Below are 576,716 nucleotides of genomic sequence, written 5' to 3' on the forward strand. Positions count from 1 at the left end.
AATATTAGTGAATTGTGAGACAAACTTTTATAATTAAGTTATAAAAACTAAGAGAAAAATATCTGCATGTTAGCTTAAAAATACAGATACAATCACATACTTTATGTGATTAAAGCTATGTAATTTTTTTTTTTTTTTTTTGCTTTTTGGGTCACACCCAGCAATGCACAGGGGTTACTCCTGGCTCATGCACTCAGGAATCACCCCTGGCGGTGCGCAGGGGACCATATGGGATGCTGGGATTTGAACCCGGGTCGGCCACGTGCAAGGCAAATGCCCTACCCGCTGTGCTATCACTCCAGCCCCAAAGCTATGTAATTAAAAAAAAAAAACTAACTAAAAATAAATAAAGCTATGTGTTTAAAAATAAAAAACTGAAAGAGGTATCAAGAATTCTTTTTTTTTTCTTTTTGGGTCACACCTAGCAATGCAGAGGGGTTACTCCTGGCTCATACACTCAGGAATTATTCCTGGCGGTTCTCGGGGATCATATGGGATGCTGGGAATCAAACTCGGGTCCACCATGTGCAAGGCAAATGCCCTACCCGCTGTGCTATCACTTCAGCCCCAAGAGGTATCAAGAATTTAACTTAGTTCTAGAGCATATGCTTCACATTGATAAGGCCCTGGAATTAATCCCCAATTGTAAAAAAAGGGGGGAGAAGAGAAGATGGAAAAAATATACCAAAATGCTAATATTTATTGAGCTAGATGACAGAATTATGAATTCTACCCATATGTAGTCTTATAAATTAAATAATTATTTTAAAATTTATATCCATAATAAATTTTATATTTATAATATAAATAATAATTTAAACTGTGGTATATGGACTGCTTGCTAATATTCAGACTTAATGTAGTACTGACCTAAATAAACCCTTCAGAAAAAAAAAATAAAATTTTCTAATTCTTCTGAGATTTACAGTAAGACTAAAAATAAAATTTTCTAATTCTTCTGAGATTTATATTAAGACTCCAATCTCTGCATTTAGCAACTTTTTTTAAAAACTTCCACAGCAGTTAGTGTACAAAGAGAAATTAGAAGATGAACTGAAGTGCTGAGAATACTTTAAGAACCTATGATATCAAATCTTTAGACTTTTGTATCACTAAATCAAAAAACAGTCACTGAATGGGATGGCTGGAGCAATAGCACAGTGGCAGTGTTTGCCTTGCATGTGGCCGACCCAGGTTTGATTCCTCTGTCCCTCTTGGAGAGCCCAGCAAGCCACCAAGAGTATCTCGCTCACACAGCAGAGCCTGGCAAGCTACCCATGGCGTATTCTATATGCCAAAAACAGTAACAAGTCTCACAATGGTGAAGTTACTGGTGCCCACTTGAGCAAATCGATGAGCAATGGGATGACAGTGATAGTGACAATGAATGTGATGGCAAGAAATAATTTGCATAGAGAGAAGCATCACCCCAAAGCACTGAGGAAACAAGGTCTCCTCCTTGAACTTCTCTTTAGAATCCTTAGCCTTCTCCAATCAAGCCTTGGGAAAATACTCAAATGGGTATTCTTTTATCCGATGAAAAAGAAGCCTTTCTACAGAAATCCAAGTTGCAGTAAAATGGGCTATGGATGCTTCTCACATGCCTTAGTTCCATTCAGAATTCAAATTTCTTTAGTTCAAATCCGAACTCAAAAATCTATAGAATGGAGCTAATATAATTTATTTGGTTAGGAGCATGATCCGAATTAAATATTATGGCCAAAATTCCTGAAGTCATAGACAAGCAATTTTATTTTATTATTTTTATCTTTCCTTTTCCCTTAGTGTTTCTTAAAACAGAAAACTCCAGGGCTGGAGCAATAGCACAGCGGGTAGGGCGTTTGCCTTGCACGCGGCCGACCCAGGTTCAATTCCCAGCATCCCATATGGTCCCCTGAGCACCATCAGGGGTAATTCCTGAGTAATTCCTGGCAGAGCCAGGAGTGACCCCTGTGCATCGCCGAGTGTGACCCAAAAAGAAAAAAAAAAAAAAAACAGAAAACTCCAAGTCACTGGATATTTGTAATGAAGGTTGGTTCCACAATTACTGGAGAAATGGCCCCTAATTCTGCTTCTTCAATCAAATAGTTTAGGTAATCTTGAAAACGCTGAAGTTTAAAAAACATTGAAACCAAGCTATCTTAAGATATATTAACTTTGACTTGCTCCATTTCAGACACAGAAAAGAACCTAAAATCTGTGTTATTTTAATAAACTTGAAATTAATCTTCAAGACTAGGAAAGAAATATTTTAAATCCTTTGTTGTAGGTTTTTTTTTCTTTTCTTTTTGTCATTTTGTTTGCTTTTTTAGGCCACCACCAGTGGTGCTCAGAAGCTACGCCCACCTTGGTGCTCAGGGGTCACTCTCAGTGGTGCTCTCAGGACACCATGTGGTACTGGGAATGGAACCCAGAGTTTCACATATGCAAGGCAAGTGCTCTGCTACTGAACCTCTGAATAGTTTATATTTTAGAAGGGGGTTCTGGTTCAAACCTGGTTCTGCTCAGGGCTTACTCTGGTTCTATGCTCAAGTGCCACTCCTACCAGTGCTCAGGGGATCACACGTGGTGACAGGGATTGAACACAGGTTAGTCACATACAGGTGTTGTCTAACCTCCTGTACTACGAATTTTAAGTTAAAACCCTCTATTTGGAGCCAGAGCAAGAGTAGTGCGGGTATAGCACTTGCCCTGCACGCATCCAACCCAGATTCAATCCCTGGTACTCCACACAGTCACCCGAGCACCACCACAAGTGATCCCTCAGCAGGGAGCCAGGGGTAAGCCTTGAGCACTGCTGGGAGGGGCCCCAACCCCAAAAATAATCAAGTAAACTAAACCCTCTATCTTAAGTTTACAATTTATTTTACAACTCATTTCTCATGTTATGAGCACAGTCTTCATCTCCAAAGCTTCACAAATTTCAACATGTAACATTCATCATCATCATCATCATCATCATCATCATCATCATCATCATCATCATCATCATTCCGTTGATCGTCGAATTTCTCGAGCAGTCTCAATAACATCTCCATTCGTCCTAGCCCTGAGATTTTAGAAGCCTCTCTCTACTCGTCTTTCCCAATGATGCTGCATTGGAGGCTCTTTCAGGGTCAGGGGAATGAGACCCAGATTGTAACATTAGGGATAATGCCACCCAACATGTAACATTAGGGATAAAAAACTAGAATGTAGCTCGGTAAGAAAAGAGTACTTACCAAATGGTCCCCAATTAACTTAAACTCAGTTGAAACTGATGAATCAAGCAAAAAAGACAATCTGATTATTTTACGATACTTAAGTCAAAAGAGCAGGCTTTTACTTACCAAACATATATGTATCTTAGACCCAAATCAGTAAATGCCTATCATAGATTACAATGTTTAAGTTTAGTTTCTAATCAAATTCTAATTTCTAATTTCAGTATGCAACTCAAAATAACTAGAGAAAAAAAAAACACTTGAAATTAGTGGGAAATTTTCCACAATTTTTAATGATCAATAGCATTCTTCACATATAAATCAATCCTAAAAACGCTCAAAATTCAGAACACAAAAATTAACTTCCGATTTTATATTTCCCAAAAGTGGTTCATTTTCAACAGGGCCATCTCCAGGAGTCGGTGCTGGGAGAGGGGGTCCAGGGGCTACTCCCAGCCGCGCCCAGCCAGGCAGTGCAGGTCTAACTGTTCAGTGCTTGAGATTGCAGCGCCAAGAGATGCTGAATCGACCACAGGACCTCTCACGTGCCAGCCATATGCTCTGCCATTGAGCTATCTTCCAACTCCCCCAAAATAGTTGTTTTAGAGTAAGAATTCATTTTGTATTTTAAATTTCCCAATGCAAGTATGAATTCAAGGCATTGCTTTTATACACACTGCTTTCATACTTCCCTCTGGTTTGTTTCCTAGATGAAAGCCGGATATTTTAATATTCTTCCTAGAAGATGTTTACTAAGGAGATTGATTTTTGTTTCAAGTAATTCAGAAAAAAAGTGAGTCATCAAGACAGATTCCTGAGACAGTCTTCAGTGTTTCAGGAGCCAGGGACTGTAAGTCTGGTTAGCACATCATAGTGAAGGTGAACTAATTATCCTATTCATGCAGATGCCTCAACTTCCTTTAGCAGATCGCCTACAAACATTCCATTGCTAACAAAACTTGCCTCTTTGTTGAGGTCCTATCATTTCCCACACAATCATAGCCCAATATCTCCCTCCTTAGGAGTAGTTCAAACATATTCCTTAGCATCTTTGGTTTTAAGGGCAAGTGTGTAGATGCTATTAATAATAGTAATAATTATTCTCCCACGACTAAGATTGGGGGAAAATTTTTATTAGTAGACATAAATATAACCTGCATTTTCTAAGTGCCTCAGCATGTTATTACAGAAAATTCAGCACTTTTTAATACTTTTGTGTACCCATCTATCTCTGCATGAAACCTCATCTACTTGGTGCCATGTAGATAAGATGGGGGGTCACAAGATGTGACTCCTCCAGTCCCATCCGGAGCAGCCTAGTTATTCAAGGGACACACAAAGGACAGGAACATATCCAGCTGGTTCTTCACAATAATTTCATCTGGATGTAGCTTGTGTGGTAGGTAATGGGCTAGGGTCATCTCCCAGGCATCGACAAGATACACTCCAACCCCTGAGAACATCTTCCGAAGGATCGTGTCCAGCTGCAAGTTGTACCAGTCGCTGTTGAAAAGGCTCACCTCAGGCCCCAGCTCTTGGGCGTTGGCTGTCCGTATGACAACCACAGTCTTAGGACTTCGATCTAAAAGTTGGACCACTGCCCGTCGGATGTTCCTGAGACGGCGGATGTACACTTCCCAGGGGAAGGTGCTGAAATGAGACCATACAGCTATGGCAACCACTGTGTTCTTCCCTCCCACGATGCCATTCAGTTCATTTGCCACATAGTGCAGCTCACTGCTAAAAACGGTTGTGAAGCGGATGGGCGGTCCATGGCAGCGGTATTTGAGCAGGATATTATGCTTCTGGTCCACCGCAAGGAAGGGACCCACGTTCTTGGGGCTACCCAAATTAAACTCCACTAAATCTGAAACAGGGAAAACTCAAATTCATAAATGTGTTTAAACCAAGCACAGGTATTTTGGTTATTAGTTACTTCATGATTTCAAAGAATGACTTGTTCAGCCTTTTTTTAGTTTTGGTTTCTCAGTTTTGGTGCTGAGGAGCTATTTCTATTTCTGGGCTCAGGGGACCATGCAGTGCCTAAGATCAAATCAAGAGCTTCCACAAGCAAAGCATGCACTTCTAGTCCTTGGAGCCAGCCCCAAAGAATGGTTTTGAAAATAAAGCCTAGGGGCTAGGAATGTGGCTCTGTGAATGAGCCTTTCAGACACGAGTTTCTGGGCTTGACTCCTGGCACCACTAAAAAAAAAAAACCAAGTACAACAACAAGGTACGATACAAAATAAAAGGCTTATCTGTCCCAGTACCAGCTGGAGTGATAGCACAGCTGATAGCACAGTGGGTAGGGCATTTGCCTTGCACACAGCCGACCCAGGTTTGATTCCTCTGCCCCTCTTGGAGAGCCTGGCAAGCTACCGAGAGTATCCTGCCTGCAGGGCAGAGCCTGGCAAGCTCCCCATGGCATATTCAATATGCCAAAACAGTAACAACAAGTAACAACAAGTCTCACATTACTGGTGCCCACTCGAGCAAATCCATGAGCAATGGGATGACAGTGACAGTGACAGATCTATCCCAGTATACTTTGGTCCCTTATGAACCAATGTATCTTTATTTTAACATTATTTAAGTCACTGAGTAGGTATGGCTTTATAAGTAATAACATAAGTGATACTCTATACCTATGGCTAGACCTTAAAAGCAAAGTAGCCTGTTAACTAGTAAGCCGAAAAATCTATTTACACTGATCATTGATACCTACTTCTAATCATACTGATTAGTTAAATCTTAAAATCCACTTGGCATTTAAACTTTATTGTTGTTACAGATTAATTATTTCTTCCAAGCTGGGAATCAACCTCTGTTTTTATGTTTTTTGGGGAAAAGTTTCTCAAACAGAGAGTGAAGGCCTTTGAGATGGTTCCCAGGGATCCTTGATGGAGTGTGACTCTTCCCAGCAGTGCCGCTGACCCCTGGACACCCTGCAGTGCTCAAAAGACCAGGCGATAGCTGAAATCTAGCTCAGAAATCTCTGAAAGCCAGCCAAGTGCTCCGGTCCCTGAAGCCATCTCCCTGGCCTGCTACTGTGCACAAATTTTGTTTTATTCACATATATTAAAAAATCAAAGCATTTCTTTGCAATAAGCAAAATAGGGGATTCACCTTATTCCTGGGGGGGGGCTTTTTGGGGTCACATTCAGCAATGCTCAGAGGTTACACGTGACTCCGAGTAAGGAATAATTCCTGGAGGTGCTCGGGGACCATATGGGATGCCTGGGATTGAACCCAGGTGACTACGTGCAAGGTAAATGCTCTCCCCACTGTCCTCTGGCTCCAGCCCCTCCTTTTGACTATCAATTTCACCTTATAAATAGGTAGCTTAAGGAAACTCTATCTCGATCATAAGCATAACAAATAAAGCAGTACAAGTTGGATTTTCCTCCAGCCCTTTCATCTGAGCTCCTTTAAGACTTCTGAAAGTCCCAAGGACCTATGGTTTTCTTCCTTTTTACTCCCCCAAAGTCTGTGTCCATATGGTTCATCACACAAAAACATAGGAAATAAGGTCTGTCTTTCTCTCCTTGATACCCCTATAATGCTTTACAGAGGATAGACAAGTTTTGGTAACACAATCAATTCTGAGATGAACACATCAGAGCCCTGTTCTCAGGGAATTTACAGTCAATATGAAAAAATGACATCAAATTAAACTTGTCCTGTTTTCTTTTTAGTCCTTATAGTAAAAGTTACACTTTTTCTTACTCTGTGCAGTCCAAATAAATCATGAATAAATGGATTTCTTAAATTTTTTATGTTACATGATTCCATATAGAGTCATGACTCAAAGCTTAGAAAGCTAGGTTCTAAGGGGACTGGGCACTAGTGGAGAGATGTAAACAAAATGCAAACATGAAAGCTCATAAGTTTGTTACTGTAACTCATGGTGATTCACTAATAAAAAAATTAATAAATTTTTTTTAAAAAGCTAGGTTCTACACTTCTGTATGTAATTCATTACAGTTAAATATTTGACCCTACTTAAATTGACTGTAAGCTTAAGCTACCACTCTCTTTTAGATCAAGCATCATAAGGTCCAAGGCGATAATACAGTGGGTGGGGCTTTTGCAGACCACCACTGGGAGTAATCTTGAGTGCAGAGCCAGAACTAACCCCTGAGAATTGCTGGGTATGGCCAAACACCCAGATAAATAAAAATAAAGGCAAAATTCACAGTCACTGTCACTGTCATCCCGTCGCTCATCAATTTGCTCGAGCAGGCACCAGTAACGTCTCTCATTGAAAGACTTATTATTACTGTTTTGGGCATATCCAATATGCACAGGTAGCTTGTCAGGCTCTGCCGTGCGGGCTCCATACTCTCGGTAGCTTGCCGGGCTCTCCGAGAGGGACTGAGGAATCGAACACGGGTCCGCCGCGTGAAAGGCGAACGCCCAACCACTGTGCTATTGCTCCAGCCCAAAGGCAAAATTAAATAAGGAAAAAAAAAATCAAGCATCATCAAGGGCCAGAGAGATGGCACAGGAATTAAGGCACTGCCTTGCAGGCAGCCAAACTAGCTTCTGTCCCTGAATTCAGTTGCCTGAGCACCTCCAGGAGTGACCTCTGAGCACAGAGCCAGCTGCAGCCCCTGAACAGCCAGGTGTGGCCCCAAAACCTAAGAAATTTAAAATCTAAAATAAACAAGAGTTGGGGCCGGAGCGATAATACAGTGTGTAGGGCATTTGCCTTGCACACGGTCAACTCAGGTTCAATCCCCAGCATCCCATATGGTCCCCCAAGCACCGCCGGGAGTAGTCCCTGAGTGCAGAGCCAGGAGTAACCCCTGAGCATTGCTGGGTGTGGCTCCAAAAAAAGCATAAAATGAACAAAAGTTTATCTGGTGAGAGAGCTGTCTGCAATGGGTAGGGTGAAAAATAATCAAAACACTAGATGAGATCACTGCTATCAAAGAAAATATCAACCTAAGTCATTAGCACCTTAGAATCTAGCAACTGGGGTTGGAGTGCTAGTACAGCCAGTAGAACATCTGTCTTGCATGCGGTTGACCTGGGTTTGATTCATGACAACACATATAGTTCCCCAAGCCCCACCAGAAGTGATTCCTGAGCACAGAGCCAGGAGTAAGCCCTCAGCACTGCCAGGTGTGACCCCAAAATAGTAACAACAAAGAATCAAGCAACTGCTAGGACTTTAACTCAGCAGAAGGTCTTGGTTTCAACCTTAGTAGCTCAAATAAAGAAAAACCAAGCAACTATTAACTCCTGGAGGAGGGTCCAGAGAGACAGTGCAAAGGTGAAGGGACGTGTCAGTCCCTAGCACTGAACCGCCAGTCTGGTTGGACAAAAATCTTCAAGAGTTGACCCAGGGGCCCACTGAGCACCGCTTGGAAGTCGCAAAAACAAATACAGAAACAAATAAACTCCTGAAGGCCCTGCTTGGTAATAGCAAACAATGCCTGGCATGATGCCAAACAATTTATTTCCTTTATGTAGTTTTATGAACCAGAACTCAGCTAAGCCTAAGTTTATTTTCAATTCAATTTAAAAAAGCAGAAAACATAAAGTGGAGTTAATTTTTCCCTTGGGGGTGGGTCTTACCAATATTTCCTTTCCTTCTAAAAATTAAAATTTGAAACAAAGTTAAGGTAATAAAATAGAAAAAAAAAACATCGCAAACAATTTACATTAAACATAATCATCGAAAATAATCCCCGTGGTTCCCTAACTTGCAAACAGGGCCTTTACTTCTGCTCTACATTTAAATTAGGGGTGGTCCTCCAAAAGGTAGGACTTTATTCAGAGCCTGGACAGCATTCTCAAATTCAAGAAGCCAGGAAGGTATATGTCCTGTAACTCACCCAGACACCCTCAATGGAAGACAGCTCCATCTCAGTCACACCAGTGAAAGTTACAATGCATGCCACAGGGATGGCTTTGCAGCATGGGTGCACTAAAATGGACCATTCACCAGGTCCGATGCTTCCCTCTAGTTAACTTTATTATCAACTCTGGGCTGGTGCAAACAACAAAACGTGCACGTGCATTTTACAGCCAGAATATCAGAAATGAAAGACACTTCTGAGGCAATATGATGTAGCTTCCTCCTCTCACACATGGAGGAGTGACGTTCTAAGATTGTTAGTCACCAGTCAAGCAGTGTTATGAACTTCTCAAAGAAACCCAGTGTACCCATCACAGCCCACCACTGGCCAGAACTATCACATGTCCAGGTTCAAGAGACCTCTTCTACTACAGAGAAATAGCTGCTTCCTCACCAGATGTTTTTCTTCAGGCACCAAGTGAGTCTGCTAATTTCAAAGTCGATTTCACATATGTGAGCAACAGTCATTAGAAAAGCAAAGTACCAACCTGGAACAAATGCGGTAAGGTATTCAAACCACTGCCTGATTGTTGAGTCACCAAATAAATACACCACTTTTCTTTGTAAGCATTCTGTAATGTTGTCAGGATCGTTGAATTGGCGAATCTTAAATCTCCTGGGCCTCCACTGATCTTTGTAATAATACCCAGAAGGAAAAATTCCTGAGCCTTGAGATAGTTCTAGGTTGTTAGTTTCTGTAAAGAAAAGGGAAAAACAAGATACTCTGAAATTCTCCTGCAATAAACCATTCCTGAAAAATGTTACAAGAAATATAATTAGGTCCCTATTATTTTTTAGCCTGTCAGCACATGGGTTACACTTCCTGCCACTGAATCGCAAAGAAATCCCAGACTTTCCCCTTCTACAAAGGTTCTTCTTTGCACAAAAAAGAGAAGATCTGAAACCCGAGAGAGAACAAGAGGGGAAAAGAGGACTTTGGGAGTTTCCCCTAATTATGTGTATTTTTAATCAAAGCCAAAAACAAATGCAGGCAAAAGACATGTGTAAACATAAGCACTGTTCCAGAACAGGAGAACAGATTCTCTTCCAAATACTGCGAGGCAAGGAACAATCTAAATTCATATTTTACATATAAAGAATGATATTAGTCCATTATTATTTTTTTTTTGCATTTTGGGTCACACCTGATGATGCACAGGGGTTACAGGGTTACTCCTGGCCCTGCAGTCAGGAATTACTCCTGGCGTCGCTCGGGGGACCATATGGGATGCTGGGAATCAAACCCGGGTCTGCCACATGCAAGGCAAACGCCCTACCCGCTGTTATTGCTCCAGCCCCCAGTCCACTATTTCTCAGGGAAGTTTTAGCTTGTGGGTCCTACCATCAGATATTATTTAAAAAAAAAAAAAATACCACTTAATTCAGGTAACAAACCAATGACCAATGACATGCAGTCTTAAAAATTATTTCCCACAATACAGAAGGATCAGAAGGTCTTAAGTCTAACAAACAATATTAAAATGCATCAGCAATGTGATCTCACGGCCGTAGCCTAGTTACACATGATAACACAAGCACCTGGATACCTTTCGGAGGCAGAGTCAACAGTCTTTTGCCCTAACAACTCCCCTGGAAAAATGTGGAAACAATATGCTTTCCATGCTGCATAACAGACAGAGATGGCTACTCTGCCTTGGAAGTCTACCAGACATTTACCCGAGCAACTAGATGTATGCTCCCGTATGATGTTCCTGATAGCACAACAAGATAGGTCCTGCTCGGATCGCTGTCGGAGGGATCCTTCACAAAGATTTGATCAAGGTCCCAGAGTCAGTAAGTTGCAAAACTGGGACCTCATCCAGGTAGGTGAGGACGCTTACTCTTCACAGGCTCTTCACCTCGCTTCTACCTTGCTTTTGTCTCTCAAAGGCAGATATTTATCATGTCAGCCATTATCTTGTTTTTCCTCTTTTTTTCCTGCAGACACATTCTTATTCAGTTCTAACATTCATTCCAATCTGTAACCCTTTTGAAAAAAGGGGGTAGGCAAGAATAGGAGTATATAATACCAGGAAGTTGGCTCCATGGCTTGGAAGCTGGCCTCACATGCTGTGGGAAAGGCAGCCCAGATAGAGAAGGGTAAAGTAAAATGTGATTGGAGAGCCCTCGAGGGAAGGGAGATACGTGCTGAAAGTAGACTAGAGACTGAATGCGATGGCTACTCAATACCTCTATTGCAAACCACAACACCCAAAAGGAGAGAGAGAACAAAATGGAATACCCTGCCACAGAGGCGGGGTGGGGTGGGGGGATGGGATTGGGGAGTGGAAAAGATACTGGGTTCATTGGTGGTGGAGAATGGGCACTGGTGGGGGGATGGGCTCTCGAACACTGTATGAAGGAAACACAAGCACAAAAATGTGTAAATCTGTAACTGTACCCTCACGGTGACTCACTAATTAAAAAATAAAAATTAAAAAATTAAAAAGTCAAAAATAATAACAATAAATTAAAAGGGGTGGAGCACAAATTCTTTTTATATCAATTTCCAAAATTTTATGACCTTGATCATAATCCATAATTCTACAGCTTGACCTAATAAACCACTTCTGAAATTCAAGTGCTGTGAGGCCACAAACTTAAGTGGGCCCCCCCCATCCTGTAACTATTTTCAATTTACCTTCCTTGCAGTACTCACATTATTCAATATTATTTTGCTCAACTGCCCTTTTTTGTGGAGGGTGAGGATGGTTTGGTCCCCTCAGTGGTGTTTAGAGCTATCTCCTCACTTTGTGCTCTGGGTTCCTTCCTGGGAGGATGGTGAGAGTCCACCAAGGTCAGTCACATGTAAGTCAAATGCTTTAAGTCCTATTTCCCTTTATGTTAAAAATGCCCCACATTTAGGTAATAATGTATAACTGATGTTTTTTTCTTAAGTATCTGCTAATTCTTTTTAGGATCAGAGTCCAGATTGAAAAGCAAAAAAAAAAAAAAACCCATTTTTTAAAACCTTTATTAGGCAATGTGATTATCAAAACAGAATACTATTTTGATTTGGATACCAGGGCAGGATACTATTTATTTGGCTTATTAGAGAACAAATCCCCAACATGTTACAACACCTTGCCCAGAGGTCCCCCACTTTATCAGTTCATCAAGCTTGCACAGGCCAGAAAGTACTAAAGCAGGTACATAGGTCCTGAAAAGCACCTATGTAAAAGCACCGGAAATGGCTCATTGTCAGAACATAGTTCTCCCTGTGTGTTCAATTCCTGGAACCACCAAAAGTCAGAGAGCATTTACTGGAATGGGAATCCAAAATCGATTTTGAAGTTACATTTCTTTTTCCTATGGCTAATTCAGTAGATGCAGTTATTCTGTGTCAAATACATGTCATAAAGAAAACTGTATGTCACAGAGAAAACAATTACCATTTTCATTCAGATGTTAATTATATTTACTACCAGAGTGAAGTCAAGCAAAGCAAATCAATTATGAAACCTGACATTATATTTTTTTTAACACGCAACACTAGATAACAAAATTTATTTTTACATGTGAAATGTGTGTGCTTACATTGCCCTCTTATGGTAAGCTGGGACAAAAACCTTTGCTGACTATGTTAATATTCTAATATGGTTCTAAGTCATCCTAAATTCCTTTAAAAAGTCAGCATTTCAAGGCTGGGGGACAGCTTAGGGCACCGAGCACCTATTTTGCTTGCCAGCGCCTGGGTTCCCTCCTAAAGGCTGCATAAGTCACACCACATCAGGAGCCACTCCATCTCAACACACCAACAAAGAAAATTAAGTCAACATTGCTGAGAACTTACTGCATTTTCATGCAAGGTAACTGAGATATGAAGTTAGCTTATCAGTTAGCTTACACTGATACTATCACCCCTAATGTACTATATACTTAGAATAAATATAATGAAGGAACAAAACGAATTATCACTCAACTTTATTGATAAATAAGGTTAGGACTTTTCAAAAATCTTGGCTTCTCTGAAAGGCCCAAAGGGCAGCATGCTATGTCACTCATTAACCACAGGGAAGGTTATTTGGGGGCAAAACAGGACAAAATGAGAGGAAAAGAGCAAAGAAACTAATTCCCTTCAACAACCTAGGAAGAACTGGGCAAGAGGGATGTAGAGTGAGTTAGGGAGGGGATTATATATACTTGTGAATTTAAGTCCCCTACTTTAATGATAAAACCAAACACATGTGTGCTGTTTTAGGTATAGCAGTGGGCTAGACTATGAGTGTTTGGTTTTAACATACTTGCTTGTATTCTCTTATATACATTCTCCGTCCCTCTCGGAGAGCCAGCAAGCTACTGAGAGTATCACGCCCACACGGCAGAGCCTGGCAAGCTCCCCATAACATATTCAATATGCCAAATACAGTAACAGTAATGGGTCCCATTCCCCTGATCCTGAAAGAATATGGCACCGTTTGGGAGGACGAGTAAGAAGAGGCTGCTAAACTCTCAGGGCTGGGACGAATAGAGACGTTACTGGTGCCCGCTCGAGAAAACCGATGAACAACGGGATGACAGTGATAGTGATACTTTTATGATAAAGAATTTCAAGTAAAATTTAAAAAAATAAATAAAAGACAGGGCTGGAGCAATAGAATAATGGGTAGGGGAGCTGCTTGCATGCCACCGACCTGGGTTCGATCCTTGGCATCCCATTTGGCCCCCAAGCATCGTCAGGAGTAATTCCTGAGTTCAGAGCCAAGAGTAACCCCTGAGCACCACTGGGTGTGGCCCAAAAACAAACCAAGGGAAATAAAAATAAAAGAAAAAAAGAGATAAGTACCTGGTTCATAAGAAGAAAACAAAAGTGAAGTTCATGCCCAATTCAATCAGCTTAGTCAATGGCTGAATAAATGGAAGAAGAGGAGGAGGAAGAGGAGGAGGAGGAGGAAGGGGCCGGAGTGATAGGGGCCGGAATGATAGGAGGAGGAGGAGGAGGAGGAGGAGGAGGAGGAGGAGGAGGAGGAAGAGGAGGAGGAGGAGGAGGAGGAGGAGGAGGAGGAAGGGACCGGAGTGATAGCACAGCGGGTAGGGCGTTTGCCTTGCACATGGCCGACCTGAGTTCAACCCCCGGCATCCCATATGGTACCCCAAGCACCGCCAGGAGTAATTCTTGAATGCAGAGCCAGAAGTAACCCCTGAGCAACGCTGGGTGTGACCAAAACAGAAAAAAAAAAAAAAGATGAGGGAAAAGGAAACGGAAAAGGAAAAGGAGAAGGAGAAAAAGAAAAGACAAAACAAAAAAGGAATGGGAGTCAATTCCCTATTACTTAGATTAGCAAAAGAATGCTGGGACGCCATCTAGTGGGGGGGGACAAGGAATGATACATGATCCATGTCAACTGAGGCCAACTTGTCAAATGCTGGGAATATAACACAGTAACCAAAGGGACTTGAGTTTGAGTGTTACCTTGAATTTGTCCCTCACCCCCACGAAGAGAAACATTGTTTTCTTCACAATTTCATCCCTTACACATAAATCATTTAATAGATTTTGCTAAAATGCTGCATAGAAATACCTGTAGATACAGTGAATGTTGAAAACTAAATGGTGAGAGCTGAACAAAGCAAGTCGGTAACTTGCCAAAATGCATCAGGAGGAGGGGTGCAGAGAGCATTGTTTTACGAAGAGCACGCCCCATTACTGAGATAGATTTGAGAGTGGACTTCCTTGCCCCAAATTATATCAGTTAGTTTGATTTTGTAATGTAAGCTATGAGTCCTTTGATTTTTCCAAGTCAACTAAATAAAATATATTCAGTATCAAAGTATATTTCTCACAAGTAGAAAATAGTTGTCTTGAAATAGCTTTAAATAGGGGGCCAGAAAGATAGTACAGTGGGTCAGGGTGCTTGCCTTGCACACACGAGACCTGGGTTCAAGTTCCTTCACCCCGTAGGGACCCCCAAACTTCGACAGTGGTGATACCTGAGTGCAGAACCAGGAGTAGGCCCTGAAGGCAGCTTGGGTGTGCCCCCACCAAAAAAAAATAAGCAAAAAGGAAAGAAAAAAGTAAATAGCCATCATTAAGACCACATCTCTCCTTTTCAATTCTTTCCTTTTCTAGAAGGAAATGTCGGGTCTCATCTACAAAGGACCCATTTAATCTTCATTGTACAGCATGAAACAGTAATGGTCATCTGAATGCTGGACGCTTGAGAACGGATTAAACCCCACTACTGCAGACCAAGCAAACACACAGAGGCAAGAATATAAAGCAGGGAGAAGAGTAACAGAAAAAGGGTCAAGAACTTGATTAATATCTGACTCCTAACTATGGGACCTCAGCTATGATTTAGATTCTCATCTGAACTTTTTTGGGGGAGGTCATAGGGGGGTCTCCCAAGCAGTGTCCATGGACGGGGTCAGGGGGCATCCTGGCCATACTGAGCCACCCAATGCCCAATCCAGCAATGTCCTGCATCACCAGAACCACCGTGGCAGCACTCAGTGGAACACAGGTGCTGGGGCCCAAAGTCAGGGTCGTGCACAGGCAGTGTGGGCACCTGCTGACCTGCTATATTAAATGCCTTTATCTTCAGCAGGTGCTGAATTCAATGCCTCTATCTAGGAGCAGGTGTTAGAGGAGGTTATCAAAATGATGGGCACGGGCTGAGGAGAGAGTTCAAAGGCTTGGGACACACGCACTGCATGAGGGAGGCCAGGGTTCAGTCCCCAGCACTAAATGCTCTTACTGAGGCTGGCTGGTCTCCTGAGGACCACTAAGCATAACACCAAAGTAAAGGGAAAAAAGACAAAAAAAAACTGACAACTGAATAAATGAGTCTCTGAACCTTGATCATCAAAAGAGGTAAATCAGGAGCTGGAGTGATAGCACAGCGGGTAGGGCATTTGCCTTGCACGCGGCCGACCCGGGTTCGATTCCCAGCATCTCATGTGGTCCTCTGAGCACCGCCAGGGGTGATTCCTGAGTGCAGATCCAGGAGTAACCCCTGTGCATTGCCAGGTGTGACCCAAAAAGCAAAAAAAAAAAAAGAGGCAAATTACTAGTCTTTCCAGAAAGTTGTTGTAGGGCCGGAGTGACAGCACAGCGGGGAAGGCGCTTGCTTTGCATGCAGCCAACCCAAGTTCGATCACCGGCATCCCATGTGGTCCCCCAGGCACAAGCACCAGGAGTTATTCCTATGTGTAGAGCCAAGGAGTGACCCCTGAGCATCGTTAGGTGTGACCCAAAATGCAAAAACAAAACAAAACCAAAAAAAAAGGAATTGTTGTAAAGATTCACATACAGTATGAAACCACTTTTTAATAGTAAAGGGCTATTCTGAAAATATCCTATAGCTATAAAATAGTCTGTCTCTATAAAATACTCAGTCTGTCTCTCTCTGCCTCTCTCTGTGTCTGTCTGTCTGTCTGTCTGTCTCCCTTTTGGGGCACTACCATTTATGATACAGATACCGAGAGGCCAACCTTCAGCACACATCTCCCATTCACTGCGATCCCTTCAGCCATCACTGTCACAATGGTCCCTTCTCTCTCCCAACTGTCCAGCTCTGAGAATTCTCTTTCAGTGTGGAAGCCACACCGTGCCTGTTTGCCAACTCCAGGTTTGACTGGTCTCTAAACAGCAAATTTTATGAGTTTTCTATGTCTCTGTCATGAATAACCGCAAACTGGGTGGCCTAAAAACGAGAGACATCTGTGATTCCATAGGTATAGAGCTACACGACCTGAATCCAGCGCAGGGCGCAGCCGAGTGCTCCGCCCTGGGTCTCATTAGCTGAAACTGGGCTTATGAACGAGTCTGTCTGAGTGCTCTGGAGATGAACATGTCTCCACTCAGTCAAGACATAGGCCAGATTCCGTTCCCTCTGGTTGTAAGAAGCCTTTCCTTTCCTTGCCGACTGTCAACCAGAAAATATCCTTCAGTTCTTAGAGGCTGCCAACATGCTTGCACGTGAGTGACCTGCTCTTATCTTCAAAGTCACCAGAAAAGGACCTCCCTCACATGGAACCCTTCTCACACTTTCCATTTCTTCAGAAAGCGACTGGTCCCTATTAAGGACTTGTCTGATCAGGTCCAATCTACCCAGGAAAATCACCTTTTAGTTTTATTTTTTTTTTGAGTCAACTTTGTCATATCATTGAATCGTGGAAGTTTTATCCCATCAAATTTATCGGTCCCCTCTGCGCCTAAAGACTTTGATTCCAAAGATGTAGCACATTCGGGCATCCAGCGCAGCATCCGATAGCGATGCACTGGGACACCGAACTGGGCTACAACTCTGTGCTGCCGGGGGTGGATTTTTTTTCCTCCCCACCCTGTCTTCCTGCACGGAAAGCGGCGGGCTGGCGGCACCCATGTGGCAGGCGCCATCTTCTGTGACTCCAAACCCACAGGTATTCGGTTTTTACTTTTGGGGCTCCCAGGAACTCATGGGAAGGGGGCGTAACCGGCACGCCCTCGGCCCAGATAAATCCGGAGCCGCTGAGCGCGAATCGGACCCTCTGCGCCTAAAGACTTTGAATTCAGAGACTTCTTACAGCAATGCACTGGGACTGTGAGCTGGGCTATGTAATTTCTGGCAGAATTTTCCCTGGACTTTACACAGAAATCCAAACTTAACACAGACTTAACATTTATAATTGTCAGCAATGTGAAACGGTTCCATTTGAACAGGTCTGACTTGGGGGGGAAACTCCAAATAATAACAGTAAGTTTTTGTTGAAATATTGAAGGTTTTTAATGTAGCAGCCACCTCTGGACTGTGAACTAAGCAAAAGCCCCACGCTGGCCGACGCGGCGTGGGTGTACACCATACTATGAGGCGCAGGAAGGGGGATGAGGGGGAAAAAGAAAAAAAAAAAGGGAAAAGGAAAAAGGAAAAAGAAAAAAAGAGAGAGAGAGAGTTATGTACTTGTAGCAGTGGGGCTACATATCTCTTCATTTCCAGCAATGAAAAACTAATTATCAAATGTAGTAGGTCTGTCTCTCTTGGTTGGAAACTCCAACAACTATAGTGACTTTTGTGTTGAATTATGGAATGTAATCAAGGTAAAGAAAAAATGAAGTGAAATTCATTAGTTATACAGTAGGGGGTAGGGGGTGGGGGCGGGGGGTATACTGGGGTTTCTGGTGGTGGAATATGGGCACTGGTGAAGGGATAGGTGTTTGAATATTGTATAACTGACATATAAACCTGCGAACTTTGTAACTTTCCACATGGTGATTTAATAAAAATAAAAAAATAAAAGAAAAGAAATAGATGAGATATCAAAAAAAAAAATTATCGGTCCCTCCAGTAAATATGTGTAAGAACAGAGATAAGTGAGAGTCCAGCCTACCACAGTCATAAACACAAACACATGTATGAATGTGAAACTCCAAATATATATATATATATATACATACATATATATATATATATAAAACTGATGTACTGATGTGCTTTATTGGACATAAAATATATCTCAATAAAAATATAAAGGTTGGGTCAGAGAGGTAGTACAGCAGGTAAGGTGCTTGATTCATAGCTGCTTCTCTCCTCTAAACATCCACCAAATCCCTCACTACTTTCTGAGTATCTCTATGTATACAGAACAGTGTGCCATAAACCACACCACTTTGGGTTTTTTTGTTTTGTTGTTTTTTTTTTTTGTGGGTCACACCCGGCAATGCACAGGGGCTACTCCTGGCTCATGCACTCAGGAATTAGTCCTGGCGGTTCTCCGGGAACCATAAGGTATGCTGGGAATCAAACCCCCAGTTTGGCCGCGTGCAAAGCAAACACCCTTCCCACTGCGCTATTGCTCCAGCCCCTAAACCACACCACATCTGTGCTCAATTCAGGCCCTGTCGGTTGCAGGTATACCATGCAAAGCCCCTCCTAGTGGCCATCCCTAGGAACACCCAGGAACATCCCGGATGGGCAGGACTATAGAAGAGAAGGTCAGAGGTGGTAGTGGGGTGGGGCCTTCCTGAGAAATCTCACAGGAAAAAGTGTGAGGCGGGGCTGGAGAGCTAGTAGAGCAGATGAGGCCGGCCCAGGTTCAACTGCAGCATCCCATCTGGTCTCCCAAACACCGCTAGGAGTGAGTCATGAGTGCAGAGCCAGGAGTGACCCCTGAGCATTGCAGGGTATGGCTCACAAACAGAAGGGGGGGAAAAAGTGTGAAGAATATGACTGGAGCGATAGTACAGTGGGTAGGGCATTTGCCTTGCACCCCAGCTGACCCAGGTTCAATCCCCAGCAACCCCTGGGGTCCCCCCAAGCACCATCAGGAGCGATTCCTAAGCACAGAGTCAGGAGTAACCCCTGAGCATTGCAGGTTGTGGCCCAAACACCCCCCAAAAAAAGAAAAAGTGTGAAGAATGCAAGTAGGAGATAAAGCATCTACTAACACTTCAGTTGTGGAGTGGAAGCCTAAACTGAGCAAAGTCAAGTGGTAAGTATTCCCATGGGGGCTTTGCATACCAGATCTTTGAAATGAGTAAACTCATGGCTGGACAGATAGTACAAGAGGCTAAGTACTTGCCTCAGTTCAATCTCTGGTACCACATGGCCCACAAAGAGGTCCACCCAGTCCAAACCTGAAGGTGCCCGCTGAGGTGGCCCGTGTAACCTCCAGTCCGCCTCCCCCGGCCCCCCCCCCCCCCCGTCAGAGCAGCCCTGCAGTGAAGTGCTGGCCCAGCAAGTGTTGGCCAAACATCACCGGGAGTGGCCCCTGGGCCACCAGAGCACCATTTAGGAGGTGTCCCAAAAACAAATAAAGTAGAATAAAAGTAGTAATGCGTTGAGTTGAAGTAGGCCAATCTCTTCCTCATTTCCTCACTGAGAAAAGACTAGGAGGAACGTGGCTCAGTGGTAGAAGACTTGCCTCACATGTAGAAAGCCCTGGACTGCATCCCCAGCACCTCCAAAAAAAAAGGGGGGGGATTTTTCATGGCATATAACAATAGATGCCAGAGATACAAAGACAGACTGACTGCATCTGGACTATAAAGTCTACTTAGCCCACACAATATTTTTGTTTTGTTTTGTTTTTTTACTTTTTGGGTCACACCCGGCAATGCTCAGGGATTAGTCCTAGCTCTGCACTCAGGAATCACTCCTGGAGATGTTCAGGGGACCATGTGGGATGCTGAGAATTGAACCCAGGTCGGCCGCGTGCAAGGCAAATGCCCTACCCGCTGTGCTATCGATCCAGCCCCTATTTCTAAGTTTTTTACTTAAGACCAACCAAAGGTTTGAAATCTGGAAATGTCACATTTAAAAATTAAAATGTTTTTTTTTTTCCATGGGGAGGAAAAAACAACAAACTATTCTGTCTCCATTTCTTTTCTTCTTTTCTTCTATTTTTCTGGTTTTGGGGCCACACGCAGCAGTACTCGGGGCTTACTCCCAGCTCTGCACTCAGGGATCTCTCTTGGAGGGCTTGGGACCATATGAGTGCCATGGATCAAACCTGGGTAGGCGGCACGCAAGGCAAGTTCCTCACCCGATGTACTATCTCTCCGCTCCTCCATTATTTCTTTGTAAAAGTTTATTTATAGGACCTGTGCATTGATTCTTCCCTAAATCCTCCAGACAGCCTCTGGCCCTACTCACACTTGGGTCTTGGCCCAGTGATACTGGTTTTGAACTTCTGGCATCCAGAACTATAAGAAATAAAGCTGTGGTGTCTTAAACCACTAAATTTGTAGAATTATATATAACTAATTGCAAAGACAAAACATATACACTTTTATATTAATTTCATTCTTTTTCTTTTAATAATACCTAACATCAGCAGATCAAAATCACCAGGACCGCCCAGAGATGAACCAAGAGCCGCGGCACGAGAAGCAGAGCCTCCGCGCCTACTGACTGTGATCCTGAGGTCTCCTAACCCATTTTGGCACCAGAGCAGATTCTTGCAGCCATCCATTTTGACTGTGAACTGAGCTAAAATATTAGAAACCCAAAACCGCGCGGCCGCTATTGCGGCCGCGCGGACTCCAAGTCTTCACTTTTACCAAGGAAGAGAAATTATTAGATGATGCTTATTCAGCATCCCTGATTGTTGGGGAAAATTTCCAATCAACAATAGTGAGTTCTGTATGGAAATATGAAATGTACTCAATATATAGAGAGAATAATGGGAATATCATTAGGTACTTAGTTGGGGGGTGGGGTGGGAGGGGGGTGTATTGGGGTTCTTGGTGGTGGAACGGGTGCACTGGTGAAGGGATGGTGGTTTAATCAGTATTTGACTGTGACTTAAACCTGAAAGCTTTGTATTTTTTTTCTTGTTTTCATGGTGGTTCAATAAAATATTTCTTTAAAAAAAAAAAATTAAAAAAAAAAAATCACCAGGAATATGTGTTAAAATAGAGGGCTAGGGCCAGAGTGAGAGAACAAGTGGGGAAGGCACCTGCCTTGCACGTGCCCAGCCTGGGCCCTGTCCCGAGCAGCTCTATGGTTCCCTGAGCCCACCAAGAGTGAGCCCTGAGTACAGAGCCAGTGGTAAACATTAGGCACTGCTGGGTGTGGTCCCAGAACAAGAGCAAACAGAGGTTTGGGCCTTGCTGCCCAGAATTTCTGATCAAATAAAGGAAGGAAATTTCAATTCTAGCAAGATCCCTGAAAATGCTACAGCCACTAGTTCAGAGACAACACCGAAAATAACTGCTATCCACGAACCCAGCGTTTTTGACTTAAAACATGGGCTGGAGCAATAGTACAAGGGCAAGGGCACACAGCCTTGCACACGGCCAACCGGAGTTAAATCCGAGGCACCCCACATGGTCCCCGCCAGGAGTGACCCTCAAGCACACCCAAAAATTAAATATAATAATAATAACAGTAATTATAATAAAACATTTCTATGGCCAACTTTTATACACATTCCTTGAATATCTCTAGAGCACAGATATCGAACAGAACTTTCAATAATGGTGGATATATTCTACACAAAATGCTATTCCACATGGTAGGCATTAGCCACATAAATATTGAGCATGTCTGAGAGAATGATTTACTTTGTAATTGTATTAAATTTTAGCCATATATAGCTAAGAGCTATCAAATGGGACAGCATAGCTCTAAAGACACCTTTAGCATCCAAGCAGATGGGACAGTGTGGGTAGAAGACAACTCTTACATGAGCATAAGCAGAAAAACCCAGAACTAAACACATAAGGTCTAACTGACTTTTTTCATACAAACATCTCCTTTCAAATTTTCAATTGTATCCAGAAATAACCATGCTTATGAAAGGAGGAAAAAAAAAGTTTTTGCAACACCAACCAAACTCAGGCCTAAACCCATTCAAGAAAAGAAGGAAGGGAGGGAGAAAAGGAGGGAGGAAGAAAGAAAGAAAGAAAGAAAGAAAGAAAGAAAGAAAGAAAGAAAGAAAGAAAGAAAGAAAGAAAGAAAGAAAGAAAGAAAGAAAGAAAGAAAGAAAGAAAGAAAGAAAGAAAGAAAGAAAGAAAGGTATAAATAATCAAGCTCATTCCTTTTATTACCTTTTATTCTCTTGGGAATTACAGTCACCCAATCTGGTCCACTGGAGTTGATTGGCATTTTGATATTGATACCACTTTATGAGGAATAAAAAGAGCACAATCTTAGATTTAGGAACATTTATTTTCCATTATGCATCTTTATTTGAAAATTAGAAATGGGTATCATTTCACAAGACCTCACTAAGAAAAAGTCTTATAAATGCTAGTCAGCACAAACTAAATTAAGTCTTCATAAAAAAGGAGATTACCCATAAAAAGGAGTTTCTATGGATATATAAACAGAACAAGAATTAAATAGGTTCCTAATTTTTTTTCACTGCTAAATTATAAACTTTTGTTCATATTACTTACCCACTTTGGACTCAAAGAATGGCCCATAGCGATGAGAATGTCTATTTTATAACCTAGTTGTCAGACCCCAAGTCTCTAACCTTGCCCTGAGGTAGGGTAGGTCTTACAGAGAACACCAGTTCATCATTACTGTGTCTCTGTAGTAGCTGTTCTCCTTACTAAAACATGGACTCCTTGAAGTCACAGATTGCCTTATTCATCAAATGTCTTGGTACAGTAATCAATGACAAATGTCCCAAATGTGATCATTGCATGATAGTTATATGTTGCAGAAAGTCCATGTTCCAAGGAGACTCTTTCTCTTGGGATGTTGTACTCCGAAGTTACAAAGAGACACACAGACAGACCCATATACAGAGAGAAAGCAAATATACCTAGAGCAAAATCACTAACAATAGTGAATCTCCACTAAAGATATGCTCATTGTTATTCTTCAAACGTTTCTAAAGATTTAAAGTTTATGCTGTTTTGCTTTGTTATGTTCTTTGGTGCCAAGGACTAAACCCAGAATCTCACACATGTGAGGCAAATACCCCCACAGAGCCACATCTCCAGACCAAGTGTGAAGATTTTTTTTAAATACAAAGCTAGAAGAAAAAGTATATAAATAATTCTAAAATAAGAGGTAAGTTATTGGGGCTGGATTGATAGCACAGCAGGCAGGCCGACCCGGGTTCGATTCCCAGAATCCCACATGGTCCCCTGAGCACTGTCAGGAGTTATTTCTGAGTGCAGAGCCAGGAGTAATCTCTGTGCATTACTGGGTATGACCCAAAAAGTGAAAAAAAAAAAAAAGAGGTAAGTTATTCATGGGATAAGTTCATTCTTTCAAGAGGTCTTCCCTTATAGTCACAGGGGCTTGTAAGCAAAGTTCTGTTGTTCTTTCTGAGGGCTAGAAAGACAGTACAGTGGACAGGGCACTCGTCTTGCACACCGCAGACCTGGGTTCAATCCAGCACCCCTGAAGGTCCCCTGAAACTGCCAGGAGTGATCCCTAAACTCAGAACCAGGAATAAAGCCCAGAGCGCCACTGAGTCTGGCCCCGAAATAAACAAACCAAAAAAAAAAAACCACCACTGGGGCTAGAGTGATAGCACAGCGGGTAGGGCGTTTGCCTTGCACACAGCTGACCCAGGTTCGAATCCCAGCATTCCATATGGTCTCCCGCACACTGCCAGGGGTAATTCCTGAGTGCAGAGCCAGGAGTAACCCCTTGTGAATCACCGGGTGTGACCCAAAAAGCAAAAAAAAAAAAAAAATGTAAAAAACCCACCACATTTATTGTAAAGAATAAAGCCAGAGATAACCCAAGAGAAACAGTACAGGGAGCTTGGCTTACCCAGAACCACCCAGGCTTAACCCTCAGATAGCAAGGAGTAAACCCTGAACCCAGCTGAGCATGGCCCCAAAAGCAAAGACTCTTTTAATATTAAAATAAAGAGGGGGAAGAGAGATTGCTCAGTGAGTTAAGGTGCTTGCCTTGCACACTCCTGATCCAGGTTCACTTCTGGGCTCCCCTTAGGCACACCTAAGCCCTGCCAGAAGTGATCTCTGAGCACAGAGCCAGGAGTAAGCCTTGAGCACTGCCAGGTGTTCCCTCTTCTGAAGAATAAGAAATAAGGAACAAACTGGAGCAACAGTTCAAGTGGCAGAGCATGACCCTAGTATGTGCAAGGCTCCTACATGGCATTGCTGGTTATGGCCCTGGTAGCCCTCAAGCACCTTCCTGGCCCAGCAGTCCTAGAGACCCAAAGCCGATGAGCCAAGCATCACCGGGGCTAGCCCCTATTTAAAAATAGAAGAAAAGGGGCTGGAGCAATAGCACATCAGGTAGGGCATTTGCCTTGCACTTGGCCAACCCAGGTTCGATTCCCAGCATCCTATATGGTCCCCTGAGCACCACCAGGAGTGATTCCTGAGTGCAGAGCCAGGAGTAGCCCCTGTGCATTGCCAGGTGTAACCCAAAAAAATGAAAAAGAAGAAAAAAAGGGGAAAGAATAAAGATCAGCTTGCTTTGTCATTTAGGGAACTCAAGACCAAGACTAAATTAATTTAGTTTGGGGGTCAAGAAAATTAGAAAAAAAATGTAGCATTGTAGGGGCTGGAGTGATAGTACAGCGGGTAGGTTGTTTGCCTTGCATGCAGCTGACCCAGGTTCAATTCCCAGCATCCCATATGGTCCCCCAAGCATGCCAGGAGTAATTCCTGTGTGCAGAGTCAGGAGTAACCCCTGTGCATTGCTGGGTGTGATCCAAAAAGGAAAAAAAATGTAGCATTGTAGCATTGTCATCCTGTTGTTCATCAATTTGCTCAAGCAGGCACAAGTAATGTCTCCATTGGGAGACTTGTTACTGTTTTTGGCATATCGAATACACCACGGATAGCTTACCAGGCTCTGCCGTGCGGGTGGGATACTCTCAGTAGCTTGCCGGGCTCTCCAAGAGAGACGGAGGAATCGAACCTAGGTCAGCCGTATGCAAGGCAAACACCTTACCTGCTGTGCTATTGCTCCAGTTCAGAAAAAAAATCACTGTCACTGTCATCCTGTTGCTCATCGATTTGCTTGAGCGGGCACCAGTAATGTCTCCATCATGAGACTTGTTGTTACTGTTTTGACTTATCGAATATGCCACAGGTAGCTTGCCAGGCTCTGCCCTGTGGGCAAGATACTCTTGGTAGCTTGCTGGGCTCTCCGAGAGGGGTGGAGGAATTGAACCCGGTTGGCCACGTGCAAGGCAAACGCCCTGCCACTGTGCTATCACTCCAGCCCAGAAAAAAAGTAAAAATATATAATTTTTCTTATAAATTAACTCAAGACCAATTTGTAAATCAAGCAACTCTATGAACCACCAAGGAAGAAAGGGGAGAAAAGGGTTCTAAATTTAATTTTCTAACATATTTAGGCCTTGAATTCCAAATAATATGCCTACAAAGAGCTGGAACTCACGTGTCCCTGCTCCTGGCTCCCCATGGAATACCAGAGGAAGTCACCTCTAAGGTTCCAATCCCCACCAGCATCAGCGCTGGGTGTGGCCCAAAGATCAGACATACAGCACTGAAGGCACTCACGTTGCAGGCAGATCCCTGAGCAGAGCCCAGAGTAAGCCCTGGGCACATGGGTATGGCCCAAAACAAAATAATAATTAGAAAACAAATAAATATACAGAGAATATATTTTTTGTCTTTTTCTTTTCAAAGAAAAGAACAAAGGCTGGTGAAAACCTTCAGCATTTTAACAGAGTAAAGGATGCAAAAACATAAAACCAGAACCGAGATCCTGGTCAAATGTCAAATGCTTGATTGAACTCTTTAAAAACTGTGCCCTCTAACCCTGTTTCCCAGCAAACCTCCAAATGAGTAGTAGTTTTTTATGTCTCTCTTACAAAGCACCATCATCAGGATATTCAAGTAGAAAAAAGGACAGCTATCATTTTATTCTCTGAATTCATAGTTTGGATTTGTTTGTAAATTTTAATGGTGGAATTGGTCTTAGAAAATATTTTAAATTTTTCTAAATTTTTTAACATTTTTTCTAATTTTCTAACCTTTTTTTTCTAGTTTTCTAACATTTTTTTCTAATTTTCTAATTTTCTAGCTAATTTAATTCTCTAACCTTTCTCCCATCCCCCCTTAAAGTCTGAGTAAATTACAAAGCTATGCTTCCTCCTAGGCTACTAAGTTAACTAACAACCCACCTCTCAGTGGGAGTAACTGAGCAGTCTCCAGGCTTAAAAAGCACACAGCACTGAAATAATCTGCTCTCAGTCGGTCATTTATAAATAAAGCTTGCTTGAGATCTGAGAGCAGGATTGGAACTAAATGACCAGGGATTTAACTCAAAATGTTGCAATGCATGCTTTGCACATAGGTGGCCTGGGTTCCCCCCACACCATCTGGTCTCTCAAGTGCCACAGGAGAGGCCACCAAGAACAGAACCCAAGAACTGCCAGGAAGCACGCCACCCACACCCACACCCACCATCACACACACACGCAAAAAAAAACCAAAAAATCCCTCAAGAAAACAGTCTACTGAACCATACGAAAAAGTAGGCAGAGAATACAGTGAGTCATTGGCTCCCCCTGCTGGTTCTCTAAAAGTATGACATGAGTTCGTCAAAACGTTATTTCTGAAAGTTGATTCCAAAGGTGGAAAATCAAATCATAAGATTTTATTTGAGGCGCTCCCATAAAGTAGATAACTTATGGCAGGAAATTTTTCCCCACTTAGTAATGACTGTACATTTATTAAAAAAAAAGTTTAAGGTAGTCCAGAGAGATAATACAATCTCTCTGGACTACCTTAAAATTTTTTTAAGTTGCCTTTCATAGCCGGCCATGGCTCTATCTCTGGCATTCCATATGTCCCCCTGAAAACCTTCCTTAATGCAGAGTCAGGAGTAAACCCTGAGCATCTCTGAGTGTGACCCAAAAACAAAACACAAAAAACAAAAAAGTGTTTAAGGTGCTAGATGTCATCATCATCATCATCATCCCGTTGATCGTCGAATGTACTTGACAAAAATATACCTCTACCAAGAATGTTCAAAATGTATATACATCACTTAAAAATAAAAATAATTTTTCTTGACTGTTAAGGAGCAGGGTGGGAGTGGGAGTGTAAAAGGGAATCCAAGGACATTGGTGGAGAGAAGCTGACACTGGTGGTGTGGGATTGGTACTGGAACATCACATACCTGAAAATTTGTTATGAACAGCTTTGTTAATGATGATGACTTACTAAAAAAATAATAATAATATGTGAAAGTACTGCACTGTTGCACTATCGTCCCATTCATCGATTTGCTCTTGGGGGCACCAGTAACGTCTCCATTGTGAGACTTGTTACTGTTTTTGGCATATCGAATACACGGGTAGCTGCTGTGCGGGCGGGATACTCTTGGTAGCTTGCCAGGCTCTCCAAGAGAAACAGAGGGATGGCTTCTCAGCCTTTTGGCTAAGATCAAGTGTAAGAGGGACAGAGGAATCGAACCCAGATTGGCCACATGCAAGGCAAACGCCCTTCCCACTGTGCTATCGCTCCAGTTCTTTTCCTATTAGGACTCCAATTTTCGAGTCTAATTTTTCCCCAGAATCTCAACTTCTCGTCACTAATTTGAGAACTGGAAGGAAAGGTCTGACATCACAGTCTCCTGGTTTCGTCCTCAAGCTCCTCATACACTGCCGTCTGGTTCAAAAGTATTATTTTGAAAGTATTAAAAATTAAAAATAGTGGGGCTGGAGCAATAGCACAGCGGGTAGGGCGTTTGCCTTGCACGCAGCCGACCCGGGTTCGATTCCCAGCATCCCGTATGGTCCCCTGAGCACCGCCAGGGGTAATTCCTGAGTGCAGAGCCAGGAGTAGCCCCTGTGCATCGCCAGGTGTGACCCAAAAAGCAAAAAAAAAAATTTAAAATAGGGCTAAAGAGAGAGCACAGCAGGTAATGCACTTGGCTTGCACACAGCCAACCCAGGTTCGATCCCTGGCACCACACATTTTTCTTGTTTTGTTTTGTGGCTACACCTGGCGATGCTCCTGGTGGTGCTCGGGAGGCCAGACAGGATGCTGGGGATTGAACCCAGGTCTGCCACATGCAAGGCAAGTGTCCTACCCACTGTACTATCACTTCAATTCACGCATTGTTCAATTCTTTCAAATAATCGCATTTGGAAGTGAGCAGAGTTGGACCACACCCAGCAACGCTCTGGAGATTCTCAAAGCTCTGTCAGGAGTTACTCGAAATTATGCTCAGGGGACTCTGCGGTGCCAGGATTGGCCACATGCCAGGTAAGCACCTTCACCACCATGCTATCTCTCCAGCCAAGTTGTACTTTTCTTAACATAGTAGCCGTTATAACTATTTATTTATTTTGGTTTTGTTTGTTTTGTTTTGGTGCCACGCCTGATGGGGCACACAGCTTACTCCTAACTCTGTGCTCAGGGATCATTCCTGGTGGCGCTCAGAGGACCATAGGCAGTTCAAGGGACTGAATACAGATCGGCCACACGGGAGGCCGCCTACTGTACTATCTCTCTGGCCCATGGATGTCATTTTACTTCCCAGGATGTCATTTTACTTTACATTTCTATGTTTTGTTTGTTTCTGGGTCACATCCACCTGCGCTCCAGGCTTGCTCCTGGCTCAGGGATCACTCTGGGGCTTTGGGGACCCTATGAGGTGCTAGGGGTTGAAGCCAGGTTAGACACATGCAAGGCAAAGTGCTTCACCCACTACGCCATCTCTCTGGCCCCACCTTTCTATAGACTGCTCAAGAAAATGGATATTTTTAACATTCCATTCTGCACATCATTCCACATATAGAGCACTCCATAATTTTTTTTATCTATACTCAAAGAAAAAGGAATTTGTGCACAATAATCTGATAAATTTAGCTTGCACTTCAAGCCCATGCTCTTCCCTGAACTTGCATCTCGTTTGTTGGTCTCTGTATCTTTGCTTATTTCCACTCTGGAGAAACCTGTGTTCCCTCTCTCCAACATGTACTTCTCTCTTTCTCTCCCCTCCCATCTTTCTAGATGAATTTCAAGGAAAACTACTGTGCTTCACCCCCCCAAAAAAAGAATGTGAGAAATTCAAGAACTGCTTTGTTTTGTTTGGGGCCATAGCAGTGGCACTCGGGGGTTACTCTCAGATGCTGCTGGGGGTGGGGATGGACAGGGGGTCCCCAGCACTGCTCAAAGGACCATGCAGTGTCTGGGATCAACCCATGCAAAGCATGTGCCAAGTCCATTGAGCTATCTCTTCAGCCCTCAGCAGGTTTTAACTTGAAATAATAATAGTAATAATTTGCTATTGTATTTCTTATTTCCTATGCTTATCCTCAAATCAACCAGTCATATGCCATATTCAGGAATGATTCTATCATAATAGGAATGATTTCAATTCACATTTTAAAATGTTTTAAATTTAAAAAAATTTTAAATGCATAATATTCATTTTCTTTTAATTTTCTAATGCATAACACAAAGTTAAAACACAAGTCTAATGACAAGACCTCTAGCAACCCTGTTCTTGATTGATTTTTATTTGAATCTGTTATGGGAAAAACTTATCTTGTTAATCCAACTATAAAGATGCTTTGTAGTTCTGAAGTAAAACATAAATGTGAGGATATAATAAGAAAAAAAAGTAAAAGTTCTCGGGGCTGGAGAGATAGCACAGCGGGTAGGGCGTTTGCCTTGCACGAGGCCGACCCGGGTTCAAATCCAAGCATCCCATATGTTCCCGTGAGCACGGCCAGGGGTAATTCCTGAGTGCAGAGCCAGGAGTAACCCCTGTGCATTGCCAGGTGTGACCCAAAAAGCAAAAAAAAAAGTAAAAGTTCTTTGATTAATACAAGGTAAGTTTCTAATTTTGTGGGGCTTTTTTATTAATCTCAAAATCAAAATCTGTAATTATCTTCTTATTCACCACCTCTTCTGAACTGGGTCACATTCAGAGAGATATAAGAGGCAGATAATTAAAACAAGAGTCTTATCATCAAAACAAGAGTCTCTTTGTTTTGTTGTTCTCGGGCCAACCTGGTGGTGTTCAGGGCTTACTCCTGTCTTTATTTGTTTTGTTTTCACTTGTGTCAAGCTTCCAACCGTGGACCAGTCCTCCTGTTTTTCCTGGCCTTATTACTCCTGTTTTTTTTTAGAGGTTCTCATGGGACCATATGGGCTCAAACTGGGTCAGCCACATGCAGAGTGATCTCTCTAGCCTCTGTACCACCTCTCCAGCCCCCACACAATCTTCTAAATGGGGGGGAGGGGGAGGAGTCTCCTAAATGGGGATGCAGCTAGTGGCAAAGAACTCCAAGTCGATGCAGCACCTACCTCTGGAAGAACGCATTCTCTGCGGTTGTCAGGAGCCCCTTCAGGTACCCGCCTTTGAAATGGTTGATTCTGCTGCTGCAAGGAAGCTTCTCCGGTTTAAAGCAGAACCAAGGTTCCCCGGAATAGAGATCCGTAAAGTTACACAGGGGCTTCCCCCCGGGGAGACACACATTGCACCGAGTCGTCTCGGAAATTCTTCCTGAACGGAAGAGACTCTTGAAATAGACCCTGTCTGGTTTCTCTTCTTGGAGATGCTGAAGAACTCGGATCCCTTCGCTGGGGTGGACCAGAGATATGGACACTTTAACCTTGCCCGGCCAGAGCAAAGTGAAAATGACCTTGTAAAACCCGTTCTGATAGTCCACCACTTGGCCCACGGCCCCTGCCTGCAGCTTTGGGGAGTGGATTCTGGCCTGCAGGTAGTCGCCACCATACTTCTTGGGCCGCCTTTGAAAATCCTGCACGTGGACCAGCACCTCCAGCTGGCTGCCCACCTTGAAGAAGGTGGCCGAGTTCAAGATGACAAAATAGCTGGAAGAAGGGTCAGTGCTCTGCAAAAAGGGAACCGGGCCCACCTTGGGCAGCTGCCACTGCAGGGTGGCCAGCAAGGAGTCCTCCTCCAAACGCTCCTGGCTGGACAGTGTCTGCTGCTCATAGCCACAGTAGGGATTCCGGCTGAGTCCGGTCACCTGGGAGAAAACAAACTGGCCGCTCGGGTCGATGAACGTGGTGGAAACCGTTTCTCGGTCCAAGTACTAAAAAGAAAGACACAAACAACAGAACACAAGGCCGTTTCTTAGCACGATCTATCCAGTCATATACATCTCTGCTTCGGTTTAAATTTTAACTGAACTACTTAGGATGACGTTGTTCAGAAGCCAGAGAAGGTAGTTGGGATAGAGAAGGGGCCGCTGTGACTAGGATAGATGGAGATGGTCACTCTGGATAAGAAGTGCTGGAAGTAGGTAAAGGGATAAACATGATAACCTCTCAGTACCTGTATTGCAAGCCATAATGCCCAAAGTGAGAGGGAGAGAGAGAGAGAGAGAGAGAGAGAGAGAGAGAGAGAGAGAGAGAGAGACAGGAGTACTTGCCATAGAGCCATGTTGTTGGAAGGGGGTGGTGGGAGGAAACTGGGGACATTGGTGGTGAGAAACATAAACTGATGGAGGGATGGGTGCTGGAACATTGTGTGACTGAAACCCAATCATCAACAGCTTTGTATCTCTGTAAAAAAATAATGATGATTAAAGAAAGAGAGAGAGCTCACTGCTATAAATGGATGGACATGGAGAGTATCATGCTGAGTGAAATGAGTCAGGAGAGGGACGGATATAGAATCCCACAATTCATTTGTGGGATCACTGTCATTGTCACCGTCATCCCGTTTCTCATCAATTTGCTCGAGCTCGGGCTCCAGTAACGTCTCTATTGTGAAACTTGTTTGTTACTGTTTTTAGCATGTTGATTACACCACGGGTAGCTTGCCAGGCTCTGCCGTGCAGGCGGGATACTCTCGGTAGCTTGCCGGGCTCTCCGAGAGGGGCAGAGGAATCAAACACGGGTTGGCTGCATGCAAGGCAAACGCCCTACCGCTGTGCTATTGCTCCAGCCCATTTGTAGGATATAAAATATGTGTATATATATATATATATAAATATATATATATATATATAAAAAGACTAATATCCACAGCCAGAGGAAACAGAGGCTAGGAGGACTAGCCAATGGTTAGAATCAACCACAAGTGTGTGTGGGGTGGAGGGTAGGTAAGAGAGAGAAGGGACCAGTATGACAGTAATAGCTGGAAATGACTACATTGAACAAGAACAGAGTGTGAAAAGTCGGTAAAGGGATACTCCTAATAATCTTTCAGCATTGCGAACCACAGTGCCCAGAGAGAGGGGGAGAGAAGAAAAGAAAAGTGCCTGCCAAAGAGGCTGGCTGGGTGGTGGGGGGAGGAAGGTGATAGGAGGGAAACTGGGGGCACTGGGCTGGGAGATGTACACGGAGTGGAGGGACGGATATTAGAAAATTGTTATGACTGAAACCTAATCATGAACAGCTTTGTAAGGATCTATAACAGAGTGATTCAATAAGAATATTTTTAATTTAATTTTTTTTTAATTTTTTAAAAAAGAGCTCCCTAGCTTTCCAAGGCTATCTTATTATAATCCAATGAAATCACGATAAGGAATAAAGACATGGATTCCCATGCTTTTTATAAGATTTATCTACAGAAGCTTAACCAGGTTTTTATAGTGAATATCAAAGAAAATTACCCCCAAGGCTTCCAGAAAGAGAAGAAAGAAAAAGGAACCATTTTTCCTCTTGTGAAATACACTAGACCATCCTACTCTTATTAACAAGATCTGTACCCCCAAGAATCAGTTTTACCACAGCATAACCTATTGCAGTTTCAGCAGCGTTTAACAAGCCTTGAGCAAGGGTTCCATCCTGATCAACATAAGGAGCTGGGGAAGAATAAAGAAACACTTTACATTCACAGACCAGAAGCATAGTTCTCTAAAGACACAGATTTAACTGTGATCCAAAATGCCTTAACTTTACGTTTTACTAAAAGCCACATGACACCACATCCTGTCCTACTTTCAACAAGACATTACGAGACACACTACAGGACCAGAAAGTCAGCCCAAGAGGCTGAGCGCAGGCTCTGCAGGCAGAAGACCTGGTCGATTCCTGGCACTTCTGGAATCCCTGGACACTATCAGGAGCGACCCCCAAGCATGGAGCCAGGAGTAAACTCTGAGCATCTTTTAGTATGGCCCAAAATGAACAAAACAGAAAAACAAAACAAACTCACAAAAAAGACACACTAAAAAGCAAAATCAAAACAAAAAGACTGCATTCGAAAGCATATAACAAGTATCAGAAACCAAGTCAGAAGTGAACAGAAGCATCAGAAATAAAGCCAGAAATAAACAGAATCTCCCTCAAAAAGAAATACAAATGGCCAAAAGGCACATGAAAAAAAATGCTCTACATTGCTAATCATCAGGGAGATGTAAATCAAAAAAACAATGAGATATCATCTTATACCACAGGGACTGGCAAACATCCAAAAGAACAAGAACAAACAGTGCTGGTACAGATGGGGGGAGAAAGGGACTCTCATTCATTGTTGGCGGGAATGCTAACTGGTGCAGCCATTTTGGAAAACAAAAAATTGAGTTTTTTGAGTCACTTCCATATGACCCCACAATACCACTACTGGGAATATATCCCGGGGCGAAAAAGCACAGTAGAAATGGCACCTGCATTTGTATGTTCATTGCAGCACTGTTCACAAGAGCCAAGATTTGGTAACAACCCAAGTGCCTGAGAACAGACAACTGATTAAAGAAACTTTGGTACAGCCACACAATGGAATACCATGTAGCTGTTAGAAAAGATGAAGCCATGAAACATGCTTATAAGTGGATGGAGTAGGAGAGTATCATGCTAAAGGAAGTAAGTCAGAAAGAGAGGGGCAGACATAGAATGGCTGTACTCATTTGTGGAATATAAAATAACATAGTATGAGACTAACACCCAAGGACAGTGGAGACAAGGGCCAGGAATATTGCTCCATGGCTGGAAGCCTGCCTCATGCGCTGGGAGAGAAGGCAGGTGGAATAGAGATGGGATCACTAAGTCAATGATAGTTGGAGGGAGAGCTCGGGCTCAGAGATGTGTGCCAAAAATACACAAAGGACCAAACATGATGGCCTCTCACTATCTGTAATCTGTATTGCAAACCATAATACCCATAAGTAGAGAGAGAGTAAGAAGGAAAGTGCCTGCCATAGAAGCAGGGGGTAGGGTGGAGTGGGGGTGGCAGAAGGGATACTGAGAACATTGGTGGTGAAAAATGTACACTAGTGGAGGGATGGGTGTTCGATCATTGTATGACTGAAACTCAATCATGAAAGCTTTGTAATTATATCTCATGGTGATTTAATAATTTTTTTTAAAAAATAAGAAAGTCAGATATGCAAGGGTATTGTAAGAATCAGATCGATTTTAAAATAGCTGTGATTTAGGGGCTGGATAGTACAGTAAGCAGAGTGCTTGCCTTGCACACAGCTGACCGGTGTTTGATCCCAAGCATCCCATATGGCCCCCTAACCTGTTAGGAGTGATCCCTGAGCACAGATCCAAGAGTAAGTCCTGAGCATCACAGGTTGTGGCAAAAAGAGAAAAAAAAACACTGACTTCCCTATGATTCAGTGATTTCATTTCTTGGCCACAAACTGTTAATTTGAAGAGATATCCGATATCTGCTCTATATGTTCACTATAGCACTATCAGAAATAGCTAAAATTTGGAAAAAAACCAAATGTCCAAGAACCGATAAGTGGATAAACAAGCATCTAGATAGACAGACACAACACCACACAAACATACAAACACAAACACACACACACACACACACACACACACATAATGGAACACTACTCTGCTATAAGAAAAACTGAACTCCTCCAGTTTGCTGCTATGTGGACAGAGCTGAGTTAATTGACTTAAAGGGAGAGAGACAAACACAGAATGATCTCTCTCATAAGTGGAGTATAAACAAACATAGTACAAGACTAAAAAAAAAATCACCAATAACAACACACGTTAGAGTGGGCCAACATAACTGAGTTTTAAGGAGGAAACCAAGGGACAGCAATGGAGGGACAGTGACACTTTGACGGGGGGTGTGGTAGAGTAACATTGTATGCCTGGACTATTAACAGCATTGAACAGCATTGTAAATCACAAACCCTAAACATTTTTTAAAACTTATAATGAAAATTTTTTCAAAACTCTTGAGAAAAACAAAAGGCAAAAATTACTCTACTTTTTAAAAGCAAAAGTATGAATCACATTTACCTCCTCAGAAACCAGAGCAGAGAAGCATGTGATATATGTAAAACTTCAAAAGAAAAAAAATCTGCTAATCTAGAATTCTATACCCTATGAAATGACCCTTCAAAAGCAAATATTTTAACAGCAAACAAAACTAAGGGGACTTATTGATGGTAACACTGTAGCACTGTCGTCCCGTTGCTCATCAATTTGCTCGAGTGGGCTCCAGTAATGTCTCCATTGTGAGACTTGTTGTTACTGTTTTTGGCATATCAAATACACCCCAGGTTGCTTGCCAGGCTCGGCCGTGCAGGAGGGATACTCTTGGTAGATTGCCGGGCTCTACGAGAGGGATGGAGGAATCGAACCCAGGTCTGTCTCCTGCAAGGCAAACACCCTACCTGCTGTGCTATCGCTCCAACCCATTGATAGTAGACATGTGGCAAAATGTTACCACAATTTCTGCTCTCCAATAGCAATAAAACTAATCTAGAAATCAATACAGAAAGAGAACTGGGAAATCCCAAAAATATCTGGAGTTAAGCAATAACTTCCAAATAACCAAAGAATAAATATCAATATAAACATTTCAAAATGTAAGCTCAATGTGGCTAGGAGACAGTACAGAGTTAGGGCACCTGGTGCATTGTAAGCATGGATGCAATCTGAGGCACCACATGGTCTCTGAGCATCCTGAACACATCATACTGACCCTCAGTACCATCAAGTGGTCTAGGTCACCAGCACAGTAGAGTAGAGCATCCCAGCACTCTTCATAAAACCTGTGCTCAGCTGCAGAGTGACCAGTGGGGACCCTGGTCTCCTGAATACCACTTATGACGCTCCCTTCCCCCCCAAAAAAAGAAAGAAATTATATTAAGTGAAAGCAAAACTTGTCAAAATCTGTAGGATGCAATGAAAGCAGAGCATGGAAGTAAACTTGGCACTGAATGCATATTATCACAAAAGAAAAAGATCTATTAGCAAGCATTCAAACTTCCATCTTCAGAAATTAGAAAAAAGAAAAGCACTCATTCAAAGTAAGGAGAAAAAAATTAGAAGTTAGAGCAGAAATCAATGAAATTGAAAACAGGACTTCAATAGAGAAAAGTCAACAAAACTAAAAGCTGGTTCATCAAAGATAAGATCACTAAGGCGGTAGCCAGGCTAAGGAAAGGGATGCAAATTATCAGTATCAGAAACTCAAAAGGTGATAGTACTACAAAACACATAGATATTAAAAGAATAATCAAGGGGCTGGAGCTATAGCACATCGGATAGGGCATTTGCCTTGCACGTAGCCAACACATTGAGCTTACATTTTGAAATGTTTATATTGATATTTATTCCTCTCGTAGAACCTGGGTCAGCCGCATGCAAGGCAAATGCCCTACCTGCTGTGCTATCGATCCAGTAGTAGGGATCCCAAAGGACTGCATTTGGTATATGTGGCAATGCTGGGGATTGAACTCAAGCTTTATCCTGTATTTGTATGATAGGTGCTCTACCCAAGCCCTCTTAATTGAATATCCTTAATATTCAATTACATTAACATTAAATATTCAATTACAATAATAATAAACATTGTGTTATTCAGATGAGCTATTTCTTCTTGCATCAGCTTTTGGCAGATTTTGTTTTCAAGGAAATTATTCCATTTCATGTCAGTTATCAATTTGTGTGTGGAGAGTTATAGTATCCCTTGGTTATCCTTTCATTTTTAATTATTTATTTATTTATTTATTTATATTTTTGGCTTTTGGGTCACACCCGGCGATGCACAGTGGTTACTCCTGGCTCATGCACTCAGGAATTACTCCTGGTGGTGCTCGGGGGACCATATGGGATGCTGGGAATCAAACCCAGGTTTGACTCCCGGGAAAAAAATTAATGAAAATTAAGCTTCGAGGGGCCGGAGCAATAGTACAGCGGATAGGGAATTTGCCTTGTATGCGGTTGACCTTTGTTTAATCGCTGGCATCCCATCTGGTCCCCTGAGCACTGCCAGGAGTAATTCCTGAGTTCAGAACCAGGAGTAACCCCTCAGCATTGCTGGGTGTGACCCAAAAAGCAAAAATAAATAAATAAATAAATAAATAAAAGTAAGCTTCCAAAACAAAACCCACCAGGTTAAGGTCAGTTTCACAGATGAATTGTGCCAAATATTTAAAGAAATTGTGCTGACTGCCTGCAATATGTTAGAATACAGAAGAGGTGGTATAAGGGTTAGGGCACTTGCATACCACTGATCCCAGTTCAGATCCTGCGGAGCACACACGTTCTCACTCACTGAAGCATTGCCAGGAGTCACGCCTGAGCACAGAGCTAAGAATAGCCCCTGCGCACAGTCAGGTGTGACCCGAAGGTTCCGTCCTGCCCCAGAAACAGACTACAGACTCTGAGGATTACTTCCTAATCTCCTTCCTAGTCTATGAAGCCATCCCAACCCTAATACCAAAGCCAGACAAAGGTCTTACAAGAAAACCATAGACAAATTTATCTTATAAACACATGTAAAAATATTCAATAAAATACAAGCAAATGGGCATCAAAATATATAAAAAATATATAAAAATAATTGTACATTATCAAGGGATATTTATCTCAAGTGTTCCAAAAATAGAATTAATAAGGGCTGGAGTGATGATAATTCAGTAAGAAGGGCGCTTGCCTTGCACATGGCTGATCAGGGATCGATCCACAGCATCCCATAAGGAGTAATCAGGAGTAAGCCCTGAGCAATGCCTGGTGTGGTCCAAAACCAAAACAAAACCCCCCAAAAAAAGGCCAAAATACATAAAGCAATAGTTTCCCAGACTCTAGACATCACATAACAAAAGCCAGTGATTCCTGAGAGCCAGGAAATGAATGAGGCAATGTTAAAATTGCCTTTTGCTTACAGCTTGGAGAATGCTCCAGGCCTCAGCATCCAGTGTGGGGATTAGGTGGAGTCTGGTGAACTACTTCAGTTCAGGCTATATAGCTGAGTTTGAAACACTAAAATTAATAGACACTACACGACAGAAGAGACATAGCACAGAAGGAACTCAAGAGAACTACCAAGGGTCACACTGAAGGATTCAACAAAGCACGAAAGAGCACATATGTGTAAGAAAACCATGGGGGAGTGTGGAAGGAACTGGCCGGGAGAGGCCAGGGAGGTAGCGAGGCAGCAGGGCCCTAAACGCAATCCCCAGCATGGGGAGGTGGAGGCGGGAAAAACTACTCGACAGCATGAAATGTTGGCATGAAACAGTAACATGAGCTCATTAAATAATTTTAAAATAACAGACCCACCAAAAATTAATTTTAAAATTGTCTCAAATGTTTCATTTCAATAAAACTGTTCTTTGGGGGCTGGAGCGATAGCATAGCGGTTGGGCGTTGGCCTTGCATGCAGCTGACCCGGGTTCGATTCCCTGCATCCCATATGGTCCCCTGAGCACCGCCACGAGTAATTCCTGAGTGCAGAGCCAGGAGTAACCCCTGTGCATGGCCGGGTGTGACCCAAAAAAGCAAGTATATATATATATATATATATATATATATATATATATATATATATATATATATATATATATATATATAAAACACTTCATGAATTTGCATGCCATCCTGGGTGGTGGTCCATTTTTTTATCATTCCAATTTGCATATACATGCTGTCAAAGCAGCACTTTTTTTCAGTAATAAAACTATTCTTGAGAGTTCACTTCCTTTATAGTACATTTCACAATTTCAAAGCATCATATATGATTCCTTTCCCCCCATATACTTAGAATAGGAGCTCTGTTGGTAAAGAAATCATGTCTGTCGTATTCCTCAGTGAGAGGGAGGATATAAGCATGGTTCACACACAAACACTTAGTGCAGAAATGAAACAAGGCCTGTGATGACAAAAGTGTCCTGGCTTCCCAAGTTAGCGTCAAGTCCCAGGAACTGCTTAAGAAGGCTTCTACTGAGTACTCACCTCTACCTGAGTAACAGTGATAACCAGCACCACGACCATCAACACTGCAAGCAGACAGCAAAAAAGCTGTAATTTGAAGAAATTGATCCACATGGTCTGGCTGTGTCTTGATCACCCATGGCCGACACTGTGCTGCCCTCATGCCTCAAAACTCCATGTTTGTCTTTTTTTTTTTTTTTTCTGAGCTGCAGGTGGTCTTCGAGTTTAATTTGCTTCTTTTCTGCTAATATCCTTCAGGGCTCTTTGTCGGGAATTGCTGGGGTTGATTTAAGAGGCGCATTTCTCTGCACAGGAATTCTTCAAGGGGGGAGATGCAAACACATCACAGTGACTAGAGTGGAGTAAAAGGAAAGACACCACATTTTTCTAATCTTACCAAAGGCTCAAAGTAATAGGTTCTATCCTCTGCTTCTTGCACCAAATATATATATATATATGTATATATATATAATATATATATATATATATAAAATCCCAGTATCACCTAGTATCAATCTCCTCAAACCCAATTCCAGGTTTCAAGAGATGGAAGGGTAGGGCATTTGCCTTGCATGTGGCTGACCCAGGTTCAATCCCCAGCATTCCATATGGTCCCCCAAGCACCGCCAGGAGTAATTCCTGAGTGCAGAGCTAGGAGTAACCCCTAAGCAGTGCTGGGTGTGACCCAAAAACAAAACAATAACAAGAAAACAATTCCAGGTTTCTGTGTAAATACAGTAGTATTTGACCTACTACCTAAACCTCAACTTTTTTTTTTTTTTGGAAGGGGGGTGTGGTTTGGGCCACACTAGGAAGCTCTTAGGGCTTACTCCTGGCTTCCAACTCAGGAATCACGAGTGGCAGTGCTTGGTGCTCAGGGGCTATATGGGCTGCAAGACACCAAGCAATAATACCCACTGTATTATTGCCCTACCCCCTAAGTTTTAGCTTTTGAGACAGCAAAGAAGAATGTCAGCAAACTGAGAAACTGCAAAATTTAAGAAACTGCTAAATTTCTATGGAGGTCTATGAAAATTAAAATCCGTTCTCTTCTCTTATAGTTTCACACTGTGGCACTGTGGTCCCGTTGTTCATCGATTTGCTAGAGCAGGCACCAGTAACGTCTCCATTGAGAGACATTACTGGTTTTGGCCTATCGAATACACCACATGGAGCTTGCCAGGCTCTGCCATGCAGGTGGGATACTCTCGGTAGCTTCCCAGGCTCTCCAAGAGGGGCGGAGGAATGGAACCCGGGTTGGCTGCGCGCAAAGCAAATGCCCTACCTACTGTGCTATTGCTCCAGCCCTTTTATAGTTAAATTTACATTAAAAAATAGAAGTAATTACAATTAAAGAGCATTAAGAGGTAATCTTTTGACTGGGTACACATCAACAAGAATAAGAACAACCAGTGCTGGAACGGATGTGGGGAGAAAGGGACTCTCATTGTTGGTGGGAATGCCAACTGGTCCAGCCTTTTTGGAAAACAATATGAGCATTCCTAAAAAAACTAGAAATTGAGCTTGCATATGACCATGCAATACCACTTCTGGGAATATACCCCAAGGGTGCAAAAAAGCACAGCAGAAATGACATCTGCATCTGTATGTTCATTGCAGCACTGTTTACAATAGCCAGAATATGGAAACACCCGACTGCCAGAGAACAGACAACTGGTTAAAGAAACTTTGGCACATCTACACAGTGGAATATTATGCAGTTATTAGGAAAGATGAAGTCAGGAAATTTGCTTATAAGTGAATGGTCATGGAGAGTATCATGCTAAATGAAATGAGAGAGAAAGAAAGGGACAGATATAGAATGATTGCACTCATTTGTGGAATATAAAATAACATAATATGAGACTGATACCCAAGGACAGTAGAGACAAGGGTCAGGAATATTGCTCCGTGGTTGGAAGCCTGCCTTGTGAGCTGGGAGAGAAGGCAGCTGGAATAGAGAAGGGATCATTAAGTCAATGATGGTTTGGAGGGATCGCTGAGGATGGGAGATGTGTGCTGAAAGTAGATAAAGGACCAAACGTGATAGCCTCTCATTATCTGTATTGCAAACCATAATGCCCAAAAGTAGAGAGGGAGTATGGGGGAAATTGTCTGCCATAGAGGCAGGGGGAAGGAAGGGATGGGGGGGGGGGGGTTACTGGGGACATTGATGGTGGAAAATATACACTGGCCGAGGGATGGGTGTTCGATCATTGTATGACTGAAATTCAAACATGAACGTTTTGTAAGTATTGCTCACGGTGATTCAATTTTTTTTTTAAAAAAAAAGGTAATCTTTTGCTTTTGTACAGAGTTCTGGGTTAGTTGTGGGTTAACCATCCTGACATTCTTTGAGAAACAAACAGTCCCATCCCTCAGTATGGTGGGAAACGAGAATCCAGCTCCTCCATCACCAATATGGTGTTCCCTCAATGGAATAGGAAGGCAAAGAAGGAAAGAAGCCACCCCTGAAGATATATATATAAGAAAGGAACACTAGGGATATGGCTCAGGGGCAAAGGAACAAAGCACACTCCTTGCCTGCCAGAGATCTCTAGCATTATAATAGCAACAACAAAAAGACTAGGAAAGTTAAACTCAAAGAGTCAGAAGACAAACAGATCCTTCAGCAAATGACAAGACATGGGAATTCAGAAATATCTGCTCCCAGCTGGTCTCCCAAAGAACCAAACATCTCTCTCAGTTAGCATTTTCCAACCCGAGTGGGTCCTCGCAATATCCTCTACTTGGTGTTCCCTTCTCTATCTGAGCTGCCTTTTCCCCCAGCATGTGAGGCCAGTTTCCAAGCTCTGGGGCAGACCTCCTGAGGACCCAATGGGGTTGGAAGATGCGAACTGAAAGTAGACTATAGACCGAACAATAAGGCCACTCAATACCTCTACTGCAAACTACAACACCCAAAAGGAGAGAGAACAAAGGGGAATGTCCTGCCACAGAGGCAGGGTGGGGTGGTGGGGGATGGGGTGGGGGTGGTAAGAGGGATACTGGGATCATTGGTGGAGGAGAATGGGCACTGGTGGAGGGATGGGTAAACGATCACTATATGAGTGAAATGCAAACACAAAAGTTCATAAGTTTGTAACTGTACATCACAGTGATTCTCTAATAAATTTTTTTTTAAAAAAAAAACCTCTCTCAGAGCCAGAGAGACAGTACAAAGGCTAATGGGCCCAAGGGCTTAGATGTAAATTCTCTGGTCTTTGAGCACAGCCAGACAAACAAAGCACCCAAGAGGCACCACAGAACTTAAACCCCTACTTGAGTTCTCCCTGCCCCACTGAGATGAAAAAGAGCAGATGGTTCCTAAAGCTGAAGAGAAGCTTGCACAGAACGTGGGGGGGCGGGAACACGGGGGACATGGGTGGTGGAAAATGTACACTGGTGGAGGGCAGCTGCTGGAACATTGTATGACTGAAACTTTGCAACTGTGTATCTCATCGTGATCCAATTTTCTTTTTTAATTTTAATTAAGGGGCCTGAGTAATAATACAGCTGGTAGCTTGCTTCTCTTGCACATGGTCCACCGGGATTTGATCCTTGGCATCTGATAATGGTCCCCTGAGCACCGCCAGAAGTAATTCCTGAATGTAGAGCCAGGAGGAATGCCTGAGCATCGCTGTGTGTGACCCAAAAAAAAACCAAAAATTAAAATAAAATAAAATTTAAAATCTACCACCTAAGAAACTAAAGAACCAAAAACCTATAGCCTGGGAATAAACTCGTCATAAAATAAAAAGAAAGAAGGGCTGGAGTGATAGCACAGTGAGTAGGGCGTTAGCCTTGCACGCAGCCAACCCGGGTTCGAATCCCAGCATCCCATATAGTCCCCTGAGCACCGCCAGGAGTAATTCCTGAGTGCAGAGCCAGGAATAACTCCTGTGCATCGCTGGGTGTGACCCAAAAAAAAGCAAAAATAATAATAATAATAATAATAATAATAAAATAAATAAAAAGAAAGAAAGGTTAAGGCGCTTGGAGGGAAAGGCAGGGAATCTGGAGACATTGGGGGAGGGTAGCGGATGTGATGAAGGGACTGGTGCCAGAACACTGTATGCCTGAAACCCCAATACAAATAATGTGGTAGTTCATGGTGACTCAATTTTTAAAAATTAAATGTAGGGACCAGAGTGATAGTGCAGTGGGCAGGGTGTTTGCTTTGCATGCAGATGACCAGATTTGGATCCTGGCATCCCATAGGGTCTGCTGAGCCCCACTGGGAGAGATCCCTGATGCAGAGCCAGGAGTCAGTCCTCAGCACAGCCGGGTGCGACCAAAACAAACCAAAAAACACACAAAAATCTTAAATTAAAAAAAAATAAGAATTAAAACAATTTTTTTTTTTTTAAAGAAAGGTTAAGGCGTGGTGCTGGAGTGATAGCACAGTGGGTAGGATGTTTCCCTTGCTGACCCGGGTTCAATCCCATATGGTCCCCCGAGCACCACCAGGTGTAATTCCTGAGCACAAAGCCAGGAGTAACACCTAGGCATCGCCGGGTGTGACCCAAAAAGCAAAATAAAATATAAATTAAATGGTTAAGGCGCTTGTCTAGCATGCAGCCATAGTCATGACCCTGGCACCATATATGGTCCCCCAATAGATTTAGGTGTGGCCCCTGAGCACCACTGGATATGACTCTCCCCCTACACAAATAACCAAGATATTCTGATCCATTGTTATTTTCATCCATATAGTCATATCCATATAGTCATACCGGGATGGAGCAATAGCACAGCGGTAGGGCGTTCGCCTTGCATGTGGCCGACCCTGATTCGATTCCTCCGCCCCTCTCGGAGAGCCCGGCAAGCTACTGAGAGTATCTCGCCCGAACGGCAGAGCCTGGCAAGCTACCCGTGGTGTACTCAACATGCCAAAAACAGTAACAAACAAGTCTCATGATGGAGATGTTACTGGTGCCCGCTCGAGCAAATGGGATGACAGTGATAGTGATACAGTGATAGTGATTTATAGTCATATAGTCAGAAAGGCACATCTTTTGTTCTTGAATCAGCAAGAATTCCCAAGAAGGTCAAGCTCAAGAAGGAAAGGTGGTGAGGACGCTGGTGGGAAGCGCTCAGGTCTCCTCAGCCGCACCAGTACGCCTCAGTTTCCTCTCAGACCTGCCCAGGCCCCTAGCTCCTCCCTCTTCTACCCCATCTGATTCCACCTCACACCACAGCAACCAAGACAACCATTTCTCACCCCAGCTTCAGAAATAACATACACCAAAAAAAGAAAGGAAGAAAGGAAATAACATACATAAACTCAACAATTCATGCAATAAATTGTTTGGTTTGGGATTTTTTCCCTGGGAGGGGGGGTGCTGTTGTTGAGGGCGATTAGTCCTGCAGTGCTCAGAGCTTATTCCTGTGCTGTGCTCAGGGAACCATACACAGCACCAGAGATAGAACTAGAGTTTGGCACACGCAAGACAAGGGTCTTACCATTTATTATTGTTACTATTTTGGTTTGAGGCCCCACCCAGCAATACTCAGGGCTTACTCCTGACTCCACACTCAGTAATTACTCCTGGCAGCACTCAAGGAACCATGTGGGATGCTGAAGATTGAACCTACCCACTGGAAGTGGTAAGTACCCTACCCAACTGTACTATCTCTCTGGCCCCCTAGCCTTACATTTTACACCTTCTGCAGGCAGAAGACAGTTTATGTTTACTGGGAAAGGTGCTGGAATCAAACAAATCCAAAGGCACGAAGTCTCTGTTATACAGACTCCGTCTGAGAAGCCCAAAAAGCCTTTAAAATACAGGATTCCAGACCTGGAATATCAGCTGGAAAACCTTAAGGAGACATTCCACAGATGATATGAAGGCTGTGCTAGAAAATCAAAGAAAACCATCAACAGTTTCAAGTTATCCCCCTGGACAATACCCAAGCAACAGACTTTGGCAGACAGTTTGGGAAAACTTAAAAAAGAAAACAAAACTTGGGGCTGGAGTGATAGCACAGCTGGTGGGGTGTTTGCCTTGCATGCGGCCAACCCGGGTTCAATTCCCAGCATCCCATATGGTCCCCTGAGTATCGACAGGAGTAATTTCTGAGTGCAGAACCAGGAGTAACCTCTGTGTATCGCTGGGTGTGACCCAAAGAGCAAAAAAAAAACAAAAAAACTCTAACTTTACAAAGACAAAGGGGTGCATATTTCCCCAATTTGGGCTCACCTGAATCTTTTCCTGAGATGTATACTCTCTTCCTTAAACTTTATGACAAGCATTCTGCATCAGGGGGGTTGCACATAGCTCTAGCTAGGATGTGTACTTGGCTCTCTCCATTCAGGAGAAGCCCTCCATGTCTTAACTCTGAGCATTTAACACTGATTCTCTCACATCATATTTCCAAAATAAACTTACTTCATTATTCTTTTCTTTCCTGAAGTTTTGTTCTGTTCTGGGAGTTGGGAGGCACAGAAAGAATCTCATATGTGCCGTGACAGGCTGCACTTCGGCAAAACAAGCAGTAGGCCTAAGTTTTTGTTTCCTTCCCCCCCAACTTGGCTAAAGTGGAAATCCCCTAGACACCCCTAACCAGTCATATGATAACTGGGATATCTCTGGGCACAGCAGGTGGGATGACCAATTAGCTCACAGACTTGTGACTGCTTCATTGCAATTCTTGGGAAAACTGCCAACTGTAACCAACAACTGTGCCAACTTTGCCTATGTCACCATATGCTATATAATGTTCCCTGGAACTAGAGCCGTGGTCCTTGTCAAGACTCCACTGCGGGGGGCTGGAGCAGTAGCACAGGTGGTAGGGTGTTTGCCTTGCACATGGCCAACGCCAGTTTGATTCCCAGCATCCCAGATGGTCCCCCGAGCACCACCAGGAGTAGTTCCTGAATGAAGAGCCAGAAATAACTCCTGTGCATCGCCGGGTGTGACCCAGAAAGTGGAAGAAAAAAAAAAAAAAGACTCCACTGCATTGGATGAGGCTTGGACCCTAGCTTGAGCTAGCAATAAAGGTTCTTTGCTTTTGCATTCTCACTTATAGAACTGGTCTCTCTGCGAAAGGGAAACCCAGAACCTGGGTATATCAGGAGTCACACCAGGTGTTGCTCAGGGCTTACTCAGGGCTCACTCCTGGATCACTCATGTATGGCAGGGCTCAAGGGGCTATGTGCAATGCTAGGGATCAAACCCAGGTCAGGTGCCTGCAAAGCGAACACCCTACCACTGTACTAGCTCACCAGCATCCTGCCTGAAACTTTTTTTCGCAAGACCAGTCAACAAAGCAGAGAAGATAAGAAGATGAGGAGGTTAGGGTTTATTTCTCTTTCCATAAAACACAATTCCTCACTCCAGCTGCAGCTTCCAGAGAAATCACCAGATCATAGGAATTAATATTCCTGCCTCACAAAGATCAAATGGAATTCAGGAGCAGTTTGAAGATTGCCGAGCTGGTGAGACACAATGTCTACACCACAAAGGTGCTTATGGTGGACTTATCAGTTCAGTCCTAACCCTCCTGGGTACTTCCCCAATGACTGAGGCCGCTAAAGAGGAAAACAGTGAACTCCCCTCTCAAGGCTACCACCTCCCTTCCACTTCATATGTTACCTGCAGCAATACCATCTTTCTGGCTCCTATGAAATAATTATGGATGTGAAATTTATTAAGCAAGGCCCAAGGTCACCAAGACTCCAGTCATTCCTCCATAGAAACTCTCCTTCAGGGTCAGAGAGATAAAATGGGTTAAGGCACTTGCCTTGCAAGCGGCTGATCTGGTTCAATCTGCAGCATCAAATATCGTCTCCAGAGCACCGCTGGGAATGATCCCCAAGCACAGAGCCAGGAGTAAATTCTGAAGACTATCAGGTGTGGCCCAAAAGCAGTTAGGATAGAGAAGGGACCACTATGACAATGATAGTTGGAAATAATCACTCTGGACAAGAATTGAGGGCTGACAAGAATAGTAGTATATAATACCAGGAGGTTGGCTCCATAGCTTGGAAGCTGGCCTCACACGCTGGGGGAAAGTCATCCCAGATAGAGAGGGGAACACCAAGTAATATGTGATGGGAGATCCCGAGCGGGAAGGGAGATGCATGCTGAAAGTAAACTAGAGACTGAACACAATACCCCTACTGCAAATCACAAGACCCAAAAGGAAAGAGAGATATAAAATTGGAATGCCCCGCCACAGAGGCAGGGTGGGGTGGGGGTTGGGATAGGGGGGTGGGAGGGATACTGGGCTCATTGGTGGTGGAGAATGGACACTGGTGGAGGGATGGGCTCTCAAACATTGCATGAGGGAAAAACAAGCACGAAAATGTGTGAATCTACAACTGTACCCTCACTGTGACTCACTAATTAAAAAATAAATAAATTTAAATTTAAAAAAAAGAAACCTGGGGGCTGGAGAGATAGCACAGCGGTAGGGCGTTTGCCTTGCATGCGGCCGACCCGGGTTCTAATCCCAGCATCCCATATGGTCCCCTGAGCACCGCCAGGGATAATTCCTGAGTGAAGAGCCAGGAGTAACCCCTGTGCATCGCCGGGTGTGACCCAAAAACAAAAAAAAAAAAAAAAAAAAGAAACCCTATCAGCAACAGTATTGCAAATCACATTGCAAAAACATTTTTTTTTGGAAAAAAAGCACCTCTTGTAAAAGCAGACTGGCGGGTGGGAAGAAAATGTGGGTGGGGGGCTGGTTTTGGTGGAGGGAAGTGGACACTGGTGAAGGGACTGGACACTAGTGAAGGGATTGGTGTTCCTGAAATTCAATCATGAATAAGTTTGTAATTTCATGGTGACTAAATAACAAAATAAAATTAAATTAAAAAAAAAAGAATTGAGGGCTGAAAGTAGGTAAAAGGATATACGTGCTAACTTTTCAGTACCTGTATTGCAAACCAGAAAGCCCAAAAGGAGAGAGAGACTGACTTGGGGGGGAGGAGGGTGGAAGGAGGGACACTGGGGACATTGGTGGTGGGAAAGGTACACTGGTGAAGGGCGGGTGTTAGAACATTGTATGACTACAACCCAATCAAGTAACTGTATCTCACGATGATTCAGTAAAAATATTTAAATACATACATAATGTGATATGAGATCATGTATAAAGGAAAGCAAAATCATGCAGACAGAAAGAATATAGCTGGGGCCAGAGAGACAGTGTAGGGATTAAGACAGTGTAGGGATTAAGGATTACTTGGCTTGTACACCACATTAAAAAAAAAAAAAGTGGCCTAAAAGCAGAACAAATAAAAGAAAACTCTTAAGAAGCTGGCCAGGGCTTGGAGAGATAGCCCAGGGGTCAAGACACTTGCCTTAGCCCTTCACATAGTCCAAACCAGCTTTCTGCCTCCCCCACCTCCACTTCCAGGTTCCGTCTTGTCCAGTCTGCATGCATGATTGAATTCCCACCCCCGTGGCTCCACTGGAGGTATTTCCAGTTTCCCTGCAAACATACTGACCATCCCTGGACGCCGATACCTTCCGTACGCAGGGTTCAAGGGGACTGTCACGGCCAGCCTTTGGCCCTTCTGTTGGAGCAGCCTTGTCCCATGCTGAGACCGCTCCCCTCCACAATTCCCCGCTGACTTCACTCTCTCCTCTCGGTCCCTCGCTGGAATCTTGGCCACCAGGGTATCCCAACAGCCAGGGCTGGCCGCACACCCCGGGTCTGGTGGAGTGTACACCACTGCTGAGTTCCCATGACAGGAAAGGGAAAAGGGGTGTTGCTCTGCAGGTGAGGGTGAGGGGTGTCTAACTCACCAGCCTACACCCTTTCTGCAAAACCGCCTTATTAAGACTTGTTAGGGGCGGGATACTGGGAGAATGGAGAAGAATGGGCACTGGTAGAGGGGTGTAAATGACCACTGTATGACTGAAATGCAAACATGAAAGTTCAGAAGTTTGTAACTGTACCTCACGGTGATTCACTAATAAAAAAAAATTAAAAATAAATAAATAAAAGGAAAAAAAAAGACACTTGCCTTGTATAAAGCTGACCCCAGTTCAATCCCCACATACAGTCTCCTGAGCACTGTTTTTTGAGTGATCACTGAGCACAGAGCCTAGAGTAGACCCCAAGCACTACCAGGTGAGGTCCAAAACAAACAAAAATAAGAGGCTGGCCATAAAAAACCATAGGCTTAGGACAAGAGAGGTGGCTCAAAGGGCTGACGTATCTGCTCTGCAAGTAGAAAATCTGGGTTTTAAACCTGGTGTTACTTGGTCCCTTGAGCACCATGCAGAAAGTAGGCACCAAAAAGCAGGTGGTAGGACCAAAACACACACACACACACACACACACACACATACATACACACTATAGGTTTCCTTGATAGCCAGAGAAGAGCAAAGATGAGACCACAGCAAATCAACCCACCAGACACTAGCGGTCCGTGCAGCTGAGACCCCCACAGCAGCACAGTAGCAGGCAGCAGTGCAGAGGATGACAAGGGCAGCGCACTCTGGGCTAAAGGAACCACAGTGCTTTCAAGGCAACAACAAACACGCAAGCCACACACAGCCAGGCACTTCCCTGAGAAAATCATGCTGGGGCCAGAGACGGTACAGCAGATAGAGCAATTGCTTTGCATGCAGCCGATCTGGATTCAATCCCTGGCACCACATATGGTTCCCTGAACACCACCAGGAATGACCCCTAAATGCAGGACCAGGGCTAAGCACAGTCAGTGCAGTGCAAAACCAAAAAATAAAAAATAAATAGGGGCTGGAGCGATAGCCCAGCGGGTAGGGCGTTTGCCTTGCATGCAGCTGATCCGGGTTCAATTCCCAGCATCCCATATGGTCCTCTGAGCACTGCCAGGGGTGATTCCTGAGTACAGAGTCAGGAGTAACCCCTGAGCATCGCCAGGTGTGACCCAAAAAGCAAAATAAATAAATAAATAAATAAAATTACAGAGCATCATGCCAGACTGAATTTCTGGGATTAATAAAGCCCTAATATTCACCTGAACTCCTTCCAGTAGTAAAGTACTAAGATCCTGTTGTACACCGAAGAAGATAAAAGCTGAGGTGCACCAGATAAACTCCTTTGAAAAACAAATAGCAAAATGCTGCCATCTGTCACCTTTGGACAGTTTTTTTGCTTTTCTTTTTAATCTTTGGGTTCTAATTCTGTACTGAGAAATAAAAATCCCAAATGCAAAGAATAATGCTGGTTCTGAAATTAAAAAATTAGATCCACAAGGTAGCTCAAAGAGCTGGAGCATAGGCTTTGTATCCAGGAGTGCCAGATTCAATTCCCAGCACCATTCAGGTGCCTTGGTATCGCCATAAAATAATCCCCAATCACTAACTCATGAGTACCACTCAAGCACTGCCAAGTGTGGCCAAAAAGCAGAAAGAAAAAAATTAATAATAATAAGAGAATGCAATTTACCGTTTTCTAGAAGTTGCCAAGAAGAGAGGCTTATTAGAACTAAGAAATGAGTTTGCATCTAACTTTCCTTTAGTGTGACTTCCTGAACTCAAGTCCTCAGCAGAGAAGCGTGTTTCTTGCGACATTCAAAGCAAATGCCAATGCTTTTACATTTCATACCATTCTTCCTGCTGTAACAGAAATGAGACAATGCGGCATTCATTATATAAAGGGTAAAGATTACTAAAAATTAAGAAAACCATTTGAAATTAAGAGGACAATTTTAAAACAAAACCATATAAATCTATATCATAGATTCAGGTACAACATAGTAGGCTACCGATGAACAGTCCTAAATCTCAGTCGAAGTTTAAAACCTTATAAATATGGACCAAGGATGTGGCTCAGCAGGAAAGCAGTTCTTTCGCATTGTGTGAGGCCCTGGATTCAACTGCCAGCACTGCCAAACAAAAGGAGGGGAAAAAAAGAAACTTTATAAATAGCACCACAATTAAAAATATATAAATCAAAAATAAATGCTCCATGTGTTATTTTTCTTAAAGACAAGAACAATCAAGTAGTTCAAAGCCATCCTACCACTATAGGAAACAAGAGGTTTCTACACAGATCTAAAACTTGTAAATCAGGAGGAATCTAAGTAAGACTTGAACAGCCTTATTTTCAAACCTTTCTGCTTCCATTTCACCACTGACTCATGCTTCATTTTTATGTCCAAACAACAGGCAAAATGTAAAATGCATGGTCCGCTGAGACTGTTTTTCCAAATTTTATTAAGACTGTTGCACTGTCGTCCCGTTGTTCATAGATTTGCCCCGGCGGGCACCAGTAATGTCTCCATTGTGAGGCTTGTTACTGTTTTTGGCATATCAAATACGCCACGGGTAGCTTGTCAGGCTGAGCCATGCGGGTGGGATACTCTCAGTAGTTTGCCCGGCTCTCTGAGAGGAACGGAGAAATTGAACCCAGGTTGACTGAGTGCAAGGCAAATGCCCTACCCACTGTGCTATCATCAACTCCTCAACTAATTGCTTTAGTATTATTAGAGGCTATTTGTCCTCCACCACCTCCCATGTCTGTTTCTGGGTTCCATGGGAAAATAGTGAGAAACATCTTTATCATCAATGAATATAGTTTATTCATAATTTTTAATTATTAAATTTGTTAATTAAAATTGAATTTTTTTTTAAAGACTACTTTTGAACTGATTGAATTTCTCTTGGGAGAGGGGCCTCCCGAGTGGTGAGCAGGGTCCAGGGTCCTACCTGCTGATCAGGGCCATGCTGATGGGCCCTCTGTGGAAGGCAGCACTGCGGGGCCCTGAGATACCAAGGATGACCCAGGACCATACAGGACAGTGCTCAGGAACCTTCTGGATTACACCCCGTAATACCTGGAGAACCACGCAATGCCAGTGATCAAACTGAAGTCAGCTGTGAAATGGTCTAGCAAAAGCCCCCTAAATAGTTGCCTAGCTAACGTCTCCCTTCCAAAGGCCTGGCAGGCTGAGACTCTCCTTGTTAAAAGCAGCAGCCATGGCAGGAGGCTCGAGGGTCCCCACCATTGCTTCATTCTGCACGACAGTCCCTAGACTGTCTAGGGACAGTCCCTAAACTGACCTCGGCACCCCTGCTTTATCAATCTGGCCCAGCAAGACGTCCATTCTATGCCTTAGTCATGGAAATTTCTAGACTCGACCACACTGCTCACTTCCTGAGATAGGCTAAAATTATTTTATTACCTTTATATGATTGGCTAGAGCAATCAACTTCAGAGTTGATTCAAATTACAATACGTATTTTTCTTTTTACGTGATTGGCTTAGAATAACTTATATACAACTAGAAAGTAAATTTGTACTTCTTCCCAAAAACTGGGTCATATCTCCTGCATGTCTCCCCCTGCCCCACCTCTCCCCCCACCCCAGGACTAACTAATCTGTAGAAAGCACAAGTTTCCCACCTGAAAGAGCCCAGCTCACATGTGCCCCCTAAGAAGGCTAGATGGGTCTCTGGAGAGGCCTCCACTAGGTCAGTCTGACCAGCGGACTCTCAATAAACTGACTTTGCATGTCTCACTCCTGGGGGCTGGAGTGATAGCACAGCGGGTAGGGCGTTTGCCTTGCACTCGGCCGACCCAGGTTGGATTCCCAGCATCCCATATGGTTCCCTGAGCACCGCCAGTGGGTAATTCCTGAGTGCAGAGACAGGAGTAACCCTTATGCATTGCCGGGTGTGACCCAAAAAGAAAAAACAAACAAAATTTAAATAATAATAAAATAAAACAAAACCAAAGTGTCTAACTCCTGGCAAAATAATTTCACCAGCCCATGGCTTGGACCCAGCAGGATCTGGGGTTGGAAGTACTTTCTCCAAGGCCTTCAGGAAGAACTGATGTCTTTTACCTGTCCTGCTCAGATTTCCCCAGGGCACACGTATAGACAAGCAACACTTGCAATGCATGTGTTAGGCCCTGAGTCGATTCCCAGAGCTGCCAATAAAGAGATTCCTTTCAGGGGCTGGAGAGATAGTACAGTCGGTAAGGTGCTTACCTTGCATAGGTTCAATCCCTAGCACCCCTTACGGTCCCCTGAGCACCGCCAAGAGTAATCCCTGAGTGTAGAACTAGGAGTAACCCCTGAGCATCACCAGCTGTGCTGGGGTGGGTGGGGGGAAACACGGACTCTTTTCGGGTAAGTGCTTTCACAAAGATAATATATTAAAGTACAACGGAACCACACACCTCTACTTAGATGGTCCCCTGCATAGTCCGATATGCTATCCACATCAGTGTAACTGTACTTGTCAGAGGCACTGTAGCTCTGTGGTCCCGTTGTTCATCGATTTGCTCGAGCGGGCACCAGTAACATCTCCATCATGAGACTTGTTACTGATTTTAGCATATCGAATACACCACAGGTAGCTTGCCAGGCTCTGCCGTGCGGGAGGGATAATCTCGGTTGCTTGCTGGGCTCTCTGAGAGGGACAGAGGATTCGAACCCGGGTCAGCCGCGTGCAAGGCAAACGCCCTATGAGCTGTGCTATCGCTCCAGTCCAGTCAAAGGTAGTGTCTAGAATTTCAATTGAGAAGACGTGTTCCCCAAAACACAAACAAAAATATTTACATGGAACAGACCCAAATGTAAATGTGTATGTCCCCAAATTTCCAAAGAGCTGACATTTTGTAGAGGGCTGAGTAAGACTGAAACTTCAGAGGGTAGTGTGTGGAGAAAGAACTGGAGACATCCTTTAACATGACAGAGATCTTTCAGGAAAATGGAACAAACCAAATTGGGCAATGATGAAACGGAACAGATGTCTGCAGGACTTTCTTCTCCAGATTCCTTTCCCATTTTATGTCCCCCCCCCCAACCTCCCATGCTCAGAGTGCTGACTCAGCCCAGCCGCCTCTGCCATGTCCATCAATAGCCAGTCCCCGGTTTGGGGTGAGGGAGTAAACAAAACAGTAAATGCTTTAAGTGAAAAAGGGCATGTCGATAAGCCAAGCACATTAACATGCAGGAAACTTTTTAAAATTACCTATGCCTGGACTACACAGACCACCGGATGACTAGGGTACAAGAAAAAAATTTAAGTCCCAGGTCGTGATATACAGCAAGGTAGGAAAAAAAAGTCACTACTGCAGACCAGCCACAGGGTATTATTTGTCTCAATTAATCCAGAAACGTCCTTCTGAGATGATGTTTTAATTGTTACTTACCCAGTGCCCTCAGGACAAACCAAACATGGGGGGGCAGGGGGGCGGGGGCTACATTCCAGCCCTACGTTTCTTTTTGCTCCATAACAAGCCCTGGAAGGCTGGGCAAAGGGGTCTGAGTACTGACACGGGGAGAGAATAAAACAGCCAAAAAAAGCCGAAGGCAGACACGAAGGAGGAAGAGAATCCTGCAGCCTCCACCGCGTGCAGTGAAGACAATTCATCACTCGGGCCTGGGAGTCCCGCCAGCTTCCAGCACAGCCCGATGTGGCACAGGATAATCACAATAAGGGGAGGGGTGGGGGACACCCGAGCAGTGCTTGACTCTTTATCTTTCGGAAATGTGGCGCCGATCTTCTCTTAGGGTAAAAATGGGGGAAAAAAAAAAAAAAGCAGGGGAAATGTGGCAGGGTCAATTACAAGGGAACTGAGTCTAAAGCTCAACCCAGCAGCCCGGGCTGGAAGGGGCGGTGGGAGACCGCTCGGGACCCGCAGTACCTCGCCGGGGAACGCCCGCACTCCCCCAACGACCCAATCCCGTCTCCCCCCAACGACCGGACCCCAAAATGGACAGTTCTCCCCCCGCCCCCCCCCCCCCAAAAAAAAGGTCAGGTCGTTCCACCGCGGGACTCCGCCTGCCGAGACGCGGCAGGAGACTTAGAGATGATACTTGGCCAGGGGGGTCCTGCACCCGGTTGGGGGTCGGGATGCGGGGAGGTTAGCGAGGAAAGTCCCGGACGCTGCAGTAAGTCCCGCAAACTGTGGGTGTCGATGCACACCCCCAGCCCCGCTTCCCCCCGCACCGCCCTGCAGGGACCTGCAGAGGCTGGCGCGAGCCAGGGGCGAGGCTGCGGCAATCGCGGGCTCCCACTCTCAGCCTCAGCCTGGGGCTCCGTCCTCGCGCTGCCCAGGACCCTCGGGTGCCCGCAGCCTTGCAGTCGGGGGGCTGCACCCTCTCGGCACCCGGCCCGGAGACTCTGAGCTCCCGAGGCCGGCGTGTGCCGGGAGCAGACAGACCAACAAGCAGGTTGCAGACCCCCGCACACGGTCTGCAAGTCCCCACACTCACCTCCAGGTCAGGCCGCCGCTCGGTGGGCTCGGGGCGAGGCGGTCCGCAGCGCCCCCGCCGCTGCCGAAGAGCCAGGCCGCCTGGCCCGGGGCTTCCTGGCCCGGCTCTGTCGCCTCACCCCCGAGCCCCGCTTCCTATTGGTCGAACTCCGAGAGGGGACGGGCGAGGGCGCTGATTGACAGCCGCGGACGCCGAGCGCGGAGCCTTGGCGCAAGGACGCTGGTTATTGCACCCTTGGAACTTGGTGACCACCCCCCACTCCTTCTCTGGATCGCAAGGGGCGGGAAAGGAGGGGTTACAGCTGTCGCCCTATAGTGAGTTCTTGCTTCTCTTGGGTCCTTGCTCCTTGCTGCTTGCAGACGTCAGGGTTTCTTACCAGCGAAAGGGACCAGATTATTGGAGGGCGGGGGGAGGGGGCGGTCCCCTATTGGGCCCACTTGAGTCTCAGTGCTGCGTCGGGGTTCTTGTCCAGGTTTAACAAGCACTAGCACGGTGTCCACTGCTGCTTGAATTCTTCCTTGCTTGAAATTAGCCTATTTATTCTGCAATTCGCCCCTTGACCCCGCACCGTTATATTGACCCTTCCTGCAAAACCAAAACTTTTTTTTCCCTTGACAGGGTTCTCGGATTTTGAACAGGGTTCTAGCTGGTAAAGCGTCCCGGATAGCCACGTGGAACACTAGAGCTGCGTGCCCGAGTTCTCAGAACACCGAGCCGTGAGAAGGGGCTGCCGATTTCCTTAGGGCTGAGTATAGTGGGTTTTACCGGATTGTCCAAGCAAAGCGCAGGCCCTTCCCCTGACCCTGTCTCCCATCACTACTTCCACTGAAGGAGAAAGAGGATCACCCGAAGCTTAATTAAGCCTCCACTGGCCGCGCTAGTTTAGATGCTTGCCTGGCAGGACGCCAGATGCGCGGGAGCAGCGCCCACAGAAGGAAAGGAAGGAGGCGTGACACCGGGCAGCAGTTTCTGGAAGAGCCCCTAAACTCCCCCATATCCGTGATCAGCTGGACCTCCGTGTCTCTGCCTCACGGGAAAGCGCCTACCTCTAGCCCTGGGCTGGTTAAGCCTGTCTCCCATCTCCCATGTTTATGCTTCTGAAGCTCAGAACCAGCACCACCGCAAGCAGCAGACCCAAACCACAGTAACTAAACTTCCAACAAGGAGGCAGGCTAGGACAGAGGTGGAGGTGGGAGAGGCTGGGGGCGGGGGTGGCGACAGGACCTGGGGATATTGGTAAAGGAAAGTTGACACTCGTGTCGGGACTGGGGTTGGAACATTGTATGCCTGAAATTCAACTATAAATAACTTTGTAAGTAACGGTGCTTTAATTAAGAAAAAAAAAAGGGCAGCTCAAGGACCAGTGATAATACAGGGCTTAAGGCATTCACCTTGCCTTGCTCTCAGCTGACCTTGGTTGGTCCTGGCACTGCTTATGATCCCCCAAGCACCCCAAGAGTGATCCCTGAGCAGAGACAGGACTGAGCCCTGGGCACCAGTACCTGTTGCCCCCAAACTGTCACTGTCACTGTCACTATCATCCCGTTGCTCATAGATTTGTTCAAGCGGGCACCAGTAATGTCTCTCATTGAGAGACTTATTGTTACTGTTTTTGGCATATCCAATACATACGGGTAGCTTGCCAGGCTCTGCCGTGCGGGCGGGATACTCTTGGTAGCTTGTCGGGCTCTCCGAGAGGGACAGAGGAATTGAGCCTGGGTCAGCCGCATGCAAGGCAAACGCCCTACTGCTGTGCTATATCGCTCCAGCCCTGCCCCAAAACAAACAAAAATATTTTTTAATTTTTTTGGGGGGGGTCACACCTGGCGATGCACAGGGGTTCCTCCTGGCGGTGCTCAGGGGACCATATGGGATGCTACGCTGGGAATCAAACCCGGGTCAGCCTCGTGCAAGGCCCCCTACCCGCTGTGCTATCGCTCCAGCCCCCGAAATTTTTTAATTTTAAAAATTATCATCATCATCATCATCATCATCCCGTTGATCGTCGAATTTCTTGAGTGTTCTCAGTAACATCTCCATTCGTCCAAGCCCTGAGACTTTAGAAGCCTCTCTCTACTCATCCTTCCAACGATGCCATACTGGAGGCTCTTTCAGGGTCAGGGGAATGAGACCCAACTTGTTACTGGTTTTGACATATTAATACAACATGGGGAGCTTGCCAGGCTCTCCCATGTGGGCAGGAAACTCCCAGTAGTTTGCCAGGTTCTCCAGAAGGGAGACCTAGGCTATAATATAGGCTTCCGGGAGCTTGCTTTTAAATATCTGGATGCTGGCCGTTGACAGGATTACATGGCGCCGGGGGCAGTTCCTGGATGTGACTGCCTAGCTATAGTTTTAAAAATTAAAAATTTTAAATTTTTTTAAAAAGAAGAAAAGAAAGGAGGAAGGGAGAAGGAGGAGAAGGAAGAGGTAGAGGAGCAGGAAGGAAGAAGGAAGAAAAGGAAAAGGAGGAGGAAGAGGGGAGGAGGCGGAGGAGGAAGAAGAGAAGAGAAATTTGATGGAACAAAGGCCCTGGTAAGGAGCTATAGCACAGCAAGTAGGGCGTTTGCCTTGCACATGGCCAACCGGGATTCGATTCCCAGCATCCCATATGGTCCCTGGAGCACCGCCATGAGTAATTCCTGAGTGTATGAGCCAGGAGTAACCCCTGTGCATTGAGGGATGTGACCCCTCCCTCAAAAAAAAAAAAAAAAGGCCCTGGTAAGATTCTGAGTAAAAGACCGTCGGAGTTCAAAGTCCTGGACTCTTGGGTCTGGAGAGATAGTACAGCCGGGATGGTGTTTGCTTTGCACGTGGCTGACCCAGTTTGATCCCCGCATACCATATTGTTGGGGAACAGTTTTCCCCAAACGTGCCGGACACGTTGTGCACTGGGTCCGGGCAGACGTGGGGTTTCAGCTTAAGAGGATGGTCCAATCACAGAAAGTTTAGCATCATTGGCCTATCACCTCTCCCACTCTGCTTTGCCTTGGTCCAATCCCAATCAAGGCTAGATGTTACAGTCAGGATAACCTGCTAAGCATACATGACAGTTTCTGTGTCTTGGGTTTGTGTGAGTAGGAGGTCGAGTGAGGCTCAAGGCCAAACACCTGGTACTGACTGACAGCCTGTTCTTGCCAACTTTGCCCAGATACTCCCTAAACTGCGGCTTCACTTCTGGGCCACTTTGCAAGACCGGGTCTTATCTGCTTCAGTGCCCATGCCCATGCTCCACGTATTCCCCCTTTTTATTTAATTCAAAGGCTAACTAAATAATAGAAATATCATAAAGGGTTAATCTCATTTAAGGGTATATTGCGTTTTCATTTCCTTTGCTAATAATACATTTAAACTATCATATTAAACTGACTTCTAGTCATTTTGTATGAAACCTGTAAGAGGTTTATTAAACTTAAAGACGGCTCCTCTTGGAAACAACTTCCTGTCAGATTACAGTCCTCAGGCAAGCTTAGTCCTTCCCAACCCTAGCAGGGCCCTTATCCAATCATTTCTCTCAGGGTCATGACAGAATTCGTCCACGACCATGCTCTTAACTTGTGATAAGTATTATGGCACTTGGCCTATCCCGTTTCAATGCCAGGACAGCTTGCAGCTTGTCCTTGGTCCATCAAGTCCCTTCCTTAAAACCCTGCTTTGGGGTGCTAGGAACTAAGGACAACTGAGACTGAAGTCAAGTGAATATAACAGATGCCCAGGAATAAATAATATTCAGAGTCAATTAACTCCCATGATATAAAAACATGGCATTGACTGTCTTCCTGTATCCATACAGAAAAGGACATTGCTCTAAGAATAAACTATGGAAAGGACATAAAGGAAAGAGAAGAGCAATATAAAATGAAATAAAAAGGCAATATATGCACACCCATATATTACCGTTGGGAGTCGTCACATGTAGAAGAATTGGTTGTTAGGGGCTCATATTGCTGGACTGTAAATTGATGGAGGCAAACATCCAGGGCAGGACTGAGGCAACGGGCCAGGAGAAGAGGGGGTGGTTATTGAAGCGTTCCCTAAGATTATCGCAAATTTTAACCATATTCTAGATATAATCCTCAATTATCCTAGATTCATTAATAAAATTACAACGTTGTTCATCAAAAAAAAAAACAGTATCCCTGCCTTTTTTGTTGTTGAAATTAAGTTTATTAAGTCCACAACTTCAGCCAGAGAATTAATCTGACATTGCCACCTCACCAGGGGTGACGCATAGAGTCAATCACTCCCTGCAGCTGGATGGTGAAGTCTCAGGCTGTCAGGAGTGTTTCGGCCAGGGCGCCAGAGAACAGTCTCACTGGGGCAGGTAGACCTGAGGTAACCAAGAGGGGCAGGAGAAGTGCGCACTCTTGTCAGGTTCTGGGCAGGAGCCAGGCGAGTTCATCCTAAATGTAAAGAGTAAACTGGGGGGACAGCAGCAGTTAAGAAACAGGTTTTTACCAAGGAGGGTGGAGATGAAGTGTGTATTGTAGATACTAGGGCCAGGAGGGGGCTAGACAGAGACCTATCAGCTCCCACCTGCCAGCGTTGGTGCCAGGGGCCCGGTATCTGTTATTAGTTTCTATATTTGTTTGTTTGTATAAGGGATAGACTCTATTACAGAGACGCAAGATTTTCTATCTGGATTTATGCAAAGCATGATAGTGCCATGAAGCACCAAAACATGGTGAGAAGAACAGCAAATGTTTCATGTTACTCACGAAGGGATGCAATATACCCATTTGTTATGCGTCCCAGTCAAAAGAAGCATTCAGTTCTGTAGAAATAGACTATACAGTTTAACAACATCACGTCTAATTCATTAAGTTCCATGTTGAAAACCTTGATTTCTAATTATCTAAGAGCACTGTAACAGGAGTCTGGATACTAGACTGATTCTGCAGGTATACTTTAAAGAGTTTTTATAACAATATAATTTGATCACAGTTTCTTTTCCTTAAAAACACAACCTCAGGGGCCGGAGCGATAGCACAGCGGGTTGGGCGTTTGCCTTGCACGCGGCCGACCCGGGTTCGATCCCCGGCATCCCATATGGTCCCCCAAGCACTGCCAGGAGTAATTCTTGAGTGCAAAGCCAGGAGTAACCCCTGAGCATCGCTGGGTGTGACCCAAAAAGCAAAAAAAAAAAAAAAAAAAACACAACCTCAAACTTCCGTTACATCCATTCTGTCTGGTAACTTTTCCACTGCAAAACCAACTTCATTTTAACAGGATTGTTTACCTACTTCCCACTGATGATATCTCCATCAATCATACCTTTTACTTAAAATGCACATTTATATTCTTTTCTTGTAGTCATATCTCATAGATTATAATCTCTTTATTTTACTGAACTTGATCTACCAATAAATTTGGAAAGAAGTTTGCTAATCATTATTGCATTTACCATGACAGAGCTGTACTCTGCAGTACACTTTCAAAAGTATTACATCAGTCCTACAGATATTCAAAAGGTTTACAATGTTCACAATTAAAGATCTATATAGCATAGAATCTTGGGAAAATATGAATAAAAGAGGGTTAAAATGCTCAGAAGATTCATATTTCATTTACCTACATATTCCTTCAATCTTTGCCCACTTCATCACCTCCAGCAGACTGCATTTTGTATTTCCGTGTCACACCCGGCAATGAACAGGGGTTACTCCTGGCTCTGCACTCAGGAATTAACTCCTGGCGGTGCTCAGGGGACCATAAGGGATGCTGGGAATCGAACCCGGGTCGGCCGAGTGCAAGGCAAATGCCCTACCCGCTGTGCTATCGCTCCAGCCCCTGTAATTATATTTTTAAAAATTACTTAAACCTCAATTTTAATTTCTCTCCAGCAAACAACTCAAATAGTAACATTTGCAGTTTAAGCGTGTATTCTAAGGCAATCCTTGAAAATAACTTAATATAGAGAAAGGAACAAAGTTTTAGATTGTCTAAAGATATATTTATCTTGGTGTGAAGGTCAAATATTCCTTCCGGTTACCTGTTTTATCTCCTTTTTTTTTTTTCTTTTTCACAATTCTTGAGACAAAACTCTTCTGCTGGAATACTTTAAACTTTAAATTCCTTTTTACCACAAATACATATTTCCTTTTCTGGATATACTCTATTCAAAAGGCATTCAAAACTTTTGACATTTAGATATTAACTTCCTAACTGTAAGACTGTAATCCTGTAATCAGCAGAACACTGATCATCTCCATTCTCAGCTCTCATTTGCCTCAGCTGAGAAGGGAGAGTGGGTTGGGGGGGGCGGGGGGCAGCTTCGTCTGTTCAGCTGCAAGGTCACCAAAGCCAAAAGGGGAAGTTTTCCGCCTCTTGGATCTGAAGCTGGTCTGAAACTTCAGCAAGAAAACCTGACATCTCGGGGCCGGAGCGATAGCACAGCGGGTAGGGCGTTTGCCTTGCACACGGCCGACCCGGGTTCGATCCCCGGCATCCCATATGGTCCCCCACGCACCGCCAGGAGTAATTCCTGAGTGCAAAGCCAGGAGTAACCCCTGAGCATCGCTGGGTGTGACACAAAAAGCAAAAAAAAAAAAAAAAAAAAAAAAAAAAAAAAACCTGACATCTTTGAAACTTTTACAAAGGCACAATGCTGTGGCTTTAGACTATCAGGCTAACATCTGAGATTAACCCATTATAACTCTTTGCTAATTAGCCCTATAGCACTGTCCTTCCGTTGTTCATCGGTTTGCTTGAGTGGACACCAGTAATGTCTCCATTGTGAAACTTGTTACTGGTTTTGGCATATCAAATACGCCACAGGTAGCTTGCCAGGCTCTGCCGTGTGGACGGGATACTCTTGGTACCTTGCCTGGCTCTCTGAGAAGGGCGGAGTAATCAACCCGGGTCGGTCGCATGCAAGGCAAACGCCCTACCCTCTGTGCTATTGCTCCAACCAACTCTTTGCTAAGTAGCTCTAGAAATTTTAGTCACCAAAAGTTCCAGGGTCAAATAAAACACTGGTAGGATAAATTTTGCAACCAATCGTATAACTCTAGAAACTGATGTTTTAAACCAAACCATTACTTTTGAACCTGTTTTTAAGTACCACAATTATTTCAACTCTCATTTTAACAATCCAATGCAGATGCAAACAAATATATATTGACATAGCAGCATAAGAAAACACTTGAACTGAAAAAAAATGAGAAAGCTCTGTTTTAATGGCTTCTATACCTCTGTTGTTTGTAAAAAACAGCTTAATATTTCATTAAGATTCCCAGAGGCTTGTAAGATAAAGCCTTGCATTTTCTGAACTCTGATTTCACTTTAGTTTCAGACTCTAGTTTCGAAGCTTTTTCTAAATAGTGCAGCTTCTGAAGCTCAATAGCATTTCAACTGTTAACAGCCAGTAATGTTTTTCAAATAAGAGATTTTAGATTGAGAAATTCAATTTCTCTGTTAGGGCGTGGATCAAAATCTCCCTATAACGACAAAGAGACTCCAGAGACTGCAAGCAGCAAGCAGGGTTTATTGTAAGACTGGCTAGCCAGGGTCCAGCCGCCTACGCGGACACACAGGTGCAGCAGGTTGGGCAAAAGACCCCGAGCTTCCCCAAAGGAGATCCTATATAGGCCTTCCCCGGCTGTTACAGCAGAGCCCGTGCATTTCATAGCCAATAGATTTGTAATATTACAAACTTTCTTAACCAATCCATTTAAAAGGACATCACTCCTTAGCCTATGGCTTTAGAGATCAGTATTCGCGCCAATATTCAGGAATGTCCCGGTTCTGGGGCAGTCCTGGGTCTTGTGATATGGGTCGTGTGATATGGGTCTGGTTATCTGGTCTGACCACCACCCTTCTTGTGACCCAGGGTGCCTGTATCCAAATTCCTTGCTCCGGGACAGATAGACAAGTTATTCTAGAATCCGGGCTCCTGTAAAGAGTCTTAAGAAAGCTAAATAGATTCCTGTGGTGTTTCCTGGGCCAGATCCTTACACTCTGTACCCTCAACATGCTGATGAGAAATTGTTGTTTAAACCTGTTCTAACAATTTCCAAAAACACCTGTAGCACTGTCACTATCATCTCGTTGCTCATCAATTTGCTCGAGCGGGCACCAGTAACGTCTCCATTGGGAGACTTGTTACTGTTTTTGGCATATCGAATACACCACGGGGAGCTTGGCAGGCTCTGCTGCATGGGCAGGATATTCTTAGTTGCTTGCTGGGCTCTCCGAGAGGGATGGAAGAATCGAACCCAGGATGGGAAGTTAGAGATACGCCAGAGGGTCCTTCAGCGCCAGGCGTTCGCCTTTCCCAGGACTGATTTGCACATAAACGAACTTGGGCAAAAAACCCAGTTGGCTGTTGCAATGGGGAGTATGGGTCTCTAGCTACTCCCTTCCTCAGCAGGTGAGCCAAGGTCCACGTTGGTGGGGTGCGGGAGCATGCATTACGGCATTAAGCCTCCCAGCACTCATCTCTATAAAAGGCCTCCCACTGAAGGAAAAGAGCCCAGCAAGACAGCCCGAGCAACGTGCCGCCAATCATCGGGAGTAATAAGCAATAGAGAAATGGTGTACAGTATCAACTTGGCCCAAGGAGCCTTAGTGCCATCCTTCTTAATGGCGGTGCGCAGATCCTTGAGTTTCTGAGAGGAGCATAGGGGCCCATGTACAGGGTGCCCCTGGCACTACATGTACTGGATAAAGGGAGGTTGCATCTGGCAGGACACCAGATGGCTCAGGAACTGGATATGGGGGCGGGGTGGGGGCGGTGGGAACTGATGGCAGGGGCTGCATAGGCCAATTAACAGATTTGGCAGGACAAAGGAACGGCAGAGAGCTGCTCTCTGCAGGGCCCTTAGAAGCAGTACCTGACTCTTCCCTGCCAAGGGCTGCCCCGAGAGCTGCTCTCTGCAGGGCCCTTAGAAGCAGTACCTGACTCTTCCCTGCCAAGGGCTGCCCCGGGTGGACTTCTGTCCGCCTGGGGATGCATCCGAGGCCTCCTGTGCAGTTCAAGCATCTTCAAAAGACCCAGGGCACTGACGAAGGGCCTTAAGAGTGGCAAGCATTTCAGGGGAAATACTTTATCTCTCGCCTAAGCCCTAGAGGCCAGGAACTGGATTTGGGACCAGGTGAGTTTGGTGATCCAGGGAGCGATCTCACATACATGTCCCCCAAAAGCATCACCCTGAGACCAGCTAAGTTTCATGCTGCGAGGGAGCATAAGAGTTTCATGCTCCAGCTAAGTTTCATCCCTGCGAGAGCATAAGATCTCTTGCAATTTGTTTAGAATAAGAGAGTCCTTGGAGCTGATAACTCCTATGGTTGCGGATAGAGGGAGGAAGAGAGGATAAAGGTTGGGGGGGAGGGTGGGACAACACCTGGCCGGACCCCTCTCAAGATCTTAGGCTTCCCTTGGCATTGGAGCACAGGTATAACCCCTGCCAGGCTGCTCCTTTGCAGGGCAAGTCTCCTTCAGTCCCGACAGGATCCATGGAACCGCGCATTGGAGCCCACTCAGACTCCATAGCCAAAGCCATGGGGCCTTATTCACTCACGCTCCAGACACTCACTTGACGCCCCTCACTCACACGTTCAGAATCCAAAGGTGCAAGGAAAAGAGGTTGCTCCGGCACTGTGCTGGCACCAGCTGTGAATGAACAGAGAGAGATAGCTCAGGGTAAGATTGTTTCGCAAACAGCCCTGTAAATGGCCGTCTTACACGCAGGTGCGTGGGAGAGATCAGGAGGAAAATGAGACAAGAGAAGATAGTTGAGGGGCTGAAGAAGCCTGGTTTTCCCCCAGATTGGGTCAGGGGAACTCACCCGTCCGAAAACCTCACCAGTTACCTTTGTAGATGCCCCACGTTCAGGGTGCCAGATGTTGGGAACAGTTTTCCCTCAAAATGCCCGGACACGTTGTGCACTGGGTCCGGGCAGACGTGGGGTGAAGGATGACGGGTGTGCAGAGAAACACCCTCCGGGAGCAGCTGATGGCTGTTCACTTCATTGCCAAATACACACTTATTTTATAGGGGGTCTAGGCTTAAGAGGATGGTCCAGTCACCGAAAGTTTTGCATCATTGGCCTATCACCTCTCCCACTCTGCTTTGCCTTGGTCCAATCCCAGTCAAGGCTAGATGCTGCAGTTAGGATGACCTGCTAAGCATACATGACAGTTTCTGTGTCTAGGGCTCATGTGACTAGGAGGCCGAGTGAGGCTCAAGGCCGAACACCTGGTGCTGGCTGACACCCTGTTCTTGCCAACTTTGCCCAGATACTCCCTCTTGTGAGACTTCGCTTCTGGGCTGCTTTGCAAGGTCGGGTCTTATCTGCTCCAGTGCCCGTCACCAAGCTCCACACCATATGGTCCCCTGAGCAGAGCGAGGAGTGATCCCTGAGCACTCCAGCAGTTAGCCCTGAGTATCACAGGGTGTAGCCCGAAGGAAAACCCAAACACCAAAATGCTGGATATTCTATTCGCACAGAACCCCAGACTATGGCAACTTGGAAAGGCCAATAAGGTCAATTTTCCTAAGTAACTCTTGGTACTCCATTTTGGAGTCACCCACAGTCCTGGATGTTTTATAGTGGAGTCACCCACACCCGAGCTTGGGTGCATATCTATTTTGACTTGATGGAGCTCTATTCTGGAGCCATCTGCAGCCCTGTGCACTCCATTCTGAGGCAAGCAGCATTCTGACTTGGGTTGCACAATTTATATTTTTTCACTCCACAGCACCCCATCTTGGAGTCCATACCACGCGCCCCCTCAAACTGGGGCACTCCATTCAGGGCACTCTGAGTTCCCTGCATCCCAGCTGAGAATTCATAATTCCTTCATTTCACAGCACTCTATTCTGAAGTTGCCTGTAGCCCCTGGATGTGTAAATTTGCATTCACTTTACTGGACTATCTCTTATCATCTCTCTACTTTCATGTTACCAAGATACAGCCATTCCACTTCACTGTTCAGTCTTTTGAAATTCCTTTCTGTGAAAACTGACAAGGAACAGAGGAAATTCAGATGAAGCTTGAGACTTTCTTTTCCTGCAAAGTGCATAAAGTTTCATCAACCTGAAAACCACAGGTCCCTAAAAATGTAAGTGGTAAAGACCTGTTACCACACAGTGCAGAGCAAGTGGCTCTCGGGTGCCGCTTAATGACTGCCTTAGTGAGGGTGCAAGACTTAAAGTCAGCCCTGCTCTTCCCAGCACCCACTTCACCAGCAACCTCATGGACTAAGGCAGAGTGAGTTAACAGTGGGGCTGGAGAGATAGTACAGCGGATAGAGCGCTTGCCTTAGAGTCGGCTAACCAGATTCAATTCCAGGCATCCCATATGGCTCCTCAGGCACTGACAGGAATAACTCCTGAGTGCAGAGCCAGAAGTAACCCTGACCATCTCCAGATGTGGCCCCAACTGGCCCTCTCCCCCAAAATAGTGAGGTAGCACCATCTCCTCCCACTGAGAGACTGCCCTTGTCACCAGCAACATCTCCAGATATAAGACACTGCATTAGGGTTTCAGCATATGTGAAGTAAGGGGCAAGTGGGGAAGATGGAATTCAGTACAAAATTCAGTCCTTAGTGTGTCAAATGAGAAGACGTCTCTGTACTTACTCATCACCTAAGTTTCAGCATCTAATAGTATCACCTGCTATCATGGAATATATCTGCTATCCCAATATATTTTATAACAGTCATATTGTGTGTGTGTGTGTGTGTGTGTGTGTGTGTGTGTTTTGGTTTGGAGGCCACACCAACTGGTGCTTAAAGCTTACTCCTAGCTCTGTTCTTAGGGACCACTCCTGGCAGTGTTGAGGGGACCATACATGGTGTCGGATATAGAACCTGGGTCAGCCATGTACAAGGCAAGTACTTTACCCTATCAATTATTTCTCTAGCCTGAGGAAGTATATATTTTTAATTCTGAACATAAAATTATATGCCAAATAATGCCAAATTAATACTTCTTTCCTCTAATATACATTTTTATAAAACAAAAACTGTTTCATTGGAAATTCATTTATATAACAATATCTGGAACCTTCTTAGAATTCTAACTATAATTTGTTTTTAATCATTTTTACCCATTGATTATAGCCACAATTAATAACAATTACTATTATGGTGATTACTAATAACTATAACAGAGGAATCACTCCAACAAATATACAAAGGTTTTATTTAAAATTAGAGATGCAAATACAAATTAAATAAGCACAATATAAAATACTGAAAACTTCATGGAACAGATCAAAAATATTTAATTCATTCACTATATATACAATTAAATTAAAGAGAATTTAAACTAATACAAAATCAAACTGTTTTAAATTAAATTATTTTTAAACTCATTAACATTTAAAATGATTACAAAACCAAAAAATTCAATTAGAGCAACTACAGAATGACTTCTGTTGTCAGCTAAATAATTATGGAAATAAACATAAATATTATTTCTGTTCACAAACTAAAAGCACCTCATTTTAAAATAAACATTTCTCCCCCGTCCAGGCTGGGGGAGCAGGTTCAATCCCCACACCTCAGAGTACCCCGAGCCTTGCCAGGAACCATCCCTAATCGCAGTGCCAGAAATGAGACCTAAACACCACAAGGTTTGGCCCAAAACACAAAGAAACTCAGACACACAAACATGCACACAAATGTACAAGAGCACCAGAGCATACACACAGAGCTCTGTATCTCTCCAATGCTCCAATGTTGTGAGATCTTTTGATGTGTGTGCTTTCAAGAGTGTGTGTGTGTGTGTGTGTGTGTGTGTGTGTGTGTGTGTTGCCACACCCAGCAGATCGAGGTGTTTGGGGTCCTCTCTCACAGTGCTGGTGGGGGACCATGTGGTGCTATGGCCGAAAGCCAGGCCTCCCAAGTACAAAGACAGCATTCAACCCATTGAGCTTTCTGTCCCCTTAATTACCTGCTTATTTATTTATTTATTTATTTATTGCTTTGGGACCACACCCAACTATGCTCAGGGATCTGCACTCAGGAATTACTCCTGGCCATGCTCAAGGGACCAGATGGGATGCTGGGGATCAAAGTCAGTAGTTCTGTGCAAGGCAAATGTCCTACCCTCTATACTATTGCTCCAGCCCTTGATTACCAATTTGGGGGTTTGTGGGTTTTTTGTTTCTTTTTTTTTTTTTTTTTTTGCATCACACCCAGTGATGGTCAGGAGTTCCTCCTGGCTCTGCACTCAGGAATTATTCCTGGCGGTTCTCGGGGGACCAGATGGGGGACTATATGGGATACCGGGGATTGAACCCAGGTAATTACTGATTTTTAAGTGGCACAATAGGCTTGATCAAATGAAAGCAACATTTAAAATGTCAGGATATTCCTTACAGACTCTTTCTGCTTTGTTTATGAATTAGTGGGTCATATATGTTAAAAGTCAAAATATTGCAGTAAATATCCCTCAAAAAGTATATGCTAAAAAACATATACATTAAACCTTTAAGTCTTCATTTAAGAATGGGAAACTGATCGGACAATTTTTATATTTTTACTTTTTTTTTATAAAAAAGTTTCATATTTGTATAGTTATAAATCCAGTTTTAAGGATTTGCATGAAAAATAATCAAGGGAGAGAGTAAGGATATCTTAAGCATATTTCAAGTCAACAGTATTTCTGGAAATACAAAAAGTGACACTAGACCTGTCTTACGTAGATAACAGGAAAGTACTCTATCCTGATGTTTATATGCTTAACATAATCCAACAAAAACAAAAAGAAAAATTTACACTCTATACTTAAGAACAGCACTCACTTATTCAAGAATAGCTAATCTACATATATACAAACAACTATGTGACTAAATGAAGTTTCCTACAACATGCATATTATGAGGCCATTTATAACTAAACTTATAAAACCAGGCTATATTGTATATATTTCAGCTGTTGTGATTAGTTTTTTGTATATCAGGGAGTCAAAACTTTAGCATCTATTCTGTAAAACTAAACACAAAACACAATCAAACTCAACATTTTACTAAATTTTACTAAAAAATTTTATATAGTTCAACAACCGGTCATACTTCGATCATTAAATAAATGTACTCCAAGATGCAGTTAGTCTTTTTAAATTTTTATTTCTATTCTTAAAAACTACTAAAATCAAATTAGTTGTTTTGAAATTTTTTAATGTTCTGAACAAATTATTTTCCACAAATAACTTGCCTTACACAGTAGAGTTCTAGCTAAAAAACTTATCTTTCAAAAAGAGTAAAAAATATGTAGATTTCCTCACTGACTTATAAGTGTACAGGAGAGAGAGAGGGAGAGAGAAAGACAGAGAGGAGAGAGAAGAGAGAGAGAGAGGGAGGGAGGGAGGGAGGAAACGCACCTGCCATAGAGGCAGGCAGGGGGGTAGGGGGTGGGGGTGACAGGCGGGAACCTGGGGACACTGGTGCTGGGAAATGTACAGTGGTGGAGGGGATGGGTGTTAGAATACTGTATGAATGAAACCTAATCATGAACAGCTTTGTAATGGTGTATCTCACAGTGATTCAATAAAAAGTTTTTTAAAAGTATAGATTAATGCTATAAAATAAAAATTTGGGATACAAAAGTTTTAAGTTTTCACAGTTTATTTACACTAACTAGCAATAGCATCAGACCAGCAATTTAACTTCTCTGTGCATCAGCTTCATTTCTAAAACAAAGAAATAAAAACCTTCTCTAAGATTCTTTCCAGATCTCACATGGTATAATTCTGTGCGTCACAGGAATACTTCATTAATATACTGATTTTCCACAAAATAAGAGAACTGACATGAACTAAAATGGCACAACTAAACTAAAGTCTTCCTATCAGGAAAAAACAAAACAAAACACAAAGATCTTCATGTTGAAGATCAATTTATCAAAATTACTGGACTCTGATTTTCTGTTAACCTGACCAATAACTGAAACCAAGTACTTTAATTCCATAAATTATTTAAAAATTACATTACAAATCTATTAAAATATATTAAATCCATACCACAACTTTTTAATTTTCCTAATTCTAATTTTCATTATTGTCATTCGTCAACATTCAAAAGAATCTATATATTAAGTTAGGAACTACTTCCTATTTTTGCACTTCATAAAACTAGAAGTTAAATAAAGAGTAGAATATTAGTATCAAATTCTGTCAAATTTTAATGATGCTAGCAATATATATGTGCTAGAAAAAAATTAACTAAAGCGAAAGTAAAAAAAATGGAAATAATTTTGCTGTCAAAGCAAATAAAATGAAGTAAAAACACACCTTCATAAGGGTTTGTCAAAAGAGCAGAACATCGGCGCATATGCTGCCTGAGCCCATGTGCTGCTTGCACCCACATGGCCAAGCACATGTGTTGCCCAAGCACATGTGTCGCCCGCATCTCCCCTCTTGAGATGTGTACTTTCATGCTTTCGTACTTTTGTGTCTAAAGCTCGGTTATGTGTAGGGGCTTCCTCCACCCTTGGAGAAGCCCGAGTTCTCTCATGAGCGCATTATTTTCACTATTCATTATTTTCACTATTCTCTCCCACTTATCCCTTCCTCCTTCCCTCAGAAACCTCTAAATAAAATCTATTTACTTCAAAAAAAAAAAAAAGAGCAGAACATCATACGTGTGGGGTAATACTCTGCTTCTCCTTCCCAGGCCAGTCTGCCTGTATCGGATGGCCTGAGAATGTTATAAAGATCCAGACCATCCGTGGCAGAGAAAAAGATTTCCACAGTAGCCTTAGATTAACAATGAAATACTTACTGGGTACAAAAGGGGAGTGGAAGGGAGGAACAGGCAATTAGGTTCAACTAGCAATTAGTAATGAATTCAATCAGCAATGAATGATGCTAGAATATTGGTGGTAGGTGTGGTATGATATACATATTTATTGAGACATGAAGCTGTAATGAAACTTCGTAGTACTGAAAACCAATACTTTATGTCTACATATTTTTTACATAAGAAAAAAAATTAAATAATAATTGTTTTTTCTGCCACTCCTTACAAAGGGGTGTCGGGGAGGGAGAAGACGAAGCAGAAACCTGCTTGGGGAATACTGAACCATAACAATTTGGAAATTTTTATGAGAAATTAAATACACCATGAAGCAGTACTTTGGTACTAGTTCAGTGCAAGCGGTTTTTCTTTGTCTAACTACAGGCAGCAAATGAGGCACTTAATTGTGAAATAGAAAAATAGGGTATATTTAAGAAAAACTTTAAAACCACCCATCCAAGGTAATTAGCATTATTCAAACAGTAAAAAAAAAGTCTGTTTTTATTGAATTTGCATTCAGAGTTACACATGCGTCACTAGAGGAAGTCCTTCCAAACATAAAATGGCTGATTTGTTTATAGGAGACAGAAAATACTTGTTTTCAAAAGATTCTGGATTTCTGAAAATGAAACCCATATCTTCTCAACCTGAGTGCTACATATTTATACATCAAGGAAAACCTTACTCATACTAAACATTTTTCACTATTATCAAAGTAGAATATGTGATCCCTAACTTTATTCTTGAAAGATCAGAAGCTCTTATTTTATATAAATTAAGAGTACCTAAAAAAAAATAAAAATTAAAAAAAGTGTATCTATGTCTGAAACAAAATCATGAATAAATATTTAGCACCTAAATTTAGAGATCACTTAAGTATTGCCATAGTTTTAAGCAGTTGTATGCCCACAGATTGGGGGAAATCAGAAATTATTGTTCAATGATATTAGAGCATTCTCAAAGACTAAAATAACAAACTTATGCTGGGCTGAAGACCTATCTCAGTGACAGAGCACTTGCCTTGCAAGTCTGGGGTCCTGGGCTTGATCCCCATCACCAAGAAAAAAATAAATAAAATATCAAGCTTTCAAAAATTATCCGTTATTTGTAAATATACCTGATATTCAAACACAACACTATCACTTCTCCCAGAAGTCACAGATAAAAAATTCTTTTTTTTTTTTTTTTTTTTGCTTTTGGGGTCACACCTGGCGATGCACAGGGGTTACTCCTGGCTCTGCACTCAGGAATTACTCCTGGCGGTGCTCAGGGGACCATATGGGATGCTGGGATTCGAACCCGGGTCGGCCGCGTGCAAGGCAAACGCCCTACCCACTGTGCTATCACTCCAGCCCCAGATAAAAAAAATTTTTAATGAGTTTACTGTGAGGTTTATTTTTTTCTTAACCACCATTGTTTTTGAAATGTGGCACTTTTTCAGAAATTTAGATAGAAAGCAATCCCTTTTTAAAATATCATCTTATTGGGGCCTGAGAGATAACACAACAGGTAAGGTGCTTGCCTTGTATGCAGCCCCCCACCCTGTATTCTACCCCCAGCATCCCCCCCTGATCTCCTAAAAAACTGCCAGGAGTGATTCCTGAGGGCAGAGCAAGGAGTAACCCCAGAACATCACCAAGTGTGGCCCAAAAACCAAAAATTTAAGTAAATAAAAATCATTTTATTTGACTATCATGAATGTTTTTCATTATGAGACCGAGATCAAAAGTTAAGCAGGAGGTCAGCGATGGAGCATTTGCCTTGCGTGAATGAGACGCTGGGCTCAATCCCAGCACCACACACACTAAACCAAGTTAAGTATTTCCCTCGGTCAATGGTAAAGCACATGTCTGCTCTGGGCCTGATCCCCGTCTCCACAAAACAGAAGAGAAAGTAAATGACTGTGGACCTTCTGATAAAATATACAAAGAAAATATAAAGTAGAAACATAAAATTACATTAATTTTTGGTAACATGTTGGCACAAAAAATGTTTATCTGTAGGATTAAAAAGTACGAAGGAAAAGAAAAACTGTTTCGAGTGACATTATTCCCAGTGAACTGAGCCTTGTACCTGCCCTCTTCACATCGAAGGAAAATGCTCCCGTGCTGCCTCTTGAAACGAGCCTGATCTGAATTCTGGACGGTATACTGTTTTGTGTATTAAAACTGATAATGTAACTTTTATATTTTAGTGCCAGGGTTCAAATCCAAGGCTTTCCCCGTGGAAATAGCCCATACTCTCACTCACCTACATCCTGAGCCTGATACAATATTAGTTACAGGCTTCCACAAGACAATGTGGACAATTCTCACTGGGGAAAAAAAAATCCTATAATCTCATTCCCCCCCCCACCCTATTTCCTTATTTAAAAGTTTTTCTTGACTCAGAAAATCATAATAAAGAGTTTCAGGACAGGGGGGCAGCCCTGGGGCCCACACCGAGCAGTTCTCAGGAACTGCTCTGACTCTGCTCACAAGTGCTCCCAGCAGTGCTCAGAGGGACCAGGTGTAGCACCTGAGACTAAAGACTGGTTCAGTATCCTCTCAGCCCACTGAGCTGTCTCGCCAGCCCAAAATACAAACCCCTTTTGTTATTTATTTTGATTTTGCAATAATAAGGACTACAGGGAAGAAAAAAAATTTTAATGTTCTTACTCCAAGTATCCTGGCAAATAGCAGTACACAATCCTCATTGTCATTTACGTGTAATTTAACCACTTACAGCCTCTGCTACATAATTCCCTCACAGACAGAATTTAAATTGTACAATTTATTTTTTAAGGTAAAATTTCTCTCTAGTTATTTTTCAAAAAAGAAATAAGAAATTTGAAAAAAAGAATACACGTGACCAGTTGTTAGGAAATAAAGTGCATAAAGCTTTCACTATAAATAGTTTGCAAAGTAAAAAGCTGACAAAATCAAAATATTCTTCAAGTCAGTGCCTAGAATACAGAAATTACAAAACAAGAAAACAAATACTACATAAATAGTAACAAAATTGGGGGAACATTCTCCTTCAAAACAAAACAAAAAAAAGGTTGACAAAAAAATTCTTAAGTGGATTTCTGCTTCCCATATAACAGACAAGCTACACAGTAATACCCACAGGTAATACCTGAAATGAAGAATCACATTCTGACTGCTGCTCTTGAACTTCTGTATTTAATTTACAATTCTCTGGTGTCTGACTGACTTCATCCTCCACACAAGGCGACATGCCAGGAGAACCATCAGCAGAAGCATCGTCAGACATAGCTTCTAATTTTTCAGGGGAGTGAGCTATGGGGAGCTTGCTGTCATCTCCTGCCCCCTCATCAAAATTTGTCCTTTCATCAGCATCTTCGAGCTCTTGAACTGAAGTTAAATACTGTTCGAGCAGACTATTATCCTGCTCATTGTTTGAGCTTTCCTTACTCCATTCACCGTGTTCTTCACTGACATCCCCTAAATCGGATTCTTTGCCATATTTGACAGTGTCAAGAGAATTCGCCATTATGGAATTCTCGCTGCCTTCTGTGGAACTTTTTTCAAAATCCAAAGAATCCTGTAAACAGTGAGTGTGGTCTGTTATGGAGGAATGAAAACCAGAGTCTGGAAATTCTGGTAAGGACTTCTCTTGGGGTGCTTCATTAGGTGCAAGGAACCAATCAGAATTTGTTTCTGAAGCTAACTCCTGACTTTGGGTGCTTACTGGGAGTTCTGCTGGCATCAGAGTGCTTGATATTGGAGGATTATCAGTATGCCACGAATTTAGACGCTGGTCCACAGTCTGCTGCCAAGCCTGAAGAGATCTTACCTATAAACCAAAGTGTATCATTTTTACTAAAAGGTTAAAATCGGGGTCAGAGAGAAAGTATAGTGGGTAAGGCACTTGCACTACACACAGCAGACCCCAGGTCAGTCCCTAGCATCCCATAGGGTCTCCTGAGCATTGCCAGGAGTAATTCCTGAGCCAGAAGTAGCCCCTAAGGACTGCCGGGTATGGCCCACAAATAAATAAAAAGCTGGAACCATGTCTGTTTTACAATCATCTGATAAATTTTGCGAGGAACCTAAAGAGGATGGAGAAGGCGAATCTGGCACTTGCTATTTGGTCCGAAAGTGTTTGAGGGTCACCAGAACTACACCTGATACTCTGCGGGCTAAGTGATACCAGGGATTAAATCCAACATTTCCCGAGCTCTACCACTTAAACCTCCTCTGAAATCTTGTCCTATTGAAAAAGGAAGCCTCAGTTTCCTCTTGCCAGTAAGACAGAAAGCCACAATTTCTTCTTTCCAGATGTTCCATCTCTCCCCCATCAATCTGACACACATTCAACGCCCAAGGTTTTGTCTAGGCATTCCCGGGGATTCCAGGAATATAATGCTCTGCGCTGGAGTCCAGGCTGATAGGGAAACTAAGAGCCATTAGGCCTGGAACATGTGTTTTCCCTTGCCTGTGAAGAAGGAAGTCACAGTTTCCCCTTGCCACTTTTTCCGCACTGATCTGACACATTTCACTCCCAAAATCCTACTCCAGTAGTTATAGAGAATTCCAGGACCATAAAACTCTGATTCTAGGCCGACGGGGCAACTAAGATAAGGGCAAAATGCCCCAAACAGGGCCAGAGCAACAGTACAATGGGCAGAGCGTTAGCCTTGCACACAGTCAACCCGGTTCAGTCCCCAACATCCCCTATGCTCCCCTGAGCACCACCAGGAGTGATTCCTGAGTACAGAGCCAGGAGTAACCACTGAGCATCTCTGGGTGTGACCCAAAAAAAGCCCAAAACAAAAAATGGCCAAAATGCCCAAAACGATTTGGACCAGCAAGACATCATTGTAATTCTCCGGCACCTTTTGTAAACACTTGCCAAATCCTGAGCTCTTTGGAGAAATTGTAAAACAACTCCTGGTACTCAAGAGCTAGCTCGCTGCTAGTTGAGAAAACTCAAGGAGAAACACACAGCTGAATGTATTCTTAGACAAGAGCTTACCTTGTGATCAGACATAACAATTTTCACATAAAAGTTGTTTTTCTTTTTACATTTATTGATTTTAATATTGGAGCTTTGTTTTCTAATCAATTCTTTTTTGAAAAAAATTTTTAATAATGTAGGAGTACTGCTATTTATTCAGCCATTGATTAAACTGATTGAATTGGGCATGAACTCCATATATCTAATCAATTTCAATTCTTGAATTATATCAACAGTTGTGGCTTTTGCCTTCATTAAAATGAATAAACCCTTTGAAAATTAAAAAAAAAAAAAAGCTCTTCTGAAAGCCATTAGGGGCTTGTTCTTCAAGGCTGTGTTCTCTCCTGAACACGTATCTTGTTTGCTTGTCTCTATATGTCTTTGCTAGCTTTTCCACTCTGGAGAACATATACTTCCTCTTTTTCTCTTCTCATGTCGTCTAAGTTTCATTGAACAAATATTATCTTGCTTCATTAAAAAGAAAAATTGTGGGGACCAGAGAGAGGGTACAGTGGGTAGGACATTTGCCACATGCGAGACACGCACCCTACCTGCGATCTATCACTTGCCCATACCCCCCACCCCCACCAACTAATAAAAAAACCCTTTTCTGATGGGGTGGTGACATTTTTTGCTAGACAGATACCATGGCAAGAAGCTAACCATAACTTTCAGGCTTGGGGCTGGAGCGATAGTAGAGCAGGAAGGGTTTTTGCCTTGCATATGGCTGCTAGAGTTCAGTCCCCAGGACCCCAGATCCCTACCCTGACCCCCATCTCCAGCCCTCCAGGAGTAAGCCCTGAGTGCTGAGTAAGCCCAGGTGTGGACCAAAAACAATAAATTTTAAAATATTTTGTTTTATTTATTTATTTATTTGCTTTTGGGTCACACCTGGCGATGCACAGGGGTCACTCCTGGCTCTGCACTCAGGAATCACCCCTGGTGGTGCTCAGGGGACCATATGGAATGCTGGGAATTGAACCCGGGTCGGCCACGTGCAAGGCAAACGCCCCACCCGCTGTGCTATCGCTCCAGCCCCTAAAAATATCTTAATGCAGGACTGGCCTGCCATTCTCACAAATCAATGATGCTGCACCTGAAATTCGGGCTCCCAATTTAATGTTCCTTCTTGGTCTGAAGAAATCAGGGCACTCGCATGCGCCCCTATGTCCTGCAGCAAGTTTCTTCTCAAACCAAGAATCAAGCCCTCACCCTCTAACACTGTCACTGGGAGATTTCCCCAGTAACAAATATATACTGAGTTCTCTTTAATAGAACAGATTAGAATCTAAGGTGTGCTAACCCCCTTCCCACCTCCCAAAAAATAACCCTATCTCTAACCTTGAGGAGGAATGATAAGGCTGATTATTCTAAGATTATCCAACTATTCTAAAATTTTTCTGTGTTCTTACATTAGGCAAGTTGGCAGGAGGGGGTTTACCTGGTTCCAAAGGAATCTGACAGCTTCTTCTTGCACAAATTTCTTAATACGTTCTTCATCTCTTTCTTTTCTTAACCTACAATAATTCAAAATCCATTACTGATAAAAGGAAAGGTGCTTTGACTTGTACTTCTTGCACAAAAAATAAACAAGTGCATTATAAAGAATTAATAATTTATAACAGTCCTTTCCACTTTTAGAATCCCTAAGCAGAAATGTAGCTTTAAACTAAGACTCAACATTGATACCAAATGAGATGTGATTGAAATACAGATATTTGTTCTATAAATTACTGTCAATGATTAAAAAAACAAACAAATTTAAATGTCAAGTGGTTCTTTAATCAACCTGGTTTCTAGTTAATAATACCAAAAAAGGCAGGAGATGCAGAAAGGAATGGTTTCTCAAAGCTTTCTAAGAGTTCATTAGGGGACCAGAGAGCTAGTACAGTGGGTGGGGCACTTGCCTTGCACATGGCCCACCCAGGTTGGATCCCTGGAACCCCATATGTCCCCTGAGCCTGCCAAGAGTGATCCCTGAATGAAGAACCAGGAGTAAGGTAAACCCTAAGCACAGCCGGGAGTGTTCCAAAAACTGAAAAAAGCTGATTACAATCACAGCTTGAAATCTCTACTCATAGGCCATCAAACCTCATAGGCCATCCAATCCGATCCCTACCAAACTCCTTACGATCATCAACAGAGTTCTCAATCTCATTTCCCATCATCCATTAAAGATTTATTCGCTGCCATCCTCTTCATGCTTATATCCATGACAAACGTAAGGTTCTATTAAGCTGTCCAACACAAGGCTGTCACCACCATCATTTTATTCTGACTTTCTGACCCAACGCTCGATAATTCCAATTTCTCTGACTCCCCCAGCCTTTCTGTGCCACCTGGGAGTCCAGAAATGCACAACTGTTCTTGTGCAATGACTTAAGCACATAAACCACTATCTCCCTATTCTCAATTACTCTTACACCACACTGCAATGACACAGATGCCCAATTTCCATCTCTGACTTAATGATCATTCTTCCCATCTTTCCTTCTAACTTACTGAAACCCCAACATCTGTTATTATAAAATATCACTCCCAAATATCTTCACCTCCCTCCTCTTCCTTCTTTCATATTCCTCTTGGTGGGGGGGGGGGGCACTCATTCCTAGCTGAACCAAATTATGATGATCCAAATCAGAAAAGAGAGCTGAGAGATGATGAAGAAATCACACAACCTATTCTGTTCTTTGGCACTGTTTGCCCTCATACCATCCAGCAAGCCTCTGTACTCTCATAAATCCAATTTTAAGATGAATATTCACACATTACACATTTTATTTGGTGTTGGGGTTTTGTTGTCTGTGTGATTGTTCTGAGTTTGGGGTTTTTTCCTGCTTTGTTATTTGGTAACCCAGGGTCTCCCACATATAGGGCAAGCACTCTACCCCTGAATTGCGTCGCTGAACTTCACCTACAATTTTTTCTTTCTTTTCTTTTTTTGTTTTGGGGCACATCCAGCAGTGCTCAATGGGACTACTCCTGGTGGCACGCAGAAGACCATTCAGTGGTGAGGATAAAACTCAGGCTCAAAGCATGCGAAGCACACACTCCAGCCCCTGGTGCTCTCTCCCCAGCCCTCACTTCTCTTCTTAAATCTCCCACACTCTCACCCTCTTCTTTATTTTTTTATAAAAAAATAATTAAAAAAAGAGTGATATCTGAGTCCAAAGCCAGGAGCCCTGAGAAACACCAGACTCAAACAAAAATAAAAAAAAAAATCAAGAATTGAATCGGAGGTTGGTTGGGATTTAGAAGGAACCTTCATGTGTTCTCCCTACACTGCAGGGTGTTTAGGAGAAATTATTTCCTTACTGCCAAACACACAAGGCCAAGATAGAGGTGAGGATGGCAGTAGGCCTGTCAGAGGAGGGGACGGAAGCAAGGCTCAATTGATGTGCCTTCCATGCGATTGACCTGAATTTGATCCCTGGTACCCCATAGGGCCCTCTTGCCTGCCACCCCCCACACCCAGCCAGAAGTGATCCCTGAGCTCAGAGCTAGGAGTAAGCCTTGAGCATAAGACCACATCTAATGCATCTTTTTTCCTTTGTTGGGGAAGGGGGAGAGTGACATTGGAACATCTGCAGTGGTCAGAGATGGTGCTAAGGGACCACGCAAGTGCTGAGGATCTAACTGGATCAAACACATGCAAGGCAAGTGCCTTCACCCCTGTACTTTCCCCACAGCACCAGGGTGAGAATTCCCAGTGGTCACTTCTCAACTTGAGGAAGTGCCTTAAGCCCTGAACCATCTTTTCTGGCCCTTCTGGTCTCCTCTGTCCTCTGTCAACCACTCCTTTCTCGTCTTTACCACAACAGTGACCCCCAGAACTAAACTACACATTCAACTATTATTCAACGTGTTCCAAAGTCCTTCAATGTGCTTCTGGTTTTTTGTTGTTGTTGTTGTTGTTTGCTATTTGGGTCACACCCAGTGATGCTCAGGGGTTACTCCTGGCTCATGCACTCAGAATTACTCCTGGCGGTGCTCGGGGGATCATATGGGATGCTGGGAATCGATCCCGCGTCAGCCGCATGTGCCTTATCCAATGTGCAATTATTGCTCCAGCCCCTGCTTCTGTTCTTAAGATGCTCCCTAAAAAGTAAAGAGTTTGGAGCAGGAGTAAAGTGATATTACAGAGGGTAGGGCACTTGCCATTCATGCTGCATGCTTGACACCCCTCCAGGCTCCCCTCGATACCCAGAACCCACTGGGAGTGACCCCTGAGTATAAAGCCAGGAGTAAGCTTTGAGCACCATAGGGTGTGACCCCCCCCATCGAACCCCCCAAAACAAATTTCAAACACTGCCCTTGACTGACTCCTGAAAATAAATTCCAGCCCTTGGACTCTCCTGCCTGAGAAGAGTATTTTGTATACCTGAGAACTAAGGTTAACACCAGAAAGTTTACGCCTTTATAAATACCTGTTTGTCCCCAGGTTCCCTGGCTGCCCCCATCAGTCTGACCTTGAAGAGAGGTCAGTTAAGACCAGTTCCAAAGTCACTCAAGGCCGACGCGTCTGAACCCAGTAACACCCCCTGAATCTCAAGGCTTATAGTGAACTTCCCTGACTGGAAACCCTTCTAGGCTGTTCCACAAGGTCACCTGGAGAATGCAGCTGCACAACTGCACTGGGAGAAGACAACTAGAAGCTCATGCCTGGCCTCTTCTGGACTCTCTCCTACACACCCCTTTTCTTTGCCGGCTGTAGCCCGTATTCTTTTTTTTTTCTTTTTGGGTCACACCCAGTGATGCTCAGGGGTTACTCCTGGCTTTGTACTCAGGAATTACTCCTGGCGGGGCTTGGGGGACCATATGGGATGCCGGGGATCGAACCCGGGTCGGCCACGTGCAAGGCCAACAAACGCCTTACCCGCTGTGCTATCAATCCGGCCCCCTAGCCCGTATTCTTTCACTGTGATAAACCATAATCAGGAATAATTTTCGTGGAGTCCCCAAAATCATCAACCCGAAGAATTGTCCTAGGAGCCCCTGATACCAATAAGCCTCCAGTTTTTAAATCTAATACTTAGTCCTCTTTTTCCTACAGTGGTTTTCTTCTCTCCTGAAACTTGTTCATGTTCAGAACACACTTTCCTAGTTTTCCTAACACTCCAGATGTATCTTCTCAGATTCTTTTATAGCCTCCTCCTTATCTCCTGGTAATATTCATAAATTGGCAGGTTAAAATATGAATACTCTAAATTTACCCTTATTTGAGGGGGTGGAGAATATTGATAGTTGAAATATGTGAACTTTAGGAGGAAGGAATAATCCCTAATTAAAAAAAAAAGTTCCGGGGCTGGAGCAATAGCACAGTGGGTAGGGCGTTTGCCTTGCACGTGGCCGACCCGGGTTCGATTCCCAGCATCCCATATGGTCCCCCGAGCACCGCCAGGAGTAATTCCTGAGTGCATGAGCCAGGAGTAACCCCTGTGCATTGCCGGGTGTAACCCAAAAAGCAAAAAAAAAAAAAAAAAAGTTCCCAGAATTTTATGGACTTTTAAGTCCCTGCTAATGTTTTCCATCCTTATGTCACCTACTAATCTCAAGACAGTCTCACCTCCTCAGTTTTATGCCTATTCGAACTTTCTATATTTATATTTAGGTTTACAGGTGCCAATGAGCGTGTTAACTGTTCACTGCTTGAATGCATCATGCACCAATCAGCATTCTAGAGGTGGAGGCATCTGACAGTTTTTGCCCACAAAGAGCTTCCAGTGTGTTGGAGAAGAAAAGTAAACCAAGAATTGCAAGAGTGTGAAAAGTGCTGTGACCATTGCAACTAGTGACTCTGTGTTCTGAATCCATTAAAAAATGAATCTGGAACCAGCGCACCAGCAACAGGGAGACTAAACGGGACCCTGGACCCACCTCCTAATCTCATCAGTCAGGCAGACGATGTGCTCCTGCATTCTGCGCAGCCGGATTTCATAGCGCACGTCTTTGACCTGCGGGTTGAAGTTCCGGGCATGAAAGCCCCGCCAACAGGCCTGAAGCTTGGTGGCCGCCTCATTCAATGTCTGAAGGGTGGCTTTATCTTCTCCCGACACCACACATCTCTGGGCTGAGCCCCGGCAGGGAAGCTTCTCTGAAGGTGTCTGAGACAGGGTTTCTTCCCAGTCTGGTAGTGTTCGGAGGACACTGCGTCCAAATGACTCAGGAAAAGAGGTAAGACTGTGCATGTGCACGCCGTCCTTCAAGCAAGCGCTGGTAACTGCTGACTCAGGATAAGGGAACAGCTCCCCTCTCCCATTTACATCTGTACTGATCACCCTTTCCACCACTGGAACAGAATTTCCATTTGCAGCCCAAAAGGCCATTTCCTCTTCCTTGTCCAACTCATGGTTTTCCAGTCTTTTCACAGCCTCAGGTGAAACGCCCGCCTCTTCTGGGCCCAAGTTAATGCCCTGTAACCTCAGCTCAACTGTGGGTGAAACTGGAGAAAGTCCTGACGCAACTGGCATGAAAGTAGACTCTGAGGAGAGAAGGCTACAGTTCAGCTTGTCCTCGTCTGTCTGTATGTCTTCCAGGTGCAAGTCGTTTCGAGAGTATCTTGCAGTGTGCACAGAAGCAGCGGGGAAGTTACTCTTCGCAGCATACTGATCATCGTTACTGCTTACACCCACCCAAGAGTTGACTTGGATGACAGGTTCTGGAAGATCAAAAGAGGACCATTTATAGGTTTCATTAGGGGGCTTCACATGACAGTTCTCAGAGGCTACTCGGGCACAGTGCTCAGGAGAGTGCGGTGCTGGGGAGCAAGCCCGAGTCTGTTACACACAAAGCATGCAGAACCGACCTTTGAATTATCCCCCGATCCTAATGAAGATTACTGAAACTGCTAAATAGGTTTTTGGTTTTTCTCTTTAGTCTGAGTTTCACTGAAGTATAAAATAAAAACTGTAGATATTTAAAGTGTACATTGGAACTGGGCTGGAGTGGGTATGGCACCTTGCACAGAGCCAACCTGGGTTCGACCCCTGGCATCCCAGATGGTCTCCTGAGTACCACCAGGAGTGATTCCTGAGTGCAGAGCCAGGAGTAACCTGTGAGCATTGTTGAGTGTGATCCAAAAACAAAACAAAACAACAACAACAAAAAAAGTATCCCTTGTAAGAGGAGTTTCCCCATCTATTTATACATCTATCACTTCACAGTTTTCCCCAATTGTTTTGGACGGGGGTGAGAAAAGAGGCTTTTGGTTTGCTTTGGGGTTGGTTTTTCTGTTGGTTTGTTTTTTGGCTCACACCTGGCTATGCTCAGGGATTATTCCTGGCAGTGCTCAGGGGACCAAATGTAGTGCCAGAGATCAAACTGGAGCAGTGATAAGCAAAGCAAGAACCTTATACCCTTAACTCTCTCTCCTGCCCTAGAGAGGCATTTTTAATAATATACATTTTTTTTGGTGGTGGTGGAGGGGCATATACCCCTGACTCTGCACTCAGGGGTCATTCCTCAGGGCCTCAGGGGACTACATGTGATACCCAGGAATAAAACCTGGGTACTATCTAGGGTCAGCAATACTCTCTCTGGCCCCACCTCAATCTTTTTTAATGGCATTTAATCCTTTAAATAAAATAAAATACCTTCAGTGATCTCCTCCAATATGCCCCCCAAACAGTAAATACTTCAAAGAAAATAAGTTCTTAAAATAATTCTAAGAATAATTAAAATATTAAATTAATACAAATTATAAGTTCTCTAATTGCTTTTAAAAATTACAGGCAGTGGGGGCTGGAGAGATAGCACAGCGGGTAGGGTGTTTGCCTTGCACGTGGCCGACCCAGGTTCGATTCCCAGCATCCCATATGGTCCCCCAGCACTGCCAGGAGTAATTCCTGAGTGCAGAGTCAGGAGTAACCCCTGTGCACTGCCGGGTGTGACCCAAAAAAAAAGCAAAACCAAAAAAAATAATAATAATAATAAAAATAAAAATTACAGGCAGAGGGGCTGGAGTGATAGCACAGCAGGTAGAACGTCTGCCTTGCACGCGGCCGACCCAGGTTCGATTCCCAGCATCCCATATGGTCCCCCAGCACTGCCGGGAGTAATTCCTGAGTGCATGAGCCAGGAGTAACCCCTGTGTATCGCCAGGTGTGACCCAAAAAGAAAGAAAAAAAAAATCACAGGCAGAGGTGCTAGATATATTACAGTAGGTAAGGCATGCAACTGACTCAGGTTCGATTTCTAACACCCCATATCGTTGGTCCCCTGAACCCCACTAGAAGTGATTCCTCACACAGAACCAGTAGTAAGCTCTGAGCACCATCATGTGTGAACCCTCCCAAAAAATAAATTATGTGTAAGCAATAATACATATGTGTTTATGTAAATACATAGGATTTAAATGATCCTCTAAGTTTCAAACTAATACAAATTAGAGCAATATGTATTTTTCCTGTTTTCTAACACCCAAAAGAACAAGTTACTTGGAGGAAAGAAACAGAAATCAATTAACGTTTTACCATTTTCCTGGACTATCTGGCAATCCTGAACAGGGCTTGAATTCTCGGGTACAAGGGGTGCCCTTGTTTCAGTAGGAGCAAGAGAAGACTCTTCATTTTGGCTTTGGTTCAATAATTGCCTCTGGTGAAACCTAAATAAAATATCAAATAACACAAGATATAACAAATCACAGAGAAAGTTTTTCTGTTTTCCTAGGTTTAACAAGGTCAAAAAGTAAGACGTTTACAACTTAAACAAAGTAGATACCCTTATATACAACCCCTGTCCAAGTTTCTGCAAGCCGATACCTTTAATCATCATCAAATTACAAAGTCTCATTTGAAATCACTGGATAGAAAAAGAAACTTACTCCTATTTTTGGTCTAGGGATATAGCACAGTTGATAGAGCAATTGCCTTGAGTATGAGCTTAATCACCAGTACACGAAAACATTTTTTATCTTTTTGTTGTTGTTGTTTTTTGGACCACACCCTAGGGTGATCAGGGCTTATTCCCGGCTCTGAAAATCAGGGCCCACTCCTGGTGGGACTTAGGGCATCATAGGTGGTGCCAGGGATAGAACCCAATCAGCAGTGTGCAAGGCAAGTGTCCCGTCCCCTGTACTATGTCTCTGGCTACAAAACCTTACTTTGCTTAGTTGTTGTGTGGCCCACAGTAGGCAATAAAACCTGAAAATACTCAGGGAGCAATGCCATACCGGGTCTAGAACCCAGAGTCTCACATATCCAGGACTAAGACGGTAGACTAGTGGTTTGCAACCACTGGACCACAGACTGTTGAGTGGCAGGTCAACAGGCATAGAAAGGTTGAAAACCACCACTCTACCGCCTGACTTATCATTCCTGCTCTGTGGACCAGTGTCACCAGTGGCAGGACTGGTGCCAGGTAGAAGGGTTCTAATGTGATGGTCCGTGCAGGTATAAAAAAGTTGAAACATGCTGTGCTCAATAACTTGAACCGCATCCCAGCCCAAGAAAGTTTCTCGTCCCGCCTGCTTTGGGGTGAAAGGCATTCCTGGCTGTGTTCATAGGCACAAAAGCCATTCCCATATTTGGCCCAGTAATGTCAGGCCCGACAGGTGCTCGGATTTGGCCATGGGGTGCTCTTGGGTTGGCTGTGCTGAGGTAAATTATTTTGACTCGTTTTGTTCTGCACTGTTTTAGGCCATACTCAGTGGTGTTTGGAGACTGGCTTGGTGCTCAAGGAACTATACGATGCTGGGTATCAAACATAGGGCTTCCACAAGCAAAGATGTGCTCCCGCCCTCTCAGAGAAAAACACCTTCATAAACATATATATGCACACTCAAAGCCTGGTCTCAGGGATAAATGGAGCAAAGAAGTGTTTCTGCAGAACGTGTTTGTGTTTTTAAAGAGGGCACTCCCCAGGCTGGTGATGTGTGGTCTGAGCAATGCCAGCCTGCTGAATTTGGGGGAAAAAAGTGCCAGGGATTGAACTGAGGACCTTCCATATGCTAGGCATGTGCTCTACCAGTCTGCGCTATATCTCTATATTTACATACATGGCTTCTAGTTGGGAGGACAGCTGAAGGGCAGAGGATTTAGGGCATACTGGGCGGTGCTCAGGAGTGACCCCTGGCTTTGTGCTCTGGCTTCATTCCTGGCCATCCTTGGGAACCCATATGCAATGCCAAGGGAACAACCCAGGGCCATTAGCAGCATGCAAGATAAGTACCTTAACCCCTGTAATATCTTTCAGATCCCTATATTGAGAGTTCAAGTGCTCCCACCCGCTTACATTTTTCTAAATGAAAAGTATACACAGGTAAAATGGTGAATCTTTCACACTGAATTAGTAACCCAAAGACAAAATAAGTGAGGCTGAATTGGTGATCACATTTCTGCTCTGTAAATGACAATCTGTTACCTATGTAAATGAAATAGATATTTGATGCTAACAATGCAGTGTTATGATTCTTCCCAAGTGTTCATCATCAAGTTTCAAATTCAAGGGGCCAGAGCCATAGTACTTGCCTTGCATGCAGTTAACCTAGGTTTAATCCCAAGCATCCCAGATGGCCTCCCAAGCTCCACCTGGAGTGATTCCTCAGTGCAGAGCCAGACGTAAGCCCTGATCATCATTAGGTGTGGCCCAAAAACCAAAACCAAAAAAAAAATTCAAATTCAAGTGTGAGCTTCAAAAGAAAGGCATGGGCACACGCAAGACCCAAAGGTTGGTGTCTCAGAACTGTTCAACTGGCCAGCCCATGGGGACAGACGGACGAACAAAGGACCGGGGAATGGAGAAACAGGGCCCCTGGCTGACTGCAGACAGTTTCTCTCTCCTCCCTAGTGTAGTCCAATCTCTCCCTTACAGCACAACTGTAGTCGTAGTCTTGGTCGTAGTCCCAGTCATCATAGTTCCATCATCCTAGTCTCCTTGTAGACCTTAAGGTCCTCTACCCCTCTTACCAATAAGCTACCCTGGCATTGAAAGGGGACATTGTTTTTGTTTTTGTTGTTTTGTTTTTTTGTCTGTGTGTGTATTTATTCTGGCTTAGGGGTCACCACTGGTAAAGCTCAGGGTTCATTCCTGGCTCTGCACTTGGGAATCACTCCTGGAGGTGCTCAGGGGACCATTTGGGATGCTGGGAATCGAACCCGGTTCAGCCGCATGCAAGGCAAATGCCCTACCCTCTGTGCTATCACTCCAGCCCCGTCGAAAGGGGACATTGAAAGACAGTTTACATCCAGTCCCTTCATCGAGACCCTGCTTTTGGGTGGCAGGAACTAAGGGCAACTAAGGCTTAAGTCAAGTAAATATGGATGCCCAGGAGTAAATATTATTTTGGAGTCAATTAACTCCTTTGTTACAAAGCATAGCATCAACTATCTTCCTGTGTCTATAGAAAAAGGACATTGATAAACCATACAAGTGACATAAAAGAAAGAGAAAAGCAATATAGGATTAGGAGTACCTGATGGAACTGGGTGTGCCTCAGGAGCACTGTTGTGGGAGTGGCTCAACAAACCTAAGCTCTCTACAGGAAGAGCAAGAATAACCCAGTGTTATCCGACATTCAAGAAATAAGGACCCAGGCCTGAGGGATAGAAAAATGCTTGCGGTACAAAAACAAGAAAGAAAGAAAAGAAAGAAAGAAAAGAAAGAAAAGGAAGGAAGGAAGGAAGGAAGGAAGGAAGGAAGGAAGGAAGGAAGGAAGGAAGGAAGGAAGGAAGGAAGGAAGGAAGGAAGGAAGGAAGGAAGGAAGGAAGGAAGGAAGGAAGGAAGAAAGAAAGAAAGGAAAAGAAATGCAGAGCCTGAAGGAATAGTTTTGTGGCATAAAACACCTTCCTTTTAAGCAAGCAGAAGATCCCAACGCCACCATCTGTGCCCAGCATGATCTTACAGTTCTGCTACCTGTGATTCCCCAGAGCCATAACCAATTTCTGTCACACCACGGTCAGGGGTGAATGGGCAAAATAAAGGTGTTTAACCCCACACCAAAATAAAGGTGTTTAACCCTATGGCAGAGCCTGACAAGCTACCCATGGCGTATTTAATAAGCCAAAACAGTAACAATAACGGGCCTCATTCCCTTGACCCTGAACATGACAGGGACATTACTGGCACCCGCTCAAGCAAAAATCGATGAGCAACCTGATGACACTGATAAAGTAAACCCCCAGTGAGTAGCACAGCTAGAAGCACAGCCCTTAGGAAGCACGTCTGCGAGCAGTTCAGCAACTCCCCTGGAGCACTGCACCCACACTGCACTGAGTCTGGTCATTTCCCGAGGATGTGCCAGAGCATTTTCCAATTTTTTTTTTTTTGCACCGAATTACATTTCCATATTCGCCTTCCTGTAGGTATTTTAAATACACGCATTAAAAGGACAGCTACTTTTTTAAAATCCCCTACTCTGTACTGCTTGGCTCCCTCAGCGAGAAGCAATTCGCAGGTGCAGTCGCTATGAGGCGAGTCCTACTCCAATGCATGACTCAGCTCCCCTGCAGGCTGCTGCAGTGCCAAGGAGCAAGAGCACCCGGGGCCGTGGCCACAATGTTTGCCTCACCTCTGCTAACACTCCTGCAAAGACACGGCTATTTCCACTCGGGGACTCATCAGCTGCTACTCATACGTGAGATTACCTCTGCTTGCTCAGAATCTTCTCTAACTTGGCGTCCTCTGCAGTTTGCAGACCCAGCGCAGAAGAGAGCGGACAGACTGTAGCCAAATACTGGACAAGCTGAATGTGCTGGCCAGGCCGATACGCTCTTCCTTTGCCCTGGCTGTAGAGCCACTCGGCTTTCAAACTGAAAATGGGGTACACAAGAGGAGAGAGCACAAAAGCAGACAAGCACATTTTTAGTAATAATCATTTTTTTTTTGCTTACTATACCTTCATAACACTATTTTTCATAAATAATATTTAGTCGTTTCCAAAACTGTACCTATATCAACTGACTCCGCTCCTTTTTTTTTTTTTTTTTTTTGCTTTTTGGGTCACACCTGGCCATGCTCGTGGGTTACTCCTGGCTCTGCACTCAGGAATTACTCCTTGCGATGCTGGGGGACCATATGGGATGCCAGGAATCAAACCCAGGTCAGCTGCATGCAAGGTAATTGCTCTACCTGCTATACTATCGCTCCGGGTCCCAGATTTACTCCACTTAAAAATTATTTTAAACCATTTTTGGTGGGGGACACCTTCCATAGAGTTACAATAGTTGCAAATATTTTTCAATTATTTTCAAAGAAGCAATGAGTATTCCTTTCATTCACTCAATTAAAATTAAATGCCTAAATATATCCACTTTATTTTAATCCATTTATTCCTGGGAATATATATATATACACATATATATACATATATATATATATATTTTTGTCAAAGGCTAATTGGTCACAGTTGGAGATTCTAATAAGAACCACCAACTATTTTTAAAAATTGATTTAAAGGCGCTGGAGCGATAGCACAGCAGGTAGGGTGTTTGCCTTGTACATGGTTGACTTGGGTTCAATTCCCAGCATCCCATATGGTCCCCTGAGCACCGCCAGGGTGGTTCCTGAGTACACAGCCAGGAGTAACCCCTGTGCATCACCAGGTGTGACCCAAAAAGCAAAAATAAATAAATAAATAAATAAATGGTTTAAAAAGTGATCTAAAAAGTATTAATTCTAGTTTTCCTATAAAACAATTCCAATGGAAACTCCAACAGTACGCTTCATGGAAGTATCCTAATTGAAAAAAAGAATGACAGAACTAAAACTTCTCCACTTTATGTCTCAATGAAATGGCATTAGTAGCTACTAATAACAACAGACATTGTCCTTAAGTAAGGAATATATACGTAATATATACGTTGTCCTTACCCTTGAAACTAGGTAGCACTCACATTTCACAGCTAAGAAAACAGGGCTGTCAGAAGGCTGAGGGTCCTACCATATGGGCAACAGGGGAAACCCTTCTCTTATCTTTTCCAATCAGGACTTATCTCTCCTCCCAGGTCTCTCGATACAGCAAACTTCCTCTTTGCTTATCAACACAACACACTTTCTCCCGCAGGAAATGTATTACCCCATAGGAAATGCATTACCTCAGGAAACGCATTACCACAGCATTACTCCATAGGAAATGCATTAGCCCATCGGAAATGCATTACCACAGCATTACCCCATAGGAAAACTAACCAAGTACTTGTTTCTCTCTTTTTTTTCTTTTTCTTTTCTTTTTTTTTTTTTTTTGCTTTTTGGGTCACACTTGGCAATGCACAGGGGCTACTCCTGGCTCTGCACTCAGGAATTACTCCTGGCAGTGCTCAGGGGACCATATGGGATGCTGGGAATCAAACCCGGATCGGCCGCATGCAAGGCAAACACCCTGCCCGCTGTGCTATCACTCCAGCCCCAGTACTTGTTTCTCTTGAACGTACAGAGAAGAAAATGCAAGCAAACCTATATTCCAACTTTAGAACTAGCTAATCATAATTTGAAACAAAGACTTCTCAAAGCAACCCCTGCTACAGAAGCAAGGGAAAACCACATTTTGTTGACATATGTCCCTCCGACTACACCAATAGCATCACAAAAGTCTAGTTCCTGCATGCTATTCCTCACTGTCCCAGCACCCTATTCAGATGGGCTAAGGGAAATTGCAGAGAAGGAAAAGGAAAACGCTGCCTTTAATTTCCGACTTATCCTCAGCTGCCTTTAATTTCCGACTTATCCTCATACCAGGTAATCCCTCGGCAACTACTGCCAGGCTCCTAGCACAGAAGACACAAACACTGAGGACGAAAGAACGTAAGTGCTGAGTCTAAGGGTGCATGTGGATGAACTGAAAGAAAATGGAAGGAGACTTCAAGACCAATTTTCGCAACTTCTCTAACTCCAACCTTCCTGTGCGCATCCTGGTTCCTTATCTCCCCTAAAGTTCTTTTCCCACAGATCAGTGCCAGCATCCAGAAGACCCTGTTATAAAGGGGACTCAGCTCCAAGCTGTAGAAACAACCAATGATCTGGAGAGGAGTTTCCATTTCTGCAGCTTCAGACTGGAGAAAGGGAGGAATAATCAGTATGTCTGCTCCCAGTTCCAAAATGGAATTCCACAGGTATTTTCCCACCAAGTCATTCTTATAAGGAGTAGCAGATTCTGATTTTCATTCTGCATTTATATCTCTATCTATGATGGATTATAAGCTTTTATGGAACTAAGTGGAGGCCCTACATAGCATCCATAACCTGCTTCAAGCCTCAAACCAAGTACAAAAAAATGTTTTTAGAAATCAGTGTTTTAAATTAGGCAGTACGTTAAGATCTCTAATATCTGGGATTAATTTTATTTAAAGGATAGAAAATTCTACATGAATAGAGGAGAAAAATCTCTAGATACAGGAGAGATTGGGGGGAAAGTCTGGAATGAAATAAAAAACACACCAGAGAACTATGGGATAAGTTCACAAGAAACAATGTAAGAATCATCAGAATCCCTGAAGAACAGAAGAAGAGATCTGATAAAGAAATAATAAAGGGGCTGGAGCAGTTTGTCTTCCAGCTATCCCAGGTTCAATCCCTGGCTTCCCATACAGTCTCCCAAGTACTGCCAGGAGTAATTCCTGAGCGCAGAGCCAGGAGTAAGACTCAGCACCACCAGCTGGTATGATCCAAAGACCAAAAGAAAAAAAAATAAGAAATAATATTTAAAGAAATCACAGATAAGAATTTCCCGAACGAGGGCCAAAGAAATAGTATAGCAAGCAGGGCACTATCTGCAGCAGGGTTTGGTCCCGGCATCCCATATGGTCCCCAGAGCACTGCCAGGAGGAATTCCTAAGAGCAGAGCCAGGAGTAACCCCTGAGTATCGATGGTATGACCCAAGGAACAACAATAACAACAACAAAAAGAAGTGATCCCTAAGCACAGAGTCAGGAGTAATCACTGAGCAACACAAGGTGTGGGACCCCCAAAAATAAACAAAACAAAACAAAATAAATCAGAGATTGGAAGGATTTAGTACAAAAACACAATGAACACCTCATCCTCTATCCAGTTTATCCAGATTACCATTCAGATTTAAAGGAAGAATACTTAGCTTCAAGACAAGCAACAACTCAGAGAATTCGTAGCCTTGCAACCAGTTTTGCAAGAAGCTTTAAAGGAGCTTCTTTCAGAAACAGAACAAACTTCTCAGCTCTTGGCACTGAGTATGGCATCAGCTCATGGGTTTATGACTGCCCTCTACTAAATTAAGAAAGATTTGTTTATTCCTAGCTTGCTAAAGAATTTTATACATTTTCAATAACCAATTAGTTTTATTTACAGTGAATGTTCTATTTCTTATCTGTATTTTATTACAATTTTTTACAATCATGTTAATGCAGATATTATAGCATCATCTATAACATCTTCTAGCATAAAGCCAATATTCTCTTAGGATAAAACACATTTTTAGATTTTTATAGGCCTATTCAGATTTTCCCCTTAATTTTTTCTTAATTCTCTTCACTCCTATTAAAATTTACATTTGTAGGACTTACGTATTTCATGTAAATTTTAAAATGCACAAAATTATCCATTATATTAATTTTTCAACGATACACTTCTAAAAAAAGAAAGTTTTTGAAAATAATGATTTACTTATCATTATTTATCATTGATTTACAATTTTGTGGAACTTCTGGAGATTATTCATGTAGATGTATAGGCATTACCACCTCCACAATGAAATAAAACTTTCCCATATGTGGGATTAAAATGAAACACTGTTGGGTTGGAGAGATAGCACAATCAGCCAGGCTCTTGTCTTGCACCCACGTTGGATCCCTGACATCCCATAGAGTCCCCTGAACACTTTCAGAGTGCAGAGCCAGCAGTTACCCCTGAGCATTGTAAGTGTACCCTTCCCCCACCGAACAAAGACAAAAACAAAAAGAAATATAGTAAGGAAACAACAAAATGGTCAGTCATCAGAGCTTGGTTTAGATTTTGTCTCTAAAACTGAGCTTCCATGAGGGATGGGAGGAGGTTTGGGAAGACTGGTGGAAGGAAGGGAGTTCTCTGGTGAGGGGTGTGGTATGGGGATGATATACATGGAAAGTATGTTGTTGATTTGGGTTTTTTTGTGTGTGCTTTTTAGGTCACAGTATGCAATGTTCAGGGGTTACTCCTGGCTCTGCATTCAGGAATTACTCCTGGCAGTGATCAGGGGACCTTATGGGATGCCTGGGATCAAACCTGGATCAGCTACATGCAGGGCAAATGCCTGACCTGTTGTACTAAATCCAAGTACCTCAATAAAAATGGTTAAAAAAAAAAAAGGTAAAATTTAAAGAAAAAAATTCCTAAATGCTTAGCACATAGTCTGCTATTTGGTTAACAATGAGAATTTTAGTTTCTAGATGCACTGTAGCACTGTAGCACTATAGTCCCGCTGTTCATCAATTTGCTCAAGCGGGCACCAATAACGTTTCCATTGTGAGACTTGTTACTGTTTCTGGCATATCAAATACGCCACGGGTAGTTTGCCAGGCTTTGCTGTGCAGGCGGGATACTCTCAGTAGCTGCCGGGCTCTCTGAGAGGCATGGAGGAATCGAACCCAGTTCAGCCCTGTGCAAGGCAAATGCCCTACACACTGTGCTATCTCTCCAGTCCGTTATTAAATGCATATTTTAAAAAAAAATCCATTTATGAATCTGCAGAAAGCTAAAAATGATAAATATGATGTTTAACAAGAGGTCACAGTCACCTTTCCTTCTGAGATATCACGTATCCATCCAGGACTCTGAGGTTTAGGCACCAGCTGACTATATACGGTCGGTAGTCAAACCCTGGAATGGAAGGTGTCGCCATCACACAAGGATTGTTCATGATCGACAACTGTTCCAATTCTGTTAAGGATGCCAAAAAAGAGATCTGGAACAAAGGATATTTTTGATGAATGAAATTGGACTATTCAGTGTCAAGCATAAGGCTTCCAAACATCTTTGGCAGTTTGAAAATATAACGATTTCCTCTTGTTCTGAAACTCAAAAAAGTAACATTCATCCACTGATTTCCACAGTTCCAGTCATCCAATATGGTCATCAGTCCATGCGGTACAAAAATCCCTTGTCTCTTAGCAGAGAGAACCCACTAAAAAAATGTAACAGCAGCAGGGCTGGAGCAATAGCCCAGCGGATAGAGTGTTTGCCTTACACACAGCCAACCCAGGTTCGATTCCAGCATCCCATATGGTTCCCTGAGCACCGCCAGGAGAGATTCCTGAATGCAGAGCTAGGAGTAACCCCTGTGCATCCCCGGGTGTGACCCAAAAAGCAAAAATAAATAAATAATAGCAGATAGGAAAGTTACACAGATAATTATTTACTATTATTATTTTCATCCACTTTAACACAGCTGCCCCTCTCCTACCATTCTCTTCCCAATGCAGTAACAGCAGAGTCACAAATGAAAAAGCCTTAATGATCCACTGGGATTAAAAAAAATTATAAAGAAAAATTATGATCTTCTAGAGTCAAGGGTTTCTCATCTTGATGACAATTTCTTCCAAGATGCTAACACCATAAAAGCAAACTCACAATTTTAACCTTTATCTCTCATGAACTTGCCAGTAAACTGGATCTCATAAGATAATGTCAAAATTTACCTCATTTAAGTCCCGGATTTCATTTTCTGCCAAAGAAAGTATAGCAAGACCTCTGGGTAGATAAGCAGGTGCCAATCTAAGAGAAGTGATGATGTTTCCATGTAAAAGCAGGGTCTTAAAAAGTAAAAATAACTTGAGTTATAATCAAGAAGATTACAGGTAAACTGGTCTATTTTGATAAAACTAAAGTGCTATATATAAAAATAGATTTATTCTTTTACAGTTTTCCTTGCATACAAATCAGAGGTTTTGTAGTACCTGGAAAGGTACTACATAAATCTTCTGGACCAACTCTCCCTTTTAACATCTACATTGTAAGAGCAAGAAAATTTAAGACTTATCCGAGAATACATGCTTGAGATAGCAACTATCATGTTATGAGATTTAAAGTTATCAAAAATAAAACAATTTCTAATGTGTTAATTTCCTTTTAAAGTATCACCGAGAAGATTAAAAGAGAAAAAAATTCATTAATAACCATATTTAAGCAAATTTTTCAAAGATAAGGAGAGAAATAACCCATAATTTGCAGTTGCATTATCTTTATAACTAAAAGCTTTAAAAGACAGAATGTGCTACTTGCTGATGAAGCTGATTCAAACCGTCAGCAACAATGACAAATGAACCAAAGATTCTGAACACCAGGATTCTAATAAGATAATCATGTCTTCATTTCAGAGGGGAAAAAAAAGTTAATCACTTCTAATTCATCTCAATTTTCTTAGAATCTGGCCACATCAATTTCCTAGAATAATTGACACTAAAAAATGATTTCTGCTAAATGTAGGGCAAGTTGAGTTAATAGAACAACTCAACTTCTCAGGTTTAATGAGTTATCTCATGCTAATAGTACCCAATGAGGCAAAATAAAGAAAAGGCCTAGTGACGTCTTTTTCTGTATTTGAGGTGCTGCCATCAAACTGAGGGTCTCATACACACAAGGTGACTGGGATCCACAAGTGATTTCTGCATTCTTAGCCCTACACGGATTTTTGAATTTGTAATTCTGTTATTGGATGTGCTGCCCCCACTTTCAAGAATGGATTAAGGAGCACCAAGATCTCACTACCCATACTGGGAAATGCAATGAAACTTCACCTAAGAAATGAAGCTCCAAAACTGTGGGCTACAAAGGGGGGGAGGGGGAGGGGGGAGGAGAGAGGGAGAGAGAGGGTGGGAAGGAGGGAGGAAGGGGTAGGGAGAGAGAGGGAGGGGGGAAAGGGAGAAAGGGAGAGAGGAAGAGAGGGGGAGGGGGGGAAGAGAGAGAGAGAGAGAGGGAGAGAGAGGGAGAGAGAGAGAGAGAGAGGGAGGGAGAGAGAGAGAATTGAAACCTAACCATGAACAACTTTGTAACTATGTATCTCAGCGATTCAATTTAAAAAACAAAACAAAACTGAGGGCTAAAAATTTTTTTAAAAAAAGCTCCATGGTGGCTGGAGACACAGGACAGAGGTCAAGTGACACTGGCTTGCCATTTCCACACTACTGGGCCCAGTTTGATCCTGTGCACCAAATCTGGGTGCCCAAGACCTGCCAGAAGCAATCCCTGAATATAGAGTCAGGAGTAAGCCCTGAGTACTGCTGCAAAGAACCCTCCCTCCACCTCCAAAAAATAGAATAAAAAGTACTACCAGCTACACATGCTTATAGTTGCATTTTTAAGTAACCTGGGCATGGAACCCAGGTCCATTTGAAGAACCTGGGCATGGAACCCAGGTTCTCCCACATGCAATGCACATGCGATGTTTCCAGCCCGACAGATTTTTTTAATTAGTTATTTGATGCATTTCCCTTCACAATCAATGCTACATGCTACATTCTTTTTATTTTCTGTTCTCTTGCAGAGCCAGGGATCAAACCCAATGTCTCACACACGCGAAAGGCTTGAGTTCTACTGGTGAGCCACATTTCTGGCACGATGCTCATTTTTTGACCCCATTATTGCACTGCTGTACAATCTCGCCATCCCACAGATTGTTTTTGTTATTACAGTAAAAATTCTCTGAGAGTACCAGAGAATTGTTGATCCCACTGGTGACTCACACTTCAATGTGGTTTGATTAACACAAATTAAAGCATCGTCTTAAAGTGAATTTACAGTTTAAGGATATTACTGCTTTCATAAAATCTTAATACTTATTATTCAAATAAAAAAATACCAGAAATACTAAATAAAAAAAAAAGAAGAAAAGAAAAGAAAAAGAAAAAGCTTCGTGGTAGAGAACTTGCCTTCCATGTGTAAGGTTCAAGGTTCAATCCCTAGCACCACCACCCCCCCCCCAAAAAAAAAAAAGCAACAACAGAAAACAAATGAATTTAGAAATAATTTTCCCCAACTTCACAAACATGTTATGTACCATTTAACTAAAGTTGTGAGTGTTGACTAGATGGGCATAAAGGAAATTTCATCATTTTCAGAGAATGGTGAATAAAGATTAAGCTTAACTACAATAACAATGACCAGTTTTGGGCTGGAGCAATAGCACAGCGGGTAGGGCATTTGCCTTGCATGTGGCCGACCCGGGTTCAATTCCCAGCATCCCATATGGTCCCCCAGCACCGCCAAGAGTAATTCCTGAGTGCAGAGCCAGGAGTAACCCCTGTGCACAGCCGGGTGTGACCCAAAAAGCCAAAAAAAAAACCAAAAAACCAATGACCAGTTTATGTGTGTGTGTGTGTGTGTGTGTGTGTGTATTTAAAAACTAGTTCTATAAATTGACAAAAAGTTTCATATTTTGGGGCTGGAGCAATAGCACAGAGGGTATTGTGTGCTATTAAGGCAATAGCACATTGGCCTTGCATGCAGCCAACCCGGGTTCGACTCCCAGCATCCCATATGGTCCCCTGAGCACCACTAGGAATAATTCCTGAGTGTAGAGCCAGGAGTAACCCCTGTGCATTGCTAGGTGTCACCAAAAAAAGAAAAAAAAAAGTCCCATATTTTAATTTCTGGTACCCTCAGAGAATGTTTACGATAATAACAAAGACAATCTGTACCATGGAGAGATAGTACAGCAGTCCAATCCCCAGCACCACATATGGTCCCAGAACACCACCAGGAGGGAGCACTGAGCACAGTCAGGAGGAAGTCTACAGCACCCCAAGTGTGGCCCCCAAACAAACAAAAATTAGCACAATCTGTTTTTCCTTCAAAGACTGATTTTATGCTAACCCTATCTCTTTCTCTTGAAATTTGATTTTCTTTGTTTATTGACTATGTGGCTAGCATCAATCCCCCAGACTTATGAATATGCAGATTGTGCTCGACCTCTGAGCCACAGCCCCAGCTATCTTAGTAATTTATGTGTGTTTGTTTGGGGGCTACACCCAGCAGTGCTCAGGAATCGCTCCTGGCAGGCCCATATGGAACGCTGGGGAGAGAATTCGGTTGGTCACGTGCAAGGCAAGCACACGACCCGCTGTACTATCACTCAGGCCCCTTTCTTGGTATTTTAGTATAAAATTTCAGAACAACAAAGTAAGTACACTTACCTTAAGTGATATTAATTTAGATAGATCACCTATCTGGGGTATATTATTGTCTGACAAATCAAGATGCTGCAAAGCTGTGCAGCAATTAATTTGTTCCATTGCCTATTAAAAAGAAAAAGACCATCACATTATTTCATGCACACAAAATCAGAGACATTATTACCAAGGTCCTTGCAGTTAAATCTCCAGCCTCTTCTGCTAGGAGCAGAGCTTCTTAGTAAGAGACAGAGGAGGCAGTACTAAAAGAATCGGGGCAGGGACTGGAGCGATAGTACAGTGGGGAGGGCCCTTGCCTTCCTATGTTAGATCTGTGTTCGATCCCCGAGAACCCATATGGCCCCAAGCATCACCAGGAGTAATTTCTGTGTGCAGAGTCACCTGAGCATTGCTGGGTGTGGCTCTAAAACAAACAACAAGAATCAGGCTGCTGAGTGACTGACATGCACGTGGCCAACCTGGGCTCAATCCCAGCACCCCATAAGGTCTCTGAGACCACCAAGAGTGATCCCCGAGCGCAGAGCCAAGCATAAGCCCTGAGCACTGCAGGTTTGACCCAAACACCAGAAAATATAAAACATATGAAAGGACATGGGAGGTCACAGAGATCACACAGGGTTAAGGCACTTGACTTGGGGCTGGAGCAATAGCACAGTGGGTAGGGTGTTTGTCTTGCACGCTGCCGACCCAGATTCAAATCCCAGCATCCCATATGGTCCCCCAAGCACAGCCAGGAGTAATTCCTGAGTACATGAGCCAGGAGTAACCCCTGTGCATCGCTGGTGTGACCCAAAAACCAAAACAAAACAAAACAAAAAAAAAGGCACTTGACTTGTCTGTGACCAAGCCAGGTTTGATCACCAGCACCACCCATGGTCCATCCCAAGCACCACAAGGAGTGATCCCTGAGCAGAGAGCCAGAAGTAAGCTCTGAGCACCTGTGGGTATAGTCTAAACCATCCCAAACACCTCCCATACACAAAATAATAACCTGATAGAGGTTACAATGTAGCAAGTTCCATTTTTATTATCCCTCTAACAGAAGGAAGTTGCCAAGGGGCTTATATCCAGATCGGAACAGTTTGAAGAAACCTAGTAATGACATGTGAGACAGTATATACACATTATAGTTAAGAGTGAGCCCAAACCTGGGGCTGGAGCGATAATATAGCAGGGAGGACATTTGCCTTGCGCAAAGCTGATTCAGGTTCCACCAGGAGTAACTCCTGAGTATAGAGCCAGGAGTAACCCCTGACCATTGCCAGATAAAAAAATTATTAACTTAATCCAGATTACAGAGCTACTAAGTGGTGAAAGCAGGACTAGAATCTGGATTTCCTGATTTTTAAAACCATATATAAGGGCCAGAGAGATATAGTACAGAAGGTAGGGCATTTGCCTTGCATGTGGTCAATAAGGGTTCAATCCCTAGTATCCTATATGGTCCCTCGAGCACCACCAGGAATAATTCCTCAACACAGAGTCAGGAGTACCCTCTGGGCATCACTGGTGTGGTCCAAAATAAAAACAGAAACAAAAAATAATTTAAATAAAAATAAAACCATATATAATCTTCACTATACCACTAAAGACATACATTAGGGGCTAGAGCAATAGCACAACAGGTAGGGTGTTTGCCTTGCATGCGGCCAACCCGGGTTCGATTCCCAGCATCCCATAATGGTCCCCCAAGCACTGCCAGGAGTAATTCCTGAGTGCATAAGTCAGGAGAACCCCTGTGCATCGTCGGGTGTGACCACCCCCCAAAAAAAAATACATTAAACCTTCTTTATTTGATGTAGTCTTCCTGGGACCAGAGAGAGAGTACAGTAGGTAAAGGTGCTTGCCTTGTAAGTGGCTGACTCAGGTTCAATTCCCAGCATCCAATATGATCCCGCAGCACCACCAGGAGTAATTCCTGAGTACAGAGCCAGGAATAACCACTGCTCAGTGGTTGCCAGGTGTGACCCAAAAGCAAAAAAAAAAAAAAAAAAAAAAGAACGAAAAAATACCCCAAAAAACCCTGGAGATGCCCTAGCAATGGCAGAATGGTTTGGGTAATCCCTGGTTCTGCGGGCCCTGAGCACCCCACACCCTCACCCGCTGGCATGGAAGTGCTGGGAGTTGGCTGAGAAACAAAACTTAACACCACTTGGAGGCCAAAGTAATTACAGAAAAAAAAAAAAACTTGTTATAAACATGGAAACATTAAAATACATATGTATGTATATATATATGTATGTATGTGTATATATATATGTATGTATATATATATATATATATATATATATATATATATGGGAGGCTGAAATGATAGTACAGCAGGCAGAGTGCTTGCCCTGCATGTGATTGACCAGGGTTTGAACGCTGGCACTACATATGGCTCCCTGAGCCCCACCGGAAGTGATCCATGAGGACAGAGCCAGGAATAAGTCCTGAGAACTCCTGGGTATAGCCTAAAAAAAAACAAACAAAAAATCTTTAAAAAATATAATATATATATATATATATATATATACATACATATGATTTTGCATATGTTTCATGTGAGTTGGGTTTGATTTCTTGGTTTTTTTTTTGGTTTTTAATGGCTTTTTTGGGTCACACCCAGAGATGCTCAGGGGTTATTCGTGGCTCTGCACTCAGGAATTACTTACGTGGTGCTCGGGAGACCATTGAGGATGCCCAGAATCGAACCCAGGTTGGCCTTATGCAAGGCAAACTCCCTTCCTGCTGTACTATCACTCTGGCCCCAGGTTTTTGGTTCTTTTGTTTTATTTTTTCTTTAGACTTTTGGACCACACCACAGTGTGATGCGGGAGGTCAGGGTGGAGAGGAGCTACCCCTGCTTTAGGTTAAAGTTGGCTACCAGCTGTGCCAAGGTCACCACATGGTGCCTGGCATCAACTGCTCCAGAGCTTTTAGACCATCTTCCCCCACCCCCCACCACATCTATAGGTACCCTTGCTGTTTCTCAGGGAGAAACATGTGGCATCTGTGATTAAACCAGGGTACACGCAGGACAAGTGTCTTAGCCTCTGGACTGACCAGTCCCTCAGTCCCTAGTCCCTCAGAGTGAGTTTTTTAAATTTTATATTACTAGTATCCCTGAGCAATTTCAGTTTTTTAATCTACTTATTTCTATATTTCTGCATCGGGAAAAGGAAGGGTACACACCCAGCAATGCTTGAGGTTCTGCACTCAAGAATCACTCCCGGTGATGCTCAGGGAAGCACATGGGATACCACACATGAAACCAGGGTCGGCCACATGCAAGGCAAACACCCTACCCTCTGCACTATTGCTCCAGCCTCTTCCGACTTCTTTAATTTTTTGTTTAAATGAATACTTTTGCAAATTAAAAAAAAAAAGCCTTAATTTGTAAAAACCAGAAGCAATTCACCTTGAGATTATTTCCTGCCAAGTTCAGCCATTCCAAATGTACTAGTTCTTTCAGTCCTTCCACATAGCCAATACTATTATGAGGCAAATTTAACACCCGGAGTTGGGTCAGTTTAGCCACACCCATCATCCGCACCAGCCGATTATTAGCCACTGACAACTGTGGAAAGCAAACATATCATTATTCCAAGAAAAAGTAGTGTGTATATAAAAACCTTCATATAGGGTGGTTAAAAACATTTGTTTCATGGACAAACATTACCAAATATACAAATCTAGTTTGAACTTTTCATATATATTATCTAAACATTACATGGTGTTATTAGTCTACTACTACTGTTGTTCCAATCGTGGAAAAATACAGAGAAAGCTGAGCAATCTGGCCTCCTTCTAGTACTAAAGAGAACACATTTTTAACACAGGAACTACTTCAGAAACGTAAGCTCCATAAAAAGAGTGTTCTGGACTGGACGATCTCACTTTTCTATAGTATACAGAGTAATGGGACCAGGGAATGCAAGATATCATAGCAGGATGACTCAAATTACTCTGGACTCTAAATTACAGAAATGTGGACAGGGAAGGAAAGACATACTGGTGGGTGAGAGGGAAACTGGGGACACTGGTGGAGGAACTGGAACACTGTATGTCTGAAACACTGCTATGAACAACTTTGCAAATCACAATATTGGTTTTAATAAAGAAACGTTGTTGAAAATAGGATCTTTGTACTAAATCAGTCAAAACCTAGAACAGTGCCAGGCACACAACAGGGGCCCAATAAACATGTGCTGAATGAATCAATGAGCCTATTATGAGATAAAATGTTTTCTGGAACAGTATTTTGTAAAAATAACACAATGACAGTATTTTGTCAACATCAAATATTTTCTCTGGGGTGGAGAGACAGTACAGCAGGTAGGGTGCTTGCCTGGCACTCAGGGTTCCATCCCCAGCATCCCATATGGTCCCCCAAGTACCACCAGGAGTGATTCCTGAGTGCAGAGTCACAAGTAACCGGAGCATTGCCAGGTGTGGCCCAAGAACAAAATGAAACAAAACCAAAACTTGTTCTTTTTTAACAATGCTTTTTTCCTAGCAAATATCAAGAAAGAGAGCTATCATTACCAAGATAAGAAATATCATTTAAAACGTAAGGGAACACGTACTGCTTTCCAGACCTAGAAAGCTACTTTGTGCTAGATTATTTTATTGTTTTGTTGTTTAATAATAAAATGGTCCTATATAACTATTTCCCCAAATAGCAATACCAACCTGTATTAGTCTTCTGTATTTCTCAAGATTTTCCAGTTTAATAATTTGATTTTTATCCAGAATCAAAGTATGAATATCAACTTCACAGGGTAAGTTTGGGCTTAATTTCTGTAGTCCCTGGCCTGACCAATTTACCACTGGTCCTTTAAAAGAGAAGGAAAATTATTAATATATACTGGAGCATAAGGATGGAATTATACTCATAAAAATCCCTGTACAATGATAGTTAGAAAACACTGAAGCATATTATATGTCAAGATTTAAAAGCTAAGGCAATCAAACTCAAAATGACCACAGACTGAAATTATTCACTTTCTCGCAGTTATATTAAATTCAAACTAGATCTGTGATATTCTCCTCAAGCTTCTATCATTCGCTGGAATTCCTCACAATAAATATAAACTATTACTTCCAGATTCTGAGCCAAGATAATGGCACAAAATATTTTATACAGAACTAACCTTTCAACCTGCTTACACCTAAGTACCAGTGAAGTGCTCAATTTTGAAAATTGTTTGTTGACTGTTCAGTTGACTGATATACAAAATGAGAATAACACACTTATTTGATTAAATTGATATAGGTATGAAAAAAGAAACTACATGAACCCAGCATTTATCCATTCCAGGCATCAGACACTCAACAAGCCACTTTAGTGTAACACACATTCAAATCTGAGCTCCACTGTTATTCACTGTGCTGAGGGCCAGTTACAGATACTGGGAGGCTGAGTAAAGCAGGGTTTCATTTGTCCGTTTTTTGTTTGGGACACCCCCACTGGTGTTCAGGACTTACTCCAGGCTCAATGCTCAGGGATCAGTCCAGGAAGTGTTCAGCAGGGGCCATCTGGGGTGCTGGAGATCTAAACCCAGGTTAGCCATGTGCAAGACAAGCACCCTACCTGCTGTAGAAAGTGGGGTTTTTGCATTCAGTAAAATGTGATTGGAAATAACACCTGCCTTGCAAGGTTTGGAACATGAAACAGCGTATGAAAAGCACTCCCAACAGCGACTATTTCACAAAAGGCGTTCCATACCTGTCACCTGCTATCTTTGTCTTCAGAGAACCAGGTGGGTTGGGGAGGTGGAGCCTAACAGCAGCAGCTGGAGGGGGCCGGGCACAGAGAAACTGCCAATTTCTATTTTGCTGCCAGATTAAGAATGCCGCGAGAAATAATCAAAGGGCCTTGCACACCTGAAGGGTTTTTTTTGTGTGTTTGTCTGTCTGTTTCCTATTGCCTAACGGCTGCCAGCAGTTGAGGGGTGAGGGAGGGATGCTCTGAGAAGTTGATGAAAGCTCTGTTCTGTACCAACCAAAGCGCACAAGCTTTGTTCACAACTCCAAAGGGGTCGACGGACCTAGTGAGAAGCATCCCCGGACTCCCAAGGGGCTCGCGGCCCGCAGGTAGAGAGTCTGACCTTCCCCGTGGACAAAGGCCTCCACCCTCGGCCCGACCCGACCCAGACCACTGGCGCCGAGCCTGGAGCCGTAACCAAAACAAAGGAGCTCGGCTCGCCCCCGGCGGCTCCTAGGCAAGGCGGCACAACTCCGGTGCTCAGCGCAGGCAGCTTGTGAGCCCAGGACCCCGTCTGCAGAAAGGTGGAGAATTGCGCTGCCTCTGCATCACCGGACACTTGCAAGAAGGGGGCTCCACGCCAGTTTGGGGAGCTCTGTTTGACAGACGGTTTCCTGGACGTACTTGGACCCCTGGAAGGCGGAAGCGGTCGCGAGAAGCCAAAGGGGCAGACGCTGCTGTTCTCACCTGGGTACCAGGGACCCAAAACTAAAGCTAGTAAAGGTCAACTCCTTCTGAAACCCACCGCCCGGCCAGCCTCCGGAGCGCGGGAGCCGGGACGCCCGGCCTCGCAAAGGCTCCTGGGTACTGTAGTCCCCGCCAATCCGGACTAGCCCCGGAGCTGCAGCGCCGGGCCGCTCTAAGGACTACAACTCCCAGAGGGCAGCGCGCCTCTGCGACGCCCACGACCCCCTCGAAAGAACTGGTCCAGAACTGCACCCCGAAAACCAGGCTTCATCTCGCCACCAAGCTGCTACTTAATTCCGCTTCAGAAAGGGAACCTTGGGACTCAGGGGTGGAAATAGTCTCACCTTCTCCAGGAGGCAAAGCCGCGTCGACGCGCGCCGCCGCCATACTTCCCGCTTGCTAATAATGCCAGGCAACCGTCCTCCAGCCGCTCTTTACTTCTCGTAGTCGGGAAGAGGAAACCGGAAACTACAACTCCCAGCATGCACGGCACCCAGAGACCCAATTAGGCGTTGGCAGCCAATTGGCTTGCAAAACTGGGGTTAGAATTCCCCGGGGCGCTCAGGAGCCCTGCTCAAGTCTCAGGCGCGACGCGGTCAGTGAATTGTACTGTTAGCTGATCATTTCACTCTCTTTTCTAGGTCTTTGCGAAATTTGACGCTTGCACCATCTGGATGATTATAGGTTGTTATTTAATACAAACCGAATTTGAGAGCTCACTGCCAGAGGTCTATGGATGCTGTCTGATAATTCTGATTAAGTTGCAAGACTTCATGTGTGCTATGGGAGACACATAGCCAATCTTGTAGGATTAATTAAAGAAAGCTGAATCACCTTTTATATGTTACTTTTAAGTGCGTGTTCTTGAATATTTAGCAGGACTCTTTTTAAAAATTTTTTCAATTTAATCACTGTAAGATAGACCCTTACAAAGCTATTCATGATTAGGTTTTAGTCATACAGTCTCCCAACACCCATCCCACCAATGTACATTTCCCAGCACCAATGTCCCCACTTTCCCTCCCATCACCCCCCACCCCCTACCAGCCACCCTCTACGGCGGGTGCCTTTCTTTCTTCTCTCTCTCTCTCTCTCTCTCTCTCTCTCTCTCTCTCTCTCTCTCTCTCTCTCTCTCTCTCTCTCTCTCTCTCTCTCTCTCTCTCTCTCCCTCTCTCCCTCTCTCTCTCTCTCTCTCTCTCTCTCGCTCTCTCTCTCTCGCTCTCTCTCTCTCGCTCGCTCTCATATTGTTTACAATACAGATACTGAAAGGTTATCAGAAATATCCCTTTGCCTACTTTTAACACTCAGTTCTTTTTTTTAATATTTTATAACTTTTCTTTTTTTTATTTTAAATTTTTTATTGAGTCACTATGTGGAAAGTTACAAAGTTTTCAGGTTTAAATCTCAGTTATAAAATGCTCGAATACCCATCCCTTCACCAGTGCTCATATTCCACCACCAAGAATCCCAGTATAGCTCCACCCCGCCCCCCCACACCCCTAACCCCCCACGCCCCTAGCCCCCCCACCCTTAGCCCCCCCTGCCTGTGTAACTAATAAATTTCACTTTACTTTCACTTTGATTGCATACAATATTTCAACAAAACTCACTATTATTAACACTCAGTTCTTATCCAGCGTGATCATTTCCAACTATTATTTTGGCAGAACTTTTTTTTTTTTTTTGGTTTTTGGGTCACACCTGGCGATGCACAGGGGTTACTCCTGGCTCTGCACTCAGGAATTACTCCTGGCAGTGCTCAGGGGACCATATGGGATGCTGGGATTTGAACCCGGGTTGGCCGCAGTGCAAGGCAAACGCCCTACCCGCTATGCTATCACTCCAGCCCCATTTTGGCAGAACTTTTGACCTAGATACCAACCTACAATCTTTACAAGTTTATAAAATGTGCTTATTCTCCAAAGTCAAAAGAATTACAATACATAACTTGAAGGCTATAAGATTTCACTATAAATAGGTAATACATTTTGATTGAAATCCTAGTGTAATTATAACTACGAATTCAGTAAGATTTCAAGGACAGTGGAAAGAAAGGGTAACTGCAGTATTCAGGAGAGACTTAAAGAATCCCACAGCCTAAAAGACAGGTAGACTCTAAACAGCTTAGTAGAAAATGAAAATACATTAGCCTGCGGGGGTATGGTGCCACCAACAGGTCAACCTATATCTGTGGGGCGAGTACCTCAGCAGCCTGATAGTGCCTTCAGGCTTCCTGATACCCCAAAATTGCCACTGTGCCTTTGGCCAGACCCAACAACTTGAGACCAAGTTTACTAAGAAATTAAATGGCCAAAAGTTAGGTACGTGAGAGCTACCCCCACAAACCACCTCTGGCTCAGCTACACAAGCTCATTTATTGGCCTTTTTTCGGAGACCCATAGATAAATCTCAAAAGAGATTAAAAGCCACAATTAATCTCAGACTCGAGCATGGCTGAACAGACTGGAGTAAATCGGAGGGGGGCAGGTTGGCCTGGTGGCCCACCCAAGCAGATCCCCCACAGCCACTTGCTTCCACAAACCAAAATCACCACCATACCCCCGGCCTGACTCCACCATCTCAGGACAGACCTCACCAAGATATAATCTGCCGAAAATTCCAGCATGCGGGTTTTGTGACTGAAATCTCCAGGCTTTCTCAGAGTTGGGGTGAGCTACCTCCCCCACTTCCTAATACACATGGAAGCACTAGCAGTCACCCCCACGAACCAACTCCAGCGCCACCCTGTAAGCTCTACTACCAGCCTTGCTTCAGAGACTCCTAAATAAACCTTGCTTCCACAATCCAAAATTGCCGCCATACCCCCAAGCCTGACTCCACCATCTCAGGATGGACCTCGCCAAGATATAATTGAAAATTATGTGCTGAAAATTTTGTAATGTGAATCATAGCGCACCAACAGCTGTGGTCCAGAGACACAGAGGCAAGTCCAAGAAGACACCACAGTGCCGGAGATCTCTCTGGGTCCCATACAGAGCCAGTTTCACTGGGGCACCCCAGATAAAGCAGGTGCAGTCTCCCCGCCTACTCCAGATGGAATCCCAGTGAGCAAGAGCTTCTGCAAGCAAGGCAGGTATGCGGGTTCAGGACTAAATCTCCAGGCCACATGATGCTAAGATGCCATCTTAGTGCACCAACAGCCCTGGCCCAGAGACTCCCACTTGAATCCCCAAATGGGTTAGTGCCATACAGAGATGTCTCTGGAACCCAACCACTTAAAATCTAGAAATTTACATTTACAATCATGGCCGCGCAAGCTCTCATGGTATTCAAAATGAACTATGGAAAACATATTATCTAGCGTCTGCCCCTGGCAGGTAGACTTGAATGGTGGTGGGAAAATTCGAGCAAAACATAATGCCCAAAATTAAAGAGAGAGTATTGGGAAAATTGTCTGCCATAGAGGTAGGGTGAGGACTGGGATGTGGGGAGGTGGGGAGGATACTTGGGACATCAGTGGTGGAAGATATCCACTGGTGGAGGGATGGGTGTTGTATGGCTAAATCTCAAACATGAAAGCTTTGTAACTCTATCTCACGGTGATACAGTAAAATTAAAAAGTAATGTGGAGTTCATACCCAATTCAATCATCAACTTAATCAATGGCTGAACAAATAGCAGTACTCCTACATTATTTTTTTTTTTTGCTTTTTGGGTCACACCCAGCATTGCTCAGGGGTTACTCCTGGCTTTGCACTCAGGAATTACTCCTAGCGGTGCTTGGGAGACCATATGGGATGCCGGGGATCGAACCCGGGTCGGCCGCATGCAAGGCAAACGCCCTACCTACTGTGCTATCGCTCCAGCCCCGAGTACTCCTACATAATTAAAAAAAAAATTAGCATGGTCTGGAAGGGGGGGTGGGTTATAAGGAAGCTGTGCTCACAGGAAGTGAGAAACTAAGTTAAAAACATTACAGCAGAACAGAGGGAAATCTAATTTCTATTACCCAGTCCTCATGCAACCTTTACTCTAAGCACCTCTTTTTCTTTTTTAACTAAAGTGATTTGAAGTAGTTTTCATATTGTTGTTACATACTTGCAATGCTCTTTCACTATCTACACCACCAAAGTGTCAAAAACCCTTCACTGCTGTCCCAAGGTCCCTTCTCCCCTCCTCCATCCTCTTACACACACAAAGACACACACACACACACATGCACATACATACTTTGCAACCTCAGTTGGCTGTTCTGTTGGCAATGGGTTTTGTGAACAAACCTCTTTTGTGAACAGCAGTTCTTTCTAAAACAGCAATATTCAATGCTCAAGGTTACCCCTGATTCTGTGCCTAGGAATCAGTCCAGCAGTGCATGGGGGACCAAATTGGATGCCAGGAGCTGAATCTGGGTCAGCAGCATCCAAGGCAAGCACCTTACCCACTGTGCTAAGGCTCCAGCCCCTACCTTTCCATTTTTTCGAGCTTTTATTTCTAATGGTTGGAGTCTGAAGATAAATTGCCTAGTTCTGAAGACAGAACTAACAGGATTTAATTTTTTTTTCCTCGTAACCAGGAGACATCTCCCTTACATAGAAAACTCAGTCTTTACATGGAGGTGTAAGAACAAAGCAAGCCTGAATGGCTGCTTCCTGCTGACGTCAGAGCGATGAGTGTCTCTCTAGTCAAGGTGGGAGAAAGAGTTTACCATTCTCTCTGATTTAGCAAGGTCATCACCCTACTTGGGATGGGGCATCCTGGAAGTCCAGACAGTGCATGAGGAGTGCAGTTTCTGAAAGTTTATAGCAACAGAATAATCAGATTGTTGGTTTCATCTGACTTGAGACCTTGAGAAGAGCCAAATGATAGGTTTTACTGGGAGGCAAAGCTCTTCAACGGAGCAGCCAAATGTTCCTGAGAATCATTCCTCATGCCCGAAGGAGTCATTCTCCTTTTAAAACCACACCACAAGAAAAAAAAAAACAACCCACACCACAAGAGCTGGAGCCATAGTATAGCAGGTAGGACACTTGCCTTGCACACCGCTGACCTGGATTTAATACCTGGCAGCAAATATGGTTCCCCAAGTCTAGCAGAACTGATCCCTGAGCGCAGAGCTAGGAGAAAGCCCTGAGCACCACCGGTTGTAATCTTAAAACAGAAAATAAAATTACACCACAAAAAAAATTCCTTTGTAGAGTTAGAAGATGACTCAAAGGGCTGAAGCATGTGCTTCGCATGTCAGAACCTTTTTTTAAAATTTTAAGATATTCTTTTGTGTAGGCTGAAGTGACAGCATATCAGGTAGGACGTTTGCCTTGAACACGACTGACCCGGGTTCAATTCCTCCACCCCTTTAGGAGAGCCTGGCAAGCTACTGAGAGTATCCTGCCCACATGGCAGAGCCTGGCAAGCTACCCATGGCATATTTGATATGCCAAAAACAGTAACAACAAGTCTCACAATGGAGACATTACTGGTGCCCACTGGAGCAAATCGATGACAGTGATACAGTGATTCTTTTATGCTTTACATACAGCTTTTGCACTATAAACAAATTGTTACACGTTAAATCGCTTCATCTTAAGGATCATTATGACAATGATGGTTGGAAGGGATATCTCTGGACAGGAGATGTGTGCTAAAAGTGGGTAAAGGACCAAACATGATGTATCTGTATTGCAAACCATAATACCAAAAAGAAGAGAGAGACAGAGAGAAGGAGAGAGAGAGACAGAGAGAGAGAGAGAGAGAGAGAGAGAGAGAGAGAGAGAGATATGGAAAGGGACTGCCATATAGGCAGACTACGAGGGTAAAAGTGGGGGTGGCAGGAGGGACACTGGGGACATTGGTGGTGGAAAATGTACACTGGTGGAGGAATGGGGTGTTGAAACATTGTATAACTGAAACCCAATCTTGAAAGCTTTGTAACTGTATCTCACGATGATCCAATTGAAAAATAACTAGATGAATTTTAGTTAATTAATTTTTTTAAAAAATACATAGATATTTCCTGTAGTCAAGTAGTGGGAGTGTCTAGGAATTAATAAAGACATTTCCAATATCTTTATTTAAAAAATTGTGTTGCAAAAAATAGATAAATAGTTTCATCTCTATATATACGAAACCCTGCACATTTTCATCAGTTTAGAGGATTCCAGTTACCAACACTATGAACTGACATGATGACACTTTTGGACAGGCCTAGTCCCATGAGAGAGACTTTATTTCCTTCCTATCAGCACAGCTTACCTCATTCCTGTAAAAGCAGACCACCCTGACTCAGGGCTCCTGTGTAATTTAACTGCCCACTGCTACTGGCATGATCTCAGTACAAATAGCACAGTTTCTTATTCCCCGATCCAATTCCCCTCTGGAAATTTAACACTTGAGGGCCACTATAATTTGACCTCATACCCCTTCCCACCATTCATTTCTCTAATTTTCGTTTCGTGTTTTTGAGAGAATGATAAAAACAAACGGCTTCAAAAAGGTTAAACTGCTCATAGAACAAGGATGAATTGAAAAGTAATACAGTGGCAGGAAGGATACTTGTAATAGTGGATGGTAACCTTTAACAGAACAATTTCGAGAGTATTATTTACAAGTCTAGATAACATAAAGTTAAGGGACTAAGTAGCCAGGAAACAAGAACATCATTGAATAGTCCAATTTATCTTGACAAAACAAGGAGAGTTTTTTAAATAAGGTAAGAACTTACCCCTTAGGGAAGTAAATATAATAATTCCTAAGCTTTAAAACTAAGAAGTTGGGGCTGGAGCAGTAGCACAGCGGGGAGGGTGTTTGCCTTGCATGTGGTCAACCGGGGTTAGATCTCCAGCATCCCATATAGTCCCCTGTGCACCGCCAGTAGTAATTCCTGAGTGCAGAGCCAGGAGTGACCCCTGTGCATTGCATGGCTGGGTGTGACCCAAAAAGCAAAAACAAAACAAAACCAAAAAAAAACTAACAAGTTGTTAATAAAAACAATTTTGACGCTCATATAAAGAAACATAGTAGGGGAAGAACTAACTCTCAAAGGCAATAGAAACAAAGAGCAGAAGAACTGGCCCTTAATAGGAAACTGACCACTTAAGGGGAGGGGATAGGTCAGGGAAGGGCCCACTGCAACTGTGATAGAGGGACATCGTGGCCACTCTGGACCGTTCAGAGTGGTTTGAAAGGAGGGAAAGTGAGATGCATGATACACTATCAGTAACAGTATAGTAAACCACTGTGCCTGAAAAGGGGGGCAGGGGAGGAAAAAATAAAAGTGCCTGTCATAGAAGCAGGCTCGGGACAGGAGGGAAACCAGGGACATTGGTGGAGGGAAGTAGACACTGGTGAAGGGATTGATGTTGGGACAACACTGTGTGTCTGACACTGAACCGTGAATAACTTCGTGACCTTGTAATTCATAATGATTTAATACTTTTTTATTTTTTAATTTAGAAAAAATTGTGGAAGTCTAAAGATTTTGAAAATATGCCTTTTGGGAAATTGGGGGAGAGAAAGAGGCACATGTGGCAGCGCTTTTGGGGACCTTGTGGTTATAGAAATCCACACCAAAAATACTGCGAAAAACCAAGTAGCATGCCTTGAGAAGTGGAAAAACACTGGATGTTACACCAGCCGACCCAGTCGAGCACGTGCTGCAGAACTGGGCTCCGAACAAAGGCAAGAGTTACTTTGATAGAATATCTGATAGGGGGGTGGGCATTTGCAGACGGGAGAGTACAGAAGCGGAAACTCCCACGCATGTGCTTTTGCAAAGCAGAGTCTAGACCACCTCAGGAACAAGCTCATTTGGCACATCTACAGAGATTACAAAACAGGACTAGCGCCATCTCAGGGACATCCGGAATGTACTGCATGGTTATGTTTTGTCTCCCAGACTCAGCTACCCTCTAGCCTGCTTGAAGTAGCCTATTTGAAATATGGGGAGGGGTCTTTTTTTTTCCATCAGGGTCAGAGGTTGAACACAGAGCTCTTGCTTACAATGCATGTGCTCTGATGAGTCATCTTCCTGTCCCATAAAAAATGTACCATATAGGGCTGGAGCGATAGCACAGCGGGTAGGACGTTTGCCTTGCACGCGACCGACCTGGGTTCAATTCCCAGCATCCCATATGGTCCCCTGAGTACTGCTAGGGTAATTCCTCAGTGCATTGCTGGGTGTGCTCCAAAAAGAAAAAAAAAGTACCATATGTTGGTATTGGGACCAGACAGATAGATAGAATAGGGGTTAAGAAGTCTGCCTTGCTCACAACAAATCCTGGTTTTCTCCTTGGCACTACTAGGAGTTACCCTGAGCACAGAGCCAGGAATAAACCCTGAACTTCACTGAATGTGACACTGTCCCCCATCAAAAAAAGGGCATTTTTTTTATTTTTAAATTTTTATTATTATTATTATTTTTAAATTATTGATTAAATCACCGTGAGAGCAGTTACAAAGCTTTCGGGTTTAAGACTAGGTCAAACAGTAACGAAACACCCGTCCCTTCACCAGTGCACATTTCCCACCACCACCAACCCCAGTATGACCCCATCCCACACCCTCCCCCTACCTGTGTGGCAGATGATGTCCACATTACTCCTCTACTCTGATCACATTCAATATTTCAACACCATCCCCACCATTGTTATTTGAGATTTTCCCCCAACACTTAGATCTGCCGAAAAGTCAACATTAGACACTATGTTTTCTATTGCTGACTATGAATAGCATAGGATGTCATGTGGTCACTACTGCGATACATTTTGGAATTCTGGAATTTTAGTAATTAAATCTGGAGAGATTTTTGCCAAAAGTCACTGGTTCCGGTATTTGTTTCTGAGTCTCTGGGATCATGGCTGTTCAGCAACTCGATCATGAGTCAGAGTGAGCATTTGTTTTTACAATTAAAAAAATCTTGACCCTGAGGCCAGGAGATACTCTACCAGGTAAGGCACTTGCCTTTTAGAGGGTCCACCCAGGGTCGATCTCCAGCACTGCATACGGTTCCCTAAGCACCAGCGGGAGTGATCCCTAAGCACGGAGCCAGGAGTAAGCCCTGTGCAAGCACGCCTGGTGTGGCCCCAAACAAACAGACAAAAACACTTATAGCCTAGAGACATGGCAAAGTGACTTTAAGTCCCTGCCTTAAGAGCATATGACTTTGGAGGGAGAAACTCCAAACAATAATAGTAAGTTTTTTGTTGAAATATTGAATGTAATCAAAGTAAAGTGAAAGTAAAGTGAAATTTATCAGTTACACAGGCGGGGTGGGGGGCTTGGGGAGGTGGGGGGGGTGGGGGGAGGTATACTGGGGTTCCTGGTGGTGGAATATATGCACTGGTAAAGGGATGGGTGTTCAAGCATTGTATAACTGAAACTTAAACCTGAAAGCTTTGTAACTTTCCACATGGTGATTCAATAAATAAATAAATAAATAAATTTAAAAAAATTTTTTTAATTTAAAAAAAAAAGAAATACTAGTGGTGCTCAGGGGACCATTTGGGAGATGGGATCATGTGCAAGCCTGGGTTGGTCACATGCAAGGCAAGAACCCTACCTGATGTACTATATTCTGGTCCTCTTCTGTTGATTTTTATTTTTTTTATTTTTTTTGCTTTTTGGGTCACACCCAGCGATGCTCAGGGGTTACTCCTGGCTTTGCACTCAGGAATTACTCCTGGCGGTGCTTGGGGGACCATATGGGATGCCGGGGATCGAACCCGGGTCGGCCGCGTGCAAGGCAAACGCCCTACCCGTTGTGCTATCGCTCCGGCCCCGCTTCTGTTGATTTTTAACTGCATATTTTAAGTTATTTTTTAATAGATTGTTCTAGAAGCTACAATAAGCATAAGCTGCTTTAGGGTCTCTACTATGACTAATACCAATAAACTATAGTAACTTTCTTCAACTATAAAAAAAAGAGAGCATATGATCACTGAGGGCTGGAGTGATAGTGATGTAGGCAGGTAGATAGGGAAAGGCCCTTGGCAATGAAACAGATTAATAAAGTCTCCAGGAAGGAGAATCCTGAGACTGACCCACCCTGTGGATACAGAAAACAGACCTGATAAGACCTTCAGCGGACCCTGAGGAGGTTGGACCCCTCCCCATGAAGTTCCTCAAATTCCCTCGACCTCTCCCTTAATCTGATTAAAATGTGATCCAGCCTAAAGAAGACCATCACCACTCCCAACCTCCCTGGTAACCTCCTTAGCAACGGACTTTTACCTGGGAAGAAGCCCCACGTGAGGGCAGGTTGAAGAGACCCTATAAAAGACACCTTGAACAAAGGAAGCGCGCGCATATGCTGCCTGAGCCCATGTGCTGCTTGTGCCATGTGGCTGAGCACATGTGTCGCCCGCATCTCCCCCCTTGAGATGTGTACTCTCATACTTTCGTGTCCAGTGCTAGGATGTATGTAGAGGTCTCTCCATTTTCGGAGGAGTCCGCGTCCTTTCTTGAGCACGTTACTCCTACTGTTTTTTCTTTTCCACTTATCCCTTCCTCCTTCCCTCAGAAACCTCTAAATAAAATCTATTTACTTCACTGCCTGTCTACTCCTGAAATTCTTTTCCGAGAGCGAGACAAGAACCCAGTAACTAATCTGATTAAAATGTGATCCAGCCTAAAGAAGACCATCACCACTCCCAACCTCCCTGGTAACTCCTTAGCAACGGACTTTTACCTGGGAAGAAGTCCCCACATGGGGGCAGGTTGGAGAAACCCTATAAAGGCCACCTTGAACAAAGGAAGCGCGCGCATATGCTGCCTGAGCCCATGTGCTGCTTGTGCCATGTGGCCGAGCACATGTGTCGCCCGCATCTCCCCCCTTGAGATGTGTACTTTCATGCTTTCGTGTCCAGTGCTAGGAAGTGTGTAGAGCTTCCTCCACCCTTGGAGAAGCCCGCGTTCTCTCTTGAGCGCGTTATTCTTACTATTCTCTCTCCCACTTATCCCTTCCTCCCTCCCTCAGAAACTGCTGAATAAAATCTATTTACTTCACTGCTTGTCTACTCCTGAAATTCTTTTCCGAGAGCGAGACAAGAACCCAGTAACTCTGGGTCCCGGGTGGTAGAAGCGGTTGGGGAGAAAGTGACCGTCTTTCTCCTCCGCGCTTCACGTAAGTCACCCGTGGGGCCCACCGACATCAATAGCACAGCAGGAAGAGTGTTTGCCTTGCACATGGCAGACCCAGGTTCGATTCCCAGCATCCCATATCATCTCCCGAGCACTGCCAGGAGTAATTCCTGAGTGTTTGAGCCAGGAGTAACCTCAGTGCATCGTTGGGTGTGACCCAAACCCAAAAGCAAAAGAGAGAGAGAGAGCAGAGAGAGCATATGATCACAAGTTCAAATTCCTGGTTTGCCATCTGTGCCAAATATGACTCTGGCAGACCTGTAGTTTGAGCCCTGCAGTCCAGCTGTCTGTGAACCCTAGTGCTTCACCAGATTTCAGCAGCACCATAGCCAGGTGTATCAGCACCATGAAAAAAAAAAAGGTGTGACCCTGGTTGAGCACCACAACTAAAAAATAAAAGGATGCATAAGTATCATGTCCAGGAAGTGTAACTCCTGGTGAGCACAGGTGTGAGCACTGTTATAACACAATTGTCATGCTATAACACTGACCTCTGATCCTGATGAGCACGGTGAGCACAATTATAACTCGTATATCATGTAGCACTGTCATCCCATTGCTCATTGATTTGCTCAAGTGGGTACCAGTAACGTCCCCATTGTGAGACTTGCTGTTGCTGTTTTTGGCATATTGAATATAGGCCACAGGTAGCTTGCCAGGCTCTGCTGGGCAGGCGAGATACTCTCAGTAGCTTGGCGGGCTGTCCAAGAGGGGCAGAGGAATCAAACCTGGGTCAGACACATGCAAGGCAAACGCCCTACCTGCTGTGCTACCAGCCCCCAACTTGTATTTTTTTTTAAATTATAGCTTGTGTGTTTCAATTAAGGGTAAGATGTGTAAAAACACAAAAAAGAAAAGAAAAACATGGGTGAGGGAAGGGACGGAGCCAATATGGTTGGTCTCACCGCAATTTATTCCAAACTTCTTTCTCCATTCTCCTCTGATTCTCCTCCTCTTCTTCCTCCCCCATCCTACTTCATTCTCTCTCTCAGCCTCTCTGGAACTCGCCCCCAGCCCGCTCATACAGCTACCTTAAATCTCCCGCATAGGCTCTGGATGCCGAAGGCCGAGGCTTATGCGTAGGTGTGGTTACAATCCACAGGGGGTAAAGTTCTATCCCTTAGGGGAATGCTTCCACTAGGACAGAATCTCTCTCAGCGGGACATCCGCCCAAGAGTGGAATTCCATGGGTATGTTTCTCCTCTCTTTGTCCGACTAACGTATAAGTATTCATATTATAAATCATTTTGTAAGGACATAGCAAGAGATGTTTAAGCTTATAGAATTGCTTTCCGGGGTCACCTCGATCTCAGACTACAGCGCTCAGGCCAGATTAGTCTTTCCTAGCCCTAGCAGGGCCTAGTCTCGTCGTTGCTTTTGGATCATGACATGACAGCCCATGAGCAAGCTCTTAACATATAGTTAAGCATTAGGCACTTTGGCCAGGCCCATCTCGATGCCAGGGTAGCACACAACTCACCGCTTGCCCTGGGTCCGTCTCGTCCCCCGTTGGGACCCTGATTTTGAGGGTGCTAGGAAGCAAGGCCAGCTGAGGCTTAAATCAAGAAAACAGATGCCCAGGAATGAATAATTTTTGAAGCCAATTAAATCCCATGTTACCAAAGCATATTAATAAATGTCTTTCTTTGTCCATACAAAAAGGATATTGTTTTAAGGTAAACTATTCTAAAGACATAAGAGAGGAGAAAGACAATATTAACTTAAAGACAATATTAACTTACACTGTCCTAGCAAGGTCTGACCTTACAAATTAACAGAGTCTGATTAGGGGAACTGATAAACTGGTAGAAATGGTTACAGATAAACAAAGGAATGGGAGTGACTTGGGAGCACTTTGATGGGTGTGACTGATAAACCTAAGCTCCTAGTTGCAAGGAGAGCAGGACAAACCAATGATATCCAACAGTAAGACTTTTGACAAGCATGCATGTAAGCCCTACTGGTAAGAGTAGCATATAGCACTGCACCCCTAAATTAAAATTTTTTTAAGTATCTAACAGTAGGCCTGAGAGAGCACAATGGGTAAAGTGCTAGCCTTGCACACAGCCAACCTGGGTTAGATCCCCAGCATCCCATATGGCTCCCTGAGTACCACCAAGAGTTGCCCCTGAGTGCAGAGATGAGTAAGCCCTGAGTTCCACCAGGTGTGGTCACAAAACAACAACAAAAAGTGAAAGGAAACTAAATTGTAAAATAAAATAAAAATTATATAATGGGCTGGAGCAATAACACAGCAGGTAGGGCACTTGCCTTGCACTCAGAAACTTATGTTTGATTTTGGACATCCCGTAGGGTCCCCCCAACCCCCTTCAGGCATAACCCCTGAGCATTGCTGGGTGTGGTCCCAAAACAACCACCAAAGAATCTGACAGCAGAACTACTCATTGAAAAGTATATATAATTTATGGATTCTACCCAAGGTTAGTTTATAAACATTCCCTCTAATACCATATTCTCTAATAAAATATATAAGTGCTATTGCAAAGTGAAAATATTTATGTAAAGGTTTAGATGTATATCATCAAGTTCTTGTCATAGCCTTATCATTTACAATCTATTCATTCATTTTTGCCCAATTTTTAGGATGGGTCACTCAGAGGTCCTGCTTCTTGCAAGGCAAGTGCCCTACCTAGTATATTATTCCTTCCGTTTCTGGCTCACAATTTTTTTTTCTTTTTGGGTCACACCCGGCAATGCACAGGAGTCACTCCTGGCTCATGAACTCAGGAATTACTCCTGGCGGTGCTGGGGGACCATATGGGATGCTGGGATTTGAACTTGGGTCGGCCGCGTGCAAGGCAAACGCCCTACCTGCTGTGCTATTGCTTCAGACCCGCTCAGGAGTTTTTAATTGTGAAAAAAAAGGGCACATTTTTGGGGTAGGGAGGAGTGTCACACTCGGAGAGGTGGGGAGTGACTCCCGGTGGTGCTGGCGATTACACGTGAAGCCTAGGAGTGCTTAATTTTCCTGCTACAATTGCACTCAGGCTCTCACACAAATAAGGTGAGTGATTTTCCAGAGGTTCGTCCCCAGATTCCTCATTATGAATTTTTTATTTACATTGTTATTATTATCTTACTATATGCTGATTTTTGTGATAACTAACATATTAACTCTTCTTTTCACAAAATTCATACAAATGGATCCCAGCCAGAGGAAAGATGATTTGTACCTCCCATTCTGAGGCATTAATTCTGTGTTTTTTATTGAAGTAAGTTGTAAAAAAGAAACTATACTATAATCTCAGTTTTGTTTTGTTTTTTGGGGGGTTGTTTTTTTTTTTTTTTTTTTTTTTTTTTGCTTTTTGGGTCACACCTGGTGATGCACAGCGGTTACTCCTGGTTCTACACTCAGGAATTACTCCTGGCGGTGCTCAGGGGACCATATGGGATGCTGGAATTCGAACCCAGGTCGACCACGTGCAAGGCAAACACCCTACCCGCTGTGCTATCGCTCCAGCCCCTATAATCTCAGATTTTTTTAAAAAATTACATATTGGCTTTTGGACCCGGCTGTGGAAGGAGCATGATGGAGGGGCCCGAGGGAGCGCCCTCGGACCCCAAGCAGCCCACTGAACTAATTCCGGCATGGGACCAGAGACCCCACGGCGTGCTGAAGCTGTGGGACCCGGGCATCCCCCAATTCTTTTAACCTGTCTCTCTCTCAACTCCTCCCTCCTGAGCACAGCGCAGGGGCCGCGGTTTTCCTGAGCGCAAAACGGAGACGCCGATTCAGCCAAAACAGGACGTGAGCGCGCTTGTGGGAGTCCCCAGGGGGCGGGGGCGGCGACCCCCGCCCACCGCAGTTAGATACTTAAACCCACCTCCCCCACGTGTGCTTCCTTTTGGACCCGGCTGTGGAAGGAGCATGATGGAGGGGCCCGAGGGAGCGCCCTCGGACCCCAAGCAGCCCACTGAACTAATTCCGGCATGGGACCAGAGACCCCACGGCGTGCTGAAGCTGTGGGACCCGGGCATCCCCCAATTCTTTTAACCTGTCTCTCTCTCAACTCCTCCCTCCTGAGCACAGCGCAGGGGCCGCGGTTTTCCTGAGCGCAAAACGGAGACGCCGAGCCTCTCTCTAGGTTTCTCTATCTTATGAGCACCATAAAAGGGTAAAAGTTTATAGTGATGTTATTTCTGGTTGTACTTTCCCTGGACTTCATACAGAAACCCAAAACCGCGCGGCCGCGGCAGCGGCCGCGCGACTTAATGTCATCTTAGTATGAGCAATATGTAATGGTTCCTTTCTAATGGGGCGGACTTTTGTGGGAGATCCTAATAGTAAGTCTGTTGCTGAAATATTGAAGGCAATCAAAGTGGTAGCCATCTCACTAGACTGAACTAAGCTATATCCCCACGCCGGCTGAGAAGAAATTTTCTTCTTTCTCGGGAAGAAACGCGGTGTGTCATCAACTACAGTGTGATGTCCATTAAGCAAACAGACCTGGTGGCGTGGGAATGGGATATAAGGGGAAAAATTATGTACAAGGAACAGCGGGACACTGGTGGAATCTCGAGCCGGAGCCGACACCAGCGCAAGACCGTCGGTTCCAGAGACTGCTTGCAGATACTCTACAAGTCTATCAACTAAGCCAGAGCCCCACGCCTGCTGATGACGGGAAATAACCATCCTTTTCGGTTTTTTTTTCCCTTGTCAGGCAGCGTGGCGATTACTAAAACAGGCGTGAACTCGGTGGCGCGGGGCAAGGGGGAAAAAGAAAAACTATGTAACAAACAGCGGGACTTAATATCTCTATATTCTTAGCAATGGAGAACTATCAAATGCCTCCTTGGCAATAGGACTGCTTTTCTTTTTTGGGGGAAACCCCAACAACGGTAGTGAGTTGTGTGTTGAAACATGGAATGTAATCGAAATAAGGCGTAAACGAAGTGAAACATATCATGTGCAAGGGTTGGGACTGGGGAGGTGGGAGGGGGCGGCAGGTATACTGGGGGGGTTGGTGATGGAAGATGGGCACTGGTGAAGTGAAGGGTGTTTGAGAACTGTATAACCGACATAATCCTGAGAACTATGTAACCCTCCACTTGGTGATTCAATAAAATTTAAAAAAAAAAAATAAAATAAATAAAATAAAATAAAAGCAAAATGACACAATTTTATGACAGAGCTTTAACAGTAGCATGACTCACTTGTTTGATGAAGGAGCTAATGACTAAATAATGTTTTCAACATTTGTGCTAATTAAAAATAGCTACAAACAAAAAAAAAATTACATATTGGTCAGGGATTTGGCTTGGAGGTGGAGTGAATATTTGAGCATGTATAAGCCCTAGTTTGGATCCCTGCTGCCTCCCATCCAAATTGTTTTAAATGAATTATAGGGGGCAGAGTGATAGCGATTAAAGCTCTTGCCTTACATGTGCTGATATGGTTTGATCTCCGGCATCCAATGTAGTCCCCTGAGCCCTGCCAGGACTTATCCCTGAGTCTAGAGCCAGGAGTAGGCTCCGAGCACCAGCAAGTGTGATCTAAAACTTCTCCCCACAAAAGTCAATTACATGTAAGAAAATAATGGGAAATTTCAATCAACTCTGAATCACGAAGGCCTCAGAAGTGAAGCTATTTAGCATATGGAATGAATCCCAAAGTCAGACCACAGATAAATCCTAGTATTGAACACATTTACATTTAACTTATTGTGTTATCTTGGGTTTATAATTTCGGATTAGCCTTCCTGAAAGTATTCATATAGATTTTTCCTATGATATTCAGATAAGGTTTTTTCTAATACTTGTCACTTTGACAAGTGCAACTAAGGTCAATAGAGGTCTGGGTCTCTAGAGAGATGATTACTATAAATTTAAAAGGCGGGGGAAGGGCTGGAGCGATAGCACAGTGGGTAGGGTATTTGCCTTGCACACGGCCGACCCAGGTTCGATTCTTAGCACCCCATATGGTCCCCCAAGCATCTCCAGGAGTAATTACTGAGTGCAGAGTCAGGATTAAGCCCTGAGCATTGTCAGGTGTGGCCCCAAAATGAAAAAAAAAAAAGCAAAACAAAAGGCTGGGGAGTAATAAAAAAATAATTTAAGGGGCCGGAGCGATAGCACAGCGGGTAGGGCGTTTGCCTTGCACGCGGCCGACCCGGGTTCAATCCCCGGCACCCCATATGGTCCCCCAAGCACCGCCAGGGGTAATTCCTGAGTGTAAAGCCAGGAGTAACCCCTGAGCATCGCTGAGTTGTGACCCAAAAAGCAAAAATAATAATAATGATAATAATAATTTATAAAAATCTTTAAAAAAAAAAAGGCTGGGGAGATGGCTCAAAAGCTGGAGCCCAAAAGCTCTTTGTAACTGCTCCCACGGTGATTCAATAAATAAATTTATTTTTAAAAAAGACAGGCTGGAGCCCCAGCATGGCCTATTCCCTAAGGTGGAGTGGCCACAAGGACTTCCAGATGAGGTCAAAATCAAAGAATGATTATTACTCAAGGTCATCTCTGTTTTAGTTTTTATTTAATTTTGTTTTGCTTTATGGTCACACCCAGCGGTGCCTACAGGTCACTCCCTCTCTGCACTCAGGAATTACTCGTGATAGTGCTCAGAGGTGACAATATGAGATGCTGGGAATTGAGCTCAGGTCTGCTGCATGCAAGGCAAGAGCACTACCCATTGCACTATCACTCCAGCCCGGGTCTTCTCATTTCTAATCAGAGCTACCCATCCTTTTTGGGGGTGTGGGCACACCTGGCAGTGCTCTGGAGTTTCTTATGACTTGGTGGTCAGGGGTCGCTCTTGGTGGTGTTCAGGGAACCATGTAGTACAGGATTCAAGGCTGGGCCTTCTGCAAAGCATACATTCCAGTCTGTTGTACTCTCCTGCCCAGGAGCTGCCTCCCAGAAGGCAGGACAAACGTAGGGGCTGGGTTTTATCATATTAAATCATCTCTTCCTCGTGTAAGACCCTGCTCATCTCTCTTTGATGCACCTCACTTTCCCATTCCTTATGCAGGATTCAGTCAGTCCATTTACTTTTTGTACTTGTTTTGAGGGGCTACACCTTGCTGTTCGCAGGGCTTACTCCTGGATCTGTGGTTGAGGGCTCGAAGAGGCGTTTGGGAGGGGAATCATGCAGTAATGAGTGTAGACCCAGGTCTCCTGCATGTCCTTTGAGAGTCCAATAAGGAGTAATTATGGACCTTAATTAACAGATGTTATTCTCACCTCTCTCCTCTTCGTTTCTATTCTTTTAAGTAGGCAAGTTATTAATAGCTTGCACCTTTAAATTCACTAATGAAAATTTTTAATTTTCCTTCTTAGATAAATACCTATATTAGATCCTCAATTTTGCCTCAGGATATAGAGCTAAATATTTAACTATCTGGCCCTTTACAGAAAAAAGTTTGCAGAAATCTTTTCTAAAAATATAATCTGAGTATGAAGCTGGCCAGTAAAAGGGAGAAAATATTTCCATGTTAAAAGAGCAGCTTGGGCATGTGAATGAGAACAAATGGTGGTGAAAAAAAAGAAAAAAGAGAACAAATGGTGTATGTAAAAAATAATATTACCTATCTGATCAGATAAATACCATTCTTTCCTCTTGCCCTTTTGAGACAGTCTGTAATACCAGTTTCTTCCAGGAGGTGTCTCACATTAGCTTCCAAAAATTCTATGAAAAATGTCTAATATGAAGAAACTCTGAAAGACAGAATATTCACAATTCCACCATATTCTTTATCAAAATTTAATTTTTATAACATGTCACTCCATTTATCTCTCTAGTGGATCAATATCTCTTCCCCCATATGCTTAAGTAATTAATATTCGATATCTCTCTTTTTGTGGAGGATGGGGGGTGCCTACCCAACTGTGCTTGAGTACTTTCGGAGACCAAAGTGTACCCCAGCCCTTTGTGCTATATCTCTACAGGTCCAATTTCTACTTCTTTCTCACTTTTGAAGGATGGGTTCTAGGGGATTGTTGGTCCTATGCTCCTATGACACCAGTCCCTTTCTCTCTTTGTAACTCTAAAGCTGGTGTCACCACATTGCATTCCTTTTTTCTTTTTTCCTTTTTAGGGTCACACCCGGCGATGCACAGGGGTTACTCCTGGCTCTGCACTCAGGAATTACTCCTGGCGGTGCTCGGGGTACCATATGGGATGCTGGGAATCGAACCCAGGTCAACCGCGTGCAAGGCAAATGTGCTACCTGCTGTACTATTGCTCTAGTTCCCACATTGCATTTCTGAAGGAGGCTTGATGTTCTTCCCCATCTGAAATTCAGGTCTACAAAAAATCCCAGAGAATTGATCAATGCTATAGGTTGGGCCAGGAGGAAGAAATAAAGAGAAGGCTGATGCAAGTTCTTCACTTCCCGTGAGGGCATAGGGTGTTGGTCCAGCAACTCTAAGGAAGGGACCTTGAGAAGTGGTGGGTAGGCATGGCATCTTCTAATGATGTGCCAAGTCAAGAACCGGCTTCTGGGTACCTGTGTGGGCTGGAGGTATTCTGCAAATGAACTCACCTGAAAAGCTTGACATCAAATAGCCAATTCCAGGCAGGACTGGAGAGATACTACAGCAGTTAGTGCGCCTGCCTGTACATGGCTTTCTGGATTCCATCCCCAGAACCCATATAGTCCCCCAAGCACCACAGCAGTGACCCTGAGTGCAAAGCCAGGAGTACGCCCTGAGCACAACCAGGTCTGCCCCCCCCAAAAAAAAACCCCTAAAACCAAAAATTAAAAATTACCATAAAAAGTTAAGAGAGATTTTTTACAATAGCCAGAATCTGGAAAAAACCCGAATGCCCTAGAACGGATGACTGGTTGAGGAAACTTTGGTACATCTATACAATGGAATACTATGCAGCTGTTAGAAAAAAGGAGGTCACAAATTTTTTATTTAAGTGGATCGGCATGAAAAGTTTCATGCTAAGTGAAATGAGTCAGAAAGAGAGAGACAGACATAGAAAGATTGCACTCATCTGTGACATATAGAATAACAGAGTGGGAGACTAACACCCAAGAATTGTAGAAACAACTACCAGGAGGTTGACTCCATGGCTAGGAGGCTGGCCTCACATTCTGGGGAAAGGGCAACTCAGAGAAGGGATCACCAACTATAATGTAGTCGAAGGCCATGTGGGGGAAGGGAGTTGCGGGCTGAATGAGGGCTAGAGACTGAGCACAGTGGCCACTCAACACCTTTATTGCAAACCACAATAGCAAATTAGAGGGAGAGAACAGAAGGGAATGCCCTGCCACAGTGACAGGGTGGGGTGGGGGGAGATGGGATTGGGGAGGATGGGAGGGATGCTGGGTTTACTGGTGGTGGAGTATGGGCACTGGTGAAGGGATGGGTTCCCGAACTTTGTATGGGGGAAGCATAAGCACAGATGTGTATAAATCCGTAACTGTACCCTCATGGTGATTCATTAATTAAAAATAAATAAATTTATAAAAAAAAAAAACCTTGACTCAGAGATCTGAAGCTGGTAGGGACATGTTGATCTACACAGCTTACCTGAGAATATTGAAGACCAAGATTATACACATGAGAGAGAGAGAAGGAGAGGGAGAGAGAGAGAGAGAGAGAAGGAAAGTACCTGTCCTAGAACCATAGAAGCTGGCTGGGAAAGCAGGGCTGATGGGAGAGAAATCATTGGTGGTGGGAAATGGACTGGTGGAGGGATGGGTGTTGGATCATTGTATGACTGAACCATGAGCAGCTTTGCTCATATCTTTCCATGACATGAACAGCTTTGTAATTGTATATGTTACAGTGACTCAAAATAAAAAAAATCATACACACTGAAAAAAAAAAGTTAAGAGAGATTTTAAGATTGTAGAAGAAAATAGCTTAATCTTTTCATAACTTCCAATAGGATCTTTTTGTGTGCTCTTTCAAAAAGGAGCCCTGTGGGGGCTGGAGCAATAGCATAGGGGGTTTGCCTTGCACATGGCCAGCCCGGGTTCAATCCCCAGCATTCCATATGGTTCCGTGAGCACCACCAGGAGTAATTCCTGAGTGAGAAGCCAGGACTAACCCCTGTGCAACGCCAGGTGTGACCGAAAAAGAAAAAAAAAACACAAAAAGAGGCCCTTATTTTGAGGGACAGTTTGAGGGCTGCTTCCAGGGTGCTTGGAAGACCATGTAATGCAGGATGTTGAACCTGAGTCTCCAGCAAATAGCTCCAGTCCTTTGAGTTATTTCCACTGTGCCCTCACAATTTCATTTTACATTATCCTTGAAAATTATGTAGCAGGAACTGTCAATGGATTCAAAATTTTTCTTATTTGCTTGCTTGCTTGCTTTCCTTCCAATTCACTGGTTATTTTGTTTGTTTGTTTGTTTTGGGGCCACAACCAGCAATGCTCTGGGCTCTGCACTCAGAAATTAATCTTGGCGGTACTCAGGGGACCATATGGGATGCTGAGAATCAAACCCAGGTTTTCTAAGTGCAAGGCAAGTGCCCTACTCGTTATACTATTGCTCTGGCTCCCAATTTACATGCTTTTTTTTTTTTTTGCTTTTTAGGTTGCACCTAGTGTTGCTCAGGGGTTACTCCTGTCTCTGTGCTCAGGAATTACTCCTGGCAGTGCTCAGGAATTACTACTGGGGAGATCATATGGAATGCTGGAAATTGAACGCAGGTCAGCTGCGTGCAAGGCAAACGCCCTACCCGCTGTGCTATCGCTTCGGACCCGCAATTTACATGCTTTTGAAGAAATTAAGTTATACGGCAGATGCCAATTACATCCCTATGGAGTCATTTCATGTTCCTTTGTACCCTCTATTTCATGTAACTGTTAATAAAGCTTGATTGGATTTAGATTTTAAAAAACGAGAACTGGAGAGATAGTGCAATGGGTAGGGTGCTTGCCTTGTATGCAGCTGACTCAGGTTCGATCCTTAGCACCTCACATAGTCCCCTGAGCACTGTCATGAGAGATCCCTGAGCACAGATTCAGGAGTAAACCTTGAGCACCATCGGGTATGACTCCTCAAGAAAAAAATGCCTTATGACTTTTTTATGTAAATAATTTTTAATATTTTTAGATGTGGACTGTCACAGTAACAAAGGAAAACTATCACTACTTTGAAATTGTCTTTCTTCTGGTGACAGGTTAGAATTAGAACCTAAATTGAATCACATTTTTTAAGTGTCACTGCAATCATAAAATTATGAGTTGTGCATTTTTGTTACATTTACTTGAAAAGGATTATTCACTTTCCACAAAACAGAAACCTGGTATAAATGCAAACACATAAGCTGCTTCATGAGTCCCTCTGAAGACTTACGCAGTTCTGATGTAAAATTAAACTTTATAACTATACAGTAAGTAGTACTTAATTACTAGTTTAGAAATTCCAGAGCACACACATAGCCAGTTTATAGCAGACTCTCCATATGATTATCATTCTTCATAATTCAGATGGTAAATTATTAAAATGATCAAATTAGTAAAGCTCCAAATTTGTAGGAGGGTAAAGGAAGGAGGCATCTAGTACCATTCCGTAGGACTTATGTATTCTAGCAGAAGAAAATGACTTCTTATCCCTCACCGGGCCTCTCCATTTTTGTTCTTTATTTAAAAGATTCATCATTATTTTGAAATTTATTTGTAAGACGGAATAAAATCTGTATGAAAAATAACCTTAGGAATAGACTTTGTGAATAATAGGATCTTTGGTTATAGTCTAATAACTATAAGAATTAAGGATTTTTTTTCTTTTTGGGTCACACCCAGCGATACTTAGGGGTTACTCCTGGCTCTGCACTCAGGAGTTACTCCTGGCTGTGCTGGGGAGATCATATGGGGTGCCAGGGATCGAACCCAGGTTGGCCACATGCAAGGCAAGCGCATTACCCACTGTACTAACACTCCGGCCCCCAGAATTTGTATTTTTTAAAACCAAAACTTGGTAGCGACCCAAATATACTGAAAACTAGGCAATCAGTAAGTTCGGGTATTCAATTATCTATTACCATTACCATTGTTCAAATACCTATAACAATTACCATTGCTCAGAAAGACTAATAGTTCAGAAAGATATTAATAGTAGACTTCAAAATCTGACTTGTTTTTTTCTTTTTGGGTCACACCCGGCAATGCACAGCGATGCAGAGGGGTCACTCCTGGCTCATGCACTCAGGAATCACTCCTGGCCGTGCTCAGACGACCATATAGGATGCTGGGAATCGAACCCGGGACAGCTGTGTTCAAGGCAAATGCCCTACCCGCTCTACTATCGCTCCAGCCCCCTAAAATCTGACATTTTTAATGTCCTTTAACTGTTAATACATTTTAATTACTAGAAGGGTTTTTTGTTGTTTTTTTGTTTTGCTTTTTGGGTTACACCAGGCAATGCACAGGGATTACTCCTGGCTCATACACTCAGGAATTACACCTGGCAGTGCTCAGGAGACCATATGGGATGCTGGAAATCAAACTGGGTCGGCCGCGTGCAAGGCAAGTGCCCTACCCGCTGTGCTATCACTCCAGGCCCCTAAAGTCTGTTTTTGAACTGCCAGATAGCACAGCGGCTAGGGTGTTTGCCTTGCACACGGCCAACCCGGATTAGATTCCTTCATCCCTCTCGGAGAGCCCAGCAAGCTACCGAGAGTATCCCGCCCACAGGGCAGGGCCTGGCAAGCTACCCGTGCAGAATTCGATATGCGGAAAACAGTAACAAGTCTCACAATGGAGACGCTACTGGTGCCCGCTCGAGCAAATCGATGAACACCGGAACGATAGTGCTACAAAGTTTGTACTTACAGTTTTTAAGTTATTTAAATTTTCCTCTTCTAGCAATCGCCTCTAAATTTGCAGGTCCACCCCAAACCGCGCCTACAAGATCTCTTTCAGTCTGTAATGCCTCCTCAAAACCAAGCTGCTTGACTGACAACACAGATTTTTTCATAGCTCTAATTATTTCTGGTGGCCCTTTGATAAATTGCTTTAGCCACTCTTGTGCCTCTTGTAGAGATTCATTTTCATCTGAAGACTACAAGACCTCTTCAGCTATTTCTATGCTCAAAGCTTTCATTGGATCTAGTTTAAGGACCCATTTAAGATGCTGAGAGCTAGTCTACTGCCATGATATTAACCACCCAAGTAGCACCACCCCAGCTTGGCATTATCCCCATCTCCCTGTGGACAAATCTGATCTCACTCTCTTTAGTCATTAATCTGAAATCAACATACTGTAGTAAATTCTGCTTCTCCACCCAATGCCCGTCCTTGAATCAGCTCAACACTTATTAAAGGAAATCTCATAAATCTTGTTAAGGTATTTTGCATGAACATACACAAGGGCATGCCATCCTCTGGAGTTCTTAGTGCCTTCACGGCGTTCAGATCAATCCCAAGGAGAACGTAATTTTTTTTTTTTGCTTCACAGACAATGATTCCTTTCCCTTCTTTGCAATTTTCCAGCTCAATCACTTTTTCCAGGAGTTGTAACATCGTTACACCTGAGAAAGCGTTCATTTTACTTGGATTATTCAGAGTAAGAATGCCAATGCCATCGTTTTCTTTCTGAAGGTCAATAGATCCACCAGGAAATTGCATTAGCTTTTTTTTTTTTAACTTCTTTCTCATGGAAGCCATGAGATATATTATAAAGTGCTGACTGGTGTGGCAATTTGTCCTGACACTTAAGGATGATGTCTTCAAAAGACTTGCCATTGCTCCAGGTCCGTCCGGCGCCGGCCAGGGCGTCCCCGCGGCCAGCAGAGGGCAGTGAGCAGCCGCTCTCTCTGGTTCCGCGCCAGCAGCGCGAGCCCTCTCCACCGAGCTCCGCTCGGGACGCTTGCCTTAAGACTTTTGAGGGGAAGGTGTAGGATTTCCCAAAGTGGCTCAGAGACAAGTCCAGCCATTCTTGACCAGATTGTGTAGACCTGATGATTCAATGTTTGGGCCCAATGGTGCTGGGGATCATGAAATACTGAGGATGAAATTCTGGACTTCACTCCTGCAAGGCCTGTGTGTGCTCCAGATCTCTGAGCTATCTCCTTGGCCCCGATCTTCCATTTTAAGAATATTTCAGGGTCAAAGATGCGTTTCAGCAATCAAACACTTGTTTTGCATGTGTGGGACCCTGGTTTGATTTTTAGCACTGCAAAACACACACACACACACACACACACACACACACACACATAACTCCACAATTTCCAAAAAGCTTCAACATATTTTTTTTAATTTATTTTTTCTTTAATTTTTTATTGAGTCACCATGGAGAGTTACAAAGTTTTCAGGTTTAAATCTCAGTTATACAATGCTCGAATACCCATCCCTTCACCAGTGCGCATATTCCACCACCAAGAATCCCAGTATAGCTCCACCCTGTACCCCCACACCCCTAACCCCCCCACACCCCTAACCCCCCCATGCCCCTAGCCCCCCCACCCCTAGCCCCCCCCCCGGCCTGTGTAACTAATAAATTTTACTTTACTTTCACTTTGATTGCATACAATATTTCAACAAAACTCACTATTATTGTTTGGAGAGTCTCTCCCCTAAAGTCAGACCTGCTGAAAAGGAAGCATTAGATAATTTGTTTTCCATTGCTGAGGGTGAAGAGGTATGAGGTCGAGTGACCACACTTAGCGGCCTCTCGGTTTTGGGTCTCTGTATTTTAGTATTTTAGTAACCAAGTCCAGAGAGATATCTGCCAGAAGTTGCATCGTTGCCAACTTGTACTTCTCAGTTACATTATATTCCACATATGAGTGCAATCTTTCTATGTCTGTTTCTTTCTGACTCATTTCACTCAACATGATACTTTCCATGTTGATCCATTTATATGAAAATTTCATGACTTTTTTCCATAAAGCTTCAACATATTTTTTTTAATGCTGCTTAATTTTTTAAGGGCGGCACACCTGGCAGATTGAACCTGGGTTAGCTGCATGAAAGGCAAGCACCTTATCCACTGTACTATTGCTCCAGTCCAATGCTGCATAATTATTTTTTATTTATTTATTTATTTTCTTTCTTTGCTGTTTGGGTCACACCCAGCGATGCTCAGGCATTATTCCTGGCACTGCACTCAGGAATTACTCCTGGCGGTGCTTGGGGAACCATACAGAATGCCTGGGATTGAACTCCAGTCAGCCGGGTGCAAGGCAAACGTCCTACCCGCTGTACTATAGTTCTGGCCCCTGCTGCATAATTTTTAAGTCTGGTTATTTTCTAGTCTTGTTAATGAGTTACTCCTTTAAAAGTCCTCCCTATTTATATACTTTCTTTTCTTGCTTTTTGGGTCACACCGGGCGATGCACAGGAGTCACTCCTGGCTCTGCACTCAGGAATTACAGCTGTCGGTGCTCAGGGCACTATATGGGATGCTGGGAATCGAACCCGGGTCAGCCATGTGCAAGGCAAACGCCCTACCCGCTGTGTTATCACTCTAACCCCTACATACTTTCTTTTATTTTTATTTTTTTGGGGTTTTTCTTTTAAGTTTTTAGTTTTGGGGACACACTCTGTAGTGCTCAGTGCTTACTCCTGGCTCTGGGCTCCAGGCTCACTCCTGGAGGGTTCAGGGAATCATATGGGGTGCCAATGGATCTAATCAAGTCAGCCATGTGTAAAGGAAATGCCCTGGTCCATTTTTTTGTACCATCCTCTGGGCCCAATAAACATTGTTTAATGAACAAAGTAGGCTACTGAAATAAACTTACCTAGAGAAATGTGAGGGAAGAGGTGGAGAGAGACACACATGTTCAAGACAGAACACGATCTTCTCTGGAAGGGGAAAAAGCTTAAATCTTTTTCTTTTCTTTTCTTTTTTTGCAATGCCAGGAAAGGAACTTGGGGTGTAACATGCAAGGTTCACATGTAGCTCTACAGCAAAAAAAAAAAAAAAAACCCAATCCCTCTAAATCCTCCCTGAAGTCAGTTCCTAAGAATCTTGAACCTGACCAACCTGCTGGGAATTATGGAGGTAAATTCTGCAAAGCAGGATCCCTTCCACTCCTAAGAGCACGCGATTCAAGAAAAACAAAAACAATGCAGGTCATTTCCGCAGCATTTACGTTGTATTCCTGTCATTGTCTTATGTGGCCTTTGTATGACTTGCAGCACTCAGAACACTTTAGGGTGGACTAAAGAGATAGCTCAAAGGGCTGGAGCCCATGGCAGGAGGTGGGCTCAACACCTGGACCCCCCACACCCCAACCCCCATCACAATGCTATGGGGAACTCCAGAGCTCTAAGCCAGGCACCATGAAAACAAAAACCACCTCACAGGCCACAGCAAGTGGCTGTCATGGATCTCTCACTTCCTCTGATCATATTGGCCCAATCTCCTTCGGTTTATTGGGAGGAGGGGACACTTCTGGGAGTGCTCAGGAGACCAGAGTGCTGAGGTTCAAATCTCAGACTCTAGCACGCAGACCGTGCACTCCAGCCAGCTCCCTCACCCGCTCAGCCTTTAGTCTCTTCCTCCGTTTCACTGAGTCTTTCATATTGGAAGTTCCTGATTCTTTGGGGCCAATTCCAGTCATGTATATTTAGTGTTTGGTTTTGCTTTGGGGCCACACCCAGCCGTTCTCAGGCTTACTCCTGAGATCACTGAGATCTGAGCCCAGAGATCACTTCTGGTGGTGCTTGGGGGATCAAAAGGGGTGCCAGGGAATCGAACCCAGGTCAACCGCATGCAAGGCAAGCACCCTGCCCACCGTATTTTCTCTCTGGTTCATTCAGTCCTATTTTCTAAGGATAATACACAGAAATGCATGGTATAGATCTTTCCTCAAACTCTGGTGTCCAATGGTGCGGTTTCATGGTCAGCAGCATCCTTCAGCTGGCATTAAGGTCTAGCTCAGCTGCTGAAATCCAAACTAGTTAGGTCATGGCCTCCTGGAAGCAATCCACATCAGTCAACTAAGCAAGATGGAGGTTCAAAGAAGGTTAGTATGGGGCTGCTTTCGCAGGGGTGAAGGCACTTGCCCTGAGCACAGAGCCAGAAGTTGCCCTGGACACCACTAGGTATGCCCCCCCCCCACACAAGAAGTTATTTTTTTAATTGAGGCCTCAAAGGGCTACTCTGGCAAATTCCAGAGATCCTAGCAGGATTGACTGGGGTTTAATTGGGCCAGTAATATATTTAACTTCCAATACTGCTTTCCTCCTCTTCTTTCTCAGAAATCGATCCTGACAAATATCTTGCACTCTAAAATCTCTTAGTGCTTCTAGAGAATAAGTCTGTGACACTAGATGATGCTTTCCCACATATTCTACTTTCAGCCCTATTGCCCATAAAACATATTCTATTCCAATTACTGGGCTGGAGCGATAGCACAGCGGTTGGGCTTTCGCCTTTCACGTGGCCGACCCGTGTTGGATTTCTCCGCACCTCTTGGAGAACCCGGCAAGCTACCGAGAGTATTGAGCCTGAGCGGCAGAGCCTGGCAAGCTTCCAGTGCGTATTGGATATGCCAAAAACAGTAACAATAAGTCTCTCAATGAGAGACGTTACTGGTGCCCACTTGAACAAATCGATGAGCAATGGAATGACAGTGACAGTGACAGTGATTCCAATTACTATGAACTTATTTACTTTACAATGGTACAACTCCACCTCAACATCCTATGAGAGTTGTCTTTTCCCATTCTTTCTAATTCTGAGCCCAGGGCTTCCCATTTGCAATGCAAGTGCTCTGTCATTGAGCTGCATTCTCAGCCCTATGGACAGCCTGAATTCCACACTTCCAAAGTGACCCTTTCCCTCACAAACATGCAGCTTCTTCTTCACTGTCTTCCTTTGACAATTGGGACCATGATTCACTAAGATCCCATCTTCACAATGTCCTTCTTACCTCCTGTATATTATTGACTGACATGTTAACAATTTATTCCCCAAACATAATAGTTTGATTTTTTTTTCTTTTTTCTTTTTTGGGTCACACCCGATGATGCACAGGGGTCACTCCTGGCTCTGCACTCAGGAATTACTCCTGGCGGTGCTCAGGGGACCATATGGGATGCTGGGAATCGAACCCAGATTGGCCGTGGGCAAGGCAAATGCCCTACCCACTGTGCTATCACTCCAGCCCCCCTAAACATAATAGTTTGAAACAAAATATTTATCTCTCATAGTTTTGTTTGTTTTATTTTGGTATTTGGCCACACCAAGCAACGCTCAGGGGTTACTCCTGGCTTTGTACAACAGGAATCACTCCAGCAGAGCTGGGGGGACCATATGGGATGCTGAAGATCAAACCTGATATTCCTAATAACCAGGTTCAAGGCAAACACCCTATTCGCTGTACTATCGTTCCGGCCCCAGATCTCATAGTTTTAATGAATTAGAAAGTCAAGAGGTTTTGTCTAGATGGAAACCAGAATAATAAGAAGCATATTGTACACCAGTATTTTGGGTCTTTTCTTTTCTTTTTGTATTTTTGGGCCAAAAAGTGAGTGCTGGGGGTGATTCCCAGCTCAGTGCTCTGGACACCCCCAGCAGTGCCAGGACACCACGTGGTACCAGGGACAAAACATCTGCTCCAGTCTATTCAGCTCTCTCCCCACCCCCAAAATCTCTGGCCTATGTCCAGAGATTTTGAAGAAGCTTATTTTAATTTGATGATATCAATTACACACTTCTGGCCCCCCAGAACTTTCAGGGAAAGAAAAATCTAATGGGGCTAATCTCACAGAGACACTGCTGCTGAATTGTTGTGGGTGGCCTGGGGTCAGAGCAGAGATCCTGGAGCCTTCTGGGGACAGAGACAGGCTGAGTGCCTGAGAACCCAACACCCCAACCACTCCGACATGCTCCAGCACATAGATGGTCCCACTTCACAACTCCATGACTCATCTCGAAGACAGCTGTTGAATTGACCTGGTTCCATATTTGAGACACTTCCAAATTTCACAGTAATGACAGCCCAGTAGGAGGACAGAAAATAAGCTGGCAAAGTTGCGTAGAAGCCTACTCTAGACTCAGTGAGCACAAACAAGACAGATGGCTCAACCAGCACCAGACAGCTCAGAAAATCCTCAGACAGTGACTTTAGTAACACCATTGTGGAATAGATTCTTGGAAGAAGCAATACAAATTTGTGTGTGTTCTTGAGCCCAAAGACATAAGCATTTTTTTTTTCTTTTTGGGTCACAACCAGCAATGTTCAGGGCTTCCTCCTAGCTCTGCACTTAGGAGTTACTCCTGGCAGTGCTCAGGGGGCCTTATGGGATGCTGGGGATTGAGCCTGCATCAGTCAGTGCAAGGCAAATTCCCTCCCCACAGTACTATCCCTCCAGCTTCACAAGTTTTTTTTTTAATTGCAATTTTGTTCTGGGTTTCCATGAGAAAGTGAGGAGAGGGGGGTTCACTTAGCCTGCACAATGAGCTGAAGGTGTGCACAGCCCTAAAGCAAATTATTCTGTGCCTGTATAGGGAGCAGGCTTTTTTTAAAAATTATTTTTTAATTGGATCACCATGAGCTACAGTTATAAAACTTTCATGTTTGAGTTTCAGTCATACACTGATCGAACACCCATCCCTCCACTAGTGTATATTTTCCACCACCAAAGTCCCCAGTGTCCCTTCCCCCGCCCCATAGCACCCCTCCCCTACCTCTGTGGCAGGCAATTTCCTCCCATATCCTCTGTCTACTTTTGGGCATTAGGGTATAAAATACAGATACTGAGAGGCCATGTTTGTTCCTTTATCTACTTTCAGCACACATCTCCCATCTTGAATGATGCCTCCAAACATCATTGACTTAGTGATCCCTTCTCTATCCCAGCTGCCTTCTCCCCCGGCTCATAAGGTAGGCTTCCAACTGTGGAGCAATCTTTCTGGAAGGGAACAGGCTTAAGGGATGGGTGGGACACTAAGGATTATTGGTGGAGGGAGGGTCACACTGGTGGTAGGATTAATGATGGAACATAGAATACCTAAAACAAGGGTATTATGAACAACTTTGTAAATCATGATCTTAAAGTTTCAAACATTTAAAAAAACTGTGACTTACACTACTGAGATGGTGGTAATTTGTTAAGTGACCATATGAAACCAATATAACAAGGTGAGCATGTACAAATGGGTGAAGCAATGAAGAGAATACTCTGTTCCTAGGTATAGAGAAATTGACAACAGCACCAATTTTGGCACATTGCACCATAAATGAAAAAGAGAAAATGGTGTACTGCTGAGTCTTTTTATTTTTTTCAGTACTGGGGGTAGAAGCCTGGCTTTCGCACAGGCCAAGCAGAAATTTTACCACCACCAAGCTACTCCAAGCTCAAAATCTTTCACCTGCGAAAGAAAAAGTAAACATAAAGTTAGATGGGAGTTTTTGGAAATATTCCTTTATGACACCATATAAATCGTTCTTGTTATTTTGGCTTACATGGGGGAGGGGCCAGGGCCACACCCGGCAGGGCTTACTCCTGACAGTGCTGGGGGGACCATATACAGTGCTGGGGGTCAAGTCAGAGTTATGAAAGCAAGTTTCATAACCCCTGTGTAACTTCTCTAGTTTTGCATTTTTGTCTTTATTCTAACACTGCATACAATTTAAGACAGAATATACACAATAGTTTGTATTTGGGGCTTTATTTTTTTTTTGCCACACCCAGCAGTGCTCAGGGCTTAGTTGGGCTCTGGGATCAGGATCACATCCTGGAGGGGCTCGAGGGACCATAGAGGGTACTAGGGATCGAACCTGGGTCAGCCATGTTAAAGGCAAATGCCCCCCTGTACTCCCTCTTCAGACCCTATAATATATCCTAAGGAGCCCTGATGACCAGCCAAAGAATGCACTACAACAGAGCAAAATCCCCAAGACACGGCTTCCTGCTTTTTCTCTACAGAGCTAGTTTTGCCAAACAATTTTAAGAGGCTGGAGAGAGCACAGAGGACAGGGCACTTGCCTTGCCCAAGACTGACCCAATTCGATCCCCGGCATCCAATAGGTTCCCCAAAGCACCTCATAGCTCCAGAGTGAGTATGTAGGTAAGAGTGAACCCTGATCATTGCCAGGTGTAGTCCAAGCTGCCGTTCCCTCTATTTCTCTGCCCCCCCAAATTTCTAAGTTCAACGAAACAAAAAGTTTCCTAAAATGCTTAGGAAAGGACCCTGAATTCTGGGTTTCAGTGGAGCAAACAAGATCGAATTCCTGAAGGTAGGACTGGCTCTACCCTCAACTCATATCAGTCTTTATCTCTTTATCTTGGAACTTGAAGGCAGGACTACTCCAGAAAAGTGGGTTTTTTTTTTCCTTCGATGATCAAACATTTGTTTAACCAAAAAAGAAGGGAAAAGAAAGAAAACAAAAAGAGAAGAAAGAAAAGATAAAAAAGAAAATGAAGAAAGAAAAAGAAAAAAAAAGACCCATTTGCTTAACCAGCTGTGATATAAAACAGAATTGGATGAAACCCTATCTGTCTGTATGTTTGGACCAATCTATCAAATGTACCAAGTATTCTCGACAGCTGTTGGCACCGGTCAGCAGGGTATTTGTGGGGGCGAGGCAGGACAGTAAAAGAAGCCAACTCCAAATTCTAGGTCTAGGCTCTTGGCTTTATGTTGCTGAAAAGAATTTTAGGATAGGGCAGGAGCAAAATGAGTTCGTATTAAGAAATACGAGAGGAGGAGGTCAGAGTAATCATAAAGTGGGTATGGTGCTTGCCTTGCATGCAGCAGACCTGGGTTTGATTCCCGGCACCTCATGTTGTTTTCTGAGCCCTCCCGGAAGTGATCCCCGAGAGCAGAGTCAGGAGTAAGCTCTGAGCACAGTTTGGTGTGGCCTTCAAATAAGAAAGAAATATGAGAGGAAACAGAACTACAATAATACAGTTGTATAATTATTATTTAGTTGTACCCTAAAGGTTTCTATTCCTCAGCCCCTCTCGGAGAGCCCGGCAAGCGACCGATAGTATCTCACCCTCATGGCAGAGCCTGGCAAGCTGCTCTTGGCGTACTCGTTATGGCAAAAACAGTAACAACAAGTCTTACAATGGAGTCGTTACTGGTGCCTGATCGAGCAAATCGATGAGCAATGGGATGATAGTGATACAGTGATACCCTAAAGAAGGCACAGGAAACTCCAGAGCAGAGTAGAGTAGAGAAAATGTACACAGTGAAGGGATTTGAGCAGTCCCAGGATGAAAATGTCAAGTAGCTTTGCAAAGAGGATTTTCAGGTTTTGGCAGGGTAGGGGGTTTGTTCTTACAAGGGTGTAACTCCTGGTCATCTCTGAATAGGTCTAGAGTTGCAAGTAAGTAAGTTACTCCTTTTTTTCAAAATAGATATTGTCTCTTCAAACATCCTTAGTTACATTATGACTTTTTGTTTCTCTGAACATTTTTTGATTGTTTTAGGGCCTTCTGTCTTTCTCTAAAATTTACTGTGAAGGGGCCAACCTTCCTGACAAATCTCACTGTCAAATCCCTTTTTGCTTTGAGTTAAATTTTCTTGCTGATCTCCATGATATCATTTTTGGGGGTTTGTTTTGTGTTTGGACCTTATCCACCTGTGCTCAGGGAGCACTCCTGTCAGGACTCAGAAGATCATTTGGGTTGCCAGAGTTCAAATCCAGGTTAGCTGCATGCAAGGTAAGCATTCTATCTGCCATACCCTGTTTCTTAAAATCAGGGGATACAGCAATAATGCAACAAGCAGGGGATGCTTGCCTTGCATGTGGCCAGCCCATATTTGATTCCCAGCAACTCGTTTGGTCCCTGTAAGCTCTATCAGGATTATCCCTGAGTATGGCCAGGTGTGGCTCCCAAATAAAACAACTGACCTCCAGTTTTGGGTGTTGAAAGTTGATAAAATGATATGTGATACCTTATCACTAACAGTATTGTAAACTACCAGGTCTGACAGGCAAAAGAACTGTTTCCATAGAGAAAGTCCTGCAGAATGGAAGGATACTGGGGACATTGGTGGAGGAAAGTGGACACTGGAGGATTTGGTGTTGAGCTACTCTACACCTGAAACTAAATTATGAATAACTTTGTAACTTTGTAATTCAGTGGTTCAATTAAAAAAAAAAAAGACTTGTCTGTCCATTCACATTAGTGCACAATCTCTTCAACAAGTACTAAACCTCCCATCTGAAATAGGGTTGGTGGGGAAAAACACATCTGGAGGTGCATAGATTTTACTCCTGCTTCACTACTGGGAAATTCAGGAAGTACATGGGGTGCCAGGTATTGAACTACCCAGTTAGCCACGTGCAAGACAAATATCCTAACGATTGTATCTCTCCAGTCCTTAAAAATAAAAAGGCCTATTTATGGCGGCATATATAGATAAGGTAAACCAATTCACATTCCGGTTTCCTAGTCAAATCCTCTAGCTCCCCACAAAATTAAAGAATTGCCTTTTGGGGCTGGAGTGATAGCAAGTGTGTAGGGCATTTGCCTTGCGCGTGGCCAACCCAGGTTTGATTCCCAGCATCCCATATGGTCCCCCGAGCACCGCCAGGAGTAATTCCTGAGTGCAGAGCCACGAGTAACCCCTTGTGTATCACCGGGTGTGACCCAAAAGGCAGAAAACAATAAATAATAATAATAAAGAATTGCCTCTTGCCCCATTCCATAATGCTCAAATATCTAGGTAGCATCGTTGAGAAAATCAAGAGATAGGGGCATGGCGGTCCAGCGGGCCAAACTAGAGCTCCACTTTCCAAAGCCTCCAAGCGAAGTCTTCGCTCTGAGAAGTGCTCCCTAGACTGATTCTCTCTCCCCTCGCTCCAGCCCCTCATACTTTGCTGGACTTGGGCGCTTAGCGCAGATTTTGTAAACGGAACGAATTAATGCTTGTAAACGCTCTAGCATCACTCCTGGCCGTGAGAAAGCATCCAGGGCACGTCATTTATAATTAATGCAAGGCGCCATCACGCTCAACCGGATTCGCAGGGTCTGAGACAGTCCTTTATGCGCAAAATGTGTTGCAAAAATGTGTCTTTAAATTTGACCTGCGGAGTACCGGGCTGCGGATCACCAAATTATAAGAGAGAATGGCCCCTTGCGGCTTCACTTTTCCTCCAGCGGGGCGACCGCTCTCGGACACTCGAACGCAGCGGGATACAGAGTAACTCCGAAGCCCACAGCTGATCTGACAGCGGGAAAATCCCTACACACGTGGCCGCGGATGCTCCTCCTCCTTCTCCTCCTCAAGCCAAAGATCGCGGCGGCCAATGAGCGCAGCGAGCCGTGGCCGTGGCGTCATCACCGTGCGCCGCCGCTCCCCGAGGGAATTGGAGGAGTGGTTTGACCCCACCCCTCATCTTATAAGGTCTCTTCCCATGATCCTCTCCTTCTCTTCGCCATCTTTCGTCCTCCCCGGGAGCTGCAGCCATGAAGTAAGGGGCTCCCCTGATGTTCAATCTGCGTCCATCGTCGGGCAGGGGCCCGCTCCGGAGCCCCGGGCATGGCTTCCTTAGGCCGTCTACACCTTCTCTAACGGGTTTTCGTGTTTCGTGTTTGCTTTGATAGGGTCGAGCTGTGCAGTTTCAGCGGGTACAAGATCTACCCCGGACATGGGAGGCGCTACGCCAGGACCGACGGAAAGGTAAAGAGCCGCGCCAGATGCAGCCCCTGGGCCTAAGAGGAGGAGAGTCCGCGGCGATTCGGGTCTGGAGGGTGGTTCCGTTTGCACCGTGTGCTTGCGCCGGGAGTTTCTAAGTGAAACCCTTCTGAAGCTCTGATCCCGGGCGAGACCGGAAATAAGGCTTGTGACTTAAGTGGCCCGCTGGGGGGTGGGGAATGGTTTCCGAGATCTGGTTTATTTATGGCTGTTAGGTCCTCTAAGAGAAAGGAGCTGGTTTATATATATAATATATATACACACACATATATTATTACTCATTCCATCCGCTCCTGTGCTATGTGAGCTTTAAGTTTGCGCGCTTTCGGGAAAAGACGGGACCAGATGCAAAAGATCATGTTGGCAGTTGTATGACATTGGCATGTGTGTACTAAAATTCATTGGCAGCCATAATAATACACAGATGCTTTTCCAGGCGCAGCCTCTTCTACATTGTATAATGTAATCAGTAACTACTTTGACCGTTTTCCAGGTTTTCCAGTTTCTTAATGCAAAATGCGAGTCTGCATTCCTTTCCAAGAGAAATCCTCGGCAAATAAACTGGACTGTCCTCTACAGAAGAAAGCACAAAAAAGGACAGTCGGTGAGTGAAATAAGTGCACGCTGATTTTTGTGGGGTTTTTAGCTGCTCTAAAAGGCTGATGCATTTAAATGAGCTAATGTGAAAATGCACTTGATGACTATAAGGCAAATTACTGATGTCAATTATTAGTAATGGCTGACTCATAGTAAATAATGAATTGAAATTTGGAAGGAACCCTCTGCAGGTTAAATTGTGTGAAACACACTTGGCTTATAGGACACCCTAGAAATGCTTAAGACACTAGTACTGGTGTCACAAAGTAAAATAGTAACTGTCATTTCGCCAGACTTGATTTTGGAGTGCTCTTTTGGCTTGAAGTATTGTATTCTGTTTGGGGGGCATACCCTGTGGTGTTTGGGATCTACTCCTGACTCTGTTAAGGTATCTCTCCTGGGGTGGCTCTGGGACTTAAGGCAGGTGCCTGGGGTGGAACCTGGGTCAGCAGTGTGCAAGGCAAGTATACCTTATGTGCTCTATTGACTCTCTGGCACCTATCCTGATTTTTTTTTTTTTCAAAGGGGAAGTTTGAGTGTTCTGACAAATAGAAACAGCACTTAGGAAACTTAAAATATTGAGCATCAGGGTGAGAGACCTTTATCAGAGATCACTACCAGCAGGCTTGGGAACCCTATGAGGTGCTAGGGATTGAACCTAGGTTTTGAGTGTTTGGAATATTAAGTGAGCATTTCCTGTGTGAAAGGACATGAGAGTAAAGGAAGGAAAATTTTTATTTCTTAACTTTTTGAGTGTACTTCACACTCATTAGGAAGACTGGCCATTGTTTTTTGTAGAGGTGAAGGGGGCTTGATCACAGTTTGTAAGGATGTGGAGAGATAAACCCTTGTATTTAGCTTTCATGTAAGATGGTGCTGGCGGGGGCGGGGAGATTTGGTCTTGCTTAGAGTTAAAGGGATGTGATGCATGATCTAGCAATTGCGCTTTTAGATATTTAAGAGTTGGGAGCAGGGACTGAAGCTGTGATGACATTGCACACCGGTGTTCGTAGTATCATTCATAATGGCTAAAAAGTTGAAATAATACAAATTTCACATCCGTCAATGGATAATATGGGATATTCATCTTTAAACTGATGGCCTACCTGTGCCTTTCACAGTTTTCCTCCAAACCCCTTTCCTTTTTTGTAGTTAGCGTATTTCTACAGAAGTGAAAGATGGCCAGAATTGTACTAAATGGTTTAACCAGTTCATAAGTGGAGGTGTTAAGATTTGCAGTATTGTGTGTTTTTATAAATAGGCCCCGGGGTGTGGGGCAACAGAACTGTTGAGTTGTCCATTTCATCTCCCAACCCCCAGTTCATGTTGGAGTTTAATATCCTAAAGTCACTGATATTGGGAGGTGGGATCTTTTGGGCAAAGATACCTAAAGGGGCAAAGGCCTTTTGGAATTATGCCCCTATTGGTTTGTTTTTTGCTTTTTGGGTCACACCTGGCGATGCACAGGGGTTACTCCTGGTTCTACACTCAGGAATTAATCCTGGTGGTGCTCAGGGGACCATATGGGATGCTGGGATTCGAACCCGGGTCGTTATGCCCCTATTGGAAGGGCGCTATGGAGGCTTCCCTTTATACAAATGGAAAGGGGACCTTTTCTGCTAATGGCTGGTGCCAACTTTGTAATCTCCAGTACTGTGTAAAATAATTTATAAGTTATTGCTCTGGTGTTTTACTGTTTGAGATCTTGGGGGTGAGGGTCTCATCCTGGGCTTCACGTTCAAGGCAAGTGCTCTGTCACAGACTATATTGTTGTGGGCCAAACAGTTAAACAGAAATACAGATCCTTCCGAATCTATTGGTAAAGCAAGATTCAGAGGTATCCTTTCTTTCTTTTTTTGCTTTGTAGGAAGAAATTCAGAAGAAAAGAACTCGTCGGGCAGTCAAGTTCCAAAGGGCCATCACTGGTGCATCTCTTGCTGATATAATGGCCAAGAGGAATCAGAAGCCTGAAGTTAGAAAGGCTCAACGGGAACAAGCTATCAGGTGTGGAATCTTTAATTACAAGGACTTCAGCTGTTGGGGTGGGGGGGTAGATTATGTTTAGGGGGATAGGCACAAAACTTAATTTGATAAGTTGTGTTTTGATAATGTATGTTGGGGTTTGATGGAACTATTTAGACTTTAAAATACAGGTTTATGATCTAAATGATGTTTAAATTCCATGTGAAATTACAGCTACCAACTATTTATATAGTCTAATGAAATATATTGACAAGCTTTGGGCTTTGAATATTTTACAAATAATGGAGATGGATAAGGAATATAATTTCACTTTCCACTAACACTAAGTCTTTGTTAATCTGCACTATTAAGGAGCAAAGTGCTTTTTGCTTTTTAAACCCACAGGGCTGCCAAGGAAGCAAAGAAAGCGAAGCAGGCATCTAAAAAGACAGCAATGGCTGCTGCTAAGGTAATTTTTGTATGCTTTTTTTTTTTTTTTTGCATGTAGTAAGTAGTGCAGCAGGATTTTGCCGTCATTTCAAATAATGATAAATGGAATTTGAGGGCAGCATATTTAGTGGTGTCCCGATCAAACGCAGTTTGGCCGTGTGGGAGGCAAACGTCCTACCCACGTGTTAGAGACTACCTTCTCCAGCCCGAGTATCTCATCCCATTGTTTTTGGGCACCTTGTGGTGCTGAGTGCTCCTCCCAGCTTGTTACTTGGGTCTGGGCTCCTGTAGTCAAAGAAAGCATGTACTTAAGCCCTTGAAGAAATCTTTCCTCTCCGGGTCCTCAGGTTTTGTTTTGTTTTTGTGGAGTGTCCCCACTCCTAACCAAAATGATGAAGGGTGAATAATGGGAGGCAGGATCACTGTCTTTAGTGCTGAGAGGACTGTGGTGCCAGCGATGGGCTCCCGTGTGAAAAAGAAACTGGCTTCCCTCCTGCCGCTCTTCCCCCCCCACCCCCCCATCCCCAAACACACACACTCCGGCTTTTTGGTTTATGCTTGGCAATGCTCAGGGGTTACTCTTGATTCTGCATTCAGGAGTCACTCCTGGCAGTGCTCTGGGGACTGTATGCCAGGGATCGAACCTAGGTCAGCCATGTGCAAGGACCCTACCAGTGCCCAGGTCCTCAGAAATGGGCTTTTTGTTGTTACTCCTAGCATACAAGTCAGCTTATACCTTGTTTAACCTTTTATTGGTGGGAGGACTGGAGGTGTTGTTGGTTTTCATGCCTAGTGGTTAAGGCCTATTGTCACTTGGAACAATGTGTTGTTTGGGTCAGACCTGTCTCCCACATGCAGTATATATGCCATCATTTGGCCTTTTTTTTTTTCCTTAGTAAGCTCTAGCAATCTGTAACAGTATCTTGGTCTTTCCTTATTAACGTGGTTTTATTTGGAGATAATTAAGATTGTGAAGGGGCAATAAAGGTGCATGGATGCTTATGTAACATTTTATCTTTTGCAGGCTCCCACGAAGGCAGCACCTAAGCAAAAGATTGTGAAGCCTGTGAAGGTTTCTGCTCCCCGAGTTGGTGGGAAACGCTAAGTTGACAGATTCCAATTTTAAATAAACATCTGACTAATAAATAGTGGTGTTCTTTTAAAAATACAAAACTCGGGAATAATGTAACATTTTAGTTGACAGGAGAATAAGTAAAAAGCAGTGTTTATAAATTCTAGCTTTGCTTAAGGGGTAATGACATAGTCTATTGTCTGTTAAGTTCTTGGTTACTATGGCTGTATTACCTTGGATGGCATATAAATTGATCCAACCTGATTACCAAAAAATGATGCATTTTTTTCCCTCTACTATCACTACATGAAGTACGCCTTGGCATTAATTTCTTGGTGATTTACCCTTTTCATATAGGATTTGCTTTTTGTTCATGGTTGTCAGCTTTTAAGTCTAGCTGATAAACTAGTAGGTTAAAACTATCCATTGGGACCACAGCTGTGGCTCGGTGATAAAGCCAGCTTTGCCTGATTGAGGCCCTGGGTTAAATCTCTGGCATCATACACAGAAAAGCCACAGTTGGACTCATCTAATCTGCTCTTGGCTTCAGGAAATAGGCTTAACTTTTTTCTTCTGGGTGGTGGGTCAAACTCAAGGTCAAACTCAAATACGCAAAGTGAGTACCTGCCAGAATCATATCCCTGGTTTAAAGAAAACCAATGAGTAGTATACCTAAATTTCCAAATTAATTTAAAATGTGTATGTGTGTGTTGCCTAATTAAGGGGCGTATACTGGCCAAAAAGATAGCTCAAATGGTAGAGCACATGCTTAAGTACCATACTGTGTCAAGTTGCCAGGATGTAATGAGAAAGTTATTATTATAATAACTTTATTAATAAAGTTATCTATTTTTTATTATTATTTTGGCTTTTTGGGCCACACCTGGCGATGCTCACTCAGGTCTTACTCCTGCTCTGCACTCAGGAATCATTCTTGGCAGTGCTCAGTGGCTGACCCTACGGATACCAGGGACAGAGCTCAGGTCATGCCTCACACACACACACACACACACACACACACACACACACACACACATACATATGTATATATAAACTTTATTGAGTCATAGTGAAAACATAGTTATAAGGTTGTTCATGATTGGGTTTCAGTTATGTGCTCTAACACGTGTCCCTTCACCAGTGTGCATTTCCCACCACTAAAGTCCCCAGTTTCCCTCCCTCTCCCTCCTGCCTCTGGCAGGCATTATGGTTTGCAATATAGGTAACTGAAAGGTTGTCCTATATATCCCTTTACCTATTTTGAACACTCAGTTCTTGTCCAGAGTGATCATTTCTAACTACTGTCATATTGGTCCTTTCTCTATCCTAAGTGTCTTTTGCCCCCAAGCCACATCTTTTAAGAAGCAAGCCTTTTCATAGCAATAGTTGAACAAATACCTTATTCTTTCCTTGCACTCAGCCAACCCAGGGAGATCCTCAGCAACTCAGCCCCTCTGAGACCTGCTAGGAGGAAACCCTGAACACCTTTGGCGTGGCTCGCAAACTAAAACCCCTATGCTTTATACCTTCATTTTACCCAAAGTAATGGAATTGGTGTTTTAAAATCAGGCCTTGCTGGGCTGGAGATGCACCAAAGGAACGGTAAATTATATCTTGCACACCAATACCTGGGGTTTTGTTTTAGGACCATATCCAGTGATGCTCAGAGATTACTCTGGGCAGTGTGGGATGCAGGGAAATCCAGCTTGCCTGCAAGCAAGGCAAGCGCCCCCTGAACTACTTCCAGCCCTAATCCAACCTGGATTAGATCTCAGCACTACACTAAAATTTTGGCTTTGTTTTTACAGTAGGTGAAATACCATGAATAAAACACGTTTAATATTTTAGTAAAAACTAAAACTAGGTGGCTTAGTGGTAGAGTGCTTACCTTGTTTGTAAGATTGAGTGCCAATCCTTAGCACCAACCCCCCGCCCTAAAACTAAGATCTCTTTAACTTAGTTTTAGAGGAAGCAAGATTAACAAGCTTTTACTCATTAAACACTGAGGGGGCCAGAGAGTACAGTGGGTAAGGCTCTTGTCTTCCATGTCGCTGCCCCAAGTTTAATCACTAGCGTCTTATATGGTTCCCATAGTCTGCCTGGAGTGATCCTTGATCTGAGCACTGCTGGGTGTGGCCCTGAAACATAAGATTTTTTTTTTTTCTTTTTTGGGTCATACCTGGCGATGCACAGGGGTTACTTCTGCCTGTGCTCAGGGAACCATATGGGACGCTGGGCATCGAACTCAGGACGGCTGCATGCAAGGCAAACGCCCTACCTGCTGTGCTATTGCTCCAGCCCCCATACATAAGATTTTGCTTGAAGTATCCCACAGCTGTGACAAAAGAAAGTTTAAAACCAATGTGGGCCAGGGCCGGAGCAATAGCACAGTGGGTAGGGCCCAGCATCCCATATGGTCCCCTGAGCACTGCCAGGAATAATTCCTGATATGCAGAGAGAGGCAGGAGTAACCCCTGAGCATCGCTGGGTGTGACCCCCCCCAAAAAAAAACAATGTGGGCCAGAGAACAGGAAGTAATGTGCTTACCATATTTGGCTATCATCGCCCCCCACCAAAAAAAAAAAAACACCCTACTTGAATGCAGTGCTATGGCTTCTACTGTTTGGATACTTAGAAAATGCCTCTAAAGCAATGGGGTGGGGGCAGCGCATGGAGCAATAGCACAGTGGGTAGGCATTTGTCTTGCACACGGCTGACCTGGGTTCGATTCCCAGCATCCCATATGGTCCTCTGAGCACCACCAGGGGCAATTCCTGAGTGCAAAGCCGGGAGTAACCCCTGTGCATTTCCAGGTGTGATCCAAAAAGAAAAAAAAGAAAGAATGGGGCCTGAGTGATAATACAGTTAGTACAGGGCATTTGCCTTGCAAGTGACCAACACAGGTTCAATCCTTGGAAGCCCACGTGGATGCACCACCAGGAGTAACTATTGAGCATCACCTGGTATGGCCCCCAAACAAAACGTTGAGAATAAAAACCTTTTCACACTGGCCCCCACTTTGAACCTTGTTTCCTTCCTGTGATCCTCCTGTCCTATCGGTTGGCCCCCTAGTCTCATTCTGTAATCCCTGTCCCTTTTAGTTTTTATCTTTTTGTTCCCTTGGGATACCTAACAGCCTGTGGCTGGGAAACTCGGAAGTACTGCTTCTCTAAAAGTAGGCATGCTACTTATGATTATCCTTTTCTGGATAGCCTGCCCTGCGAATGAGCCAGAAACACTGTTCTCATAGTTTATTGCAAGCAAGTTTAGCTTTCTTGGACCACCTGAAAAAGCACTTTATTAGAACATAATACATGATTAATGGGCTTCGTACAGTATGCTGATTTTCATTTTAGTGGAAACTAAATTGGGTAGAAGGGAGTTAATTCTTGCTCTTGTGCATCCTGGGCTCACAGCAAAAGACGCACTATACAAGGGAACTAAATCTTGGGTGGGGTGGGGTGGTGGTGCTAAGGGTATTTTGAAAAACAGACCAGGAAGTGGCTCAGTGGTAGAGTTCATGCCTTGCATATGTGAGGCTTTATGTAAAATTAGCATTTATCTCAAAAATAAAAACATACTTTGCTGTTAACAATCTGTTTGCTTAAAACCTTTTTTGGGGGGGGGGCTCTGGGGAGGTTCATATCCAGCAGTACTTATGGCTACTCTGTTCAGGGGACCATATTTGGGGCCGAGAATAGAATTAGGACCTGCCGCCTTGCATGTAAGGCAAGCGCCTGTACTATAGCCTACCCTTTATGCGGTCAAGAATCTGTATATATCATTCAGTCAACTGACAGGTGGTGGTGGTGTGGGCATCAAACAACAGGGACCACTTTTAGCCCTATTCTTAGCCTTATGTTTATTTTTTAGTTTATTTAAAAAGGACTCTCCAAGGAGAATGGTGGTGCTGGTTCAGCAGGCTGGATCTGACCATCTGTGATGTACTAGGTGGGGAGCGGTGCTTCTCTAGCTTCTAACCCCTCCACCTTCTCCCTAACACAAAGTGTGTGGGCACTTATCCCGGGCCTGGTAGCTGTCTTTCTGCTTTTTTGGTTTTTGGGCCACACCCGGCTGTTCAGGGATCATTCCTGGAGGGACCTGGAGGACCATATAGGGCACCAGGGTTAGAAGCTGGGTTGGCAGTGTGCAAGACAAATGCCCTAACTGTTGTACTCTTGCTCTGCACTGCCCCCCACCCCCAAGTGGCCTGCTTTCCTATGAGAACCTACTCAAGAGTTAAAATTCCTGCATAGTGCTCGCTTCAGCACTACATATACTAAAATTGGAACAATACAGAGAAGATGAGCATGGCCCCGGCGCAAGGATGACACGCAAATTCGTGAAGCGTTCTGTATTTTTTCTAAAAAATGTCTATGACAGGCAAAAAAAAAAAAATTCCTGCATAGTTCCCTCAGGGTTCATCCTGGTGACCTCCTGTCTGCTCCATTTACCGGCAGAAGTTAAACTGCTTCTGCAAATTCCAGGACTAAGAGAAGAGGTTTCAAGGCCCGGAAACACACCTACCCACCTACCAGCAGGGCCCACACCCTGTGCAGCTCTTGTGTGATTTTAATTTTGGCGAAAACTGCACTGGATGGGATTTATTCTAGAGAAAGGGTGGCCAAGCGCCTTCCATCTAGTTCTGAAATGGGACCCCGATTACACACTGGATACGGCAACTCAAGTGGCGTATGCCTTTTCTATGTTCATTATACGCTGGGGCGTAAATCTGAGAATTTTCTCCATGCAAACATGTAAATTAAACTATAAACTACAAGAGAAATGCTACTTACTCCATTCCAAACAAGATTGCCTTCCTATGTAAACAAACAAACAAAAAACCGCCTCTGCTTAAATGGATTCTTCCAGAAAAATCCTATCCCGTTGGTCGTTTGTGGAGCGACTAGTTGAAGTTTAGAAATGACAGTAATTCCTACTATCATGAGGCTTAAAATTTTATAAGACTTGTAAACTGGAACCTACATATCCATGTGAATTGGGCTTCCTTTGGTCTTGACTCCACTGGCTAATATATCATGGAAATATATTGGCTTACCTATTAGAATATACTAGACTAAGATGCCCCAAATGTGGCGTTTTTATGTCGCCGGGCATCTCAAAGGGTAGATTTCCTTCCCAGCTTGAAGACCGGTTAACAGCCGACCATCAGCTGCTGACACGTGCCCAGAGAACACGGGCGAGAAGGGAAAACTAACAGAGGGAAGCTGCCAGGACTTAAGATGTCCGCCGCAAGGCAGTTGCACCTCCCGGGAAAGGCCTACCCGCTTCCAAAATGTCTGCCCGCAGTCCTGACGTCACTCCCCCGGCTTCAACAAGCCAGAAAACCAATGCGCTCCAATCAGGGCCCGGGCGCCTCACCCAGTGCCCTTGCTTCACGTCACTTCCGGTGGTGCAGCAGCCATTTTGTCAGTCGCCTGCGGATCCCGCGCGCTGCAGAAGTGCAGTTCCCCCGGTTACCAACTCCTCCGTTCTCCCCTCCGCGTCGTGGGCGCCGTCGAAGAGCGCTCGCCACCAACACCGCCGCTCCTCCCCGCCAGTGTCACTGCTGCTGTTGCATCCGCCTCGGTCCCGGGCGCTGTCTTCCGGGCCCCGCTGCCACTGACAGGCGCCCGCGGGGAGCCGCCCGGCAGCGATGTCCAGCGAGGAGAGCTACCGGGCCATCCTGCGCTACCTGACGAACGAGCGCGAGCCGTACGCGCCGGGCACCGAGGGCAATGTCAAGCGGAAAATCCGCAAGGCGGCCGCCTGCTACGTGGTGCGCGGCGGGACCCTGTACTACCAGCGGCGCCAGCGCCACCGCAAGACCTTCGCGGAGCTCGAGGTGGTGCTGCAGCCCGAGCGGCGCCGGGGGCTCATCGAGGCGGCGCACCTGGGCCCCGGTGGGACTCACCACACCCGGCATCAGACCTGGCACGACCTGTCCAAGACCTACTGGTGGCGAGGTGAGGCTCGCGGCGGCGGCGGCCCGCGCGGGGACCCGCCGTCGAGGCGGGCTCGGGGTGTGCAGCCGCAGCTCGGCGGCTCTCGGCCCGCGCTCGCCGCGCGCCCCCACACGCCGGCGCCGCGCGGAGGGTGGGGGACGCGAAAGGAGCCGCACTTCCCACAGGAAGGAGGCCGGGAAGCTGGGGGCGGGCCCTGGCCCGGGGTGGGGCGAAGGGGGCTTCCCCCGGGGGCCGGGCCAGCCGCGGGGAGGGGCGGGGAAGGGCGGGGAGGTGCGGGGCGCTGGCCCCGCCGCCGCCTGCGGCCCCTGCGGCTCCTTCCCTCGGCCCTGGAGGCAGAGGTGGAGTGGTGCCTTTTGCGCGGTTTCGAAACCAGTTTGGGTTGACGGTTTGTTGGGGTGGGGGGTGGGGAGCCCGGCCGCCCGCTCCGCCGCGTTCCGTTAAGGGTTTGGCCCGCGGGCTCCAGGTTTTCTAGCTGCGCTGCACGAATGTTCCTTACTTGGTACGACTGCGGGCTCTTGCGGGTGATTAAGTGCAGTGACTGTGCAGACTGTCTCCTTGAACCTCGATTTTTTTCCTTTTTCTTATTATTTTTATTTTTTGAGGGCCGCGATTAAACGCCAAAGGACGGCCGATGCTCAGTTCCCAGTGGTTTCCTCTGGACACTGTGAACAGCTCGTGGTTACTATGAAGCGCCGGCAACGCCCCGAAAAGATAACTTGTTACAGTGATTGTTGGGAGTCGGGAAATGCACACGTCCTGGCTTCTGGTTCTTTGCTTCTCATTCACACCCCTCCGCCTCGCCTTCCCCAACCCCCCAATTCTTGAACTTTTTTTTAATTGAGGCTTGTCTGGGACAAGCTGTTTTATGGTTCTTGCTATTTTTTCCTTTGACGGTGCTTCTCGGGCTGCGGAGATGGGGGATGTGGCTCAGAGGGCTAGAGCAGGTGCTTTTCATACGGGAGGCACCGGTTGGATTCTCGGCTCTGCGTGTTTCCTCCACACATACCATCCGGAGCACTAAACCGGGAGAAGCCCCCCAGCCTTGCCTGATGTGGCTCCAAAGTAAAATTGCGTGGGTTTTTTTTTTTTTGGGGGGGGTCACACCCAGCGATGCTCAGGGGTTACTCCTGGATTTGCACTCAGGAATTACTCCTGGCGGTGCTTGGGGGACCACCATATGGGATGCCGGGGATCGAACCTGGGTCGGCCGCGTGCAAGGCGAACACCCTACCCGCTGTGCTATCGCTCAGGCCCCAAAATTGCGTGGTTTTCAAAATCAGCGCAGGACCAGGATTCTGTGGGCTACACCTAAGGCAGTGTAGCTCTATATTATTAAATAGCCCCTCCTTTTTTTTTTGTTTTCAAGGTATTACAAATTAAGCTCCATCAAGGATAGCATAGTGAGATGTGCCAATTGCTGCATTTTATTAGCATTGATTTGGTCCTGTGTTGTTTTGTTAAACAACCAGTACATTATGACATGTCAAAATGAGTAATTATAGCTAAGGTCAACTTTTTTTGTTTTTGAATTTTATTTTCATAAGGTTGTTCACATTAATTGATTACATTCGATATTTCAACACCAATCCCACTACCATGCTAAGGTTAACATTAGTCAAGTTTTTGCATGTATTTATTTGAAATCCTTGTGAGATGGAGACATTTATTTTATAGAAGGGAGAACCAAAAGCACCAAGGGGTTAAATAATAATGATCACACAGCTGATAATTACAATTACACTCTTTAAATTTTGTTTTTAGACCACATTTTCTGGTGCTCAGGGCCTACTCCAGGTTTAGTGCTCCAAAAACTAGGCCCTACTGTGCGTAGGGTATTATTTCATGGGAATGGAACCCTGGCTTTAGCAGGTTGACCTATCTCCCCAGCCTCATTTCTCTTTTTATCAACCACTGTTTAATGGTGATATATGAGGTTTAGTGCTCAGAATTTTACTTCCCAACATTGATAATCTGTGGGTAATATCCAATCCACTTTTTGTTGTTACTGTTTTAAGCATCAAACCTGGGGCCTCAATCATGTCTTAGTATGCAGTTCAAGACTGCTTTAGCCACACCCCCAATTCTGATTTATTCTTTAGTGTAGAATAGCATTGATTTGTTTTCTTTCTGCCTTGCCGCAGGGAGCTTAGGTTTATTTGGGTTACTCCCATCACAGTGCTCCCATTCCTGCAAATGCCATACCTGCTGTGCTATCACTCCAGCCCCCCATCCCTGTTTATTTGTAACTTCTTTCTTTGTGCTCTGTTGACTTGTAAATATTGTTTTGCTCTTCTCCTTAAGTCCTTTGCATAGTTTGTTCAGAGCAGTGTCCTTTTTGTATGGGCACAGAAAGACAGTAAATGCTATGCTTTTGTAATGTGGGAGTTAATTGACTCTCAGTGATATTTACCTCCTGGGCATTTGCTCTTACTTCCTAATCCTCCAAAAGCAGGGTCCCAATGAGGGAACTGGATTAACCCATGTGCTACCCTGGCATCAAGATGGGCCTGACCGAAGTGCCATAATGCTTAACAAGTCAAGAGCATGGTCATGAACAAATTCTGTCATGGTCCAAAAAGTATAACTAAATTCGGATCCTGCTAGGGTTAGGAATGATTAATCTGGCCTGAGTACTGTAGACTGAGTCTGTGGCAAGATGTTCCCAGGAGAGCTGCCCTACAAGCCTCAAGATATCTCTTACTGTGTCTATACAAAAATAACTAAAATTAAAATGTTAATTAAGATGCTAAGAGAAGAGGAATACCCTAGGTGGTGTTTCTGCCCTTGAGCCTCAAGGGCAGTCAGGAAGGGCTTTCTTATGTTGATGTTGCTATCAGACTGGGTGTAGCCTGGGCCCAGAGGGCGAGGAGGGAGAGAGAGACAGTGGGGAAGAGGCAGAAAAGAGGAGTCTGGGACTCTGGAAGAGAAGCAGTCAGAGTCAAAGTCCAGACAGCTGGGATCACAGAATTGAGGGGCTAGGAAGGAAGAGTGTGTGAGATGGGAGAGACCAGAGATTGAATAAACAGCGACTAATCAGCAACCAGCTTGCTCCTCATTCTTCCTTTGCCTGCAAATTGCCAAGAGCAGTTCCAATCAAGTCTATATACACAGCGGCTCGAGAGCATCGAACATAGATGGTGAGGGAGAGCCCGAGAACACACATCCTTCTGCATGTGTATTTTTTACACTTTAGTATTATATATCTTGAGGAAAAAAACCTAAGACTGTGCCTTTTTGGGTTTTCTTTGTGGTTTTTTTTGGGGAGAGGTAACACCCAGAAATTCTTACAGCTTATTTCTCACACTGCTCTCAGGGATCACTCCTAGCTGATACTGGAAAACCATATGTAGTTACAGGGACCAAATCTTGCAGGTGTTTGACCTGGGTTCAATTTCTGGTATCCTGCTTGGGCTTCCAACCTCTTGTAGTAGTGCCAGGAGTGATCCCTGAGTGCAGAGTCAGGAATAAGCTTTGAGTTACTGCTAGGTGAAGTTCAAAGCATCTCCCTCGAAAAAATGTTAGTGTTCTAATTTTTTATTGTTTTCCTTTTTGGGTCACACTCGGTTATGCTCAGAGGTTACTCCTGGCTCTGCACTCAAGAATTATCCCTGATATGGTATAACTGAGACATAAACCTGAGAACTTTGTAACTTTCCACATGGTGATAAAATAAAATTTAAGAAAAAAAAAGAATTATCCCTGATGGTGCTTGGGGGACCATATGGGATGCCAGGAATCGAACCCAGGTCCGTCGTGTGCAAGGCAAATGCCCTCTCTGTTGTATCACTCCAGCCCCTAGTGTTCTAATTTTTTAAAAATTTTTGTTTCTGGATCACACCAGTGATGCTCAGGACTTACCCTGGTTTTGCCCTCAGGAATGGGGAGGCTTCAGGCAGTGCTTGGGTGATGGAATGGATTGCTGGGGATCAAACTCTGCTTGGTAGCATGCAAGACAAGCTCCCTACCTGCTCTGTTCCGTGTTCTAATTTTTTTTTTTTTTTTTTTTTTTTGGTGGGGTGGAACACCTGTCAATACTCAGGGCGTACTTCAGGCCCTGTGCTCAAGAGTTACTCCTGGTGGTGCTTGGGGCACCTTATGGGATCCTGGGAATTAAAACCGAGTTGGCCATGTGCAAGGCAAGTACCCTGCTTGCTGTACTAGTTCTCTAGCCCTAAAAACAATTTTTTATAAAGGCACCATGATTTGCGTTTTTTATAGTTGACTTTCAGGCATACAAAGTTCCAGCAGCAGTCCCATAACCTGTTTCAGCTTCCCTCTACTAGTTTCTCTTAAGTCCCTAGCTGCCCTCTCATCATCCTTGACGGAAGCATTTTAAAGTTTGGGTTATTGCACTTCGGATCTCGTGCTTTCTGTATTGTTGACTCTTTCAGATATACGATGTAACTCAGCTCTCTATACTGCTGGGGTGTCCGAGTTCCCTGCCTCCTGTCCCTCTTAACTCCTGCATACCTCTTCCTCTCCTCAGTTTCTTTCCTTCCCTATCCTTTTCATTTCTATATTCTAGCAACGAGGGTGATTACAAGTATCACCACTTTATTTATTCTTTTTTGAAGTAAATAGATTTTATTTAGAGGTTTCTGAGGGAAGGAGGAAGGGATAAGTGGGAGAGAGAATAGTGAAAATAACGCGCTCATGAGAGAACGCGGGCTTCTCCAAGGGTGGAGGAAGCCCCTACACATAACCGAGCTTTAGACACAAAGGTATGAAAGCATGAAAGTACACATCTCAAGAGGGGAGATGCGGGCGACACATGTGCTCGGGTGACACATGCGCTCAGCCACGTGGGCGCAAGGAGCACATGGGCTCAGGCAGCATATGCGCCGGGTATCACCACTTTAATACCTTGCAATCCCTTGTCCTGTTATATTTATTTATTTATTTATTTTTAATTTTTATGTGTGTGTGCGGGGTTGTCACGCTTGGCGCACTGCTCAGAGTTTACTCCCTTGTGGGCCCAGGGGACCAAATGGGGTTACAGGGACTGAACCTGGATTGGCAGGTGCAAGGCAGATCCCTGCCTACTGTACTATCACTTGGACCCCCTCATCTGTTTTTCTACATATCACAGACAAGTGAGGTCATCTGGTATTTGTCTTCTTCTGACTTCAGTTAAGCAATATCCTCAAGTTCCATACCAGTTACAGTGAATCGCATGATTTCATTCTCCTTGTAGCTGTATAGTATTCTATTGTGTATATATACCACACTTTCACTGTCCGCTCATAGTCATCGTTGGACACCTAGTTTGATTTCATATCCTATCTATTGTGCTAATTGTTGCAATGAATAATGACATACATATGTCCTTCCACATGAATTTTTTTGTGTGTCCTGAAGGTAGATAGCAGGAAATGAAATTGCTAGGTTATATGACGGCACTATTTCTGCTTTTCTGAGAAAACTCCATACTGTTTTCCATGGGGTTTGAACCAGAAAACATTGCTGCCAGCAAAAGTGTTACTTTTTCACCACATTTGCTAACATATTGTTCCCAGGTTGGTTTTTTTTTTTTTTTTTGACATGTGCCTTTTTCATTAGTGTGAGATGATATCTGATTATCCTGACTTGGATTTCCCTGATAATCGATGATTAGTACCTTTTTGTGCATCTGTTAGCCTTTGTCTATCTTCTTCAGAAATCTTTCCTCTCCCCATTTATTTATTTATTTTTTTGGTTGTTAAGTTTTGTGAGTTCTTTATATATCTTAGATATTAAAAGGGTTTTTTTTGGGGGGGGCATTCCTAGTGGTGCTCCTCACTGCACTCAGAAATTACTCCTGGAGGGCTCAAAGGATTATATGGCTTGCCAGGAATTGAACCCCGTCAGCCATGTGTAAAGCAAGTAACTTACCCACTGTATTATCTCTCTGACCCCGAGGATATTAAACCTTTATCTGATATGTTAAATGCAAATATTTTCTCCCGTTTAATCAGGTGTTTTAGTCCATTCTCCCTAAATCTTGTGTCCGTTAACTGGAAAGTCCTCTGCAGCCCCCTCTTGCGTTGTTATAGAGGTTTTCCTAGGTGGGCTGGTGATCAGCTTGAATGAAATTACTCACTCCCTTCTCCTGATGTCTGGCAATCAGCCCCCTTCCTCAGGTGTTTTTCTAAGTTTCCTTCATTATTTTAGCAAGATGCCCTCAACATTCTCAAAACTTAAGAAATTCCAAAGCTGTACTTTGGTAGACATTGAGATTGGAACTGTGGGTGAAGACTAAAATATGTAGGAGAAATGTATTTGTATTGTCTGAAGAACCAGTTATATTTGTTTTTGAGAGGAGGAGTTGGCCCATATCTGGTGGTGTTCAAGAGCTACTCTTGGCTTTGTGCTTAGTACTGATCCTTGGTGGTGCTTCGAGAACCATATGTGGAACCTGGGATTGAACCAGAATCAGTCTCATGCAAGTGGACTGTATTTAGTGCCAGTGATCAAACTTGGGTCAGCTGCATGCAAGGCAATTGCTTTAACTAACTCCTATACTGTCTCTTTAGCTTCTTTCTGATTTTTTTTTTTTGAGGTGATATTATAATGCTAGATTTTCCTCATATTAGCCATTTATTCATTTCCTTCATTTATAGCTCTTGTTTCTTCCAAAAGTTTTTCACTTTTATAAAAAAACATTAGGATTGGCTCTTGTGCTGGCCTGGAGTCCAGGCAGCAATACTAAACTAGTTGCCCTACTTATTCCACTTCTACTCACAGGCTTGCATGGTGTTATAGCATTAGTGGGCTATGTGTACAATTAGGTAGTACAACTACATTTGCTGTTAGCCCCCCTTTTTTGCCAGATAAGATGAAGGTACAGTCTACCTGGTAGCAAACTTTCTGTTCTGGGCTGTACTTGGTGGTACTCAGGGCTTACTCGTGGCTCTTTGTTTAGGAATCATTCCTAGTGGGCTGGGGCCACTGGTATGGGGGAACCGACCTTTTAAAGCAGGAGTGTCAGGAGAGAGTGCAGAGATTAAGGTCTTGTTTTGCATTTAGACCATGGTTCAGTCTTCAGTACCACATGGCCCCCTGGATACCACTGGGATCAACCCCTGAGTAACTCCCAAGCAAAGATGGATGTGGCCCACCCACCCATATTCCCATCGAAAAACAAATTAAAAATAAAGTTACACATTTTTTTGTTGCCCACATTATAAATGACCGTGTGTTCTCTCTCCCTCCTCTTCTCTCTCTCGCCCCTCTCTCCTTATTCACTTTATGCCTTTCTAAATCAATTGATTTATCTAACATAAATTAATTAAATAAGTAAAAAATAGGGCTGGAGAAATGGTTCAGGGACTGGAGCACACTTACATGCATGAGACCTGGGTTCAGTCCTCTGTATTGCATTCCCAGAACACTTCCAGGTGTGCCCTCAGAGTCACTGAGTTGGGTGTAGCCCAGTCTCCCCACTACACTACACCCACCACAAAAGTAAAAAGAGTAAAAATATTTATTTTTTTCACCCTTTGTACTTGCAAATTTTGTCCTCTGCCCTGTGTATCAAGTAAGAAAAAATTGTTTTAATTGAGGCAGTGTTCAGAATAAAGTATACTAGCATTTTCCCCAGATCTATCAGGAAAACAAACCCATCCAAGGGGACATTGCTTAATTTCCAATCAAGCTCATTCCTATAGAATATGAGTGTGCACTGGGACAACATGTAATTCAGTTCTTCATGTCATATTTTGTTACTGCCCCAGACCACACCCCTGCCCCCCACTTTTAACAACCATTATTTTACTTGAGAAGGATATATGCATTCTTCCATCTGAAGAAATGACAACTATAGAGATTGTGCATATCTTCTGTATATTCTGAGCTCATATTTACTTGCCTTCTGAGTTTCAAGTCTTCCTTCCAGATAATCTCCCATATAGCCATATTTATTCTTATCTCTTTCTGCTGGTTGACACAGCTATTTTTATTGACATTTTGTGCTTGAGGATGCAAGAGGGCTGCCTCTCTTTTTGTTTGGGGGTCATATACAGCATTGTTTGGGGCCTCTACCTGCCTTGCTGCTTAGGGTTCCCTCCTGGTGGTGTTCTGGGAACCATACCATACCAGAGATTAATCCAGGCTTCCCACAAGCAAAGTGTGTGTTACATGAGTTTGGCCCCTTGAACTACCTCTCTGGACCAGAAGGCCACATCTTTAAGCAGCCCACCTCTCCATTTTTGGAGTAGCCACAGTGTCCTCTGATTTTATGGACCTAAGTGTTTATTTCAAGCAAACACACGGGGCTGTCTGCTTTCTGGTTCCAAAAGACTCCAAACCTGAGTTCTGATGATGGACAGTCACAGCACTTACAGTAGTAATTCCCTCAAGTGTCCGTAGGACCATTTCCCTTCAGGCTATCCCTTTGATAGAACACATTGCCATCACTAACCATATGAGTTAGTCATAACCCAAACATAGGAGCTTTTACCGTATGTTGTTGGGACGCAGCATGCCATCTAGGCCCCCTAGCCTTTTGACCCTCAGTGAGTGAGTGATATCTTTGCATTTTTTATTTTTGGGGTTTTTTATTCAGGTTTTAATTCAAATTAATCCTTGTGAAAAAATCTGCATGATCACCACATAGTCATTGCAGAATCTTTCCTCCTTCTGTTCAATCTCCAGCTTATTTTTTGCCGGCATTCACATTGGCCTTGGCGATCCCCCCTGACTTTCATCATTCTGTTCTTGCATTCCTTTCTTTGTGTGAGGTCTTTTTCTTCTCATCCAGTCTTGTTAGTCTCTATTTGGGCTCATTTTTCTTTGCATGATTTAAGGAATCATAAATCATGCTAGAGCTAGTTGTCTTGCTGCCACCAAAATGACTTCTTGAAGAGGGCTGGAGCGATAGCACAGCGGGTAGGGCGTTTGCCTTGCACGCGGCCAACCTGGGTTCGATTCCCAGCATCCCACATGGTCCCCTGAGCACCTCCAAGGGTAATTCCTGAGTGCAGAGCCAGGAGTAACCCCTGTGCATTGCCAGGTGTGACCCAAAAAGACAAAAAAAGACTTATTGAAGATGACATCTGGAGTGGTCTTGTATATTTTGGTAGACCTCAAGTTTCTGCCTTAGGTACCGTGACCTCCCCAGGTCATTGTTGACCATTTGCTTCCACTGGAGGAGTCAGTTGGTCATGAACTTTCTGGTTGGGATAGTGACAGTCATTCATGATGTCATTTTTGTGTTTGAGCCACACCAGGGTTTTTGCTAGGCAAAAGTGTATGCCACCATGCTTTGCCTTATTTAGCATATATATGTGTATGTATGTATTTGGCTTTTTGGGTCACACCCAGCTATGCTCAGGGGTTACTCCTGGCTCTGCACTCAGGAATCACTCCTTGTGGTGCTCAGGGGACCATATGGGGTGCCGGGGTTCGGACCTAGGTTGGCTGCATGCAAGACAAACGCCCTACCTGCTGTACTATCGCTCCAACCCCTGTATATTTTTTAATAGCGTTTAAACGCTTTCCAATTTTGGAAGAGTCCTTGATTTTCCCCTCCACCTCTTATTCTCTTGGTCCTGAATCTAATGTCTATATTAGCATCTGTAAGATCCAGGACAGGTTCACTGAGGCTGCAAATTGATTCATGCTTCCCTGGTGGTTTTTCTGTTTTGCAGCATTGATGTTACATAAGGCACCGATATTAAAGGGCTTTCTTCGCCACAGCATTTGTCATAATGAGCTAATGCTACTGTTGCAGGTGATTGGTGAAGTGGGGAAGAAGGTAGTTTCCTCTAAAGGGGAGTCTGTTGTCTTCCTTTCTATCCATCTTGTTCATCCAGGGAAGTGCTGGGAGCGTCAGGATTGATAACATGTGCTATGAGCACCACTGCAGCACGGACACTTGTGTGCCACCAGCTCTACTTGGCAAGTGTCAGACTGTGCTTGAGTCCCACTTGAGATCATGACACGAACGAATTCCTCTCACCCCATTTCTCAGGAGTGATCAAATTCAGTCTGGAGTGAAGAATTACTCTTTGTGGGTCAGAGAGACAGTTCTGGGAGATGTCATTTGTCCTGCATGCGCCAACCTGGATTTGATCCTTGGCATTCACATGGTCCCCAAGCACTGTGAGGAGTGATCCCTAAGTGCAGAGCAAGGAGTAACCCCTGAGCATTGCTGGGTGTGGTCTCAAGACAAAACAGAAAAGAAATTTTAGCAGGGAAAGGAAAATCAGCCCTACCCTCTGGCCAGATTCTTTACAGATTTTTAAAGATTAGATTAGCAGAAGACAGGGCCTAGCCTGGTCTGATCCCTGGGGCTTCATACTATCCCCTAAGCAGAGAGCCAGGAGTTAGTCCTGAATACCTCCTGGGTGTGCCCCAACAACCCCTCCCTCCAAATAAATTAGGAGAAAACTGGAAACCTGACAATGCCATACAAGTAGAGGATATTGGTTAGGTCCTCGGAACTGCCAAAAGAAAGCAAAAAATTTTTAAAGTAGACCAAAAAAAACTAAGTCAAGCAAAGTCATGTAGTAACGTACTGTAGAAGAATTTAAGAAACAATTTGTTAAACACTTAACAAAATCTTAACTGATTTGTTTTTATTTAGATTATGGAGATAAATAAATGAATGCTCCTTCTGTTACTACTTTCAATATCTTTGAATAAGACCAAACAGTACCTAAAGGATAACCGCTGTACTGGTTTTGTTTCCACAGTTTAGGTAGGTTGAGGTAGTTGACTAGAGTGGTTGATAGCTGCTTGTGTGGAGGTCAGAGATGCTGCTTAAACATTCTTCAGTGCATAGGGCAGTCTTCCTTTCACTATCAAGAATCATGTGGTCCAGAAGATCAGCATAGGGGCCAGAGCGATAGCAATCCAGGGGGTAGGGCATTTGCCTTGCATGCAGCTGACTTGGGTTTGATTCTGACATCGCATGTGGTCCTCTAGTACTGCTAGCAGTAATTCCTGAGTGCAGAGGCAGGAGTGACCCCTGAGCATCACCAGGTGTGGCCCAAATTCAAAAAAAAAAAAAGAGGCAATAAAGTCACAATGAACATTGACAGTAATAACTAAAATAGATGATATAATGATAAAAAAAAGTTTTGTGAGGGACTAGGAAGATTACTCAGGGCTGAAGCCTGAGTCAAACAAAACACTAGTTTTGTTTGGGAGTGGGGGGGAAGGGGCAGACTTTGTTTTTGTTTTGGGGCCATGCCCAGTGTTGTTCTTAGACCATTCCAGCTCTTTGTTTCTAGGTGGTGCTGTGGGACCTTGTGGTCCAAAGGAATTTGTGAGTTCCCAAGAAAAACCTTGGGGCATGCAAGGGACTCAAGTGTTCTGTGGCCGAGAACTATTCCCCTGGCTGGCTAACAGGGATAAATAGACAAAGTGATGGGGGGAGGGGTGATGGAGAAACAGGGCTCCAGCCTGACTGGTAGTCAGTTTATTTATTTATCTCTCCTCCCCAGTATAGCGGGTAGGGCATTTGCCTTGCACGCAGCAGACCCAGGTTCCATTCCTCTGTCCCTCTCGAGTCAGTTAACTCCCATGTTACACAGCATAGTGTTAACTGTCTTCTTGTGTCTATACAAAAAAGGACATTGCTAAGCCAAACAAATGGCATAAAGAAAAGGGAAAAGCAATATAGGACTATTAATGCTTGATGGAATTGAGTGTGCCTCAGGGCCACTGTTATGGGAGTGTCTCAGTAAACATAAGCTCCCTGCGGGAGGAGCAAGGACAACCAATGTAATCCAACAAGAATTGAACTGGGATACATTTCTGTATGCATCCCTATGTTTTCTGCATTTTCTTTATGTGCTCAGCCTTTTAAGCTACCTCTCTGGCCCCTGAGTACATTCACTTTGCATGCAGCCACCTCTTTTTGTCTTTAGAAGTGTTTATCTTTTGGCTTTTGTTTGTGTGTATGCACATGTGCCAGGAGTTGAGTTTAGATATGTTCTGCCGCTGAGGTCTGTACGCTGACCTGTTCTGCCTTTCTGTGAGTTCTGGTTGGGGTGGAGGTTTGTGGGAGTGGTATACCTGGCACAGGGCCCGGTGTTTAGGGCACCGTGCAGGGCCAGTTTTCAAACGCAAGACTCCCACTTGTGCTCCAGGTCTTTGTTAACTCCCCATCCCCTTCTATCATTATTTAGAAATCTCTCACTATTCCTCTTAGTGATAGACTTGTTAATAGCTTCACTATTATTAGAAACGAGAATATAATCTTTATTTCTAAATCTGCACAATGTTAATACCTTTAATTTTAAGTTCTTGTTATAGTGTAGAGAATTATAATAGTAGTAAAGTTTACAATATCACTGTACAAAACCACTCCACTCAGCCAGCACCTACATGCCCACTACTTCCTGCACACTGCCCCTGCATCCTCTCTAGTCTGATCATCTTCCCACACTTCTGCCATAGTTTGTTCATTTGTTTTGTATTCCAGTATGAATGGTTTGTTCAGTACTATTATCTTGTTTTGTGTCTCTTTATTCCACAGATGAGTATTTGCCCTTTTCCCTCTGTTGACTTCACTTTACACAATGATCTCAATTCCACCCATACCGCAGCAAATTTCATGATTTAATCTTTTTTTTTTTTCATAGCTGTGTTGTATCCATTGTGAATATATACCACAACTTCTTGATCCATTAATCTATAGTCTGACTTTGGGGTTGTTTCTGTGTCGTGGCTATTGTACTGAATGCTGCAGTGAACATAGGTGTGCATATATCCTTTTGATAATTTTTGTCTTTTAGGATTAGAAGCCAAGAAGCAGAATGACTGGGTCATGTGGGAATTCTATGCTCTTTTTGAGGAATCTCCATACTGTGTATTTTTTTTTTAAATTATGTTGTGAACCGAAGGCAATGTAAACAAATTTTGCTAATTCAAAAAACAAAACAGATTTTTGTTTTGCTTTGTTTTGGGGCACAGTAGGTGATGCTCAGTGCATATGCCTTGCCTTGTGCTTGGGGTTGCATATGCAGTGCTGGGGATGAACCAGGGTCAGCTGAATACAAGCAAGTGCCTTAACCTCTCTTCTATCTCTAGTCCCAGAAAGGTTTCTTTATAGTGGCATTTAGAGCTTCTAAAATGCTAATACTGTTGGGGGCTGGAGAAATAGTACAGTCGGGTGCTTGCTTGCCCTGAGTGCAGCTGACTTTGGGTTTGATAACTGGCAACCCATTGAGCCCTAATGAGCGTGGCCCAAAAAACAAAGCAAAACAAATATTTAACAATTTTCTGAGGGGCTGGAGCAATAGCACAGTGCCAGGGCATTTGCCTTGCATGCGGCCGACCCAGGTTTGATTCCCAGCATCCCATATGGTCCCTTGAGCACTGTCAGGGGTAATTCCTGAGTGTATGAGCCAGGAGTAACCCCTGTGCGATGTTGGGTGTGACCCAAAAAGCAAAAAAAAAAAAAGGAATTTTCTGAATTTAATTTCAGATGTATACTGTAGGATAACATCACCTCAGGTAGTTTAGGTTAAACACAGAGGAATGAGAGCACTTCGATGGGAGTAACCCAACAAACCTAAACTACTTGAGGCTATGTTATCCTACAGTATGCCCTATGCCCTTTTTTTTTTTTTTCCCCTTTTTGGGTTATATCCAGCAATGCTCAGGGGTTACTCCTGGCTCTGCACTCAGGAATTACTCTTGGCGGTGCCTGGGGAACGATATGGTTGAACCCAGGTCCGCCTCGTGCAAGGCAAACGCCCTACCCGCTGTGCTGTCGCTCTGACTCCATCAGATGTATATGTTTTTGAATGACAATACAGTTGAGAAAGTCAGTATGATAGATTTAAGAAATACTGTTGAATACCACATAAAGGTTGAAGATAAAAGGAATATGGTGTAATTTTATATCTTTATATCTATCTCTGTTCTTGATACTTCGATACTTCTTAATGCATGGCCATGAGACAGTCCTGAAGATAGAGCCGGAAATAGCTCCTGACCACCCCTGGGTGTGGCCCAAACCTAACACTTCCAAAGAACAAAAACAAAACTTGAATGTAGGCAATTTCACATTAATTGGTGCATAAATGAGTTGTAATTCATATGGAAGTGGGAGTATATAATCATTTTATATACTTGATAAATACATAAATGGGAATGAACAACATAGTTGTCTATATTAGCCCAGAAGCGAACCATTTGTATTATTTTTTTGAGGGGTTGTTGCTCAGGGATTATTCTTTGTGTATTATTGTGGGGTTGGCGGTGTCAATCCTGGAACTGTTCCAGGCACCATGTGGTAATGGGAATTGATCTCAGGGTTCCTGTTTGCAAAGCATGAGTTCCAGAGTCTTTGAGATATCTCTCTGGTCCACTAATCTGTAATCTTAATTGGTGGAGGGTATATCTTAAATTTTAAAGCTCTAAGCTCATATACTTTGTGCATGTTTTGTGTGTCTGCATACACATACTCAAACATACGCACTCAGAAATACTTTAGTATGTAAATTACTATAATCTGGTCAATTTTTCAAAGTAAGAATAAGTTTGTTTCTCTTTTCTTTGAAGATAAGTCTTTTTTAAAAAATTTTTTAATTTAAATGTAGGCAAAAGGCATAGCTGTTAATACAATTCTAAAGTTGAAATTGATTAGATAAGAAAGCTCTAATATAAAATCACTGTCACTGTCATCCCGTTGCTCATCGATTTGTTTGAGCAGACACCAGTAATGTCTCTCATTGAGAGACTTATTGTTACTGATTTTGGCATATCCAATACGCACGGGTAGCTTGCCAGGCTCTACCATGCAAGCTCCATACACTCTTGGCAGCTTGCTGGGCTCTCCGAGAGGGGCGGAGGAATCGAACACAGGTCAGCCACGTGAAAGGTGAATGCCCTATCGCTGTGCTATTGCTCCAGCCCAGTATAAAATCAATAAGTATAAAAGAATCAAATTTTATGTGAAGTTTGTTATATCTCATCACAAGATTAAGTCTTTGTCTTAAGAATTCACTGAGCTCTTTGTTGCTAGTTGAGCCTTCTGTATTATTGTTTTTGTTTGTTGAGTTTAGTTGGCTTCTGTGACTTTCCCATTTTATTTGGTGTGTCACTACTGGAATGTCAGTATTGAGGAATTAGAAGGTGCCGTAGCCATGGTAGCCATCCTCAAGCCAGAGATTTGTAGTTTTGGCCATTAGCAAAGCAATGGAGTTGAGCCCTTGGCATAGTATGGCATGAGGTGTGGGTGCGGCTGTCGGGACAAGATTTCAGCAGGGCAGGTACTTGACCCACTCACGTCCCCACGGCTCCCCAGAGTTTTCAGCCACGGGGACCGGAGTGTCTATTAATTTTAGCTGCTTGGCTTCTATCTCCTTGGAGATAATAGACTTACTAATTTTTATTTTCATTTATAGGCATATTGAAGCAAGTAAAAGATTACATTAAACAGTGTAGCAAGTGCCAGGAGAAACTGGATCGCTCCCGTCCAATATCAGATACTTCAGAAATGTTGGAAGAATTGGGACTGGACCTTGAATCTGGAGAAGAAAGTAATGAATCGGAGGATGACCTAAGCAACTTTACTTCACTTTCAAATACTGCCTCCAAATCTACAAAAAAGAAGCCAGTATCCAAACATGAACTTGTATTTGTGAGTGACACTTTCCATTCAGTTTGAACATTGTAATAGTGCATTAGTATTTGTAGTCTTGCTGAATTCTTTCTTTTTCAGTTTTTGGTTTTGGGGTTTCACCTGAGGCTGTTCAGGGTCTACTCCCAGCTAATGCTTCAGGGTTGTTCCAGGCAGTGCTCAGGAACCATGTTGTACCAGGGATGGAATCTGGATGCTCATGTGCAAATCATGTGCTCAACCCATTGAGCTGTCTCTCTAGCTCTGGATTTTTTCTTAGACCAATGAAACTGCATGACTCTTGGCACTAATACAAAAGAATTGAAGTGGGTTTATGTCTAAATTATGTGTTACATACAGCAAAATATGCCAATGTTGAACCTGTGGAGGTAACTCAGTAGACTAAGTTACCTCCTTAGTAACTTAGGAGGTTACTAAGGGGTGGGCTTTTACATAAGGGAGGCCTAAATTTGTTGATCCCCCCATGGTCCCTGAAGCACCACCACATGCGAGGAACAATACGACAAAATCAAAAACTACATTTTGCCTCACTTTTGGTCAGGAATGTTCCTGTTCGTTTCTTATTCTCACACTTCCTCTCTTCTTTTTCAATGGTATTTTGGTATAAGTAGACAGTGTATGCCTGGACAATATCTCTGGGTCCTATAGCAGAATTAGGTTGCTAGATCTTTAGTTTTCACCTGCATTTGCTTCACATATATGATTTTGGAGAAAGAAGGGGCAAGAAATGGCATGTAGGTTTTCACTGGGGTTAAGTAGACTAAACCTCGAGAAGAGTGAGTTCACATCTCTCTTTCGTTTTGTTTTTGGGCCACCTGTTGGTACTCATAGGTTATTCTGCATGAGGAAGCACATGGTGCCAGAGATCAAACCCTTGCCTCCTACGTGCATAGCAGGTGCTCCAGCCCTTTGAACCATTCCCTTAGCCCCTGCGACATCTTTTCATTTAAATACATAAGCAATAAGAAAAAAAGAATATAGGGATATTGTAATATTAGTGGCATCTTTTAAATGGGAAAGGTGTGTTTTAAGTTTTATTATTAGTAGAAATACAGTGGTACATAATAAACTCTCGGTTTCAAACTCTGATAGGTTGATACCAAAGGAGTTGTGAAAAGATCATCTCCAAAACATTGTCAGGCTGTCTTAAAACAGCTGAATGAACAGAGACTCTCCAACCAGTTCTGTGATGTTACTTTGTTAATTGAAGGAGAAGAATACAAAGCCCATAAATCTGTTTTGTCAGCTAATAGTGAATATTTTCGAGATCTATTTATTGAGAAAGGAGCTGTTTCCAGTCATGAGGCAGTGGTGGATCTCTCTGGTAAGAATTTTCTAATATTCTTGCTCTTTTTTAATAAGCAGTGTAAGAGGGGTAAGTTTCTGCGCTCATGCAGTGTCATTATCACAGACTCAGCCTTCATGCTACCATGGGAAGAACCCACTTGTAACGTTAAAATAAGCTAAACTGACCTTCATTTTAGTAAGGTTCCAGGGTAGAGATCTAGAAAAGGTCAGCATTCCTCTTACTTAGCACTTCTGTGCTATGTTTTGATTTCTGTAGCTGGTAGTGCTTTTGCTTTGCATGCCGCCAACCCAGCATCCCACATGGTCCCCTGAGCATCACCAGGAGTAATTCCTGAGTGCAGAGCCAGGAGTAACCCCTGAGCACTGCCAGGTGTGGCCCAAAAACAAAATGTTACTATTGCCCCGACCCCCATACCTCTCTTATGTTGCTTCTAAAATTTAGTCAGAAGGCTTCACAGTAAAACTTGTGTATGGACTTAATGTTACTCAAGTAGAGATCACTAGGAGTCAAGGTGATGGCGGCTGAAGTGCTTGCAGTATATATACCCAGGTTTGGTTCCCAGCACCTCATGTTCCATAGAGCACCACCACAAGCAAGCAACCCCTGGGCACTTGGTAGGTGTGACCCCAATCCAAAAGAAATGAAATAGGGGGCTGGAGCGATAGCACAGCGGGTAGGGCGTTTGCCTTGCACGCGGCCGACCCGGGTTCTAATCCCAGCATCCCATATGGTCCCCTGAGCACTGCCAGGGGTGATTCCTGAGTGCAGAGCCAGGAGTGACCCCTGTACATTGCCAGGTGTGACCCAAAAAGCAAAAAAAAAAAAAAAAGAAATGAAATAGGTAGAATATCTCTATTTACTGAAGGAGATTTGGGGACAGATAAGCTATAAACCCTACAAATCGTCTGTCTCCCTCTGCTTTCCAGCAGCTATTTTTTAAGGGGTATTTGAGGATGCCCCAGGGTTCTTAAGAAGTACAGTTTGGAAATGACCGCCTTCAGCAGCTCTTTTTGTTAATGTGTTTTTTTGTTTTTGTTTTGTGGCTATACCTGGTGCTACCTATTCTTGGCTCTGGGCTCAGGATCACTTCTGGTGGGCTCTGGGGACTGTAAATGGAGCCAGGGATCAAACCTGTCAGCCTCATGCAAAACAAGTGCTCTGCCTGCTGTACTGTGTCTTTGCTCCTTAACAATTCTTTGATCTGGTAGTAACTTTGCATTTTAGGCTTTGAGGGGCTCAGCTCTTAGAAACAGGCTAATCGAAGTTTAAGAAGCAAGCAGAACACAACAGAAACCTAGAGTTTCTATGTGTAGATTAAGTGGTCACATTAGTCTTAATATCATGCTTCATATTTTCAAAATCATGTATTATTTCTTACAAGTTGTTTTAATTGGCAGTTGACTTCTTTTGTTCCCTATCTTGTTCCTTACAGGTTTTTGTAAGGCAAGTTTCCTTCCTTTGCTGGAGTTTGCCTATACGTCTGTGCTAAGTTTTGACTTCTGTAGCATGGCTGATGTAGCTGTCTTGGCTCGCCATCTTTTCATGTCAGAAGTTTTAGAAATCTGTGAAAGTGTACACAAACTAATGGAAGAGAAGCAGCTAACAGTATATAAGAAGGGTGAAGTACAAACAGTTGCATCTACCCAGGACTTGCCAGAACAAAATGAGGGTCCAGCACCTCCTGTGACTAGCACTGAGGCAACCACGGCAACTTTATCTACAGAACTTGGGGGCTGTGAAATTGTGTTACTGGTAAATGGAGAATTGCCTGAGGCTGAGCAAAATGGAGAACTAGAACAACAACCTGAGCCCCAGGTTTCTTCAGAGGCTGAAGCTGCTCTCTCACCTGTAGGCTGTATAACCGAGTCCCCTCCTGAAATGGAATCTGTTGATGTGGTAACAAAAAGCAACCAGGTACAACTGGAAACCTCATATAGTAGAGAAGATAGCATGATCTCTAATATGAATCCTGAACTTTCTAAAGAGAATGTCATCAAAAGCTCTCTGGAAAATGGAGAAATGGGAGTTGATGCATCAGCTGAAGACACCTGTGCTGAAGATATTACAGAGCACATGCAGGATACTGAGCACCAGCCTTCGAAAGATGAGGACAATCTGGTACCAACAGTAAAGACAGAGCTGGGCCCTGAGGATGAAACTTATAAGAGCAGGCTTCGGCAGCGTTCTGTTAATGAAGGGGGATATATCCGACTACACAAAGGAATGGAGAAAAAATTACAGAAGCGAAAAGCCATTCCCAAGTCAGCAGTTCAACAGGTATGGAGAGGAATTGACTTTTGTGGATTTAGCTTTAAAGTTCAAGGCTTCGCATTGAAAAATATGCTTAGGCAGGGGATATAGCTCAGTGGTAGAGTGTTTGCCTTGCATGTGTGAGGCCCTGGGTTGTATTCCCATAACTGCCAAAATATTCCCTATGAAAAAACAAAAACCTAAGGAAAAACATATGCTCATGGTGAATTCTCTTCAGGGGAGTTTTTTTTTTTTTTTTTTTTTTTTGCTTTTTGGGTCACACCCAGCGATGCTCAGGGGTTACTCCTGGCTTTGCACTCAGGAATTACTCCTGGCGGTGCTTGGACCATATGGGATGCCGGGGATTGAACCCGGGTCGGCCGAGTGCAAGGCGAATGCCCTACCCACTGTGCTATCGGTCCAGCCCCCAGGGGAGTATTAATGGTGGTGGTGGTAGAGGGTGCTTATAGAAAAGAACTTAATGTTTTAAATAGCTCATTCAAGCACCAGAGAGAAAGTATAGGGGTTAAGGTGCTTGCCTTGCATGTGGTTGACCTTGGTTCAGTGCCCAGCATTGCAAAGCATGACAGAAACAAAACTCAAAAGATAAGTAAATAGGGGGCTGGAGCTATAGCACAGCGGGTAGGGCGTTTGCCTTGCACGCAGCTGACCCGGGTTCGATTCCCAGTGTCCCATATGGTCTCCTGAGCACCGCCAGGAGTAATTCCTGAGTGAAGAGCCAGGAGTAACCCCTGTGCATTGCTGGGTATGACCCAAAAAGCAAAAAAAAAAAAACAAAAAAAAAGATAAGTAAATAGCTTGTGCCTGAGATGTGTGATACCTGTGTTCAACTCCTAGCACTGGGAACTGAGGGAAGGGTTGGGGGGACAGATCCAAACATAACCAACAATATTGATAAGGTGATGTAAATTTGAACTTATTATAACATGACTCATAACTTTAAAAATAAAAATGAATATTTGGATTGTGTTTCTCATTCTTTATTTAGGTGGCTCAGAAATTAGTTCAAAGAGGAAAAAAAATGAAACAGCCCAAAAGAGATGCTAAAGAGAATTCTGAAGAATTGTCCCATAAATGTGGGGAATGTGGAATGGTTTTCCAGAGACGGTATGCCCTTATAACACACACACTGAAACATGAAAGGACTAGAGATTACAAATGTCCGGTAGGTATCTAGAAAGCTAATCGAAGATGGCTAAAATTTCACGACAGAGCCCAATTTCATGTTTCATTGTTATATTAAAATTGTAACACAGCCATAATGTCTTCAAATATTTTAAGTTTTTTTTTCAACTAGGAGTCTATAATCAGTTAAACTTAGCAGTTACTTGTGATGGTAGAATAAGAACATTTTCTGATCCATATTGTCTCAAAAGTTTTTCGAAACTACTTCCTAGGAGGTTGTTGGCAGTGGTGTTTCACTAAAATGAATAAGACATGGGAAATGGGAAATATGGGGTCCAATTCTGAAAGAGTCAGCATTGGTGAGATTGGGGGCACAACTCCAGTAAGTATGTGAAAGCTTTCTCATACCAATAGGCAATCCTCAAACATCAGCAGGATGCTAAAATTTCCTGGCATTTTCTGTCATTCTCAAGACTACACTAATAAAGGACTTAGTCTCCCCAAACCACCTCAGCTTCATACACCAGTTGAATGCTCCAAAGTAGTTACCATCTGTGCTTTTGACAAACTGGCTACAAACCAAACGTCCCAATGACATCCTCCTCAGACTTTAAGTGTCCTTGGAAAATCTAAATGATTGTGCTTTGGCTGACTAAATCAGATTATTTCCTGAACAACCCTTCTCAGATTTGATTTATTTGTGGCCAAATAAATGGCCCACAGAACTTGGGAAACACAGTTATGAAACCCGACTTAGGCAGGGCATTCCCTTTTGCACTCTCTCTCTCTCTCTCTCTCTCTGGGTATTGTCGGGTTTTAAACCATTTTTTAAAATTTATTATTATTATTATTATTATTATTTTGGCTTTCGATCTTTTTATATATGTAGATCCCCACGGGTTCACAGCCCAATGGTTTTTAAAAAAAACCTGTTTTTTTTTTTTTAAAAAAAAAACCCTGTTTTATGTCATATGTAGATTATTGGCTTGTGTAAAGAGTATGAAAGCTTTATAAAAATTATAAGAAATGGACAGCTGGAATATGAGTTTAAACAAGTTTCAATAATGTGAAATTCAGTTTCACATTGGCAGTGTTATATTTGTAATGTAACTTTCTGCTAAAAAACTGAAAACTTTCATACTTTTAATTTTAGTTGTGTAAAAAGCAGTTTCAGTACAGTGCCTCCTTGCGAGCTCACCTTATTCGACATACCAAAAAAGATGCATCGACTTCATCCTCTTCAAATTCTGCATCTAATGAGGCATCAGGAACATCATCTGAGAAGGGCAGAACAAAACGAGAATTTATATGTTCAATATGTGGAAGAACATTACCTAAATTATATTCTCTTCGAATACATATGTTAAAGCACACAGGTGTGAAGCCACATGCATGCCAGGTAAAGCGTTACACTTTTTGTTTTTGTTGTTTTCATTTTTTGTTTGGGGGGCACACCTGTTTCTCAGGACTTACTCATGGTTCTGTACTCAGGAATCACTCCTGGTGGGCTTGGGGAACTAATTGAGATATAGGGGATCCAACCTGGGTTGGCAAGTGTACTGCTGTACTGTCACTCTGGCTCCATATATTTACTTTATAGTTAAAGAATATTGGAATTTAACTGATGATAAGATTGGTTCAGCTTCGCTTTTGTAAAGTATACAGAGAACTATATGCCTTCAAGTTTTGTGCCTAGGTCAAGGGTCATTCAGAAGTTGTGTCATTTGCTGTCTGAAGTTGTAATTTGAAATGGTATGTAGGGTGTTTATGAAATGTAATGGAATTCACAAGATTGCAGGTGAGAATAAGCAGCTACTTACTCCTCCCTGTTATCCTTTACCCTTCAGTAGGACCAGTCTAAACTGGAAAGGATCTGCTTAAACAGATTTCCTTAACAAAAGTCCTGCCCAAGCTTTGTGTCTCAAGAACTGCAGACTGAGATTATCTCAGCTATGACTTCTGCATAAAACATCCACTGATTAATGAGCTTTGGGTTATTTAACTTTTTATAATAATCAGTAAAATATAAACATGTACAATAAACTCTTCAACTGATTCCGTTTTGAGATTTTGTTGTTGTTTTGTTCATTTGGGGGACCACATTTGACTGTGGTCAGGCCTTACTCCTGATTTTGTCCTCAGGGAGCACTCCCGTAGGGACTTAGGGAACCATCAGCGGCAGTAGGAATTGATACAAAATTCTTAGAGTGAGAAAGATGGAGACAGAAAGACCAAAAAGAGATTATGTTCCCAGAGCTGGGATTCAGGTGATTCCCTGAACATGTTATTTATAAATTCTAACTTGCTTGGGTATCTTGCCTGTTGTAATCAAAATGTGTGGTTCATAGATTAAAAAAAAATAAAGAAAAAAAAGTGTTTAGAAATTGTCATGGCAATGTAATGTTGCTGTAATACTTTGTGAAACTTTCTGTTATCAATCTCGAATGGATCGCAGGGTTTTTGGATACTGTTTCTTCAATGATCACAGGATTATTAGAAAAATAATTGATAGCAAGTTCTGAATCAGAAGATTACCAGCTAACTAATTTGTTGACACTTATTTGAGTATTTACTATCACTTTACAGATTTTGAAATCTGAAATAGCATACTAATTTCTCTGTCCTCCCTGTATTTCACTGCTTTAAATACCTGTGCTGTGTAAGGGCTGAGAGATAGTCTAGTGGGCGGGGCACTTACTTGCCCAAGGCCAGCCCAGGTACAATCCTTGGCGGCCTATGTGGTCTCCTGAGTACTGCTGGGAGAGATCCTTGAGCTCAGAGCCAGGAGCAAGTCCTGAGCACCTCCTAGTATGGCTTAAAAAAGAAAAAAAAAAAAAACCAGAAAGAAACAAATAAACATTTGTGCTGTCTTAGGTCTGTGGAAAGACATTCATCTACAAACACGGGCTAAAATTACACCAGAGCCTTCATCAGTCTCAAAAACAGTTTCAGTGTGAACTCTGTGATAAATCATTTGTTACCAAACGGAGTCTTCAAGAGCATATGAGTATTCACACAGGTAATAAGAAACTAATATAGACAGTCACGTATTATATACTATTAATTTACTACTATGTGGGTTTGCTTTTGGGGGGCGGTTGGCTACCAGAAACATGAGTTTGTGAAAGAATACATCGAGTTCTTAAAGCAAAAAGAGTTTATTAGGAAAACACAGTACAGAGAAATAAGGTGAGAATAGGACAAAGAGTTTGTCAAACTGCCCCAAGAGATAGAAACTAGGCTGATTTTTTTCATTGTTGTTTTTGGTTTGGGGCCACACCCAGTGAGACTCAGGGCTTACTCCTGGCTCTGTGCTCAGGGAGTATTCCTGATGGGCTTGGGGGACCATAGGGGATGCCAGGGATCGATCCTGGCTCAGCCCTGTGCAAGGCAAGAGCTCTACCTGCTGTATTCTCCTCTGGCCCATGAACCTAGGTGTCCTTTATAGTCAAATACGCTGGACAGACATTATTAGAAATATTGCTGACACGCATGTTTCTCCTTTTTGTTGACCATTTACTTCTGGGGTCACCGTTGTAAAGTGGGTTCTGGGGACCATCTTTTCTGCCTCCAGTGAGAATGGGGAGAGTCTTTTTCTGTCCCCTGAGCCTGTCTCTGGGTGATTACTTTCTGTGTCCAGGCTGCCTCTCTCATCCGGACTTGTGTCTGGAAACAAAAACCTGTCAGTGTGGATACTGTGGTTGATTTTCCCATGTCCAGGTTTTGTGATTATTTTGACAAATAGTGTTGAGCAGTTCCCTTTTGTGGTGGTCCTTTTTATTTAATTCCTTTTGCCTCAAAATGGATGGAGCTATAATTTTTTTGAATCACAGTGATACAGAGATGAGTGCATGTATAGATTTTAAATTAAAAGTAAACTTAAAGGTTTTCTTAAAGGATTAGAGAGATAGTACTGTGTATATGGTGCTTGTCTTGCATGGGACAATCCACATTCAATTCCCAGCACCTTATGATCTCCCAAGCTTGCTAGAAATGATTCCTGGGGTCGGAGTGATAGCATAGCAGGTAGGGCATTTGCCTTGCATATGACCAACCTGGGCTCGATTCCATATGATCCACCAGTGCATAGCCAGGTGTGGACCGCACCCCCCCACCCCAAATAAATAAATAAATAAGTGATTCCTGAGCACTGAGCCAGAAGTAAGCCCTGAGTACATACAGATGGGTGTGGCCCACAAACAAACAAGAAAACAAACAAAAGGGCTTGACTTAAAACTAATTTTTTTGTTTATTTAGTTTTGACTTGGGGTTGTGCCTGTCAGTGTGCAGGGCCTACTCCCAATTCCATGCTTGGGACTTGTTCCTGATGGTGCTGGAAAAGCAGGTGGTGACTGAACTCAGGCCTCTCCTAAGGAATGCATGCATTCCAGCCTGTGTCCTTGGCCTCTTACTTTACGGCTGTCGTGTGTTTGAAAAGCTAAACAGTCTGGAGAGCTTGCTCAAAGGTCTGGAGCACATGATCTCCAAAGAGTGAGGACTTAATCTGATCCTTGTTACTGCATGGTTCCACAGCGGTCCCAAAATAGCAGAAACATTCACTGTTTCTCTCATGTAGAAAAATGAATAAGCATCATGCACAATTTATTTTTATTAATATGTACCTAGGACATGTACTCAAGACTTCACACATATAAGGCTTTTATTCTACCCCAGTATTCCCAGCATTACACATCATTTAGATTAAGATACCTAAATGAATGGTCATGTGTTTGTGGCTTATAAATTTATTGGGAATTTTAGCTTACAAATAATTATTTTCATATACTTGAAGCAGTCGCATGGACTTAGTGAAGAGTTGTCTTTGCGGGTTGTTTTCAACTCTATATTGTTATAATTCAGATAATTGCTTAAGCATGACAAATCCTCTGGATAGTAATCTTGCCAGTGGTCTAGTATGGAAATTGTGATTTGAATTTATTTTATTGTAAGTTTTTTTGTTTTGTTTTTTGAGGAGAGGGGAGTTTGGGCTGCACCCCTGTGGCCCCTGTGGTGATGGGGATTATGTGGTGCCGGGGACTGAGCTGGCCCATCAGCATATAAGGCAAGTGCCGTAATGCATGTACTCTCCCTGTCCCCAGAAAAGGGGATTTCTTTTTTTTTTTTTTTTTTTTTTTCTTTTTGGGTCACACCTGGCGATGCACAGGGGTTACTCCTGGCTCTGCACTCAAGAATTACCCCTGGCGGTGCTCAGGGGACCATATGGGATGCTGGGATTCGAACTTGGATCGGCCGCGTGCAAGGCAAACGCCCTACCCGCTGTGCTATCGCTCCAGCCCCAGAAAAGGGGATTTCTAACTAAGTTTGTTGTTAGAAGGTAGCTGGCAAATGTTACAGCTTCCATGATGCCTTTAGGAAATAACTTCTGAAATAAGACTTGAAGCATTCTGTTGGGAGAATACATGATTGCTGGATTTATGACATGATTTTTATCTTTTATAGGTGAGTCAAAATACCTTTGCTCAGTTTGTGGAAAGTCTTTTCACAGGGGCTCTGGACTGAGCAAGCACCTGAAAAAACATCAACCAAAGCCTGAGGTTCGAGGTTATCACTGTACTCAGTAAGTATTTAGTATGTGACCCATTCAATCATTTATTTTTGTTCTTAATTTATTTAAAACTCATTTTCAGGACAGAAGCAATAGTACAGTTGGTAGGGTGCTTGCCTTGCATAAGGCCATCGCAGATTCAATTTCTGGTGTCCCATGTGGTCCCCCCAAGTACCACCAGGAGTAACTACTGAGTGCAGAGCCAGGAGTAAGCTCTGAGCACCACTGGGTGTGACCACAAACAAAACAAAAATATATAAATAAAAATTACTTTTAAAGGATACTATTTGAGGGGACTAGAATGATAGCACAGCGGGTAGGACGTTTGCTTTGCACGTGGCCGACCCAGCTTCAATTCCTTTGTCCCTCTCGGAGAGCCCAGCAATCTACCAAGAGTATCCTGCCTGCACGGCAGCACCTGGCAAGTTACTTGTGGTATATTCGATATGCCAAAAACAGTAACAAGTCTCACAATGGAGACGTTACTGGTGCCCACTCGAGCAAATCGATGAACAACAGGGTGACAGTGCTACAGTGCAGTGCTACTATTTGAGGGGGTGAATAACTCAGTGGTAGAGCACTTGCTTCCCTAGGTTAAATCTAGGACCTAAAAATACATTGAGGTGACTGTAGTTGACAATTGTAATGCAGAATTGAAATATGCAAGTAAAAATGAATTTACAAATGAAACATGTTTATGCAAATATCATGTTTCCACATAAATGTTAAATGTTCCTCAGATTATATATATGAGGTGGGGTGAAATTTGGCTGGGGAGATAGTTGAAAGGATAGGAGTGTACACTTTGAACACGCAGGCCGCAGGTTTGCTCGGCATTGTGCAGCCTTCACCTTCTCGACGCCACGTTGCCTTGCTGGGCTTGAGCACTGAGTTATGGGCCCAGACAGCTGGGCTCAGTACCACTGGGCGTGGCCTGAGCTCTTAGAGCACTGCTTGGAGTCATGTGCCCGGCCCCGCCCCTGAAAATTTTTAAACTGTTACTCGTTTACTCTTGATTTTAATCAGTGGAGGGAACTGTATGCTAATAGTTGGAGTTTATTTTCTTTTTCAAAAAATTGTAAAGCCTATAAGCCAAATTATATACAGTTAATAGAAAGCTGGTTTTAAGATATCTTCAAATATGCCTCTTGGGGGTGGGGACTCTAGGAAGGAAGGACCCTAGTCCTAACCTGACTTTCTTTCTAGGTAGTTACTTTGTTGTCTGTTTGGGGGCACACCCCATGGTGCTCAGGGGCACTCTGGTCTGTTTGGGAAGCCATGCAGTACCAGGGAGCAAGTCCCGGCCTCCCTGGTCACAGCATGCACTCAGCCTGTTGTACTCACAGGCCTTCTGGGAAGATTCTTTGAAATGTTGGGTTCTCTGCTGGTTTTTCCTTTCTTTACAATCCATTTTTGTTCCCTGCACTTTCTTTTTTTTTTTTTTTTTGCTTTTTGGGTCACACCTGGAGATGCACAGGGGTTACTCCTGGCTCTGCACTCAGGAATTACCCCTGGCCGTGCTCAGAGGACCATATGGGATGCTGGGATTTGAACCCGGGTCGGCCGCGTGCAAGGCAAACGCCCTACCCGCTGTGCTATCTCTCCAGCCCCTGTTCCCTGCACTTTCAATTCCAAATCCTTTGAAACCTCGCTTTGTAATTGACATAAAATTTATCTAACAGGACATTCATGGTCTTAAAACGTGAATTTCACTGATTATTAGTAAATTCAATGTTGTGTATGCCACACCACTAATTCCTGAATGCCTTCATTAGTATACCCAGGCAGATTATAACTCTGCTTTGGCCTTCTCTTCCTGTTTGTACAGTCAGAGGTGGGAACTTAGGACTTTTTTGTTTCTTTCTAAGTATGGCCAACCCCCAGGTAAATGAGTCGAATCCTAGATTCCCAGGAATATGTGAGAGTTTTCCAATGTCTATAGTCACCAAATCACCCATTCCCCCTAGCTTCTCTTCTCAAGATTTTGGTTCATATATTGTTTACATTAAACTGTTATTTTTTTGCTCTGTCCCACATCAATGCTGAAAGAGGCTGAGCAGAAGCAAGCCTTTGGAGGGTTCTTAAAGGAGTCACTAGATAGGTCTGACGAACTAAGCTCTGCGATAAAAGCAGGAAAGTGGTCTTTTATCTTCACATTGGCTGATGAACTGAGGAAAAGGAAATGGGACGGAGAGGGAAAGGCCACGAAGTTATCATTGATACTCAACATTCAGTTTTTTACTTAAAATAATTAGTGTTGGAGAGATAGTACAATACACTGAGCACTTGCTTTGCATGCAGAAGGCCCACACTGGCAATGCTCCGGGGTCACTCCTGCCTGTATACTCAGGAATGACTCCTGGTGGGGCTTAGGGGACGATATGAGAAGCCTGGTTTGCCCCGTGCAGCTCCTTACCCACTGCACTATCTCTCCGGTCCCAACATTTGTTTTTTGTTTTGTTTTGTTTTTGCTTTTTGGGTCACAGCCAGTAGTGCCCAGGGGTTACTCCTGACTTTGTACTCAGGAATCACTCCTGGCAGTGCTCGGGGGACCATATGGGATGCTGGGAATCGAACCCAGGTTGGCTACGTGCAAGGCAAACACCCTACCCGCTGTGCTGTCACTCCAGCCCCCACAACATTTGTTTTTTTTTTAAGGGTTTTTTTTTTTTCTTTTGGTTTGGTGATCAGGATAGTAACCAAGGTTCTCATAGAGGCATATACTCTGCCATTGAGCCACATCTCCCACCATCAACATTTTTTTCTTTATTATATATTTGCCTGATTACTGCAAACTTCTAGAGTTTTAGTAAAAGTGTTTTTAACAGCTTTTACCAATGTCTAATGCTTTGGGAATTTTTCTTTTGTGCTTCATACCAGTGGTGCATATGGGGTTTGATGCTGTGTGGGGTGCTGGGGATCAAATCTCGGTCTTCTGCATGTAGACTGCTCCAGCACTTTGGGCCCTCTCCTTTGGGCCCTCCACTTTGTTCTTTGTGGTTCCAGGCATGCACAGTACCACTAAACTACATCCCCAGCAAGGGTGGGCTTTTGGAGTTCCCAGCATTGCTTTTTGTGTTTGTTTTTGTTTTGGGGGCCACATGTAGCAACACTCAGGTCTTAATCCTGCACTCAGGAATTCTGGCTGACTCAAGGACCATGTGGGGATTGAACCTGGCTTTGCCATGTGCAAGGCAAGTGCTCTACTCTCTTTACCATCACTCCAGCTCCCCAGCTTTGCTTTTTGTTTATGTCAGTCTTACCAGTTTTACTTGAAAACAAAAAAAGTTCATTATAGGGGCTAGAGCGATAGCACAGAGGGTAAGGTGTTTGCCTTGTACCCGGCCGACCCGGGTTTGATTCCCAGCATCCCATAGGGTCCCCTGAGCATCACCAGGGGTAATTTCTGAGTGCAGAGCCAGGAATAACCCTTGTATTGCCAGGTGTGACCCAAAAAGCAAAAAAAAAAAAAAAAACCCAAAAACCAAAAACCCAGTTCATTATAAAGAACACCCAACCTAATGTGACCTGAATGAAAAGGTGAAACTGAGGCATCTGAATCTTTTACTCTAAACCAATCAGCATTCATTAGCTTTTGGCTTATCTGCCTCCTTGTGGGCAGGCAATGGCAATGCATTCAGCCTCGGATCCTCATTTCAAAATTGTTGGGTTGTGCAGGTAATTTCTGGGGGATTCTCTAAAAATTTTGAGATGTTCACTCCCTTTGGTTATGTTTATCTCCAAACAAATCCAGCCATCGGTTTTCTTGGCTCTGATTGACTTAGCTTACATCAGTTGCTCTAGCCTGGCTGTAGTCTAGAGTGAGATCTACTCCCAAAATATGAAGAGAATTGCGTCGAGTGTTCAAAGGGGTTTAGGGATCAGGGATGTGGCTCAGTGAAAACAAGCGTATGTTTCAAATGTATGAGGACCTAGATCCAATCTCTGATGTCCCCTGAAAAGGGGGAACAGATGGGGTTGGGGGAGACAAAATCACAAGTATCCCCTACAGGGGATTTATAACCTTTATATATAACCTTTGGTAGAGTTGTTTGGTTGTTTTTGTTCTTTTTTAATGGGGTTGTCTCCAGACCAGTGTCCAGGGATCCTGAGAACAGCTCTCAGTGATACCTGACCCAGTGCTGTTCAGGCCCAGCATAAACAGGACCACTCCAGTACTGCTTTGGGACCATGTGGTACCAAAGAATTGAACCCAAGACTTCTGTTGCCAGCCATGTGCTCCAGCCCTTTGAACTATTCCTGACCCACCTCTGGGAGCTCTGGATGGTTCTGTATAAAATGCTTATTGTTCTAGAACTAAAAAAATTAAGAGGGGATGGAGCTATATTACAATGAGTATCCCTGGCACCCAATATTATCCCCTCAAGCCCTGCAGGAATCATGAGCCAGGAGTTAGCCCTTAGCACCACCTGAAATTTCCAAAATTGGGCTGGAGCAATAGCTCAGCAGGTAAGGCATTTGTCTTGCACACGACCGACCCGGGTTCTATTCTTCCGCCCCTCTCGGAGAGTCTGGCAAGCTACCAAGAGTGTCTTGCCCGCACACCAGAACCTGGGAAGCTCCCTGAGGCGTATTCGATATGTCAAAAGCATTAACAACAAGTCTCACAATGGAGACATTATTGATGCCTGCTCGAGCAAATCGTTGAGCAACAGAATGACAGTGACAGTATTGGAATGTTAGCAGATTACTTTGTTTTAAATTAGGGTGATAATCTAGTGGCATTTTAGAAATTTCAGAATATGCCAAGTTCTTGAAAATTTGTTTTTAAAAGAATAAGATTGGGGCTGGAGTGATAACACAGTGGGTAGGGTTGTTTGCCTTGCACTCAGCCAACCTGGGTTCAATTCCCAGTATTCCATATTGTCCCCCAAGCACCTCCAGTAGTAATTCCTGAGTGCATGATCCAGGAGTAACCCCTGTGCATTGCCGAGTGTGACCCAAAAAGAAAAAAAAATTAGTAACAAGATTAACAGTTGATGGTTTATTATTGCAGGTGTGAAAAAAGTTTCTTTGAAGCTAGAGATCTTCGCCAGCACATGAATAAACATCTTGGTGTAAAGCCATTCCAGTGTCAGTTTTGTGATAAGTGCTATAGCTGGAAGAAAGATTGGTATTCCCATGTGAAATCTCATTCTGTCACTGAACCTTACAGGTGAGTAAATCTGATGAGGACTTAAGCTTAATTGCCTGTCTGTGCTTGGATTACTTTTTTATTTTTCCTCCAGCTTCTTGAATGGATTTGTTATGGATGCTAGTGCTTTGGAAAACAATTTTTTTCCCCATTCTCTTGTAGGTGTAATATATGTGGCAAAGAATTTTATGAGAAAGCATTGTTCAGAAGACATGTAAAAAAAGCTACCCATGGAAAAAAGGGAAGAGCGAAGCAGAACCTAGAACGGATATGTGAACAATGTGGAAGAAAATTCACACAGTTGAGAGAGTACAGGAGACATATGAACAACCATGGAGGTACCACACTTAATATTGTATAGATGTACATCACCGGGGCAGCAGCTCAAGGGACTGGACACATGCTGGGGGCCCCGGTGTGATTCCTGGCAATGCATGATCCTCTGAGCACTGCTGGGAGAAATCCTAGGGCACACCATATAAACCCTAACGCAGAAATTACTGGGCATATGTAACTTATAAAGTAAAAGGCAGTTTTCCTTTTCTGTTTTTGTTTTGGGGCCACACCCAGTGGTGCTCAGGGCCTAGTCTTGGCTCATTGCTCAGGGATCTCTCCTGGTGGGGCTCAGGACCATATGGAGCACTGGAGCTCAAGCCCAGATCAGGCATGTGCAAGGCGAACACCTACCTGCTGCACTACCTCTCCAGTCCAAGAAACTCTCTTTATCAGCTCCCTTTCCTAGATTAGGTCTTCTTAAACCTATTCCACTCTTTTTTATTTTTTTGCTTTTTGTGTCACACCCGGCGATGCTCAGAGGTTACTCCTGGCTCTGCACTCAGGAATTACCTCTGGCGGTGCTCAGGAGACCATATGGGATGCTGGGAATCAACCCGGGTCGGCCGCATGCAAGGCAAACGCCCTACCCGCTGTGCTATTGTGCCAGCCCCAAGCCTATTCCACTCTTGAACCCTTTTCACCTGGGAAAATTTTATAAGACTTTGGGTATATAAGTACATAAAATAGGCAATACACAGATAAAATGTACTTAAAACCTTTATTTTTTGGTTTGGGTATTTTTGATTTTGTTTTGTCACACCTGGCAATTCTCAGGGATCACTACTGGATCTGCTCTCAGGATTTACTCCTGGTGTTAAAACCTTTTAAAAGTTATGACTCCATCTAGGAGTCCTGCTAGGAAGTCGGAACTAGCAGTTTATGAGATAAAGAGCTTGGTTGCCTTTTAGTGAGCTATTTTCGTTTTGGTACCCAAAATCAAGAACAAACCCTTTTGTCCATACTTTGCAAGAATACCCAGAAACTCAGATTTTCTGTCTCAGTAACTTTTCTTTTTGGGGGCAAGGGGTCACACCTGGCGAGCGATGCTCAGGGTCTCTGGTTTATCACTCGGGAATTACTCCTGGCTGTGCTTGGGGAACCATCTGGATGCCAGGGATTGAAACCAGGTTGACTTGGTGCAAGGACATTGCTTTACTTCTCTGTTACTGTTCTGGCCCCTAGTCTCAATAACATCTGTCCATGGGAGTGTCTTCAGAGCTTTCAGTGAAAGAACCTGCTTCCTGAATTAAATTAAATTAAATTAAATTAAATCCTGACTCAGTTATTTCTCAACTCTTTGTCTGATTGTCGCTCACTTCTGACCTTGTTTTCTTCATATGGGATCCATTGTTCCCTTCCTTCTCCCCCCGTGCCCACCCTTTGAATATCCTGGGGTTTCACAAGGAAGATTGGCTTGTTGGCTACTGTATATAGAGCAGTATTTATCTGAAGCTTTGTTACATTTTAGTGCTTGGCATTTCACCATACCTGTCATTCTTTTTTTTTTTTGTCACTAGGAGTTAAGCCATTTGAGTGCTTAACGTGTGGAGTAGCTTGGGCAGATGCCCGATCTCTAAAACGCCACGTCAGAACACACACCGGTGAACGGCCCTACGTCTGTCCAGTATGTAGTGAGGCCTACATAGATGCTCGGACACTCCGTAAACATATGACGAAGTTCCACAGAGATTACGTGCCTTGCAAAATTATGCTGCAAAAAGATACTCTACAGTTTCACGACCAAGGAACTCAAGTGGAACATGCTGTTAGTATCTTAACAGCAGACATGCAGGAACAAGAAAACAGTGGTCCTCAAGAAATTGAGACTGTCGTAGTGACGGGAGAAACTATGGAAGCTCTTGAAGCTGTTGCAGCTACTGAAGAGTGTCCGCTAGTATCTACGCTTTCTGACCAAAGTATTATGCAAGTGGTGAATTACGTGTTGGCGCAACAGCAAGGACAGAAGCTCTCTGAAGTTGCAGAGGCTATTCAAACTGTTGAAGTAGAGGTGGCACATATTTCAGAAGCGGAATGAAAATAGTAATGGAGGGAAAAATGACATCTGACATGTACTGAAATCACAGAATACTTGTTTACAATACTGTGTGACTATCTGCTTCGGTGTGTATGGCAAGGCTCTGGGCTATTCGGTGATGTTGAAATATTTCCAGCTTGGCTCTTGGCTGCTGTAGAAAAGTTTATTTGTGTAAAAAAATTGAAACAAATCTATATGATGGCAGTAGTTTATCATGGTATACTTTTTAATTAATGTTTATAAAGGACTGTATTAAAAACTAGTTTCATTTACATTTTGACATATTTTGGGTTTAAAAGTAAGCCACTCTTTTATCCTCAAAATATACAGGTTCTGTGACTCCCTGTTTATGGATTACAAAGAAAATTCTAATATAAAGCATTTTAGTAGGATGCATAGGAATATTACATTTTTTAAATGCTTCAAGTATGTGATTCTTGGCTATTGAATTTCTTAATTCCATAGTCAGGAATTTTTCAATTTTAAAGCACTTAATGCATTACATGTTGTGATCAAGTTTGCACACTATACTTATCTATATGGGGAACCCTTAAATGAAAAATTTTTAAATGCTATTAATGCATGAAATGCCTATAAAAGCCTTACTATACTATCTCTTCAAGGCAAGTAAATTGACCATGAACAAAGAATGTTGTAATTAAACATTGTTGATGGGAAATTTCTCCTTGATAATGTAGGACAATAAGTGAAAGGGAAAGAAGTTTATTCTTATGCTAAAGAATGAAAAAGTTAAAACTAGGTTTGGTATGTTTGCAGCTTTCGTATCATGTCTGCTTGATTTTGTTGAAAAACTGCAATTTAGAAATAGAAATAGCAATATAGATATCTACAGTGGTCCTGTGGATACCATGTAATTGTCAAGTAATTTCAGAATTAAAAAATCTTCAATACAGCCCTCATTATCAATATTAAAAGAAATTGATTATGGTCCACCAAATTATTGAAACTATCCATTATTTGTGTTTGATTTTTAAATACCCACCTCTTTAAGTTATGCAATGTTGTGGTTTTTAGAATAACTTATGGGGAGCTGCCACATTTCTCTCCTCTGGGAAACTACCACTCAAGCTATAATTGTTAAAATTAAGCTTTCAAGTATTAGAAGCTATTATAATGTGTAAAATTGAGATATTAGCAAATCACATGTAAATCATTCCTGAAGCACAAGAAAAGAATGTGCCTTGATGTATATATATTAAGATAATTCTTCCAATTTAGTTTTAAAAATGTCTTAAAAGATAAAGGATAAATCTGACACCTTGCATGCACTATACTTGCATATGTAATTTTGCATTTGCAAATTCATATTGTTTCAGTAACTCTTACTTTCCGTTTCAAGCGTGTTGACAGTCTCTAACTTTATAATCGGCTGCTTGTTTATAGAAATCTTTCGGTTAGTGAAAATACTTCAACCTGATTAAAAATGAAATTGTCTTTTATGTTCCATTCTCTATTGTTAGATTTAGTTGTATAAGAACATTAATGTATGTCATAAATATGTAAATAAAACATGTTGAATCTTGTTTAAATGCCATTGAGCTGCCATTACTTTAGATTCATAAATTCATTACTTGATATTTTATTTTAAAGGAAGGAGGAATTGAATACATTAAAAAATAATCTTTGAGGAACCAGAGCTAGTACAGCGGGTAGAGCATTTGCAGTGCACGTGGCCGACCCTGGTTTAATCCCCACCATCTCATTTGGTCTCCCTGAGCCCACCAGGAGTGATCCCTGAGCCAGAGTGAGGACTAAGATCTGAGTACTGCAATTAAAATCTTTGGTCAGATCTCTGGCATCCCATATGGTTCTCTGAACACCCCAAGCTGTGTTACTCATGAGCACACAAACATGAGTAGTGCCTTGTGGGAACCCCCAGCCCACCCCCTAAATTCTGGGTCCAGAGAAAAAATACTGGGGTTAAGGTATTTGCCTTGCACATAGCCAACCATGATTCGATTCCCAGCACTACATACTGTCCCTGGAACACTGTCAGAAGTGACTGTCAGAAGCAGAGCTTTGGAGTGGGGGATATGGTGCACGTGTAGAGCAAAGCATAGCATAAGTGGCCGAGTTTCTTCCTGGGCAGTGCTTGACTTGCTAAGCACTACAGGGTGTAGCCTGGTGGCCCCTGACCATGACACCATACAACTCCCAAGGCCAGTTCCACAGGCTTAACACTTGGACCTTGTCCTTGGGCCCCTGAACACACCACTCTGGTACTATTGGGGAAAAATAGGAGGAGGGGAACTTCTGGATCGGGTAAAAGAGTAGAAACTTGTACACAAACACAAATTTAGGGGCTGGAGTCATAGTGCAGCCGGTAGGGTGTTTGCCTTGCATGCACCGACTGGGGTTCAATCCTCAGCATCCCATATGGTCCCCCGAGCACTACCAGGAAGGACTAATTCCTGAGTGCGGAGCTAGGAGTAACGCCTGAGCATCACTGGGTGTGACCCAAAAAGAAAAAAAAATGCCACAAATGTAAACACTACTATGACTACAATTTTTTTAGAAGAATGGTAAAATTATTTGTCAAATTACTGCCAGTTGTTTCAGGAAAAGAACTATAATTTTAAAAATCCATGCGTAACTATCAGTGGGCAAAATCATGATGAGAAAGTTTTTTTAATTTTGGAACACGTCATACTGGGTGTCAGGGATTGAACCTGGGTTGGCCAGATGCATGGCACCAAGGCAAGTGCCCTATGCACTGTGTTATCTCCCTGGCCCAAGGAACAGGATATTTCCCCCATTTCTTTTTAAATTTAATCACAGTGATAGATTTACAAAGTTGTTCATGATTGGATTTCAGTCATAATGTTCCAACACCTGTCCTTTCACCAGTGTACTTTTGCCACCACCAATGGTCAGTTTCCTGACCCCCCTCCTCCCTCCACACACACTATAGCAGACACCTTTTTCTCTTTCACTCTTTCTTTTTGGGCCTTACCATCTTCACCTTGGATAATTAGACTCATACTAATATCCCACAAATGAATACTGTCATTCTATACCTATCCCTCTCCTGATTCATTTCATTCATGATACTCCATGTCAATCCATTTATAAGCAAATTTCATGACTTCATTCTTTAATAGCTGCATACTATTCCACTGTGTAAATACACTAGTTTCTTTATCCAATCTGTTCTCGGGCAATCTGCCCTACCTGCTGTTACTAGTTCTCTGATCCACTATGTGCTCATTTCGATGCCAGAATATAAATCTTACAATCTCCCTTTACTGTGGTCAACAACATGGACTAGAATAACAGATGCTGGGGCTGGAGAGAGAGGGCTGGAGTCATGTTTTCACGAGGAACCCTGGGTTTGGCTGCTGGCACCTCTTGCTCCCTGAGCATCTCCCTGAGCCATCAGTACTTGCGGATGTTACCGCCAAACAAAGCAAAACCATCCAGACAATGAAATGGTGTAAGAAAATAGTAACACTAATGGAGTTTGACAAATTTATTGGTATTTTAGTAAAGACATTCATTTCAGTCATTTCTCTCTCCCAACGTAGGTTAGTAATTCATCTGAATCAAAAGAACAGGTTGGAGAGGATGTTACTTTAACAAACAATGAAATGAACTAAAACAAAAAGTTTGCCTACATTAAAGCAAGTTAAATTTATGAATCCTGATAAAATTAAATCATGTAAGAATAGTCCTATATACATTTCCATTGTTTTACTTGGGGCTTACACTAAATTTAAATGCAAGTGAACATAAGTGTTAGGAATATATACAGGCTGCTTCTCTGGAGTTATTACCTATTTTGAGTTCAGTGAGTAGTTACCACCAATCCAAGTCAGAAGCTGCCTCCAAATTTAACATTGTAGTTTTCAGGCATTATACATTTTCTTTTATCTGTGACTATGTTTTAAAGATGTTTAACTGTCACATTAAAAAAAAATCCATATACAATACAAAAATATAAAAAAAAACCCTCTACAATCTAACAAAGTATATATGGTCAAGATCCATAAAATATGCTTGAAGATGCCATTATTTTGCTTTCAGTAAATAAAATGTGCTTTTAAGAGGACACAGGCCATGTACACACTTAAGATGAAGCACATTATTATATTAAATAAAACCTGTATTAAGCCCAAATCAAGTTGTATTTCACAAGTTAGTAACTTAAATGTTTTTGAAAAAATTACAGGAAAGTGCATCTTCTCATTTTCCATCTTCATACAAAGCTGATTTTTCCTTTTTGGTGTTTATACCTCTTTGAAAATAAAAACACCCTAATATTTCAGTATTTATGTACATTTAAATTTTTGGTGGTGGTCTGTAATTTAAAAGAAACAGCTTCCTTATGATTTTCCTCAAATTATGGTGGAAATGCTTACAGAAACTAGCTAATAACAAAAACCGAGAAGCACATTCAAAATACTGATTTACTTTGGTAGCAAATGGTTGTTCTTTGAAGACTAATGAAGGCAGACAAGACCCATTAAGGTGAAGTGGGCTATTTCAAATACTCAAGTCGACATAAATTTTTTTAAAAGAGCTAAGCATCTGTATTCACTGATAGCAATGCAGTATCTAGTTCTATGATGACTTGAAACAAAGCAAATGTCCATTAGGGGAAAAAAAAAGCTAATATTTAATTTTATCTAATTTATTTTCAGTCAATAGTTCCTAACATTTTCCTCCCAATACAGTACTCCCTTCTTGATAAGGCTGTTCCTGGGAGCCAGTTTAGCTAATAAGGGACTTAAGAGAGTAATTGTTTACAGTTTAAATAGACAAAAACTTGTTGCTTCCCTCTCGTGTGCTAATAATTGTGTCTAAAAAAATATGTAATTCTTAAAAAGGTACCATTTCTGATTTTATTATATGTAACCTTTGGAAACTAATCACATGAAACTACAAAATTAGCAAATGTCTTGAAATCTGTATATAAAACATAAATTACCTCTAATTTCAAACTCTCATTTATTAGTGTACCACTCAATCTTAAAAAAAAAAAGAAAGAAAAAAAAGAGGCGGCTCCAAAGATAGTCTTATACCATTCTTTAAAAAAGGAAACTGTTCCTTTTAACTTTACACCCACCCCATAACCCCAATTTCAAAACACATCATTTAATTGTCTTGGTCATGGACATTTCCAAGATGAGACTTTATATTTCTCTCCCATAGCTTCTGGTTATCAGAAAACCCATGTTTTCCTTTATTGAAGGAGTTTGGTCCAGCTGATGTTGGTGTATCCCTGTGTTAAAAGAGAAAGTACATTTAAAGTTAAAGACTTGATGGTGGTAGCATTTTACTCAATATACATTTCTTTAAAATGTATTGTTATAGTTATTATGAAAACAACTTCCTGAACTGCACTATACCAACTTTTCTCGAGCGGAAGCAGGAGATGGGTTGCGATACCAGGAGCTGGGAGAATGAGTCACTATGCTTTTTAAATTTAATTTTTATCTTGTGTTTTGGGCCATACCAAGCAGTGCTCAGCAGTGCACTCCTGGCTCTGCACTCAGGAATCATTCCTGTTAGAACACGGAGTGAAGTCTAGCATTGAACCCGGGTTGGGAGTGTGCCAGGTCAGCGCTTTATCTGCTATACTATCTCTTTGGCCCCTAGTAGGGGTTTTCGAAATTTTGGATTAAGATGCATGGAATTAAATTCAGAGCCTCAGGCAAGTTTTCTACCACTGAGTTAAAACCCTTGCCCATGTTCAATCTACATTTGTGCTGATTATAAAAATAGGCTGCACATGACTGCACTTATAGGAGCTTCTTAAAAACATCTACAGATGCTGTCCTAGAATTTCAAATAGGTTGTCAACCACAACCAAATTTTTTTTTTTCTTTTTGGGTCACAACCAGCAATGCTCAGGGGTTACTCTAGGCTTTGCACTCAGGAATTACTCCTCGAGATGTTCGGGGGACCATATGGATTGCTGGGGGTCGAACCTGGGTCATTCGTGTATACAAGGCAAACCACCTACTCACTGTACTATTGCTCCGGCCCCCACAACAGAATTTAAAGAAAAGTTATTAAAACATTTTTGGGAAAAAAACTTAATTACACTTTGGGCCAACCATTGTTTAATATTTAATTTTTAGCAGTTTAATTTTTAATATTGTTGATTGCACCCCATTCCCAAGATCATGAAATCAATTTGGTGGCTTGCCATCAGTGCTCATAAAAATCTGCAACAGGTCTCAGTATTGAAAGGTATTTGGGGGCTGGAGCAATAGGACACTGGGGTATGGGGTTTGCCTTGCAAGCAGCCGATCTGGGTTTGTTCCCCAGCATCCCATATGGTCCCCTGAGCACTGCCAGCAGTGATTCCTGAAAGAAGTAACCCCTGAGAATCGCTGGATGTGACCCAAAAACATTAAAAAAAATAAAAAAAAGAAAAGAATATGGCCTATGTTCAATATGACAGCAATTACCTATGTTCCCACTGAATCATTAACAAAAAGCCTAAACAGATTATTATATAAGTTAGCAATTATTTAAAAGTTAATAGAAATGTCAAAAGTATGGGTTATGTCCAAAGTATAAACACAGAATATAAAATGATAGAAACTATATCATAAATGAATGAAACTCCATTATCCAATCCTTTTTAAAATTATTTTTGGCAGTAAAGTCAAGCTTAAATCTAGGGTTCACATGTGTAATTCACATGAGTTACATGTCTGTGAAAGTCCTTTTTCTTTTATAGCCAAAAGTTACACTTAAAACCTGACATTTGGGGGCTGGAACTATAGCACAGTGGGTAGGGAGTTTGCCTTACACGTGGCCAACCAGGGTTTGATTCCCAGCATCCTATATGGTTCCCCGAGCACCGCCAGGAGTAATTCCTGAGTGCAGAGTCAGGAGTGACCTCTGAGCATCGCCAGGTGTGACCCAAAAAAAGGAAAAAGAAATGTGTCTGGGGCTGGAGTGATAGCACAGCTGGTAGGGCATTTGCCTAGCACTTGGCCAACTTGGGTCCGATTCCCAGCATCCCATATGGTCCCCCAAGCACCGTCAGGAGTAATTTCTGAGTGCAGAGCCAGGAGTAACCCCTGTGCATCGCTGGGTGTGACCCAAAAAGAAAAAAAAAAAAAGCCCAACAAATTAAATTGTTCTTTCTTAACAATTGTTTCTTTCTCTAACTAGGAAAGAGCTCACAACTACAACTATTAGCATTGGGATATGGCTCAGCAGTGAAGCACATGCCTTCTCTTCAGTTCAGTGTGCAGCACAACAAAAAAATGCAGACAAAGACTGTTTTGGGGCTGGAGAGATAATACAGCTAGTGAAGCACTTGCTTTGCATATGGCCAACATGGGTTCAATTGCTGGCGTCTCATATGGTCCCGAGCCCCACCGGGAGTAATCCCCAAGGCACAGATAAGTGTAGCCCTCCCAAATGAATGAAACCTATTTACCCAAATGAGCAAAGTCTTAACACCAAAAGATTATTTAGATCACGCATCTTCCTTAATTATTCTCTATTATTTATGAAAAATGTTAATACCTTCCAATATTCTTCATCCTCATCTTTGCTTCTGGAGGCATTTCCTCTGGTTCACTCTGGAGGAAAAAAAAAAAAGGGAAAAAACCCCACTAGTATAAATTTTATTTTTATTTCTAAGTTTTCCAGTATTTAATGCTATAAACATTGGTAACCATTTTGTTTAACATGTGTTACACACAGGGATGAAAATTTTAATATACACTTTCTCTAAAAAACAATAAGGGCCAGAGTGATAGTACAGCAGGAAGGCATTTGCCTTGCATATGGCCAACCCAGGTTTGATCCTCGGCATCCCATATGGTCCCCAGAGCACGGCCAGAACTAATTCCTGAGTGCAGAGCCATAAGTAACCCCTGAGTATCACTGGGTATGACCCAAAAAGCCAAAAGTATATATACTAATAACAAATAAAAACGAATAATAGGGGACAGCAAAAGAGCACAATCAGCGCACGATTTGCATTAAAGGGGCCTGGGTTCAATCCCAGCACGTGGTCTTCTGAACACAGATGAAAATGACTCCTGAGCACAGAGCAGGGACAGCCCTTGAGCAACTATTGTGTCACCCAAAATTCAAAACCAAAAAGAAACCATGAGGGGCTGGAGAGATAGCACAGCGGGTAGGGCGTTTGCCTTGCACGCGGCCGACCCAGGTTCGAATCCCAGCATCCCATAAGGTCCCCTGAGCACAGCCAGGGGTAATTCCTGAGTGCAGAGCCAGGAGTAACCCCTGTGCATCGCCAGGTGTGACCCAAAAAGCCAAAAAAAAAAAAAAAAAAAGAAACCATGAACCTATACCTCATATTTTTAAAATAATGATCAGAGATATAATACAATGGGTAGTGTGCTTGCTTGCATGTAGCCAAACTGGGTTCAATTCCCAGAACCATTTAATGGCCCAAAGAGTCACACCTGAAATGACCCCAGAAGAGCCAGGAGCACTCTCTCCAAGTACCACTGGTGTGGCCAAAAAGCAAAAAAACAAAACCCCAAAACCATTTAACAATGATATAGGTCCAAAGAGATACACAAGGGTTAAGGGGCCCACCCTGCCATGTGTTGACGTTGGTCCATAGTCCCAGCATCTGATACTCTCCCAAAATTACCAGATGTCACTCCTGAGCAGATACCCAGAAATAGTTCCAGAACCAGCTAGTGCTGCCCAACTCCTCCCCAATCTTAAAAAAGTGGTATGGAAAATCTTTTCATTGCAATACCCTAAAACATAGAAATGGAGCCAAATATATACGTAATTTATACTTTAACCAGACAAAAAAACAGTTTTAATTTGTCACAAAAAAACCTTATTGAGAATTACAAATAAAATCCACAAGAATCATGACTATAACCTATAATATACTCCTTAAAAATGAGAAGGTCAAAATAAAATAAATAGTATGACTTACATCTTCATCTTCATTAAAAGCTGCTGCTACTGAAAGTGTTTTTGGAGCAAGAGTTGGAACTGTTTCTTTAGGCTTCTGAAGAAGAAACATTAAAGAATATCACGTTTTACATAAACTTGATTAATGATATAATTTACCTTTAAGTATTTGATTTCAGTTTCCACAACACTTATAATATACTAAGAAACTCAGAATTCTGGACAAAATTTATTCTTTCTAAAAAATGTGGGTTTGCGCCGGCTGATGACGGGAAATAACCATCCTCTTCGGTTTTTTTTCCCTTTGTCAGACAGCGTGGCGATTACTAAACAGGCGTGAACTCGGTGGCGCGGGGCAAGGGGGAAAAAGAAAAGTTATGTAACAAACAGCAGGACTTAATATCTCTATATGCTTAGTAATGGAGAATTATCAAATGCCTCATTGGCAATAGGACTGTCTTTCTTTTTGGGGGGAAACCCCAGCAACGGTAGTGAGTTGTGTGTTGAAACATGGAATGTAATCGAGATAAGCGCAAATGAAGTGAAACCTATCACGTATAAGGGTGGGGACTAGGGAGGTGGGAGGGGGCGGCAGATAGACTGGGGGGGTTGGGAATGTAAGATGGGCACTGGTGAAGGAAGGGGTATTTGAATATTGTATAACTGACATAATCCTGAGAACTTTGTAACCCTCCACTTGGTGATTCAATAAAAAAAAAAAAAAAAAAAAAAAAAAAAAAAAAAAAATGTGGGTTTGGGATGAAATGATAGCTCACTGGCCGGCAGTGTGCTTTGCACATAGGAGACCTAGTGGAACCCAGCATCGCAGGATTCTTCTAGCACTGGAGAAGTGCCAGATTAGTCCCCATTTTTTCAAAATTTAAAACAAAACAAAAAAAACGGCAAAAAATGTGTGTCTTATAAAACAAGGAAAAACATGCTGAATGACAAACCTTTGGCTTTTTGGGCACAAAACTGTAATCACTAAGCAGTGGAGGGAGTTGGGGAAGAAAAGATCAACTTTAAATACCATAAGGACAGTGGTGAAAGGTCTTGGGCACTTTGGTGATGGTGGAAAAATATTAAAAATTTTCAGTACTGTAACTCATTTGAAATATACACACAAAAATACAATTACCACCCCTCCCAAAAAAAGAAAAAATAAGTTTAATTTTTATTAAATTTTACACTATTGTTTTACATTAGTTTGTTTTCAAATGTTTTATGTCCCATTTGTTTTCCCCTTGTAAAATATTTTCAAGTTATAATCGCCAACAATATAAATACTGAGCTAAGACTAGCTGATATAGGTAAGAAACTTCAGTAGTATTTCCCCATGTAATTTTAATTACTTAAAATTAAGTAGCGTGTGCCTTGAAAACATAAAAGCCACAGAGACATCTCTCTACTAGATAGAATTCTGTTCTTTAACCTGAACAGTGCTTCAAACAGTTTCTTTTATCCAGTGTTTCCTCATTTACCTAGACCCCAGCAACCGTAATTATGTAACCCTACTGACTAGCAGACCACACCTGACTCTAGTAATCAATCAATCAATTAATTAATTAATTAATTTTGCTTTTTGGGTCACACCCAAATGCTCAGAGGTCACTCCTGGTGGTGTAACCTCTATGGGATGCCAGGGATCGAACCTGGATCAGCTACATGCAAGTCAAGCACTCCACCTGCTGTACTATCTCTCGGGCCCTTTCACTGTGTCCTTATATATCCATGTCAGAAAACCTTTTCATCAACTTGCACATTATATTTTACAGTTCTATGAACTGGAGCTTAATGTCCCTCTGCATTTCCATATTACCAACATCTAAGGTTATTTAGCATTACTTGTCCTAACTACTGCTGGAACAATCTCCCCCTATCTTCTGTATTTTTTCTCTAATCCTGTATGAGTAGTGCATTTTCACTTTTTGGGCGACACCAGGTAATGGTCATGGGTTACTCTAGGATCTGCACTCCTGAAAGTGCTCTGGGAACGAAATGGGATGCTGGGGATCAAACTCAGGTGAGTTTCATGTAAGGCAAGTGCCCTACCTTATGTACTATCTCTCCAGCCCCAAGAGTGATGACATATTTCTAAAAGGGAAACCTGAGGATAGAGATAGCTTAAAAGGTGCAAGCCCAGGCAAGAGTCATAGTAGGATATTTGCTGTACGTGTGTCCAACCCTAGCACTTCGGTTCCCAAGCCTCACCAGGTGTAAGCCCTGAACACCACCAGGTGTGGCCCCCAGCGCCCCCCACCCCACCATAAAAAAAGAGTAAGCCTTTAAGAGGCTTACGAATCCTAGGAAGCATGGGCTCTGGGTTTGATCCCCAGCATTCATTCCATGGTTCCCTGAACACACCAGGAATGACCCCTAAGAACTGGTCCCCTGTGGTCAAAAAAACAAAGGACTAGGGAGACGGTTCAAAGGGCTGGAATAAATGTTTTGCATGAAGGAGATCTAAGTTCAATTCCTAACATCACACAGTATCCTTGGCATTGCAAGGGAGTGATGCCAAAATTAAGAAGTAAAGAACAAACGTGAACACAGCCAGGCAGGTTTGATCCTCGAAACCCTATATGGTCTGGTCTTCCAAGCAATGAGGGGTAATCCCTGAGCGCTACCAGTGTGGCCCAAAAACTGGGGTGGGGGAAGAGAAGACCTCAAACACTGCCAAGGGAAGATACTTTAAGCAGTAATAACATGATCTCAGGGGCCCGAGAGACCATATAGGAGGCAATGTGCTATGTTACATGTGTCTGATTCCTGTTTATTCTCCTCAGCACCTCACATAGTGCCTAAGTGGCACTCCCTGCCCAACATCATCTTAAAACAAGGGCTCAATAGTCCAGGGACATAGCTTAGTGATGAAGCATAGGTATTCCACTCTTCCACTCATTGGATCTGAGTTCAATCCAAGTCACGATAAACTGTTAAAACCGTACAGCAAAAAATAAGTTTCCGACAATACACAGCATTTAATGTCCATTTGTAACTCTAACAGATTAGGAAGCCATTCTTACCAAGCAGTAGTTATGCTTTATGATAACTTATTTTTAGAGATAGAGTGGCCCCGGGACCCCCTGAGCATTGCTTGGGGAGCCCCCGTCTAAGAAAGAAATTCTGAAAATACTTCATATTTTGTTCAAGTTACAAAAACGCTATCACTCTATTTTATTAATTGGGGGAGAAGGGGAGCGGGGACATACCCAGTGATCAGACTATACCTAATTCTGTGCTTGAGGTCTTCTCTGGTAGTATGGAGGGACTATGTGGTACCTAGGACTGAACCCAGCCGCCTGAATACAAACCATGTGTGCTCTAGCCCTAAAGCTATTACTTAAAAGGAAAAATAAATCCTACGCTCTCCATAATAGCTGATTCATCAAACTTAATTTTAAAAAGTTATGTTGAGGGGGCTGCAGTGATAGCACAGCGAGTAGGGCGTTTGCCTTGCACTCAGCCAACCTGCATTCGATTCCCAGCATCCCGTATGGTCCCCCGGGCACCACCAGGAGTAATTCCTGAGTGCAGAGCCAGGAGTAACCCCTGTGCATCACCGGGTGTGACCCACCCCCAAAAATAAATAAAGTTATGTTGAGATACAATTCAGACATCTCTTGAACAAAACAGTATCAAATACAGATAAGTTCAAGTACCAATTCAAATTTTAATGTTTACTTTATCTTGGTAAAAGGTTTCCTAAAAAAAAAAAAAAAATTATCAGTTGGGGATGGGGAGCGGGGGAGGGGGGTATACTGGGGTTTTTGGTGGTGGAATATGGGCACTGGTGAATGGATGGGTGTTTGAATATTGTATAACTGAAACATAAGCCTGAGAACTTTGTAACTTTCCACATGGTGATTCAATAAAAATTTAAAAAAAAATTTAAGACTCTTTATAAACATCATATATAAAGTAACAACTCACACTCGATCCAAGTTTGATGGATATAGCTGAGGCTTTCTTTGTCGTCTGACTACCTATGGCAAATCCAAACTTGGAGATCTTTGTAGGCTTTGTTGGGAGGTCTGCAGCTTCTTCTTCAGCTGATCGCTTCTCAGCGCTGCGACTGGAACTTTCCCCTCCATTACTGGAAGAAACAGTCTTAGTTTTCACAGGTTTTTCTGCTTCTTCTTCAGGTCCTGGTGAAGTCGAAACAACTTACCAAGATGAGCTATTTTTACTGAGCAGATTGATGGGAGCAGCAACCTCAAAAAGCATCGTTATAAGGAAGATACCTCTGCAGTTGTCACCTACTGACCCAACAGTCTCTTCCACTGTTTGTTAGAGTATACAGCAGGAACTGAGATTGTGTGGCAGTAGAAGAGGTTCCCATGAATTAACTAGCATAAAATACAGAGCAATTTAAAATTATAAATATAGATTTCACAAAAATTAAATCAAAACCCCTTCGACTAAACACTATCAAATAATCTGTTCAATAATTTAAGGCCATTCCCTTTCTGGAAATTAAATTCTATGCAAACAAGCTTGTAACGAGTGACACTAATACATTTGATTAATAAATTCTAATATTCAATAACATATTAGTTATACAAAATACCAAATTATGAACAGCCCATCATTACTCTACATAAGTTTAACTTTCCTTAATGTACACGTCAAAATATTGAGCAGCCAAGAACTTTAGAGGCCAGAGAGACAATACAGTTGGTAAGGTGCTTGCCTTGCATGCAGCTGACCTAGGTTCAATCCCCAGCACTACAGATGGTCCTGAGCCTTGTCAGGAGTGATCCCTGAGCAAAAAGTTAGGAATAACCCCTAAGCACAACTAGTGGCAACACAAAAACCACAACTAAAAAGCAAAAAGAAAGGAAAAGAATTTTTAAAGAAAGTCCAGAATTAGAACAGAAGGCACTTGTCTTGCTGTGGCTGACCCTGGTTTGAATCCCTGGCAACACATATGGTTCCCTAAGCATCACCAGGGACCACTCCTGAACGCCAGGAGTAGCAGCTGAGCAACATTAGGCGTGGCCCCAAAATAAACAGCTCAATTTTCACATCTTGTAGTCTATTAAGAGTCAAACTGCTAAGACCACCTACTATTACTCTACAATAAGGATTAAACATATAATGTCTGGGCTAGGGAAACAGCTGAAAGGTCTAAGTGACACTGCATAAGGTGATACAGCCACACAGCTGAAGGGACCCAAAACCAAACAAAAACAGAGGCTGGAGAGCTACTACAGTAAGTCGGGCTACTGTGGGTAGGGTGCTTGCCTATCCAGGTTCAATCCCTGGCATGCCATATGGTTTCCTGAGCACCACCAGAAGTAATTCCTGAATGCAGACCCAGGAGGAACCCCTGAGCATCCCAGGTGTGCCCCTACCCCCAAAAGAAAAAATTATTTTAACTTCATGTGAGTTTTGAAATACACCATCAACATTATCAACATTATTAGTATCAACATCAATTCCTGTATCTAGGGACCAGAGATATTACAGCTGGTAGGGTGTTTGCCCTACACCTGGCCAAACTGGGTTCGATACCCCACTACCCTATATGGTCCTGAACTCACCAGGAGTGATCCCTGATTGGAGAGTAGGAATAAGTCCTGGGCCACTGGGTGTGGCCACCCCCAAAAAGCAAAAATTCCTAAGTCCATTAAGTGTTTTCCTTTAAACACAATACAAACTATAATATCTGCAGATTTTTAGTCAGAAATTTAAAGAGCTACTCTATATTTTGGGTGGGGTTGTAGAAAAAAAATGTCGGAATAACCATCGGTCAGTAAATGTGAAATAGTTTAATTATGATTTACATTTTAAAAAGTTTTTAGAAAATTATTGGGGCCTCCCCAGTACTGAAAAGTCCCAGGATCACTCTCCACAATGCCACAGGGGAATAACAGATCTGAGAGATGCGGTATTGCTTCTGCCTGGTGGTAAGGGGGGTGGGGGGACCACCAGGGCCAAACACAAGGAGCTCGGGAATCAGATAGTGCCAAGGATCAAACACAGAACCTCAGCCTGCATTCCAGTCCTCTGAACCATCACCCAGGTCCTGTGACTTAAATTTAAAGAATAAAGGTCATTCATTTAAAAAAAAAAATTTCCCCCTTCTTCAGCCACACCCAGTGATGCTCGGGGGTTATTCCTGGCTCTGCACTGAAGTCACTCCTTGTGGTGCATAGGAGATGCTGGAAACAGAATCTAGATTGGTCGCGTGCAAGGCAAGCATCTTACCCACTGTGCTATCACTGTGGCTCCTAAAAACAATTTAAGAAACCATTAATGTATAAGAGCAGATTATAGCAGATTATTTTAGTTTCTATCTAGAAATACCTTAGAGGGATTTTTATCTAATCTGCACTCCCCCTGAGCAAAAAAAAAAAAAAAAAAACACACACAACGTGTAATAAAATCAAATTAGTAGCATTTCTTTTTTCACTGAGTTATCAGGAAGGTGGGCTTTGCCGTGCTTAAGTGTCTGAAAAACAATACCTATGGGGGAAAGAGGATTACACTGGAGGTGACATAGGGATACTTGCTGAGTGTCACGGGCACATTTGTGGTGGTGGAGGTGGGGGGGGTGCTTAGAGACCATATAATTCAATGTCATTAACAACCAAAAATAGTTAAAAATTACCTAATATGATTTGTCTTTAAGAGCACCCTTCATGATCCATTTACATTCTGATAACATATTCATCCGAAAAAGGCCCATAAGTACCTTTTTATTAGGACTGTCTATGCCTCTTAAAATGAGAAGTAGTGGTCTTCGCATCTGGCATAGTAAAACTTTTATTAAAAATCCCAAGCTATCAAAATGACTCAAAAGGATGGAGGGTATACAAAGCACACAAGAGCCCCCAGTTTCACCAGACGCCACTCTGGCCCCCAGCATCAATGTGTGTGAAGGGGGCTACTCAAATGGGCCCCAAACAACAAAAAGGAGTTATTTTAGGCAAGCGAAAATAGCCCAACATGACAAATATTATAGCAAATACCAAACCTTCCTAAAAGACTACTTCAATGAGCTATAAAAACTTTAGCAAAAGGGGGAAAAAAAACCCCAAAATCTACTAAAACGGACTCACACCCTGTAGTACTTGGGGGGATAGTAGATGATTGGATAGGCAAAGCTTGGTTCTAGTCTGTTGCACTGTCTCCCAGATAAGAGATGCTCAAGCAGTTTCTTCATTAATACAAACTCATGTTAACTACATACGTCATTTCATGACAATATATTTGTAACTTACTAAATGGTTCAATAGGATTTTTTTATTCAATGCACAGGGGTCACTCCTGGCTCTGCACTCATGAATTACCCCTGGCGATTCTCAGGGGACCATATGGGATGCTGGGAACGGAACCTGGGTCAGCCGCATGCAAGGCAAACACCCTACCCGCTGTGCTATCACTCCAGCCCCATCAATAGCATTCTTTAAAAAATTAAATTAGGCAAATCTCTGTGTTTCAAAATCGATGCCTATTTACCACTAAATTATTTAGCTCTTTAGTATTAAATACTGGAAATACTGGGGGGGGGGTCCACACCTGACAGTGCTCAGTCATCACTCCCGGTCACAATGGAGGGATCATATGGGGTACTGGGTTCAAACCCAGATGGCGTGCAAGGTAGGAGCCCTACCCACCATTCTACCCCTCTGTCCCAATATAACTTTTTGGTGTTTTCTGGGCAGAGGATTTTGGGCAACACCCAAGGTGATGGGGGCTACCAGGCTGGACATTGGGAGAAGTGGAGCTAGTGCTCTCAGATGGGCTGGCCAATATCCTGTTGGTGCCCGGAACTCAGTGCCTCTCTATGCCTTTCAGTCTGACCCTTGGAGCTATCTTCCTGACCTCCAGAAAAGATTCTTTGTACCACACATCTGTTTGTACTCAAAATACTCCTTTTCCCCCCATGTGATTTAACAATTGCCATACCCTGTGATTTTTGTTCTGTGGTGCTGGGATGTAATTTGGCACCTCACACATGCAAGGCAAATATCCACACCTCCCGCACCCGAATTAAAGGGAAAAAAAAATCCTTAAAGAGATCCTGCTACTAGAGCCATAGCACAGCGGGTTTACCTTGCAGGCCGCCGACCCAGGTTTGATATCTCTCCCCCCACCCCAGCTGTCTCTCTCTCAGAGCCCTGGCTACCGAGAGTATTGCACCCACACAGCAGAGCCTGACAAACTACTGGTGGCTAACTCGGTATGCCAAAAACAGTAACAAGTCTCACAATGGAGACTTACTGGTGCCCACTTGAGCAAATCCATGAATAACGGGAGGACAGTGACAGCAAGGAGATCCTACTAAAGAGTTGCAATTGTTTCATAAACTACACATTAAACTATGTACAGAAAGAATTCAGTTCAACTAATGTACATGTCTGCCTTTTTTTTTTCAAAGGCAATTCTTACAGCGGGTAGAGCACTAGCCTTGCAGGCGACCAACCTACATTCTATCCCTGGCACCCCACATGATCTCCCGAGTACCACCAGGAGTAATTTCTGAGTGCAGAGGCAGGAGCATCATGAGCACCGCTGAGTATGACCCAAAATCCAAAAAGGAGGGTACGAGGGCAATTTGGGGTCCAAAGCAGCGTAACTACCGTTTCCTCCGTTTCTGTTCCCATGACAATCCATACTAAATGTCATGTTTGAGTGCTGCACCCGTAATACGGCAGGTAGGGCACTTGCCTTGCACTCGGCCGACCCAGGTTTGACTCCTGGCACCCCTTATGTTCCCCTGAACACATAGCCAGGAGCTGGCCCTGAGCCCTGCCTGGTGTGGCCCCCAAATAAAGAAATACCACCCTCAGCCAAAAAGAAAAAAAAGAAAAAAAAAAGGAGGAAGAGGAATACACTTTTGGGAGTAGGTCCTAAGAGTTGACCTCACATAGGTACTCTCCCGGTATTTCTCTCCGTTTCGACACTTTTCAGGGAGTTAGAACTGAGTTAGCACTCAAACCGTTCTAAGGACGTTGATTGGCAGCGGCTCGCACGTGTTAAGTTACAGGCCTCGTTCAGACCAAGGGGGGAGAGTCCGGGAGAAGCCGTGCATTTTCCCCTTTCGCAGTGTTGCAGTGTTTGGTTTTGGGGGCCACACCCTGCGGTGCCCGCGTGTGTGTGTGTGTGTGGGGGGCTCCTGCAGGTCCTCCCAAGGGCCCTGCAGTGCCGGGGCTCGAACTGGCGCGCACTCGCGGGCCACCGCAGAAAGCATGCGGGGCTCCAAGCCCTCGGGGTGCGCTCCTCGGCCCCCTCCCCGAGCTGAGGTTTCTTTTCCTTCACGCTCAAGAAGTCCCCAACGTCTGCTGGGGGGCGGGGGGGACGAGTTCGAATCACATCGTGACCCAAACCCAAAAAGAATCGTGACCCAAAGAACTATCATTTCTAAAAAGACGCTCTGGCCTCGTCCGAATTAGCTGGCCGTGGGGCTCGATCGCGACAGCTGAACTTTCAGGGGAGGGGCGGAGGGGGGGTGGGGGTGGGCAACGGTAACAACAAAAATCCCTTTTAGGCCTCAGCTACCTCAAGCCCGCGCGGGCCCACATCGCTCGCGCCGTCCCCCCCCTCGCGTACCCCTCCCCCAACTCGTTCAAGAGCTTCGTATTCGGGCCGGGAAAGAAAGGAAACGGGGAAACGGAGAAACGGAAAAAGAAAAGGCCCGCGGGGGCGGGTGGGGGCACCTCCTCCCCGACGGGGTGCTAGGGCCGGGCCCGGCCTCGGAAACTCGGCTGGCGGCCAGGGCCGGGCGGCCGCTCGCTCGCTCGCTCGCACCGCGAGTCCGTGCGCGGGTTTTGTGTGCAGCGCGTCTCCGCGGCGGCGGCGGCGGCTCCCGGGCCCACCCGACTCCGCTGCGCCCCTAAACTGCCTCCTATCTAGCCCCGTCCAAGCTGGGCCTCCGCGGGGGCCGGGAGCAGACGCCGTCTCTCCCCCCGCCCACACGCAGACACACCGATGCGGGGAGCGCAGCGGATCCCTGAGGATCCCAGCGGGCCGCGCCAGGCGCGCCCGAGGCTCGTCGGGGCCCAGCACCCGGGCCGGCTAAACGCCAGGACGCCCGTTTTCTGCCCGCCCCCCACCCCGGGAACTCAAAAGAAACGCCCGGATCTCTCCCCCACGCAGCCCGCGACGCTGGGGTTGTGTTCACCTCCGGCGGCTCCAGCTCGCTGCGGCTTCTCGGGCTTGTCTTCTCCCGCCTTCCCGTCCGCCATTTTCCCCGCCGCGGCCTCCCCTGCAGCCACGCCAAGGACGTCACGGCCCCGCCCAGCGACCACGGAGTACCGGAGCGGGCCCGCGAGGTGGCAGCCTAGAGGGGCCCTTTGGAAGGCGGCACCGCCCCGTCCGGAAACCGCCCCGGCGGTAACGTCATCGGAGGGCGGCCTCCGCGCGGAGAGCGGAGAGGGTTTTGCGTGGTGACTCGGACGGGCTTGTTGAAGGGGACGCTCCGAGCGTCGCCGGCGCGGAGAAGTGAGGGTGGCGCCGGTGGGGATGCGGCCTCGCCGAGGGGCTCTCACAGTCTGGGGTGGGGTTGCCGCTGCAGCCGGCGGGACCTTTCCTGTCCTTGGTTCCCGTGTGCCTACTCCCAAAAAAGTAGTTCCGTATGCTTCACCACCCCCACCCCCGTGTGGAAGTCGACATTTGTGGAGTGCCCTCTGCCGCCAGACACGCGTTTAATCTCCACGATAGTTCACCTTTCAGAAAATTAAAAAAAAAAAAATTGAACTTTCTTTACTCAGCAGTGAGAGTTGAGGCCGAAAATGCTTATTCGAGGTTACGCAACTAATGGATAAAATTGCTGTGACCTTCCGAAATTTCTGTATCAAGTAGCTTAAAACTGCAGTAATACTCCCTTACTTGGAAACCTTGAGGGGATTACGAACGTTTGCAGAGTGCCTTATATTGGTCACTGTTGTACTTTCTAAGTCTCACATTTCCTTTTCTTTACATTGATGCCATCCCCTTGCCCTTATATATGATGTTGATTCTTCGCCGGGAGAACCAGAGTTTGTAGGTTTGACCTATGATACACCGTGTTGGGGAATTTAGTGTAAAGGAGTCACGCTTTGGCTTTGACTGCCTGATCTTTCCCTTACTGACTGAATGAACCTTGAGTGCTGTGAAATAAAATGAATATTACCTCATTCAAGGGGTATCAGACCTCATGTGAGATGGTTTCAATATATCATTCTTTGTACTTTCCTCATCCTGCGTTTCAACAAAAGTTTGCCTTCCTAATTGGCTCAGAAGTTATTGGTTTTGGTTTTTGAGCCATACCTGGAGATGCTCAGGGGTTACTCCTGGCTCTGCGCTCGGGAATTGCTCCTAGCGGTGCTCTGGGGACCATAGGGATGTCAGAGATGGAACCTGGTCAGCCACGTGCAAAGCAAGCACCTTACATGCTGTATTACCGCTCCATCCCTAGAAATATTTTTAGTACCAGAGACGATTTAAAAATCGTGTTTATAGTGCTTGGTACTGCGCATTCCATACAGGAAAGATTCTTGGTATTTGTGAATGACAAGTATTGAAGAAAGGCTTCAAGCCTGGGGAGTGAAAAAAAAGTGTTTCCCGTAAGCAGAGTGGATTGGTAATGATTTGAAGTCGTGCCCCATTACTTATGACAGTGTATGTCAAATGCTCAGAAAATATAACATTAAGCAGGTCCTTGTTTGTTTCATTTCCTCCAGATATGATTTCCAAATTAATCAGTAAAATTCATGCCTATAGTTGAGGTTGTGTGGGTGATTAAATCCAGAACCTATACATGAGAATCTTTTTTTTTTTTCTTTTTGGGTCACACCCAGCGATGTATAGAGGGTACTCCTGACTTTGCACTCAGGAATTAGTCCTGGTGGTGCTTGGGGGACCATATAGGATGCTGGGAATCGAAATTCAACCTACATGCTGCATGCAAGGCAAACACCCTACCTGCTGTACTATTGCTCCAGCCCAAGAAATTTGTTTTTAATTGAAACATACTCCTGGCTTAAAAAAAAAATCCTGAGATTTTGATGTGTAATTATATATTTAGAGGTGCCTGTGTTTATTATTATTATTATTATTTTGCTTTTTGGGTCACACCCATTGATGCTCGGGGGTTAATCCCGACTCTACTCAGGAATTACTCCTGGTGGTACTTGTGGGACCATATGGGATGCCAGGGATTGAACTGGTGTCCGCTGCTTACAAGGCAAGTGCCCTACTGTCTGTACTATCACTCTGGCCTGATACCTGTATTTTAAAATAAGGAAAAAGAAGTTCAGAGAGGTCACATACATTTAGGAGTAGATGAAGTTACATATACTATACTTGTAGAGGTGAGGTAGGGAAGATATTATACCATTTGTCTAAGGGTTCCATTAGGACATATTATGCCCATTTCACTCCCCATTTTCTCCCAACCTAGATTATATCAAACTCAATGAACATCCACTGAGAAAATTAATACAAGCTTCAATAACCCCATATAAATAAGTTATGAAATGAAAAGGTAGTATGGTTTAGGACAAAGCAGTAATGCTGCATTAGACATTATTGAAATTAAATTATAACATCTGCTAAATTTGTGAACTTGAACTATAATCTGACTGAACTTTTTTTTTTTTTGCACAGGCAGGAGGGAGAGGGATGTTGACCACAACCACACAAACTAGTGGTGCTCACAAAAATATACCAATGTTTCTAGAGTTATGATACTAAGCGAAATCAATCAGGTAAACCTTGTAAATACAGGACTGGAGAGATAGCCTAAAAGGCTGAGCACATGCTTTGTGTGCTGAGTACCCATGTTTGATCCCAGCACCATATGGTATACCAAGCACCACCAGGAGTGACCCCTAGCACAGCTGAGAGAGCCCAGGTGCATCACTGGGTGTGGCCCCCAAACAAACAAATTATAAATAAGTACAGTGCCTGGCTCATGATGGGCAGTTGTTTAAGAGAAACTACTATTAGTAGTCTCTAAAGAGCTATTCAGGGGGCCGAAATGACAGTACAGCAGAGAGGGCATTTGCCTTGCATGGTCAACCCAGATTTGATCACATATGGTCCCTCGAGCACCACCAGGAGTAATTCCTGAGCACAGAGCCAGGAGTAGTCCCTGAGCAACTCTGGATGGATCCAACCTCCCCTACCCCACCCCCCAAAAAAACCTCATTCAAATAATAGCCACTGTGATTTGTAAACATTAGATAAGTCTTAGAAATAATTTATTGGTGCAGGGAAATTGGCACTTTGATGGTGGATGTGATACAGTAACATTGAATGCCTAGAACATGCTACTTTACACAAACACTTGCTAGGGCCAACCGTCATCACATTGCTTGGCCCCAGCACCAAACTTTTAGGTATTTACTACCTGGCCAAGTATTGCCAGAAGTGACCCCTAGTCAATAAACACTGCAAGGGTTTATTGACCCCCCACCCCCAATTTTTTAGGTCTTACTTTTTGGGGCACCTTGGATTTGTTTTCAAGGGTTTTAACACATGCTTTGTAGTCAATAACACAGATTCAATCTCTGGCACCACATGGTCCCCTAATCACTGCCAGGTGTGCCCCCCCCTCAATGTATCAGATAACATTTATCACACTAGTTGACCACATAGTTCTATTTCCCATGTTTTCAAAAATTCTAACAGTGCAACTATATAATTAATATAGTTCCTAAAATTAATTTTCTTAGGAAACTACTAATTTTTAGAAAACTACTAAGTACTTATTTTCCTAAGTATATTGACGTGGGACGGCAGTGATAGTTCAGCAGTTAGGGGATTTGCCTTGCACATAACCAGTCCGGGTTTGGGCCCAGGCATCCCATATGGTCCCCCGAGGACTGCCAGGATTAACTCCAGTATTGACACGTGTGGCATCCAAACAAAATGAACTCTCGTTAGATAGCAACTGGCATAAGCCCAACCCAAACTGGCTTAGACCTCCCACTTCCACCCCACAAAAGGGACTATATATTAGAGGGATATTAAGTTACTGCCTGAGGTATGTACTATTAATCAATGCTAAAGACAATCTATAGAGGGACCCTAGGGATAACTTGAAGCAGGAATTCGAACAGCTTTCTAAATTGCTCGTTTCTGTGTGTAACCTTTGGTTTTACTGTGGGTTTTTTTCTTTTGGGCCACACCCAGAGATTCTCAGGATTACTCCTGGTGATACTTGGGGGACCATATGGGATACCGGGAATCAAAACCAGGTCAGTCGTGTGCAAGGAAACACCCTATCCGCTGTACTATCTCTCTGGCCCCTGTGGTTGTATTTTCTTGAAAGAAAAAGACAGCCATGTTTCTTCCATGTTTTGGATGTTGAGGCTTAGGGGCTATTCCTGGCTCTGTACTCAGCAATAACCTACAGTATGCAAAGCACCTCACCACTTGTATTCTCTCCACCATTATCTGTCAAAACCCAACACCAGAAGGGGACTGACACAAATTAGTTCTTTTATTTTTTGCTTTTTGGGTCACACCTGGCGATGCACAGGGGTTACTCCTGGCTCTGCACTCAGGAACTACCCCTGGCCGTGCTCAGGGGACCATATGGGATGATGGGATTTGAACCTGGGTCGGCCGCGTGCAAGGCAAACGCCCTACCCGCTGTGCTATCTCTCCAGCCCCCACAAATTAGTTCTTAAATCAAAAAATCTTGATAAAGAATTCTGACTGGCCTGTCTTAAGATGGATGCCATATCTAAGCTTTAAAGAGACGTATGCTATTAGTTGTAATCAGTTGTGATTGGGGACCAGGGGTTATCTCTAAACAATTCAGATCTGCTGGCCAGGGAAAAGTTTTCTAGAAAATGAAATTGACAGAAAATTGCTGTATTCACCAAAAAAGCCCTTTTTTTCCTTATGCTAAGAAATGAGTTTTGAGGCCAGATAGTACAAAGAGTAGGGTGCTTGCCTTACATGTGGTCAAGATGGGTTTGATCCCTGGCACCACAAATGGTCTCTTGATCCCTGCAAGATCAATCACTCCTGTGATTCCCTGAGCACCACTGACTGTGGCCTCAAAACAAAAACCAACAATTTTTTTTTCAGAATTTGCAATATTTATTTGTGTCTGATTCACTTCCTACTTTTATTTCATTTAACATCTTTATAGTGTTCACTCATATGGCAGCGTGCAACAGAATTTCATTCATACATATAAAACAATAGGTAAGACAGTATGTTTAGACAGCATTTAATAGATATGTAAGATTTTATTCATGAACTCATTGATAGTTTATGCTTCAAAATTTTTGTGAAGAATGTGAACACTGGGTTCCTTCTTTCTACTTGAGTATTCAGAAGCCAAATTGCTAAATCATGTGAAAATCTGTATCTAGCATAGTTCTAGCATGGATAACAGAAAAATCAACACATTTTATATGCTGCCAACTTGAGTTTGATCCCCAGCTCCACATATGGTCCCTATGAGCCTCTCTAGGATTCTAGTGATCCCTGATTACAGAGTAAGTCTAGAATCACCAGCTGTACTCCCTATCCAATAAAACAAAATAAAGTGTATGGTTGCCTGGGACTGTGGGTAAAGTGCTTGCCTTGCACATGGCTGAACAGGGTTAACCCTCAGCACCTGATATGGTCCCCCAAGCCTCCAAGAGTGATCCCCGAGTGTAGAGCCAGAAGTTGTGAACACGTTCAGGGTGGCCCCAGTTTGTTAAACACGAGTTTTACCTTCAAACTAATTTTTTAAAAATAATCATCAGGGCTGGAGTGATAGCATAGCGGGTAGGGCGTTTGCCTTGCACGCGGCCGACCCGGGTTCAAATCCCAGCATCCCATATGGTCCCCTGAGCACCACCAGGAGTAATTCCTGAGTGCATCGCCAGGTGTGACCCAAAAACCAAAAACAAAAAAAAAAAAAAAAAAAAAAAAACCAAAAACATCATACCAAGAAATGCTCTGGCCTTTTCCTTAACCAAGATTTAGACAATTTACTTTAGAGGCTGTATTATGCTCAATACAATACCAAATGTTACTTTAATAAATGACTCTCAACTTGAAGTTTAGAAATCTTTTCTGTGTCAGTATTTTAAGAGACTGTGCCAGAGATAGAACTGGGGTTGGCTGAATGCAAGGCAAGTCCCTTAGCCCGTGTACCATCTCTCCAGCCCTCTATATCAATTTCAATAAATAATTTGATAGGCTAAATATCTAAGCAGGTTAAGTCTGAGACTCTTAAGTATTCACAGAAATGTCATGCCAACGATATAATTGTTTTACTGGATTAAAACAAAATTGAAATCTACTTTTTAAGTTTTTAAAATAGTTAACAAAATGTATTTGTAAAGTTTTACAGATACTTAACTGGAAGACCTTTAAAAGAAAGTGAATTTCATACCGGAAAGAAACAAACAAAAAAGACTGTACATTCAATCCATTTACTTTTTAAACTATTAAATCCTCTCACATCACCTATTTTTGTGTGTGACTTTTCAGAGAACCTTTTGGAAATTTATTAAAAGTCTTTAATTTCTTTAGTCTGTTGATCAGGTCTTGAGAATGATGAGAAATCTCCATATAGCCAGTGTGTTTTCTCCTAGGAACAAACTTCAGAGCCTCTTCCCAACTACCAGTGTTTTTCAGACATAACAAAATACGTATCATTTGATCTAAGGTGAGATTTTTGGTACCAGTTTCCCACTGTAAATACTTATCTAATGGAAGACATTCTGTTGCCAGATTCAATCGTTTTGCCTTAGCTAGGGACATGCCTGGGTGTATATTTTTATCAACAAAAGATCCCACTATATAAACTTTGTCATGCTTGAACGAAGTCATAACATTGGGAGAATCAGCAGTTAAGTATATGATACTATCCTTTGGAAATAAATCTACAAAAGACTTTTCTGTTGTTGTTAAAAGCAGTTTATCCCATTTTTCTCCATAACGTTTAACCAACTCCCTATGATAAGCACCATCTACTTTAAGATTGCAGAAATGAATATGAAAAGGATCAATATTTCTTCTGTTCCATCCTTCACTTTCTAATAGTTGGGAGATGGTATGCTGCATTTCTCTTGGTTTCATGTAATTATCATAAGCCATGTCAAACACCAACGGTTGTCCAAACTGCATGGCCTGGATACCCTTCCAGCCCATCGCGATGTTCATATGCCTATCCCAAAGTCGTAGAAAAAGAAAATTTTGCTGTTTATCTTCCTTAGCAGTTTCTAGTAGCCTGTCATTTCTTGCCTTTTCCATTGCTTCTGCTTTCATTTCCTTTTTAATTTGCTTAGCCTTTTTTGCCTTTTCTCTAATGTACAAGTATTTCAAATATTTTTTCTTTGATGATTTAGAAGGACATTCCATAATCGTTTTGAGCTCTTCTTCACTGATGACTTCTGGTACTTCTCTGCCAAGCAATCTCCACATCTCAATTAATTCCCTGGTAGCAGCTAGAGGATCTTCCTCCTTGTTACCTGAGACTGCAGAAACATCATCTTCTTGCACACTAGATTTCATTGTAATTTTCCACTTATCCAACTCCAGCTCTTCAGGGGGTAATGTGCTTTCCTTATTAGGAGAGGGCACAGATGGTGTGTTGGAAGATATGCATCTTTGCAGGATTGTTGAATATAAGGTCCTTTTTTTCTTTTGAAGAATAAATGGTGCCAAAAGTCTGGCAGAAGTTCTTAAGAAAGTGAAACTGACACTCATTTTAAGAAAAAAACACAACAGAATGCCTGTTTAAAAAAAAAATGAAAAGTTATATCTCTTAACAGTACAAGAATGAATTTGAGACCCAAAGATACAATTTCTGAAGTACACTGTAGAACTTTTTGATTTTGTTTTTGGGCTATACCCAGCCATGCTCAGGCTTGCTCAGGTTCTGCATTCAGGAGTCACTCCTGGCAGGGCTTAAGGGACCATAAGGTATGCCAGGGATCCAACCAGGGTTGGCTGCATACAGGGCGGAGGCCTTGCCTATTGTGCTATCACTCTGACCCCAACAAAATGGAATTTTGGTACAACTTTCTACTGAGTCATTCATAGCATCTTTATAATGATTTTATTTGCTGCAATACAAATTTTCCTAGACTTACACATTTTACTAATGAAACTAAGTTTTAAACTAAATTGTATTCTTATTTTAGATGAATCTTACTATTAGGCAAAAGATATCCTACAAAATTGCTAAGGGGGTGCTAAAAGATCAATGTAGTGCTAATAAAGTCACATAACACCCCAATGGCTAAAGTTATGATGCTGTCTGTATTCTTCTCCAAACTATACTAAGTTGGAATACAGACAAAAAGACAAGACCCTACATACAAACAATATGTGAAGGCAAATGACAGAAAACTTATAGACTAGAAGGCAACTTAATATAAAGGACTTAGAAACTGCTATACTATGATTTAATTAATTTACTTATTCACTTTGTTTTAAGACCACACCTGGCAGTGCTAAAGACTTACTTCCGACTGTGCTCAGAGATTACTGCTTTCAGGGCCTGGTGAACCATGTGGTGCCAGGCATGAAACCCAGGTAAGCTGCATTCAAAGAAAGCACCTAACCTGCTGTACTGTCTCTCTGATCCTGAACTAATGATTTATCTTTTTTTTTCTTTCTTTCTTTTCTTCTTATTTATTTGGTCTTTTTTGGGTCACACCTAGAGATGCTTAGGGGTTACTCCTGGCTCTGCACTAAGGAATTACTCCTGGCGGTGCTCAGGGGGTCCATATTGGGATGCCAGGGATCGAACCCAGGTCAGCTGCATGCAAGGCAAATGCCCTACCCGTTGTACTATCGCTCCAGCCCAATATGTTTTTAGGCCCCAATTGGTGATACTCAGGGTAGGGTGCTTACTTTGAATATGTCCAACCCAGGTTCAATCCCTGGCATCCCCATAGGATACACCGAGCCCACAGGAATGATTGCTGATTGCAGAGTTAGAAAGCCCTGGTGTGGCCCAAAACAAAAATAGCACTGTAGCACTGTCATCCCGTTGCTCACTGATTTACTCGAGCGGGCACCAGTAACGTCTCCATTGTGAGACTTGTAGTTACTGTTCTTGGCATATCGAATACGCCACGGATAGCTTGACAGCCTCTGCTGTGCAGGCGGCATACTCTCGGTAGCTTGGATGGCTCTCCGAGAGGGACGAAAGAATCGAACCTGGTTTGGGCCGCATGCAAGGCAAACGCCCTACCCGCTGTGCTATCACTCCAGTCAGCAACAAAAACACAACGAAAAGTTAAACCTCCTTAAGAGGTTTAATGAATTTGAGACCCAAAGAGGTAATTAGCTGATTAAAAACAAAAAAGGGGGGCCATGGAGATAGCTCAAAGAGCTGAAGCAGATGAACTGTAAGCAGAAGGCCCAGTTTCAACACTCCAGCACCACTGGGGGTGATTCTCCCACCTCCGAGCATCAAGATGGGAGTAGCCCTGCATACATACCGATGTGGCTCAAAGTAGCTCAGTGGTAGAGCCCTTGCATGTAGGAGGCACTGCGTTTGATCCCCACCACTGTAAAAATAACAGAAAGAAGCAGATCTTAAAAACAAACCAGAGATAGTACAATACGCTGAGTGCAACCTGGCCGAGCTGGAGGTGTGTGTATGGGGAGGGGGTAGAGGGGGGATGCTGGGAATCCAACCTGGGTGGGTCACATGCATGGCAAGCGCCCTACCTGCTGTACTGTTGCTCTGGCCCTGTTATCCATTTCTTAGCCAAATGGGGCTTGTGCATTAATATCCTGCAATCTTTTCAAAGACTCACTTGCTGCCAAGTTAAATATTACATATACTGTTTTTCATGAAATCACTGTTTACCTGATCAGATGCATCTCTAGTTACTCTTCATACTGAAACTCAAGTATTTCTCTTTTTAAGTCTTACTGCATCCTGCACCTTGTTATCAGTACTTGTAGTGTTGTGTTGTAATTGCCTGGTTACTTATTTGTCCCACTAGATGGCAAATGCGATCAGGTCAAGTACTGTGTTAACAGTGAACCTTATGCTGGTCAGTGTGTGGCTCACAGGAATCTCTCAACGATCTGTTTCATCATGCTCAGGTTGGGGATGTAGCTTGACGGTACAACTATGTTGTACCATCATTTTCGGCATACACACACAAAAATAAGTAAATTACTCCTGGCTCTGCACTCAGAAGTTACTCCTGGCGGTGTAATTCAAGCAATTTTTTTTTTTTGGGGGGGGGGGAAAGATTTTGGTCACACACTGCAGTACTGGGGGGGGCTGCGGTGCCAGGAATCGAACCCGGGTCAGTCACATGTAAGCTAAGCGCTGCACAGCTTTTCCTCTCCCCGAAGTCTTCAACAAACTCTTAACGAAAAAATACGTTTTCTTTTGGGCTCCCGAAAATAGTTAAGTTGTAAGTTTCAATATAAAAAAAAACAAACAAAGATTTTTGAAACCGGTAGAGACTTTTTAAGATATTACAGAAAGGAAACCACCACCACCCCCGTTGAAAAAGAGAAAACGAAGGTCTCCTTTTGGCGGACACTACGCTGGCCCGGCTTGGCTGTGCTGGCTCTGAGAGCACTGGGCTCTCTCGGGTGGGCCCGGCTGGCAGCACAGGGTCCAGCGAGAGTGTACCCTCCCAGCCCAGCGCGCAAAGAGACCACAAGAAACACGCTCATACCAGGAACGGAGGCTGAGGCTCCAAACGGCGCACCCCGCAAGGTCCCCGGAGCCACGCGAGGTTCCACCGGGAAGCGCGGCCCAGGAGGCTCATCTCCCCGACAGGGACGCTGGCCAATCAACTCCCGGCGCCAACGCTCTAACCTGTGACCCCCGCGGCCACCCGGAAATCCCGCCTCCCCACGCCGGCGCTGCCAGATGACGTCATGCCCAGGAACCGCCGTTTCACGGCCCGGGTCTAGGGTTTGATTGGGCACTCAAGCGGGTGTTCTTCTCACTGACGCGTGACAGACTTCCAACTCGTGTGTTTCTGCTTCCCTGTTACTCTCAAACCACTGACGGCTTGGTCTCCGTATTTACAAGCATGCATCAACTGACATTTGTCATGCGCTCACTCAGCTTTAAAGGCCTTTTGCTAGAAATTTACATTTTGCTAGGAATTTAACTTATTGTTTTTTTTTGTTTTTTTTTGGGTTTTTTTTTTTGTTTGTTTGTTGCTTTTTGGGTCACACCCAGCGATGCTCAAGGGTTCCTCCTGGCTTTGCGCTCAGGAATTACTCCTGGCGGTGTTTGGGGGACCTTATGGGATGCCGGGGATCGAACCCAGGTCTGCCGCGTGCAAGGCAAACGCCCTAACTGCTGTACCATAGCTCCGGCCCCGGAACTTAACTTATTACCCTTCTTGATCAATTTGTCACCTGAACTTGTGGCAAAGGTTGGAATTAGTCACAAGGCTAAATCACTTGCTCGCTTACTTCCTTTTCCCTTTCCCTCCACCTCAACTTCCCAAAGGAAGTTTGCTTTAAAATAAAGTTAAGGTACTTGGCTGTAAATTGCTGGCCTCTGGGGCTGACTTCATTCAGCCTGTTTTGACAGTGCAATGTTTTCAACTATTCTGTTGTGACGGAGGAAAAGGCAATTTTCTAAATGAGTAGTGTTGAACAAAGTAACAAAGTTGGGCTCTTAAAATCATACAGAAAGGAGGGAGGTAAAGGGGTAGGGAGAGAAGTAACTCAGCAGTAGAGTACTTGCTTTGCATACCAGAGGCCTGTGGCACTACCAAAAACAAACAAAAGTGTATTATCAGCTCGAAGGGCTGAAGAGGTTGTGAAAGGACTGGGTTTTTTTTTTTTTTTTTTTTTTTTTTGCTTTTTGGGTCACACCCAGCGATGCTCAGGGGTTACTCCTGGCTTTGCACTCAGGAATTACTCCTGGTGGTGCTTGGGGGACCATATGGGATGCCGGGGATCGAACCCGGGTCGGCCGCGTGCAAGGCAAACGCCCTACCCGCTGTGCTATCGCTCCGGCCCCAAGTTGTGAAAGGACTGGAACATAGGCTGCATACTGAGGCTCCTTGATACCACATGACCCCCTAAGCAAGTAATTACCTGGAGCACCACACTGTGAGTAGCCTCCAGCACAGCCCAACTATGGCCAAACAAAAACAAGAGCGGACATTTTAGGTTTAAAATTTAAAACATTTCTTCTTCAAAGGACATTAGCAACAGCCAAAATGCAGCCCACAGGACTGGAGGGATGGATCACTGGCTAACAGTGTCTGTGAGCTGGATTCCTGGCACTGCTCACATATACAAATAAGTGTACTCCTGGCAATTTTGTTGTCTGGGATTCCCAGTGCCATGAGACTTGCAGCGAAGTGTATGTAATCTCCACAAATGCAGTATGTGTTATCCTGGTGAAGACCATAACTGAACTTTACCAGGATTACTGCCGGGAGTGTGCCCCCCAAACACACTTTGTGTGAGTGCCACAAAGACTCTTGGCAAGCACTGCAGCCAGAATGTATATGTGAAAGTTGGCTGAGTGTGATGCCTGGAAAGCACCTGAACAAGTATGCAACTAAAGTGCATGACAATACCAGAATGATAGCCTGGGAAGATAGTTCAAGAAGGTAAAACACTGGCTTTGCATGTGGTCAACCAACACGCGGTCCCAATCTCTGGCACTACAAAGGATCCCCTAAACCCTGCCAGGAGTGATTCCTAAGCACAGAGCACAGCCAGGGAAAAAATATAACGATGATGATGATGATAAATAATATCCACTGGTCAGTACTGTGGCCAATTATGCAAGCACAATCAAGCATGTGAAACCCCTGTTCATGGAAATAACAGCAACAAAGGGGAGTGAAGTGTATGTTTGTGGGAAGCAGCATAGAACTACCTGATGGAATCAGAGATGCAGCTCAGAAGAACATGTGTCTCATACTGATGAGACCCTATATTTAATCTTTCAGGAGTGCCAAAAAAAAAAGTTAAAAGAAACTACACTCCTAGGTATATACCCAAAATATTCAAAATCTAAGACTTAAGATGATAGCTGTAAGCCCTAATGTTATTTTAGCATTACTGTTTTTTTAAATTTTCAAATATTTGGGAGAATTTCAGGTATTTTTAAAAGTTCTACTATTGTGCTCTCCTTACATTTTTTTCTTTTTGGGTCACACCCGGCAATGCACAAGGGTTGCTCCTGGCTTTGCACTCAGGAATTACTTCTGGCAGTGCTCAGGGTACCATATGGGATGCTGGGAATAGAACCCGGGTCTGCCGAGTGTAAGGCAAATGCCCTACCTGCTGTGCTGTTTGCTCCAGCCCTCTTAGAACTTTAAAGAAAATTTTAAAACACTTCAAATTGCTTGTCATCTTTGTCCAGGGCTATGCTAATTTTCTATGGTTTCCAATTTTAGTAATATGCTGGCACTGCAAAAGAGACAAAACGTACTACAAAACAAAACAACAAAAAATTAAACTTTTTGTTTCTTTTTGGATCACACCGGGCTATATTCAAGGGTTACTCCTGGCTCTACACTCAGGAGTTACTGCTGGCGGTGCTCAGGGAACCCTATGGGATGTTAGAGATTGAACCCAGGTCGGCCGCATGCAAGGCAATACGTTATCCGATGTACTATCACTCTGGCCCCTAAAAATTAAACTTTAATTGAGCATACTTTTGTAAAATTAATGTATAATTTTTCTTTTCACTGCTAAATTTAAGTATAGTTTTCTTGAATTGCTCTACATTAATGAGGATTATTATAGATTTTGCTTCACTTTTACTTAATCTACCAAGAAAGCAAAGAATCAGTGCTTCCAGCGGCCACTCAACACCTTTATTGCAAACCACAACAGCTAATTAGAGAGAGAAAACAGAAGGGAATGCCTTGCCACAGTGGCAGGGTGGGGTGGGGGGGAGATGGGATTGGGGAGGGTGGGAGGGACACTGGGTTTACGGGTGGTAGAGAATGGGCACTGGTGAAGGGATGGGTTCCAAACTTTGTATGAGGGAAGTATAAGCACAAAAGTGTATAAATCTGTAACTGTACCCTCACGGTGATTCTCTAATTAAAAATAAATAAATTAAAAAAAAAAGAATCAGTGCTTCATTTTTTTTTGTCACCAGGTCTTTGATTAAATAAACCTAGTTTTGTCATTATTAAGAGTAAAATTTTGTTCACAGCTACGTGAAGCTTCTATATATGCTTTTCAAGTTGCTGATTGTTCCTTTGGTTAAATTTTAGCTAAGTGTTGTTTGATAATATTTTAAGATATCTGTCAAATGTTTAAAAATATCTTTTGCTATTTTGGAGGTGGACTGGGTGGTTTCAAAGAACTTTTCCTTCTGCCTCTTTTATTAAGAGGCAGAAATATTACAGGATTGGAGCCCTCAGACTGTCTGCAATTCACTCTTGGTTTTCATTTATGGACAAAACTTTTCTCCTTGACCAAATCTGAGTCTGGCTCCTGTGAACCCTTTCAACTAGGCTCCGATATTAGGTGCTGTTCACGAGCTGTTTAGCAAGAATTCTGCTGAATCAGCTCAGTGAGAAATCTTCCTGCCTTTTGAGGCAGATAAAATTACTCTTTTTATCCTGATCTGCAAGAATTCAGTTGTCTAGCAAGAATTTCCCTTACCCATTTACAGAGCAATAACCCCTCCCCCTTCCAACTCCGTTTGTCCTTGTATTTTTAGGCCTGCGGGAGGGGGCATTGAAGGGGGGGACCTCAAACCCAGAGCATGAACGAGTGAGTCACATCTCTATTACTCTTTATTTTGGGGGCCTCACCTGATGGTGCTCAAGGCCGTGAGGGGCCAGATAATGAACCTGGACTCCTGGAGCTCCAGACCTTTCAGTTATCTTCTTTCAGGCTCTGCTCCTTTTCTTCTTCTTCTTCTTCTTTTTTTTGGTGATGGGGCAACCCAGCTGTGCTCAGGGCATACTCCTGGTTCTGTGCTTTGGGGATCACTCCTGGTGGTACTTGGGGACCATAGATGGTACTGAAGATTGAAGCTGGATCAGTTGCGTGCAAATCAAATGCCTTACCTTCTGTACTATATCTCTAGCCCCCACTCCTTGTATTTGAAGCTGATTTTCCTCTTTCTTTCCTACTGTAAACTCCCCATGACAGTAATTTTACTTTGGGATAGAGTTTGGCCTCTAAGCCGTAGTGCACAGAGGGTCTTCTCAAACTTTGCTCAGTAGTGACCCCTGGTGGTGCTTAGGGGTTACTCCATATTTCGTTCTGGGTATTGAACAAGGGTTTTAGGATTCAAGACAAGAGCCTTAACCCCTGTACTTACTACCTGGCCCCTTTAATAATTTTTCTTGAAAAAGCTTTCCTTATCATCTTTGAAGATGTAATGAATATTTGTTTGGGGGCCATATTTGGCAGTGCTCAGTACTGACTCCTGTCCCTGTGCTCAGGGATGGCTCCTTTGAAGGGCTTGGGGGACCCATATGTCATGCCAAGGATGGAATATGGGTCAGCCGCATATAAGAATCCTACCCACTATACTATCTCTCCAGCCCCTGAAGATGTCATAAATGTTTTAACACCCTCCCTCCCTCAAATCTTTAGCACCAGCTGAACTAGACTTTTTTTTTTCTGCCTTAAGAACTTTGCTTATGTTCTTTGTCTCTAATTTTGCTTTTCCAGTTAACTACTACCATTCTTCAAACCAAGTATCATTTTCTCAGGGAAGTATTCCTGAAGTTGCAGGATTGAGTACCTCTCCTTCTGCATGATCCATAGCATTATTTCATCTTTTTTTTTGGGGGGGGGGTCATTTTAGCTTTGCTGGGGACCAAAGGGTGGCCAGCTGATGAGATAGCAACATTCCTGGAATCAAAGATCACCCTGTGAACTCTGACACCAAAAACAGGGCTTGTGGCCCATCCCAAATCTGGTAGCCCCAGGCTATATTCCGTACTTACCAAGTATACTGCTTCCACTGGTCTTTGTTACCTTCCCCACCAAGACAACTGACAATCCTGCTTAGTCCTCTGAGGGCACAATTCTACTCCAGCCTCACCAGAGGTCCATAGGGTCTGGTGAGCACGCTGGAACGCACCTCAATAAACTTCTATTTTTTCACTCTATTCATTTTTATCCCTCTCTGTCAGGTGAGGTCCTAGGCCCATCAGGTCACAATCAGGGTGCTCTTGGCTTTCCCAGGGGACCATATGGGATGCCGGGGATTGAACCCATGTCAGCCATGTGCAAGGTAAATGCCCTATTCACTGTATTATCACTCCTGCCCCAGCATCCTTTATTATTTTACAATTTTTATGATTTTTAGGTCACACCCAGCGATGCACAGGGGTTACTCCTGGCTCTGCACTCAGGAATTACTCCTGGCTGTACTCAGGGGACCATATGGGATGCTGGGGATTGAACCCAGGTCTACCACTTGCAAGGCCAGCACCCTACCCACTGTACTATCGCTCTAGCCCCATAATTCAAAATACAAATATTGAAATTAAAAAATGACAAACACAAAAATGGAGTTTGTGATTTTTAGTTTTTATGGCCACTTGTGATTTTAATATGGTGTAAATAACATGAAAATCAAAGACTGTTGTCTTTATATTTAATTGTTGTTTTTACATTCAGTTCCCAGCACCCACAAGTTTGGCAGATTCTATTAAACTTAAGAAAGTAACTCTTCGGGGCTGGAGCAACAGCACAGCGGGTAAGGCATTTGCCTTGCACCCGGCCCGACCCGGATTCGATTCCCAGCATCCCATATTGTCCCCTGAGTACCGCCAGGAGTAATTTCTGAGTGAAGAGTCAGGTGTGACCCAAAAAGAAAAAAAAAAAAAAAAAGGAACTCTTCTTATTTTTGTTTTGGGCCCACACTTGGCTGTACTCAGGGCTTACTCTTGGCTATTTGCGCAGGGTGCTGGGGATAAAAACCTGGTTGGTTGCGTGCAAGGCAAGTACCATACCTGCTGTACTATCTCTTCTGCCCCAGAAAGTAACTTTTACAAAACAAAGATGCTGTAATTTGACAAATCCAATAAAATGTTGATGATGGCACTCACCAACATCCTGGTTTGCTAATATGTGGTGCTTAGTATTGAACCAGGACACTGAAAGAAAACATAGTTACTTAGAAAAAAAATTCAGACTTCAAGCTAGAACTCTTTGTTTTTGATTTTGCATGGGAGTGGGCGCACACTGGGAAGTTCCCAGAGGATCATGTAGTCCTCAGAGCACCATGTGGTGCTGGGATGGGAGGTTAACTGTGTGCAAGGAATATGCCATAATACCGGCACGATCTCTCTGGCCCCTTAAATTTTTTTTTTCCTTTCAGTATTCTTAGTAGCAGAGTTTCAGTGGGACAAAAAAAATCTTAGGGCCTAGGATGTGGTTCTGTGATAAAAGCACAAGAGCAAGGCCCTGGGCTTAATTTCAGCCACTACAAAAAACAAACAACACAAAAAAACTCCAACAATAACAAAATAAAACTTAAAGAAAAATACTTAAGCTTTTTTTTTTCTTTTTGGGTCACACCCGGATATTCAGGGGTTATTTCTGACTCTGCACTCTGGAATTATACCCGGAATTATACCTGGAATTATACCCATTGGGGGACCATATGGGATGCCAGGGACCCAACCCGGGTCAGCCACATGCAAGGCTACTGCCCTACCCGCTCTGGCTCTGGCTCTGGCTTTGCTTTCTTTTAGTGGTGCTTCTAGTTACTATTGGTAATCGTGAGAACTTAATACTTGTTTTGGCTTTCAAGGATCTTCTAAAGAATTTGAAAATTGATTGTAGGCTAGAAGAAGGGGCTAAGTTGTATATTTCTGTACCAGCAGAAACCATAGGAAACTCCTTTTTCAAAACAGTAACTGCAGGTTTATCCAAAGGTTTAGGACTTGTGATCCATTCCCGACAGTGGTGCTTTATCCATGATAACAGCTGTCCATCACTTCCAACCTGGTGTCTCACATGGTGTTCAGAGTCAATAAACGCAACAGCGTAGACTTTGTTCATCACTTCCCACTTTCTATGAACAAGCAAGTCCATAAAAACCAAGCCTCCATAGCCATGTGCAATGAAGGCAATGTCCTTGCTCTGACTCTTTGAAATGAAGTCATCCCAAACGGAAATCACGTGCTCTTCAGGGGTGTTGCTGCATGTTTTTGGAATGCAATGAAGAGGTTGCTGGAGTGACAAAAAGCTCTCAGTATGAGACATTTTTAGGGAGGATAACTCACTATTTTGTGATAAATGGTCTTTCCACTCTTTCCCCATCTTCAGGTCCACAAAATTATCATTGGGATTTAGCACAATTACTTCATAATGTGCCTGTAATGCCATCTGAATACATGGTATCTGGCTTCCATGCTGGAGACCATGATGTATTGTTGCCTGCTGACTCCACTGACCAGCTCGAAAGACCCCGCGGTCTTGAAGAAGGACAAGAACAGAGTGATGATTTGATAATGCTTTTTCACTCATAAAAAAAAAGCTTCTATGTTCCTTATCTGTCTCTAGTGGAATGTATACTTTTTGTAATTTGCACACGCTCTCCAACAGCTCATAAATGTATCGTTCAAGCAAATGTCCAAGGGCCTGGTATCGCTTACTGTTCCTCTCAAGAACATTTTTATAATAGTTAAAGACAAAAGGCTTTTGTGTCTCAATGTGTCTCAATTCAGCTTTTTCATTGAAGTCATATTTAAGTTCTTCCAGTAAGTTAGACTGTTCAATAAATTGTTGCAAGCTCAGCTCCGGAGTCACAGGTAAACGCTGAAAGTAAAAAACAACAACAATAACAAAATCTAGCAATATGTCAGAGCGAGAAAACATTGAAATTTTAACTTGCTTTTTTTTCTGTAAAAAATCCTGTAAAACTCAGTATCTTATGAAGATATTAACCTTCTGTGGTTAGGGAATGTAGCTCAGCAGTAGAATATTTACCTTTCGTGTTTGATGCTAGCCCCTCCCCTTGCTCCTCCAATAAAATATATATTAACTTTCTCTCTCTTTGGGTTCTTTTTTTTTTTTGCAACTCCCTGAGGGGGACAGAGGCTTCTTTGGCTCAGCACAAAGGGGCCACTACTGGCAGTGCTCAGGAGACCACACTGTGCCAGGGATCAACCCAGGCCTCCTGTATGCAGAATATGTGCTCCAGTTCATTGAGCTGTGTATCTTGTCCAGATATCCCACGTATCCTCCTAATATGTGGTAAAGACACACTCAAAATAATTGTGAAATGAGGCTGGAGAAAAGAGTGAAGTGGGTTGGACACTTGTCTAGCATGTGTGGCTTATCTGGTGTCATTCCCCAAACTCTCCCCTCCCCCGGTTGTGAATAATGCAAAGTAGTGGGTGTGAATATACTGAGAAACAAAGATACATATATATTTTTATGTATCTTTGATACTGAGAAACAAAGAAACAAACATTTTTAATTGGTTAAAACAGAATGCTGACCCCTTGTTTATAATAAACAGGTCAGGAATCTAGACTGCTATAAATTAGACTTGCAGGAAGTCAGATGTCTATTCAAAGTGAAAATCCAGAGGTCTGGGATAAGGCTCAAACGGAAGAGCACCTGGGGCTGGAGTCAAGCACAGCAGATAGGGCCTTTGCCTTGCACATGCCTAACCTAGGTTTGATCCCCAACATCCCATATGGTCCCCTGAGCACAACCTGGAGTAACTCCTGAGTGCAGAGTCAGGAATAACCCCTGAGGACTACTGCTTTGATCCAAATCCAAACCAAATAAAAGGGTTGAGCACAGGTTTTGCATGGGAGGCTGGGTTCTAATGCCAGCATTACATAATTCCCCAGTACCTCTGGGATGGACTGGAGTGATAGCATAGCAGGTAGGGCGTTTGCTTTTCACGCGGCTGACCCGGGTTCGATTCCTCCATCGCTCTTGGAGAGCCCAGCAAGCTATCAAGAGTACCCTGCCCACATGGCAGAGCCTGGCAAGCTACCCATGGCGTATTTGATATGCCAAAACCAGTAACAAGTCTCACAATGAAGACGTCACTGGTGCCCACTCAGGCAAATCAATGAACAATGGGACAACAGTGCTATGACAGTGCTACAGTGCTACCTTTGGATCACATGCTTCCCTAAACAGTCAATCCTAGTAGCCAAATAATAACTTGTATAACAACTCAAAAGAGCCAGGACATGATTAATAATTGACATACCCTCTAATGTTTATCTCTACCTCTACCTTAGAACTCAGAAGATAAAGCCAAATATGCAACCCTATGCAACCACATAGGATTGATTTTACTGTTTTCCAGAAAACACGTCCCAGTTGGGTTGTACCAAAAACTTCTTGTTTTCCCACTTTATTATTTTTTTAAATTTTTTTAAATTAATAGTTTATTTTTAACTCAGTTACAGATTTATACATTTTTGTGCTCATGTTTCTCCCTTACAAAGTTTGATAACCCATCCCTTCACCAGTGCCCATTCTCCACCACCAGTAAACCCAACATCCCTCCCCCCCTCCCTAGTCCCGTCGCCCCCCACCCCACACTGCCACTATGGCAGGGTATTCCCTTTTGTTCTCTCTCTCTGATTAGGTGTTGTGGTTTGCAATAAAGGTGTTGAGTGGCCATTGTGTTCAGTCTCTAGTCTATATTCGGCCGCATCATCTTTCCCCCACATGACCTCCAACCACATTTTACTTGGTGTTCCCTTCTCTGAGTTGCCCAGAATGAGAGACCAGCCTCCAAGCCATGGAGACAACCTCCTGGTACTTATTTATACTATTCTTGGGTGTTAGTCTTATAGTCTATTATTCTATATTCCACAGATGAGTGCAATCTTTCTATGTCTGTCTCTCTCTTTCTGACTCATTTCACTTAGCATAATACTTTCCATGCTGATCCACTTATATGCAAAACGTTTTCCCACTTTAAATATGTCCAAATCCTTTGCCTGTCTTTCATTCTCTGTTAAAACAAAAGAGGTGATAGCTAACTTCCTTGCAATAGCAAAATAAATAGATTTGGCTTTTCTTACTTGACTGACCTTTGTTTATTTCCATAGTAAGCATTTAATACATTTTTTTTCTATTTGACAAATGACTGTGGATAGGAGAGGGAGTGAAATGTGAAACAGGCAATGTAAGTCATGACCAATTATGTAATAGGAGACACAGTTACTCAGATTTCTAAGAAGAAATGTTGAGAATTTAGACAATTGTGGACATAGCATAAGGGGACAAAAAGACATTAAATATTAAGCAATTTGGGAAGCCAAGATAATAGTATAGTGAGTAGGGCACTTGCCTTGCACACAGCAGACCCGGGTTCAACCCCTGGCATTCCATATGGTCTAGCAACACTACCAGGAGTAATTCCTGAGTGCAGAGACAGGAGTAACCCTTGAGCATCACCGAGTGTGCCCCTCCACCCAATTATTTTTTTTAAAACCCAAACCAGAACATTTTATTTATTTATTTATTTATTATTATTATTTTTTTGCTTTTTGGGTCACACCCGACGATGCACAGGGGTTACTCCTGGCTCTGCACTCAGGAATCACCCCTGGCGGTGCTCAGGGGACCATATGGGATGCTGGGATTCGAACCCGGGTCGATTGCGTGCAAGGCAAACGCCCTACCCGCTGTGCTATCACTCCAGCCCCAACCCACCCAATTATTAAGCAATTTCCCCTAAAGCCAGACAATAATTAAATAACTACTGGAACTGATGCTGTCTCTTAAATGCATGTTCTCAACAAATGCAATAACATTTTCTCTACTTAATTTCTTTTACTGACACTGGCAGTTCACAATCCATTTCTAGTAAGTGGTATTCAAAAATATTATTCAGGACCATTAAAGCTATTAAGACTAAAGGCACAATTAAAATGATGCTTGTTTTGATTTGTTTTTTGGGCCATGCCAAGCAGTGCTCAGGGATACCCTGAGCTCAGTGTTCAGTGGTTGCTCCTAGTCATGGTCCAGGGACCATACAATGCAAGGGATCAACCTGGGTCTCTTGAATGCAAATCATGCAAAGCTAATCCCATTGAGTTATCTTTCTGGCCCTCACTTAATTAATTCTCAACACTGGCTCTCTTACTGCTTTTCATACTTCCTGAATCTTACTTTGATTCTCATATCCAGCTGATATTTGACAAAAATATTTGGTTTCCCAAAGCTATCCAGACTGCTCTGTATTTTAGCTTCATTAAAAATTTTCTTCTGGGAAGCCAGAGTGATAGGACAGCACAGAGGGCACTTGCTTTGCACGAAGCTAACCTGAGTTCAATTCCTGGCATCCCATATGGTCCCTGGAACACTTCCTAATTCCTGGATCAATAGCAGAAGTAATTTCTGAGCACAGAGCAGAACCAGGATTAATCCCTGAGCATTACTGGCTGTGGCCCCCAAACAAAACAACTCCTTTTGGGGGCAGGAGCCTGCTCTGAACGTGACCAACCCAGCTGATTCAGGTTGAATCCCTGGAACCTCATATTATCCCTCAAGCCTGCAAGAACTGATCCCCGCAGGTTCCAGGAATAATCCATAAGAACTTCCAGGTGTGGCTCCAAAATTAAAAACAAAGAAACACTAATAACAAAAAAAGCTCTCTTCAGGTGTCAGAAAGATAGATAGTACAGAAATTGTGTTTGCTTTGCACAAGACCAATCATGGTTCAATTCCCAGCACCGAAAATATTCCCTCAAATACTGCCAGAAGTAACCACTAATCCCACAGGCAGGAGTAATTCATTCCTGAGAACAGAACCAGGTGAGCAACATTGAGTGTAACCTAATCCAATGCCCTCCCATCATTAACTAAAAAGTGCAACCTCTGGTGGATGTGTGAGCAATGCAACAATCCCCAATAAGTATCCCGAACATAACTGGTGTGATCCCCAGTGTGCACATTTGCAAGCATGGCGACTAAAAATATTGCAAACTTGAAATCAACATAGCCAAGTCCTCAAGCATTGCTACCCTGATAATGCTATTTCACGTGAGAGTAACAACTGAAAAAAATAATGAGCAAGCACCATAGCCAGATGTACAATTCCTTATTATCATAACACCATCAATAGTAACAAGGGAAGGTAGACTGGGAATTAACAAGAAATAAAATAAAATAGCAATCATTGTCATCCTGCTGTGCTTTATTGCTTTAGTTCCGCTCTCTGTTAGGGATCCAACCCAGGACTTCACACATGCAAAGCCAGTGCTTCACTACTGAGCTATATCCCTGGGCTTGCTTTAGTGTTCTTAATAATCTGCATTATCTCCAGGTATGTAATCATTTACTTTTTTTGGCTCTTGGGGTCACACCTGGTGATGCTCAGGGTTACTCCTGGCATTGCACGGGGGACCATATGAGATTCTAGGATCAAACCCCGGTTGGCCACATACAAGGAAAATGCCCTACCCAGTGTACTATCGCTGTGACCCCAATTATTTACATTTTTTAAATCTGTCAGTCACTTGAATCCTGCATGAGGACTTTAACTACTATTTAATGTTCAGTATTTGTAACATTGTTGATACTTTTACATAGATTTTTAATAAATGGATGTAAAAGAGACAAATTTTATTTCATATGGTTATGAAAAATTAAAGTGTAAAACATCTTATATTGGGTCACACATATAAAACTTTCTGTGAAATTAGATAGGATGGTTTTCCTTTGTGAGAATGTGACATAAAACACCCATTATACATCTTTTGTCCAGACTTTCTTATTAACATTGTGATAGTTTTGTCTTTTGTTTTTAGTCACATTGGCGGTGTTCAGGATTACTCCTGGCTCTGTTCTCGAGGATAACTTTTGGAACAGCCCAGGGGACCATATGGGATGCTGAGGATCAAACTCAGGTTGACCACGTGCAAGGCAAATGCTCTACCTGCTTACTTTTTCTCCAGCCTCTAACACTGTAATTTTCTTGTTGTTGTTGTTTGTTTGGGTTTTCAGCCCACATCTGGCAATGTTGAGGGGTTACTCTTGGCTCTGTACACTGGAATTACTCCTGCTGATTCTCAGGGTATGGGATGCTGAGGATTGAACCCTGGTTGGTTGTGTGCAAGATCAGTACCTTACCTGTTGCACTCTCTCTCCAGCTCCAACACTATGATTGTTATCAACGCCAATAAATATACTTCCATTAGATTCATTTCGTTTATACTATTCCATTTCTTAAATGTGCTTTATTCTGTTTAACAACTTTCCTGCTAAAAATTTAGGTTGCTCATTAAGCAGTATTGAACATGCTGTTCTTTGGTTTTTGAGCCTTTGGAGATACTCCTGACTCTGTGCTCCAGAGGTGACTTTTGGTGTGGTGTGGAACCATGTGGTGCCAGGAAATGATCTCCACCTTCTCCATGCAAAGCACGCAGCCATCTGAACTATTTCACTCAAACATTCTTAGTGCCATATTTTTTGTTTGTTTGCACCCAATGGTGCTAACTCCTGGTTGGTTTAGGGGACCATATGGGGTGCCAGGGATAGAGCTCAGGCCTTCCCTGTGCAAGGCAAGCCACCTACCTACTGAACTATCACTCTGGTCCCATCCTATAGCTGTATTTTTGGTACATATTAAGAGTTTCTCTAGGTCATATATCTAGAAGTATAATTTGTGTATCCTAAAAGCATTTTCCATTTTACCACATTTCACTAAATTTCTCTCTAAAAGGAATTTTTTTCTTTTTGGGTCACATCCGATGATGCTCAGAGGTTACTCCTGGCTCTGCACTCAGGAATCACCTCTGACAGTGCTCAGGGGACCATCTAGGATGCTGGGAATTGAATCCGGGTCGCCTAGCATGCAAGGCAAATGCCCTATCCACTGTGATATCGCTCCAGTCCCTCTAAAAGGAATTTTATAATTTGTAATAGATGTGAAGGTTTGCACAAAAATAACAGTGATCTTTCAGATCTAAAAATACTTCGGGCTGCATGCAAATATGGGAGGCCTAAGTTCAGACCACTGCTGGAAGTGGCTAAATTCACAGCCCCACTGCCCCAGACCCATCTGAGGTGCCAGGAATCATATCCAAGTCAGCCACATGCAAGGCAAATGTGCATCCCAGGCACCAGCACAACAGTACAGTGGGTAAGGCACCACTGGGTGTGGCCCTAAAACCAAAAATAAAATACAGTATGTCCTCTACTTTAGTTTCTTTCATTTTCTCATTTGCTGCTCATCTAGGGGCAGGATGTTCCACCTGAGCTCTTATTCAAATGTTTTCCCCACAATTCTCCTATATAAGTGACTCTAGCCACACCTGGTTTCTTTCCAGCTTCCAACTAGTGAAGCACACTCCTATTTAAAGCATCCCCCCCTTCGTTCCTTCACTACTCTCAGCACATAGTTCTTTTTCTTTTTGGGTCACACCTGGCAATGCACAGGGGTTACTACTGGCTTTGCACTCAAGAATTACTCCCGGTGGCGCTCAGGGGACCATATGGGATGCTGAGAATCGAACCTGGGTCAGGTGAGTGCAAGGCAAACATCCTACCCGCTGTGCTATCACTCCAGTCCCCATAGTGCTTATCCAGAGTGATCATTTCCAACTATCACCTCTCAGTATTTGTATTGCAGACCACAATGTCCAAAAGGAGGTGGTGGGGATAGGAGAAGTGGGAAAGGCAGGGAGAATGACAGTGTCTGCCATAGAAGCAGGCTGGGGTGGGGGATGGGGTAGGGGGAGGGAAACTGGTGTCATTAGTGGTGGGTAATGTACACTGATGGAGGGATGGATGTTGGACCATTGTATCACAGAAACCTGATCATGAGCAGCTTTGTAACTGTATCTCACTGTGACTCAATAAAAACAAAAACAAAAAGGCATCCCCTACCCAACCCCACCTGCCTAGTCTGCAACACCTTTGTCTTTGATACCCATAGTTTCATTTCCTTCAAATTCCTACTCTTGTTAAATCTCTCTCTCCCTGATGTGTGCTGAAAGTAGATTAGAGACTGAACACAATGACCACTCAATACCCCTACTGCAAACCACAACACCCAATTGGAGAGTGAGAGAGATGAAAAGGGAATACCGTGCCACAGAGGCAGGGTGGGGTGGGGGGGAGATGGGATTGGGGGAGGAGGGATACTGGGTTTATTGGTGGTGGAGAATGGGCACTGGTGGAGGGATGTGTTTGTGAACATTGTATGAGGGAAAAACAAGTTCTAAAATGTGTGAATCTGTATCTGTACCCTCATGGTGATTCACTAATTAAAGAATAAAATAAAAAATCAAAAAAATCTCTTTCCCTTTCTTCTTCCTTTTCCAAATAGCACTTGTTATCAGCTGACATGTACTTGTTTATAATGTTTTCCTTCATTAGAATATATTTTCCATGACAGGGGCAAGAACATTTGTTCAGGGGTTGCAGAAATAGTACAGCATGTACGGTGTGCATGTAAGGTGTTTGCTTCACATGTGGGTCACCTGAGTTCAATCACTGGCAGCAAATATGGTGCCCTGAGCACTACCAGGGATGATCTCTGTGCAAAGAGCTAGGAATAAACCCTGAGCGTTGACAGATGTGCCCCCCACACCAAAAAAAAAAAAAAAGGAGAAAAAAGGAGAAAGAACTTTGTTTACTGAATCTCTAGTTCTTGGAGTAGTGCCTGGTCCCAGTAGACCCTTACATACTGTTATTAAAATTTATAATTTTTGCTAAGAGCATGAGAGTAAAAGTTCTCTATATAGTATATGTAGGAGAAAGAAATGTTAAAAGACTTTGAAAAGTTAGAGGTTTTTTTCTGTGATTCTAAAATTAATAAAGGTCATATAATAAATTATTCTGAGAATATTCTATGCATCTCTATAGATAATTCATTAAAATTAAGATAAAATAACGTATATGCTTAGTTTTCTAAAGAATGGGGTGGAGAGTGGTGCAGATAAATCAAAGATCCGGAGCACATGCCTGGCATATGGAAACCCTGGTTTGATTCCTGCATACTGCCAGGTGTGCCCTGCAAATAAAAAACATAAACCAACCAAAGAAGGGAATGTGGGGCTGGAGTGATAGCACAGTGGGTAGGGCGTTTGCCTTGCACTCGGCCGACCCGGGTTCAAATCCCAGCATCCCATATGGTCCCCTGCGCACCGCCAAGGGTGATTCCTGAGTGCATGAGCCAGGAGTGACCCTTGTGCATTGCTGGGTGAGACCCAAAAAGAAAAAAAAAAAAGAAGGGAATGTGTTGGAATAAGATTCTTAGCTTCAAGAACTGTTAAGAGTTGCAAGGTATGTTTCTTGATATCCTTAGCTGATACATTTATCTTATAAATAGGTAAATAAGACTTTCAAAGGTAAAGTGACATGACAAAGTAGTTCAGGCAGCTTAAGGAGACAGAAATTCTTTTCCTTCTCCTTCATTTTTTGCTTTTGAGCTACAACCAGCACTGCTCAGTCCTTACTCTGTAGACCAACTGCGGTGCTGGGGATCCAAACTGGGTCAGCCATGTGCAAGACAAGGTTCTTACTTGCCCCACAGAGGACTTTTTTTGTTTTTGGGCCACACTCGGTGTACTCAGGAGGTACTCCAGGCTCTGCACTCAGGAATCATTCCTAACGGGCTCATGGGACCATACGGAATGCCAGGGTTCAACCCAAGTTGGCTGTGGGCAAGACGTACTCCTTACCCACTGTTCTATCTCTCTGGCCACAATAGACTACTTTTTACTAGTGATCTTAAACATGCATAGCACGGGGAAGGTGATGGATTGTGAGTGGGACGTTGTGGGAGAGATAGCGCTATAGGTTGAGCCTTTTTTTTTTTTTTTCATTTTGGGCCATATCCTGCAATACTCAGGGAGGGTACTCCTGGCTCTGCACTCAGGAATTACTCCTGGTGGTGCTCGAGAAACCATATGGAACGCTGGGGATCGAACCAGGGTTTGCTGTGTGCAAGGCAAATGCCCACCCCGCTGTACTATCACTTTGGCCCTGAGCAAAAGTTTTTTTTTTTTTTTGGTCACAACTGGCGATGTACAGGGGTTACTCCTGGCTCTGCACTCAGGAATCACTCCTGGCAGTACTCAGGGAACCATATGGGATGCTGGGAATCGAACCCAGGTCAGCCTCGAGCAAGGCAAACGCTCTACCCGCTGTGCTATTGCTCCAGCCCCTGAGCAAAAGTTTTTGATGCAGGAACCAACGTTTAATTCTTGGTACCACACCGAGTTCAGCAGAAGCCCCTGAACATCCTTAGGTATTATATCCCTTGCACCCCTCCCATCAACCAAACAAAAATTTGTTGGTTTAAAGCACTGCCAGGAGCAATTCCTGAGTGCAAAGCCAAGAGTAACCCCTGAGCATCGCTGGGTGTGACCCAAAAAGCAAAAAAAAAAGTAACTTTTGGGGCTAGAGCAATAGCACAGCAGGTAGGGCATTTGCCTTGCACGCTGCAGACTGGGGTTCAATTCCCAGCATCCCATATGGTCCCCGGGGCACCGCCAGGAGTAATTGCTGAGTGAAGAGCCAAGAGTAACCCCTGTGCATCGCTGGGTGTGACCCAAAATGGAAAAAAAAAAGCAACCTTAAAATTTTTTAGCTTAAACGTCTGTAATTTAGAGAAACAAACTGTCTCACCAAAGGACTAACAGAAATAATGTACTTGTTTCAACGACAAGTTCAGTGACATTTGCTAGCTGAATAATTTAACTTACTTAATGTCTGGTAAGTTAGCTTCTATCGTTTAACTCTAAAATCATCTACTTTAATGGAAACTGCTAGATTGAGAGAAAAATGAAACAGTTCTACTTATACTTACCTTTTTAATGTTCTCATCTCTCAGCTCTATTTCCATCCTGAGTAGTGAAGTCGCTTGGTATAATACTGCTTAGTGAATCACACTGGATTGATGCTTTAGCTAAAAGTATTCAATAAGATGACTTAGCAGGAAACACAAAAAAACACATTCCCCTCCCCCCCAGCAATGTTTTGCTGAGCAGAATAAATTAGGGCCTCTGAGTCCATCGCAGTGAATTTCAGTCTAAGCGCATCTTCCCGTACACGGGCATTTTTTTTTTCTTTTTGGGTCACACCTGGCAATGCACAGGGGTTACTCCTGGCTCTGAACTCAGGAATCACTCCTGGCAGTACTCAGAGGACCGTATAGGATGCTGGGAATCGAATCCGGGCCGGCCGCGTGCGAGGCAAATGCCCTAGCCGCTGTGCTATTGCTCTAGCTCCGGTATATATGGGCTTTTGAACTTTCCCTGCCACTTATGACACTCCCCCAGCCCAATCTCTATGCACACCTGAGGCTCCCCTCTACCGCCTGCAGCCCACTCGCCAATTAAGGCACATTAACACAGCCCTGGAGGTGAGCTGGGGGGGGGGGGGGAGGAGAAGTCCCTTCGCTGGCTTTGGAAAAACAAGGAGGTTTTCTCCAGATCCCCTTCTTGTTAACCCTCTGCAGAGCCAGACTGGTCAATTTATGCTTAATTTATGCCGATCGAAGCCTACACGTTAAAGATGATCTAAATAATGTATATTTTGACTAATAAAACAGAGCAGCCCTTTGGAAACGTCCAAAATAATCCAGCCTAACTACTAGAGGCTGAGTTCATTGACAGGGCTAATTCCCTCAAACACTGTAGTTTTTAGGAACCCTAGGGTTAGCAACCCACTATCAACTCAGCCCTTTGAAGTTAAAACAAACAAACCTACCTCTAAGGTCTAGTTCACGGCCTTCCCAGTTTTTCCGCCCCGCCCTCTCCTGGGACCCTGAAAAGTGTTGACGTGTGGCGTTTGCATTTATAGAGAAATCCGGATCGCTAAGACATTTTTGTCCTCAGTCAAACTTATTTTCACTCCAATCGTTAAACTATGGGCTTTTTTCCCTTTAAAAAAAAAATTTTTTTTTTAATCGAATCACCGGGTGGTAGAGCATTACAAAATTGTGCGTGATTGCGTTGCAGGCCCAGAAGGTTCCAACACTCATCCCTCCGCCAGAGTCCTTTCCCAGCACCAAGGCCCCCAGTTTCCCTCCCACCCCTTGATTTTTTTTTTTTTTTTTTTTTTGCTTTTTGGGTCACACCTGGCGATGCACAGGGGTTACTCCTGGCTCTGCACTCAGGAATTACCCCTGGCTGTGCTCAGGGGACCATATGGGATGCTGGGATTTGAACCCGGGTCGGCCGCGTGCAAGGCAAACGCCCTACCCGCTGTGCTATCTCTCCAGCCCCCCCACCCCTTGATTTTTTTTGCTTCTGAAAACAGTTTTTGAGCTTGAGGCGGCGCCACGCAGGTAAATGATAACAGAAGAGAGCGTGAGGAGAGCCTTGTCAGGAGACTAAGCGGCTAACACCGTGTGCTCCCGTTTCTGGGGGCGTCTCTAATACGAGGAAAGGCTAACGAAAAGGAGTGTTAAAAGTGTCCCTCCTTTGAATTTTCCCCGCACGTCTTCTTCCTTGCGCCGGAAGCTCCCGGGCTTAAGCCCCGCGCAGCGCCCCCTCATCAGCCCCGGGCGGGCGGACGCAAACGCCGCAGCTGCGGGGCGTCGGCAGCTCGCCGCAGCCCGCAGAGAAAACAAGTCCCAGGAAGTGACTTCCGGGAGGCGGAGGGCGGGGCGGCCCGCTTCCGGTCGGGGGCCCGGCCGCTTCTCTTGCGCAGGCGCGGCTCGCACGGCCTTGGCTTTTCTCCAGCCCCTCCCCCCTCCCTCCTCCAGTCGGAGGGGGTCCCGAGGTGACAGCGCCTGCGGGTCCAGTAGGAGTAGAAATGGACCGGGGGAAGGCCGGGCGACGGCGATCTTCACCCGGTGAGAAAGGGTTGCTCGAACGCTGAGCAGAGAGAGGCTCCGACTGCGGCCTAAATCGGGGGGCGGCCCGGGATTCAGCTGCCGGGAGGAGCTGGGAGGGCTCGGGGCGAAGGGGAGGGTGGGGGGGAAGGGAAGGGAACCGAGGGGCGCGCACAATGCAAGATCCCGGGTCACCCCCGCGAGTCGGGGGCTCTGGCCGAGCTGTCTTCGAGGCCTCGGCCTCTTTATGGCCCAGCACCCCTCTCCTGCTCTTCCTCCTTTTCCTCCACCTCCTCCACCTCCTACTCCTCTTCCCCTTCTTCTCCACCTCCCCTTCTTCTCCACCTCTACCTCCTCCTCCCCTCCTCCTCCTGCCCCCCTTCTCTTCCTTCCCCCCTCCTTCTCCCCACCTCCTGCCCACCCTCCCCCTCCTCTTCTTCACCTCCCCCACCGCACCTCTAGTCGCCTGGGCATCTTCCAGGCTGGGTTGCCGCTCTCCTGCCACACCTTCCTCGTTTCCAGCAATGCCCCAGTTTCGTTTCCAGCTTGCTCCCGACCCTATTTTTTTACGTTATTTTATTTTATTTTTCTGGGGGACTTGGCATCTTTCTGCCACCCCGCCCGCGTGCCGGGAACAGGTAGCAGCGGGCTGCTTAGAAGGTGGGAGCTTGCTCCATGACTCTTGAGTTTTTGTTTTTTTTTTAAATTTTTATTTTTATAAAGTTGTTCACAGTAATTTATTGCGTTCAGTATTCCAATACCAATCCCACCACCATTACACTTTCCCATTGCTGTTATTTCGAATTTTCCCACCACCACCTAAGCCTACCCCACAGGCAGATCCTAAATGATTTATTTTGTATTGGTTGTTATGAATAGTCTGCTAAAAAAAAAATCCAAAAAGACTTCCTTAGAGGAAAGTGACACTTGAGTTCTTTTTTTTCCCCTTTTTTCTTTTTGGGTCACACCCAGCAATGCATAGGAGTTACTCCTGGTTTTGCACTCAGGAATTATTCCTGGTGGTGCTCTGAGGAACCATATGGGATGCTGGGAATCGAACCTAGGTCAGCTGCGTGCAAGGTGAAGGTCCTACCTGCTGGACTGTCCCTCCAGCCCCAACACTTGAGTTCTTGATCACTTCTGCGCCCCTCTGAGCTTCCTCCTGAGCAGGCTTCCTTAAAGAATCTGTTTCTTTTTGGGCTCTCTACATGTAGATGCTTCTAAAAATGATTTGAAACATCGAATGAAAGATTCCAAGCCATGCTCTTTTTAAAATTAAAAAAAAATTAGTGTTTTTTATTGTCAGTGTAGTTTGGCGATTGCTTTGTGGTTTTCAGTTTTAGGTACTCATTCTTGGAAGCACAAAAGTGCAATCATTAGACAGGAGTTGGAACTCCTCCAGGTCAACAAATTTTTTGGCAAACATCGCATCTATCAAAGATCTCCCTCATTTTGGTTTAGCCTCATGGCCAACTAGAAAGAGGAGAGGACCAGGACTGTTTAATAGCCTTACAATCCAGTATACACAAACAGCACTCAAAGCAGTGATTTCGTTTTATTTCTTCTTGTGCCTTTTATTTTTGCGAGGCAGTCTCAACAATTTTGAACTTTAAGTTTAGGAGTGGCCTTGTGGCAGTGCATCTCAAACTTTTCTCTATCTGAACTGCAAAAGGAGCATGAACTTGAATCTCTGTTATATTGCCTGAATTGATAAGCAGTGTTATCATTTGTCTGTGTTATGAAGACAGTATTTACTTTGAACACATATGCTACCAAATAGATCAGGTTTGTTCAATATGTATTTAATTTGCTTATATCCTTTCCTGTCCCTAAAGTGAAAGCAACACATTAGGAAAAATAAACATTGTTTATCTGGTATAATAAATGTACCCCTTTCATCCGAGGGAGGGGGTGGGCGGGGGCTGGGTGAGTCACTACATCACATCCTGTTGCCCAGGAGACATGTAGGTAATGCCTGGTTGGAATTTGCATGAAAGCATCCTTTGCATGTAAGAGGTCCCTTGGCTTCTCTCCCGAGCCCACTTCTTATCTTTTTCTGTTTGTTTTGGGGAGGCACTTGACAGTACTCAGGGCTTGCTCATGGCTCTGTGCTCAAGGTCATTCCTGTTTGTCTCTGGGAGCCATATGCTGTACCTGGGATGGAACCAGGGGTACAGCACTGACAGACAAACCAGGGCATGGCAACTCAGCCACCACCTGCATCTTGCCTCACAAGGTTGACTTTCAGGCATTCTTTAAGGTATTGGATTAAAATCTTGCTGCGGTCTAGAGATTGATAAGACGCTTCCATGCTGTAACAGGTGTTCTCTTTCTCCCCCTGCCCCTAACTCACTCACTCTCTCTCTCTCAGCTTTTAACAAGAAAAACCCCGAAAGATGCATTAAACATATATAAATAAGAGTATGCCAAGAAGGTTGCCAGTTTTGCTTTATGATCATATGAAGGGAAATTTGTGACTCTCTGCCTCTCTCTCTCTCTCCACACACACACACACACACACACACACACACACACACACGTAGAGTCATAACAACAGGACTTTGTTTATATTGCAAATAAATTTTAATTTTTCTTAAAACAATCTGGGTGGGCCACATGTAGAGCAAGTGCCTTACCCTATGTATTTGTCTCTCTGGACCCTGTCCTTACCTTATAAAATTAATTTTTCATTATTTTATAAGATGAATAGTCTTTTGAAAAGAGTTTTATTATTTTTTATTTATTTTTTCTGCAACCATACTCTGTGGTGCTCAGGGGCTTCTCCTGATTTTGTGTTGGCAGAGCAGTCCCATGCCTCTGGCATGTATGTTTTGCATGGGCTCAGCCCATTGACTTATAGCTCTCCCATCCATGAACAACCTTTCGTCAATAAATGCATTTCATCTTAATATACTTTTGGGGGGAGGGGCAAAAGAGTAGCCAATGTGGTTCAACAAGTTCCATCTCCTTTATTAGTTCTACATATTTATTAATTTATTATAGTTGATTCGTACAGGTGGTAGGAAGTAAATTTTGAGAATGAAACGGTTCATTACGTTTTGTTTGATTTTGGTTTTTGGGTCACACCCATCCATGCTCAGGAGTTATTCCAGGCTATGCACTCAGGAATTACTCCTGGTAGAGCTCAGGGGACCACATGAAAGGGAGGTTGGCCACATGCAAGGCAAGAGCCTTATCTTCTATTTCTTATCCCCTAAAACTTTTTTTTTTAAAGTAGTTATTTTAATTTTTTAAAAAAATTGAATCATGTGACATAGTTACAAAGTGATTTGGTTTCAGTCATACAATGCTCCAACACCCATTCCTTCACCACTAATGTCCCCAGTTTCCTTCCCTCCAGCCTGCCTCTATGCCAGACACCCCCCCTCTCTCTCCGTCTCTCTCTCTCTCTCTCTCTCTCTCTCTCTCTCTCTCTCTCTCTCTCCTCTCCCTCTCTCCCTCTCTCTTCCTCTCTCTCCCTCCCTCTCTCTCTCCCTCCCCCTTTCTCTCCTATCTCTCCCTCTCTCTCTCCCTCTCCCTCCCTCTCCTACCCTCCCTCTCTTCATCCTCTCTCCATGAATCTGTGCAGGAGCCTCTCTAAGGATACCAGGCACGTTCTCAGTTATTATTTCTTTGACCAGCTATTCTTCCTCTTTACCTTTTCCCTCACCTTTTGGTATTCCTATGATTTGATGATTATTTTTCTTGCTACTGTCTATTAAGAATCTTATATTCTCTTTCATTTGTTTGTTTTTTCCTCTTTTTTCACTTGGTTATTGTTGATGGCTAGTATTTTGTCTTAATATCACTGATAGGTCTTCTGCATGTTGAGTTTTGTTGCTGTGACTTCCTATTTTATTTTTTTAACTCCTTCAGTACCATTTATATGGACTGTTTGATACCCTGGATCACTTCATCTTTAAGTTAGTTGAATTTTTCTTCCCGTCATTGCTTTAGTTCCTTAGCCTTCATATAGAGTATTGATTTGAGTTCTTCATTGTTGAGACTTTCGGGTTTATTTGAGCTTGGTAATTTGACAGGACTTTTGTCTCTTGTCTGCCAATGCAGGTGAAATCCTTTGTTTCTCATTGTTCTTAAGATTTGTAGGTGCTACCACTTGGAGGTGCCAACTATCTGAGATCTGATCTAATTTGCTATTTTTCAGCAGACAGTGCTCTTTATATTATAGTAGTCTAACAATGACTGTGCCCTTAGGATGTTATTTAACTGGTCTTGGAGTTCATTGTCTAAATACCTGTTTGTATAGAGGGTAAAAATAGTCTTTTTTTTTTTTTTTTTTGCTTTGTGGGTCACACTCAGCATTGCATAGGGGTTACTCCTGGCTCATGTGCTCAGGAATTACTCCTGGCGGTGCTCGGGGGACCATATGGGATGCTGGGAATGGAACCCGGGTCGGCCACATGCAAGGCAAGCACCCTACCTGCTGAAAAATAGACATATTTAAGAAAATATGTGAGACTCAAACCTTGGAATTGGTGGGGATGAAAGGGTGGTGCTGGTTTTGGGTTTGAGAGGTGCTTCCTCGGTTGGGGGACCCAGAAAGAGATCACAGATGGCACAGATGTCATGGGGCAGGATGGCACCCTTGATGCACTGAAGAATGAAAGAGGCCAGCATCAGTTTTATAGGTTCTTGGGTGCCATGCCCTGGGTTCAAGAGGGGTTTGGGAGGGACTTTCTCTGTCAGAGGACCCTAGATGGCGCTGAAGTCGTGGGTGGCTCATTTTTTTTTTCCCCTATTTTTAATTTTTTGACCATACCTGACCATGCTAGGGACTCTGCACCCAGGAACTACTTCTGGAAGTGCTTGAGGACCATATGGGATGCCGGCAATTGAACCCAGGCAAGTACCCAGGCAAGTGCCTTACCTGCTGGACTATGGCTCTGGGCCCCATATTTTATTTATTCATTTTTCCTTTTTTTTTTTTTTTGGCGGGCGGGGGGTCACACCCGGCGATGCACAGGGGTTTACTTCTGGCTCATGCACTTAGGAATTACCCCTGGTGGTGCTCGGGGGACCAAATGGATTGCTGGAAATTGAATCCGGGTTGGCCATGTACAAGGCAAATGTGCTACTGCTCCAGCCCCCGCATGTTTTATTTTTAAATTACAATCTTTTTTGGTTCTGTTTTTGTTTCTGGGCCACACCTGGTGGTACTCAGGACATACTCCTGGCAGGCTCAGTGGATCATTAACAGTGCTGGGGATCAAACCTGGTTGGCTTTGTCCAAGGCAAGCATCCTGCCTACTCTGCTATTGCTATGGTCCTGTCACTGCCATCCCATTGCTCATTGATTTGCTCAAGCGGGCATCAGTAACCTCTCCATTGTGAGACTTGTTACTGTTTTTGGCATATCAAATACGCCACGGGTGGCTTGCCAGGCTCTGCCGTGTGGGTGAGATACTCTCGGTAGCTTCCCGCGCTCTCTGAGGGAAGAGGGGCAGAGGAATCAAACCCAGGTCGGCCGTGCAAGGCAAACACCGTACCCGCTGTTCTATCGCTCCAGCCCTATGGTCCTATTTTATTTTATTTTATTTTTTTGCTTTTTTGGGTCACACCTGGCGATGCACAGGGGTTACTCCTGGCTCTGCACTCAGGAATTACTCCTGGCGGTGCTCAGGGGACCATATGGGATGCTGGGAATCGAACCCGGGTCGGCCAGGTGCAAGGCAAACGCCCTACTCGCTGTGCCATTGCTCCAGCCCCCGGTTCTATTTTATTTTTTAAATTAATTTTTGGTGGTCTTACAAACTATACTCAAAGGCTTCATAGACACTTCTGGCAATACTTGGCCAGCCAGGCCAGATGACTTGGTGTCTGAGGGGGAACTTTGCTGCCAGGACCTATGGTGAGGGGGAACCACTAGGGCCACTGTAGCAGTGATCCTGGGATACTAGGACCTCACCTGCTGATGCCAGGCTAGCTGGGCACTAGGGTTACATCTTGAGATTCATTCAAAGTGTGGGCTCTAATCCCTGGACTTGAATCCTGACTCCTCTATCTTACTTCCTTTTTAAGTTGAGTCATTGAGGCTCAGAAAAGTTAGTAACCCAAAGTATAAGTTAAGGTTGTTTGGCTTTAAAATATGAATTACTGAGTACTGTACTCTAGCAGATGGTCACAAGTAGAGGCATAGGGTAAGGTTATTAAAATATACTCAAGGACAGTGGTTTCAGCCATTTCAGTTTGTGGATCAGCCTACCAGTGGTTAAAAACTGCTGACTTAGAATCACCCTTATGAAAGATGGAACAGTACGATTATAAACTCAAAATTTAAGGAACAAAAATTTGTTTAAAGGAAAATATATAATAAATTATATATAATATATAATATATAATATTTACCTGGAACACCAGGCAGCATTGCAGATGAGACTATTCTGAACAAGTTTGTTGTCTAGAACTACTTCTGTGAAAAATATCAAGGGGGCTGGAGTGATAGCACAGCGGGTAGGGCGTTTGCCTTGCACGCGGCCGACCCGGGTTTGATTCCCAGCATCCCATATGGTCCTCTGAGCACCACCAGGGTGATTCCTGAGTGCAGAGCCAGAAGTAACCCCTGTGCATTGCCAGGTGTGACCCAAAAAGCAAAAAAAAAAAAAAAAAAAAAAGAAAAATATCAAGGCACAGAATAATACTTGGTATGCTTCTACCAGTGGGAGAAATCAGAGATAAGATGATAGATAACAGGTATTTATAAAGCATAGACATTTGAATATTTAAAGCATTTCTTAGAAAAATGGACAACTTTCTATTGGCTATCCTTTCCCTTAGTTTTGGTTATTTTTAAGAAGTATATTAAAAATTGGGGCTGGAGTGATAGCACAGTGGGCAGGGCGTTTGCCTTGCATGCGGCCGACCAGGTTCAAACCAGCATCCCATATGGTCTCCTGAGCACCGCCAGGGGTGATTCCTGAGTGCATGAGCCAGGAGTGACCCCTGTGCATTGCCGGGTGTGACCCAAAAAGCAAAAAAAAAAAAAAAGTATATTAAAAAATTAATTTCTATTAGAATACTGTGATTTATAAAGTTATTATACAGTTGTTTCAAGCATTTAGGGTTCTAATACCACCTGTGTGACCTTCCCTCCACCAGCACCCCCATTTTTCCTTGAAGTCCTTGCCTTCCCCCTTAGTGCAAAACAAATTTCCTTTATAGTGCTTATTCTGGCAAGATTTTAAGAATTGGAAAATAGAATGATCAGAAAATCAGTAAGAGCCAGTTAGTGATTGCTGTATGATTTTGACCTATGTAAATAAGAAAATTAAAATTATTCAAAACAATATAATGCCTGTTCTCATCTATATACGTTTTCAACTTTGTAATCTAAAGTATTCCATTCAATTTTATTTTTATATGTGGATCTCGTTATGGTAATAATCATGTCTCACCTCTCACCAATAAAACTTTCAAAGCAATTCTGTGTTCATGTATTTTGGAACTTACATGGAGTAGGTAAGACCTACATAAGTAAATTTTTCCCTTATACTTTATATAAAAACTGTGGTTTACAAAGTTGTTCATGAAAATTTGTTACAAGCATTCTATGCTCCAATACCAGTCCTGCCACTGTTAATCCTTCCCTGCACCATTGTCTCCAATTTTCCCAACCACCCCTTAATCCTTCCCCATAGCATGACTGGTGGATGAACTTTACATGGTGCCTGAGGTGATTTGTAAGAAGTATTGCTTTTTGGGTCACACTTGGTGATGCACAGGGGTTACTCCTGGCTCATGCACTCAGGAATCACTCCTGGCAGTGCTCAGGGGACCACATGGGATGCTGGGAATTGAACCCGGGTTGACCGCGTGCAAGGCAAACGCCCTACCCGCTGTGCCATTGCTCCAGCCCCCAAGAAGTATATTTTTATTAAAATAAACACATTGAGAATAAATCTTGGCCAAAAATAAAATGGTAAATTCACTATTCTGTTTGTGAATTACTTTACTAATATGAAAGACAGCTTATATAACATTGAGAGGAAAAATGCCATTATCTTGTGGTATTTGTTACACATTTTAGTAAATCAGAAGTTCCAGTGAAACTTGGACCATGTTTAATTTGCTCTCTGAACTATGTTATTGCCTGGTACAGTGGTTAGGCACATGATAAAATTTCAGTATTATGTGCTGTTTGATGACCCATGTCCACAAATGGGACAAGGAGGTGAGCAGACACTTTCCCAAAAAAGATATACTGGGGTCAACAGGCATATGAAAAAGTGCTCATCATCACTCAGAACTAGGTAAATACAAATCAAAAAGATAAGATATCGTCTTATGCCAGTGAGAATCACATATATCAAAGAATCTGGAAACTGTGTTGGCCAGGTTGTAGTGAGAGGATCACTCGTTCACTTTTGATGGGAATTTTGTCTGGTTCAATCTCTGTGGTAAGTAATATGATTTATTAAAAAAAATAGAGTAGAGTTACTATATGATCCAGTGATACCACTTCTTGGCATCTGTCTCCAAAGCACTGAAGTATAAATCTGAAAGGATAGATTCACATATATTATCACTGTACTAAGTACAGTAGTCAATTATTTTAACCCAGATGTCCAACTGTGGATGAATGGATCAAGAAGTTGTGGTATATATACACAATGGAATACTTTATAGTATTCCAGAGAATAAAATTATGCAGTTTGCATCAACACAGATGGATCTAGAGGATAATATGCTGAGTGAAGTCAGAAGAAAAGGGATAGATACAGAATTACCCCACTTATGTGGGAATTACAGATGCACAGCAAGGTAGCAAGAAAGATCCAAACACAACACAACAAGAGAACTGATCCACACAATTGAGTTGTTGTTGGTGGAGTTTGAAAAGGAGAGACATAGGATCATCACGGGAGGGAGATAGATACACTAGTGTTGGAATTATGTACATGGGAAACTATTGTTTTATTTCTTTTTGGGCCACAAAGGACTTAACTCCTGACTCTGTGCTCAGGTATAATTCCCATGGGCTCAGTGGACCATATGGGGTGCCGGGGATGGTCAGCTGTGGGCAAAGCAAAAGCCCTGCTCGTTGTATTATCCCTTCAGTTCTGGAAACCATTTAAAAATTTTATTTAAATTTTATTTATATAAAGTTCACCATATTTGTTTACATTCAATGTTTTAACACCAATCCCACCACCATTACACCTTCCCACCGCTATTATTTCAAATTTCCCCACCACCATCCATGCCTGCCCTATAGGCAGATACTAAATAATTTATTTTGTATTGCTTGTTATGAATAGTATGAGATCTTGCGACAGCATACTTCTAGAATCCTAAAATTTTTAAATATTTGGGGCCCGGAGGTATCTGTGGTGTGCTGCTCTTTTTCATGAGTCACAGATTACCCATCGCCCATCCCTTACTCCGTGAAGCCTGGAGATTTCAGTCACTGGTCCAGCATACCTGGGTTTGTTAGCAGATGCATTCTCATGTGTGGTGAGTTCAGGATGAGCCTGTGAGCTGTGAGTGTGGCAGAGATTGGGTTCTGGAGGTTTGAGGCTGCCAGAGTTCATTTGGGGCAGGCGGAGGGACACAACTGTCCCCATCTGAGGTGCCCTGGCGAAATCATCATGGCAGGGGTGGGGAGACATCTCTGTGTTGTGCTGCTTTTTTCCGAGATTCTCAGATTCTCATTTGTGAATCTGAATCATGGCTGTTAATGTACTTAAGTAATGAACTGCGCCCAGAGACAGTTCCTGGGCATGACTGCCAGGAAAATGGAAGGGTAGGGAGATGGGGACAGGTTGCCCATTGGAAACCATTTTTTAACAGTATTGTAAACCACAATTGTAAGTCCACCCCCCACCCAAATAAAGGAAAGGAATGTAAAGTGGTCCCTGAAAATGAGAACCAATAAGCTACTCAGATACTGGAGGATTGATTGATAGGTGCCCCATATCTTTGTTGGCCTTTCAGTGTTTAATATTAAGTCTTTCATATAAATGAAGTTCAGTGTAAACACACTTCTGTCCTCCTCATTATTCCATTTTTATTTCATGTCCAGATGCCCCTCCACTAGAGGAAAAATTCACCGCAAAACATACAAGTAAACATATCTAAAAGTGAATGAAAAGGACAAAGATCACTTATATGTGCTATTTGAAAGATTTCATAAAAGAAGCATGCAGGATGTTTGGAAAATGTTGAAGAAGGAATTAAAACTAACTGTTTGCATGTGGATAGATATATAGTAGAACTAAAAGTTTTTGTGATTTTTTTTTCCCTTTTTTAGTTTAACCCAGTGGTGTCCGGGGGCTACTCCTGTTTTTATGCTTGGGGGTTGCTCCCAGGGATCCCACCCAGACCTCCAGAGGGCAATGCATATGCTTGGCCTGTTGGAGCTTTTCTCCTGTCTTAAAGTGAAAATGCTTTTGCAGAATTTCCCAGCTCCTAGATCTTTTTTTGCTTTCTTCTGCCCCTTGTTCCTTTGTTATCATTAAATAATTTGATAGTAGGATTTAAGCAGAATTTATTGAACACCTACTGGAGACCAGATCTTTTGTCATGGAATTTAGGATTAAATCCTTTCTCTGGGGAGGGGCGGTGATTTGGGCCATACCTACCAGTGTTCAGGGACTACTCTTAGATCTGCTCAGGGAGTGCTCTTGGCCCTGCTCGGGTCAGTGGTATGTGGGGTACCACTGGGGGAATGAACTGGGGCTGGCCTCATGTAAAGCAAGTACTTATCCTCTGTACTTTTTCCTTGGCCCTTTCATTACATTCTTAAAGGCCAAGTTTTCTCATGTTTTACATAAATATCAGATACTTTTTGGGGAGAATCTACTATTCTTGGTTATTTTTATTTTGGGGTCACATCTGGCAAATTTTAGGGGCTACTCCTGGCTCTGCACTCAGTAATTACTCCTGGCAGTGCTTGGGAGACCTTTTGGGATACCAGGGATTGAACATGGATTGGCCACGTGCTAGACAGGTGCCTTCCCTGCTGTACTATCACTCTGACCCCACTCTTGGTTATTTTTTATCTTATGCTTAGTTTTAGAGGTTCTATTAAATATATCAGCGTACTAAATCCGGAATTTAGAAGGAAGATTACTGTGAAAGGATTTTCTAAATTAAACTATGCCATTTTTATGTTAAGTAACTTCTGCTATTTCTTTATAGAAATCGTCACAGGAAGAAAACGAAAAAAGCCTTCTTCTGAGTTATACAAGGTATGCAGTTTTGCTTTTATTGTGTGTGCGTGTGTGTGCGCACGTGTGTGTGTGTGATGCTGGGGATTGAACTCAGAGTCTCTCTCATAGAGGACAAGTGCTTGATTCTTCCAGTTATATTTAGTCTCTTTCATTGAAAGTATTTTGCTATTTTTCTTTCTGATAAAATCTTAAAACACTTGTAAGAAGATCTAAATTAATAATTATTTTTACAGGAACCAAGGGTTAACTAGGAATACTATCTGGAACCAGCATTATTTAAATCAAAATGTGCCAGTATCCTTTCCTGCTCTAATCTTTGATTTCTACATAAAACATATAAGATCCTTTATGGGGTTGGGGGAGGATTTACTCAGTGGTGCTCTGCACTCAGAGCACCTGGTGAACTTGGGGGATTATGTGGAATGCCAGGGATTGAACCTTAGTCAGCCGATATCTTACCTACTGTACTATCTATCACTCTGGTCCATGAAGTGTTTTTTCTTTATATGACTTTATTAGGGCCTGGAGCGATAGCACAGCGGTTGGGCTTTCGCCTTTCACTGGGCCAACCCGAGTTCGATTCCTCTGCCCCTCTCGGAGAGCCCGGCAGGCTACTGCCCGCGAGGCAGAGCCTGGCAAGCTACCCGTGTGTATTGGATATGCCAAAAACAGTAACAATAAGTCTCAATGAGAGACGTTACTGGTGCCCGCTCGAACAAATCGATGAGCAACGGGATGACAGTGACAGTGACTTTATTAGAGCAGTCTTTGTGTCCTGCTGGATGGAGGGTGAGGGTGCTAATCCGATTTGCTCCAATGTGGATATCAAGCACCTTCAACTACTGGTCCATGAACCACTGCCGGTCCACAGGTGTAAGGTCGAAAACCACTGATCTGTTGCCTCAGTTATAAATAGTGGTCTGTAGGCCTGTATGCAGGGCAGGTGTAAAAAGGTGGAAGAACGCTGTGTTATGGGCATCTCATATTCTTTATTATAATTATAATACTGTAGATATAGTATAAATTTGTATAATAGTTTGTGCTCTAGATATAGATTCAAGTTATGTCCTTTATTTTTTTAAATCTTTTAAATAATGTTTATTCTTTAAAATGCATCTTAGTTTTTCTGTTATTCCCTTTTTTTTTTTAATTAGTGAGTCACAGTGAGGGTATAGTTACAGATTCGCACATTTTCGTGCTTGTTTTTCCCTCATGCAATGTTTAAGAGCCCATCCCTCCACCAGTGTCCATTTTCCACCACCCATGAACCCAATATCCCTCCCATCCCCCTAGTCCCATAAGTTATGTCCTTTAGATTGCTATTTGGTATATGGCCTTTTAGGGATGGAGTGTAGCTTAGTGGTAGAGCATCAGCCTTGCATGCATGAATTCAGTTCTGGAATTGGGAAAAGGAAAAAGTATGTGGAATATATCCTTTTTAGAATCTCTAGCACCTATTTCTTGTTAAAAGCCAAAAGTAACAAAATGAAGTGAAGTTTCTACTATGTAGAAAGTGTTTCAAACATTTTATGTTTTTATGAAGATAATCTTTTTTTTTCTCTAGAATTTTGTGATTTGTCTATAATAGTTGTTGATTTACTTTATTACTAGATACATTCCTCTGAAGCTTTCCATGTTGTTCACAGAGAAGTTTGATTTGGTTCAGAGAACTATACTTATTTATTATTATTTTTATTATTTTATGCTTGTTTTTGTGCCATGCTTGACAGGTGTGTACTTAAGGGCCACTCTTTGCCTATGGTCACTCCTGGTGGTGCCTGGGGGACTTTGCATATTTGGGATTTGAATTTGAGTCTGTTCCATGCAAAGCATGTCTTCTAGTCTATTGACTTATTTCTCTGACCACTCAGAGAACTTTAATTTTTTTTTTCTTTTTGGGTCACACCTGGTGATGCACAGGGGTTACTCCTGGCTCTGCATGTAGGAATTATTTCTGGCGGTGCTCAGGGGACCATATGGAATGCTGGGAATCGAACCAGGGTTGGCCGCGTGCAAGGCAAATGCCCTACCCGCTGTGCAATGGTTCCAGCCCCCCACTCAGAGAACTTTAATTTGGCACATCTGTGGAGCAATGATGTAGAAATCAGAAAGGAGATCTGTGAGAAGAAATTGAGACCACCTTGATTTGCCAGGCCAGAGGGTATGGCTTTTTTGTTTTTTTGTGGCCATAACTAGCAGTGCTCAGGGATGCTCCCAGCTCTGTGCTCAGGGCTTGCTCCCTGTGGTGCTTCAGAACTATATAATTCTGGGTATTGAATGTGGGACTCCTGTATGCAAAACACTCATGCACTCTAGTCTGTTAGGTTATTTCTCAGACCCAGGCTTGGCTCTAAGCACTGCTTTCTAAAGAGTTAACTAAAGCCTTCATTTGGAGCTGCAGGGTGAAGCTTCCCCATTTAAAACCTGAATTTAATGGACTGAAGTGTGGGTTAGCAATAGAGGACTTTCCATGCATGTGTGATTCCTGGCACCGCACAAAAAACAAAAACAAAAGCAAAACAAAAACCAACAAAACCAAATCAAACCAACCAAATGGCATGGCCAAAAAAGAAAAAAGAAAACATCACATCAGAACTTAGGACCCTGGAAGATGGCTCAGTGACGTAAGGTCCATCTCTCTCAGTTTATCCATTCAGATCCTGGTGCTGCCCACAGCACTGCAACAATCCCACCTTAGAGCTCTGCTGATCGGGCTTCCAAGGGATAAAGGAGTGGCATAGTGCCCAGAGCAAGTGTGAAGTCCTAAGCTTACTCCCTGGTGTCTTGACTGAGTTTATCCTGAGTCAAGGATAAACTTGACTAGATTATCACATTGGCCTAGGTCCCCAAGTGATCTGAAACAGAACTGAATCAAGAAAGGGGGGAAGGGCCAGGAAGATAGTACAGCATTAACACTCTTGCTTTGCATGTGTTGACCCCTGCCCCTGCATAGAGTTACCCGGCGCCAACAGGGTATTGCCTGAGCACAGAGCAGGGAGTAAGCCCTTAGCACCACCATGTGAGACCCAAAACTGCCCCCTCCTTCCAAAAAGAGGCTTAAGAAAAAATACTGTGTTGCTACCGTATCCCATTACAAATGCCTCCATGTCCAGAGTGAAGCCACTATGTGCCACTGTGTGACACTCCAGCCTCTGGAGATGCACCTTTTAACTAAAATGAATCTGGTTAGTGAGCTGAGTCAGTGGGACTCCTTATATGGGGACAGTGCTTGGGTGTCCCTGGGAGGGCTTCCTCGTACCCTGACCGAAGGCGATATCCTCTGCATGTTCTCCCAGTATGGGGAGATCGTTTACATCCAGCTCGTGCAGGACTGGGAGACAGGCCGGTCTAAGGGATGTGGTTTTCTCTGCTATGAAGATAAGAGGAGTACGGTTCTGGCTGTTGGCAGTTTTAAAAGGATCAGGATAAAGAGGCGAACTATCCGAGTGGATCACATATCCTGCGACCGAGAGCCTCCAGATTCCGAGGATGCGGGTGAAGCCCACCAAGCTCTGGGAGACAGCCGGTGGGTCTCGGAGTTGTCTTTTTTGAGTTCGTTTGAAGGCTCTGAGGACGAAGCTACACAAACAAGACCTACACAAACAAACAAGAAAAGACAGTTTCCGGAGAAGAGGCCACAGGAGCTCAACATGGGGAACCTACGGAGCCACACTTGCCCCATCACCCCAGGTCAGATTTAAAAAAGAGACAAACACGCCAGGCTCCTCCAAACTTGCCTGGGGAGATGCAAAACAACAATGACACCTTATGTCACACCACAGACACTGGCACACATCAAAAAGAACAAGAACAAACAGTGCTGGCGCAGATGTGGGGAGAAAGGGACTCTCATACATTGCTGGTGGGAATGCTGACTGGCCCAGCCTTTTTGGAAAACAGTATGGCCTTCCTCAGAAAACTAGAAATTGAGCTTTCATACAATGCAGCTATACTACCTCTGGGAATATACCCCTGGGGCCGAAAAACACACTGCAGAAAAAACATCTGCACTTCTAGGTTCATTTAAGCACTATTCCTGATAGCTAGAATTTGGAAACAACCCAAGTGCCCGAGAACAGATGACTGGATAAAGAAACAATAGTACATCTACACAGTGGAATACCATGAAGCCATCAGGAAAAATGAAGTCATGAAATTTGCTTACAAATGGATGGACATGGAGAGTATCCTGCTGAGTGAAATGAGTCAGAAGGAGAGGCATAGACATAGAATGACTGCATTCAGTTGTAGGATATAAAAAACATGTATTGTCCTAATAACCAAGGATATAAGAAGTAAGGGCCAAGAGAACTAGTCCATGGTTGGATGCTTGCCTTGTCGAGTGCTGGAGGAAGAAGGCAGTAGGGATAGAGAAGGGACCATTATGACAATGATAGTTGGAAATGATCACTCTGGAAAAGAACTGCATGCTGTAAAGGAACAAACATGATAACCTCTCAGTACCCGTATTGCAAACCATAATGCCCAAAATGAAAGAGAAAGAGCTAAAGAGAAAAGAAAAGTGCTTGCCATAGAGGCAGGCCAGGGTGTGTGGGGAAGGTGGCAGGAGGGAAACTGGGGATATTGGTGGTAGGAAGTGAGCACTGGTGGAGGGATGGGTGTTGGAACATTGTATGACTAAAATCCAATCATGAATAGCTTTGTAATTGTGTATGTCATGCTGATTCAATAAAAAAAAATAATAAATGACTCCATATCCACATTAACTTTTTTTTTCTTTTCTTTTTTTTTTTAATTTAAATTTTATTGAATCACCATGTGGAGGGTTACATAGTTCTCAGGATTATGTCAGTTATACAATACTCAAACACCCTTCCCTTCACCCGTGCCCATATTCCATCACCAACCACCCCATTATACCTCCCGCCCCCTCTCGCCCCCCCAGTCCCCGCCCTTGTAAGTGATAAGTTTCACTTTGTTTACGCTTTATCTTGGTTATAGTCCATGTTTCAACACATAACTCACTATTGTTGCTAGGGTTTCCCCCCAAAAAAGAAAAGACAGTCCCACTGTCAAGGAAGCATTTGATGGCTCTCCATTGCTGAGAATGTAGAGATATTAAGTCCCGCTGTTTGTTACATAACTTTTCTATTTTTTTACCCCTCGTCCCGCGCCACCGAGATCACGCCTGTTTAGTAATCACCACGCTGCCTGACAAAGGGAAAACAAACCAAAAAAAGATGGTTATTTCTCGTCATCAGCCGGTGTGGGGCTCTGGCTTAGTTGATAGTCTGGTAGAATGTCTGCAAGCAGTTTCTGGAACCAAAAGTAATACGCTGGTATCGGCCCCGGCTCGAGATTCCACCAGGGTCCCGCTGTTCCAAGTACATAATAATTTATTCCCTTGTATCCCATTCCCACGCCACCAGGTCCATGTCAGCTTAATGGACATCATACTATGGTTAACGCCACGCCGCGTTTCTTCCCGAGAAAGAAGGATATTTCTTCTCAGCCGGCATGGGGATATGGCTTAGTTCAGTCTATAGAGATGGCTACCACTTTGGTGGCCTTCAATATTTCAGCAAAAGACTTACTATTCTTGTTAGGATTTCCCACCAAAGTCCAACCCGTTAAAAGGGAACCATTTCATATTGGTGATGATTAAATGACAATAGGTTGTGCGGCCATGGCAGCGGCCTCATGGCTTTGAATTTCTGTATAAAGTCCAGGGAAAGTACAGCCAGAAATTACACGTCGCTACAAACTTTAACCCTATTATGGTGCCCACAAAGTCCAGCCCATTACAAAGGAGCCATTTTATATTGCTGATGATTAGATGACATTAGGCTGCTGCGGCTGCGCAGTTTTGGGTTTCTATATAAAGTCCAGGGAAAATTCTGCCTAAAATTCTATCCTACGATCTTTTACCCTTCATCAAAAAACTCAGTACTATTGTTTGGAGTTTCCCCCCACGTTAAGCCCTGCCAAAAAGGAACATTTACACATTGCTGACAATCAAGAGATATTAGGTCGCGCGGCTGCTATCACAGCTGCGCGGTTTTGGATTTCTATATGAAGTCCAGGGAAAATTCTTTTGGTAATTGCATCACTCGCTGGCAGCGCCTGGGCCAGAAGCTCCGAGCACACAGTTTGGAGGCATTTTGGGGGCGCCGCTCGTGTCCAAAGTGGTTCAGTTGCCTCCAGGGTCGATCTGGTGCGGGGCCGGAAAGGAGCGTCCCCACATGGCTCTGCGCTTAAATGTCAGCCGGCCCACATTAACTTTTTTATGTAAGAACCCTGAGGACTGTTTTGTTAAAATCTGTGCCAGATTTGAATAATCAATGTTAATTTCTAAATTATTTGGAGAAAATAAAGACCTTTAAAATACAAAACCAAAAAAAAAATAAAATACAAAACCAAAAAATCTTCTGTTTTAAAACCTGCAAAAATCAAAATAAAACACTTATTTTTTTTTTTCCTTTTTGGGTCACACCCAGCAATGCTAAGAGTTAGGAATTATTCCTGCCACTGCTTGGGGGACCATATGCGATGCTGACCACGTGCCAGGCAAATGCCCTACTCGCTGTACTTTGGGCTGAAAGATTACAAGGGGAAGAATGTAGAAGGGGAATAGGAAGCTTGTGGTATTTCACTTATCTAACTTCATACTAATAAGATCTATTTTATAAAATTATATTTGAGGTTGGAGAGATAGCTTGAAGGGCTAGAGAGTACTGCTCAGGTCCCCAAAATAAAAAAATCAGATTATATTATTTAGATGTATAGTATAGTGTGATCTGCTTGAAGAAGATTGAGTAAACTTAATTGTGGTTAAGATAGAACATTTACAATGTGCAGTTGATGTGAAAAGCCTTCATTGTTAAGAATTTTATTAATATTGATTGGTGACTAATTGATATCTGCCATTGTTATATTTGTTTTATAAACATAACTGGATTTGTGTATTAGAGAACATTGGGAATAGTACTGAAAGATTACAAGGGGAAGAATGTAGAAGGGGAATAGGAAGCTTGTGGCGTTTCACTTATCTAACTTCATACTAATAAGATCTATTTTATAAAATTATATTTGAGGTTGGAGAGATAGCCTGAAGGGCTGGAGAGTATGATTTACATGTGGGGGGCCTGGGTTTAAAGCCCAGCACCAGATAGTTCCTGAGCACTGCCAGGAGCGACCCACAAGAAGTGGACTGGGAGTAGCTCTTTTTTTTTTTTTTCTTTTTTGGGTCACACCCGGTGATGCACAGGGGTCCCTCCTGGCTTATACACTAAGGAATTACTCCTGGCGGTGCTTGGGGGACCATATGGGATGCTGGGAATCGAACCCGGGTCGGCCACATGCAAAGCAAACGCCCTATCTGCTGTGCTGTTGCTCCAACCCTTGGGAGTAGCTCTTGACCAGTGCTGAGTGTGACCCAAAATGAAACAAAATTATATTTAATAGCCCATGAATTAAGTACTGAATTTAAAATTCTTTATGGAGGGGAGATTAAGAGAAAGAGAAAGAGAGAGGGAGAAAGAGAGGAAATACATTTAAGTTAAGGGTCTTGCCTTGGTTGTGTCAGACCCTCCAGTTTGATCCCTGACATAGCAGATGGGCCCCCTGAGAACTGCCAGGTGTCTTTCTTGAGCACCGAGCCAGGAATAGCCCCTGAGCACCACTGATGTGACTCCCCAGCCCATCCCCCCATCCCATACTGTAATAGTAAAATATTAATACAGGGCAATATAGTTTTGTAACTGATTCAGCTCTTATATTTTAGTTAACTTTATTTTCTCATTTTGGTTTCAGATAAAAGAGAGATTAAATGTAAAACCAGAGGATGTTCACGTTCAGTCATCCAAACTTAGACGCTCAGAATGCTGGGATCTCCCTCTGCAGGTGGTAAATAAAAACAAATTTCTTTTAACTATATAGTGTTATTGGTGTCTTAAAATATGTTTTATTGGGCGGGGTATGTGGTTGGAGTGTTTGAGTGTTAGCGTTGCGTGTGAGTGGATTTTTTTTCCACAGTTTTGTGACCCTTCACCCCATCTGCTCCGGGTGTGGCCTGGTGGCTTTCATATTCCGCTGGCAGTGCCACTCTCTGGCCCACCGTCATTTTTGTTTTTAAAGTAAAACTGAGTTTTTGTTTTCTTATGTGTCCTTTTTAGGTTTTCTTTTCAAATTTAATTTCAGGGTTTTCTTGCTTCGTTTGGGCCAGAGCTGGTATTGCTCAGGGCTTCTTCCTAACTGCGCTCAGGTTCCACACGGGGTTGATTATACGGAGTCTGCCACATCTAAGACAGGCGCCTTACCTCTCGTCCTATCTCTCCGACACTGATTTCAGGGCCTAAAAAGAATTACTTTTATTTTGTTCCTCTCCACTCGCCTTCCCTTCATTGATGTTGTTGTTGTGGTGACCAGAAGTTGCAGACACAGTCTGATGGGAAGGTCACATATAGGTTATGGTGCTTGAGTACTTGGCTAAAGTACTTACTGAGGTGAAAAACTCTTTCAGTTGAGGGGCTTGCATACGTAATGGCCAGGAGTTGAACTCTTAGTTAAGGCACACAAACTATTGTGCTGCTCGTGGAGGTTTGCTGAGGTTCTCAGTCATGTTCTTTCTAGGGTTGCATTTCTTGGCTGTTGCTCTCGCACATCCTGTTTATTGTGGTTCTCTCTCTCTCTCTCTCTCTCTCACACACACACACACACACACACACACACACACACACACGCACACTGTGCTATGGACAGCTCTCATTTGTGGTGTTGGGGATTGCAGAGAGCAGAGCTGCCAGGCTCACACAGCAGAGCTCTTGGATCACACTTGTTGAGTGTGGGACACTGGAGAGTTGGCCTCCTCGTGAGACAGGTACTCCAAACTTCTGCACTATTCCTTTGGGCCAGGTTTCAAGTTTTGAATTAGTTTGTTTAGTGCATAAGTTGAACGGATTCTTTGAGGTTAAGGCCATTAGTTTAAATCTATCTATACTTCATTAGCTCATATAGCTTTTCTTAGGAAATTTAAAGCCCATTATTATAGAATATTATGTTAAGTTTACCAGACCGCTAAGTGTATTAGAATGTTTTCCTCTTACACATTTGAAAGCATATATGTGCCTTCCTGTTTTGAGTGTGTGTGCTCCCAAGCAGTGCTCAGAAGGTCTGGAGAACACACCCGGTGGAACTTGGCCAAGCAGACTGGATAGTTCAGTACTTGGGCCTGGTGATGTTGCTTAGCCCGGAAGTACTGGGGAACACTGGCCCACTCCAGGATTAGTCAGGGGCCTCTGGGGCTACACCTAGTGGTGCTCAGGGCCTTATTATTTTTCCTTTGCCATTTTTATTGAGGTACCATGATTTATAATACTGTTAATTATGCTTTTCCTGCATACATTGTTCTAACATCACACCCATAACCAGAGAGCTCACTTCCCTTCACCAGTGTCCCCAGGGCTTCTCCCAGCCGCCACCCACCCCAGGTAAGCTCTGTTTATCGCCAGTTATGATGCCTTTGGGCATTTGCTTTTCCCTTACTATGTTCATTATATCCACATATTAAAGATCTTTAAAATTATTTTTTTGTGGGGGCTGGAGCGATAGCACAGCAGGTAGGGTGTTTGCCTTGCACGTGGCCGAACCGGGTTAGAGTCCCAGCATCCCATATGGTCCCCTGAGCACCGCCAGGGGTAATTCCTGAGTGCAGAGCCAGGAGTAACCCTTGAGCATCGCTGGGTGTGACCCAAAGAGCAAAAAATAAAAAAATGGAAAAAAAATTGCAGATGTCAACCAAAAACTTTTTAAAAATATTTTTTTGTGGAGGGTGGAATATATATATGTATATATATGTATATATATACAGAAATATATTACACATGTATAGGTGAATAAAATGGAACTAGTGAAATCTTATAAGACTGTAAATTAGTAAACTGATAACTTTTTTTCAAAAGCAGTTTATCTTTTTTTATAAGTAATACATTTTAAAAAAACTGGGGCTGGAGTGATAGCACAGTGGGTAGCACGTCTGCCTTGCACACAGCCAACCCAGGTTCGATTCCCAGCATCCCATATGGTCCCCTGAGCACCACCAGGAGTAATTCCTGAGTGCAGAGCCAGGAGTAACACCTGAACATTGCTGGGTGTGACCCCAAAAGCAAACCCCCCCCTCCAAAACCCCTACATTTAAAAAACTAATAGTATGAATGATTTTATACTGATTTAAAATTTACATGAAATAGATAAATCCTGTAAATGCACAATTTAGTAAGAGGAGAGGAATATTTAAAAAAAATTAAAAGGAAAATTTGAATAAGCCTATAAAAGGATTAAGGTGTGTGTGTGTTTTTAGGGGAAGACTGGCTTTATATTAGAAAATACTATAATGCTGAATTATCTGCATTAATAAGTAAAATATTATAATAAACTCATTAAAGGTGTAAAAAAAAGACCTGAGTAGACACAGAAAATTTAATATAAATGAAACATTAGATGACTAAAAAGTATAAAAAACCTTACCAAGCGAGGAATAAATAAACCTTTCTTAATCTAGTAGAGAGTAAAGAAAGGCTTCTAGAATCTCAGAGCTAGGACGAATGGAGATGGTACTGAGACCACTCGAGAAAATCGACAATCAACGGGATGAGGATAATGATGAATCTAGTAGAGGACAACCCTCAACGCCATGAGTGAATGCATATTCAGTGGCAAAGTTCTAAGAAACTTGTCTTCTTTTTAAAGAACTTTAAGGCTTCTTGCAAAACTGCTTTCAAGGACATGAATTTCCTAAGCTGTTGTCAGTCTATGAAGATCTGTATTGTCCCTTCAAATATGAATGATAAGCTAGCCAGATTATTATTATTCTTGGTGTGGTCATCATTTTTTTGAGTTTATTTATTTTTTTTTTAAAAAAAACTACAACTGGGGCTGGAGCAATAGCACAGCAGGTATGGCATTTCCTTGCACACGGCCAACCCGAGTTCGAATCCCAGCATCCCATATGATCCTCTGAGCACCGCCAGGGGTGATTCCTGAGTGCAGAGCCAGGAGTAACCCCTGTGCATCGCCAGGTGTGACCCAAAAAAGCAAAAAAAAAAACCAAAAACCAAAAAACTACAACCTTTCATTTTCTTGCTCTTAAAGTCTCTTTTCATAGATCTGCTGTGAATCTTATACCCTTTCCTCTGTATATAAGTTCCTTTTCTTGATCTTGCTGCTTTCAGTATTCTGTCTATCTTTGATTTTTGTCATTCCCATTACAGTGTGTCTTGGAGTTTTTCTATTTGGGTAGTGTTTTTGCTGGAATCTTTTGGGTCTCTTGGATGTGGGTGCTTGTGCTCCTCACCTCTGGGAATTTTTAAAAAAATTTTTATCATACTCGGTGATGATCAGGGATTACTCCTGGCTCTGCACTCAAAAGAATTATTCCTGGAAGTGCTTGGGGGACCATATGGGATGCTAGGAATCAAAACCGGAGCAGCTGCGTGCAAGGCAAATAAATACCTTACCTGCCATGCAATCTCTCCAGCCCCAACTCTGGGAATTCTTGCTATGATTTCTTTAATTAGTGGTTCTTCATCAAATTTGCCTTCCTGTTTTTCAGGGCTTTGATAAATTGTTCTTCATGAATTCATTGCTTTGTTTGCTGGTGTGCTATTTATTTCCAGACATTTTCCCATCTTCTGTTGATTTTTTGGAGGTTTCCTGCTTCCTGTTATAGAGAGCACGGGTATTTTTCTCAGCTGCTTTTATGTGGCTGCTCAGACCTTTATTGAGGTTTTATTTTTCTGTTTTTGTTTTTTTTTTTGACCACACCTAGCTCAGGGCTTACACTTGGCTTGAGCTCAGGACTCACTCCTGGAAGGCCTGGGGCACCATATGGGATGCTGGGGATTGAACATGGGTCACCGTGTGCATGGCATGCACTCTACCCACTATACTATTGCTCCGATCCGCCTTGAGTTTTTTATATCTTCTGCCATACTCTTAATTTTTTTCATTTCTGATTGTAGTTTTCTCATTTTGGCTTTCATACTTTCTTGTGCTTTGCTTGACTACCTGTGACCTTGTGTTTTTGAGCTCACTAAACATCCTTAATGTGGTGTCACTAAGGCCATTCTCTTGTGAGCTCATGGAGCTGGTTGGTAGAGCATTCTGTGTTAACTGTTTCCCTCTCTGAGCTTGGTGGGCGTCTATGATGTGACTTCCCCATTGTGCTTGCTGTGTTCCTGCTGTGCTGAGGTTGAACTAGCCCCACTGGAACTGTCTGAGGGATTATGCTGGGTGTTGTTCTTTGCTGTGCTTGCTGGTGTTGACCCAGTGACAGGAGGTGTGTAAAGTATGAGGTGTGATGAGTAGAGGTATTACATGACTTCTTTCATGGCAGGATACAAGCACCATATTAAGGGGCAGGCAGGTGGTCTGAGATATGGATCTTGGCCTGCTGAGATAGCAGGGATTGGGCATGATAGCTATTCGGACCCAGCTAGAAGGGAGGCTCATACGCTTCTGGTTCTGCAAAAGTCCAGAGGATATCAGCTGGGGGTTTACCTTACCTAGAAGGCTGGTCAAGTAAGAGGGTATGAGAAGTGAGGATGATTCTGCTTGTTTCTAAAGTTTTTGAGGTTATCTTTGTTTTCTATGTGTAACACCTTGTCATCTGTAAATTGTGATAGCTTGACTTCCTTTTTTCTCAATTTGAATCTATTTAATTTGGTTTTCTTTCCTTATTGATGTGGCTAAGACTTGTTGAATGATAATGGTGAGAATTGATATGTATATATATTTATTTTTTTTCCTGTGAACTACTGTGAATGGAGCCATTTATTTTGAAATTCTAAATAAAAAGAAAAATTAAGTGCTTCTCAATTATCCATGTCACTATACTTACTATTAAAATTAACATTTTTTTTTCCAGTGGAAACGAAGCCTAACAAATAAGGTCCTTTCTCTAGACCGTAAAAGTAAAAAAGGTGTCCATGGCCATGGCTGTCCTGTTACTTCTAAGACATCATCACAAAGGTAATATGTGTGTGTGTGTGTGTGTGTGTGAGTGAGTGTGTCTATGAGTGTGAGAGAGACATAATGGGCTCATACTCTGTATTTATAGCTTACTATGGGTGATTCATTTTTCCTTTTAAGGCTTCAGTTACCACAGATCTCAAAATACAAGGATTTAATTTAGTGACTTTTTTTTTTGCTTTTTGGGTCACACCTGGCGATGCACAGGGGTTACTCCTGGCTCTGCACTCAGGAATCACCCCTGGCGGTGCTCAGGGGACCATATGGGATGCTGGGAATTGAACCCGGGTCGGCCGCATGCAAGGCAAACGCCCTACCTGCTGTGCTATTGCTCCAGCCCCTAATTCAGTGACTTTTAAGGTTCATTCCAAGTTTTAACTTTCTGTAATTCTGTCATTAATTTCTTATTTCTGTTTTGGTTCATTTAAAACATCTTGATAAGCTTTAGCTTATATATATGGTCTGAAAGTTCTCATCAATATTTACAATGAGATATAGGTAGTATTGATAGTATAGCATATATATATATGAATTGCTTATAATACTTGATACATTATTTATTGTCTTCAGTTAAAAAAATGCTCTATTGAGTGACTAATGATCCTAGAGATATAGTGTTAATTAATTAACAACATACTGCAATTACATTTCTGGGAGAAGTCAGCTCACAGTTATTCTCAGAAAAAATTAGAGCATTTCAGTGTTGAAAATCAGTAAATGATTAAGAAATTATTCTACAATGTATTTTTTTATAATAGTCAATAAAAATGGACAGAATGGACAGTTGTGAAGTAATTTTTTTTAACTATCTTAATTATTAAGAGATCAATCAATAATTAGGAGACTGATAGTTCTTGAATTTATCTCAGCACTCTGTAAACAATTTAGTTTTATTCTCCCCTTTTAAGTAAGTTGTAAAAAAAAAAACAACCCTATCAATGAATTTATAGCTATTTATTTACTTTCTTACCTCCTAACAAACAAGGAATAAACTGTCAAATAAATGGGCCCTATGGTAGATGTAATGATTATGCACCTAGTCTTGGAATAACCAAAACTCTTTTTAATGACTTGGTGTCTATAAAGATGATCAAAACTATGAAAAATTATATTTTATTTGAGAAATAAAATAACTTGAAGTCATTTCTTAAATTAATATTTAAAAAGTATGATTATACAAGTTTTTTATGGGAGATATTAAAAAATTACATCATCCAAAAGTTGTATCACTTAAATAAAAAATTGTATCTCAGTTCTGTTCTTTTTTTTTCTTCCTTTCCTTTTTTGGCTTTTTGGGTCACACCCAGAGATGCTCAGGGATTACTCCTGGCTCTACACTCAGGAATTACTACTGGCAGTGCTCGGGGGACCATATCAGCCGTGTGCAAGGCTAATACCCTATCCACTATTGCTCTGGCCTCAGTTTTTATTTTTTTCTAAGAATGCTTTAAATTGACAGGAACAGACTCTCTGGAAATAGTAAATAGGTTTTTTTTTTTTTTTTAAATAATGCATTTTTAATACTATCTTTGAATTTCTTGTCATTATCTCTGATATTTTCCAGATTTTTCTTCCCCAAGATATCATCAGTTCAATATAAGTATCAATTGTTGACTTTCCTCATAAAAGTCAGCTTATCATTTATTTGGTCTCTCTATTATCACCTAAAGCCCTTTTAATATGCGCAGTGACATTATTGGAGGATAAAAATATTTAAAAATTTAACGTGGATATTTAAAGCACAATAGTGATCAAAATTTTGTGGTTTTAACACACAAAAAATGTCGTTTCATTGTCATGATCCTGACATGGAATGTGAATGGCTCTTTTTTTGGTTTGATTTTTTTTTGCCACACCAGGTAATACTTAAGGGCTATTCCTGATTCAGTACATCATATAATGCCAAGGATGGAACCTGGGTCTCCCACTTGAAAATCATGTGCACTGGTGCTTTGAGTTACCTCCTGGGCCTAGATGGTTCTTTTCACTTATTCATAATTACGCAATCTCTAGGTATAGAGTAATTAGATTTATTGTTAACTAGCTAGATTTAGAATAATGAATGTGATTTTGGACAGTTTTTAGAATATGAAGAGTTTCATATTTCAAAATTTATAGCTGAAATGCCTTTTATTATTACTATTATTACTATTTGTTTTTGTTTTGGGGCCACACTAAGTGGTGCTCAGGAGTTACTCCTGGCTCTGCACTTAGGAATTACTCCTGGCGGTGTCTGGGGGGCCATATGGGATGCTGGGGATTGAACCTGGTCAGCTGTGTGCAAGGCAAGCACCCTACCCTCCATACTATTGCGCTGGCCCCCAAGTTCTTATTATTCTATAATCTATATTGTATTAGTCTAAATTCACAAAAATAAATTCACAAATAAAATGTTTATGAAATGTTTCTGCATTGTATTTTTGGGGTACATGTGTTTGAATATATAAAACTGAAGGCATCATCTAGAAGTACTGAATTTTTTTTCTTTATTCAGTGTTTTGGGTCTATTGATTCCTAACCTTAAAAAAGTAAACAAAACCTGCTTGCTAATGCCATGTGGATAAAGTGTTTGACATGGCTTAAATGCCTGAAAATTAAGGTTGGAAGGAGTATGATGTTTTTGGACGGAATTGGGCTGTGGAAGTTGATCGGGAGAGATTTTTCAAAGCAATAAATAAAAACGGAAAGTTGTCATAAATTTGTTTCACAGTACACATGGCACTTGGTGGCCATGTTTTTGTAAAATTCTCTTGGGTGTATTAAGTGTTTTTTAGATGATAAACTTTTCAACTTGTTCTTCAGAGGAAAAATTTCCTCTTCTATTGGTCTTATTATTATTGTCACCTTTACTCATTTGGGGAGGAGAGAGGATTGGTTCACACCCAGTGGTGATTTCAGGCTTACTTTCTGGCTCTGTGCTCAGGAATTACTCTTGGTGATGCTCAGGGGACCATGTGCAGTACTAGAGAATCAACCAGCACTTTGGGTTCATGCAAGTAAAATATTGTAACCCCAGTACCATATCTTTGGCCCTACTTTTACCCATTTTTAATGAGCATATAGAATTTGTAGCCATGGATTTAGTTTTATGGTGCCTAAATGTTCTTACCAAGTCACATTATTCACATACCACAGTTACTCCTTTTGGCATATGAACTGCTACTGTGTGTAAGAGACTAAAAGCAACAAAAATATATCTGGGGAAGTAAAGAATTTCCTTTACCTTAGTGTTACTTTAAACTGTCTAACCTTACCTACTACTTTATTTGTTTTAAACTTTGTTTTTAAGTAAAGTTTTTATGACGATCTGTTACATTTAGTATTCCAGCACCAATGCTACCACTGTTGCACTTTCCCACCACCATTATTTCCAATTTTCCAACCACCTCTCAAACTTGCTCCTAAAGCAGGCCCTGAATATTTTATATTGCTTGTTTGCTTTTGTTTTTTAAGCAAAAATTTAAAATTTATTTTCTGTTCTGCAACTTAAAATACTGTTAAAGATAGTGTTTTAAGTGTACAGTGTTCCAGCATCACACCCTCTCCTGGAGTGTCTCTGCCACTTTTAAAGATGGCAGTAGTTTCAACACCCCTCCCCCTAGATCTCCATTTAAAAGCTTTGTATTACTTTTCAACAAATCTGTAGTAATTAAAGCAGTGTGGGAATGTGACTGGAAAGTGCGGAGCACGTTCTTCACCATGCAGAAGGCCCAGTTGGATGTAGTCACTGGTATTGCATGGTTCCCTGAGCACTGAGTTGGAAGTAGTCCTTGAAGCTATGACCCCCAAATCGAAAACTAAAACAAAAATACAACAGGCAACAGCGGTGCGGAAAAAAAAAACACAAAAAGCTTGGTTCTGAAATAAAACTGGACATATACACTAATGGTATAGAAACAAGAGCCCAGAAATAAACCCTTATAACTATGGACAGCTAACTTACAATAAAAAATCAAGAACATACAGGGTAGAGTGAAAACCTGTTCAACAAATATGGTGAGGAAACAGAACAGCTACATGCAAGAGTGAAATTGGATCACCGTTTCCCACCATACACAAAAGTTTACTCAAAATGAATTAAAAACTTGGGTGTTAGATTGGAATTCATGATATACATTATAAAATCAGTCAAAACACAGCATGGTGTTGGTTTCAGTGGTGTGTTTGGGGATTTAACCCTAGTGGCAAGACAACAAAAGGAAAATAAATGGGTTATGTGAAACGTAAAAACTTCTGCATGATGGAAGAATGTATTAAAACAACCAAAAAGGGCTGGGAAATGGCTCAGAAGGCTGGAGTTTATGCTCTACCTTCGGAGTCCCAGGTTTGATCCCTGACATCTTATGATCTCTTGAGCATCACTGGGAGTCACTCCCATGCACTGCTGGGTATACCTTGAAACCCCAAGATAAGTAATAAAAATAAACATAAAAATAAAAGATACACTGAATGGGAGAAAATATTCACATACCACATACCTAACAAAGGTGTAAAATAAAAAACCCCATCAAATAATAAGGGAGAAGAACAGGATAGACATTTCCCCGAAGAAGACATACAAATGGCTAACAGCACATGATACGCATCTGCTCGTATCACTAATTATTAGCGAAGTGAAAATCAAAATAACAATGAGATATCTCACCCCAGTGAGAATACCCTTTGTTAAAGAGGCTACATCAAAATCAAATGTATAGTTCTTCCAATTAACCTATCTCAAAAAACCAAGAAATGCTGGCAAGGATGTGGAGAAGAAGAGAACCCTCAAGCTGGAGAGATAGGACATTGGGTAAGGTGTACTAAGGACTTCTTTTTTTAATAAAATTTTTTTCTTAAAATTGAGTCACTGTGACATAGATCATTATAAACCTGTTCATGATTTGGTTTCAGCCATGCAGTGTTCCAACACTCATCTCCACCAGGTACATTTCCCAGCACCAATGGCCCTAGTTTCTCTCCCACCACTACCAAACTCTCCCTCCCCCCGCCACTTCCTTTTGGGCATTGTGGTTTGCAATACTGATACTGAAAGATTATCATGTATATCCCTTTACCTGCTTTCACACTCGTTTTCTTGACTAGCATGATCCTGCTAAGGTGTTCTTAGACTTTAAACTCTCTAAACACAGACACGAGATGAGGCTACCAAGGAGTAAGTGGGCTGTAGGTTGAAAGGGTGGGAATCCAGGGGACTGTGGTGGAAGAATATTAGCACTTTGGTGGTGGCCATGATGTGGTAATATTGTATCCTTAAAATAAACCAAAACAGTAGTCTTATAAACTATTGTTTTCTCAATAAAAAATTATTTTTAACGGGTTAGTTGTTTTGAGTACATCACAGGCATGCCCCCGACCTAGGTTCAGTTCTTGGGACCATGTTCCCCTTGTGCATCGCCATTGCTGCCTTGGGGGCTTCCAATACTATCACATCCCAGGTGGGATGTGATATCCCTTGCACAGCAGGATCAGGCCGCATCTATCCTTGGGCCCCTGTGCTGTGCCCACCAGGAGCTCCCTCAGCGCCCCCCCCCCCCCATCCACCCCTCACCACACCATTCCCTCACCCCCAGCCTCCCGTGTACCACTTGGAAGGCTCCTTCTACCCAAAGCCATTGATATTCAGTGAAATATAAGTGCTGTTATTACATGGAAAAGAAAAAATCCAGTGTATAAAAATTAGGTGATTAACTTTTCGAAAAACATTGTACAAGTTAGGAAGAATGTGATTCAGCTTTGAAGTATAAGAACACTGAATGCATATATAAACATAATTTGTAATGTAGATCTTAGGTACAAAGGATTTTTTCAAACTATTGAAAAACAAGTCATCTGTGTAAATTTAAAGACCTTATTTGCTTTTTGTTAAAAAAAAACAATTCATAAGTAGTATAGTAGCTCTTCTAACATATAGAAAAGAAACCCCCCAAAATATATGAAATGGAAAGCTTTTGTGACAGAAAGGCACAAAATAAAGTGGATTATTTCAGGCAAAATCACCTTCCTTGCAGGGGTGAATGAGGTAGGAGGGAGGCTGGGGAGAGTCGGGAGTTAATCAGGCTGATTACCTTGTTAATATTGATTGGGGAAATTTAGATGGAAATTTAAGGCATTTTGGAGACTGAAATTGCAAGTAAGTTAGGTATTAAGACTTGGTTTAGAGATGGGACTTGGTCGAAGTGACTCCATTTTATACCTGTTTTCCTTTCAGTGAAACAGTGTGGACTAGTCATACTCATTTTGTGGATATTTTTTGAAAGAAAAAAGTCGGGAAAATTAGTGCAAAGTTAAAAATTTTGCTAGAGTTTAGAAATATGGTGAAGTCTTTGTAAGAATTTGCATTCATATGAAGGAATTCATTTTTTGACAGAGATACAGTGATTATTTATTTTTAATGAATCACTATGAGAGAAAGTTACAAACTTTCATGATTACATTTTGCCAGTCATACAATGATAGAGTACCATCCCTCCACCTGTGCCCATTCTCCACCACCAATGTTCCCAGTGTCCCTCCTGCCACCCCCTCCCTTTTCCACCTCTTGTCTCTGTGACAGGCACATTACCTCTTAATTTTTCTCTGCTTTTGGGTGTTATGGTTTGTAGTGTAGGTACTAAGAAGCCATCATGTTTGGTTCATAGTCAACTTTCAGCACGCATCTCCCATCCCGAGAGAGTCCTCCAAGCATCATTTATTTAGTGGTCCCTCTGTATCCCAGCTGCCTTTTCCCCCAGCATGTGAGACCAGTTTCTGAGCCTTAGAGTGATATTCCTAGCCCTTATCTCTACTATCCTTAGGTGTTTGTCTCCTATTATGTTACTTTTTATTTCACAAAGGAAATTTATTTAAACAGTCTTGTCAGGAAACTAGTTAGGGAATTTAATGAAGGTGTTTTATATAATTGAAATAGAGTTATTTGCTGAGGGATGTGTCTGATTACTTACTAGTTGCTTCTGTTTAAGCTATCTAACATGTATACTAATGGGGGGGGGCTTTGTGGGTAGAAAATAGTAACTATTGGTATAACGAAAGCGCCACCTAGCTCACAAGGGAGTAAAAACCTTGATTGATTTTTCTCTAATATTCAGAGAAGGAATGTTGCTTTTATGTTTTGTTTTTGTTAGGAACGTAGTTTTGTGTTATCTAGAAAAGCAATCTTTTCCTTCATAGATTTTGCTGAAATACCATGTGAAGGGAAAGAGAACTGTCCTTTCCTCTGCCATGAAATAAAGTGACCCACAACTGGAAAAGTAGCACAGCTGGGTGTTGTCCCCAAACCCAACCCTTTGCGCCTCCCACCCAGAAAAAGGAATGGGAAACCGTTTATATTACTAGAGAGGGCACTCTGAATATAAGATTGACAAGTGACTCAAAAGAGCTTTTTATATGTAGGGCAGAATGAACGAGACCTGAAAATTTGGCCCGTAGTAGGAAGGTGGCTTTTGCTGGGTTAGTCTGGGAGTTTGTCAAAGTTCACAGATCTGGACAAAGTCAAGAAATACAACAAAGGTTTGATTAACCTTTTGCATGTGGACTGGTAGCATGTGAGGTGGTGCCAGGTATTGAACTCATGACCTCAGTCTCTACCACAAACCTAGTCCTGGACCCCTAGCTGTCTCACATTAAAAAACAAAACAAAACTGTGACTTCATGTTTGTCTCTAGCTCATTTTACAAGCTTCGTGAAAGCATATGTCATTTTTGATAGCTGGTTGATAGAAAATTGCCTGTTGGATTCAGACGACTAATGCACAAAATGCCTACTCCGAGGTAGATCATAGTAATTTATGAGGAAATAATTCATTTCCAAATATAGCAAATCCTTCATTATTTAAAGGTTCGTATTAAAATTATTTTGTTTCTGTATTGGTTTTGCTTAACCTAAAATCAGGGATTCTTGAAATTTCTGAGCTGAGCCATCAGTCTTAGAATTATTTGTGATCATATTAGAAGAACAGATTCTTGAGCTCTGCCCTAGATTTACTGAATCTGACACTCTGAGAGTAGGCTGGTAATCTGGGGTGCATTTTTTGGGAGCCATATTCAGGAGTGCTGAGGTTGGGGGATGTTACTCTGGACTGTGCTCAGGGGACCATATGGTGCCGGATAGCAAACCTGGACCTCCCACATGCAAAGGATGCACTCAGCCTGTTGAGCTTATTTTTTCTCTTTAAAGTTAAAAATTCCTTATTTTTTTATTTTAAAAATTATTTTATTTTATTTTTTTGATTTTTGGGTCACACCTGGTGATGCTCAGGGGTTACTCCTGGCTCTGCACTCAGGAATTACTCCTGGTGTTGCTTGGGGGACCATATGGGATCCTGGGGATTGAACCTGGGTCAGCCGGGTGCAAGGTGAATGCCCTATCTGCTGAATGCAATTGGTCCAGCCCCCAAAATTTCTGGTACCACTACCACAATTTACAGGGCAACATACCTGATGTAGTAAGAAAAAGACAAAGATACAGCAGATAAAAGACATCAGGAATGTACATCTAATTGACACTACATTGCATGAATCAATAGCTGCACTTTTGCGGACTGTATCTGTGACAGTCCTGAACAAGAAGGATTTCCTTTTAAGCTGCAGTAACTTTTCTGACTTGGATCATTTTTTTTTTTCTTTTTGGGTCACACATGGTGATGCACAGCGGTTATTCCTGGCTCTGCACTCAGGAATTACTCCTGGTGGTGCTCCATATGAGATGCTGGGAATCAAATCCGGGTCGGCTGCGTACAAGGCAAACGCCCTCCCTGCTGTGCTATCACTCCAGTCCGGATCATCACTCCTTTTGTGGCAGATTTTTACAGTTCCTCTGATGGGTCTGGGACGACTATTTCAAAGTAACCTGCAGCTTTCCTGACAACTCCTCAATTTCTTTCCTGCTAGGAACTGTAGCCCTTTTCTCCTGATTGTTTAGAACCTTTTGCAACCATACCCATCACTTCCACCACCAGATCCATAAACACCATCATATGTACTGCTCGAGCTGCTTCTACCAAAACTGACCCCTTTCATGGATCCATAATTTGATTACTGGTGTCCACTATAATTTCCCAAATCACTATAGTGCCCACCACCACCAACATTTCATCTTTCATTGTAACCATCATATCCTCCACCACCTCCACCATATTCACTGTCTTAGTTTCTGTATCCTGGTCCTCCACCACTACCATAGCCTCCTCTGCTGCTATAACCAGGACTTCCACCATAGTTGCCACCATCACCTCCAAATCCAACCCAATTAAAAAAAAAAGATTACGGTTTTAGGACCCCTCCCAGCAGTGCTCAAGGGACCATGTAGTGCTAGGGATCAAGCTGTGGGTGCTCCAGCATGCAAAGCCTGTGCTTCAGCCATTTGAGCTACCTAAATGTTTTGTTGTTAGCTGAACTTGAATACTGAATAACAGTCTGTAATATTAGAGAACAGAGCAAAGAGAAATTTACTGTTCCACTTAAGTTGCCCCCCCCCCCCAAATGCTATTTAAACAGCTTTTAAAAGGACAATTATTGGGACCAGAGTGATAGTACAGCAGGTAGGGTGTTTACCTTGCACATGGCTGACCTGGGCTCCATCCTCGGTGTCCTATATGGTCCAAATCATTCCTGCCAGAAATGATTTCTGAGTACAAAGTCAGGGGTATCAATGGGTATGCTCTTCCCTCCGCCCCCCCCCCCAAGAAAAAGGACAATTTACGGAGGACCAGGGAGAGAGCTCAAACTCTCCAGGTTCAGCCATCAGCAGTTCCTGAACCAAAAGGGACAATCCTTGAGCACAGAGCCAGTACTGCTGAGAGCGTCCAATTTTAAATTTATTATTATTATTTTTTTGCTTTTTGGGTCACACCCGGCAATGCACAGGGGTCATTCCTGGCTCATGCACTCAGGAATTACCCCTGGCGGTGCTCAGGGGGCCATATGGGATGCTGGGATTCGAACCCGGGTCGGCTGCGTGCAAGGCAAACGCCCTACCCGCTGTGCTATCACTCCAGCCCCCAAATTTAAATTTTTTAATAAAATAAAGGACAACTGATACAAGTAAAAACTATTAAAAGAGTAAGCCACAATTTGCTTAAGTGACTTTAAGTTAGTGGTTTGCAAACATTACAATGATTCAGAATCACCAGGAAGGTGTGTTAAAAGCTTTTTTTTTTTTTTTTTTTTAAGGCCAGAGTGATAGTACAACGTGTAAAGTTGTAAAGTGCTTTGCCTTGCATCCTGCTGACCCGGTTTGATCCCAGAGCATGCCATGTGGTTCCCACAAGCACCTCCAGGCGTGATTCCTGAGTGCAGACTCAGGAATAACCCCCAAGCATGGGTGGGTGTGGCCCACAAACAAAAAATTGTTAAAAGCTCAACAGGCACTCTCGGTTTCATATGTAACTGGAGTCGGAAGAGGCCAGTTTGGTCACAGAATGCAGGTAAAAGCGCCGCCCCAGCACCCCACCCCGACTAGGGTCTTGCCACCGCCTCCGCCTGCCGCCTCCGCCTGCCGCCTCCGCGCTGGGAGGAGGGGCCAGGATCCAAAGGAACCAGAGCAGTCGAGGAAGCTGTTTATTGGAGCTTGGAGCTTTGAAACTACTGATGATAGTTGAAGAGAACAGCGAACATTTTGAGAAATGGGGCACACGTGCAGATTGCGTGGTGACGAGAGACCCCCAAACTACATGTCCCAGGGGCTTTTGGTTTCGCGCCTTACTCGGGTTGCGGAGGCGGGTGCAGCTGTGTGTTCGCCCTCGTAAGGTTGGTGGGCATGTGCCGGCAGCAGGGAGAAGCGGTCTCTAGAGAGGGTTCTGTGAAACTGGGGCTCCTGGAACTGCAGAAAATTTTTGGTGGCAGTGTTAAAGAAGATACAGAAGAATGTCATCTGAAAGACTGCTTTGAAAAGTATGGCACTTGCATTTTGACTATGAACTGAGCTACAACCTCGTGCAGCCCGGGGAGGGATTCTTTTCCCTCTCCACCCCATTTTTCTGGGCGAAAATGGCGGCATCGGCAGCAGCCACGCGGTGAGAGCCACCCTCTAAGACCCCTCCACCAGGAGGTAGGACTCTCTTTAGTGACATAGCCTGTAGGTGGTCCTGGGAGGGGAGGTGTTCCCGGCGCGCCTTCCGCCCAGAGATGAACCAAGAGCCGCGGCACGAGAAGCAGAGCCTCCCGCCTACTGACTGTGATCCTGAGGTCTCCTAACCCATTTTGGCACCAGAGCGGATTCTTGCAGCCATCCATTTTGACTGTGATCTGAGCTAAAATATTAGAAACCCAAAACCGCGCGGCCGCTCAAAGTCTTCACTCTTACCAATGAAGAGAAATTATTAGATGATGCCTATTCAGCAGGCCTGATTGTTGGGGAAAATTTCCAATCAATAATAGTGAGTTCTGTATGGAAATATGAAATGTACTCAATATATAGGGAATAAGGGGAATATCATTAGCTACTTAGATGGGGGTGGGGTGGGAGGGGGGTGTATTGGGGTTCTTGGTGGTGGAACGGGTGCACTGGTGAAGGGATGGTGGTTTAATCAGTATTTGACTGTGACTTAAACCTGAAATCTTTGTATTTTTTTGTTTTCACGGTGGTTCAATAAAATATTTCTTTAAGAAAAAAAAAAAGAAAAGTATGGCACAATCAAAACCATAGAAGTTACAGAAGACAGTAGAAAAAAGAGAGGATTTGCTTTTGTAACTTTTGATGATCATGATACAGTTGATAAAATTGTTGTTCAGAAATCACGATCACCAAATCCCGTTAATCGTCGATTTCTTGAGCGGGCTCAGTAACCTCTCCATTCGTCCTTTCCCTGAGATCTTAGAAGTCTCTCTCAACTTGGCCCTCCTAAGGATGTAGCACTGGAGACTCTTTCAGGGTCAGGGGAATGAGATCCAGTTTGTTACTGGGTTTAGCATATGAATACACCATGGGAAGCTTGTGAGGCTGTCCCATGTGGGCAGGAAACTCTCAGAAGCTTGCCAGTTTCTCTCAAAGGGAGAAGTAGGCTTCACTGCCGTGCGCTTCTGGGAGCTCGCTTTTAAGTCTGGATGTTGGCCGTTGATGGGATTACACACACCTGGGTTCCTCTGCCGGTGCCTTCATGCATGAGGCCCATCCAAACATGTGGAGAGGGGTCTTGAGCATGGCTGTAGCTAGGTTCTGGTGGTCTTTGGCCACCGGGAACTCTTCTTGGGGTGGGGAGGGAAGCTGGAGCCCATCCCCTCCGAGGGGCCCCGGGGAAGACAGCCAGGCGTGTGGGCAAGAGACTCTCTGTTCAGAAATACCACACTATTAATGGGCGTGATTGTGAAATGAAAAAGGCCCTTTCTAAACAAGAAATGCAGTTTGCTGGATCACGAGGAGGCGGTGGGCGTGGAAACCCCCCAAGCACTGCCAGAATGGCCTTGGTGGTTCCCAGCACAACAAAGTCCAAATAGCACCATGTCCTTGGATTCTAGCATTAAGACACCAGCCCATGACAGCTTTGGGGTCTTCTTGAAGACAGGGCAGGCAGAGTTCCCCCACCACTCCATACTTTGGGAAGTCCCAGCAGACACACTACATAACCTGGGCCATGTAAAATCATGGCTTAGTTAAATATTCTGGCGTTTCTGGAGCACACGATGACAAATTTGGTTATGTGACACCTCCAGATTCTACAATATTGATATCCCAGTAGGAGCACACCAAATTAAATGGGAAAGTAACATACAAACCAAACTCACTCACTGTCACTGTTATCTGGTTGTTTATCGATTTGCTCTATTGGGCACCAGTGATGTCCATTGTGAGACTTTTTGTTACTGTTTTTGGCATATTGAATACGCCATGGGTAGCTTGCTGGGCCCCTCTGAGAGGGGCAGAGGAATTGAACCCAGGTCGGCTGCATGCAAGGCAAATGCCCTACCTGCTGTGCTATCACTCCAGCCCAAATTCAGTAAACAAAGACAATAACATAGGAGGCTCAACTAGCAACAAATAGCTTATTAAAACCCCAGAGAAGGACGTAATGACCCCTTGGTGAGATAAAACAATTTTCACAAATTTTCTCTTGGTTATTTTATTTTAGTAGGTTTGTTAGCATGATCAAGTTTTGCATTGACCTTTAGCCTCGTGATGAGAGAATGTTTTCCTTAAATAGAAATTTCAGATTTTCAGGTAGAGAGGAGGAGGGACCTTACTGTGTTACTCATCCTGTGTCCTATTTTGTCAATATTTCTCCTTAACTTGATATTTTCATGTAAGCAATTAAGCATATACAAATATTCTCTATCTTAATCTAATCAACAGTTAAAAAACAAAAGATATTTCCTACACTTGATATTATTCTTCAGCTCTTTTCCAGTTTCTCTCTTCTACAACCTAGTGTTACCGATATTTGCTGCATCTTTTTCCTCCTTTTCCTTTTATTCATCCCACTGTAATATTGCTTCTGCTCCAGGTTTTATCAAACCACACATGATAGTCACCGTTGCCTGTCTAAATTCATTTTTTTAAAAAAAAATTTTGTTTGTTTTTGGGGCATACGTGGCGATGCTCAGGGGCTATAGCTGGCTCTGAACTCAGGACTCCCTCCTAGTGGTGCTTAGAAGACCATACAGGAGGCTGGGGAACAAACCTGGGGCGGTCACATGCAAGGCAAGGGCCCTGCTCGCTGTACTATTGCTTCAGTCTCTAAATTCATTTTTATTAGTCTTTACTAATAGTGATTCCATTTCATTCTTCCTAAAAGATCAAAGTGACCTTTAAAACAGTGTTGCTCTCCCAACCAAACAGAGTCTCCCAGCAGTCTGCACACCCCAAGGCCTCTGCCATGCTCTGAATTGAGTGCCATAGAGTACTTAATCTGCTGAAAACTTCAGGGTCTTTGTGGCTGAAAACTCCAGGTCTTCTGGGGGTCGGGATGGGTGACTTTCCCTAACACCCCTATACTTCTGGAAGACACAGCAGCCATGCCCATGCCCCTGAGACTCATAAATAAATCTCGGAAGAGATCACCAAGCCACAATTTCTGGGACAGCTGTGCCTAGTTGAGTCCTCTGGGGTATTCTTGGAGGGGGACTGCCGGGTCCCACCCAGACAAAGTCCTGGTGTCTGTTCCCACACTCCAGAGCTGCCACCATGCTTCTGGTAAGACTGCTCAGTGAAACATCCTGGATTTTCCGAAGTGACATCTCTAAAATCTACACTACTAATATCCCAGTAGTTGTACACCAGATTGGATAGGATGTGAAGCAGAAGCCAACCAGTTTCAGCTAACAAAAACATTCACACGGAAACCCTTGGGCCAGAGCAATAGCACTGTGGGGAGGGCGTTTGCCTTGTGCCGATTTGGGCTCGATCCCCAGAATCCCATAAGGTCCCCCAAGCACCGCCAGGAGTAACCCCTGAGCATCACCGGGGGTGACCCTAAAAGCAAAAACAACAACAACAACAAAAATAAGAAAACCCAAAAAACCCAAAGAAACCAACAGAAACCTTAACTTGGCAACAGCTTAGTCAGCCGTCAAGGGTTTACTAAAGGACTTAATGTGGTGAGATGCTACAATTTTCACAAATTTTCTTACATGGAAATATTTTTCTAGTCATTCCGTTAGTCATTTTAATGGTAACAAGCAATATAAAATAAATGATTGTGCGCCTGCTATGGGGGCCAGGTTTGAGGGGTGGCCTGGAAAATGGAGAGAGTGTGGAGGAGGATGACAGTGGTGGTGGGATTGGTGTTGGAATATTTCATGTCTGTAACAAATCTTTGTAAAACACTGTGTTTTAATGAAGTGGGGGAAAAATCTAGCTCTCACCTCTTCTTTCTAAAAATTAATGTATTTCTGGCTGGAGCGATTGCTCAAAGAACAGGAGCATATGCTTCGCATGCTGAAGCTATGGATTTGATCTCTGGCAGAGCATGGTTCCTGAAACACTTACAGGCCAGAACCTAAAAGCCAAGACCCGAGAACCAAACGAGAGTGATTGGATTACTACTAGCATGAAGTCTCAAATCCTTGCTATAATTCTCAGGGTCCTGCTTATCCTTATCTTTTACATAATTTTTCTTCACTCTTAGTGTCTGATATAGGTAAATCCTTTACTTCCTTGAACCATTTCTTTCTTTTTTTATTTTTGCTTTTTTTGGGGGGGGATCACACACGGCGATGCACAGGGGTTACTCCCTGCTCTGCACTCAGGAGTTACTCCTGGCGGCTCGGGGCACCATATGGGATGCTGGGAACCAAACCTGGCTCAGCTGCGTGCAAGGCAAATGCCCTCCGCTCCAGCCCCAGAACCATTTTTTTAAAAAAAATCCGAACATAAGAGGGAAATCTTAGATGTTCCTCCTTTTTGGGAACATTTTCTTTTTTCACTTGTTACTTTTTTCCTTTGGATATTCCCTGTCCTTTGAGATTTAACTTAAATTTCATATTCCCAGTAAAATCTTAGCTGACTTGGTTCAGAAGAATGGCAATATCTGCACCTTTTCATAATACTGTAGCACTGTTGTCCCGTTGTTCATTGATTTGCTCAAGTGGGCACCAGTAATGTCTCCATTGTGAGACTTGTTACTGTTTTTGGCATATCGAATATGCCACGGGTAGCTTGTCAGGCTCTGCCCTGGGGGCGGGATACTCTCGGTAGGTTGCCGGGCTCTCCGAGAGGGATGGAGGAATCAAACCTGGGTGGGCCGCGTGGAAGGCAAATGTCCTACCTGCTGTTCCAGTCCAGTACATCACCATCATAACTAAATAATTGGGCAATTCTTTACTGGGATATAAGCTTCTTGAAGGTTTGTTATTGCTAAATCTTCAAACTCCGATGACAGTTGTTTTTCCAGAAGGCTTCAATAAGTGTTATTTTTTAAGTAATCCGTGCACACCCTGTTTTTGGATAGAGGATTGCTGGGAGCTATTGTCTTCATCTGTGCCTGTGCCTGGTTCTGGACTCAGTTTCCTCGAGAGCTGATACTGGAGGCGGGTTGGGTTGGCCCCACCGCGCTGTATGGCCCGGGTGTCTGCTGCACAACCGCACCTGTCTTCCAGGCAGCCCCATCAAAGCTTTGGTGCAGCCCCGTCCCCTACTCCCGGGTAGCCCTGGACCCTCTCGACCCCAACGGCCGGCCTCGGGAAAGGCTGATCTTGTGCGCAGAAGTAAATGTCTGGGTTTGAGAGCTGACCTTGGCGCAGTTTTATTTTTAAAATTTAATAACCACATTTCCCCAGAGGCCTGCGATCACTCACAGGAACCCCAGTCTGTGTCCTCAGTAAATACATTGAATGAATTATTATTCCTAGAAGTGTCACACATATCTATTCTTTGATGATTTTCCTAAAGTATGAATTGTACTTTAAAGAATAATCTTAAAATTAAAATTTTAGTGTTATTTATGGATGATCCTCTGAAGATTTGTATTCTTTAATTTTTATCTAGGTGGCCTGATAATCATGATGCAATGCTACTGAAAATTATTAATTTGTTTATTATTATTCACGAGCACTTTGACTTTTATTTTTAGTATTCTTTTTACAAGCAGTGTCAAAAGTAGGTACCAAGGATTACAATAGACAGTTTATGATTAAACTCTTCTTTTTTTTTCTTTTTTCTTTCAGTTATTCCTCATTGGACGTTATTTCAAGTCCACTCAATTCACACTACTTCAAAAATTATATTCTTTTTGGGGAAAAGGCAGCTGAGATAGAGAAGGGAACACTTAGTAGAGTATGTTGGGAGGACCCACTCGGGTTGAAAGATGCATGCCGTGCCGAAAGTAGACTATAGACTGAACATGATGGCCACTCAATACCTCTATTGCAAACTACAACACCCAACAGAGAGAGAACAAAAGGAAATGCCCTGCCACAGAGGCAAGGTGGGGTGGTGGGGGTCGGGGTGGGGGTGGTGGGAGGGATACTGGGAACTTTAGTGGAGGAGAATGGGCACTGGTGGAGGGATGTAATTGATCACTGTATGACTGAAATGCAAACATGAAAGCTCATAAGTTTGTAACTGTACCTCACGGTGAGTCACTAATAAAAAATTTTAAAAAAATTTAAAAAATATATTCTTTGATTTGAGAGTAATAACACAATTTAAGAATTAGAACACAAAAATGTATTGAATAAGTAATGGGGGAAGTATGGTCATTAATTACATGCTTTGGGTTTATTTTTAAAATTGGCAAAGGTAGTAAAAATAAATATTTTAAATTTACCTATTTTTCAAAATGAGAGAAAATCAAATATATCCTAATTCTGTATAGGTTTGACTGTATGACATTGCTGCACCCTTTATGTTAGTAATGTTTTCTGAGTGAATCTGAAATAAAAACGCATTTTACATGCATGATGTGATTGCTTCTGTGATGAAGTGTACAAATGTATATTCTACTAACAGTGTGAATTGGCACAGATGTTACTAGGACTTCAACAATAAACATGTATGAAACACAGTTGGGTACTACACAGAATTTTGATGAAAATTTAAGCAAAATGTGCTGTTAAAAAAATAAAAAATAAAAATGTTTTTTTGCGGGGGCTGGAGCAATAGCACAGAGGGTAGGGCATTTGCCTTGCATACAGCCGACCTGGGTTTGATTCCCAGCATCCCATATGGTCCCCTGAGTATCACCAGTGTTAATTACTGAGTGCAGAGCCAGGAGTAGCCCCTGTGCATTGCCAGGTGTGACCCAAAAAGCAGAAAAAAAAGTGTGTATTTGAGGGGCTCGGGAGATAGTACCAGTGGATAGGGCATTTGCCTTGCACACCGCTGACCTGAATTCGATCCCCGACATCCCATTATGGTCCCCTAACACTGCCAGGAGTAATTCCTGAGTGCAAAACCAGGAGTAACTCCTGAGCATTGCAACCCAAAAAAGCAAAAAAAAAAAAAAAGTATATTTGAGTATGGTCAGGCAAAATTTTTTATTATAGTAATTAAGTGCTTGAAAAACTGAAATTTAAAATTTCTGTAGGTTTTTATAATAATTTGTCCTTAATCTATGTTAAATGGTTAGTACTGTATGTATTAATTATTTATGTATGTAACAGGCAACTCAAAGTTATGTTGACGAATGTGCTATGGACGGATTTAGGACGAAAATTCAGAAAGGTTCTGCCTAGAAACGATGCTAAATTACGTGATGCCAACAAGGCGCTCTCAGACTCCCTGCCTTCGACTTCTGTTGACAGCTTAGAGACATTTCAGAAATTAGAAACTCTCCACCAAAGCCTTAATTTATCTGAAAGGTATGTTGTTCAGTATTCATTTTTGTGCAACTTACTGCATTTGAAATACTATAAATCCAGAAGTCTTAAAGTTGTTGGAAATGTTATTTAAAATGATCTGCATATGGAAGGATATATCCCACTCAAAAGCAGTCTTTAGAGCTTACAATCTTAGCTAATGGGAATTTCTCACTTTATTAAGTATATTAACACATACTGTCTTTGTTTTATTTAGCTTATCTCTCTCCTCGTGCTTCCTCTGTTGATGTTGGTGTTGTGATGACGGATTGCACATCAATCTTGCTGTGGTGCTTGTTGGGGGTTGCACATCAGTGTGTACTGCTCACGTTTGGCCAGGGTGCTTGCCGAGGTTTTCACTCCTTTAGTTGCACTGTTTAAGCATATACTCAGTGGGACTCATATTTGTAGCCGAGGTGCACAGGTAATGGTTCGTGCTCACCGGGGATGTGGGGTGGTGTCACATCTGTGCTCACAGAGACGACACTTCCTGGCCATGGCATTCATACTTCTTTTTTAGTTGTGTTCACCAGAGGTCATACAGCCCTTTTTGTGGTGCTCAAACACATGTGGCTATGGTACAGCAAAAGTCACCTGAGATTTTGGGGGATTGCAGATGATATAGTTCCCAGGTTCAAATTGCAGAGCTTTTAGAACTGTGCTTGGCACATGTGGAATACTGGGGCTTACAGTGCCATGGCCTTGTAAGGCAGGTGCTCTCAGCTGCTGTGCTGTTTCTGTGGGTTCAAAATTTAGGTTTTTGTTTTGTTTTGTTTTGTTTTTTTTACAGTGCTGGGGATTGAAACCAGGGCTTCACACATGCAAGGCAAGTGATCTACCACTGAGCTACATTCCCAGTTCCTAGAATTATTTTTAAAACAAGTATTCTTGGGGCTTGAGAGATGGTACAGGTAAGGTACTTGCACATGGCTGACCCTGATTTGATTCCCAGCACCATATATGGTCCTCTGAGCACAGAGTCAGGAGTAAGGCCTGAGAGCAGCCAGGTGTGATCCGGAAACCAAAACCAAACAAACAAGTGTTCTTTGTACATTCTGCTGTACATTCAGCTTGCTCAGGTTATAAATTTGATTCTTGTATATATGTTTTTAGAGATTCATTTGATAAAAATGAATTTTTATCAAAAGAATATATATAAATAAATACCTAAATTAAATGATATAAACCACGTTAAAGATATACAAAATAAGCTATATATTGACCTCTTTTATTTTCTAAATCTTTAACATACTCTTTTTTTGGTGGGTGTATTGGAGCCACACTCAATAGTGTTCAGTGCTTGGTGTCACTCCAAGTGGCACTTGGGGGAACTGTGTGCTTCCAATTCTTTGAGCCATCTCCCTGGCACCTTTAACATACATTTAAGTGTTACATAATTTAGTTCTTACTGCATTTGATTTTTTTTTATGAATTTTATTGTATTTTGTTTGTTTTTTAGAAAAAGATCATAATGAAATATTGCCATTATGCATTTTAGTCTGAAGAACAAGAAAGTTTTTCTGTTTGTTTATTGTTTTGGTTTTTGGGTCACATCTGGCTGTGCTCTGGCCTGACTCCTGACTCTGTGCTCAGGAGGTGCTCAGGGCACCATTTGTGGTTCTGGGATTTAACTCTGGTTGGCTGCATGCAAGGCAAACTTTAAATTCCTGTACTCTCTCTCCAACCATGCTCTCTTCTCCCTTAAATCCATACCATAACGTTTATTCTCTTTAAGAAGAAAGAAAAACACATCAGAAAACCAACCAATTAGAGAATAGGAATTTGAATCACGTTTACTGATTTAATCAGAATATCTTAGATTTTGTGGTTTTAGTTAAATTTTTATACAGTGGGCTGAATATTGTGAAAAAAAGACAACAAAATATGCAGAATGAAATCGGTAGTGAATTATTTAGCATTAAGATTTATGCTGCTGAACTAGTAGATCAAGCATTTATAATCAAAATTATTCTACCTACATAATGATATTTTTTATTTGCTAAAGTCACTTGTTCCCTGGTTCAGAGCATTGATTCCAAAATTTGAGGGACTATATTAGGAATATCCAGAGCAACTTTTATTATTATTATTATTATTATTGTTGTTATTATTATTATTGGAGGGGTTTGACTTAGTTCCTAGCAGTGCTTAGGATGGCTTCCTGCTCATTACTTAGGAATCACTCTGAACAGTGCTCAGGGGACCATGTGGTTCCAGGAATCAAATTTGGAGTTCCCTGCATGCAAAGCATGTGCTCAGCTATCTACCTGGCCCCTCTAAACAAGCTTGTTAAACTCAGCTTGAAGGTCTTACCCTGAACTTACTGTCTATATTCTGAACAAGTATCATCTTCTAACTTCTCATGCCTCTGCATGTTATTTGTGGTTTTCCCCTTTCTGCTGCCAACCCTCTTGCTTCTTTAGCTCCTTACTTCTTTCTATTAGTACCCTCAGTCCCCACCCCAAAGACAAAAGACAACTCCTGAGCTATAATGGTAAAAGCTCTAGAGTCCCAATGAGGAGCCATCAATCAGCTGGGTGATCTTGAGTGAGTGATTTAATATTTCTGTGTCTCAGTCTATTCATCAGATAGGAATTGAAAAGGAGTTTATACTACCTATTTTACTCGCAAGTGCTAGAGACTTTAAAGGTTGAAAAAGTAGCTTTGAAAGCCTTAAAGAAGATGAAAAGGCTTTTTTAAAATTACACAGCGTTGTTGTTTCTTTTTTCCTTCTTTTTGGGTCACACCTGGCAATGCACAGGCGTTACTCCTGACTCTGCACGCAGGGATTACTCATGGCAGTGCTCAGGGGACCATATGGGATGCTGGAAATCAAACCTGGGTTGGCCGCTGGCAGGGCAAATGTCCTACCCACTGTGCTATTGCTCCAGCCCCCAATTACAGTTTTTATTTGGAGTTTTTGAAGGGAAGGAGGAAGAGAAAGTGGGAGAGAGTGGAGAGTAACGTGCTCAAGAGAGAACCTGGGCTTCTCCAAGGGTGGAGAGAGTTCCTATACACATCCCAGTCTTAGTCATGAAAGCATGAAAATACCCATCTTGAGAGGAGAGATTTGGAGGACACATGTGCTCAGACAGTGCATGTGCTCAACCGTGTGGGCACAAGCAGCATGGGCTCAGGCAACTTATGCGCCAAGATGAAGAGACTTTGCAAGGATGTTTCATCCTGCAGTCAAAACATCCTAGCAGGCAGGAGGAAGGAAGTATTGAAACTTAGAGCAGACAATAATGAAGTAGAATTAAAAAAACCCAAAACAAAACAAAAAAACCCCAACCATTTCAGAAGATTAATGGAACTAAGAGGTGGGTTTTTGGAAAAATAAACAAGATTAATAAACCACTTGTAGGACCCCCAAAGAAAGAGAGAAAGATTCCTAATTAACCAAATTAGAAATGAAAAGGGGAATGTCACAAGAGAGACCACAGAAAGGGATTCCTTATGATTCTCTGAATTTTGATCTCTCATTATCCTTTGAATTTTGATACTTTGAAAATCTTTAGGCCACTAAACAAGAGAACCTAGAAGAAAATAAATAACTCCTTGCACTCCTATAACCTTCCAAGGCTGAACTAAGAAGATATGGAACACCTGAAAAGTTCTATCACTATGGAAGAAATTGAAGTGATAATCAGAAGTTTCTCTCCAAAAACTAGAAATTTAGCTTCCATTCCTCAAAAAATTAGAAATTGAGCTTCCAAGCAATCCAACAATATCACTTCTGGGTATATACTGTAGGGGTCCCAAAACACACTGCTGAAAAGCCATCTGTACTTCTGTGTTCATTAGAGCACTATTCACGGTTGCCAGAATCTGGAAAAAACTCAAGGCTCGAGAACAGACGACTGGACAAAGAAATTATGGTACCTCTATACAATGGACTCAGCTGACAGGAAAAACGAAGTAATGAGAGTTGCTTAGAAATGGATAGACATAAATGAATATTATGCTAAGTAAAATGAGTCAGAAGGAAAGGTACAGGCATAGAATGACTGCACTCATTTGTGGAATATAAAAAACATAGTATTAGACTACTACCCAAGGAAGTAGAAAGGAGGGTCATGTTGAGTTCTTGACCTAGGTACACATAACTGCTGCATTCAGATGTGTTCGTTCTTTTGAGAGCAAATGGAATGTCAGGAATTGGTTCGTTTCTCATGAACATTGTCTTTGTGAGATTCAGCAGTTTGACCTTTCCACACTCGTGGTCAAAGTTGGCCAGCATTCGTGCCACTTGGCTGATGTTTGGTGTTATTAGAATGATGTCATCAGCGAAGCAGAGGTGGTGTAGTTGCCGACCATCTATCTTCATTCCCATTCCTTCCCATTCCAGTCGTCGCATGACGTTCTTGAGGATGGCATTGAAGAGTTTCGGTGAAATGGTATTGCCCTTCCGATCTTTACATCAATGATCACTTCCTTATAGAATAGTGAGATCCTGGTGGTGAATCCATACTACAGCTCATGGAGGATCCTGATATACTGAGTTGGAACGTCCTATTTGACTAGGGCTTTGATGACCACGTCAGTCTCAATAGAATCAAAGGCCTTCTTTAAATTGATGAACGTTAGACAGAATGGCATCTTGGACTCTCGTGAAACCTCAATGAGCTTGGTCACCGTGTGGATATGGTCAGTTGTGCAGAATCCTTTTCGGAACCTGGCTTGCACACATGGTTGTCCTTCATCTAGTGTTCTGCCAATCCTATTCAGGATGACTCAAGTGAATAACTAACTTGTAGACGATGGACAAGAGGCAGATCGGGTGCTAGTTGCCGATGTCGTGGATGTCTCCATTCTTGTATAATAGAACGGTTCTGCTGGTTTTTCTTTGGGATGGAATCTTGCATTCAGATAGGTAGCATGTGAAGAGCCGAGCCAGTTTATTGACGAGTACTGGTGGCAGATTCTTCAGGTGTTTGAGTCTGACCTTGTCTGGATCGGGTGCTGTACGTGTCTTTACCGATGAAACGGCGTATTGGATTTCGAAAGGAACGCTGGGAACGACATATCCATCCTGTGGAATTTGTATGTGGGCAGGTGGAGGTGGCTGTTGAAGAGCTCCAAGTAGAAGTTGTGGATAACCTTTTTCATTGCCCTTCTGGAAGATGTGATAGATCCATCAGGATGTTGGAGGGCAGTCATGTTAGTTTTGTAATTGGTGAAGGACAGGCAGTCATTGTGAATACTTTTCCTGCCTTCTGCTGCATCAGCCAACACTGCTACTTTTTTCTCTTTGAGGTCTTCCTTTATCGCTTCTCTGCACAGCTTTGCAAGCTCAGATGTTAGCTTGTGATTGCCTGAGGCTCGTGCCAAACCACGTTGGTGAATGAGCTCTCAAGTTTCCCAAGACAGGTGACTTTTTGTGGCTTTTCCTCGGCGTTCCTCACACAATCATGGAAGTGTTGAACCAGTCGATAGTATTCCTCATCTTGATATTGTCAATGATGGCATCTTCCCATATTGCTGCAATGGAGCCAAAGAGCTCCTAGTTGGTGGTCGTTCTGGGAGTTCTCTTAAACTTTGTAGCCCTTTCTTCCTGCTCTGTGAACTAGAATTTTGCACGAAGGAGACGGTGGTCTGATCTAGTTTTGGAATTTTGGGACAACAGTGACATCAGTTGGGCAAAACCGTCGATTGAATATGAAGTGGTCAGTTTCGTTGTGGAACTGTCCACTGAGAGTCTCCCATGTCCAGCGTTTAGATTTGGCCTTCTGGAACTGTGAGTTACCGTGGATGGTCTTGGTCGACATGATGAACTCAGTCTCTCACCCTGATCGTTCCATTCTAGGCCATGGGTCCCAAAGTGGAGTTCTTCGGGTGATCTTCTCGGTCCTATCTTGGTGTTATAATCACTGACAATGACCTAGTAGAAGGTGTGGTCTTCTTTATAGAACTTCTCCAGCTCCATGTAGAACTTATCAATTTTTTCTTCGTCGTAGTTGGATGTTGGTGTGTAGACGACGAAGATAGAAACTGCCAGCAATGAACCACATGTATTCAAACATAAGCATCCCATTCGGGTTGTTAGGCATTCGAACAAATCAATGCTCATGGCCAAGTTTGTGTTGATGAGGACACTGACACCACCAATGCCTCTACTGTCGCATATTCCAAGGAACAGTTCTTTTCCAGTGTTGAAAACAGCGAGATGTGATCGATGCCTTCTTCTCTCGGTCAATCCAATGACTTCGTACTTGATCTTCTGTGCTTGCACCATCAGTTCTTCGATGGATGCTTCTGATGCCAGCATACGTGCATTAAAAGTGCAGTCATTTTAGTCCTTCATTTTGGCAGCATAGTTTGGCTCTGAGATTTTAGCAGCCTCTACTTGCTCATCCTTCTCAATGCTGCCATATTGGGTGCTCTTCCAGGGTCATGGGAATGAGGCTCATTTTGTTACTGTTTCTGGCATATCGAATATGCCATGGTTAGCTTTCCAGGCTCTTCCATTCGGGTGGCATGATGTAACGATCTGCATGCTGACAAACATGCCACACACCTTGTACGTGGACGTGCTGCTCACATACAGAAAGTACAGAAAATACTAACAAGTTAAATTGAACAATTCGTCAAAAAGATTATACACCATGACCAAAGTGGGATTCATCCTGGGGATGCAATGATTTTTTTTTTTTAACACTAACTTTATTTTATTTGCTTTTTTTGGGGGGGTCACACCCAGCCGTTCTCAGGGATTACTCCTGGCTCTGCACTCAGGAATTACTCCTGACAGTGCTTGGGGGACTGTAGGGGATGCCAGGGGTTGAACCCGGGTTGGCCTCGTGCAAGGCAAACACCCTACCCGCTGTACTTTTGCTCTGGCTCTCACAAGGATGACTTGTAACATATACAAGTCAATCAAGATAGTACACCATATCAATATAAAAAATGCAATATAAAAATCATGAAATATCAGTAGATGCAGCGAAAGCATTTGACAAGATTCAGCACTCATTCATGATAAAAACCCTCAATTAAATGGGAATTGAAGAAACTTTCCTCACTAAGTTTCTTCAGTTTGTTTCTCAAACAAAAAATATTGTTTCTTCAGTATCTCATACTGGTGGTGGGAGTGGTGTTGGAGTATTAAGTACCTTAAACAGCTGCATTATGAACAACTAGAAATCATGGTATTTAAATACAGTTTCAAACTGTATTTAAAAAAAAAACTTTCACAAAGACGAAATACAAATGCCTTAGGCATATAAAAAGTGCTCTATAACACTAATCAGCAGGGAAATGCAAATCAAAACAGCAATGAAATATTACCTCACACCAGAGAGACTGGCACTCATCAAGAAGAACAATAACCAGTGCTGGCATGGATGCAGGTAAATGGGACTCCCACTGCTGGTGGGAATGTCTGCAGGTCCAGCCTTCTTGGCACAATATGGGCATTCTTCAAAAACTGACTTTCCACATTTCCTAGAAATTCCACTCTTGGGAATACACTGCAAGGGCCCCAGAACATTGCAGAACAGATCTCTGCATTCCTATGTTCATTGCAGCACTGTTCATAGTAGTCCCTTGAGCCCCACCAGGCGTGATCCTTGAGTATAGAGCCAGAAGTAAGATGTGTGTACCCCCAACTAATGATAGGAATATCAAAGGCTAATTTTATTTTAGTTTTTTCTTTTGGGGGGGGTTAGAGCATATATTATTACTTAGGGTTACTCCTGGCTCTGCACTCAGAAATCAGTCCTGGTGGTGCTTTGAGGACTATATGGGATGACAGGATGGAACCTATGTCAGCTGTGTGCAAGAGAAGTACCATTCCCATTGTATTATCTCTCCATCTCCTCAAAGGCTAATATTAATGAGGGTTTTTTCCCCACTAAATCTTTATTTATTTTTTGGGGAGTAGGCAACTTCTGGCAATATTGTGAGACCTTGTGATATGAAGATAAAACCTAGAACACACTTACGAATCAAGAACTTTAGCCTTTTCCTTGACACTCTTCACTAGATCCTGCCTGATGTAAATTTAATTCTAAGACATCTTTAATCTTAGAGTGAAACAATTCACTTTCAGTAATTTATCAAGCTGTTCACATTGTTCTGGATGCCTGTATTTTCCTCCTCAGTACAGGTGAAATATTGGGGCTAGTTGAAGAATAGCTCTTTAATCCTAATTACTCTTGAAGAGACTTAAACTCTCTTCCAGAAGACATTGTACCCTCATCCTAAATTGTCATTTTTCAGTGAGAACAGTGTAACTTTATTTGAGTATTTTTTTCTCAATAGGAATTGTCAGTAGTAAGATAATATGTTAGTGAAGTTTATATGTCAAACAGTTGTTCTATGCTGTAAAGAGTCTTAATAAGTTCTTTGTTTTGTTTTTGCTTTTAAATATTTGGGGGTGTGGGGCACATGTGGCAATGCTCAGTGATACTCCTGGGCCTGTGTTTGGGGATTACTACTGGCGAGCTTGGGGAACCATATGGGGTGCCAGGGATTGAACCTGGGTCAGCCACGTGCAAGCCATGAGCCTAACCTTTGTAGTATCTCTCTGGGCTCTGTTTTGTCCTTTTGTTTTTGCGGGACCACAAATGACAGCTGCCTGGGAACTATTACCAGGGTCACTCCTGGTAGTGCTCAGGGGATCATGCAATGCTGGGGATTGAGTCCAGACTTCCTGCATGCAAAGCATGAGCTTATTAGTCTGTTTAACTGTCTCTCTGGAACAGATACATGATTTTTTTTTCACTGTGTATTTTTTTTCTTTTTATATCCTGGGGTCAACTACCAGTAGACCCAGACCTTTTCTCTAATCTAGAGATACTAAACTTATTTCAGAGTGAGTGTGTCATCTTTGTTAGATATGTTACAATTATTTATTTATTTATTTTTGCTTTTTTGGGTGACACCTGGTGATGCACAGGGGTTACTCCTGGCTCTGTGCTCAGGAATTACTCCAGGCAGTGCTCAGGGGACCACATTAGATGCTGGGAATTGAACCCTGGTCAGCCGTGTGCAAGGCAAACGCCTACCTGCTGCGCTATTTCTCCAGCCCAAAGATGTGTTACAATTTTTTTTCTATACACTCAAATTACAAATTGGGAACTCTCTTGCTTTCTCTTTCTTTCTTACCCTTCATTGCCAATCATTTACTATGTCATTTTTTTTTTTTTTTTTGTCTTTTGGGTCACACCCGACAATGCTCAGAGGTTACTCCTGGATCTGCTCTCAGGAATTACTCTTGGCGGTGCAGAGGGGTCCATATTGGATGCCAGGGATGAACCTGGGTCACCTGTGTGCGAGGCAGTTGCCCTTTCTGGTGTACTATTGTTCTGGCCCCATATTAGTTCTTTTACATCTTAAATCTGTCTTGAAGACACTAGGGATGTGATTCAATGATAGAGAACTTGCCATGCAAGTTTGGCAAGAGGACTGACATAGTTGAATATGATTTCTGTATCTATGTATGTAAGTATGTAAGTATGTATGTATGATTTTTGTGGTATGTGACTTTGAATATGTTGAAGGAAGTTCCCAATTCTCATTATTTATTTATTTATTTATTTAGCTTCTTTGGTCACAGGGGTTACTCCTGGCTCATGCACTCAGGAATTAACTCGTTATGGTGCTCAGGGGACCATATAGGATGCTGGGAATCGAACCCAGGTTGGCCATGTGCAAGGCAAACGCCCTACTCGCTGTGCTATCACTCCAGCCGCAATTCTCATATTATTGAGTTTTTTCTTTTTATCATAGATGGGTGTTAGATTTTGTTAGCTTCTTTCTTTCTCTGCATGTATTGATTTTATCATGTGATTTAAATTGTTCCTTATACTGATACAGTGTATTATGTTGATTGACTTGTATATGTTAAGCCACCCTTGCATCCTTTTGGTCATGGTGTATGATAATTTTTATGTGTTTTTGGATTTGATTTGCTAGTATTTTGTTAGGAATTTTATTTGCATTCTGGAATCTAAGGTAGTTTCTTTTTAGTGAGTCTTAGTCTTTTACTTTTTAAAATTGATTGAGAAATAAAGCAGCATTTCATGGCACCCCAGAGCACTACAGAAAGTAGATCTGCTGGTTGCTGAGCACAGTTAAGTCACTCTTGTGTGACTCCTAAGCATTACCAGAGAGGACCCATGGACTACAAAAAATATAATTGAGGACTTGGGGGCTTTGGGTGGTATTCAGGAGATCTGGGGTCCCCTACTAGTCGTTCACAGCCAATCAGTGCGAGGCTTGGGAACTATGTACTGCCGGGAACTGAACCAGGATTGGCTGTGCCCAAGGCATGTGCCTTAATCCCTAAACTATTTCTCTAGCTCCTCAAATATAATTTTTATAATTAGATTTTCTAAAGTTCCTATTTTCCCTTACTAAGCTAAATTCAAATGATCAGACTATCATTAAATAAAAATATTGGCACTTTACGTTTGGAGGCTTCCAGAGCTGTATCCAGAAATGCTCAGGGGATGAAGTCATGTCAGGGATCAAACTGGCTTGGCTACATACACCGAGTACCCCTTAAACTTCGTACTATTTCACCAACTCCCAAATCCAGGATTTAACTTTTTTTTTTTTTTATTTCACCAACTCCCAAATCCAGGATTTAATTTTTTTTTTTTTTTTTGTTTTGGTTCACATCGTGGTTCTCAGGGCTTACTTCCGGCTCTGCACAAGAATCACGTGTGTATGTGTGTGTGTGCGCGCGCGCTGACCTGATCAGTCATGTGCAAGGTAAATGCCCTGCCCACTGGCCTAGAAATTCAGTATGTTTCCCCCCCCCTTTTTTTTTTAGCTTTTTTAACAAAATTGAATCACCATGAACCACAAAGTTGCAAAGATATTTCCGATTGAGTTTCAGGCATATATTGCTTCAGTACCAATCCCTTCACCAGTGCCTAATACCCTCCACCAATGCCGGCATGTCAGTTTCCCTCCAACCCCAGCCTGCATCTGTGGCAGGCACTTTTCCCTGCCCCTTTGTTCTACTGTTCCCTTCCCCAACTTACTCCTTTCACTCCTGCCCCAGTGCCAATCTTCCTACCGGTCTTCAGTTCTATTGCATTGGGAAATTAAGGAGTTTTAAATCCTTAAAATCCAAGGATTTTAAGGAAAGTTTGCTCAGGTATAGAATATATGAAACAGACAATGATAAAAACAAATAAAAACCTTAGAGAGTTAAAACATATGAGGTAGAAAATCATCTCAGCATTTGCCTTCTGAAAATTAATAATGTATTGAAGACTTTGTTTCTCTTCATTTAAACTCTAGATTCAGGGAGTTGTGTTTACTAATAATCTTTGTTTTTATAATACATAGTCTACTTACTCTTTGCAATATGTTTGTGTGTATGTGTGTCTGTGTATGTGTGTTTGGTGGTTTTTGTGCTGGAAATGGCTTTTGTTTGTTTGTTTGTGTTTTTGGGTCACACCTGGTGTTGCACAGGGGTTACTCCTGGCTCATGCACTCAGGAATTACTCCTGGCAGTGCTCGGGGGACCATATGGGATGCTGGGGATTGAACCTGGGTCGGCTGCGTGCAAGGCAAATGCCCTACCTGCTGTGCTAATGCTCCAGCCCCTGGAAATGGGTATTTTTAAGGGATTACTGGAGGATACATAAGATAACAGTTACTTGAATTATTTGGCAAGTTACTCTTTTTTTTTTTTTTTTTTTGCTTTTTGGGTCATACCCGGTGATGCTCAGAGGTTACTCCTGGTTCTGCACTCAGGAATTACCCCTGGCAGTGCTCAGGGGACCATATGGGATGCTGGGGATCGAACCCGGGTCGGCCGCGTGCAAGGCAAATGCCCTACCCGCTGTGCTATCGCGCCAGCCCCTTGGCAAGTTACTCTTGAAGATAAAGTATGATGAAATAATAAAAATAAAGATGATAGGCCCAGGTTCTTTGACTAGAATATATGTACTTTTCTGAGGTCTGAATTCTTTGTTTTTTTTTTTTTTCCTTTTTTGGGTCACACGTGGCGATGCATAGGGTTTACTCCTGGCTTTGCACTCAGGAATTACCCCTGGTAGTACTGGGGGGACCATATGGGATGCTGGGAATTGAACCTGGGTTGGCCTCATGCAAGGAAAATGCCTTACCCGATGTGCTTTCGCTCCAGCCCCTGAGGTCTAAATTCTTCATGTTTTAAATAGTTAAGAAGGCTGTTGATATAGCTCAGTGGCAGAGCAAATGCTTCTAATATATGAAACCCTGAATCCAATTCCTGGCAATTCCAACCCCACAAAAGTAAATAGATGACTAATACTTTGAATTTCTCCTAAGTTCTGAAATCATCTATGCAGTGTAGAATATAGTGTTTTTGTGGGGCAAAAATTAAAATCTCTAAATTCTATAGAAAGTGTAACAGAGTAAATAAAGTCCACAGTTTTCATAATAAAGTATTCTGATATTTTTAAAAAATCATTTTTATAGATGCCACATCTGGTGTTTGTGAGGATCTGGGCCACTTCTGGTAGAACTTCACCCAAGAGGCCAGCAGTGCTCAAGGGTCCCCAGGCTTCCTATATTTGCTAGTGGTGTGCAGTGCCAGTGAAGGGACTTAGGGCCTTGGACATGCTAGGCATGTGCTTTATGGTCGATCATGAAGGACCAGTAACATGCTGCTAGTGATACACTGGAAAAAGTTAAGGGGTACATAGTGCCACTCTAATGACTATTCTGTGCTGGAAATTGAACCTGGGCCTCTCACGTACAAAGCATGTGTTTCAGCCTATTGTACTATACCTTATTTTTTTTAACAGTTTAATTTATTGAGATATTTATGATGTTATTATATAAAACATATATATTTGTGTATATATATATGTGTATGTGCATATAAAATCAGCACACATGCTTTTCCACTTGCAGAATTTGTCATTACCTTAAATACTTTCTAAATGATGTTTTTCATATTGGATTTAGATTTTTCATTTGATAATTGGAAGCATATAATGATTAGGGACCTTTAGGTTGAATGAAAAGAATAGTTTCCTTGAATTATTTTGTGTAGGAGCCTTTTAAAAAATAATTAGTGAAAAATGAAAAGCCAAAAAATAATAAAAAAGTTTAAGTAGTCCTATAGCATCCATTCATACAGTTAAAATTGTGTAGTGGGAGGCTGATCTATGCCAATTTATAAAATATAAACAAAAAATAGCATCTTTGTTCGAAATTTTGAGGGTTTATTAGTTGATTTCTGGGGTGGTTAGAGTTTTAATAGCTGGTGCTAAAATAAAAACGTTTAAACATTTGACTTCCTAGAACATATTTTTGTTTCTGAAATTTCAGTACGGTATTTGTTATTTTGTGTGACAGGATACCCAGAGTTATATTGACTAATGTCCTGGGAACAGAGTTAGGAAGAAAATACATAAAGACCTCATGTATAACTGAGACCAGTTTGGGGGATACGGACAACTTGAAATCACATCAGCTTTCTTCACCACCCGATGACAGCCCAGAATCTTGTCAAAAAGAAAATCCTCACAAGAACTCATTTTTATCTGAGAGGTAGGTTTAGCAGTAATGTTACTTAACAAAATTATACTTATTTTCATGAGGTCTCCTGTTTTCCTCCCCCGCCCTTGCCCCTGCCCCATGTATGTGATTGCTGCTTGTAGCCAGTATGACCTTTCCCCATTGGTGGTTGGAATGACTGTTGGAACCAACGGTAGCACATGGCTAATGATTAAGATTCAAAAGGTACTGGTCACGTTCTTTGTGTTTTAAGAAAAAGACTTCAGATTAATTATACGTGGATTAGTGGATTCATATTGATTTAATTATCTAGTTGAGTATTTTTTTTTTTAAATTATCTGCCAAACAGTGATCAGGAAACTGTAGGCTAGACCTGGTGATACTTGGCTTAGTGGGTCTGAAAGTTTGCTACGAGGGTCTGGCAGCGTGGGAGCTCTCTAGTGTCAATGATTAACTGTCTGTATGTCTGAAGATTTGTTGCTGGACTCTTAATTTTATCCCATTGAAGAGAGTCTGTCCTTATTCCAGTACCACAATATTTTGATTACATATATTGCCTTATGGTATAATTTAAAATTGTAAAAGGAGAAGCCTCTCAACTTCTTTTCATTGAGGGTTGTTTCATTTATTCTGGGGATTTTATTATTCCTTATGAATTTCAATAGCATTTGGTCTTAAAAAAAATCCTTTTTTGGGTGGGGAAGTTATACCCAACGGTGCTCAGGACTTACTCCTGGCTCTGTGCTTAGAGATCACTCTTGACAGGGCTCTGGGGGCCAGTGGGATTCCTGGGTTCTAACCTGGCTTGGCTGTCAGCAAGGCAAGTGCTATTGCTCCAGCTCCTATCATGAGTATTTCATTAGGCATTGCATTAAGTCTATAGTGCTTTAACAAGATTATCTTTTTGACAGTAGTAATTCTTCCAATCCATGAAAAGGGTATGTATTTTTCATTTCCTCGTGTTTTTTACTCATTTTAGTAATTGTTTTAGTAGTCTTTCACCTCTTTTGTTAAGCTGATGCCCAGGTGCTTGATTTTCTGAGGCACAATTGTGAATAGGATTGTTTTATAAATTTCCTTCTTCTAACACAGGATGATCTCACTTATCTGTGGTATATAGAATACTGGGTGAGGAAATGTAGACAGTAAAGGGGGAATGCCTAGATCATCCTTGATCTTAGTGTTTAGAGAGGACAGAGAAGGAAGGCCCATATTGCTATTGTATTAATTCTTTTTATTAATGTTAACATTATGCTTTCTCATTCCAAAACTTGTTTTTCATACAGGTTTATATTTAAGTGGTACCTTATATTTTAAATTATTTCCATTATATGTAAAAATTTTCATCCTCCAAAGTTTATTTTGTGCTTTTGGTATGTGAACCTTGCTTGAAACATATCAATTAATTTTGGATTATGATTAATTATGCATAGGCATGATTATTATGTACTTGTATTTGTGATATTTTTATTTTAGATATCTTTATTTATTTCTATTTTTATTTTTTTTTGCTTTTTGGGTCACACCCAGCGATGCTCAGAGGTTACTCCTGGCGTTGCACTCAAGAATTACTCCTGGCGGTGCTTGGGGGACCATATGGGATGCCGGGGATCGAACCCGGGTCGGCCGCGTGCAAGGCAAATGCCCTACCCGCTGTGCTATCGCTCCGGCCCCTATTTTAGATATCTTTAAAGTGGGCTAGAATGATAGCACAGTGGCAGGGCGTTTGCCTTGCACGTGGCCAACCTGGGTTCGATTCTTCCACCCCTCTTGGAGAGCCCGGCAAGCTACCAAGAATATCTTGCCCGCATGGCAGAGCCTGGCAAGCTACCCGTGGCATATTTGATATGCCAAAAACAGTAACAAGTCTCACAATGGTGATGTTACTGGTGCCCGCTCGAGCAAATCAATGAGCAACCGGATGACCGTGACAGTGACAGTGAGCTTTAATGTACATGATACTTTGTATTATTCTTTTGCTCATCTTGCATGTGCAGAATCTTACAGTGTGGGTATCTGTCCCTACTCCACTCAAGGGGATACATGGAGAATTTACAGGGATGACAAGTTAATTTTCAAATCTCAATTCAATTTTCTTTTGCTATCTAATGTCTTCAAACTTTACCTGGCTATGTGGGAGTTTATCTGTAACTTTGGGATTCTTGTTTTATTTTATTTTATTTTATTTTTTTGCTTTTTGGGTCATACCCGGTGATGCACAGAGGTTACTCCTGGCTCATGCACTCAGGAATTACTCCTGGAGGTGCTTGGGGGACCATATGGGAATTGAAACTAGGTCGGCCGAGTGCAAGGCAAAAGCCCCACCCACTGTGCTATCGATCCAGCCCCTTTTATTTTATTTTACTTTATTTTTTTGAACTTTGGGAGTTTTATGTTGAATGCTGGCTTGCTTTTAAATTTCTTTTGGTTCAAGAAAATTGAGTGTAATTTTATTTTGTTTTATAGGAATTCACAACCAAGTATGACAGATAATAGTTTTACAAAGCATGCTCTAAACACTGTAAAAAAGCAAAGAGATAATGATGGAATTTCTCCTGTAATCACTGATGTTCAGCCTAAAGGTTTGTGAAACTTAGAAAACAAATATAATTTGAGTTTTGCCTTTCATATTTGTAATAATCTAAAAGTTATAAATGTTTCTTTATATAAAGGAAGATTATTTAGCATATAAAGAAAATTTCTGAATTTACTATGCACATAGTAATACACTTATTGATTTATTTACTAAAATTAAAAGTCAAATTTGAGTATTTTTTTTCATGGGAGGGGGAAGGCTGACATAATTGTAAAGTTAAATAGTTTAGCTATTCTAAGTGTTGATTTCAAGCGTCTGTCTGGTAATAGATATTATGGCTAATTCAGTTACTATTATTAGCTTCCAACTATCTATCCTTCTACTATGAAATACATTCTTTATTCATTAGAATTTCTCTTAACTTTAGGAGGATGCCAAAACAAGCCACTATTAGCAAATTTTAAGGTAAATACACTCAAGACTTCTGAAAATTCTATGTAGGTTTCTTTGCACGTAGGGTTAATGAATTAACTTCTTTTCCCAAGTCTCTTTTAAAAATATTTTAATAAAAATTTCCATCAAAATAATTTATTGTATTAGTAATATGTGAAAATAACATCTTCAGAATCCCTTGGATTATTGGTAGCTTCAAACTAGTTGAGGTATTTCTGAGCACTTTTTATAATTTATTCATTTGAGGCCTTTAAGGACACTATGCAAAAACTAGTATTTTATTTAGAATGGAATTTTTGCACATTCTTTGTTAATCTTTTTTTTTTTTTTTTGGTTTCACAGAAGAGGAAAAGTTAAAAGAGAACTAGACTGTTAACTTTTATGTATACAAGAAATCAGTTGCAGTTGTTATGCTGAAAGTATTCAGAGAAAGCATTTCACTGTAGACGTAGTCTTTTAATTAGTCACTAAGTATTGTCAACATATAATGAAAGACGTTTATTTTTGTATGAACTATACTTTCTCTAGAAACAATTCTCTTTGGTTATCAATTTAAAATCTAAGTATTAGTACCAGTGGGCTCATTTCACATACTATTAAGACTTTGATTTGTTTTGGGGACGTAACCAAATAGCTCATGGTTTTTCTGGCTTTGTGCTTTGGGTTGGCCACACCTCCCCCTTCTGGTGGTGCTACATGTGTGAAATGGGCTTTCTGCATGCAACAGCCTGTGCTCATACCTCTGAGCTATTCTCTGACCCAAATACACTATTAAAAGTCCTCATTTTTCACTGCTTCCTTGGGTAGAGCCGGAATAGTTGAACAAAAAGCTTTTTGGTATGTACTCATCAGTATTACCTGTCACAGTGTACTTTTAAACTTGCAACAAGGGGGAAGTTGCATGATAAAAAGAAATACTTTTGTCTAGTAGTATCCCTGAAAACTCTTTTTGTTGATTAAAAAAACCATTTTTTTCCCTTTTTTTATGGCTGCATCTGGCAGTACTAATGGGCCATTCTGGCTCTGTGCTTATGAAGTCAGTGGGTCCCCATGGGTGACTTATATAGACTGGAAGGAGAGAGACCATCACTTTCTTCCCATCCGCCTCTGCCACCCTGGTACTGACTAGGAAGACTAGGACTGACAGTCTGTTAGGAGCCCCTGTGTGGCACAGACCTTGAGTTCTGGCAGCCCCACCAGGTGTCTGTTAAGCCACGCCGGTCATCCGCTTATTATTCTTGGCACAGGACTTGATCTTTAGCACTCGGTCTCTCAGACTGGAGCCTGGTTTTTCCCATCATCCCACATGGGGCTTTCTAGCTAGATAAGTAAGAGTCTGTTGCTAGTGTGGTTGTCAAGGGGATCTAGTTGTGATGGTCTTCTTTGAACTTCTTTTCTTGACCTTTGTTCCTGCTGGATTTTCTCTTGGAGAGTGGGCCCAGCCTTCTCTGGTCTGAGCTAGCTCCAGGTAAAGGTCTTATCAGGTCTTGGTTGCTGTAGCCAGAGGTGGGTCCTGACAGCCTTAGGGCTAGGTGATTTTACTACTCCCCAGGAATTCCATAGCCATGGGGGGATGGGGGTAATCTAATTTACCTACATACATCATTTAGGGGACTACATGTGGTGCCTGTGAACTGGAGACGACCACATGCAAGGCAGGCACCTTGATTAAATATTTTTAAGAACATGAGCTGTTGAAATTTAATTGAAACTCATTAGGGTTTTATCCTATAAATAGATAATTGTATTTCTAATCCCAGCTGTCTAACATAAGATCAAAAATGAACAAAAGTTCTGAGTTAAACTCCAGATGTAACATTCTCTTGTATTTGCTTTGTTACTATGAAAATAGTTCATTTGAAATATTCAATATTATTTTGTTTATGGGAATTTTTACTTCTTTAATTGTATATGTTAGTAATATAATGTCTACACAATAGTATTTTTCTTTTCTTTTTTTTTTAATTTTATTATATTGAATCACCATGTGGAAAATTACAATGCTTTCAGGCTTAAGTCTTAGTCATACAATGCTGAAAAAACCATCCCTTCACCAGTGCCCATATCCCACCACCGAAGACAAAAAAAAAAAAAAAAAACAACCACAGTATACCTCCCATACCGCCCACCCCCGCACCTCCCCGCCTTGTAACTGATAAATTTCACTTTACTTTCTACTTACTTTGGTTACATTCAATATTTCAACACAAACCTCACCATTATTATTAGGAGCACCCCACTAGAGTCAGACCTGTTGTGAAGAGAAATGAGGTCGCGCGGCCGCTTTTTTATTTTTATTTTTTATTTATTTTTTATTTTTTTGTATTTTGTATTTTTGGTTTTGTATTTCTGCACTTTAACAACTAAGTCCAGGGAGATTTCTTCCGGATATTCGATCATTGCAAGCTTGTAAACCCCATCTGTGGTCGTCATAATATGGCGGTCCCCACGCCCTTCATCCCCGGGAAGGGACAGGCGAGAGAGAGAAATACCTTTCCCCTCCCGGGCGGGCATGGGGTCGCAGCTTAGTTCTCTGGCAGGAAACAATCTGCAAGAGCAGTCCATGTTGTAGTTGGTTCAGCTGGGTCTGGATTCACGCGGGTGCAGCTGCGGAGGAGCCGCACACGCGTGTGGCCCCCGGGGTCACATCTCGGCAGCGGTGGGAGGGGCCGGTGCCTCCCACCTTCCCAAGAGCACCCTCGCACCCTTTTGCTGCAGTTTTTGTCGTAAAATCCCGTCTGTGGTCGTCATAATATGGCGGCCCCCACGCCCTTCATCCCCGGGAAGGGACAGGCGAGAGAGAGAAATACCTTTCCCCTCCTGGGCGGGCATGGGGTCGCAGCTTAGTTCTCTGGCAGGAAACAATCTGCTAGGAGCAGTCCATGTTGTAGTTGGTTCAGCTGGGTCTGGATTCACACGGGTGCAGCTGCGGAGGAGCCGCACACGCGTGTGGCCCCCGGGGTCACCGAAAACAATTACTTTTAAGTGCTCATGATGTTATCTCAGTATTTTTTTTTTAACCTGTTTCTATATAATTATTTTTATTTATTTATTTTTAAAAATTATTCTTTTATTGAATCACCATGTGGAAAGTTACAAAGCTTTCAGGTTTAAGTCTCAGTTAAACAATGCTTGAACACCCATCCCTTCACCAGTTCATATATTCCACCATCAAGAATCACAGTATACCTCCCCCCCACCTCCTCAGCCCCCCACCCCGCATGATACACAATAGTATTTTTCTTAAGCTGCTTTTCTGTCATCCATCTTTTTGTGGTAGCATTTATAAGTTTAGTTTGATACATTTTTATATAGGTTGTTTTTGCCTTTAGAGTTTACAGATTCACAAAATGAAATTTAACATGCTATTCAAAATAGTTGATATTTGGGGAGATAACTTGTTTTTCTGGGGGAGGGGCTAAAGATTATTTTCTTTGGAAGTTAGATTATTGACTCTCTTGGAGTGTTTGCCCTCAGTACTGTCCTAGTGCTTGCAATGACAAGTGCATATTATGAATATCAGTCATTATATGTCAGTGAAGATGGATCATGAACAAAAATAATTTGAAGAGTAGTAGTCTAATGTTGAAGAACTTTGGATAACTAGAGAGGTCAGTCTTCCTGTTACATGAATGATGAATTACAAATTCATAAGGAAGCTGCTGTGGATCTCATGTATAAACTTTGAGTTGATATGGATTCAAAAAGTAAAATAGAACCTGGGAGGCATATAGGGGTTAGGACACGTACCTGACATGTGACCAGCCTTCGTTTGATCTGATACCCTGAGCATCACTGAGTGCAGCCCTGGGAGCCTCTGAGTACGACTAGGTGTGGTCCACGTACCACTGGTAATCCCCACAGGGCCAAGAACCACCGCATCCTTGGACCTTTGCACTGACACTCCACCTGGCTCGATTAGAATTTTTAGTAGGGACATTGGACCTCCTAAGCACCTCTTAGGAGACTAAAGGAAAAAAAAAAGGCAAAACTATTTAGTGTATAATCCTCAGTAAGGCAGAGGACCCTCTAAAAGGCATTTTACTTATATACCATATTAATTACTGAAATACTAAGCATTTTTACTAATATTTGATCTGGGTTTAAAATTAATGTTTTGTTGACTTAAAAGACAGATCTTTGGGGCCTGAGCAATAATATAGCAGGTAGGGTACTTGCCTTGCATGTGACCGACCCAAGTTTGATCCCCAGCATACCATATTGTTTCCTGAGCACCTCCAGGAGTAATTTCTGAGTGCAAAGCAAGGAGTAACCTGTAAGCTTTGCTGGGTGTGACTCCAAAACCAAACCAAACTTTTTAAATTTAATTTAATTTAATTTTTTTTATTTCCCTACATTCACTGTAGGGCAGGTAAACATAAGATGACAGTCTTTATAATTAAAAAGAAACAAGCTGAAGATAACTGATAGGCTTGTAAATGATTGCATATCACAGTTAACTACTGAGGAAAGGTAATTTGTCCTTTTTTTTAAAAAAAGAAATGATTATTACCTAATTTATTTAGTCTCTTTTTCTCTTTAAAATGGATCTGTATAAACAAAGGTTGACACTGGTGGTAGGGATTGGTGTTGAAGTTATATGCCTATAACTCAGCTATCAATAACTTTGTAAATCACAGTTCTTGAATTAAAAAATTGGAAAAATGCATTTGTGTATGTATAAAACTTTAAGAAAGATAACCAGTTTCTGTAATCACAGTGACTTGTCAAAATATTTTAAAACAAAAGATTTCTATATGTTATTTATGTCTTTTGTATTGTAATCAAATGTAGTTATAGCAAAAGGAAAAATGTGCTACATTTGATTGTTTTGCTTTGTTTTTATCTTTTCTATTTTTATTTTCTTTTTGGGTCATACCTGGCAATGCTCAGGGGTTACTCCTGGGTCTGCATTCAGGAATCACCCCTGGAGGTGCTCAGGGGACCATATGGGATACTGGGAATCGAACCCGGGTGCGCCACGTGCAAGGCAAACTCCCTACCCGCTGTGCTATTGCTCCAGCCCCCATGTTTTGCTTTGTTTTTATTAAGTGCTCCTAGAACAGGTATTAAAGTGCTTGCCTTGCATGTGACTGATTCTGATTCAATCCCTGTTACCACATATGCTCCTTGGAGCACTGTCAAGAATGACATCTGAGCAGAGTCAGGTGTTGCCCCTGAATACCACTGTGTGTGGCCCCAACACCCCCCCCCCCCATTAATTCCATATTAATGTATTTCCATCATCTCTTCCCCTCATCTATTCTCTATCCCAGCTGCCCTCCCCCCAGCTCATGAGGCAGGTTTCCAACTATGGAGCGATTGTGTCTACTATCCTGGGTATCAGTCTGATATTATGTTATTTCATATTCCACAGATAAATGCAGTCATTCTATGTCTGTCCCTCTCTTTTTTTGTTCCTCTCTTTCTGATTCATTTCACTTACCATGATACTCTCCATGACCATCCACTTATAAGCAAATTTCATAACTTTATCTTTTCTAACAGCTGCATAGTATTCCATTGTGTAGATATACCAAAGTTTCTTTAACCAGTCATCTGTTCTCGGGCACTCGGGTTGTTTACAGATTCTGGCTGTTGTGAACAGTGCTGCAGTGAACATACAGGTGCAAATGTCATTTCTATTGTGCTGTTTTGGGGTTCAGTTTTCAGTGAGTTCAAAGTACTATACAAAGTCCATTTTGGTAATATTTCTTTGAAGTTTTGCAAATGGGTTCTTTCTGTATTTTTGTCTATATTTATGTCTCTTGTTTTTAAAGACCTTAATAGTGAAAGTAGAGGGTGTGATCAATCTGAAGAAGGGAGCAGAAACAAGAAAGACAAATATTCTGACTCAAAAATGGAACCTACTCTGATTTCCAGGAAGAGAAAGAAGAAGCTTAGAAGTAATTTACCTGATTTTCATGATTCTGCTGCATCTTTAAACAAACCAGCAGAGCAGACAGTAAGTAGAGGTATTTACAGTATGAAATAATTTGTGCTGTGATAAAAGTGAATTTATCGACCAAATTATAAATATATATATATATATTTATAATTTGATATATAGATAATATATATATATATATATATATATATATATTTGCTTTTTGGGTCACACCTGCGATGCTCAGGGGTTATTCCTGGCTCTGCACTCAGGAATTATTTCTGGCGTTGCTAGGGGGACCATATGGGATGCCAGGGATTGAACCTGGATTGCCTACCTGCTGTACTATCACTCCTGCCCCCACAGCCATTTCTTTTGTCCATTTTTCTATACTCTGATTTATAAACAATTTATTTTATTTTTTTAAAATTTTTATTAAATCACCATGTGGAAAGTTACAAAGTTCTCAGGTTTATATGTCAGTTATACAATATTCAAACACCCATCCCTTCACCAGTGCCCATATTCCACCACCAGAAACCCCAGTATACCCCCCGCCCCCACCCCCTACCCCCTACTGTATAACTAATGAATTTCACTTGATTTTTTCTTTACCTTGATTACATTCCATAATTCAACACAAAACTCATTATAGTTGACATAACTCCTCTCTCTCTCTTTTTTTTTCTTTTTCCTTTTTCCCCCTCATCCCCCTTCCTGCGCCTCATAGTATGGTGTACGCCACGCCGCGTCGGCCAGCGTGGGGCTTTTGCTTAGTTCACAGTCCAGAGGTGGCTGCTACATTAAAAACCTTCAATATTTCAACAAAAACTTACTGTTATTATTTGGAGTTTCCCCCCCAGTCAGACCTGTTCAAATGGAATCATTTTACATTGCTGACAATTATAAATGTTAAGTCGCAGCGTCCGCGTGGTTTTGGATTTCTGTATAAAGTCCAGGGAAAATTCTGCCAGAAATTACATAGCCCAGCTCACAGTCCCAGTGCATTGCTGTAAGAAGTCTCTGAATTCAAAGTATTTAGGCGAGAGGGTCCGATTGCGCTCAGCGGCTCCGGATTTATCTGGGCCGAGGGCGTGCCGGTTACGCCCCCTTCCCATGAGTTCCTGGGAGCCCCCAAAGTAAAATCCAAATACCTGTGGGTTTGGAGTCACAGAAGATGGCGCCTGCCACATGGGTGCCGCCAGCCCGCCGCTTTCCGTGCAGGAAGACAGGGTGGGGAGGAAAAAAAATCCACCCCCGGCAGCACAGAGTTGTAGCCCAGTTTGGTGTCCCAGTGCATCGCTATCGGATGTTGCGCTGGATGCCCGAATGTGTTACATCTTTGGAATCAAAGTCTTTAGGCGAGAGGGACCGATTCGCGCTCAGCGGCTCCGGATTTATCTGGCTGATTTATAAACAATTTAAATGAAAAACTTTTTGAAGTAATATAGTTATTGGAAAAATTTTAAATATTATCAACAAGTAAAAATGTTAAAATATTTCCTATCCCAATACTACTCCTAGTAATTTGCTGTCTATCCCTCAGACATTTATTTTTTTTAATTTATTTTTTTATTTAAAATAAGAAAATCTTATTTTGACAAATGTTTCCAGACTCTACAGTCAGTTGCCTTTTTGAATTTTTTTTTCCTTTTTGGGTCATACCCAGCGATACTCATGGGTTACTCCTGGCTCTGCACTCAGGAATCACCCCTGGTGGTGCTCAGGGGACCATATGGATGCTGGGAATCGAACCTGGGTCTGCTGTGTGCAAGCCAAATGTCCTACCCACTGTGCTATTGCTCCAGCCCCCAGTCAGTTGCCTTTTTAATTTGATTTTTTTTCTTTTTTGGGTCACACCCGGCACTGCACAGGGGTTACTCCTGGCTTTGCACTCAGGAATTACTCCTGGCAGTGGTCGGGGGACCATATGGGGTGCTGGGGATTGAACCAGGGTCGGCTGTGTACAAGGCAAACACCCTACCCAATGTGCTATCACTCCAGCCCCTAATTTGATTTTTTAATTGCCAGCTTGTTTTGTTTTGTTTTTGGATAACATCTGATGTTTGGGGGCTGCTTCTGGCAGTGGTTGGGGGACTTTGGTGCCAGGGATTAAATCTAGGCCACTTGCATGCAAAGCATTTTATCTCTGGTCCTGCCAATTTCTTTTTTTTTCAATGATGTAAGATAGTTTTATTTAGAGAAATTCATTTAGAGAAATATGAGGAGAGAGAGAGGGAGGGTAAGAGGCACAGAAAAAGAGGAGAGAAACAGGGGAGAGAGGGAAAGAGAAGAAAGAGAGAGAAGAAAAGAAAAAGAAGGAAAGGAGACATCTGTGTTAGAGAGATACATGTTCAAGAGAGAACATGGGCTTCTCCAGAGTGGAAAAAAGCAGAGAATGACTTTTAGGAGAAGATTATATACAATTTCTCCAATTTGTCTTGGCCTGAAGTTCTCTACTACAGAAAAATTAATCTAGGTCTTGTCACTGTTATCCCGTTGCTCATCAGTTTGCTCGAGCAGGCACCAGTAACGTCTCCATTGTGAGACTTGTTACTTTTTTTGGCATATCCAATACGCCATGGGTAGCTTGTCAGGCTCTGCCGTGCAGGCGGGATACTCTCGGTAGCTTGCTGGGCTCTCCGAGAGGGACGAAAGAATCTAAAACGGGCAAAGCAAACGCCCTACCCGATGTGCTAACACTCCAGTCCTGCCAACTTTAAACTTTTCTTTAAAAGTTTAGGGAACTCTGTTGTAAGTAAATATTTACCACACTTAATGCATTCATTAACTATTTGCAAAGATTTAGTATGCAGTTAACATGAAATTATATGAATACAGCTGTTTTTTATGTACAGGAATTCAGGATCTAGCATTTTCTTTGTTTATAATTATAAATGTGATTTATACATAGTAATAAAGATATGAAGCCAGTGATTGATTTTCATATAATTATCCTTTTCAGGTTTTTCTTTATTGCTTTTATTACCAGAGTCTAATGGCTTAATTTCTTTGCAGAATAAAACTTAAAAATTCTTCCCACATTTTATTATTATTATTATTGTTTTTTGTTTTTTGGGATCATACTTGGAGAAGCTCAGGGATTACTCTTGACTCTGCTTTCAGGAGTGCTCAGGGGACCATGTGGGACGCCATGTATAAGGCAAACGCCCTACCCACTGTACTATTGCTCTGGCCCCATTCCTCTCATTTTAAAGTGACTTTCTGGAAGACCTGCATAGAGATGGAAGTCTCCTCTATCCTATCTTTTAAAAACATATTTTTGTATTAGATTGGATAGCCCACACTTTATGTCTTTATATTTCGGAGATACTGGCCAGAATAATGTAATATAATTGTAATTTTCTATAGTTACTGAAGTGACATATTTACTTAGGTACTATTTGCCAGGAATTAAAACTTAAAATGTACTAGCCAACATTGAAGTGTACTATTTTTCTATGCATTTATATTCAGAAAGAAAATGACTCAATAGAATCCACCGACTTCGAAATGTCCAATAAAAATCATCACCAAGACCCAAAACTGCGTGAAGAAATTATGCCTGAAACTATAGAAAGTGATTTCACTAAGCTGCCCTCACTGAATAGCCGCAAGCTGACTTTCAACCCTGTGCTGAATAGTACCTCTGAGTGCTCAACCACAGAAACTCTGGAGAATTCTATTTCTACAGTGATTGTGGGGCATTCTTCCCTGATTGAAGATGAGAATGAATTTAAAACAAGAGACAAATCTCTGTTAAGTGAACACAATGAAGGAAACCCATCAGCAATGTCAGCTGAAACAAGTAAGTGATGTCTTAATTTTTTTGGGGGGGGATGGGCTAGGAGTTAAGCTTTGTAGATTAACTGTGGAATACATGTATTCACTATCTTTTGTTTGTTTTGGGGGCCACACCCTGTAGTGCTCAGGGCAGACTGACTCCTGCTTCTGCACTCAGGCGTCACTCCTGGCAGGGCTCAGGGAACATTTGGGGTGCCAGGGATCATGCCTGGGTTGAGCATCTGCAAGTCATGCACCTTAGCTGCTATTTTATTTCTTTGGCCTGGTTGGGAAAACAATTTTATTTAGTAGTTAGGGATGCTTGGGATGGGGAGGGGAGGAGGGAAAAGTAGAAAGGAGCATTGAAAATAAAGTGCTCAGAGTATACTCTTGGCTCCCTGCTTAGAGGTTATTCCTGGCAGTGCTTAGGGGACCATGTGGTGCCAGGGATCAAACTCCAGGGTAAATTGTATGCAAAGAAAAACACCATAACCCCTGTCCTGTCTCACTGTCACTGTCACTGTCATCCGGTTGTTCATCAACGAGTGGGCACCAGTAACATCTATCACTGAGAGACTTATAGTTACCGTTTTTGGCATATCCAATACGCATGGGTAGCTTGCCAGGCTCTGCCGTTCGGGCTCCATACTCTCAGTAGCTTGCCGGGCCTGTCTCTCATAAACATGAATTTTTTTTTTCTTTTTTTTTTATTTTATTAAATCACCGTGTGGAAGATTACAATGCTTTCGGGCTTAGGTCTCAGTTATACAATGCTGAAACAACCATCCCTTCACCAGTGCCCATATACCACCACCAAAAAAAAAAAAAAAAACCCACACAGTACACCTCCCATCCCGCCCCCCCACCCCCTACCTTGTAACTGATAAGTTTCATTTTACATTCTGTTTACTTTGGTTACATTCAATATTTCAACACAAACCTCACTATTGTTGTTAGGAGTACCCCACTAGATTCAGACCTACTGTGAAGACAAATAAGGTTGCGCGGCCTTATTTGTCTTCACAGTAGAGAATTTCTTGTTAAAGAAATTCTCTACTGTTAAATACTTTAACAAGAATTTCTGTACTTTAACAAGAAGTCCAGGGAGATTTCTTCCAGATATTAGATAATTGCAGGCTTGAAAACCCAATCTGTGGTCGTCTTAATATGGCGGCCACCGCGTCCTTCATCCCCGGAGAGAAAGAGGCGAGAGAGAGAGAAATACCTTTCCCCTCCTGGGCGGGCACGGGGCCGAGGCTTAGTTCTCAGGCTGGAGACGTTCTGCGAGGAGTTGCTCACACCGAAAGAGGTTTTGCTGGGTCTGGATTCACGCTTGTACAGCTGCGGAGAGCTCATAAACATGAATTTTTAAGTATTGATTTAGGTCAGCAGTGGAATTTACCTAGCAATGGGGTGTGCTTGGAAATTGAATAAGCTCTGCCCGCCCCCCGTCCACCCCTGCTCAGAATTGAACCCAGCACATGCAGAGCAAGTAGTCTGTGGAGCCACATTCCCGGTCTTTCAAATGATTCTCAAGGGGCTCAGAGATAGTACAGGGAATAAGGCACTTAATTTGCATCTCACAGGCCCATGTTTGAATCCCTGACATCACATAGGTCCCTGAGAACTGACTGCCAGGGGTCCCTCCTGAGAACAAAGGCAGGAACATAATTGCAAATTATGTTACATGCTCACTCCTGAGCATTACTGGGTGCAGTCCAGTGACCAAATAAAAGGGTTCTCGGCCGTAGCCGCCGCGGAGCCCGCGCCACCACCTCCGAGCAGAAGATGGCTGTGCCTCCCACGTATGTCGATCTTGGCAAACCTGCCCGAGATGTCTTCACCAAGGGCTATGGGTTTGGTTTAATAAAGCTCGATTTGAAAACAAAATCTGAGAATGGATTGGAATTTACAAGCTCAGGTTCCGCCAACACAGAGACCACCAAGGTGACAGGCAGCCTGGAAACCAAGTACCGGTGGACCGAGTATGGGCTCACGTTCACTGAGAAATGGAACACGGACAACACGCTAGGCACCGAGATCACCGTAGAAGACCAGCTCGCACGTGGCCTGAAGCTGACCTTTGATTCATCCTTCTCTCCAAACACTGGGAAGAAAAATGCTAAAATCAAGACTGGCTACAAGCGGGAGCACATCAACCTGGGCTGCGACGTGGATTTCGACATCGCTGGGCCTTCCATCCGGGGCGCCCTGGTGCTGGCCTACGAGGGCTGGCTGGCCGGCTACCAGATGAACTTTGAGACTGCCAAGTCACGCGTGACCCAGAGCAACTTTGCGGTCGGCTACAAGACTGACGAGTTCCAGCTTCACACGAACGTAAATGACGGGACAGAGTTTGGTGGCTCCATTTACCAGAAGGTGAACAAGAAGTTGGAGACGGCCGTTAACCTGGCTTGGACCGCAGGCAACAGCAACACTCGCTTCGGCATAGCAGCCAAGTATCAGATCGACCCCGATGCCTGCTTCTCGGCTAAAGTGAACAATTCCAGCCTGATAGGATTAGGACACACTCAGACCCTAAAGCCAGGTATCAAACTGACACTGTCAGCTCTGCTGGACGGCAAGAATGTCAATGCGGGTGGCCACAAGCTTGGTCTAGGACTGGAATTTCAAGCATAAATGAATACTGTACAATCATTTAATTTTAAACTATTTTGCAGCATAGCTACCTTCAGAATTTAGTGTACCTTTTAAATGTTGTCTGTCTGGGATGCAAGTATTGCTAAATATCATGCTAGACCTCCAGGTTCAAGATGATTCAGCTTTAAGGTGTTACCCTTTCAGAGGTACAGAAAAATCCAATTCCAAAAAAAAAAAAAGGTCCTTTCAGCTGTAGACTTGGGGGCAGGGAGGAGGAACTTGACAGCCCCTCTAGAGATGTCAGGTTCCTTTTTTTTTTTTTTAATCTAGAAATGGCTGCAAGTGGGAGCTGATCATACATAGACACTGTAAATGCTTGTTGACTAAATGAATGAAATTGTGATTTCCTGAGAATTAAACCTTGGTTCCCTGGCCTAATCATGGAGAGGCTCAGTCTGAAGTTCGATGATGTGTACAGATTCATCTGAAAGGGACATTTTTAGGCAGATCTTCGTGACCCGCGTCCACCCCAGCCCATCACCTCCTTTACACCAAAAGTAGTTGCAGGGTGTGGTAACTGTTTCTTCTGTGCCATTTTGGGGTGGAGAAGGTGGATGTGATGAAGCCAATAATTCAGGACTTATTTTCTTCTCACGTTGTGGTTTTTTTCACCCTCGCGCCAGACTATGAAACAGCTTCAGAGAGCTCCAGCTGTCGGCTGGGAAGAGCTCTGTGACCAATCACACGGGGCGACCCCCGGGATCTCAATTGGACTCTTGGGTTGTATCTTCGACACTCAGTTTTTTTTTGGATTTTTTTTTTTTTTTAGCATTTTAATGGGTACATTTTAGAGTCTTCCATTTTGTGTGGAATTAGATCCTCCCTTCAAATGCTGTAATTAACATCACTTAAAAATAAAACTTGAATAAAATATTGAAACCTCTTCAAAAAAAAAAAAAAGGGTTCTCAAAAGACTATTACTCTTTTATTGGATGAGCCTGAAGTACAGTGTTTAAGTATCAATTTAGTATTTTTAAATTTTGATATAATTTTTTTGGTATTTAAAGTAGTCATGGAGCAAACAAACAAAAAATATCATAAAGGATCTTTCACATCTTTCCCTAGCCATTTGTTTCTCATTCTTGGGAACAACTAATGTAATAGGCTAGCACTATAGCACTGTTGCCCCCTTGTTCATTGATTTGCTTGAGTGGGCACCAGTAATGTCTCCATTGAGACTTGTTGTTACTGTTTTTGGCATATCAAATACTTCACCGGTAGCTTGCCAGGCTCTGCCTTGAAGGTGAGATACTCTTGGTAGTTTGCTGGGCTCTCCGAGAGGGATGGAGGAATTGAACCCAGGTTGGCCGTGTGCAAGGCAAATGCCCTACCTGCTGTGCTATTGCTCCAGCTATGTAATAGGTTATATGTGGAATTTTAGAGGGCACAATATTTCATTAGAACTGGAACCTGTTTTTAATTTATCCTTAAGGCTTTATACATTTTTAAAGACTAGGTAAGCTTATAGATATTGCTAAATAGTAGCATTGACTTGAAAACATTGGATATAGTATAAATTAAATAATGTATAACAGGCCGTTTCTTAGATAATTAAATTTGATAGGATTATTACATGAATTAGAACATTCTCTTTTGTGATTATTATGACACATTTAAAAAAATATATTTTCCCATTTTAGTTGTTGTTTCCAGCGATGAGGAAGGACCGGTTGAAAATAAAAGTTCAGAAATTCTAAAATTACAAGCTGAGCAAGACCATGCCATCACTAGTGAAAACGAGGAAACTTCTGAATCAGCATTGTCGGAACTACCTGTGATTACATATGAACCTGTTCAGGTAATTTATTTCTGCCTTCTCAGAGATTAGTAGTAAAATATAGATTATTGACTAATCACTTTTTTGCTTCACCAACTATAATATTGTAATGAAATAGTAATTTTTTCTAAACTTGCATTTTGAAAGAACTTTCAAAGTTTGAAATATGTAATTATCTCTAATTGAAGTGAGAGTTAATACCTTTCCCTCCCCTCCCCAATCATTTATATTTTTTCAGCCTAAATATTATGACTTTCATCTATTTTTTCTTCTTATTCTTTCTGGATATTTAAAATATTTTATCAGGAAATTTTCTAGAATCAGTTTGTAGTTTTTTTTTTTAATCTTACAAAACTATAGCTAGTTGGAATGATTTCTTTTTTCTCCAGTGCTGTTAGTATAGCACGATAGTAAAAAAAATGAGGAAATCAGAACCTGGCTTTGCTGTTTGGGCAAGTCACTTAACCTCTTGAAGCCTGAATTTCTTCCCAACTTAAATGAAGATATCTGCCTCATAGGATGATTTTGAATATTGAATGAAATTAACATACAAAGTATTTAGAACATCGTTATAAACCTGACAGGCACCTTATTCGCTGATTCTCTCTCTGGGCCCATAGAAATCTGTCAACTTCCAACATCTGTCTCTTCTCATTTTTCTCCGTTTTTCACAAATCCTTGTGTCTAGGGCTAACTTTTAAAATATTGCAGTGAGGGCGTTGCTCTGCTCCGTAGGAAACCCTGATCCAGGAACAGGTCACCTACCAACGTTTAGCATAGTCGCTCTTCCTTTTGCTCAGGAAATGATAAATGACAGTGTCTATTGGCTTAATGTCAACCAACCATGTTTTTTTTTTTCTCTTTTGTTTTTGACTTGGTACTTTGAGGAGTATAGCTTAAAGTACAAATCATTTATTGTCAGTAGTCATTTATACTGTCAGCATCTGATTGCCCTATTTTTAAGAAATGGCTATTAATGACCACCAGTGCAAAAATATGGTAAACTTCTCTTAGTTTATTTTAAAATCTATTTAAAATTTTATTCTGTGGGGGCAGGTCACACCTAACATTCTCAGGGGCTACTCCCTGCTCTCCTTGGGGGTTGCTCCCGGTGGTGCTCAGGGGACCATGTAGTAGCAGGAACCGAACAGGTCAGCCTTATGCCAGGCAGGCACTTTAGTGCTCTGTACTATCTCTCTGGTTCCTAGTTTGATTTTAAATAATGTCAGAGGCTGTTGTTCTGTAGAGCATACAGAAGAATTTATTTAATTCTATAAAAATAGTTTTGATTGTCTGATGATTGTTTCCTGGGTGTTTCTGTTGTATTTGATATGAGTCATCCCATTGCTCATTGATTTGTTTGAGCGGGCACCAGTACCGTCTCTCATTGAGAGACTTATTGTTACTGTTTTTGGCATATCCAATACACACGGGTAGCTTGCCAGGCTCTGCCACATGGGCTCGATACTCTCGGTAGCTTGCCAGGCTCTCCAAGAGGGGCGGAGGAATCGAACTCGGGTTGGCTGCGTGAAAGGCGAATGCCCAACCGCTGTGCTATCGCTCCAGCCCTGTATTTGATATATCATAACAAAATATATAAAAATACAAAAGATACATCATGTCAGCAGGTTTGTTTTGAATTTTTGTTGAAATTTTGTAAAGTTTTTTCACATTGGGCCAATCACTGACTTGATGGCTTAGTTATATTTGTAATTAAAAGTATCATAGCTAATAATTAGTTCAAACTTCTAGATCATTGTGATTTTCCTTGGAAGCAAGGGGCAGTTAGTGGCTCCTGAGGGGTCTTTATTCCAAATGCTAACACCCATGTTAAAAGACTCATCTGTGGAATATAAAATAATAGAATAGGAGACTAATACCCAATAATAGTAGTATATAATACCAGGAGGTTGGCTCTATGGCTTGGAAGTTGGTCTCACACACTGGAGGAAAGGCAGCCCAGATAGAGAAGGGAACACAAGTAAAATGTGGTTGGAGATCCTGCGCGGGAAGGGAGATGCATGCTGAAAGTAGACTAGAGACTGAACACGATGGCCACTCAATACCCGTATCGCAAACTACGACACCCAAAAGGAGAGAGAGAACAAAATTGAATACCCTGCCACAGAGGCAGGGTTTGGGGGGACGGGATTGGAGGGTGGGAGGGATACTGGGTTCATTGGTGGTGAATGGACACTGGTGGAGAGATGGATACTCGAACATTGTATGAAGGAAACACAAGCACAAAAATGGGTAAATTTGTAACTGTACCCTCACAGTGACTCACTAATTAAAAAAAATTTAAAAAAAGAATTTGATTCCACAGAAAAACTTCCACTAGTCAAATGTGCACTAAGTGAAATGAGTCAGAAAGAGAGGGACAGACATAGAAGGACTGCACTCTTTTGTGGAGTATAGAATAACATCACATGAGGCTGACACTCAATGACAGTAGATACAAGGGCCAGGGGGATTGCCCCGTAGCTGGAAGACTGCTTCATGAGCGGAGAGGAGAAGACAGATGGAATAGAGAAGGGATCACTAAGAAAATGATGGCTGGAGGAATCAGTCTGGATGGTAGATGTGTGCCGAAAGTAGATAATGGACCAAACATGATGACCTCTCAGTGTCTGTGTTGCAAGCCATAATGCCCAAAAGTAGAGAGAGAGTATGGGGAATATTGTCTGCCATAGAGGCAGGGGGAGGGTGGGAAAGAGGGGGTATACCCGGAATATTGGTGGTGGGGAATGTGCACTGGTGGAGGGATGGGTGTTTGGTCATTGTGAGATTGTAACCCAAACATGAAAGCTTGTAAGTATCTCACAGTGACTCAATAAACTTAAAAAAATATATTTTTTAAATATGGAAAAAAAAAGACTCAGGGGAGGTGCTGCCGCAGCCAGCTGGTCCGCCCCAAGCTGGGGAAGGCTCTAGGAGGGCACCGGGCCAGGCCATGGCGCCCTGGCTGCATGGGCTGGAGGCTGCTGCACAAGACCACCTCCACAGAGGGCCTGTCCAGAAGCACCATGGCCACTTCTCCGTCCTCGGGCTGCAGGCAGGGACTGGGAGATGGTTCCAAGGACCTCCTGTCCTCTGTCAGACCTGGGGACAGCCAGCCAGGGTTGCTGCTGGTCTGAGAGCTGAGATCTTCCAAGGGGGTGGGTGACAGGGTGGACGCAGGTGAGGGGGACTCTGCCATTCGCTCCAGGGGCCCGTGCTTGCCCCGGCCGTCCTGGGACTTGCTGAGGACCATCTGGGCACAGAGCGCGTCCTGCTCCAGGGACTTCATCCTGGCCGCCCTCCACAGGGCCCGCTTCTCCGACTGATGATGTAGTATAAGTTGACCTTACTTTAAGAAAACAGAATCTCTTGTAGAACTATAGAATATGATAACAATCAAGCAAAAAATACTGTGGCGACTTACTGTGCTCTACAATCCAGAATGCCGTAACATCTCCATGCTCATTCTTGTTTTCAGTTTCAAGTAAGTTGATGAGAAACATGAATTGGTCATATTTAGGAGGCAGTTTGTCTTTACTCTGTGCGATCCAATGTGAAATTGTATCCCATCTTCTGTTTTCATCACTTAAAAAAAATCAGTCTTTTGTTTGACCATTTAGCACTACTTGCAATTCATTTGACTCTCCCCATTTTATTTAAAGGATAAGAATAATAGAGTAAGCAGTAACAGGTGAACATGTCAAAGAAATTATATTAAGCAGGTAAATTGCATATGAAGCTGGGTTTAAAATAATAGGTATTTGTATATATGTTTCAGATGAGGATTAGTCACATTTTCTAGAAGTAGGAGGAGAGTGAGAACACATGCATAATTGCACTAGAGGTCATTTGTGTTGTTTATTTGGAACATCATTTGTGATGTTCAAGTTAAGGGGCTAGGCAACTGTGTAGTGAAAAGGAGGTAAAGAGGTTAGGCAACTGTGAAGCGAAGAAGCTCTCAGAATGCGGTGGAGAATTTAAGAGTTTATGGGAAGTAGCTGCTGCTGATTCTCCAGGCTTTTCTAAATTTAAAATAGAGCTACACATATTTTTTTGATTTGTTTTAGTAGAAGTGGGATTATATTTGAGGCTTCGATATATCCAGTGAGGAGAATAGATTTTAGGCATACAGTAAAGTATATGGATTTGACAAAACTGTTCTTAAGCACTTCTGTTAATTCATTATAAAAATAGAGTAGCTTGGGGCTGGAGCGATAGCACAGCGGGTAGGGCGTTTGTCTTGCACTCGGCCGACCCGGGTTCGATTCCCAGCATCCCATATGGTCCCCTGAGCACCGCCAGGGAGTGATTCCTGAGTGCAGAGCCAGGAGTAACCCCTGTGCACCGCCAGGTGTGACCCAAAAAGCAAAAAAAAAAAAAAAAAAAATAGAGTAGCTTAAGAGCATCATAATGGTTTCTAGGAGTAATTTTAGCTTGTTGAAATAAGACTTGATGACTAGGGAGAAAATCAGAGGGGCGTGGTCCCTAGAGCACTGCAGAGTGTCGCCTAGAAAAAAATATAGTACTTGATCTGAAGACAGAAACCTGAGTTTGCCTTAGTTTTGTATCTTTGTTGATAATTGAACCTTGGACAAATCAAGTAATCCAAAAATCTTCTCATTTTGTTTAATGGGAGTTGAGGGATTACCTCATGGGGGTAATGGGGGTAGTTGTAGAGATTGAAAGAGATGTTAAAAACTTACCTTACACTAGTATGCTGTATAAATTTTAGTTGATTTCTGTTGAATTAAAATGAATATGGGGCCAGAGAGGTAGAACAAAGCGCTGAGTACATGCTTTGCTTGATGGAGGTAAAGATTTAATCCCTGGAAGCAGACGGTTTTTTATGAGTGCCACTCAAAGTGACCCTTGAGCACAGAGCTGGGAGTAGCCCCTGAATACTGCCACGTATGGCACCAAAGGAAAAATGCTGACAGGGAATATCGATTCTGAGTACATGGTTTGGTACAGAGGAAGAAAGTAAGATTTTGTTTCCTCGAACCTATGGAGTTAATTAATTGTGAATTTGACTAATTTTCTCAAAGTTAATGATACTACTTGTATTGACTTTGGGGGGAGGGGTCAGTCTCCCCAGCAGTGCCTGGGACCATCCCAAGTCTGGCAGTGACAGTTTCTCAGGCTTGGTGATGGGCAGCAACATCCAGTTACGTGTGGGTCACCAGGGCTGTACCTGGTGGTCTGATATAGTGAGGGTAGTGAGGAGCTGGAGATAGAACTCTGGGCTTCCCCATGCTGGCATGTGTTTTTCCATTTGAACTATCTCCTAGCTCTAAATCATATACTTAAATATCATTAAAATCATTGTATCAGTCTTTATATAAATACTTAGGGTTACATGCATTCTTTAATTTATCTTTTGTTATATGAATTCTTTAATTTATGCATATTTTGTTACATGCATTTTTATCTTTTGTTATGTGCATTCTTTAATTTATCAGGTCTCATCTGAGTTATGTTCATATAATCCAGTTATGGAAAATATTTCTTATATTATACCAACTAATGAGATGAATCTACACCTGGATTTTTTGTTTACTTATATTTATATTGGAAAAATAAAAGGAACTTCTAAAGGATGTGTTACAGTAAGTATTTTTTCTTCAAGTTTTTTTTTCCAGTTTAGGATCTTGCACAAGGCATTTTAGGATGTCTTATCTTTTTAGTATAAATGAAAATAGAATTACGATTCGCTTTAGATGATATATTTTGCATAGGACATTATGCCTTCTCTGAAAGCTATCTTTAGTTCAGAGGAAATCCTAACATCATAGGAAAATGTTTTGAAATCAGAACTCTGCTTTTTGATAATTTTTGAAAAAGAAATGTAATATTGATATTTTTCAGGTTGTAGAAGTAACTTAGTAAAATAGTTTTTTTCAGGTTGTGGTTGAGAGCACAATAGAGAAATGTTTTTTTTTTGCTTTTTGGGTCACACCTGGCGATGCTCAGGGGTTACTCCTGACTCTGCACTCAGGAATCACCCCTGTCAGTGCTCAGAGGACCATATGGGATGCTGGGAATCGAACCCGGGTCGGCTGCATGCAAGGCAAACGCCCTACCCGCTGGGCTATCGCTCCAGCCCCTAGAGAAATGTTTTGAAAAATAAAATATCGTTGCTTTGACATTGGTTTAAAATACTATGTAAATTTTGGGAGTTTGTCTTTACACTCTTACCAGAGAAATTTCATTTTTAATTGGTTTATGTTGTAAACTGACCTTTCCAATTTCCTAAACCCTTCTTTTAATTTAAGAATTTCCAGAATAGGCAGGGAGAGATGGTACAGTGGGTATGGTGCTTGCCTTGCCTGAGCTTCCATCCCTGGCATCCCGTATGGTCCCCCAAGCCCAGCAGGGCAAGCCAGGAGTAAGCCCTGGGCGCAGCTGGGTCAACCCTACTTACCCCTCCAAAAGGAAAAATCTCCAGAACAGCTTCTGTTCTTTTACATTTTAAAAATGTGTTCCTCCTCATATAAACCCAGACTTTATGTGTATTTACCACTATTTCTGCATAATCATATTAATCTTTTAAGACTTATTTGAAATACTGCCTCTTCAAATAAATCTTACCTGATTTCTCCTTCCACACAATATTTAACTTTTATTTTTTTTTTGAGCGATAGCACAGCGGGTAGAGCATTTGCCTTGTACGCAGCTGACCCAGGTTCGATTCTTTCACCCCTCTCGGAGAGCCTGGCAAGCTACTGAGAGTATCTCGCCCTCATGGCAAAGCCTGGCGAGCTACCCATGGCGTATTCGATATGCCAAAAACAGTAACGATGAATCTCACAATGGAGACATTACTGATGCCCACTTGAGCAAATCGATGAGCAACGGGGTGACAGTGACAATGACTTTTTAATTTTTTTCTGTGGACATTAATATTTTAAATGTACTTATGTTGTAAGTTTTAAGTTTTGTGCTTTACAATTACTTATATTCTCGTCATATAAACTTCTTATCTTTTACAGATTAGTGGTAGCATGCCATGATTTTGCTCCTATTTAATATCATCCATAAGTGGTTCAAATTTAAGTCATTTCTTATAAAATCTAGTTGAGGGCCAGAGTGATAGTACAGTAGGTAGGACATTTGCCTTGCACTTAGCTGACCCGGGTTGGAACCCCGGCATCCCATATGATCCCCCAAGCACCCAGGAGTAATTTCTGAGTTCAGAGCCATGAGTAACCCCTGAGCATCGCTGTGTAATCCCAAAAGCAAGAAAAAAAATCTAGTTGAATTATATTGAATATATCATATCAATGAACAATGGCACGACAGTGCTACATCATATTATAATTCAGGTATTTTCCACATAATTTAAATTTTTATTGTTAGACATAGGATAATAGGGCAGAGTATATAAAAAACTGGTCAGACGATGGTCAGACTAGGGAGCTGAAGAGATAGTATAGGGGGTAGAGTACTTGCCTGGCACTGGGCTGACCTGGAATGGGTCCCTGGCACTACATGTGGTTCTCCAAACACCTCTAGAAGTGCTCTCTGAACGTAAAGCTAGGAGTAATCCCTGTGTACAGTTCGGTGTGACCCCAAACTTAACCCATCTAATCCCTTAAAATTGGTAAGATTAAGGTCTTCTTTCAGGGAATTTATACTCGAATGGAAGAGACAGAAATAAAAATAAAAATAAAAATTTACCTTTTGTAAACTGTATAGTAGAAATGTACTAATACAGGTAATAGTACATCATTGTACATCATATATAATCAAATCCAGCAAGTTATGGGGACTTTAGGTAGATTGTAGCACTGTAGTATTGTTGTCCCGTTGTTCATCGATTTGCTTGAGCGGGCACCAGTAATGTCTCCATTGTCAGACTTGTTTTTACTGTTTTTGGCATATCAAATACGTCATGGGGAGCTTGTCAGGCTCTGCCATGCGGGCGGGATACTCTTGGTAGCTTGCCGGGCTCTCCGAGAGGGATGGAGGAATTGAACTGGGTTGGCTGTGTGCAAGGCAAATGCCCTACCCGCTGTACTATTGCTCCAGCTCCTGTTGTTGGCATCTCTTAAGTCTTGTTTATTTTTCTGTTCAAATCTTGTGTTTATTTTTTGGTTGGGTTTGCTGATTTTTTGTCATTGGGTTATTTATATATTTTGAAAATTAATCTCATATATGATGCTTTGTATGTAACATGGAAGATTGCTGGGAATATCAGCAAAAAGTCAGGCCCTGTTTTATACTTTATTTTTCAAGATCATAGCTACTTTATGAAGTTATTGTAGTCCACTGGACTTTATTTCTTCTTTAAATATTCAGAAAGCATTAAGTTGATGCTTTATAGATGATCATATTGAAAATTAAACATTTGTACAGGGTTCTGACTCTATAAAACTTAATTATCTTCAGGTAAAATCTTAGTCATATAAAGACTTGAGCACTGAAGTGTGAACTTTCAGTATGTATTTGTGCTTTGAAAAAGAAAATTAAAAAGAATTGAGTAGTAAAGCATTTTGAGCAGTATGCCAATTTATTTATTTTTTCAAAATTTTTCTTGTAGCTCACAACCAAGTATGTTAAGATTCCATTTCAAGGTAAGCTATCAATTAATTGTCTTATAGCCTCTTTTTCACTATAATTTGAGCAAAAAATAATCAGTCAGCAAAAATTTTAAATCTTTCTGTTACCTGTTTTCCATACTTTTCCAGTATAGAATTGAAGTAAAATTAAATTTAATAGTTTATTTCAACTTAGCTCCTCTTCAAGAGCAAATTTAAAAGCTGTTATGATGTTCTTACTGGGTGGGTCCCAGCAGCCTCCACACCCAGCCTGCGCCATATTAAGGGCCCGCCCCACAGCTCCTTTCCGACTCTCTGCTTGCTGCTCCACCATCCCAGGTGAGGCTTGTCTATGGCTGATACCGCTGCACCTATTCCAGAAGGGAGAACCCACCTACCTCGTGGGTCCAAGACACTATCTCCAAATGACAGCATCCAAAGATAGAGACCAAATATTGAATGTAGCAAGACCAAAGAAGGAACTCACAGAGGAAGTACCTAGAAGATGTGCAGTCGACCTATCAAATGAGACTTTACAAGCCAGAAGAATATGAAAGGATATAGTACTAAAACTTAAGCTAAATGAACGTCTCACCAAGAGTATCCAGCTAGATTATCCTTTAGATTTAAAGGAACTACAAAGAACTTCATGGGCAGGCAACAGACAGCTCAAAAAATTCATAGCCTTGAAACCAGTTTTGCAGTAAATTTTAAAAGAGCTCCTTTTTAAAGGACAAGAGAGGCTCTCCCTGCTCTATTTCACATTTCTTTCTCTGTTATCAAAGATTAAGTGATCATATATTTGAGACTCTGTCAGAATATTTAACTCTATTCCATTGAGTCTATGGGTCTGTTTCTGTTCCCAATGCCATATTGTTTTAATTATTACTGCTTTGTAGTACAGTTTGAAGTTGGGGACGGTGATGCCACCTATCTTCTTTCAGACCTCTGTCTAACGCCAAGGACAAAAGTCAGATCAGAATGGATTAAAGACTTTAGTATCAGAGTTGAATCCATACGGGTACCTGGATGAATATATAGGCAGAACCCTCCATGATATTGAGACTGAAGGCATCTTTAAGGATGAGACACCACTGAACAATCAAGTGGAAACAAAGATAAACAAATAGGACTACATCAAACTAAGAAGCTTCTGCACCTCAGAAAAGTGGCCAAAATACTCAGAGAGCCCATGGAATGGGAAAAATTCACTTGTATTACGTGTAGCCTGTTGATCTTTGGTTTGCTTGAGTGGGCACCAGTAACGTCTCCATTTGTCCCTGTCACGTGCTAGTGCAGCCCAGTGATCTGCTTGCTCCAGGAACAGAAAGAGCCTCAAATCGTTCATTCAGGGATTTGACGAAGAAATCTGACCATCTAGTTGGTGGGCGGCCACGAGGTCTTCTGACGTCCTGTAATCCAGTCGGTAACAGCTCTAGTCCAGCGGTCGTCTCTGAATTGCATTACATGACCGGCCCATCTGATTTTTGATGCTTTGGCAAATGAGACAGCATCCCTGATTTTTGACCGTCGACGGAGATCAGAACTCTGGATTCCTTCTCTCACTTGAGTGAGACATGATATTCCCAGCATAGCTCTTTCGATTCCTCTTTGGGATACCCTAATAGCATTCTCATCCTGTTTGCGTAGGGCCCAGGTCTCTGAGGCATATGTTAGTGCAGGAAGAATGGTGGAATCGAAAAGATGTGCCCGGAGTCGGAGGTTCTTTATTCTCTTAACCACCTCTTTGACGCTCTTGAATGCATTCCACGCTGCTCTCTTCCTCCTGCGCAGTTCTGGCACCAAGTCGTTCCTCATATTGATTTCTCGACCCAGGTACACATAGCTGCTGCATTCGGAGATGTTGGTTTTATTGAGAGCAAATGGAGCTTCAGGGACCAGTTTATTTTTCATGAACATTGTTTTGGTGAGATTCAGCTGCAGTCTGACCTTTCCACACTCGTGGTTCGAAGTCGGCCAGCATTTGTGCCGCTTGGCTAATGTTTGGTGTTATGAGAACGATGTCATCAGCGAAGCGGAGGTGGTGTAATTGCTGACTGTCTATCTTCACTCCCATTCCTTCCCATTCCAGTTGTCACATGATGTTCTCGAGGGCGGCACTGAAGAGTTTTGGTGAAATGGTATCACCCTGCCGCACCCCTCTCTTTACATCAATGATCACTTCTTTGTAGAATGGTGAGATCCTGGTGGTGAATCCATAATACAGCTCGCGGAGGATTTTGATATACTGATTTTGAACGCCCTGTTTGGCCAGGGCTTCGATGACCGCCTCAGTCTCAACAGAATTTAAGGCCTTCTTTAAGTTGATGAATGTTAGACAGAGTGGCATCTCGAACTCTAGAGAAACTTCAATGAGTTTGGTTACTGTGTGGATATGGTCTATCATGCTGAATCCCCTTTGGAACCCGGCTTGCTCGCATGGTTGTCCTTCGTCTAGTGTTCTGCCTATTCTGTTCAGGATGACACGAGTGAACAACTTGACGACAGACAGCAGGCAGATTGGGCGATAGTTGATGTCGTGGATGTCTCACTTCTTGTACAACAGAACGGTCCTACTGGTTTTCCACTGGGACGGAACCTTGCATTCAGACAGGTAGCGTGTGAAGAGTTGGGCCAGTGTATTGATGAGTACTGGCGGCAGATTCTTCAGGTGTTCGGGTCAGACCTTGTCCGGACCAGGTGCTGTACGCGTCTTTACCAGTGAAATGGCGTGTCGGATTTCAGAAGGGAGAACGTTGGGAACGACATATCCATTCTGCAGAATTTGGTATGTGGGCAGGTGGACATGGCTGTCAAAGAGATCTGAGTAGAAGTCGTGAATAATTTTCTCCATTGCCTTTCTGGAGGATGTGATAGATCCATCGGGATGTCGGAAGGCAGTCATCTTGGTCTTGTAGTTGGTGAAGGACAGGCAAGAGTTGCGAATACTTTTCCCGGCTTCTGCTGCACTGGCCAACACTGCTGCTCTTCTCTCTTTGAGGTCTTCCTTTATCGAATCTCTGCACAGCTTTGTGAGCTCGGACCTTAGCTTGTGGTTGCCTGAGGCTCGCACCAAACCACATTGACGAATGAGCTTGAGAGTTTCCAAAGACGGGCATCTGTTTGTGGCTTTCTCACTCTCAGCATTCTTCGCACAGACATGGAGGTGCTGAACCAGTCGATCGTATTCCTAGTCGATGTTGTCACAGATGGCATCTTCCCACGTTGCTGCAATAGTGCCAAAGAGCTCCCAGATGGTGGTCATTCTGGAAGTTGCCTTCTTAGACTTAAATTTTGCAGACTTTTCTCCCCGCTCTGTGAAGTAGAATTTTGCACGAAGGAGGCGGTGGTCTGATCCCGTTTGGAATTTTGGGACAACAGCAACATTGGTCAGGCAAAACCTTTGATTGAATATGATGTGGTCAATTTCATTGTGGAACTGTCCACCGGGAGACTCCCATGTCCAGCGTTTAGATTTGGCCTTCTGGAACTGTGAGTTACCATGGATGGTCTTGGTCGACATCATGAATTCAGACAGTCTCTCACCCTGATCGTTCCATTCTAGGCCATGTGTCCCAATGTGGGAAAAATTATTTACCCAATACCCATCAGATAAGGGCTTAATATCCAGGATATATAAAACACCAGTAAAACATTACAAGAAAGAAACCTCCAACCCCAACAAAAAATAGGGAGAAGAAATTAACAGAAACTTCTTCAAAAAAGAAATACAAATGGCCAAAAGGCACATGAAAAAAATGCTCTGCATCACAAATCATCAGGGAGATGCTAATCAAAGCAACAACGATATATCATTTTACACCACAGAAAGTGGCACAGATCAAAAAGAACAAGAACAACCAGTGCTGGTGTGGATGTGGGGAGAAAGGGACCTCATTCATTGTTGGTGGGAATGCTAACTGATCCAGCTTTGGAAAACAATATGGATATTTCTCAAAAAACTATAAATTGAGCTTCCATATGACCCAGCAATACCACTTCTGGGAATATATCCAAGGGTGAAAAAAAGGCAAAAAAAAGTAGAAATGATATCTGCGTTTATATGTTCATTGCAGCACTGTTCACAATAGTCAGAATCTGGAAACAGCCCTAGTGCCCAAGTACAGATGACTGGTTAAAGAAACTTTGGTACATTTACACAGTGGAATACTGTGCAACTGTTAGAAAAGATGAAGTCATGAAATTTGCTGATAAGTGGATGGACGTGGAGAGTATTATGCTAAGTGAAATGAGTCAGAAAGAGAGGCACAGACATAGAATGACATGCCTCATTTGTGGAACATAAGATAACATAATATCAAGAATAACATCCAAGAAGAGTAGAGACAAGGACCAGGTTTAGAAGCCTGCCTCATGTGTTGGGGGAGAAGGTAGTTGGGATAGAGAAGGGATCACTAAGTTAATGATGATTGGAGGGATCGCTCAGGATGGGAGATGTGTGCTGAAAGTAGACAAAGGACCAAACATGATGGCCTCACTGTGTGTATTGCAAAGCATGATGCCTCAAAGTAGAGAGAGAGAGAGAATGAAGGAAAGTAACTGCCATGGAGGTTCGGGGGGTGGGGGTGGGGGTGGGTGGTGGTGGTGGTGGTGGTGGTGGAATGGGAGTGGTGGGAGGGATACTGGAGACATTGGTGGTGGAAAATGTACACAGGTGGAGGGATGGATGTTTGATCATTGTATGACTGAAATACAACCATGAAAGCTTTGTAACTGTATCTCACGGTGATTCAACTGAAAAAAGAAAAGGGTAGGAGAAACTTCCCATTATGTGGCATTGAGTATGGCACTCACTAATGGTGCATGTGGTTGTCCTTTCCTAGATTAAGAAAGGCTAAAAACATACATCAGTTAATCATCCCCAATTGACTTTTATTTGTTTTCTGAGAATTTGCTATTCCTTTAAATTTTACTGGACCAAGATATATGAAATGAATTTGTTATATGCCTGCCAAGGGGACAGGCTGGGGGTGGTGGGAGGGAACCTGGGGATATCGGTGGAGGGAAGGAGACATTAGTATATTGGTGGTGGGGTTGGTGTTGGAACTCTGTGTGCCTGAAACAACTATTAAACTACTTGTAATGATTTACAACTACTTGTAAATCACGGTGTCTCAATAAACATTCCTGAAAAATTAAAAAGACTAAGATGTTTTATAGCCTGGAAATAGTTTATCATTGTTTTAATGATTTCCAGTTAATACTAGTGGACTAATTGTAGTGGTGGTGGGGGAAGGGCTGTTTTACATATGAAGTTTTAGCAATAATAAGATTTTTGGTATATAAAAATGTAAATAGGAAATGTAAGGAAGGAATCATAAAGGAAAACTTTAAATGTTCAAATATGTAAAATTCTTTTTCCTGGTAGGTTAAGATTAAGAAAGAATAAAAAAACATTTCTCAGCTGAAGAAGTCAAAGGACCTGGAAAATATACTTGCAGCTTGTAGATATTAAGACCGTTTTTGTCATTCTTCTCTAAAACCTCTTAAAATAAAAAATGACACTTGATAAATATAACCAGTAGACAGTAGCCTTTTTAGAGAATGAATTAAATAAAAAGGAAGAAAATATATACAAATAAAAATTAAAATATAAACTAATGCAAAACTTTATGCTCTGAAAATAAAGATGTGATCAGAAACAAAGGCTGGAGCAATAGCTTGTGACTGACCCAGGGATGAGTGGGTGCTTGTGGTTATTGTTCCATTTGAGTTTGAGAAGTGTTTGATCAACTTCTTTGAAAAAACATCCTGGGTATCCTTATAGGGTCTTCATTGAATATGTCTACTGTTTTGGGGGAATATTGCCATTTTGATGATGTTAATCCTCTCAATCCATGAGCTGCGTGAAATTATATAGAACTTTTACATCTTATTTTTATTTCATAGATATGATTAAGGTCATATAATATGAGAGACCAAATTCCTACAATGATTATTTGCTAATTATTTGGCCATTTCTAATTGTAATGTTATTTTGTTTTACTCTAATATACTGCTTGAAGTATATTAGCAAAGTTTAGTAATGTGAAATGGAAATATATTTTAAAGTGCATAGAATTCTTTGTGAAATATTTAAGGGGATTAAAGAAGTCATATAGTATGTAAGTATAATATAGCTAATGGATTAATTAATTAATTTGTCTTTTATGTATTTCAGTGTCCCTAAATGAGGTTTTATTGTTAATAGATACTTCACATATAAAGAGATTTGGGTTATGGAAAAGTAAGAATGATGAGCACAGTAAAAGGAGTCACGCTATCCTTTTCCTCTGGGTCTCTTCCGATTATCTTCAAGATATTGAGATACAGTTTGAAAATTCTACAGTAAACCAGAAATGTGAGTATAAAATAATTTTTAAATTTCAGTATAACTGAAAAGTACTGTATATAAAATAGTTTTAGATTAGTAAGGTTTTTATCTCTTTGATCTGCCTTTCTCCATTCTCTTTTCTTCTTTTTTATGTTACCCTTTACAGTTTAATTAAACACTCTTGTTTACAAAGTAGTTCATGATGATACAGGCATTCAGTATTCCAACACCAATACCAATACCACCACCAGTATCACTTTTCTTCCTCCATTGTCTCCATTTTTTCCACCCACCCCTTATATCTGCCCCATAGCAGTCCCGAAATAATTTATTTTATATTGCTTGTTACCAATAAACTGCTAACAGAAAGAACAAAAGGTATTTCTTTAGAAGAAAGTAAGTGTAAATTGTTGTATCACACCATAGAGACATAAGTCTTTGTATGAGGGATTACTAAGATTGTTATAAGTTAAGCCTTCCCATGTCAATGTTTTTGTTATTGGAGATTGCTCTTCTACATTATATCCCATTCAGTCTCATATTATCAGTGGATTATCAGTGTTGTAGAGTTTGGATATGTCGTGTGGCCACAGATGTGGCTGCACACTCCAGGAAATCCAGAATATTTAACTGAGCAGTACAGCTGGAGTCAAATTTTTCACTGGGTGGCTTTGGGTATGGGCATAACTGCCAGGGCTTCCAGAAGTACAGGGAAGTAGCCCATCCTTACTCCCAACAAAAAGCCTGGAGATTTCAGTCACAGGGACCTGTCCTGAGGTCTCAGCAGGTTAATTTCTATGCTTGGTCCTGAAAGTATGGGGTCCGGCCGGAGGCATGGCAGTGACTTCAGAGTGTATGAATGTGCAGCTCCTGGGGCTTTGGTTGGCACTGCCCTCTGGAGTGCCCTGGGTGTCCCACCCAGAAATGGGTATCTGAGAAATTTTGCTGGTTCTTGATTTCTTTTGAGATTTAGTTATGAGTCTCTGGAGCAAGGCCATTAGATGAACTTACATGGTGACACAGGTTGTTTGGCAGAAGTGGGTCATTTTCACTTTTCTTGCACCTTAAATATATTAAATAAGTTTAATATCTTTAATATGAGTTGTTTCATGTTCGAATTCTAAATTATTTGAAAAAAATGGTTAAATAACAAAATAGTTGGGAGAAATTTCAAGAACCATTTATAATCATTGAACAGAGATAGTACCTTTTGAGATGATTTGAAATTATTGATGAAAAAAAATTTTGAAAGTTTTGGATTGAAAGGCTTCTTTTTAACTTAGTTATTAGACTTTAAAATAGGGCCATCCCCAGCATGTCTGAGGTGGGGAATCCCAGAAACCATTCTCAGACTTTCTAGGGGACGATAGCATGTGGTTCCTAGGATTAAACTCAGATTTAAGTGCAAGCAAGACATGCTCTTATTTTCTTTTTTTTGCCCCTGAGGCGTTACAGAAAAATAATTTCTTTATTGTCATCCATTCATTTATTCATATATTCACTGACAAATGTTTACTAACACCTACTAAATGTCACACACATATGGAGATATAGTAGTTAGTACCCCACTATAGAGTTTCTTTTATGAGGTAAAAGGAGTCTAAAAGTTGTATTTTGGTTCTAGATTCTGTTATTTATAATTTTGTTTTTTATTGGGGCCACACTGAACTCTACTAACTCTTACTCTTACTCTTGCCTCTGAACTCAGGGGTCATTGCTAGTGAGGCTGGGGGTACTAGGTGTAGTGTTGGGGTTTATACCAGGGTCAGGTGCATTAAGGGCCCTGGTTCTAGATTCTGATAGCCTGTTTGGGTTTATAAAATAAAATAAAAAATACTTTGTGGGTTATAAACTTACCTATTATTAAATTATTTTAATTATAATCTCTAAAAAAGTACCATTACTGAAAATTGGTTTCTTTTATCTCTCATAGCAAGATCCAATGAATTTATTTTCCTTGAGCTATACAATCCTGTTTCACAAAGAGAAGAATTAAAGCTGAAGGATATTATGACTGAAATAAGTACAGCCAATGGAGACTTAGAACTTCTTTATCCATTGTCTTGGGTTCAGGCACTTCCTTTACTTCAGACCCTTTCTTCAAAAGAAAGTTCTTTTATACATTATTACTGTGCTTCGACTTATTCTATCCCTGTTTCTACTGCTGCTGCTGCTGAAGAAATGAAGATGAAATCATTATATCAGGTTAGCATCAATTTATCTAATTGGCCAAGGGAAAAGAGGAACATCAACCGTAATTCTTTCATTGAAAGTTAAGCAATTTCAAAGTGTCATTTTTTTTTCTCAAAAGGTCACAGAAGCCATCTCAAAAGAACTTCTACTACTTAATCTAGAATATTTAATCAATGAAAATTAGTAATGGTAGCTTTAATTTTACCAGATAACATAAATATACCCATGAATCTATATTGATGTAAATAGGTCTATATATGAAATGAATGAATCAGTAAAAATAATGGTAGATAGGGTCAATCCTTTCTTAGAAAAGTATTCCACTTAATAAATGTAAAAAGAATAAAATAAATATAAAACCATCACTAAACTCATAGTTGTGGTTGTTGCAGGCAATGCTCAATGAGAGATGCTAAATTCAATGGTGAAAGCTTAAGGAGAAGTAGAATATGCTCATAATATTAAAGTTTCTTGTCCCAGATATTTTTTAATTACAAAAAGTAAGTAGTATTTTCACATTGGATAAGCCTGACAGACATCTGCTCACCCTGTGATCACATTTAACATCACCTATAACGGATAGATATATTGACTAAGGTATGCTGTCACATCATACACCTAAAAAGGGAACATCACTTATGGGATACTTTTGGCCTTATTGTATAATCTCAACCAAATCATGAGAAAAATCAAGCAAACTCTGTTGAAAAATAATTGACCAGTACTTTTAAAAAATATCAGGCCATAAAGGGTACAGAAATTATAGGCATTGGAGAATTCTGAAACAGAAAAATACAAACTAGTGGATAAAGTAAGATCAGAATAAAGTGTGAAAAGTATGAATAATAATGTTATCCTAGTACCTAAATAAAAATGGTTTAAGAAAAAGAAGAATGAAGTGTGTGATTTAGAGATTAGGTAAGATGTTAATATTAAGGGAATTGGAAAACATTTTTCTTTTGTAACTTTTATTAAGTTTAAAATGATCAGAAAATAGCATGTTTAAAGGTCTTATGACATCTTATGGCTGGGAATAATGTAGGGGTGCTTTCCTTGCTTATGGTTCAGTGCTCTGCACCTCATATGGTTTGAGCCCCATCTGGAGTGATTCCTGAACACACACCCAGGAATGATCCCTGAGCACTGCCAGGTGGTGGCCCACAAACTAACAAAAGGACGTTTATTTTTATGGGAAATAGACAATGTACATATGACCTATGTACCTCTTAAATACCTCTAGAATAAAATTATTAAGGTTCAAGCAACACTCACAGATTTGGTCTAGGGGTAATCTTTTTAAAAATTTTAAGTAATTTTTATTTTGAGAGGTCTCCCAAGCAGTGTTTGGTGTGGGGGTGGGGGCGTATCCAAGGGCCACTTCCTGATACTTGACTAACTGGGAAGGCAGTTCACTGATAGAGCCTGAAGACGTGGAGCTGCTCAGACCCAGTAGTGCTGAGAACCAATGGGACCCCCCAAGTCATGCTCAGCAGATGTCCAGGACCATGCCTGGTGGAGCTTGGGAGGCCCTGTGATGCTGGGGATCGAACCATACATGGGCCCTATTCCTGCTATACTGTCTAGCTAGCCTCTCATCTCGTCATTTATTTATCTATTTATTTTAAAATCACATTATTAAAGGACATAGCACATGACTAAATTGTATATATAACTTAGTATTTTACTTGTTATTTTTCTTTGGCTTTTGGGCCACACTTATTGATACCTTACACAGTGCTCAGGGATCACTCTGTGTTGTGGTAGTGGGGATGGAACCCAGCCTTCGCACATGCAACATGTGCTCCAGCCCTTGAGCTATCTCTCCAGTACATATACTTTAATAATACATCATCAGTTTATGTTGGTATAAACTCAGTCTCGTAAATTTTATTTTTTTATTTTTAAAATGCTATTTAGGGGCTGGAGTGATAGCAGAGCGGGTAGGGCATTTGCCTTGCATGCAGCCGACCCGGGTTTGATTCCCAGTATCCCGTATGGTCCCCCGAGCACCGCCAGGAGTAATTCCTGAGTGTATGAGCCAGGAGTAACCCCTGTGCATCACCAGGTGTGACCCAAAAAGAAAAAAAAAGCTATTTATTACATATTTTCTTCATTTGAACATGGAAGTTTTAGATTCTTTAATTGAAAGGACAGATCAGAAAGTAATAGCTTCACCTTAAAAAAAAGACATTTTTATTGAGGTACTGGGATTTAGAATGCTGTGTATTTTAATTTTTATGCATGCATTGTTCCAATGCCACACACATCACCAGAGTGCTCACTTCCCTCCACCAGTGTCCCAAGTGCCCCTTTCAGGCCACCACCACCACGTAAGTTCAGTCCTATAGTCAAAATCTCCAGCTTTTGGACATTTGTTACTCTTCCAATATGTTTCTTCATATCTCACATATGAGAGTGTGCTACACACATAGATGAATAAAGCTAAACTCTTGGAATTTCACAAAATTGTAAGTCAATAATAAGTTAAAAAATTTTCCCCCCAAAATTGTATCTTTCTTTTCTACAAGCATATAAATTAAAATGTTGAATATGAATAATTCTATTGTAATGCATTTTAACATTTACATAAAATAGATAATAATACTTAAACTTTGACCATGGCATGCATGGTAAGCTTTGAGCATGGTATGCACAGTATCTTTTTGATTATCGCTATTATTTTTATTTGGTTGTATCTTTGTAGAAATTCTAAAACTAGAGCTATAACTCCTTGATATAAGTTTTTTTTTTAAAGTCACATTTTGTCCTACAAGTCTAGGTTTTAACTCTGTTCTTTTGAAAGTTGATATGTATTTATGTATCTATAAAGGAAAACTTTTTCTTTGCCATTTTCTGCCAGCTCACAGATACAAATACAGCTAAGCCTACTTACACCTTCCTGCAGCGGCAAAGCAGTGGTTGCTACTCTCTTTCTATCATGTCTAACCCAGATGAGGAATGGCAAGAAGTCAGGCACACTGGACCAGTTCAGAAGTATGTACTGTGTCATATCACATTTGTAATAGGTTGGCATATTAGTGGTTATTGGTCAAGTTGCTGCTTTTATGTAGTTTTATTTTCAAGCTCTTTACAGTAACAGTAATTACTTTTGTATTTTACTTTAGTAACGTTAATTTTTTTTTAAATGAAAATAATAGTGGGTGAAAGGGAAACTTGGGACATTGGTGGTGGGAAATGTATACTAATGAAGGGATGGGTGTTGGAACCTTGTATGTCTGAAAGTCAATCATGATCTATGTTGTAACTGAGTATCTCACATGATTCAATTAAAAAAAAGAGCTTTCTTAGTAGGGAAAGCAGTTCACTTGTTTTGCATATGTGAGACCCTGGGCTCAATCCCTGGCTCTGTGTGTGTGTTGTGTGTGTGTGTGTGTTTAGTATTTAATTAGAAGTGTATGTTTAATTCATTTTTAAAAATTAAAAAATTTAAGTAAAGAACTGTATTTACAAAGTTATTGATAATTGAGTTATAGGCATATAATATTTCATTGCAAATCCCACCACCAGTTTCAGCTTACCTTCACTAGAATTCCCATATTCCCTCTCCATCTCTAACCCCCTCTCGTCACTCTCCTGTCAACGTGACAGCCATAGCACAAAGTTCCAGTGGTTGCAGCTTAGACCTCTTGTTTTCAGTGTTGTTGAGTCTGTGTTTAGGATATATGGCTATACTCCACATCCATTTCACTGAACCCCTGATTCCTGTTCGCCCAGTACTTCTTCCTGTTCTCTTCTTCCCCGCCTTGATTTCTTCTCTGTCCTTCTATAATCACTGGGGTCAAAGGTGATCTAGACATGCCCCCTTTACTACAATACATTTCCTTATCAAGTATTCTGTATACCGCAAACATATCATCCTATTTGTCATCCTGCCTCTGGCTTATTTCACTCAACATAATACCTTCCATTTCCAACCAGGTTGCAGAAAATTTCATGATTTCATTCTTTCTTTCAGCTGAGTAGTATTCCATTGTGTATATGTACTGTATCTTCATAATCTACTCGACACCTAGGTTGACTCCATATCTAGGTATTGTACTGAGTGCAGAAATGAATAATGGTGTGCATATGTCCTTTTGAGAGACACACTAATTTTGAAGATTATATGTTTCATATCTAAATATATGATAGGAAAATGAAATTGCTTACTGTAGTATACTTCAATTTCAGAAGTTTCCCTTCAGAAGTTACTTCTTTGTTCATATCCCGCCTTCCTCAAGACCTAGTCCTGGTTCTGCACTCAGGAATTACTCCTGGTTGGGGCCCAGGTGATCATATGGGTGCTGGGAATCAAACCTGGGTTGGCCACATGCAAGGCTGTACTATCTCTCTGGACCCAAGTCTTCACATATTGTTGTTTTATTTAGTAATCATAGTCACGAAATCCCGTTGATTGTCGAGTGGCTCGAGCATTCTCAGTAACCTCTACATTTCTCCTATCCCTGAGATTTTAGAAGCCTCTAAAGGCTTCAGGGTCAGAGGAATGAGATTCAGCTGGTTACTGGCTTTGGCATATATATACCATGGGAAGCTTTGCGAGGCTGTCCCATGTGGGCAGGAAGCTCTCAGTGGCTTGCGAGTTTCTCCCAGAGGGAAAAGTAGATATAAGATATCGCAAATCAGCCACGCGCTTCTGGGAGCTTGCTTTGTAGTCTCTGGATGTTGGCCGTTGATGGGATTACACACACCTGGGTTCCTCTGCCGGTACCTTCATGTGTGAGGCCTGTCCGAACGTGTGGAGAGGGGCCTTGAGCATGGCTGTAGCTAGGTTCCGGTGGTCTTCGGCCACCGGGAGCTCTGCTCGGGGCAGGGAGGGAAGCTGGAGCCCATCCCCTCCGAGGGGCCCTGGGGAAGATAGCCAGGCATGCAGGCAAGAGACTCTCCGTAATCATAGTACCTAGGTAAAATTAGTTTTGAATGACTTCTTTTCTTGAGTATTTCTGGCAGTATTGATTACATTTTTGCAGTCCATATTACAAAATCATAGCCAGGAATGCTCTGTTGATTTTCTCTAGGAATTTAAAGAGATGATCCCAGAAGTAATGTATCCTCTGGTTTTGACTTCTGTCTACCTGTTTTCTTAGATTTTGTATTGTTAATGCTTTTTAATGGAAAATGTGGTTCCTAAACTCTTAAGTTTTTTATTTACACAGCTGCTGGTATAGAGTAGCCATTAGTAGGCTTTGAAAATTGTTATTAAGGTATTGTGATTATAGTAGTGCTAAAATTACTGCTTTAGGAATTAAATTTTAGTGTACCACACCCACCAACCATCATGTTAATATCTCACCAGTGATCATCCCTAGATCCCATATCTTCACCCGCACTTCCCCCTTTCCCCACCTTTCTACACCCTACTTGGCAGACGAGTTCTGTGGGTATAGTCTAGGAGTTTGGAGAACATACTTACTGTTTGGCTGCTGACTCTTCTGAACGAATAGGGACAAGTATTAGAGATTCAGATTTAGAGTTGGAAAATGAATGTAGAAAAATCTTATATAATTTAACAGTTTGTTGAAAGTAAAAAGTTGTACCCCAAATGAGAGAGAGAACAAAAGAGAATGCCCTGACACAGAGGCGGGGTGGGGTGAGGGGGATCGGGTGGGGATGGTGGGAGGGACACTGGGATCATTGGTGGTGGAGAATGGTGGAGAGATGGGTACTCAATCATTGTATGACTGAAATGTAAACACGAAAGTTTGTAAGCATATAACTGTACCTCATGGTGATTCACTATAAATAAATAAATGAAATATTAAAAAATAGAAAGTAAAACGTTGTGCAGAGGCCAGTTTCAATAGTATTGTGATTATGGAGAGATAACCTATTAATTAAACAAATGTCAAGAATAACCTATATGGGAAGAATTGGCAGTGAGAAGATATTCAACCAAAGTACTGTTGGTACCCTGTGGAATAAATGAAACCATAATTGCTTGTAACCTGCCAGATATTTTATACCTTGCAAAATGAAACTACTGAATGAATACTGCTACTCTGCTATAGTGTATAACAAATTTCTTTAATAGTAAATTTTCAATACTAATATAATTTAACTTCATTCTTGTTTAGATTGATTGTATATCCTCCACCACCTACTAAAGGAGGATTAGGAGTTACTAATGAAGATTTGGAGTGCTTAGAAGAAGGAGAGTTTCTTAATGACGTAATCATTGATTTCTATCTTAAGTAAGTACATCGATAAAATATCATTGTTTTACAGGTTTTGATGTGTATCTTAGAGTACTATAATCGTCTTTGGCAAATTCTACACTTGATCTTAACCAAGAGGCTGAGAAGCGATGGCAAATTTTAACTCTGAAGAAAACCTGACAGACAAACCTGACAGATTTAAAAATTTTTACATACCATCGTTTTCTAGAGTTGATTAACTTAGTTTCATTTTTTTTTGCTTCTGTAAATATTATATACTTCTATAGAGCACTCCCTTTTTTGGTTTTGTTTTAGTTTTTGTTTATCTTTCATTATCAGATTTGACTTACATAGTGGTAATTTCTCATAATTCAGGAGTCTGGCTATCGCTTCAAGATCAAGATACAGCATGTTAGTGTCTGGTTAAACTTTCCTTGGGTTTGCAGATAGACACCTTACCTTCTCTCATGTCTTCATTAAATCCTGGTGTCTCTTCTTTTTGTAAGGGCATTTTTAAGTCATTTTAAAATTCTCTCACTTTTCTATTACTATACTATAAACAATTATTTTAAATATATTTTTTAAAATAAAAAATGGACAAATAGGTAAGTTTTTCAAACTTTATTAGTGGAAAAAGTGCCAAGCCCAATGATCTTTTTTTAAAAAATTTTTTTATTAGTGAATCACCGTGAGGTACAGTTACAAACTTATGAACTTTCATGTTTGCATTTCAGTCATGCAGTGCCCATTCTCCTCCACCAATGTTCTCAATATCTCTCCCACCACCCCCACCCCATACTACACCACCCCACACTGCCTCTGTGGCAGGGCATTATCTTTTGTTCTCTCTCATTTTGGGTGTTGTAGTTTGCAATAGAGGTATTGAATGGCCATCATATTCGGTCTGTAGTCTAATTTTGGCACGCATCTTTCAACCCAAGTGGTCCTCCCAACATCCTTTACTTGGTGTTCCCTTCTCTATCTGAGCTGCCTTCCCCCCACCTCCCCACCCCAGCATGCGAGGCCAGTTTCCAAGCTGTGGGGCAGACCTCCTGGTTCTTGTCTCTACTACTCTTGGGTGTTAGTCTTCCATTCTGTTACTTCATATTCCACAGATGAGCGCAATCTTTCTATGTCTGTATGGATCTCTTTTTAATTCTGATTGCCTTCTGAATTCTTCATCTTCAAATCCAATAATGTTGTATTTGCTATTGACTTATTGCACTTCTTTGACTCTTGTATTATTGTTGTGTTAGAGGTACTTGCATAAGTACCAATCACTTTGGGAACTGAAAAGAAGTGACTGTGTAATTATTTATTGTTTAGTAGCTATAAAGCTTTAGCCGTACTGTACTGGAAATCAAACTTTGGCTTCCTGCAAGCAAAGCATACACTAAATCCCATTGAGCTCTCTCTTCAGCCCAGCAATTTCTTTTATTTATTTTTGCAATTTCATATATTTTATTTTCATAGAATAGTTCACAATAGTTCATTACAGTTAATATTCAAATACCAATACCACCACCAATAAGAGGGAAATGTATGAAGTTTGTTGTATTTAATTCTGGAGCCATTTAAGCCCGTATATAAGAGAATACAAGCAAGTATGTTAAAACCAAACAAATATGTGCTACTTTTGGTATGTAAGTGGGCTTGAGTATAAGAGGTCATTCTGCTCCAGGACATTCTGCATTGCTCTCTTTGGGGAGCTTTAGTTTATAGTCTCTGGATCTTGGCCATTGATGAGATTACATGACGCCAGGGGTAGTTTGTGGGTGTGACTGCTAAGCTACTGGAAAACTGAGGAGCTCGGGAGAGGAGGCCCAGTCCCGATCCGAGCAGGCTTGGAGAGCTCAGTCATGGATTCTCGCATACCTGGGTTTTTCTGCCGGTTCCCTCTTGGAGGAGGCTCGTCAGAGCATGTCAGCCCACAATTTCTATATTACGTGATCTTGATGAACAATGAGGTTACTTGAGGATGTTGTTTAAGTGTCAGACCCTGGGTTTTAATCGTTGTATTTGATTCTTGATAACACATGGTCACATGAGTGTCATCCTTTGTGTCCTAGTGTTCCCTCTGAGTATTGCTGAGAGTGGCCACAGTGGTCTTTGATACTGCTGGGAGTGGCCCCCACATTAATAGCAACCCAACCCCCCCCATCATGAACTTAACAAAACAACAACAACAAAAGTAAACTGAAAGTTGAAATTAGAGTAAAATGTAAGGTGATCTTGTATTGGATAGAAAATGAGTATGTTTCAGGGCCACGGGGAAGTTGATGGGTGGGATCTTTGGGACACTGGTGAAGGGAACTAGGCACTCTGGTGGTGGGTATGGTACTAAAACAGTATGTGCATAAAAATATCATTAATAGTACTGTAAATCACAAAATAAAACTATTTCAAAAAGATAAAAGCTTAAAAATAATAAAAATAGCAAAAATAAATAAAATGAAGATTTCCAGAATATATAAGATAACTTGGGGGAAGATCAGCTAACATATAAAAATAACTAACTTTTGTGATATTGTTACTTTTCAGATATCTTATATTGGAGAAGGCATCAGATGAACTTGTTGAACGAAGTCACATTTTTAGTAGCTTTTTTTATAAATGTTTGACAAGAAAGGAAAATAATTTAACAGAAGATAATCCAAATCTTTCGTAAGTCAATCACCCATACTCTTAAGTCCTAAGAGGAGAATGTATTACTCTGACACTCTTAGTTCATTCTTCCCTAGAGTTAGCAGTGTTACCATTTGTTTGATCTTCATGGTCTGTTTGCTCTGAGAGACATTTCCTAATTTTTTGATGGTCATACTTGGTTTTATATCTTTCTTTTCTTTTTTTTTTCACGGGGGAGGGCTCCCAAGTGTTGTTCAGGAGGTCCAGGGGTCTCTACTAGCAATTCTGGGTTAGTCATTGGTTGAATACTCGAGACTAAGGTTGTGGTACTGCTCAGGCACTCCACTGCTTCAAGTACCTGGGCCCCCCCAGTGCTGTTCAGGACCTTCCAGGCCTGTACCTGGTGGTGCTCAGAGAATCATGTATTACCAAGGATTGAATTGGGTCACCTGCATTGACCTTAACCCCCATACTCTCTCTCTGACCCCTGATATATTTCTTACTTTCCTTGGTGAGGTAAAGGGAAGAATCAATATGTGTGCATTCAGTCCCTTTCTAGGTGACTTTCCTAGATAGTATATTATTTTTTGTCCCTTATGACACTTATATTTTGGTAAGTAGTTTTTTCTTCTCTTATTTTATAAATTCTTTTAGAGAAGTTAGGATAGTTTTGATTTTTATTAATTTTTCATGTTTTTTTCTTTTTTCTCTTATTTGGGGCAAACCTGGCGATGTTCAGGGGTTACTTCTGGTGCTGCACTCAGGAATCACTCCTGACAGTGCTTGGGAGACCATATGGAATGCTGGAGATTGAACCTGGGTTGGCTGCATGCAAGGCAAGCACCCTACCCACTGTGCTATCTCTCTAGCCCAGTTTTTAATAGAAACTTCACTGTATCACTGTATCACTGTCATCCCATTGCTCATTGATTTGCTCGAGCGGGCACCAGTAAAATTGCCATTGTGAGACTTGTTGCTATGGTTTTTGGTATATTGAGTACACCATGGGTAGCTTGCCAGGCTCTGCCGTATGGGCGAGATACTCTTGGTAGCTTGCTGGGCTCTCTGAGAGGGGCGGAGGAATCGAATCCTGGTTGGCCACGTGCAAGGTGAACGCCCTACCCGCTGCACTATGGCTGGTGGATATACTTAACTCATTGACATAACTTTTTATATATGAAATAGAGGGAGATAAAGTTATCTTTAAGCATTTAAGGATGCTTAAATGCCTCATTCCTCATTTTTCATTAAGTTTTGACATATCTCGCATCACTGGTAAAAAATTTAGCACTTACATTAAGGTTAAATGTTATTATTTTATATAATGTGAAACAGCTGAATAATAAATATATTTTATTTGTGTTTATATTCTGTTATTCAGCCACTTTTGGAATCTATACATTTTATAAATTTGCCTTTCTTCTATGCATTACATTATTGTTTACATGATCACATTTAAGAACCCCTGGAGTTATTAAAACTACTTAACTTCTTAGGATGTTGAATATTATGTATTTAAAAATTTTTTTGGAAATTTTTATACATTTTGTTTTCCTAAAGTAGCTCACAATAGTTCATTACAGATAATATTCAAACACCAACTCCACAAGTGAGCTTCTTCTCACAACAATGAGGGAAGTGTTTCCCTCATTGTTGCAATTTTTGCTGTATTTCATTCTGGAATGTATATAAGAGAATACAAGCAAGTATGTTAAAACAAAACAAATGTGTGCTGCTTTAGATACATCAGTGGGATGTCGCATGGCCACGAATGTGGCTGTGCTCTTCAGGAAATACTACATCACTCTCTTCGGGGAGCTTTGTTTTATAATCTCTGGATCTTGGCCGTTGATGAGATTACTTGACGCCGGGGGGGGGGGCAGTTTGTGGGTGTGACTGCCAAGCTACTGGAAAACTGGGGATATGGGTGGAGGAGGCCCAGTCCCTATATGAGCAGGCTCGAAGATCTCAGCCATTGGTCTCGCATACCTGGGTTCCTCTGACAGTTCCTTCATGCGTGAGGCTCATCCGAGTGTATGGATAGTGGCCTTGAGTTGGGTTCTGGAGGTTTTTGGGTGCCAGGGTTCTGCTTGGGGTGGGGAAGGAAACTCAACCTGCCTCCAAGGGGTCCGGGTGAAGACAGCTTGGTGTGGGGGCAGGAAATACTACTGAATATTACGTATTTTAAAGAGTATGTTTAAATACATCACATACAACATTTTTGCTTTATATATACATATATATGTGACTCTTGAAATCCTCATATTTCAAAATTTTTATTTATAACATGCTATCTTTTATATTCTCAGAATGGCACAGAGAAGACATAAAAGAGTAAGAACATGGACTCGTCATATAAACATCTTCAATAAAGATTACATCTTTGTGCCTGTAAATGAGTCGTGAGTATTTTTGATTGTTTAAAAATAAAGTTTAAAAGAGTACAGAAAGATATTTTGTGCATGTTTAGATGAATGATCAATAAAATGTGTTGGTACCTAATTTCCATGTATTTCTGTTAGTGCTTTTCTGAAAAGAAGTGCTTTTCTGAACTAAAGCAGAGGTCCAGGAGGAAGTGGTAGAGCACATGGCTGGCATGTATAAGGCCTGGGTTGGGTCCCTGTTACTGCACGGTCTCCCCGACCCCGTTGGCTCTGTCCTGGTGGGCTCCAAGCCACTTCCAGGTGCAGTTTCTACAAAAATGATTAAAACATAAAAGAACAAGTCATTAAAGCAATGATTTGCTTATCTTGGTTTCTCGTTTGACAATGGCTCTGCTTTAAACATAGTGAAATAATAAAAATAAATGACAGACAATTTTTGTTTGAATCAAAGAAAAATTTTTTTCTAAATAAAATATCACGTTCACATATAAATAAAGGTCTTTAAGCACTAAAACTGAAAATGGTGATACCACCCATCTATTTACATTTTTTTTTTTTTTTTTGGCCATACCCATCTGTGCTCAGCATTCACTGCTGACAGGGCTTTAGGGACCGTATCTGGTACATTGGACTGAGCCTGGTACCGATGTCAGCTATGTACAAGGCACTTGGGTCCATTGTAGACAGTGGTGCAGTATCAGGGAACCAGCCAGGCCCTACACGTGCCTGGCAAGTGCTCTATCATTTTATCTTTCTCCTTAGGCCCCTGCTTCAGTTGCAGGTAGTACGGCTTTGTACTGTCTGTTTGGTGCCTCAGAGTCAATTTAAAGCAAATTTTCTATAGGAGAAACTCTAAATATGTGAAAAGAAACACATTCGCATCATCTGTATTTACCCCACATGGTGTTTTTACTTGTTTAGTTTTTGAAAGGGTTTTATATATTATAGCAGGTATTCCAAGGTACTTCTGTAAACTTGTTGCTAAGTTTGTCATACTCATTTTCTCAGCAACAGATCTAAAACGTTAGTTTTTTGGAGTGTGTTTTCTTATTTGTTTGTTTTTGGGCCTGACAGTGCTCAGGGTTTACTCCTGGCTTTGAGTTTAGGGATCATTCCTTTTTTTTTTTTTTTTTTTGGGTCACACCTGGCGATGCACAGGGGTTACTCCTGGTTCTACACTCAGGAATTATTCCCGGCGGTGCTCAGGGTACCGTATGGGGTGCTGGGAATTGAACCCAGGTTGGCCACGTGCATGGCAAATGCCCTACCCGATGTGCTATCGCTCTAGCCCCTAGGGATCTTTCTTGGCAGGGCTCGGGGAACTGTATTGTGGTGCCAGGGATAGAACTCAGGTCAACTTCATGCAAGGCAAGTGCCTTACCCACTATATTATTTTTCCAGTTAGGGAGACTTTATTTTAAAGTCATGACATTTCTTTATTTATTCAAAACCGGATGTCACGCTAAGAATATGTTACCTAACACATACAAAAGGATGAGAAGAAAATACGTGAGTATATCAAGAAAAAGTACACATGGAATAGAAAAATAAATATACAATAAAATTGGAGAAAATGATTTTTCAAGCATTTATTTATACAACCTATGCCCTTCATTGCTTATTTGTGAAATCATCTTTTTAAGTCAGCTTCCCACAGAGCAAGCAGCATTTATTGTTCTGTGTTTCAACTTGGTTTTGCTAAGACTACTTTATTAGTTTCTTTTTTTTTTGTTTTAAAACAGGTCTCACTGGTATCTTGCTGTCATTTGTTTTCCATGGCTAGAAGAAGCCGTGTATGAAGATTTTCCTCAAACTGTATCCCAGTACTCCCAGACTCAGCAATCCCAATGCTTCCAGGTTCAGCAGTCCCAAGAGGAGAACAAAGCGAAACGTAATAAAAGGAGATGATGCATTTTAATGATGACAACAGTAACATGATCCTGGGGTCCCTGAAGGATTATATGATTAACGGATAATATGGGTGTTTTTTAGTTATTAAACTTATTAGAAGCAAAAGATACCGTAAGTTTTCACAATAGCTACCCTGTTTCATGTGTAGGTAAAAATGGAGCACTGTAACATTGTCCTCCCATTGTTTATTGATTTGCTCAAGTGGGCACCAGTAATGTCTCTGTTGTGAGACTTGTTACTGTTTTTGGCATATTGATACGCCACGGGTACCTTGCCAGGCTCTGCTGTGCGGGCAAGATACTCTTGGTAGTTTGCCTAGCCCTCCGATAGGGATGGAGGAATTGAATCCAGGTTGGCCATGTGCAAGTCAAACGCCCTACCTGCTGTGCTATCGCTCCAGCCAAGGTAAAAATGTAGGCTTATAAAAATTTTTATAACCATTTTTATTGAGGTACTGGATTTATAAATCATCAAAAATACTTTAAATATAGTTCTTAAGTTCTACTATTATATCAAGTTTTGTCATCATGCTTTTTGTTTCTTTGAGGCCACATCAGCTAGTAATTGGGCTTCTCCTGGCTCAGTGCTCAGGGGTCACGCTTGTGATGTTCAGGGGACTTTGCAGTTCCATGGATGGAACCAGGGGGTCCTGCAGGCAGTACATGCACTCCCTTCAGTATGGACCATAATACAGGCAGTGTGGTCCTGAGCTCCCTTCGTAGCTCTTATCACAGTACTTTTTAAAAAATTCATTCCTTCCCTCCTTGCTGTTTTTGTCCAAATTGTTGTGGTAAGGCCAGAGAAATAGTACTAGCCTTGCATGAGGCCATCTTTGATTCACTCCCCTGATTCGAGTATAGTCCTATGAGCACTTTGAGGATTGATCCCTGAGCACAGAGCCAGAAGTAAGCTCTGAGCTCTGCCCGCTGCAGCAGGTCCCTAGCCACCCTCCACCTCCCTGCCCGTAGATGCTGTGGTTGCGGTGACTGTGGATCCACACGCGCTGACTGTCCTGCTTGCACCTTTAGTTGTGGTACTTGCCAGAGGACAGACATCACTGTCTCACTCACCCACACTCAACTGACGGTCACTGAGGCTCAAACTCTTTCATTTGTGCTCGTGGCACATTCTGGTTACAGTGCTTGCTGGGGTTCCTGTGCTTCTCACGCAAACGCTTGCCCAGAGTTGCATTGGCTGGCCCTCTGCTCATGGGGGCCATGTCGCTCACACGTGTGCTACTGGGCACCGCCCACTCTTTGGTGAAGTGTGGTCAGAAATACTTTGTGGCACCAAGAATTACTAGTTGTAAACAGCAGGGCCCTTAGGACGGCACTTCACACATTTGGCAGCAGCACAGTGATTGAATCCAAAATGAAGCATATGCTTGCCCCCAAATGTATGGTGGGTCCCTCACCATACGTTCTTCAGACTAATCTCTAACATGACGAGAAATTTGTGACATGACTCTTCAAACATAGGTCCTAGATTTTTTTCCACCTTAATTGCTACCATGCATAAAAATGACAGTTTAGACCTTTATTGCAAACCACAACAGCTAATTAGAGAGAGAAAACAGAAGGGAATGCCTTGCCACAGTGGCAGGGTGGGGTGGGGGGGAGATGGGATTGGGGTGGGTGGGAGGGACACTGGGTTTACGGGTGGTGGAGAATGGGCACTGGTGAAGGGATGGGTTCCAAACTTTGTATGAGGGAAGTATAAGCACAAAAGTGTATAAATCTGTAACTGTACCCTCACGGTGATTCTCTAATTAAAAATAAATTAAAAAAAAAATGACAGTTTAGTCTTATCTAAATATTTTGTATTAGATATAAAATATAGACTTATAACTGTTGTTATTTCTAACTAGATCATGATCTACACCCTACTTCAACGCAATCCCTGGGTACCAAGGATTCCCAAGTAAGTGTGTATATGTGTGAAAGAAGAAAAGCTGAGTATAATTTCATGTGTGAAGTAGGGGATAGCTAGATGAACAGTGATGGATGTTAGTGGCTTCTAGTGAACTATCGTTGCCTTATGGTTCTGTTACATTTTTGGAAGGTAGAAAAAGAGAAATTATTGTTGTTTTTCTTGCATCTGTTTAACTTACCTATAGGTGTGTTTATTTAGTAGGTTATCTGATTATCCTGGTTGACTATTTTCATTATTTTTGTAGGTCAGATTTTTCTTAACAGTGTCAACCATATTTATGTTTAATAATGTATGAAAGCATATTTTATATATGATTATTGTTAATTGTTGGCAAAAATGAATTGTTGGTAAAAATCATCAAAGTAGATTCAGGGTCAATCCATTTGACTTCTGAGGTTGTTGTTAACTATATGGACCTCTGAAACGGCAAGCATGGTCTACATTCAGTGATTCAGTATCTTAATTGAGTGAGTCTCATTATAATATTTTTGGTATGGACATGTAGTACCCTCCCTGGCACAGTTCTATGATTTTACTGTTAGTGTTAAAGGTAGATAAAAAGATGGAGGGTTTTGTCCCTGCTGTTATAGTGGCAGATTAGAGGAGTTTTTTCTTGTACCAGAGTCATACTTATCAATTGGGTTCTTGATTTGTTCTTAGAAACTGTTTAGGATAAGAAGAATTCTGAAAATAAAAAGAATTCAGTTGAATAAAACTTCTCATTGAATGAGAACGCCTTGAGTCTCACTTAGAGATTCAATGATTATTTAAGAATAACAAAAGTTCTGCACAATAAAAATGTAATTAGTAGAACAATTAAGTATTAACTTCTATAATTACTGTATAAAATTATTGTATAATATTAATATTGTAATTATAATAAATACGTTCCTCATTAAAGAGCTGTGTTAAAGCTAATATATTTCTTAAATTTGTCAGCAGAACAATAAAACACCTGATCCCTTTCCTCTGAATACACCTGGCTACTCTGCTTCTTGTACTTCAAAGAAAAAAATGTATCTCTACCATTATTAGATACTGAATAAGAAATGCATATAAAGATAGGTTAAATTGATTACAAATAAGATTGTAACTGAATAAAAGAAATTGAAATTCTATATTGTTTTCTATTTATATTACTTCTTAAGGCATATATAAAAGTATGTAAATTTTGTGAACTTACTTTTAGATACTTTGTAGTTTACTATAGAATCTGGAAAAAACTAGAAGTTATTTTGTTAGTGTGAGAAAATAAATATTATTAATTATTATTATTATTTTTTTCTTTTTGGGTCACACCTGGCAATGCACAGGGGTTACTCTTGGCTTTGCACTCAGGAATTACTCCTGGCAGTGCTCAGGGGACCATACGGGATGCTGGGAATAGAACCTGGGTCGGTTGTGTGCAAGGCAAATGCCCTACCCATTGTGTTATCACTTCAGCCCTCAGGAAAGTAAATAATTATTGAGAAATGAAGTTAGCTCACTTCAGATAATGAAAGAGTTGAAATTTTAAGCTTCAGAGTTGTTTGAAACATTTTAAAAGCTAACTGAATATTTATTTAAACTAGTTTTAATTGCAAAGTCTTTAAAAATTCATGTTTTTTCAGAGTATGGAGACAAGTATGTCAGCACCAAAGAGAATGTGTAAAAGGTAGGTACGTTCTATAATAATTTTTCCAGGTATTTAGATTTACATCATATACAAATATAAGTAAGATATTGGTTTTCTTTTTGGCTTTTCTTAGGCCATGTATCCTCATATTAGACTCCTTGAAAGCTGTCTCTATACAAAACACGGTTCAGAATTTACGAGAGTAAGTAATAACAATTTTACTCTTAAGTTTGCTACTTAAGATGTCAACAATTTTGAAACTACCATATGAATTCCTAAAAATATTATTGGGGGATTTTATCTTATACTTATTGTTTATATTCATTTTGTATAATTAATACATTTAAATAAAATATAAATTAATCAACAAACACATATTCTATATAAGTACTCAGTATTAAAATTTCTCAAGGATTATATATAAAATAAAATTTACTTTTATATTCATAATTGAGCAAGCAAGTAATAAGAGAGCAATTGAATAGCTATCTATAGTAACATGTTTTGAAAAATAGATTCTTACTGTGTATTTAATCTTGTAAATTATTATAAGATCTGAAAAAGATCTAGCAACTAGCATTTAAAAAAAATTGTTGAGGACCAGGGATTTGGCTCGGTGGTAGAGCAATTGACTTCCTTATATGAGACCCTGAGTTTGATTCCCTATAAACCATACCCACTCCCTACCCATAAATAATTTATTAGTGTACCTGTAATATAAATAACGGTGTATGTGTGTAGTGAAAATTTAATTGTTGAAAGAAGTCAAACTTTAAGTTTGAAACTCGGGCAATTTTATTTAAAGTAGCATTTTTTGTTTGTTTTTGGGCCATACCTAGCACTACTCAGGGGTTACTCTTGGCTCTGCACTCAGGAATCATCCTGCTGGGTCCAGGCGACCATATGGGATGCTGGGGATTGAACCCTGGTGGACTGTGTGCAAGTGCTCTAACTGCTCTCCTATCACTCTAACCCCTAAGATAGCATTTTTGAGCCCACATGTTTTAATATAAACTTTTAAAGTATATTAAGTGTGGAAATTGGGCCTGAGGCAAATATCTGACAAGTGTTTTTTTTCCCCCTCATTTGAGAAAGTGTTGTAACTTTCAGCAGTGAGGTTTCATAATAAAGAGATTTCTTTCAGAGATGCGCCTGCCATAGAGCTGGGTGGGGTAGGGAGATGGCTTGAAGGCGTGGGAAGTGGCTTGAAGAGGTGGGAGGGAAACTGGGGACACTGGTGCTGGGAAATTACACTGGATGTTGGAACATTATATGACTGAAATGCAATCATGAACAATTTTGTAATGCTCTATCTCATGGTGATTCAATAAAAAAATAATAAAATTTATAAAAAGATTTTTTTCTACTCCAGTCACTCTACTTTTTGATGATTTAAGGTATTTAGAAGTAGAGTGGGAAGTTAAACGAAAAACTCGTCGTGAATTCAGCAAAGCGAACATGGTGGACCTATGCCCTAAAGTTCCTAAACAAGATAATAGTAGTGATTGTGGAGTATATTTACTGCAATATGTTGAAAGCTTCCTTAAGGTGAGTAGAGATACAAATTTTAAAAATTTGCAATATAATTGACATGACATACTGGTTTTAGGTATATAACATAATGATTCAGTATTTGTATGTTTGTGACTGATCACCACAAGAATTCTAATTAATATCCACCATCATAAGGTATTTTTTATTTCATAGTTATCAGCATATATTCACAAGTGATTAAGCGAGCAAAGAAACAAGAAAATATTACAAGTGGGGACCACAGTGATAGCACATAGGGTAGGATGAATGCGTGCAGCCAACCTGGGTGGGTATAGAGTAAAATATTTTTAGCTTAGAAACTCAGTTGGAGAATTCATTAACAATTTATTTAAATTTTTATATTTTAGTTTTAATAAAGTAAAAATCTGTTGTTATTCAGCTCACATAGAGTAAGTTAATGTACACAGATTTGTTATATAAAGCTACGACAAAAGTGCCCAAGACCTCCAAGGCTGGATACTTCTTTTATTGCTTTGTTATGTTTCATTTTGGACCACACCCAGAGTGCTCAGGGCTTAGTCCTGGCTCTGCATTCGGGGATCACCCCGGGCTTCCTGCAAGGTTTTGAGCAATCTCCTTCAAACTCAAAAATTTCAATCTAAGTTCGCTTACACATAAATGTTTAAAACCCCAACAAAGCTTATTTTTTCACTTCCCCTCGCCCCAGTGGTCACTGTCACTGTCATCCCATTGCTCATCGATTTGCTTGAGCATGCACCAGTAATGTCTCCATTGTGAGACTTGTTGCTGTTTTTGGCATATCGAATATGCCACAGGTAGCTTGCCAGGCTTTGCCGTGCAGGCAAGGTATTATCAGTGCCTTGCCGGGCTCTCTGACAGGGGCAGAGGAATCGAATCCAGGTTGGCTTCATGCAAGCCCTACTCGCTGTGCTGTCATAGTCCCCACAATGGTACCACAAGTAAATCAGAATATCTATTGACCTGTACATACTAGAAATGGTTACTTTTTTTTTTTAATTTTTATTATATCACCATGTGGAAAGTTACAAAGTTTTCAGGTTTATGTCTCAGTTATACAATATTCAAACACCCATCCATTCACCAGTGCCCATATTCCACCACCAAAATCCCCCCGCAACAGCCCCCTCCTCAACTGTATAACTGATGAATTTCACTTCATTTTCTCTCTACCTTGATTACATTCCATATTGCAAAACGAAACTCACTATTGTTGTTGGAGTTTCCCCCCAAGGAAGACAGCTCTACTAAGGAAGCATTTGATAATTGGTTTGTCATTAAAAGATTGTATGTTTTCAGTTTTTAGAAAAGGTCGCACGGCTGCTATTGCGGCTGCGAGGCTCAGATGTGCTCCAGTCCCGCAACCCGGAGCCGTGTTAGTTGCTGCTCAGTGTCACCAGGGCTCCATCCGGAGAAGGTGTGCCTGCTGTACCTCCTCTGTCTGGATCCCTGGTGTTGTTGGCCCGGATCCGGGTCCGGAGCATTTCTCCGGCCGCGTTGCTCACCAGACTGCCTGGCCTCTTCTCTGTTGAAGGTGGGAAGATGGCGCCGAGGGTGGGTTGAGGGCGGGTCGAGGGCGGGACTTCCGGAGGCCGGGACCATTTGGAGTTCGGGCAGGCGCTGCCCCACTCCAGTGCCCCCCCCCCCCCCCCCGCGGCTCGGATGTGTTCCAGTCCCGCAACCCAGAGCCATTATAGTTGCTGCTCAGTGTCACCAGGGCTCCATCCGGAGAAGGTGTACCAGCTTTACCTCCTCCGTCTGGATCCCTGGTGTTGTTGGCCTGGATCCGGGTCCGGAGCATTTCTCCGGCCGCGTTGCTCACCAGACTGCCTGGCCTCTTCTCTGTTGAAGGTGGGAAGATGGCGCCTAGGGTGGGTCGAGGGCGGGACTTCCGGCGGCCGGGACCATTTGGAGTTCGGGCAGGCGCTGCCCCACTCCAGTGCCCCCCTGCGGCTCGGATGTGTTCCAGTCCCGCAACCTGGAACCGTTTTAGTTGCTGCTCAGTGTCACCAGGGCTCCATCCGGAGAAGGTGTACCAGCTTTACCTCCTCCGTCTGGATCCCTGGTGTTGTTGGCCCGGATCCGGGTCCGGCCGCGTTGCTCACCAGACTGCCTCAGAAATGGTTACTTTTTTAAAAATCAGAATATGATAAAAAAAAAATCAGGCCCTACATACTATACTATCTCTAGCTCCAGAGTTGGAGAATTTTTTTTTTTTAACTTGGAGAAATTTTAAAGGTACTTTCAAAGCATGAGAATTATACTGTACAGTTGCAACTTTTGCTCTAATTGGGGAGGAATATTTTATTATAGAAAATGGTAAACATCATGGGACTCATTAAGGTTTTTATGTTCTATTCTTCTTCTTTTATTCTACACTAGAAAACGTTATTATAGGATAATAATTCTTGCCTCCTTATACACTTCCCAGAGATTTTATTTTCTTTTCAGAATATAAAATGCCATATATGTATCATTCTGATTAAAATTTTTTTTCTATTGTATATTTAGGTCAGTAGATGTTCTGATTTAGATGTGGTATAATTGTGAGGGGAAAACTAAAAAAATAAGCTTTGCTTGGGTTTTGCACATTTATGTATAAGCGAAATTAAGATTGAAAAATTTGAGCTTGAAGAAGTAGATTACTCAAAACCTGTGGCTCTTTGTAAACTAAATCCTAACAAAAACCAATATGAATTTTAATTAAAATACTTGTACAGTTATGTCTCTATTGACCTTTTGTTCTTAGAATAACTTGTAGTACTTCCTTTTAGTTTGATACCTGGGGGCTCCTAATTCTTTCTTCAACAAAATATATGTCTTTCTTATATCTATCTTCTAACAGTTTCATCAAATGATGTGTAGAGATAGCTTTTCTTAGAATTTTCTTTTTTCATCATGAGGGAAAATGTTTTTGCAGTTGGAACCTGCAACTCCTTGATTAAGTTTAATATAATGGAAAACATAGTAGTTCTTGAAGTTACATCTTACACTAAATTAAGGCAGTTTTCTGTTTTTTTTTCTTTCATTTGTTTTTGCTTTATGCCTGATTTTTTTTTCTTTCTTGTTTAAAACTAGTTTAAAAATGTTTGCATGTTAGGAAAATTGTTTTCAAACCAGCCTAATTTCTGCATCGTGTTAAATCATTCTTTACTGGAAACTCACTTAAACATGCATTATAATGGACAGGTGATATTTGGATATTCAAAAGTTAGCAGTTTCGGGGCTGGAGCAATAGCACAGCGGGTAGGGCGTTTGCCTTGCACGCGGCCGACCCGGGTTCGAATCCCAGCATCTCATATGGTCCCCTGAGCACCGGCAGGAGTAACTCCTGAGTGCAGAGCCAGGAGTAACCCCTGTGCATCGCCAGGTGTGTCCCAAAAAGCAAAAAAAAAAAAAAGCAGTTTCTTTTTGTTTGGGGGCTACACTAGGCAGTGTGTAGGGCCTCCTCATGACATGGTGCCCAGGAGTCGCTCCTGGTGGTACTTGGGGCACCATAGAGTGCTGCAGCTCAAACCTGGGCCTCCTGCATGCAAAACATTCATCAGAGCATTCCTTCAGCCAGTTGAACTATCTCTCTGGCCCAGAATTAACAATTAATAAAAATATTGCAAATTGATTGTGGTAATGGTTGTGCAATCCTGTGACTATACTAAAAACTATTCAGTTGAATACTTTATTTATTTATTTATTTATTTTTGCTTTTTGGGTCACACCTGGCAATGCATAGGGGTTACTTCTGGCTCTGCACTCAGGAATTACTCCAGGCGGTGCTCAGGGGACCATATGGGATGCTGGGAATCGAACCCGGGTCGGCCATGTGCAAGGCAAATGCCCTACCTGCTGTGCTATTGCTCCAGCCCCCTCAGTTGAATACTTTAGAAGAATTGTGTGCATTGTAAATTACATCTCAGAGCTCTATCACATTGTAAAACTGTTATTTCCAAATAATAATTTCTCATTCCTTGAAATGAAAACATATTTGAAATTGTACTGCTAAAATGACTGTGTTCTCTATCCATGTACTTAATCTTTTTCAAAGTGTTGCTTTTGCAGGAGAGGATTGAGCAGGGGGATACTCTAGTGTATGGGTGAGGGCGGGGGGAGAAACTCTAGTTGTGTGATGTGGTATTAAAAAATGACATGCATGAAACTCTGTCACTAACAGTAATATAAATCATGGTACCTAAAATTAAAAATATAAGTTTTAAATGTTTTATCCTACTAAACTTTTAAAAAGGCAGAACTTAAAAAAAATAAAATGACCGTGTTCTTTGTTTTTTATTAGGATCCTATTGTTAACTTTGAATTTCCAATTCATTTGGAGAAGTGGTTTCCTCGTCATGTGATCAAGACCAAACGGGAAGATATTCGAGAGCTCATCTTGAAACTCCACTTACAGCAGCAGAAGGGCAGCAGTAGCTAGTTAATCTGTGCAGACCTGACACAGATGCTCTAGACGATTACCAGAAAGCTGCTTACCAGCATTTGTCTTAGCCAGCTCACAGAGAAGAAATAACCTGGAGTAATTTTTTTAAGTCATTGAACATTATTTAAAATACTTAACACATATTATTAGAATCGTTGGACTCTTATAGAAGATATAGAAATGGGGGTTATATAGATAGACTTACGAGATAGAAGTGAAGATTTCTTAAATATTTGCTATTTTTCTGATAAATATGCTTGGATTACGCAATTGCACATGTAATGTGGGGATGTTTTTGTAGATACTGAAACTCTGTGATCTGTACTTGCCACGTGACTGGGAGTTGAGGGCAGTGAAGTCCTTCCTAGCGCCAGCCCCAGTGCTTGTCAGATTTGTTGATCAGCCACATTATATTGTAATTGTCATTTTATTCTTTGCAGCTCAAGCATGCAGTATGAATACTGTGTATTTTGTTTTTAAAAAAAAGAATTTAGTGTCGAGGCTTCAGAAAATGCCATTTACGGCATCCCTTCTGTACAGTATAGAAAAGACATAATGTTAGGGGGATGAGAAAAGTCACTTTTCAAGCTCAGCTCGTTTTTCTCCATTGCTAAGTAGGTAGGATCATTACTCTGTTCTAATAATTTCCCCCATTTATTTTATCCTATGTGGGGATCTGAGATTGCGTTTTTTCATGTAAGCTGAAAATTTAAAAACAAAAATGTAACTGTTCAGATATATTACAAATTATTTATGTAGCTCAACTTAGTTTATTTGAAGTATAGTTATATACAGACTCCTGAATTTTCCCAGAATATATATATATACAGTTTCTATACATGTAGAAGATAAAATTGGTGTCCTCATAATTTTACTTAAGAAATACCCTTAAAAACATATAATTGTTAGACTAAATATGTATAATTTTTTAGCTTTGTCTACCCAGTATTCATCCACAAGGTCAGATTTCTCTCATTCCTTCTATATTTTTAAATTGTAGGTTGTAGAGGTCTTTGCTCTCCATGGAGCACAATATTTTATTAAATGTTTAGGTAACATGAATTCTCATGGTGATGATATATGATTAAATATTTCACAACTTTTGGTGTTATCAAGAATATTTTAGGGAATTATTATTCTCTGATAAGAAAATTATTGATAATATCTTAAAAATAGATTTCAATCTCGTTTTAAACAACTCTTAAATTTACACTTTAACTTCCTATAAACAGTGAAGCAAGATAGAACTCAAAATTGGAGCATTTTGCTTAAAAATCATGTGAATCGAGACCATCAGTTAAGCCTCAGTGTCCTTAAACCTTGTTAATCATGTGACCATCTTTGTGTTCTTAGAGAATTTTGTTTTTGTCATTTTAATTTTTTAGATTTCCTATAAAGATGGTAATAATCAAGTGTTTAATTTCCAGTTTCTGTGTGGGGAGGGTGGGGGCTTTTTAAGGTGACTTTTTTGTATATCTCATTTGGGGAAGCAAGAATATAAGACATCTTGTGACTTCTTAACCTTTTTTGTTCTTCTCAAAGACACTTGTTCTGGATTATGTTTTGGAGACTGTTTAAAATTCAATTTCCTAAATTCTTGTGGAAATAATGTTTTGAGAATATCAATATTTTATATTAAACCATGTTTCAATTCAGTAAACTGGGGTGCCATTGTTTTTCTTACAAATAATCCATTTTGGGTCAGGAGGATAGCTCGGGATCCTGATTATGTGGCTTGTGTGTATAAGACCCTGATTTGGTCCTTCAGTGCATGCCCTTCTTGAGTGTCCCCCCCCCAACTCACCCTGGTGATCTTGGGTGACTCTGGTGACTCTAGCACTGCTAGGATGGAGTGTTACTGCATTGTCAGGCCCTAGCATTGAACCATCTGTCCCTGGAATGGACAGTAGCCCCTAAACACTGTTTGGGGCTCCCTCCCCCTGATAAAAGAAACATCTGTGCAATGCACATTGCATAGCAGATTGTTAGGTTAATCTTTTTCTTCCTGTTTTAAGGACCATATTGTTAATTTGATTCTCGATTCAGAAAACATTTTTAGAGCTTCTCATACTAGCAGACACTTTCCTACAAGCGAAGGCATTAACTCATTTCTGAGTCATTTACAGTCTCCTGGAAGGGAGTTCGACCTTTGGGATGGTGTACATGTGTGTGGTTCGTAGGATTTGACAGCCTCTTCTGGGAAAACCAGATCAGTCTAGTTTCTCTAGAACTATGTCTGATCTGTTTCCGGCCTGTATTGATCTTCCCAGGGTCATTTTCTAGTCAGATAGAATTATTTATGCCTTGATCACTTTTGACTTAACACTACATCTAACCCCTTTCTTTATAGCAAATGATCTCGTGTTTTCTTTCAGTACTGTTTTTTTTGACATGTAATGAATTGAAATAAACCTAAAATGCTAGCTGTATTTGACTTTTTTTTTTTAATTGTGAAAGTGACTTTGATTATTGAATTGTGTCTGTATTGGGAGAATTATTAATGGCTTACATACTCTTAAGTGCCTGTTTGATCAGAATTGTACAAAACTCTACTGAAAACACAAACATGTACTCCTCTCTGCAATCTCTTTTACCAAATTGGTCCCTTTGGAAATGTTGCCAATGGGCTGTTAAAAGACCTAATTCTATGTGTCTGATTTTTCCTCATGCTGATATGGTCTGTATCCAGCCAGGCAGACTCCTTTATTATAATGAATAATCAGTTTTGAACCTTGAGGAAATCTGAGTTCTAGACCTTTTAAGGGAGCCAGAGCTATAATACAGTGGGTAAAGCGCTTGCCATACATGCAACTCATCTGGCTTTTGTCCTCAGCACCACAAATGGTCCCCTAGCTCCATCAGAAGTGACCCCTGAGCACCAAGTCAGGAGTAACCCCAAAGCAGTGCTGGGGTTACAAAACAAAACAAGACTCCCACAAGAATTTCAGATGAAGATTTGCTTTGCTTGGTATTCTAGCATTCTGGTTTTTGAAGATTTATCCTGATACAAACAAAACATGGAGCTAGATTACAGACCATGAGTATGCAAGTTACTTTATTGTTTGTTTGTTTGGGGGCTACACTTGGCTCAGGGATTACTCCTTGACTCTGTGCTTGGGGATCATTTGTTGTCATGCTCAGGGACCATACATGCTGCTGGGGATGGAACCAGGACCACCACATGCAAGACAAGCACATACACCCCTTAACACTCCAGAGAGTCACTTTAAAACCCCAAACCATAGATACCTGTATCAGAACAGATACAGCAATATTCTATCTCCACACCTTAGCACTGTAGCTTTGTCCTAGCACTGTTGTCCCATTGTTCGATTTGCTCGAGCGGGCACCAGTAACATCTCCATTGTGAGACTTGTTACTGTTATTGGCATATCAAATATACCACCGGTAGCTTGTCAGGCTCTGCCATGCGGGCGGGATATTCTTGGTAGCTTGCCGGGCTCTCTCAGAGCATTTACTGTATGTTCCATAAACATAGTAAATGAAGGCAACACAAAAAGTCGTGGAGGAATCGAATCTGGGTCGGCTGTGTGCAAGGCAAATGCCCTACCTGCTGTGCTATCGCTCCAGTAAGGCCTTGCAAATGCTACTCCCTTTTTTTAAGAACTCCCATTTACTGCTGATTGTAATTCAAAATCTAACTCAAATGTTACCACCCTAGTAGTTTCTCAAACAGAATAATTCATTTCCTCTCCTACCTTCTCAGATAAACAATGTGTACTTTTATTCTGTTTAATTATTTATGAACATGTTGTCTTTACTATTTTTTGTTTTCTTGTTTTGGGTCACACCTGGTAGTTCTGAAGGCTTACTTCTGGCTCTGTGCCCAGGGATTTCTCCTGGTGGTGCTTGGGGAACCACTGGTGGCGCTGCGTATGTTTTTCCCTGTGGGCTACAGATATCTCATCTTAAAAGACTAGAAACTTTTTGTATTGCCTTCATTTACTATGTTTATAGAACGTAGACTAAATGCTTAGACTGCTTCTTTGAGTCCATATGTGATTCTTAGCTGATTTGAAGTTGAGGTATGGATGAAGAAATCTGCTTGTCTTTTCTTAAATATTATGGTTATCTCTCAGGTAGAGAACTTTATAGTTAGTGTCTTATATGAGTATAATTCTTGGAGCAGTTCTTGAGGCATAAGAAAGTTCAAGGACAATCAGTTAAGGTTTTGAAATATTTTCAAAAAGAATTTCTGTAAATTAAAAGGATAATACTTTTATCTCTAGGAAAAAACCAAAATTGTTGGTGAAAATTTCAGGTGTTCCATTTTATATTTAGAACATTTAGATGTTTTAAACTTCTTTTTCTACCTGTTTACCAGGTGCTCCTGTGTTCCTATTCCTTCTCTAATATATCTAACACTGAGAATGATTTTTCCTAAATTAAGTAATTTAGGATCCTCAAGAAAAATATGCTTTTTAGATGCTTTTTAGATGCCCCCCCTCCCGTTTTCTGGAGCAACAAAGAATAAATCTATTACTGTTTTGTAATCAATCCTAGCTTGCAGAGGGATTTTGGCTAAAGTAATTGTTTTCAAACTGGTTTATTTGATTTAAAAGAACAGTTCCAAAGCAATTTTATGTAATTTTAATTGTAATAAAGGATCCTTTCTTGGTTAAGAGTTAGTCAGTACATAAACACACTATGCATCTTGTTTAAGAGCAAATTAAGTTACTGAAGTTGTTGATTAGCCAGTGCGAGGATGCAACTGGAGGGTATTATGCAGAGTGCAGTCAGCCAGAAGGAGACAGAAACAGAATAATCTCTCTCACGTGGAGGCTTTAAAGAAAAATAGTATGGGAACAACAAATGGTCAAAGACGCTAGAACCTGAGAACTGGTTTACAGAACTGGGCTTGCCGGGGTGTTGCAGGGACTTGGCTGGAAGGGGACTTGAGGCAGTGGTGGAGAGAAACAGACCCCGGTGGAAGATGCATTTCTGAAATGTTCTATGTACCAAACACTTATTTACAGAACTGTTAGGTTACAGTACTTCAAATTTTAAAATAAAGATAACTAATTAACAGTTACCATTTATATTTTTTGCTTAGTACATGCCAGCCAGTATTTTATGCATTTCCTATGCATTAATTAATCCATAACAATTCAATCATGAAACAACATTACTATTCCTATGACAATATGTAGATTAAAAAAAACACAGGGAAAGGTGTTCCAATTTTTATCAAGGCAAGAAATTTAAAAGTTTTATTACAAAGAGAAAGAACTTCAAGAAAACTAACTTTCCGTTGTATGTCTTGAATAAATACGGATAATCTACCTCAACTCTCAAACTCAGGGAATATGTCAATTTATCAGATTTGACCAGTAGACAAAGGAAATAAGTATCTTCAGTGAATTGTTTATGAAAACTCATTTTTAATAGGCTCGCTTGTTAACAGGAAGGAGTGTTGGTAAGGAGCTTAGCTGGCTAGATTAGAATAAGGAAATAGTCCCTCCTCCTTTGCTATAATTGGCTTAGCTCCCTGCTTTCATACATGGTGGTTAATTGGGAAAAGAAGCTAGAGGTATTTTGTAAGGATATTTATTTTTCAAAAAGCTATTTGTAATAATTGTAAATTCTTGGACATAAACTTTGAAATGTTACGCCTTTCTTGTAACAGTTTGTTACTGGAACTTTTAGGGCTTTGGGTGATCAATTAAGGATTTTGGCCTCTTCTTGTTCTTTTGCTATTAACCTATATGATTATGTGTCTTCATCTGGGGAAGATTTATCTGGTTATTTTTCTATTTATCCTGATAGAAGAAGTCTTTCTACCATCAACAGGTATTTAATTATCTATGTTGTTTTCTAAATCTTTCTTTATATTTTAATATTTTTTCCAGCTTATTATTTGTTATTATTGCTATAAGGAATTGAATCAAATTAATTATTGACATTTTTTGCTTTAAATTGTTTTTATATCTCTGTAATAGAGCTTAATGGAATGTTCAGTGGGCTGAGTGCATACAAAGCATGCTTTGTTTGCATTTGAAGGCCTGGGTTCAATCCCTGGCATTGCACGATCCTCTGATATTTTCTAGGTATGTCCCAAACAAACAAAAAAAGATATATCCAATGCTTTGTTTTGGGACTACCCCCAGCAGTGCTCAGAACCAGGTTACTCCTGGTTCTGCACTCAGGGATCATTCGTGGTACTCAGGGGATGAGGATGGACAGCATGACAGGCAAGCTTCCTGTCATATTTATCACCTCTCCTGACCCTCTTCAATAATTTTTGTTTGTGTTTTGGGTCACACCCAGTGATGCTCAGGACTTACTCCTGGCTCTGCAGTCAGGAATTCCTCTTGGCGTTGCGTGGGGGACCATATGCGATGCATGACATTGAACCTGAGTCAGCCGCATGCAAGGCAAATGCGCTACCCACTGTGCTATCACTTGGGCCCCTTCTTATTCAATTCTGATGTAGAAATTGAACATATACTTTATTTTCATCTGTAACAATCTTGAGTTACAGAAGTAGGAACTAAATGTAGAAACAAACTGAATGTGTCACTGTTCAGTCTATAACCTGGGCATTGCCTTGAAAATCCAGTGTGACACAAATGTCAGCTTCTATTATTTTTTATTATCGTCATCATCAGAAACTTTGTCTATACTCTCTGTAGCACAAACCTACTTATCTTTAGAAGAGACCCAAGAGCCCAAGAATACAGTCTCTTTCCTCTGGACTGACTCAGAAGCCACAGATCCTTCTTTCTCTGCTGAAAAGAAAAGATCTCAGTATCACAGAGAAGCAGAGAGAAGATGGTTGCTTAGAAGAAAGCGATCTACTTTGTTTCCTAATGGAGTCAAAGTTTGCCCAGATGAAAATGTGACAGTGGCTGTGGCAAACCATGTGAAATACTTCAAAGTTCGAGGTAAGTGACCATCCAAACCCTTGGGCATTGTGAGGAATTTGTTTTTATCTTAAATTTTTTTTTCTTTTTTTGGGTCACACCTGGCAATTCACAGGGATTACTCCTGGCTCTGCAGTCAGGAACTATTCCTGCCAGTGCTCAGGGGACCATATGGGATGTTGGGAATCGAACCTGGGTCGGCTGCATGCAAGGCAAACGCCCTATCCACTGTGCTATTACTCCAGCCCCTTTATCTTAAAAATTTAATTTCATTAAAGGACTGTGATGTATATCATGGATTTAAATGTGTTTCTGTCACATTTGTTGTATCAGTGTAATTCAAAAATTGTAATATTGTAGAGGTTTAGTAAAATACCTTTCTACTAGCTATAGATAAAAAAATAACTTGAAAGAATATATTTTGTAGTGGCACTGTGTAATCCCACCAATGGCCAACATCTAGAGACTATAAGACCAAGCTCCTGGAAGCGACATCTTATGGCCTAGTTAGAACCTGGCAATCCACCGAGAGTTTCCTGCCCACATGGGAGAGCCTCACAAACTCCCCATGACGTATTCATATGCCCAAACCAGCAACAATAATGGGTCTCATTCCCCTGACCCTGAAAGAGCCTCTAATGTGGCACCATTGGGAAGGATGAGTAAAGAGAGGCTTCTAAAATCTCAATGGAGATGTTACTGAGACCGCTCGAGAAATTCGACGATCAGTGGGATGATGATGAGAGTGTCAAAGTTAATATTACTACCTTCTTCTGGCAGGGCCAGGGATTGATCTTGAGGCCTCACACTTGGAAGACATATGCTCTGCCTCTAAGCTACATCCTTGGGCAAAGGTTACATTATTTTTAGAGACGAAATCATTTAAATATTTTTGGTTCTTAAAATATAACAGTATATGTTCCTATAGAAATGATAACTTTCCTTGCCATGATACTTGCATATGGTCAAGTATTATATATATATAAAATCAAGGTATATTGACTATTTGGTTTGTATTAATTTTATATAATTAAAATTATAATAAATGTCAAAAATTAGCAATTTTGAGATTCTTAGAGATTCATGCTGAGTACTTTCTCCTTGGCATACATAAAAGTGTAGTCTAAATGATGGTACTTCTCATAATGGACTTTAAAGCAACAAAACTAGCATTTTATTTCATTTTTTAATTAAGTAATATTATCCATGGAGCAATAGCACTAGCACTAGCACTAGCAATAACAGTAGCAAGAGCAAGAGTGAAAGGTAGGGTGTTTGCCTTGCATGTGACCGATCCCGGGTTCGATTCCTCCATCCCTCTTGGAGAGGCCGGCAAGCTACTGAGAGTATCGCGCCTGCACGGCAGAGCCTGGCAAGCTACCCGTGGTGTATTCGATATGCCAAGAACAGTAACAAGTCTCACAATGGAGATGTTACTGGTGCCCACTCAAGCAAATCAATGAACAACAGGGTGACAGAGCTACAATGTTACATTTTATTTAAATATCCTTTTTTTTTTTTTTTGCTTTTTGGGTCACACCCAGAGATGCTCAGGAGTTACTCCTGGCTTTGCACTCAGGAATTGCTCCTGGCAGTGCTTGGGGGACCATATGGGATGCCGGGGATCGAACCCGGGTCGGCTGCGTGCAAGGCAAACGCCCTACCCGCTGTGCTATTGCTCCGGCCCCTTAAATATCCTTTTTATTTCATACCAAAATGACTCAATTGACATAATATATGCATCTCATACTTACAAGTCTCTCAAACATAGCCTTTTGCCAACAAAAAGCCCGATTATGGATGTGATGCTAATGAACTAAAGTGGAGGTAGATGATAAAATGATAATAGAAACGTGCTTATTCATACATGTATTTAATCAACAATTATCTAAGCATTTACTATTTTATAGGTATTGGGCTCTATGATTCTTAAGTCTGAGCTGCTACTCCATTCTCTCTTGTCTTCTCTTTCTATTTTTTTCCTTCTTTTTCCATATAAAAGCAAACATCTTTAAAAGAAAAGTTTAATGCAAGATTTTACACATATGTACTTGATTTTGTTTATTATACTACATTAAATAAAATCTCTTGATTGGGCTGGAGCTATAGTACAGTGGTAGGGTACTTACCTTGCACGTGGCTGACCTAGGTCCAATCCTTGGGACCCCATACTGTCCTTCAAGTGCCACCAGGGGTGCAGAGCCAGGAGTAATTCCTGAGTATTATCGGGTGTGGCCCCAAAACAAACAAAAATCTTTTGATTATATTTAGGGCAATCAAGTATTACTAAGCAATAGGTTTATTTTTTATTTTTAATAGTAATAATAATAATTATTATATTAAATAATATAATAATAATAATTATTATATTAAATAATATAATAATAATAATTATTATTATTTGGTTTTGGGGCCAAACCCAGTGGTGCCCAGCTGCTTACTCTTATGGAGTACCAGGGATCGAATCTGGGTCAGCCACATGCAAGATAAGCACCTTTCCTGCTCTACAATCTCTCTGGTTCTTGATTTTACATTTTTTGTTTTATTTTTCTTTTTGGGTAACACCGGTGATGCACAGAAGTTACTCCAGGTTTTGCACTCAAGAATTACTCTTGGTAGTGCTCAGGGGACTGTATGGGATTCTGGGAATTGAAACCAGGTTGGCTGCTTACAAGGCAAATGCCCTACCTGCTGTACTGTCACTCCAGTCCCTGATTTTACATTTTAAATGGAAACCTACTGACTATGTCTCTTGTGTGTAAGGTGTTTATGTGATAGAGGTGGCAAACTCCAAAGAAAATGGAAAGAGAATAAAGGAAATAACGATGAATGATAATTTATAATTAAACAAGTTAAGATTTCTGTGACCTGGATTTTTACTTATTTAATTTAAAAATCGATTGGAATCTCTTTATAGCAGCTGGCTAAATCACTGTATTGCTGTCATCCCATTGTTCATTGATTTGCTTGAACAGGCGACAGTAACGTCTTCATATGGCCCTATTGCATGCTAGTGAGGTCCAATGGCATCTGCTCGCTCCAGGAACACGAAGATCATGTTGTTACTGTTTTTGGCATATCAAGTACCTCCCGGGTAGCTAGCCAGGCTCTGCCGTGCTCTCTATAGCAGCTGGCTAAATAGAAAATAATCAATAATGAAAGGAATCTGGTTATCCGTCATTGTACCATCTCTCACCCGGGACCATATGTCCCCTTGACGGTCCCAAGGATATTCCAAGGGGGCATAGCTGAAAACCACATATATGGGGGCCACAGAACAGGATTAGAGGGCTGCAAAGGGAGGTGAGAAGGGAAGAGAATAGGGAAGTGACAGAGAAAAGAAAAAAGTTGGAAGAAAGCATAAGGTTTAATGCTTTACTCTTGCATCTAGAAGTTCAAGAGATACCATTTAAAAAGAAGCAAATTGATAATGGGGACATTGGTGGTAGGAAGTTTGCACTGGTGGAGGAATGGGTGTTTGATCATTGTATGGCTGCATCTCAAACATGAAAGCTTTGTAACTGTATCTCATGGTGGTTCAATAAGAAAAGTAAATTTAAAAAAAGAAGCAAATCAAAATAAACATAAAGCATTCCTAGAATAATTGATTGTACAATATACAGGTACTGTGAGTAAAGTCATTGGAAAGGGATCTTAGAGTGCTAAAATAGTCTGGAGAGGTTTGTGTTCTCTCTCAAATATGTACTTCTCTTTTTCTCTCCCCCCTTACATCCTTTGAAAATAATTTTCAATAAAAATTCATCATCATCATCATCATCCCATTGATCGTCGAATTTCTCGAGCGGTCTCAGCAACCTCTCCATTTCGTCCTATCCCTGAGATTTTAGAAGCCTCTCTCCACTCGGCCTTCCCAACGATGCCGCATTGGAGGGTCTTTCAGGGTCAGGGGAATGAGAACCCAGCATGTTATTGACTTTGGCATATGAATACACCATGGGAAGCTTGCGAGGCTCTCCCATGTGGGCAAGGAAACTCAGTAGCTTGCCAGTTTCTCCCAGAGGGAGAAGTAGGTTATAAGAAGTAGGTTATATAGCTTCTGGGAGCTCACTTATAAGTCTGAATGTTGACTGTTGATGGGATTACACACACCTGGGTTCCTCTGCCGGTACCTACATGTGTGAGGCCTGTCTGAACGTGTGGAAAGGGGCCTTGAGCATGGCTGTGGCTAGGTTCCGGTGGTCTTCAGCCACCGGGAGCTCTGCTTGGGGCAGGGAGGGAAGCTGGAGCTCATTCCCTCAAAGGGGCCCCAGGGAAGACAGGTGCGCGAGCAAGAGACTCAAAAACTATCTTGCTTTTTTTGAAAAAAAAAAAAAGAAAGAAAAATGAATTTCTTAAAATAAATTTTCTAAAGCTGTTCTTTGGTGGAATATAAACTACACATAAAGTATGCCATTCAAGTCGTGTTGGCAAATACTGTCCCACTAAGAGAATGAAGTGATCGATCATCCCCAAACATTTTCTCCTGTGGCTTTTTTCTTACTTTCCATCATCATCTCACTTTATCCTGGTGCTGAGGCAACTGCTAATCAGATTTCTATCATTACGTGTTAGTTTGTATTTTTTATACTTTGATATATCAGTGAAGCCATACTATTTGCTTCCTCGTTGTTTTTTTTTGGTGGGGTGTGGTTCCCAAGTGGCAGTCATGGGCTTTCCGGGACTGTTTACTGCTGTCCTCACAGCCTGGCCTTAGATTCAGGGTGAGGGCTGGAGGATGAGGCTGCTCTAATCCTCTAGTGCTCCCAGAGGTGTTGCTTGGGGTTTGTTATCTTTTTTACCTGTAGTAATTATGTTGGGATTCTCCTATTTTCATGTAGTAGCAGTTTGTAACCTTTTATTCTTACTGTACCTGTAGACTACATTTGGGGATATTTCAATTGTTTTTAGTTACAATTACAAAGTTCCGACATTTGTATACAAGATTATGCCTTCATTTTTTTTTTTTTGTAAAGGCAGCATTTAGTAATTTGTTTTCCATTGCTGAGAATGAAGACTCTATGAGCTTGGATTTCTGATATTTTTAGCTCAGTTCACAGTCTAGATGTATTTCTGTAAGAAGCCGCTCTGGGTGCCAAAATGGGTTAAACCTCTCGGATCATAGTCTTTAAGGAGCAGAGGTTTCGTTTTGCACACGCATGACAGCTCCAGATCTTATCTGGGCAGAGAGCGTGCAGGTAATGCCCCCCATCCCAAGATTGCCTTCGAGCCACGTCACTGCAAACTCATACCTCTGGGTTGGGAGTCTTAGAAGGTGGCTCTCGCCACGTAGGTGCTGCCATTGTCGCCATCTTCCGAGCAGAAAGACAGGGTAGAGAGGGAAAATCCTTCCCCAGGCAGCAAGGGGTTGCAGCACAGTTCACAGTCTAGATGCATTTCTGTTAGAAGCCGCTCTGGGTGCCAAAATGGGTTAGAAGACCTCTTGGATCATAGTCTTTAAGGAGCAGAGGGTCCGTTTCATGCGCGGCAGCTCTGGGTCTATGCTTTCATTTCTATTGGGTAATATAACTGGAAAGTGGCCTGTTTCCTAGTGAAGATCATTTCTTACGTTCTTTGTTTCCATTGTCTTTGGTCATTAGTTATTCCCCTATTATGTTTCTTTATGTCCCACATATGAATGAGATCATTCTATGTGAGTCTCTCTCCCTATAACTTCACCCAGCACATATTTTCCAGATCTCTCCATATATCTATCTATGCAGCAAACCGCATGAATTTATCTTTTCTCGTGAATGAGTAATATTCTGCTTTGTATATGTACCATATTTTATCCAATCATCTATTGGGTTGTTTCCAGATTTGGGATATTGTTGATTGTGCTGCAAGGAACATAGGGGTGCAAATATCTTTTCTCCATTTTATTTTGGAGCCCTTAGGGTATATTCCAAGAAGTGGAATTGCCGGGTCTAATGAAGCTCAACTCCTAGTTTTCTTTTCTTTTTTTTTTTTTTTTTTGCTTTTTGGGTCACACCCGGCAATGCAATGCACAGGGGTCACTCCTGGTTCTGCACTCAGGAATCACCCCTGGCGGTGCTCAGGGGACCATATGGGATGCTGGGAATCGAACCCGGCTCGGCCGCGTGCAAGGCAAACGTATTGCTCCAGCCCCACAATTCCTAGTTTTCTTAGGAATGTCCATATTGTTTTCCAGAAAGACGGGACCAGATGAGATTCCCACCATCAGTGAATGAAAGTCCCTTTCTCTCCATATCCACTTCAGCACTGGTTGTTCTTGTTATTTTTGATGAGTGCCAGAATCTGTAGAGTGAGGAGATATCTCATTGTTGTTTTGATTTGTTATTTCCCTGATGATTAGTGATAGCATTTTTTCTTATACCTTTCGATTATTTGTATTTCTTCTTTGAGGAAATTTCTGTTCTTATCTTCTCCCCATTTTTTGATGGGGTGGATGTTCTTTCTTGTAAGGTTCTACCAGTGTTTTATATACCTTGGAAATGAACCCTTTATTAGATTAGTAATGGGCAAATAATTTCTACTACTCTCTGGGGCTTCTTTGTATTTTGGTCACCACTTACTTTGAAGTGCAGAAATTTCTTAGTTTAATGCAGTCCTCTTTGTTTATCGTTATTTCTATATGACTAATTTTAATTAAAAATTTCAACCATTTAAAGGTTGGACATGTAGGGTAATACTTTATTATTTCAGTACGATGAATTTCTAAAATAATATAAGGAAAAATTGCATTGATAATTAGAAGAATGAGGATATAAAACACTTGAGTTTTAAAGTAAGGATGTTAATAATATATGACACATATACATAGAAATATTAGTTTCTAATACACATGGAAAAGTCTTACAACTCAAAATAGGAGAATATCACAAACTATCCAGTAAATGATCAAAGTTAAAAAAATAAACAGAGGAGAGTATTACATTATAAGACAAATGCCTCACCTGTTTGCATGAAAACACAAGCAAAATTACTAATCATGGACTGAAGAGATGGTTCAAAGGCTGGAGCACATGCTGTGCATGAGAGAGCCTAGGCACTGCCAAAGTGACCTCCATCATGTTAAGCCAGGAGTAGCCTCCAGGTGTCACCAAGTATGGCCCCTAGACTAAACAAAAAACCAAAATGGTAATCATTTTAAACTAAATCAGATTGAACAAATTGCAAGCCTGAAAATAATAGCACTGTAGCACTGTCATCCCATTGTTCATCGGTTTGCTCGAGCGGGCTCTAGTAACGTCTCCATTGTTAGACTTGTTACTGTTTTGGCATATTGAATATGCCATGGGTAGCTTGTCAGGCTCTGCCGTGTGGGCAGGATACTCTTGGTAGCTTTCTGGGCTCTCTGAGAGGGACGGAGGAATCAAACCCAGTTTGGCCATGTGCAAGGCAAACACCCTACCCGTTGTGCTATTGCTCAGATTGAGAAATACACCATAGATACATGTGTCATTTGGGAAAGAGGGCAGAATTACTTTTCTTATTTGTAAATGGTGGAGATACAAATTGGTACTAGCATTTTAGATTAATTTGACAATATTTCTGGAAGTTGGATGTTATGAGCCCAACAATTCAACTTGTAGAAGTACCGCAGGTTAACCTATAGTTCAGGTCACTGGGTGACATCTGCAGTGATGGTATCTGCAAGCTTTCTTTAATATAAGGGAACCGCTCCCCCACCACAGCTGAAAATTATCTAAGTGCCTGCTAAGAGGCTAAGCAAGAGATAAGTTATTCACTCAGTGACTGAGTAAGCAGGTGTTTGCTAAGACTCATAGAGGAGAGTTGATCCAGCTAGGGAAGGCTGGTTGTTTTGATACCCAAACTTAAGCAGTGTGGTAATAAGTCCAGGGTTAGGCACTGGGAACTTTGAACACAGGAAGACATCACCAGCTTGTATTACAAAGTCTCAATAGCAACTAGTAGTAGTACAAAATGAGGCTTACAAACTGTGTAGAATTGGTAAACTGCGCATTCCCCTGAAAATCTCTCCGGCCCGCAGAGAGACAACAGTGGAAAGCGCTCCTAATTGGGTGGGTTCTAAGAGCGGTCCCGATCTGAAAATAAAACTGGTGAGGTTAGTAAAAAGGGGCTCAAGACAACACGTGCTGATCAAGAGCGTCTTTATTACCAGCCTTGCTGGTTTTATACCTTTCTTAGCAGGGGGTTGGTACATGAGTTGTCAATCATCAGGGAAGTGTCTTCTCAGACAAAATAAGGAAAAGTTCAGGGCGTACTTTGGTGGGCTTACAATATTCTCTAAGAGTCGGTTGAGAAATAGTGGGGAGGGGAAGACAAGGGTTTATCTGGCAGGAGAATCTGTCAGGAGGAATGCACAAGGATTTTAGTGTAAAGGAAGGCATTCACCTTACGGGCTTTTGGGGTCTCGTGGCTAACTGCCCTGGGCTACTTTTACTTCTTGAGTTTAGCTATTTCCTTTGTCACAAGGGCACCTGTGCCTCAGGTTATGCAGATGCTGGTAATGGAATTTTCCGGTTTGTCCAGGGTAAAGGTTGCGGGCCCTCTTTTGTTCAGGGTCCTGAACAGTCTCCAACAGTGAACATGTGAACCTCAGCCTGCACAAATCTGGACCCACACCACCGGCCCTAATAGCGCATCACATTCAATGGAGAGAGGGAGGGGCGCACCAGGAATTTTTTTTATCTGTGGCTTTTGGACAAAGAGAAAATCCTGAACATGTCCCTAAGTTTAACTCTTTGACCTCTCAGATGAAAACTTCAAAGTGACAATGGTAAGGATTTTCAAAGAAATGAAGGAAATAGTAGATCAGTCCTCTACAACAACAAAAAAATGAGAAAACTGTAATCAGAAATTACTGACTGAGCTGAAAAGCATGGAGGGTGAACTAAAACCCACTGGATAGACTGAATAGGAGAATGACAGACCTAAGGAATCAGTTGGTATGATAGAGGTAAAGATACATGAAACCACCAATAAAGAACAGGATAAGGAAAAAAAAAAGAAAAAGAAATGAAGAAAAAAAACCACAAGAAGAAAATGGGGATAATTTCACAAAGAATAGCTCCCGAATTATAGGAGTCCTCAAGGGAGGGGAGAGGGAGAGTGGGGATGAAATATTGGTTGAAGAAATCAAAAACTGAGAACATTCCTAGTCTGAAGATTGCGTCTTACACAGATCCAAGAAGTTCGAAGGGTTCTAAAGTAAGCCCAAATAGAAGAACTTTAAGATACACTATAAAGTGCAAAAGCTACAGATAGAAATAGAATCCTGAGAGCAGCAGAATCAAGGAAGAAATTACACTTAAAGGAGTTCCATAAGACTACAGCAGATCTATCACATGAGACTCTCCATGCCTGATGGGAGTCATTTGACATATCAAATGAGATGGGTGAAATAAAAACATCCCAACAAATATTCAGAGTCAAAGAGATAGTACAGGAGGTATGGCACTTACCTTCCATGTCTCTGGTCCTGGTTTGATCCCCAGCAACATATATGGTCCACTGAGCACTTCGAGGAGTGATCCCTGAACATAGATCATGAGTAGGCCTTGAACACTTCTGGGTGTGCCTAAGAGCCCCTCATCTTTTTTTAAAAAAAATTATTTATTTAATTTTTTTCAATCACAGGGCTGGAGCGATAGCACAGTGGTTAGGTGTTAACCTTTCATGCAGTCGACCTGAGTTCGATTCCTCCGCCCCTCTTGGAGAGAGAGCCCAGCAAGCTACCAAGAGTTTGAGCCCTCGCGGCAGAGCCTGGCAAGCTACCCGTGCGTACTGGATATGCCAAAAACAGTAACAATAAGTCTCTTAGTGAGAGACGTTACTGGTGCCCGCTCAAACAAATCGATGAGCAATGGGATGACAGTGACAGTGACAGTGATTGAATCACCGTGAGATAGTTACGAGCTTTCATGTTTGGCTTACAATCTCACAATGATCAAACACCCATCCCTCCACCAATGCACATTCCCCACCACTGATATCCCAGGTATACCCCCGTTTCCCACCCTCCCCCTGCCTCCATGGCAATATTCCCCATAATCTCTCTCTACTTTTGGGCATTATGGCTTGCAACACAGACACTGAGAGGTCATCATGTTTGGTCCATTATCTACTTTTGGCATGCATCTCCCATCCCAAATGTGGTTCCTACAGCCATCACTTTCTTAGTGATCCCTCCTCTATTCCATCTGCACTCATGAAGCAGTCTTACAGCTATGGGGCAGTCCTCCTGGCCCTTGTATCTACTGTTGTTGGGTGTCAGCCTCATGTGATGTTATTCTATACACCACAAATGAGTGCAGTCCTTCTATATCTGTCCCTCTCTGACTCATTTCACTTAACATGATACTCTCTATGTCTATCCATTTATAAGCAAATTTTTTTTTGCATCCTCAGGATATATTCCCAGAAGTGATATTGTGGGTCATATGGAAGCTCAATTTCTGCTTTTTGAAGGATTGTCCATATTGTTTTCCAGAAAGGCTGGACCAGTCGGCATTACCACCAACAGTGAAAGAGCATCCCTTTTCTTCCACATCCATGCCAGTACTGGTTGCTTTTGTTCTTTTGAATGTGTGCCAGTCTCTGTGGTGTGAGATGATATCTCGTTCTTTTTTTGATTTGCATCTCCCTGATGATTATCCACGTGGAGCATTGGAGCATTTTTTCATGTGCCTTTTGGCCATTTGTATTTCTTTTTTGAGGAAATTTCTGTTCATTTCTTCTCCCCGTTTTTTGATGGGGCTGGAGGGTTTTTTTTCTTATACAATTCTACTAGTGTCTTGTATATCCTGGATATTAATCCCTTATCAGATGGATATTGGTAAACATTCTTTCCCATTCTGTGGAAGAATCCCTCATCTTAAAATAAAAAGACTACTCTTGCCCGCCCACTTGGTTATCATTGAAATTCAAGGAGTGACAGAGCTTTAGGGACAAACAACAGTTACAGAAATCCATTGTCATTTATCTTAACAAGAAGCACTGAATGACCTCCTTTTAAGGGCACAGAAATCCTACTTGGGAGTAGTAAGATTTTAAGAACATTAAATGGTGGTTAGGAAAGAGAATTACGGAGTAGTGTACAATGCACTTAGAATTTTAAAAGAGGATGTAGACACAGAACTTCAAAGGTATTCTCCATGTATTAAGAAGCAAATGAGTACCATTTGCAAGCGGGAAGGTATGAGGTATATAAGTTATTTGTAGATCTGAAATATTTAGGCGGTACATACAGAGTAAGAAAGACTTTAACTGAGAATAATTTCTGTGTCCTTCTAGAAAGGACAGTGGCCAAGAACAAACAGATCTGAACAAACAGATCCATGGTCTTTTTGAGAACCCCAATGTCCATTAGTTTCTCTGAAAACAGTTCTCTGTTTTCCAGTGTGTCAAGAAGCGATCTGGGAAGCCTTCAGGACTTTCTGGGATCGCCTTCCTGGGCATGAAGAATACCATTACTGGATGGATTTGTGTCAGCATGGAATCACAACTGTATCTGAAATGGCTGCAAAATTCAGTCAGTCCGTAGAACATAGACACTTAATTATCAAGGTACGTGGAATAACACTGGGATAAAATGTTGGGCTGTGTTAGGTATGTATTTGCATGGCTAAGGAAAAAAGGAAGCGTGAGGAACAAGTGGCAAGTCCTTGCATTCCTTAGTTTTTGAACTTGGCTAGTTGATGAGCAACTGTAGAACAAGAGCTAATCTTTGAAGCCCAAGCTTTGGCCATTTTATTATATTTATTTATTTATTTTTAAATTTTGGGTTTGGGGCCACACCTGGCTTTGCTCAGGGCTTACTCCTGGTCCTGTGCCCTCCTAGCAGGGCCCAGGGTGGTACCTGGCATTAACCCAGGTTTCCCTGCATGCAAAGCAAATGCCTCATCTGTTGTATTATCTCTCTAGCCACTGCTCATTTTATTTAAAAGATTTTTTGTTAGTTTGGTTTTTTTTTTAAATGTTTTGGGTTTTGAGTCACACCCGGCAGTGCTCAGGACTTACTCTTGATTCTGTACTCAGGAATCATTTCTGACAGTGCTTGGGGGACGATATGGGGTGCAGGGATAGAACCTGGGTTAGTTGCATGCAAGGCAAGCAGGCACCCTACCTGCTGCACTATTGCTTCCATCCATGACCATTTTCTTTTTTAAAACTCCCTACTCCAATCCCACCCACTCCTTTCCCTTTGCTGCTCTTGTTACTGCCTTGATTTAGTTGTAGTGCTCGCCTATCAGAGTGGGAAATTTTCTCATGCTATATTGTATCTTTGACAAGCTACCATTGAACTACCCCAGTATAGTAAATTTAGCTTCCATAATTTTTTGAACTCTCATAATGTGTATATGTAAATGATGGGAGGTATTGAGCCTAGGAGGCCTCACACATAAGACATGTACTCTACTGCTGAGCCATATCCCAGCCTGTCAAGCTTCTTACATTTTATTATTATTAGTTGTATGGGTGACTGCTTGCTCTATTAGACCATGAGCTGAAGGACAAGGTAACATTGTTTTACATTTCTATGATTGAGTAAATATGTTGTAGTTATTTGTTGAAATAAAAGTATATAAATGATAGCTATATTGCTTTTTGTACTTGTCATGTTTTCTAATACTGTTTAAAAATAATGGCTGTATTATATATGTTAGAGCAGCTGAAGAAAGAATTTACAACAACATAACAGATATTTTATTTAAAATTAATATAAAATATAGCTAGAGTAATGTAATATGATATAATATTCTTTGTTCTTTAAAATTTTTTTTGAAGTAAACAAATTTTATTTAGAGGTTTTTGAGGGAAGGAGGAAGGGATAAGTGGGAGAGAGAATAGTAAGAATAATGTGCTCAAGAGAGAATGCGGGCTTCTCCAAGGGTGGAGAGAGCCCCTCCACACATCCGAGCTTTAGACACAAAAGTATGAAAGTACACATCTCAAGAGGGGAGATGTGGGCAACATATGTGCTTGGACACTGCATGTGCTTGGCCACGTGGGCGCAAGCAGCACATGGGCTCAGGCAGCATATGCGTTGTTCTTTAAATTTTTTTAATGTATAGTAGAGGTATGCTATTTATTTCTTTGTAACACTTGATCTTATATAAGTGTAATTTAACTAAATAATGGAAAATTTGGTATAGATGGATAGATAGTCTGATAAACATGAGTGGATCCAAGACTAACTTTGCAGGGTTATAAATATTTTGAAAGTGTGCAGATTTTTTTTTTTTTGGCTTTTTGGGTCACACCTGGCAATGCACAGGGTTTGCTCCTGACTTTGTACTCAGGAATTACTCCTGACAGTGCTTGGGGGACCATCTGAGATGCTGGAAATCAAACTCGGGTCAGCCGCATGCAAGGCAAACACCCTACCCACTGTACTATCGTTCCAGCTCCAAAAGTGTGCAGATTTTTGTATGTTTTAAATACACTCAACTTTCAATCATGTATCTTATATATTTTTTTTAATTTATTGAATCACCATGAGAACAGTTACAAAGCTTTCAGGTTTAAGTCTCAGTCATACAATGATCCAACACCCATCCCTTCACCAGTGCACATGTTCCACCACCAAGAAACCCAGTGTTCCCTCCCTCCCACCCCGTACCCTGCCTGTGTGGCAGATGATTTTCACTTTACTCTCTCTTTGATTACATTCAGTTTTCAACAGAAAACCCTCTATTATTATTTGGAATTTCCCCCCAGCAATCAGACCTGCCGAAAAGGCATCATTAGATAATTTGTTTTCTATTGCTGATAATGAAGAACATATGATGTTGGTTTTGGAATTCTGGTATTTTAGTAATTAAGTCCAGAGATATTTCTGCCAGCAGCTGCTGCGTTCCGAGATTGGTTTGTGTGCCTCTGGGATCCTGGCTGTTCAGGAATAGAGGAGCCATTCATGGGCGGCTGCTTGGGGTCTCATCTGGGCAGGGAGCAGGGGGTCTGCCCCCCCACCCCATTTCGAGATTTCCCACGTGCCCCATCACTGCAAGCTCCTACCTCTCTGCCCAATTGGCTCTGAAAGGTGGCTGTCACCATGTTGCCGCAAAGGGGAAAAGGCCAAGGGACAAAAACCCTTCCCCTCCTGGGGTGGCATAGGGCCGTAGCTTAGTTCACAGTCCAGGAGCATTTCTGCCAGCAGCCGCTGTGTTCTGAGATTGGTATGTGTGCCTCTGGGATCATGGCTGTTTAAGGGTGGAGGAGCCATTTCCGAGCATATTTTTGTATATCAGGAAAGGTTTGGAGAAATAGTCTTGGTCCCACATACCGGAGCCATGTTTGTAGAAGCTCATGGTCTCCGGGATTCCATCTGGAGAAGTCGGGGAGACTGCACCTGCTCCATCTGGGGCACCCCGGTGTTATTGGCTCATTTTGTGTTCCAGAGCATTCTCCGGTGTTGTGGTGCCTGCCGGCCAGGATTCTTCACTGTTCGTATCTTACATTTTAAGTAACAATATTACATATGATTTTCTTCTATAATATTTCTTACTATAATATTTTCTGTAATATTTCTTCTGTAATATTTTTCAAGTTGGTCAGTAGTACAAATTGTGAGAATCCCATATCTACCATGTACCAGACAATGAATTAAACTTGCTAAAAACATTATATTTAACTGACAGCAACCTTACAAGGAATTGGTAATGTCTCTATTTTATAGCTGTGAATGTTGGAATCTTCAAGTTGCTTTATTCTCAGTCCCCCAAATAGATTTGAACTTAAATCCACACCCACTTCTCCTAATCAAATTCACATTTTTTCCCTCTACTATGAGTCTTTCTTCTAAATCAGCTATTAGTTTCACACATCACTGTAACCACTATGTAATAGCTGTCTGGTGAAGAAGGAAAACATGGCTAGCAAGCACACAAATTTTACACACAGACATTTATGATCATATTAATATGTTTTTCTCCATTGTATTTATAGTATAGAATTGGCAGAAAGACTAGCAAATAACTATTTGTGTTACCATAGCAAAACACTCTGGTTTTGTTATATTGAAAGGCATCACTGATGAGTGAAACTTTCAATAAATTTAGATTTAAAGACGAGGAAATGTACATTAAGAGATTATTTAGTAGAATGTGTACACCAAGGGTATGTGTGTGGTATGTGTACATGTGCATGAGGCATGGGTTATGTGGCTGGTATTGAGCCTTAAATAATGGGTACAAGTTTAATGAGTTTAGAGTGGACATTATAGACTAAGTGTAGACTATAAGCCAAGTGTTTTTCTTTTTTCTTTCTTTTTTTTTTTTGCACTTTTTTGGGTCACACCCGGCGATGCACAGGGGTTACTCCAGGGTCTGCACTCAGGAATTACTCCTGGTGGTGCTCAGAGGACCATATTGATGCTGGGTATTGAACCCGGGTTGGTCGCGTGCAAGGCAGACGCCCTACTCGCTGTGCTATCACTCCAGCCCCGCCAAGTGTATTTTTAAGGAATAACTTGGGCTAATATGTCAGAAGTGATAGGAAATCTGGCTGGTGAAGTTGATAATTTAGTAAGTTTGGACTTAACTCTCTAGGTGATAGAAGAGCCCTGGGAGGTGGTAAGTAGGTAAGTCACAGGGCCTGAACTGGACAGTTTAGAATTTGAAAATGTCACTGTGATTTCCATGCACCACAGGGTGGATTTTCAGAGATAAGAGTGAAGCACATAGAATGAGCAGGAAGCCATTCAGTACTGGAGGATGGGACAGGAGAGACATAAGCAGGAAGCAGGATCAGCAGGACTCTGGCTTAGTGGGAATGGGACAGGATGAAGGAAAAGCCCAAGAACCTCTCAGTTTCTAAATTGGACCATAAAACAAAGAACTGTGGCGTAGAAGTAGCTAGCATGTATGCATGTGTGAGAATTCACTTTTGAATGTTAATTGGAGCTAGGTGAAATTTTAACTACTTGATGCTTAATATGAACCCAAAGCGGGTGGTTGGGGGATTTTAGTTTAGTTTTGTTTTGTTTTGGTCACACCTGGACTGACCAAACTCAGGATTTACTCCTGACTCTGTTCAGGTGTCACTCCTGGTGGTGTCTGTGATACTAGATGTGGTGCCAGGGATCATACTGGGATTGGCTGCATGCCTGTGGCTCTGTATCTCCAAGCCTGGGACTGGGTTTTAAAGATAGTTTAGTAATAGTAACTTTGAGGTGGTAATTAAATCATGAGAGTGTCTAAGATTGTTCTAGAACAGACAGTAAAGTAAGAAACACAGTTATTTATGAATATCATATGAGTTATTTAGAATAATAACCTCTGTATTCTAAAGGTACAGAATTAAGGCCAGATACTAGAAAAACTGCTGAAAAAAATTTGGTATTTGCCTTTATAATCAAGCTAGAGACTTGAAATTAAGAAATTTGATTCCAAGTTAGTGTTCTTTTGATCATCTTGATCTCAAGACAAAAACACTAACTTAGGGGAAACCTGGAAATTTTTTTTGCTTTGAAGGGCCTATGAACAATGATACAATCACACAATTCTTTTTTCCTCAATTCTGAAAAAAAAACAACCCAGATTTATCAGTCATTTTATCCTCATTAGTCCACTATTCTAGGATTATCACTATAATTATATTAGAGCATACCTTGACTATAAGTCTAAGGAAGATTAGTGTAAAACGCTAACAATATTTAACTATTTTGGGATTTTTTTTTAGGGAATTTGTTCCCTTTAGGAGAGAAAGCTCAGAGAGTCTGTGCCCTTAACAAAGTGAGTGTAGGGATGTTGCTACAGTCATAGTGCAAACTTGGCATGATCACAACATTGCTTTACCTATTTGTTTAACCATGGAGGATACTCACATTGATTCTGTAATATTCTCTATGTCTAATTTACTGCTTAATAACTGTCCTGAACACATGGAGTCATTGTTACACTTTTGTTTTCCTTAGAAACTGACATACACAAAGGACACTGTGAGCAGGTGAGTGTCTTTTTCCCTCTGTTACTTCATATTTGGCAACAGGAATGTATCATACCTATTCCAAGATGCAATTAATAGTCTCTTTCTTTTTTCTTGCCAGTCCTTGCAGTGACCAGGCCTGTGGGTAAGTCCCAAATGCTTTTCCTCATCTTGAGGCCAGTTTCCTTCCAGACCACCCTCACAGCCGCTGTGCTTGTTTACTGTCTGACTTTCCTAGGAGGTAGACATGTTATTCTCCCATGGGTGAGAAAACAGATTTCTGGAAACGGAATTTGAATGGTCTACTATTGTTGAGGCTTATCTATTATGGTAAAATTGTTCTGAAATGGTACTTTGTGGTGGAGGATACCTTATTAAATGATTGGTAGAGGCATGGATCACTTTATTGAATGACAGTGATTTGATCTTTAAAGAGTACATTCTTGTTGCATCTTCCAGTGTTGTGATTCTTGATTCAGTTGACCTTAAGATTGGGTTTAAGGTTATTTCTGGACACCAAGCCGGAGCCGTGCAAAGTAGATTATGGAAGGTGAAGGATTTTGAGTCGACAAAGGTTAAGAATTTCCAATTCTGTCCAGGCTCTGAGCGTTCACACATGAGACCAGTTTGTGGGCAATTATGTAGAAAAGCACCCTATGACATGTGTTACAGGTCAGAATCCAGAATTTTTGTTTCAAATTAGAGGGCACGGGGCTGGAGCAATAGTACAGTGGGTAGGGTGTTTGCCGTGCTCTATTCCCAGCATCCTATATGGTCCCTCGAGCACTGCCAGGAGTAATTGCTGAGTGTAAAACCAGGAGTAACCCCTGTGCATAGCCAGGTGTGGCTCAAAAGCAAAAAAAAAAAAAATTAGAGGGGAGGACAGATTGGAAAACCAAGTGAATTAGTCACTATTCAGAATTCCAGCCAGGGCATCAGTGTCTAGGCTAAGGCACAGTTGGAGTATACACATGGATGGTAGGTAGACTTATGTAAGCATTTCCTATGGAGGAAGTGGAATTTTGCGTGATCTCATTCATAAAGCTAATGATACCGGTGAATATATGGGGGCGGGTGTCTGAGACTAAGCCCCTAGACTGAGGCTATGTCGTTCTAGGTGTGGGATCTTGCTCCTGAGAGGTAGTTCTCAGAGAAAGGTTCCTTGCTAATTCCAATGCACCATATAGTTAGAGGGACTCTACTGAGTCCAGTATTCCCTATAGCTTTCATAACTTAAAATCATATTGAAGGCATTGAAATGTGTAACAACCATAATACATAGATCATACTGCATACAACTCTTATGCAGAAAGAAACATAACAGTTTGCTCTATGGAAGTGAACATTGCAAATTGAGTATCTGGGAGTTACTGTTAGGTGGTGGAAGGAGGCTACCTGGAACAGGACAGGCAGGTATGGTACCAAGTAAGACAGATGAGGCTAATGACACATGGGGTGAACTGAGGTAGCTGAGGAGATGTTTGAGGTATAGTGTGTGCATAAGCTTATGTGTGTGTTTTGAACTGCTCTGTGGTTCACTTTATTTGGGTGCAGTTTTTTAGTGTTTCTCACAATGAAGTTGCCTATAAGCAAAAGCAATATTTGTTTTTTGCTCAAATATTTGCAAATATACTGATTATATTGGGATAGACTCACAACTATGCACCATGGCTCAACTACTATATGTGTTGATAAAAGGATAAGAGGACTCAAAATACTGTTCTTAGAAAATAAGGTGATGGACAGATTAAGAATAAGAATACATATGAACTAAAGTTGAAGTGGAATTTTAAATTTAAATTAGTGTCTTTCTCATGAACTGAAACAGTTCAGATTGGGGTGGACTGAAAATTGCTGGCTATGGTCAGTTGAATGGGGGAGTAACACCAGAAGTAAAGCCTTGAGACTAGTGTAGGAATTCACGAAACAGTCTTATCCAGCCTTACAACTATAGAGATCCATGAAAATCCTTAACCTGTCCATCACTTTTCTTTATTCAAATTAATTTTTATGAAGGTTGGAGATTATTTTTGTATTCTGTTAAGAAAGTCTTACATTAGTTTTCTGTTGCTGCTGTAACATAAACTTAATAACTTAAAATGGTACAAATGTATGTTCCACAAAGGTCTCCAAGTCTGAGTCCTCCTTTGGAGGTTGCAGGTGGATTTTAATTTTATGCCATTTCTAGCTTATAAAGGCCAACCACATTGTGTGGTATGTTCTCTTTATGTGGTTATATTCTCTCAGCAATGACATTTTCTCAGTCTCTTACTTTGATACCCCACTTTTATGTCTTTTACATTAAAGACTCTTTTTTTTTTCTTTTTGGGTCACACCCAGCAATGCTCAGGGGTTAATCCTGGCTCTGCACTCAGGAATTACTCCTGGTGGTGCTTGTAGCACCATAAGGGATGCTGGGGATTGAACCTGGGTCGGCTGTGTGCAAGGCAAACGCCCTACCTGCTGTGCTATCGCTCCGGCCCCTTACGTTGAATTAGGATCTTTGTTACTACACTGGGCTCACCTAGGTAAACCAGCTGATTAGCAGTCTTAAGTCCATCTGTGACCCTAATTCCTCTTTGCTTAATTCCTCACTGCTTCTAGGTGAATTGTAGCATTTGCTGTTATGACTTACACAAAGGATTTTGCACTATACTCTTTTAAGTTTTCCTATCATTGGCTAAGTTTCTTTTCTAAAAAGCATTATTCATATCTCTTAGGATCTCCCATTTCATGGAACTTCTTAGATTACTTCTGTTTGTGTTGTTTTTGTTATTATATCTTTTGCCTTTACAAACTGATATTGTTTCCCCCTGCCCCCCTCCAGAACTTCAGTTTCTCTCATTACTAATATTTCCATTTCCATACACATGCTCAAATCTCTTCCATGTTACTTTAATTTATTCTTTTCCAGCACTTGTCTTCATTACAGCCAGACATCCTGTAAGCATCTCCATATAGCTGCAGTTTACTCCTTAATCCTCTGGCATCTGATTCTTTGTTTTGTTTAGGGGCCATACCCAGTTGTGCTCAGGCATCCATGCTGTGTCAGGGATCCAACAGGGCTCCTGCATTCAAAGCTTAACCCTTTGAGTTCTCTCTCGCGCTCTGCCATCTGATCCTGTTGCTGTAGCCTCAGTAACCGATATGACTTAGCCTAAGATATATATTCATTAATTTTTTTGTTCCGTGAAGAACCATGTTTCTGCTCAATCACCAAAGTCTATCATAAGCTTTTTGCTGATATTCTCAGGAAACCTTGTGGTACTGGGGACTGAACTGGGCTTGACCACATGCAGCACAGGCATCTTAACCACCATATACTAACTTCTCGACTCCAAATAAACATTTTTTGAAGCAAATATTTTCTTTTTCTCTTTTTGTCTGTTTAACACTTCATACTTTTGTAATGCTATTGTACATCATTTTTATTTGGTCTTCATCAACACCTTTGTGAAACAGAGTGGCATTCCTGCTTTAGATAGTAGGTTCTTGAAGCCCAGGGAAATAGAGATGTTTTCCTGGGTCATACACCAAGATGATGATACGCCTGAGTTTAGCATCAAGGATTCCTGGCTTCTGCTTTAAGTTGTTTTCTTTCTCAAAAACTTATTACAGTAAGTAGACTTAAAAGATAAGCATAGTATAGAAAATTAAAATGTCAAGGCTTGTATGAATCTACATGTGAAATTGTGCTTGGCTTGTTTTGCTCTAATTTTAAATTTGTGTTCCATGTGGCTGTAATATCTTTTGACACACTCCCACCTGAATTCCACTGACATGACGAGCAGCGGTGGTGAGGAATAAATTATGTGCTAGATGAGCTGGGGAAATGAGACAGTAGGGGGTTGTTTGCTGTTGGTCTTAAGCTAAAGGTCTTAACCAAACAACTTCAAATGTGTGGTTTGGCTTAGAAGTGAAGGGGCATTTATATCTCCAGTGTCAATACTGGGCTGTATTCTAGTTATGTTGTGACAATCTCAGGCATCCCTGCAGGAGGCAGACCTAGTGAGGACATGTGAAAGGGTTCTTGTTTTGTTCTTTACTTTTAAAAGAGAGTGAAAAGCTGAAGGATAAAGTGTTGGCATATTAGACAAATGAGTTGAAGTATTGAGTTACCTGCTTGCTATCATTTAAATAGCTCCATTTTCTTTGATAGATGGCCTAAGTTAGTTTTACTAGGCTGAGGGGCGAGGGTGGGGGGAGGTTATTTTGAATTAGTTAAGTGAAATCTGATTGTACTGAAGTGAGCAACTTTATCCTAGATGCTCCTCATGTCTTATTTCTCTCTGTCATTTTCTGACTCTCACCTTGGTTTTCTCTTCTTTCTGGAACTTCACATATTTTGACCATTAGGTTGTGTGATTCATGTAGGCTGTATCATTGAGACCAAGAGAATTGCTTGTTGCTCTTCTAGAGAATATGGGTTATTTAAAGGCTATGTAGTAAGATATTAAGGTAGGTAAGAGTGAGATTTCTGGAATCCAGTGGATGAGCTGTATAACACAGACAAATTCTTAACCTTTTCTAGCCTAAGTTTCCCCCTACATATAAATGGGGATAGTAGTGTCTTCCTCTTAAGAGTGTAGCTTAGCATTAAATGAGTTAACCAAAATAAAGCATTTAGCACATTGCTTGACATATAATAAATTTAGTTTTAACTTTTATTATTGAAAAGGATATTGGATATGGAAAAGAATTTTAAGCATGGCTTTGAGCCATATCAAGTCACTGCCTGACCTTGGGAAATTGCTTTTACCCATCTGGACCTCATTTTTTCACTATAAAATAGAGATATTTGGAAGGGGTTTTGAATTGTGGATAATTGATGAACCCTATTCAAGAACAGACATTATGTGAATGTCTGTTCCAAATTCATCTGAATTTCTCCCCCCTTTTCTTTTTTTAAAGCTCTACCTCCTGCAACCCAAGAAGCCTCTTGATATTTTCTCATCCCCCAAGCCTTCCTCTGCTCATCATTCATCAAGCCTTATCTAGATAACATATTTCTTTAGATTCTTCCAGATGACATTTTACTTAGCAAGCAATTTTCTGCAAATACAATGTAAATTGCAAGTAGGGATAGCTTTGGTATAATGGTTTCATGCCTTAGTCTTCCCAGTGTTTTGAAAAGCCAGAATAATCTTTAGAGTGAAAAAAATTTAGATCTGTTTTGCTCAAATTTTCTACTAAAGCAAATTTTTTAATCTCTTCTAGTATGTTTCCTCCTAGGTATAAATGAAAATAATAGTATCTTCATCTAAGATTGTTGGTTAGCATTAAGTAAGTTAGTGGGGTTTTTGTACCAAAACTTGGGGGATTAGGGACCAGGCAATAGTAGCAGGTAGGTCCCCTACAGCAGATGGGGCACTTTCTGTGCATGCCACCACCCTGGGTTTGATACCAGGCCTCCTATATGGTCCCTTGAGCACCACCAGGAGTAATTTCTGAATGCAGAGCCAGGAGTAACTCCTGAGCATCACTGGGTCGGTGACCGAAAAGCCAAAAATAAAACAAAAAACTAAACTTGGGGCTTAGGTTATAGTGGCCCTACTTGCCTCCTCACTCCCGATCATATTTTATCTTAACATTTATTTAAACTTTATATTCTCTTCCATAATATAGCCATGTTTGCTTAAACATATGCATGTTTAAAATTATATGTCAGTCCTCACTTGTAGCTCTCTTACCTGCTTATGTGTCTAGTAAAATGACTGTATTCATGTTTGGTGGCTTTGAGTTTTTCCTCCCCTCTCTGACCTAATTTTGTACAGCAAGGAGTTGTTTTATTTATTAATATTATAATTGATATTATTTAACAAGCTAGGTAATTTGCAGCCACCAGCAATTTCAGTGCCATTTCAGGTGCAATTGGGGATTCAGGAATCTCAGTCAAGCTGGTAGTGTAACAAACCTACTAGGTGAAATACATGCATATTTTGGATGGCACATGTGAAAGGATATCTCTAAGATTGACTTAATTGGTTTCATTGTCTGTAAACTGATCTGGACAACTCCACATGGCTTTTATTGTTCCTCACTGTTGTTAATGCCTTTTCTCTTTTTACAATAAATGCATGGCCATCAGAGGATAGTAATTGGACATCAGGGCCTTCACAACCACCATAGGTTTTCTTTTCTCCATCCATTCTTTTCTTTTTTTTTTCTGGTTTTTGGGTCACACCTGGCAATGCACAGGGGTTACTCCTGGCGCATGCACTCAGGAATTACTCCTGGCGGTGCTCAGGGAACCATATGGGATGCTGGGAATCGACCCAGGTCAGCCGCGTGCAAGGCAAATGCCCTGCCCGCTGTGCTATCGCTCCAGCCCCATCCATCCATTATGTTCTTAAGAAATTCTACCTCACTTCCAGAGAAAGGAAATTTAGGAGTTTCTCATCTGCTACGTAGCCACTGTAGCTGCTGCCCACGCACTGCCAACTCTAAAATAATTGTTTTAAAGATGGAGCTCACTGGCATATTGGAAAATCTGTGAGGATCCTTGAAGCTATTTGTGTTAAACTGGAGAGTTTCCTGTTGCAATGAGCTGAAAATTGGCCCCACTCTTTTCAGCTCCTTTGAGAAAGCTTTAGGGAACAGTCCTTTCACTTTAGGTCACAAATGCAAAAGTTTTCAAAGTTTACCCAAATTACTTTAATGTTTTGAACTACGTGAAAATTTGAATTTGCACGAGCACCCTTTCTTTCCTTGAGGCCAGGGGCTTTTTCAGATGATCTTGTAACCCTTTCTGATCTCTGCTTGTAGTTGCAGGACAGTATAGGATAGCTGGTATTATGGACATCTACTTTCTTTGGTTCTCTAGAAATTGAAAAATTGTAAGAGGCCTGTACTCTTTTATCTTTTTTTTTTTTAAATTTTTCTACTCTTATTGGAGAAGGCAATTCGTTGAGGTTTGGAAAGTAGTGGACAGAACATTTTCCTGACTGGCTCCCTGCAGGGAGCATTATAGGACATAAGCTCTCACTCTGAATTCAAAAGCATTCATCCATGATGGCAACTCTTTTGTCTGTGGCCTGGAGGTGCTGAACTTGACTCTAGGAACTGTACTTGAAATTGGGTGAAGGGACCAGTGGTTAATTGTTGTGTGCCTAAAATTCAACTATCAATTACTTTGTAAATCATGGCTCTTGAATAGAAAATAAAAGAAAGAAAAGAAATTGGGTTCATTTGTGTTTCTTAATGCTGTAAGGCAGTGCATACCCAGTGGAGATCAATGGCCACATAGGATGGCAGAGTCTCTCAGTACCATCATTCCAGAAAGGTGGTATAAATAGACAGTTTGCTTGATAGCATGGAAGTACCGGAGGTAGAAATTGTCCCCTGCCTTGTGCTGGGGAGGAAGTTTACCTAATAAAAGAAAAACCCAATTAATGGAGCTGGAGGGTAGGGCACTTACCTTGCATGTGGCAGACCCACGTTAAGTTCTCTGGCCCCTAAATGGTCTCCAGAGCCCCTCAGGAGTGATCCCTGAGCACAGAGCTGGGAGTAAGTCCTGAGTACAGCTGGGTGTACCCACCTCCCCCACCACACAAGCACACACACACACACATACACACACACACACACACACAAAGGAAAGAAAAAAAGGCCTGATTAATTTTCCCTGAAGGATTTGTAAAACAGGTGGTATTTTGCCTGGCAGTAAGTTCTCTGAGGAATTTAGTGGTTCTCTGAGGAATTCAGAGTTTCTTTGAGAAATTTAGTGGTTCTCTGAAGAATTTTGAGGTTGGGAATCCAGCCCTCTTTCGCTCTCACTGGGAGATCTGAAACATGTTATCAGTGTGACCTATATCAGGTCACTTCTAGGCTTTCCCTCCCTAGATTTCCTTGGGATAAAAGGTTTTTAATTTCTATTATCTCTTCAGTCAGTTGAGATTTATACTTACATAGTCCCTTTTCTGTCTGCACTACTTGTGCATTTGTAATAATTTATCACCTATTTCCTATAAAACTGTGTTCTCATAAACTTAATAATGATTTGAATTGAGAAGAAATAAAAAGGGATAATGAAATAGTATGTGGGTTGATTTTAGTTGAGTTGGCATCAACATAAAATTAATGTACTGTGAAGACTCTTAACCTTTTTAAAAACACTGTTATTTAGCAATATGATTTTGGAAATCTTGTTTGAAGAGCCAGGGATTTTTTAAAAAAATTTTTTATTAGTGAATCACCATAACATAAAGTTACAGACTTACAAATTTTCATGTTTGTGTTTCAGTCAGTCATACAATGATCGAGTACCCATCCCTCCACCAGTGCCCATTTTCTACCACCAATGGTCCCAGCATCCCTCCCACCACCCCCACCCTGTCCCCTTTACCCCACCCTGCCTCTGTGGCAAGGCATTACCTTTTGCTCTCTCTCTTCTTTGGGTGTTGTGGTTTGCTACAGAGGTATTAAGTAGGCATCATGTTCAGTCTAATGTCTATTTTCAGCCCGTATCTCCCACAGGGATTTTCTTTGTGGAAAAACAAATCCCCTGATAAGTCCTCACAGTTCTGTTATTTTATTCATGGTAAATATTTTTTTTTCTATAGCCATGAATTGTTATCTTCAGCTCCTCTTGATGATGCCTCAACATTGACAGGTATGTTTTGTGCTTTTATTCACATTCCTTTTATACTTATTTACAATATAAGACAATTTTGCAGATAAATAAGCACACTTTTCAGCTCTCATCTGAAAAATAGCAGGCATAGAAAAATTAAGACACTGCAAGGAAAAAAAGGATATTAAGTTTCAGGGAGTGGTGAGTAACTCAGGGCGTAACCTTGAGTGGTTGTGGACAATGTCAGTGTCAATGGAACCTGACTGCCCACTTGCATGGGGCTGCAGCTGAATGTCACCGACAAGAGAAGACAATATGATGGTGACTCGAGTCTTCAGTATCAACCCCAATAAGATCCCTGCGAACGCAAGCTGCTATAGGTGCTGACAGTGTTGTTGCTCCATGAGCATAAGATGGTCCTGGTCCTACACTTGGGGACAAAGAGTGGGGCCAAAGAGACGGCACAGTGGGGAAGGTGCTTGCCTGGCATGTACCCAACCTGACTCAGTCCCCGGCATCAAATATGGTCTCTGGTCTCTAACCCCCAGCCAAGTACAGAGCTAAGAGCAAGTCCTGAGTATGCAGGATGAGGCCCCAAACAACAATAGTTCTGATTCCTACAGGGAATCCAGTTCAATATCACTGGGGTCAGAGACCCCAACTCCAGAGCCTAACAGCCAACTGAAGGCTCTCCAGGCCACCTTTGGGAATTCTACAAAGGTCACACTGAGCACTATGTGCAGATCACTGAGGCGTCCTTCCTCTGTGGATTGGAAGTGTGAGTCCAGGTCTTTCGGATGAACAGTGAGAAGTTTGGGTCTGTCGAGGAATATCCAGCTGTCCGAGAACAGCTTCCTGACATTGCTGTGGTGATCCCTTAATGGGTTCCCGATTTTTGTGCGTATCACCTGTGCATGGATAGGATGAAAAGCCACACCGGCTCCATCTTCTCTCATACAGCTTCTAGGCCAAGAGTCCCAGTGGAATGCAGAGGGCCGTCCTAGCAAACTGCTTTCCAAATCTGCTTTCTCCTGTGTGAAATTCTTCTGCAGCAGTGACCATGCAAGAAGACTAATCACTGAAACAACGATGTGAATTTTGCTCTCTGGGTTAAATATTTTGCAAACTGGTTAAATCTTAACATTCACCAAGGTAGAACTGCATTCTTTCCCCTTACAGTTGTACCTTTTCTCAGCGGACACTGAGCCCCTCTCATTTGTAAGCTCCTGGTGCCTGGTCTCTTCACTCTTGACTGTAAGCCTTAGAAAGGGAAAGTTCTCAGTCTTCACCCTTTTGACTAATTATTAGTGGAAATGCTTTCTAAAAGAGAAAGAAAATCTTAGTCCAGATGAGCTCAGGGTGAAAATCTGTAATGTTAAAATTAAGCTTGAAAGCCAGGGTTGGCGCAGACTGTCCCGTGGGTTGAGCATCTGGGCCCTGGACATGGTGCCTCGCTGCCCTGTCCCTCCCCAGCCCACTTCTCCCAAGCCGAACTTTCTCCCAGAGAGAAAGAAGCTGGTGTGTGAATGGAGTCTTCTGTCGAGGGCTTGCCGACTCTGTGCAGCACTTGTGCCACCATAGTCTGCCCAATTGCCTGAGTGCTGGATTCTTCCCAAGTCTAGCCTGCTATGACGCTAATAAACTTCTCTGTTGCAACAAACAATCAAACAAAACCATCAAACCCCAAAGAAACAACAAAACAATAGTCATACCACTCTTCCACATCCCTGGTGTAACTGAGGCTCCTGACCCCTGTTCCCATTACTTCCCTTTCAATAACTTTGTAAATCATTATCTTTAATTGAATAAAAATTTTATGTGGCTTTGTAGCATTGTCATCCCGTTGTTCATCGATTTGCTCGAGCGGGCACCAATAATGTCTCCATTGTGAGACTTGTTGTTACTGTTTTTGGCATAATGAATATGCCACGGGTAGCTTGCCAGGCTCTGCTTTGTGGGCGGGATACTCTTGGTAGCTTGCTGGGCTCTCCGAGACGGATAGAGGAATCGAACCCGGGTTTGCCTTGTGCAAGGCAAACGCCCTACCTGCTGTGCTATGGCTCTCGGCCAAAAATTGTATATATGTGAAAAAAAGGTATTTTAGGGAATAGGGGCATCTGCCTTGCAAATACAAAGACACAAGTTAGATCCCTAACGTTGCATGGGTCTCTAAGCATCCCCAGAACTCTGAGCCCACCAGGTGTTCCCTTTGTGGCCTCTAGTACTGTGCAGGGACCCAGCGTTGAATCTTCACACCTGGAGGGCAGAAGTATATTTGGGAAGCGCCACGACATCCCCTGAGCACTGCTAGGGTATCCTCATTTAATTACAAAAGCATCCAGTTTCTTTCTCCTTCAGGAGTCTCAAGCAATTTTAATTTTTGCTTATTTTTGCTTATAATTTTGCTTATTTAATTTTTGATTATTATATTTATGGCATTATATTGTACTTAAAATGTTTATTAAATATAATACAATTCAGAAAACCACTTAAAGGAAATTAATGACCAGCCCAAGTACAGAATCTTAAGGAGTGACCCCTATTAAAACAAGATAAAAAGCACACATATAACCTAAATAAGTATTGTAAAGCAAGCATCTGTAATTTATCCATATGGAAAGAGATTGAGCCTATCCTACCACTACCATTGGTGATCAGTCTTAAAAAGTTTCTCAGAATAAAATGCTTTTCTGATCATATTCTGTGGTGTCCTTTAAACGTGATCATTTGTCCTATTTTCTGTAAATTTGTGATGTTTTAAAAATAATTTGGAAAATGTTTATATTAGAAATTTCAAATATATATGTATATTCACACACATATCCTAAATGTCTTGCATTAAGCCTGGCATAGAGTAGGCACTCAAAAAATGCTTGTTAAATGAACAAAAGAAGTCATAATTATTTATTATTCTGGGAAGACTCTGTGCAACTGTCTTGAGGTTAGAATGCACATAATTTCCAGGATGAAAAGGCAAATATGACTTATAGAAATTATTTTGGACATAGTTCTTTGTTTCCTACTGTAAATTGTAACTTTGTCAGGGACTGAGTTCAGACACATGTTTTTTGCTTTCTACTTAGGTACAGTTCTCAGTGTTCCATATCCAGGCGTGACTTCCTATGAAGATACCTCAGAGGACAACTTGGAGAAATCAGAGGAGAGTGTGAGTGATATTCTGTTTTCAGTATTTTGTTTTAACATGAAGAACAGGGGTTAAGGGAGATTTGTTTTCTTTTCTTTTCTTTTCTTTTTTTAGTGAGTCACAGTGAGGGTACAGTTACAGATTCACACCTTTTCGTGCTTGTTTTTCCCTCATGCAATGTTCTAGAGCCCATCCCTCCACCAGTGTCCATTCTCCACAACCAGTGAATCCAGTATCCCTCCCACCCCTCGATCCCATCTCCCTGCCCCACCCCGCCTCTGTGGCAGGGCATTCCAATTTGTTCTCTCTCTCTCCTTTTGGGTGTTGTGGTTTGCAACAGGGGCATTGAGTGACCATCGTGTTGTGTCTAGTCTACTTTCAGCACGCATCTCCCTCCCCGAACAGGATCTCCAATCACATTTTACTTGGTGTTCCCTTCTCTATCTGGGATGACTTTCCACCAACATGTGAAGCCCGCTTCCAAGCTATGGAGCCAACTTCCTGGCATTATATATTACTATTTTTGGATGTAAGGAGAGAGATTTTTATCCCATTGCTGAACTACAAAACACATCATACAATTGCCTCTAAGGAAATGTGGATTTTAAAAGGGATTCCTTGGAGAGCCTAGAAAAACTTTTCTTTCAGACAGAGAAGGCCTCGAATTGTCAGTGAAACGACTCAAAAACCAGGATACCTAAGATTGAGAGATTTAATGAGAGTTAGGTTGCTTAGACCACTGGTTCAAATGAAGCTTAGGTAGAGTTTTACAGGTCAGTGATTTTACTAATACACCTGCCCATCTACCATCTTGGAAATTATGTACTTCATGTATTTTTACTAGTTATACAATAAAATATAAAAAATATTTAGCCAAATTAAAGTTTGTCCTCCACAATGCAGGACCTTTAGAACACTGTAATTCCAATGATTGCACAATGATTTATATCAGTATTTTTTTTTTTTGGTGTTATTTTGTTCTTTTTCTCTGTAGTTCTTATTTTTTTAAATTTGGTGCTGGGATCAAACTGGAATGAAGAACCTTTTCTGCTGTATTATCCCTGGCTCATTTTTTTTATTTTTCAAGTGAGGTTATGTTCACAGGTTTCAAGGTACATGGCGTGGAAATAGTTGAGGGGTGAACTTCTTTTTTAAAATAAATCACAGTTATTGGAGTTGGTTTTGGTACATCATGTAGCTATGGCTCAGAAAAGAGGCTGAGGTGTTACAGACATAGTAGTATAACAGTTTCTCTGAAGGGTGTTTTGATAGATTGGTTTTCAGGAGAATATATGGAAAATAGCACAGTGGGTAGGATGTTTGCCTTGCACTCGGCCGACCTGGGTTGGATTCCTCTGCCCCTCTCAGAGAGCCTGGCAAGCTACTGAGAGTATCTCGACCACACAGCAGAGCCTGGCAAGCTACCCGTGGTGTATTCAATATGCCAAAAACAGTAACAACAAGTCTCACAATGGAGATGTTACTGGTGTCCACTTGAGCAAATCGAGGAGCAATGGGATGACAGTGATACAGTGGTAGAGAAAATATTTACTAATTTATTTTTGGGGAGTACCCTGGCAGTACCCCAGACCACCCGGGCCACGTGCAATGTTGCAAAAACAAGTATGCACTCTAGTCCTTTGAGCTAGTTCCTTAGCCCCAAATTCTCTTTTTAAAATTCACAAACTAAGAGTTAACAAATTTGTCTCATACAATTTGTATAAAACAGTATTTTTAGACATTTACCATTTTATTGTTTTTTTGTTGTTGTGTGTTTTAGATATTTATCAGTTAATTTAGAAATTATTTTTTCTCCTGGAATAATTTTCCTTTTGGAATATATGCTTCTGATATTTTTGTAATAAGGGTTTCTCAAACAATCTTGGTTTTTGATCATCTAGAAGATTTTTTAAAATCTTTTTTTTTCCTTTTTGCTTATTTTGGGTCACAGCTGGCGATGCACAGGGATTACTCCTGGCTCATGCACTCAGAAATTACTCCTGGCAATACTCAGGGGACCATATGGGATGCTGGGAATCAAACCCACGTTGGCCGAGTGCAAGGCAAATGCCCTACCTACTGTGCTATTGCTCCAGCCCCAAAAAATCATTCTTATACTAGAATGATATACACTAGAGTGATATATCTAAATTAAGATATATAGTTATATCTTAATTAAGATATACTGATCTTATAGTTCTTTTAAATTTTATTTAGTTTATCTGTTTTTTTTCTCTCTGTGCCACAAATGAGTGAACTTATATAGTGTTAATTTCTTCCCTTCTGGTTCATTTCACCAAACACGAGAAATTCTCTCTTTTGTTTTTTTCCATTTTTGGGCCACACCCGATGATGCACAGGGGTTACTCCTGGCTTTCCACTCAGGAATTACTCCTGGCAGTGCTCAGGAGACCATATGGGATGCTGGGAATCAAACCCAGGTCAGCTGCATGCAAGCAAATGCCCTACCCGCTGTACTATTGCTCCAGCCCCCAAACATGAGAAACTCTTGAGGTCCATTCATGTTCTTGCAAATAAAAGGATTTCCCACCCTCCTTCCCCCCTTCCCATCCCTTTTTCTCTCTCCTTCCCATCCCTTTTTCTCTCTCCTTCCATCCCTCTCTCTCCTTCCCTACTTCTCTCTTCATCTCTCCCTTTCTCTTCATCTCTCCCTTTCTCTTCATCTCTCCCTTTCTTTCTTTCTTTCTTTCTTTCTTTCTTTCTTTCTTTCTTTCTTTCTTTCTTTCTTTCTTTCTTTCTTTCTTTCTTTCTTTCTTTCTTTCTTTCTTTCTTTCTTTCTTTCTTTCTTTCTCTTCCTTCCTTCCTTCCTTCCTTCCTTCCTTCCTTCCTTCCTTTCCTTCTTTCTTTCTTTCTTCCTTTCCTTCCTTCTTTCTTTCTTTCTTTCTTTCTTTCTTTCTTTCTTTCTTTCTTTCTTTCTTTCTTTCTTTCTTTCTTTCTTTCTTTCTTTCTTTCTTTCTCTCTTTCTCTCTCTCTCTCTCTCTCTCTTCTTTCTTTCTTTCTTTCTTTCTTTCTTTCTTTCTTTCTTTCTTTCTTTCTTTCTTTCTTTCTTTCTTCCTTTCCTCTCTTATATACAGCTTAGAGTATTCCATTGTGAAAGTATGCCATATCTTCTCTAGCTACTGACTAATATATGTGTACTTAGGTTATCTTCAGTTCTTGATTATTGTTGCAGTAAACAAGTAAACAATATATCTCTTCAAAGCATTAATTTTTTCAGATAAATACAAAAGTAGGATAAAATATCTGATGAAATGTCTATTTTGTCTTTTCAGTTGTTGGGTCATCCCAGCAGTGCCCAGGGTTTATTTCTGGCAGGGCTTAGGTGGGACTATGTGTGGTACTGTGGTTGGCCACAGTGCAGCAAGTGTCCTACTCATTCTACTATATTACTGTACACTGTACTATATATACTGTACTGTATACACATACACACTTATACATGTAATACTATACACTACATATACATATTCCGTACTACAGGCTCTGGCCCCTGTAATGTCTCTATTTGAGTTGTTAAGGAATCTCCATGCTGCTTTCCATGATGGTTGGACCAGTTCACACTTCTCAACACTTATTGTTTCTTGTCTTTATATTTATATTATTATAGTTTAGGTAATAGAGTTGTGATAGTATTTAAGTCTGTGGTATTGAAGTTACTACCACCACTAAAGTGTCCATGACCCTCTCCTCTTGTTCCTGTGTCATCCCAGTACCACTTTCCTTATTTCCCATTTGTTGATTGACAGTTGTAACATCTCACAGTTGTTTTTATTTGCATTTCACTAATTAGAAGAGATAGTGATCATCTTTTTATGTTCCTATTGACTGTGTGTCTTCTTTGGAGAATTGTTTGTTCACATCCACATCTATTTTTAATAATTGTTTATTGTATATTGTTGGGTTTTATGAGCTCTTTGTTTAAAAATAACACCCTTTTGACTAATAAGACCTATTACTGCTTACCAGAAAGAAGTGGGGGTGTGAGGAGGGTGGAGAAATCAGGACAAAGGGGAAATCGTACAGTGAAACGTGAAATTGGACATTTTGTGATGATCTGAATGTGGCATATACCCTTGTTGGTTTTAATGATGCATACCTGAAATGTATACAATACACCATTAGTTCAATAAACAAGTGCAAAAGGTGGTCTTAAGCCAAAAAGTTTGAGAATTTAGCCTTCCAGCCTGTTTCTTTTTGAATATTCATTTGCACATGGTCAACTTGGGTGTTTATATGTGGAGAATTTTGTATATTCCTCTGATCCATTCATTGTATGTTTAAAGGAATGTAAAAATGCATAGTAATTTTAATATTAGCCCATTTAAAAATTCACCTAACTAGTTCTAAACTATAATATATAATACCTATAAAAGGTCATCAGAAATTACCCGTAGTACTCAGTTTAGCATTTGGTAATCAATCAGTGTTTGCTGATTGAATGGTTAAACACTGACATTTCTTCTCTCTTTAAATGTCCAGATTAGCAATGAAATTGATGATCTGATAGAAGAGTCCACACCGCCAGCAGCTGAGCAGATTGCACAATTCAGTATTCATCTTTTGGGGGAACAATATAGGGAAGAACTACAGGATCCCTCTAGCTCTTATCACCAGCACCTTGTGGAAGAATTTATTTCAGAGGTGGGTAATTTTTATGGTTTGTGTTTATTCAATTCGTTTGATAAATAGATCATTGTTCTGGAGTTATAAATTTTCCATAGTTTCAACACTGATTCATGTTAGGTTTTGAATTCAGGATTTCTATATACTTAAGTAGGTGGTTACATCCATTTCTTCTGAAGCCTTTGTGACAGGTTCACAGAAAGATGAGTTAGTTTACTGAAGCATGCTCATATGCTTGGGCTATCTGCTAATATATGCTATCACTGTATCACTGTCATCCCACTGTTCATCGATTTGCTCAAGTGGGCATCAGTAACATCTCCATTGTGAGACTTGTTGTTATTGTTTTTGGCATATCGAATACACCACAGGTAGCTTGCCAGGCTCTGCTGTGCGGTCAAGATACTCTAGGTAGTTTGCCAGGCTCTCTGAAAGTGGCGGAGGAATCGAACTCGGGTCGGCCACATGCAAGGCAAATGCCCTACTCACTGTGCTATAATTCCAGTCCAATATATGCTATCTGTTAATTTATAATTACTACTTCTAACTTTTGTGTCTCAGTCAAGGAAGTATTCTACGGCATATTTTTATCATGCTACGGCATAGTTTTATCATGACTTTAAAAACGTGTCTTTGAGGATCTTTATCCAGTGTATTTTTTTTCCCTAGAGGAAGAATTAAATTTAATGTCTTTAAATATAAGTTTAATATTTACTATTTATTTAATTGAAAAATTTTAGTAGTTAACACATAAGTAGCACATGGTACACAATTTAAAAGTACAATAGGGGGTGGAGAGATATGGGGTGGAAGTCAGTAAGGTGCTTGCTTCGTACGCAGTTGACCTGAATATAATGCTCAGCACCACATTTGGTCCCACAAGCACCCTCAGGAGTTTCACAGAACTAGGAGTGAGCCTGGAGAGCTATAGGTGTGGCCCCAAACGAAAAATAGAACAAGTACAAGTGGGCATACTGTGAAAAATATTTTTTTCTCCTATTTATTTCTGTTCCTTGGTTGGGAATATTTTTATTTATAAAAAATAAAGGTTTTCTTTAAAGAAGTATGCATTCAATGCACAAAAGGGGTGAGGGGAAGAAGGAGAGAGAGAGAGAAAGAGAGAGAGAGAGAGAGAGAGAGAGAGGGAGAGAGAAGAAAAGAAGAAAAAAGAGAAGAAAAGAGTGGGGGGATGGGAGGAAAACTTGGAACTCTGCTTGCTGGGAAATGTACACTGGTGGAAGGATGGGTGTTGGAACACTGTATGACTGAAACCTAATCATGAACAGCTTTTTAAGGTTCTATCTCACAGTGATCCAATAAGAAAAAAAGAAAAAGAAAATAAAGAAGTGTGTATTAGACCATTTCTACAGTTCTATTTTCTGGAAGAGTTTTATGTAATACTTGAACTCAAGATTCCTTTAGTCAATAAGGACCCACATTTGGCTCCCTTCTTGTTGTCTTTGCTTTTAAATTTGCATTGAGTATCCAATTCCTCTCTTTGATGACAAGGCACATCATTCCTTCCTGTTTACTTCATTTTCATTCCTTCTTGCTGGGGTTCTCCTTGGTCAAGTCTTTCAATTTCATTGCTTTGGACCAGTTTTCCTTCCCTGGACATTGTGTCTTGATGAGAAAAAGAAAATGTGCACCTCTCAGCCAAATAGCATCATTGTAGCCATCAGACATGTGGTGTGTAGGCCAGACCATTAATTTTCCTAGCTGTGTGGCCAAGTTGTGAGGCTATGTGGTATGTAGAAGAAATGTCAGCCAGGCCAGTGGCCACTTGGCATCAGGTAGTGTCTTGGATCAACTTTCTAGCTCTCTCTGCCCTTGGATTAAGGAAAGTTTAATAAGCATGAGAGTTTGGGTAAATAATTGTACTGAATGACCACATATTTAGAGACAGTCTGATAGACACCCTGAAAAACATCTCCTACAAGGACTTTATGAGCTAGGTAGCTATTGGCTTGTGGTCATTTGAGAGTGCTAAAAGGTTTGACCTATCATGGGACAGATCCTTATCTGACCTGTATCTAAATCTGTGATTGCTTCCCTAGAAGAAAATGTCTACTCACTAGTTTGTGTGGAGCAGCCTAATCAGCAATTTTATTTTTGAAAGGTCCTGTGCCCATGTTTGCTGCAAAGTGAAGGGGACTTCTTTTTTTTTAAATTTTTTTATTTTATTGAATCACCGTGAGAACAGTTACAAGGCTTTCAGGATCAAGTCTCAGTTATACAGTGATCAAACACCCATCCATGAAGGGGACTTCTAACTCTTTCCTATTAGGCTATTTTCACTTTGTCCTTCAATAGTACTATAGTATTTATTAGGAGTAGGGGAGAGAGAAACAGAGAGACAGAGAGACAGAAAGAAAGCAAGAGAAAGAGACAGAGAGAGACAGAGAGACAGAGACAGAGAAACAGACAGAGACAGAGAGAGAGAAAACAAACATCTTGGAACTGACTGGGGCTCAGGAGCTCTTACTCTTTTTAAGAAGAGTAAAATAAGTTTGTTATAAACTCAAGTGTGACATTGGAAAGGAGGAAGTTAGCATCATAGGTTTGGGAGTGTAGTCCTGTATCAGTAGCCTGCCAACATGGTGTCCAGGCTTAGAGCTCTGCGTTCTTCGGGCTGCTTCCTGTCTGTCTGCTCACAGTAGCCATGTAGGCTAAGCATCTGCATTTCACAGATGAAGTATAGGAAGCTAAGTAACTTGTTGATGATCACTGAAGTTTTTAGGAGTAGAAAGGAAAATCAGATCATCCTTCCTTTCAGATACCCTCAAGAGACTCCCTCATCTTCATTCCCGATGGTGAGAAGTTATGGTGAGACTAATGAAATTATTATTATGAGGCAGAGAAAAGGGGAAGAGACATGTAGCCCAGTGGGGGAGAATATAGGCTTTGGTGTTATAGAACTTTGGGGATGAATAAGTTCTGATGCAATCACATGCCAGTTGTGTTATTGTAGGAAAATTATTTGATATCTTAGAGGCTCAGGTTGCTAATCTATAAGACTGAGAAAATGTCTCTTGGAATCTGTGTAAGAATTAGAAGTGATATTATAAGATATAATGCATGTGGTTATTTTCTTTAAAATATTTTTAATTAAAGATTTACAAGGTTACTTTACCGATAGTTGCAATTTAGATATGCAAAAATTCAACACCAATCCCTCTACCGCTATCAACTTTCTTCCACCACTGTTCCCAGATTCGCTTCCCATTCCAACCTCCACTCCACTCCCACCTGTCCACTTGACAGGCACATTACAAAGTGTCAGTGGTTGCCACTTAGATATCATGTTTTCAATTCTGTCGAATTTGTCTTTTGGGCATATAGCTAGACCCCTCACTCATGTCACTAGTATTACTAAAGCAACCATTACTTCTTGTTCTCTTCTCCCCCTCTCACCTTGATTTATTTCCTTCTCTGTCTCCTCTCTAAACACTGAGGGTCAAGGAGTCAAGGATGATCTAAGCACCATCCTTTTACTACAATACATTTCCTCACCCACTATTCTATATTCCCTAGATAAATAAGATCATCCTGTGTTTGTCTCTCTTCTTCTGGCTTACTTAACGATATCTTCCAGTTCCAACCACTGTATCACTGTCATCCCATTGCTCATCAATTTGCTCGAGCGGGCACCAGTAATGTTTTCATTGTGAGACTTATTGTTACTGTTTTTGGCATAGAGAATACACCACGGGTAGCTTGCCAGGGTCTGCTGTGCGGGCGAGATACTTTCGGTAGCTTGTAGTTGTACAGCATATTGCAGTTAATTAAATACTTTCAGGGACATTCATTTTTGTCTTACAAAAATTAGTGCAGACACAAAACAGGTCAATATTAATTCTATAAAAGAATATTTGTGCAGAATTCCTCTGCCAGCAAAAGCAGCTGGGATGGACCTCAGTCTTCGAGTGCCTAGCCTGAGGATTCCATCCCCACTCCCAACACACAAGAATTACACTACATTGCTCTTTTTTCTGAGAGAATAAAATAAGGCCATCACTATAGCCAAAAGTTTCATGAATTTGTCTTTTTATTCTTTAGGCAAAAAGATCTTCAATACACCAAGATTAAAAAAAATTATACTTTCATATTCTGAGAACGTGGTCTTTGCTTGTTCTTTGTTTATTTTGAGGGGCTTTCCATTTGGTACTCTAGACACTGAGTCCGCACCAGAAATTCTCGCCAACAAGAAAGTGGTGCTGCTCGGAGCCTTGCAGTGCCAGTGGTTACCCACATCCCTCAGGTGGTAGCTGTGCCCCCCTGGGATGAATCTATGATGCTCTGGAAACAATGTAGTACTGGGAATCAAACCCAGGTCTGGAATGCAACTTAACTGCTTTCCTATATTCTAGACCTTGAGAACTTGGTTTTGAAAGCAGAAGCCCAGAGATATCCCAAACTTAACTTCCCTTGCTTTTAGGTTGACCCTCCAGCAACGTAGCTAATGAGATGATTGCCATCTGAAATGAGGCTTGTTAAATGTTAAGTCTTGTCGAAGTTTGTATATCCTTATAACCTGATCAGATTTTGTACCTTCAGTTCTGTCTAGCATTCTTTCTTGCTCTCCCTCTAATCACAAAGGTTTCACTGATTTGTCTGGTTAGAATTTCAAGATAAAGACTTTAAAGCTGGATTGCTCACAGATTGCTCTATTAGAGTCGGCAAGTTATTGGTCGCTGCTTCAGAGCCTCCTCGACACCCAGTCAGCACGGCCTGTGTTACCCTCCTGAGCTATCCTTGCAGATTTCTTGCCATGTTGACTGTGTTCACAGTTGGAGGAACAGGAAGCAGAAGTCACCAAACATACTTATAGTAAATGAACATGACTATTTGTCAAATTGTGTGCTGTGTTCAGATTTTGAATCCAAACAATTACATTTTTGCTGTCATAGCTTCTTAAGAAACTAGTGTTTTTTCCCCACTATTTTTTTTCTATCAGGAAAACAAACAGTGCTTTGCTAATATGTTGTATCGTTTTAAAATTTGGAAAATCATTATTATCAGAGTTCATTAAAACTTTGAAAGAGAAAATAAGAAGGAAAAATTGATCAGTATTGTGGTGAAAACTGTTTTGTAACATTGTAATTAGAAATTTCTTGTTTAAGTTTCTTATTCTTGTGTGTATGTAAAAGTATAAAATCATTTTTGATGTACTTCATATTTCTATATACTTAGACAGTTGATTTTTATTTTTAACAGGTTGAAAATGCATTTATTGGATTACCAGGCTACAAGGATATTCATGTACTTGACTTTAGGTAAATAGATTTATTCTCAGTCAGAATTGGGAAACTTTATTCAAATTCAAGGCTATTTGGATACTTTTAGCATCATCCATATATCATGCAATATAGGCCGATGGGCCACACAACTGTTGAGAAGTAGATATATCTGTCTTATCATGTGCTAGGACCAGACTATGTAATTTCGGGGCTGAATATATCCTGAAACTCAGATGTTTCCCACCCCTGGTCTAAAGACTGTTTCTAGTAAAGTTGTATGCTCAGTGCTAGTTTTTCAGCAGAGAAAACTTAAAACAGGCAAAACAATATATTCAAAGAGACATACTCAAAGAGATCTGTAGTTGGCTCAGGGTGAAAGCATAGGAGTTTATTCTCTTGAGGAAACTTTGATACCTTCCATAAAGTGTCCCTAATTTTATTTTTGCCAACAATTAGGGTTCTCTTCTGATTTACTGAAAAAGATTATTTATAAAGAGAAAAATGTACAAATTATTTAGAAAATGTGTTCAATGATGTTTAAAGAAAGTAAGGGCAATTGGTTTCCTTTTATTTGCTTATTTTAAAATTATAGCTTATGTAGCATAGTTGCTATAGAGTTAGCATTTATGGTTTTGATGCACAAATTTACTGCCTTCCTCCACTGTTCCTATGTCACCTGTAATCTTGGTTATTTTCTCTCACCTTTCCCCTTGAATTTATCAGGTTTTAATCTATAGCTGAGGGTTAGTCATTGTTTTGTCATTGAACAATGACAAACCCTCATGTTTGTCTTTATATTCCAAAGATGAATGAGATCATCTAATATTTAGGACTATTAATTTTAAAATAGAATATTCTCCTCACATCTGTGCACTTCCTTTAGTCTACAGGAATCTGTTAGTATCTCTTTAAGCATTTTTACTTAAGAAAACATTTCAGAGGAAATGTATTAAGAACTTGCATTTTGGCGACTAATGTGGCAATTTCAACTGTCTTAAACTCTGCTTAACACTTTCAAATTTTTATTTGCAGGTTTCCCAAGGAAAATGGCAGGTAGAGTATTGTTTTGTGTTTCCTAGCACTTTCTGTATAATACATTGATTGAGGAGATAGTTTAGAAAATTTGGTAGCCCTAGGTCCAGTGAAGCAGGGTTCAGTTTTTTTATCCCTTTAAATATTACTGCTTCCTGACAAGTTAGGGGCTGGCTGGCAAACTTTCTGTTAAGGGTCAGGTAGTAAATATTTCAAATTTTCAAACTCTGTGGTCCCCATTGCAACTCATAACCTTGCCACTATTAGATGAAAGTAGAGGCTATACACTGAAAACGAATAAACATGTGTATGTTCTAGTAAATGTAGCAAGGACACTAATTTTTTATCTTTTAAAAACATAAAATTCATTGATTAGTTGTCAATGTGCTACATTTCTATTTACAGACTTCTGCCATAGACTGCAGGCTATAAGAACTTTTAATTAGTAAGTTAAAAGTTAACTTAATTGAGAACACAAAAGTTTTCATCAACATAAACACTTCTGTTAATGTTATTCAATAGTAAATCAAATATTACTTTTTATAGATGATTTTTGATGGTGGGGATGGAAGCTGCTGCAGGAGCTTTCTTTTGGCGGGTGTTCGGCCCACCTGCCCCTGTGCACTTGGGGTCTTCAGTGGCAGGAGCCAGCAGTCCCTATGGTTTAACTGCATGAGTGGTGGGCCTACATCAAGAATTGCTTTAAGTGTAAAAGACGGGAGAAAATGACGGTCTCAGGAGAATATAAAAGTATGTTTAAAATATCTGAAAGTGTAAAAATATAATCAGTATCCCTTGTGAAAGTTGCTTGTTATTTGCCTTGTATTACAAATTTATTTAGAATTTGCTGTCTTTAAAGATTGGTAAATATATCTTAGAGCTTACCTAGCAATTAATGGACTAAATATGGACTTGTTTTGTAGTATAGTAATATTCATTGTAATATTTTACATATGGAAAGGAGTTTCTGTCTTCCCTGTTTATGTTATTTTGATAAATATTTACTGTACCTCTTAATATGGCAAACTCCTTTCCTTCAGAACAGAATAACTTGGTTAGTCTCTGTCCTCTAGGTGCACACAGTCTAATAATGGAAAGTGTTTTCTGAGATATGTCAGTGCATCATCTTTTTTTTTTTAAATCGAATCACTGTGAGATACAGTTATAAAGTTGTTCATCGTTTCAGCCATACAGTATTGCAACATCCATCCCTTAGTGAGGTGGTTTTAGTTTCAGAACTCTGACTGGTGGCTATCATATATTTGGACCAAAGCAGTCGAATTTGGGTTTAAACTATTCTGTATATATGTGTTGTAGATTTTTGTATTGATGATCAGTATTCAACCAGAAGGCCTGATTGGTTCATTTTTAGTTTCTCGTAGGTTATTAGGGTGCTAAAACAACTTAAACTCTGATATTAACCCCATGATCAAAAGAACAGTTTCTAAGTACTGAGTACTAACTTCTCTGCAAGGTCATAGCAAACAATTTAATAGGAAGAACTTAGATTTTTATGATGGATTTGTTAACTTTGGTATAGTTTCCCAATTTCTACAACATTCTAAAATATTAGCCAGCCGATGAAACATATTTGTAAGTTTGGGGAATACTTTTATTCCGATTGTGTATGAATGACTGTGTGACATAGAAATGATCTATATTAATCTCTCTTTCCCTCTCCTTATAAATATTTATATGCACATGAAGTTTTTTTTCTTTTTTCGCTTTTTGGGTCACACCTGGTGATACACAGGGGTTACTCCTGGCTCTGCACTCAGGAATTACTCCAGGCGGTGCTCAGGGGACCATATGGGATGCTGGGAATCGAACCTGGGTCTGCCGCGTGCAAGGCAAACGCCCTACCCGCTGTGCTATCGCTCCAGCCCCGAAGTTTTTTTATTTTTTCTGCATCTCTTTCATAAGAAAAAAATTTTTTTAAACTGAAATAATGTTGGCTTAAGAGAATAGATTTATTTCAGTAGTACAGTTTTACTTCAAAATATGTCATAACGTCGTGACGACAACCCAAGTATCAGTATCATCCCTACCACTATCCACTGAAGCCCTTCCACCCCTTTTACCCTTTGCATTTTGTATTCTGGTGGAAGTGACAGGCGTGGCCAGAGTCCAAGGGTTTGCTTTTATTTAACGGGATCTGTTCCTTTGGTCTGTTTCTTTATCCCCCACATATGTAAGATCATCCAGTATTTATCTTTTTGTTTCTGACTTATTTCACTTAACATGACACCTTCATGTTCCATCCACCTTGTCTCAAGAAACAATATTTCATCTTTCTTACAGCTGAATATTCTGTTAGATATGCACCTTATTATTATTTTACTTCACCATTTTTATTCAGGTACCATGACTTACAACTCTTAATGATATTTCATACATATTATTTTAATAATAGGGTCCATTTAAATGAATCAACAGTGTTAATCTCCCTGGTACCTTCACTTTAAAACTTCAGTTCCACAAAGAAAGCCTTTTCCACAAATGGTGCTGGGAAAACTGGACAGTCACATAAAAAACGACATTCAATTCCTATCTTATATCATACAAAAAATTAAATGGATTAAAGACATTAAATTAAACCAGAGTCCCCAAACATGAAAGCTTGTAACTATCTCACCGTGATTCAATAAAATTTAAAAAATTAAAAAAAAAAAGATTAAACCAGAGTCCATAACATACACTGAGGAAGATAGTAAAAACCCTTCAGAAGACCTGAGACACATTTTCAATTATTTGACTCTATTATGAAAGACTAGAAGCAAAAATAAATACACTGAACTAACATCAGAGTGAAAAGTTCATGCTCAGTGACTCAATTAGAAAAAATAAAAAAAAAAGAAAACGAAAAATAAAAGTTCATGCCGAAACTTAGGCTAAAATAAATAGAAACCCTACTTAATGGGAGAAAATATTTGCACACCGTACATCCATACATCAGATAAAGGATGGATATCGAAGATAAATAAAGCAATTACAAAGCTGAACAATCACAGTTCTTAAGATTTTTTTTAAAGGAGGGGGAGAAGGGTGAAAATAGGAGGGAGATGGGAAAAAGCACAACAAGGAAATTAACAACATCAAATGATGACAAACACTTGACCTTTACTTACAAAACTGAGATTACTAAGCAGAAGGGTTGGGGGGGGGGGAAGTGAGGGGAAGAAATATGGAGAGGGATGGATGATCTTGGACACTTTGCTGGTGATGAAGATACAATGATTTTGTACATTAAGATCATCAATATTAACACTACTGTAACCATGTTACCTGAACTACTGTCACTGTCATCCCGTTGCTCATTGATTTGTTTGAGCGGGCACCAGTAATGTCTCTCATTGAGAGACTTATTGTTACTGTTTTTGGCATATCCAATATGCACGGTTAGCTTGCCAGGCTCTGCCTCGAGGGCTGGATACTCTCGGTAGCTTGCTGGGCTCACCGAAAGGGGTGGAGGAATCGAACTTGGGTCGGCCGCGTGAAAGGCGAACGCCCAACCGCTGTGCTATCACTCCAGCCCCACCTGAACTACACTAGAGAGAAATGAAAAGATTAATAAATTGGGTTGTGAGTGGGGAGAAGTCAGCAGCGGGCAGAATTTTCTTTCTAACAAGTGTGTTATAGAAGAAGAGATGCCTGAGTTTCTGTGAAATACCACTGATGATCCATTTTAATAGATTTGATACTATTGTTTATATTCTACACATGTCAAACAGGAATTCAGGGTAGTTGGGGTGAAAGAATAGAAAAGTGAAGTTTACCTCCACAAGATTGATTTCCCCTGGAAATAGCTGTTCTCAAAGAACTTTGCTCCTCCCAGCAGCTCTTGCAGTCTGGATCAGAGAATGAAAGATGATGCTACAGTGGTGGTTGGCTAGCGTGGGGTTAGCCGAGAGCTGCAAAGCTTTTTCACAGTCAGATAATATATTGCCTCTCCATGTGTTTTCTTTTCTGTATATACACCCTTGGCTTCTTGGCTTTCCTTATTCGGAGATGTCTTTGTTGTACTCTATTTACCAAGTCAGAATTCATCCTGCTCTGGGTCAGAGTTCATTTCCTCGCTCTGAGAATAGATGGTGTCTTGATACCTCAAGCATTTCTTTGAATTCATTTTCCAGAGTGAAAACATGGGGTAATAAATTGCAACATCTGTCTGAGACATTTTATCTTCTTTAATGAATTCATCCTCACCAGACAAGGTAAATTATAATAGGAGTGTTAGTTTTGGATGTCCAAGAGCAACACTGGCAGACAAATTCTGTTTTGCCAATAAAGAGAAGGCCAGAAATCTAACCCAGACAACCTGATTTGCATAAGCTCCTTGATCCAGAAACATTCCTTTTGATTGTCTGCCTCTGATACTTCAAAGTCGTGGAGTGCTCAGAGTAGGCTTTTCTGAAAAGACTTGGCTTTCCTTTGTCTGTTTTTTGCAGAGCCCAGGAAACAGCTCAACTGCTCACTGGCCTGGCTGCTTCCATATTTTTTCCTTTTTGTTGTGATCTGTGTTAGAATCATGTTGATATTTTAATATTATTATCAATTTAGTTTGGAGGCCATACCCAACAGAGCTTAGGTGATTTTCTGGCTCTGTGTTTAGGATTGACCCCTGGCATTGATTGGGAGATCATATGTGGTACTAGGTATTGATCCTAGGGGTTAGCTAGAAGCAGCTGGTTGCAGGGCAAGTTCCTTGCTCCTGTAAGATCACTCTGGCCTCATGTTAAAATTTTAAAAGGATATAGAAAAATCTCTGGAATTTTATGTATTTGGACCTGTAGACAATAGTCCATCCTGTAGAGTAGCATTTCTCAACCTTTTGCCAACCATGGCCCCTTCTGATCTTATTTCTTTCCTGTGGTCTCCTGTCTTACCACTTTTCCCCCTACTCTTGGTCCAGGACCCACCCATTTATGTGACTTTCACTTGTGGTTGCCTTAAAATATCCTGGGGTCCACAGAGGGCATATGTATCCCGGTGGAGAACTGCTACTATAGAACTTTGGAAGACAGCACATCTTCACAGAATATGTTCCCTTTACTCTTTTTTCCACCTTGGGGCCATTATTTGGGTGTTTTCCTGTGCATTTAGTTTCTTTACAAAAGAATCAGGAATTAGCCATGAATCTATGTATTTAATCAGGTTTTCCTCCAAGATCTGATAAGTTGCCACTTCCAACTTCTAAACATTAGTTTAGGACTCTTAGAAATGAAGCAACTTTTTATGTCCTGAGGATATATGCCCTAAAGTAGAATTGCTGGGTGAAATGACAGTTCAATTATAAGTTTACCAAGGACTTTTCATATTGTTTTCCACAGGGGTTGTACCAGACAATATTCCCTAAGCAACTTGGCACCCTGAGATTCTACAACCTTTGTTAAGACATCATCAGCCTATTGTCTAAACTTCCCTCAATCTCTTACTTATTTTTCTTTTTTTCATTTTGAGTGACACCCGGCGATACTGAAGGGTTACTCCTGGCTCTGCACTCAGGAATTACTCCTGGCGGTGCTCAGGGGACCATATGGGATGCTGGGTATCGAACCTGGGTTGCGTGCAAGGCAAACACCCTATCCGCTGTACTATCACTCCAGCCCCAATCCCTTACTTCTTTAATTCAATGCATTAAGAAGACAAAATAGGCTAGTTTCTAGAGCATTAAGAAAAAAAAACTTGTGTGGGCCAGAGAGAAAATACAATGGGTAAGGTGTTTGCCTTGTATGTAGCTGACTTGCTTTGATTCCTGATACCCCATATATGGTCCCTCAAAACTGCACCAGGAGTAAGAATTGTTGGGTGTGGCCCCAAAACAACACACACACACATACACACACACCCCTAAAAGGAAAAGATAAAGAAAGAAAGGAGGTTCGAAGACCTCTGGAGCCTAGCTATAGCCATGCTCAAGGCCCCTCTCCACACGTAAAAAATACAATAGAATAAAAATCAAGGAGGAGAAGTAGGGAAGAAGGAAGCAGGCTGATGGGAGAGGAGGTTTACTTTGAGGGAGGAGGGAAGTGAGAGAGCAGAGGAAGGTGGTCAGGTGTTCTTCAGGGCTGTCTCCTTAGAACCCCTTCAGCTGTTAGCACTGTACACCTTTGTTCTCTGGGAGGAAAAGCATGGTAGCCGAAGGGTGTCCGGAGTCTGCAAACTGGTGATGGAAGCTATGCTTTTTGAGACTCCCCAGTTTAGTGTAATGTTCATTCTTCATGAATTCAAAGCTCCTTTTTGTGTGTATGTTTTCTTTGCGTGACCTGATCTCTTCTCTCTTCTTATCCACAGTGGCGTTGATGTTCATTATGCAGTTTCCTTTGATGGGGAGGCCATCAGCAATACCACATGGGACCTAATTAGCCTTCACTCCAATAAGGTGGAAAACCATGGTCTCGTGGAGTTGGATCACAAGCCCACTGTTGTTTATACAATTAGCAACTTCAGAGATTATATTGCTGAGACCTTGCACCAGAATTTTTTGCGGGGAAACTCTTCTTTGAATCCAGATCCTGACTCCCTTCAACTCATCAGTGGTGAGTTGGAAAACATCATGAAGTCCTTGTATGATAGGAGTTTCTTTTTTCAGTATTACATGGTGAAAACTAATGTCCCTAAACATGAGATTCTGTTCTCAGTATATGATTCTAGCATTCTCTAGACCGATGGAAATGGGAACCATTCTGATATAAGCAGAGTCTTAACCCACATAGCTATTTTGTATAATTAACCAGGGATGCTCAGAAATATTTGCAGATGAAGACCACAGAGAGTGAGGAAGGCAAAAAACAGCCCTGCATTTAGAAATAGCTTAGAGGATAGGAGCAAAGTAAAGGGAGAAGAAAAGCTGTGCCTGGAAGTATAAATTAAACAGGCGATCGTGCTGTCTGATCCACCAAGATGCTAACTCCAGAGGCAAGTCAGTCGCTTAAAAAACCAGAGAGCATTAGAGAAAGATCAGGTCAGGAAAACTGATGGAAAAATCTTGGTAAAACAACAACATCAAGAAAAACAAAAATAGGATACTTGGTTCTAATACTGGGTAGAATCCCCAGAGACACCAGGTTTTAAATTTGGTCAGACATGTGGGGATTTGGTTATGTTCCAGAATCACAGGGGGACAGGGGTGAGGAGGGTGGGGGGTGGGAGGGGCGGGGTCTGGGATCATCAAGGAGAAAGTGGCCACTAGATCAGAGGCGAAGAGTGGGCTATTCAGCTGGGGATAGAAGCTCCCCAGGCTGGTTGCTTGTGTGCAGCAGCTGACCTGATCAGGGATGTGCTAGCATGTGTCCTTTTAATATTGATTCCTGGCGGTTTACTTCCCTATAATTTCTTCACCCAGAAATTAACTTTTATTTTGTTCTTTTCTGTTTTTTAACACCTAGCATTGCTTGAGGGTTACTGTCAGTTCTGTGCTTAGGGGTTGCTCCCTGGCACCATGAGGTTCTGGGATCAAACCTGGACTCTACACAGGGACAGTGTGCACTCAGCCCATGAGCTCTCTCTGGCCTAGTAGCTTAATGCAGATTTTTTTCCAGGGGAGTTGGGGGAGCGTACCCAGCAGTGTTCAGGTCTTACTCCTGGGTCTGTGGTCAGGCATCTCTCCTGGCATGAATTGGGGGACCATATGGGGTGACTTGTGGGAATTAAGCTAGTAGTTCAACATATTTTTGAGTGACTCCTCACTGTGTTCCAGATTTACTTCTGGCTCTGTGTTCAGGGATTACTCCTGGCAGGCTCAGAGGGACCATATGAGCTGCTGGGAATCAAACCCAAGTTGGGTGTGTGTAAGGCAAGCACCCTACCTGCTGTGCTCTCTCTCCAACTCCAGTAGTTTAACTTTAAAAATTTTTCAGGGGAATATTTTGCTGCAGTGACTGCTGGGGAGAAGGAAATGAGGAAAATATAAGTTAGAGGCAATACTAATAACAATGCATTTTTATAGATCTGTTTGTTCTTCAGAGAACCAAGCTTCTATTCTTTCAGACTGCTACTGTTTAAGTCCTCTCTGTGTCTGTCTCTCTCTCTGTGTCTGTCTGTCTGTCTCTCTCTCTCTCCAAGAAGGAGAAAGAAAATGCAACAAAATTATTTATTTATTTATTTATTGAATCACCATGTGGAAAGTTACAAAGCTTTCAGGTTTAAGTCTCAGTTATACAATGCTCAAACACCCATCCCTTCACCAGTGCCCATATTCCACCACCAAGAATCACAATATACTTCCCCCCCACCTCCCCACCTCCTGAGCCTCCCCCCACGCCTGTGTAGCTGATAAATTTCACTTTACTTTCACTTTACTTTGATTATGTTCAATATTTCAACAAAAAACCTCACTATTATTGTTTGGAGTTTCTCCCGCCAAAGTCGGACCTGCTGAAAAGGAAGCATTTGGTGCTCACTTCGGCAGCACATATACTAAAATTGGAATGTTACAGAGAAGATTAGCATGGCCCCTGTGCAAGGATGACATGCAAGTTCGTGAAGCGTTCCATATTTTTAATAAAAAAGGAAGCATTTGATAATTTGAAAAATGTAACAAAATTTTATTATAAATAATTCCTTACTTTCTAAATAAGATTTTTCCCCCCTGTGAGACCAAACTAAAACTTTAAATTATATTTCAATCACAATACATCTTCACTTAATTTCATTGATTAAATTCTTGGAAATTTAAGTGAAATGACATTTAGTATAGTCAAAGTACATTTACTATAGGCTAATTGACATAAACAAGAGCTTATGCCCACCGAATATTTCTGGCTCTAAAGGCAACACCAAGCATCTGAATAAAGATTCAAAACTCTTCTTAGATTAACTATTTAAAAAAATTCATTTCTTTTCTGAACCGTTTATTCCAGCTAGAGTCTTGGTTGGCCAAAGCCTGGCCTGGAGGAATCTCTGGGCAGATTAAGGGAATAATTGTGAATAGACTGCCCTTCCATCCAGAGCATTCACTTAACCCATGCTCACTTGGCTCAGGACATGTCAGACACACCAAGGAGTTTAACATGTACATAGTTAAGATGTGGGATGAAACCAGAATATCTGGAAAAAACCCACACAGACATTAGAAGAATTTGTGACCTCCATGTACAACAGTAGCCTTGGTTAGATTTGATTGATTCTTCTCATTAGTCATAGAATAATATGACATTGACATTAATATATTAATTATCTGGTATTATTTGATGACCTTCTGTATTTTGCTGAATTGATATTTCTTTGATGGGACACTGTGCTGAGATAGGGGTACAAAGTGGCCTGGATTTTATTTTATTTTATTTTTTTTATTTATTTTTTAAAAATTTTTTTATTTTATTTATTTTTTTTAAAGAAATATTTTATTGAACCACCGTGAAAACAAGAAAAAAAATACAAAGCTTTCAGGTTTAAGTCACAGTCAAATACTGATTAAACCACCATCCCTTCACCAGTGCACCCGTTCCACCACCAAGAACGACCAATACACCCCCTGCCACTCCACCCCCCATCTAAGTAGCTAATGATATTCCCATTATTCTCTCTATATATTGAGTACATTTCATATTTCCATACAGAACTCACTATTGTTGATTGGAAATTTTCCCCAACAATCAGGCCTGCTGAATAAGCATCATCTAATAATTTCTTTTCCTTGGTAAAAGTGAAGACTTTGAGTCAGCGCGGCCGCTATTGCGGCCGCGCGGTTTTGGGTTTCTAATATTTTAGCTCAGTTCACAGTCAAAATGGATGGCTGCAAGAATCCGCTCTGGTGCCAAAATGGGTTAGGAGACCTCAGGATCACAGTCAGTAGGCGCGGAGGCTCTGCTTCTCGTGCCGCGGCTCTCGGTTCATCTCTGGGCGGAAGGCGCGCTGGGAACGCCCCCCCTCCCAGGATCACCTACAGGCTACGTCACTAAAGAAAGTCCTACCTCCTGGTGGAGGGGTCTTAGAGGGTGGCTCTCACCGCGTGGCTGCTGCCGCTGCCGCCATTTTCGCTCAGAAAAATGGGGTGGAGAGGGAAAAAAATCCCTCCCCGGGCTGCACGAGGTTGTAGTTCAGTTCACAGTCAAAATGCATGGCTCAAGCATCCGCTCTGGTGCCAAAATGGGTTAGGAGACCTCAGGATCACAGTCAGTAGGCGCGGAGGCTCTGCTTCTCGTGCCGCGGCTCTCGGTTCCTGGCCTGGATTTTAAATGGGTCACATGGAACTTGAAATGGAGAAACTCTATTTAACGAATGGTACTGATATGAGCTATCAGTTCTAATATATGTGAGAACCTTTGCATTTTGTGGCAGTGCATTTATATTGAACTGACTTTATTCTATGCTCCTTCTTCTTTTCTCTTATCTCCTAATTTTTAATTTTATTGTAATTTTAGGAAATATTTATTTATTTTCCCTTTTCTTTATTCTCTTTTATTAGAACCCTTTTATTAGAGCCAATAAAAACAGTGACTAGAGGCTTGTTTTGACTGAAGTTAGTAAAAATTTTGTGTAGACTAATTTGGTATCACCCAGAGGGAAAATATATAGGTAGAATAGTTTATGAATATTGGGCTAAAACAGAAAAGATATAGCTACAATCCAAAACCTGAGGGAGATGGCCAGCTGAATTATGCAGAAGCTATACATTTAAGATTAATAGTCAGGGTGGTGGAAGAATGTTGTGAAATTTATGGAAAACAATAGGTAGAGTCAGGTTGTTTAGTAAAGTATAGAAATAGCATAGTCAAGTCTTCCTTCTTTTGTGGAGCCAGGCAGTGGAACTAGCTCCAAAAATGTCTGTTAAGGAAGTTAACAACTCTCTGAATTTCAAGCAAATTTAACAAATTCTTTAGGATATCCAGTAGAAATGAATTCAGATGCTTTTACCTTATATTAGAGGTACATTTCAGTTGCTCACTCATCATTTTATCCCTGAAATTCATTTCTGTTGCATGCCAACCTCAAGAGTTTTGCATGATTGCCACTTTCTTTTTTTAAAAATTTTTTTTATTATTATTTTTTTCTTTTATTACTTCACCATGTGGAAAGTTACAAAGCTTTCAGGTTTAAGTCTCAGTTATACAATGCTCAAACACCCGTCCCTTCACCAGTGCACATATTCCACCACCAAGAATCATAATATACCTCCCCCCTTCCCCCCACCTCCCCAGCCCCCCACCCCGCATGTGTAACTGGTAAATTTCACTTTACTTTCACTTTACTTTGATTACATTCAATATTTCAATAAAAAAATTCACTATTATTGATTTGGAGTTTCTCCCCCCTAAAGTCGATCTGCTGAAAAGAAAGCATTTGGTAATTTGTTTTCCATTGCTGAGAATGAAGAGATATGAGGTCCGGAGGCCGCACTAGCAGCAGCATAGTTTTGGATTTCTGTATTTTAGTAACTAAGTCTAGTGAAATGTCTGCCAGGAATCACAACATTGTAAGCTTGTACCTTTCAGCTACTTTATATTCCACATATGAGTGCGATCTTTCTATGTCTGTCTCTTTCTTTCTGACTCATTTCACTCAGCATGATACTTTCCATGTTGATCCACTTATATGCAAATTTCATGACTTCATGTTTTCTGACAGCTACATAGTATTCCATTGTGTAAATATACCAGAGTTTCTTAAGCCAATCATCTGTTTTCGGGCAGTCTGGTTTTTTCCATATTGTTGCTATTGTGAACAGAGCGGCAATGAACATGGAAATGCAGATGTCATCTCTACTATACCTTTTTGCCTCTCCGGGATATATTCCCAGGAGTGGTATTGCTGGGTCAAATGGGAGCTCAATTTCTAACTTTTTGAGAATCGTCCATATTGTTTTCCAAAAGGGCTGAACCAGTCGGCATTCCCACCAGCAGTGAAGGAGAGTCCCTTTCTCCCCACATCCACGCCAACACCGGTTGCTTTTGTTTTTGGGGATGTGGGCCAGTCTCTGTGGTGTGAGATGATATCTCATTGTTGTTTTGATCTGCATCTCCCTGATGATTAGTGATGTTGAACATTTTCTCATGTGCCTCTTAGCCATTCGGATTTCTTCTTTGGAAAAGTTTCTGTTCAATTCATCAGCCTATTTTTTGATCGGGTTGGCAGTTTTCTTCTTGTGGAGTTCAACCAGTGCATTGTATATCCTTGTTATCAACCCTTTATCGGATGGGTACTGCACAAATATCTTTTCCCATTCTGTAGATTGTCTTTGTATTTTGGTCACTGTTTCTTTTGAGTTGCAGAAGCTTCTTAGTTTGAGATAGTCCCATTTATTTATCTTTGTTTTCACTTGCTTGGCCAGTGGCATGTCAGCTTTGAAGATACCTTTGGCTTCAATGTCGTGGAGGGTTTTGCCGACCTTATCTTCAATGTACCTTAGGGATTCTGGTCTGATGTTGAGGTCTTTAATCCAGTTTGATCTGATTTTTGTACATGGTGATAGATGGAGGTCTAAGCCCATTTTTTTGCATGTAGCCGTCCAGTTTTGCCAGCACAATTTGTTAAACATGCTTTCCTTGCTCCACTTCACATTTCTTGCTCCCTTATCAAAGATTAGATGATCATATATTTGGGGGTGTATGTCAGAGTATTCAACCCTGTTCCATTGGTCTGCAGCTCTGCCTTTGTTCCAGTACCATGCTGTTTTAATGACTACTGCTTTGTAGTAGAGTTGGAAGTTGGGGAGGTTGATTCCTCCCATTTTCTTTTTCCCAAGGATTGCTTTAGCTATTCGTGGGGGCTTATTGTTCCATGTGAATTTCAGGAGCGCTTGCTCCATTTCTTTGAAGAATGTCAAGGGTATCCCTATAGGGATTGCATTGAATTTGTACAATGCTTTGGGGAGAATTGCCATTTTGACAATATTAAACTTCCAATCCATCAGCAGGGGATGTCTTTCCATTTCCTCGTGTCCTCTTTTATTTCCTGAAGTAGTGTTTTATAGTTTTCATTATACAAGTCCTTTACCTCCTTTGTTAAGCTGATTCCGAGGTATTTGATTTTTTGAGGCGCAATTGTGAACGGGATTGCTTTTCTCAGGTCACTTTCTTCTCTCTCATTATTTGCATATAGGAAAGCCATGGACTTTTGGGTATTGATTCTATAGCCTGCAACTTTACTGTACGAGTCTATTGTTTCTAGGAGTTTCTTGGTAGAGGTTTTAGGGTTCTCTAAGTATAGTATCATATCATCTGCGAATAGTGAGAGCTTGATTTCTTCCTTTCCTACCTGAATGCCCTTAATGTCTTTTTCTTGCCTAATCGCTATTGCAAGTACTTCCAGTACTATATTGAACAGAAGTGGAGAGAGTGGGAATCCTTGTCTCGTCCCTGTTCTCAGAGGGAAGGCTCTTAGTTTTTCCCCATTGAGGACAATGCTTGCCATAGGCTTGTGATAAATGGCTTTGACTATATTGAGGAAGGTCCCTTCTATACCTATTTTGGCTAGTGTTTTCATCATAAACGGATGCTGGATCTTGTCAAATGCTTTCTCTGCATCTATTGATATGATTATATGATTTTTATCTTTTCTTTTGTTGATATGGTGGATTATGTTGATTGATTTCCGGATGTTAAACCATCCTTGCATCCCCGGGATGAATCCCACTTGGTCGTGGTGTATGATCTTTTTGATGAGTTGTTGAATTCTATTTGCTAATATTTTGTTGAGAATCTTCGCATCTGTGTTCATCAGGGATATTGGCCTGTAGTTTTCTTTTTTTGTGGTGTCTTTGTTTGCTTTTGGTATTAGGGAGATATGAGCCTCATAGAAACTGTTAGGGAGGGTTTCTGTTTCTTCAATTTCCTGGAAGAGCTTGAGAAGGACTGGCAAAAGGTCCTCTTTAAATGTTTGGAAGAACTCACTAGTGAATCCGTCTGGACCTGGGCTTTTGTTTTTGGGAAGACTTTTGATTACCATTTCAATTTCCTTGATGTTAATTGGACTATTCAGGTACTCCAGGTCTTCTTGGTTCAGCCTTGGGAGATTATAGGAGTCGAGGAATTTATCCATTTCTTCTAGGTTCTCTTGTTTCGTGGCATAGAGATTTTCAAAGTAGTCTCTGATGATCTTTTGAATTTCATTGGTTTCTGTTGTGATGTCCCCCTTTTCATTTCTGATTCGGCTTATAAGGGTTCTCTCTCTCTCTTTCTTTGTGAGTCTTGCTAGTGGTTTATCAATCTTGTTTATTTTCTCGAAGAACCAGCTCTTGGTTTCATTGATCTTCCGGATTGTCTTTTGGGTTTCCATGTCATTAATTTCTGCTCTAAGTTTTATTATCTCTTTCCTTCTGCCTGGTTTTGGCTCCTTTTGTTGGTCCTTTTCTAAGGTCTTGAGCTGTGAAGTCAAGTTATTTATGTGGGCCCTTTCTTCCTTCCTGAGATATGCTTGCAGAGCTATAAATTTTCCCCTTAAAACGGCTTTAGCTGCATCCCACAGGTTCTGGTAGCTCGTGTCTTCATTCTCATTTGTTTCTAGGTACCTTTTGATTTCTTCCTTGATTTCCTTCCTGACCCACTCATTGTTCAATATCGAGCTATTTAATTTCCAGGTGTTTGATTTGGTTTTCTGCATCTGTCCACAATTAAGTTTTATCTTCAGTGCATCATGGTCTGAAAAGATAGCTGGTACAATGTCTATCTTGTTGATTCTGTTGAGGTATGTTGTGTGGCCCAGTGCATGGTCTATTCTGGAGAATGTTCCATGTGCACTGGAAAAGAATGTGTATTCCTTTTTTGGGGGATATAAAGCCCTGTATAGATCTATTAGCCCTCTCTCTTCTATTTCTTCCTGCAAAGCCAGTATTTCATTGGTGAGTTTTAATCTTCTAGATCTGTCCAGAGGAGACAGTGCGGTGTTGAAGTCTCCAACTACTATTGTGTTGCTCGAGATGTCCTTCTCGAGGTCTCTTAGCAGCCGTTGTAGGTATTTAGCTGGTCCCTCATTGGGTGCGTAGACATTTGGAGTGTGATTTCTTCCTGATGTACACATCCCTTGATTAATAAAAAGTGGCCTTCACTATCCCTTCTAATCTTTTTCAACCTGAAGTCTATGTAGTCCGATACTAGTAAAGCCACCCCGGCTTTCTTGAGGGAGTTGTTTGCTTGCAGGATTGTTTTCCATCCTTTGACTTTGAGTCTGTGTTTGTTCTGGCTATTCAGATGTGTTTCTTGCAGGCAACAGAATGTTGGGTTGAGTCTCTGAATCCATTTTGCCAGTCTGTGTCTCTTAATTGGTGAATTCAGACCATTGACATTAAGGGAGATTATTGTTATGGGATTTTGTGCCGTCTTTGTGCAAGGGTTTGTTGTGCTTGTAGGGGTTGTTCTTGTCTTACAATAGCCCCTTTAGTGCTTCTTTTAGGTTTGGTTTTGAGTCTATGAAGTTCCTGAGCTGTTGTTTATCCCCAAAGTAGTGTATGATTCCTTCTAGTTTGAATGAGAGTTTAGCCGGATAAAGTATTCTTGGTGAAGCGTTGATTTCATTGAGTTTTTTCACTATATCCCACCATTGCTTTCGAGCTTGGAGGGTTTCCTCTGATAGATCTGCTGTGAGCCTAAGGCGTGCTCCTTTGTATGCGATTTCCTTCTTGGACCTTGCTGCTTGGAGTATTGTGTCTCTCTGGAAGATGTCCATCATGTAACTATGATATGTCTTGGGGTTTTCCTGTTAGGATTTTAGCTGGCACTCTTCGGGTGCCTTGAATCTGGATGCCCGCATTGTCCAGCTATGGGAAGTTTTCCACAATGATTTGTTTGACTGTGTCTTTTTCGTTGGTGTTGGTTCCCTGTGGTTCTGGTAGTCCAATGATTCTAATGTTGTTCCTCTTGAATTCATTCCCTAGGACTCTGATTCTAGCTAGAGCTATTTTGAGGTCTCTTGCCATGGTTTGTTGTTGCCTGTATGCCTCTTGCAGCTCATCTTCAAGCATACTGATTCTGTCTTCGGCTGCAGTCATCCTATTGTTGAGGGCAGTCAGAGAGTTTTTGATTTCATGTATGGAATCCTTCATTTCTTTTTGAAGGTTTTTTATTTCTGCTCTCATTTCTTCCTGTATTTTGTCGGCTGTCTGTTGTATTGTTTCCGCCAGGTCTTCCTTGAAGTTGTCCATCTTTGCATTGAGTTCATTGAACATGTTGAGGATTTCAACTCTGAATTCTTTCTCAGAGAGGTCAAGTTTGTAGGAAGCACCCATTGAGGTTTCTGGACTCCTTTGATCGTCCTCTGGTTGCAATGGGGATTTTCGCTGTTTCTTCATGTTGTTTGTGGTGGTATGAAAGAGGGCCCTTGAAGATGAGTGTCCCTGTTTCCTTTTGTTGTGAAAAAGGATTGTGGATAGGCTCAGTTAATAGTGGTTACCTTTTAACTTGCCGTTTGTAGAACCTGATCTCCTACTGAGATGTTTCCTTCAATCCTTATGTGAAGTCTTGTGCATTATTGTCCTACTGCTTGCGAATAGCTAGGATGTTAGTCTTGGATAGGATGTCGAGGAAACTACCTGCCGCCGCGTGAGCTTTGGCCGGCCGGCAATGAGGCCACGCCCACTTTTCTTAGGCCACGCCCCTTGCGGTTAGGCCATGCCCCTTTCCCACAACCCGACAGCGGTCAATGAGCTGGGGGTGGCGTGCTGGCCACTCGGCCGGCAGTCCGGAGGGGAGGGAAGCCCGGGGTGCTCCTGCCACTTTCTAAAAGGTAACTTGCTCAGCATCTCCAAGATATGGTCAGTCATGATCTTGTGGTTCTTCTTTAGAATTCTATAGAAGATTACAAATACACAGTCGAAAATGAGTTTTGAACACTTGTACATTTTAAAACGTCACAATTAAATGTGAGCTGGTTTCCCACAAAAAAAAAAAAAGAAAATGAGTTTTGAAAAATGCCTAAACAAAGCAGTAGAATTTACTTCTTTTTTTGGAGCATGTAGTAGATGACCCTCCCAACATCACCAATTTTATAGGTTTTATTCCCTCTCCTCCTAGGTAAAATCAGTTTTCCCTCTGTATTCTCATTTATTGCATATATGACCTTTACAAAGACTAGCACAGTTTCAGTAAGTTTTTAAAAATGAAATCCTGCAGGGCTGGTTATAGCACAGTGGGTAGGGCATTTACCTTACATGTGGCTGACCCAGGTTTGATTCCCAGCAACCCATATGGTCCCCTGAGCACCTCCAGGAGTAATTCCTGAGCGAAAAGCCAGGAGTAACCCCTGTGCATTGCCAGGTGTGACCCCCCCCCAAAAAACAAAAGCAAAAAAAATTAAATCTTGCAACGTGAACTCTTTTTTCTCATTATTAAATATTGACATAGTGATAAACTCTCTAGTGTCCTAGTTCATATTTTAAAGGTTATTTATGCCCTCCTCAAAGGATATAATTTTGCGTATTGTTATTTTATTTTTAGCATCAAGCAACTGAATTGTCATGTCAGGTTAACTTTCTTTTTTTTGTGTGTGTGTGTGTGTTATAGTTTTTTTTTTTTTTTTTTTGCTTTTTGGGTCACACCCAGCGATGCTCAGGGGTTACTCCTGGCTCTGCACTCAGGAATTACTCCTGGCGGTGCTTGGGGGACCATATGGGATGCCGGGGATCGAACCCGGGTCGGCCGCGTGCAAGGCAAACGCCCTACCCGCTGTGTTATCGCTCCGGCCCCAGGTTAACTTTCTTATTAAAAAACCAAATTAAAAATAACTGCTTCTCAGGAATTTTGAAAATAGTTTTAAAAACTGACCTGCAAAAGAAAGGAATTAATATGAACCCTAGATGTAAAAATGGGAAGAATGTTTTAGAATTCAGATAGAATGTACCAGTATATTTCCTGCCCGGCCCCCATATGTTTGGCCAAAATCTAAACTCTCGAGGGGTAGAAACTTTTTTCAAACTTTTGGGCAATATGTATCTGTATGCAGACTGCTGCTAGCAAGCTTGGAGGATCATGTGGTGCTAGAGATTGAACCAGGGTCTCCCTCATGGAAATGATGCACTTCAGTTTTTTGAACTATCTCCTTAGCCTGAGAACTTGGTTTTTAGTTACCCTTAAGTATTAGAGACAGTAATTTACTAACTAAAAACATTTTTTTTTATGTACTGTCTTTTTAACAGTGAGAGGAATTTTACTTTCCCAAACTGAAAAGCTAGTTCGGAACAATGAAAGTTCAAGACTTCAGGCAACTCTACCATCCGCTGTGGTAAGAACATTTCTGTATTTTACGTCTAGGAGTTGGCCTTTAACATTCTTTTCTGAAAAAAAGAGATGCTTACTTTGGTAAACAACATCAGTTATGCTTGGCATCATGCATTTGAGTATTCTCTTATATCATCCCTGGAACATTATTTATAGTTTTTAGCTCATGGGCCTTGTGGCTTAAAGAAGTCTATACATTTGCTTTTTCCAGACTCCACACATGGTAGAAAATTTACTTAAGTTTCATACTTATTTGGGGATAATTAAGCTATAAGTTAAGTTAAGGTTAATTATTCTTTAAAAAATACCCAGGAGAATTTTTTTATAACTAAGAATATAATTGATTACATAGGGACTATAATTTTTTTCAATGATAGTATTAAAGAAAAAGCTTAGAATCCAAGACCTAAAAAACTATATGTGCTTGTGTGGAAAAGAGAGAACGAAGATGAAAAATACTTCAGCAGACTAATGACAGTAAGTCTTTATTTTAAGCTAGGTTGAGAACATTCCTATATTGACAGAAATAGCATGAAATGAACTTTCCTTTTTATTATCACCCACACCCCTTAAGCACTCTTCTATTTCCTCTAAACCTCTGATTTCATATTAACCTTAGAAGGAATCCAATAGAAAAGAAAGTGAAGTCCTTTTTTTAGAATAACAATAATAATCACAACCATGACTCCTAGAAACCTACTGGACTATAATGAGTACACAGATCTGTCATGTAGACACAAGAGAAGTCTTGCTTCCTACATTCCTATTCTTCTATTCTTTTTTTCCCCAAAGTAATTTTACTAAAGCACTATGAATTTCAAAGTTATTCATATTGAGTATTTGACATACAATGTTCCATTACCAATCCCGCCACCAGTGTTAATGTCCCTTCACCAGTGTCTCTCTTACCTCCACCTCCCCACCACCACCCTGGCTCCCAGTCCCAGGCAACTGTCCTCTTGACAGAAAACTTTTAAATTTGGTTTTAAAGTTTGGGTCTTGTGATTTTAGTGTTGTTGACTGTGGTTTGGATATTTAGCTGTGTATCCTTAACACCAATGATGTATCGGAACCTCTTGACTTGTGCCCCTACTGCTTCTTGTCTATCTCTTCTTCACTCTATTTCTTTCCTTCTCCTCCCTATACTCTGGGGCTAAGGTTATCTAGGCATGCCCCTCCTTTAAACCATTGTTTTTCCTCACTCATTTTCTCTAAATAGCACTGTAGCACTGTTGTCCCATTGTTCACCGATTTGCTCGAGCGGGCACCAGTAACATCTCCATTGTGAGACTTGTTGTTACTGTTTTTGGCATATTGAATATGACACGAGTAGCTTGCCAGGCTCTGCCGTGCAGGCAAGATACTTTTGATACCTTGCCAGGCTTTTCGAGAGGGATGGAGGAATCAAACTCAGGTCGGCCGCGTGCAAGGCAAACGCCCTACCTGCTGTGCTATTGCTCCAGTTAGTTCCTGTGTTTATCCTTCTACTTCTGGCTTACTTCATTTAACATGGTATCTTGCAGTTCCATCCATGTTGTAACAAATTGCATGGCAAGAGTAACATGGTCTAAAACGAAAAGACAGCTGACTGAATGAGAGAAAATATTGCAGTCAGCACATTAGATAAAGGGCTGATATCCAGGATACACAAAATACTCACAAAGATTAGCAACAAAAAAAATCCAAAACTTCCATCAAAAATGGGGAGAGGAAATAGAGATTTCTCTGAGGAAGAACATCAGATGGTTAACGCGCATATAAAAAAAATGCTCACTTCTTGGTGGGAATGCTAACTGGTCCAGCCCTTTTGAAAAAAAAAAAACACTTGCATTTCTAAAAAAACTAGGAATTCAGACACAAAATGATTGCACCCTTTTGTGGTATATAAAGTAACATAATAGGAGAATAACACCTAAGAATAGTAGAGATAAACACCAGGAGGGTGACCCCATGGCTTGGAAGCCAATCTTATGTGCCTGGAAAAGGCAGGTGGGATGGAGAAGAGACCACTAAGTAAATGATGGTTGGAGGGATCACTTGGGATGGTAGATGCATGCTGAAAGTAAGCTATGGACCAAACATAATGGCTGTTTAGTGCCTATATTATAAACCATAACACCCATAAGGAGAGAGAAAGTAAGAGGGAATGTGTCTGCCATGGCAGTAGGGGGAGAGAAGGGTTGGAGGTGGCAGAAGAGATACTAGGAACATTATTTGGTGGACAATGGGCACTGGTGGAGGGATGGGTACTCAAACATTGTTTGATTGAAATGTAATCACAAAAATTTGTAAGTCTGTAACTGTATCTCACGATGATTAATTAAAATAAAAAACCAAACTAGAAATTCAGCTTTCATATGACCCAGCAGTACCACTTCTGGGAATATATCCCCAGGTGCAAAAAAGGAATATATCCCCAGGGTGCAAAAAAGCACAGTAGAAATGATATCTGCAACTGTATGTTCATTGCAGCTCTGTTCATGATAGCCAGAATCTGGAAACAATCTGAGTGCCCGAGAGCAGATGACTGGTTAAAGAAACTTTGGTACATCTACACAATGGAATACTATGCAGCTGTTAGAAAAGAGGAAGCCATGAAATTTGCTTATAAATGGATAGTCATGGAGAGGATCATTCTAAATGAAATGAGTTAGAAAGAGGGACAGACATAGAATGACTGCACTCATTTTTGGAATATAAAATATCATAATATGAGACTAACACCCAAGGACAGTAGAAATAAGGCCAGGAGGATTGCTCCATGGTTAGAAGCCTGCCTTATGAGCTTGGAGAGAGGGAAGCTGGGATAGAGAAGGGATCACTAAGTCAATCGTGGTTGGAGGGATCGCTCGGGATGGGAGATGTGTGCTGAAAGTAGATAAAAGACCAAACATGATGGCCTTTATTATCTGTATTGCAAACCATAATGCCCATAAGTAGAGAAAGAGTAAGAGGAAAACTGTCGGCCATAGAGGCAGGGGGAAGGGCGGGATGTGGGGTGGGGCCGGGGAGAGATACTGGGGACATTGGTGGTAGAAATGTTCACTGGTGGAGGGATGGGTGTTCTATCATTGTATGACTGAAACTGAAACATGAAAGCTTTGTAAGTGTTGCTCACAGTGACTCAATAAAAAAATTAATTAAAGGGAAAAAAAAGAAAAAAATGCTCACCATCACTTATTACTTGGCAAATCAAGACAACAATGAGATACCATCACACACCAGTGAGAATGGCACATATCAAAAATACTGGGAATAATCTGTGTTGGCGGGGATCTGGTGAAAAAAGAACTTTTATCCACTGCTGGGGAGAATATTGTCTGGAAAATATATGGAAAAGAGTATGTAGGGGTCTCAGTAAACTTAGAATTAAGCTACTGTATGGCTCAATGATTACACTTTTGGGTGTCTACCCATAGGACAGTAAAACATTCATTCCAAAGGACTTATGCACACTACTATTCATTGCTGCACTCAGTACAATAGTTCATATTTGGAGTCAATTTAAATGTCCAACAATGGATTAGTGGATCATGAAGATATGGTATAAATACAAAATAGAATATCAGACAACTGCAAGGAATGATGAAATTATGCAATTTATTTCTATTATCTTGGAACATATTTTCTCTCTCATATGATAAAGAAATTAATGTTAATAATTTGAGTTATCTTAAAATTTGCTTATCTATTTACATGTGCAGAACTTTTTAAACTTAATTATAGAAAAATTTTCAATTTTGAAATGTAGAATCACTGAAAATAGCTCCTCTCTGCTGCCAAATTCCATATTAGACAAAAACATGAGGTGGGGGTTTGGCATTAGAAATTAAATTGATTTAGTGTTTATTTATTTACTTACATATTCATCGGGGGATTTTTAATGTGTCAGCTTTTAGGAAAATGAAGATAAATATGGCATGGGATCAGAGATAGCTCACTGGCCTGAGCACATTCTTTGCTTGCAGGAGGAGACTCTTTCCCTGGTACCATCATCTGGCTCCCCAAGTGCTGCTGAGAGCAACCCTTAGACAGAGCCATGAATAGCCCCTGAGCACTAGTGGATAATGCAACCACCAAAACAAACCAAACCAAACAAAAAAAATTAAGGGTTGGAGATAGTACTGTGAATAAGGTGCTTGTCTTGCATGCAGCCGACTTGGGTTACAATCCTCAGAACACTTCCTGGAGTAAACCCAGAGTACCACTGGGTGTGGCCCCCAAACCAACAAACAAAACAAAAGGTATGGCCTGGCCTGCAAGATGTTTCTGTATGGTTGTTGTATCTGGAATTCTACAGAGATTTAGTTGATCCTGTTGTAGAAGTCCATCCAGGGTACATGGCAACGAGAGGTGTTTCACTGAGAACACAGCACCACTAGTCTTTGGTCCTTAATCACAAAACTTGGGGCTTCTCTAACCACAGAAGGCCTATGATGCTATTTTATTTTTATTTTTGTTTTTACAGTGGTGGGAATTGAACTTAGGGCATCAAACTTGCAAGATAAGCACCCTATGGCCGAGCCACATTCCTTGTTTCTGAGATGGTAGTTTAGAATGGTGGTCTGCAGCACATGTAGCAATGTCATCCCGTTGTTCATTGATTTGCTCGAGTGGGCACCAGTAACATCTCCTTTTTTTTTCTTTTTGTGTCACACCCAGCAATACACAGGGCTTACTCTTGGCTCTGCACTCAGGAATTACTCCTGGTGGTGCTTGAGGGGACCATATGGGATGCTGGGATTCGAACCCAGGTTGGCCAGATGCATGGCAAACGCCCTACCTACTGTGCTATTGCTCCAGCCCCAGTAACATCTCCATTGTGAGACTTGTTGTTACTATTTTTGGCATATCAAATAAGCCATAGGTAGCTTGCCAGACTCTGCCGGGTGGGCAGGATCCTCTCAGTAGCTTATTGGGCTTTTTGAGAGGGATGGAGGAATTGAACCCAGGTCGGCCATATGCAAGGCAAATGCCCTACCCACTGTGCTATCGCTCCAGTCCTATATTTTAAAAATAAGTCAAAACTGGAATCAGGAATATAGCTCAAAAGGTTGGAGCACATGCCTGAATGAAGGAGCCCTGAGCTTGATCCTCAGCACCTCATGGTCACTTGAATACTTCAGGAGTGGCCCTGAATCTCTGATCACGGTATAGCCCCTGAGCACTGTAGAGGTGGGGCCCACCCGAACAATTTTTTTAATTATTTATTTTTAATTAGTGAATCAGCGTGAGGGTACAGTTACAGTTTTATACATTTTTGTGCTCGTGTTTTCCGCATACAAAGTTCAAGAACCCATCCCTTCACCAGTGCCCATTCCCTACCACCAGTAAACCCAGCATCTCTCCCGCCCTCCCAAGTCCCGTCTCCCCCCACCCCACACTGCCACTATGGCAGGGTATTCCCTTTTGATCTCTCTCTCTGATTAGGTGTTGTGGTTTGCAATAAAGGTGTTCAGTGGCCATTGTGTTCAGTCTCTAGTCTACATTTGGCACACATCACCCTTCCCCCGCATGACCTCCGACCACATTTTACTTGGTGTTCCCTTCTCTGAGTTGCCCAGAATGAGAGACCAGCCTCCAAACCATGGGGACAACCTCCTGGTACTTATTTCTACTAATCTTGTCACCCGAACAATTTTTAAGAAAATTTGTTGCTTCTTTTGAAAAACAAATAGATCCTAGTCGGGCCCGTGCTCGGCTCCGGCCGGCCGGGTTTTCGGCCCGGGCGCCCATGCCCCTGCAGAGCCGGTGGATGTGGAACAAGCGGGAACCAGAGACAGCTTTAGGAATTGGGGTTCCAGCAAGTGCCTGCACCCATGTATGGAGACTGTGAATTAAGCCTTTGCCCCACGCCGGCTAACGGAGGAAATATGTAATTTCTGGCAGAATTTTCCCAGGACTTTATACAGAAATCCAAAACCGCGACTTAACATTTATAATTGTCATCAATGTGAAAGGGTTCCATTTGAACAGGTCAGACTTGGGGGGGAAACTCCAAATAATAACAGTAAGTTTTTGTTGAAATATTGAAGGTTCTTAATGTAACAGCCACCTCTGGACTATGAGCTAAGCAAAAGCCCCACGCTGGCCAACGTGGCGTGGAGTACACCATACTATGAGGCGCAGGAAGGGGGATGAGGGGGAAAAATTAAAAAAAAAAAAATGGAAAAGGAAAAAGAGAAAAAAAAGAGAGAGAGAGAGTTATGTCAACTATAGTGAGTTTTGTGTTGAATTATGGAATGTAATCAAGGTAAAGAAAAAATTAAGTGAAATTCATTAGTTATACAGTAGGGGGTAGGGGGTGGGGGCGGGGGGTAAACTGGGGTTTCAGGTGGTGGAATTTGGGCACTGGTGAAGGGATGGGTGTTTGAATATTGTATAACTGACATATAAACCTGAGAACTTTGTAACTTTCCACATGGTGATTTAATAAAAATTAAAAAAAAAAAAGAAAAACAAATAGATCTTTATTATTAGGTTCACATTACTCTGTTGCAGAAACTTGTTGCAACTTGGCCTAATGGGACTACCCATTGGGGCTACCCAATGGGGCTACCCGTTTAATCAGGTCTGTCTAACTGAGCGCTCTTGTTTGTTTATATTGCCAATTCTATTTACATTTAATTCTACTCCTTAGTTTTTTGAGTAGTGGTAGCCACAATGTATTGACAATTTCAGAAGATATTGGAATGCTAATGAATGATAAAATGTGAAAAACCGTATCATTAGAACGGTTTGGTTTCATCTTCCTGCTCCTTCTCTTCCTCCTCTTCTTCCTCAAGCAAACTGTTAAGATTTTTTTATAGAAATGAGATTTTTTAAAAAATAGACTTGATTATTAGAATTTTTTCCATTTTTTAATTTTTAAAATTTATTTATTTTATTGAATCACCCTGTGGAAAGTTACAAAGCTTTCAGGCTTATGTCTCAGTTACACAATGCTCGAACACCCATCCCTTCACCAGTGCACATATCCCACACCAAAAACCTCAGTATACCTCCCACCCCTGACTCCCCCACCCCCGCCTGCATAGCTGATAAATTTCACTTCACTTTCTCTTTACCTTGATTACATTCCATATTTCAACACAAAACTCACTATTATTGTTGGAGTTTCCTCCCCCAAAAACAGCCCTGATGAAAAGGATCACGATCACGATCACGAAATCCCGTTAATCGTCGATTTCTCGAGCGGGCTCAGTAATCTCTCCATTTGTCCTTTCCCTGAGATCTTAGAAGTCTCTCTCTCCCAACGATGTAGCACTGGAGGCTCTTTCAGGGTCAGGGGAATGAGATCCAGCTTGTTACTGGACTTAGCATATAAATACACCATGGGAAGCTTGCAAGGCTGTCCCATGTGGGCAGGAAACTCTCAGAAACTTGCCAGTTTCTCCCAGAGGGAGAAGTAGGCTACAAGATATCACATGGCCACAAAGCGACCTCGAGCTTCTGGGAGCTGCTTTTAAGCCTCTGGATGTTAGCTGTTGATGGAATTACACACACCCGGGTTCCTCTGCCGGTACCTTCATGGTACCTTCATGTGTGAGGCCTGTCCAAACGTGTGGAGAGGGGCCTCGAGCATGGCCGTAGCTAGGTTCTGGTGTTCTTCGGCCACCAGGAGCTCTGCTCGGAGTGGGAAGAGAAGCTGGAGCCCATCCCGTTTGAGGGCCCCGGGTAAGACAGCCAGGCGTGCGGGCAAGAGACTCTCTGCTGAAAAGGAAGCATTTGTTAATTAGTTTTCCATTGCTGAGAATGAAGAGATATGAAGTTTGGGATTTCTGTAGTTTGGAATTTTAGTAACTAAGCCTAGGGAGATTTATGTTAGAAATTGCATCATTTCCCTTCCTGGGACAGCATGGGGCTATGGCTTAGTTCACAGTCTAGAGACATTTCTTCGAGCAGCTGCTGGTACCAAAAGTAGTCTAGCTGACCATGATCGATCAGCTGCAGAGTGGCCACCCGGGTCACATCTCGGCGGAGAGCGTGCCAGTATCACCCCCGTTTCGAGATCACGCACGCGTCCTGCTGTTGCAAGTTCATACCTCTTTTTTTTCCCTTCCCTCACCTCCAAGTTCATATCTCCTTAATGGTTCTGATAAAATGGCTGATGCCCTGCCCTCTTTCCCAGAAAAGGGAAAAAAAGCTGAGAAAGGAAGACCTTTCCCCTCCTCGGCCGGTGTGGGGCTATGGCTTAGTTCACAGAATAGAGACGTTAGAAATTATTGTATAGGTAGGAATTTTGAGATATTGAATTAGACACCTTTTAATAGACTAATAGGAAATTAATCTATTAATTTTCCTGACTGGAAAATCACTGGTTGCCCAGTGGGCTTTCTGTAATACCAGGCATACTTTTCAGTTGGCATTAGCAGATTTGAATCTGGTGAATATGATATTAACTTGTTAATGTGCTAAATAAGCTAAAAGAAAAATTGAGAAGTCGAATTTATTTCAGAGGGAATGCCTAATTCATATAAAAATAAATTGGATGTTATTCCTGAAACATATATATTCATCTTTCAAATGTATGAGAAAGGTTTATTGCTCTGTTATTTTATTAGGGAGTACTTATTCAAAATGAATGGTGTTTTTTCTTTATTTAATAAGTCTGCGATCACTTTTTTTCTTTTAAAAGATCTCTGATAAGATTTAGCCCCTTTCCCCTTCCAGGATGATACCGTTGGTGTGGAATGGCCGTCCACAGATGACTCCATCACAGACAGAATTTCACTGCTAGATTTCATCTCTCACCCTCCCTCAGCCACTGGTGGCGAACTCCATTCTGAAAGTGCTCTCAGTGGTAAGGTGGTGGCTGCATCCAAATTAGCTATTCCCATGGCAGTGGAGCTCAGTTCTTCTCCAGAGATGCTCGAGGCCAGCAACTTGACTCTTCAGTCTGTCACCCCAGCAATGCTTCAGTCTGGTTTGACGACAGCTTCTGAGGAAAGAGCTTCTGAATCTTACTTATTAGAAGATGGTAAGAAATGTTCATTGCTTTCTATACTTCTTTTTTCTATTGTACCACATAACAAGGATTTGGAAGAGAGAAAGAGACTAGGCTTAATAGAAGAAGATGGTAGCATGTTTTTGGTTTTTTTTAAACTTTTGAATTGAATCACTGTGACATAGACCCTTACAAAGCTGTTCGTGACTGGATTTCAGTCATATAGTATTCCAACACCTGTCCCTCCACCGGTGTACATTTCACAGTACCAGCGTCCCCAGGTTCCCTCCCATCACCCCCCACCCCCACCCCCTGCCTACCTCTATGGCAGGCACTTTTCTTCTCTCTCTCTCTCTCTCTCTCTCTCTCTCTCTCTCTCTCCCCTCACCACACTCCTTTGGGCACTGTGGTTTGCAAATATTGATACTGAAAGGTTATCAAGAATATCTCTTTACCTGTTTTTAACTCAGTTGTTGTCCAGCATGATCATTCCCAGTTATTATTGTCATACCCATCTCTTCTCTATCTTACTTCCTCAGCCTCACACTTGTGGTTAGATCCAACCATTGACCAGTCCTCCTAACCCCAATTTTCTCTGGCCATGGACATTAATCTTCTACTATATATATAGTATAAATATATATGTATATATACTATACTATACTATATATATAAATATATATATTTAAGTAGCATGTCTTTGAAGGGAATGTTTTGGGAAAGTTGTGGAGAAAGGGGCCAGTCATTTTATTGGTGGGTAGAGGAGACTAACTAGGTGAACAATGAACTTGGTCGACTAAGGTGGGAATCTATTAATATATATTATTTTACTAAAGAATAGGTAATATAAGTTACTATTAAAGAACTACTTTATTTGACTATAGCATTATAAGTGAAAGAATGTCTGGGTGGTTTTAATGATATATGTATGTATGTAGTTATATATACATATACACATATATGTTTTGTGTGTTTGTGCTGCTTGGGATAAAACCCAGAGTCTCGTATATGTGAAACATGTGCTCTACCACTGAGCTACATTATGGTTCCTATAGTTGTTTTTATACACTTATTTATGTTTATTTGGGGGCCATTCATGACAGTGCTCAATGCTTATTCCTGGCTTTGTGCTCAGGAATAAAAACTAAGAAATGTTTTCATTAAGAAAAGTTTTCAATAAGAAATGAAAACGAAGTAGAGAGTTTAGATGTTATAGTCACAAAAATCAATGTGACTTAGGGATGGAGAATATATGTAAAAGGTAAAGAAAGATTTAATTAATAAACCCAGATTGTTGAACTTTGGGTGAACCCGAAGGATGATGGGTGATCCACATAACAAGGAAATGGAAGTTCAAAGATGAAAATTTCCAGGGATTTTTTTCCCTTTAATTTTTGAAACCACTCAGTCTTTGTTTACTACCAGTAATTCTTTGTTTTCATGAAGCATGATAATCAAGTGTTTGGAGATGAATATTTGAATAACCAAAGTCTTGTTACACTTGAGAAAGAGTGTGGATATATGAAGGTTCATGACACATTAGGAAAATATTATTAGATCTTTGATTTCCTAACTATATATAGCAACTATATATAGAAGATAGCAACTACTTCTCTTAATTTAATGTGAAAAAATAAATAGGTAGTGAGCCTTGTTAGGATAATTAGGAATATATTTTGATAACTTTGTAGATTAACTAGTTGAAAACTTTACTTTTAGGATTAATCCAAGTTGAAGAGCCAGACGGTTTTCTTTCCTTTGATCCACTGCCTTCAAGTCCATTAACTCATCCTATACCGGAAGAAATTGTAGCACCTATGGAAGACCTTGGGGCATCTATAACATCCTCACCATATATGATCTCCTCTACCACAATAAATCTTCTTGCTAGAGAACTAACTCGACCATTTGATTTGAACTTGTTAGCCTCCAAAGTTAAAGACCAAGTAGAAGGGAGTTCCTTGATGCCAGACATATCTATAGAAAAAGAGTTTATATTTGAAAGTGGTTTAGGTTCAGGGTCTGGGGAAAAGGTAGATATAAGTACTTGGCCATGGAACAAGATTTCATTGGATGAGAGCACTGAACCACTGACCAAGTCGTGGCTGGAAGAAGAGGATTCACTTTTGCCTACTGAGGGTGTAGATAATAAGCTAATTATAGCTGATAAAATTGATTCTGCAGGTCAGAGTATTGAGCATTCCAGGTATGGGCTTTTTGATAAATCTACAAGCTTTGCAGAAGGAGAACTCATTGGTGGACCCACTGTGTCCTTTGTTGCAGAGACCCCAGCTCAATTTGCACCTCTAATTCTCCCTACACACACATCAGGAGTACCAGATATTGATTATTATTCAGTTACCAGCATGCCTCTTCCACTGACATCTCCAGAAATCTCAGCTTCTACTGAAAAACAAGATCAGGTATATCTCTTCTCAAAGGAGGATATGAAACAAACTACAGAGGCATCCAGCCAAGATTGGTTTGACAGCATGATTTCAATAGAAAAGCCATATATGCATCCTTTGCGAGCCACATTGCCAGAATCTTCCCCAGAGAAATTGTCCAGTGACACAAGTACACCACAGAGTACTGACAAGCTTAAGTTGGAAGATTCTATTATACAGTCTACCAAAGTGTCTCCAGTCACAAGGTCCAGTCTGTTGGAGGATGAAGTAATCATGGGTGTACAAGATATTTCATTAGAACTAGATCGCATTGGCACAGATTACTATCAGCCTGAGCTAAGGCCAGAGGAAAATGGCAAGGTTGGTAGTTACATGGAAATATCTACAAATGTTCACTCCACAGAGATGGCTCTTGTGACTTGGCCCACAAAAGTAAATGACTCAAGTCATGCTCAGACTGCAGGAGCTTTGGTGGTTTTCTTTAGTCTGCGAGTGACTAACATGATGTTTTCAGAAGATCTGTTTAATAAAAACTCTTTGGAGTATAAAGCCCTGGAGCAAAGATTCTTAGAATTGGTAAGCACAGTATGTTAAACATGGATAGTAGATGGTTATGTCTGACCTCTTCCCACCACCCCACCCCCAAACGCACAAGATCTCAGGTAAGGAAGGTGTGCACAGTCTGTGAACATTCATTTCCTGTGGTGTAGAAGTTGAGTTGTGGTCTAGGGTTTGTAGGAAAGCAGTAGGACAAGTAGAAATTAGGAATGGCCACAGTGTGATTTGAGAGTGTTTTTTACAACTTAGATACTAAATATTGGATTTTATGATTTCTGGGACTGAGGCAAATTTAAGATTTTCTCTCCCACATTTTATGAATACCAATGTTTTATATAGGTTCCTGTAATGTCTTCACTATTGTGATCCTTTAGTTAAACAGAGAGAATAAACCACAGGAAATCTAAAATGTTCTGATTTTATGGGATTCCTAGAGGCCGCCATAAAAATATTCTGACACTCAAATAAGTCACAAAACTTTTGCTGATGAAAATTAAGAAGAATGTTTGGAAAACAGTTTGGAAAAATGGGGGGAAGGGCTTATTCTTGTTTGAGTTACTACTTTTGGATATGTTAAACAAAATAACAACCTTGTCAACAAACTGACCACTTTTCATGTATTGTAGCTGGTTCCCTATCTTCAGTCAAATCTCACAGGATTCCAGAATTTAGAAATTCTGAACTTCAGAAATGGCAGCATTGTGGTGAATAGTCGAGTGAAGTTTGCCAAGTCTATCCCTCCTAATGTCAACAATGCTGTTTACATGATTCTGGAAGACTTTTGCATCGCTGCCTACCAAACAATGAACTTGGCTATTGATAAATACTCACTTGATGTGGAATCAGGTAATGATGTTGAACACAATGGCAGCCTCTTCGTAGAATCCAGTTAGTTTCATGGGATCTTATTGCTATATGTTCTACACCAAGTCAGGGTGAATTCTGTATTTGTAGGACAAAGAGCAATATGTCAGGCAAATTTTCCACACCTTGATAATTAGTCAAATATTTCTGACATCCCTTGCCCAAATTCCAATCAGCACTATATCGTCCCATTGTTTGACTTCATGGAACTCTATCCTCTATCTGGAGAACTTGTTTTCTTTTCTTTCTTTCTTTCTTTTTTTTTTTTTTGCTTTTTTTTTTGGGGGGGGGTCACACCCGGCAATGCTCAGGGGTTACTCCTGGCTCTGCACTCAGGAATTACCCATGGCAGTGCTCAGGGGACCATATAGGACGCTGGGATTTGAACTCGGGTCGGCCGCGTGCAAGGCAAACGTCCTACCCGCTGTGCTATCACTCCAGCCCTCTTTCTTTCTTTTTTTTTAATAGAGAAGTTTAGGCTTTATTTTACCGTATTTTACATTTTTCTCCAAAAAAACATAGCAGTAAATTATAAAAAGCTTATAGATTAACCATCTGATGTTAGGCATTGTTTAAAAGGTCTTTTTTCCCCACTAAATAACAGCAAACAAAAAATCAAATATAAAATTTAAGATTTAAAAATAGTACTCTAGCAGAGGCATTATATCAGTATTTTTGATATTTTTATTATAATGTGTATGTTATATTATAATAAAATGAATACAAAAATTCCTGAATATGAAAAATTCACCAATGCTTCTTTAAATATTTCAAGATAATATTTACATTATCTTTCAAAATATATCAATACTTGGTGTTGTTCTGTATATTTTCAATTGTTTGGATTTTCAAGAAACATAAACTTGCTAATTGAACAAACATTTTGTTGAGAAAAATACTATTTGCAAAGCAATATGAAAGATTTAAAGAAAATCATAGCCTGGAACATCTTTCTAATAAATAGGTAGTCTGGGGTATATCAAATATGTGATTACCCTTTGAGAAGTTTGTTTTTTCTTTTTTCTTTTTAATTTATTTTATTGAATCACCATGTGGAAAGTTACAAAGTTCTCAGGCTTATGTCTCAGTTATACAATGCTCAAACACCTGTCCTTTCACCAGTGCCCATATTCCACCACCAAAAAACCCCAGTATAACTCCCACCCCCCCAACCCCCAACCCCTGCCTGCATAACTGATAAATTTCACTTCATTTTCTCTTTACCTTGATTACATTCCATATTTCAACACAAAACTCACTATTGTTGTTGGAGTTTCAACACACAACTCACTATTGTTGTTGGATTTTACCCCCCAAAAATACGGCCCTACTGACAAGGAAGCATTTGATAATTAGTTTTCCATTGATGAGAATGAAGAGATATGAAGTTGCGCGGCTGCAGTAGTGGCTGCGTGGTTTAGGATTTCTGTATTTTAGTAGTTAAGCCCAGGGAGATTTATGTTGGAAATTGTATAATTTCCCTTCCTGGGGCAGCATGGGGCAAAGGCTTAGTTCACAGTCTGGAGACATGGCTTGCAAGCACTTGCTGGGACCAGAAGTCATGTAGCTGCCTTCTGGATTTTGGTCGCTCAGCAGCAAAGCGGCTGTGCAAAAGCATGGCCACCAGGATCGAATCTCGGCGGGGCGCTCTTTTTTCTTTTTATTCTCAGAGTTTTTTGATTTTGGAGCACACCCAGCAGTGCTTAGGGACCATTCCCAGAGCTGTACTGGGAAGTCTCTCCTGTCAGTGCTTAGGGGACCAAATTGTGCCAGGGAGCAAACTGGGGTCACCTACGTGCAGGGCAAATACCTTAATCCTTGTATGCCTCTCTAGTGTCTCTCTTAATAAATTTCTTTACTTCACTACAAAAAAGTTCATTCAAAAATTAATATCATTTATTTTCTAAAGAATTATCCACTCATATTTCTGCTTGTTTACCTCCTGTTCCCCTTTCCATCTATTCTATGACTTTCTCTTTCACTATTCCACTAGATTTGTTCTTGCTACATTTATCTGTTGACAAACCCAGTATATTTTGACTATCTTACAATTTATGTATAATTTTCCTATTTCTCTTCTCATTAAATCATATAAATGCCAACATTATCAATATCTATCTTTTTTGTTGTTTAGAAAATTGTAGTTTCAATAACATGGTTACAATGTGCTAGCATTTTAGTTTATGATTTACAAAGTTATTGCATCACCATCAAAGTGCCCACTACACTCTGCCACTGTCCTGTGAAAAATATATAATTGTTATAGATTAGACCACATATTTTTAACAGTGTTAACATTTATGGTTTTGGTGTATATTGTCACCTTACTTCAACACCACCAAAAGTGCTCAAGACTCTCCACCAACGCTTTATATTACTTTTTGTCTACCTCATCAATACTCCCATATCTTCCCTAGACTGACTCTTAGTTCTATAACCCAGTACAGAGGCTTTTTAATCATTTCATATTGTCAATTCCCTTGTTTTGCATTTTTATATACCTCAAGTGAAATAGATGAACTGATATGTCATCCTTCTGACTTATTTTTCCTAACATGATATCTTTCAGTTCCATCCAAATCACAGTGAGCAGCATTATTTCATTTTTTTTTCTTGTTGCTGCATATGTATATGTACCACAATTTCCTCATTTGGCGGTTTTTTTTTTTTAATTCTTTTGTTGATTCACCATGTGGAAAGTTACAAAGCTTTCAGGTTTAAGTCTCAATTATACAATGCTCAAACACCCATCCCTTCACCAGTGCACATATTCCACCACCAAGAATCACGATATACCTCCCCCTTCCCCCCACCTCCCCAGCCCCCCACCTCGCATGTGTAACTGGTAAATTTCACTGTACTTTCTCTTTACTTTGATTACTTTCAATATTTAAACAAAAAAATTCACTATTATTGATTTTGAGTTTCTCCCCATTTGACGGTTATTGAATGTTTTGATTGTTTCTCCATCCTGGCTGTTATACTAAGTGATGCAATGAACATACATCTTTTTTTAAATTAATGATTTTTGTTTTGGGCAGCTAGATATAAAAAAGTAGACTTGTTAGGTCATCTGGGAGTTCTATTTTTAGCTCTTGTGAGAATTCTCTATTCTGTTTTCCTGAGGCTGAACTCAACAACATGCCCACCATCAATGAATGAGGGTTCTTTTATCAACACATCCCTGCGACATTGGTTATTTCTAGTCTTTTTGATCTATGCCATTCTCACTGATGTGAGATGATATGCCGTTGTCATTTTGATTACATTTCCCTGATGATAAGTGATGATGACCACTTTTTCTCATGCTTGCTGATTATCTGTGTCATCTTTGGGGAAAATGTCTGTTCATTTCTCCCCCCACCTCCCTGCCTTTTTTTTGGATTGGGTGTTTAGTTTCCTTTCTGCTGAGCTTTTATGTATTTTGGATATTAACCCTTTATTTGTTGTATTGTATGTAGATATCTTCTCTCATTCCTCACACATGCAAAGCATGCACTTTACTGTTGAGCTACATCCCTGCCCCCAGTATCAGTGGATTTTTATATGCAGGTCAGATTTCTCGTCTGTGTTCCAGCACCAATATCTAATTGTGTACTTGTTGATCTCCATTTGTATGAAACTTTGTTCCCTCTTATCTGACTTTATTCATGCTATGCCTTTATGACTTTACTCATGCTATTCCTAAGTTCAAATATCTGTTCAAGACTTTCACTTACCCATGATCTACATTGAGTTTCTCTTATGGCTTTTTCTTGTACCATCATATTTTGTGTATAAAGTTTATAACCATTGTAGTATGCTCACTTATGTATATAGATGCCAGTGCTTTTCCTCTGGTTGAACTGTCCACAAGGACTGAGAGTGTTTATTTTATTAGTCACTTTCTATCCAAAATCTAGTACTATGTCCATGAAAGATCCTAAAAATACTGTGAGTGAATGAAATAAACCCTCAGTTTTTTCTTGGCAGGCTTGGATACAAACAAAACTCTTGGAATTTTAAACTTTGTTCTTTTCATAATTAGGAGGACAGTGACTGTGAGTGGGAGTGAGGTTAAATGCCTAGATTCATGCTTCTCTAGTTCTTTTACCCTTAAATTGGTTTGAAGCCAGTCCTACTCTTTAATTAGGAATAATGCAAACATTCTTTCCTTTGAAAATCCTTGAAGGGTTATTATTCATTCAAAGTGAGGAGAATGATTTAGCGAGTCACAAGATATTCAAATCTCTTGCCACTACAGTTCACAAAGGCGATTTTTACATTCTTTACCATGTGGTGTAGTGGAAAAAGCAATTGGTTTTAGTTTGAATGTCTTGATTTTTTGTCCTTGCTCTGTCATTTATCATTTATGTGATACAGATGAGCCATTTTATCTGAGTCTAGGTCCTTCATACATTAAAATTAGATATTACTTGGAGTTGGAGAGATGGTGCAACAGGTATGCAGCCAAACCGTGTTCAATTCTTGCCTCCCATATGGTCCCCCTGAACACTTTCAGAAGTGATTTCTGACCACAGAGTCAGGAGTTTACCCCTGAGCATCACTGAGTGTGGCCAAAACAAACAAACAAACAAACAAACATAGGGATATTATCTAACCTGTGTGTTTCAGGGGTCTATTTATTTTTTAAAAATTTAATTTTTATAAAGTTGTTCACAATAATTTGTTACATTTAATATTTCAAAACCAATCCCACTACCATTTCACCTACCCAATACCATATTTAAAATGTTTCCACCCAGATCCCCAAACCCTGCTCCCCAAACCTAAATAATTTATTTAGTATTGCTCGTTATGAATAATCCACTAAAAATAATACAAAAAGTTTCCTTAGAGGAAAGTGTGTGAAGATGGTTCTAGTTCTATTTCATCCTGGATCCATTAAACTCTACATGTTAAAGGTTGAACCATTTTATATATATACATATATATATACATATATATATATGTATATGTGTGTGTGTGTGTGTGTGTGTGTAGCACTGTCGTCCCATTGTTCATTGATTTGCTCGAGCGGGCACCAGTAATGTCTCCATTGTGAGACTTGTTGTTACTGTTTTTGGCATATTAAATACACCACAGGTAGCTTGCCAAGCTCTGCCGTGCGGGCAGGATACTCTTGGTAGCTTTCTGGGCTCTCCGAGAGGGATGGAGGAATCAAACCCAGGTCGGCCGTGTGCAAGGCAAACGCCCTGCCAACTGTGCTATTGGTCCAGAACCAAACTTTAAGTTTGATATATCTCTTTCTGTACTTATACAGAATGACATTGCTAGAAATATTAGAAGTAGATTTACTACAACTATTTAAGTGGATAGGACTGGAACAATATCTATATCTTTATCTATATCTATATCTATCTATATATATTTTTTCACCTTAAGGTGGGTTGCCTTCTGCTTTACACCCCATCAAATGTGGTGTGCTACTTTTGGTACATCAGTGCTGTAGAGTATGAGATGGTGGTGTGTGGCTGTATTTGTGGCCACGTGTTCCAGGGATTCTAAAATGTTAAATATGATAATACAGCTAAAATTAATTTAATTTCTTTTTAACTGGATGGTGACTTTGGGGTCTGGAGGTATTTCTGTGGCATATTGCTCTTGTGTTGCTCTCTTCCAAGAGATTTTTTTGTGAGTCTCTGGATCATGGCCATTAATGAGCTTATATGGCACCAGAGGCAGTTCCTGGGCATGATTGCCAGGCTTTCGGAAGCAAGAGATGGCAGGAGGTCACCTATTTCCAACTCCCTGAGAGATTGGAGATTTCAGTCACACATCCCTCATACCTGGGTTTTTCAGCAGATTCACTCATAGATGAGGCTCGTCTGAGCCTGTGGAGATTGGCTGGGGGCATGGTAGCGATTGAGTTGAGAATTTTAGCTGCCGGGGCTCTGTTGGGGTGGGGAGGAGAACTCACCCGCTTCCCTCCGGGTTTCAGGGGGCTATTTTAAAGAGTAAACAAATAGCATATGAAGATATTTGTGTAACTACACAAATATACGGAGCTCCTACAAATGAAAAAGTCTTTAAGGAGTACAATAAACAAATAATATTTATTTATTTAAACTTGACACATAATTCATAAGGTAAGTCATCCAGGCTTTTCATTAATGTTCAAATTTCTTGGCATTAGCCTCCTCAGGTGCAGTGTAAACTTATGGTCATGACTCTTCATTTTAAATATTTATAGGGTTACCAGCTAATTTATTTTTTCTCATAGGTGACATAGCAAAAGGTACTCAGGGATCCCCGGGGGCCATTACTGCCTGTGGTTTGCTATGCTGTGTGGTGCTTGGATGCTTGGGTATGGTGAAGCTCAGGGTTACCAGGACTATTCATGGAAGTGCTCATCCAAGTGTCAGGGGTTCAACTCAGGAGCTCACACATGGTAGGCATGTGCCTACCACTTGAGCTCTCCAAACTTTCTCACAATCACTTCACCTCCAGCTCTGAATTGTTTCTGATAAATTCCCAGTTTAACACTTTTTCTCAGCCCCTTTTTGTTTTTTTGACCCCCTTGTCATTTTTTAAAATGATCTAACACAGATCACAGTCTTGTTTTTTACTTCCCCAAAGCATTTGTGATACAAGTGTATACGTACCTTTTTACTAAGCTATATCCTCAACCTCATAAATTCTTCTTTTGTGCAACTCTTATAAAACCAGAATGTAATTCTATAATTTAGATTCCTGTTTTCTATCCCAGATTTAGCTCCAGTTCTACCTTTGTTTCCCCATAAAACCATTAAGATTTTGTTTTAAAAGGCAAACCATCTATTTCACTTTCAACCAGCATAAAATACTGGTAAGAGACTAATTTTTATTCTATTTTATTTTTTGGTAATAAATTTTAAAATTAGTCTTTTATTTAAAGGATGAAAAATTGTAGACCTTCCCCCTTGGCCTAGAAACAAAGGGGAAGATACATATTTTTTCATCTTACAATTCTATTTGACTTCTCTCATAAACTCATTCACAGCTGTAGAATGGTTTGTTTGATGTTCTAGGTGATCAAGCTGACCCTTGCAAATTCCAAGCATGCAATGAATTTTCAGAGTGTTTTGTCAACCCCTGGAGTGGGGAAGCAGAGTGCAAATGTTATCCTGGATACCTGAGTGTGGATGAATTACCCTGTCAGAGTCTCTGTGACCTGCAACCTGACTTCTGCTTGAATGATGGAAAATGTGACATTATGCCAGGCCATGGCGCCATTTGTAGGTATGTTGTAGTTAAGAACGTTAACTCTGTGAAACAATAGGCACTTCCGAAGAAAAGGCCCTTTACTTAGAATTTCATAATAACCACAGAAAAATATAAATGTTATGCTTAGGTATATTTCTCAGAATATAGTGGGTTATTATCTGATAAAACTACTATAAGTTGACTATATTGTTGTTAAAGATGTGTTTAGAATACCTAACATAGCCTACCTTAAGTATATTTACATCAGCCTACATTTGAGCAAAATCTTCTAATTCAAAACCTATTGTATAATAAGGCATTGGTTATATCATGTAATTTATTTAGTACTTGTACTGAGAAAACCAGAATGCCCAAATTCACAATTCAAAGTATAATTTCTAGTTAATGTGTACCAACATTGTTAGATAAAGACCTAGGCCAAGCCATCTTAAGTTGAGGACCATATGTCATGGGTGACATCTAGTTCTAAGGTAAATAATAGGTTAATGAGTACATCTGAATTATACCTAAATTAATATTATTTTATTTTTATACCCCTAGGGTACAAAAGAAAAACAGTGTATATATGTCTTACTAAGAGTAGTTTGAGGGGCTGGAGCGATAGCACAGCGGGTAGGGCATTTGCCTTGCACGCGGCTGACCCAGGTTCCTTTCCCAGCATCCCATATGGTCTCCTGAGCACCGCCAGAGGTGGTTCCTGAGTGCAGAGCCAGGAGTAACCCCAGTGCACCTCCAGGTGTGACCCCCGCAAAAAAAGCAAAAAGAGTAGTTTGAGATCTTCTGTGTTATGGTTATTAATACTGATGACAAAGCAATTGGTGCTCAAATTATTAACACTTTATACCATATCTGAAATTGATAAAAACATGCACTGTACAGTTCTGAGTTGTCTATTTTTTAAATGATTTTGACTGCTTGTAGTCCTTCTGAGTATCCATAGATAGAGTAAAGGAAATAATTAAGTTCTTGGAAATTGTGACAAGTTTACTTTATTTTAAGGACATAATATCCTTTCTTTAAAAAAGGTAGAACAAAGAAAATGCAACATACAGCTAGACTTTTGTTCTTTGTTGCTCCTTTTAGATAAAGCCAAACATATCAACCTCCCAGTCACACATAACCATATAAAAAGGGAGAAAAATACTAAGTAAAAGCATAATACTAAATATAAGGGGAACTAAATAAGACAACAATTTCAGAATGAGCAAATGTTGGCTAAGATGCAAGAAATAAGATAACAATAATATAGACTCTTCTATGTGAAAAAGAATAAAACTTATCTATAAAAGGAGAACAATGTATGTATGGGGAGAATAGTCTTTGTATTTAGAGCAATCAACCTTATTTCAATAGCCAGTGATTTCTTTGCTGCTCTAAGAATTATGGATAGTTTGGTACAGGCCTGTGACCATGGAGTTTGGCAGATTTCTGCAGTGAAGTGAAGAACTTTTAGCCTCAGTTCTTTTGTCAGCTAATTATTGTGAGCTCTTCCATTTACTCTTCTTCCTTCACAGAGATGCCTACACTTATTTGACCTACTTCTCCCTTTCAGAAAAAAAATGTTCATTCAGTGCTCCCATAGAAATCTCTCTTAATTAACTAAACAAACAAATAGCACCAACACCTTCAATTGTACTTATGGCAACTACTGCCCCAAACTACTGCCCCATTTGGATCTTTCCAGCTCCTCCCCACCCCCAGAGGGAATATTTCCCACTTGTGCAAACATCCATAAGACTATTAACTGGATTACTAGATTACATCATTTAAGCTTGTCCTGTCTTTATTTCAGAAATTGGTCATGGAGAACCACTGAGTCTGTGCCTGGCATTATGTGCAACCTGAAATTATGTGATCAGTTAATGTGTGTGTTTACCTTTTTTCCCCTGAAGCTTTACAGGGTCAGCATTTATTTCTCTGCCTTTCTCCAGTCCCACCTAAGGTTCTGCTGATAATTGTTGCATTCATCAGAGTGATATCGTTTTTGGACGTGGTCCCTGCTTGTTACAGATGCCGGGTGGGTGAGAACTGGTGGTACCGAGGTGAACATTGCGAGGAGTTTATATCCGAGCCCTTGGTGATTGGCATTGCCATCGCCTCCGTGGTTGGACTTCTCCTCATCTCGTCTGCTGTCATCTTCTTCCTTGTAAAGACTCTTCAAGCTCAGTATATTAGGAGAGAAAGTGAGAAGCCGTTCAGGTAAATAAGGAAAATTGCGCTCTGACAGGAGGCAAGGCTCCTTTGCTTCACACATTTGGTATTTGTTATGTGCCAAATTTTCTATAAGACTCTGGGCAGTGGGGAAAAGCTATAAAACTGACTAAAAACATGTCATTTGAGAAGAAACACAAGCAGTAGTATGAATAGCATATTAAGGGACCCAGATGAGTCATGGATTTGAGTTAAAGAGAATTTTTAAAGTTTTTTTTTTTTTTTTCTTTTTGGGTCACACCCGGCGATGCACAGGGGTCACTCCTGGCTCATGCACTCAGGAATCACCCCTGGCGGTGCTCAGGGGACCATATGGGATGCTGGGATTCGAACCCGGGTCGGCCGCGTGCAAGGCAAACGCCCTACCCGCTGTGCTATCACTCCAGCCCCGAATTTTTAAAGTTTTAATGGTAGTTTTATTTCTTTATTTTGTGGCCACATCTGGTCATGCTGGGGGCAACTTTTCAGCTCAATGCCTGCAGGTCACTCCCAGGGGTGCTTAGGGGACCATGTGGTGCTAAAGTTAGAACCTGAACTTTCTACATCTAAAGCATGTACATTAGCTATCTTCTTGGCCGTTAATGATAATTATTTTAATTATTTTATTTACTGGACAGAGTTGCGGATGTATCCTGTGGATGGGTGGAATCCTGTATAGCAAGTTGAGTGAATGTGAGCAAAGTCAGGGAGATATACATTAATTTTGAGGCCTAATAACAGAGTAGCTACATTGAGTCTAGATAGAATACCTGTTTCAATGGTGGAAGGAGTTTGGAGGCCACAAGAGGAGATAAGGTCTTTGTGTAGACCTCTCTGTTCCCCTTTGGGTCATTCCAGTGGTCAGATTTAAAATCTGGTAAAAAAATTCTTTTCTATTTTTAAAAAATATGTAAATTTTTTATGACAAGGAACCTAGAGCTTACAATGGAATGTGGAAAAATACCTTTAATCTCTTCAGAGATTAATCATGTGGAGAAAATTGGACAGCCACACACACAAAAATGAAATTAGACCACTGTTTTACCATACACAAAAGTTAACTCAAAATGAATTAAAAACTTCTATGTAAGCCTTGAAACCATAAAATACAAAGAAGAAAACATAAGCACAATCCTCCTTGCCCTCAGTCTTAGAGTTGTACTTTGGGAACGTGGCTCTAGCGGCAAGAGAAACAAAGGCAAAAATAAAAATTGGAAATACTACAAATCAAATAGCTCTGTAGCAGGATGTAGAGGTTGTAGCAGCTAAGGCACTTGCTTTGCCCCTGGTGGGTCCAGGTTAGATCCCTCACACCACATATTGTCCACTAGGCTTCAAAATTGCTTTTCAAGCTCAGGTTCTCCCTTGTACACATGTCTTTAAGTTTCTCTGCTTGTATGTTTCCATTCTGGTGAAGCCTGTGCTCTCTCTTAAACACATACTTCTCTCTTTATCTAACATATTTCTAAATAAATTTTAATAAAAACTACCTAACTTTACTAAAAAAAAATCTGGGTAAAAATTTGAAAAAAAAAAAAAAAGAAATCCGGTTCTCTGCTTCACTAAGTATTTTCACGTTCATTGATGGTGAAAAGAAACCTATCTTCTTTCTGGCCTAGGGATTCAAAGATCTTCGGGTTGTTAAATATTCACAGTTCATGATTGTACTTTGTTTCTGTGTTTCTTAAGTCTATCTGGCCAGCTGCTTTTGGCAACTGCTTCACTATCCAACTTTGTAAAGGAGGATCGTCTCTGAGTTTCCCACAGCACAGCACCAGGACGTACCTTCATTACTGCTCTTAGACTTTTTATTGAGTCTGACTTAGTATTAAGCTGTAATGTTGGGGCTGGAGCAATAGTACAGTGGGTAGGGCATTTGCCTTGCACGCGGCTGACCTGGGTTCGATTCCCAGTATTCCATATGGTCCTCTGAGCACTGCCAGGGGTGATTCCTGAGTGCAGAACCAGGAGTAACCCCTGTGCATTGCCAGCTGTGACCCATAAAGCAAAAAAAAAAAAACAACTGTAATGTTATTCAGGAGAGACAGGTATCAATGAAATATTTTATATCAAGAGCATCCAGAATAATCTTAGATAATACTTATGCTTGAATAGAATTGAGGCTCAGTTTCTTCCTATATTTCTATTTTTACTGGATTTTTTTGTGTGGTTACTCACTAATTTTTGGTTTTTATACTCTTGGAATAATGGCTGTATATTTGTTTAATGAAATGTTATCTATTGGCAGATGTGATTCCACATCAACATTTATTGAGTGACAGATGTGGTGAAAAAGTATGGAAAAATTCTATGGGACACGATGAAAAATTGAGGAAGCAAGAATGATAATATGTAATTGAGGTTGATCTGGTATCTCTTGTAATTTTCTCTTTTGTTTCTGGCTCACCACTTTTTTATTCCCCCAGGAAATCTTGTTCCAGGTAAATCTTCCTGAAAATCTGAAGAAGAAGCTGAATCAATCAAACTTTTCTTTTTTGTGGTTCTAGGAGGCAGCCTGACAACCTGGCCTCTATTGAAAATGCTGTGAAATACAACCCTATGTATAAAGGTCACAGGGCTGGAGGTGAGCGAGTTGAGGGACCTTATCATACCTCATACCCCTTCTACAGCTATCCAGGTGGAGGGATGGTTGGTGATCTGAGCAGGGAGGAAATCAGACAAATGTATGAGAACAGTGAGCTTTCCGAAGAGGTGAGACACTTTACTTTTCTATTACTGCTCTGTGTTGTACCTGCTGCTGGTTGTGTGTGTGTGTGTGTGTGTGTGACTGTGTGTGTGCGCGTGTGCACGCACACACATGCATGCGCATAATCTTCAAGAAAAGATAAAAAGTATTTTATGATTAACTTTACTGTATCTTCTATTCCAGCCAATAGGGGTACAATTTTGAACTATGCCTTACTTCCACCCAGTAGTTGGTTAGCACACACTTTATCCCCTTGCCTCCCTTCCTTAGAAGTATATATCAGTTGTAGCACTGTAGCACTGTCAATCCATTGTTCATCGATTTGCTTGAGCAGGCACCAGTAACATCTCCATTGTGAGACTTGTTACTGTTTTTGGCATATGGAATAAGCCACGGGTAGCTTGCCAGGCTCTGCCACATGGGCGGGATACTCTTGGTAGCTTGCTGGGCTCTCCGAGAGGGACGGAGGAATCAAACCCAGGTCAGCCGCGTGCAAGGCAAATGCCTACCTACTGTGATATCGCTCCAGTTACTTAGTATAATTCATGGAATATTCAGAAACTTCACTTCTCTGAAAAGTGAAGTTCCTTTCCCCCTTCACCCCCATATCTCTCCCTTGTTTAGCCTGGAAAGCTACCTTGCCTGATAAAGATGCAAACTCCTTTGAAGAGGGTATTAAAGCTTTCCCAATGCAATGTATGGCACCATTATCTTTTCTTAAAGGAAATTCAAGAAAGAATGAGAATATTGGAACTGTATGCCAATGATCCTGAATTTGTAGCTTTGGTGAGAGAACACCAAATGTAAGTCCTGGGAGTAGCCCCTCTCTGCCTAGGGTCTTTGCAGGTTCCTTAGGGCAGTGCCACTGGAGTGAGCACATCCTTTTGTCCCTATGACATGGGTCCTAGTGATAATCAATGTATATTGAGTCCTTTAGAGTTAATGCACTTCCATTCTCATGACCACACTTACTCCTCATAATAGCTTATAAGTTGAGTGTTTCTTACTTTTTTTATATATGTGAACGAGGAGAGGAAACCTTAGATTAAGGAATTTATGCAAGATGGTGATGATAGTTGAGGTCTAGCAACAAAAATGGGTCTCATCTTGGTGCCTTCTTGTTTTTTTCACTTAGTTGCTCTTTGTTTCTCCACCCTTTGCAGGGAAGAGCTTTAATCAACATTCATATTTGGAAAAGGATTGGAAGCCTAGAGATGAAGGAGCTCACTTGATATTTATAAATATAATTAACCTGGATTTTCAAGTCTCTTATAAGAACTTTTTTTTTAATTAAAAAACTTAAATTTGGGGCACATGGTTTCCTGTAAGTTTTTCAGAATGTAGCAAGAGATACAACAATTTTTTTTTACCTGCAAGTTTCAAAAGCTGTTTTTGTGGAAGTACAAGTCTGCCTGAAAGCTAGAAATTATTCTACATGAGAAAAGCATGGTCTGGATATGAGAGCCTGGAAAGCTACCTGTTGTGTATTCAATATGCTCAAAACAGTAACAAGTCTCACAATGGAGACGTTATTATCTGCTTCTGAAGCCCAAACCTTCTCTTAATAACTGCATTTCATTCTGAGCATCAAGATAAGGTGAAATAATTACACAAGGCAAACTAGTAAATGAAACAAAGCATGTTTGTTATTGGCAGGTGGCATGTAAAGTCTTTGAAAATGTTTTTAGTATTGCATACAGCCAGATGTTCATTGAGTAAAAGAAAAAGTTTTTTTCACATTGCTGAAGGAAAAGCAACTTTCTGCTGTTGTGTAAAGTTAGGCTCATACTTTATGTTTTTACCATAGTTTTGAATTTTCTGAGCATAGTTATCAAATTTACATTATTATTAAGTAGATAAATATTTATTTTTAGCTATTAAGGACAATACGTAGTGTAAAATCTGGATTATTCCTGTCAGACTAAAGATGAATTTAGTCATGTGGACAAAGAAGTTGGGAGCAATACTCATGATTCAGACTGTATTTTGATGAGTTATTTTTCCATTTTCTCCTTCTTAAAGTTCTACCACTCCTTCCATCAGTCCTACCACAAATGTCCCCTTTTTTCCACCAATTTCCTCAGATTTCTTCCCATCCTCCAGCCTGTTCCCTTGGCAGGCATATAGAAGATTTTTGTAAAGAGAGGGGTTTGGCAGATTGATACCATTTCACTGAAACTCTTCAGTGCCACCCTCGAGAACGTCATATGATGACTGGAATGGGAAGGAATGGGAGTAAAGATAGGAGGTCAGTAACTACACCATCTTCGCTTCTCTGATGACATTGTTTTAATAACACCAAACATTAGCCAAGTGGCACAAATGCTGGCCAACTTCGACTTTGAGTCGGATTGCAGCTGAATATCACCAAAACAATGTTCATGAAAAATGAACTAGTCCCTGACGTTCCATTTGCTCTCAATGGAACGAACATCTCCGCATGCAGCAGCTATGTGTACCTGGGTCGAGAACTCAACATGAGGAACAACTTGGTGCCAGAACTGCGCAGGAGGAAGAGAGCAGCGTGGATTGCCATCAAGAGCGTTGAAGAATTGGTTAAGAGGACAAAGAACCTCTGGCTCTGGGCACATCTTTTCGACTCCACCATTCTTCCTGCACTAACATACGCCTCAGAAACCTGGGATGAGAACGCTATTTGGGTATCCCAAAGAGGAATCGAAAGAGCTATGCTTGGAGTATCACATTTCACTCAAGTGAGAGAAGGAATCCGGAATTCTGACCTCCATTGACAATCAAGAATTAGGGATGCTGCCTCGTTTGCCAAGGAGTAAAAAATCAGATGGGCCAGACACGTAATGTGGTCCAGAGATGACCGCTGGACTAGAACTGTTACCACCTGGATTCCATGGGACGTCCACCTACGAGATGGTCAGATTTCTTTGTCAAAACCCTGAATGAATGGTTTGAGGCTCTTTGTTTCCTGGAGCGAGCAGATGCACTAGAACGCAACAGGGACGAATGGAGGCATTACTGGGGCCCGCTCGAGCAAATTGAAGATCAACGGGATGACAAATGATACAAGTGATTTCATTTTACTTGGTCCATTGAAACTTAAAGGAATGGCAAATAAACTTATCAGGAAAGAAATCAATAAAGTCAACTTTTGATGATTGATTGCTATATGTTTTTAACCTTTCTTAGTCTAGTAGAGGACAATCCTATGCACCATTAGTGAGTGCCATACTCAATGCCACAGGATGGGAAGTTTCTCCTGTATTGTAAAGGAACTCTCTTAATACTTCTTGCAAAACTGGTTTCAAGGCTCTGATTCCCTAAGTTGTTTCCTGTTCATGATTACATGGCTCTAAGAACTTATTCATTTCTTCTAGGTTCTTTGACTTAAGAAGCTCTTTAGTTTTATGCTAGGTTTTTGAGGTCCCTATCCTGCGCAGACAAAGGGAGATAAATTAGGTGAAAAACCAGGAAATGTTTATTGGGGTGTGCTCCTGGGTAAGCCCTATTCACCTCTGGAGAGGTTGGGCCAAGACTAGCCTGGGAGAGGCTCAGTGAGTGAGAGGGGGGAAGGGGTCTAAAGGCTCTTGGGTTCGTTATAGATAACTTATTTTCTTAAGGAAGGTTCTTTTAAAAGTATTTTTAAACTCATTTACACAATGTGATTAAGGGATGAAATGCTGATTATTAGAACATGTTCATCAATCTAGCAATATGAATATTCAATAAAACGATCATCTTATTTGAAAAAATAAAATATAATTAGTTCTGATAGTGAATGGCAAGTAACTCAAACTGTTTTTTTGATTCATCAGGTGCTTTTAACTACTGTAGTTTGAGTTTTATTATGAAGACTACACATGGGGGGTTGCTCTCTGGCTCCAGATCAGGCTGCTTAATGGCCATGATCCCAGAGACACAGAAACAAATCTCGGAACCCAGAAGCTTTTGGAAGAAATCCCTGCAGATTTAATTATTAAAATTTCATAGTTCCAAAATCGCACAGCTGCTACTGTGGCTGCACAACATCATATGCTATTCATAATCAGCAAAAAAAAAAAAAAAAAGAAAGGACTACATATGGGTTCTGTATAAAGGAGAATTTAGTTGATAATTAGGGATCCATTTCTCCATATTTTAAAGGGTCATCGTTCACATTTATGTGGCCTCATGAACCATTTAATTTATTTAATAATGCAAATGTGAGGTTTGCTTGATTTTATTCTATACTAACCTTTTTTTTTCTTTTATAGTAACTAGTCATCATAGGTTGGCCCAGCCTACACCTTTTCTGATCATAGAATAAATTATAGTTGTAATTGTAACTTGATAATATTACTTCTTACAAAAGATAGAAACTGTATAATTTTTTGTAGACTCTAAACATATGTTGGCTCAAATTTGACACCTGAACTAGTTATGCATTTGCACGCAAATTTTCTAGGTTTACCTTTCATAAATTTTAGGTTACTGGTATGTGTTGTTTTTCTGTTTTCAATACTTTGACATTTATCAATCCATGGATTGAATTTTTGTTTTCATGAAACAAGGGCATCCAGGTAGGAAAAGAAGAAATCAAACTCTCACTATTCGCAGATGATATGATCTATATCTAGAGAAGCCGAAAACCTCTCCTAAGAAACTCTTAGAAACAATAGACTTATACAGTAAAGTCACAGGCTATAAAATCAATACCCCAAAATACATGGCCTTCCTATTTGCAAACAATGAGACAGAGGAAAGGGACATGAAAAAAGCAATCCCATTCACAATCGTGCCCCAGAATATCAAGTACCTTGGAATCAGCTTAACTAAAGAAGTAAAGGATGTCTACAAAGAAAACTATAAAATGCTACTCCATGAAATAAAAGAGGACATGAGGAAATGGAAACATATACCCTGCTCATGGACAGGAAGAATCAACTTTGTCAAAATGGCAATACTCCCCAAAGCATTATACAGATTCAATGTGATCCCTATAAAAATATCCATGACATTCTTCAAAGAAATGGATCTAGCAATCCTGAAACTCATATGGAAAAACAAACACCCACGGATAGCTAAAACAATTCTTGGGAAAAAGATGATGGGAGGCATCACCCTCCCCAACCTTAAAATTTACTACAAAGCAGTAACAATTAAAACAGCATGGTACTGGAACAAAGGCAGAGCCGCAGACCAGTGGAACAGGGCGGAATATCCCTACACACAATCTCAAATGTATGATCATCTAATCTTTGATAAGGGAGCAAGAAATGTGAAGTGGAGCAAGGAAAGCCTCTTTAACAAATGGTGCTGGCATAACTGGACAACCACATGCAAAAGAATGGGCTTAGAACTCGACCTGACACCATGCACAAAAATCAGATCAAAATGGATTAAAGACCTCCAGGTCAGACCACAAACCATAAGGTACATAGAAGACAAGGTCGGCAAAACCCTCCACGATATTAAAGCTAATGGTATCTTCAAAGATGACACGGAACTAAGCAATCAAGTAGAAACAGAGATAAACAAATGGGACTATATTAAAATAAGAAGCTTCTGCACAGCAAAAGATTCAATGACCAAAATACAAAGACAATCTACAGAATAGGAAAGGATATTCACCCAATACCCATCCTGTAAGGGGCTGATATCAAGGGTTTATAAAGCACTGGTTGAACTCTACAGGAAGAAAACATCCAACCCCATCAGAAAATGGGGTGAAGAAATGAACAGAAACTTTTCCAAGGAAGAGATACGAATGGCCAGAAGGCACATGAAAAAATGCTATACATCACTAATCATCAGGGAGATGCAGATCAAAACAACCATGAAATACTACCTCACACCACAGAGAATGGCACACATTTAAAAGAACAAAAGCAACCGCTGTTGGAGAGGATGTGGGGAGAAAGGGACCCTTCTACACTGCTGGTGGGAATGCTGACTGGTTCAGCCCCTTTGGAAAACAATATGGACGCTTCTCAAAAAGTTAGAAATTGAGCTTCCATTTGATCCAGCAATATCGCTTCTGGGAATATATCCCGGAGAAGCAAAAAGGTACAGTTGAAATGGCATCTGCACTTATATGTTCATCGCAGCACTGCTTACAATAGCCAGAATCTGGAAAAAACCCGAGTGCCCGAGAACAGATGACTGGTTAAAGAAACTTTGGTACATCTATACAATGGAATACTATGCAACTTTTAGAAAAGATGAAGTCATGAACTTTGCATATAAATGGATCAACATGAAAAGTACCATGCTAAGTGAAATGAATCAGAAAGAGAGGGACAGACATAGAAAGATTGCACTCATCTGTGGAATATAAAATACCAGTATAGGAGACTAACACCCAAGAATAGTAGTATATAATACCAGGAGGTTGGCTCTATGGCTTGGAAGCTGTCCTCACATGCTGGGGGAAAGGCAGCCTGGATAGAGAAGGGAACACCAAGTAAAATGTGATTGGAGATCCTGCTCGGGAAGGGAGATGCGTGCTGAAAGTAGACTAGAGACTGAACACAATGGCCACTCAATACCCCTATTGCAAACCACAACACCCAAAAGGAGAGAGAGAACAAAATTGAATACCCTGCTACAGAGAGAGGGTGGGGCGTGGGGGGCGGGATTAGGGGGTGGGAGGGATACTGGGTTTGTTGGTGGTGGAGAATGGACACTGCTGGAGGGATAGGTTCTCGAACATTGTATGAGGGAAACATAAGCACGACAATGGGTAAATTTGTAACTGTACCCTCATGATGACTCACTAATTAAAAAAATAAATAAATTAAAAAGAATAAGCATTTATTTGTAGAGAAATAGCTGATTTAGGAGAACAACATTTTATCAAATTGAAATGTTAGAACTAAGAAAAATATGGGTCACATACTTTTTTTTTCTTCCGAATGTTTCTAACAATTCCCAATAGGAATGGGTGGAACAGCCTTTATACCATCCAGCTGCAGTGAGTCATGGATCCTTGCTCATTCTGTTCCCCAGTGTGTAGTAAAAGCAGAGAAATGGTGTAGAGGTCACAGTCCTCACATCAACTCAGAGTTTTACAAGAGACCCTCGATGGTGTTGGGAAGGTAGTGAGAATGGAATTGATGGTCGAAAAAATTTTATCTGAAAATTTCTTTTTTTAAAAAAAATATTTAATTTTTTTGTCTTTTAAAAAAATTGAATCACTGGGAGATATACAATCACAAAATTGTTCATGATCGTTTCAGTCATATAATGTTCCAATACCCATCCCTTTACCAGTGCACATTTCCCATCATGAATGACCCCAGTTTTTCTCCTGCCTGCCTCCCCCTGCCTAGCCCCTCACCACTCCCAGCTTGCCTCTACGGTGCTCTGTCTGTCTCTCTCTTTCTCTCTCTCCCTCCCTCTCTCACTCACACACACAGACACAAACACACACACATTTTACTTAAAGCACTGTGGTTTGCAACACTATGATTGAGAGAGTATCATGCATATCACTTTACCTCCTTTCAGCACTCAGTTTGTGTCCAGAGTGATCATTTCCAACTATCATTGTCATAGTGGTCCTTTCTCTGTCCCAACTGCACCCCTCTGCCCACTTGGTGGCATGCTTCCTACCATGGACCAGTCCTCTTGGCCCTAACATTTACTGTCTTTGGGTATTATTCACATAAAAAAAGAAGTCTTGTAAATAAGTGCAATCATTCTATGTTTGTCCTCCCTCTAACTGATTTCACTCAGCCTGATACTCTCCTTGTCTATCATGTAGAAGTGAGTTTCATGATAGTCATGAAGTATTCCATTGTGTAGATTACTGTAGTTTCTTGATCCACTCATCTGTTCTTAGGCACTGGGTTGTTTCTAGATTCTAGACTGGCACACATCAAAAAGAACAACCTGTGCTGGCATGGATCTGGAAAGAAAGGGACTCTCACTGCTGGTGAGAATGCCGAGTGGTCCAGCCTTTCTGGACAATAATATGGACATTCCTCAAAAACTAGAAATTGAACTTCCATACACAACCCTGCAATATGGCTCTTGGGAATATATGCTAGTAACCCAAAAACAATGCAAAAAAGCAACTTGAAGTCCTATGGTTATTTAGCATAGTTCACAATAACCTGAAAAATTTACTGTTTCCTTTGTTTTATTACGACTATGAGTTAATAAGACCATTCCCCTTAGAATATAAGATACAGGTTTGAAATTCTCCTCTCATTTATTACAGCTGTAGCCTATAAATTACTTGACTAAGTTAAACAATTAATTTTCTTGGCTCCCCCACCTCTCACTTATAGTTAATGACTTCCCTAGACATTAGTATATGAATAAGCAAAATTTAACATGATATCAGAAAACAAGTGTATTAAGATGTGATGATTCTAAAGTACCATGATGCATGTTCAGTGTGGGCTGTGAGTCATAAAGGATTTTCCTTTTCATCTTGTTTGTAATGATACTTTACCTAAAGTGTGAATCAGGCAAATTTATGTTACTATACTGTTTTCTAAAATGTTCTAATTTTGACAATGGCTAACTAGAAATAAAAAATTAAAGTCTATGCTTATCTTTTCTTTCTTTTCTTGTATAATGTAATTTTCATATTGTTTATGTATGTATTTTCATATTATAAAATGCTATTCAAGAACCAGCCTGCGGTTTTTTGTCAACTAAAATAAATGGCTTCATTATAATTACAACTCAGAGATACCTGCAATGTGAGTAGGGTACAGAGATTAAAATTATTTGTTCACGTGGAACCTGTCAAACAGAGCTCAAAGGGCTTGGCAGCCACTCTCAGTAATACTTAGCTCACTGGGCTGGACAGTTTAATGCGAGGACTTGCTAGTGAGGTGCTGCATGGGTTTAGCTAGGGTGGGGTCCATCTCAGTGGTGTTGAGGACTATTTTTCAGGGCCAGGGATTGAACTTGGGTCTTTTTGCATGCAAAGCACTGGGCCTCTGACTCCTGATCTCTCTCCCTAACCCCCATAAAAATCATTCTTTGATTATTCTTGTTTAGTGAGGAGATATGAGAACTGAAGAAAAAAATCGAGATATTCTAGATAATATTTAGTCACGACTTGATCTCTCTTGAATTTTTTTTTTTGCTGTTTGGGTCACACCTGGCGATGCTCAGGGGTTACTCCTGGCTCTGCATCTCAGAAATTACTTCTGGCGGTGCTTGGGGCACCATAAGGGATGCTGGGAATCGAACCTGGGTCATCTGCATGCAAGGCAAATGCTCTACCCGCTGTGCTATTGCTCCAGCTCCTTGAATTTTATTTTTTAAATTAAAAATTAGTTTTGGTGTTTTGAATCACACCTGGCCATGATCTGGGCTTAGTCTTGGTTGTTTGCTGAGGGCTAGAAGGGCTAGCCCTCCTAAAAGGGCTCAGGAGACCATATGTGGTGCCAGGGATTGAACCCAGATCAATGATGTGCAAGGCAAGCACCCTTCTCACCGTTCTACTGCCCTAGTCCCAAACCGTATTCTATTAAATACTTGGAAATGTTCATATTTATATCCCTACTTTAAGAAAGGTATCTTAAGAAAGTTGATGGAAGTGGTAAGAAAGATAATTAGCTCACCTGCCCTGCAGTGAGATAAGAAATTTATGATTCATCTAAACAGAAGACATACAAGTGGTAGCAATGATCTAAAACAGTCTTGTGTGTGGAGGGCAGGTGGAAAATCAGCTGCTACTTGCTTAAGTAAACAGTACCCTTGATTTGACTCAGAAGGTTGTATTATAAAAACAGAACATGGGAGAGTAGTGTCTGATTAGTGACCTCATTATAGAAGACACAGTGAATGATGACTGTGTTTTCAGTAAGTGTGGTCAACACAAGCCCAGGCCCTACAATGCAGGTCCATTGTCTAAATCTTTCTGGACAACATATGCTCCATAGAAGCTAGTCCTGAAGGTTTGTGTCCCATGAACTAATCTTAAATGATCTATCAAAACTCATATCTTGTGTTTTTATTTTTAAGCATAAGTGAAATCTATATGGAAACATACTTTTCCAAATAGCACCAACATTGTATATGAGATTTTTGTAAATAATTCTACCAAAGGAATGATTCTCATGGTCAATATTACACATAGCACAGAAGAATTGGGGAAGCATATGGATAGTTTTTAGCAGGTGGTCTTTTGAAGGTACCTAAAAAAAAGCTGCATTTTTCCATATCTTTACTGTACCATTCAGAGGCTTCCATTCTGTTATGTAGTAATTTTGTGTGGATATTAAAAATTAAACCTATTTTTAGACATTTGGGCTGCCTCTTGCTCATTTATTATTTATGGGACTAAATAATGCTTGATGTGGATCAGGTGCTATGGGTGTTAAAATACTGAAGCTAGGGGGGGTTTGTCATATGTGAAACAAATATACACAGAAGGTAGTAATAAAGGCCCAAAGGCAACTTTATGGGGTAGTGGAGCCATACAACTGACTTGGTTGGGGGGGCACTGAAGGAGAGGGGAGTTGGGGTCCATGGGTAAGGAGGTAGGTACACTGGTACTGGATATGGGGTCAGAATTATGTGCATGAGAAACCACTATTAAAAGTATTGTAAACCACAGAATCTCAATCAATAAACAATTATGGAAAATATTTTATTTTAAGATTCACATAAGATTAATTATTTTATTTTGGGGGTCACACCTGGCAGTGTGTAGTGCTTACTCTAGGCTCTGCACTCAGGAGTCACTCCTGGCAGTACTTGGTAAACATATGGGGTTCCAGGGATTGAACTTGGGTTGGCTGCATGCAAGGAAAGCGCCCTATCCTCTATGTTATCTCTCTAGCCCTCAATAGATGGTTTTTATAGGAACAAAATGTCGAAATTTTTTCAACAAAATTTTAATTATGTATTTGTTCAACATAGCATAAATAATATGATAGACTTGCTATCTTAGAATTCATAGCCTGGAGTATAGATTAATAGTAAAATATGATAAAATATTAAGTTATAAAAATTTTTATGAAAACTCTAGGGTATTGTAAGTAGCAGTCAATCTCCTCACTTACATTCAGAGTACTTTTGGTTTAACAAGATTAATAATAGTATTAGTTTTTGTTGATTAAAAATCCCTTTGATCTGTTTGCTGTTCACAAAAATTTTTGTGTCACTTATTATTTAAGAAATACTTATTGGAACATAACGCTGGCCGTAGCCATGCCACTGGACTCCGCACCACGCTGTTTCACTTGGGGCGCCCCAGAGGGGGACGGGTGAGAGCCCTCCCCGCCCCAAGGGACCCAGTCCAAGTAGCTGAAAACTTCCAAAACCCAACCACCACCATGCTCAATAGAGTGCTCGCCTTGCAGGAGGGAGACTTAAAATTTAATCCCTGGCTAGAGAAGGGACCACTATGACAAAGATACCTGGAAATGATCACTCTGGCTAGGCACTGCATGCTAAAAGTAGGTAAGGAACAAACATGATAACCTCTTCAGTATCTGTATGGCAAATTATAATGCCCAAAAGGAGAGAGAAAATAAAAAAAAGTGTCTGCCATAGAGTCAGGCTAGGGGAGGGTGGCAGGAGGGAAACTGGGGACATTGGTGGTGGGAAAAGTACACTGGTGGAGGGATGGGTGTTGGAACATTGTATGGCTGAAACCCAATCATGAACAGCCTTGTAACTTTATCTCATGGATATCCCCCTCGGAAAAAAAAATCCCTGGCATCACCTCTCATTATTGCGGTTATGATCTCTCTGATGATCCGCAACCAACAGAGTGTGAACATCACGACGGAGTGTGGCACTGCCAGTGAGCGCTGTGCCCACGTGGGCAACCTGGGCATTACACCACTAAAAGCAGTGGCAGAGAGTGAAAGGGGGAAGACAAAGAAGTTCAAATAACTGGATGAATAAATAAAGCATTAACACAAAGAGAGATGAGAAGTTGGTTAAACCTGTAGTTCTGTTTTGGTAAAACCTGTGTTCGACCTAAATTTCTGTAATTATCCTTTTTGAAAACTAGTGATCATGGATCATGCGCCTTCCAAATACATCCTGTACTTAGCAGCAGCCAGGTTTTGAATTTCCTCAGTTTTCCAAGGTCTAGCTTGTGAGGAACTTGTCCCTCCCCCCCACCACCACATATTTATATCTCAGTCCAAGCAGAGTGGCTGGTGCTCCGCAGAAAAGGCCGTGAAGGGAGAAGACTTTGGGCGACGGATTGCAGGACACACTTCCCCGGATGAGAAACAGCTACTTGGAGGCAGCTCCTTGCTCTATGCTCTTACGAGATATGCGTTAGTTTTGCTCAGTATAAAATACTAGATAAAAATTCTCAGTGAAGATGATATTGTTGCTGCTGCTATAAAATTATCAAAGGTTTGAGTGATAACAAATGTTAAATCACTGTATCGCTATCATCCCATTGTTCATCGATTTGCTCGAACAGGCACCAGTAATATATCCATTGTGAGACTTGTTGTTACTGTTTTTGGCATGTCAAATATGCCACAGGTAGCTTGCCAGGATCTGATGTGCAGGCAAGATACTCTTGGTGACTTGCCAGGCTCTCCAAGAAGGGCAGAGGAATCAAACCCCGGTCAGCCATGTGCAAGGCAAACGCCCTACCTGCTGTGCTATCACTCCAGCCCAAATGTTAAATACTTTCCTGTAATGAATGAGGTAAATATATTTATCAATCAATTTTATTTTTTTTGTTTACTATTATAGTTCAGGTAGCATGGTTATAACAGTATTTATGGTATTGATATGGAAAGTGACCTCAGAACCCCTCCCCCACCCCATTCACCAAAATATTCAAGATCCTCCACACAGTACCTGTGATTGTTGCTTGGAAGACACACAAAAAATGGCAAATTGGAAATTTTCTAAAACTTGAGGAAAAACTAAATCGAATTATTTGAAACAAGGTATTGTTCTAATTGCAGTGTTTTAATGCAATAACTTGGCATTTTTGGTGCTCCTCCCTGTTTTTTACATTTTATAATGGACATCATTTTCTCATTAAAATTTTTTTTTCAGTTTACATAGTTTGAAAAAATTTTTTTTAAAGATTGAATCACAGTGATATGCACAGTTACAAAGTTGTTCATGATTGAGTTTCAGTCATGCAATGTTCCAAAACCCGTCCCTTCACCAGTGCACATTTCTTACCACCAATGGTCCCAGTTTCCCTCCCCCCCACTCACTCTCCCACTGTATGACAGGCTCTTTTCTTCTTTATCTCTCTCCCTCTCTTCCTCCCTCACTCTCTGCCTCCCTCTACCCTTCTCTCTCCCCCTCTCTCTCCCTTTGGGCTTTATGGTTGCAATACAGATAATGAAAGGTTATCAGGTATATCCCTTTACCTATTTTCAATACTCAGTTTCTGTTCAAAATGATCATTTCAAAATATTATTGTCATGTTGAACCCTTCTCTATCCTGACTGCCCTTCCCCTCCCACACTCTTGAGGCAAGCTTGCATCCATTGACCAGTTCCTCTGTCCCCTATTTACCCTAGCCTTGGACATTAGTCTCATAATATCTATCTATATCTCTATATATAATTATATCACACAAATGTATGTAGTCATTCTATATCTGTCCTTCTCCTTCTGACTCATTTCACTTAGCACGATACTCTCTATGTCCATCCATTTATAAACAAATTTTATGACTTCGTTCTTCCTAATGGCTTTGTAGTATTTCATTGTGTAGACCATAGTTTCTTTATCCATATGTCTGTTGTTGGGCACTCAGGTTGTTTCTAGATTTTGGCCATTGTGAATAGTGCTTCGATGAACACAGAAGTACAGATAGTATTTCTGCTCTGTGTTTTTAAGCCCCCGGGGTATATTCCAGGGGTATTGTTGGGTTGTAAGGAAATTCAATTTATAGCTTTTTGAGGAATATTGTTTTTCAAAAAGGCTGGATCAGTCAGCATTCTCACCAACAATAAAGGAGAGCCCCCTCTTACCAGCAACTATGCCAACATTGGTTGCTCTTGTTCTTTCAGATGTGTGCCAGTCTCTGTGGTGTGAGATGAGTCTCATTATTGTTTTGATTTGCATCTCCCTATGAATAGCAATGTAGAACATTTTTTCATGAGTCTTTTGGTCATTTGTATTTATTATTTGAGAAAGTTTCTGTTCCTTTCTTCTCATTTTTTGATGGGTTTGGATGCTTTTTTTCTTGTAAAGTTCTACAAGTGCCTTAAATATCTTGAATAATAACTATTTATCAGAAGTTCACATAATTTTCGTGAAATAAGATTTTCCTCAGAGAATCTATGCTTTCAAGCAGCATAGCACATTATTTACTACAAATGAGAGAAAATTAACGGTACAAACTAAAGAAAATCTATTTTTTTTCTTTAAGTATCATTTGGGTTTGGAATGTCACAGATAAAATAAGCAGCCAGCTATCATTCCATAAAATGAATTGTAGTGACAATTTCATTTTATTTGAATAATTACTCATGGTGCAGATTCTACAGGAGAAGCAGATCAAATGACTTATTTCCAGGGAAGATGAGATTCTCCAAAATAAACTAGAATATTGTACGTGAGAATTGACTGTTTCAAATGTTGCCCATTTTTTAAAACACATGAATGTAAAGAAAATATTTCTAAAAAATTTTATTTTATTTATAAAGTGTTCTTCATGATAGTGGTGGAATGATCCCTCTTTCTCATAAAAGAAAACTCTAAAACACATGTGGAGAATTGGAAATAACTTCTGTTCAATAGAGCAAGCCAGAGAGTTTTCCATTGCTTCACTTTTTCTTAATTTATTTTCAGATTTGCCAGTGATGTTTCAAAATCAGAATTTATCTTGGAATTGCGAAGCTGCAGGTTTAAATGGACTTTCCATTAATGAGCAGGTTTAAGCATTATTCTATTTTGAGAATAGTCAAATTAGTTTTGACTTGAAAGTCTAAAATGGAGAGCTTGGAAAGGTTTGTAAAATCAGATGATTCTTTCTCAGTTTTATTAAACCATCTCGGAGAGAGGAGGAATTTGATAATGCCTGTGAATGTGTTGTAAAAACATGGGCTTTGCCAGCATTTATCTAGTGCCCAGTTTGGGCCTACATTGATTGAGGACATCTAATCATTTCTTCTTGTTCTTGGCCTGTAGTACTCTATGCTGCTTTCCAGGTTTATGCTCTCATCAGAACCTCATAGCGACCCCCAGCTAAGGCAGGCAGCAGCACAGCACGAGTGTCAGCCCCTTACTCCCTATTCCAGAATTTACTGAGGAAGCATAAGTCTTACAGGTAAGTTGCAGAGATAAGGCTGTTTACCTGTACTTCAGTTTCTTCAGAATTTTCTTTTAACTGTTATAGGAAATATCGTCCCTAACAACATTCAATATAAAGCAGAGGATTGGATTAAGTGAACCTAAAGTGGTCATTTTTCACTGCCAAATTCTGTGGCTAAACATAATAATAGATTCACCTTCTTTATTTTTAGGTTGGTTTAAGGGGGAGATAGCATTACTCTTCCCTGGTTACAAAACCATTCCTTAGAGGCAGAAATAGGAAGTGATTGTCTTGAAATCTTTCTCACTTTACGTTTCCTTTCATTATCAAGGCGACTGGAGAGTATAGTGATTCCAGCCAACAGGGGTGATCATGAGATTTGATTTTCTAGTGTTAATCTATTTGCCAAAATTTACAGCATGTTATTCGGAACACACAAACCACTCAAAATCCTAGCCGGAAAAAAAAAGTCTAGAAACCTAACTCCTGTTTCAGTTCCTTGTAGGACGGAGCTGCTTTTGTCTTGACAGACAATGCCTCTACCTTGCCTCTCTTGTGAATATGACTTTTTATCTCTCTGTATGTTTTACAAGAGGTGGTTCCTGGTGGTACTTAGTTTTGTGATCATTTTTATTTTATTTTTTAATTTTTTTGGGGGGTAACACCCAGTAGTGCTCAGGACTTACTCCTGGGCTCAGAGATCACTTCTTGTGGGCTTAGGGAACCATATAGGATTCTGGGGAATCAAAGTCAGATCAGCCGCTTGCAAGGCAAGCACCCTATCTGCTATCTTTTTTGTACATGGCCACTGTGGTCTGTGCATATTCCTGGTTTTTCTGATTTTCTGTGCTTCAAAGTAACCCACTTCCCAGGAACCTGGGTCTGGTCACTCAGTGGGTTGAGTGACTGCAAGTACAATCTGGAGTTAAAGTGGCTAGCAGAACTATGAAATAGGTATATGAATCTTTCCCCAAGAAGACACTCTTGAGATGAAATCAGCTTGTCTACTGTGTGAGTCATCATCAAATTTACATTTCCAAAGAAAGTTTTTTCTGTGGTGCTTAGGGCTTTCTCCTGGCTCTTAGCTAAGAGATCTTTCCTGGGGATGGAAACCAGACCAGCAGATGCAAGGCAAGCACCCTCCCCACTGCCCTAGTGCTCGACTCCCAAAGAAAGATGTTCTAAAGTCAAGACATTGTTCTCCTTTGTATGCCTATCTCGGGATGACAAGATGACAAGATCAACGGGATGACAAGTGAGACAAGTGATACACACACACACACACACACAAACACATATCTCACAAATGTAGGGACTTGATTTTCAATCACCCATGTTTGTGAGAATGTGGGACCCATTGGTGGGGCATGGGAGGAAGGTTGAGAGAAGCAAATAATGGCGCTGTAGATAATGACATCGGAATCAGGTGGGCGGAGGTCAGATGCAAGAGGATTGTCAAGTCAAAGTATGATTTTTTTGAAAATTGAGTCAATGACAGAAACCACTGCAGAGTGCAAGTGTTGAGCCCAAAACTGTGAAGTCCAAGTACCAAATGGAGGGGGCAGCTTCCGGTGAGGGGGAAACACGCATTGAGAATGAGACATTCTCTCCAGCGCCTTCATCCTGCTTCCCCTGCTTTCAGGTTTGAATTGTTCCCGAGAGAAAGGAGCATCTTTCCTGCTGTAGCCCTGGCTGTGTCACACAAAAGCAGACAACGGAAAGAGTCTAGACAAGGCGAGGTGATGGCAAGGAGCAGAGTGCAAAATCACTCCAGTCCCTGCTTTCCCAGCGTTTACCCCTGCGGTTTTGGCCCCAGTTACTCAGCTGCTTCTCAATTCTGAAACTTAGCTTAGAGCAAAGAGATTTAGTCTAAAAGTTCTTATTTCCATAATTTGGGCAAATAAAATCATACTAAATGCAGTCTTTTTAAAAAAATTTTATTTTATTGAATCACCGTGACAAAAGTTGCAAAGCTTTAAGGTTTAAGTCTCAGTCATATGATGATCAAACCCCCATCCCTTCACCAGTGCACCTGTTCCGCCACCAAGAACCCTAATATGCCCCCTCCCACCCCCCAGCCCCCGCAACTGAGTGGCCAATGATCTTAACTTTATTCTCTCTATACTTTGGATACATTCAATATTTCAACAAAGAACTATTACTATTCGGAATTTCCCCCCAACAATCAATCCTAAATGCAGTCTTTTAAGTAATATGGAAAGCATTTCACGATGTGCACGTAGTTCTGCCTTATTGTATTGCAAAGTAAACATAAATTAATATCTGATGGCATTAAAAGCAAGCTGCCACCGATGCTACTGCTCTTCTATTTTACACTCATGGGCAATCTTTCTTTGTTTTTTAATTTCTTTTTTGTTTTATTTTTTATAAAGTTGTTCACAATATTTGATTACATTTAATATTTGAACACCAATCCCACCACCATTACACCTTCCCACCACCATATTTCCATCCCGAACCCAAAACTCTGTCCCCAAAGCAGAGAAAAATAATTTATTTTGTATTACTGTTGTGAAAAATTCGCTAAAAATGAGACAAAAATGGTTTCCTAGGGGAAAGTGTGAAGACTGTTGTATTTCACCCCAGAACCATGAGCCCTTCTATAAGAGATTAGTAACATGTTATTAAAGGTTGAGACTTGTGTGCTTATATCTATATAAATGTATAAATACATTTCCCCCTAAGATTGGTTGCCTTCTACTTTAAACCCAATCAAATGTGGTGTGATACTTTTTTCCTTTTTTTTTTTTTTGCTTTTTGGGTCACACACCGGTGATGCACAGGGGTTACTCCTGGCTCTGCACTCAGGAATTACTCCTGGCAGTGCTCAGGGGACCATATGGGATGCTGGGAATCAAACCCAGGTCAGCTGTGTGCAAGGCAAATGCCCTACCCGCTGTGCTATTGCTCCAGCCCCAAGGATGTGCTGCTCTTGGTATATTGGAGGTGTGAAGTATGAAATGTCCAGGGTGAGATTCTGGGTGGGTGAGACTCTGCCCCAGCATGTGAAGAGCAGCCACGAGCATGGCAGCGGTTGAGTTCTGGAGGTTTTTGGCTGCTGGAGCTGGATCCGCTGGGACGAGAGCAAGGCCAGACCTGATTTTCCACTCATTTCTTTGCTAAGACTTTGGCTCAAGCTAATTTGTGTGGGTTTTTTTTTTTGCTTTTTGGGTCACACCCATTGATGAACAGGGGTTATTTCTGGCTCTGCACTCAGGAATTTCCCCTGGTGGTGCTCAGGGAACCATATGGGATGCTGGGAATCGAACCCCGGTCGGCCGCGTGCAAGGCAAAGGCCCTACCCGCTGTGCTATCGTTCCAACCCCTCAAGCAAATTTGATTTTTAATAATATCATTTTAAGAATCAAAGGTAAATTAATTCAAGTCCATTGTAATGTTTATTTTCTTTTTACTTCACTATAAGGTCACTGATAAAAATAAGTTTTTACTTAGACGATTTGTAAATGTTCTTCATTTTTCATTCTGAGTTGTAAACTTTGGGGGTACTGACTATAATGTTTAGAAAAATATTTGTACCATTTGATAAAAACTTACCTGAGGGGCTGGACCAAATAGCACAGCCGGTAGGGCGTTTGCCTTGCACGTGGTCGACCCAGGTTCGATTCCCAGCATCCCTTATGGTCCCCTGAGCACCGCCAGGAGTAATTCCTGAGTGCAGAGCCAGGAGTAACCCCTGTGCATTGCCGGGTGTGACCCAAAAGGCAAAAAAAAAACCCCAAAACTTAGCTTAACTTATATGAACAAATTCTTTAAAATCTGAAGCTAGTGACAGTTATATGAAATATTAATATTGAATCAGACACGTAATGTACACTTGATCTGGATACATTATGTTTGGGAGACACTGCCTTTTTCCCTTCAGTCTTCATTAATTTACATATTAAGACTCAAACTTTCTTTAGAGGTTTTTGAAATGTATTTTTCCAAGAAGATAGTTTTGAAAATAACTATTTATTAAATATCTGCTATATACGACCACCTTTTATGGGAAAGTCAGAGCAGGTTACTTCCTGTGCTCAGGGAAGTTAGAGGAAGAGAAGGCTTCACTTAGAGCCAATAGGCTGATTCCTGAGGTTAGTCTTGAATGTGACCCTCAGCTGAATTTCATTTTCAGGTGAGTAGAATCAGAGCAGCTGTTTGGGCAAATAGATGGGTCTACTTATCAACACACTGAGGCTGGGAAGCAGCCAGAGACATGGTGTTGAATTGTTTGCAACTGAGATGACAGTGGCTTCAAAAGTAATGAACAGAGAAGGCATCACTAAGAAAATGATAGTTGGAGGGATCGGTTGGGATGGGAAATATATGCTGAAAGTAAAGGACCAAACATGATCTGTATTGCTAACCATAATGCCCCAAAGTAGAGAGAGAGTATGGGGGAAATTGTCCACCATGGAGGCAGGGGAGAGTTGGAGAGAGGGGGTTATACTGGGAAGATTAGTGGTGGGGAATGTGCACTGGTGGAGGGATGGGTGTTTGATCATTGTGTTATTGCAACTCAAACATGAAAGCTTGTAACTGTATCTCATGGTGATTCAATAAATTTTTTAAAAAAGAAACAAAAAAAGTAATGTTACCACACCACCATGATACCAAGGAATCAGCGCCCTTCACTATTTGATTCATCTAGTCTATCTCTGGCAACCTTGCTTCTGTGGTTGGAATCCAAAGGTTAGTTTTGGATTTTGTCTGTTTCTGGGATTTGTTTACTTTTAATTCTTTTACTTATAATTCTCACAAGAGAGAAATGATTTAGTATTTGTCTTTCTCCTTCTGACCTATTTTGTTTAGCATAAGGAGTGGATAGTATGTTTAGATCAGTAGGAGAGAAGGTGGTTGTAAGGAGTAGAGCACAAGCTACTGTAGTGCCTTACTCTGAGGGATAATGGGGAGTCTTTGGAGCTAAGGAACATGCAGGTTTGGGGGATTTTCTTTTTTATTTATTGACTTTGATCTGTTTGAATAGGAAGGGAATGAAGGCAAGAAGGCCAGCTAAATGGTCAGTGTTAGGAACAGGCATGCTGTGATGATGGGGTTATGGAAGGTTTTAAAGAAATGCATACTTTGAGGACATTGTAATGGGAAAGGTTGATAAGATTTGAAGACTGGCTAGATATGAAATAGAGGAAGAGAAAAAAAAATCAGATGACTCTAAAATGTCAGAAGATTCTAGCCCCCAGAAGTCATATGGTGTCTTTAAATAGAAAGACAGAACCTTAAATTGGGTATTGCTTTATGGCAGAAAGGAGTCTTTGTGAAACTCTTATTGAGAGTCTTACTGAGAAATAATTTCTGCTTTACGAGCCCTGTCTTCTCTTGAGTTTTTGTTTTGTTTTGCTCTATTGGAGAGCTGATAGTGACTTTGAGGCTAAGAAAAAAATGCATGAACAGTTCTGCCTAAAATCTATAGACTTTTTTCTAAGATTGGTGACCTGGTACATTCCATCTTAGAGAGAAAATTAATACCATCAAGATAAAGATGATGACTTCTTTTCCTTTTTGAACAATTTTCAAAAAAATTAAGTTATATTTTATTTATGCATGTCACAGGTCCCATTGTTACCTCAGCAATGAGCCTACTGTGATGGAAGCATGCCTGTGTGTCAATGTGGCCACATTCACCACCTCTGGATGCCAGGGCCCACGGGCATATAGAATGAGGTCCTGTGTTTTTGTCTTTTAGTTTATTTTTTTAAATTAAAAATATTTTTTTAGTGAATCACCATGAGATACAGTTATAGACTTATAAACTTTTGTGATTACGTTTCAGGCATACATGAGTTTTTAAAACACGGTCCATTCCTGTCCCTTTCTTTTTGCCAGTGGTGGTGTTTCAGTGACCATAGGTCACACACTTGATTGTGATGCTTGCACAATTTTAGTTCTAGTCCTTTTCCCACTGTTAGGAGGTGCACATCAGGTCTTGTTGCTAGTACATTTAGGCAAAGATGCCTGCAGAGGGTGATGTTCTTAGTTGTGATACTCATGCACATTGTGGTTGTAGTTCTTGTGACAGAGGGTTGGGGGGTGGGGGTTGTTGCTCACTGTGGTGCTCACGCATCTGCTTGCCTGATGTTGCACTGCCTGGCCATGATGCTGACAAGCTGTGGTGCTGGCCAGGGGTCACATCTTTTGTTGTGCTCGCACACACCTGACTGTGGTGTGACCAGAAATGGCCTGGAATGCTCCAGGGAATATGAAGGGCAGGGCTGCAAGGCTCAAACAGTCAAAACTACCAGGATCATGTTTCATGCATGTGTGACAGCAGGGCTGACTTTGCTTGCAACTTGCTGCTTCCCAGGCAAGAATTCTAAGCCTTTGAGTTATTCCTCTCGGCTCTCAAGGTTTGTTTCTTTTTTTGTTCTCACATGGACTGGTTAGCTTTCTTTGCTCTTTGGTAACAAAATTAGCTGCTAATTGTGCCCTCAATAATTTATACATTCATGCTGTTAACTCCAGTGAGGTTATAAAATTGAGAGAGCAAATGAAAAAAAAAACCCTTGTGTTTTCAAATAATGGATATGTACATCATGCACACATGAGAGCACGTGTGCCTGCACACACACACACACACACACACACACAGACACCTTACTGATGGTGGGTTAGTATTTTTGTTTTTTGGGGGCCACATGTGCTGGTGTTCAGGGTTTACTCCTGGCTCAGTGCTCAGAGATCATTCCTGGTGGTGCTTGAGGGACCATATATGGTGCCAGAAAAAGAACTAGAGTCCATCAGTTACAAGGCAAGTGCCTTGTCTCTTATACTACCTCTTTCCTGTCCAGTATTTTTAAAAGACCCTTGTGTGCATATTAACCCTAAGTGTTTTAGGCTTCATCAGTGAATTGCCCCTTTTCTTCCTCCCAGAGAAACATCATGCTCTTGCTAGTTAAAGAGCATGATGTTTAACTAAATCCCTAATTTAGTTAAAGTTTATTTTTAACCTTTGCTTTGTATTTTACCTCTCATTTTCTCAGTCCCCCAAGTCAGTCTTGATTACTTACAAGCCAAAACTTTCGGGCAATTTTGAACTTTGTATTTGTACTGCTTTGTATTTGAAATGCTGTATATTTGTACTTGCTTTTCTTTTTTCCCTATAGCCTAAATTCGGATGAGCTTCACACATGAAGGAACGGGCAGAGGAACCCAGGTGTGCAGGACTCGGGGCTGAGATCTCCAAGCCTGCTCGATGGGGACTGGGCCTCCTCCACTCATATCCCCCATTTTCCAGTAGCTTGGCAGCCACACCCACAAATTTCCTCTGGTGCCGTGTAATTCCACCAATGGCCAAGATCCAGGGACTATAAAACAAAGCTGCTGGAAGCGACTTCTTATAGTCTAGTTTTCTCTTTCAGAGAACCTGGCAAGGTACCGAGAGCATCCTGCCCACATGGCAGAGCCTGGCAAGCTTTCCTGGCATATTTGATATGCCAAATACAGTAACAATGATGGGTCTCATTCCCCTTAACCTGAAAGACCCTCCAGTGAGACACTGCTGGGAAGGAAGAGTAGAGAGGCTGCTAAAATCTCAGAGCTAGGACGAACAGAGAGGTTACTGTTGCCGGCTCGAACAAATCAATGATGAACGGGATGACAGTATTACAGTTATTCTATAGAGCAATGTTCTTTGGTTAAACACAGAAGGACCATTAATGCTATGCTTCTAATATTTGGGAGTTGATTTACTCTGAAATATATCTGCTCCTGAGCATAATTACTTGGTCATTATTACTTGACTCAGGCTTCAGTTGCTATAGTTCCTAACACCCCCAAAGGGAGGTCCTGCCATGGGACTGGGATGGGCCCAGGGTAGTGGCAAAGCTATCCTGGCATAGAAATGGGACAATCTAGAAAGCATAAATGCATGATCTTCATGCAGACTGTTATGACTTAAGAGACAGGACCCTCATGGGGAAGGACAGGCTGAACTGGCCTAAGGACTTTGCCTGGGATTTAGAGCAAAAACCTTGTTTGCTCTCAGAGCCCAGAGAACTAAGTGTTGGGATCTTTATCTTTTACTGTGTTTATCCAAACAACTGTAAGGATTGATAACTTACACTACTAAAGGGAAAGATAAAAGCAATGTAGGTGTCCCTGGGAGACAGAGTGTCTCTTGCTTTAATCTCCCCCAAAGAGAATTTCCTGTTTTATCTATGTAACTTTCAGATGTCTTACCTATGTAAATATTCAATCACACCTATGTCCTTGCCTCAAGGCCCCTCAGATGTTCTGTAAGTATGTTATCAGTTCTGCATTAAATGGGCCATTTCACCATCAGGCTGTGGTCCCCTGTCTCCCTGCCTCTCTGTCTCTCTGCTGGGAGGGAATCTGGGGAGGTGGCTTTGGGCCACTGAACACAGACGTGGCACAGCAGCAGTGCCCCCTCCCCGCCCCCAATTCTTATTTTACTTTGTGAACTCACAAGCACATATTTCTTTTTTTTATTTTTGTTTTATTTACAAGCACGTATTTCTTTATTGATCAATTTACTATTTAACATTAGATTCCAAATGAATGATAAATGACTAAAATAAATTGGTGTTTTAATATTTAAAGGATTGGGTTGAACTACAGAAGAAAGACTGTTAACAGATAAACAGGTCTTTTGATGTGAACTTCAATCTAGGTAAATTTAACTTAGATCATGCATTCCTTTTTTAAAATTTTAATAGTGAATCACTGTGAGGTACAGTTACAGACTTAGAAACTTTCATGCTTGCATTTTAGTCATACAATGATCGAGTACCCATCCCTTCACCAGTGCCCATTTTCTACCACCAATGGTCCCAGCATCCCTCCCACCACCCACACCCTGACCCCCTACTGCACTGTGCCTCTGTGTCAGGGCATTCCCTTTTTCTCTCTCCTTTTGGGTGTCATGGTTTGCAATAGAGGCATTAAGTGGCCACCACGTTCAGTCTATAATCTGCTTTCAGCATGCATCTCCCATCCTGAGTGGGCCCTCATACCACCCTTTACTTGGTGGTCCCTTCTCTATCTGAGCTGTCTTTTCCCACAAGATCATGGATTCTTAAGTGTTTTTTTTTTTTTTAACTCAGGGCTGGAGTGATAGCAAAGTGGGTAGGGCATTTGCTTTGCACGCGGCCGACCTGGGTTCTCTTCCCAGCATCCCATATGGTCCCCCTGAGCACCTCCAGGAGTAATTCCTCAATGCAGAGCCAAGAATAACCCCTGTGCATCGCTGGGTGTGACCCAAAAAGAAAAAAAATGTTTTTTTTACTCATGAGCTCCATTTTGTGGGGAAAAAGGACTTGGGACATACCTTAGTTACTCAGGGTCAAGGTCTCTTCTGCAGTGCCCAGAGCTTCATATGAGAAGTTGAGGATTGAGCCAGGGTCAGCCGCATGCCATGTGAGCTCCTCAATTCCTGTTCTATCTCTCCAGTTCATTTGTGACCCCCTTTTCGCTCAAGAAATTTTTGTGTGACCCTGGATATATAAAACAGGCACATAAACCAAACATTTACTAACTTTATTTTAAAGCATTATTTTGTGACCTTCACATTCAGTTACATGACCCCATATGAGAAGCTCATTCTAAATTATGATTGCACTTACTTAAGAGGAATAAAACTTCTGATTCTGAACTTGCTTAGGAAATAAACAAGTTTCCTTCTCTAATAAGCATCTTGGAATCCATCTTCAAAGCACCACAGCAGACTCCATAGTAACAAAAATGACAGAAAAGCTTATTTTTAGGAAAAAAAATACCCCACTGGCAGGCGATGATAGAACAAACTGTCAAAAGTTGATATTAGGATTATTCTGGAAATTCTTGTCTTCTATGATAGCCACAATAGTGTCTTTGTCAATTTGAGCATAATTATTCTCTGTCTGAGACATTATTTACGAACAGACCTGTGTGACAGCTGGTATTTTGTGGATAAACTCTGTTTCAACATAATTAGATAAAATGTCAGTGGTAAAAGCAGAAATTTATATTCATGCTAACATACTATCCCAGAATTTAAAGTCAAAAGTTTCTTGGCATCTTGCAAACTGTCCACAGGTAGAGACCTGCCAAGGAGAGCTTTTCCTATAGGAAATGATGAGTTGGCAGTAGCTGTCATTTGTGAAAGCAAAATATGGCAGAAATAAAATAGCAGCAGGATGTTTAATACTTTATCTGAGGGGTGAGTACAGATCGAATAGTTAAGGATTTATGTCTCTTGCTTTCACCTGTTTTGAAATATTGTTTTGCAGCATCTACACTGAATCTTTGAAAACTTCAATTGCTTGTCATTGGTCAGGGAGCATGTTGTATTAAAAGGTCAAAGAAATTCATATTCAGAATATACACATTCAAATTTTGACATTTTCATTGGCTATATGATATTGGGGAAAATAATTACCCCTCTGAGCCTCAATATTTTCTTTTGTTTATTTTTTTATTTGATTTTTGGGTCACACCTGGCGAGGCACAGGGGTTAACTCCTGGCTCTGCACTCAGGAATAACTCTTGGCGGTGCTCAGAGGACCATGTGGGACGCTGGGAATAGAAACCGGGTTGGCTGCATGCAAGGCAAATGCTCTACTCGCTGTGCTATCGCTCCAGCCCCTAGCCTCAAGATTTTTATAGATTTATGGATCATACTAATTAAATCAGCCTTGCAGAAATTAAGTGAGATGCAATTTATGAAAAATTATATCACAAATAGAATATGAATATAATGATAACTTATTGTATATAGTACAGAGCTGGAATCTTAAAAAGAAAGGTCTCTGTAAAGCAATGCAAGATCCGAAGGGTAATATACACTAAGTGATGCCACCCTTTCATTTGAAGTGTTTCACACAGAGTAAGATATGTTTATGTGTTCACTGTTGGATCCTGTACATGTACTTCTTATTTGGGCAAGATCAGATTATGCAAAGATTCCATGAAGAACAATTCTGGTTTGGCGCATTGAAAAATGCAGATTCCTCATCCTTAAGGCATAGCTTGTATCCCTTTAGTTCTTATCATAATTTCATTGTTAATAATGTAACAATAGTGATTTGCTGGGACATACTTTTGGTATCCAGCTTCCTCTTACATTTCCTTTCACTTATTTTTAAGAAGAAACAAAATGAATTGAAGAAAGAGCTTGATTCACAGTGTCTAGTACCATTTTTTTCTTTTGTATGTTTGAAATGATTTCTGGAAAACTTTTGGAGAATTTGTAAGCAGTTTCTGCAACTAAACTCCTTTACTAGTATTCACATAGTGACAATAATTACTAGCATGTAAAATTATTCCTTTGCAAAGGGGTTTTAGAAATACCTCTTGCAAGTGATGCATTATATGTATATATATAATAATCTTAACATTTATATAATGCTAACATATATATATAGCTTCATAAAAATTGTAAAATTTCTCTTTACTGAATGTGATTTAATCACTATTAGAGTGACTTATACTGTACTCATGAATATTTATGACTGCTGTTATAAATATAGCTGCAAGCTGGAAAGTTGGCTTGGTCACATTCAATATTCCTTTCTGCCAGATAAATGACTCTGAATATTCTTGGCATTATTTTAATGACTGTTATTTTGGTGACTATATTTCTAGGTTGGCAAGATAGCATATCGGTTAAGGTGCTTTCCTTGCATGCAGCTGACCCTGCTATTATTTTCTTGAGTTATTGTTATTAAATAAGTTAAATAATAATAACTTAAATTTATTAGTTGTTATTATTTTGATAACTATACTTATAGGCTGGTGAGATAGTATAAGGGTTAAGGCTCTTTTCTTGCATGCAAGTGATCCTGAATGGATCCCTGACATCACATATGGTCCCCAAGTATCACCAGGAGTGATTCCTGAGCACAGGGCCATCAATAAGCTCTGAGCACTACTGGGTGTGCCCCCCCCACCCCAAAATAAAACACTAACAACGACAAAGAATCTACCTTTGTCACAATGGTTTTTCCTCTTGCTTTAATTCTTTGCATAGAGTACCAGTCCTCTATGGCCTTGCTTAGTTGAACCAGGCTTGGTGTTTCTTAATTGTTTTTTAGATATCTTGAAGTTCTAGGGTTCTGCTCATAAACAATGTGAGCCATATTTATGTTAGATTATTCCCTATTTATCTGAGGTGTAATAATTCTTAAGTTTTGGGACTGGAGTGACAGTTCAGCGGGAAGGGCATTTGCCTTGGCTGCGTGCAAGGCAAATGCCCTTGGGTTCGATTCCTAGCATCCCATATGGTCCCCTGAGAACTTCCAGAAGTAATTCCTGAGTGCAAAGCCAGGAGTAACCCCTGTGCATCGCCGGGGATGACTCAAAAAGAAAAAAAAAATTCTTATGTTTTGTCTTGGGTGATTTAGGAACCAAATTGATTTTGCCAAGTGATCTGAGTTTCATGCATGAAACTGACCTGAATTTCATGCAAGGCACGCATCTTACCTTTGTACTATCTCTCTAGCCAAGATGCTCTCTTAATTGTGTTATCTAAGAATGTCTTTTAGTTTTGCAGTTATTAGCCACTGAAACCCTGAATTCACTGCACTGAGGAACAGAAACAACACTACTGAACCTACTAGTACTTTACTGCTTATACCATAGTAACAATAAATAACAAAGATCAACAAAGTCAATAGGTATTAGGTCAAAGTTAATAGGGTCGATATCATTATACTTCTTGCCTCATTTTTTTCGATAGTTGTCAGAAATACATAAAAGTCCTTTAGATCATCACCTTCCAAAGATAGATTATAAATAGATATTCCTGCTGGAGCAGATGGTTCCTCAGAAAGAATATCAATGCCATAAAGAATTACAACAAGTGACAAAGAAATAGAAAGCTGTATGGAGTCTAGAGGAACACTTTCCTGAAAACCTTTTTATTCTTCTCACCAAGGTCCTCAGACAGTTTATAGAGAAAGAATGGGCTTTAAAAGACTATCCTAAGGAAAGATCAGTTCAGGACTGAGGAAATTAGTCCTGATGGAAAACATATGTTTTCTTGTTTCCTGCCCCCCTCCCCACTTCTGGTCAGGGTAGGTTCTGTCCTCCAGGGCTGCACGTACTATTTGAGCAGCAGGGAAATGAATTATTCTAAAGTTTGTGAAGGCCAGATTTAGTCATGCCCAGGATTGGGGGGATTGAGTGCTCCCTGAGCCTCACATATTTTGGAACGCATGAAAGAACAGAAGAAAGAAGAAATTTTGCCAAGACTGGCTTTCCGTTCAGACTTCCCTACATTCCAGAGTGGAGTGTGGCGTGGAGACGGGTTGCTGGTGGGACGTTTAGAATCACGTTGCTATGTTGTGGGTACTAGGACTGCAGTTTATTTGCTACTTTTAATTGCGTTCTATTTTGAGCTGGTGGACGATTTGGGTAGTTTTAACTTTATTAAGAATTAAAAATCTTTTCTAGCAATAAGAGTTGAAACACGTTTAAAAAATTCCTGAGCTAATTCATGATTACTATTTAAGCAAACCTGGAGGCTGTTTTATTGCCTCTGTCTACCACCGGAATACTATTTAGTTACTCACCAAGTGTTTATTTTTGTGTGACCAAAAGAATACTAGTATCTTTGTAAGCATTTGGGTGATCATACTAAAGATGAATAAATCTGGGGATCTGAAAGCTGCCTATTTTATCCTGAGAAAAGCTTAGGTGCTAGAAAAATCAGAATTTGTAATTATACCAGAGTTGGTAATTATGAGACTTTTTATCTGATAGACAAATAGATGTAGTTTTTAATGTACCAAGACTCGATAGCAATATTATGCTCTTTGCCATTTTAAGAAATATTTGGTACAGAAAAGATAAGCATAAGAAATTCAATAGATGTGAATTGAACCACTTTACCAGCTGAAAAAATTTAACTGTAGAATGTGTGCATAGGAGCTCTAAGTGCCTTAACCTGTGAGCCTTAGAGGCAAGTTTACATGTTGAGAACAGGAATTTATCCAAAGTCCACAAATTCATAATGTACTTGGCACTGTGCAATTAGAATACTTAATTTATCGACAAAAGGAGATTTTGTTCAATGATGTTTTCAGCATAACTGAGAATCCTGCACCCTCTGGGGCCGAATTGTTGCTGTGGCTTAGAAACTTCGTGAGAAAATGCTGTACAAATACAGAAGCAGCCCCGAGCTTAGAAGTCAGGCCTACTCCTAAATACTCCTAAATATTCCCCACCATTCAACAAGGGTTTCCTGAATCCCTGTGGTATTTCCAGGCACTTGGAAGTGTGTGTGTGTGGGGGGGGGGGGAAATACAGAGTCATCATAATCTACCCTTAAGGAGTTTACAGACTAGGTAGATAGATAGATGTGTTCCTGGAAACCTTGATAAATCCTGGAGTAAATGCATGCACAGAGCATTGGGAAAGAGCCTCTACTAAACTGGTCATTTCGTACGTGTGTCCTTGAGACCTGTATGTCAAATCAGCACAGCAACTCCTGATGTTTATGACACTAAAGTTTCTTTACCTCTCCTCTGTAATTCCATTTCCTATCTAACTGGCTACACCTCATGCAGGTGAGATTTGTTATTTATTTATTTGTTTTTGGGAGGCCATACACAGCTGAACTCAGGGCTGACCTCTGGCTTTTTGCTCAGGAATCACTCCTGGCAGTGTTCAGGTGACTGTCGGTTGTGCTGGGAATCAACTGGGCTCGGAGCCTGCAAGGCAAATACCCTAACTTCTGTACTCTCACTCCGGCCTTGTTTCGAAAATTTTATTTTTTAAAATTTAATTTTGTTAATTTTTTAAGGGGAGGTTTAAAATGACCAGTGAATTTAGATTACCTGGGGTCTTCCCCTCTCTCTCCTCCTTTACTGAAGAGGAGCACGTGGGTAAGAGAATGAGGCACGAGTTAACAGGAAAGAATTTTTGAGTTGGAACATCCCCTGTGGAGTACCTAATTCTTTTACCAACGCAGAGTACCACTGGATAACTGGCAGATGGTTACTTCACCCACCCTTCTTGAAGAAGCTCATTGTATTTTCAGGCATGACTAAGAATTGATTCCAATAAATATACCCTAGGCCTGAGTGATAGTACAATGGGTAAGGCACATGCCTTACATGCAGTAGTCATGGGTTCGATCCCTGGCACCCCATATGGTCCCTCAAGCTTGCAAGGAGTGATTCCTGAAGTCAAAGACAGGAGAATAAGCCCCAAGCACAGTTCTATGTGACCCCCAAACAAAAAAGAGTGAAAAATTCAAACAAATATTATCGAAATATTTATCAGGCTTGTGCCAAGTCTATTACGGGCTATCTCATTTCAACTCATACCTAAAAGTAGCAACTTTAACTAATGCCCTTTTCTGATGAACTCATGGAGCTATGTGTTTTCTCAGGTGTAAACCATCAGCAGTGGTGATGGTATCTGTGATACAGTGGGAGCAGGTGGGTGGAGCACCAAGTGAAGTTAATTTAAATTTCACGGTCAACAAGGCATCCAATCAGAATAGAGAATGGGATGGCTGGGGGTGGGAGATAGCAGCAGAATAAAGGAAGCCTCCAGCCAGTGGCACATGTTTTGGGACTCTCCTCCAGTGCGCCAGGATGGACTGCAGATCAGGTAGGACTCTCGCACCCTGACGGACAAGTGCAGGCAGCTTGCAGAGGTCCAGACGTTCAGGAATGCTCAGATTCAGGCAGGGCTCAATGCTTAGGTGGTGATACGGTGCTGAACACAGGAGTCTCACCCACGAGCACTGTGACCATGGTTGGAGACTAGGGTTGCCGGCTCATGATGACAGGAACAGCTGGGGTGCGGTTGAGAGAGGCTGGGCAGCACAGACTGAGTGCAGGGATCACTCCTGCCTGTGGCTGTGGCAGAGACTAAGGAGAGCTCTAACGTCAGGGCACCAGTCGGGTACGGTCCAAGAGAGGCCCAGTGACAAGGGTTTGGAAGTCACACACTGGGCTGGGATTCATGAGAAGGAATGAGTGACATCATACAAGGTAAAGAAGAGGCCAGAGCATTTGGGGAGGAAGCCGGAACTGTACTTAAGCAGTAGGATGGCATTTAACTTAAGCTTCTGAGTTTTGTATGCAAATCTTTCATACAATTGTCAAGAACCCACCAGTGCAAGGAAAATCCACGTTCAGGCTAACATCTGGATCACACTTGTATTCTCCAGGCACTCTTGGCTGTGGTGTGTGGGTGGTTGTACTCTTGTCTGCTGCACGGGTGAGGAAAACATCGCCCCTCTGCAGGAGTTAGCTGTGGGCCTGGGGCAGGACTCCAAAAGAGGCAGACCAGTGGGACGCGGAACGCAGACCTTGGATGATAAGCCTGACGACCTTGGTGCGCAGGAGGTGCGTCCTCGTGCTGCGCTTGGGAAGCTGGAAGCTGCCTTTGGTGGTAGGGCCCTGGAGGGAACTTTGGAAGTGGGTGTTTTAGGAAGTGGGACTCATCAGGAAGTGGCTGCCTCAAGGTTTCCTACAGAGCTGGCAGCCTCAGGGAGTCCCTTTTGCCTTGGGAACTTGCTCTCATTTCTGGAGTGCAAGCATCCGTTCTCAATGCTAATTTTCCTCTGGAGACCCCTTCCCAGGCTCACCAGCCCCGGTATGGCCCCTAGTCACTAGGCACCAGCAGTGAAGGGAAGATCCTCGGGCATTTCAAGATTTGCACAGGGATGGCCATGACCACCACGTTCCTGGTTACTGAGAGCTGGAGGGGGCGGGGGTGGTCTGGTGGAGGGAGAGGTCACTTCAAGGGTGTAGGGGTGGCTGTTTGTGAGATCTCCTTGCGTTTGTAAGACTTCAATGAACACGGAGTGCCACGCAACTTTTCAAACTGAGTTTTTATGTTTTAAGCTACATAGCGGATCTAGGTGTGGATTTGATGTTGGTGGGCTCCATGGGTGGCTTATATAAATCGAGGAGAAAGACGGTGTCTTTATACTCATCCGCCTCTTATTTCTCTCTCTCTCTCTCTCTCTCTCTCTCTCTCTCTCTCTCATGCTGCTTTCCTAGAAGTGGCACCAATTTACATCCAATAATGTATGAGAATTCCCTTTTCTCCACATCCTTGCCAATACTTGTATCCAGTGCTTTTTATATAATCTTTTGTCATGGTGTGAAGTGATCATCACTTCGTGTTTTTAATTTGCATTTCGCTAATAAATGATATTGCTCTCCTCCCATCCGTGCCCCTGGAAAAAGTGGATTCAAGCATTGAAGTGTTATGAGGGCAATAACACAAAGCCATGAAATAATATATTTTCTTATACTGATAAAAATGTGAGAAACTTAGTTCATTTTCCCTGCTAGAAATGATCACCATGGGAGAATGATTCTGTTTCAGATTAAGCATTATGTTCCACATTCATAAGTTATTTAATGAAGTGAGGGGAAAATCCTTCTGAACTATGATTAAACTTAGGCTTAATCATTTGAAAAATAACTTTGGTTAGTTGTTTGAAAATATTTTTAAGAGAAATCAATCTGGTTTTTGAACAAATAGTTCTTGCTCATGTTTATCTCTGTAGTTCAGTATGGAAATAATTTGTGATTAGAATAATGATTCTAGAAGTGTTTCCCTGAATCAGCACCACTAGCATTGCTTAGGAACGAGTCAGAACGAGTCAGAATTGTAAATTTTCAGATCCCCATCTGCTGAATTAGAAACTAGAGCCTTGGGCTTAAACACTATTTAAACAGGTCATCCAGGTAATTCTGATGTTAAATCAGAGAACCACTTAGCTAAGTTGGAGCTAGATCACTTTAGCCTTTGTGGAGCTATTCAATATTGTGTGGTAAAATTCTGGTGCAAGGGCATAAGAATCCTCCAGTACTGATTATTGCAAGTGGTTCGAGAACCTGGTACATAGAGATCTGTGCCTAGCCTACTTGTATTTTTATATCCCATTTACATTAAAAACATCTTTGCTCTTTTTTCCTCTCCCTCCCTTCCTCTTTTTCCTCTCCTCTCCTTTCTTCCCCTCCTTCTCCTTTCTCTTTCTTTGTGTATCCCCTACTCCACATATCCTTTCCTTTAAAGATTCAAACTATTTATTGAAGCTCCAAGAATATTATTTAAGTCAGTATTTCAACTTGTGTGTTTGTAGAAACACATGGTAATTAGTGATATGATAAAATAATATTTTAGAATTATTATTATTAAGTAGTTATATGATAAAATAACATTTTGGAACAATTGATAAAGACTTATTTTTCTGCCACCAGGGAGGTTCTGAGAATGACTTTTTTCTTTCATATTTTCAGTTGCAGAGACAGTCCAGATACTATAAAATGTTAGGGTTTGCCTCTTGTCTGGGCTAGTCTAGTCATGCTGACCTTTTTGCTGTGAAAAGTCTTGTCTTCACCAAACTGAGGTAGGACTCTGGAACACTGTGTCCAGGACAACCAGAATTTGTCATTATGAGAGACTTGTCATGAGTCTATGGCTCTCTGTGGGGCTAACGAGAAGAAAATATTATTTCTATTTCACAGCCAAGGACCAGGCATAGCCAAAGTGGAATCTAGCAAAATTACTACAAAGAAGGAACAAGATTTAAATTTTAAAGATGGAAGTTTGATATGTGCACTAAAAATAGACCAGGGTTTCCAAATCAGTATCTCCTAAAAGACATTACTTTTCAAATTTTATTTTATTTATTTTTTTATTTTTTATTTTTTTGGTTTTTTTGGGTCACACCCGGCGATGCACAGGGGTCACTCCTGGCTCTGCACTCAGGAATCACCCTTGGCGGTGCTCAGGGGACCATATGGGATGCTGGGATTCGAACCTGGGTCGGCCGCGTGCAAGGCAAACACCCTACCCGCTGTGCTATCGCTCCAGCCCCTACTTTTCAAATTTTAAATATTTTGGTTTTGGGGCCATACCTGGCAATGTTACAGTGCACAGGGGTTACTCCTGGCTCGTCACTCAGGTATTATACCCAATGGTGCTCAGGGACCATATGGGTGCCAGGGATTGAACCTGGGTCAGCTGTGTACAAGACCAAAACCCTACCCACTATCTCTTCAACCCTAATATTTTATTCTGGTAACTTAAGAAAAAAAAGGTATTCTCTATTTTTTAGGGTGAGAGGCCACATCCTATTACTTAGGAAATCATATGCAGCTGATAGAAATAGATTGAGCCTCACTCAAGGGAAGCACGAGACACAAATGAGATCTGTGCTCCCCTTGCTCCCTTATGTATTCTCAAGATCCCAATTTCTTATCTGTGGGTCACAACTTCATCCGGAGCCACATAATTTAAAAATTATGTTTTGAAAAAACATATGATTTGCTGTGGGCTGGAGCGATAGCACAGCAGGTAGGGCATTTGCCTTGCACACGGCAGACCCAGATTAGATTCCTCTGTCCCTCTTGGAGAGCCCGGCAAGCTACCGAGAGTATCCTGCCCGCACGGAAAAGCATGAAAAGCTCCCCGTGGTGTATTCGATATACCAAAAACAGTAACAACAGTCTCGCAATGGAGATGTTACTGGTGCCTGTTCGAGCAAATAGATGAGCAACGGGATGATAGTGATGCAGTGATTTGCTATCAGACAGTTATTTGAAAATCTATTTTATGGAGCGATAGCACAGCAGGTAGGGTGCTTGCCTTGCACAAGACCAACCCAGGTTCGATTCCTCTGTCCCTCTTGGAGAGCCCAGCAAGCTACCGAGAGTATCCCATCCAAATGGCAGAGCCTGGCAAGCTACCCATGGCATATTCGATATGCCAAAAACAGTAGCAACAAGTCTCACAATGGAGACTGGTACCCGCTTGAGCCAATCGATGAACAGGATGACAGTGCTATATATCCAGAGTCATGTAAAATTTTTTAAGTTAAAAGGGGTCATGAATGGAAAAAATTCAGGCTCATATCTAGATCAATGATGCCTAGTAGAAAGATAATGTTTTAGTACTTACAGGCAAAAGGAAAAATAATTTTTACATATTTTTTATAATTCAGTATGTATAAGATATTGTGAATTTTACCATGTAATTACTGTGAAGAATAAATGGAGTAGTTTGCATACTTTTTGGTACTAACTCCAATCTCACAGCATACCTCACTTTGTATTTATTACACTTTAAATGCTTAATAGTCACATGTGGGTGCGTGGCTGTCATACTGAACAGCATAAATCTTGACTCTCCCTTTTTAATCTTACTCTCTATTTCCACTCTTATACACAAAAGTGCAAAATGTCTTTGCAGATATTAAACTTCTTGTTTCTGGAAGTTTGAGAGGCTGGGTGACTGCTGCTTCGTGGGATTATTATAGAAATCTGAACAACCTGAACAATAGAAGTCTACTGATGGCTATTTAGACAACAAAGGTCTAAAATCTCTTACAATATCAAAGCTCTATGGTGTTAAGACAGAAGTAAAGTACAGAATTATGAGTTTGGAGAACTTCCTTGCACATTAGTCATTCCACTTTCTCCTGAAATCTATTTTCTCCTGAAATCTACCTCATCTTTTCTTTCAATATGGCTATCTATAGTGTACTTTATAGTTATAAATCACTTTGAAATTTTTTTGGAGGGACTGCCAGTACTTAGAGGTTACCACTGGCTTGGTGCTTGGAGACCCACAAAGCATTGGGAATTGAACCTGGACATTCTACAAGCAGAGAACTGTGAATTTCTCTCCAACTTTTTGTAGGCCACTCATAATAAATGCTAATGGTTAATTCATTGACTTCTCCACTCATTCAGGATTTATTGAATCATTGCACTATGTTAATCACTGTGACAGGAGCTGGAATGGATTAGCCACAGGGGAAAGGATAGGCACAGCTCCTGTGCTGAGGGTTCATGCTATTTCATACTCTTCCTTTGCGCTGGTTTCTAGAATTCTTTGTATAGCTTAAGTCACCAGGAGCTATAAAGCTACTAATATAAAAAAGCAATCTGCATTTGTTCCCTAATATAAAATATCTGTCCAGGGGCTGGAGCAATAGCACAGCGGGCAGGGCATTTGCCTTGCTCGAGGCCAACCCGGGTTCGATTCCCAGCATCCCATATGGTCCCCTGAGCACCGCCAGGAGTAATTCCTAAGTGCAGAGCGAGGAGTAACCCTGTGCATCATCAGGTGTGACCCAAAAAAGAAGAAAAAAATATGTCTATCCTTGAAGGCCAAGTTTTAGTGATGAGAAAACTGAAGTTGGAGTTCTTCTCTGGTGTTTTAAAAATAAGAATCAGAGCTGAAGAGAGTAAACCAGGTAAAGTGCTTTCCGTGCATGTGGGTGACCCAGGCTGGATTCTCAGCCCTGCGTATGTGGCATTGCCAGTAGTGGCCTGAGCACAGAGCTGGCAGTAAGCCCCAAGACCACCTGGTGTGGCCCAGAAACAAAAAATAATAAAAAGTAAAAAAAATTAAAAATTATGAATCATTTCCAGCATTAAAGAGAAGTAAAATCTGCTGATGTTTAGCTACACTTACACCTGGAATTGTAATTTGTATTAAAAACTTCTCTTTCAGCCAGCTGCTAGAATACTGAGTCTACTTTGACTCTGCTGTACATTTTTGTGCCCTATCCAAAAAATTAGAATTAATGGTTTTCCTGAGCCATGGTTGATTATTTTGTTGCTCATGCTTTAATGAAAGAAAAATGCATAACAGCTGGATATCAGAAAAACCAGTATTTGTCCTGGTAGAGAAAAAGTGGGCTGTATAACCAAAAGAAAATCATTTAGAGAAGTATTTCAGGGTTTAACAACTCTTCCTAGTAAACCTAAATATGCTCCATATTGTCCCATTTAATTCTTTTAGTATTCCAAAATATTTTGTTCAGTTTTAATTTCTAATTTTTCCTGGGCTATCTTCTAACAGCTTCATGTTACCACCAGAGAGCAGCAGAGATTTATAGGTAATTAATGGTATTCAAAATGCACCCCCCAAGAAGAAAAAAACCAAAATGCCCCCTCCCCAAAATGAAACCCTAGTCCCCACACCTCCTTCATTCCTTCCACCCCAACACACATATAACACAAAGAGGAAAAACTCTAAAAAAGGAACATTGGCCAATTGATCGGGTATCAAATGGCTAAGACGAGAAGTAGGCAGTTGATTAATTATCAGAGCTTTTTTACTCATTATCCTTTCTTCCCACCCGCCTACTGTTTGCTGAGGTGTTTGTATAATCATGTAATTTTTGTGATTTATGAAATTGGAAAGAAGTTTCTATTCTTCTGGGGGTTTTGAGGCTAGGGTCTGAGCCAAGTTTATGGTATATACTTGTGCATGCCACAGATCAACAGTGAACCCAAGGTTATGTTTGTTCAGAAACTTTGAGGAAACCCCAGTGCTGTTCTTGATTATTAGAGATTATCATACCTCTACCCATAGGCCAAATGCAGTCTATTGTCTGTATTAAGTTGATTCTCTCACAGGAACTTATTTTTCCATGGCAGTTGTGATACTACTGTGACAGAGCTAAGTAGCTGTAAGCGTATGAGCCTATGAAGTTTCAGTTATCATTTATGGAAAGATTTGCCAACTCATGCTCTATACCCCATCTATATTTTATTTTTGGGGTTTATTTTTATTGAATCACAGTGAGATACATAGCTACTGAGTCATTCATGATTGGGTTGCAGTCAAATTTGAATTGGGGAAAATATGGAGAAATGGAGCCCCTGTATCCATCTTGGCCCATTCCCACTTAACCCTCTGTGCTATTCAGGTGCAGGTCTGCCCACCACACCGCCCTCTGTGCTCTCATCTGTAAATGGGGTTTGTAGTGAGGAGAGGTTGAACTTGGTAACGCTTGAGATCCCTCCTAGGTTCAAAGTGTGGCAATGTTTTGGTTGAATTCTTTCTTTTTTTTTCTTTTTTGGGTCACACCCAGCGATGCTCAGGGGTTACTCCTGGCTTTGCACTCAGGAATTACTCCTGGCGGTGCTTGGGGGGGACCATATGGGATGCTGGGGATCGAACCCGGGTCGGCCGCGTGCAAGGCAAACGCCCTACCCGCTGTGCTATCGCTCCGGCCCCTGTTTTGGTTGAATTCTTACATGTAAACAGTTTGTAGATATATATATGTATTTTTCTTATATCCCTAAAGCTCCAATTTTAGTTCCATAAAATTTGTTGTCAGCTAGTTGGGCCAGCTTGAACTGTGTGTCATTGTCTTAATTTCACTTGAGAACAGAGGAAGGATAGGTTACCTTACTCGAGCTAAGTAAAACTATATTTTCTTTTCCTAAAGTCAACATTTGGACTTTATTACCAGCCTACATTTCATAACTTTTTCTTGATAAATTCTTTCTGTAGTTATTATTTTGGCTTAAAATTTTTTTTATTTACTGATCTCAAACTGTATTCATTTCCAAAGTGTAAATATGAAGGTATATAAGGTAAGAATTAAGTACTATAGAGTTGATCTTGTATTTTAGCTATTTCATTTGATTTGGTTTATTGGCTTATTAATTTAACAAGTACTTATTTCATAATTTAATTAGTCTTGGAAATATAGTAATGAAACAGCAGCTAATTAAAGGCACCCACTGGGAACACTTTAGGAGGCAAAGCAAAATGTAAAACAGAACATAATTTAGTCTTAGTATTTCTGTGTGGTCTTTTTCAAAATGTAAATTTTAATATAGCTAACACAGTATAAGCCTAATTTTTCAATTTGTTGCTTTATTTACTTTTAATTTATAGGCTACTCACTATAGAATATTTACAGAATACTTGGAGTAGGATACTTTATCAGGCTGTCACTCATCAGATTTTCTGTCCTGGAACAGATGTTTCAGATGTTTCTGATGTTCAAGCGCTTTAAAGGTGTAGTTACATACAAATGTCATTCTAAGCGTCCCAGTTATTTCAATTAGTTTAATTTTTTTTAAGACACTGTGATTTACAAAGTTGTTCCTAATTTGTTTCAGGCATAGCAATATTCCACCAGTCCCACCTCTAATGTCCCCTTCCCTCCACTAATTCCCCAGATTCCGTCCTATCACCAAGTCTGCTCCCTTGGCAGGCATATAACAAATTCATTTCATATTGTTTCAACAAAACTTAAAGGAGTGGCAAGTATAATTATAAGAAAATAAATCAATAAAAGTTAATTTTATATGATTTTTAAAAAATCTTTTTTAATATGAGAGTACAGCCATTAGTTAGGGCCATATTCAATGTTCTATGTTGGAAAGTTTCTCCTGTTCTTTAAAGGAGCTCCTTTAATGCTTCTTGCAAAACTGGTTTCGAGGCTATGAATTCCCGAAGATGTTGTCTGTCTATAAAACTCTGCATAGTTACTTGAATTATGAACAATAATATAGATAGAGTATTCTTGGTGAGGCGTTCACTTTGTTAAATTTTTAAAATATATCTTTCCGTACTCCTCTGGCTCTTAGTCTCATTTGATAGATCTGTTGTATCTCTAGGGCTTTCCTTTGTATGTAAGTCCCTTATTTTTATTAATCCTGCTGCATTCAGTATTGTCTCTATCACTGGGCTTTATTATTTTGAGGATAATGTGTTTTGAAATTTTCCTAATTGGGTCTGTTTCCACTGGGACCCTTCAGGCCTTTTGGATGTGAATATAATCCAGATGAATGTGATCCTCACTTCTGGGAAATTATCATAGATTATTTCCTTATTAATCATATTTGTATTCCTATTCAGGTTTTCCAATGATTCCTATACTGTTCCTCTTGAACTCATAGGTCTCTGGTATACTATTCATTTCTCTTCAGACAATTTTCCACCTTATCTTTCCTAGAACTTTCCTTGTTTTGAGCTCCTTGATCTGTTGCTCAGCTGCTGTTACTCTGCTATTCAGAGTTTCTATTGAGTTTTAAAAAATGACACTACCATGCTCTTTATGTCATTTCTGATTGCAGTATACTTTAAAATTTCTTATGTTTTCTTGTGTTTTGCTCACTACCTGTGCTATTTCTTTCTCAATCATCCGCATCATGGTATTATGGTGTTACCAAAGACACTGCGATTTTACTAATGTTATTTGACAATATTGTTTTGGCAATATTTGGCAATATTGTTTTTGCTCATTATACTTATTGCGCTTCTACATGTTTTCCCTATTGATTTTTGTGTGTGTGTGTTATTGCTACATTGGTTGTGTCTTTGTAGTTAACCCTCATGGAAGATGCTGAGGGATTAGGCTGAAGATTTCTTTTATGCCTGTCCTCACAGAATAACCAGAAGCATAACTGTGAGCAGTGTGTAATTTGTTGTAGATCTTGTGCAACCCAGTACGTAGTTGAGCACTTCAGGAACTGTGATTGGAACCTTCAGATGGTAAAGTTTAGGTGTGGAGGTTTCTGGGACCCATCTGGTAGGGATGGGCTCTGCCTCCAGTTCTGGAATAGGCTCAGTCAGCTGGAGGCAAGCCTTACCTGAGATGCTGGAGCAGCAAGCAGAAGCTCAGGCTAAAGGTCTCAGTTCTGTGCTACTAAGATGATAGTTAAATGCTGTGCCAAGGAAGGGAACTCAGTTTAAGAGGTAGACATTGTTAAGCCACATTGGATCTTTACAGACGGAAATGAAGCTCTTAAAGACTTTTTTGAAAGAACTGGGTAAGCAAACCCTTAGCATGCACATTTTCCCCAAGCTCAGAGGTATGTGTGTTAGAGCGGAGTTCATTTCTTTGCTCTGTTACTTCCTAACTGGGTGATTTGGAGAGTGTGTGTGTGTGGTGTGGGGGGTGGGTGTTTGGATCCCACCTTGTGATGCTACCCCTGGCTCTGAGCTCAGGGGCCACTCTGAGCAGTTATCGGGCCATATACAGTGCTGGGAACAAACAGGATCTGTTGTCTTCAAGGAAGACTATAAAATGATTTAACAGTTGCAGCATTCTGTGATTGTTAATTAGCAAATAAACTTCTATTGACAAAGATAACTGACTTTGGCGCATTGCTGCTTTCAAATTCTGGCAGAGGAAATTTAGTTCAGGGAATCAGATAGCCCATGTGAACAGCAAGGCAATAATTGGAATCTGTCATTTACAATGAGGAAACAAAGATTGCTGGCAAAATCCCAGAGGCCGGGGAGACGGTCTGAAGAGACTCTGCCACCAGCAATCCTTAGAAGGAAGCCACCTAGCTGAAACTCTGGTCTTGGACTTCCCTTTTGAGAACAGCGACAAAATACCTTTCTGTTGTTTAAATCATTCATTGTATGGTTCTATGGTGTGACAGCCCTAGTGAACTAATATACCTATTTGAGGTGGATACTGGGTACATAGTCTTCTTTTAAGTGATAATTAGTCTTCAGCAGTGGCAAGTGGTGCAATTAAGGATCCTCCCAAAGCAGAGGCATGACCTAAAGATCTGCATCTTCATAGTTTTGTTTACGAATAACCGGTCAGTGCTGAGTCCTCCACTCTCTGTTCCTTCTCTGCCCTCTGCGGTGGCACAGCACCTTCTGTTGTCACAGTGTTCAGGTCTAGCCTTTGTGAGCCAGAATTCATGTAGCCTAACTTTCCTCCTACATCAACAAGCTTGACTTTCTATATTACGCTGAAGATGTACATATGTCTCACATTGACTCACCACTTGAACGAGGTGTGAAGTGTATAAAACAGTCTGCTGCTGGTGTGATAGTCAAAACATCATTCTTTTCATGGCGCAGCATTCCTATACTTTTGGATAATGTTATTTTGGTTCGTTAATTTATTGGACTGTTTTTACCTATTGAATGTCATCTGCGAAAGCTGAGTAAGGTAAACTTTTAGATTTTAAATTTATATCAGCTAGATGTCTTACACATAATATATTGATAGTGAGGTATATGTATTTCACAACATTATTCATCAAAAACTGAATATCACATCCTCAGGAGATGACACATCACTATAAGTATGCAATCTTACATCACATGGCAGATACAGCAGAGCCCTATGCCCAGAAAATTGACCTTCACAGAGTTGGGCCCAGTATATGATATAGTTCTGATCTATGTTACATTATTTGATGCTTATAATTATATGGAACTCATTGCACAATGTTTTTTTTGCTCTGAACCCTATAAAATTTTGGCCTGTGAGTATTTGCAATGAGGGAGAACTGTTATCACAAACTTATAACACATATGTCACTGATGAGGAAAAGTATGAGGACAAGGATTCTGGGGTCTTGGATGAAGAAGTTTTTAAAGGGAGTACATTCATGGCCAGTGATGTAGAACCCATTGTCTTTATAATTAATGACAATCTATTTTGAGTAAGAATTTCCAAAACCTGCCAATCTGCACTTTTAAAAGAACAACTTATTTCTGCCTTTATTTTTGCCCAAGTCACCCAGCCCTCCTTTCATTTAGAGACTCCGCCCATCGTAGTCTAATATAGAGGAGGGATGTGTGGAGGATGGCATTCTTTTCCTGAGTCAGATACAGAAAAACAGGGTGCCCTGGTGCTCGTTGTCTCACACTGTTTCTGAACCCCAGGAGGGATGTTGGGTTCCAAAGTAAATGTTTTATTGGGGAATCAACTTTACTAAGAGTTTGGAAAATAACTTAAAAAAATTTGTTTTGCTTTGGGGCCATACCCAGCAGTGCTCGGAGTCTACATTTGGCTCTGATTAGTGATCACTCCTGTTCTAATAGTGCTCAAGGATCCATATACGGTGCAAGATCAAACTGGGCTCGGTGGTATTCAAGGCAAGTGCTGCCTTGTACTATTTCTGACCCAGAAGATAAACTTTTTTTAAATAAGAAAACACACCCAAATCTATGGTAAAGTATAATATATAACTATCTTATTTAGAAACACAGAACACAATTTGTTGACTGCTATTTTTGAAGACATTGGTGACAGATATTTCTAGTGTCATTCTGGATTCAGGTAAATCACTAAATGCTAAAACTTTGAATAATCTCTTCTTAGTTTCCTTTTATATAACATTGGTCATAATTACATGCAACTTACAGAGTTGGTATCAATATTCAAGGTGCTTAGTTAAATATCTGGCACATACCAAAATATATCATGTTAGCTATTATGCTTCTAGCAGTGATGTAATCAGGGACTGGAAGTTGAGATTAATGCTCTTTGGTCACTAGAGGAATTAATGTCCGTATACAATATTCTGAAGAAATGAATTTCCACCATGAATATTTCCTTTTTGGATCGGGGTATTCTAGAATATGCTGAGGAATTGGCTGGCCTTCATAGCACAACTGTGCTTTGTTGGACATGAACTTGGAGCCAGTGGTGCTTGTTGAATGACGCATAATTTTCATTTCTGGAAATTAAACTTTATCACCAAAAGAGAAAGTTGTATTGGAAGGCTGTACTGGTCAACAATGAAGGTGAGAATGAAAAGTCAAAGTATTTAACTTAAGGATCTAAGTGGTTTATCTTCCCTCAAGAGTAGCATCTGGGGTTGAGGCTGAAGGATAACATCAGGAAGAAAAATTATGAATCCTGTTCCTCTCTTCTGTGACCACGGCAGACCTTACTAATGAATTGCTCTATTTTTTTTCAGAGTCCAAATGTGGCTTAAGAATCTTCCTCAATAATGCCCTGAGTGGACACTTCTAAGACTTGAGGAGTTACTTTACAGTTATATTAAGAAAAGATGGCAAAATATGCAATTTCAAAGACACCTGTTTGGGTGAGAGGACATCCATGATTCACCATATTTGAATCTTTCTCCCAAAGAGCTTTTTCAATCTAGCTTTCAGGATGATGAGCAGCAAGATAACACTAATGCATTACAGTTGGAATGGTAGATTCCAATGATCTAACTTTCTCACTGTATTTGCAGTTTTCTTAAGAGGAATTAAGCAAACTGAATGGGAGTCTTTGAAATTCTAGCCCATGTGGTTTCGCATAACTCCTATGTGATTCTGCCTACACTAGTGGTATTCTTATCAAATAGGGATAGATTTGTGCAGGTCACACCAATCCACAGTCACTCATGCCAGGGCCAACAGAAGCTCAAAGGAAAGGCATTTGGGTTACGGTAAGAAAGGTCAAGGCCTCGTCCCTAGGGGTGGAGCACAGACACAAAATTTTATTTTTTTGCACTAGAAATGACTACATTTCTCCCAACTTCATTAGATTGAATTTCACTTCTGCATGATGTAGTTAAGTACTTTGCTCAGAAAATTTTGGCCTTTGCCTTTGACCACTGGGAAGTAATTTGAGTCTGGAATATTCTCTGTTTAAAGTATCACATTTCGGAGGGACATTTGAGCTAGTTCAAATGACTGGAGAAAATATTTTGCATGTGAGGGCCTGAGTTGTATCCCCAGCCACATATGGTCCCCAAGCATATTTAGGAATATCCCTTCAGAACTGCACTGGGAGTGTCACTCAACGCAGATGGGTATGCTGCTCCCAATAGCCCTTCTTCCAAAAAAAAAATTGCTGGTGTGTCTACCTTGAGCCACAGCAGATTGTCTAATAGTGTGTTGTATATGGGCGAGGGACTACATCCAGAGGCCTGCAGGCTGAGGTCAACCATATGAGTGGTTGGACATGTATGTAATGGATTTGCAATAAAGACTCGGGTCACCAAAGTTTGGGTGAGCCTTCCTGGCAGGTGATTCTGTGTGCTGTCACACTATTGATGGGAAAATTGGGGGTGTCTAAAACTCTGCTAGACAGGACAATTGGAAACTGTGTATGGAATTTCCCAGGACCATTATGAATAATAAATTTATCTGACTTTAATCAGCTTTGTTTTGTTTCAATGAGCATTAGCCATATATATAACTTTCAGTGAAGTTTGTGAGTTTGTCTAGAAAAATTGTGAACCTAAGAGTGACTGAGAAATCCTGAGCTCTGAAGTTTGTCAGAAGAGATTATTTCCTAAACTTGCACCTGCTAAAGTAATATATTTCATCACAGTTATCTTGGCTGGCTTGACCTTCATGATCTTTAGGTTCCTGGGAATTTTCCAGTTTCAAAGTCCCATTTTAAAGTTTTAAATCTCCTTATTTCTAGCCATATTTGTAGACGTGATAGTGCCTAATGTGAAGGGATTCCTGATCTTTTTTTCTAATTCTACTTCCTCTCCCTTTGGGAGTGGGTGGTTTCTTTTGGGATTCTTCCTGTTATCCCACTGATTTACTAAGTTCTAAGGTGAATTGGAACTTTGAAACGAGAAGAAAGTGGACTTGGGGCTGGAGCAATAAAACAGTGGGTAGGGTGTTTGTCTTGCAAGCGGCTGATCCAGGTTCGATTCCCCAGTATCCCATACGGTCCCCTGAACACCACCAGGAGTACTTCCTGAGTGAAGAGCCAGGAGTAAGTCCTGAGCATTGCCAGTTGTGGCCCCCCATCTCCCAAAAAGGAGCGAAATGGACAGATGTCACATTTGGTTGTTTGTACTTGCCTTTCCAACAGACTCTGAACAAATACTGATGCCATCTCTGTGACAGGTGCACAGGTGTTGGCTCTCTCATGAGGAGCATTATTGGGCTTCCTGGACTTGTCAAGGGGGCTGCCTGCTGCATAGCATCCTGTTTACACCTCTTCAATCCCATCATCTGTCCTCGTATCCATGTACTTGCAAGGCAGGTGTTCTAAGATACCGCCCCCATTAATTATTATTAAAAGTAGTTTTACTGAGATATTAGGTTGCAAAACTGTGTTTTAGGGGGTACAATTTTATGTCTCCTCAAAGTACACACTACAACCACCATCAAATAAGCAATCTCCCTCCATGGTACGTTAAATCTTCCCTCTTCAGCCCCTCCTTTGCCCTCCAATAACTTCAGCTCAGTGATTTAAGTTCAGGGTTTGTTTCTGTTGCTTTAGCTGTTCCTGTGCTTTGCTTTTTTATATTGTGTATGGATGAGATAACTATTATTTGTCTTTCTCCTTCTTTCTTCAGTTTCACCCAAGTTGTACAAGATTGTTTTCCCTTTTAGAATAGTATTCCACTGTGTACATGTAGACTTTTTCTCTATCCATTCATCTATATTTTGGAGCAGAAAGTGGTAGTTTATTAAAGATTGGTTGCAATATGGAATATAAAACTTTAATGTTTTGTTACATTAAAAAGCCATTAGTCCTGTGGCCAGAGAAATAGTACAGTGCATGGTAGGTGCTTGCCATGCATGCAGCCAATCTGGGTTTGACCCTGGTACTACATGTAGTTCCCTGAGCCTACCAGAAGTGATCCCTGAGAGCCATAAATAAGCTCTGAGCACAGCTGAATGTGGACCAAAAAAAAAAAACAATTGGTCTTTTTGTATATTGGACACTAATTTACTCATGCGTGATCATGCCATGGTCACTTGAGATTTATTGGTTCATTTAATCAGATCTTCCAATTTTGGAAATGTATAATTAAAAAATTTTTTTAGTTTAATTTTTTTAGTGAATCACCATGTGGTACAGTTACAGACTTACAAACTGTCATGCTTATGTTTCAGTCATACAATGATAGAGTACCCATCTCTCCACCAGTGCCCATTCTCCACCACTAATTCCCAATATCCCTCTCAACCCCCTCCTCCCCCCCCACCTCTGTGGCAGGTGCATTCCCTTTTACTATCTCCTTTTGAGTGTTGTGGTTTGCAATACAGGTATTAAGTGGCCATCATGCTCAGTCTATAGTCTTTCAGCACACATCTCCCATCCTGAGTGGGCCCTTCAAGTACCCTTTACTTGGTGATCCTTTTCTATCTGAGCTGCCTATTCCCCCAGCATTCGAGGCCAGCTTCCAAGCCATGGAGCAATCCTCCTGGTCCTTACCTCTACTCTCCTTGGGTGTTAGTCTCCCATTCTGTTATTTTATATTAGAAATGTATAAATTTTAAAAAATTTGGTTCCTTTAATAAACTGTGATTTTCTTTTCTTTTTTTTTAATTTTATTTTATTGAATCACCATGACAAAAGTTACAAAGCTTTCAGGTTTAAGTCTCAGTCATATAATGATCAAACCCCCATCCCTTCACCAGTGCACCTGTCCCCCCACCAAGAACCCCAATATACCCCCCTCCTACCCCCACCCCCCTGCACCTGAGTGGTCAGTGATCCTCATTTTATTCTCTCTATACTTTGGATATATTCAATATTTCAACAGAACTGATTATTTGGAATTTCCCCCCAGCAATCAAACCTGCTGAAAAGGCTTCATTTGACAGTTTGTTTTCCATTGCTGAGAATGAAGATTATAGGAGCTCTCGCATCCACAACAACGGCTGCACGGTTTTGAATTTCTGTTGTTTTAGCTCAGCTCACAGTCTAGATGCATTTCTATAAGTCTCTGGGTGCCAAAATGGGTTAGCAGACATCCTAAATCATAGTCTTTAAGGAGCAGAGGGGCTGGCCATGTCGTGCGCGGCTGCTCCGGATCTAGAAATGTATAATTTTTTTAATGTAAAAATATTTCAGTACTAACTTTACTCAAAAAACCTACCAAGTATAGGGACGATATGCAGTTTATTCTGAACACACTTTTTTTAGAATTCTAATTTTATCTGAAACCTCATGATTAGTTCTATGAGCTGTTTTCCTAGAAGTGACAGATTAAATTTGTCGATAGTTGAGGAAAAAGTCTGCCAAATACCTGTGTAGAGAGTCATAGCTTGTCTATTATTCCTTCAAGTAAAAATGGGATGTGTGGTAAAAAGGCTGACCTCTAGAGATGTCTATGCCTGAATCTCTGGAGCTTGCGAATATGTTACTGAAGAAGCCAAGGATACTTCATAGATTCATGTGACGTAGCTGAATATTTTGTCCTGGATGGGCTAGGTCACATGTAATCAACCACAAGAGTTCTTTTATTATAATGATGTAGGAGTCTCAAAAATGCTTCTATGCTGATTTATGTGGAGGCACTAGTGGATTCACTTTCCATTGCTTTTGAACGTTTAGTGCAAATATCCATTCATTCAAATGCCAGACTGTGTCCCAGCAAGTTCAGATAGTAAACTTATTTTTGACTAGTATTTGAAAGTATTTGGGATGAATCCAGAGGTTTACAGTGTAAAGAATTCTAGGGCAAATCATCATCTTTCAAGATTCTTTCATCTCCAGAGACATTCTTTGTTCACAGTGATGCTACTTTCTCCCAAGAAAAGATGGAAAAAGCCAAAACATTCTTCATAAGCTGCTGGAAATTTCCTAATCCTGGCCCAACATTTTTTTGTTTTCTTTGGGGGGGTGGGTGGGGCCCACCTACTAGTACTTGGGAGTCTCAGTGCTCCCCAGTGAGGATTGCTCCTTTGTGCTGCTTAGTGGACCTTGTGCCGGGGATTGAACCCAGGGGTTCCACGTACAAATCATGTACTTCAGCCCTTGAAGTCAAATACCTGTCCCCCTCCCAATATTTATTATGACTAGAAAGTGGGTGGGTAGTACCATAACAGTGGGTGATGCTAGTAGGGTTGGCACTGGAAAAGGTATTTGTGCTCAGGGACACTGAATATCTATTTTTACCTCAAGTTTGAGACTATTTAATCACTGTATCACTGTCATCCTGTTGCTCATTGATTTGCTCGAGCAGGCACCAGTAACATCTCCATTTTGAGACTTGTGGCTATTTTTGGCATATTGAATATGCCACAGGTATCTTGCCAGGCCCTGCTGTACGGGCGGATATCTCGGTGGCTTGCCAGGCTCTCTTAGAGGGGTGGAGGAATCGAACCCAGGTCAGCCATGTGCAATGTAAACGCCCTTCACTCCCTCCTTCCCTCCCTCCTTCCTTCCCTTCGAGCTTACTCTTGGTTCTGTTCTCAGGGATCACTCCTGGTGGGCCTTGAGGGCTCATGGTGAACCAGGGATGAAACTGGGTTGGTTGCATGCAAGTAAGTGCATTATATGCGTATTATCTCTGTCCCCTGAACATTCTCTTTTCAAAAGAATTACTGTTTCTGTTTGCATTATGACATAAAATCAAGTTGTGTTTTAAAAACTGACTCCACAGACCAGAGAAGACAGTACAGGGGGTTAAGATTCCTGCCTTATATACACAGTTCCATTTTGGCACTGCTTATGATCCTACCCAGAGTCATCTCTGAATACAGAGCCAGGAGTAACTCAACTACTGTGTGTGGTCCCAAACCCAACCAAACAAACAAACAAGCAACAATAAGTACAAATCAGGAAATAATTTAGGAAATGTTTTATATAATCCATTATTAATTCTGTTCAGAAGGACAAATGTGCTCCTGAAGTAAAAATATAAAGTGGTGCAAATGAAAGTATTTTTTTTCTAAGGCTGGAGAATATTCTGAGTTTTTGTAAGAGAAATATTAGACCTTTGCTTTAATTCCTGTTCTCAGCCTTCTGTATCCAGCTGGCAACAGGTATGCCACTGAGAGACTGATGCAAAGACTAGGAGAGATGTGGTGTATTGATGGTGGCAGTGTATGAAGTGGGATAAGTGGTTTTCTCCCACTTGGACCCTTAGAGAAGCAACAGGATCAGGTATCTGCTGTGTGAGTTTGCAAACAGCCTTCATACTTACTTGCCTTGTTTGGACAAATTCTATTTTTTTAATTTTTAAAAATCTTAAATTTTTTATTATTGAATTACCATGAGATAGTTATGAGCTTTCGTGTTTGAGTTTCAATCATGCAATGATCAAACACCCATCCCTCCACCAGTGCACATTCTTCACCACCAATGTCCCCAGCATAACCCCCTTTTCCAACCCTCTTGCTGCCTCCATGGCAGACAGTTTCCCCTATACTCTTTCTCTACTTTTGGGTATTACGGTCTGCAATACAGATACTGAGAGGTTATAATGTTTGGTCCTTTATCAACTTTCAGCACACATCTCCCATCCTGAACTAATCCTCCAATCATCATTGACTCAGTGATCCCTTTATTCCAGTTGCCTTCTCTCCCAGCTCAGGAGACAGACTTCCAATTATGGGGTGATATTCCTGCCCCTTGTGTCGATGGACAAATGGATTCTTCTGAGTCACATTTCAATCTTTTCTGAAGCAAAGATATCAAATTATAAAATAATTAACATTTATAATGGGGAGCGAATGTGATGGGGATATTCAGCCATGTGCCAAGCACACTAATTCTAGTGTATTATTTCCCTTAGATGACTTTCAGGAGAAGGATAAAGGCAGCATAAGGGCATGGTGTAGGATGGAGAAGGCAGGCTGAGGCCCTGATGCTTTTGCCTTTTTGATCCGAAACTGAGGCCTGAGACGCTTCTGCCTGGGGATCGAGTCCATATATTTCACAGCATCTCCTGGAGACCACTTGGATCAGAATCTTCTGGGGGTGATTGTTTAATGTCTAGATTACACCTCCTGGAAGCAGATTCCTCATTTCCCCTCCAATTCCATTGACTCGGAATTTCTGTGCCTGGACTCAAGGAGTTTTATTTGTCAATGTATCCTAGGTTTTTTTTTCTCTATTTTTTCTTGTTTTGGAGCCACATTTGGTGATGTGTAGGGGCTGTTTTCTGCTTGGTTCTGAAGGGTGATGCCTGGCAGTGCCTGGGGGAGCAGGCAGGGCCAGAGATCAAATCCAGGTTTCCCATATGCAAACCATGTGCTCTCTCCATGGCTCTCAATGTGTCCTTAGTCAGAATTCTTTAACCTTTCACTTGTGTGGATCAATACTATTCCTCCACAGTGGCCCACAGACCAGTAGTTGTAACCCAGGCAGTAGACCTATGGCTTCAACCTTTCTGCATCTGTGGACCAATATTTTATGGGCTGGTGGTTGAAAACCACAGTCCGAAATGATCCTGATGAACATTAAAGGTTTAGACCCACTGTCTTTAGCTTTTTATGACCCAAGTTCCTCATCCAAGAAAGAGCATGTCTTATTGCATGTTTCATTTCCCAGAGGGCACTGAAATGAAAAATTTTTATTTTTAGATATTCTTTAATTACTAAGAAACCAACATATTTTTATTATTGTTTTTTAATGTAGGAGTACTGCTATTTAGTCATTGATTAAGCTGACTGAATTGGACATGAACTCCACAACCAGCATATTTTTATATTAAAACATTTTAAAAACTGTCTCTCTGGCTCTGCCTTTATTTCTAAAAGTATATTTCATTAAATTTTCTTTTATACTTGGATCTCATAATAGTCATATCTCATTGGTCATTAATAAAACTTTTAAAGAATTCTGTGTTAATATATTGTGGAGTTAACACGAAATAGATAAAACCTACATATGTAAAAATTTCCCCTACACTTTATATAAACTCTGGTTTACAAAGTTCATGATTTTGTTACAGGCATTCAATATTCCAACAAATCCTACCACCATTAGACCTTCCCTCCACCATAATCTCCAATTTTCCCAGCCATGCCTTAAACCTACCCACATAGGAGGCCCTCTTTTATTTTATATTGCTTGCTACCAATAATTTGCTAACAGAATGATCAAAAATGTTTCCTTGGGTCTATTAAAATTAAGTATGTAGGTATATGATAAACAATGAATGAAAATAAAGCTTATTTTCTTTAAAATTTTAGAGTATTAGAGTTCAGGTTCTATGTTTAGCTCATATGTTTATGGTTTTGATGGACACAATAAAAACACTACTAGCGAAATGCCCAGGACTCCACATAAACATCCTTTCTTCCAGTCTACCTCTTCATTTCCAGCCCACCCAGCAGCCCTGACCCAACTCCCCTTACTATGTATTCTGCTTCATAATCCAGGGCCAAAGTTTTGTTATTTGACACTGTATATTCTTAACTCTTCCACATACCACAATTCACTGTCACTGTCGTCCCGTTGCTCATCGAATTGGTATTTTCTCTCTGTGTGACTTTGCTTATCGTGACACCCTCTGGTCCTATCCAGGTTGCAGTGAATTTCACCTTTTCATTTGACTGCATAGTGCTCTACTGTGTATATACACCACAACTACTCTATCCACTTCTCTGTTGTTGGACTTTTGGGTTGTTCCTGTATCCTGGCTAATGTACAGAATACTACAATAAACATAAATGTACATACATCTTTTTAATGAGTGTTTCTGTGCTTGAGGGTAGATGCGAATAAGTAGGATTGCTGGGTCAGGTGGGAGCTCTATTTGCTCTGTTTGAGAGTTCTTTATACTGTTTTCCACAGAAGCTAAACTAGATGACATTACCACCAACAGTGGATGAGGGTGGTTTTATTCCCCCCACCCCCAGCTTTTCCCACAACACTGATTGTTTCCAGTCTTTTCGATGAATACTATTCTCACTGCTATGTAATGATACTTCACTGTCATTTTGATTTGCATTCCCCTAATAAGTGACGATGATGACTTTTTCAGGTGCTCACAAACAGTAATGCTTATTTTCTGTAGTGATTGCAAGTCATCAGACAGTTTCCATTTTTCAGGATGGAAATAGGCACTAACTTGCTCTGGCCAAAATGGTCATCTGCTGAGGAGTCAATTTGAGATGCGAGGCACAAGATGATCTAACAGATAGGGCAAACATGTAAGAAGGCTCTCTTACAGTTAGGTCTGCTGGAAAGAAACCCCAAACTTTCTCAGAAAGCGTGAGTGTACTTAGAATGGAAAGAAGCAGGTAAGGAAGGAGCTGCTGACAGCAGTGAGGGCTGTACAGATGCATTCGAAGGAATTGGAGCCCCCCAAATGCTTTGTGCTTTTCCCATTATCATCTCTAGAGGATAGTTTGTCTTCCTTGTCATGGGATGTGGAGCTGGACCCAGCACTCTCAGTGATCAGTTTTGCTGAGGCAAATTCCTGTGTTGCCAGAAGCAGGAACTCTTTCCAGATGACTCTTGCTCTCTCCAGAAAGCACAGCTTTCCTCGCCGGATTGACCATTGGTTCTGAGTTTTCTAGTCAAGGCTCTTTATCATTTTTTCTTTTTCCAGAATGGATTAAATATATGACTAGAGCTGACATAATTGGTTCGTGTAAAACTTGTAAATAATTTGTATCATAAATACATGTACTGTAATACTGTTGTCTCATTGTTCATCGATTTGTTCGAGTGGGCACCAGTAATGTCTCCATTGTGAGACTTGTTGTTACTGTTTTTGGCATATTGAATATGCCACCGGTAGCTTGCCAGGCTCTGCCGAAATATATATATGTGTGTATATATATGCAAATCAGGAAAAGAACTTCCTTTGTAAGATTAGACTCTTCAAATTTTGGTTCTAAAATTATAGCCCTCTACAAGGTCAGGCAGAAGGCAGAAGTGTTCAATTGGTTTTGAACTTGATAGCTGGCGATAGTTAATAGTAAGTGTCTCAAGTGCATATAGGTCAGTCTTGTGTGCAAAGATGGCTTCAATTTATATAAACATGTATAAATCTGCTTTCACTTGATGCTCCTTTCTTTAAAAGTGGTTCTGGAAACAAAGTTCATTTATTAGCTGGGGGAGTCACTCACAATTAATATAAAGTTGGCAGGTGGAATTAAGAAATAACAAGACAAGATTTTCTACCATTAAGATCCGCACTAGCTGGTAGGGCATTTGTCTTGCACTCGGCCAACCCGGATTTGATTCCTCCATCTCTCTCAGAGCCAGGCAAGTTACTGAGAGTATCCTGCCCGCATGGCAGAGCCTGGCAAGCTACCCATGGCGTATTCAATATTCCAGAAACAGTAATAAGTCTCACAATGGAGACGTTACTGGTGCCCGCTCGAGCAAATCAATGAGCCACGGGATGACCGTGACAGTGATACAGTGAAGATCCTTTTTATGACAACTCTCCTTTGCTTAGAATGGTAACTCAGATGACATGGTTTTATATTCTTTTATTAATCACCCCTGGCCCCTTTGCTTCCCTCTTTTGACGTTGTTGTGATGACCAGGGGTTGCACCATGCTTGTACATTGTGGTACTTGGACTTGCATAGCAGGTTGTAGTTCTTATACACTCGGCTACAGTGTTCATTGAGGGTTGTACTCTGCTAATGGTGAAACTTATCTGCATGCTCCCAAGGGTTCCTTCTTCCTGGCAGTGCTTTTCACACATCTTTATTTCATTTTATTTTGATTTATCTTGGGCCTGCCAAGAAGTGCTCAGAAGACCTGAAGTCCCCTTCCAGTGAGCCTGACCAACGGATCTGAGGACATGATGCTGTCCAGACCTTGTGGTGGTGCTTGGACGCTATGACTGGCATTCCGGGTACTAGATCCAATGTTGCTTGGGGTGGGTCATGTGGTGCTGAGGCATGAACCTGGTCAGGACATATGTAAGTGAGCAGCTTATTCCCTGTGCTGTCTCTATTTTACATGTTGTAACAACTCCCTTGCCAGGCTGTTTCCACTTACTGCAGGCAGATTTGTTTTAGCACTGCACTGCAGCCAGACATTGCTTGAAGAATGAGGGATCACAGCTGAACCACCAGTACCAACAACTGAACTGTCAGGATCATGCTTGTATATATGTGGCCACACGGGGGATGCAGCTAGCCATCTTATGTTTGTAAGGTGGGTGCCCCAAATCTGAGTTATTCCCTCAGCCTCTTGTTTTTACTTTAAATAAGCAGTTGGCAAAAGCCAGGTCATTTGTTCTAGGTTTTAGCTCACACTAAATTCAGTATCCTTCCCCTTGCTCCTCTTAAAATCTTTAAATGTTTTCACCTGCTGCTGGAGTTCTTGGTGATCAGGTTGTCTGAAACAAAAGTGGAAAATGTGATTGGACTAGGGGCATGTTTCTCTGATTGGTGTATTTATTGACAGCCTGTGTGCTGGGTAAGGACCCCATGCCATCCTTGGCTTTTGTAGGGTGTGTTGAGGTGACTCCTCGGCTGTTCATGAGCTTCTCAGGCTCTCCCCATTGATGTGTCCCTACATCTAGGTCACAGAAATATCTGCGGCTGTTTGAGGCTTCTGCCAAGTGTTTCCTCTCTGGCATCTGTTTACCTCAGTGGTTATACCTGGAAATCAAAAGGGAAACCCATTTTTCTTTCCCAAAGATAAAAAAAATCTTTCCTAAAGGACAGGAATGAAATTTTGCCTCCAAATATTTTCCCAAGGTGTATCTATACCTAATCTGTTACCCTTCTGGAACAAACAGCCCAGAGTTCATTCTCTACCGCTACTTTTTGCCCTGTCAAAAGTTTCTCAGGCAGTAGCAAACTGGGTAGTGGGAAAGCAATGGACACATTATGTTAATCTCTCAAAGTACTACACCGCATTGCTATTTATGTGAGTTCTCTTTTGAGATCTTCAGATTTCCATTGTCTAATATTTTATAAGCATCTTCTCTCTCATGAAACTTACCATGGAACTCAAACAAATTTGCAGTCCTGGATGAGATTTTCGTGTTTGCAAATAGTCCTTTTTCTTTTTCCTCCACTAACTCTGATATAAACAGTTCCAAACACAAATTTTACGGTTTTGATTCCTTTTGCTAAACAGAACTTTTTGAAAGCAAATTCAAAAAGCTTGTAAATATTTATGGGTTGAGTTGTCACTGTCACTCTGTCACTGTCATCTTGCTGCTCATTGATTGCTCGAGTGGGCACCAGTAACGTCTCCATTTGTCCCTGTCACGTGCTAGTGTAGCCCAATGGTGTCTGCTCACTCCAGGAACATGAAGAGCATGTTACTGTTTTTGGCATATTGAATACATCACGGGTAGCTTGCCAGGCTCTCAGAAGGGTGGAGACTTTGAGCTTATATAGCTGAGCTGGAGGTGGTTTGTCGGTGTGTCTCCCACATACCTAACTTTTGGCCGTTTAATTTCTTGGTAAACTTGGCCCCAAGTTGTTGGGGTCTGGCCAAAGGTGCAGAAGCAATTTTGGGGTATCTGGAAATCTGAAGGCACCATCAGGTTGCTGATGCACTTGCCCGGTAGGTATAGGCTGACCTGCCAGCGGCACCATACGCCAAGGGTTGAATTGTATTTTCTCAAAATATATGTGGAAGACCTCACTCCCTGCCATCTCAGAATGTGGCCTTATTGGAAAAGACTGTTGTAAATAGGACTGGTAAAGATGTGGTGGCATGGGATTAAGTGGGTCCCTATTTCAATGTGACGTGTGTCCTTCTAGAATTCAGCCAATTGAAGACAGCATTCATACTATGTCTACAAGCCAAGGAAAATCAGTGATTGTTAATAAACTTCTGGAAACTCAGAGGAAGGAAGGATCCCCTTGAGCTTGTCAGCAGGTTTAGGCAGGGAATGTGGCCTGCACATTGGTTGAAGGCCATGTTCAACCTGTGGTTGAAGGCAGCCTCTTTGTGGTACTCAGTTGTGGAAACCCTAGGAAATGATAATGTATAAGCTGTTGGTTTAGAACTTCTGGAATTTAAAACAAACTCAGGATGGTAAGAGTAAAGTACATATAGTAAGAGGGCACAAGTGCGCATTGCTATTTTTGATATTTATCTTTTTATCATTTCTTACATTGCCCATGTCATTTTTATATTTCCCAGGGAAATTTAGTCAGACCAACAGAAACTGTCCCCAAGACCCTAACAAGGGCCTCTCGGGTTACTGCTCAATTGATGTCATTTTTTCTCATCCCAAGGGATACCACTATTTTGACTTTTAGTTTTTGCATAAGTTGAATCATAAAAATATATTTATGCTGGGTGCTTCTGCTCAACAAATTACCTGTGAGATTCATTCATATTTTTGTGTATGCTTGAACTTCATTAACTTTAAACCTAAAAATAATCTTTGTCCAAACAAGAATGAATATTATCTTTCAGGTTTTGCTATGAAAAATTGCTTCCAAGAATTGATTTCATATTATTATGTAGTTTAATGAACTGGAAATGACTAGAACTGTTAGTATAAGAGTTTCAATGACTGATTAAAAAGAAATTAAGTATACATGTGCTTAACATCTGCCACTTGGCCGAATGAGGTTAGAAATTGCAAATGAATTATGCAAGAAGAGATCTGTGTGTAGATGGAGTGCATCTCTTAAAAAACTCCTGCCTAATTCTTGATATGCTTAGTTCAGAAAGCATAGATATTTCTTTTGAGCCAGAAGCTGCCCTCTAGGGCTATATGTAAAAGTAGTAAATGGATGTGCAAAAGAGTTAGCTTTGTGTGTTACATTTATTATTAACAGAGGTGGCTGGGGAGAGAAGTAATGATAGGGAATGATTTGAATTATCAGTAATTGAGGAAGTGTTGAATAAAGCAAGGAGCTTCCACAAAACAATGCCAATTGTGAGCTCAGTAACAAAGTTTGCCTTCCCATAGAAAAGAATGCAGCCAAATATGTGCAAGCATAACTAATAGGTCATTGCGACAACTATAAGGGAAGGAAAGTGGAATAAAAAGGAAATGATCTGTTTGTTATGGGGTGAATCGGTGCTTATTGCCTCCTTAAAACAAATCTCCACCAAAATAAATTTTAGTCTATATAGAAGCAAACCTGAAGCCCCAAGAAATAGAACTTCTACAGAAAATGATAAAGAAGCAAGAAACCAGGGGCTGGAGCATAGTACAGCATGTAGGGCATTTGTATAAGTTGAATCATAAAAACATACTTATTTGTGCTGGGTGCTTCTGCTCAACAAATTACCTGTGAGATTCATTTTTTTGGTGCATGCTTGAACTTCACTAACTTTAAATCTAAAAATAGATTTGGACAAAAGTCTTCTCCTTTTAGATTGAACCCGGGTCAGGTGCATGCAGACAATCTCCCACGTGGTCCCCTGAGTACCACCAGGAGTAATTTCTGAGTGTAGAGCTAGGAGTAAGTCCTGGGCATTGCACAGTATGGCCTCCTCTCCCACCCTCCTCCAGATTTTTTTCAGAGTTGGGTTGGGTAGTCTTCCCCAACCTCCCATACTTTTGGAAGCTCTGGCAGCCACGTTGACTTCCCACATCTGCCACCATGTGAACTCTTTGGCACAGATCCTGAAATCTCTTGGTAGCCCTGAGATCAGATATAACAGGATATCATAGATCCTGAAGTCTCTTGATAGCCCTGAGATCAGATATAACAGGGTTCACATAAATTGATTTTCTAGATCTGTTGATTTTAATACTGCAACTTTGTTTAACTTTTATTCTAGAATTATTTCAAAAGTTGTGACTTTTTGCTACATTAAATCACTGTATCACTGTCACTGTCATCCTGTTGCTCATCGATTTGCTCCAGTGGGCACCAGTAACGTCTGCATTGTGAGACTTGTTAGTTTTTGGCATATTGTTAAAATAAAAAAAATCCACAACAAATCAGACAGGAGAGAGAAAAAGGACTCCCTGTCCAAGAAACAAAACCTACTTTGGGGCAATCAGGCACAAATGATAAGGGAACATAAAGGTGCAGAACTGTTTCTTTGTGGAAAAAGTGGAATCTACACTAGTCCTTGATAAAACCAAGAGCAGATTAAATTTGCTCTAGGATTCATAATTGTGGCATCTCATTCAACCTATAGACGAAGAAATCCCAGACTCAGACCTGCAGTGGCTGTGAAGTAGGTGGGCTCCACAGGTGACTTATGTGAGGCAGAGAGGAGAAAGATTTTCTCCTGATCTGTCTGTCTCCCCTGGACAGGCTGGGAAGAAAAGGACTGAAAGTCTAGATGAGTTCCTGCATGGCACAGACCAGCAGAGTCCCGCCAGCGACATCAGGTGACTGTCAAACCACACCTGATATCTGCTTGGTTTTCTCAGCTTGGGAGTTAATCACACCATCCAATTTCTTGGAGTCACGGACACAGGTTGGAGAGAGGAATGCTCTTTTCAGGAAAGGTAGGCAGTCCTAGGCCTTACCAAGGGATTCCAAGTACTTTGTTCTATGTTGCAGAGAAGAATTTCAAAGTAGACTGCAGTGAAGAAAATAATGATTTTATTGGAAGATTTGAGGAAGGGGAAGGAAGAATATTAGTGTAATGTTAGCTTCATAAAAGGTGTAATAAAGGATTACTATTTAATATTTTGGAAGAGCTTAAGGATCCAGTCTTCTTTGAAGGTTTGATTAAAATTAACCAGTAAACCCATCTTTGATTACTGTTCAATTTCTTGCTGGTGATTGGCCTGTTCAGGCTTCTTATTTCCTTTGTTCAGTTTTGGGAGATTATAAGTGCCTTAGAATCTGTTTATTCCTCCTAGTTTCTAAACTTAACTGAAGTTATTTATAAGAGCTCATGATGTCTTAGATTTCTAAGGATTCTGTAGTAACTTCTCTCCTTTTGTTTCTGATCCTATTTGCATAATTTCTTTTTTTCCTCATGAGTCTAGCCAAAGGTTTGTCTATCTTATTCTTTTGAAAAACCAGCTTTTTTCCCATTTGGTATTGCCTTTTTGGTATTGCTTTCTTGGTTTCTATATCATTGATTTCCATTATGATTTTTATTATTTTCTTTCTTCTGCTGGTCTTTGGAGGATTCATTTGGTGTTGGTCATCCAGATAATTTAAGATGTGTTTAGGTTGTTATCTTTTTTTTCTATTAATGTATTGCTATGAGCTTTCTAGTTTTTTTTTTTTTTTGCTGTATGCCATCAGTTTTGATAACTTGTTTCTTTATCATTAGTGTCAAGGAATTTTTAAAACTATCTTCTTTGATTTCCTCTTTGATCTAGTTAAGTATGTTGTTCAGTCTCCAAGTATTAGTTTCTCCATCTTTTTATGATTAGTATCTGTTTCTGTTGCCTTGTGTTCTAATAGGATGTTTGGTATGATTTTTATGTTTGTGAATTTATGTTGGCTTATCTTTTTGCCTTAATATATGTTCCATCCTGGAGAATGGTCTGTGTATACTAGAGAATGTGTACAGCCTTTTGAGGATGTAAGGCCCTATACATCCACTAGTCCCAATTCTTATAGTTATTCATTTAGTGCTCTTAATGTCTCTATTGACATCCTGTCTAGCTGATATACCTAGTGGACAATGGAGTGTACCCTACTACTGTGTTTCCATACATATTTTTTTAGGCTTGTGAGCAGAAGCCTTATAAACTTTGCTGACCTTACATTTGGTGCCTATGTGTTAAGTTAGTACTTTAGACCTATTGTTTCCTTAATAAATATGTTCATCCATATCTCAAATAACAGATTGAATGCTCTTGTCTGATATGACTACCCCAGCCATTTTTCTTTTTTACGTTGACTTGTGTAATTGTTTTCCATCCATTTACTCTGAGTTTGTATCTATCCTGTGGTTTTAAATGTGTTCCAAGAAGCAGATGGATGGCTCTTGCTTCCTGATTCACCCCTCCACACTGTGCCATTTGATGGGGGAGTTTAGTCTATTGACATTCAGGGATATAATTGATATAAAAAGGGCTGTGTTGCCATTTAGTGTGTAGGGTTGTTACTTCTATAATTGGCTTGTTGATTTAGTCAAGTGGCCTTTTAGTAGTTCTTTCAGGGCCTGTTTAGTTATCACAAATCACAGCCGTTGTCTGAGAATGTTTTTATCCCTCCCATCTAAATGAAAGCTTTGCAGGGTAGTGAATTCTAGGTTGAAAGTTTCATTCAATAATTTGGATATATCATTTCACTCTTAGCTCACCTGTACCACTTCATGTGGGAAATCTGTTGTGATTCTTATGTCATTTCCCTTATATTTAAAGTTTACTTCTTTCTTGCTGCTTTTAGAAGTTTGTCTCTCACTTTGGTTTTCACCATCTTGATTACTGTACATCTTGGTGTTCTGTTTGATCTACTTTGGTGCTCTTCTGGTTTCTTAAATCTGCAGTTTCTTCCCTGCAGAAAGTGGGAAAGTTATGTTATTATCTCTTCCACAACTTGTTCTTTTGTTGTTGTTCTGCTTTTCTATAAAGATTTTATTATTGAATCTCTATGAGATCTTTACAAATCTGTTCAAAATTATCAGTGTTCCAACACCTATCCCTCCACCGTGTCCATTTTTTTCTTTTTTTAAAAAAATCTTTTATTTCTGGTTTATTTTGGGTCACACCCGGCGATGCTCAGGGGTTACTCCTGACTCTGTACTCAGGAATTACTCCTGGCAGTGCTCGAGGAACCATATGGGATGCCGGGGATTGAATCCAAGTTCAATCAATTTGCCGTGTGCAAGGCAAATGCCCTACTCACTGTACTATAGCTCCAGCCCCCACCAGGGTACATTTCCCAGAACCAGTGTCCCCAGTTTTCCATCATCCCCCCCATCCCCTGCCTACCTCTATGGCAGGTATTTTTCTTTCTCCCTCTCTCCCTCTTTCTTTTTTGGCATTGTGGTTTGCAGTACAGATACTGAAAGGTTGTGTATATACCTTTACCTACTTTTAACACCCAGTTCCTGTCCAGTGTGATCATTGTCAGCTATTTGTCATCCTGATCCCTTCTCTATTTTACCTAATCTCCACCCACACACACCTGTGGTTGATTCCAACCACTGACCAGTTCTCCTAGGCCCTGTTTTCCCTGGCCATGGATAAATCATCTACATATATATATATTTTATTTTTATTTTTATATTTTTACATAAACATTTTGGACTGAAGTGATCGCATAGAGGGTAGGGCATTTGCCTTGCACGCAGCCGATGCAAGTTTGATTCCTCTGCCCCTCTCAGAGCCCGGCAAGCTACCCAGAGCATCTCGCCCACATGGCAGAGCCTGGCAAGCTACCTGTGGCATATTCGATATGTCCAAAACAGTAACAAGTCTCACAATGGAAACGTTACTGGTGCCTGCTTGAGCAAATCGATGAGCAACGGGATGACAGTGATAGTGATTTAATATTTTAAGCTTGTGGATGTGATTCTCCCCTGTAAGAAAATGCTACTATGGGTTGCATGTGTGTGTATGTGTATGTGTGTGTATGTTTTAGCTCCTTTAGTTACATTTGTAAGGAATTTATAATCCTCTGAAAAAGTTGTTCTTTGAGTTGGTTGATTTTTTCCTCTAGTGATTGCTTCATTTCACTGGCAAGCACATGCTTAATTTGTTGCCAGGGCAGTGAGTGTTGGTTTTTGGTCTTCATGGACCAGGCTCAAGCTTTGTGATGGGCTCGGGGGGACTTGCCTGGGTTTCTGTCCTAGCTGCAAATGCAACTGAGCTTAGTTTCCCCATTGTTCTGCAAGTTTTGTGGATGCTAACGGTGGGGCTTTAGAATCCTAGTTACTTGGAAAATGGATCTTTTGCATTGTTCTAGACAGCTACTATAATACTTTTGCTATTCTTATTCTTAAGTGTATTGCTTTAATTTGCCCCGAATATTGTCAGCTAGTTAATGAGCAGAGTTAACTGAGATCTAAGACTATATTAGATGTCTGGGGGGAAAGGAGTGCTGTTACCCCGTGCTCCAAATGTAAGAGATGTATGTGGTAATGTCTGCACAGTTATGGGTTTAGAGGCCAGACTGACAGCAGGTGGGACCAATCCTCGGTCTAGGGGCAGAGTAATTGAACTTTAAAACACAGTTAAAGGGCACACAATAAAAGGGGTGAAGCTGAAATTGAATAAATTTACTGGAAGATCACTGTAAACATCTCAAAAGATCCACAAAAGGGAAACAAATTAAAAATAAACTGAACATCTGTATCATAGAAGTTTCAAAAGGAGAATGTAGAAGCCAGAAACTTTATTAAAAAATAATAGCAAAATACCTCCCCACACAAGGGAAGAAGACAGATAATCTAGATCCAGGGGACTCAAAGAATTCCAAAGAAAAAACTCAAACAGATGCTCACTGACACATTATAATTAAAATGGTGAAAGTCAAATATAGAACCCTGAAAGCTGCAAGAGCAAAGTACCACAAAAAAGGGAACCTCTATAAAATGGTTATCACACTTTTCAGTAGAAACTGTCCAGGCCAGAAGAGAATAGTGCTGAATGGAAAAGATCTTCAACTAGAAATACTCTGCTCAAGCTATAATGCCCAAAAGTAGAGAGAGTATGGGGAATATTGTCTGCCTTAGAGGCAGAGGGAGCGTGGGAAAGGGGTGGTATACCCGGAATATTGGTGATGGGGAATGTGCACTGGTGGAGGGATGGGTGTTTGATCATTGTGAGATTGTAACCCAAACATGAAAGCTTGTAACTATCTCACGGAGATTCAATAAAATTTTAAAAATTAAAAAAAGACTGCTCAGTGAAATTAGCATTCAGATTTGAAGCAGTGAGAAGTTTAACAGAAAAATAAATTCATTTGCACTCAATTTGCTTTGAAGGAAATACAAAAGGATTTTCTGTATAGAAGAGAACCACCGTCAAGGAACAGCAAAACACTGGAAAGGTAAGACAGAGGGTGGGAAGAATATAATAATGGGAAGTTGACTTGGAGATTCACCAGATTTCAACTTAGGTTCTAAGCTTACAGGCTATTTCTAATATGTAAACTCAACCTGCAGAACAAAGTTATTATTATTTTTATTTTTGCTCCGTGCTTAGGGCTTACAGTGGACTCTGTGTTCCAGCATCACTCCTGGTGGTGTTCAAGGGACTATATAGGATCCAACACAGGTTTTCCACATGCAAGTCATGCTTCCTATCTGCTGCACTATATCTCTGGTTCCCCATAACAAAAATTGAGGAAAATAGAACCCAAGCATTACTCAAAATACAGAACTCAAGGAAAATATATAGAAAATTGCTAAATTCTTTTTTCTTCAATAGGAGTACTGCTACTTAGTCAGCCAGTGATTAAGCTGATTGAATTGGGCATGAACTCCACATTAGTTTTTTTTTTAATTCAGTATGTTAATTTTATTATTAACTTTTTAAAAAATCACCATGAGATAATTACAAGGCTTTCCTATTTGAGTTTCAGTCATACAATGATTGATCACCCAACCCTCCACCAGTGCACATCTTCCACCATAAAGGTCCCCAGTCTACCCCCCATCCCACCCCTCCCCCGCCTCTATAGCAGACAATGTCCCCCATACTCTTTTGTATTGCTTGTTATGAATAGCATAATATGTCATACTGCCATGTGCTCCTGGGATTCTAAAACTTTAGATAATTAGGGTCTTCCGAACTCTCTGCAGCGTGCTGCTTGGTTCAGAGATTCCTTTGCATGTCTCTGGATCATGACTGTTAAGGAGCTTAAATAGCAGCCAGAGGCAGTTTGTGGGTGTGACCTCTAGGGTCCTATGGGGACGGGGGATGAGAAGGACCAGCCCATCCCCTACCCCTTGAAGCTTGAAGTTTGCAGTCACTGAACCCACATACACTCACTCCTCATTGGGTTCTGGAGTTGGTGGCCTCCAGGGTTTTTAGGGGGTGGGTGGAGGGACAACGCCTGCACCAGTCTGAGGCACCCTGGTGAAGTTGGCCAGGCATCTCTGCAGCGAGCTGCTTGGTTTGGAGATTCTTTTGTGATTCTCTGGATCATGGCCCTTGTTTCCATCTCTTACAGAGAAATAAACTATTGGCATATTCCACTTACCTAACTTTTGGGCGTTTAATTTCTTGGTAAACTTGGTCCCAAGTTTTTGTGGTCTGGCCAAAGGCACAGCAGCAATTTTGGGGTATCTGGAAGTCTTAAGGCTGCTGATGCACTTGCCCCACAGGTACAGGTTGACCGGCTGGCACTACCATACCCCTTATAAAGAATTCATAAAGCTGAATTCTTTAGAATTTTATATCCACAATATCCTTCATCATTAAAGGCTTCAACTGACTAATGAAAGTCACAGAATGAATGGAGGATTAGAAGATAAACCCCACTCTTTGACAGTCCTTGGAAATTTGATTCAATTCTCAAAGCAAGTGATCAGAAATTTAAATGATAGGGGCATCCATAACTATATAAAATTAAGTTTATGTAACAGACAAGGATGGTCATTTTATAATCAAAGTGTAAATATATCCAGAAGACTTAATATCTGTGCATCAATTGAAAGAGCATCAAAGTAGATCAAATAATTGTTGACAGACATTGAAAATAAAACTTTATGACTTCAGGGTTGCCATCAAGTCTATAATCCATTTTGAATTAGTTCCTTTTTATATGCTATGAGACAGTGGTTTAGCATCATTCTTTTTCACATGGCTATTAAGTTTTCCCTGTGCTATTTGTTGAAGAGATTGTTTTTCCATTGTATGCTCTTAGTAAAATAACTGTAAGTATGGACTTTTATCATAGCTCTTATTTCTATCACACTGAGCGTCATGTCTATTTTCTTTTTTTGAAATATCACACCTTTAGGGGTAAGCAGTTTGAGTCCCACTCAGCAGTGCTCAAATGAGCATGTGGTGTCAGGGATCAAATGGGGTGGCTACATGTAAGGCAGGTGCCTTAAATCCTACATTATCTCTCTGGGTCAAATTTTATATTACAATTTCTTTGTAGTATAATTTGAAGTATGAATCAATGATTACCTCCTGTTTTTATTCTCAGAACTTTTATGACTATCCAGAATCTTGTTTCATACAAGTTTCAGTAATGTTATTTTTCCTTGGAGAATTCCAATTGAATTTTGATAGTGATTGCATTGAATTTGTAACTTGCTTTGGATGGGATGATTATTTTAGCTATGTTTATAGGCATTTCAACTTTTGAATACTTTCAAATATAGAACTAAAACCACAATTTATTTAACTAGTGAATCACTGAGGGTACAGTTACAGATTTACACATTTTCGTGCTTGTGTTTCCCTCATACAATATTCGAGAACCCATCCCTCCACCAGTGTCCATTCTCTACCTCCAATGAACCCAGTATCCCTCCCACCCCTCCCTTTTCTTCTCTTTTGGGTGTTTTGGTTTGCAATGGGGGTATTGAGTGGCCATTGTGTTCAGTCTTAAGTCTACTTTCAGCATGCATCTCCCTTCCCGCACCGGATCTCCAACCACATTTTACTTGGTGTTCCCTTCTCTATCTGAGCTGCCTTTCCCCCAGCATGTGAGGCCAGCTTCCAAGCCATGGAGCCAACCTCCTGGTACTGATTTCTACTATTCTTGGGTGTTAGTCTTCTACTGTTATTTTATATTCCACAGATGAGTGCAATCTTTCTATGTCTCTCTCCTTCTGACTCATTTCACTTAGCAAGATACTTTCCATGTTGATCCACTTACATGCAAAGTTTATGACTTCATCTTTTCTAACAGCTGCATAGTATTCCATTGTATAGATGTACCAAAGTTTCTTTAACCAGTCATCTGTTCTCGGGCACTTGGGTTTTTTCCAGATTCTGGCTATTGTAAATGGTGCTGTGAGGAACATATAAGTGCAGGTATCGTGTCGACTATACTTTTTTGCTTTCCCAGGATATATTCCCAGCAGTGGTATTGCTGGGTCAAATGGGAGCTCAATTTCTAATTTTTTGAGAATCGTCCATATTGTTTTCCAAAAGGCTGAACCAGTCAGCATTCCCACCTACCCTTAGGAGGTTTCCTTTCTCCCTACATCCTCGCCAACAGTGGTTGCTTTTGTTCTTTCGAATGTGTGCCAGTCTCTAGTGTGAGGTGTTACCTCACTTTGATCTGCATCTCCCTGATGATTAGTGATGCGGAGCATTTTTTTCATGTGCCTTTTGGCCATTCATAAATCTTCCTTGGGAAAGTTTCTGTTCATTTCTTTGTCCGATTTTCTGATAGGGTTGGATGTTTTCTTCTTGTAGAGTTCAACCAGTGCCTTATATACCCTTGATTTCAACCCCATATCAGATGGTATTGGGTGAATATCATTTCCAATTCTGTAGATTGTCTTTGTATTCTGGTCACTATCTTTTGCACTGCAGAAGCTTCTTTAATACAGTCCCATTTGTTTATCTCTGTTTCCATTTGATCAGTTGCGTGTCATCTTTGAAGATAACAGGTTCAATATCGTGGAGGGTTTTGCCGACCTTGTCTTCGATGTACCTTATAGATTGTGTTCTGATGTTGAGGTCTTTAATCCATTTTGATCTGACTTTTGTGCATGGTGTCAGGTCGAGGTCTAAGCCCATTCTTTTTGCATGTGGTTGTCCAGTTGTGCCAGCACCATTTGTTAAAGAGTCTTTCCTTGCTCCACTTCATATTTCTTGCTCCTGTATCAAAGATTAGATGATCATACATTTGGGGTTGTGTGTAGGGATATTCCACCCTGTTCCATTGGTCTGCGGCTCTGCCTTTGTTCCAGTACCATGCTGTTTTAATTGTTACTGCTTTGTAGTAAAGTTTGAGGTTGGGGAGGGTGATGCCTCCCATCGTCTTTTCCCCAAGAATTGTTTTAGTTACCCGTGGTCATTTGTTGTTCCAGATGAATTTCAGGATTACGTGATCCATTTATTTGAAGAATTTCATGGGTATCCTAGTAGGGATCGCGTTGAATCTGTATAATACTTTGGGGAGTATTGCCATTTTGACAATGTTGATTCTCCCTATCCATGAACAGGGGATATGTTTCCATTTCCTCATGTCCTATTTTATTTCCTGGAGTAGCATTTTATGGTTTTCTTTGTAGAGGTCTTTTATTTCCTTGGTTAAGCTGATTCCGAGGTACTTGATTTTCTGGGGCACTATTGTGAACAGGATTGCTTTTTTCATGTCCCTCTCCTCTGTCTCATTGTTTGCATATAGGAAGGCCATGGATTTTTGGGTATTGATTTTATAGCCTGCGACTTTACTGTACAAGTCTATTGTTTCTGAGAGTTTCTTAGAGACTTTAGGCTTCTCTAGATATAGTATATCGTCGGCGAATAGTGAGAGCTTGATTTCTTCCTTTCCTATCTGGATGCCCTTGGTATCTTTTTCTTGCCTAAAAGCTATTGCAAGTACTTCCAGTACTATATTGAACAGAAGTGGTGAGAATGGGCATCCTTATCTTGTCCCTGATCTTAGAGTAAAGGCCCTTAGTTTTTCCCTATTGAAAATAATGCTTGCCCTAGGTTTGTGCTAGATGGCTTTGACTATCTTGAGGAAAGTTCCTCCAAAACCCATTTTGGTGAGAGTTTTAATCATGAAAGGATGTTGGATCTTGTCAAATGCTTTCTCTGCATCTATTGATGTGATTATATGGTTTTTATCTTTATTTTTGTTGGTGATGGATTATGTTGGTTGATTTCCGAATGTTAAACCATCCTTGCATGTCCAGGATGAATCCCACTTGGTCGTGGTGTATGATCTTTTTGATGAGTTGTTGGATCCTATTTGCTGATATTTTGTTGAGGATCTTTGCATCAGTATTCATCAGGGATATTGGTCTATAGTTTTGTTAGTGGTGTCTTTGTTTGCTTTTGGTATTAGGGAGATACTTGCCTCATAGAAACTGGGAGAGTTAGTTTTTTCAATTTCCTGGAAAAGCTTGAGGAGAACTGGCAGCAGGTTCACTTTAAATGTTTGGAAGAATTCGCCAGTGAATCCATCTGGACTTAGGTTTTGTTTTTGGGGAGAATTTTGATTAGTTTCAATTTCCTTGATATTAATGGGTCTATTCAGGTATTCCAAGTCTTCTTGATTCAGTCTTGGGAGATTGTAGGAATCAAGGAATTCATCCATTTCTTTTAGATTCTCTTGTTTCGTGGCATACAGACTTTCAAAATAGACTTTGATGAAACCACAATTTTTTATTAGGATTTAATGTGATAAACAGGAAACAGTGGAACCTTGTAGAAATCAAGAGTCTGGGTTAGAAGACTTAGATGTGGTAAATATGGATAATGGATCTGGAGCGTCCTTCTGATTTGAAATCTGGAGCTATGTATTTTTACTTTATGATTTTCGATGTTTTTTTTCTCCCCGTGTAGGGATGAAAGCAGCTATCTGGCTTGGTAATATTTTCTTTCAACATCTGTTACTCACTGCAGTCTGGTGAAATTTATTGGTTTTGTTCTCATATATCTTCAAATTTAGTGCATTTCCACTTAAGGTCAAAGTTTTATACAAGTTGCAATAGAATAATTATTTTTGTGTCCATTTTAATCTCAAACTCTCTCTGCCACATATATCTAAAGTCAATCATATAAAGATGTTAAAGATCTGGGTTTGCTAAGACCCTAAGAAAGTTTTATTTACAAATCTATGTTCCTCCCATTTAATTTCTTCTTCAAACACTACTGCTCCTCAGATTAGGGTTAAAATGGCAGAAAACATTTTCCTCTCCATTCCTGATCATTTTGTTTTCTGCTGCTGTACATTACATTTCCTTCATGTACATCTGCTGCTTTTGGCTCATTTTCTTCTGAGACAGCAATATAGTTTAGTATTGTGGCTAGTCCAGGAAACATGGGCATATGATCATGAGACAACAGAAGGCTAACATGCTTTATAAGATTTTTTCTCTTGGGTAGATCCATAGTCTACTACCTTGACTGAGTGTAATTAAATGCTCCACACGGAGTCCACAGGGATGACTGACTTTGTTGTTTGATAACTGCTGAGTTTTGTTGTTGGCAATAGGTTTATTACCTAAGTTAATGTGCTGGAGCGATAGTACATTGGGTAGAGCGCCTGCCTTGCACATGACTAACCCGGGTTCGATTCCTCCGCTCCTCTCCGAGAGCTCGGAAAGCTACCGAGAGTATCCTGCCCACACAGCAGAGCCTGGCAAGCTACCCGTGGCGCATTTTGATATGTCAAAAACAGTAACAAGTCTCACAATGGAGACGTTACTGGTACCCACTCGAACAAATTGATGAGCAACGGGATGACAGTGACAGTGACCTAAGTTAATGGTTACCAGTGAATTGGGGATTCTTAAGAGCCCTGCATTCTGCTCCCAAGAAGTGCTTCTGGTACTGAACTCACTGGTTGCCATGGGATTTGCTTGTCCATGGGATTTGGATGTTTAGAATTCAGACAAGGAAATTTGCTTGGCCTGTAGTCCTATTTTTTTTTCTTTTTGAGTTGCATATTTTATGTTTTTACCATTGGTGTCTGCTTTTGTAATCTTATCTCTTTTATTTTTTTCCAGTGGATTTTCCAATGAATGTGACCAAGTGTGAGGTCATTTTCTTGATGAACACTCACTAGATTTAGCAAACAAAAATATAGCCCATCAAAATTGAATACTTGATAAGCAACAAGTAATTTTGAATGGAAATACATCTCATGTATATTTGAGGCATAATTGTACTAAAATATTGTTGTTTACCTAAAACATGAATTTGTTTAAATTTGTTTTTATTGAGACCGCATTGGTTTATAAGAGTAAAATGTTGGGGCTGGAGTGATAACACAGCGGGTAGGGCATTTGCCTTGCACGTGGCCAACCCAGGTTTGGTTCTCAGCATCCCATATGGTCCTCTGAGTACCACCAGGAGTAATTCCTGAGTGCAGAGCCAGAGCCAGGAATAATCCCTGTGCATTGCCAGGTGTGACCCAAAAAGCAAAAGCAAAAGTAAAATGTTTAAGGTTATGTTAACATACCATGCTCACCACCAACATGCCATTATCCCTCACCACAATCCACTGGACCTTTTCTGTTTCAATTTCCACCTCTACCTCAGCCCGAGTTCTGTGGTCAGAGTCTAAAACTTTGTTTCCATTGCACATTGTCTCTTTCCTTGCTTTGTTTCCTTGGATATCACCATTAGTGAGATGGTCTGTATCTGTCATTCTTCCAATTTATGAAATTGAATTGAATCTAACATTCTGTAATTTGTCTTGCAACTGTTATGTATGTTAGTCTGTTCCCCCCCTTAACAGTTTCACAAAGAAAAACTAAGAGCCAGCTTAACTGGTCATTTTGTCACCTTTATGTGTCGCGCGCCACTCGACCAGCGAAGAAACAGGAACAAGGGGGAACAAGGAGGAGGAGAGAGGGGACAAATGAGGAGGAACCTCTAGCTACGTGACTTACCCCCTCATATACCTCTTGCTGCCTGCTTACGCCCACGTGTTTGCAGCTGATAGGCTAGTTACAGCTTATGGGCGTGGCAAGACATCCTGTTTCCTTATTAGGAGTTGTTTTCGAAGCACACAGGTGTTTATGAACGGTGCAATTTACAAGCACAGTGTAACTGTTGTTACAAAGCACGGTCCAGTGGAGGCTCTCCACATTTATGGTTATAAACTATAGTAATATTATAAATATTAATTATTATTAATGCAGAAAGTTGAAACTTTGCATGGAAGTTTCGGGTACTTCTTTTTTAAAATTTGGTATGCTCTTGCAGCACTGTTCACAATAGCCAAAATATGGAAACAACCCGAGTGCCCTAAAACAGATGACTGGTTAAAGAAACCTTGGTACATCTACACAATGGAATACTATGCAGTTGTTAGGAGAGATGAAGTCCTGAAATTTGCTTATAAATGGATAAACATGGAGAGTATCATGCTAAGTGAAATGAGTCAGAGGGATAGACATAGAGGGACTGTATTCATTTGTGGAGTATAAAATAACATCAGATGAGGCTGACACCCAAGAACGGTAGATACAAGGGCCAGGGGGATTGCCCCATAGCTGGAAGACTGCTTCATTAGCAGAGGGGAGAAGGAAGATGGAATAGAGAAGGGATCACTAGAAAATGATGGCTGGAGGAATCAGTTGGGATGAGAGATGTGTGCTGAAAGTAGATAATGGACCAAACATGATGACCTCTCAGTGTCTGTGCTGCAAGCCATAATGCCAAATAGTAGAGAGTATGGGGAATATTGTCTGCCATAGAGGCAGGGGGAGGGTGGGAAAGGGGGGATATACCCAGGATACTGGTGGTGGGGAATGTGCACTGGTGGAGGGATGGGTGTTTGATCATTGTGAGATTGTAACCCAAACATGAAAGCTTGTAGCTATGTCACAAAAAATTTGGTATGCTCTAATTCTCAGGCTCTGAACTTAATGTTTTTTGCCTGGAGTTTCTTTTATAATTTTATAAAAGCACTATGAACTACACAATAACTTGTTAAGTTTTAGACAAAATGTTCAAGCACTGTTCTCATCACCAGTGTCAACTTTCCTCCTCCAGTGTTCCCAGGTTCCCTCTCCTCCCCCACCCCAACTGGTTCCCAGCCCAACATCCTAATGGCATTGTCCCCTTACTTCCACCTTCCCCCTTCTCTTCAGTCTGTCTTTGTCACACCTGTTTGGCTCCTACTCATCAGATTTGAGGCCATTTCTTTCCTCTATAGACCTTTCCATGACTGACAGTCTCTCCTTACTCACTGTGTTATTTTTTTTTAATGTATCTACAGCTAACTCTGGTGTTATTGATCTGTTACTTGCAGTTAAATATTTGAGGCCATCAATCCCCACTTGATGTAGTCCTAAGCCTCCCGGCACTGCAGGGCCTGAGTTGTTCCATATCTTCCGGCCTTCATGCTGAACTGTTCATTTCGGCTAAGCAACTATTTCCAGGAATGGCCTGAGTACTGCTTGAGAGATCCACAAGCAAAGAATTTTGAAAACTTGAAAGAGATCACTTTTTGCTAATTTATGTTAAAGTACATTGTATTTTTTTTAGTTTTAGTTTTTGCTGCTAATATCTTTTGGTGCCTACTTTGTAGATTAAACTTTTGATGGATATGATGTATAGGGAAAGCATGCATAGACAGGATTTAGTACTACACCCAGCTTTAGGTATGCACTGGGGCTTTAGAACTAGTCCCTCAAATAAGGGGTACTGTTGAACTCAAATGTGCCTGCTCACAGCTTCCTCTATTTCCTCATGAGAAACTGCTCATGGCACAGGTCGGCGAGGAGAGGACTCCCTAAGTCTAGGTTCCTGTATTCTCAACAATTGATGTAGTCCCTGAAAGACTAAATGATGAAATGACTATATTTGCTGGGGTAAGGAGATATGAATAAGCAAATAGAAAAAGTGGAGATAAGCATGGTTGGATTTGAGAAAACAGAGAGAAGCCAGAGGGGATGGGTGATATTAACAGAACAAATGCTTTCAACCGTATAGTTTGCTGACCCAGACTCTGTAAAGTCATGCTTACATCTCGAGTAAGGAGAGTTGAAGTCAAATGGGGAATGAAGAGATATAGTATAGGAATAAGATGCTTGCTTGAAGCCAACTCCCATTTTCTCTCTTTGACTCCATATGGTTCTGCAGCATTGCCTGAAGACAGAGCTAGGAAAAGTCCCTGTACACTATTGGGTTTAACTTAAACCTTTCACCCCCCCCCCACACACACACGAGTCAAATGAGAAATAACTGTTCTCTGAGAATCTCCAGGGATACTTATTATGCAAGTCATAATCAGTTGGGCAACAACCAAGGTGGTGGTGTAGCACACAACTCTGGAGTCCTTTAAGAGGCACTGCAAGTTCAGGGAACTTGGGAATAACAGAGGAAAAGGGCAGATAGCTATGACAAATACAGTCATCAGGGTTGGTGCCCACAGAAGGCTCACAGGATTCTTTGTCAGTTACCTAAGAGAGCAGAGTTTTGCCCAAGTTAGTGAAGAACAAAGCCAACAGATTCTGTTTATCACAAGCAGCGACCCTGTTTTTACCCCCACAATTGGTGTGGCCTGGGAGACACCCATATTTGCTAACACTGTTTAGAAATCTCAAAATTAAAAGTTGAAGTTAATTCTTTGTGCATTTTACAGGGTCGTTTATAGTCTCTCTATAATTAAAAACTCTGGGAAAATAGGAATTATAACAAGACAGAAAACGAAGAGATCTGAAGTAGTCACAGAGGACGGAGCTCACCGACGAGAAGCTGCAGGAATGGCAGAAGCAGATGACGGAAGTGTCCTGAACATGTGTTATATGAGAAGTGTAGTCACAGCTACTACCGAGCAGTCAAGCGAAGTATTCCCTGCCAAAAAGAACGTTGCAGAGGATGAGTTGAGCACACACCTTGTAAGAAATCACGCAACCTGGAGATTCTTCTTGCAGTGATTTATTCAGAGACCTTTACGGGAAAGAAGAGGAACGAGGGACGAACGAGAAGGAACCCCCCCCCCCTAGCTAGGCAGCTTCCCTCCTTATATACCCCTCGCTGCCTCCTTATGCCCAAGTGTCTGCAGCTGATAGACTAGTTACAGTTCGTGGCATGACAAGACATCCTGATTCCTTATCAGGTGTTATCTATGAAGCACGGTGTAATTAACAAGAAACAGGTGTCCATGAAGCACAGTCCCGTGGCGGCTCTCCACACACCTACACAATCTTGTTGCTTATATACGACATTTTGAAACCAAGGTTTTCAAGAAGTTCTCATCCATAGAGACGAAGGTTGACAAACTACTTGCAATAGTGGAAGAATTGCAGAGACATCAACAAGCTTAATCCCCCTGCGTTTGTATCAAATGTTGCACCACAAGGAAGAGTCGACCTCAGAAGAGAGCTCCGGCCCACCGCTGCCAAGATGTGACCCTGTGGGCTGCACGTGCGTGTGGCTCCTCTGCAGCTGCACGAGCGTGAATCCAGACCCAGCTGAACCAACTTCAACATGGGCAGCTCCTTGCAGATTGTCTCCAGCCAGAGTTTTCAGTTTTTTCCATATTCCATCTTTTAGTTCTTGCATTTTGATGTAGAAATACTTTTCTTGACATACAGAGTGTTTTGGGATAACATCTACTTCAATAACAAATCTGTCAGACAATGTATTCTGCAGTAGGACTTCCACAAACCTGGGTTCACGAATGCATTTTCTGGCTTCTTGGATTTCACTATCGTCAAAATAATGTTTGATCACTTCATTGAAGTGGTCAATGAAAGAATACTTCCTGGTCACTTTCACACCGACAATCTCTCCTTGCGGTTTGTGTAAAACTCCAAAATGAATGGTGCCATTGGTCCGTGAATTCATACAAGCTGATGCAAATCGGAAGACTTCATTGCTGAATTTCATTTTAATGTCTTTTTCTTCAACTGATTCTGTATTTGTGAGGGCTTTGTACTCATGTATTGGGTCTATGAGATTACGTGGTCCTGTTTTAGGTTGTAGAATCTGATGTTCTACATAACGTCGACTGTCATGGAACTGATCAAACGGATATGGAACTCCCACTCCTCCTCACTCCTCCTCCCACTCCTCCTCCCACTCCTCCCTCTTTCTCCCTCTTTCTCTCTTTCTCCTTCTCTTTATTTCTCCTTCTCTTTATTTCTCCTTCTCTTTATTTCTCCTTCTCTCTCTTTCTCCTTCTCTCTTTCTCCTCTCTTTCTCCTCTCTTTCTCCTCCTCTCTCTTTCTCTCTTTTTCTCTCTTTCTCTTTTGCTCTCTTTTTCTTTCTTTTTTTCTTTCTCTCTTCCTTTCTCTTTCTTCTCTATCCTGTCCCCCCTCCCCTTTTCTGGCTCTTCCTCTCCCCCCTCCCCTTTCCTCTCTCTCTCTCTCTCTCTCTCTCTCTCTCTCTCTCCCCCCCCCCCCCCCAATGCTCAGGAGTTATTCCTAGCTCTGCACTCAGGAATTATTCCTGGTGGTGCTTGGGAGAACATATGGGATGCCGGAAATCAAACCCCAGGCTGCCTGCGTGCAAGGCAAATGCCCTACCCACTGAACTATTACTCTGGTCCCACCTATGCCACTTCTGGTCCAACTTTTTCCTCACCCCACCAAGCCCCTCAACAGTTATGGTTTTGGTTCATACTGTTACTCACCTTAGCACCACCCATTCTCTAGGCTCTCTACGTTGTCATGTTACTTCCAGTCAACTTATTTGTCCCCCCACCCCCAACCAATCTGCACTCTCAGATCTATATTCTAGTACCCAAGTTTTATTATTTGATATTGTTCGTATCCTTGATTTGTTTCTCTATATACCATAGGTGAACGAGATCATTGTACATTTGTCCTTCTGCCTCTGGTTTATTTTGCTAAGCATGATACCCTTCAATTCCATTTAAGTCGCTGCCGACTGCTCAACTTTATTTTTCTGGCTGAATAGCACTCCCCCCTTTAACACCTAATGGTGTTTTCTCTCTATTAATTATCTGATGAAACACCAATATAAACATTTTGGTACTGATACAGGAAATGGTAGGAAATTATGTTGGTTTCTCTTTGGCTATAATTAAAAGAGAAATAATTGTAACAGGTGGCTGGAAGCCTGGTTAAGATACTCATGGTGAGAATTAGTCAACATGTCACTTTCCTCCAATCAATCTGAAAATATGCATTAATACAAAGACTGTGAGCCATCTGGAAAAAGAGACTGGAATTTAATCCCGTCTCCAGGTTCTCTTGACCCAGGCTGTATATTGCAGGCAGTTAGCAATTTTTCAATGGACTTTTTAAAATTATGATTTGGAAATGTTTTTTAAACATAGGAAGCTACAAGAACATATCATCTACATATGTGTGTGTATCCTTCATCCAGCTTATGTGTTAATAGCTGATGATAGTAGTTACTAAATTAGTATATACAGATACAGTAATATTCACTAAGTTATGCTCTTTTCTCAAATATCACTTTTCTCTCTACTGCAAGGATTCAGTCCTAGTCCCTCTCTACCTTCCATTGTTATTCTCATATGTTCTCTCCAGTCCTGTTACTTTCTTCCTCATTAAGAAACATTCCATGATACACCTTCAAGGGTGATGCTTATTCTTACCTGGGGAATTTGAATATGCTGCTCCTGGAGAACTGCATCTAGTCAAGTAAACTAGACTCTACAGGATGGGTAGAAATTAATTTTTATTTTTATTTTCTATCATTTTTGGGCCATACACAGCAATACTCAGGATTACTCTTGGCTATGTTCAGGAGTCATGATTGTGCTTGGGGGACCATATGCAGTGTGGAGAGCCTCCACGGGACCATGCTTTGTAGCGTTCTTTGTAATCAACACCTGTGTGCTTCGAAAACAACTCCTAATAAGGAAACAGGATGTCTTGCCACGCCCATAAGCTGTGACTAACCTATCAGCTGCAGACACTTGGGCGTAAGGAGGCAGCGAGGGGAAAAAAAGGAGGGAAGCTGCCTAGCTAGGGGTGGGATTCCTCCTCGTTCGTCCCTCGTTCCTCTTCTTTCCCGTTTTGCATAAGAAGGTCTCTGAATAAATCGGTGCCAGAAGAATCTCCGGGTTGCGTGTTTTCTTACATGCAGTGTCAGGGCTGAACCAGGGTTGGCTTCATGCAAGACAAGTGTCATATACCCTGTGCTGTCTCTCTGGTCTATGTATTGCTTTCTACACAGTATTTTCTAGGTAATTCTAATGTGTATTTCAGGTTGAGAACCACTACTCTAAAAATGTGCATAGTCATTTTCAGGTCTGAAACTATGCCAAAAGGATTTCAAGAAGAGGCTCTAGGCCTCTCAGAGTTCTTAATGTACTTATATTCAGCAGTCAATCTGCCATCTTGGTGTTTTCTGATGCTTTATAACTTACTGTTGAGTGAATGTAAATTGTGAAGTCATGGGAAAGGAAGCAAAGGAAATAATAAAGTGGTTCTTTAGATGAAGGAAGGGAGGGAGGGAAAGAGGAGGAAGGTAGTGAGAGGGAGGGGGGAGGAGGGAGGAGAGAGACTCTCCCTGGAGACTTGATTGGGTCACACTAGCAATGCTCAGAGGTAACTCTTTGTTCTGTGCTCAGGAATCACTTTCTTCTGGTCATGCTCAGAGGACCATATGGAATGCTGGGGATTGAACCTGGGTCAGCTGCATGTAAAATGAGCACCCTACCTACTGTACTATCTAGCCTATAGTGACTCAATTTTTCTCTCCCTCACCCTTTTCAAGTTATTTTTATAAAGCTGTTCATGATTTGGTACATTCAATATTCCAACACTAATCCCACCACCATGGCACCTTCCGACCATTATTCCCAATTTTCCCAACCAATCCTCAAGCCTGCTCATATAGCAGGCCCTGAATAATTTAATTTATATTGCTTGTTATAAATCGCTAGAAGCGATCAAAAAATGTTTCCTTAGAAGTGTGTGAAGATTGCTGCATCTCACCATGGAGCTCTTAAGTCCTTGTATAAGAGATTACTAAAATGTGAGACTCAATTTTTCTGAAAACTCATCCTAACTAGTAAATGGGAAAATAAAATACTGTGTGCAGAAGCACTGATACTAAGTGAATGAGTTGGAACAGTGATTCTACAGCTCCAGTGACTGAGGTAGATGATGAAGCGGGTTGATGAATTGGCATCCTATTTTCACTATCAAGACTATCTGGAATTTTGCTTCTGGAAAGTCCATATGGCATCTGGTAATTGTGTTATGTGGGTAGGACCCATAACCTGTGATTGGCAAATGACCTATGTGGATATGCTGGAAGGTCGCTGGTCAGAGCGAACCCTGCTCCCACCCCAGGTCCCTGTCATGGTGGATACCATTTGGTGGAGGGGACTCCCCGACTCAGAGGGTGCAGTCAGTATTCTCGACCGAGATCTGGTTGTCTGGTTCTGTTCATATCTTTGTGCTTTTGTTTTGTCCTGTGTGTGCCTTTTTGTATTTGGCCCACTCATACACCACCTTGTCAGAATGGGCCAGGCTCAGAAAACTAAGTATATTTTTTTTAAAAAAATGTTTTATTGGGGGCTGGAGTGATAGCATAGCAGGTAGGGCATTTTCCTTGCACGTGGCCGACCCAGGTTCGATTCCCAGCATCCCATATGGTCCTCTGAGCACCACCAGGGGTAATTCCTGAATGCAGAGCCAGAGCCTGTGTACCACTGGGTGTGACCTAAAAAGCAAAAAAAAAGTTTTATTGCATCACTGTGAGATAGTTACAAACTTGGATGATTATGTTTCAGTCATAAAATGCTCGAGTACCCATCCCTCCACTGGTGGGTCTAACTTGGAGAATGTTCCATGTGCACCTGAAAAGAATGTGCATTCAGCTTTTTGGGGATGAACTGTCCTATATATGTCTGCTAGGCCCCTCTCTTCCATTTCTTCCCTCAGATAAAGTTTATCTTTACTGAACTTGAGTCTTGTTGATCTATCAAGAGGTGATAAAGCAGTGTTGAAGTCTCCGACTATTATTGTTATCAACATCTTCAAATCTGAGCAGTCTTTTTAAGTATTTTGCTGGTTCTCTGTGTAGGTGCATATACATTTAGGAGTGTGAGTCTTCCTGATGTACACACCCTTTGATCATTAAGAAATGACCTTCACTGTCTCTTGTAACCTTCTTCAGTCTGAAGTCTATGTGGTCTGATATTAGTATGGACACTCCACTTTTTTGAGGGAACTGTTTGCTTGTAGGATTGTTTTCCATCCTTTTACTTTAAGTCTGTATTTGCTCTGCCTGTTCAGATGTGTTTCTTGCAGGCAGCAGAATGCTGGGTTCAATTTTTGGATCCATCCTGTCACTCTGTCTTTTAATTGGTGCATTTAGACCATTGACATTGAGAGAAATTATTGTTTGGGGTTTTGTCCCATCTTTCTGCCAAAATTTGGTGTATTTGGGAGGGCATGTCTTGTCTTTTGGTAACCCACGTAATTGCTCTTTTAGCCACGGTTTTGAGGCTGTGAAGTTCCCGAGTTGCTGTTTATCTGTAAAGCTGTGTTCCTTCTGATATGAATGAGAGTCTAGCTGGGTAAAGTATTCTAAGCGAGGCATTTATTTCATTGAGTTTGTTCACTATATCTCATCACTGTGTTCAGGCCCTTAGGGTTTCATTGTATAGGTCTTCTTTGAATCTTAAGGATGCTCCTTTATAGGCAGTTTATTTCTTTGATCTTGCTGTTTTCAGAATTTTATCTGTCTATGGTTTTCATCATTCTGATCAGGATATGTTTTGGAGTATTTTTATTTTGATTTCTTTCAGCTGGTCCCCTTTGGGCCTCCTGAATCTGATCACACGTGTTCTTCAGCTGTGGGACCATCTTAGCAACGATGTCTTGACAACTATTTCTTTGTCAGGTGTTGGGGTCTCAGTAGCCACCCTGAGACTTTGACCAAATCCCCTGCCCCTGAAATAAAGAGCCGGCCCTGTTTACAGGGACCCAGGGGCTGACTCCAGCACTCCACACACATAGGATTCTGGTTGAGGACGAGGGGTGTAATAGTTACCATCTGCCTGAGCTAATACACCTGACCCTGAGAGCGGCAGATGTAAATCATTAACATCTGTATTGAGACTAACAAGGTAAATGTGATACATGTGGATTGCCCCTGAAACGTGTGTATAAAAACCCCTGTGTGAGAGCTAATAAATGGATTGCTGACTGACCACCAGTTTCCCCACCTCAACGTGGTTCTTTCTCCGTGGCGGCGGGAGTCTGCGGGTGCGTGGAGGGTCAGGGTAGAGGCTTCTCCCTTCCCACTCCCTCTCCTATAGGGGGAATCATACTCCAGTGTGCTGGGTCTATTGGTCAGGCTCCTGACAGTCAGGGTTTTCTTCCTGTCCCTCGGGAACTCCAATGATTCTTATGTTATTCCTCTTGGCTTTATCCCGATTTTCTCTTGGCATCTGTTGGTTTATTCTGAGGTTCTTTCCCATTTCTGCTGTTTTCTGGAAATTCTCTGCGCCTCATCTTGGAGCTCCCTGACTCTGTCCTCAGGCTATTGCTCTGTTGCTGAGGTCTTCCACTGAGGTTTTCATTTCACCTACCACGTTTTTTTGTTTGTCATTTTCTGCTTGCACTTTTGCTTGCATTTCCCTCACCTCCGCTTTCATATCCTTTTGTATTTTACCAGCAGTGCGTTCCATTGCTTCCTTGAGCTCCTAATACATCCTTAAAAGCTCCACTTTAAATTCCTTATCTGAGAGGTTATGGAGTTCATTGTTACTGTTTGAAGTTGCTAGCCCAGATGAATCAATCATTAGGCTTGGTGAGTTTCTGAATTGTTTTTACCATAGTGACCTTTGTGTTTTGGAGTTTTTTTTTGTGTGTTGTATGTTTTGGCCCCTGCAATCAGACTATCTTTGTGTGTTGCCGTGGCTTATTGATAGATAACTCAGACCTCACATGTATCTAATTCCTCAAATGTGGGGTGCAGACAAAATATTTTTTTTTTCGTGCAGCATCTGTGCAGTTTTGTTGTTGCCTAACAACATGGATTTGAGATAATTAAAAAGGATTTAAAGGGTATGCCAGATGGGTAGATGGCGGAGGGGGGCAGGGTGGTGATGCTAGGGTCCACACACCTGGTGGAGGAAGTAAGCTTTGCACTGGCAGGGGGGTGCAGGTTGGGAGAGATGCTGGGAGGAGCTTGCCTTGGGGTTCAGGGCTGGGGTGCGGGTGCAGGAGGGGATGGGTCACCGGCCAGGGGGATTCACACACCTGATGGAGGAAGTTGGGTCTGGGCTGGGGAGGGCTCCTGAGTGTTCTGGCCCATCATTTTAAGGAGGTCTGAGAGAAGGTTCATAACCTCTTGGTTGAAGTGAGGAAAGTTCCTCACTCTCTGTACATCTGAATGACCAGCCTTCAATGTTGGCTGGCCAGTGGAAGGTACTTTTGATCTGGGGACGATTCTAAAAAGTTAAAGGTAAAGTTTTCTTTCCAGGACCCGGAGGACACCTGGACCAGATCCTTTACATCCTGGTCTGGCAGGAACTGGTCGAGAGACCCCCTGCCTGGTTAAAAAACAAGAGCTTTGTGAAACAAAGTAGTTTAATAACGGAGGTATACAAGCCATCAAAACAAAGTTTTCTCATGTTTTCATAAACAATGTCAGTTCAAGTGTTTTTTTATGCTGCTATTTAAAAGTTTGAATACCATTGGCCTCTTTCTGTATCTGAAAGCATGTTTGTACTGTGAAATTGTTAAAGTATCTGGTGTAAACATCTTATGGATTTGAGATAATTAAAAAGTTTTAAAATCAAACCAAAGAAGGTTTTCCTATGTTTCATAAAAATTGATGGTTTAAGGGTTTTCTGATGTGGGTGTGTTAATGTATATATTTGTATTTGCACTGAATTTTTAGAATGCGAGTTGAAATTATTGTAGTACATAGAGCAAGTTTAAAGAGTAATGGGTTAAACCATGAGTTTCTAAAGTTATAAGATTTTTTTTCACCTTACCAGTGTTTTATTTGATTTCTGAGATTGTTGATAATCTAAATTTCAGGAGCTACCGAAACCACATAATTGTGCCTTGATAAGAGTTAAAGATATTGGGCTTCCTGCTGAAGCTCCAGAACAGCTTTCTTACGAGAGAGGAAAAAGGGAGAGAGAGAGAAGACATAGAGAGAGAAGAGAGACTTTAAAATTCAAGTGGCTAAGATCAGGTGTATTTTAATCTTGATTTAAAAGGTAATTAACCTCTTTAGGTAATCCAGAACATGCTGTCACTAGTCTGGCCAGGCTAGTGGAAGCCAGAGCTTTACCAAGGGGACCTTAGCTCAAAGGGCAGGATCAGTTGCTTTCCCCAGCCTATCAATTGGCTAAAGTACTGAGAGTGGACATCTAAACTGGTTCTAAGTATTCGTTTTTAGTTCTATGAATACATATAGTCACTTGGAGAGAGCAGAGAATTTTTTTAAAATTTTTTATTTTTTAAATTCTTTTATTGAATCACCATGTGGAAAGTTACAAAGCTTTCAGGTTTAAGTCTCAGTTATACAATGCTCGAACACCCATCCCTTCACCAGTGCACATATTACACCACCGAGAATCACAGTATACCTTCTCCCACCTCTCCTGTGTGACTGATAAATTTCACTTTACTTTCATTGCATTCAATATTTCAACAAAAAACTCATTATTATTGTTTGGAGTTTCTCCCCCCTAAAATCGGACCTGCTGAAAAGGAAGCATTTGATAATTTGTTTTCCATTGCTGAGAATGAAGAAATACGAGGTCAAGAGGCCGCACTAGCAGCCACACAGTTTTAGATTTCTGTATATTAGTAGTTTAGTAACTAAGTCCAGAGAAATATCTGCCAGAAATTGCATCATTGCAAGCTTGTACCTCTCAGCTACTTTATATTGCACATATGAGTGCGATCTTTCTATGTCTGTCTCTTTCTTTCTGACTCATTTCACTCAACATGATACCTTCCATGTTGATCCACCTATATGCAAATTTCATGACTTCATGTTTTATGACAGTTCCATAGTATCCCATTGTGTAGATGTACCAGAGTTTCTTTAACCAGTCATGTTTTTGGGCACTCTGGTTTTTTCCAGATTGTGGCTATTGTAAACAGTGCTGCAATGAACATAGAAATGCAGATGTCATTTCTACTGTACCTTTTTGCCTCTCCAGGATATATTCCCAAAAGTGGTATTATTGTGTCAAAAGGAAGCTCAATTTCTAATTTTTTGAGAATCGTCCATATTTTCCAAAAGGGCTGAACCAGTCGGCATTCCCACCAGCAGTGACGGAGAGTTCCTTTCTCCCCACATCCATGCCAACACCGGTTGCTTTAGTTTTTTGGGATGTGGGCCAGTCTCTGGTGTGAGATGATATCTCATTGCTGTTTTGATCTGCATCTCTCTGATTAGTGATGTTGAACATTTTCTCATGTGCCTCTCAACCATTCGGATTTCTTCTTTGGGAAAGTTTCTGTTCATTTCATCACCCCATTTTTTGATCGGATTGGAAGTTTTCTTCTTGTGGAGTTCAACCAGTGCTTTGTATATCCTTGATATCAACCCTTTATCAGATGGGTACTGTGTAAATATCCTTTCCCATTCTGTAGATTGTCTTTGTACTTTGGTCACTGTTTCTTTTGAGGTGCAGAAGCTTCTTAGTTTGAGATAATCCCATTTATTTATCTGTTTTCACTTCCTTGGCTAGTGGCATGTCAGCTTTGAAGATACCGTTGGCTTCAATGTTGTGGAGGGTTTTGCCGACCTTGTCTTCAATGTACCTTAGGGATTCTGGTCTGATGTTGAGGTCTTTAATCCATTTTGATCTGACTTTTGTACATGGTGATAGGTGGAGGTCTAAGCCCTTTTTTTTTTTTTGCATGTAGCCGTCTAGTTTTGCCAGCACAATTTGTTAAGCATGCTTTCCTTGCTTCACTTCACATTTCTCACTCCCTTATCAAAGATTAGATCATATATTGGGGGGGGGTGTCAGAGTATTCAACCCTGTTCCATTGGTCTGCCGCTCTGCCTTTGTTCCAGTACCATGCTGTTTTAATGACTACCACTTTGTGGTAGAGTTGGAAGTTGGGGAGGTTGATTCCTCCCATTTATTTTTTCCAAAGATTTGCTTTAGCTATTCGTGGGGGCTTATTGTTCCATATGAATTTCTGGAGCGCTTGCTCCATTTCTTTGAAGAATGTCAAGGGTATCCCTATAGGGATCGCATTGAATTTATACAATGCTTTGGGGAGTACTGCCATTTTGACAATATTAATTTTTCCAATCCATGAGCAGGGGATGTCTTTCCATCTTCTCATGTCCTCTTTTATTTCCTGAAGTAGCGTTTTGTAGTTTTCATTATACAAGTCTTTTACCTCCTTAGTTAAGCTGATTCCGAGGTACTTGATTTTTTTGAGGCACAATTGTGAACGGGATTGCTTTTATCATGTCACTTCTCATTATTTGCATATAGGAAAGCCATGGACTTTTGGGTATTGATTTTATAGCCTGCAACTTTACTATTCAAGTCTATTGTTTCTAGGAGTTTCTTGGTAGAGGTTTTAGGGTTCTCTAGGTATAGTATCATATCATCGACAAATAGTGAGAGCTTGATTTCTTCCTTTCCTACCTGAATGCCCTTAATATATTTTTCTTGCCTAATAGCTATTGCAAGTACTTCCAGTACTATATTGAATAGAAGTGGAGAGAGTGGGAATCCTTGTCTCATCCCTGTTCTTAGAGAGAAGGCTCTTAGTTTTTCCCCATTGAGGATGATGCTTGCCGTAGGCTTGTGATAAACGGCTTTGACTATGAGGAAGCCCCTTCTATATCCATTTTGGCGAGAGTTTTCATCATAAATGGGTGCTGGATCTTGTCAAATGCTTTCTCTGCATCTATTGATATGATTATATGATTTTTAACTTTTCTTTTGTTGATATGATGGATTATGTTGATTTCCGGATGTTAAACCATCCTTCATCCCCAGATGAATCCCACTTCGTCATGGTTTATGATCTTTTTGAGTTGTTGAATTCTATTTGCTAATATTTTGTTGAGAATCTTTGCATCTTTGTTCATCAGGGATATTGGCCTGTAGTTTTCTTTTTTTGGTGGTGTCTTTGTTTGCTTTTGGTATTAGGGAGATGTGAGCCTCATAGAAACTGTTTGGGAGGGTTTCTCTTCAATTTCTTGGGAAAGCTTGAGAAGGACTGGCAATAGGTCCTCTTTAAATGTTTGGAAGAATTCGCTAGTGAATCCACCTGGACCTGGGCTTTTGTTTTTCGGAAGACTTTTGATTACAGTTTCAATTTCCTTGATATTAATAGGACTATTCAGATACTCCAGGTCTTCTTGGTTCAGCCTTGAGAGATTATAGGAATCCAGGAATTTATCCATTTCTTCTAGGTTCTCTTGTTTCGTGGCATACGGATTTTCAAAGTAGTCTCTGATCTTTTGAATTTCTTTGGTTTCTGTTGTGATGTCCCCCTTTTCATTTCTGATTCGGCTTATAAGGGTTCTCTCTCTTTCTTTGTGAGTCTTGCTAGTGGTTTATCAATCTTGTTTATTTTCTCGAAGAACCAGCCCTTGGTTTCATTGATCTTTCGGAATGTTTTTCGGGTTTCCATGTCATTAATTTCTGCTCTAAGTTTTATTATCTCCTTTTTTCTGCCTGGTTTGGGTTCCTTTTGTTGGTCCTTTTCTAAGGTCTTGAACTGTGAAGTCAAGTTATTTATGTGGGCCCTTTCTTCCTTCCTAAGATTCCTTGCAGAGCTATAAATTTTTCCCTTAATACGGCTTTAGCTGCGTCCCACAGGTTCTGGTAGCTCGTGTCTTCATTCTTATTTGTTTCCAGGTACCTTTTGATTTCTTCCTTGATTTCCTTCCTGAACCACTCATTGTTCAACATCGAGCTGTTTAATTTCCAGGTGTTTGATTTGGCTTTCTGCATCTGTCCATGATTAACTTCTATCTCATCATGGTTTGAAAAGATAGCTGGTACAATGTCTATCTTGTTGATTCTGTTGAGGTATTTTGTGTGGCCCAGCGCATGGTCTATTCTGGAAAATGTTCCATGTGCACTGGAAAAGAATGTGTATTCCTTTTTGGGGGGATATAAAGCCCTGTATAGATCGACTAGTCCTCTCTCTATTTCTCCCTTCAAAGTCAGTATTTCCTTGGTGAGTTTTAATCTTCTTGATCAGTCCAGAGGTGATAGGGTGGTGTTGAAGTCTCCAACTACTATTGTGTTGCTCACAATGTCCTTCTTAAGGTCTGTTAGCCGCTGCTGTAGGAATTTGGCTGGTCCCTCATTGGGTGCGTAGACGTTTAGGAGTGTGATTTCTTCCTGCTGTACATATCCCTTGATTAATAAAAAAATGCCTTCACTATCCCTTCTAATCTTTTTCAACCTGAAGTCTATGTTGTCCGGTACTAGTAAAGCCACCCCAGCTTTTTTGAGGGAGTTGTTTCCTTGCAAGATTGTTTTCCATCCTTTGACTTTGAGTCTGTGTTTGTTCTGGCTATTCAGATGTGTTTCTTGCAGGCAGCAGAATATTGGGTTCAGTCTCTGAATCCATTTTGCCAGTCTGTGTCTCGTAATTGGTGAATTTAGACTATTGACATTAAGAGAGATTATTGTCATGGGGTTTTGTGCCATCTTTCTGTAAGGGTTTGTTGTGCTTGTAGGGGTTTTTCTTGTCTTACAGTAATCCCTTTAGTCCTTCTTTAGGTTTGGTTTAGAGTCTATGAAGTTCCTGAGTTGTTGTTTATCCTCAAAATAGTGTATAATTCCTTCGAGTTTGAATGAGAGTTTGGCCGGATAAAGTATTCTTGGTGAAGCGTTCATTTCATTGAGTTTTTTCACTATATCCCACCACTGCCTTCGGGCTTGGAGAGTTTCCTCCAATAGGTCTGCTGTGAATCTAAGGGGTGTTCCTTTGAATGTGATTTCCTTCTTTGATCTTGCTGCTTGCAGTATTGTGTCTCTATCTGTTACGTCCATCCTAACTATGATATGTCTTGGAGTTTTTCTGTTAGGGTCTCTTTTAGCTGGCACCCTTCTGGCTCCTTGAATCTGGATGTCTGCATTCTCCAGCTCTGGGAACTTTTCAGCAATGATTTGACTGTGGCTTCTTCATTGGGGTTGGTTCCCTGTCCTGATACTCTGATGATTCTAATGTTGTTCCTCTTGAAATCATCCCGTAGGACTCTGATTCTCCCAAGAGCTATTTTGAGGTCTCTCCCCATTGATTGTTGTTGCCTGTAGGCTGCCTGCAGCTCATCTTCAAGCTCACTGATTCTGTCTTCTGCTGTAGTCATTCTATTGTTGAGGGCACCCACCGGGGTTTTTAATTCATCTACCGAATCCTTTATTTGTGACATTTCCTTTTGTAGGTTTTTTAAATTTCTGCTCTCATTTCTTCCCATAATGTCTCAGCTGTCTGTTGTATAGTTTCTGTCAGGTCCTCCTTTAACTTGTCAATCGTTCCATTGAGTTCATTGAACATCTTCAGGATTTCACCTCAGAATTCTTTATCAGAGAACTCAAGTTTGTAGGAAACGTCTATTGAGGCATCTGGACTCCTTTCATCATCCTCTCCTTGTGGTGGGGATTTGCGCTATTTCATATTGTTGTGATTGTTGTGGTGGTATGGAAGAGGGACCTTCAGGTTCATCTCTGGATGGAAAAAAGGATTCTGAATGGGCTTGGTCAGTGGTGATCAATTTCTTCTGTACCCCCTCTAGAATATGTCCCTCTCTGATGTTCCTCTATTTATGTGAGGCTTCAAGTAATGCTTTTTGAAAATAAGCTCCTTTAGCTTTGACTTGAAGAGCTGCTTATATTCATTGGTACTTTTGAAAATTGGAATTAGCTAGCAACCTATTGGTGAACTGTTCTTGATACAGCTAAGATACTCGGGGACATAGGTGATGAACACTGAAATGTACCGAATAACTACTTGGTATTTGGAAAAGCTGTGAACATGGGCCGGCTCAGGAGGAGGCCACGCCCACTTCGGTTGAGGCCATGCCCACCCTGGTCGAGACCACACCCACTTTGAGGCCACGCCCACTACACAGTGTGGCAGGATGACCACACTGTGTCACCCTGTGGACACAGGGAGGGAGCGTGGCGGTGCTGGAGGTTGGCGAGGGGCTAGATGGGCGGTGCTCAACAGGGTGGGAGTCAGGGTCCGAAAGGAGATGGGGTGGGGAGGTGCAGACTCAGAGGAGATGGGGCCTGTTTTGGTCCACTAACCTGTAAGAGGGAGTGAACGAGTGTGGCGGTGCTGGAGGGTGGCAAAGGGCTAGATGGGCGGTGCTCAGGCAGGGTAGGAGTCAGGGTCGTTTTGGTCCACTAACCTGCAAGAGGAAGCGAGCCAGCGTGGTAGCCCTGGAGGGTGGTGAGGGGCTAGATGGGAAGTGCTCAGGCAGGGTGGGAGTCAGGGTCCAAAAGGAGACGATGTGTTGGTGGGGGAGGTGCAGATGCAGAGGAGATGGCGCCTGTTTTGGTCCAGTAACCTGCAAGAGGGAGCGAACTGGGGTGGCGGCATTGGAGCATGGCGAGGGGCTAGATGGGCGGTGCTCAGGCAGGGTGGGAGTCAGGGTCCGAAAGGAGATGGTGCGGTGGGTGGGGGAGGTGCAGGCGCAGAGGAGATGGTGCCTGTTTCGTACCACTAACCTGCAAGAGGGAGCCCAGAGAATTTCTTTAAACAGCTCTTAATTCCTGTTCAGTCATGGGATTAACACCCCATTTAGAGAAGATTTTCTCTAAGCTTGAACACTCTACAGAAAAGGAAGGATGGGCATCGAAATGAGGTTTCCAAAGAAAAGTTGAAAATTGCTGACCCCTGGACAAATGCAGTGAAATATTAGTGAAAGGATTCAACTGGACAGTAACAAAGAAGTAACTCAGAACTGTGCTTCCTACGCCATTGATAATTGGTTCTTGTACTCTGAGTATTTGAACATTTGTCATTTGCTTTTCCCTCTTCAAGGTCTGGTCACTCTCATCACTCCTATTCAATATAGGGCTGGAGTGATAGCACAGCTGTTGGGCGTTCGCCTTTCACTCGGCCAACCCGAGTTCGATTCCTCCGCCCCTCTCGAAGAGCCCGGCAAGCTACCGAGAGTTATCAAGCCCGTGTAGCAGAGCCTGGCAAGAGCCTACCCGTGTGTGTATTGGATATGCCAAAAACAGTAACAATAAATCTCTAAGTCTCTCAATGAGAGACGTTACTGGTGCCTGCTTGAACACAAATCAATGAGTAACGGGATGACAGTGACAGTGACAGTGACTGGAAGTTCTGGCCATAGCAGTTAGGCAAGAAAAAGACATCAAGGGTATACAGATAGGAAAGGAAGAGGTCAAGCTATCACTATTTGCAGATGATATGATACTATATTTAGAAAATCCTAAAGACTCCACAAAATAAGCTCCTAGAAACAATAGGTTTATAGCAAAGGTGCAGACTACAAAAACACCCAAAAGTCCATGGATTTCCTTTACATAAAGAGAAGAGATATTTTTTTAAAAATTTCTCACAATAGTACCTCAGAATCAGCTTAACTAAAGAGGTGCAGAACCTATACAAGGAAAATTAGAAAATACTACTTCAATAAATAAAAGAGTACACTAGGAAGAGACACATCCCCTGCTCATGGATAGGGAGGATTAACATTATCTAAATGGCAATACTCCCCAAAGCACTATACAGATTTAATGCGGTCCCTATCAGGATATCTGACATTTTTCAAAGAAAGACAAAACTCTTGAAATTGATATGGAATAATAAACCCCCATGAATAGCTAAAGCAATCCTTGGGAAAAAGATGGGTGGCATCACCTTCCCCAACTTCAAACTGCACTACAAAGCAGTAGTAATTAAAACAGCATAGTATTGGAATAGAAGCAGACCCACAAATAGATATCACCTCACACCATAGAGTTGAATATTCTGTCACAGACTCTCAAATGTATCACTTAATCTTTGATAAAGGAGCAAGAAATGTGTAGTGGAGCAAGGAAAGCTTCTTCAACAAGTGGTGCTGGGAAAGCTGGACAGCTATCTACATTTAAAAATAAATGAACTCTGACCTCTGTCTAATACCAGGCACAGAAGTCAGATCAAAGTGGATTAAACACCTCAACATTATACCTGAATCCATTAGCTACATGGAGGAAAATGTAGGCAGAACCCTCCATAACATTGAAGAATCTTTAAGGATGAAACACCACTGACCAAGCAAGTGGAAACAAACATAAACAAATGGGACTGCATTAAATAAAAACTTCTGCACCTCTAAAGAAACAGTGACCAAAATACAAAGAGAACACACAAAATGGAAAAGAGTGTTTACCCAATACCCATCTGATAAGAGGATAAGAGATTAATATCAAGGATATACAAGACACTAGTAGAATTGTACAAGGAGAAAACCTCCAACCCCATCAAAATATGGGAGAAGAAATGAACAGGAAGGAAGGAAGAGGGAGCCCACATAAGTAACCTAATCTCACAGCTTAAGAACTTGGAGAATGATCAACAAAAGGAGCCCAAACCAGGCAGGAGGCACTATAGCACTGTCCTCCCACTCTTCATCGATTTGCTTAAGGGGCAGGAGGAAGGAAATAATAAAACTTAGAGCAGAAATTAATGAGATGGAATCCCAAAAAACAATCTGAAAGATCAATGAAACCAATATCTGGTTCTTTGAGAAAATGAACAAGATCGATAAACTTCTAGCAAGACTCACAAAGAAAGGAAGAGAAAGCCCTAATAAACCAAATGAGAAAGGAAAAGGGGGACATCACAACAGAAACTACAGAAATTCAAAGGATCTTCAGAGATTACTTTGAGAATTTTTATGCTATGAAACAAGAATACCTCAAGGAAATGGATAAATCCCTGGGTTGCTATAGCCTCCCAAGGCTGAACCAAGAAGACCTGGAATACCTGAACAGACTTATCACGATCAAGGACATTGAAATGGTAACCAAAAAGTCTCCCCAAACATAAAAGTCCTGGCCCAGATGGAATCACTTGTTAATTCCTCCAAATCTTTAAAGAGAACTTACTCCCAATCCTTTTTAATATTTTCTAGGAAATTAAAGAATCAGAAACACTACCAAACAGTTTCTATAAAGCAAATATTACCCTGATACCACAAAGAAAGAGAATTACAGGCCAATATCTCTGATGAACACAGATGCAAAGATCCTCAACAAAATCCTAGCAAACAGAATTCAACGACTCATCAGAAATATCATCCACCATCACCAAGTAGGATTCATCCCAGGGATGCAAGGATGGTTTAACATTCGCAAATCAACATAATCTATCATATCAATAAAAGAAAAGATAAAAACCATATGATCATAGCAATATGTGCAGAGATATATCGACAAGATCCAGCACCTGTTTCTGATGAAAACTCAGCAAAATGGGCATTGAGGAACTTTCCTTAATATAGTCAAAGCCATCTACCACAAACCCATGGCAAGCATCATTCTCAATGGGGATAAACTGAAAGCCTTCCCTCTAAGATCGGGCACAAGACAGTAGAATTCCTCGCTTTTGCATCATGAGAGTGGTCTCTTTTCTTATCCTGGACCCCAACATTACATTTTTTAGAGGGCGACCTTACTAGGGTTGGCCAAGAGCAGTGCAAATGCCTTAACTCTATGGTCCCAATAACTGTCTGGTCCCAAGATCTTTTCCATTCATCTTATTTTTTTAAAGTGAATTTTATTTATTTTTATATGTATTTATTGATTTAGGTACTGTGATTTACAAACCTGCAATAATTGAGTTTCATTTTATTTTACTAGTAGTCATTTTAAGATAAAATATCAGCAGGTTCAGAGCTTTGCAATCTAAGTACACCCTAAGTAGCCTGCCATATCACTACTGTAATGCTGTAGCTTGATGACACCCTCTAAAAGACATCTACTAAAAGATCCCTTTTATTCGCAAAGCAAAGGCAAGATAACAGCAGGGTAGGATTTCAGCCTTCAGCAGTGTCTCAGGGAACTGACATAAAAATGTTTTGTTTAGCCAGAGGAATATATTAAGATTTGAGAATTGAGGTAGCAAGATCACTGTGGTTTAATTATCAAAATCAATAATGCTATAGTCTTCCGGATTGCCCACTAATATGTGTACTTAAATGTGCCTTTGTCATATTTGTTATAACTAGTTTAAAGTTGTTGAAGTGTGGCATAAGCATCTATCCTCATGGAACTTTCAGTTCCTTTAGGAAAACAAGACATAAAACATAAAACACTTTAGCTATGGTGAGAGACTATAGAATATCTACCAAGGTGACTGCATTGTAGATTTGAGTGGGGTCAAAATGGTGAAGGGCATTACAGTTTTAGGTAGGGGAATAGTTAAAAGGTTTGGATAAGAGATATGGACAAAAATAGGAACAAGGAGAAAATTATTAGTTTCTGCGGGTTCTCAGTGCAAGTAACCACAGTCTCAGTAGTATAAAATAACAATTTTATTCTCTTAGGATTCTGGAGATTGAAAGTCTGAAATCATGGTATTTGCAGAGTCAGTTGCTTCTGGAAGCTGAGAAAGAAATGATTACATGCCTTTCCTTTTGGGTGCTTTTAGCAAGTTTTGGTTGTTCCTTGTGTTCAGAGTGAGGAATCAGTGACACTGAATTCTGCTTGCGTCTGTACGTCTTCCCCTCTGTCTTTGGATCTTGAGTTTTCCTTTTCTCTTATAGGACACCAGTGATTGAACTTAGACTTCAACCTAAATCCAGAGTAATTTTATTTTTTTTTTATTTTTTTTTTATTTTTATTTTTTTAAATTTTTATTAAATCACCATGTGGAAAGTTACAAAGTTCTCAGGTTTATATGTCAGTTATACAATATTCAAACACCCATCCCTTCACCAGTGCCCAAATTCCACCACCAGAAACCCCAGCTTACCCCCCGCCCCTACCCCCTACTGTATAACTAATGAATTTCACTTCATTTTTTCTTTACCTTGATTACATTCCATAATTCAACACAAAACTCACTATAGTTGACATAACTCTCTCTCTCTCTTTTTTTTTCTCTTTTTCCTTTTCCATTTTTTTTTTTTAATTTTTCCCCCTCATCCCCCTTCCTGCGCCTCATAGTATGGTGTACTCCACGCCACGTTGGCCAGCGTGGGGTTTTTGCTTAGCTCATAGTCCAGAGGTGGCTGTTACATTAAGAACCTTCAATATTTCAACAAAAACTTACTGTTATTATTTGGAGTTTCCCCCCCAAGTCTGACCTGTTCAAATGGAACCCTTTCACATTGATGACAATTATAAATGTTAAGTCGCGGTTTTGGATTTCTGTATAAAGTCCTGGGAAAATTCTGCCAGAAATTACATATTTCCTCCGTTAGCCGGCGTGGGGCAAAGGCTTAATTCACAGTCTCCATACATGGGTGCAGGCACTTGCTGGAACCCCAATTCCTAAAGCTGTCTCTGGTTCCCGCTTGTTCCACATCCACCGGCTCTGCAGGGGCATGGGCGCCCGGGCCGAAAACCCGGCCGGCCGGAGCCGAGCACGGGCCGACTAGGGCTGGCTCTGTATCCTGCGGCTGTCCAGAGTAATTTTATGCAGACATACTTATTTATAACTGCAAAGATCCAGAGGAGTTTTACTCAGACATCCTTATTCATATCAGCAAACATCACATTTGCTGATCATAGGCATTAGGATTTAGAGGTAGTCTCTTCAAGGGACACAACCCACCATATGCAGCAAAGAGGGATAAGGATGGATCTAATAGAAAATCCTGATAATGGCAGTTCCTGAAAAATTTTTTTCGGTGGGGGGTTGTTCAAAATGGAGGTTCCAATGTAAGCTTTTCAACTGTCAGTCAAAAATGGACATGTTTTGGAGAAATGTTGTTCCATGAAAAAGTAATGGTAAGTGCCTGGAGGCTATTTTAGTTTTTTAGACACACTCAGCTGTGCTCAGGGCTTACTCCTGATTATGGGCTCAGGGAACCATACGGGGTGCCAGGGACCAAGTGTGGTTGGCCATGTGCATGGCAGCAGCTTACCCACTGTACTGTTGTTCTGGGCCAATTTTTAAAAATTGTTTCTTAAAATAGGTGCCACAACCATCAGTGTTGAACCTTGATAGTCTCAGGGATGGGGGGACAAAACAGTTCCTTTTTATTTTTATTTATTTTTTATTTTTTTAATTAATTAATTTTTTTAATTAGTGAATCACCGTGAGGGTACAGTTACAGATTTACATATTTTCGTGCTCCTGTTTCCCTCATACAATGTTCAAGTACCCATCCCTTCACCAGTACCCATTCTCCACCACCAATAAACCCAGTATCCCTCCCACCCCATAATCCCATCTCCCCCCACCCCACCCTGCCTCTGTGGCAGGGTATTCCCTTTTGTTCTCTCACTCCAATTGGGTGTTGTGGTTTGCAATAGGGGTGTTGAGTGGCCATTGTGTTCAGTCTCTAGTCTACTTTCAGCATGCATCACCCTTCCCTCGAATGTTCTCCAACCACATTTTACTTGGTGTTCCCTTCTCTGAGCTGCCTTTTCCTCAGAATGCGAGGCCAGCTTCCAAGCTATGGAGCGAACCTCCTGGTACTTATTTTTACTATTCTTGGGTGCTAGTCTCCTACTGTTATTTTATATTACACAGATGAGTACAATCTTTCTATGTCTGTCTCTCTCTTTCTGACTCATTTCACTTAGCATGATACTTTCCATGTTGATCCACTTATATGCAAAGTTCATGACTTCATTTTTTCTAACAGCTGCATAGTATTCCATTGTATAGATGTACCAGAGTTTCTTTAACCAGTCATCTGTTCTCGGGCACTCGGGTTTTTTTCAGATTCTGGCTATTGTAAACAGTGCTGCAATGAACATATAAGTGCAGATGTCATTTCAACTATACTTTTTTGCTTCTCCGGGATATATTCCCAGCAGTGGTATTGCTAGGTCAAATGGGAGCTCAATTTCTAATTTTTTGAGAAGCATCCATATTGTTTTCCAAAAGGGCTGAACCAGTCAGCATTCCCACCAGCAGTGTAGAAGGGTCCCTTTCTCCACACATCCTCTCCACCAGCGGTTGCTTTTGTTCTTTTGGATGTGTGCCAGTTTCTGTGGTGTGAGGTGGTATCTCAGTTTTGATCTGCATCTCCCTGATGACTAGTGATGTAGAGCACTTTTTCATGTGCCTTTTGGCCATTCGTATCTCTTCCTTGGTAAAGTTTCTGTTCATTTCTTCGCCACATTTTCTGATGGGGTTGGATGTTTACTTCTTGTAGAGTTCAACCAGTACTTTATATACCATTGATATCAACCCCTTATGTGATGGGTATTGTGTAAATATCCTTTCCCATTCTGTAGATAGTCTTTGTATTTTGGTCACTGTATCTTTTGCGGTGCAGAAGCTTCTTAGTTTAATGTAGTCCCATTTGTTGATCTCTGTTTTTACTAGATTGCATAGTTCCGTGTCATCTTTGAAGATACCTTTATCTTCAGTATCGTGGAGGGTTTTGCCGACCTTATCTTCAATGTACCTTATGATTTGTGGTCTGATGTTGAGGTCTTTAATTCATTTTGATCTGACTTTTGTGCATGGTGTCAGGTCGAGTTCTAAGCCCATTTTTTTGCATGTGGTTGTCCAGTTGTGCCAGCACCATTTGTTAAAGAGGCTTTCCTTGCTCCACTTCACATCTCTTGCTCCTTTATCAAAGATTAGATGATCATACACTTGAGGTTGTGTGTGGGGATATTCCACCCTGTTCCATTGGTCTGCAGCTCTGTCTTTGTTCCAGTACCATGCTGTTTTAATTGTTACCGCTTTGTAGTAGAGTTTAAGGTTGGGGAGGGTGATGCCTCCCATCATCTTTTTCCCAAGAATTGTTTTAGCTATCCGTGGGCGTTTATTGTTCCATATAAATTTCAGGATTGCTTGTTCCGTTTCTTTGAAGAATGCCATGGGTATCCCTATAGGGATCGCGTTAAATCTGTATAATGCTTTTGGGAGTATTGCCATTTTGACAATGTTGACTCTCCCTATCCATGAGCAGGGGATATGTTTCCATTTTCTCATGTCCTCTTTTATTTCATGGAGTAGCGTTTTATAGTTTTCTTTGTAGAGGTCCTTTACTTCTTTAGTTAAGCTGATTCCAAGGTATTTGATTTTCTGGGGCACGATTGTGAATGGGATTGCTTTTTTCATGTCCCTTTCCTCTGTCTCATTGTTTGCATATAGGAAGGCCATGGATTTTTGGGTATTGATTTTATAGCCTGCGACTTTTCCAGTACTATATTTAACAGAAGTGGTGAGAGTTGGCATCCTTGTCTTGTCCCTGATCTTAGAAGAAAGGCCCTTAGTTTTTCTCCATTGAGGATAATGCTTGCCGTAGGCTTGTTGTAGATGGCTTTGACTATCTTGAGGGACCAAATAGTTCTAAGGAATTGAACTCAGGGTATGTTCTATCATTTTGAGCTTGCCTGGCCCTTGTGAAGTTACTTTATTTTAAATTTATTTTTCATTTGTTCATTGCAAAATGCTTTATTTATAAACAGTAGAACTAATTTTATATGTGCAGTGCTACTACATTAGGTCCACCCACAGAAATCTGAATCCCTTCAGCTACCATAAAAACAACCATGTTTTAGGGGTTCAGAGAGACAGTACAGAGGTTACAGCATTTGCATTATATGCAACTGATCCAGGTTTGATCCCCAGAACCACATATATTCCCTGAAACACAGCCAGGAGTGATTTCTGACCACAGAACCAGGAGTAAATACTGAGCACTTCCAGGTGTGGCCCTAAAATAAAAAGTAGCAAAAAGTTTTAGGGAGCCAGGACACAGTACAGCGGTTAGAAGGCATGTTGGGCATATGACCTGAGTTTGATTCTCCAGTACCCCAGAGTCCTGGGAAACTAGTGGGTGCATTTGCAGAGGCTCCCTGATCATCACCTGACTGGCCTGGGTATCTGTGTCACCAGTTGGCTCTCACAGTTCCGCATCCTCAAGAATTTGCATTGAAGCACTGCCTGTTTGGTCTAGAATTCTGGTAGGGCCTCTGGACCTTCTGAGTACCATTTGGGAGGCCCCCCAAGCCCTCTAAAGATTTTTTATTATGGCTGTAGCTAGGAGGTAGAGTGTTTGCATGCCTTAAATATCTAAGGATCTGGGTACAATTTCATCTACCACCAAAATTTAAGTAAGCACTTTTTTTTTTATTGTGATGAAATACAGCATAATCATTTTAATCATTTCAAGTGTGCAGTTCATTGCATAGGACACATTTCATTGCATGTTTTAGAATACTTTCTCAAATTTTTTTCTTTCAATTCCCCCTCTCCCCCAAGTTTTTGGGCCACACACTCAACTGTGTTTAGGGCTTACTCTGTAAAAATTTTTTCTTTTCTCTTCATTTTTTTTCCTTCTTTTCTTTCCTTTTCTTTTGTTTTCCTTTCTTTGTCATTTTTTTTTATTTTGGAAAAGAAAAGTCCCTACCCATCTACTTAAGTGAGGTCATTATTCTGTAAAAAATGATGACAGCTGTAAGAAACTTATGAATTGCTTCATCTCCTTCTTGTTAGGTAGTTTGAAGTTTAGATCAGCAAGTTTTGGATGAAAAAGATTTAGGTCACAGGGATCCGTCGTAACCCACGTCAATGGAAAATTCTTTTCTTGAAATTACCTCGAATCTAGTATACTGTTTAATCTGCTTGGCCCATCTATGTCAGAGTTGTTAAATTCTTTGACTAAATCAGAGCAGACATAACTATAGCACTCATTTGCTTCCAAGGCTATTTCTAGTTTGCCCTGGAGGAATTCCTGCCTCTTGCCTTCTCAGCAGTTGTTGAATGAAATATGTTACAGCTTGCTCCATGACTTCAATGTCCTCACCAGTCACATATCCTTCACCGACAATAGGCATTGGAGGGATTTCATCTGTAGTTTCTGTTCCTTTGTCAGTCAATATCAACTTCTATTTGTCTTGCTGCTCAGAATGCTACTAATGCAACAAACAGCCTGAATGATCACATAAAAACCTGGCTTATTAAAGATTTCAAGCACAATATTAAACAGTGTAGTCTGACTTTGGAGCATTTAGTAAAGTTTAATCAAAACAAAGTAGATTCCTTTAATGTCAAGTATTTAGATTTTTTTTGTGTGGGGCCCACACCCAGCAGTGGTCAGGGCTTACTCCTGGCTCTGATTTAGGGAATACTCCTGGTAGGGCTCAGGGGACTAAATGGGTGCCAGAAATCAAATATTGCTCGGCCATGCACAAGACAAGTACCCTAGTTGCTGTTCTAGCTCTGCAGTCCCCTGCTTTAAGTATTTAAAGGAACACTTGCTCCAGAAGCATTCTTACCAAATGACAACCTTCAGCGATGCCATGGTTGACTGACTACTGCCTGGCATATGCAGCCTTTTTCTTTTCTTCACATAGTCTAGGATATTGAAATTTTCATCATTATATTTGAGATTTATTGCCCACTTTTGCTGACTGTTTGATAGCAATACATAAATGGATAATCAACCCTGGTTCTGTTTTCTAAGATTTTTTCTACTCTTATAGCCTTAAAGCCATCATAGTCCACACAAGCTGATTGTTTTCCTTCCATCTTCCTTTCCTCCTGTTGCTATTGCTGTCTGATCTTTGCTGATTTGATCTTGGAACTGATGACAAGTATGAGGGTCATCTAACTCTTCATAGCTGGTTTTCCTTTGCTAGTACTTGTTCCTCTCACTGCCTTTTCCCAGGAAACCACACTGTCTATAGGTGCTTGGGTTTGTTATACCCAGGCTGGTCCATTCCTGAAGTATTCACTTTGTTCTTTTAAAATATAATAGAGACAAAAATATAGCACTTGGATTCCTAGGCCATTGTTTACCTACTTCATTGCTTATTTTAAAATATCTGAAAGTCAAGCCTACTCAGATTAAAGGTGTCATCCTTAATTTTGACAAGAATCTAAGTGGATTAGAAATAAAGCATGGGGGCTGGAGTGATAGCACAGTGGGTAGGGCCTTGCACGCGGCCGACCCGGGTTTGATTCCCAGCATCCCATATGGTCCCCCCAAGCACCGCCAGGAGTAATTCCTGATGGCAGAACCAGGAGTACCCCTGTGCAATGCCGGGTGTGACCCAAAAAGAAAAAAAAAAGCAGGAAAGGAGAGTCACCTAGTAATAGTACTAGGTTGAGATAACTTAAAAAATAGAATGGGAATAGATGAGCTTATGAATGATGGCATCTTATGTGCTCACATATCATGTGTAAGTTGAATATAGAAGATGAAATATCTGAAGGAAAATTTGAGGTATAAGAAGCTAGATGCATATGAGAGAAAGCTTGATTGCACAGAGGTTACTACAGTAAATGTTTTTAACTAGTTAGCTCTTGGCGTCATGCTTTCAAAGCCAAGAGCACATCTGAATGGCTTATGTTATTAAAATAAACAAAAACAAACAGTTCCCATCTGAGACCTATTGATACAGAATCTCCATGGGGTGGCATTTGTACTTTAAGATGTTTGCAGGAGATGGATTGAGTTTGGGATATTTGAACTGGAGAAATTGTTTTGCAATGTTCCAGAAATTAGCTTCTACAGAAGTTTGTATTGCAGGGAGGTGCCCTGAAGAGTGAATAATCTTACACAAAAGGGCAGAATTTTTTTTCCACTCAGTAATCAAAACAGTGATGAATCAGGAAGGTAGTTCTGAGTTGGTACTGATGCTTATGCAACTCAAGTCATGTGATAAGTCAGGGTGCCAGGAGGAAGATTTTTAAGGTTGACCAGTAAATCAGAGGCAGCAGGTAGGTCCCTGCCACTGGTTTTGTGTTGAGGAATTTTAGTGACTCTTCAGAACAGGCCAGTCTGATAGAGTAAGATTGAAAAGACGACGCTAAAATAGGTATAGAAATTGTCCAAATCTGACACTGTGACTAAGAACTCTGTTATTCCAACTTGATTCCTAGGAATGGAGGGTTGGCGACCCAAATAAGAACTGAGTATCATGTATGTTTTGAGTTGTGGATGTAGCTTGTAAGATAACTGCTTTATAACTCTGGATATTAACATATCCACAGCATGCTGTTTATATTAATATGATAGTATCCAAAAACTTCCATGAAATAAGATTTTTTTTGTTCTTGCTGTACTTCCATGATTAGGATCAGTGCTTAGAATATAGTAAATGCTTGTTGAAATTCAATGGAACTCATTATCTCAAAGATGACATTAAGAACAGAAGAAACACGTGCACCTAGATGAATCCTATCCCAAACCACTCTGGCACTGAGTACTATTTTCCCCATAATGAAGAAAAATATAAAATGTTGAAGTTTTTTGTACATTGTTTAGGTTTCCTTTGCTTTCTTAATGACAGTGTATTAATTCTTTTTTTATTTTTAGTAATAAAGACCACTTGGGGCTACAGAGATAACACAGTAGTTAAGGTGCATGACATGCCTTGTTTGCAACTGATTGTAATTCATCTTTGGCACCCCATGCTTCCCTTCTTCCATCTCCCAGCACTGCCAGGTGTGAGCCTTGAAACTCCTCACCAGCAATGCAGGACCCTAGTAGTACCGTGTCCTTGGACCCCAGTATTGAACTGCAGGCTCATTTAGTTGTGAATTGCAGGGAAAGATCCCTTGAGCGCTGCTTGCAAGCCCCCCACAAACAGAACTATCATATCCTTTAATAATATTAAATGTAAATAATGTCAAGTATTTGATGTTAACGTATGGTGGAATTTAAAGAATCTCAAGTTCAGTCCTACAGGCATTTACATTTTCTTGGTCTCTCTCTTTCTCTGAGTTTTGGCGCTATACTTGGCAATGCTTAGTGGTTACTCCCTGCTCTGCACACAGGGATTACTTCTTGTAGTACTCTGGGGACCATATAGGATGCTAGATATCAAACAGCAATACTTTTACACAAGGTAAAGTATTTACATTTTCCTAAACTGAAATGAATATTAGCTAAGTATGGCATTTGGATCATTTTCACACTGGGGACTGATTTATTTTTCAGCTATAGTCTGTATTTGCTTTAAAATTCTTACAGGCTTCCAAAATATTGAAGTAGTTGCAAAGTGACTTGACATACATTAAAAATCTGCACAATAGATAAACTTTTCAGCTGAAAAATAAAGTTATCTGTAATAAATGGCAAGAATGTTGTGGGTTTGTTTTTTTCTTTTTTTTGTAACCCTGGTTCTGCAGGATATGTTTCATTGTGTTGGTAATTCTTTCCCTGGCTCTTAAGGAGTTATACTAATAACTGGAATCTTCTAGAATCTTCTAGCATCCTCAGTGTGTGATTTGATTTTTGGGAAGAATACCATGTTCTAGTCTTGATCAAGTAGTAAGAAGTATTGTTTGTCTAGAGGTAAGGTAACTTGTCTGTGGGCGAGGTCAGTAATAAATTTCAAATATTTCATAGACCTCCAGACCAGAGAATCTGGAGGGGCTTGCACAGACACAGGAAATCAGTACTAAGAGACAAGCACTCAGGATAAAGCAAATCATGGTCTCCAGCTGCTGACAGGCTTTGCCAAAGGCATCAGTTGTCATTCTCGACTTGGAGAGGTTTGCTCTGTCTAGAGTCCACGTCAAACACATTGCTGCAATTAACCAGATTTTCTGCCACTGTAAGTTTCATGGAAGTGTTTTCTTACACTTCTCTGATACATATAAATGAGGTGAAAATCCTATTTTGATTTCTTCAGAGCATAGAACATAAAGATTATAATGGATGGGTGTGATTGTAACATTGCTAGTCTTGGAAAACACATTCTATAGCCTAAACCAAATCATTTTCTTTCTGTAATTGAATTAATCTTACATTATGAGTTTTGAAAAGTCTGTACAACCAGCCCTCTGTCTTCCTCTTGTTTTCAGTTAGAGGTGTTTGTGACATTTAGTCCCCATTTTCCTTTCAAATGGAAAAATAAGTGAAAACACTTTGTAATCCATGTTGGGCCATTCATGCTTAAACTTCTACGGCTTCCAAGCCTTTGAAAATTACTTTTGGTACTATTCACAGCAAGGTTTTTTTAAAGTGCTTATTGATTATGTTTCTGGTTAATATCTTACCCAGCTGCTGTCTCTTGTCCAGGGCATAAGTCCATAAGAAGCAAATCATTCCTTCTGCTTGAATTGCCATGAGCTTGCAAGAAAGCTGCCACACAAGCTGAAGCCAGAGCTAAATCTGTGATTCAAATAAGGCCAAAGGCATTTGTGCTCAGATAGTTGTAGGAGGGACTAATTAAGTTGCCAGGTGGGATTAATTAAGGACACTCTATACTCAGGACCAAAGCACCAACTTTAGTTCCACTCCTGTGGTTCCCTGGTGCCACTGCTCATATAAAAATCAGAGTCATGGCTGAGTGCAGAATCTCATCAGGAGGAACTCTGAGGAAAGTTGTTTTTTTTTTAATTATTTTTGGGAGGCTGGAGCAATAGCGCAGCAGATAGGGCATTTGCCTTGCATGTGGCCAACCCAGGTTCAATTCCTCTGTCCCTCTCGGAGAGCCCAGCAAGCTACCGAGAGTATCCCGCCCGCACGGCAGAGCCTGGCAAGCTACCCATGGCGTATTCGAAATGCCAAAAATAGTAACAAGTCTCACAATGGAGACATTATTGGTGTCCACTTGAGCAAATCAATGAAAAATGGGATGACAGTGCTACTTAAAATGACATATTTAATTCACCAGATCGTGGTAGGAAACTCTGTCCTGAAGACAGCCGATGATGAGAGGGTCAAGTTTATGCATTTTTTAATTTTTTTTTAAGTTTTTTTTTAATTGAATCACCATGTGGAAAGTTACGAAGTTCTCAGGCTTATGTGTCTCAGTTATATAATGCTCAAATACCCATCCCTTCACCAGTGCCCATATTCCACCACCAAAATCCCCAGTATACCTACCAACCCCCACCCTCACCCCCGCTGCGTAACTGATAAATTTCACTTCATTTTCACTTTACCTTGATTACATTCCATATTTAAACATACAACTCACTACTGTTGTTGGAGTTTCCCCCCAAAAAAGACAGTCCTGCTGACAAGGAAGCATTTGATAGTTTTCCATTGCTGAGAATGAAGAGATATGAAGTCGGGCGGCCGTGGCCGCATGGTTTAGTATTTCTGTATTTTAGTATTTTAGTAATTAAGTCCAGGGAGATTTATGTTAGAAATTGCATCATTTCCCTTCCTAGGGCAGTATGGGGCATGTCTAGAGACATGGCTGCAAGCAGTTTCTGGGATCAAAGGTAGTCTGCTGGCCTCCGGATCCTGGTAAATCAGCAGCAAAGCTACTGCACTAAAGTATGGCCACCCGGGTTGAATCTTGGCAGAGGATGCGCCGGTATTGGCCCTGGCCTGAGACTGCCCAAGTGTCCCGCTGTTCCAAGTACATTTTTATTCTCTTTCTTGTGCCACCAAGTTCATACCTGCTTAATAGTCCTTATAATATGGTGGATGCCACATCGCTTCTCCCCAAAAAGGGAAAAAAAAACGAGAAAGAAGGATATTTCCTCTCGTCAGCCGGTGTGGGGCTATGGCTTAGTTCAGTCTAGAGACACGGCTGCTACTTTGATTACCTCCAATATTTCAACAAAAAACTCACTATTATTGTTTGGAGTTTCCCCCCAAAGACAGAGCTGCTAAAAAGGAACCGTTTCACATTGCTGACAAGAGATATTAGGTTGCATGGCCGCTGTTGCGGCCACGCGGTTTTGGATTTCTGTATAAAGTCCAGGGAAAATTCTGCCAGAAATTGCATCACTGCAAGCTTTTACTTCCCTTTTGTGGTGCTCATAAGATGGAAAAGCCTGGAGAGAGAAATCCTCCCCCCCCACCAGCGCCACATGGGGCAATGGCTCAGTTCACAGTCTAGAGGCATTTCTGCAAGCTGCTGGTGTCCAAAGTAGTTTAGTTGGCTTCTGGGACCATGCTCGTGCAGCAGTGGCAAGGCCACACACATGCGGCCGCTGTGCTTAAATCTCGGCAGAGGGCGGGGCCAGTATCCCCACCCCCACCCCCCAGGATCTCCTTTACGTCCTGTAGCAGCCGGCTGGTACCTCCACTTTGTGCTCATAAAGCAGTGATTGCCATGCTGTGCCCAGAAAGGAAGGGTTGAGAGAGAGAAACCCTTTCCCCCTGGCGATGCATGGGGCAGCGGCTCAGTTCACAGTCTAGAGGCATTTCTGCGAGCTGCTGGTGTCAAGGTAGTTTAGTTGGCCTCTGGGACCATGCTCATGCAGCAGCGGAAAAATATGCATCTTTTCATGTATAAACTCCCAAAGTCTCAGGCCTGGAGGAAGAAGCTATGAGCATGCCTTGGAGCTTCCTGACATATTTGTGGCCACGCCCTTCAGGCCTGGGATGTCATGGAGTTAAACATTTCTTCTTGAGCTAGTGGTCTCTTCTGATACCTCTTTGAGCTATATTAGGGGTGTTGGCTGTCTTTTCCACCACACCAGGTGATATCTGACATAAATGTGGGAGAAGTTTCTTCAAAATAGAGATGTGTACCTCAAGCTTTAAGAATAAAGCACTTTAGAAATATATCAGATTTCTATCCCCAAGACACACAAAAAATCTAAAAGGACATATGCACACTTTTGTTCATAACTAGGATATGGAACAAACCTAGTTGTCCAATAACAAATGTGTAGATAATGACATTGTGGTTGATATACACAGTGGAATACTATGCAGCTGAAAGTAATGATGGGATCATGAAACTTGCTGCAACTTGAGGATATCATGTAAGTAAATGCAGTAGAAGAAGGTTAAATACCAAATGATCTCATTTATTTGTGGTATGTAGAGTAACAACGCTAGGAAAGGCAAGGTACCAAAGTGGGACAAACCCTTGGACCTAGATCAAAGTAATCAAAATGTTAAGGAAGAAGATAAATGAAGAGAGAAGAGGCAGATTCCAGGTAATAGGGACAAGATCCTGGGATCTTGAACACATTACTGGTGCAGAGTTGGCATATATATATATATCTCTAAACCAATGAGCCATAACTACTGAAGCAAGAGACCCAATTACAATCTTTAAAATGTACCTGTTGTAAAAGGGAAACTGGATGGGCAAGGGAACCTGGGGACATTTGTGGAGGGAAGTAGTAATCCCATAATACTTGTAGTGGATGGGCATTGGAATGTTGTATACCTAAAAATCTAACAGGAGCACAATTATAAATCACAATGCCTAAATTTTGACAAATCATTGAAAAAATGTCATATTTTAGATTTTTCTAGAGATATCACTATCACTGTCATTTCATTGCTCATTGATTTGTTCGAGCAGGCACCAATAACATCTCCATTGTGATACTTGTTACTGTTTTTGGCATATTGATATGCCATATATATACTTTTTTATTTCTGTAACTAGAATAACTTAACCATAAAAGGAAATAATTCAATTGGAAAGAGGCTATCTTTCTCTTATTATTGCCAAGGGCATAAGCATATGAAATGGAGGAAGGAGGGTAGAATTTATCAGAATTCTGGACTTCAGGTAAATACACAAATGATATTTACTAGGGCATCTTTTATGTGAAATAGTCTTAGCAGATCCCCTTGAAAAGATATAAACAGGCATATAAACCAAAGGTGTTTCACAGTGACATGTTCCTCTCCTGCTTTACTGTGAAACAACTCTGTCTTCCAACTCATCTAGTACTCTGGGACAGAGAGGGTTCTCATAAGAGAGGGGAATCACCTTTGGTGTTCCAAACATCTTCCTGCTTGGTCTAAGCCCTGTTTACTTGTATATCATTATAGAAGGTTGATACTGGCTAAGATTTGGACTTTTGTGAGTCTGATCCTTTTTATTAGATCAGGCAGTTATCCGATACAGCAAGAAATCAAAGCCATATTTCTAAACACATGTGCCTTTTTGTTCTGAGATTACATCCTATTCTTAGCTTTAGAAAAATTTATTCTGCCCCAAAGTTGAGAGAGAGTAGGGGGTAAATAGTCTGCCATAAGGGGAGGGTTGGGAAGGGGAAAGACTGGGGACATTGGTGGTGGAAAATGTGCACTGGTGGGAGGTGGGCATTTGACCATTGTATGACTGAAACTCAGACATGAAAGCTTTGAAACTGTATCTCATGGTGATTCAATTAAAAAAACAAAACAAGGAAAAAAAATAAAAAAATTATACTAATATATGAAGAAAAGAGGAATTTAAAAAAAATTATTTTTTTAAATTAGTGAGTCACAGTGAGGGTACAGTTACAGATTCACACATTTTCGTGCCTGTTTTTCCCTCATGCAATGTTTGAGAGCCCATTCCTCCACCAGTGTCCATTCTCCACCACCAAGGAACCCAATATCCCTCCCACCCCCTCAATCCCATCCCTCCCACCCCACCTCTGTGGCGGGGCATTCCAATTTGATATCTCTTTCCTTTTGGTGTTGTGGTTTGCAATAGGGGTATTGGGTGGTCATCCTGTTCAGTCTCTAGTCTACTTTCAGCACCCATCTCCCTTCCCACTCGGGATCTCCCATCACATATTACTTGGTGTTCCCCTCTCTATCTGGGATGACTTTCTCCCAACGTGTGAGGCCAGCTTCCAAGCTATGGAGCAAACCTCCTGGTATTATATACTACTATTCTTGGGTATTTGTCTCCTACTCTGTTGTTCTATATTCCACAGATGAGTGCAATTGAAAAGAGGAATTCTTAACTGGATTAAAAAAATTCTTTAGTCAATCTCCTCCCTCTTCCATTTTGTGGCAAAATATGCATAGCATCAAATTTAGCACCTGTTATTTAAAGTGCACAATCCAGTGGTCTTAACTGGCATTTACTTTATTATAGAAATATCTTTATTATCCATTTTCAGAACTTTTTCATCCTTGACTGAAGCTGTTTATTGAAAATAACTCTGATCCCTCTCCCCATAATCCTTGATTTCTTCAATTTATGCCTCGCCAAATTTATTCTGGGTTCCTCATTTATATGAATTCATAATTGTCCTTTTATGTATGGCTAAATTCACTTCACAGAATGTTTGCTAGTTTCATTCTGTAGTATATTTATGTATGTATGCATGTATACATATATATGCATATATATACATAATAAGGATTTTATTCCCCTTTAAAACTCAATAGTATTTTATTATTTTTATTTGATATATATCATTCAATTTTTCTGTTGATGGACATGTTTTCAAATTGACTATTATGAATAATGCTATTATTGCTACTGTGAATATAGATGTAGAAATAGACTTGGGTTCTTATTTTCTATTCTTTCAGGTAAATTACTCTGAAGTTCATAATTGGATCATATGGTAATTCTATAATTACTTTTGAGAAACTGCCATACTGTTTTTCATGTTGGCTACATCATTTTATGTCCACAGTGTACGATGATTTTAACTTATCCGCATCCTTGCCAACACTTAAATCTTTTTCCTTGTGATTGCCATCATAAGGGTGTCATAGCCTCTCTTTTTAGTAAGCTTCATCATTAAATGATGTTACTAATATTACTACCATTTACTGTATCACTGTTGTCTCATTGCTCATCAATTTGCTTGAACGGGTGCCAGTAAGATCTCCATTTGTCCCTGTCACATTCAGGGTCAGGGGAATGAGGCCCATTATTGTTACTGTTTTTGGCATATCGAATATGCCATCAGTATCTTGCCAGGCTCTGCCATGTGAGATTCTGCATTTCTCTCTTCTGGGAACTTTGTTTTATAGTTTCTGGATCTTGGCCATTGATGAAATTACATAGATTTGGGGGCAGTTTGTGAGTGTGACTGCCAAGCTACTGGAAAACTGGGTGGAGGAGGCCCAGTCTCTGATCAGGGCTTGGAGATCTCAGACACGGGTCTCGCATACCTGGGTTCCTCTGTTGGTTCCCTCATAGGTGTGGTTTGTCTGAGCATGTGGAGAGTGGCCTTGAGCATGGCTGTGGCTGGGTTCTGGAGGTTTTTTTTTTGGCTGCCGGGGCTCTGCTTGGGGCAGGGTGAGAAACTCAACCTGCCTCCCTCTGAGGGGGCCCTGGTGAAGACAGCTTGGCGCAGGGGCAGGAGATTCTGCCTTACTACCATTACTACCTGTTAATCTATCCCTGTGAAGAGTTGCAGTTTTCTGGCCAACTTCTCCTCTGGAATAGCCTTGCCCCTGGAATAAAAAAAGCTAAAACTGAGTTGTCTAACTATGCATTTGGAGGTCTTTGCTGATGTTAATGCAATCTTGTCCTCTTCATTCAACCTATTTTTGTCAAATTTATTTTTTAAAGGAACCATTTCTGGCAGTAACCAGTGGTCTGTGTGTGTGTGTGTGTGTGTGTGTGTGTGTGTAATATTTATGTATTTCTCCAGTACATAAATCTAGAGTTAAATATCTTGTTTGTCCACATGTGGTGCTGGGCATTGAACTCAGAGCTTTGCACACATTAGGCATGTGCTTTAGCATTTGAACCATGTGGCTGGTCCCTAGATTTCTGGGGAAATGGATGGGTGAATAACAAAGCTTGTTGAACAATATAGAACTACTAATATAACTTCCTCCTATGAAACATCAACTCTTTATGAATCTTTCTGTAGTGTAACATTTTATTTAACTTTGACTATCTGTACTGGTTTGACCATTTTGCCTGTCTCATTGTTCTGTTTTCTGGTTTGTTTTAGCATGGGCTGCCTTCTAGACAATAATAAGGTATATTTGTCTAGTAAGAATGATTTTAAGTACCAATATGCTTATTGATATTTCAAATACAATATCCAGTAACTATCACTGAGAAGTTTATGTGACTGCCGAAGTCTTTGTTGCCTTAAAAGTGCAAGCACAGTCTCAATGTCACTTTAAAAAATATTGTTGCTTGTAAAGGAACATCTGTTCACTTTAGACCTTTTGGATCTGTCTGCTTCTGTTACTGTTGAAGCCTAAACATTCAACTTCAGTTGGCACTACAGAGATGGGAGGCCAGGCCGGGGCCTGTTCTCCCTCGCGGTTGTTGATAAAGCTGTCAGCCAGGTTGTGGGGGCAGAATTCTGGCAAGACTGGGTTCAAAATTTCCTAAGATGAGCCAGCTGGCAATAGATGTCCCCTGAGGAGTCAATGTAACACCCAAACTCCTTGGTACGTCTCTCTCTCTCTCTCTCTCTCTCTCTCTCTCTCTCTCTCTCTCTCTCTCTCACACACACACACACACACACACACACATGCATGCACACACACACAATATTTATTTTGTGATTTTTGTTAGCTGTGTGGACTATAGAAACACTTAAATAGGATCAAATACAAGAAGCTGAATACAAGAGGTCGTTTGCTGAGCTTTCTATTATTTTTTATGCAAAAAAATCACAGGTTATGTTTGTCTTCCTGATACTTTACAGTGAACACCAGTTTCTTTATAAAAAATTAATATAGAGAAAAATCCTTATTTATTTATTTGTTTTTTGGGTTACACATGGTGAACCACAGGGGTTACTCCTGGTTCTGCACTCTGGAATTACCACTGGAGGTGCTCAGGGGACCATATGGGATGCTGGGAACTGAACCCGGGTCGGCTGTGTGCAAGGTAAATGCCCTACCTGCTGTGCTATTGCTCCAGCCCCAAAGCCACAATTATTAGTATGATTCTAGAGTTGAAATTTTTTACATAACAAAGATCCAATATTAAGATCCGTATGTATAAAAATATCAATTTTTATGTGTACGTTGTTATATCTGGTTGTTAAGTTTTTATCTAAGATTTTATTAAGCTGTTTGTGGATGAGCTCTTGAAAGTCACCTAGGATATTGCCATTCGATATGATACTTTGGACCCAGAGCATCACTATCACCAACATGTATGTGATTCATTGCATTTAACTGAAGTTCTTTTTTTTTTATTTATATATGCTATTGCTCCAATAAATATCTCTGACACAGAAGAAAGGTTTAAGTCCATGTGTTAATTTTGGCATTCTGGAACTTTCCTATTTTTCCCATTAGAAATATCTAGAGATGTTGAATTCTAAAGTATCTTACTCTTTTACCTTGAAGTGTTTAACAGTGAGCTTTGTAGAGCAATTGTCACATATCTTAGGAGTTCATTAATGCAGTTGACTCTATCAATACAGTTGACAGTTTAGGATTTTTTTGGGCACTCCCAAGCAATGTGCAGAAGTCCAGAGGCCCCTCCGTGATATTTCCAGTCAACTGGTACAGAGGTTCGATGAGAGGGCCCAAAGATATGGTGCTGCTTAAGTCCTGTGGCACCAGGGATAATATGCCACCCTGATGATGCTTGGGATCTCCAGGGTCATAACTGGCTGTGCTAGGGAGGCCATGTGGTACCCAGAATTAAACCTGTGGTAATTATGGAAAATGAGTAGAAAGACTTTTTTTTTCTCCTTTTTAAAAAAAAATTTTATTGAATCACTGTGAGATAGAAGCTTTCATGTTTGGGTTACAATCACACTATGATCAAACACCCATCCCTCCACCAGTGCACATTCCCTACCACCAGTAGGGAGTGCCTTATGATGTGTTTAGGAATATGTTCACTGATGCATGAGGCTCAGCCCAAGCATGTGGAAAGTGGCCTGGAGTGTGGTGGTGGTTGGGTTGTGGAGGTTGGCTGCTGGGGCTGGGTCCCTTGGGTCAGGGAGGACTCTCACCCGCCCCCCTCTGGAACACCCCGAGTGAAAACAGCCTGGTGCGAAGTCTGGTGGCATAGTTATCAATAAATCAGGTGTTTTTAATAAAATAAAAAATAGTTTTAAAAAATTTAATAAAATTAAACTAGTTTTTAATAAATTGAGCTGCTGTGACAGTTGCAGTTACAAAGTTGTTCATGATCTCTCTCTCTCTCTCTTTCTTTTCTTCCTCCCTCCCTCTCTCTTTTACTCCCCCCCACTCCTTCTCTTATTGGGCATTATGGTTTGCAATACAGATACTGAGGAAAACCCCTAGTTTTTATTTCTACAGAGACAACAGTATAGTGTGAGATATCTACATAGTAAACAGGCATTTTCATAATTATACTTTAAAAATTGGTTTCCTTAAGAAGTTGCACACAGTTCTGACAAAAACTCAAGAAATGGAAAAACAATGGAAATAAAATGCTTAAAAACAGTCAATAAACTATATTAGTATATCTTGTCCCTTTGGGAACATTGCCACTCAATCTTAAGTCCAACTCTTTAAAGTTAATCTTGCTTAAAAATTGAATTTTGGGAAGTACTATTTGACTTCTGATAAATATTTATAATGAAGAAAGGAAAAATACCCAAGAAAGACAACAATATTACTTTATTTCATGGACTAACAGCTGGAATGTTCATTTGCTTTCTTTTTCAAACTACTAAACTTTATTCTAAACCAGATTTCCAAATACCATTATGAAAGCCAAGATTTTTTTTTTTTGCTAGAAATCAAATAACTTCTTATAATTTTGTTTTACCACAGCTGCTGATTATTTTACCATTTGGAGATAGAGATAGTCTCAAGAGCTGTAGAAATTCAACTATACAAGATTCAACTATTGGTTGAATTCTTATGCTATGCTGTTTAAAACATATAACTTCAAATAAGACTCTTTACCAAAATTAATGTGCAATTATTAGAATAGTGATATGGTGGTAGTTTAGGTGTTTTTAGTTTTAGGTGCTCATATTTTTGTAAATATTTAAACAGATTGTTTTTGAGATATTCTACCCTTCTGAACTCTTCATTTTGTCCTTAGAGACTGCTGAAGGAAGAGAACATGTTAGACCAAGACTGGGAAGTATATTCATTAGTATATCCAGGGTTTGATGGAGAATGGGATAAAAATGCTACATAAATTAAGTGTTAAAAGAGCTTTCCTTGGGGGTGAGATAAAAATGCATACCTTAACTTTAATGAGCAATGATATTTGGAACTTTTTCCAAATCTGATGAGTCCAAATCTGGATTTTATTACTTTTGTTTGGATCTTCATGATGATGTGTGCAGCTGTTCCCAATGAAAGGATGAGCTACGCTGCCTGCTGTATTCTTGTATTGTTGATTTAAGTAATTTTTATAGTATGTATGATATTTTGCATTCCCTGTACATTTTATTAAAAATAATAGTGGAGCTGAAGTGATGATACAGGGGGTAAGACACATCTGTATGGCCTCGGTTCAATCTCTGGCATAACATGGGCCCCAAGCATAGCCAGTGCAATCTAGAGGAGCTGAGTATTGCTGGGCGTGGCACTGAATATTCCTTGACCACTGCTGGGATGAACTGGTAATCCCTAACATTGCATTGCCTGAGTAGCACCATGTCCTTGGGCCCTCACATTGAATCACTGCTCCAGTTGGCTAAAAAATCATTGGGAGGGGACCCTAGACCCTCTTGAGGAGTCAAAATTAAATAAAATCAACCCCCCAAATCAATTGTGTTTAATCTGGTCACTGATAATCATATTTTATATATGTAAAGTCAAATAATTTACTTACAGCAGTGGAATAAATGAGTCTAAGTACTATAACCTCTCCCTTCAAAGATCTGAGGAAACTGTGACATAGATAAATTAAGTAATTTGCAATGTTCCTTGTTTATATATAAGTAATAGGTATAATTAGAGTCTAGAACCTGTGTTTTTTTTTTAACCACTCTTAACACCTTTCATTGGTGAGTAACTTACAAAGTGTATTCTAACCCTGCTAGCATAGGTATTTGTTGGTTTAATTCACAATGAATATTGGCAGGGTCCACTAATAAATAGACTGGATACATTCAATTTCCTACATGGCATTCTTGGAATAGGGTTGATGAGAAATAGTACGGCCACTAGTTTCTGCCCCTCAGACTATCAGCACTTGACAGGTGAGTCACAGGTATATTCTCTGTGGCTATTGGCTTGTGCAAAGACAGTTACAGTCCATTTTTTTTTTAAGAAATATTTTATTGAACCACCGTGAAAAAAAGAAAAAAAATACAAAGCTTTCAGGTTTAAGTCACAGTCAAATACTGATTAAACCACCATCCCTTCACCAGTGCACCCGTTCCACCACCAAGAACCCCAATACACCCCCCTCCCACCCCACCCCCCATCTAAGTAGCTAATGATATTCCCATTATTCTCTCTATATATTGAGTACATTCCATATTTCCATACAGAACTCACTATTATTGACTGGAAATTTTCCCCAACAATCAGGCCTGCTGAATAGGCATCATCTAATAATTTCTCTTCATTGGTAAGAGTGAAGACTTTGAGTCCGCGCGGCTGCAATAGCGGCCGCGCGGTTTTGGGTTTCTAATATTTTAGCTCAGTTCACAGTCAAAATGGATGGCTGCAAAAATCCGCTCTGGTGCCAAAATGGGTTAGGAGACCTCAGGATCACAGTCAATAGGCGCAGAGGGTCTGTTTCTCGTGCCGCAGCTCCCGGTTCATCTCTGGGCGGAAGGTGCGCCGGGAACGCCACCCCTCCCAGGACCACCTACAGGCTACGTCACTAAAGAAAGTCCTACCTCCTGGTGGAGGGGTCTTAGAGGGTGGCTCTTACCACGTGGCTGCTACTGCTGCCGCCATTTTCGCTCAGAAAAATGGGGTGGAGAGGGAAAAAAATCCCTCCCCGGGCTGCACGAGGTTGTAGCTCAGTTCACAGTCAAAATGCATGGCTGCAAGAATCCGCTCTGGTGCCAAAATGGGTTAGGAGACCTCAGGATCACAGTCAATAGGCGCGGAGGGTCTGTTTCTCATGCCGCGGCTCCTGGTTCATCTCACAGTCCATTTTTTTTTAGTCAATATGCTATAGGTGAGCATGCAGATACTACTATTCAGCTCCTGTTATTACTCCACATTTTACTTAGAGTATCCCCAGGAGAAAAATCACAGTTTTGAAATAAAAAGTGAAAAGAATGGAATTTGTTTTGTCATTATACTTTTCTTACAGATTGACTTTTCCTATTGCCCAAAAGCAAATGTAGAGACTGAATGTGGCATAAATTAATTAAAAATTTGTTAAATTAATAAAGATGACTTTTCTTTCTGATATAACCCACTCCTAACTCTTATTTTCTATGATCTTTTCCCTGGAGTTCAGTTAAGCATAAAGTCATTGATCAAGGTTAAACTTATTTTTAGGTGATTCTGATTCTGTCACTTGTTAAAGTGTGAGTCTAGTTACCCATTGATTATTGCTGTGACAAGCTTTGTAGCTTGAAGTTGGGGAAAATAATGCCTCTAATCTTTTTTTTTCCTGAGGATTGCTTTGGCTATTCTGAGAGGGTAGGAAGATTATTATTACATATAAATTTCACAACTGTTTGATCTATTTCATTGAAAATTGTCATGGCTATCTTCATAGAAACTGCACTGAATCTATATAATACTTTGAGTTAGAATTGCCATTTGACGATGTTAATCCTCCCAATCTATGAGCAGAGGATGTCATTCCATTTCCTTGTATCCTCTTATTTCTTTAATGTTTTGTAGTTTTCTTTGTATAGGTCCTTAATCTCTTTAGTTAAGCTTATTCCTGGGTACATGATTTTTCTGAGGAACAATTGAGAATGGGTTTAATATATATATATATGTGTATATATATCCTATTTTGTTGTTTGCTTATAGGAAAGTCATGGACTTTTGTGTGTTAATTTTGTAGCCTGCCACTTTACAAATTGTTTTTAGGAGCATTTTCATAGTCTTCAGGGTTTTCTGAATATATCATGTCATCTGCAAACAGTGAGAGCTTTATTTCTTCTTTTCCTATTTGGATGTTCTTAATATTTTTTTCTTGCCTAATTTCTATAGCAGATATTACCAATACTATATTGAATAGACATATTGAGAGTGGGCAACCTTGTCTTGTTTTCGATTTTAGAGGGAAGGCTTTTAGTTTACTCCTATTGAATACAATGTTTGCTGTGGGATTGTGGTAAATGGCTTTGACTGTATTGAGAAGTTCCTTCAATTCCCATTTCATTGAGCTTTTATCATGAGTGGATGCTGGATCTTGTCAAATGCTTTATGTGGTCTATTCTCAGAAGTGGTATTGCTGGGTCAAATGGGAACTCAATTTCTAATTTTTTGAGAAACATCCATATTTTCCAAAAGGGCTGAACCAGTTGGCATTTCCAATAGCGAAGGAGAGTTCCCTTCTCCCCACATCCGCGCCAACACCAGTTGCTTTTGTTCTTTTGGGTGTGGGCCAGCCTCTGTGGTGTGAGATGATATCTCCTTGTTGTTTTGATCTGCACCTCCCTGATGATTAGTGATGAAGAGCATTTTTTTCATGTGCGTTTTGGTCATTCGGATTTCTTCTTTGAGAAAGTTTCTGTTCATTTCATCACCCCATTTGCTGATGGGATTGGATATTTTCTTCTTGTAGAGTTCAACCAGTGCCTTGTATATCCTTGATATTAACCCCTTATCAGATGGGTATTGGGTAAATATCCTTTCCCATTTTGTAGACTGTCTGTATATTCTGGTCACTATTTCTTTTGAGGCATAGAAACTTCTTAGTTTAAGATAGTCCCTTTTGTTTATCTCTTTTTCCTCTTGGTTGGTCAGTGGTGTTTCATCTTTGATGATACCTTCAGCTTTAATATCATGGAGGGTTTTGCAGACCTTTTCTACAATCTACCTTATGGATTCTGGTCTGATGAGTTCTTTAGTCCACTTTGATCTGACTTTTGTGTATGCTGTTAGGTAGAGGTCTGACCTCATTTTTTTTTTTTTTTTGCATTTAGCTGTCCAGTTTTGTCAGCACCATTTGTTAGAGGCTTTTTCTTGCTCCACTTCACATTTCTTGCTCCTTTATCAAAGATTATTTGAGGGTATGTGTAAGGATATTCAATCCTGTCCCATTGGTCTGTGAATCTGCCTTTGTTGCAATACCATGCACTTTGTTGTAGAGCTTGAGGTTGGGGAAGGTGACGCCTCCCAACATTTTCCCCCCAAGAATTACTTTAGCTATTCATGGGTGCTTGTTGTTTCATATGAATTTCAGAAGTGTTTGATCATTTTCTTTGAAGAATGTCATGGGTATCCTTATAGGGATCACACTGAATCTGTATAATGCTTTGGGGAGTATTCTTTCGCTTTCTTTCTTTACATTTTGGGCATTACCGATTGCAATACAGGTACTGAAGGATTACCTTGTATATCCCTTTACCTCCTTTCAGCACTCAGGTCTTGTCCAGAGTGATCATTTCCAACTATCACTGTCATAGTGGTCTCTTCTCTGCCCTCCTCATCACACCCCCTTTGTGTCAAGCTTCCAGTCATGTACCAGTTCTCCTCTCATTTCAACTATCCTTGGGGATAAGTCTCATACTATTTTTTTTATAGCCCACAGATGAGTAAAATCATTCTATGTCTATCCCTCTCTTCCTGAATCACTTGGCATGACACTTTTTATGTCATCCATGTATAAGCAAATTTCATGACTTCATTTTTCCTGGCAGCTGCATAGTATTCCATTGTGTAGATATATCATAGTTGGGTTTTTTTTTTTGTATACAGTCATCTGTTCTCAGACACATGGGTTGTTTCCATATTCTGACAATAGTGCTGCAATGAACATAGGACTACAGATGGCTTTTCTGCATTGTGTAATGGGAACCCTAACGTATATTCCCAGGAGTATTGCTGGGTTCATATGGAAGCTCAATATCTAGTTTTTCGAGGAATGCCCATATCATTTTCCAAAAAGCTTGGGCCAGTCAGCATTCCCACCAGCAATGAATGCAAGTCACTTGTTCCCTATATCCACACCAGTAGTGGTTGTTCTTTTCTTTCGACTTCTTTTTTTATGTGTGCCAGTCTGTGGTGTGAGATATCTCATTGTTGTTTTGATTTTAATTTCCCTGATGATTAGTGATATAGAGCATTTTCCCCCCTACGTGCCTGTTCACAATTTGTGTTTCTTTTTTTGAGAAAATTTCTTTTTGAAATTAAAAACACTGAGCTTCTGTTCATCTCTTCTCACTTTTGATCCAGTTTTTTTTTTCTCATAAAGTTCTACCAGTATCTTACATTAACCTCTTATCATATGGATGTTGGATAAATAATTTTTCTTGTTCTGTGGGTTATCTTTGTATCCTGGTCATTATTCACTTTTTTTTTATAATTTATTTATTTTTAATTAGAGAATCACCGTGAGGGTACAGTTACAGATTTATACACTTTTGTGCTTATACTTCCCTCATACAAAGTTCGGGAACCCATCCCTTCACCAGTGCCCATTCTCCACCACCCGTAAACCCGGCGTCCCTCCCACCCTCCCCACTCCCATCTCCCCCCCCCCACCCTGCCACTGTGGCAGGGCATTCCCTTCTGTTCTCTCTCTCTAATTAGCTGTTGTGGTTTGCAATAAAGGTGTTGAGTGGCCGCTGTGCTCAGTCTCTAGCCCTCATTCAGCCCGCAACTCCCTTCCCCCACATGGCCTTCAACTACAATGTAGTTGGTGATCGCTTCTCTGAGTTGCCCTTTCCCCGGAACGTGAGGCCAGCCACGAAGCCATGGGATCAACCTCCTGGTACTTATTTCTATGGTTCTTGGGTATTAGTCTCCCACTCTGATATTCTATATACCATAGATGAGTGCAGTCTTTCTATGTCTGTCTCTCTCTTTCTGACTCATTTCACTCAGCATGAAACTTTTCATGCCCATCCACTTAACTACAAAATTCTTGACTTCCTTTTTTCTAACAGCTGCATAGTATTCCATTGTATAGATGTACCAAAGTTTCCTCAACCAGTCATCCGTTTTGGGGCATTCGGGTTTTTTCCAGATTCTGGCTATTGTAAACAGTGCTGCGATGAAAATACATGTGCAGATGTTGTTTCGATTGTACTTTTTTGCCTCTCTGGGATATATTCCCAGCAGTGGTATTGCTGGGTCAAATGGGAGCTCAACCTCTAGTTTTCTGAGAATCGTCCATACTGTTTTCCAAAAGGGCTGAACTAGCCGGCATTCCCACCAGCAGTGTAGAAGGGTCCCTTTCTCCCCACATCCTCTCCAACAGCGGTTGCTTTTGTTCTTTTCGATGTGTGCCAGTCTCTGTGGTGTGAGGTGGTATCTCATGGTTGTTTTGATCTGCATCTCTCTGATGATTAGTGATGCAGAGCACTTTTTCATGTGCCTTTTGGCCATTCGTATTTCTTCCTTGGTAAAGTTTCTGTTCATTTCTTCGCCCCATTTTTTGATGGGGTTGGATGTTTTCTTCTTGTAGAGTTCAACCAGTGCTTTATATACCATTGATATCAACCCCTTATCTGATGCGTATTGTGTAAATATCCTTTCCCATTCTGTGGATAGTCTTTGGATTCTGGTCACTGTATCTCTTGCGGTGCAGAAGCTTTTTAGTTTAATGTAGTCCCATTTGTTTATCTCTGTTTTTACTAGATTGCTTAATTCCGTGTCACCTTTGAAGATACCTTTATCTTCAATATCGTGGAGGGTTTCGCCGACCTTATCTTCAATGTACCTTATGGTTTGTGGTCTAATGTTGAGGTCTTTAATCCATTTTGATCTGACTTTTGTGCATAAAGTACAGAAGTTTCTTAGTTTAATGTAGTTCCATTCATTCATCTTTGCTTCCACTTACTTGGTCAATGGTGTTTAATCTTTGAAGATGTCTTTAACTTCAGTGTTATGGAAGTTTCTGCCTACATTTTCCTCCATGTACCTTATGTATTCAGATTTTATGCTGAGGTCTTTAATCCATTTTGATATGACTTTTGTGCCTCATATTAGAAAAAGGTCTGAGTTCATTTTTTTTAATGTAGCTACCCAGTTTTGTCAGCACCACTTGTTGAAGAGGCTTTTCTTGCTCCACTTCATATTTCTTGCTTTTTTAGCAAAGATTAAGTGATCATACATTTGAGGCTCTGTGTCAGGATAGTCTCCTCTCTTCCATTGATCTGCAGGTCTGTCTTTATTCCAATACAATGCTCTTTTATTTGTAGTAAAGTTTGAAGTTGGGGAAGATGATGCCAACCATCTTTTTCCCAAGAATTGCTTTAAATATTCCTGATGGTTTATTTTTCTATATGAATTTCAGGAGTGTCAAATATTTCTTTCAGGAAGCAGAATATTGTGTTCAATTTTCTAATCCATCCTGACACTCTGTCTCTTAACTGGTGGATTTAGTCCATTGACATTGAGAGAGATTATTGTCATGAAGTTTTATTTCATATTTCTGAAGAAATTTGTCATATTTGTAGTACATATCTTTTCTTAAAAAGCCTCTTTATGTCTTATAAAGATGGTTTTGAGTCTATGAAGTTCCTGAATTGCTTCTCTGTGAAGCTTGTAATGTCCTTCAAATCTGAATAAGAGTCTAGGTAAAGAGTCTGGGTAAAATATTCTTGTGAGAATTTTCTTTCATGGAATTTTTTCATTATATTCCACCGCTGTCCTCAGATCTGGAGAGTTTTCTTTGATAAATCTTCAGTAAATCTTAAGGAACTACTTCATATATAATTTCATCCTTCCATCTTGCTGCTTCACGATTCCATCTCTATGGTTCTCATCATTATGATTAGGATGCGTCTTGGAGTAGCTTTGATTTTTTTAGCTGGAACCCTGGCCCTCTGGAATCTGGGTGCATGCACTCATATGCCTTGGGAACTTCTCAGCAATATTTTTGACTGTTGCTTCTTCATCAGGATTGCCTTCCTGGGCCTCTAGGACCCAAACAATTCTTGTGTTATTCCTCTTGAATTCATCCCAAACTTTCCTTGTCAGCTGTTTATTTTGAGGCTATTTTTTTTTTACATCTTCTGTTGAAAGTTTTGTGCTCCTTACCTTGGATCTCAGTTATGTTCTCAGCAGCTGTTATTTAGCTGCTGAGGCCATTCAGTGAGTTTTTCATTTTACCTGCCAAGTTCCCTCATTTATGCTCTCTTATCTACTTGTGATTTTTAACTTTTTAGTGGTCGTTTTCATTGTTTCTTTGAGTTCCTTATACATTCTCAACAATTTCTCTCTAAAAAATTTTTTATCAGAGAGGACATATAGTTTGTCATGACTGGTTGAGTCTTCCAGGCTACCATTTCATTCACTAAGCATGGAGGGGTTCTGTGTTGCTTCTTGTTGGTGATGCTTGCAGTTGGAGTTGTTTCTTGTCATAGTGTGAGTTTTTGTGTGGCTAATTGGCTACAGTTAGGATGTCTTTGTATGCTCAAAGTGAGTTATAGGGAGGTGAAGAAATCCTTAGGGTTTTTCTTCTTCTCAGGCAGGATAATCCTGACCTGCATGGTGGTGGTAGGTGTGGTGGGATGGAATATATGGGATGGGGACGATTGGGCAAGATGGTGATCCTGAGTACCAAGCAGGTCTCCAATGCTAGTGACTTCTGGACTTGCCTAAATGTCCTGGACTAGGGATGAGTGGGGATAAGTAGGGTGGTTTGTGTCTCCCTTCCTTTTCCACTTTGAGGGCAGGAAAATCCTAATCTAGGACTGGGGTAGAGGATGAGCAAATTGACAACCCTGAGCACCAAACTGACCTGACTTCAGTCTGATTTTTATTTTTTCTTGTATTAATATTGTATATTATGTTGACTTCTTTGTTAAACCAACCTGCATTTCTGGGATGAATCCCATTTGGTCATGGTTATCTTTTTGCTGAACTCTTGGATCTCATTTGCTAGTTCTATGTTGAAGATATTTGCTTCTCTGTTCACCAGGGATATTTGTAATTCTCCTCTTTTGTGCTCTCTCTGTCAGCTTTTGGTAACAGGGTAATGTTTGCTTCAGAGAAATGGGAATACTTCTATTTTGTCAACTTCCTGAACCAGCCTGGGAAGATTTGCTATCGGTCTTCCTTAAAAGTTTGGAAGAATTCACTAGTGAAGCCATCTGATCTCGGGCTTTTGTTTTGGGGGACTTTTGCTCACCAATTTCATTTCCTTAACAGTGATAGTTCTGTTCAGGTCTTCCATATTGTCTTCGTTCAGCCTTGGGAGATTGAGTCCAAGAATTTATCCTTTCTCCTAAGTTTTATCATTTTGTTTTGCCATAAAGGTTCTCAAAGTAATCCCCCTGAGGATCCTTTGAATTTCTGTGGTATCTGTTGTGCTGTCCCTCCTTTCATTTTTGATCAGGGTACTCTCTTTCTTTGTGAGTCTTGCTAGTGGTTTACTGATTTTTTTTCTTTAAAAAATCCAGTTCTTGGGGCCGGAGCAATAGCACAGCGGGTAGGGCATTTGCCTTGCACGCGGCCGACCCGGGTTTGATCCCCGGCATCCTGTATGGTCCCCCAAGCACTGCCAGGAGCAATTCCTGAGTGCAGAGCCAGGAGTAACCCCTGAGCATTGCTGGGTGTGACCCAAAAAGCAAAAAAAAAATCCAGTTCTTGTTTTTTTAATTCTTTGGATATTTTTCATTTTCACTCATTAATTTCTGCTCTGTTATTAATTGCTCCATCCTTCCTGCTTTGGGGTCCTTTTGTTGGTCGTTTATAAGTTTCTTAAGCTGTGTAGTTAGATTATTTCTTTCTGCTTGCATAGCTATGAACTTTTCCTTAACACTGCTTTTGCTGTGTCCCATTAGTTCTGTTAGCTTTTATCAATATTCTTATTTTTTTCTAGAAATCTTTTGGTTTCCTCTGCTTTCATCTTTCACTGGTTGTTCAGTCATGATGAGCTGCTGAATTTCTAGGTGTTTGTTATTTCTCCATTTCTGCTTATGATTAACTTCTATTTTCAGTGCATTATAATCTGAGAAGAAGTTATATGATTTCTATCTAATGACTCTCTGGAGGTATGTTATGTGGTCTATCCTGGAGAATGCCCCAAATGCATTGGAGAAGATTGTGTATTCTATATGTGATATACTAAATGTCTCCAATTTCTTCCTTCTAAGTCAGTATTTCTTTGACGAATTTTAGTCTAGTTGACCTATAAAGAGGTGACAAGATGATGTTAAAGTCTATTATTCTGTTGCTATGAATGTCTTCCATCAAGTCTACTAGCAGTTATTCTAAGTATTTTGATGATTAAAGATTAGGTGCATATATGTTTAGGTGTGAGTTATTCCTGATGAACAAATACCTTGCTCATTAAGAAATGACCATCTCTGTCTCTTACAACTATTTTTTGGGGGGATCACCTCTGTAGCACTCAGGACTTACTCCTGGCTCTATGCTCAGAGATCACTCATATCCATGGAACTATATATGACACTGATATGAAGTCATTGCACTATATAGGATGCTGGGAATTGAATCTGGGAAAATCATGCTCTAGGCAAATACCCTACCCATTCTAGCCCCTAAGATTTTTAAGCCTGGAGTTGATACTGATAAAAGTATGGGCGTGCTGACTTTTCACTGGGGGTTCTTTGCTTAAAATACTGCCTTCCAATCTTTGTGTTTGTCCGTACTATTTGAATGTGTTTCTTGTAGGCATCAAAAGGTTGGATTCAATTTTCTAATCCATCCTGACACTGTGTCTCTTAATGGTGCATTTTTTTTCTCAGATATTTTTTGATTAATGGTTCTTTGTCGAATTTGCCTCCTTATAAACTGATGATTCTTAAAATGTTCCTCTTGAACTAATGTCATTTTCTGGTGTAGTTTCTTTGTTCTTCAACTTGTCTCCATCTCTTGGAGCTGATATTTTCCCAAAGCTGCTGTTACTCTACAGTGGAAGTCTTCCACTGAGTGTTTTGTTTTGTTCACCATATTCTCCAGTTCTGTCACTTGTGATTAAAGTTTTCTCATTTCTGCTCATACTTCCTTCTGTTTCAGTAATTACCTTTATGATAGTTTCTTTGGACTCAGTAGGCATCCTCACTCATTATATTGTCTCTACATTATTTGAGAACTTATAGAGCTGATTGGTGCTGGTAGAGCCTTCTGGCCTATTATAACTCCTTTGAACTTAGTGGGCTTTTACGAGACTTTCCCATTGTGTTGCCTGTGTTCTGAGGGTGAATCTTTATAGGTCGCCCCCATTAAAGACTTTAGGGCCATTAGGCTGAGTGGTGTTTTCTTTTTCATATTGAATCACCATGAGATACAGTTACAAAGCTTTCATGTTTGAGTTTCAGTCATACAATAATTGAACACCCATTCCTCCAACATTGCACATTTTCCGCCACCAATGTCCTCAGGACCTTCCTACTTACCCTCCCCCTGTCTTTATGGCAGACAATTTCCCCCATACTCTCTCTACTTTTGGCATTATGGTTTGCAGTATAGATACTGAGAGACTATCACATTTGGTCCTTTATCTACTTTCAATACACATCTCTTATCCTGAATGATCCCTCCAGCCATCATTGACTTTGTGATCCCTTCTCTATTCCAGTTGCCTTCTCCCCCACCTCATGAGGCAAGATTCCAACTATGGAGCAATCTTCCTGGCCCTTGTGTCTACTATCCTTTGGTGTCAGTCTCATATTATGTTATTTTATATTCCACAAATGAGTGCAGTCATTCTATGTCTTTCCCCCTCTTTCTGACTCATTTTACTTAGCATGATACTCTCCATGACCATCCACTTATAAGTAAATTTCATGACTTCATCTTCCTATCAGATGCATAGTATTCTATTGTGTAGATGTACCAAAGTTTCTTTAACCAATCGTCTGTTCTCGAGCACCCAGATTGTTTCCAGATTCTGGCTATTGTGAACAGTGCTGCAATGAACATACAGATGCAGATGTCATTTCTAGTGTGGCTTTTTGCACCCTTGGGATATATTCCCAGAAGTGGTATTGTGGGATTATATGGAAACTCAATTTCTAGTTTTTTAAGGAATGACCATATTGTTTTCCAAACAGGCTGTAGGATGAGTGTTTCTATTTCCTTTCCTGCTGAGCCTCAACCAGCAACCAGAAGTATAAGTGTGTGAAGTGTGATGAATAGAGCTGTTGCATGGCAGAAGATGAGCAAGGGAAGGGAGGCTGAGTGAAGGAAAGGAATCCATTTCCTGTACCAAGAAGGCCCAGGGATACCAGCCAGGCGGTTAACTTGGGATCAAGCAAGTAGAGTATTTGGTTGTTTGTAGCTTAACTTTGCTTCTTGTTTATAACATTGGGTAAAGGATATCATGTCTAAATCAGTTTCCTTTTCTGTAAAATGAAGATAGCAATATCTGTCTTACCAGTTTAAGATCAAATAAATGGACAGGCAAGCCTAGATTTGAAGATAGCTTTTTGTTTAGTAACAAAAAAAATAATTTTCTTAACCTCTTTGTATTAGTCAGAACAGACTATGCTATAGTAATATGCTGCAGTCAATCCCCAAATTCACACTAAACATAATATTTTTTTTTCTCACTTAAAAGCCAAGGATTGAGGGAATAGCAATGTCTTGTATTGCTTACTAGATGATGACCAATATATCTTATAGCTGCATCTGGAAAATAGAAGCCCTGCACTTTCAGTAATTAGACAGGAAAAAAAGTACGGAACAGTGTGTACATTTTTTAAGTGACTCATTATGGAAATGTCATATGCCACTTACACTTGTGTCATATACAAATGTCATAATTGAATTTCATTGTCCAGATTGGTGGTATTGTTTGGACAACTGGTATTCACACTTAATTTTAACACATGATGGAATTTTCCTCTATTTCAACACAATATGTTGGTATAAGAAAGCATTTGTAAGAACACACAATATTGTGGTAGCACTGTAGGACTGTCGTCCCCTTGTTCATCGATTTGCTCGAGCGGGCACCAGTATCATCTCCATTGTGAAACTTATTGTTACTGTTTTTAGCATATTGAATACACCATGGGTAGCTTGTCAGGCTCTGCCGTGTGGGCAGGACACTCTTGGTAGCTGGCCGGGCTCTCAGAGGGATGGAGAAATCAAACCGGGGTCGGCCACGTGCAAGGCAAACGTCCTACCCGCTGTGCTATCACTCTAGTCCATTAATTGTGGTAAATTATGGAAAATTGGATTAGGGAAGGCTTTCATCTTTTCTAATATTTCTGTTACTCGGTTTCAAAAATATTAAACTTTTAAGGCAGGACATGGAGTTCTGTAATAAAATCACAATTCATCATTCTCTTATTCATTTTTCTGTACCTCATGACTAATCATCACAAACACATATTTATGTATCTCTTATAATTGTTATCTCTTAAGAAGACTTGTTAAGAACAATATCTTTAAATAATTTTGATCATGGATTTATGTTCAATAATGCACAGGAACTGAAATAAATGAGATATTATGTATGTATCTTATGTTTATAAAATTCACAATACTATTTTAAACAGTTTATGCTATGTTGAAATTTATGGATATACAATACAATTTTTTGAATGACTTAATGGGATGGGAACTTATATAGTTAGTGCAAAGATGAAGTAACTATAAAACTTGCTACAGTACTTGGCACATAATAAGTGTTCTGTGATTCTTTTAAAATTATTTAAATATTATTAGTGCAATTAAAAATTTATATTTTCTTAATAAAACACCCCAATTATAATTTATGGGATACATAAGATTCTGTAACTATTAACTGTAATAATGAATAAGAATCAGTCCATTGCACAAAGTTCAAAAGAACTGGTGCAGGGTCAGAGAGATAGTATAGGAGGTAAGGAACCTGCCTTGCATGACAATTTGTCCAACACATATAGTCCCTTGCACCTCACCAGGGTCATTCCAGAGCACCTCTGGGAATGGCCCAGCCCTTGTTGCTCCGTCCCCACCAAGGTGCTCAGTTAACAAAAACTGGAAATTACCAAGTCCTGTCATGTGCCTGTAACTCTTTATTCCTTATAGGGTCTCCCTGGATCCCAGGAGACTCTTGGACCCTTTTCTCAAACTCACTGCATCTATCTATTGTCTCCTCAGTCACTTCCAAATACCAGAAGCAGGAACCTCCCAATTAGACTTTTTATTACTTTCCAACATTCAAATTAGCTATGCTTATAAGCACAGTATAGGATTTCAAATTCAGTTATTAAATTAGTCAAGGAGTGTATTTTTGTAATGCATCTTACCAGATATAGTTAGCATTGATATTTTGACAAACCAGCTAGTTTCTCAGTTTAAAAGCAACAAGAACTTTGTTTTTGTCCCTGTTTTCGAAAGTATATCTTGCAGAAAGCTACTCTTCCAACTTTCTGCAACCAGTTTAGTTAATTATATTTCATGCTATGCATATTTATTATGCTTTGTTTTGTTCTATTGTTCATCTGATTTTGTTACGTCATACTCATAGGTGTTAGCCATTACAGTTTTCTAATTTTTCCTCACTTTTTTTCCTGTATTGAGGCTTTCACTATTTCAAACCTTTTTAATTTTTGTGTGAAAGGATTTTGTGAAATCTCAATGTGTAGACAAATAAAAACTAAATGCTTCTAGTCAAAGATACACAGCTGAAAATACAGTCTTAAATCTTACTGATAGTTGATTTTTCAATTCCCACATAGCAATTGGTTCATTTATTGCAGTACGCATTGCAAACAAGTGAAAAAAATTAGGTCACATAAGGTAGTAAGCATTTATTTAACTTTTATATTTGCTTATTTTCCACTGGGATGGTCTGATTGAAGCATCTTCCATGTGTCTCTCTTCCTCTCAGGAGACCATCAAGTTGGCCCTTAGATTATCTCTGCACAAAGATGAGAGAAGTGTAAAGGAGCAAGCCCAATTTTGCAAATGCCTTTTAAGCATTCTATCATGTTATGTCCAGCAATGTCTTATCAAACACAATCAAGTCACACAATCAAGTCTAGAATAAAGAGTGAGTGACTATTTCTGATCAATAATTTATCATATCAAAGGTGCTTTTGTTTTTTCCTTTTATACTCACATACACACATATGTTTTGGGGTTACACTAGCTGTGCTTAGACTTATTCCTGGTTCTGTGATCAGGGATCATTCTGGCGGGTCTTGGGGACCAAGTAATGCCAAATATTAAACCTGGGTCTGCTGTGTGCAAGGTAAATGCCTTATCCACCAGTGTATTCTAGCTGAGGGAGCAGTATAATCAAACTTAATGTATAAAATTTCATTTCCTAGATGTTTGAACAATGGTCAGTCGTTGGATATGATAGCGCATAAGTACCTAAAGAGAGGTAGTAGAATACATTTGTTTAGCAACCAGTCCATTACCCTTGCTAGACCACAGGTATAGAAAAATAGAAAAGCACGAGTCTCTTGCCTTGATTATAACTGCCAATCTGTCCATTGACGGTATACCGAACAGGTGCTGGTCTGAAGGTGTAAAAAGTTTGAAGAACAATATAGTAAAAGAAGAGGCTGAGGGGAAGGCATAGGAAAAGTTACTTGGAAATATGAAATTGAGGTTGGAGAGTTATCACTTTGATTTGTCTGTCAACAGTGGGAAGGCATTGAAGGCATTTAAGGATGGAGTGTCTGGTGAAGGATGGAATTAAGGCTTTCAGTGATAAGCTGTAGTTTATACACGTGGTGATTTTTCATAAAACTTACCTGAAACTTAAGTAATGTTAAAACAAAATATTTAATAAAAAGCATTTCATGTACTTGCCCTCCTGGCAGTCTAGGGGATGGAAGGGAAACTGGGGACATTGGTGGAGAGTAGTGGACACTAGCGAAGGGGTTGGTGTTGGAACATTGTATGCCTGAAACTCAATCACAACTATCTTTGTTACCTTATAATTCACAATGACTCAATACAACAAACAAGAGTTTTCATTGTCAGTAAAAGCCTTGTGATTATGAAGGAAGATGTTCACACAGCTTAATGAGCATTTACAATGGATGCAAATATTGAATAATTATGTTGTACACCTGAAACTAATGCAGGGTCATGTGTCTATGATATATCAATTACAGGAAGAAATAGGGAGTGGAAAGCAAAAAAGGATGGTCTGTAAGCAATTAGGAGACTCAAGTCAACACAGCAAGAGAACAACTGATATTCAAAGCTGACTTCCGCAGTGGCACAGGCAATGCAGAGGAAGGAACAGTGTGACAAAGTCATTAGAGTGTAGCTGAAGGACTTTGGAAGCCACATTTTGGGGGTGCATTTAGGAGAATTTCTTTTGACTTTTGTACGTAAATAAGCTCAGATAACTGTGTGAATGCCAGTAACACAGCTAGGATACTTCGGAGGAAAAGCATGTTTGGTTTGGCTGCGATTTTACATATGCTGAGCGTGAAGTGCAGGAGCACATCGTGTGATAATAGCCATCAAGCACTTGGAAGTGTGAATTTTACCTCTGAAAAGAGTGGTGTGATGGTTGCAGCCTGAAAATCTTACTTGGTCTAGATTTAAAACATGCAGTTCTTTTTTGAGTGGCAAAATTGTGAACATTGCAAATGCTTTCTAAACAAGCAGTAAAAATTTTATGGTACAGTTTAACTAGTGCTCACTATTTTTCTGACTTGTTTTTGCCATTCCCTTTTAATATTTTTCTTTTTTGAAAATGCCATTAACTGTAAAAGGAATGATCTTTCTAAGACTCGCCCCCATTGATATCTGAGTACGTTAAGTATTATTAGAAAAGTTTTGCTCTGTCTTTACAGTGGGTCTAAAAGTGGAAGACCAGTATCTTTGAGGCTCTGCTCTCTAGTGTCATCTGGTAGGCATTTATGTCATAGTGACTGGTGCCTCCAAACTGGGACAGCCAAATGGTATTACATAGACAGCTTCCAACAAAAGCAAATTTTGACTATAAAATCCTGACTTTGAAAACAGTCCTCAGCACTCTCTGTTCACAGCAGCCCGTGGACTCAGCCAATGTCTGCCCTAATCCTATTTGGGGATTTAGCTTTTCATTTTGTCACCATGAAAACATTTTGTCAGCCGCTTCGGCTTTCATGTTTCTCTTTAAAATTTTGATGGAGATTTATGTAACAAAATTCAACATCTTTACCACTTTGGGTAGTGATTAGAACATTCATGGGGTTGTGTAACCAGCGTCTGGAACCTGATATTGTTAAATAATAACTCCCCGTTTTTTTCTTTCTCACATACAATCACCTTTCTACTTTCTATGTTTAAGAATTGAACACCTCTAGGTACCTCAGTTAGTATAATCAAGCAGTATTTGTGTTATTGTGGTGCTTCTTTTTTGTTTTGTGGTCACACCCAGTGTTGCTAAGGTCTTACTCTTGGCACTGCACTCAGGGTTCACTTCTGGGAGAGCTTGGGGAACCATATGAAATACTGGTGACCGAACTCAGGTCAGATGCATGCAAAGCAAGGGCCTTACTTGCTGTACCATAGCTCTGGTCCCCAATGCTAACTTGGTTTTGATCCATCTCCTTGAGTGTGCATTGCATTCACTAGGTTTGGTCCCTTCATATACCTATTGGCACATAAAGAACTGAGAATCTTCCTGACACTGTGTTGGATGTACTCCCTCACTGAGGGAAGAGTCTCACATGAGAGAATGCATGAGAAATACATGTATACAATTTGCTCCTCATTAAATTTTGGAACTGAAAGGAATATTAAATTTTATAGTGCTCAGTGTCTATTGCCTGATGAAAAACAATGATGCTCCCTTGCCCTCTCACCCCATCTAGCCTTATTACTTCCATCTATGCACATGAATTAAATACCAATGATGAAAATATAGTATTCTGCAAATCATATCTAATAATGACAATTCAGAGAGCCTGCAAGTATACAGTGAGAAAAAACCCACTATTGATACCAAAGTTTTTTTTTTAACCTAGAGAACATTAACATGCTTTCTAGATACTGTCTGAATAGTGAGAAAAATTAAGAAAATTGCTTTATGACAAGTTAATTTTCCCCAAACTGTCACACTGGATGATTAGAACTAAAGATGCCACGCTTAAAAATATTTTAAAAAGTGGCCTAGGTCATTGATCTTATTTTTTGTTTCAGAGGTGTCTTTATAAAACTAGCACAGGGCTATATGGCCACTTCAGAATCAGAGCTCCAACAAAAAGCTGAAAGATTAGTATGTTTAGCCATCTTATGTCTTCAGAGGGAGTGGGAATAGTGTTTGTAGAACAATCTGGATAAAACCATTGCAACCCATCGTATCTGACGGTTCCTCTGTTGTATCCTTATTTCTTAGCATACTGCTTAACACATAGTGGGAATTAGTAAATATTTGCTAAATGATAATAAATAACACATACAAAATTATTCTTGGATCTCCCCTGAGTTTAAGTTTCTTTTTTAAAGTGTAAAATAGACACCTTGACTTATATATTGTTACTTTCAATAGGTTCTCAGTCCTAGTGTTTAAGTTTCTATTGTTAAATAAAAAGCACTATTAGAAAAGATATAAATCATTGTAGGCAAAGAGAGAAGTATAGAGAAGAGGGAGAAGTATGGTTTCAATTGTTACCTTTCATTTAATGGAAATACCAAGAACTGGATGGCAGAGTACTGGGGTAGGAATTGGCTAATAGAGATAATAAAGCAGGGACCTAAGTTCCCAATTTCAACTGTAATATTATTTGTATATTCCAACCTTCAAAACGTGGGCAAAGCAATTGCCAGTGAAGGCTTGGAATGAGATTGAAAACTGAGAAGAGACAAAGTGTGAGCTGGCTTCCTGGATCACAGGGCTGGAGCCAGGTCCTCTGATCCTTCTCAGAGATGAAATTGAGATGGAAAACAATTCACATAGAGAAAAATAGGATTTTCTTGTTTGAGTGGATTTTGGAGAGAAGTGGAATCCATTATTCCACATGGAATAATGTAGATATTACATCCATTGATTGCCAGGACTATACTTCTCATTCACTCTTTCTCATAATCAAGATCTCTTCCCCATGGGCTGTATCATCAGTTTGGTTAGTTTGATGGCATATTATTCTAAGACATAAATCAGAAAAACTATTCTTGGAGAAATGAGTAAAATTCTTTTGTAGGTTAATATTAAAGAAGTTATTCTAAAAGCTTGGATATGTGTATTTGTCCACTGAATCTAATTTTGGGATATGGGATTTTAAGAAATTAAAACCTATCTACAAAATTCTCAAAGATTAGTATCTAAAACAAATTTTTCACTCACTATCATCCCATTGATTGTCGATTTGCTCTAGCAGGCCCAGTAACGTCTCCATTTGTCCTAGCCCTGAGATTTTAGCAGCCTCTCTTTACTCATCCTTCCCAATGGTGCCACATTAGAGGCTCTTTCAGGGTCAGGAGAATGAGACCCATAATTGTTACTGTCTTTGGCATATGAATACACCACAGGGAGCTTGCCAGGCTCTCCTATCTGGGTAGGAAGCTCTCAGTAGCTTGCCAGGTTCTCCAAGAGGGAGAACTAGGCTATAAGACAGCTCGGGAGCTTAGTTTTATAGTCTCTGGATATTGGCCGTAGATGGGATTACATGGTGCTGGGGGGCAATTTGGGTGTGACTGCCTAGCTCCTGGAAAATGGGGTATCTCAGCAGAAGAGGTCCAGTCCTGATCTGAGCAAGCTTGGAGATCTCAGCCCCAGGTAAAAATGAAAAAGGGTAATTTGTTATCTTGAATCAAAGAAGTATTATCTTAAGAAGAGGGAGGTGTGTTAAGTGAAAAATGCAAAGATATTTTCCATACCTACTTATCTTTAGGAACTCAGTTATGTTTTCCTTGTACAGTATAGTTTCAATCAAAAATGGTTATCTATAGGTTCCTCTGCTTGTTCCTTCATGCGTGAGGCTCGTCCAACCATGTGGAGAGTGGCCTTGAGCATGCCTCAATTTTTCATTGCGTGTAAATTAGAGAACACAAAAGACTCTTTATTAAGAAGAGCCAGACTCTTTACTAAGGAGATTTCAGTTTAGTTTGAAAACAAAACAAACACATATAATAATATGAGAATGAATTAAGTAGCACAAAATGAACTGGTAATCTGGTATTACTAAATGCAACAAACAAATATAGATAACCATTTTTGATTGAAACTATACTGTACAAGGAAAACATGAATGAATCCCTAAAGATACGTAGGTATGGAAAATATCTTTGCATTTTTCACTTAACACACCCTCCTTCTCTTAGGATAATACTATTTGATTCAGGATAACAAATTACCCCTTTTCACTTTTACCCCATATGTTTCAGGCAAACTTGATTCTGTGACGCTATATGACCCAAAATATGACCTTAACACCAAGGTCTCACTGAATTCTATTCCTCTGACCAGAGTTATTTAGGATCTAATTAAGGCCAATCAGGGCTAACACGAGTCAAAACAAGAACTTTCTAAATGATCAAAGATGAAGATATTCTTTTTTTGACTGCATTTAACTGAATTTTTCCTTCAAGACAATGATGACAGAATGGACAGAATGAAGTCAGGTCAGTGTAAGGAAGCCCTAGGTGGTGGAGAGGAAGGGGATCTGGTGACATAAAGTCCCCAAAGTCAGACTATACATTTTAGTTATGCACATCAATGCTTTCTATTTTTAAACCTAAGATATTTGGGTTGTTCTGTCATTTGCATTTAAAAGAGACCCAACCATTCAGTAGGACCAATAGAGATCAACTACATAATCTAGTAAGAGGAGTGGCATGAATATAGGGAAAGTATGGACAATTACTGGAACTCTGGGACAAAATATTAGAACAACACCAGGAAGGCCTTCGTGCTTGGAGCAAAGGTTGATGCTGGAAAATTATGTGGATATTCAAGTGGGATCAGTTCAATACAGTTTTGATAGCTATGTACATGTTAGAGGTTAAGATAATGAGAACTATAGTAAGTTTTTGACAGTGTATCTGATACCACTTTTGGATGGCAAGTGCTTTTTTCAACATTCCTAGGAATTTGATACATAGACTAGATGCTTATTATTTATACTAATCAATTTAACTCTAACAAAAGTGTTAAACAAAATTAGCTCTTTATATGCTAACTAGGCACTGAAACAGACAAGAACTCTAGTTTCTTGATCTTGCATGAGTAATTAACCAACTTATTATATACAAATAGAGATTACTTATTGTCAAGGCACGACTTTTAAAATTATAATTTTGGTCTTCAGATGTGAATATTCAGAAGTTTCACTGTAATTGTGGAAAATTACAAGGCTATTTTGTGAAGGTCCAATATGCTGGCATTGAATCTTGTTGGATCACATACATCCAGGAATGTTTTCTTAGTCTTCTTGAGACCGTATTTTTCCTCTCCTTCTTAGAAGAACCCCCTCCTCTGCTGGTTTGCCTCTAATGAAAAATGAAGTCTTGTCACAGTGTCTGTATATACACAAAACTTAAACTAATCATGAGAAGGGGGAATGGAAGCTCCTGCTTGAAGTGACATACTTTACTCTCTTTAAAAATTAAAAAAAAATAAAAAATTTTTTTTATAGTTGCAAGCTTTCATGTTTGAATTAGTCATACAATGATCAAATTCCCATCCCTCCACCAGTGCACATTCCCCACCACCAATCTCCCCAAGATACACTTTACTCTCAATGTCTGTTTATGCCAGATAGGTAAAACTCAAAGCTTCTTTCTTGGATATTTTAATTAATGCTTAATCTCATTAGTTGATCGTTTGAATTTCTAGTCTCCTCATAGGACATCTTGGCTAGATTTCAGAGGCCTCAGGTTATAGCTACGTGGCACAGGCTTGGTCTCAGACCTCGACAGAGAATTATGTCAGTGCTGCCAAGTTATGTTGAAAGAAAACAGAGGTTTAGCACTGGTGTGCCTCCAAGGGAATTCCTGGACAGACCATTGAAAGAGTGCATTGTTGGTCTTATCTTCTTCCCTAAGATGCTTGTTACAAAAATTCTTTGAAATTCAGATGAAATTCCCAAAGCGAAACTCATGGTTAAGTCTGCTTCAATATGTTTTTGATTATTTAACATTCAGAAAAACGGCATGGGTTTACAACAGTCCTTCCCAAAAAGGACTTCTTCAAAGAAGACAGGTCGGCTGTAGAATGAGCTCTTGTCCCTTTGGATTATAGCAGGGCTGTGATGGTGAAGCTTCTTGCTCTAGGCAACCTTTTTCTTAAGAAGAAGATGCATCTGATGTTTGAGATATGATAGATAACAGTTGGCCTCACTCTTCGCCATACCTTTCAACCACCCAATTTGGAACTCAGTCTTTTAAGTGCTACAACTCCCCTGAACACTGCTTTCTTGACTGTCTGAATAATTTTGTTCATAGTCCAGGTTCTTTCTGCTCCAAGATTTTAATACCATAGGAATCAGTGTGAAGCTAGCAATACCTCTGTTTATCTTTTTGTGATTTAAGTGAGTAGAGTGAATGGTATTACTTTTGAAGAAATCTGGGCATACTCCAGGCTAGAGTGAGAAAAGATTTAACTCTCAGCTTGAGCTACTTCAAATGTTTTCTTTTTTCTTTTTTTTCTGATAGCATTTTTTTTTCTTGCAAGTTTGAAATGCCACTCTGACCATTCTTGAACTGTAAAGCGATCATTTCTTAAATCTGTCTATTAAGGGTAGATCTTCTATTTTGTGCTAGACTAGTATCGCTAAAAGAGCATCAGCTTTCAGAAACTTCCTGGGAAGCTTAGGAAAAGCTAGTTTCCAGCGTTCAGTCTCACAAACACACTGATTTCAAAGAGTTCGGCTGAGGTACTCCAAGTTATTTCTATTATCTCAGAACATTTGAAAACCTGTGCCTTCTAGGGATTTAGAACTTGGCAGTAGGTCAAGTTTATCTTCAAACAAATGAACCAAACTCTAAAAAGGTTTTGAGAAAGGAGCAAAGCAGTCCATTTTGGAGGTAGTTTTAGGGTGAGGTGAGTGATCCTCACTACCCCAATCATTTCCCAGAGTTGGCTGGCTAGTTTCTCTGGCCTCTGATGCTTTCCTGTAGAAGCAGGAAATGATCTTGAGCCCACATGTTCCCAGCACTGAGTCATCGCTCAATGTTCCTGACCTTTCCAATAACCTTGCTAGCAGAGAAAGTCAAAGTCAGGAAGCAGGTAAGCAACAAACTTTCCTGCTGGCAAATTTTGATAGAAAGGTTGTCATTTTTAATCGAATATATTTTACTTTTCAAAATAGCTCACTTAGGAAATTGCAAAGTTGCCATTGAAATAGCAAATGTATTTTTGGAATTTTTCTTGCTTGGAGATTTGTTTGTAGTTTGTTTTAATGAAAGACTTCAGGTGCTGGGGAAATAGCTCAGCACTAGAGCATTCACCTTGAAAAGATGAGGTCCTGGCTTTGGACCCTGGTGCCAACAAGAAAAAAACTTAAAAGACTTCAGCAGAAACCTATTCTAGAAGAAAATCTTTGTTATAGGAACCAATTTATATTTGCTTATAATGACTCCCTCCTATTAGATTTAAATGTGACCATTTGCCTGAAGAATATATTGCTTTTGATAATTTTGGTGTTTGGACCGTACTTGGTGATACTCGGGGCTTACTCCTGACTGCTCCTGGTGGTGCCCAGGAGACCATATGAAGTTCTGGGACTGAATTTGGGTTATTCACATGCAAGGCAAGTGCCTTACCCACTGTACTATCTCTAGCAACAAGACTATATTCTTAACATCACAAAGGAGTTGTAGTCTATGAAAACTCTCAGATGTGAAAGGAATTTGTAATATACCACTTTGAAATATTAAAAAAATAAAACTCCAGTTACTGTATGAAGCTCTCAGAAAAGATTAGTGCTGAACAGATGGTATGTGCTTTAAGTGATTATTTTGAAGGAGACTGGGATTAGTAGGAAGATTGACTATCAACTGAGAAACAGTTTTGTGTTTAATGAGGATAAAACTGTCCTCTTTTTTCAGCTGTGGTGATGTAAAATGTTTCCTGATGGCCCTCAAGCAGTAAGGAATGAATGTTTATCACCATTTTAAACACTTTATATTTTGTTTTGCTTTGGTAACTGAATATAATAAATAGTATTGTTGCCTGGACAGCAGCTGTGCTTTTATGCTCAGGAAGAATTCTTTTCTTAGATTGTTATCTTTTGTAGTATCAGCTGGTGCCATTTAGAGATGACTAACACAAGCAATTTCTCCTTAATGAGTTGGGAAGTGTTATAAGTTTGGGGATGAGGCTTAACGTTACTGATTAGGGAAATTAATCTGACTTTATTTTAAAATTGTTTTTGAGGTAATGTTTCATAAGACTGTAAATGTTTGTTCTCGGGGCACAACATTATCACACCACGCCCACCACCAGAGTGCCAGTCTCTATTTACCCCTGCCCCATCTAGCCTCTCTGTCCACTCTGCTGTCATCTTTGCTAACCTCAGTTCTGTGGTCAGTCTAAGGATTTTTTTTGTTGTTGTTTTCATAGAACTTTGTTCCCATGCTTTCTTTCTCTATGTACCACATATGTATGAGATATTTATCTCTTTCTGAAATACTTAGTGCAATCCTGTCTGGCTTCATTCATGCTGTAGTATAAGGCAGGATTTCATTCATTTCAATATCTAATATTCCAATGACATATGTATACACAAATGTACATATGTGTATCTGTAGATCTATATACTGTACTTGTATCTCTATCTCTATATCTATTTTTATCTGCTCATGCCATTGGGAACCTGGGCAACACAAACCTTGGGATTAAGTAGAGCTAACATAGGTGTACACAAATCTTGTCACATTTGTAATTTTGTTCGAATACCTAGAAGTCGAATTGATGAGTCGTATTGTAGATCTGCCTTTAGTACTTTGCGAAATAGTCATACCTTTTTTATAGAGGCTAGATCAGTTTACGTTCTCACCAAAAGTATTTGAAAATTCCTTTTTCTTGACACCTTTCCAGTACTTCTTGTTTCTGACCATTTTTTGATATTGGCCATTCTCACAGGTATGAGGTGAAATCTCATTGTCATTTTGCCTTGCTTTCCCTTGATAAAAAGTCACAGTGAGAAAGTAGACTATAGACCGAACATGATGGCCACTCAATACCTCTACTGCAAACTACAACACCCAAAAGGAGAGAGAACAAAGGGGAATGCCCTGCCACAGAGGCAGGGTGGGGTAGTGGGGGGTGGGGTGGGGGTGGTGAGAGGGATACTGGGATCATTGGTGGAGGTGAATGGACACTGGTGGAGGGATGGGTAAATGATCACTGTGTGAGTGAAATACAAACACAAAAGTTCATAGGTTTGTAACTGTGCATCACAGTGATTCTCTAATAAAAAATTAAAAAATAAATAAATCAAACAAGAAACAGTCAAAAAAAAGTCAGTGAATATTTTTTTTATGCGCCTGTTGTCTTTGAAAGTGGCTATTATCATTGTCTTCCCTTGTTCTGATGAGATTGTTTGTATTTTGTTGAATTGTGTGAGTTATTCATATATATTGAATTATTTGTAAGATGTATGGCATGTGAATATTTTCTTTAGGTTGCTAGGGTGTCTTTTGTTTTTGCCATGGAGTAGCCTTCTAATTTGATTTTTTATTTGCTTATTTTATCTTTTTTTTCTTCTCCAATTGAGTCAAATGATTGAAAAGATCAAAGTTGTATACTAGAATAAACTTAAACTTTCACAAGAGTGGGATAGAATTAAGAGCCTAGAAGTAAATCTTCAGATATCTTCAAATAATGGAGTCAGTGCATTAAGTGAGGAAAGAAAGACTCTTTGGAAAATAGGAAAACTGTATGCAAAATAAGTAAAGAAACCAAACTTATTTCACACTATAAATGAAAGTTAATATTCAAAGTTTATAGAAGCCCTAGATACTAAACCTCAAAACATAAAATACACGGAGGAAAATATAGGCAAAACTTTCCATGATACTGATTTCAAAAGCTCATTTATTAAAAAACAACAAACCAACAAGCCCCAAAATTGAAAAAAGTTATATCTAGGGGAGCAGATTATTTCTGGCTTTAGCAAGTTGAAATGATAAAATTTTAACATGTTAATGGTAGTTGTTGTTCTACCAAATTTTAAGCTTCACAAGTTTCAACTTGTGAGGTCTTCAAATGAGACATCAGTATTTTCTATTATTGTTTGGTTTGGAGACACACCTGGTGGTGCCTGGGGGCAATTTCTGAATCTATACTTGAAGGTTGCTCTCTGAGGTGATCTGGGGATCATGGGATTATAGGGATTGAACCCCAGCCTCACAAATGCAAAACATGCATTCATCCCATTTAACTACCTCTCTTGACCTCTTCATTTTCAAAAATAATGTGTTTGTGAGAAGAAACACAGCTTAATGCATCATTATTTTGCTACACAAGGAAGGATATATTGTCATTGAGAAGATCTGGGATCTTTACAGGATTTCCTAAGAGAAGTTTACAGAAATTGAGGGTTGACTTGCCATCATAGGACTCTCTTCTTAAAAGTCTTGGAGGGCAATTCGAGCTGCAAACATCCATTATCTTAACTAATTTTATGAAGATGTGGGAACTGATGCTACTATGCTCTTGTCATGATGCAAACCAGCTGTGGATACACAAAAGAAAAACATGAATTAGAAAAAAAGCCATCTGAGAAAGGTATACTTGATTGTTAATTAATGGAGGAAAACTGCCATGTGAAGAAGCTCCCAGGGCAGAAATGGCTGCACACCCTTAGGCAAAGCTTATTTGTTTATAAGCAGTGAGATCTAGGTTGTATTATTAGGAGAGAATACTTATTATGTAAGAGTGACCATCCTGATGAAGAATACTGTTACCTTTAGATATTTTGGAGTGGAGTTGCTTAAATTTTTTCAATTTATGACTTTTTTTTTATCAATTTACTTATTGAATCATCGTGATTCCCAGTATCCCCTATGGTCCCCTGAGCCCCTCCAGGGGTGATTCCTGAGTGCAGAGCCAGGGGTCAGTCCTTAGCATTGCCAGGTGTGACCCCCCTGAAAAAAAAAAAGAAATGAAATACAAATCAAACATTTTTCTGATAAGTATGAGCTTATTTTATTTTTTATTTTTTTGCTTTTTAGGTCACACCTGGCGATGCACAGGGGTCACTCCTGGCTCTGCACTCAGGAATTACCCCTGGCTGTGCTCATGGGACCATATGGGATGCTGGGAATCGAACCTGGGTTGGCCATGTGCAAGGCAAACGCCCTACCTGCTGTGCAATCACTTCAGCCCCAGTACTGAGTTTATTTTAAAATAAAATTTTCATAACCCAACATTCAGTTACATGACCCTGTGTGGGTAAATAATAAGTGAGACTCTAAAGGAAATAAGGTTTAGCCTTGAATAGAAACAATTTTCTTCCCACTTCATTTTTTTTTTTCTGTTCTCACATCTACCATCCATCACACTAGAGCAAATGTCCTTTTTTCTTAAAAAAAAAAAAAACCTCTTTTCCCCATCCACTTTTGTTGTGGTGGTGATAAGGGATCACAGACTAGATTGTGCTGAGAATCAACCTTAGTGCATATGGGGCGATGCTGGGAATCGAACTTGCTATCCTGTGCTTAGAAGGGAGGTGCTTTATTACTGAGCGATTCCCAGGCTCCTTTCTCCTGCTTTTATTGTATAGTAGAGGCTGTTGGGAAAAACTTCTCAGAGGTAATTTTATAAATCTTTAAGCAAACTTGGAAGATTTAATTTTGGGGAAAAAAGATAGCAATGTAAAACCTAAGACCACAGTATATTTTCTTCCCCTTAATTAGAAATTTGTTTTAAGAATAAAAACACAAACGACAATAAAAAAGCCTTAAAAGGTAACTGAAGCTGGAAAAATTTCAAAACACAAAATAGTACCTAGGTTAATTAAGATTCCATTAAAACTGTAATATAGTTCATTCACCTCTGGGAGATTTTTAATTGAAATTGCACCATAACTTTTTTTTTTTTTTGGAAGGGCCCATCCAGTGGTGCTCAGAACTCAGTTCTCGCTCTGATCAGGGCTCACTCCTGGCCTTATGTGGTACTGGGGCTTTAACATGGGTTGTCTGTATGAACTATCTTTCCAGCTTCATAGGTTTATATGGAGGAATAGGAATTTCTATTTGTTTAATATAGGTTTTCCAATCCAAGAACATAATATACATATTTCTATACTTCATTTCCCAATGTGTGATTTTAATAGGATTTAAAATTTTCCTCATAAAATTTTCATCATTATTCTTTACAAGAATTATTAAATTTTAGTCTTAGGTATTTTTTCTTTTTGTTCTCATTAATAATGGACATTGTTTTCTATTTGTATTTCTCATAAATATTACTGAAGTGGGAAATTATTGATTAAAACATTCTATATCACATCACCTGCCTAATTCACACAAGTTCTGTATTTTTCAGAAAAGTCTTTTTATCAAAGGTATTTTGACGATTTTTTATGTGACATCTAATTTTTCTAAAGTTTTTGTAGTATTTGTTAGCATCTGCAAGACCGTGAATAATAATGATGGTGTTATCACTTTTGTCTGGTTCTTGGTATTAAGAAAATTACTTTAGCTTTTTATTATTATAATATATGTTATTTGTTTAAAAAATCTAAACTTGATATTGACAGAAGTACACAGTGAGCACTTGTAACAATTTAATGTAGAGGGATGATTAACTCAATTGTTTTCTGTTTGAGCAGGGAATTGTTGGAGATGGTGCTAACATAAAGACTAAATTAGACTAAATTGATTAGAGTCAATACTGGTCAACGTTCTAAGGGGTAATAAAATCATACTATTTGAGGATATTTTTTTCTAAAAGCCAGAAATTATTTGCATTTCCATAAAAATTGATAAACATTAGCATAAACTGATCAAATAAATATTATGAAACAAAGTAAAGAAATGCATGTTGGCCCAGAGAAAGAAATGATCCTGGGGTGGGCCTGTTTGGTGATGTTCTAACATCAAAAGGATATGTAGCCTTCGTGTGTGTGTGTGTGTGTGTGTGTGTGTGTGTGTAATTCAAAAAAGTAGAATCACATTTAAAAGTTGTTCATGATTGGATTTCAGTCATACAATGTTCCATCACCCATCCCTTCACCAGTGCATATTTTCCACCACCAATGTCCCCAGTTCCCTGGCACCCCCCTCCCCTCACCCTGACCTAACTCTATGGCAGGCACTTTTCTTCTCTCCCTCTCACTCTCTTCCTTTTGGGCATTATGGTTTGCAATACAGGTACTGAAAGCTTATAAGGTTTGTTCCTTTACCTACTAGGGTACATCTACACGATGGAATACAGTCACTAGGCGAAACAAAGTCATGAAACTCACATATAAATGGATGGACATAGAGAGTATCATGCTGAGTGAAATGAGTTAGAGAAGGACAGACATAGAATTATCGGACTCATTTGTGGGATATATACATACATGTAACAGCTTCCAACCGTGAGCCATTCCTCCTGGCTCTATATATGTATATATCCCACAAGGGCCAGGAGGAATGGTTCACGGTTGGAAGGTATTACAAGTGGTGGTGGGCGTGAGCAACTAGGATAGAGAAGGGACCACTATGCCAAAGGTATTTGGAAATGTAGCCTTCTTTATGACAAATGAATCTACTTTTATTGTTTTTTTAAGACAATAGTGAATACCACGAAAGTTTTCACATTTTCAAATTTGGCTCTCTGACCTCTGCCGAATTGCATGTTATATGACCTCTGCATGTTGTAGG

At 41.3% G+C, this 576,716-nt stretch overlaps 10 protein-coding genes, 3 non-coding genes and 3 pseudogenes across 27 annotated transcripts; 7 read left to right on the forward strand and 9 right to left on the reverse strand.

Annotated features, from left to right (window-relative positions):
- Window positions 1-3,476: 3,476 nt before the first annotated feature.
- Window positions 3,477-55,846, reverse strand: NXPE3 (neurexophilin and PC-esterase domain family member 3). 8 transcript variants are annotated; one of them, XM_055125328.1, is made up of 9 exons: window positions 55,712-55,835; window positions 53,668-53,900; window positions 50,930-51,099; window positions 50,499-50,579; window positions 39,557-39,887; window positions 30,731-31,485; window positions 22,541-22,614; window positions 9,558-9,764; window positions 3,477-5,070 (listed from the first exon to the last, which is right to left on the reverse strand). In XM_055125328.1, the coding sequence occupies exons 5-9, from the start codon at window positions 39,647-39,649 to the stop codon at window positions 4,520-4,522; spliced, it is 1,680 nt and encodes a 559-aa protein (XP_054981303.1). In that variant the 5' UTR covers window positions 39,650-39,887; window positions 50,499-50,579; window positions 50,930-51,099; window positions 53,668-53,900; window positions 55,712-55,835; the 3' UTR covers window positions 3,477-4,519. The 8 variants fall into 8 exon arrangements, with proteins under 8 accessions (XP_054981303.1, XP_054981302.1, XP_054981299.1 ...); XM_055125327.1 differs by having other exon boundaries at window positions 53,668-53,995; window positions 55,712-55,834; XM_055125324.1 differs by lacking the exon at window positions 53,668-53,900 and having other exon boundaries at window positions 39,557-39,853; window positions 55,712-55,845.
- An 11,991-nt stretch (window positions 55,847-67,837) lies between these two features.
- On the reverse strand, window positions 67,838-105,385 carry CEP97 (centrosomal protein 97). The gene is made up of 11 exons (XM_004606740.2): window positions 105,272-105,385; window positions 103,166-103,308; window positions 101,892-102,050; window positions 98,492-98,593; window positions 95,000-95,113; window positions 94,100-94,266; window positions 89,002-89,166; window positions 84,892-85,022; window positions 82,298-83,078; window positions 77,862-77,937; window positions 67,838-75,256 (listed from the first exon to the last, which is right to left on the reverse strand). Exons 1-11 carry the CDS (start codon window positions 105,312-105,314, stop codon window positions 74,549-74,551), a joined length of 2,589 nt encoding a protein of 862 aa, XP_004606797.2. The 5' UTR covers window positions 105,315-105,385; the 3' UTR covers window positions 67,838-74,548.
- Window positions 105,386-128,798: 23,413 nt separating this feature from the next.
- On the reverse strand, window positions 128,799-129,700 carry LOC101549548 (ethylmalonyl-CoA decarboxylase-like; annotated as a pseudogene).
- Window positions 129,701-140,262: 10,562 nt separating this feature from the next.
- Window positions 140,263-144,719, forward strand: RPL24 (ribosomal protein L24). The gene is made up of 6 exons (XM_004606741.2): window positions 140,263-140,340; window positions 140,474-140,549; window positions 141,058-141,168; window positions 143,029-143,165; window positions 143,529-143,592; window positions 144,598-144,719. Exons 1-6 carry the CDS (start codon window positions 140,336-140,338, stop codon window positions 144,676-144,678), a joined length of 474 nt encoding a protein of 157 aa, XP_004606798.1. The 5' UTR covers window positions 140,263-140,335; the 3' UTR covers window positions 144,679-144,719.
- Window positions 144,720-145,062: 343 nt separating this feature from the next.
- Window positions 145,063-185,540, forward strand: ZBTB11 (zinc finger and BTB domain containing 11). The gene is made up of 11 exons (XM_004606742.2): window positions 145,063-150,611; window positions 165,953-166,188; window positions 167,281-167,512; window positions 168,930-169,774; window positions 170,757-170,933; window positions 172,047-172,292; window positions 173,768-173,912; window positions 176,354-176,471; window positions 181,477-181,635; window positions 181,777-181,952; window positions 183,468-185,540. Exons 1-11 carry the CDS (start codon window positions 150,302-150,304, stop codon window positions 183,983-183,985), a joined length of 3,162 nt encoding a protein of 1,053 aa, XP_004606799.2. The 5' UTR covers window positions 145,063-150,301; the 3' UTR covers window positions 183,986-185,540.
- Window positions 148,901-149,007, forward strand: LOC129402806 (U6 spliceosomal RNA). Its single transcript, XR_008628848.1, has one exon. It is a non-coding gene; the product is annotated as a U6 spliceosomal RNA (small nuclear RNA).
- Window positions 185,541-187,460: 1,920 nt separating the features above from the next.
- On the reverse strand, window positions 187,461-203,149 carry PCNP (PEST proteolytic signal containing nuclear protein). The gene is made up of 5 exons (XM_055127843.1): window positions 203,013-203,149; window positions 196,814-197,028; window positions 192,903-192,977; window positions 191,498-191,553; window positions 187,461-189,227 (listed from the first exon to the last, which is right to left on the reverse strand). Exons 1-5 carry the CDS (start codon window positions 203,074-203,076, stop codon window positions 189,101-189,103), a joined length of 537 nt encoding a protein of 178 aa, XP_054983818.1. The 5' UTR covers window positions 203,077-203,149; the 3' UTR covers window positions 187,461-189,100.
- A 6,096-nt stretch (window positions 203,150-209,245) lies between these two features.
- Window positions 209,246-213,623, reverse strand: TRMT10C (tRNA methyltransferase 10C, mitochondrial RNase P subunit). The gene is made up of 3 exons (XM_004606815.2): window positions 213,490-213,623; window positions 212,284-212,352; window positions 209,246-210,564 (listed from the first exon to the last, which is right to left on the reverse strand). Exon 3 carries the CDS (start codon window positions 210,536-210,538, stop codon window positions 209,294-209,296), a length of 1,245 nt encoding a protein of 414 aa, XP_004606872.1. The 5' UTR covers window positions 210,539-210,564; window positions 212,284-212,352; window positions 213,490-213,623; the 3' UTR covers window positions 209,246-209,293.
- A 2,493-nt stretch (window positions 213,624-216,116) lies between these two features.
- LOC129402919 (U6 spliceosomal RNA) lies at window positions 216,117-216,216 on the reverse strand (annotated as a pseudogene).
- On the reverse strand, window positions 216,146-234,002 carry LOC101555530 (putative protein FAM172B). Of its 3 annotated transcripts, none has more exons than XR_008628453.1 (4): window positions 233,961-234,002; window positions 231,534-231,632; window positions 217,573-221,548; window positions 216,146-216,229 (listed from the first exon to the last, which is right to left on the reverse strand). XR_008628453.1 is itself a non-coding variant. In XM_055125312.1 (3 exons), the coding sequence occupies exons 2-3, from the start codon at window positions 231,567-231,569 to the stop codon at window positions 220,439-220,441; spliced, it is 1,146 nt and encodes a 381-aa protein (XP_054981287.1). In that variant the 5' UTR covers window positions 231,570-231,632; window positions 232,436-232,723; the 3' UTR covers window positions 216,950-220,438. The 3 variants fall into 3 exon arrangements, 1 of the variants encoding a protein (XP_054981287.1); XR_008628452.1 differs by lacking the exon at window positions 233,961-234,002 and adding an exon at window positions 232,436-232,723; XM_055125312.1 differs by lacking the exons at window positions 216,146-216,229; window positions 233,961-234,002 and adding an exon at window positions 232,436-232,723 and having other exon boundaries at window positions 216,950-221,548.
- SENP7 (SUMO specific peptidase 7) lies at window positions 233,353-347,792 on the forward strand. Of its 5 annotated transcripts, none has more exons than XM_055125307.1 (24): window positions 233,353-233,525; window positions 244,662-244,711; window positions 252,467-252,559; window positions 257,577-257,680; window positions 275,710-275,907; window positions 289,213-289,407; window positions 291,841-291,956; window positions 298,144-298,328; window positions 301,728-302,058; window positions 306,335-306,492; window positions 311,931-312,077; window positions 315,011-315,044; window positions 321,190-321,369; window positions 323,276-323,547; window positions 326,396-326,529; window positions 329,628-329,744; window positions 332,250-332,372; window positions 334,643-334,735; window positions 336,460-336,608; window positions 338,496-338,548; window positions 340,171-340,214; window positions 340,309-340,377; window positions 341,573-341,723; window positions 345,997-347,792. In XM_055125307.1, the coding sequence occupies exons 1-24, from the start codon at window positions 233,486-233,488 to the stop codon at window positions 346,132-346,134; spliced, it is 3,174 nt and encodes a 1,057-aa protein (XP_054981282.1). In that variant the 5' UTR covers window positions 233,353-233,485; the 3' UTR covers window positions 346,135-347,792. The 5 variants fall into 5 exon arrangements, with proteins under 5 accessions (XP_054981282.1, XP_054981284.1, XP_054981285.1 ...); XM_055125309.1 differs by having other exon boundaries at window positions 321,220-321,369; XM_055125308.1 differs by having other exon boundaries at window positions 233,354-233,525; window positions 252,467-252,556.
- LOC129401936 (voltage-dependent anion-selective channel protein 1-like) lies at window positions 303,782-305,577 on the forward strand. 2 transcript variants are annotated; one of them, XM_055125314.1, is made up of 2 exons: window positions 303,841-303,894; window positions 303,930-305,577. In XM_055125314.1, the coding sequence occupies exons 1-2, from the start codon at window positions 303,841-303,843 to the stop codon at window positions 304,671-304,673; spliced, it is 798 nt and encodes a 265-aa protein (XP_054981289.1). In that variant the 3' UTR covers window positions 304,674-305,577. The 2 variants fall into 2 exon arrangements, with proteins under 2 accessions (XP_054981288.1, XP_054981289.1); XM_055125313.1 differs by having other exon boundaries at window positions 303,782-305,577.
- A 4,071-nt stretch (window positions 347,793-351,863) lies between the features above and the next one.
- IMPG2 (interphotoreceptor matrix proteoglycan 2) lies at window positions 351,864-436,383 on the forward strand. Its single transcript, XM_055124518.1, is given in 18 exon segments — window positions 351,864-351,948; window positions 352,791-353,042; window positions 364,387-364,553; window positions 369,904-369,935; window positions 378,476-378,525; window positions 381,570-381,652; window positions 386,132-386,293; window positions 391,493-391,551; window positions 392,548-392,568; window positions 398,842-399,086; window positions 410,615-410,700; window positions 419,370-419,676; window positions 421,363-422,627; window positions 423,236-423,455; window positions 430,484-430,694; window positions 432,690-432,878; window positions 435,341-435,581; window positions 436,300-436,383. Coding segments are annotated over 18 exon segments (3,759 nt in total).
- Window positions 375,730-376,063, reverse strand: LOC129402267 (elongin-C-like; annotated as a pseudogene).
- LOC129402794 (U6 spliceosomal RNA) lies at window positions 400,942-401,048 on the forward strand. The gene has a single exon (XR_008628837.1). It is a non-coding gene; the product is annotated as a U6 spliceosomal RNA (small nuclear RNA).
- A 19,958-nt stretch (window positions 436,384-456,341) lies between the features above and the next one.
- Window positions 456,342-456,466, reverse strand: LOC129403026 (small nucleolar RNA SNORA1). Its single transcript, XR_008629016.1, has one exon. It is a non-coding gene; the product is annotated as a small nucleolar RNA SNORA1 (small nucleolar RNA).
- Between the last annotated feature and the right edge of the window lie 120,250 nt (window positions 456,467-576,716).

This window comes from Sorex araneus, chromosome 2 (genome assembly GCF_027595985.1).
Source record: "Sorex araneus isolate mSorAra2 chromosome 2, mSorAra2.pri, whole genome shotgun sequence".
Lineage (NCBI taxonomy): Eukaryota > Metazoa > Chordata > Mammalia > Eulipotyphla > Soricidae > Sorex > Sorex araneus.

Bases quoted from the DNA above. Each gene is read 5' to 3' on its own strand.
- NXPE3 (XM_055125329.1), bottom strand. From the start codon at position 39,649: ATGTGGATCAATTTCTTCAAATTACAGCTTTTTTGCTGTCTGCTTGCA. The intron at 31,486-39,556 runs GTGAGTACTCAG...CTTTCTTTTTAG, and splicing joins TCACTGTTACTCAGGTAGAG to TACTTGGACCGAGAAACGGT. The intron at 22,615-30,730 runs GTAGGTGCTGCA...TTCCTCATAAAG, and splicing joins GAGAATGCGTTCTTCCAGAG to TGGTATCAATATCAAAATGC.
- CEP97 (XM_004606740.2), bottom strand. From the start codon at position 105,314: ATGGCGGCGGCGCGCGTCGACGCGGCTTTGCCTCCTGGAGAAG. The intron at 77,938-82,297 runs GTGGGTCCAGGG...GAATTATTGTAG, and splicing joins CTGACTGATGAGATTAGGAG to GTTAAGAAAAGAAAGAGATG. The intron at 75,257-77,861 runs GTAAACCCCCTC...TTTGGTTTATAG, and splicing joins TCAGATTCCTTTGGAACCAG to GTAAGATCTCTTCAGGCTTG.
- RPL24 (XM_004606741.2), top strand. The intron at 140,550-141,057 runs GTAAAGAGCCGC...ACCGTTTTCCAG, and splicing joins ACGCCAGGACCGACGGAAAG to GTTTTCCAGTTTCTTAATGC. The intron at 143,166-143,528 runs GTGTGGAATCTT...TTAAACCCACAG, and splicing joins CAACGGGAACAAGCTATCAG to GGCTGCCAAGGAAGCAAAGA.
- ZBTB11 (XM_004606742.2), top strand. From the start codon at position 150,302: ATGTCCAGCGAGGAGAGCTACCGGGCCATCCTGCGCTACCTGACGAAC. The intron at 167,513-168,929 runs GTAAGAATTTTC...TGTTCCTTACAG, and splicing joins GGCAGTGGTGGATCTCTCTG to GTTTTTGTAAGGCAAGTTTC. The intron at 170,934-172,046 runs GTAGGTATCTAG...TTTTAATTTTAG, and splicing joins CTAGAGATTACAAATGTCCG to TTGTGTAAAAAGCAGTTTCA.
- PCNP (XM_055127843.1), bottom strand. From the start codon at position 203,076: ATGGCGGACGGGAAGGCGGGAGAAGACAAGCCCGAGAAGCCGCAGCGA. The intron at 197,029-203,012 runs GTGAACACAACC...CGACTTCACCAG, and splicing joins GCGAGCTGGAGCCGCCGGAG to GACCTGAAGAAGAAGCAGAA. The intron at 192,978-196,813 runs GTGAGTTGTTAC...TTTCTTCTTCAG, and splicing joins CCATCAAACTTGGATCGAGT to AAGCCTAAAGAAACAGTTCC.
- TRMT10C (XM_004606815.2), bottom strand. From the start codon at position 210,538: ATGAGTGTCAGTTTCACTTTCTTAAGAACTTCTGCCAGACTTTTGGCA.
- LOC101555530 (XM_055125312.1), bottom strand. From the start codon at position 231,569: ATGGAAATAGAGCTGAGAGATGAGAACATTAAAAAG. The intron at 221,549-231,533 runs GTAAGTATAAGT...TTTTACTTTCAG, and splicing joins GAGATGAGAACATTAAAAAG to CGTTTACCTGTGACTCCGGA.
- SENP7 (XM_055125307.1), top strand. From the start codon at position 233,486: ATGGACCGGGGGAAGGCCGGGCGACGGCGATCTTCACCCG. The intron at 291,957-298,143 runs GTTTGTGAAACT...TTGTTTTTAAAG, and splicing joins CACTGATGTTCAGCCTAAAG to ACCTTAATAGTGAAAGTAGA. The intron at 302,059-306,334 runs GTAAGTGATGTC...TTCCCATTTTAG, and splicing joins AGCAATGTCAGCTGAAACAA to TTGTTGTTTCCAGCGATGAG.
- LOC129401936 (XM_055125313.1), top strand. From the start codon at position 303,822: ATGGCTGTGCCTCCCACGTATGTCGATCTTGGCAAACCTGCCCGAGAT.